General features: G+C 42.8%; 3 protein-coding genes across 5 annotated transcripts in view; 2 read left to right on the top strand and 1 right to left on the bottom strand.

The window, feature by feature from the left end:
• ELK3 (ETS transcription factor ELK3) overlaps positions 1 to 65,413 on the top strand; it is a 75,420-nt gene extending 10,007 nt beyond the window's left edge. The window contains exons 2-5 of the mRNA XM_082256607.1: positions 50,480 to 50,688; positions 54,664 to 55,485; positions 59,342 to 59,464; positions 64,639 to 65,413. Of these exons, the coding sequence (XP_082112733.1) occupies positions 50,482 to 50,688; positions 54,664 to 55,485; positions 59,342 to 59,464; positions 64,639 to 64,737 (1,251 nt within the window). The 5' untranslated portion in view covers positions 50,480 to 50,481 and the 3' untranslated portion in view covers positions 64,738 to 65,413. The remainder of the gene's footprint in view (positions 1 to 50,479; positions 50,689 to 54,663; positions 55,486 to 59,341; positions 59,465 to 64,638) is intronic.
• Positions 65,414 to 97,949: 32,536 nt separating this feature from the next.
• CDK17 (cyclin dependent kinase 17) lies at positions 97,950 to 363,281 on the bottom strand. Of its 3 annotated transcripts, none has more exons than XM_082254997.1 (17): positions 362,955 to 363,281; positions 237,588 to 237,733; positions 202,849 to 202,944; positions 166,568 to 166,701; positions 149,045 to 149,170; positions 147,865 to 147,921; positions 138,080 to 138,194; positions 132,763 to 132,857; positions 128,208 to 128,270; positions 127,778 to 127,901; positions 122,167 to 122,287; positions 121,063 to 121,160; positions 112,073 to 112,178; positions 107,813 to 107,855; positions 104,239 to 104,329; positions 101,648 to 101,725; positions 97,950 to 98,786 (listed from the first exon to the last, which is right to left on the bottom strand). In XM_082254997.1, exons 2-17 carry the CDS (start codon positions 237,703 to 237,705, stop codon positions 98,749 to 98,751), a joined length of 1,503 nt encoding a protein of 500 aa, XP_082111123.1. In that variant the 5' UTR covers positions 237,706 to 237,733; positions 362,955 to 363,281; the 3' UTR covers positions 97,950 to 98,748. The 3 variants fall into 3 exon arrangements, with proteins under 3 accessions (XP_082111123.1, XP_082111122.1, XP_082111124.1); XM_082254996.1 differs by having other exon boundaries at positions 202,849 to 203,013; positions 362,955 to 363,280; XM_082254998.1 differs by lacking the exon at positions 202,849 to 202,944.
• Positions 363,282 to 450,496: 87,215 nt separating this feature from the next.
• The window catches only part of CFAP54 (cilia and flagella associated protein 54), a 616,124-nt gene continuing 489,904 nt past the window's right edge, over positions 450,497 to 576,716 (top strand). The window contains exons 1-10 of the mRNA XM_082253561.1: positions 450,497 to 450,652; positions 477,617 to 477,722; positions 481,124 to 481,267; positions 488,675 to 488,846; positions 506,140 to 506,198; positions 513,483 to 513,626; positions 546,938 to 547,051; positions 550,942 to 551,043; positions 561,820 to 562,018; positions 566,179 to 566,277. Coding sequence (XP_082109687.1) covers positions 450,498 to 450,652; positions 477,617 to 477,722; positions 481,124 to 481,267; positions 488,675 to 488,846; positions 506,140 to 506,198; positions 513,483 to 513,626; positions 546,938 to 547,051; positions 550,942 to 551,043; positions 561,820 to 562,018; positions 566,179 to 566,277 — 1,294 coding nt within the window. The 5' untranslated portion in view covers position 450,497. The remainder of the gene's footprint in view (positions 450,653 to 477,616; positions 477,723 to 481,123; positions 481,268 to 488,674; positions 488,847 to 506,139; positions 506,199 to 513,482; positions 513,627 to 546,937; positions 547,052 to 550,941; positions 551,044 to 561,819; positions 562,019 to 566,178; positions 566,278 to 576,716) is intronic.

Below are 576,716 nucleotides of genomic sequence, written 5' to 3'. Positions count from 1 at the left end.
TAGGACCATTCTCTGTAAGCCCTAGTGATGGTTGCGTGTGAATCCCAGTGAATCAACTGTTTTTTTAAATATTTAGACCAGTCTGTCTAGCACCAATAACCATGCCACTTTCAAAAGCTCAGTTTGAACTTCAGCAAGTAATCTTCACCACATCTAGATGCCTAAATGCATTGATTTGCTTCCATGTGATTAGCTGATTAGCAATGTGTGTTACCAAACAATTGAAAATTGAACAGGCATACCTATTAAAGTGGCCATTGGGAGTGGAAATTGTCCTTGCGTCAGGTGGAGTACACAGTTCATCTTTGGTATTCAGAGGAGGAATAGTGCCCCATCATTGGTGTCAGTGGGGGGAATAGTGCCCCATCATTGGTATCAGTGGGGGGAATAGTGCCCCATCATTGGTGTCAGTGGGGGGAATAGTGCCCCATCATTGGTGTCAGTGGCGGGGGGGGGATAGTGCCCCATCATAGGTGTCAGTGGGGGAAAAAGTGCCCCATCATTGTTGTCAGTGGTGGGGGGGGGGGGATAGTGCCCCATCATTGGTGTCAGTTGAAGGAATAGTGCCCCATCATTGGTGTCAGTGGGGGGGGGGGGGAATAGTGCCCCATCATTGTTGTCAGTGGCGGGGGGGGGGGGATAGTGCCCCATCATTGGTGTCAGTTGAAGGAATAGTGGCCCATCATTGGTGTCAGTGGGGGGGGGGAATAGTGCCCCATCATTGGTGTCAGTGGCGGGGGGGGGGTAGTGCCCCATCATTGGTGTCAGTTGAAGGAATAGTACCCCATCATTGGTGTCAGTGGGGGGGGGGAATAGTGCCCCATCATTGGTGTCAGTGGGGGGAATAATGCCCCATCATTGGTGTCAGTGGGGGGAATAATGCCCCATCATTGGTGTCAGTGGGGGAATAGTGCCCCATCAATGGTGTCAGTGGGGGAAATAGCGCCCCATTGTTGGTATGAGTTTGAGGAATAGTGCCCCATCGTTGGTGTGAGTTTAAGGAATAGTGCCCCATTTCTGATGGCAGTAGCATGAATTATGCACTAATGTTGGTGTCAGCGGGAGAAATAGTGTCTTATCAGTAGGAGGAAATGTGCCCCAAAGACCAGATAAAAGCAAGCAAATGGCCGCATCCAGCCCCCGGGCCACAGTTTGGAGACCATTGACCTAGTTGTTACCTTTTATAGCAATACCCAAATGTTCCATTCATCAAAGTGAAAATGTACTCTCCTACCCTTTACAGCTGAAGATGTCACATCTTACCCTCAATTTTTATCTGCAGTTGACATAATGCTACACGTGACCACCTATGACATCAGCAGTTTCAGGACTTGCTGACATAAGCACACTGGTCTGGCAGCTGTGAGAATTATCAACAGAGGCATGCAATGAATGTAGCTGTCTTGGGAAATGGTACATCCACATGGGGGATTAGCATGCACTGCAAATTCCAGAAGAAAGAAACTATGATTTACTGCTGCTGGAATGACAGGTGTGCATGAGGAGCTGCAGCCTCCCAGCCCAATCAATGCAATGAGAGGCTGATGGGGAATGCAGCTATCTGTGACTGTTTGTACAGCCAGCATTTGCCTGCGGTTAGGGAAAGATAATCGTGGTCAAAACCACCACAGGTAATCACTGGCTGTGCAAACAGTCACAGATAGCAGCTCTCCATGCATTTTTCATTTCAGCGTCTGGAATTTGCAGATTCCTGCTACTGGATAGTGCAGTGTGCTAATTAAAAGGGTGTGAAATAGAAACAGTCTGTGTTGCCAGTAACATACAGATTACACCAAAAAAGTGAAAAATAAAAATAATCCCACCTAGCAGCGCTCAACTCAGAAAAGTGCACACAATATATGTGAACAAAATAAACAAACAATTAAATGAATAAATAGATATATATACATGTGTTCAAATAATCACTGAAAATCCAACCCCAAAATTAATCAGTGGACAATAAATCAAGTGAAAAAAATCAGTGGAAAAATTCCACTGAAACACACATGGATAAATCGATGTATAACTAAAAGTCCAATAGTAGGAGAATAGTGATATGTGATGATCCAGTGAGATTCCAGTGTAAGCTGAACAGAAACACACCAACAAAGTGTCCGCCACCTTTGTGCTCCACTCCCCTCAGCTAGAACACTCACCCCCACTTTTTGCCCTCCACTCTCATGGATAGGGCTGATAACGCTTTGGAATATGCAACACTGCACAGGATATAGGGAATAATGGATCCTTGGTGATTCTCAAGATGCCACTCCACATAAACCAGAAAAGAAAGAGGAGAGCCAACTAGTGCAATAACGTATGAACTAGTTTATTCCATTTAAAATCCATTAATATGCACATACATGGGATATAAATATGCAAAGCACATCATAATCAAGAGTGGGGATCAGGGTGCTCACTTGCTCCGGACGCGTGATGTACCAGCGTTCGGGTCCAGGACTCTCCGGTGAGACACCGGATCACCAGGCACGTCGTATGGCCACATCCCTAAACATACAGATTATCTCTCACTCATATTTCTAATATAGTACTTAGGCTGGCCTTTCAGTCAGAGCTGGGCACAATTCTCGGGCTTTCACAAGGTTGAGTAGCTTTGGCCCAGAACCTCCTTTCCTCCACTACTCTTTCCCGACACCTCATCCTGCTTCTGACCTCTACCCCAGCATTACCTCACCCTCATTCAGGCTCAGCTCTCCAGTGGCATGCTCATCCTAATGTCTGAGAGCAAGAAGTTGGGATGTCATGTGGCCAGCAAAGAATGGTGTAGGAAGCCTGCAGGTTCATAGATAGGCTGGCATTGAGCCCCGACTGGTAGGAAGAGCCAACATAGGGGAAAGAAGGAGGTGGGGATTCGATGGAGGACAAGACTGAACAGTAGAGATGAGCTCAGGTGTGTTTGGACAAGGATCTGAACCCACATGTGCGTGCCTGCCAAGAAGCTGTCACCTGTATGGCCCAATCATCGGCCTCTAGGGAATTTCTGGCTCTGCAGCTGCAAGTATACATGCTCATTTTATATGTGTAGCACAAGGAACGCCCCAGCCACAGATGATTGGCCCATACAGGTGACAGCTTTCTGACGGGCTTGGACATGTGGGTTTAAAACCAGTTCTGAACATGACTGAGCTCATCTCTACTGAACAATTTAAACAGTGGGGAAAATAATTATTTGATGCCCTGCAGATTTTGCAAGTTTGCCCGCTTACATGGAAATTAAGGGTCTATAATTTTTATCATAGATGTATTTTAAATGATAGAGACAGAATGTCAACCAAAAATCTAGAAAAGAAACATAAAACAAATGTTATAAATTGAGCTGTAGTTCAGTGAGTAAAATAAGTATTTGATGCCCAAGCAAAACATGACTTAGTACTTGGTGGAGAAACACTTATCTTGTGCACAGAGGTAAGACATTTCTTGTAGTTGGTTACCAGGCTTCCACACTTTTCAGGAGAGATCTTGGTCCTCTCTTCTATACAGATCTTCTCTGAATCCTTATGGTTTCTTGGCTGTCAATTGGCAACTCGAAGTTTCAGCTCCCTCCATACATTTTCTATAGGATTAAAGTCTGGAGACTGGCTAGGCCACTCCATGACCCTAATGTGCTTCTTCTTGAGCCACTCCTTTGTTGCCTTGGTGGTATGTTTTGGGTCATTGTCACGTGGGAAGACCCATCCACAACCCATCTTCAGTGTTCTGGCTGAGGCAAGAAGGTTCTCATCCAAGATTTTACAATACATGGCCTCATCCATTGGCCCCTCAATGCGGCAAAGTCGGCCTGCACCTTTAGCAGAGAAACAGTCCCAAAGCATCATGTCTCCACCTCTGTGCTTGACTGCGAGACGAGTTATTGCCAAATAGCTCAAATTTGGTCTCATCTGACCACGGAACTTTCTCCCAATCCTTCTTTGAATCATTTAGATGTTCATGGGCAAACTTCAGATGGGCCTGTACATGTGCCTTCTTACAAAGGGGGAACTTTGGGGATGCTGCAGGATTTCAATCTATGGCGGCGTATTGTGTTACCAATGGTTTGTTTGGTGACTGGGGTCCTAACTGCCTTGAGATCATTCACAAACTCCTCTTGTGTAGTTCTGGTCTGATCCCTCACTTTTCTCATGATCATCCTTACCCCATGAGGCAAAGTCTTGCATGGAGCTCCAGAACAAGAACGATTAATGGTTATTTTGTATGTCTTCCATTTGCAAATAATCGCTCCAACAATTGTCTCCTTTGCACCAAGCTTCTTGCTGATGGTCTTGTAGCCCATTCCAACCTTATGCAGGTCTACAATCTTGTCCCTGATGTCCTTTGACAGCTCTTTGGTTTTGCCCACGATGGTGGTTTTGAATGAAAGAAAGATTGTGTGGGCAGGTGTCTTTTATACACATAACAAGTTTTCTCTGGGAACACCTTTTTAAAATTGACAGGACTAATCTGCGTACCACATGAGGACATACTATAGCCAGTCTGTGGGAGCCAGAATTATTGTTGGTTGGTAGGGGATCAAATACTTATTTTACTCACTGAACTGCAACCCTATTTTATAACATTTGTTTAATGTGCTTTTTCTGAATTTTTGGTTGATATTGTCTCTATCATTTAAAATACACTGTGATAAACATTATAGACCCTTCATTTCTTTGTAAGTGGGCAAACTTCAAAATCTGCAGAGAATCAAGCAATTATGTTCCCCACTGTAGTATGGAGCAGTGCTGGGGGATCAGCTTGAAGTAGCCCTACTCCCTGGAACTAAGATACTCCAAAGGTAAAAGACACCTGATGAGAGGAGGAGTCCCTTTACTGCCTTAAATTATCAAGCCCCTGGTCACTTGAATGTAATATTGCAATCCTGTACTGTCATCTTTAACATGGGCACCCTGTATTGTTATCTTGTACTGTGGTGCCACCTATTATCCGACTGTGCTTTGGGACTCATATCTGGTTCTCTTTTCTATGCGTTTCCTGCACAGGTAGTACTATGGGGCGCTGTGACTACTCTGTGCTCCCCCAGAATCCCTTTCCAGTATTTCTCACACTGACAGTGACCAGCCGGGAGTCATAAAATATATGACACTCAATTAGACACAAGAGAGCCTTTAGATGAGATGATGCAGTGGTGTGCCGCAACCATTGGCACTATTTCAGTGCATGCCACAACCATTAAAGTGGTTTTAAAGGCTGGACTTTTCTTTAACCATAATGCATTTCCTGCATTAAGTTAAACATTGTCCCAGTGACAGTATTACCCCCTCACCCCCTAAAAACGTACCCGAGACCTCACTCAATCCAGCATTGTGCCTGTATGTAGAGTCTCTCTCCTCATTCACAGGACAGAGAGGCAACAGCCACTGGCTCCCGCTGCTGTCAATAAAATCCTGTGAGCAGAGATTAGGGATGGGGCCGAGCTGTCTCTATGGATGCACACAACCTGTTTAGGGAGCAAGCAAGTGGCTTACTATGGTGGCAGACACAGAAGAGGAGGAGCAGGGAACGCCGGCAGGGAACCCCAGAAAAGGAGGTTCAGGGCCACTCTGGGTATTTTCATTGCAGAGAGCAGGTAAGTATAACATGTTTATTATTTTAGAAAAAAAAAGTAACCCTTACAACCACTTTAAATGTGTTATGCCGCTATTAGAACTCCATCCTCACTTTTCCTGCTATCCCACCCTCATTCCTAGGCTCATTGATTAAACAAAATCCTGGGTATGGTTATACATGTGACACATACCAGTAGTTCTAAAGGCCCATGAAGCACTATATATCCTATATATAAATTAGCATATAAATTCATTATTTTTTTTTTCCAAGAAAGCATAAATACATTTTTTAAGATGAAATGCTAATGTTCTAGAAAGAATAAAAAGCCCCAGCCAGAATACCAGTTTGCAAGTTTTAAAAAGTGATATATAGTAATGCAAAATATTGTTCATAGGACTTGAGCTGAACTATTTACACTCTGTTGAATTATATTATTTATTCTGCCTTTCAGAGCCGGTTCACACTGGGGCGACTTGTCAGGCGACCTGGTCGCCTGACAAGTCGCCGCGGGTCGCCTGCCATAGATTAGCACAGGACCCATTCTAATAGGAGCGACACAAGTTGCTCTGACTTAGAAAAAGGGTCCTGAGCTACTTTGGGGCGACCTGGAGCAACCTGCATTGACTTCAATGATATGAAGTCCGTGCATGGCGCTCCGAGGTCGCGGTGCGAGCTGCGCACCGCGACTTCACAGGTCGTCCCGGCAAGTCGTTGTGAACCGGCTCTTAGTGTATCAAGATTTTTATAGACAAATGTATTAGTAATGTATCTTTCAGTAACATCCCTAAAAAATTGATATATGTAAACAAATCAATCTGATAATCAGATATACTGACAAATAGCAGTTTATTTTTTTACTTTTCTTTATGCATGCAGACTTGGGTAGTCTGCAAGAAAACATACAATGCATGAATCGCAATCTTCAGGATTCACAATTGGCATTATTCTCTGCTTCAGAAAGATCTACAAGGAATTTTTAAGGGGAAAAAAACAGAGATATGGTTAAATATTTCCAAGCACCTGTAGTTGTTGCATATTGATCCCTTGAAACTTTTTGTTCGAATTGCATTCACGTTTTAATTAATAATTGCAGATTTTGGTACCTCTTGTACCATACTTCGTAGCTGTCTTATAAGTTTTTCAATCACTTTTGCAATCACTCTGATATAATTTTGACATCAAACAGAAGCTGCAGATCCTAAAATTTATGTAAACCTCAGAACAAAAATGTAGTTTAATGAAAAACATGAATTTAGTTTGCACACATTTGCAGACTTGTATAAAGTACTCGAAATTTCTACTTGAGTAAAAGTACAAGTGCTCGATCAAAAAATTACTTGAGTAGAAGTGGAAGTGCTCGCAGAAAAAGTTACTTAAGTAGAAGTACTAAAGTATTCAACATTTTTTTTACTTAAGTATTGCAAGTAGTTTTTTCAAAAAATTTGCTACTTAAGTACTAAAAGTAAAAAGTACCAGTAGTTTTGAAAAAAAAATTCTACTCAAGTACTGAAAGTAGAAGTACAAGTACTGTGTTATGTAGTTATTAAAGAAATAAGTCAAAAGTTTGAACATCATATTGTTTTTATTATTTCAAATGATTTATTCAAATGATTAACCTGTGTTTGTTAGTAGTTTCTTGATGCACTTGATGCACTTTAAGCGCTGTAGCACCATTTATTTGTTTGTTTCATATTTTTTTTTTATTGGAAAGATTTGGTATTGCAGCTTTTATTATACACAGCCTTTATTTTCGTATGCGCTGATTTACAAATGACATTATACACATTTTTTTGAGCTTTATGCAACCTGCCATCTACTGTTCTGGCAGTGGTAATTTTTTTAAAAGTAACAAGTAACTTGAGTAGAAGTATCGAAATCATCGAAAAAATGTAGTGAAGTAAAAGTAGAAGTAGGAGAAAAAAATTCTACTCTAGGAAAGTACAGATACCGCATTTCGGTACTTAAGTACAGTACTTAAGTAGTTCTACTTCGTTACTATACATCTCTACACATTTGCAAATACATGCGTAAGCTGCAGAGCCGCTTAACCACACCCCAGTATTATCTGAAGTCCTAACGCAATACATTTTTGAGAGCCTCCATAGCAGAAGCATATGCATTTCATGGAAAGATAGAGGGCAGGTAAGTCTGGAGGAAGCCCACTCCTCAAAGACACAGGGGCACACTGGACACCTAGCATATAGCACAACAGCATAAAAGGTGTCCAGTGTGTCCACTCCCCAATATTCCAACAGTAAAGGTTGCAGGCTGGTTGGTAAGTTGAGCTAGGAATTTTCGTTGGTTTTGTTTGACATGCTTCGTCCTTCCATGTGCTCCTTGCTGTGATGTACCGTTGGTATACTGGTGAGGGGATGCACTGGACAACTTTGCTACAATTGTCCTTTATGCTGGGTGTCCAGTGCACCCCTGTGCCTTTAAGGAGGGGTGGGCTACCTCCAGGCCTACCTTCCCTCTATCTATCCATTATTATGCATGTGCTTCTACTATTGAGGCTCTCCAAAATTTATAGAGTTAGGACTACAGATAATACTGGGGTGCCGTAAAGTGGTTCTGTAGCTTACGCTTGTATTTGAAAATGGGTGCAGACTAAACCCCTGTTTTTAACACAAACTGTTAGTCAGGATAATTTGGTTGGTTGCAGGCTGGTTGGTAAGTTGAGCTAGGAATTTTCTTTGGTTTTGTTTTACATGCATCACCCTTCCATGTGGTCCTTGATGTGAAGGCCAGTTATAGGTGGGGCAGTGGACATTTATTTGTACAAATTGGTTGTGCTTTATTGTGGCCCCTCACCAGGGCCGGACTGAGCATCGGGCACAGCGGGCATATGCCCGGTGGGCCGCCGAGGCCTCCGGGCGTATTATAATGGAAGACAAGAGACCTCTCCGCGGCCGATTCCGCGGAGTCTGAGGCCCTCGGCCGCCGCATTACCGCAATCTGGCGGCCCGCCACTGTCCCCGACCCCGCACGGCAATCTGGCCGCCCGCCGGCTGCTATATCCGACTCAAGTCCCCACTCCTTGCTAACTTTGCTCAGCTGGCCTGGCAGCCGGCTCCGCAGCGGCATCCAGGCTCCAGCGTAGCTCAGGAGGGGGTGGAGTCGGTGGGTGGACCATGTGACCGTCATGTGACTAAGGCCGGGGGTGGAGCTAGAGGCCGGCGGGGACCCCATGCTGCCTTGTCACAGGAAGAAGCAGGAAGTGAGCCGGCGCCGCACACTGCAGACAGACACACACTGACAATGTGTCTGAGTCTCAGTCTGAGAGTGAGAGACAGTGAGTCAGAGTGTGGACTGTCAACTTGCAAGTCTAGTGCCTGCCCTGGAGGAGCTGGAGCTGCATTAACACCACCAGCACTGCACCACCCACGACCAGGACAGGAGCCAAGGCCTCAACAACAGGTAAGGAAAGAATGGCAGCAGGCCAGCAGCACAATTTACAACACCACAGACCACACACCACTGTCACCGCTGGGATTTGTGGTTCTGGGTGGCCTCCGGCAGAGCAGGGTTCTGGTCTGGAACTTCTGGCTTAGCAGCAGGCAGGCCACAGGTGTAAAAAACAGATAACAGCTACACACTGTCACAGCACTGCTAGAAAACATGTGCCATGCCAGTTTGCTTGTTACATGTGATGTGACAGCCAGGTGCACATTTTCAAGTTGAAAATGTGCACCTGGCTGTCACATCACATGTAACAAACAAACTGGCATGGCACATGTTTTCTAGCAGTCACAGTGTTGTAGCTGACTGTTATCTGTTTTTTACACTTGCGGCCTGCCTGCCTGCTGCTAAGCCAGAAGTGAACCATCCTCTGCCGGATGCCAGAACCACAAATCCCAGCGGTGTTGTCGTGTTTGTTTTTGTGCCCTTTCCTTACATGGCACATGTTCTAGCAGTGACCGTGTGTAGCGGTTTTCAAAACCGCTACACACACACTGTCACTGGCTGCTAGAAAACATGTGCCATGCCAGTTTGCTTGTTACATGTGATGTGACAGCCAGGTGCACATTTTCAACTTGAAAATGTGTACCTGGCTGTCACATCACATGTAACAAGCAAACTGGCATGCCGCATGGCACATGTTTTCTAGCAGCAGCCAGTGACAGTGTGTGTTTAGCTGTTTTCAAAACAGCTACACACGGTCACTGCTAGAACATGTGCCATGTAAGTAGAGATGCACCAAAATTTTGGCAACCGATATTTTCGGCCGAAAATTAGCCTATCCCATTTCTGCCGATAAGTTAAAGATGCCGAAAATGTATGGCCGCTACTATGTGTAAAAACTGAGCCCTTCACTTCCCTGTCATCTCCGGGTATCTTTGCTGACCGATCTGATCTGATCCTCTGCCGGTGTAACGTTAAAAAACCATACCCCGTGAAGAAACCATACCCTCGTCACTTCCTGTGTGAAACAGCTGAGCAGCGCAGCAGTGCGCATGCTCAGAGCCCCGGATACGTAAATGAACATCAAAGAATTTGACAAGTGCGCATGCTTGGAGGGCATGAAATTATCACGGCACTGTGTCTAATGTTATACTTGCTGCGGGTACATTAAAACAGTTCGGCTGCAACATCATACATCTCCTCTCCTATCCCTGTCACCTCCCTGATCTCCCCTAATAAATATAAAAGCGGTGGCGGGTGTATGAGATGTAAATGACGGCGATCGCGGCTCCGTGATCCGCTTTTATATTTATTACCCGAGATCAGGGAAGTGACAGGGGAAGGAGCGGAGATGATGTATGTTGCAGAGGAGCTGTTTTAATCGAACCGCCGCAAATGTAACTACCGTGAGAAATCCATACCCTCCGTAGGTGCACCAGAAGTGACGAGGGGATGGTTTTCTCACGGGTATGTTTTTTTCACGGAACATCGGCGCTGGGCGCTTCATTGTGAGCTACACTGGTTGCTAGGATGGCCGGCCGAATGGCATCTAGCAACCAGTGACATCCCGGAGAGAAGACCCAGCATGCACAGCAGAGGAGGATCTCGTCCTCTGCGCCTTTTACTGAATCACTCCACCCACCTCCTTCCTTCATGTGCTGTACGCTGCGGAGGAAGGTAATGTGGCTGGTGGCTGTCTGCTGTGTCGTTTTTCTTCTCTCTCTCTCTGCCATACATGTACTTGTGCAGTCACAGCGCAGCCTATACAGGTGTATAGGAGGCAGCAAGGGTTAACCCTCAAAGGCTACAAATAACAGAGAAGCACTGGTATTAAATGTAAAGGCTGCAATAAATAAAGCACCCCTATCCCCAGTTTGAATAAATAAAAAAAAAAACTTTGTCCCCTTTTTTTTTTTCCTTCAAAAAAAAAAAAAAAAAGATTAAATTTCCAATCACAGCCAGTGATGCTTGGCATTGGAGCTCACCCCCTTTTAATTGCAGCAGCACAACCTGCTTGTAGATCCAAGTCAAAAGCATCTCTCTCTCTAGTCTACAACCTGCATCCTCTAATAAGGAAGTACATAGGGCTGCTCGAGAAGAACTACAAGTACCAGCAGGTCCCGTCACTACTCCAAAGTTATACAGATAGCAGAACATAAGTTCCTATAGGTAAAAGCCATCTCATTCAGTCTACTACCAGCATGATGGGGGATAAGCTGCTGCTACTCTAGCTGCGCAAGAACTACACATCCCAGCATGCCTTGACACTACCCATCAATTATATACATAACAAAAGGTTGTCCCACAAGTAAGCAGATTGCCATCATTAACTCTTTGTGGGGGGGCGAGGTTAATTACCAGTGGTATTTATATTATGCAGCATGAGGGGGTTAACGTATTGCTACTGATGCATTAGTGACGGACCGGTGGCAGTTAATTAACCCCTTTGTGCTGCATAAGTGCAACCAGTATCAGTGCAAACACTGACACTGGTGCCACTAATGCAGCACAAAGGGGTTAATTAACTGCCACTGGTCTGTCACTAATGCATCAGTGGCAATACATTAACCCCCTCATGCTTCATTAAACAAATACCATTGGTAATTAACCTTGCCTACTATTTTAAAATCATTTGGGGGAAAAAAGTCATTTTCGGTTTTCGGCAAAGGGCATCCTGCATTTTCGGTTTCTGTTTCGGCCCAAAATTTTCATTTCGGTGCATCCCTACATGTAAGGAAAGGGCACAAAAACAAACACGACAACACTGCTGGGAGGGGGCCGGGGCCCTATCAATTGGACATGGGGGCCCGGCAGCTTGAAATTTTACTACGTGTGCAGGCAGTAAATATATATTTCTCTGTGGCTCCTAGGTTATTGATTGCAGTCGCACCGCAGACACCACCCAAGGCCTGCCTGCAAGGTAAGTGACTATGCCAGCCTGACTGCAAAAGTAATCCTTATTTTGACACAATTTTTGATGTGTCTGTATGAGATTGGTAATTGTCTCTCTTTTACACAGTGAGTGATGGCATCAGACTGTGTGAGAGAGGGACAGTTCTTGGGCCCTAACCTAAAGGTGTGTGTGTGTGTGTGTGTGTATATATATATATATATATATATATAGGATTTTTTTAACACTGCACTTACCAAGCCAGTATTAAATGTACCACAATTACAAACACACACACACTAAATATATATATATATATATATATTTTTTTTTGTGTGTGTTTGTAATTGCGGTGTACTGGATGGGTAAGTGCGGTGTTAAAAAAAAAAAAAAAAACATATATACACTTTAAATGCAGGCATCTTTTTTGGGTGTATATGTATATGTATATGTATGTGTGTATATATATATATATATATATATATATATATATATATATATATATATATATATTCTGTCACTGAGACACAGCACTGTCAGCCGTGCAGCAGGCTGATGCTGAGCCCAGCTCTGCGGCGCGGCCAATCAATGCTGCACAGCCAGGCCTCAGGGGGTGGTACTGGTAACGAAGAGGGTGGAGCAGAGCAGAGGGACCCCCTTCTGCGTGATATCGTGACGTGACGCGTGAAGGAGCGGGGAACACTTACTTGACTGTGGACTTGACTTCCCTCACTGCGGCCGGCTCCGCGGCATTATCAGCCTTCTGCTCAGGGGGGGGTGTGAGTCACAAGTAGAATAATATAGATTGGTTTTTGTGTGAAGGTGCAGGAATTGGGGCTGATCTGAGGTGTGAAGGTGCAGGAATTGGGGCTGATCTGAGGTGTGAAGGTGCAGGAATTGGGGCTGATCTGAGGTGTGAAGGTGCAGGAATTGGGGTGATCTGATGTGTGAAGGTGCAGGAATTGGGGCTGATCTGAGGTGTGAAGGTGCAGGAATTGGGGCTGATCTGAGGTGTGAAGGTGCAGGAATTGGGGTGATCTGATGTGTGAAGGTGCAGGAATTGGGGCTGATCTGAGGTGTGAAGGTGCAGGAATTGGGGTGATCTGAGGTGTGAAGGTGCAGGAATTGGGGTGATCTGAGGTGTGAAGGTGCAGGAATTGGGGTGATCTGAGGTGTGAAGGTGCAGGAATTGGGGTGATCTGAGGTGTGAAGGTGCAGGAATTGGGGTGATCTAAAGGTGTGAAGGTGCAAGAATTGGGGTGATCTGAGGGGTGAAGGTGCAAAGCTCACTTGATTTCTTACTATTATTCAAGCGGTTTACAGCAGTTACTTTATATGAAGTTGAGTTGTTTTTTATGTATCTGGCACTCCCAATTTCTTTGAAAACATTTTTCGGCACACTGTGCCCAAAAAGGTGGTCTACCCCTTGATTAGAGAAACCCTCATCTTGTGCTGCTTCATAATATTTTTAGGACTCAACCATCAAAACAGGATTTAAAGTAAGACAAAAAAAAGCAGCATCATATGGCACCTCTGATCTAAATTGGACCCAGTCTGTCAGATTAAACTAAAAAAAGGTACCGTAATCGAATCCAAACATCCTGGAACATTAAATCCTGTCATCAACTATCCCGACGAACGTCACGCCCCAGCCACGCCCCCGTCACGCCCCCCTCCTGGGCTGCTCAGTCCAAAATGCCCGGGCCTATTTTTTGTCCCAGTCCGGGCCTGCCCCTCACAATGCAAGTCTATAAGCTGGCCAACTCACTGAAAACGATGTATACCCTGGATGACCAATATCCTATTTGAAGAGAGTTGTTACGATAGAGTAATGGCACAAGGCCAAAGAGGTTTAATTAAATCATGAAAAAAATCAAGGAATAAGCTTTTAAAATGTAAAAGAGCACACTATAAATGATGTGCTCACTACATATACTCTCTTTAACATCATCCCTTTAGTAGGGGGCTGTCCAAAGCTAAGGGAAGCTAGTGGCTGGGCACCTTTTTTAATGTTAGCCCTGAGAAAATATTGTAGTGGTAATGGGTGCCACGTGAGCTCTATTTTATAATACATATGATATAATTCATTTTCAGTGTGCTGTACAGTTTACACCCACATTTAGGGTGTAACATGTTCCAGCCCCCCCCCCACCCACGTGAGCCCCCCTTCTTCCCTTTTGACAGTGAATAGGGGTTCTTCTCCCCAACAGTCGCTGTCACAATTTAAAAAGATGTGGCTGGGTAGGGCTCCACCTGTACATCCGTGTCTTTCATTTACAGGGATCTGTGAATGAATAAGCTACAAGTCTGATCTGCCACCTCAGCAGATAGCTTGTAGTTCTCAAGGGACTGCAAATGCGCTTATTAGCGCACTTATAGTCCATTCACACTTGCTCCAGCTTTCTACCTGAAAGCCCATTCAGAGGTACAAGCAGAAAGCTGGAGGGAGAGTGTTTAGGAGCCTGATATTGCACACATGATCTGTCGATCGTGGGCGCAATGCTTTGCAGGCTCTCGTAGGAAAAAAAAGTAATAAATGCACTTTTTTCTACAAAAGTATGTGCATTTATTATTTTTTTCATAAAGGTGAACTTAGCCTTTAACTGACTACTCCCAAGCAGGCCACTCAAGGACATCAGCCCAATATTATTTATTAGTACTGGCCCATTGGGCATATGCTCCCCTGCACTCCAACCCAGTTCTACCCTACATTATACCATTGTGGGCATCACCATAGACTGCCATAAGCATACAACAAAACATCTCACTGAGCTGCAGAGCGCACCATAAACCTTTAAGTTTGGTCCTGCTGATTTGCCAACTACAATAATGGTGTAGGGAAGGTAAAGTGGAACTCCAACCACAACTTAAACGCATTTTGGCTAATATTGAGAAAGGTTATCATCTCTGTCTGGTATCTGTAGCTGTCTGTGTCACCTATGGGTATGATTCCTCTATCATAAGAAATGTGAGGTCATCTCCTCAAAGTGAAGAGAAAGCCCACATTTCACAGTTATCAGAATAGGTGCCCCCATTGCAAGAATTCTAGCTTACTTTTTTCTGATGCCAACTGTTAAAGTTTAGACTTCCACTCACTTTCTGTATTGAGAACAATGGTCACTAGCAAAGAAAGTGAGTGCAATTGTCCCAAAACAGGGACGCACACAGCAATACACATCTGACCGAGGTTCTAACACTTCCTACCTTTATGCACAAATTAAGTTTGGAAGTACAAATGTAAATAAAAATACACTAATTTATATTGGAAAATACATCAGGAGATTTTTAAATGTACAAACGTCTATAAAAAGCGCACCAATTGTGCCTTGCTAAGATGCATGCATTCATTGGGTTCATTTAGGACATACAGTAAATTGTGCGTGAAAAATTAGAAGTGGGTAATTTTCTATTTGAATGATGATGAACCATATATTTAGACAACATGAAATTATATTCACTAAAACCCTGTTCAACAATTCTAAAACATTTTTCTAACATGATTCAGTGCTAATGTTACCTTTTTCAGAAACATTATAATAATTGCAGTGGTCTGCACACAACTTTGTTGCATAATTGTATAAGCAATGGGTCTTCATAAGTGTGGACAACCATTTAGGTGTGTCCCAAATTTTCTAAAGAGATGCATACCCAGAAACAGGGATAGAGAAGTTCACAAGCTCATACACAGAGACCTTTATTTGGCCAAGGGTCACTTCATAGTTTAATAACCGCTGCAATTAAGCCTTAATTAATTAATTGCCTTAGGTTGGCTGACCATACACTAGTAGAATTTTGTTTGCAATGTATGTTTAGGCAAGCCATAGATGATGCGATTTTCTTTTCTGCAACCATCTCATGCAAAAACTCACACAAACTGCTTGTATTAAAGTCTATCGATGGATCAACATCAGTACAACCAGCCTGCCCATGGATGGATCTATGGCCGGCTCTAGTAGTGTCAAATCGACATTTGTTTTTGTGAAAATAAGAATCAAGATGTAAACATTTTTCGTGGAACTAATAAAATCATAATTGTGAATGTGGTTTATGTTGGGGAAAAAAAAATTGTTCATATTGTAATGAAACCTGTTTTACATGTCTGGGATTCTAATCAAATAGCTGGTCTAGACAAAATATTAGAATTAAGTTTAGCCATTAAATAAATAATCCTCTATAGCAGGGTCTCCAAACTGCAGCCCGTGGACCGGATGTGGCCCTTTGCTTGCCTTTATCTGGCCCTTGATGCACTATCCCTTCCACTGATACGGGGTGCTTTTCCTCCTACTGATACCAGAAATGGCAAGCTAATTCTCCCTTGACACCCATTATGGGGCACTCTTCCTCCCACTGACACCAATTATGGGGCACTCTCCCTCCCACTGACACCAATTATGGGGCACTCTTCCTCCCACTGACACCAATGACGTAAAATTTTTCACTCCCACTGACCACCAAGTCTATGGCATTGTTTACTCCCACCGATGCCAGGGCATTTTCTACTTCCACTGGCCACAGTCCGGCCCACTAAATTTTGAAGGGCAGTAAACTGGCCCTTTGTTTTGAAAGTTTGGAGACCCCTGCTCTATAGCCTTACTGAGCTAATCTACCTGCAATGAAGTATGTCCCCTGTCTTGTAGGCAGTGGTGTATTTAGGTTTTGTGCTGCCCTAGGCCTGACTAAACTTGTGCACCCCCTAATTTAAAATATGACCCACCCCTTCCTGTAAGGGCCACTCCCCTTCCTGTTTATGACCCGTTCTGTCATCTGTAAACTACAGACCACAACCACAGTGTATCAGTGCCCATCAGTGCAGCCTTATCAGTGCCGCCTTAATACTGCCCATCAGTGCAACCTCATCAGTGCTGCATATCAGTACAGCCCCATCAGTGGCCACCAGTACAGCCTATCATTGCCCATTAGTGCAGCCTAAGATATTTGGACTTGTGTTTGATGCCACTGATTGTAATTATATTTTTTTTTTGTGCAGGGTGCAACTTTTTTGCTGCCCCCCTGCAAAGTGCCGCCCTAGGCCTGGGCCTTGTTGGCCTAGGCCAAGATACAACACTGCTTGTAGGCAGCTGAATCCTGGAGAAATCTTCACTGCAGGGATGCCCTGTTCTCTTCCTGTCTCTGAAATAGGCTATCTCACTAAAGCTATAGGGAATGTCTTTTATGGCTAAACTTCAGCTTTAAGTTGACTCGATAGCAAGAAAGAATGTTCTAATGAATGATTTTGAAGACTTTCTCCTCGATTGAAAATCTAATTATTCAGGACCAGCTTTAGTGGGTCACAGATTTTAGGGAACGGTTTACTAATGATATGCAATATGAATATATTTATTACCAGGAATGGTTAAGGTTGCTTCTTCAAGAAGTTGACTGCTGATTCATTAAACAATTATAGTAATTTTAAATTGAGTGTATGGAGTCAAAACAAGCAAAAAAAAAAAAGTAATTGGGCAAGTTAAAAATGTTGACTCCACGTTGAGGTAGGGTAGTTTGGGATACTGATAGTTGAATGAAACTGGTACAAATAGGAGTAGCTTTTTCTCTGGTGCATCCACTTTGTGCTCCAGGGCTCCTACATATGCCTGAATTGCCTGTTCTCCTGTTGGGTACAAGTCCCTCAATGGAAATACAGTGCCTTGAACAAGTATTCATATCCCTTGCAATTTTCCACATTTTATCATGTTACAACCAAAAACGTAAATGTATTTTATTGGGATTTTATGTGATAGATCAACACAAAATGGCACATAATTATGAAGTAGAAGGAAAAAAATAAATGGTTTTCCATATTTTTTACAAATAAATATCTGAATAGTGTGGCGTGCATTTGTATTCAGCCCACTTTACTCTGATTCCCCTAACTTCCCCTAACTAAAATCTAGTAGAATCAATTGCCTTCAGCGCCGGTTCACATTACCGCGACGCTACTTGCAGGGGCGACCTCCGAGATCGCGGTGCGAGCAGCGCGCCGCGACCTCAGAGCGGCCGCCACGGACTTCATAACATTGAAGTCTATGGCGGTCGCCTCCTGGTCGCCCCAAAGAAGCTCCGGACCCTTTTTCTAGGTCGGAGCGACTTGTGTCGCTCCTATTAGAACGGGTCCGCAGCTTCCCTATGGGAGGCAACCTGCGGCGACCTGTGAGGCGACCAGGTCGCCTCACAGGTCGCCCCAGTGTGAACGGGCACTTAGAAGTCACCTAATTAGTAAATAGAGTCCACCTGTGTGTAATTTAATCTCAGTATAAATATAGCTGTTCTATGAAGCACTCAGGAGGTGTGTTAGAGAACCTTGGTGAACAAACAGCGTCATGAAAGCCAAGGAACACACCAAACAGGTCAGGGATGAAGTTGTTGAGAAGTTTAAAGCAGAGTTAGGTTATAAAAAAAAGATCCCAAGCTTTGAACATCTCATAGGGCACTGTTCAATCCATCATCCGAAAATGGAAAGAGTATGGCACAACTGCAAACCTACCAAAACATGGCCGTCCAACTAAACTGACAGGCCAGGCAAAGAGAGCATTAATCAGCAAAGCAGCCAAGAGGTCCATGGTAACTCTGGAGGAGCTGAAGAGATACACAGCTCAGGTGAGAGAATCTGTCCACAGGACAACTATCAGTCATGCACACCACAAATCTGGCCTTTATGGAAGAGTGGCAAGAAGAAAGTCATTGTTGAAAGAAAGCCATAGAAAGTCTCATTTGCAGTTTGCAAGAAGCCATGTGGTGGACACTGCAAACATGTGGAAGAAGATGCTCTGGTCAGATGAGACCAAAATTGAAACGAACACTGCACATCACCCTGAACACACCATCCCCACTGGTAAACATGGTGGTGACAGCATCATGTTGTGGAGATTATTATTATTATTATTATGGATTTCTATAGTGCCAGCAATTTACGCAGCACTTTACAATATTAGAGGGAGACAGTACTAAATACAATACAATAAAATACAAGAGGATTTAGAGGGCCCTGCTCAGAAGAGCTTACAATCTAATGGGAGATGCTTTTCTTCAGCAAGTAGAGGGGAGCTGGTCAGAGTTGATGGGAAAATGGATGGAGCCAAATACAGGGCAATCTTAGAAGAAAACCTGTTAAGAGTCTGCAAAAGACTTGAGAATGGGGTGAAGGTTCACCTTCCAGCAGGAGAATGACCCCCAAACATACAGCAAAAACTGCAATGTAATGGTTTAGATCAAAGCATATTTATGTGTTAGAATAGCCCAGTCAAAGTCCAGACCTAAATCCAATTGAGAATCTGTTGCATGACTTGAAAATTGCTGTTCACAGACACTCTCCATCCAATCTGACAGAGCTTGAGCTATTCTGCTAAGAAAAATGGGCAAAAATGTCACTCTCTAGATGGGCAAAGCTGGTAGAGACATACCCAAAAATAACTAATTGCAGTAAAAAGGTGGTTCTTCAAAGTACTGACCCAGGGGGACTGAATACAAATGCACACCACACTTTTCACATATTTATTTGTAAAAAAAAAATTGAAAACCATTTATCATTTGCCTTCCACTTCAGAGCCCATAAAATCCCAACATTTACATTTTTTTTTCCAAACATTTTATTGTAGGTATATGCAATACATAGCAATCAAAACAGGTGTATAGATCACAATATGCACAGGTTTGAAGCAAGTCAGACATCTCAGTGTATGGAATAAACAAAAAGGAACAATACAGCATAAAAGAAAAAAATAGGTAAGGGTAAGGCATCACAGTAAGTCTACAACAAGATTTATCGCCAACTTATGGTCATGGAGAGGGCAGTATCCGTGTAGCCGTAAGAGACTGGGGGGTATGACAGGCGATGTTTCCACATTTTGGCATGGTCCCCCGAACCCCAACACCCCCTGAGGGGAACATGCTGTGTTGGGGGACGGGGAACCCACACCTTATTCATGTAGGTCCCGGTCTTGGGTAATGTAAAGAAAGGACACATGTCAAGATAGATAGTGGGAGGCAATGACCAAGTTGTGACGAATAGGGAGATAGGACAAAGGATGGGTGGGGGGTGAGGAGGGGGAGGTGAGAGAGGGGGGGGAAAGGGGGTGAAGGGAAGGAGGGGGGAAAGAGAGTGCGGGAAGGGTGGGAAGGGGGCAAGGAGGGGGTGGAGAGGTGCAGGAAGTGCTAGGGAGTAAGGGACGGATCCTTAGGTGGTGCACAGAAGGGGCATACCTATTCATGGCAAAACATAGTCAGGTAAGGGTAATAGTGGTTAAACGTTCAATGTTTGAAATTCCGGCAGGGATTTGAAATGTATCCAAGATGCCCAAGTTACGTAGTGTTTATTGTAGGAGTCCTTGGCCTGGGCAATCAGTTCCTCCATCTCCAACATTTACATTTTTGGTTGTAACATGACAAAATGTGGAAAATATTTTAAGGGGTATGAATACTTTTTCAAGGCACTGTATATAATTAATTTGTTAAACTCGTTGGCTAAACTAGCTGCTCCATATCTGTGTGTCTGTGTAAAGGGAAATACGATTTTAGGCTTCTTTGGAAGAAGGAACGCACATAAATATACATTGTGTAATTGTAAAGGTAAAACCATGGTAGCCTTCTCCTGTTCATTACCTTTTGCCTTATCCCAGATATAAGCTTCGGCATAGGATGAAATCTATGCATTTTCCCAGTTCTTTGTCTGTTCCTACATTTTCCTGTGCAGCAGATTTCACAGGGTTATGCAGAGGGCAGGTCTGCCGAACATTAGCAGTAGCCAGGCTGTGTCATAGATGGGAGGGAGGGGAAGGAAGTACACTCAGTACATTACTGGAAGTATCCAACCTTCACTCGCTAAAATTCTCAAACTATATGACTGTTCTGCCCATTATTACACAGCTCATCAGCTTGGGTATATAGCTGCTTTTTTTTTTCCAACACTTACTATTCAATATAAAAGAAGAATTTTGCTAATTGCTAATTATAAACTGGTTAATGATATAACCTCAAAATTGTTTCATTGAAAAGAAAGGAAAAAAACCCACAAACTTTTCTGTGAGAAGAATGGAGTTCCTGTGGTTCAATGGCATGTAGAAAAATACAAAAACTTAGAAGATGGCTTTTTGCCCCTCTCTCTTCTGCCCGTTGCAGCTACCAGTGGTGGGCACAGTATTAAAGTACCATCGACCAATCAGTTTGAAGGTAGGGTGGGCACAGACATCAAATCATTTTGGGTTCTTTTGCTTATTGGCATCTAACAGGGACAACATAGGTTATATTTATAGAGCTAAACATCACTGTTATTAGTAATAGAAAAAAACTTTGCTTAGAATTAGTTCTAATTTTAAGTGAAATTATTTGCTAGTTTAGCATCTCGCTTTGACACATGCATGGTTGAGTGATTAGGCCACAACTTTTTTTTTTTTAATTCTGATTATTTAGCAGATTTTTTAATTTATTACAGGTACTTCTATAACACCATCAACTTACACAACACGTTACACACACATATATGTATATATATATATATATATATATATATTGTACATTCGCATCAGTCCCTGCCCTAAGAAGATTACAATCTAAGGACCCTAACTCACATTTCTGGGCCAATTTAAACAGGATCCAAATAACTTACCAGCATGTCTATGGGTTGCAGTGGAAAACCCACACAGGCACAAGGAGAACATGCAAACATTAGGCAGGTGATGTCATGGTTGGGTTTTGAACCAACAACCCTAGTGCTGCTAGTTGGAAGTGCTAACAACTTAGCCACTGTGCTGCCCTGACTTATGGCTGTTTGATGGCAGACAGTGAAGAACTTTTTGGGAAGTAGCACCTATCTGTGTTAATTGTCTAGAGGATAGAAGACTTCATTTTTTGCATGAAATCTAAATAAGTATTTCCGTAACTTTTTGCTATTTGGGAGTCATTTATCAATTATTTAACTATTGACACTTAACAATCAATAGCAGAATGCTATCGATACACTAAATCAGGGGTCTTCAAACTATGACCCTCCAGTTGTTCGGGAACTACAATTCCCATCATGCCTAGTCATGTCTATGAATGTCAGAGTTTTGCAATGCCTCATGGGATGTGTGGTTCCACAACAGCTGGAGGGCCGTAGTTTAAAGAACCCTGCACTAAATGGTATCTAACCAGACCATCTTTAAATGACCTTCTCCTTGCAATTGAAGTTCCACCTTTCACCTTCTACTTAAATTATACATTAAAATTTTGCTGACTCGGGCCTCTTCCCCTCCTTCATGTGCTATAAAGGGTGCGACTGACTGCCTCCCATTGACTGCTCGGCTGGTTGGCTGATTGCTTTATGGCCTGACCCCCCTAACACCTACTGGACCTTATGCTACTAGTTGGACTCATTTACTGCATTTTTTAGTGGCCAAATGATGTGTCTATCCTTATTGTCAACTGCAACTCACTTAAAACATAAATTAAAAAAATATATACTCTATAAAATTTTGTTTGACTATTCAATTATAATAACTATTGCAAAAACAATACAAGTACCAAGTATAGGCATAGCCACATTTTTTGTTTTGGATACAGTAGATGAGAGCTAAAGGGTTAAACCCCAATACCTTTTTATTACAGTCTGTATTTCTACTATAGAGATTCATCCTTTCTATTTGTCCTGCTGACCACTGTCTCAAAGACAGAAAGTGATGAGAAATCCAAAATTCTACAGTTGTCACCATAACAAGGACCGGCCCAGGACACAATACTGTTGGGATCTGCCCTGATGTCTGACAGGCAGCTGGCTCAGCCTCTCAATGCTGCATCCCCATAAGTGAGTATATACGTTTGTTTTGTTTGTATATTTCTCTTTTAAAGCTGCTGAGTCCCACAACTAGTGAGATGGGATCTATAATGATATTATGGACACCTAAGGGGAAATCAGAAAGCTGAGGTAAATATGTGGGCAGATACAATGTACTTTCTCCACTATAGGTGGTGCTCATCTGCAGCGGCATTATTGTCGGAGAGGAATTCAAGAGGATCATGATTCCTCTATGGTTTCCTGGGTCACTGGGTAAGCTATCCAATTGGATGCTCCTGGCCCACGTGACTCTAGCAGCCATCTTGGGTCATGCAGAGCCTATTTAAGGCCCTGGCTCCCAGGCTTTGTGCGCATTTTGTGAGTGGGTAGAGCAGGGACAGGTACCCACTCTGGTAGGGACAGAACTAGTGGAAGGGAAAGGTTACTGACAATCACAGGGTTCACAACTTCTCTGGATATCTTACCGCTTCATCGCACTTGGACTATGTGTGTGGTATTGCTGCTGCACCGCACTGCACCCCACCTACAAATTAGCTGGGGAACTAGAGAACTGTCCTTCTGAAAATGTTAGTTGTAGGATTCTGCTGTCTGTACTAATCTGCACTCTTGGTCTAAATTTCAAGCCATGTATTGCTACCTTGGTACCTAATAAACTGTATAGTCATATGGAGACACTCAGCACAATCACTTTAATAAAATGTAAAGGTAAGACCATGAACATGGAGATTGGTAATAAAAAAGGTCTCATTATTAAATGTCAACCTTATTTGTCCCTTTGACTCTAGAGACCACCACTACCATTTTCCAATGGATCGCATAGTGCCGTAGCACTGAGTGAACTTTCATTTTTTTGGATGAATAATCATTGCTGCAAAGCTGTGTCATACAGAGCACCAGCCAACATTGCTGATTATTCATTTTATAAGTATAGGATCACACAGCACTTCATCTCTGTGTGATCCATCAGCGGGCATATAGATCACAGAACCAAGCGGCATGATGTGAGCTTTCACTTTTATGAATGAATAATCACAGATGCTTTTCATTTATAATAGTAAAGATCACTAAGAACTGCAACTTTGTGAGATCTATCTGTGGACACAGCTCTGAGTGTTCTTTTAATATTCTGAATAAACAAGTTAAATTGGTCATCCACAAAGATTTAAATCAATAGATTCCTTCATCCACTTAAAGCGGAGTTCCACCCGAAATTTATACTTACCTCCATCTTCTCGCTCCGGGTCACCTGAAAAACAAATGGATAATCGCAATTTTTTTTTTTTTTTATACTTACCTTTTAGAGAAAATATACTCACCTTACTTCCTTCTTCCTCCCCTCGGCAGCCACGGCGATTCGTCACTTCCTGGCTTTTGCAATGATTCCTGGAAGCTGAACGTCATCGCTCCGAGGAATCATAGCAGCCAGCAGGTAGGACAACCCCCCCCCCCCCCCCCGCATGCTGTTAAAGCGGAGTTACACCCTAGTTATACATTTTTTTATAAAAATACCCCCGGGACAGTCAGGGCTAGCACATTCCACAATGGCTAGCCTCTGACCTGTCCCGGGTTGCACTTACCTTTCAGGAAAAATACTTACCTTGAAAATGTCTTGTCCAGCGCTGCCATCTCAGGTGTGGGCAGCTTGAAGCCAGCGCGATCCTCTTCCGTGTCCTCTTCGGTCCTCTTCCTTCTTCTTCGGTCCCACGATGCACTGCACCGGCCCCGACGTCAGTTCCAGGGCGCGCGCGTCATTCCCTTCTAAACAGCTTCTGGGCATGCCCAGAAGCTGTGGAGGGATGACGCGCGCGACCCGGAAGTGACGTCAGGGCCGGTGCAGTGCATCGTGGGACCGAAGAAGAAGGAAGAGGACCAAAGAGGACGCGGAAGAGGACCGAAGAGGACGCGGAAGAGGATCGCACTGGCTTCAAGCTGCCCACACCTGAGATGGCAGCGCTGGACAAGACATTTTCAAGGTAAGTATTTCTCCTGAAAGGTAAGTGCAACCCGGGACAGATCAGAGGCTAGCCATTGTGGAATGTGCTAGCCCTGACTGTCCCGGGGGTATTTTTATAAAAAAATGTATAACTAGGGTGGAACTCCGCTTTAACAGCATGCGGGGGGGGGGGGGTTGTCCTACCTGCTGGCTGCTATTGTATTCTCAAAGCCAGCACCTGCAGAATACCCAAATACTGTAGTGACTACAGCCAATCAGACAACATTTCTGGTTCCACTTCACAGGATGCAGCCAAAATTTTAGCTGTATATTGCCAGCTAAAGAGACCTCCTGTAAGGACTTTAGTCCACTACATAGCTTGGTGTCATCGGCAAACACAAACATTTTACTTGTAATCTCAAAACGCAATATCATTTAACAGTAGGTTAAAAAGTAAAGCTCCCAACACTGAACCTTGGGGTATACCATTAACAACGTTAGACCATTCAGAATATGAATCATTAATCACTACTATCTGAGTATGTTCTTGAAGCTAGCTTTCTATCCATAAACAGACTGAATTTTCTTATCTTAAAGACTTGCACTTTAGCCATCTGTGGGAAACTGCGTCAAACACTTTTGCAAAGTCTTAGAATAAATATATATATATATATATATATATATATATATATATACACACACAGTGCCTTGCAAAAGTATTCGGCCCCCTTGAACTTTGCAAAATTTTGCCACATTTCAGGCTTCAAACATAAAGATATAAAACTGTAATTTTTTTTTGTGAAGAATCAACAAGTGGGACACAATCATGAAGTGGAACGAAATTTATTGGATATTTCAAACTTTTTTAACAAATAAAAAACTGAAAAATTGGGAGTGCAAAATTATTCAGCCCCCTTAAGTTAATACTTTGTAGCGCCACCTTTTGCTGCGATTACAGCTGTAAGTCACTTGGGGTATGTCTCTATCAGTTTTGCACATCAAGAGACTGAAATTTTTGCCCATTCCTCCTTGCAAAACAGCTCGAGCTCAGTGAGGTTGGATGGAGAGCGTTTGTGAACAGCAGTTTTCAGTTCTTTCCACAGATTCTCGATTGGATTCAGGTCTGGACTTTGACTTGGCCATTCTAACACCTGGATATGTTTATTTGTGAACCATTCCATTGTAGATTTTGGCTCCATCCATCCATTGTATTTGGCTCCATCCATCTTCCCATCAATTTTAACCATCTTCCCTGTCCCTGCTGAAGAAAAGCAGGCCCAAACCATGATGCTGCCACCACCATGTTTGACAGTGGGGATGGTGTGTTCAGGGTGATGAGCTGTGTGGCTTTTATGCCAAACATAACTTTTTGCATTGTTGCCAAAAAGTTCGATTTTGGTTTCATCTGACCAGAGCACCTTCATCCACATGTTTGGTGTGTCTCCCAGGTGGCTTGTGGCAAACTTTAAATGACACTTTTTATGGATATCTTTAAGAAATGGCTTTCTTCTTGCCACTCTTCCATAAAGGCCAGATTTGTGCAGTATACGACAACTATATGATTGTTGTATTATGGACAGAGTCTCCCACCTCAGCTGTAGATCTCTGCAGTTCATCCAGAGTGATCATGGGCCTCTTGGCTGCATCCCCGATCGGTCTTCTCCTTGTATGAGCTGAAAGTTTAGAGGGACGGCCAGGTCTTCGTAGATTTGCAGTGGTCTGATACTCCTTCCATTTCAATATTATCGCTTGCACAGTGCTCCTTGGGATGTTTAAAGCTTGGGAAATCTTTTTGTATCCAAATCTGGCTTTAAACTTCTCCACAACAGTATCTCGGACCTGCCTGGTGTGTTCCTTGTTCTTCATGATGCTCTCTTCCCTTTAAACAGACCTCTGAGACTAACACAGTGCAGGTGCATTTATACAGAGACTTGATTACACACAGGTGGATTCTATTTATCATCATTAGTCATTTAGGTCAACATTGGATCATTCAGAGATCCTCACTTAACTTCTGGAGAGAGTTTGCTGCACTGAAAGTAAAGGGGCTGAATGATTTTGCACGCCCTATTTTTCAGTTTTTTATTTGTTAAAGTTTGAAATATCCAATAAATTTCGTTCCAATTCATGATTGTGTCCCACTTCTTGTTGATTCTTCACAAAAAATTACAGTTTTATATCTTTATGTTTGAAGCCTGAAATGTGGCAAAAGGTCGCAAAGTTCAAGGGGGCCGAACACTTTCGCAAGGCACTGTATATATATATATATATATATATATATATATATATAAACACACACACACACACACACAACCACTCCTTTTGTCTATGTTTTTGCCTACTTGCTCATAAAAAAAATTAGAATTGTGTGACAACTGTGGACTTCCATGAATTCATGCTCACTATTGCTTAATACTTTTGTCTAGCGAAAACTCCTCTATGTGATCCAGTATCAAACTCTAAATTATCATCTTGACTATGGAAGCTAAACTCACTGGTCTGTAGTTACCTGGCAAAGACTTTGATCCCTTTTTAAGTATAGGCACCACAATGGCTTGCGCTAGTTCAATGGGACCAAGCCAGACGCTTAAGTCTAAAAATGAAAAACAATGGCTTTGAGGAAACTTGGGTTTAAGATATCGACTCTAGGTACTTTATTCACCTTTATTTTGTCTAAGGCTGTGTTCACTCATGTCCGGCTGTGGTTTCCAGTCCGGAGTCTGGAGTCCGGTGCATTTTGTTCACCGGGTCAGGTGTGATTCAGGTGAAAATTTTTGCCTGAATTTGCACCTGAACTGGACCCAAAAATGCACAGGGTCCTTTTCAAAAATGCACAGCAGCTGCCCCGGACATGTGTGAACTGGCTCTATTGAGAGCCGGTCACATTCACATATTATAAAAGCATCCAATTTGCATACATGTGAACCCAGCCTAAGTTTTGAGTCATTGTGGTTCATTTGAGGCTGTGATAATACAATTGCACACAGGAATAGCTCCCTCCCTTGTCAACTTTTGTCTCTTGGTCTCAGGAAAACATGTCAGAAGTGACTCACGTTGATAGCAGAGGAACTAAAAAGCAGCAGAAAAGACACTTAGTGCTCCTATTTGAGCCAAGTAGACTTTATAGAGGGATGTGCTTTGTTCATATTTCATGTTTGGGGTGTACAACCAGTTTAAATAATTTTTTAGGGCTTGTCTTTTTGTTTAACAACCTGTCCTTTATTTTGAATTGTTGCAATCTCGACTTCCTTTTTTACATCTTATGTTATATTATTTGTAACAATCACTATTTTTTATATTTTTTAAATGTCCTACATTTTCATGTATTTTGTCATTGGTTCCAACATGGACCAGTACAGCTCGATTATGCCCAACTCCTCAAAGTAATTTGTCCACGCGCCCCACCACATGCTGAACTCTGGTACCAGGGAAACCGCAAACCATTGAGGGAATTGGATAACAAGTTACTCAATCAGTATTTCTGATCATAGTATCCCCTATTACTACCAACTGTCTAGGCCTTCCTACATGGCCTTCATTGCCCCTACTAGATGGTCTGCTCTTCCAGTTGAAAGGAGTAGAAGTGACATCTAGGGATGCCACCTCTAGGTTTGTCAACCACAACCACCAAGTTATTCGGGTGTTAGTCCCTCAACTGTGTAACACGTACACCAGGTGCCTTGAAGAGAACCTCTTACCACTTTCCATGCATGAAGCACATATCATCTGATAATCTTTATGACAATTCTCTACACAAGGCTAAACCAAATAATCCACAATTTAAAGCTTCTGAACTAGTGGGCTTCATCCCACATGAATCCACAAACACCATTAATAAATGCCCTATTCACCAACATGTACCCCACTCACTCCAACACAGGCACCAGGAAAGTAGCCTCTCTAGGTGTTGAGAAGGCCTTTGACACAGTGTAGTGGTAAAACCTATTGGACGCACTAAAGAAAATGGGTTCCCTGTGTAAATTCATTCAAAGGTTACAAATATTGTATAGCAATTCTGTAGCTGCTTTCCCCCTCCTTCCCTTTGCAACAGGGTACATGGCAGGGCTGCTTTCTCTCTCCACCCCTGTTCGCCATTGTGATGTAACCTATTGCAGGGACCCTTTGGGTCACACCACACAACAGGTTTAAAAGTGGGCTGGTTGGGGGAAGAGGGTAGCCCTGTATGTGGATTATGCCCTATATTGCCAAATGATGTGGCGCCCTCCATAGAGGGTGTACTACAGGTGCTATAAGACTTCTCCATGGTTGCCTTTGAACTAGAAAAAATTTCTTGACCCTGAAGCCAAAAATGCTACAAATAAATACCTTATAACTGCAATGGATAACAAACTTTTAGGCATTATATAACTTTAACTGTACCTGTTATATAATTGAATTCATATGCCTAATACAAACTTTTTGCTAAAGCAGTTTGACTATGTGGTGTGCTTACTCTATATATTCAAAACTATTATATAAAACTTTGAACCTGCTTCCAGAGCTCCAGCAGTTAAAGGACAACTGAAGGTATGGAGAAACCTACCCCTCTACCTAACTGTAAGCATCAAACTGATCAAGAAAAACATTTTGCCTAAATTGAGCTACCTCTTCTGAAATTCTACCACTTGGATTCCAAAAACATTAATAAGATACTCTCCCAATTATTGACCACTTTCTTTGTGGCACTCAAGCCCCTCGATGCAAACTGTTCACACACACTAGAGCTACATTACAGGGGGAAAGGAAGAGAAAGAGGGGGACCAGCCATACTAGGCTTCTAAAAAAAACTCCCGGCTACCCAGCTGGTATCTGTGAACTGGTTAACCCAGATACTATTGATTGTGTATCTATGCGGACATTTTAAATTCTCTTAAATCCCTTCAATTTCTTCTGTTCAGGGGACCAAAAGCACCATTTCTTCTTACCTCATCTATGCCACCTACTATTAGAATATTCACCTTCCATTCTCTTCAACAGAAATTCAACAAAAATGGCAATCAGACATTATGGAAATTAATGAGAAGAAATTAACAATTATGTGGGATCTGCTCTTCAGACAACCAGTGTCTGCTAGAGACAAACTTATACAAATTAAGTTTCAACAACTCTCCTTGGAGTTTGTATCTTTTTTCTTATTGTTACAAAGCAATAAGAAAATTTATAAAACTAAAGTTAGGGTGTTCAAACATAGGCCTGACCTTCCTTTTCTGTGGGCCCCTGCCACTACCTCCAACTGCAAAAACCCAGGTTCCTTGATTACCCTTCCACATAAATCCCATTCACTGCCTGATCACTAAGCAGAAGACTCCTTTCAGGGTTGTCAAGTCTCCTCAGTGTTGTACTTTGTGCCTCCATTTCTCTAATGTGAACTTCCAGGATAGCAACCTGCTCATATCCATCACAGTGGTATTCATACCGGAGAGGTTGATCCATTTGTGTATACATGTGGTAAGCTGTGCACTTTGCAGAACCTTCAACCTTGTAGTATTTATTATCCGAGTTATATATATTAATAACAAGAAGTTTAAGATGTTACTTACATGTTGAAGAATTCTTTTGTTTTAAACCCCTATGTTTTTAACTCCATTTATTCACTTAGTTCAAGATCCCACTGTAAAAAAAGTTCAAATGCGAGTCAGTTACTAATATAACACATGTGAACACTTAACCACTCTCTTTAATTAGCAAGCAGAAATAAAGGGAAAAAGTGCTATTTAAATACTGACAGAAAAGGGGAAAAAAAATGTTACTAAGCAGACAAGGTATCTTAAATAGAAGTACAACTGCAGTGTTTTGACTCCACTTATACCAATCCTTTCAACTCACAATCCTACTGTAAACAACAATGGGAATCTGAGACTATGAGCTTTACAGCCCATTCAGACTGGCGCGACACGACTTTGTGGGGCGACTTCGGCGCGACTTGCACGGACTTCATATCATTGAAGTCAATGCAAGTCGCCTCCAGGTCGACCAAAAGTAGTACAGGACCCTTTTTCTAAGTCGGAGCGACTTGTGTTGCTCCTATTAGAACGGGTCCTGTACTACTCAATGGCGAGCGACCGACCGCGACTTGTCAGGCAACCAAGTCGCCTGACAAGTCGCGCTAGTCTGAATGGACTCTTAAATTAAAACATATGTTGATGCCAACTACAACCCTGCACACATATACACCGAACAACCATAACATTTTGATGATCACCGAATACTCATTCCCATTTTGCTGCCATAACAGCCCTAACCCATCACGGCATGGACGCCATTAGACCTCTGAAGGTATGCTGTGGTATGAAGTATGTGATATGTGGTGTGAGATCTGCAGAACTTGGATGCCAAGTCAACACTTCAAACTCATACCGTTTCTCATACTGTTCTTGAACCATTTTTGCAGTGTGGCAGGGCGCATTATCCTGCTAAAAAAGGCTACTGCCAACAGGGAACACCGTTTCCATGAAGTGGTGTACTTGGTCAGCAACAATATTTAGGTCAATTGTAAGTGTCAAGGTAATATCCACATGGTAGGACCAAGATATCCTAGCAGAACTTTGCCCAAAGCGTCACAGTGCCTCTGCCAGTTTACCTTCCTACCATTTTGCATCCTAGTGCCATCTCTTCCCTAGGGAAGGAGTGCACCTACACCTGGCCATCCACATGATGTCAGGGCCGGATTAAGAGCATCATGGGCTTGGTGCTGAGGATTTTGAAGGGCCTTAAGGGCCGTGCCTTGGCATGCACCCAGAGGAGGAAGGGTGCAGCCATGCATGCCTAATTCCACATGGGATGCTGTCTCTGAAGCCCATAAACACATCCATGCATCGGCAACTGTCCCTCCTTGTCCGGCCTTCGTGCTGTGTGGGGAGGTTCTGAGGGAGCTGCCTGGGGAAGCGAGCACAGAAGCCAGACTTCTGTGTTTACAAGTGACAGAAGAGCGGTAACAGTGAATATGGCCAACCTGGGGCCTATATAAAGGTAAGGGCCTGGAGCTGCAGCTCCAATAGCCCCTACGTTAATCTGGCCCTGCATGATGTAAAAGACAATGTGATTCATCAGTTCAGACCACCTTCTTCCAGTGCTCTGTGGTACAGTTCTGATGGTCACGTGCCCATTGTAGGTGGACTTGGGTCAGCATGGGGGCTTTGACCAGTCTGCGGCTTCAAAGCCCTATACACAACAAACTGCAATGCCCATTTTTTCCCACTTTCAACACATCAAATTCATGGACAGCATGTTTACTTGCTGCCTAATATATCCAATTGACTTTCACATGCCATTTTATTGAGATAATGCTATTCAGTTAACCTGTCAGTGATCTTAATGTTATGGGTGATCAGTGTACACATCCACTCCGCCCCCACTGCTGCCTATGCTGAGTTGCTATTGAGAACTCTTCAATGAGCTAACAGGCTGCTAATGATAGAGTAGTAAAGCTGTGCTTATAGACCTGGAGCTAGTGCCTGTGACTTACATCATCCCTGGAGAAGAGCCTAGTCCAGTCTAACATAAAGCTGATCACCAGGAACACTAAGCCCTTTCATGTAGTGGGGCTGCACCTGCAATGCAAGGGTTAACTGCTCTTTTATGTTTAGGGGACCAGGTACAGTTTTATTTGCATTATCCTCTGCTCCCACAAGCTCCCCTGTGCTGCTGAACCAGTTCCTGCAGACTAATCTTCCTCTGGTGGTCTGGCCTCTGGTGGTCTAAGATCATCTGACATCATCAAGACCAATGTAGGATAGGGGGATGTCGGGGGACAGTCCACTGCTAGAGTGTAAAGGGGTGCCATCTGCCGGGGAGCAGGATCAGATCAGATAAGAAAAAGCACTTTTCCTGTCTTCTAGACAGAAACTAACAATTAACACATGCAGTGCGGGCACAGCACCACTGAAAGAGAGGACTTCTAGTTTTCCCAGAGTTGGGCTTTAACATTCTCCAATGATATTGCAAGATTGTTTTGTGTCTTATTGACTGGCTATTTAAATAAAGTTCTGTAAATGTAATCCTTGCCCCAGATCGAGTAAGTCTGTTTGAAAATAACTAAACTCTCAGTATTCTATATTCCTGATCATTTAGTTCTAGATTATTGTTATAATTCTGGGAAAAGCCTACTTTATATAGCAGTAAGCATATTATTTAGATACTTTTTGTTCCCCGATTTGGAATTATAAGGCTATCTGAATTCAACCTTATATTTCTTTTTTTGTGCAATGAAATAAAAGTTGCAAGATATTTATACTGCACTGTACTCTGATGCTGACATAAACGCCGGCTTGCTACTACAAAGCGCTAGTGACAAAGCCAAAGAAACTTTCTCTGGAGTTTAATTGGACTCTCGGGGCAAAAAGCACTAGTATGAAGTAACCTTGAATGATTTAATAGATGTGTTGGCATAATCAGAGAATGTGTTTGAATTTTTTATGTGCTCTCCAATACGGTGTTACAGTATATTGCACTTTGCTGTAGGGCAGTGGCCTCCAAACTGCGGCCCGGGACAGATGCGGCTTGCTTTCATCCACTGATACCAACAATGGGGCATAATTCCACCCACACCATTGACACCAGTGAATCGGCACAATTCCTCCAAATGACACCAACGATGGAGCACAATTTCTCCCAATGACACAAAGGATAAGACAAAATTCCTCCCAATGACACCCTATGATGGGACTCAATAGCTCCCACTGAACCAAAGGTGCTCACTGATGGCGAGACCTTTTCTACTCCCAATGGCCATATTCTGACCCCCTTAAGTTTGAAGGACAGTAAACTGGCCCTTTTGTTTCAAAAATTTGGAGACCCCTGCTGTAGGGCATTAAAGGAAAAAAAACCCAGAATGAAATTGCTAAATGCAATCTTATCCTATATTAGCTTGCTCTCTATAGGCTGCCTCTGGATGGCCCACCTCCTTTCCTAAACTAATACTTTGTTTTTTTTACAACAGACTTTCTTTCTCATAATTTTTTTATATTTCACAGTGGAGAATTGTGAAAGAATGGGGCTTAATACATGTCTGCCATTCTCTACAGAGTGATATAAATTTCACCTTTTCAACCATTTTAAAAAGATTAAATAATTTCACAATGCATTTACTGTAGCTATCTTTGTAAAAAAAAAAAAAAAAAAAAAAAAAATTAAGCAACAGCAGATGTGGATTTCAATGGGCTTTGCAGCAGCATATTCAAAGAGGGTATGAAGGTAGATAGTTTAGAAAAGTTGTTTTTAACCCACACTAAAACCAAATGGCTATTGAAGTAGAATGTCTGGCTCTTTAAAAAAAATAAGAAATTATAGCAAATATGTAGCCTCACTAGAAGGTATACAGATATCCCCATTGGTCCACACTGCATACCAGATGCTTTCTATAAATTGCACTTCATATTATTTGGCTTTTTTTCTATTTTACAAAAGATATCCACACATCTACACTGTGTATTTCTAAAATCCACTTAATCCAGCACTCTATAAAACCTGATGAAGTTGTTTTTCCAAAATACTGAGGTCACTACTTTGCAGGTGTAAGAATTTGTTTCCATTTAGAATTTTCTACCTCAACATCTAAATTAACGTGCAATAAAATAAAGTAAGAATTTTTATTAGAAACGTATTAATGATTCATTATCGGTTTCTGCCTGACCAAAGCAAATTTTGATGTGTTTGAATTTCAGTTTACATGTCATTCATGGGCAGTTTTTTGCTCAGACCAGAAAGACCATAGCCTGGAATGGCAGGCTTCCAAACTGCCTACCAATGACACCCAACTGGGCCTATGGTGTTGCTTCCTCTGCAAGTCTAGGTATTTCCTTTGGTAGAATAGTGTGCTATAATAATAGTGTGCTAAATACTGGGTAATTACAGTTTATCCACTCTGATAAACTCGGGACAATGACCCGAAGCATACTAACAAAGCAACAAAAGAGTTTTTTAAGGGTAATAAGTGGAATGTTATGCAATGGCCAAGTCAATCACCTGACCTGAATCCGATTGAGCATGCATTTCACTTGCTGAAGACAAAACTGAAGGGAAAATGCCCCAAGAACAAGCAGGAACTGAAGACAGTTACAGTAGAGGCCTGGCAGAGCATCACCAGGGATGAAACCCAGCGTCTGGTGATGTCTATGCGTTCCAGACTTCAGGCTGTAATTGACTGCAAAGGATTTGCAACCAAGTATTAAAAAGTGAAAGTTTGATTTATGATTGTTAATCTGTCCCATTACTTTTGGTCCCTTTAAAAAGTGGGAGGCACATATACAAACTGTTGTAATTCCTACACCGTTCACCTGATTTGGATGTATATACCCTCAAATTAAAGCTGAAAGTCTGCAGTTAAAGCACATCTTGTCTTTCATTTCAAATCCATTGTGGTGGTGTATAGTGCCAAAAAAAAGATGAGAATTGTGTCGATGTCCCAATATTTATGGACCTGACTGTATTTACTGGGCCGGTAACCTACATACCCTTAATAAGGTGTTCCAGGGGTCAATCCAATTAGATCCTAAACAACGTGTATTGGGTTTTCTAGATTGTCTACAATTGCAAATACTCATCCGAGACACAATTTAATAGGGCTCTGTTTCAAGTAGATAAGCTTATTCCAGTGCACTGGAAATCTGCAGGCCTCCCCACATATGCAGAATGGCTAACACATGGCAGATACTCTTAGAATAGAAAAATGTATTTACCAACATAGAGGATACTGGGGCAAATTTGAGACGCTTTGGGTTTCATGGCTTGATACGCCAAGTCTTAGCCCACTTGACTTATTGGCAGGATTCTTTAAAAGCTAAGGTCTGTCCTGGGAGTGATAGGTACTGCATTACTGTACTTGTGTTTTGTCCTCGCTTTAGTATAATAGCTGATATATTAGCGTACTGTACATATTTTTTAGTACACTGCTAGTTTGCTTTTCCAATATTGTCCATTGCTTGCGATGGAAATTATCAATTTTTTCAATAAAAAGTTCATCTTTTACAAAAAATTAATAAATGCACAATATTTTGCAGGTAAAAAAAAATGTGCATTATTTATAGGGCTCCGCTGTTTTTAAATTCTGACAGCGGCTGTGGGCTGCCACACGGGGGGGGGGGGGGAGGAGGCAGGAGTTGGAACATGTTACAGGTTCCCCTCTAAATACAGGTGGAACATGTACCATGTTCCACAGGGGAACTTATCCTTCTGATTATAATTATTATTTTTTTTTTTAGAAAAGCAACTGGTTTTGCGGATGACATAGCGCATCAAGGGAAAACAGCTCCCATATTTCATCTGCACATTTATCGGTTGGCTTCTAGTTCAGCTTCATGTTTAGCCTGTGAAGAAAAACCAGTGGGATCTGCAACTCCTGAATTTTCTAAAGGTACAGGAACCCCAGCTATATTGGTGACCCTGCCTTTTGACAGTGCACAGAGAAGGGGGCAGTACAGACACCGAACTCGCACAGCCCCCGTCTCCTTTGAACTCTATTAGGTGGAACATCTGCAGCCCTCCATCTCCTCTTCCCCTTTGTACTGGTAAAAGTTTGAGCCCACAATCGCCAGCTAGTTCGGAGAAGATTACTACAGTGGCAGCTGGTTGCTTGTTTTGTCATTTATGGCTAATGAGTAGGAGCACTATCATTCATAAAAACACAAGCCAACAACAGCACAAGCTGGATGCTACACTTGTCCGAGAGAGACTAATGCAGTAGCTGCTCTCATTTGCTGTTGGCTTGTGTTTTTGTGAGTGACAGTGCTCTGTTCCAGCTGCCACCTATCACTGTAATAATCTCCTCCTACCTAGCTAATGACTGCGTGACAATGTGGGCTCAGTCTCATCCGTTCAAAAAAAAAAAAAAAAGGAAGCCCCATATGAACACCCACCTGCTTCAGCCAGGGGTGGCAGAAAGAAGGACTACATTTTATTTTTTTCTAAACCACAACACAGATTTTTAACAGGAACAAAAATACTGTCATGAGTTCTCTGGGGGATTTAACAAGCCTTTTTAACTTAGAAGTCTTTTCATTAACTGCATGACAGTAGTTGCAACTTCCTTATTTCTGCCCTCACAAGTCAATTTTAAATTGAACTGAACCCTACAGGCTGAAGATACAAAGCATCAGACACTCAATATAGTGTAACTAAATCTTTTCTACTTTTCTATTCAAATAGCAAATTTTTTAAATATTTTCTTCGAAAAGTTTTCTTGTTCTTTGATGTCGACATGCTTCTTCTGGTGGCTTCCTGTTCATTCACCCCAGTCTTTAATGAGGATGTGGGGCCAGCTTCTTCTTCGTCTGTGTTCACAGGTTGAACATGCAGATATCGCCATATTAGCCCGAAGTACAAATCAGGACTGATCAGCCTGAAATTACACCACTGCGCCTCCATAGGTGTAGTGTAGCATGACTCCAACAAGCAGAGGCATGATGGGACTTGTAGTTCGCAACAGCTGGAGAGCCGCCAGTTTGACACCCGTCCTAAGACATTTGTTTCTAATGGATCACCAGGTGACAATGAAGGGACAATCACAGCTGATCACAATGTAAACAGGATTTGTTGGTTATCGGCAATCCTTCTCTCACGCTGACAGCGCGTGAATAGAGCTGAAAGCCGGCAAATCCACACAGGGGACATCTGCACTAACAATCAGGAGACTGATCATCAGTGTGATCCCTGATGACGTCATACGTTGATGACGAAACGCGTTGGGTCCCGTGCTACGCCCTACGTCATTTCCGGTTCCTTGGAACGCAGCCGGAACGCAAACCGGCTGCGGCGCTACTGCAAGCTGTTCCGTGTAAACCTGAATGTAAGTGGCTACATTTTTAATTAAAATATGGTATATACATACTACACCATGAGCTTCCTCTGTTTCCTTATGGCTTGATCGTATATTGCTTGAGTGAAGTACCTAGCGGAACCCACACCAGCCCTTCTCACACAGTGGAGAAATTCCCAAGTTTGCTAAGAGAGCGGAGAGACGAGAGTCTGGCCGAATACCGGGACCTCTTTTGAAAGCTACCACTTACCCATGCTAGACCCCAAGGGGTCATCTGGTAAGAGAGTGGGGCACCTGGCGACGGATTCCTTTTCCTCCCTCATTTGCAAGGATGCAATTTTTCTGAACACCAAAACTGCAATCACTTGGATTTGTTTGCTGCACATTTGCACTTGCACTTTCAAGTTTTAAGGACTATAATTTTTACTTGTATTTATTTATTTATAGCTGCACAGTCACTTTATGTTTAATCACTTGGGGTAACCCATAACCAATTATTACTGTGTGTGGTTTTATGTATTGAATTGCACAGATAATATTGAGCGCTGTCCCCTTTTGTTTCACATCTTGATGATGAGTGCAGCCCCAACAGTGCCCACCAGTGCTGCTAATCATTGCCTCTCAGTGATGCCTGTCAGTGCATCCTAACAGTAATGCCGATCAGTGCCGAAAACAAATGTTTAGAAAGCCACTGCATCTATGTACTAGTAAGCTGAAATATATTACATTTTTGTTTTTGAATTTAGATTACACACAGGTTTGGACTACTTGTACAGCAGACTTCTAACATTTTCCAGACCTGATAGATTGAAAATACATTCTTTGTTATACAAGGTAACAAATAGGATGTATGCTGTAGCATAGCGAAGGGCTGTTGGGTGCCTTTCAGTATTGTATCGCTAACCAATGTCTGCAAACTCTGCTGTGTTTTTCATATGGTCTGTTCCCATTGTCAGAAGGTATCCCCTTATTTCCTGTTCAGCTGATTGGAGCCACCAAGAACAGGAAATTAAGGAAAGGTCCCGAACAGGAACAGACAGCATGCACACCTTTTTAGAATTTAGATTACACTTCACTTCCCGTGTCAGTGACTGGTGCCACCTGGCAGTAAGGAGAAATCACCCCAATCCGGAAACAGTCAGCAAAAAAAAAAAAACCTAAGCAAGGTTCTGTCATTTTTGCTATACTGTTATGTGAAAAAAAAAAAAAGAAAAAAGTTTTGGCGTGACTTTTGCTTTAATGTGCACCAGCTGTAGAGTCTATGAAAGTCTGAACACATCTTACCTTGATCAGTAAATAAGGAAGGTTTCAATGTACATTCCTTGCTGATTTGTTACTACAATTACAACCTATGGAGACCTCATCCTTGCTCATCCTCCTGGTGAGTCACTAACCTGCAACAAATATTCCGTAAGTCACATGGAGACTCTGAACCTGCTCACTTGTTAGATGTCAGTTAGTAAAGGAAAGGTAATCATACCCTTGAGTGAAGCATGTCCTTTTCCCAATAAACAGCTCTTAATTTGGCCAAAAAAAACATAACCACCTTTAAAATTTGTATGTAAACCTTAACAACTTCTCGTATTTGTGTCTGGTCTGTTAAATATACCATTGAAATAATTTCTTTCCCAGTGGTTATCTTGTACTATAGAACAATCAGACCTTATGCTGTGGCGATGAGAAGTATGGGGGATTCAGTAGTTTAGCAGACAACTGGGCAGGGCTGACACCAGTTCTTGCAATTTTAGCCCACAGAAAAATAAATGATGTACGTGTAATAAAGTGCATTGCTTATGGGGTTTTTATTTTTTTCGGGAAGTCAGCAATAAACGAAACCCGTTAGCATTCTACATACTGTACTTACGTTATGTAGCCAATAAAGAGTGACAAGAGGAGCTCACCAAGTGGCTGGCTTTTTTCTGCTGTGTTTTTTTGTCCTGACGTGTTATTATCAGCATTTCAAGCAAACCTATAGTCTATACTTGTTCTTTTTTTTTTTTTTTTCGAGAGCACTTTGACAGTCAACCCAGAAGCCCCATAACCAGATGCAAGGTGCTTAGTCCCAACCCTTCCCGTGCCATAAGTTTTGGTCAGTGAGTGTGATGAATGGCCTCACTGGTCAATAAATGCAGAGGGGGCAAGGAAGGGTTTTGACCAAGTTCCCAAACTCAAAGTGTCTGTATTTAAAATGTAAGATATGACAACCTTTTTTTTTTTTTTTTTTTTTTTAGTTTTGGGTGGAATGTGGAAGGATTGAAGCTTTTAGGTTGTTGTCTGTTATCCAGTTTTTTCTGTGTTAGAGGATAATACAAAATTCAGATAATAATAGTACTATTTAATCCCAAAGATGGCTACAGCTAGGTCGCACATTGTCGGGAGGACGTCATACGACATCCTCCCGTGATCGTTCTTTTCACATCGACAGTGATCTGAGATCACCGTGTCCTTGGTACACAGCCGATCACAGATCCGGATAAAAAGCCAATCACAGTGGCTCTTTACCATGTGACCCGCTGTGTCCAATCAGGATTTGCCAGTTATCAGCATTTCTCTCCTCACGCTTACTGCATATAAGGAGAGGAGAGCCAATAACCGGCAAATCCACACACTGAAAACAGCTCCACAGCTGGCGATCACTTTTACAGAGCTGGCAGCGTGGTGCCTCCCCCTGTGGTTCCCGGGTCTTGGTATTACTGGTGCCCGGGAACACAGCCGCCAGCTAGTGAAGAGAGATTGCAGTGAGATCAAGGCAAATCCATGTCTCGATCTCACATGCAAACATTGAAACTGGAAGCGATGTCACTTCTGGTTTTAGATGCACCCTTTCCTAGTCAGTACAGACCGGGGACACATCTAACCATGCTGATCTGTGCTTGGTTAGATGGTGTAAAGACCAGGGGAGACATTGGGGTCTATTCGACCCCTAATATCTCCATAAACAGTATCTATCACCTGCCCAATGCTATCATATAAGAGTTTATTAACCCCTTGTGATCGCAATCAAATAAAAAAATAAAAGAAAAACATTTTTAAAAAATAAAATATATTAAAATCAGTAAAAAAAAATTGCCAAAAATCCTGTGGCCCTGCAACCTGCGCAAACGCGAGCCCAGGGTATACAAACCGTGGTAGCACCACAAACTTCAGAGTGAGAACAATAATTCTAGCACAAGAGCTCCTAGTTAACTTTAAATTGATGAGCTTTGATGACCTATGATGACTTTTGGGCACCGTCATTTTTGGCTATATCGCGGGCGCATGCAGTTTTAAAACATGGAATATGTGGTATCTATTTACTCGATGCAATTTATATTTTAACCAAAAATTATATGACGTATTTTTTGCGTGGTTTTGCACTAAAATTAATCTTATATTTTTTCCTGGAAAATTTGCGCTTTAATAAACAGTTGCGTAAATATAATCTGAAAATTTTTTTTTCCAACTATCACCTTTTTTTCTACAGGGCCTCTGCTTTCAGAAAATATATAATATTCTGAGGGTTTAAGTCATTAAGATTTTTTTTTACCTGTATGCGACAAATACAAAAAATTGCTCTGGAGCCGAACTGGTTAACTGCAAAAGTGGAAATACACTTTGGGCGCGGTCTTTGAACCTGCACTGGAAATAACAGGATGAGAATGAAAGTTTGATAGTTGGCAGTGTAATGCTGCATACTGTTCCTTCTGACACTTTGATAGATGAAGTCTATTTTCTTTGCATCCAGTACTGTGTATCTTTCTCTAAATTCGATTATCCTTCTTATTGGTTGATAGAAGAATATCTATTCTGTGATATTAGATGTCAGGGTTTGGCTGTACATTAGGGGCCTTTCTTATATTTTCCACTGGGTGGTGCTGCAGGAATTCCTACCTTGTTTTGCTTTCCCAGCAAGACGCCTCCGAAACATAATAGGAGGAAGTCCTGATTTAGAACATTTTTACAGCTCGAGTACAATAGCAAGCTCGGAGGATGCTCTGGGCGGAAACATTAAAATGCCTGGATATGGAAAGATCAGCGTCATTATTTTGTTGTTATTATGTATTCCAGTTCTTTAGACATGCAATTACTGCTGAAACGCAAAGTCATTTACAAATGACTGAGTAATCTGGATTTTTAAAAAAAAAACGTATTATAATAAATAATGTTGATAATACATTTCACTCTACAGAGAAAACTAATGACAACCTTTCTAAACATTAATATACATTAGAAACAGTTAAAGAAGAAAAAGAGAAATAAAAAAAATATATAGCATAAACAGACGGATGATATCTAAAACCTTTAATTAAATAACCAGGACATCCAGATTTGGTCTACATAGCAAATGTGTTTTTGATGTTAAAATTTGTATCAATGAAAATTGTTCATTTTACCTTTTGGTACATTCTTTGATTTTTTTTTGCTGCATTAATGCCCTTGGGGAAACATGTTGTTGTAATTTTAGAATATTTAGCAGCACCTCCACTACCCAGGCTTGTGGGCACTTTTTACATAGCAAATGATGTGATATGTGCTTACCAATAAAATGCTGTTTTATTAAATTGCAATGAAAAGATGTTTAACCACTTGCCGACTGCCCCATATACATGTACTGTGGGGTGGCGGCTGTATTGCACGAAATCACATACAGGTATATCAATTCGTGCAATGGGTCTGGGGCAAGCATGCGCGCCGTCGGCGACCAGCTCCAGCTGTAATTGGACACAGTGGGAGTTAATCAATCACAGTGGCGGCTGGTGCTCCATGGGCCGTGGGCGGCAGACGGACCACACCATACCCCCGGATCACACAAGCCCGCACACCATAAAGCCCCATCCACCCCACCCTTTTTTGAAGCCCATTAGAGCCTCTGGCTCTAATCACGTTAAAAAAAAAAAAAACCCATTGGAATCCATGCGTCCGGAGCCCTGCATGTAGATTAGGGGGCTGGACACATTGATAGGGGGGGCGGCGCCCCCAATGGACCGGCCGTCACTGGTCAATCAGTGGGTCCGGCAATCATTCTGCCTATGTAAACTAGGCAGATTGCCGTTCCGTCAGAGGGAAAGGTGGATATCTTGTGTTTCTGCTAGGCAGGAACACATATCTCTGTCTTACCACCGTTGAAGCAGCCCCCACACAGTCACTAGGGACACATTTATCCCTCCCCTGCCAGTGTCATTAGTACAGTAACAGTGCATTTTTTTCAGCACTGTTCACTGTATTGGTGTCACTGGCCCCCAAAAAGAGGGAAAGATGGAGATCTTGTGTTTCAGCTAAGCAGGATCACGGATCTCTGTCTGCCCACAGTTGAAGCACCCCCCACACAATTATAAAACACTCCCTAGGGACACATTTAACCCTTTGATAGCCCCTGATGTTAACCACTACCCTGCCAGTGTCATTAGTACAGTGACAGTGCATTTTTTTCAGCACCAATCACTATATTGGTGTCAATGGTCCCCAAAAAGCATTACTTAGTGTCAGATTTGTCAGCCGTAATGTTGCAGCACCGCTATAAGTTGCTGATCACCACCATTACTAGTAAAACAAATAAATAAAAAGTCCACAAATCTATCCCATAGTTTGTAAACACTATAACTTTTGTAAAAATCCATCAATATACACTTATTTGGATTTTTTTTTTTAACCAAAGACATGTATTAGAATACATATTGGCCTGAATTGATGAAAAAAACAGATTTTTAACATGTTTTTATTGAATATGTTTTATAGCAGAAAGTAAAAAATATTGTTTTGTTTCAAAATTGTCGGTATTTTTTTGTTTATAGTACAAAAAATAAACACTGCACAGATGATCAAATACCACCAAAAGAAAGCTCTATTTGTGGGGGGGAAAAAAAGGACATCAATTTTATATGGGTAGAGCGTTGCACTACTGTGCAATTGTCAGTAAAGGTAACGCAGTGCTGTATCATTCAAAATGGCCTGATCATGAAAGGGGGTAAAACCTTCCAGGGCTGAAGTGGTAAACTTTGCATACAATAGGGGAAATTTAGTGAAACTGAAGCAGACAGAATCTGGAACAGTTGTGCATAGTAACCAATCAGCTTCTAACTTCAGCTTGTTTAGTTAAGCTTTGAAAACAATGATAAAATGTGATTGGTTGCTATGCACAGCTGCTCCAGATCCAGTGTTAGTTATTCCCCTCAATGTACAGTATATAATTAAACAATGGGTTTTTCGCTCTCATTTCAATCAGATGTTCACAAGCCCCCACCCAACTTATCAAAGACAACTGCATTGCCTGGGACAGGAGGAAGTGCAGGGTTGTGATTCCAGACTGGAGCAAACGTAAAGATTTCCTGTGGTCTGTTTTCCGGTTTCCTGCCTGTAACGTACAGAAATACAGGAACTAAAACTAAACCTGTTATCACACAGTGGGTTCACAGCCAACAGTCAACCACTGATAACTACAAGTTAATAGTACATCATAAGCTAATGTATACACAAGGTCATTAATTATATGGTCATCATTCGTTTTATTTGAGTTATTTAATTTTTTTTAAAGAATAACTTCACCTTTACAAATTTTTTTTTTTTGTTAGGGGCCTGTAAAGTATTGCACCCACAATCAGCAAATCGTGGGTTTAATGCCACGGTCCTGCAGACTGTCTTTTGGATCTGTCTGCCTGTACCACTGATATGTGGAGGCAGTTACACTTTGACAGGAAGCTCACTGAATTACCTGGGAGTGCTCAACATAAAGAACTACAAGCCGGCAGTCGCAAAGGCTGTCAGTACTTGTAGTTTTCACATTCCAAGAACACTGTAAATGAGTTTCATGGCCGGCGGGCGAAGCCCTTTTTTTTAAGAATGTGACAGCAGGCAGGGGGAGAGGATCCCCAACTCACTGTCAAAAAAGGGTATTGACGGGGGGTTGTGGGGGCCACTGCATCTTTAATATGTTACAAAAGGTAAACTTATCCTTGTCTGCAGTTACTGCAGTTGTAGCTAGTTTGACTTTACTACAATTTTAAATGAAGGGTCAATCAAATCTTAAACTGTAGAATTTGTTTTCACAATTTGAGTTAGGATTAGACAAGAAAATAGTTTTCTTTCCGGTCCATTGAGGGACACACAAAATCCTGCACCTTCAGTTATATTCTCACCTACAGGAAGATTGGACATTGGCAAATAAAAAAATTGTAAGCAAGCCCAGGGTAATCCCTACTGCCAGCATGCCTTAGATTTGCTGGAGTAAGAACATATTTTCTTCAACGCTGCTATGTAAGAGCCTAATCTTTAACTAGCACTATTTTATTCATAGTTTTTTCTTCAATCAAGATTCTTCTCTACCATAGTGATAGAGCTGATCTCACCACTTGCAGCTATCTGGTGCTGCCTTCCTCAGCCTAGCCTTTAAAGTGCCATGTCCAGATCCTGCTGGACTGGACATTGGGGGGCTAGACTGGAAGTGACCTTCAGGCACTGGGTTCTGGGTAGGATGCTTTCCAGAATCTGGTAACAAGTAGGCCAAAAAGTGCTTTCCAGGTGCAGAGCTGCTGGCATTGCCTCAGCACTTGCACTCTCTCTAAGTACATTCTCCATGAGTAGGCCAGTCTAGCTGAGCACCAGGAGCTACCTTATATACAATTGTTCCCTTGTCTATTGTTCTTTTATATTTTTTTGTAATAAAATATAACTTTTTATACATATACATTGTGCAATCTTTCCTTTTTCTGGTACCAGTAAAGTCCCATCTGGTTAGGTTTTTTTCTTTTTGTACAATTGTCCCCTTTAAACACTTCAATACAGTGCACTTTCACCCACTTCCTGTGGGATGGTGAGGTGAGATGGCGCTGCCTAGTAATATACAAGTGGTGTGAAAGGAAGTTAGTCCAATGGTCACAACCTAAAGTGCTAATGTGCTAGTTTGAATAATGGCGTGCAGTCCACAGTATAGGGCATGAGTGTATATAAGAATATAGAGCAAATTTAAAGAACACTCTCCCCAAAAATGTGCTCAAAGTGATATATGCAATAAATATTTAAGTAAATTGATAAACGAAAACTGTATGCCAGTGAAAGGGTAGTGATGGTGTTTCACAAATTTAAAAATCCTTATGTAATCTGATTGAAAATGTGCTCATAAAACATAAATATAATAAATAAATAAATTAATGTTCAAAAAGACTGTGTGCCAATGCAAAAAGATTAAAATGATAATGGTGATCACACAATTACAGCAGTATAGTAATCCAATAAAAAAGTAAGTAGTCCATATAGTGCTAGAACACCAAGAAAAAAATGTGATGATCCACCAAAGGGTGACAAACAGTCTTTAAACGTGCTATAAAGTGAAGCAAAAATATCTCAATCAGTTGGTGGTCTTCCGGGTGGTCTACGTGCTGGGTGGTAGGTGAGAAAAACCAGTGCACCCCTCCAATTTCTCCCGCACTCACCAGAAATATGCACCCCTACAGGGGTAATGAGCCTTGGTATAAAATCCTCTTATCCACCAACTTTGATGTGTGGGACTCTTGGGGGGGGGGGGGGAAGGTATCTCATTCATTTGGGTAGTGGAGCCTCTCTTCCTCAAACGGTGATGGTATGCAAGAAGAAGTGCTAATATAGTGATGTACTGCTTTTAAAATACTTTATTTCAACAAGTTTAAAATCAGGTACTCACATAGATTATGCAGTAAACGGGTATACAGTTTTCGTTTATCAATTTACTTAAATATTTATTGCATATATCACTTTGAGCACAATTTTGGGGAGAGTGTTCTTTAAATTTGCTCTATATTCTTATATACACTCATGCCCTATACTGTGGACTGCAGGCCATTATGCAAACTAGCACATTAGCACTTTAGGTTGTGACCATTGGACTAACTTCCTTTCACACCACTTGTATATAACTAGGCAGCGCCATCTCACCTCACCCATCCCACATTTATTGATATAGTTCTTGGACTATATTTTGAGGTTGGCCGCAGCCCATTTCTTTGTCCATAAGCGCGTAATTTCTTCCACCCTCCATTCACCCACTTCCTGCCCAGGCCAATTTTCAGCTTTCAGCACTGTCACAATTTGAATGACAATTGCACGGTCATGCTACACTGTACCCCTATGAAATTTTTATCATTTCTTTTCACACAAATAGTGCTTTCTTTTGGTGGTATTTTTTAATCACAGCTGGGTTTTTTATTTCTGAAAAAAAAGACAGTAAATTTTGAAAAAAAAAGTTTTTCTTATTTTCTGTGAGTACATTTTGAAAATAAATAAATAATTTTTCTCCTTCACTGATGTGCGCTGATGAGGCGGCACTGATGAGGAGGAACTAATATGCCGCACTAATAGGTGGCACTGATGGGCACTGAGAGGCGGTACTGACGGCCGGCACTGATGGGCAGCACAGATGAGCAGGCACTGGTGGGCACTGACTGGCAGCACTATGGGCACTGATTGGCACTGTTTTTCCCTTTTCTGTAATCAGGGAACTGATGATCAGTGCCCTGATTACCTGTCCTAGACTCCCCTTTGAGGAGAAGCCGCCGATCAGCTCTCCTCGCCACACACTGACAGTGTTAGGCGAGGAGAGCCGATAAACGGCACTTCCTCATTTACATGTGACACAGCCGATCACATGGGTAAAGAGCCATGTCATTGGCTCTTTACCAAGATCGGGGTCACGATCGCTGCACCACTACGCCGTCATTTGATGATGGGCGGGCACTAAGTGGTTAAATTCCCGCATCACTGCCAGTTTCCACTATACAGGGGATTAATGTTGTTTGGAGTGGCAAGTGTTAGCTCCATGCTCTCTTCCTGCCATACAGTACTGAGTAAGCATTTTATCACTGCTGCTGTTGACTGCACTACATAAAGGTGTCTTGATGCAGCATGCTGCTTCCACATATAAGCACTTGCTTGCAACTTAGGCCTTTGGTGTTAGCTATAAATATATTTAATGAGTCTGCTTTTCTAGCTACCAAGGCCTTTTATAAACATCCTGGTGGATCTCAATCAAGTCCTTTGTCTGCAATTTGTCCTTCACTGTATGTGCCCAACCAGGACCAGCTGTCCACTTGATGACTGAAGTTCACTGCCAAATAGGGGCCAATCTGTCCCTATTCCCCTGACATTTCCATTGAGATCAATAGAATACCTATCAGCCCCTCCCATCAAGCCAGTGTGTTGGGTGTAATCGTGGACTGTAATCTCTCCATTTGACCCCACATCCAATCACTATGCAAATTTTGACAAAATTTGCCTCTTCTTAACCTATGACACCACCAAGCCACTACTTTACTCCTTTGTTATCTCTTGCAACTCTCTCTTCAGTGGCTTCCCTTTACACAGATTATTCCCATTTCAGTCCATCAGGAATGCTGCTGGCAAACGTATCCACCTTACCAACCACTTAAGTGTCCACCACCACTCTCTGCCAATCCCTTCACTGGCTCTTGCTCACAACTACTGCATTTCAAAATACTAACGTACAATGCCCCAATTCTACCCCAAGCTACATCACAAATCTCGTCCTCGTTCAAGACCTTCTCCCATGTTCACCTTCAGGATTTCTTCAGAGCCGCTCACATCCTCTGCAATTTCCTACTCAAATGTCTTTGGCTACCTTCTACTCTATTCTGCCATTAGGCGATCCTTGACAAATTCTTTAGGGAAGCCTATCCTGCTGACCTGCTTCTGCCTAAAAACTGAACTGTAACTTTAACTTATCCCTTACAGTTATTACACCTTTTGTATCACTTGGACCTCCTTTATAGACAGTAAGCCCCCTCCCCAACCATCTTGTCCTAAATTGTACTGTAACTTGTACAGTCTTAATTTTATAAAGCATTTTGCTAACTTTTGGTGCTATATAAATCATGTATTGTATAAATAATAATCACAGCCAGTTGTAGCCACTATTAAGTGTGATTTTGTAAAACTGTTACAGGCTTTCGGTGATTTGATCCCAACTATAACTGCAGCAAACTGCTTAAAAGTTAAAAAAAATTGTGGGTTCCTAGTTAAATACTAATTAAGCCCTAAATAACTGCTTTCCCCCTCTTATCATAGACATTTTTATAGTACTCTTACACTTCATTTACAATATAATTATGCTTGGACTAAACTTTTATAACCTAATAATAGTTTTATTTTGTATATGCGTTATGTAATGTGTAACAGCAGCATATCTGTGGCATCAGAACATATGCAACACATAGCTGAATAATATTTGTAGATAAATGGTAAAAAGGCGCTGGTAATCTTAGGTGTAAAATATAAATTATTTGAAAGTGCGTGATCTTATTTAAAACTTACTAAATATTCACATAACCAGGTACAAATGTCAGTGGTGCATACATATACAATATATATAAATAATTAATATATAAAGTGCAAGTGCTGTACAACAATTTGTGCAAAAATAAAGTGCTTAAATGTGCAGCCACGGATATGTTAAATATCATAAATTATTGTACCATAAATAAATAAAACAATAAAAAAATATTGTGACCACTATTTCAGTGCATTAAGTTATTTTTTTAAAGTGCTTATGGGTAATTCATAGTCCAAGTCAATTCATGCAGGGAAAAAAAACTTGAATATATTAATTGCTTGGATTTTGGGTGCTCCGGTGATGGGGTGTGACACTCTTTGCCAGATTGAAGCAGGTCGCAAAGACCCCCAACGCCTGCGATCCCTTTATATAGGTGGATCAGACCTTACCGACTCCTCTTTCTTTAAACAGAATATACTGCTCCTTTCTCCTATTTTTCCTTGTGTATTACTCATACGGGTGAGGGTAAAGCCCACATATAGAAAGACACATAAAACAGCCAAAATAGTGTAATACTGTTGATTTAATATAGGTGCATAGTAATTACAATGATTGGCTCCTTACATTTAGTTGTGCCCTCCTGGCACTGGGCAATTCGCATTGGTTGCTGCGGGTATCAGAAAAAAACCTCTACGAGGATCTGCAGTATCCTCTCTTGAGTCTCCTTCCCCCCCTACTAGCGTGCGGCGGTCGGCGTGCGTCCCAGCCTGCGCTCCAATGCTCCACTCGCTACTTCCGGGTTTAGCAGAGACCACAATGCATTTCGCTATGCTTGCGTCGCCAGAATAATATTTGTAACTATAGTCACTCTTGCCTTGTTGTGTTTTTAATTTCTTGGCATATCTGAGTAAAGTAATTTTTTTAAATGTTTCCTTTTTTTTGCCTTAAAAAACAAAACAAATAAAATAAAAGGCTATTTATAAAGCCAATAAAAAAAAAAAAACTTGTTTCACCCTTAAAAATACCTTTTATCAATTCTAAAGTTAAAAAAATAGGCATAGAATAGAAAAGCAGAAACTAGTCTGGCTCATAAATGGGAAACAGTTGCTATTCCTAATGTAGTTAAAAGCAGATATACCCCATTGCGTATTTTTATTTATTTTTTTAAATCAAGACATAGCTATAGAACATCTCATTTCTAGGAGAAAATTTGAAGACTACTGACAGCAATACAAATGGATCCTGGGTGTGTAACTCCTTCCAGCTTCAAATATTCAGTACATATATTACAACAAGGGCATTCTGGCAAGTCTTTGTAAACATCATGGTATGAACTGGAATTTCCCTTTAAAACGGAAGAGAAACTTCAAGAAGAGTTAGTCTGTGTTAGCATACTTAACAGACTCTTCCAGGAAATTTTATATTTTTCAAACTGTTAAATCTTCTTGCATTTTTCTATTTTTTTTTCATATTTTCTGGCAGCTCTAAATCAGTTCTACAAAAGTATAATGAGAAAATGGGAGGATAATAGGATGCGGCTGGATGTTTCTGCCACCTTGTGGCATTTAATAAAAAAGACTTTGTACTTATCTGTAATATCAGTAAAGAGGTCCCTCATTATTTCATATGGAATCTGTCCTCTCTGATCAGTGCTTGTGTGATGTAAGTGTTGTATCTTACCGATGGAAAATGATGACACTTTTACACTGTATTTAAACTATTCTGCAGCCTAAACCAGCTTATATTGCTGAAACCCAAAATTATGGCTACATATGAAGTACATGAACATTCTTGATTATACATGTTAAAAAATATTCTGTATTGGGACAGAAATATTTGTGTAGTGTATGCACAAAAAAAAAAAAAAAAGCATTAAAAATAAAGTGCCTTACGGTGACCATATGATGTAGATCATTATATATAATAGTGCCAATTCTGTTTTGTAGGTATGGAGAGTGCAATTACTCTGTGGCAGTTTCTGTTGCAATTGCTTCTCGATCAGAAACATGAGCATCTCATCTGCTGGACATCCAACGATGGAGAATTCAAGCTGCTCAAAGCGGAGGAAGTGGCCAAGCTATGGGGACTGCGGAAGAATAAAACCAATATGAACTATGACAAGCTGAGTCGAGCCCTTCGATATTATTATGATAAGGTAGGCATTCGATCTGCCAGCTTCATGTCAACTTACTACTCTCAACTTTTACTAGATAAAAGCAGTAAAATACATTTTAGGTACAAGCATGTTCATATTCTACCATGAAGGAAACTGGATTTGGATCAAATTGAATCTACTTTAATGCACACAACTAACCCAAAGATGGTGGTTACTAATACACAAAAACTGCTATTTGTGCCCTTTCGTAGTTCAGCTTGTGCCAGTAAATTTGTCCTTTTCTAGAACACCACTGAAGTGACTGTTCATCAGGTTAGACCAGAGAAAAGAGCACTGACGGAAATAGCCTAAGAACATCTGTCTAACATATGGTTTCCATGTAAAAGCCCAAGCACTGGGGACAAAGCATGGCAATAAATGTATTAAGCTGTGCAAGCAAATGTCAGCTGCAGGTCTAGGCATACACAGCGAGAAAGGAAAATACTAGTAATAAACCCTTATTTTCTTAGTTTAGAAAGGGAAATTAGAAACAAACGCGTCATAATGATAATAGGATAGCTCTTGCGCTAAATCACACAAAATAAAAATGTGATACCAGTGTGTAGATCAAATAAATATTCAATATTAAATGATGTATAAATACATAAGCTGCAGCTTAAACCACAAAATCAATATAAAAAAGTGTGAAAAATAAACTCCCACAAGCTGCACAAAAACACTTCAAGGAAATAAGTCTTTAAATAAATATGTGCAAAAAATACAACATTGCAACAAATAATCATAAAAAATAAACACATATAAGGTGGAATTGTGCACAAAATAAATCACATAAAGTCCATTAATCAAATGTGCTAAAGTAGTGACAGGTGTGAAGAAAGGAGCTCCGTGCTGAATGTTGGACACCACCTAAATCCACCACCTGCGTAATCCCTCTCCCATCAGCTGGTAACTCACCCCAACAAGATGCCCCTATTTGCATGGTCAGGTCTACAAGCGCAATGACAAAACACCGTTAAGTGTGGGGGTCCTCCTTAAATTATATCTCCTCTCGCATGTACATATAGGGAAAAACAAAGGGGAATCCACTAGTGCAATACAGTTTTAAAACTCCAATTTTTATTGTTAAAACATGGTACTTGCACTCACATAAACCAAAATCAACAGCACATGTAAAATATGGGGTTTGGGGTGTTCCCCACATCCTCACCAACTCCACGCTAGTGTGCCAGACATGGAGGAGCCACCGCTTCACCTGTTCACTTCTTCGGTCTGTCGTTGTAGCCACGCCCTAAGGTTTCGTCATTCCGACTTTGTCAAAGGGGGGATTGACAAAGAAAGTAACTTTTTTTTTTTTTTTTTTAATCCCATGCAGCACGATGATGCTCCTTTTTAAATATGATGAAGTTGTTGTATTAAGTGGTCAAATAGGCACTTCTGATTAACTTCTGACATATAGATTCTGAAAAATGTATTCACTGTTATGCGATTACTATTGAGTGCTAGTCAGAAATCTTCTTGACCATAAGGTTAAGACTTCAATCACGCGGGCATAAAAAAAAAAAAAAGCATATAAAAAAAAAAAAAAACTGTTTAATAATGGATATGAATGCAGCTGCATTTTTTTTTTTTTTTAATGGAACCATTCACACAGGTGCATAAAACATGAGCGGCTTTCAGATCCGTAACACAGAACCCAAAATCTGCATCTAAGAACATGCACTTTATGCGCTTATGTGTATAAACACATGTATACTAGTTTGTAAGCGCGTACATTAAATTTAAACAAAGGTGAAAGATTAATTGTAAAAAATTATGTACGCGTATGCACCATTAACCACTTAAGCCCCGGAAGATTTTACCCCCATTCCGACCAGGGGGTATTTTGCGATTCGGCACTGCGTGACTTTAACGGACAATTGCGCGGTCGTGCGATGCTGTACCTAAACGAATTTGGTGTCCTTTTTTTCCCACAAACAGAGCTTTCTTTTGGTGGTATTTGATCACCTGTGCGATTTTTTGATCACGCGCTATAAACAAAAAAAGAGCGTCAATTTTGCAAAAATAGCAATATTTTTCACATTTTTTTATATGAAATTCTCCAAAAAAAAAATTTAAAAATCAAAATTTTTTTACTTTTTCGGCCAATTTGTTTTATGCTACCTATGTTTGGTAAAAAAAATCGCAAAAAGCGTATTTTGATTGGTTTGCGCAAAAGTTATCGCGTTTACTAACAAAGGGAAAGATTTCTGTCATTTTTGTTGTTTTTTTTTTAACGTGTAATGGTGGCGATCTGCGATTTTTTTTGCGGTACTGCGACATTGGGGCGGACAGATCGGACCCTTGACTGACATTTTTGACACTTTTGGGGTTACCAGTGACATTTCTACAGTAATCAGTGCTATATATATGCACTGTTACTGTAAAAATACACTGGTAGTGAAGGGGTTAACTTTATTTGGGAGGGAGGGGCTGTGTGTATCCCTAGGGGCGTGCTTTCTACTGTGATTGGCTGGGGCTTGAGCTGTATGGACACTGATCAACGGATCTACATACTAGATCCGAGTGATCAGTATCCTAACAGCAAGGAGAATGACAGGTGGCTTGTTTACACAAGCTGCCTGACTTTCTCCCTCTCCCCCGCCGATCGCCGAGTGACCGGCGGACATCGGGTCCGCCGGTCACACGCGCGGGGGGGTCCGTGACCACGCGGGAGCGGGAGCGCGCCTCCGGGGGCGCGCGCTCGCTCCCTAGACCCTCACAAGCTAGTGACGTAGCCCTACGTCACTTTGCCTGTGAGGGGCTGACGTAGATCGGCGTTAGGCAGTCGGCAAGTGGTTAAACAAAGCTATAAGCAAGTATTTTGCTGATCATTACGCAGGACCTTTTCTCCTGGAAAACATGTGTAATAATAACATCAGTAACGTTTTTCACACTCATGCGAATGAGGCCTTATTGAGTAAAACACTTATGACTTGTGGACTTCAGTAGTAACCAATCAGATTTTGTTTTTGGTTGGTAGAAGATCAGAACAAAAAAACAATGTATTTCAATACAACTGCTCTTTGGTCACTGCTGTAAGCCTAAGTATAAAAAACATATTTGTGTAGTAGTTATGTTTACCAGATGTTTCCATGTGCCATCGTATCGGCCATCAAATTTGACTAATGCAATAAAATAGGGTATAACCAAAATGATAAACACTATAAAGAACAAAAATCTTCTAGTAACCACCTTAGAAAAAAAAAATACTAGTAACCGCCTAAATGTGCCTTGGGTATAACCAAAATGATAAACACTATAAAGAACATAAATCTAGTAATCAACTAAGAAAAAAACAAAAATACTAGTAACCAACTAAATGTGCCTTGGGTATAACCAAAATGATAAACACTATAAAGAACATAAACCTAGTAATCAACTAAGAAAAAAACAAAAAAAAAAGTAACCACCTAAATGTGTCTTCTGTATAATCAAAATGATAAAAACTATAAAGAACAAAACACTTCTAGTAACCACCTAAGAAAAAAACATTACTAGTAACCACCTAAATGTGCCTTGGGTTATATGCACGACTATGCCCAAGCCACTGGATATCCTGATGTTATGGGACTTGCAGCCAATATGAATGGGCCTTAAATGCTGGGAAGCCTCTATAAGTAAAAGTCCGTCATAGAAACATAGAATGCAGACTTTTAAATGCGGGTTGCTTTCGATGATAATCTGGAGACAATAAGGTCGAGGATTGCTTCAGTAAATTAATTCTTATAATTCCAACAGAATGGGGGTTATTTACTAAACTAGAGTGCAAAATCTGGTGCATCTCTGCATAGTAACCATCAGCTTCCAGGTTTTATTATCAAAGCTTAATTGAACAAACTGAAGTTAGCTTATTGGCTACCATGCACAGCTGCATTAGATTCTGAGCGCACCAGTTTTAGTAAATCTATCCCATTGCCTTATAAATTGTCCTGCAATCTCCTCAACCTATTTATTCATTTGTATTCTTTTTTTCAGAACATTATTAAAAAGGTAATTGGACAGAAGTTTGTCTACAAGTTTGTGTCCTTTCCAGAAATCCTGAAAATGGAGACTCATGCTGTGGAGGTGAGCCGGGACAGCCTATTGCTGCAGGACAGCGATTGCAAGATCCCGAATGAACTCCATGAGAGACACAATCACACCTTGTCCGCACTAAAGAGCGCTAGTCGCAACGAGTACATCCACTCAGGCTTGTATTCCTCCTTCACTATAAACTCACTGCAACATCAAACAGAGTACAAAGTTATCAAAACTGAATGCATGGAAGACGAGGATGAGCCACAAGAAGATGGAGAAGATGAAGAGGAGGAGGAAAAGGCGGAAGTCAAGAGTCCAGTAGAGGAAGTCAGGACTGTTATAAGATTTGTTACTAACAAAACGGACAAAGAAATCATCCGACCTGTCATTTCTCTGCCCTCTACATCAGAATCGGCAGCTGCCTCTGCTTTCTTAACATCCTCTTTGTCTGCTAAAGGATCTTCCCATATATCATCCAATACAACTAGTGTTTCTTCTTCTCCACGCTCCTCACGTTCCCCATCTTTGTCCCCCAATATATCCTTCTCTAATGAGCAAAGGAGTGTATTTTTAGATTATCCTGACGCCAACGAACCATTAAATCTCTCAGCAGGATCCAAAACAAAGCTGTCCTATCATCCTCCTAAAGCAAAGAAACCCAAAGGATTGGAAATTTGCTCTCCGCCTCTTCTGCTCTCCAGTAGTGATATAGGCTCAATAGCTCTAAACAGCCCAGCACTTCCCTCAGGATCTCTAACACCAGCTTTCTTTACTGCTCAGGTAAAAACATGGGTTAGTCAAGAAAAAAATAATACCTTGAGATGAACTAGCGTTCTCAAATGTTTTTGTTCAGGGCTCACATGTAGAGATTCATCTAGTATGCATTGGCTCCCAAAATAAGAGATTTTATACTGGGCCGTATTCAACTTGTAGAATTCAAACTGTTCTGTAGCTTATGTGATGGTCGACACAGTAAAGTACTAGGGCAGGCATGTCCAACCTGCGGCCCGGAACCGCAGGCAATGTGGCCCACTGCCCCCTGACAATTTTTATTTTTTTTTGCTGAGGAGGAAGGAAGTCGAGTCGGGTGCACGGCCACAGAGGCAGCCTCGGAGGGGATCATCCACTAGTTGTGTTAAATTAGTACTGGGGGGGGGGCGCGGCAGCACGGGAAGGGTGCAGCGGTGTTTTATTACTTATATACCTTAACAGTATATATTTTATATGCGGCCCGAGAAAATTTCTCTACACTCAATGCGGCCCAGAGAAGCCAAAAGTTTGGACACCCATGTACTAGGGAGAGCACAAAGGGACTGACCTCAGAAGCATATTCACCATAAAGGGAATAGTAGGAGTGATGTGGTATTTTAGAAGTAATTGTAGACTGACAATATTTTAGGACACGTTGAAAGCTTGGGGGAAGGGGCTACAGGCCATTAGTACAGTATGGAAGAGATATTAGTGTAAGTAAAAAGATAAACAGCAGGATCTCCAACTTCTCCATTCAGAGAAAGTCTAGCATTCATTGAAAAAAAGAAGTTCTACTTTAATATTTTTAAAAGGTGACAGATTGTCCACAGCCTTTTAATTTTAAAATACTATTTATTTTGCTGTTGAGGTACATTGGAAAACACCTACCCAAGAAAAAAAAAATATAGTGAAATAGATTCAGTGCAAACAACAAATACATATATCTAGAATATCGTTAGCCTACTTAAACAGGGCTCAGATTGCTGCTAACACCTTCTCAGAGTCCACCAAACTCACATTTAAATCAAAAAGTGCAAAATATAAGTGCAGCGCAATCATAAAGTGAATAAACATACGTATATCAAAAACTCAGTATGACTCAATAATTCATATAGTGAACAAATGTATCAAAAACCCAGTGTAGGTAAAAAGCTGATGTGGTATCAAAATCTGATAACAAAATAGTCCCAAAAATATAACTCCATCGTAGTGCTGAAACAGAGTGAAATATAAACGCATCCAGTGTGTTCGGTGCCCACCATCTTCAGATAAAGTGCCTGCTCACCTTTTATCTGACCCCACTACAGAGTCATATCAGCCTTCGGAAACTCCACTTAAGATGATACTGGAACACTCCTTCTAGTAGCACTCCTAAATCACGTTCTTCCACCTCTTATTCTCGATCAATCATATAGCATGTCATAGAATAGAAATTGAGACATCATAGTGCTCTCTGCTTCTAGTAATTTCTTTTAAAACTCATACAAAGGATTAAAAACAATCCCATAGTTACTGTATGTAAAAAACAAGCATGTAATCAGCTCACCACACTGATACGAATAGCAACTAGTGACGTCACGGACGCACGCATTCTGGTGGGAGGAGCCATTGTCCGTAACCTCACTAGTTGCCATTTGTATCAGCGTGGTGAGCTAATTATATGCTTGTTTTTCCCATATCTATGGGAATGTTTGTAATCCTTTGATATGTATGATTTTTAAAATACATTATTAGAAGCAGAGAGCACTATGGTTTCCCAATTTCTATTCCATGACGTGCTATATCAAAAATAAGAGGTGGAGTTTACCAAGGCTGATAGGACTCTGTAGTGGGGTCAGACACTGAAGGTGAGTAGGCACTTTATCTGAAGATGGCAGGCACTCAACACATTGGATGCGTTTATATTTCACTCCGTTTCAGCACTACATTGGAGGTATATTTTGGGACTTTGAATTGGAATTATTTTGTTATCAGATTTTGAGATCACATCAGATTTTCCGCTACATTGTGTTTTTGATATATTTGTTCACTATATGAATTATTGAGTTATACTGAGTTTTTGATATACAGTGGGTACGGAAAGTATTCAGACCCCCTTAAATTTTTCACTCTTTGTTATATTGCAGCCATTTGCTAAAATCATTTAAGTTCATTCTTCTTCCTCATGAATGTACACATAGCACCCCATACTGACAGAAAAACACAGAATTGTTGACATTGTTGCAGATTTATTAAAAAAGAAAAACTGAAATATCACATGGTCCTAAGTATTCAGACCCTTTGCTCAGTATTTAGTAGAAGCCCCCTTTTGATCTAATACAGCCAGGAGTCTTTTTGGGAAAGATGCAACAAGTCTTTCACACCTGTATTTGGGGATCCTCTGCCATTCCTCCTTGCAGATCCTCTCCAGTTCTGTCAGGTTGGATGGTAAACGTTGGTGGACAGCCATTTTTAGGTCTCTCCAGAGATGCTCAATTGGGTTTAAGTCAGGGCTCTGGCTGGGCCATTCAAGAACAGTCACGGAGTTGTTGTGAAGCCACTCCTTCGTTATTTTAGCTGTGTGCTTAGGGTCATTGTCTTGTTGGAAGGTAAACCTTCGGCCCAGTCTAAGGTCCAGAGCACTCTGGAGAAGGTTTTTGTCCAGGATATCCCTGTACTTGGCCGCATTCATCTTTCCCTCGATTGAAACCAGTCGTCCTGTCCCTGCAGCTGAAAAACACCCCCACAGCATGATGCTGCCACCACCATGCCTCACTGTTTGGACTGTATTGGACAGGTGATGAGCAGTGCCTGGTTTTCTTCACACATACCGCTTAGAATTAAGGCCAAAAAGTTCTATTTTGGTCTCATCAGACCAGAGAATCTTATTTCTCACCATCTTGGAGTCCTTCAGGTGTTTTTTAGCAAACTCCATGCGAGCTTTCATGTGTCTTACACTGAGGAGAGGCTTCCGTCGGGCCACTCTGCCATAAAGCCCCGACTGGTGGAGGGCTGCAGTGATGGTTGACTTTCTACAACTTTCTCCCATCTCCTGACTGCATCTCTGGAGCTCAGCCACAGTGATCTTTGGGTTCTTCTTTACCTCTCTCACCAAGGCTCTTCTCCCCCGATAGCTCAGTTTGGCCGGACGGCCAGCTCTAGGAAGGGTTCTGGTCGTCCCAAACGTCTTCCATTTGAGGATTATGGAGGCCACTGTGCTCTTAGGAACCTTAAGTGCAGCAGAAATCTTTTTGTAACCTTGGCCAGATCTGTGCCTTGCCACAATTCTGTCTCTGAGCTCGTCAGGCAGTTCCTTTGACCTCATGATTCTCATTTGCTCTGACATGCATTGTGATCTGGAAGGTCTTATATAGACAGGTGTGTGGCTTTCCTAATCAAGTCCAATCAGTATAATCAAACACAGCTGGACTCAAATGAAGGTGTAGAACCATCTCAAGGATGATCAGAAGAAATGGAAAGCACCTGAGTTAAATATATGAGTGTCACAGCAAAGGGTCTGAATACTTAGGACCATGTGATATTTCAGTTTTCCTTTTTTAATAAATCTGCAACAATGTCAACAATTCTGTGTTTTTCTGTCAGTATGGGGTGCTATGTGTACATTCATGAGGAAGAAGAATGAACTTAAATGATTTTAGCAAATGGCTGCAATATAACAAAGAGATTTAAAATTTAAGGGGGTCTGAATACTTTCCGTACCCACTGTATATATAAAATAATAATCACTATATGATTGCACTGCACTTATATTTTGCACATAGCCAAGAAAAAGTTTGTTTTTGTTTTTAGTACTTGATTACATTTTGCCTTTTGTTGATCAAGTTTGTTGTAGCAAGTTTAAATCATGTTTGTATATCTTTACACTCTTTTTTTTTTTTATTTGCAGACACCCAATGGATTACTGTTAACCCCAAGTCCTCTTCTATCAAGCATCCACTTCTGGAGCAGTCTTAGTCCTGTAGCTCCATTAAGTCCTGCCAGGCTGCAAGGACCTAACTCATTGTTCCAGGTGAATAGATGAAAAATGTAGAACCTAGTTACAACCACAATAACAATTTATTTTATTTTTACCTATTTGAAGTACTTATTTAGCGTTGAAAACGTATGTCGCGCTTTGGCATATTTATGTAAGTATTATACATTCATATCAGTCCCTACCATCTAGGAGCTTACACTCTAAGATCCCTAACTCAAATTTATATATATATATATATATATATATACTGTATATATTAGGGCCAATTTAGGCAGATGCCAACTAACCTACCAGCATGTTTTTGGTGTCCATGGAAGAAACTCACGCAGGCACAGAAAGTACATGCAAACTCCAGGCAGGTAGTGTTGTGGTTGGTTCAAACCACCTAGGGCTGCTAGGCAGAGGTGCTAACCACTTAGTCAATGTGCTGTAAGCACACAGTAGTGTGTGGGGTGCAATATTCAGAAACCAGTTGGAATTAAAAATAAACTATGATAGGTTTTTGGCCAAGTTTAACATTTAATTTTTTTTGTCTCTTTATACAAATGTTTGTTTCACAAAAAACAAATGAATACAGGACACCTCCTTACCAATGCATTTCCACTGTACTATGATTTTTTTAGACAGTACAGCAGAAGTTGTTTCCTTTCAGAAAGGCTGTCTCAGACTGAAGAGGGTCATTGCTCCGATTCATTTACTTGTGTATGTACATTTTGCCTAAACTATTGAGCTCTATAAAACAACTGATCTCCCCCCAGGATAAACAAAGATGTTAAGAGTTTAACTGCTCACAGCATATATATATGTAGCACCCTACAGTATGTGCTAGGTAAATGTATAGTGGGCTTTGTCTGCCTAACAGCAGGGCCATGATTTCTTTTTGGTAGGGTGTTAGAGTGTCATGGTTTCCAGGTGTGTCTGCTGAAAGGGGAGTTTCCCCACTGGCTCTGTGAGAGGCTTCTCATAGGGCAGTGGAGGAAACCCAATCAGGGGACACATTCAGGCTTGTAACTACCCCAGAAGGTAGATTCTGCCGCAAAGGATTCTGGGAGTGGGTATATGTTTGAGGGAGAGCATGACTCATGGTCTTTGGTGGAAAGCAGAGTCCCAGGAGGGAGAGTACGGCTGTCTCTCCTCCTGTCAGAGGAAGCGGATGTCTCGGGTGCTGCCTGAGAATCCAGAGAGTGCCGAATTGAGCTGAGGGGGATCCGGTGTGCCGAGAACCAGCTGAGAGCGAGAGGGGTTCAGTCCCAGGAAAGCCTACACAGGTCGTGAGTACTGAGGATTGCCCCTGGGGGTCTGCCTAGAGTCAGTGGGGACCACTCCGGAGAAGGTTATAGGATCCAAAGTGTCAGCTAGCTGTAAAGGGGGTACCTAGTCAGAGGACCCTGAAGTGATAGAGGGGGTACCTAGGTTGAGGACCGCGAAGTGGTAAGGGGGGCGCCTGCAGTTGGGCCCTGAATAGTTAATGCACTATGTGAGTGCATCAGTTGAGAGTTGCAGCCATACAGAAATACACAGCAAGCTACCTCAAGCCAGGGCAAGGCTGGAGAGAGTAGTCAGTGACTTTGCAGTGCAAGCAGTGTCATATGTTCTATAGTCCTGGATTTGCTAGACTTAAGTCAGGGTTCCAGCACAGCTTTTAGAGATACAGTATGTTCAAAGTGTCAGTAAGCGTTGGCTAGCATCGGCTGGCGTCAAGACAGCGCTAACGGGGATTTTTACTACAAAAGTCCCAGAATTGTACATAGTCGAGCCAAGGGAGTATCCCACTCATTCCCTTCTCCCATCCCCTAAAACCACAATAAAACAATCAAACAAAGATGCCGGAATTGTCAATGTGTCAGTTCTCACACCCAGGGTTGCAGCTCACATGGGCTGGAGAGGTAACCGGTAACAATGGCAGACCCACATCAGGCCACAGGCATATGAATATGCAATATTTCAAATTTACCTGAAAAAATATTTTAGTTTTTTCCCTAAACTAGTTTTTAGTCCTAATAAAATATATACAAAATCACGTACTATGCATTGCGTGGAATTTATCAAAACTGGAGCACAATAAATCTGAAAGATTACATCTGGTGCAGCTGTGCATGGCAACCAAGCAGCTTCTACCTTCCATTTGCTTTCTCATCTTTCCATTGTCTAACTTTAATGAACTTTGATATGTTCCTTGCATGCTACAAACTACGGCACTTTGCTACATCGCCATTGTTCTATATCTTTACATGACTAATTATGTTTTCAGTTTTCCAGTTTATTGCCTAATGTTAAAGTGTAAATTATAGCGAAAAGGAGAAGCTCTGCTTGTTCGCACCCTTCCCCCCCCCCTCCACTGCCACATTTGGGGGGTACCTGGTTTTGACAGGTATCCGCACCTACTTCTGGGTAAGATCGCGGCGGCAATCTACGATTATGTCCAAGCCCCCCTCCTCCTTCCCCCGCTGCCTTCTGGGACAACACAGATACCAGAAGATGGCGGAACCAATCAGAAAGCGCAGCGTGACTGGCTCATGTGCAGTAGGATACCGGTTGTGAAGCCTGAAGGCTTCATTGCTAGTTTCCCTTACTGCAGATGCTGACTCTGCACCCAAAGCTGATTAAAGAATTGGGTCGGGTGCCGACATTGCTGGATCCGTGGACAGGTAACTGTCCTTATATTAAAAGTCAGCAGCTACAGTATTTGTAGCTGCTGACTTTTACATTTTTGGGGGGAGACTGGAGCTGCTCTTTAAAAATGTTTTTAGATAGTAATAGCGATTCCTTTTTGGTGTCTTAGTGTATTTTGGACAGAGGGGATTGCGGCTACTGGTTCTAGATTTTGTTGCAGTCCTTCTTATAAAAGTTATATTGCATGATAAAGAATCTAAGAAACTTTAATGAGCATTGTTGCTTTATAACCTATAACACTGGCCATATGTTGAATAGTAAGTTTTATGTCTTCTTAAAACAACTGGAGAATATATTTTTAACAGAACCACTGCCTGACTACTAAGTTTTCAGGATGCCAGTCCTAGAACTGTATTGATTCAGTTCCAGCTATTTGCTTGAATTTTATTCTTAACCGCTGTGACTGGAGGGCTCTTACAGGCACCATAACGTACCTTTATGTCGCAGATTTCCTCCAGGTTCTGGGTGCACGCGTGTCCCCATCTGCTGGCTCTGCTGTGAGCAAATACAGCGGCACTTAGTATGTCACAACCAACGATTCATGGCCGGAATCTACTGATCAGCTGTGTACAGTCTCAGCCCAGAGCTCTTTGTTGATAATCAACACAGGGCTCTGTACAGAGGGAAGTAGGAATAAGAAACAGAGATATTGCGTAAAAAGCAGCACACCTTACACATTGTTAGGCACACATTTAACCCTTTCCCATCCAGTGTCATTAGTACAGTGACAGTGTAGATTATTAGCACTGATCACTGTATTAGTGTCACTGGTGCTGTCAATGTCAGTTTACTAGTTCCCACAAAGTGTCAGTGTCAGATTGTCTACCACATTACAGTCCCAATATAAGTCACTGATCACCACCATTACCAGTATAAAAAAAAAAAATGAAAAAAATCCATCATTTGTAGATGTTATCTTTTACACAAACCAATTATTTTACACTTATTGCGATTTTTTTTTTAATTCAAAGACATGTAGCAGAATACATTTTGGCCTAAATTTATGAAGAAATTAGATTACAGTCTTTTTGTTTATGTAGCAAGTTTTCCAGGCCTGTGGCCTGATGTGGGTCTGCCATTAGTACCGGTACTCTCTCCAGCCCATGTGAGCTGTGACCCTGGGTGCGATAACTGAAGCAGCGACAACTCCGGCATCTTTGTTTGTGGTTTTTTATTTGATTTAAAGAGGATGGGAGAAGGGAATAAGTGGGATACTCCTTGAGGCTTGAACTAATTACATGTGGGACTTTACTCCTGAAAAATGCCCGTTGGCGCTTTGACGCCAGCCAACGCTCACTAACGCTGTGAATATCCTGTAGAACAGGGATTCTCAAACTACGGCGCTCCAGCTGTTGCAGAACTACCCATCCCATGAGGCATTGTAAAACTCTGACATTCACAGACATGACTAGGCATGATGGGAATTGTAGTTCCTGAACAACTGGAGGGCCATAGCTTGAAGACCCCTGCTGTAGAACACAGAAGTGCTGAATCCTCCGACTATTAGTCCAGAAGATCCAGGACTGAGAACTGTAGAACTCCTGCCACTGTTGTGCTGTAGAAGTCACCGACTACTGTCCCCCCGCTTTGACCAGCCTGAGGTAGTATGAAGAACTCTGTATAGCTGTACTTGCACCTGACACACTCTGTACAGTTCAGGGCCCAACTGCAGGTGCCCCTTTACCTGGAACTCTTCAGGGTCCACTGACTATGTACCCCCTCTGTAGCTTCAGGGTCCTCAACCTAGGTACCCCCTTTACAACTAGCTGGCACTGGATCCCAGAACCTCTTCCGGAGTGGTCCCCTCTAACTTCAGGCAGACCCCCAGGGGCAATCCTCAGTACTCACGACCTGTGTAGGCTTTCCTGGGACTGTACCCCTCTGTCTCCCCGCAGGCTCTCAGCACACCGGATCCCCTCAGCTCACTCAGAACGTTCTGGACATTCAGGCGAAACCCTGAGACATCCACCGTCTCCTTCCTGGGACTCTGCTCCCGCCAAAGACATCGTGTCATGTGCCACCCCCAAACTTATACCCACTCCCAGAATCCTTTGCAGCACAATCTGCCTCCTGGGGTAGTTATAAGCCTGGATGTGTCCCCTGATTGGGTTTCCCCCACCGCCCTATGAGAAGCCTCTGACAGGAGCCAGTGGGGAGACTCCCCATTCAGCAGGCGCACCTGTAAACCTTGACACCCTATTAAATCACAGCCCTGTTAGGCAGACAAGGCCCACTATATCTTTACCTAGCACCTACCTGTAGGGTGCTACATTTATACAATAAAAAATAAAAACGAGGTGATGAAATACTACTAAAAGAAAGCTCTATTTGTGTGAAAAAAATGACATACATTTCATGCGTGTACAGTGTTGCAAAAACTGCACAATTGCCAATTAGAGTAGCACTGTGCCAAATAGCAAAAAAAATGCCCTGGTCATGAAGGGGGTAAAATCTTCTGGAGCTGGTTTTAAGCAATAAATATGTAGACCCATGGCACTATCTAAATAATGACAACTTTTTTTTTTTCTTTCAAGTTTCCAAACCTGCTGAACAGTCACCTGCCAATGCAGCTACCAGGGTTGGACAGAGCATCATCTCCAGTGCTGCTATCATCTAACTCACAAAAATCCTGATGAAGTCTAAGTTCCCTATGGACTAATTGGTTAATTTGTTAAATATAGCTTTTTAGAGGTGGACTGGCCTGGAGTTACCAAGACACTGATCACAACACAGAACGCTCCACATTGAAGCACTGGCAGACACCATTGTTTTTTTTTCTCTCTTAGATTCTTTGTCCCAGGGATATTTGTTTGACTATGTGTAGCTGGGAAAAGGTGTGCTTGTGATATGTTTAATGAAGGAAAACATACCACAAAAAGGTAGGGCTAAGTGGGAACAATTTGCAAATCAAATATGGGCTGTTAAGAAAGATGCCCATTTGAGGTCGAAGAATGTTCTGGATGTGGCCTTTTTTCGTTGGGTTTACCGGAGGTGGGTATATGTACATTGTGGGATACTTGGCAATGTACAAGTTTTATACGTACTTTTGCCCGGTGGAGGCCTAAAAATGAAAGACTGCTTGCTACACTGCTGCCCAAACTCCGTTATACTGTTCTGTGGAATCTTGGATGTTGAAGTATAAAATCATAGTTGCCGATTTACAAAGGTCCTTCAAAAAGGTCTGTTAGCTCTTACCTTCAGCTTCTCAGGAGAAAGATCAATCTGTAAGAAGGCTCTACACTCCTATTACTGCCATTAAAGCTGTGGTCTAGGTCAAGAAGAACACAGTAACAAAGCGGTTTGATATTGATTCCCATTGCAACACAAATTTTATTTAGAAGATTATGGACTGGGGAGCAATGCGTTTATTCTGAAGGTGTCCAAAGCACTAGGTTTAAGAAAATGTTAACTGTTAACATTAGTGTTGTTAACCATTTTTATCATTTTGCGCACACATACCAAAATGCAACACATTTTCAGAAAGCAGGAACACTATAGAATAAAAAGATGGTAGCTGCAATATTTTTATCATACAATATTTGCACTTGAATTTATTCAAATCTATCCTTTGAGTAAAAATACAAAAATTAAATCTAGTGAACAATTTTTGGTAAAATACACAGGATAAGGTTTACATTTCACAGGGGCAATTGGCAGACAGATGTTCATTGGTCCCCTTCCACTCTATAGCTTGACATGTGTCATGGACATCCTGGCCCCAGAAAAAGAATTAAAGGCGAAGTTCACCTTTTAAAAAAAAAAAAAAGAAAATTCACAAGATTTTGCAGGTTAAAAAAAAAGTGCATTTATTTTTACACTAGAGTATGCAAAAAAAAGCCTTGCACCCGCGGCTCCTGCAGACACAGCTGCCAGCTCTCTGGTCATACCACCAGAGAGACACAGTAACTCAGGTGCAGGAAGTGTGAATGAACTATAAGGGCTTTTGCCAGCGCCCCTGAGGTTCATTAAGAACTACAAGCTATCTGCCATAGTGGAAGAGGGGACTTGTAGTTCATTTATTCACACATTGTGAATGAATGATGCAGCTGTGCACAGTTCTTATGCTGTGACAGCAGATATGGGGAGAGGATCTCCCTCCTCTTGTCACAGGGTGTGGGGGTGCTGCACAGTAACACATTACACCCTAAATACAGGTGCAACATGTTACAAAAGTTCAACCTATCCTTTCAAGTCACAACCCACACAAAATGACCATGCATTCCTATCTAGGTGTTAGAACAGGAATAGAGGGACAGTATTTAAAAACTTGCCTTGAGTGGGGTTTTGCATCATTGTTTAAAGGGAAAGTACAGCCACAAACCAATTATTGGGTATAGCATAAGTCAATGAGTTTCTTATAACTTTTGAGGATTAGAGCAGCAAGATTTTTCTATATTACATAGTTTTAGACCATAGGTGCACAACCAGTGGCCCTACAGTTGTTAATGAAAATAAATGGCTGCACTCAGATGTGGTCAAAATCCAGGTTTATTGGACATCCAAATGTGGCAAAAAGGGGCAAGGTAGACGCGTTTCACACACTAATATGTGTGCTTAATCATTAGGTTGACAGTTGTTGCAGAACTACAAGTCCCATGAAGCATTGCAAGCTGCTAACAGTTACAAGCATGATTCCCAAAGGCAGAGGCATGACAGCATCTCTGTTTTAGACCAGGCTCATGCCTACCTTGGGGTTTTAATTGTGCCCACTCAATACAAGGAGTTACCTTGCTTATGTTGCATTCTCCTGACCTAAATATATTAAAAATCCAGAAGAATGACTCCCTCATAATGACAATGGCACATGTGTGAACTTGGACACTTGAAGTGTCATTAAAATTATTTAAACAAGCTCATCATCAGGAAATCGAACAATGAAGGTGAGAGCATTTTGTTTACATGGTAATAAATAATATAAATACCTCTTTTGGGTGCTTCAAACTGCTGTTAGGAGAATTGTGTATGGTGCTTGCACTGCACTGTGGGATCAGGGGGAAGAGCAAGCAGAAATAACAAAAAAATGCAGTAAGACCAGAGGGCAAGGATGAGGGATCAGATGTCACAGTAAGAAGCTTGCCACTCTCCTAAAGTCACTGCTCAGACAATTTCACCTCCTATTCCTTCCTCTCCCTACACCTGCCATTCATAGGGTGACTGTCGTGCTTGGCCAACAGTAGCAGGGGCATGACAGTCCTACCAGAGCTAGGCTTTTTGCTGGCAACTGACAGGCAGACAGGAGAAGGGAGAGCTACTGCAGCTGTAAGAAACGCTGGTATCATATGAGCGGCTGCTGCTGGAAGAGGAAGAGACAGGCTGGGGTGACAGTGGCAGAGCGGTGGACAAATGGCGCTTTTCCACTGCATGGAACCGAACGGTTCGGCTCGCTTTTGCGCTTTTCCACTGCATGGTACGGTGTTGGAATGGTTCGGTACGGTGGCGCTTTTCCACTGCATGGAACCGAACTGTACGGCACGCTTAAACAGTACCACCTCAGTTGTGGTTCCAAGAGGGCCGTACCGGTACCATATCCCACAATCCTTTGCATGCAGCCTTGACTGTTTGTCACTACTAGCCACTGATTGGTCAGAGAATCATTGTTATCCCACCCACTTTACTTTAGTGGAAAAGCAAACCGTACCGAACCGTTCCAACACCGTACCATGCGGTACCATGCAGTGGAAAACCAAACAGAGCCAAGCAGGGCCGAATGGAGCCGAGCCGGTACTTGCAGTGGAAAAGTGCCATAAGAAAGGACGAAGACAGGCAGCACCGGAACAAGCATATGCCAATTAACCTGATCGAGCCGTGCCTTAAGCCAACAGAGAGTCACAGGGGTGGATTCCAAAAGGAGGGAAGAAAGAAAATAGGGACGCTGGCAGAGCATGCACATCAAGAGTGGCAACATGGCAACCAGAGGATCAGCCGCTATATCGTTGCCACTGACAGAAGGAAAGGCAGGATCCACCAGGTATTTACTAAGAAAGAAAAACTTTATGCTGGTAAACATCTGCTCACAGGATTATTAAATACTTAAAAAAATAGAGAGAGACAAACACAATTATTGCTTTTTATTGACACTTTAAGCACAAATTTCTCACCCCTGTAAGTCCAAGACTTCATATTTCCCAGCATCCACCAAATGTGTTGGATGGAATAAACATTACGTTTATGCTACCCTAAAGAAGCTTAAGTATTCTGATGGAGTATAAAACATTTTGATAGGTTCTAGAATTTATACAGGATTTCCAAAGTGTTAAGAATTGTCCAATCGCCTTTCCCAACTCAGTCTATAAAATTGTGTAAATGAAGGATGTAAGGCTCAGCTCCTTCCCACAAATCTATGTTATGCACTTGAGCTTTTGTAAAGTATAACCGGCTGTGCCTTTTTTTTTTTTTTATTTGCATAATGTTTTGTAAAGGTTTTATATATTTTTGCATTATGGGGAACCTTTAGGAAGAGATACCTCTGTTAGAAATTTTATGCCCATTTCTCAATACAGTATGTACTCTAGCTTTGTTTATATTTAGTGCTTTTAAAGTGTATTTGAAATTGTCTTATACATGGTTTCCCTTTTGTAGGAAATAAATACGTTTCAAAAAGGTGTCATTTAGTTATATACAGAATGTTTATTGTGTGTATATAGATATACACACACACTCCACAATAAATTTGGGTATCTGGGCCAGTAAGAAACTGTGGGCATTTATGCGTTAAACATGTCAGGAAAGAAACGTGGAAACTGATTTTGCCAATTTGCTTTGGAAGGTCCAAATTTTGAAACTGGTACACTGATCCTGCCAGGCTGCCATGATAATTTAGTTTTATTACCAAGTAACTAGTGATGGTAGATCTTGATGCCAAGGGTGATGATGCCTTACCCTAAAGATCCCTTAAACTGCCCTCAAGCCTTATGAATAGAAAATTACGAATTATAATGGCAATACATTTATTTTAATTTGAAATGTCAAATACTTATTTTGTTGGAAAGCATGCCCAGTTTTATGTATTACTAAAACATTAAAGAATTTTGCACACATGCAGCTATGATCCTCTGTACTGTGTACTTTGTACACTGGTCACTTTCTCCTCATGCCTATTTCACATATAGCCGTATGTCAAAAATACATCAAACACATACACTTACCTCAACCCCTTTCATAGGGTAATAGTCTCCCTCTGGTGGAACAAGCATGAGCTGAAGTCCCAAAGGGTCTTAAGAGTAAGTGCTGCTACTTTTGCTGACTTCTGTGGGAAAAGAAAGTCGGCTGCTGGGCCATATTTGCACCTTTTAACATGTCCATCCAACATGGAATTTCAAGGGATGCAAGTATAATGTGCAGTACCCATAGCAACCAATCAGATCCATTCTGTACTAGAGTGACTCCGGTATAGTGAATTTTGATTGATTACTAAGCCTTACCCCTTGCACTGTTAATAGGATAATGGGATTTTTGTACTTACCGTAAAATCCCTTTCTTTGAGTTTGATGGAAACAGCGCTCCATAAATCATAACTACTTGGTTATATTGCCTTCGCCAGTAGGACTAGGCGGAACAAAAAAACACCTGGCTATGCCCACGGGCCATCCTCAACTTAGTATATAACCCCCCTCTCTGCTCTAGGTAATCCGTTTAGTAGCAAGCAGTATTAGAAGTATCAAAACTCCATAGAGGGGTGGGTGCTGGGTCCGTCGAACACAGAGAAATGGATTTTATGGTAAGTACAAAAATCCAATTTTCTCTTTCGTTCATTGGCGGACACAGCGCTCCATAAAAATGGATTTTTGTAAAATCTTACCGTAAAATCCTTTTCTCTTAGCTCATTGACAGACGTAGTCTTCGGTGATTCAACACCCTCGGGTTATGCTGCCCTCTACAGGAGTAGGACTAGACAGGAAAGAAAACGTTCTGGCCACACCCTAGGGGCAGTCCCAGAGGGTATATCCTCTCACTTCCTGCTCTAGCAAATCAGTTATGTCACAAAGCAGTGTTTAGAGAATTTAACCCAACCCAACTCAAAAACAGAGGGGCGGGTACTACGTCTGTCAATGAGCTAAGAGAAAAGGATTTTACGGTAAGATTTTACAAAAATCCATTTTTCTCTATCGCTCATTGACAGACGTAGTCTTCGGTGATTCAACACCCTCGGGACGTCCCAAAGCAGTACCACAAATGAGGGGTGGGAAAATGGAAATCAAATCCAATCTAGAAGGCCCAACCGGTGCCAACTAGAAGTTTACAATGCTCATCCTCAATGATGAGACTCAACAGAAATTTTTCAACAGAAAAAAAACCCCCGAGGTAGACCACCGGTCTCCTCAAATTGCGGCCTGCAAAACCTTGCGGCCAAATGAGGCATCCGCCGATGCCATCACATCAATCTTATAAAATTTTGTAAAGGTATGTACCGACGACCAGGTGGCCGCCTTACATACCTGGACCACTGACGCCTGATGGCGATAGGCCCAGGAAGTACTGAGCGCTCGAGTGAAGTGCGCCCTAACAGGGAACAGAGGATTCCGACCCTTAATAGAATAAGCCTGTACCACCGTCTGACTGATCCATGTAGATATGGTCGCGGCAGACACAGGCAACCCCCTTCAAGGGCTATCCGTGATCACAAAAAGTGAGTCCGTCTTACGAAAACAAGTTCGTAGTAGTCAAGTGTATCCTTCTGAACCCCATCCAAGGAGTGTAATGCAAACTCCCAAGGATGGCTAGTCTTAGGACACGGGGAAGGTAACACAATACTTTTATTCAGATGAAAAACTCTGAAAACCACTTTAGGAAGGAAGGATGGATTCGGAAGAAGAACCACCTTATCCCTATGAACCACCAGATATGGGGAACGACAAGATAATGCGGCCAGTTCTGACACCCTGCGTGCAGAAGTAATGGCCACCAAGAAGGCCACCTTCTGGGATAATGTAAGCAAGGGAATCTCCCTAATATCTTCAAAGAGAAGTTTCTGAAGAACCGACCACACTAAATTAAGATCCCAGGCGGTAAGGGTGCACGCACTGGCGGAGCCAGATGTCGCACCCCCTGGATGAAATTCCGCACCAAGGAATGATTAGCCAAAGGTTTCTTGAAAGAAGATTGCTAACGCCGAAAACCTGACCCTTGATCGTGCTCAAGGATAGTTTCTGCTCAACCCCTTGTTGCAGACAGACCAAAATTCGGGTCACCGAATAGGTATGTGGGGGAAATCCAATAGATTCACACCATGCAATATAAGACTTCCATGTGCTGGAAGTCGCTTTCCTTGCTTTAACTGGAGGTAGGAATAACTGAAGCTGACACTCCCTTGTCCTTCAGTACCTGGGTCTCAATGGCCAGGCCATTAAGCCAGCGATTGTAAAGCAAGATGGAAGATCGGTCCCTGAGACCGCAAATCCTCCCTGAGAGGAAGTCTCCATGGAGCGTCCGCGACTAGCCTCACCAAGTCGGCGTACCAGGCTCGACGAGGTCAGTCCGGAATTTCCAGAATAACTGGAATTCCCTCCACCTCTATCCTGCGAAGAAGTTCCCGCAGCAACTTGAGAGGATGGAAGGCATGCCGTAGCGGATACTGCCCCCACGGGGCGATCAGCGTTTCTGCTGCGTCCGCTAGAGGATCACGCTGCGAGCTACAAACTTCCGCACCTTCCTGTTAAGCCAAGGTGCCAACAGATCCACATCCGGGATGTCCCAATGAAGGGACAGCTAGTGAAAAACCTCTGGATGAAGAGGCCATATGCGATTGGATCCGAATCGGGCTGCTCTAGAGCTGCTCGATCCAGTAAATCAGACAAAATCTGATCGCTCTCAGTTCCGATACCCTTATTGGTAATCTGGATACTATCGGAAGAAATGACTTCCCCTGGTTGAGCATCGGAGACTTCCTGGTCCGCTCGCTCAACCGGATCCGATTGTCCAGGGAATCGGAATTCTGATTCTTTTAAAAAAGAATCTCCTTCAGGAGAATTCGGGTATGAGACTGGGTATACGGTACTGCCTCTAAGAAGGCCACCATCAGTCCCAGCCAATTGACGGACAGCAACATCCGAATCGTTGACTGAACCTTCTGGAGTTTCTCCGCAAGGAGAAACTCTCTTGCCCAGGATGTATCCAACCTTAGGCCCAGATAGTTCAGTCTCCTGGTGGGAACCAGGGATGATCTTTGGGAAAGCGAAAAAACGCTGATGTCCTGCGATGATGGGGATATAAAGATAGGCCTCCTAAATGTCTATGGACGCCAGGAAATCCCCCTGATGCAGGGAGGCCACCACTGTACGGATGGACTCTATTTCTTCCCAAGTCCAGATTTGGACGCACCTTGCCCTCTTTCCTGGGCATTGTGAATAGGTTCGAATAGAACCCCTGAAACCGTTCAATGTTAGAAGGGAAGAATCGCACCGGTGGAAGTGATCGAAACTCGATCCTGTGTCCTCCAGAAACCGGTGAAGACATCCCCCCCACCCCAGAGATGGGTAGGGGCGCATCAGGCTGTATCTTCAGGCTTGGCTGAGCCGGACTTTTTGTTTAGCCGACCAGCGCCCTTTGAAACCCCTCTAAAGGGGCTTTGGAGGGTTTCACCTTATCGCCCGCCCTCGCGGAACGAACAACTCTTTATGAGCAGAAAAGGAAGGTCCTCGTTGTTACAAGGTCCTTTTATCCTAACAGTCTGTGGCAAGACAGCAGGTGGTACCGTCTATCCTATAAAGAGGAATTCCTCAAACGGATAGCACCTAGCCATGCGTTTGGAAATAACAGGGGTTCATTTCAAAACGACCCCATTTGGGTAAAGGAAAATCCTTTGCCCTTTTGGTAGGCTAACAAGTACCAAAAAGGAATCTCAGTCTCAGCTACCTCTGCCGGTGTAACCTCAAGACTAAAGGTTTCCCGGACGGACACAACTAGTGCATCCACCACTCTTGTGCTATGGTGGAGGCAGAAACGTGCTCCTCACTGCTGAGGAGATATTACCTGAGACAACAGCCCCTGAAGTATCTGATAAACAATAGGGGTAGGCGGGGGTCGCTTCTTGACCCCCGTCCCTGACAGGCCACCTCCACCAGGGATACCAAAGACTCCAAAACTGCCGATAATGCATTAAAAACAAGTGGGGTACTGGAGGGTCCTGCGGCCACCTTGAGGGGATCAGGTGGGGATACCTATGCGGCAGGGTCAATGATTATACAAGACACTTGCCAGCGACAAAAAAATGACAAAGTAAAAAACTTTTTTTTTTTTTTTGTGTCCCCCAGTCGCAACAGCGCCCCTCAGTGTTACCTGCCTTTTTGGACCCGAGAGAGAGAGAGAGAGAGAGAGAGAGAGAGAGAGAGAGAGAGACCCCCAAGGCTCATCCCTGATGCACAGAAGTTTTCATCAGCTTGCTCAGTGCTTGTCTTGTTACAGACAGGAAGTCTTTGGCCCTATTTCCTGGGTAAAGGAGGCGGCTCCGCCCCTTAACACACCTGCCGGCGCCTCCCCCTGGCTCCATGAGGTGTTTGAGTCACCTCAAACATGGCCGCCCCCATGCTGGAGACACGAGGCTACACCAAAATGGCGGCCTCGTGCGATCTACCAGACAATGGCGGCGGCCTGCACAGAATAGCGGCATGTCTGCAGAAGGATCTCGACCTCACAACCCTTCACCCTCATGGTGGTCAGCATGGTCGGCGGTACCGGACCCTGGCGGGCCGTATGCGGTCCGTGGCCGTCGGGAGGCATCTGCTTAGCTGGAGGAATGATCTGGAATGCAGTATACATGTATAGACATCGCCCTGTGGCTTCTGACAGGTAGGATACCTTATACTATCACAGTAAAGTTCCAGTACTGCCACTGACTACAATAATTTTCACATTTTTACAATTAGATTGTCAGCTCCCAAACCAAGCCCCCTGGCTTCTTGTACACAAAAATCACACTCAATTAGGGGGATCTGTGACATGTTATAGGATAGAGGGGAACCCATCCTTACCATTACAGAGAGGGGCCCGCGTTCACCACAAGACCCGTCAGGGGGAAAGGGGGAACATACTACTCACCATACCGGAAACCAGGCGGGCGCCAACTCCTGACAGTACCCCTCTCCACCGAGGTAGGAGGGCTGTCGACCAATACGGACGCCGTGACTCATGGTCTTTGGCGTTTCAGCAAGACGTTTAACTCGCAGGGTCAGTCCCTGTCCAGTGGGACTATGTCGCGGCCGACCCAGCGCGGAGCTATGGCCTGCACGCGCTCGTAGGCTGAACTGGGGTGACCACTGGATCTCAACATCCAGCCCGTCGCCCAGTTCAGCTTTCTTGCTTGAAGATCTCACAGGAACACTGGAGAAAAAAAGCTGTCTAAAAAATATTTTCTAAGAAAAAAATCCTGCCAGGACCGAAGATCCCAGCAAGGTATCTAGGTCCTTACTCCTAACTAGACAGAAAAAAAAACTGATTTGCTAGAGCAGGAAGTGAGAGGATATACCCTCTGGGACTGCCCCTAGGGTGTGGCCAGAACGTTTTCTTTCCCGTCTAGTCCTACTCCTGTAGAGGGCAGCATAACCCGAGAGTGTTGAATCACCGAAGACTACGTCTGTCAATGAGCGATAGAGAAATGATAACTACTGGGACATCCAAATGCAGTGCCAAAAAGGAAAATGAGGGGTGGGGAAAATAACCAAAGGATAAACATAAGAGCCCTTAACCAGGAAAATGGAGCCTTAACCGAGTCAAAGGAGCCCCATCTGAAAAAAATTGGATTTTTGACTTACCATAAAATCCATTTCTCTGATGTTTATTGATGGACACAGCTCCTGATATTCATAACCATTGGGTTATATTGCCCCATACAGGAGTAGGACACTAGGCAGAAAAGAACTCTGGCTACACCCATGGGCAGTCCCATGGGGTATACTCCCTCCATAGGCGTGCGCAGCCTATTGCATTAGGGTGTGCACCCCAAAGCTCAAACACACATGCGTGTGTGTATATATATATATATATATATATACACACACACTTGTATACATACATACACACTTGTCAAAAGAATTGGCACGCCTGCCTTTACACGCACATGAACTTTAATGGCATCCCAGTCTTAGTCCATAGGGTTCAATATTGAGTTGGCCCACCCTTTGCAGCTATGCCAGCATCAACTCTTCTGGGAAGGCTGTCCACAAGGTTTAGGAGTGTGTCTATGGGAATGTTTGACCATTCTTCCAGAAGCTAATTAGTGAGGTCAGGCACTGATGTTGGACGAGAAGGCCTGTCTTGTAGTCTTTGTTCTAATTCATCCCAAAGGTGTTCTATCGGGTTGAGGTCAGGACTCTGTGCAGGCCAGTCAAGTTCCTCCACCTCAAACTCGTTCATCCATGTCTCTATGGACCTTGCTTTGTGCACTGGTCCAAATCATTTGGTGGAGGGGGGGATTATAGTGGTGGGTGTTTTTCAGGGGTTGGGTTTGGCCCCTTAGACTCTTAGGGCGTCAGCATACCAAGACATTTTGGACAATTTCATGCTCCCAACTTTGTGGGAGGAGTTTGGGGATGGCCCCTTCCTGATCCAACATGACTGCCCACCAGTGCACAAACCAAGGTCCATAAAGACATGGACTTAGCATGGACAGAGGAAAATTAACTTCAAGTGCAATCATTTACATTATAATAGTAACTAAAACATATAAAATTAAGTGTAACAATCTAAAAAATAAAAATTATAAAGTGCTCTACTGGTGTAAACCTTCCAACTAAAAAGTTTTTGCATTTAAGTTAAATTGTATGGCAAATATCTGTAGAAGGGTTCCACCATCCCTGATAAGTTTTGAAAAAGATGTATGCCTTATTTTCCTTTTGATGTGTATTACATGTGAAATTACATGTGAGGCACAGATAGGCAGCACTAATGGGCACTTGTTCTCAGCACTGATTGGCACTGATGAGGCTGCACTGATGGTCACTGATTGGCAGCACTGATTGACACTGATGAGGCTGCACTGATGGACACTGATTGGCAGCACTTCTGAGGTGGCACCTATTGGCAGCACTGATGGGTACCGATAGATGGCACTGATAGGCAGCACTGCTGGACACCGATTGGCAGCCGTCCTGGGCACTGATTGGCAGCACTGATGGCTACTGATAGGCGGCATTGGTGGGCACTGATAAGGCAGCACTGATAGGTGACACTGATGAGGTGGCACTGGTGGGCACTGATGAGGTGGCACCGGTGGACCCTGATAGGTGGCACTACTGGGCACTGATGAGGTGGCACTACTGGGCACTGATGAGGTGGCACTACTGGGAATCACTTATGGACACTAACAGTGAAGATGGGGAGGTTCACATTCAGCAGATAGTGAGGCTTGCCAGAGCCGCTCAGTGTGTGACGCTGTCATGTAATGTTATTGTTTGCAGGGAGAAAGACCAGCTGTAAAATCTCAGCAGTGATGTCGGGGGTAGGCGGGATCAAGCAGCTGTCAAACACCAGCCAATGATTGGGCTGCTTAAGAAAGGGGCGGAGCCACATAAATGAAGCGGCCGCCCAGACCCCATCCCATTGGCTGATGTTTGATAGCTGTTCGGTCCCGCCCACCCCCGACATCACCGCTGAGTTTTGACAGCTTGTCTTTCACCCTGCAAGCATTAACATTACCTGACAGTGTCACATACACTGAGCGGCTCTGGCAAGCCTCACTATCTGCTGGAGCCAACAGCACAGCCGCCTCTCCACTGAGTATCTCACTACCCTCAGTGCCAAAGATGGTGATCTCGGGAGACAGCTGGCCCTACACTAACAGACACATGGTGATTAGGGTGTGCCCAGGCACACCCAGCACACCCCGTGCGCACGCCTATGACTCCCTCTCTCTGCTATAGCCACTCAATTTTGTTACAAGCAGTGTCAGGAGAATTATAACTCCACAGAGGGGTGGTTGCTGTGTCCCTCAATGAACATCAGAGAAATGGATTTTACGGTAAGTCAAAAATCCCATTTTCTCTTTCGTTCATAGACGGACAAAGCTCCTGATCTTCAAAACCATTGGGACATCCCAAAGAATTGTTAAACATGAGGGGTGGGAACAACAAAAATTCCCAAGGCTAAACATAAGCAAACCAGGTAACAGGAGCTCAACCAAACAACTGGAGCCCACCTCAAAAACAAACCCTCAGAGGATCAAGTCCTCTTAAATAGCAGCCTGCAAAACCTTGCAGCCAAATAAAGCATCCGCAGATGCCAACACAGCCACTTTATAAAACTTTGTAAAAGTGTGCAATGACGACCAGTGCAAACCTAATGACCGAAAGCCCAGGAGACACTAAGCGCCCAAGTGCGCCTTGACAGGGAAAGGAAGACCTGACTCTTGATGGAATAGGCCTGAACCACTGTGTCTGATCCATCTGGAAATGGTCGCAGAGGAAGCGGACAACCCTTTTGGAGGTCCATCCATGAACACAAGGAGAGAGTCTGACTTCCTGAAAGACTCCGTAGCTGCTAGGTACACCCTAATTGCCTGGACCAAATCCAAGGCATGCAAGGCAATTTCCTTCAGATGATTAGGCCTGGGAAACAGGGAAGGCAACACGTCTTCATTCAAATTAAAATCAGAGACAACCTTTGGAAGGAACGATGGACAGGGGTGAAGAACCACCTTATCCATGTGAACCACCAGGTAAGGTGAACGACAGGATAACGCCGCCAGTTCCAACACACTGCATGTAGAGGTGATAGCCACTAAAAAGGCCACCTTCTGGGACAGCGTTAGCAGGGGAATCTCCCAAAATATTTTCAAAGGGAGGCTTCTGTAGAGCTGAAAGCACCAAATTAACATCCCAAGGAGGCAACAGAGCCCACACTGAAGGAACCAAATGTTGGACACCCTAAAGAAAGGTACGCACCAAGGAGTGTTGGAAGAAGACCGTAAAGCTGACACCTGGCCCTTGATGGTACTCAAGGCCAATTTCTGTTCAACCCCCTGTTGAAGGAAGGTCAAGATATGAGCCACGAGAAGGAGCGAGGAAGAACCAGAAGAGACACACACCACACAATGTACGTCTTCCATGTATGATGGTAGATCTTCCTAGAGGTAGATTTCCTAGCTTTCAACAGTGTAGGAATCACCGACTCAGATAAACACCTATCCTTTAGCAACTGGCGTTTAACACCTAAGCCATCAAAGCCAGCGACTGTAAAGCAGGATGGCAGATCGGTCCTTGGGACAGCAGATCCTTTATGAGAGGAAGCTGCGAGGGAACGTCGGCGACCAGCTGCACCAGACTGGCGTACCAAGCCCGGTGAGGCCAGTCCAGAGCCACTAAGATAACCACAATCCCTTCTGCCTCTATCCTGCGTAGAAGTCTGGGCAGAAGCTTGAGAAGAGAGAAGGCGTAAATCAGACGATACTGACCCCAGGAGGCCACCAGAGCATTGGTGGTGTCCGCAGGAGGATCCCTTAACCAAGCCACAAACCTCTGCACCTTTCTGTTGAGCCGAGAAGCCAACAAACCCACCTAGGGGTGCCCCACTGGAGAGACAGCTGATGAAAACACCTCCGGATGAAGGGACCACGTGGTCCAACACCTGCCAACTGAGGTAATCCACCTGCCAATTTTCCACCCCGGGAATGTGTACAACGGAGAGGGCTGGAGTGAACCATTCTGCCCACCTTAGAATGCAAGCTACCTCCAGAGCCACCAGGACACTTCTTGTACCCCCTTGGTGATTGACGTAAACCACGGCCCTGGCAATGTCCTATTAAATACGCACTGGAAAACCCTGAAGACGATCCGTCCAATGATCCAGACAGAGTCTGATGACTCGACGTTCCAAGATATTGATCGGGAGTCTTGACTCTTCCATCTTGCCCTTGCTCGACTCTATGGTCTTGGAGGATCGGAGCGACGGCAAACATTGTTGCCTAGCAACTGGTTTAAAGGGCCGATTTTTTTTTCAACTTTTTTTTTTCCTTTTTTAGTGTAGTTGTGAGGTCTGGGGTCTTTTTGACCCCAGATCTCACAATAAAGAGGACCGGTCATGCCTATTTCTATTACAAAAGGGATGTTTACATTCCTTGTAATAGGAATAAAAATCACTTTTTTTTTTAAGCGGTGTAAAAATAAAAAATAATAAATAAAATAAATAGGACAAAAAAAAATAAAAAATGAAAGCGCCCTGTCCGCGTTAGTTCGCGCACAGAAGCGAGTGCATATGGAAGTCCCACCCACATATGTAAACTGTGTTTAAACCACACATGTGAGGTATCGCCGCGATAAGTTAGAGCGAGAGCAATAATTTGAGCTCTAGACCTCCTCTAATTCTAAGCTGGTAACCTGTAGAACTTTTAAAAGTATCGCCTATGGGATTTTTAAGCACAAAAGTTTGTCGCTATTCCGCGAGTGTGCACAATTTTGAAGCATGACATGTTGGGTATCTATTTACTCGGCGTAACATCTTTCACATTATGGAAAAAAATTGGGCTAACTTTACTGTTTTCCAAAACTCGTTTTTCCAAACAAATTGCGTTTGGAAGACCACTGCGCAAATACGGTGTGATAAAAATAGTGATAAAAAATATTGCAACAATCTCCATTTTATTCTCTAGGATCTCTGCTAAAAAAAAAAAAAAATATAATGTTTGGGGGTTCTAAGTAGTTTTCTAGCAAAAAAAAACTGATCTTAGCTTGTAAACAACAAGTGTCAAAAATAGGCCTGGTCTTAAAATGGTTAAGGTAGGCATCCTTGGCATCAATAGCGGTGAGGAAATCCCCCTGATGCAGGGATGCCACCACAGTTCAAACTTCTGTACGCGCACAAAGCTATTTAGTGCCTTGAGGTCCAGGATTGGACACACTTTGCCTTCCTTCCTGGGAACTGTGAACAGGTTTGAGTAAAAACCTTGAAAATGTTCCAAGGTCGTAACCGGAACAATCACCCCTTGAAGGAACAGTCTTGTACCGCCCCAAACAGGCCCTGTAAGCGGTTTGGGGACAGGCGCAAGTTGGAAGGAAAAAACCTTGCTGGGGGACAAGAACGAAACTCGATCTTGTAGCCGGACCGAATGACTCGTGGACCCACTTGTCTAATACCCTCCACGGGTCTGGAAATCAGCGAAGATTTTCCCCCACCCCCGATACGGGTGAGGGCGCACTTTCATGCAAAAGGAGCCTTGTCCACGGGTCTGGAGAAGCCTGATCTTGGCTTGCCAGACCAGGTTTGTTTCTCCAGAAGAGGCTCTAAAAGGCTTCGAGCCCTTGTCAGTCGACTCTGAGGGACGAAAAATACCTATGAACTGAGAAGGAAGGCCCACGTCTACGAGTCATTCCTTGCCCTGAGTAGCCTGCGGAAGAAAAGTACTCTCCCCCCCTGTGAGACCTTTAATGATGTCATCCAGGGTAGCTCTAAACAGGCGATCTCCTTGAAAAGGAATATCAGTCAAGGCCTTTTTAGCAGTCTGATCCGCAGATCAGCACTTAAGCCAAAAGACAAGCTGAAGGACGACTGCCTAAACAGAGAGGGGAGCCGCATCCAAAGAGGCATCACAGATAAACTCCAGCCCATGGACCAGCTGGTCGGCCAGCTTGGCAAAGGCAGGAGGGAGCTGTTCCCCCTCTAGGTCACGGTGCAGGAGCTTGGCCCACTCGGTCAGGGTTTGCGACACTAGAGCAATGGTGAATACAGGCCTCATTGCCGAATCAGCCAGAGTGTACATAGTGCGGGCCACAGCCTCCGCATTTCGGTCAGCCGGATCCTTAAAGGCCAGGGACTCTTCAACTGGAATCATGGTTGCCTTGTTTAATCTGGAAACCAGAAGGTCCACCACCGGTGGCACAGTCCACTTCTTAAGAAGGGACTACTCATAGGGGTAACGCCTAATAAAGCGTAGCGACAATTCTGTCAAAATAGGCACCCAACCAGACTTACCACCCACAGAAACAGGCACCTGCAGCCACCACATGTGGTGAGCAAGAAGTAAAATGATCCAGGAATTAGCACCAGGGGATGAGGAGGGGCTCCCACTGCCGAAATCGCAGCCCACAGGGCTCCACTGTTATGGTCACCGCTTTTTCCAAAGTAAAACCACAATAAAATGTCCACCAGACTACACAAACATGGCCACTGTGTATAGAAACACAAGAAAAAGGGCAGGCCAAGGAGGGAGACCAGGCCTCAAGAACAGATTCAGGCAGGACGGGGTTCCGTCCAGGTACAACCCCCCCCGCACAGTCGTCCGGTCGCCGGCGGAACCCCCCCGGCCCCCATCGCCAGTTAGCACCCTGCCCCCATCCCAGGAATGTGGCCAGACCACCCAAACAGCCCCAGCATGGAGGGGGGGGCAGGATGAGGGACTTGGCAAGGGAGGGTGCCTGATGGGAACCCAGGGGTCCGACCGTCCGAAGGAGGGGCCCACGTCCACCCAAAAACCCTCCAGGGGAAGAGGGGGGGGGGCAGCTACTCCCCATACCAGTAACCAAGCGGGCACCGCTTCAGACAAAACCCCTCTCCATTGAAATGGGGGGGCTGTCGGCCAGGAGGAACACTGACTCGGGCCGAGACCTGGTCATATGCAGGCTTGCGAGGCATTTAACTCGCAGGCCAGCCCCCGTCCAGTGGGGCTATGCCGTGGCCAACCTAGCGCGAAGGTCTGCGCGCGCTCGCTGGCCAGACTGGGGTGACTACTGGATCTAGATTATCCAGCCCGTTGCCCAGTCCGGCAGTTGATTGTAGATCTCACAGGAAAAAACCAGTAGAAAAAAAATTTCTATCTAAAAAGAAAAAAATCCCAGGATCCCAGCAAGACAAGACAGAGTGGCTATAGTAGAGTGAGGGAGTATATCCCCTGGGACTGCCCATGGGAGTAGCCAGAATTATTATCTGTCTAGTGTTCTACTCCTGTATGGGGCAGTATAACCCAATGGGTATGAATATCAGGAGATGTGTGTCAATGAACGGAAGAGAAATAAAAGTTTAAAGAAAAAACCCCTCAAGAGGGAACAGCCCCTCTTAAACAGCAGCCTGCAAAATTAGAATCCGCAGATGCCAAAGTAACTACCTTATAGAATTTTGTGATGGTATGCCCTGACGACAAAGTGGCCGCCTAGCAAACTTGTGATATTGATGCCTGATGAGGGAAGGCCCAAAAAGCACACAGAGCCCGAGTAGAATGTGTCGTGACAGTGAAAGGTGGAATCTGACCATTAATGGAATAGGCCTGAGTCACCGTCTGTCCGATCCATCTGAAGATGGTAGCCAAAGAAGCAGCCAGCCCTTTTCTTGGTCTGTCCGTAACCACAAAAAGCGAGTTTGACCATTGAAAGGACACGAACCACATCCAAGGTATACAAAGCAAATTCCTTGGAATGAGCCGGCCTAGGACACAAGGAAGACAACACAATGCCCTCATTTAAATGAAAGTCAGAGACAACTTTGGGCAGGAATGATGGACAGGGATGAAGAACCACTTTATTCCTATGGACTATTAAATAGGGACTGCGACAGGATAATGCTGCCAATTCAGACACCCTGTGGGCCGAGGTAATAGCCACCAAGAATGTCACCTTCTGGGATAACATAGGCAAGGGAATCTTCCCAGAGGTCTCCGCTGCATCCTCTGCCCTGGGACCCCCACCAAACTCCAGGTCCAGACAGGGGGGAAAAGGGAGTGGGGGAAGCCCAGCTCACTGAGGGATTTTTAAGGATGGGAGGAGGTAACCTGCAGGCAGGTCCGACTGTCCCTGGAGGTTACCCACGTCTACGCCAAAAAAAAGACAAAAGGGGAGAGGTGGGCACTGTACTTACCCTTCCATGATGCGGGTATTGCTATAGATAGAATCCTCGCCACCAAAGGGAGCTGTCAGACAAGGGACCGCTGCGACTCAGACCCAAGCCTGGTCATATGCGACCCTGCGATATGTTTAACTGTAGAGCGTAGCTGCGGTCTGAACACGCTCGCTGGCTGTTTATTGTAGATCTCTCAAGAGAAAAAACAAAAAAGATGTAAGGAAGGAGAAAATAAAAAATGCTAGGACCAGAGATCCCAGCCTGGATCCTTACTCCTGACGGCATATTAAAACTGATTACCTAGAGCAGAAAGGGGGGTTATATACCAAGCTGAGGACAGCCCATGGGCGTAGGCAGGTGTTTTTTGTTCTGTCTAGTCCTACTCCTGGAGGAGACAATATAATCCAGTAGTTACGATTCATGAAGCGCTGTGTCCATCAATGAACAAAAGAGAAAAGTGTAATTTCATCACCAAGACTCATGATCATATACTTCCAATCTGTCAGAGCATTTCTGTAATGATCGGGTATGCGATCGGTTATCCAACACACCTGAGTGTTTAGGCTTTCTTTTTTTCTATTAGACCAGATCCAACAGCAATGCATTAACACAAATAGATCTGGATGAATGCTGAGGGATTACCAAACTTTGCATATTACCTGATCAAATAGGGCTGTCCACCTATAATTTGTATTCTTTAATGGAGCATTGTTACGTTTGTACAGTGGGTATAGAAAAGAATCATCCCCCTTCAAAATAATCACATTTTGTTGCTTCGTAGACTGAAATGAAGACACACAGTTTTTGTTTTATCCGGCTGTATTTACTAGTGTACCTATTAACATACAAGTGAAAGATATAACACCAACATGTACAAAAAAAAAAAAAATCAAAAACAATCACCGAGTTGGAAAAAAGATCACCCCCTTGTGTCAGTATTTTGTTGAACCACCTTTTGCTTTAATTACAGCCCTTAGTCTGTTGGACTATGTTTCTACTAACTTTGCACATCTAGAATTTGCAATATTTTCTCACTTTTCTTTGAAGAACTGCTCAAGTTCAGTTAAATTTGATGGTGACCGTTTGTGGACCCGCAGTTTACACAGATTTTCAATGGGGTTTAAGTCTGGGCCCGGACTAGGCCATGCAACTACATTCAACCTTTTCTCCTTCAACCACTGTGTGGTCATTTTTGCTGTGTGCTTTGGGTCATTGTGGTGTTGGAAGGTAGACCTTCTTCCCATTGACAACTTTCTGGCAGAGGACAGCAGATTTTTTTCAAGACTTTGATGGTATTTTTCCCCATACATTTTTCCTTCTATCCTGACAAGTGCTCCAGTCCCTGCTGTAGAGAAACACCCCCATAACAGGATATTACTACATCCATGCTTTACTGAAGGAATGGTGTTGTTTGAATGATGAGCTGTATTGAATTTCCACCAGACATCATTTGGTGTTGAGGCCAAATAATTAAATTTTAGTCTCATCTGACAAGAACACCTTTTTCCATGTGGCCTCTACAAGGTCCATTTTGGCAAAGCTCAATGGTGACTGCATGTGGCCTTTCTTCAGGAGTGACTTTTGTCTTGCAACCATACCATACAAGCCACATTTGTAGAGAATAAATGGATTTTTGTAAGAACTTACCGTAAAATCCTTTTCTCTTAGCTCATTGACAGACGCAGTCCTCTTTGATTAATATCAAATTTGGTTATGCTGCCCTCTACAGGAGTAGGACACTAGGCAGAAGAAAACGTTCTGGCCACACCTTAGGGGCAGTCCCAGAGGGTATATCCTCTCTCTCTCTGCTACAGGATGTCAGTTATGTCACAAAGCAGTGTCAGAGAATTTAACCCAACCCAACTCAAAAATAGAGGGGCTGGTACTGCGTCTGTCAATGAGCTAAGAGAAAAGGATTTTACGGTAAGTTCTTACAAAAATCAATTTTTCTCTGTCGCTCATTGACAGACGCAGTCCTCTTTGATTAATATCAAATTGGGACGTCCCAAAGCAGTGCCACAAATGAGGGGTGGGATTAACAGAAATCAAAATCCAATCCAGAAGGCCCAACCGGTGCCAACTAGAAGTCTTAAAGGCTCATCAGACAAAAGGATGAGACTCAACTGAAAACCCAACAGAAAAAAACCCTCGAGGTAGACCACCGGTCTCCTCAAATTGCGGCCTGCAAAACCTTGCGGCCAAAAGAGGCATCTGACGATGCCATCACATCAACTTTATAAAATTTTGCAAAGGTATGCACTGACGACCATGTAGCCGCCTTGCAAACCTGAAGCACTGACGCCTGATGGCGAAAGGCCCATGAAGCACTAAGCGCCCGAGTGGAATGCGCCTTAACAGGGAACGGAGGCTCCCGACCCTTAATAGAATAAGCCTGTACCACGTCTGTCTGATCCATTTGGAGATAGTCGCGGCAGATGCAGGCAACCCCTTCTTAGGGCCATCCGTGATCACAAACAGTGAATCCGTCTTACGAAACGAATCCGTAGTATTCAAGTATACCCTGATCGCCCGAACTACATCCAAGGAATGCAGCGCGAATTCTCGAGGATGACTGGGCTTAGGACACAGGGAAGGCAATGCAATGTCCTCATTCAAATGAAACTCTGAAACCACCTTAGGAAGGAAGGATGGAGTCGGACGCAAAACAACCTTATCCCTATGAACCACCAGATATGGGGAACGACAGGATAATGCAGCCAGTTCTGACACCCTGTGTGCAGAAGTGATAGCCACCAAGAAGGCCACCTTCTGGGATAAAGTAAGCAAGGGAATCTCCCCGATATTTTCAAAGGGAGGTTTCTGAAGAACCGACAGCACCAAATTAAGATCCCAGGGCGGTAAGGGTGCGCGCACCGGTGGAGCCAGGTGTCGCACTCCCTGGATGAAACTCCGCATCAAGGAATGAGTAGCCAGAGGCTTCTGAAAGAAGATTGCTAATGCTGAAACCTGACCCTTGATAGTGCTCAAGGACAGTTTCTGCTCAACCCCCTTTTGCAGAAAGGCCAATATACGGGCCACCGAGTAGGTACGTGGAGGAAACCCAAGGGATTCACACCACACGATATAAGACTTCCATGTGCGATGATAGACTTTTCTGGAAGTCGCTTTCCTTGCTTTAATTAGAGTAGGAATAACTGAAGCTGACAACCCCTTGTCCTTCAGCACCTGGGTCTCAATAGCCAGGCCATTAAAGCCAGCGATCGTAAAGCAGGATGGAAGATCGGTCCCTGCGACAGCAGATCCTCCCTGAGAGGAAGTCGCCAAGGAACGTCTGCGACCAGCCTGACCAGGTCGGCGTACCAGGCCCGACGAGGCCAGTCCGGAGCTACCAGGATAACTGGGATTCCCTCCACCTCTATCCTGCGAAGAAGTTTCGGCAGCAACTTGAGAGGAGGGAAGGCATACAGTAGCTGATACTGCCCCCACGGGGCGATCAGCGCGTCTGCTAGAGGATCACGGGAGCGAGCCACAAACCTCCGCACTTTCCTGTTGAACCGAGATGCCAACAGATCCACATTCGGGGTGCCCCAACAAAGGCACAGTTGGTGGAATACCTCTGGATGAAGAGACCATTCCCCTTGATCCAGAATCTGACGGCTGAGATAATCTGCCTGCCAATTCTCCACCCCCGGAATGAATACCGCGGAGAGAGCTGGAACAATCCGTTCCGCCCAACGAAAAATGCTGGCCACTTCTATGGCCGCCAGGACACTCTTGGTGCCCCCCTGGTGATTGACGTAAGCCACTGCTGTGGCGTTGTCCGACTGGATCCGCACCGGGCTGCCCCGGAGCTGCTCGGTCCAATGAATCAGACAAAGTCTGATTGCTCTTAGTTCCAATACATTTATCGGTAACCTGGACTCTTCCAGGGACCAAAGCCCCTGAGCAGATAATTTGCCGAGAATTCCTCCCCACCCGGATAGACTGGCATCCGTGGTGACAATCGTCCAGTATATTGGAAGAAATTACTTCCCCTGGCTGAGCATCGGAGACCGAAGCCACCAGACCAGAGACTCCCTGGTCCGCTCGCTCAGTCGGATCCGATTGTCCAGGGAATCTGGATTCCGATTCCATTTGAGAAGAATCTCTTTTTGAAGGATTCGGGTATGGGACTGGGCAAATGGTACTGCCTCGAAGGAAGCCACCATCAGACCCAGGACCCTCATGCAAGTCCGAAGGGAAGGCCGGTTGTCGGATAGTAACAACTGAATCGTTGATTGAATCTTCTGGAGTTTCTCCGCTGGGAGAAACACTTTTGCCCTGGATGTATCTAAAATTAGACCCAGATATTCCAGAGTCCTGGTGGGAACCAGAGATGACTTCTGCAGGATCACCAGCCACCTGAACTCTTGAGTTGAGTTCAAAGAGATCATGGTGATCTCCAAGTTTAGCAACAGAGTCTGCGGAGACTCCGCACGGAGCAGAAGATCGTCTAGGTAACCTAGAATCGATATGCCTCGCTGTCGCAACAGCGCCAAAACTGGGGCCAACACCTTTGTGAAGACCCGGGGAGCCGAGGCGAGACCAAAGGGTAACGCCGCAAACTGATAATGGTTCTCTTCTACGGAAAACCGCAGGAAACGCTGATGTCCTGCGTAAATGGGAATGTGAAGATAGGCATCCTTGATGTCTATGGACGCCAGAAAATCCCCCTGATGCAGGGAGGCCGCTACTGTGCGAATGGACTCCATCTTGAATTTTTGTACCCTGACAAAAAGATTGAGTGCTCTTAAGTCCAGAATTGGACGCACCTTGCCCTCTTTTCTGGGTATTGTGAATAGGTTCGAATAGAACCCCTGAAAACGCTCTGTCCAAGGAACGTGGACCACCACTCCTTGCTGCATTAAATCCGTTACTGCCCCCCGCAAAGCTACTAAGCGATCCGGGGATAGTCGGATATTGGAAGGGAAGAATCGCACCGGTGGGAGTGATCGAAACTCGATCTTGTATCCTGACCGTATGACTTCGCGAACCCACTTGTCCGGGATTCTGGAAAGCCATGGATCCGGAAACCGGTGAAGACGTCCCCCCACCCCAGCTATGGGTGGGGGCGCACCTTCAGGCTTTCGTAGTTTTATCTTCAGGTCTTGAAGCGCCGGACTTTTGTTTACCCGACCAGCGCCCCTTGAAACCTCCTGGAGGGGCTTTGGAGGGCTTTGCCTTATCGCCCGCCCCAGCGGAGCGAAAAAACTTTTTATGAGCGGAAAAGGAAGGCCCCCCGTCTCTGACGAGGTCCTTTACCCTTAGTATTCTGTGGCAAAAAAGTGCTCTTGCCCCCAGTGAGATCCTTGATAATCTCATCCAAGGTGGCCCCAAATAGGCGATTCCCCTGAAAGGGGAGATTAGCCAAAGCTTTTTTGGAACCTTGATCCGCCGACCAGCACTTTAACCACAGCACACGCCTGAGGACCACTGCTGAAATCGATGCCCACCCCAATAATGGAGTGGCGTCCAGAGCGGCGTCACAGACAAACTGTAGCCCTTGTATCATCTGCTCCAGCAGGTCTGATACTGCCGGGGGGATGCTTCTCCCTTCTAAGTCCCGGCGTAACAACTTGGTCCATTCTGTCAATGTTTGTGAAACCAAACCAATTGCAATCACTGGCCTAAAAGCTGACCCAATCAGGGAAAAGATGGAGCGAGACACGGCTTCCACCTTACGATCCACCGGATCCCTAAAGGACGGAGCGTCCTCCAATGGGATAACCGTAGCTTTATTTAATCTGGAAATCGGTGAATCCACCAATGGTGGTACTGTCCATTTTTTGAGGAGGGATTCCTCAAACGGATAACGCCTAATAATGCGTTTGGAAATACCAGGGGTTAGTTTTGGACGACCCCATTCCTCTTTAATTATATTACCAAAACATTTGGGCAAGGGAAACACCCTCGCCATTTTGGTAGGTCTATTAGTACCAAAAGGAATTTCAGTATCAGCTACTTCTGCCGGTGTAACCTCAAGTCTCAAGGTTTCCCGGACAGACACAATTAGTGCATCCACCAACGCTTCTTCTTGGGCTATGGCAGATGCCGAAACGTCCTCCTCACTGTCTGCGGAGACCGTACCCGAGACACAAGCCCCAGATGAGGGACCTGCAACTGCAGTGACAGGCTCAGAATCTGTATCTGAAGTGTCAGATTAAATAGGGGTAGGCGGGGGTCGCTTCCTTGTGCCCCGTTCCTGACAGGCCACCTCCACCCGGGATACAAAAGACTCCAAAACTGCTGAAAATGCATCAATTGTAAGTGGGGAACTGGAGGGTCCTGCGGTCACCTCGAGGGGATCAGGTGGGGATACATGTGTGGCAGGGTCCATGACTAATCCAGGAACACTTGCCAGCAAACAAAAAATTTGCAAAAGAAAAAATGTTTTTTTTTTATGTGTAATCCCCCAGCACAATAGCGCCCCTCAGCGTACCTGCTTTGGACCCCCACACAGAGAGAGAGAGAGAGAGACCCCAAGGGCTCACCACCTGATGCAGAGAAGCTTCTACCAAACTGCTCTCAGCGCTGTCCTAAGCAGACCAGGAAGTCCTGTGAATAGTTTTCCCGGGTAAAGGAGGTGGCTCCGCCCCTTTACACGCCTTCCGGCGCTCCCACTGCTACTCCTCGATGTAGCTGGGCACATCAAACATGGCCGCCCCCATGCAGGAGACACCAGGCTACGGCAAAATGGCGGCCTGCGCGACCTGCGGGCGGCCTGTGTAAACAATGGCGGTTAATCATGCGGCCTGCGGCAAGAGGGCGGCGGCCTGCAGATCTTGTGCGGACGGCCTGTGGAAGGATGGCGGCGGCCTGACTAGTGCGGCCTGCGGGAGGATGGCGGTAGTCCTTGTGCTGCATCACTTATGCATTGGATAGGTGCTTGTTTTATATCACCCCTTTTACCTGACTACTAGCCATGCCAGCCCGTCTCCATCCTTGACCCCAGTCATGGCCTCTTACAGTGCCAGTACTTTCAGTGACTATTTAGATAGTCAGCTCCCAAACCAAGCCTCCTGGAGTGTCAGCTCCCAAACCAAGCCTCCTGGAGTGTATCTCCTATTCACCAAATCACCCTATCGAGAGGGAGATCTGTGAAAACATGTCATAGGATAGAGGGGGAACCTTAAGATCAAAGGGTTCGACCATCCACAGAGGGGCCCGTATCCATCCCAAAAACCCGACAGGGAGGAAGGGGGAACATCTACTCACCATACCGGAACCGACGGGCACCCACTCTTAACAGAACCCCTCTCCACCGAGGTGGGGGGGCTGTCGACCAATACGGACGCCATGACTCTGTTTCCGACTGGTCGTCTGCGTCCTGGCGAGATGTTTAACTCGCAGGGCCAGTCCCCGTCCAGCGGGACTATGTCGCAGGCCGACCCAGCGCGGAGCTAGGGCCTGCACGCGCTTGTAGGCCGGCTGGGGTGACCACTGGACCTCAACATCCAGCCCGTCGCCCAGATCCGGCATAATTTGCTTGAAGATCTCACAGGAAACTGGAGGAAAAAAGCTAACTAAAAAAAAAGGATTTATTTAAAAAAATCTTGCCAGGACCAAAGATCCCAGCAAGGAACTTAGGTGCTTACTCCTGACTAGACAGAAAAAAAACTGACATCCTGTAGCAGAAAGAAAGAGGATATACCCTCTGGGACTGCCCCCAAGGTGTGGCCAGAACGTTTTCTTCTGCCTAGTGTCCTACTCCTGTAGAGGGCAGCATAACCCAATTTGATATCAAAGAGGACTGCGTCTGTCAATGAGCGACAGAGAAATGTGATTTTTTTGTCACATGCACACAATGACCACTCTTTGTCAAATTCCTGCAACTGCTTCAGGGTTGTGGTTGGCCTCTTGGTAGCCTCTCTGACCAGTTTCCTTCTGGCTCTTTCATCCAGTGTGGAGCAATGTCCTAATCCAGGAAGGGTCTGTGCTGTGCCAAAAACCTTCCACTTCTTAAAATAGACTTCACTGTACTTCTAGGCATAAATAAAGCCTTTGATATGTTTTTGTATCCATCTTCTGACTTGTGCCTGTCCACAACTTTATCCTGGAGATCTTTTGACAGTGCCTTGCCACCCATATTGTTGATTGTTTGCTTTAGCTGAATTTCCAGGGACTGAAATGCCCCAGGAAAGCTCTTTTCATGTTGAGCTAATCAAAATAACCACAGCTGATTACAGTTGAAAGTCAAATAGCTTTACATGCCATTGAGAAGGCGATTGGCTACACCTTACTGAGTTTACAAGTCATATTTAACAGGGGGTGATCCTTTTTCCAAGTGAATTGTTTTTCTTATTTTCAGGCTGCAAAGCAACAAAAAGTGATTTTTAAGGGGAGCGACTCTTTTCTATACCCATTGTACCACAGAATTGCAGTAAGAATTTGTTGGCTGTGTAAAAATTGGTATTTACATTTTATTTTTTTTAGAAAGCTTCCATATGAGAAAATAACATTTTGGTTATTTCTGCTTCTGTGCCACTCTTAGAGTGACCCACATTGTATTTTGATGATGGGAGAAGTCTATGTTTCCAAAGAATTTATACTCGTCAAGGAAAATATATCACCCTTGTTACAGATTTTCTCAGATTTTTTTAAAAACACATACTGAGTCATTAAGTAGTGTGTGCATGTGTGTGTACACATTTCAGCTTAAGCTATTTAGATCTGTAACCACAAGACGAAGAAAAACAAACTGTGCAAATTGTTAATTGCAAGACCCAATACTTTTGCCTTTAGCCTTTATTTGTATGTGAAATGTAGATGTGTTTGGAATGTAGTGTGTTCAAATATACAACAGATATTTGATTTCTGTGGCAAACCTTGTAACTAAATGAAAGCCTAATTCCAGATTTGATTTGCATTTAAATAGTTTGGTTGGACCAAGCTGGTAATACATGTACCTGCTGGGAGCACTGTGTAAACCGTATGTAGCATTGACTACATACAATATACAGAGTTATGTACCGTCAACAGAACGGGGAAGGTACATGGTAAGAGGTATGTGCCTTTTTATTTTTTATAATTGAACCCCATGCAAATATAAACACCATATGGTCTTAAAGTACTCATTAAAAAATAAACGTCTGAAAAAATATATAATAAATGTATTTAAAAGAAATTATCACTTTGCCCATTTAGGGCAAAGTGACAGTGTATTACTGCCCTATCCCCAGATCTACTTATACAAATCTTTTGCTGGACACCCCCAGCACTTGATTGCTCCGTTGGAGCCATTGTGAACACCCAATGTTTTCAGAATGCAGGAGAATATGACCAATTTTCAGGATACAATGTTCTGGCTTGAACAGTCAGTCATTGGTTTCAAACACTGTCATCTGATGAGGTCATCATCAACCTTGTGTAAGCTGTTACACCATGCAACCAGGAGTTTAGAGACAGTTTGACAACCACAGGAACTGATTGGCAGGGGACCACTAGGTGGGTAAATAATGGGCCAGGGAGTCGGCTATTGAGAGACGTTAATACACACAAATATGTGCATATGCCACACTTCCTTCATTAAAATAAACCTAGAAGAGTTTTCATTCTTGTGTGTGCAAATGCGCACTAGTGATATAAAGCCCATCCTTGTGTTTTTTTCCTGCCAGAAATGTCTGATGCTCATACATCAGTACAGTGTGCAAGAGGCCTTAAAATGAGGGAGCAGAGGAATGACCTTAGTGTGCTGCTGCTTCTTTAATCTCCAGTTAGCAGGCTGGGGGTGGATCTGAATTGAACTGAAGGTGACAAACCTGTGCTGTCTGGCAGGGGTGCATGGACCACAAGAATACTTGAACAGAATTACATTATTTGTTGCAAGTAAAAATTCAATAAAATATGCATTTCATAAGAGAAGGAGACCTTGTCACCTGACCATTCCTTTCAAGAAAAGTCTTCCCAAAAGATCATATGTTTGTTAAACATACTTTATACATGTTATTTACTTGTAAAGGCCCCCTTGTGTAGACATCCAAAAGCACTGATGGGTGTCCTCAACTTGGACCTAATGTCAGTGGCCCCAGCAGACTCAGAGTCATCACTCAAGCGACTCTATAGTATTCCACTTCGCTCCTCGCCAGCAGCTCCATAAAATGTAATGTAGGGAGGTTCAGAGGACTTGGGCCAGCACAGACATTAGACATTCCCAGAAGAGGAGAGGGCTATACCATACAAAGAAGGGGGCTGTACTAGGGAATTAAAAAAAAAAAAAATGTATAATATATATATATATATATATATATATATATATATATATATATATATATATATATATATATAGGAAGAAAAAAGCACTGCAAAAAAAGTAATTAAAATGCGGTTTGATTTTTCTGTGCTTCTACCTGCATTTTTTTTCCATTTGGTGACAGAGTCTCTAACACACGCTTGTAGCTCCGCTTTAAATTTACACAAAATTCATAGTTCACATCTGAAACTGTGGACAGTACTTTTTTTTTATTTTTAAGAACCAGTTTATTATTTTAAACCTGGACAATTTTATAAAACACCGTAGAAATCAGCACCACGGGGTGAGGAGGATAAAATCAAAAATAAAAAGGAAAAAAAAAAAAAAAAAAAAAACATAAAAACAAAAAAAAATTCACAAGTTCCTCTGTTGTACAAGAAGTTCTTATGGAAAGTGCCTTACAACAAAGAAATCATATTTTCTCCATGAGATTCAAAACAAGACTATTGTATTTCACAGAATATTTATACTTCAGAAAGTACAATATTAATACAGGCTTGTCAGTTTCAAATAAACAGCAGTTAGCGCTACAGATTTCTCTTTCTGTCTTAATTTAAAACGATTTACAATTTATGAAAAGTAGTAGTGGTCCAACATTCACTGCTATTTTAACATGAGTTTGTTTGTGTCCTAACAAAATCAAAGTAAAGAAAACCATTTTTAATATACTGGTTATATAATTGAAACAAAACCACGTGTTCCACAACCACTATTCACAAATAAAATGTAAAAAAAAAAAAAAAAAGGTCCACGTAATACTGTTAAATAAACGACACGTTTCTCTTCTGAACAGAAGTGGCAAGACCCTGAATGCAAGTGGATTAAAGAAAAGCAAATCACAATTCATTCAGGATACACCAGGCGGAGATCAACATGACCATTTTTTAAGGGGGGGGTACAGTGTTTTTTTTTTTTTTGTACTTACAGGCAAGCACAAACCTTCAGAGATACTACAGCCAGCAGAAAATATACCTTTCATTACTGGCCCCTTCTCTAATACAGTTTTGCAAAATTGTGAAGATAAAAAAAACAAAAATTTAAATATTAAAGAGAAACAGAAGCTTTTTTTTGGTCATACCTTTCACTTAGCAATAAACCAAATATTTACAAGCTGAGCAACAATGCAGCAGTAGAATAGCTGGACTGACTGCTGTACCTGCTTTGGCTGTAAAATAAAAATAATTAAAAACAAATAAATTGCAGCATTGTTAAATAAGGGACACCGTTCACCGGTCCTGAATTATGTCTACCACAAGTGTACTCGGTTACCCATGCTGGCTCTCTCAATATCTTTAAAATGCTGCACTGATCTGACATATTTAATAAGGTAGCGAGTAAGAGACAAACATGAAGAGGGGTTATGAACTACATTGCTTGAAGTTATTTTTTTTTTTTTTAGTTTTCAATGAGCAATTCCTATAGCGATAGAAAATAGTTAATGGATTACTTTGAAAACAGGATTGTTTTTTTCTGTATTCTAAAATCATGCAGGCTTCAACCATTGAGTGGCAGTCCTCCCAAAAACTGGAATTTTACGTGTAAGTGGATGCTGGTGGATTCAGATCACTCTAGTTTCTTATGTTGGGAACCCCCAGTAAAGGATAAGGTCCCCTTTTGTAACATGTTACACCCATATTCAGGGTGTAACATGTAACATATGCACCGGCTCCCCCTCAATCCCCCATTATAACAGCGAGTTGGGGTTCTTCTCCCCTGGCTAGCGGTCACAATCTTTGCCTGTTTGGCCAAGTCATCCATTAACAGTGTTCTGTGAATGGGAAAACTACAAGGTCCGATAGCCTTTTACGGCTGCTGCCTTGTATGAAGCGTCATGCTGCTGAGCGCTGTGGTAGTTCATTGAGCTCCCTGTCTTAAGTGTAACTGCTTGCCCATATCGGAGAAATGTGCAAACAGATACACAGTCTACAGGACAGTGTCATTACACCCACGACCTGCTGATCATAGGTGTAATGCTTTACAGGTCCCTAACAAAAAAAAACTAATAAAAAAGCATATTTTTTTACCTGTAAAAAAACGTGCATACATTATTTTTTTGTAAAGGTAAATTTATTTTTTAAGCTAGCTACACACACAGATTTTCTTTTCTTTCATCTGCAGGCAGAATGCAGAAAAAAATAAACAGATGCCTCCATCCACCCTAAACACTGCAGGCTGTCACAATACCCAAACAGTGCCTGCCTATTTGGATGTAGATGCTGTGTGGCAGAAAACTTTCTGCCTGGCTTATTCAATTTTTCAGTTAAAGGATGTCAGGCGGAGGATGCTGACATGGCCACCCAGGGAGAAAATTTTAGCCGGTTAATCAGGAACCAGATGAAATTGACCCTGTTTGGTTAGCTTAACTTATTCATAAATTAGCCTGTTGTATGCTCAACTTACCCACTCTAGGCATCACAAGGGTGACTTACAATAACAACAGAATTTTTAATGCAACCCGTCTAATGTTCTAATTTGGAAACATCAGTTTTTGATGGGATTGCCTTTAAAAAAGTTCTATATTTACATATGTGACGGTTTCCCATTAGTAATACCACTTTATCAGAGACTCATATTTTGTTTAAATTCATTAACATTTGTAATTACAAAAGAGAAAAATTTGAGAAAGGAAACTCTAAAAGGTATGTGCACCCATTCATTTTTTTGCCTACTCTCCAAATTCTGTTCATACAATACACAGAAGCTCTGGTAAAATAAATGATTAAAAGGGAATGCACAATTTCTATGAACATTTCCTTTGGCAAGAACAAAACAAATCCTATTCTCCAATATTGTAGAAAAGAGTCTGCAGACACTGGACAGACAATGATTATGTTCCCATACCTTCATTTTGGTTATTCTTTTACAAATTTGTACAAGAGGGTTTTCATTATTAGAGCGTTTCACAACTACATGGTTTAAATAAGACTATTCCAATTTTTAACCATTAAAGTTGTTTAAAATTGGTATACACTAAATTTGAAATAATAAATATCAAATTACAGAGTTTTACAATACTGGTCTCAATTGGATTAAAGTAATTACTGTATAAATACTGCCAGTTCTAAAGCAATCTTTCAGCTGTGAATTTACAGATAAAATCCATCCTAAATTTTGGGTTGATAAAAAATTGCAAACCGTGAAATGTAGTAACTGACCAAATCCAATCAGAAATTGCTTCTAATAAAGATTAAATCTGATTACTAAAATTTGTAATTCTGTTTGCAATGTGCCATTCTTACTTGCACAGCTGCCCATATTTTTACCATCCTCACAGGATTTACACTCAGATACAACAGTCTTTAAAGCTGGCCATACACCTTGCAATACAATAGTCTCATCTCATCCGGGATAGTACCATGTGATAGGCTCATTTTATCTACCAACAATCACAATCTGCCTGATTGTAAAACAGAACTGATTGTTCAGACTGGGATTCTAATACATAGCTTGTAAATCTAAAGGAGACTGAATAGAGATTGCTTAATGTTGCTGTAATGTAAGTGGTGAGGTTAGACTTACTAGCAACTATGTAGGTAGGGCCTACCAGACTGAATATACATTGATCAGATGGTTTAGACCAGCCTTTCTCAACCTTCCCAACACTGAGGAACCCTTAAAATAACGGTCAGGTTTCAGGGAACCCCTGATAAAAATCACTATATCTACAACTCATGATACCTTAGTGGGATGGTCAGTGGGAAGAATGCTCCTTACACTAGTGGTCATTGTGAAGAATTACCTCCTTCCAGATAGCTAAAAAGATCAATGGTGTCAGTGGGAACTTATCTGAGAGGAAGAAATTACTCATTGCTCAAGAAACCCCGAGCAACCTCAGGAGGAACCCTAGGGTTCCATTGAACAATGGTTGAGAAACCCTGGTTTAGACCCTTACATTACATAGTGGTTTGTAATTCTAAAGTTAAACACACATATAATCTGATTGTACAATCTCCTGTATAGTTATCAGAACTATGTAGCACATGGGCCTACCTAAATGATCCATTCAAACTAGATTCAGTCAGGTAAGCCTTCACTGTATATACTTGCTGGTAAGTTTAAAAAAAAAAGTTGTACAATCAGATAGTAACGTGTGTAGCCATTTTAGCAGGGACTGTTAAGGTCTTCAACCATTTGGCATTTTCTTATTAGACTCTGCTAAAAATGTTACAAAGTAAAATTTGATTGGTATGGGCAACAATAATCTTTTCCAAAGACATTTAAATGGAGGCTATAACTTTTTTAGAAGTTCACAATACTACTTTTTTACTACCAAAAATATTTGCAGCAATCCCCCCCCCCCCCAAAAAAAAAAAAAAAAACCCTAAAAACTAGTTTGAACCCTTTCTTTTACCATTTTTTTTATTCAGTATCTTAATGAACTGGGGCAGAAATGTTAGCCATGGGATACCATTAAAAATTTGCTGTTACCAATGATGATCGATAAGGATTACCTTATGTTAATTTCATATTTTTTTTGCCTATTACCTGCTTAAACTGGCCGCTTAGGTACAACATTGGGCTTGATACACCCTAAACTTTTCTTAGCCTTTCAATGGAGTAAAAGGATTGACTACCCACTGTGTATGGGTATGGGGAGATTTTCATTCATCACCTATGATGGCCAGGTTCAACTGTACATCTTCACATTTTCACACAACGCATCTACTCAGGGATGTGGAATCTCTGCTCACAGTCCAGCTTTGTCTAGATAGCACAAAATAGGAGGGAAATGTTGCTCACAAACTTTGCAAAGGAGCAAACCTTGCCTTTCTTCACGCAGAAATAGAACACATTTTTGAATGGAGCACATTGCTAATGCAGGATATGTGGTCTATTTCACTTACGTTTTGTTTTTTGTGACATTATTATACACATTCTCTAATAGAATATCAAGTCTTAAAAGAATAATGGTATTTTTTTTTTCTTTGTCAGAAATATCCAGCTTCTTGAACACATATACATACTTTAATCCTCATTCTCGATCACCCTAGTATTCTCTTGCCAAAAAAAAAGAAAAAAAAAAAAAAAAACAAGGTCTTCAAGATCTTGGTCACGTGGTTACCAAATAAACTTACTGAATCTTTCAGGAATTTTTATACCAACTGAAATGATCAAACATGGTCCATTTAACTGAAAGCAGAGCAATGGAAAAAAAAACGAATGAAAACAACAGAATTTAATATAAAATAAAACTAAAAAGGAAAACATAAAACAAAACAAGTGTTTGGAATAAAATTAAAAAAAAAATGCATTCACAGATTATCAAGCCACTGCAACTTCTTCAGGCATTCAACTGTTTGTTATGGTAAATATTCCGACAGTAGTCATTTAGCAGCAATGATTCGGCAATAAATAACGCGTTGTGTCTCAGTCCTGCACAAGAATTGCAGCCACACTGACAGTTGTAACCTACTGGCTCTAACAGCAGAAGAGACCTTAAAACCGACTGTACAAGCTTTGTCACACTGTGACAACAAATATTAAAAAGAAAAAAAAAAATATATAGAAATCTGCAGGCCTGAAATAAAATGACCCCACTGTAGGCAGGTCAGTGTCGACAAACAGATAGTCCTTAGTCCACCAGAAGTAAAAGTTGCCATTGAAGCTTCCAATGTACATATGAAACGGTGATAGGAAAAACATCTTAAAAGAGCATGCTCTGTCGTCTGTTCTTGCCATGCCCTAAAAGAGATAAAGGAACAATAGAAAAGATGATGAACAGTGTTAGAAACTATAAAAGTATTACCTGATTCAAAGTCAGTAATTAGTTATGACTGAATAACTAAATAATAACAACATATAAAAATTAAAATTTATAACACTACTAATGTACAGGTAGACATATATCCTTAAAAAGTATTATTAAGTTATATGACTTTTTATAGCAGCCTCTATTTACCTTAGAAGACCCATACTCCAGAAATGACCAAAAATGTACCTACCATTGAGTCCCACTGATATGAAAAGGAATATACAATGAACACAAATGGGAGGGGCTATTACCTCCTTATTTATTGTGGTGTCCATGTTGAAATTTCACTGGTTGTACTTTTCCAGTGAACACAGAAGAAGGCAATGGAATCTCCCAAAGGGGATACAGACCACAAAAAAACGAACATACGGGTATGTAATCCTTCCTGCCTCGACCAACAGCTGTGTATTCTCACTGGGGAAATTATTCTTAGGTCTTGTTCCCTTGATAACACAGAAAGTAATGGGAAAGTGTACCCCATCCCCGGATTAATAAAAAAAAAAAAAAAAAACCACAGGAGAGATTTTAATCCCCCTCTTCCTTTACGAGTTTAGGTGGCAAGCAGAGACCAGAACCGCTAGACTGTGAAATTGGCCAAGCACAACTTTGAAATGAGGGAGCCATCAAGGAACGTCTGGACTCTACACACCTCTAACCTGGGTGGTTATAAAGATTACACAATTAAAAAAAAGAAGATTTTTGGGGAGAAAAAAAAGCAAGATAACCAATGTGACATTTTAAATAAACTCTGTTTTAGTCTTTAGCAATTAGGCCTGTTGCACACTGCAGCTTTTTTTCTTTTTTACTGAGCTAAAATACAGCCCATTAATTGTAATGTGCCTATGCACACAGGCACCTAAACCAGTGTTGTGCATTTCTCAGTAAAAATATAATAGAAAGATCTGCATTTTTGGTCAGTAATTTACTTCTCATGCACAAAGGCACATTTACATATTGTGCTGGACAAGAACGCTAGAAAATGACTACCCTCAGACAGAGGATTCCCAAGCAAAAGAGGAATGTAGGACAATTCTTAGATAGACTGGAGAGCTTGAATCTGAGATTGGAGTGTGTAAAATTTCTAAAGCGAATGGATGATCCTGGTCTGAGCTATGTCCAGGATTAGATCCAGATACTCCAAATGAGGAGTCTGCTCCAGTGACAGATTTTGAAGGTTCGGGATCCATCTGAGCCACTGTAGTATCTAGATAGTGAAGACCACATTTTACAATAGAGCCTGCTCCAATTTTTCCCTCAGCAGGAGGTTGTCCAAGTATCCCACAATGGGTATGCCATGGGAGCCCAGCAGGGCTTGGTGAATATTGGAGGTGCAGATGAGAGGTCCAAGGGCAAGATCATGGACTGTTAGCTCAGTTTTCCACAGCAAAACATAGAAAACAATGCAATGAAAATATGGGGAAATACAAGTATAAATCCTTGATGCCCACAAAAGCCAGATAGTCCCCCTGGTAAAGGGAAACAATGACAGACATGGTGGATTTTATGTGGAATTTCTGAACTTAAAGCTTTGAGCTTTGAGATCTAGAATTGGGAAAATTCCCCCTTTGGGCTTGGAAACTGAGAACAACATTGGCGTAAAACCCCTGGAACTATCCTATCACTAGAACTGGGGCAATAACACCTTGATCTAGAAGACCACAGCGGGCTCGATGGAGATCTGCTAGTCTATTCAGTGACACAGGAAGGTTGGAGGTGAGATACCCAGGAGGGGTCAGGGATTGAAATTCCAGCTTGTAACCCTTGGTAACCAACCTCCAGCACCCAAATGTCTGTGATGCAAGCTTTTCATGTATCGGCAATGGTTACCAAATGTCTACTCCACTATGGAAATTAGAGTCACACCTTAATAATGAAGAAGGTTTATTTTTGGATTTAGCAGACATAGAGCCCAAGACTTTGTGGATGGAGTGGGTGCCAAGCTTGAGGGTGCTGGACATGGATGGTGCGGGAGCTGAGAAATGAAAGATGCTTTCCATAAGAGAAAAAAAAGGGAACAGACAGGGGAGCAAACTTTTTATCAGGGCAGTGCCAATCTCTGAAAAAAAGAACAGGGGTGCACTGGGAAAGTCTTTGCAGCCTTAGGGACTCTAAAGGTCCCAAGACTGGGGATAGCAAGAGTAGAAGCAACAAGCTAATCTACTAGTTTCAGAGTGGTGCACACTGCATTATTAGGAAATAGTCTTAAAACAGTCTCTCTTAGATCAAGTCTCAGCAGTTAAGGGTTCAGAGGTCATAGGTGATTCAGATACATAATCAGTAAAGGAAGGCACAGGACACACTCATGACCTTTGTGGTCAGAGTCAGAAAATAACTGCAGTGATTTGGTCCAAGAAGTCTTGCGTGATTGTAGTAGGGCAGAGGAACCAGCAATGTTTGATGGAGCTCAGGAAGACTCCAAGGACAGAATAGACTCTGGTCACAAAGGGCGACATGTATCCTGGCTGCATATATCGGCTGTATCAGTAGGCGTGCCGCAAGCAGCACCAGAGCTGTTTGTAGAGTGTGAGCACCTCCATCAAATGATTTTATAACTTGTTGAAAAAACATCCTCTGCAAATTGTCCTTTCCAGAAATGTTATCAGTACAATCATTTTAAACACAGCAATTTCATGTCCACAGATACCGGCTACTGTTATTGTACAAATGACAAAGGGCAGCATATTATCCAGATATTAGAGAATCATATCATGAAAATCACTCTCCAAATCATATATACTCAAAAATAAAAACAAAACAAAATTCCCTGATTTTCCCTAATCTAACAACGTACCTGTCTCTGGATAGGAAGAATTTCGAAAGCCAGGATCTTTCTGCAGCTGGATATCCTTAAGACTGAATATTGATATATCTAAAATGTCAAACATGAAATCAGTTTATTATAGAGACCGTACATAAATGAACACAACATTTTAGAGTTGTCACCAAAGCAAGAAGTTACTTTTGTGGAGTATGTTGTGACTTGTTTTCAATTGTTATCATCCACTTAACTAGCAAAACAATGATCCGGTCTGCAACCACCTATCCTATATGAGAAATGTGCTCAGCATGTACGGAAACAGAGGCCAGAACATCTGTGAGGAAAAACTACAACTTAGGTTAAACTGAAGAAACAGAAGGTGGAAGAGAACGTAACCAGAGCTCTATGCTTGGTATAACAGATCTCTTCCCTAGTCCCAGCTCTCCCAATAGAAAGCAATTGAGCGAGCATATCAAGTTTCAAATTAGTCAATTATGATTGTGTAATTATCTAGTAAAAAAAAAAAACAATGATTTTTATATGTACACAAGAAGTGTCAGAATAGGCTTGGGAGGCAGGTGGTTATGGCAAATCATAGATGATGCAATTTTCTTTCGGAAAATCACTTGATTCCCTCATCAACACATTCATGGTTGATGGGGGAAATCCCTTCTGCAAAACAATTGGAGCCCTCCCTGCCAGCAGAACATAATGATTACTGCTGGGGGCTAAGGCAGCCGGCAGTAATTGCATACTAAAAACCAGACAGACAGACTGGTTGTACTAAAGTCGATCATTAAACAACCCATAGATGGATTGAATCTTGGCCTGTCCCTGATGAGCCGGCCAAGATTCGATCCATCTATGGATGCTATAAACAACTCAAAGGATTAATTCACCCAATAAAGCCAGTCTCTGGTTCCTTTATCTGTAGGGGAAATAATTGGTGACAGTTTGCCTTTATTCCTGCCCTGTTAGAAGTTATGTGTGTTACTGCTGCTTTATTCTCTATACTATACAGTAAATTAAAAGAAGAGTAGAATAACATTTTCAACGATAGCAGCAAATGGGCAATACTATATAGTTTTGCCTCTTCTGCATCTAACCCACTAGACTTCAAACATACATATATTTAATTCATGACTTAAAATATGGTATATTGCCCCAATCCTTCTATCACCATCCTAACACCTATACTTTTTGGATATCTCAACACAGGAGTTCTCAAGAAAACGGTTTATAGGAATCCACTGGGTGGTTTACTGCTAAAGCAGTAAGCAAACACAGAAAGATTTGGCTGTATTGAGTCTCTGCTCAGCTTAAAATCAGGAAACCTCCCTTAATGGCTAACTATGGCAAATTCCACTATGGCATTAAATGACATAGCAAGTACAACACACCTCAACGTATTTGAAAAAAACTTTGACCATGTGCTCACAATTTAATATATTAATTATTTATAAGAGAGCTAAATCTGTGCTGCCTTTTATTTTTTTATTGTGAAATAATAGATTTTTTACATTTTGATGAATTACTATGGGAAAATGTCTCTCACACAGGTATTCTGAAAATGCCCATCCAACCTAATGCCTACCCATAGGGAGTTACCCTTTAAGGTAAAATTGCCATTATCATAGAGATACTTAACAGGCTGTGGAACTACAACGAATGCACCTACTGGTGCCTACACATACCATTAAATAGCCCCTCATGCAAATTCTAGGCCAATGTACCATGATCCTTTCCCAGAGTTGGCCTACCCAATCATGCCTCCTACATGTTACTATTGCCAAATTCCTGTGTTGTGTGGCATTACTGTCCAAAAAAACTACTCAGGAGTCAGGAAGATTGAGCTCTGTTCATGATGAGATTATTATTATGCAGGTTTTTTTATAGAGCCAACAGTTTGCGGAGCACTTGAGATGTATCAAAACTCATATGTTACAGTGTACCAGTACACTGGAAAGGTAACTTAACACTTAATCTGACACGAAGAAGCTCTCAAAGTTCAAACCCTAAATTCAACCCCAATATGTAATCTTAACTCCTTAAATAAAACTTCATTTGGTGTCCCATTTTCTTTATTCTGTAAATCATTAATTGATTTTTTGGGAAAAAATTTTGTTAAAAATAAGGTGAGACCCAAAGCCTACCTTCGTTTTGGAGTAATAAAAAAAATGTAGAAAGACTAGAAATAATCAATTTTCAAATATTCTGTATTCACAAAAAAAAATGAAAAGATGTTGTATGACCAGTAAATATGCACCACAAGGTATAGTAAACGCTTCTTATATAAGGACTACCTCCACACTTGAAACTATTTACACCATACTGCATAGATGTTTGTTATAAGCAATAAAAGTAATGGTTATGGCTGAATGCTAGTTTTTATAGAGCACTGGTTTTGGAAGGAAAGGCAATTCAGTACTTAACTATTTATTAAATTAAGGAATTAGGATAATCATCAAAGAGTGGATTTTTTTTTTTTTTTTTTAGCAGAAGTCCACCATAAAATGTTAAAACATTTTTCCCAGTAAATACTAAATTCTTTATTTTTTATTTTTTTGCAATTCTAAAGCGAGATGCTGTTGATATAAGGATACAAATTCATATATTAATCTTACTTTCTGGCAAGCTGTGCATTTTTGTTCCAAGACTTCTGAAGTAAGCATGCTTCATAGCATCTTCTGCTGAAATTCGCTTCTTAGATTCATACTGTAAAACATAAAATGGGGTCATAAAATACTGCAGAATCTGAAGGTCAAAGCTGGTACTAGAAGCATAAATTCAAAGCATCTTATAGGAATGTACTGTATAGATCCCTCCATTTGTGTGGTGACAGAAAAGCACTGTTTACTGCACACAAATATTCTTGGGCAAGCAGTCTGCTAAGGATGCCAAGACACATTAGATGACTGTGGGACTGCAAAAAAAAAAAAAAAAAATACCACCATCAAAAGATATACACCACAAGACAAATCTGGTCATTATAAAGCAAGCTATAAACTGCAATGCAGAGCGGTGGTAAAATCAGATAAGAACTAGTAATTCCAGCAATAAACTTTTTGCCATAATCCATATGCTGCACTGCTTATCAGCGGGCTTTAATGTAGATAACTAGCTGCTATGTAAATAGAAATTCTACAAACACCCTTTTGTTATGGGTTGCGAATATTCTTCAGACCCAGAGCCTAATGGGAGAGGTTACACAGTGAGGATGAGGTAATCCATCGTTATTACTATATATGTTAATATTACAAGACCTTGAATTGATTAGAGATTCCCTAAGCTCAATTTAGGGTTGTTCGCTGTATGGGAGGCCCAACAAATCTGCCTATTGTCAACCTGTTGCTTTGAGGTTTAACCCATATGAAGAGAGCAGTGCAGGCTCAGTTTTACACTTCCCAGTCACAATAATTCCCCAAATGTGTAAAAACTTCTGTAAAATAACAGTTGTAAGTGTTTAGTAAATCCCTACAGTGAAGGAGAAAAATTACTTATTTACAAAATTTTCTAAAAGAAACTAAAGAAAAACTTTTTGGTCTTCTTTCATTTTTATTTATCAAAAAATAAAAAAAAAACAGTGGTGATCAAAATATCACCAAAAGATCTGTCTCAAAGAAAAAATAATAAAAATCTAATTTGGGTACAGCGTTGCACGACTGCACAATTGTCATTCAAATTGAGACAGCGCTGAAAGCTGAAAAATGGCCTGAACAGGAAGGGGGTAAAGCCCGGTATTGAAGTTGTTAAAGCACACACATAGGTTCTTATCAAAGCAATAAGCACTTTTAAGCCACACAAGGAAGCATGGCAGCACTCCAAAAAAGTCTAATATAGTGAACTGAATGATTTATTATGGGTGAATGCTGACAGGCTGAATCACTCAGTGATATATCTCTCTGGGTCTCTGGTAGCCAGCTCCTTGCTGCCCTGGTGGCTGCAGGAAGAACCTTGCTCCTCTCTTTGCATAAAATAAAGATAGTTATATCACCTACTTCGTAAATAATGTAATTAAAAGTTGCCTTTCTGCAGAACAGCAATTACTTTCTATAACTGATACAAACATTTATTTTTTCTTCTTTGGAGCCATAGAAATAGTACTTCATTTTCAATAAAGCACTTTCAAGAATCTTTACCTCCTTATTTATTTGGTTGACTGCCATTGGCATAAATCTGCACAGAACTCAAGTTAAAATTTCAGGCAACCCGTTTCATTAAACAAAGTGTCCTTGGCTACATCCACAAAATAATGTGGATACCTAATAAGTGGCCTGTGAGTGTATACAATATCATGAATGAAAAAAATGTTACAAGCACTCCAATTAAATTCCAAAGTCCTACCTAATAGGTGTATGCTTAGTATAATCATATATATTAAAAACTTTTGCATGCCAATTGACTGTCAACCCCAAATATAATAAAATAAATGAAAGAAAGAACAGGAGGCAAGAGGAAGAAGAGGAGAGAGGGTCTGGTAAAAAAATACATGCATAGTTCTATAGTTTCCAATTAGAATGATACTTTCCAAGAGGAGCCAGATTAAGAAGCATCCAAAACCATAATAGCCAGGTAAGAGGGAGTAGATTTAAAAGCGAACCAGCATGCCCATATCTTGGTAAAGCTAGAGTTTGTATTGTGTATTTTGTGAGTAAGTTCCACCATTAACAAATCTGGTCTATAGCTTGGAACCATTGTTTTATGGATGGAGTAGTTGTCTGTTTCCAATATGCTGGAATAAGTGATTTGACCGCGTTTAGCAGGTGTGGGGTGATAGAATGCCTAGCAGGGGTAAAGTGCCAATGGGAAAGCAATTCATAGTTTACATCAGCCATCTTTTAGAAAATGGATGATCCATGTGAGAGATGTAGGATTGTGGATTTCTGGTCTTCTGCTAACTGGAGTTTTAATTACATTTCTCAGGCAGATAGATAAGCAGGATATGTAGGGGAGTCCCGGTCTAAAAGGGCTTGAAAGAATTGGGAAATAACCTTGGCCCATGAAGCAGCTGATAAAAAGACATGTTCAACCTATAGGTTTTGGTACAGACTGTACAATTTGGGACAGCTGTGTATGTCTCCAGATATCCATGAATGTGATTTCAGAGGAGGCTTTGAGTGTTTCTAGTGGTAAAATGGATGATGCCCTGTCACATGGTGAAGTAATAGGGGTTCCGTGGGGAGCCAAGAATCGACATAGATATTGAGTAAACCTGGCGGAAAAGAGGAGTGACCAGATAGCCGCATTAGTGAGTAATCATGTTACCTGCCGTGTTTCAAATGGATAGAATCCCATATTACCAAAGATGAAGCTGTTCAGAAGAGAAGTAGGAGGAGATAGGGCAAAGGGTAGAGAGAAAGGGCTCAGGACATATTGTGAATAAGAGGGGAGAATGGGCATCCCTGTCTAGTACCAAAATGTACTAAGTTATGCCCCTTGTGCGAATTCGTGTGTGTTTTTACTTTGGCTGCAATTAAAGTGTCACAAAAACCCACATCATAAAAAACGAACATACTCAGTCACTATGAGATTCGTTTTCTGTGGTGGCAACTAGTGCACATGCTCAGTTTTCAGTGTGTTTTTATGCTGATATTTCCTCCCTGTCACATCTGAGCAGCCCATGTGACTATATTGTTACACATGTGCATGTATACACAGTGGTAAATGACAACACACTCCCTCCCTCCTCCATGCCCACTAACCTGCTAAACACAATGCGGGCAGGATAATACATCTTGATTGATGGAGGCTTTACCTCCTTATTCTAAGACACAGGCTGGAGGGGCGTGACACAGTTTGTCACTGGCAGAAATTCGCCCACGCCATATTATTTCCACAAAATAATAAAGATTTAATTCCAAATATATATTTGTATGTCAACTTAAAACAGTTTATTGGTATTATTTATTTTTACTCTGTATATAAAGGCTGTTTTTTTTTTCAATTTTGAACATGTGACCAATAGCAGAGGACTAGAAGCTCCTCCTGCATATGTTTCCCTGCAGACAAGCTGGGAAAGATCTAGGTCATGTGAAAGCTGTATATCGATTAGGAAAAAGGTACTCACATTGCTATCATCCACATACAGAAATAGAAAGGACAATGTAAATTAAACAGTTGGTGTTTAGTATCACTTTAAGCTTTAATTAGTCTGCATGCAACTAATTAGAAAAAAAGGCTTGAACACAATGTTCTTACCTGAAGAAACCGTGTTAATAACTCAATTCCTTCTGAATCTAACCTAAAATAACATAACACAAGTTAAATGCTGGCATAATAAAGACATAAGATTGCAGACATCACACACAAAATCTAAACTAATAATTTAAATTTTTCAATAACCGTTGAGGAGGTAAAATAACATTTGCATGAGTTTGTATTGAAAATGAAGGGTCTCGCATGTTAGCGCAGTCCATTATGGCAACTGTGCAGCCATCAAAAGACTGGGACAGACCACTGTTAAGTTGGGTATACACATATCGAAAACTGTCCGGTTCAGCAGGAACTGGCCAAGTTTCAGTCTGTGCGTACCCCTCTCTATTCAACAGAAGCTGATCAGTATACTCCGAGGATGGTTAGGGCGTACCTGCAGTCAGAAAACAATAGTGCAGCCAGGGAGATCCCTGCATACACATCGCTTGTGTTGATGCAGGAATATGTGAGGTTTTTTTTAACTCCTGGGTTGAATTTTTAAAAAAAACTCAGCGTGTATACCCTAATTAAGGGCCATCGATTGATTTCCATTGATGTCTGAACTGCTTTTCCCCTCCGTAGAAGTCATCAGGAATGCAAAAGCAGCTTGAAGCAGTTTGATGCAGTTTTGAATGTGATCAACTGTAAATCAGAAGGATGTCATCCACAGGTCAAATTGCTCTCGACTTTGAACTCTGAATGATCGCAGAAGTGTTTCAAACGGATCTTAATGCAAGCAGAATGCACCAGAAAGCAAGCAGCACTTGCCCATTAAAACCAGCCCAAAGCCCGTCAACACAGGATTCAGCAGATGTATAAGATGGATTTATGTGGTGTTTGATACACAGCTGTGGCACATTGTCATTTGTTAGCACAGATAATCAGGGGAATTTATAGTGTGTCACAGACATTATTTATAATTCTGATGTGCCTCCACATGACAAATGTTGGTGCAGGCGACAGATTCATGTTATCAATTAAATCAACAGACTCTGCGCTTATGGTTGGCATCCCACTTGCTTTTATATAGCTGCTAAGCACCTCCTGTTGTCCACATGGACAATTGTACCAAGTAAGTGCTATGCTATAAAAGTGCTAACCCTATTTCCAATTAATCATGTGCAATCAAATACAAAATATATGCAATCATGTACATTAGAGTGCTAGGTGTGTGCAATACTGCAATAATACACCAGTACAGTGTGTATAGACTATATGGACTGTATGTCTTACTGATGCATAGACGTTTGAATGACTTTTACTTCAAATTAAGCAAATAGTTTTAGCACTTTATTACAGTGCATTATTGCAGTATTGCATATGTTCAGTGTTTTTATCGTATATTTAAAATTGCACATGATTGCATATGTTTTACAGTTGATTGCACAGGGTTGATTGAAGCACTTTATTAGTGTATTATTGCAGTATTGCACACAGCTATCAGCACCTAGCACTTTATCGTACATGATTGCATATGTTTTGAATTTGATTGCACACAATTAAATTGAAATGGGATTAGCACTTTCATAGCGCAGCACCAGGTTTAAACTATATTATGTTGGGACAGATTCATGTACCTGTTGTAGACCGGTAATTGAATCTGGGGCACGTGTACTGCATGTGGAGTCACACTTAGACTGGACACTGAGCTGCAGTGTTGTGTACTGGAAAAAATAGGATTTGCACTACTTTTTTAGCGCAGCGTGTTGCGATGCATTCGTTTTTTTTTAACCGTTTATTAAATGGGTTTCCTCCAGTGTAGAGCAATCGCTTTCCTTGCATAAAATAGAAGCAGGTGAACCAAAGTGCGCGGTAAAAAGTGTTCAACCAGACCCAATATTACATGTAGACATTGAAGGTTGCAAAGAATAGAAATAACTAAATTTGTTATAGACAATGCTTCTTGCCAGAATTTGTTAATTATCGGACAGGTCCAAAAAATATGTGAAAAATCCCCAGGAACCCCTCCACAACTCCAACACTCAGGGGGACAAGTGGAATTTATTTTATGCAACCTATAGGGAGTGAAAAATAGGCACGAGGAACCAGGATTAGACGATCCTTTAAAGAGACTAGGAATTTAAAGGGGAAACCCCATACATCATCCAAATCATTATTGTCAAGGTCTGGTACATCTTGCAACCATCTAGCCCTGAGGCCCTCACAACAGACAGGGATATAGTAGTGATATGGGAGGTGGGTCTCTCAGTACATACTCTAGAACAGATTGTATACCCTGAAGGGCAGACTGTGAGAACTGACTGTGGAAGGCATAAGAGATTTTGAAATTATTAGGACACTGGGATATTCTAAGTAGAGGAGAGTAGAGGCAGGGGGAGTCAAGAATTGGTTGTTAATTATTTGTGATATCATCTTAATATTATATTTAGACCAAGCATGTGGCTCCGGCAGCATGTAGAGCGGGATTTAGCCATAAGGGGGCATTCGGAAAGACTGCCAGCTTTCGGTGATGCTCGAACTTCAGGCTCTGAGGGTGGTGAGCGTAGAGGGGGTCAATGATTATGGGGCATGGAGACCTCTAAATAAGAGGAACTTAAGGCCTCATGTACACTGCACTTGCTAAACTGAAGTTTAGGAGCAGTTGGGCAATTTTTTTCAGCAGCCCCTGAGCTCTCCTCAATGTTATCTTATGTGTACATGTCCTTTATAGTAGTTTAGAGGCAATTGAGGTTACAGGCATTTTTTTGAAAGCAGAAAAATCACATTCAGGACTGTAGTTTACCAGCATTTCAAATGACAAATGCTTTTAATCGTGGTAAACCGTGTTTATGTGCGTTTGCATTTAAAAGCATTTTTAAAAGGGAAAAATTTTCAGGTAACATTTAAAAAAGTTGAAAAACACAAATGTCACCACATGCTGTTGCCTGCATCAATAGATGAGTCCAGCAGCGACGAACAGCAACCTCCGGAGCATTTCCTACCACATGCTCATGATGGGATCCATAGTGAAAACACAAAAAATAAGACAGCTATCTACAAGAACACTGCTCTCTCACAGAATGGCTGAATAGTTAATCATTTACATTTTTTTCATGCATCGTGGGCATTTGGGAGGGCCTCCTGAGGTTATATTTAAAAAAACGCTTCTAACATCAATTGCTCATAACTGCTGCTAAACTCATATAAAGACAGTACGTAAAAGCTGTATAACTGACGTTTCCAGCTGCCAGTCTCAGCATTCATAAACCGTTTTCAACTGCCCTATATACCTAGAGCCCCAAGGGCCTCCAAGGAGTTTACCACATTTTACTGTTTTTGCAGGGATTTTGAAATGTTTTTTTAATCTGTATTGTAATGCTTTGCTAAGAATAAAATAAATGAAACGTCACTTTGTGACATTATAATATGGTTGCAAAAAAACAACAGTAAACAGTGAAATGTGCCTGATTACTTCTAAGTAGTAGGATGTGGTCGCTAGTGTGAAAGAGCCCTTAAAAGTAAATACTTTCACAGAGGCAGTAAGTCGTTTCGAAAAGCCGAAAGAACCTACTATTTAGACAAACTGCACCAGGTGAATATTCTCTCATCATCAATTATGGAAGCTAAAAAATGTTTCCTGAACAGCTTTCTCTTTCCCTGAATACTGTGTAAAATAATGGAAACTGGTTTTATAATACATTTATTGGATTTGTTCCGATCTATGCCTGGAAATCTTTAGAGGGGCCTGAGAACACATTAAAATAAATATCTCGTTATAAGAAACCTCAATGTCCCTCTTTGCCCATTTCAAATGTTGGGGACTTGTGAGGTCTCTCACAGTTGCCATGGTAACTACTTGGGATTCAGAGAGCTGCATACAGGCTGCCTTTGCATGGTAACAGACAGCTATGTCTAATTTACACTCCAAACATTCCACCGGTGGATATTCACAATCACATACTGATCATCAACAAAAAGAAATTAGTTTCCATCCCAAAAACAGCTTAATGTTCAATTACACAAATGTAAGCACATCTACCAAAACCATAACAAATTTAACAGAGCTGACATCACACACAAAGGTGGGTGTCCTCAATATTTTTTATGGATATCCAATGAAAAATGTAATGGAGGATTTTATAGATCTGTTTTAACTTGCTGAGACGACACAATGTTTAACACGGGTCATAGTGTTTTTTGCCGAACGGTTAGAAAAGAAAATGGGAAGAGATTCAATAACCCTTTGGTTTCTTAAAAACAAAAAAAAAAAAAAAAAAGTAAAATGTTTTATCTGAATGATATGAAACATCCAAATGTGATCTATACCTTGGTGCATGATTGATAAGTGGTTGAGGTTTGTACTTGGGAAAGTTGTAATTTCGGAATTCATCATTTGAAGAAATTCCTGACCAGGTTTCTTCTGTCGGTGTGCCTTCGGAAAAATAAAATAAAAGATAATAAATGTAGCTTAACTGTACTAAAGTAAACCTGTCACAAACTTGGGCAATACAAACTGAGCACAAACCATGCAAAATCAACGGTCAACATTAATGAAAACAATGCATCAAAATGGTCAGTAACTCCAGAGATACAGATGACTTACAGCCCAACTCTGGGGAAAACTAAATCCCTCCCTTGCAGTGGGATTGCACTCGCCCTGCAAACATTAACTACTAGGGGATAGAAAAAGCACTATTACTTACCTGATCCTCCGCTCCCCACCAAGCAGATGGCAGTGGACTGTTACTCGGCACCCTTACATCTAATGCAGGGCAATAGGCACTGCATTGTTCTTGATGTCAGAGGACCTTAGACCACTAGAATGCAGGGGATAATAGGCTGCAGGGACCAGCGGTGCTAAGGAGCTGTACCAGGCCCCCCTAGACAAATTGTTAACCCTTGCAGTGCAAGCACAGCTCAACTACAAGGAAAAACTTTCATTTTCCTGGAGTTCATTATCAGGGCTTGTTCCCACCACAATTTCAGCCTTCCAGATGCATTTTTGCATAGGTTTTTGAAGCGTTTTTAATGCAGTCTAGTGCATTTTTCCTCTTACTTATATTTCAACACTTAAAAAACTTTATTTTCATTAGGACAAAATTCATTTTGTTGGGTTAACACACGTTTTGATGCATTCCAGATGAACAAAATGCACCAGGTTATACTTTTGTAGAAAGCACTAAAACTGACCTTACTGGTGTAAACTAGGGCCAATGAAATACATGGCAAACAATGTGCATACATTCTGGATGCAGTTTAAAAATACAGTGGAAGGGGCGTGACCGAATCAGGCATGTGAGCGGATCAGCTACACGGAGCTCCCACTGAAAATCCTGTCACGGATCCTTCCTCCGGCACCCAGTCCAGGTCTAACTGACAGCAGATTACTCTGTTTACCCCAAGGAATCCGTGGATACCTTTCCCGCATTGTCCCGAAAAGGCAGGTAAGATGGGGAGGCTTTGGAATCCCCTTATGGCGCGTCCACAGCACAGCAGAAAGGCACACCACGAGGCACTGAAAAAATGAAGGAGCAAGGCAGCAAAGTGGGTAAGAGTAACCCGCAAGGATGCCCCCAAAGACATGATACACTACACCCAAAAGCTGTCTGGTGCCCAGGGGTCAGGAGTTAATGAGGTGATGGAGGAAGAAAATGACGATGCAGGGACTGGGTCTAGGCACAGGAGTTGAGACTGTCTTTACATCACCTCCAGATACATGTAATGCAGACCCTGCAGACCTACAAGAGGGAGACAATCAACCCACACTAAGCCAAATCTTAAAGGCTGTCAATCAGTGTACTGCGTCTGTGAAAACTGTTAAGGAGCGGCTAGGGGGGCTTACAGAGGAGGTGTCACTGCTGCGACATGACCTCCAGAAAATGCGAGAGAGAACAGCGGTGGAAGGACGCATCAGTGATGTGGAAGATAAGCTACCCTCTTTAATGAGTGAATCATGCGCTATGACTACCCTGGCAAATGCTATGAGTGATAAAACGGACAACATTGAAAATCAGGCAAAACATACCAATTGTGGGTTTACCGGAGAAGGTTGAGGGTGGTGACCCCACAGAATTAATTGAAAAATGGCTCCTAGAAATATTCGGAAAGGATACATTCTCCCCCATTTTTGCAATAGAAAGAGCACATTGTACCCCTAACCAGGGTTCTCCCGGTTACTGAGCCCAGACCCATCCTAGCACATCTTTTGCACTATCGTGACAGGGAAAAAGTGCTCAGGCTGGCCAGTATAATGGGGTAAGGGTTTTCTTCTACCCCGCCTTTTCTGCCAAGGTACAGCAAAAGCGTGCTAAGTTTTAAGTTAAGTTAAACAGTGCCTCCAATGTCTGAACCTACCATATGCAATGTTATATCTGGCACGTCTGCGAGTTACTGCCAGAAGCCAAGGTAATTTCTTTTTTTTCAAGAAAATGTTGCCCTGAATAGGGCTTATTATACACACAAGAGACACTTACAGTTTTTATGTTACTAAAGGTAGACGCCGAGAGGAGGTTACTATCTTCACAAGAGCACTATACTTTCCAATTTCTGTTTACTGTTGTTGGCCCAAATGGTGGTTATTATTTTATAAAGGATAATGCCCTGCTGGCAACTTTCCAAGTTATACCTATTGCTGGCCATCCAGCTCAGCTATATGGTAACCAACCCTTCCTTGCTTGGTTTTTGTTTTTTGGATTTTTTGTTTTCAATCTGAACTTTGCCATTTTCAACTATTCCGAAGACGACCTACTCATGCAAAGGTTATGAGACACCTACGACTACCTTACTATACACCAGCTGGCACATCTGCCTTCTGGTTGTCATAGTAAATATGCTTTCCTGAACGCCAGGTTATGACTGAAATATCGCTAATCTCTTGAAATGTCAGGGGACTACAAGACCCTTTGAAAAGGGCGATGGTTAATGCTGTTCTGCGCAGATATCAGCCAGCTATTCTAGGCCTCTAGGAGATGCATCTCACCAAGGAGACCCCTTAGCTGTATGAACTATTCCTGGACACGGCAGATTTACCACTCCACGCACACCTCCTATTCCAGGGGGTGTGCGTCCCTTTCACAAAGTGCTGGACTATCAGAAACTGGCAAAAGCCTCTGATCCGGAGGGGCGATGTGTATTTTTGTATTGCAAACTGTATGCTTTGATGTATATACCACCTCCTTTTTCCACGCTGGTGCTGAGGGAATTGGTGGCATTCCTACTGGATAAGCCAGATGCCATGATATTTATCATTGGAGACTTTAATAGAGTGCTAAACCCAACCCTGGACAGGCACCCCCCTCCGCTATAGAGACCCATGTCTAGTGGTACCCCCTCTCATGTTTAATGGAGGAAATGTCTTGGATGGATGCCTGGAGACTGAAAGAACATATCAATATTCAATTCTCATGTTATTCCAAGACCCATGGATCTTTATCTTGCATAGACCTTTGCTTAGGCAATGCACAATCACTCAATTTGGTGACTAAGGAACAATATTGGTCCATGAGGGGTCTCAGATCACTCCCCTTTAATATGCTGGATAACAAGCTAAGCCGAGAATGGACTTGCCTAAAGCCCCTTGGCGTTTAAACGCTTATTGGCTAAAGCTATTGTCCGCCAATAAAGAAATAGACTGTAACATATCTAATTTCTTTATGCACAACGATAGGTATGCTGACATCCTACTTCAATGGGACACTTTTAAATGTTATTTACGGGGGGTCTTCATTGCACACAGTGAATGGCATTAAAACAATCTCTAAAAGTTATGAACAGCTCCTTACTTGACATGTTCGGGAGCATTAGGGGGTGTATGTACCACTGCCCACTGATGAATCCAGAGCAGCCTGGTTATCCGCCCAAGATGCCTTAACTAATCTTATTTCCTCCAAAGCAGAAAGGAAAAGATCTCCCTTTTAAAAAGGTCACATTTTATGAGGAGCAGCAGGCTGGCCCCCTCCTGGCAAAGATTGTGAATGTACGCCCAGCGGCACAGGTAATAGGGGGCCTTAAAACTCCCCAATGGGGGCTTGGCAAACTCTCAAGTAGCAGTCATGACTGGACTAGTAGGATTTTACTCTGAGCTGTATGCATCTACGGCCTCAGATTCTAATGTGGCCCTTGCAGAATATCTGCAGTCTATTGACCTGCCTAAACGTTCTGATGTACATAGAGCGAATTTGGATGCTCCGTTTACAGTGGAGGAACTTCAGGAGGCGGCCAGTTCTATGCCCGCAGTCAAGGCTCACGGGGATGATGGGTTACCTATGGAGGTTTTCAGAAATACTTTGAGGACACTTATGTCGAGATTACTGAGGGTTTTCAATGAGGCTCGCAGATGTGGTCGGTTACTGCCATCCATGTATAGGGCTAGCATTATTTTATTTCTGAAACCTGACAAGTGCCCCATAGAACCCAACTCGTTTAGACCTATATCTTCACTACAATCTGACATTAAAATACTAGCAAAGGTTCTGACCAAAAGACTAAATATAGTTATCAATATTGTTCATGAAGATCAGACAAGTTTTATGTCTAATAAATCCACCACTGTCATTCTTAGAAGATTATATATTAATATGCAAACAGTGGCAGACAATATGGGTTTGAGGGCACTTTTATCCCTAGACGCTAACAAGGCCTTTTATAGAGTAGAGTGGTGCTATCTATGGGCAGTCTAGGAAAAGTTTGGTTTTGGTAAAACCTTTATTGCATGGGTGCGCTTACTATATCAGAGCCCACCGGCGGTCATTCGGGAGGGGGGTAGGACTTCTCAGCCATTTGAACTTGGAAGAGGGACAAGGCAGGGATGCCCTCTTTCTCCTCTATTGTTCGCCCTCACGATAGAGCCTTTGGCAGCGCAGATTAGAGCTAGTGATTCTGTGGAGGGCTTCAGATATGGACCCCTCCATGAAAAAATATTACTATATGCAGATGACATGTTACTACTGATGGCGACACCGGTCCTTCACTGAGAGCCGCTATTCGTATAATTAATGAATTTGGCAGGTATTCTGGTCTTACTATAAATTGGAAAAAGTGAGCCTTATTGCAATTTGATCTGGCGCTAGACCCTCAACTATCTGTCTCCTGCCCGGTTCCAGTAGTAAAGCAGTTTTGATACCTAGGAGTCATGATATCTTGCTGAACATTGGTGCCTAAATATCCTTCCACTCCTAACAAGGTTCAGGGACAAGATTGGGATATGGTCTAAATTGTGGCTTTCGTTGGCGGGTAGAGCGAATCTGGTAAAAATGATCCTAATGCCCCAGCTACTCTATCTTTTGTACAACACCCCAGTAGTTATCCCTTTAAAAATATTCAGATTGGTCAATTCCCTCTTTCGCTCTTTGCTCTGGAAAACAGGACCTGCTAGAATCCAGCTGGAGCAGCTTCAAAGATTGAAGGATAATGGGGGTTTGGCTTTCCCAAATCCCTGGATATTCTACTTTGCAGCCCAACCGCAGCATATAGTGGTGGCCTTGAAAGATCAGGAGTCGGGGGGGGGGGGGGGGGGTTGGAGACTCAACGTTGAAGGTGGTTCTCTATGCGACAGGGGCTCGTAATCTACCGGAAGGATTGGAAGCTCACATTTTCTTGAAATCGAATAAGCTATTCCCACATCTAGATTGAGGCATAATATCTGGTCCAAGGTGAAACAGCTACAGCAGGTGACGGGCTTTACAGAATATAGTCCAATATGGAATAACTATGCCTACTCAGAACTAGTTAAGTTGCAATTCGACAGCATATGGCGTGCAAGGGGCTTTACACACCTCTGCCATATTTTTGAAAATGGTAGACTGCGTACAATTAATCAACTTAAAGTCAGATACGGCCTGTCACAAAATAAATTTTTCTGTGTGCAACTACAACATGCCATTAAAGCCCAACCCTCGGTGGCCTCAATGAAACAATCCCCAACTCCTATATTCTATATGATGCGACATTTTACATCAACTAATACATTTCTAGATGTTATGCGATGCTGCTGGGGGACTACTTAGAAAAATTCCCCAATTCAGCCATGGTACAATGGGAAATTGACATAGGAAATATCTCTGAAGAGCAATGGGTGGAGGCATTGGAATCTGTGCATAGCTGCTCCCTAAATGTGGCACAGAGATTGTCGCAGCTATACAAATTCCTTTGAGTACACCGTACTTACCTCAAATTGTATACTATGGGATTATGGCCCGACTCATTATGTATTAGGTGTAACAGGGTTACTGGTGATCTTATACACCTTCTATGGAGATGCCCTTAATTGCACAGATATTGGACTTCTGTTGTCCAGACTGTTAACCATGCATATCAAGTATCAGTACCTTTGGACCCGAGACCATGCGTTCTAGGCATATTAGAAGGTTATACACAGGACACTTTTGTCAGAACAGCAGTGTCCAAGGCATTCTTCCAGGACCGGAAACTCCTATTACAGCAGTGGGTCTCCCAGACTCCCCCCTACGATGGAGATGTGGGTAACTCAGATGGGTGCAATGTTAAGGTGTGAACGCCTAACCTACAAACATAGGGGAGCTCCATCTAGGTATGACAGAATAAGAAGTGGGTGGCTGGCAGTTCTGGGTTTGTCTCAAACCAATTTAGTCATGGATAGATTGTTTGCTTGAGTATATACATACAAAGATGTGCGTACATACATGCAGCTGGACAGTTTCTGAAGTTACAAGGTGGAGCAGTATCTCAGTTTATTTCAGCATAAGGGGTTTCCTCTTTTTGCTGAATATGCTTGACATGGGTGGTTGGTAGGGTTCAAAAAGTGTATATGACCTGAGCACTGTATAGGAATTAGGATCTTTGTGAATGTATTTGTACCAGAACGCTTTACTTGAGAAAAAAGTTTGTAAAAGCAAGATATTTCTCTTTCCCGAAAGTGATTTGAATATGTATTGTTTTGCGTTTTCTAATAAAACCTTCTTTCTGATTAAAAAAAAAAAAAAAAAAAAAAAAAAAGGCAGTGGAAAGCATCTGGTGTGAAAGAAAAAATTCCAGAAAAATTCCAAAAAGAAAAAATTACAGGTATGGAAATTTTACACATGGCTACATTGGTCCAGCTTGGACCAATGTAAGTATGCATATACTCTAACTAGTCAATGCCCCCTGAAATCCTCCACTTGCTTTTGGGTCCCGTGCTGTGCCACTGCAATGGGTGCCATTCAGAGTGTGCTTTGTATTTTCTGAATGAACGCAAAGCATCCTCTGGCTAGATGAGGAGAAGAGGTGGGACAGTGATATTGTGTGCTTCAACTTATCTAATTCAGAGAAAAAGGCATGATGCAAATAATTTTAATGTGATTTTTATACCATCCCTAATAATATAGCGCAATGCAGCAGGACAGCCATATGGCGCACAACCCAGAAGCTAGTGGAGATCAGTGGAAGTAGCGGTGTCTACTTCAGTGATTTCCAACTTCCAGGGGCATTAGCCAGGTATGGTATAAATATAGTTACCTTGGTAGAAGCTGGACCAATGTAACTATGTATAATATCCCTATTTAGGGTAAGCAAGAATTTTGATGATAAATTTGTCCAGGTAACGGAGCTCCACAGATTCTGTGGCCTCAGAAATCAGATGTTGGTTTTTGAGGGATTTGTTCCATTTTGTTTTTAGTTTATGTTCTTTTATGTTTGCTCATTAGGAGTATTTTTGATTACCATATACCAATCCATATCATTTCTGCCCACTGGCTGTTACTTCCCTGTGATACCCCTTTTATTTGCATATCTTTGCTTTGTGTCACTGCTATGTGACTGATAAGATAATGTACATTTAATGATATGCATTTATGAGTCTGTTCAATTAACATACAAACACGATGTACTGTATAATATAACCATAAGCAAAATGCATCTTTAAGTTATATGCACATCTCTCCTGACAATTAAAGTGATACACACACATGAAACAAATCCTACTTCATAAGTTATAGCTGTGTATCTGTAGCCATTTCTTCTGTAGGTCGTTTTGAAAAACACACAAAAGAAAGGATTTCTCTTTAGTTCTAGGAGCAGGAGGCAGGGATCTGAAGTCTTCACACAGCTGACAAAAGCTGCCAGATCTGAGTCATGCTGATAACAGAGGGACCAGGCAGCAGAGAGAAATTACACTCAGTGCTTTGGAGAGTACACAGTAAAGAAGGATGTGTTTTTTTTTTTTCGTATTTCAAAACTGAGGTTTCCAACCATTTTAAAGCAATAGTAAACCGCTGGGTGATTTCTTTTTCTGTCCTGAAAGGTAATTTCATAATGTGCTAGTATGCATCGCATATCGCGCACTAGCACAATATGTGAAGCTTACCTGAAAACGAAGGCCTCCAGCAATGTGCTGTCACGGCTTGAGGCCGCTTCTATCTTCACTCGGTCTTTATTCCAAGTCTGTAGACCCCAGCTGTGTGACTGGGCGGAGCAGCAATGACATCACTCTCGCGCAAGCGCGGGGGAGCCCCTCTTTACAGCCCAGGACTTCAGAGGGCATGCATTGGTGACGTCATCGGCTGCATATACAGTAAATATCCCCAAAACGCTGTACATTTAGGAGATATTTACAGTACCTATAGTTAATTCTTAATATAGGCTTACCTATAGGTACAAGTCAGAGATGGGAGTTTACTCCCACTTTAAGGTTTTGCAGTCCTGCTGTTTTAGTACATACTTATTCTGGTAGGACACATTTTTATCTTGAAAGCACCATAACAATCCCCAAAGTGGTTGATTTCATCTTCCTTAAGATATGCTGGGTATTAGGATTTTCTGTGCTAAGACAATTTAACAATGCAATTAATAAATAACATTTACAATATTTACAAAACTATCTCTACCCTAGGTGAACTTAAAAAAGAAATGTAGTATTACAAATGAAACCCTTTAAATAATAAGATTCTTCACAGCATCTACAGTATATGTGGCTCCTGACAATTTTGTTTAAATTGCACAAATTATGAAACAGTTCAGCAATACTGTAAAAGCTGAAATGTCCCAAAGTGACATCTAGCTATAATTTCGCCGTCACATTTGATATATTTTAACTGTGGTTAATGTATACTGCACAAGAGGAAAAATATGGGTCACTTTAGAAACTTCACACTGCAGAGCATTCACATCTTAAACACACGTTCAAGCAAAACAAAGAACTGAAGATAGCTATTGATTTTCTTAAAGACCCAGAACAGTACATGGCTTTCAAATGTACGGTTTAGAAATAGTCTCAAATCCTATTGGTAAAATGCAACAAAAACTTGCAATGAAATGTATAGATAACATGCATTAAAAAAATATATATAAATAAAAGCATCATTTACCTAGAAGCCTGAAAATTAAATGTAGTTCATCCTCTACAGTGGACCCAGGAAACAGAGGTCTTCCAGAAGCCATCTCAAAAAATATACATCCAACACCCCTAAAGAGAAACCAGAAAATGAAAACCTTTAGATTAGTACTTACTTCTTGTACAACACAACTTTGAGATATGAAACATTTGCAAACTTAATGTATCAAGCTGGCAGAGGGCCATTTGTGCCATCGAGGTTTAGTTGTCGTTTACATTTAAGGCAGGGAATCTGGCAAAAGTTCTAATGAGCTATGCAGCCTAGCTACATCACCAATACAGGGTTCGTACACATTTTTACCAATAAAATTCCATGACTTTTCCATGACTTCAAGTTAATATTCATGACCTAATGTTTCATGAAATGTCTATGTATACATGCTAAATAAGAAGAAAATCCATGTTACACCCATTTCCCTGGCATTGCTACACACTAACGTTAGCTGAAACTAACCCCCCTTGAACGAGCGGTTCACGCATGCCCCGAAACCGGTTGAAGCCCCCCCCCCCCCCGTGTCATCATGTTCGTGCGGCCCTCCAGTGAGGTATGCGCTTCACCGCTGCCTCGATCTGAGTCCCCGATTTGTTCTCCCCTAGTGTAATCTCCCAGCTGCTGGCCAGCCTCAGGGATGGAAACACCGCGGACCCGGAAGGACGCCGAGCTATGAAGATAGACGCTTACACCTCCATGTAATTTCTTAATATGTGTCAATAAAACTATTTACATCTGAGTGGCGCCTTTCTCTCACATTTCCATGACTTTTCCAAAGCTTTGTGGGTTAAATTATTTTCCAAAACTTATCCAGGCCTTGAAATTGCCATTTTAAAATTCCATAACTTTTCCAGGTTTTTCATGACCATACGAACCCTGCCAATAACTTTCACAATGCCTGGGATGTGTCACTGTTGTCTTTACAAACTCTACAGAAACATTGTTAACTTTGGGTAGACATCTTGCAATTCTATCATAGCTAGACAACTGCAGAAAAGAATGAGCTTGCCAAAATTGAAGAATGTAAACAGATTATATGAAAAAATATGACATAAAGAGGTAGAGATGCATTGATAGAGTGTTTACCACATGTCAATTTGCGTTGAATACTCAGAAGACCCGAGGAGGACATCTGGCGGCCTGTACCATAATGTGACAACCTCATTGGAATAGGTTTTTGTAGGAACAGATTTTGCTCTTGCCAAACCTTAGAAAAAGAAAAAACATCACCATTTTAACACATGTATTTTCATGGCAGGGATATGACTGATTGAAAGCAAAGGCTTGAAGTAACTGAAAAATATACAGCAATAACTCATGACACATCTGCCATCACACACTCTGTGCATGTTGCCTGTGTGAAGCTACATGACAGCCAGCTTAGTAAATATTATGGAAAGGGGTACCCCAGGCAACCAAGCAAGGTTAGCCCAAGGTTCCTGTAAGAGGATCATGTGACTGTACTATGGTTTACTCATTACCCCTGCAAACTCCCTGATGCAGGCAGAATAACTTCAGGGTGCAAGGATGCTCACTTGGTGGCCCATTAGCCTCTCTAATGAGGGTAATGGAAGTAAGGGGGCACTCTGATTGGGACATTGACGTAAGGGTCGAAAACTGCGTTAGAGCTTTTTTTATTTTTTATTTAAAGGGCGTTTTTGCAAACAAACACAGTTCTGCCACTAAGAATTCAAGAATCACAAAAAACAATCAGATTTCCAATCAATTTGTAAATCCTATTTCTAGGTATCTACCAAAATGGAGCTGCAAAGTAAACGCAAGATTTAAATGTTCATTTAATATGAAAAAAAATTCAAGAGGAATGAACAGCATAAACATAATAAATCTCTCCTCTCTCTGGCAGATGGACTTAATCCTTGTTGTACATCCCAACCTCTGTGATTTTCAACTCTTTTCTCATTTCATTTACTATTCTGGGTGTAAAGGACAACGGAGGATTGCCCACGCTTCATTTCAGCAAATCATCTTCAACAACTGTCATTAGTGTTACATAACTGTAGCTTTTTGTCAGCAATTTAAAATTATCTATGTCAGAGTCAATCAACTGTGATAATATCTACGATCACAGTCCATTTCATCCTCATTGTTTAGACAGTAACCACCCTCCAGCATCGGTGTACATTAAAATGAAACTTGCCCAAACACGAGATGCTGCGGAAGTGCTTATTGAATCATAGATTAGACTGCTGCACGCATGAAAAAGAGCATCTTAAGCATCACTGTGTCTACAGATGTTCAGATAATGGTTGGACTTAGAGCAGGAAAAGCAAAATCAAGGCTCTGCTTTAACCAAGGGTATAAGGAGTAAACGCAAAGCAACTGGCTATTTCATTGTCAACATTCCAAAAATACTCCTTTCTCACCACACATACATCATTAGATTTGGGTTACAAAACCTGTTGCTCTTGAAAATAGGCCAAAGAGTAACAACATTTTTTAAAAAATTCACACACACACACACACACACACACACACACACACACACACACACACACACTATATTACACATATATATATATATATATATATATATATATATATATATATATATATATATACATACACACACACACATACATACACACACAGGGCCCTTTCACACGGGCGATCCGATCAGATCCGCCTGTCAGTTTTTTAGGCGGATCTGATCGGATCCTCCATGCAGCTCTATGGGACAGCGGATGACAGCGGAGACACCTCCGCTGACACCCGCTGCCATCCGTATCTGATCCTGTCTGTGAAATCTGGACAGATGGAAACCCTATTTTTCCATCCGTTCAGTGATCGGATGAGAGCAGACAGGCGGTCCGCTCTCATCCGATCCCCCATAGAGGGCAGCGGGGGCTGAGACACCTCCCTCTCAGCCCCCGCCCAGACGGAGCTGTCATCTGCCGGCTCAGCGGGGATCGCGGATCGATCCCCACTGAGCAACACGGATCCGGACCGTGTGAAAGAGGCCACACACACACATACATATACATATATATATATATATATATATATATATATATATATATATATATATATATATATATACACACACACAGACACACACATAAAAAAAAAAAAAAATCTTCAGTACTGTGCTCAGTGAATTAAGCCCAGTTAAATACGCCCACGTAATATAATAATCACATTCACCCCTTTTAAAAAAGAAAATAAATCAAGTCCAAGATGACCACATACTCAAGTGGCTAATCAGAGAACTGCGGCTGTACTACTGCTATTATAAAGCAGTGAAGTTACTAGGGTAACAATGGGAATACCAAAACCCATCTTCCAACTTTCATTTTATTCTCACCCTGATAATATGCTAGAATTAAATTTAGTACATAACCAAAAAACTCGGTGACAAAGACATTAGGGCAACTGGCACTCTGGTTGTCTGAATACAATAGAAACTGAAGGGACAGGTGACTGAGACATAGCTTCATTTTATTTATCAAAAGCTCAGGACCTGATGTTTGGGAGGTCATTTGAATTCAATAAGGAGCTGGTATGCAATAATGTGGTGGAACATGAACTGGATACATCATCATTAGGTGTGGAGTGTGAATCACATCTTATTCACATAATTTTATATTGCACTATTTATATTGGTTGCACTTTATATGATTTGATGTACTGTTCTTTTCTGCACTACAAAAGTATATGTATATATGAATCCCTTGATATATTTATTCCTTTTTTGTAAATTGAAATGCTTTATTTAGATTTTTGTAGTCATACACAATTTCTGGCAACATTAAAGCGATTGTAAAGTCTCTTTTTTTCCAATAAAAATACCAAACATCTTATACTTACATGCTCTGTGGTAGTGGTTTAGAGTTGGAGTCCCAACCCACCCTGCCCCCTTTCTCTTGATTGGCTAGCTGACTTTGATTGACAGCACTGGCAGCCAAAAGGCACTGCTGCTGTGTCTCAGCCAATCAGGAGGGAGAATCCTGGACAGCTGAGACACTCGTGGACATTGCTGGACAGAGAAGGAACTCAGGTAAATGTTAGGGGGCCGAGGGGGGCTGCTGCACACAGAAGGCTTTTTTACCTTAAAGCAAAGAATGCATTAAGATAAAAAAAACTTCTGACTTTTCAACTCCTTTAGGGGGTGAGAGGATATGCTGAAGAACACAATTAACAAGGGTCCGCACATTAAGACTTTCACGGATAAACAAAAGTTCATTGATGTGAAGAAATTACCAATGAACGTTTGATTGCATTTACGGACTTTTTTTCCATTGTGTTATTATTAGTGATTTGTATTCTATGCACAATTTATTGCACCTATTTAGCACTACATTGCACTTTATTGGTGTTTGTTGCCAATACACTATCATACTTTATATTTTGAATGCACTTTTTTGCATATTTGCAGATATTTATTGTATGCACTTTAATATAGTTTACATTGTTGCATGCACTTTATTGCATACTTTGCACAAGATTTGATAGTTTCAATCTTATATTTAGGTCTTGTTCCCATCGAACGAAAAATGGCAGGGTAAGGTAATGGTATCAGGCGGATTAAATAGAAGGCGGCACAAACGGGACAGGCTACGTTGCCTTGGTTTAGTATCCAAGCACAAAGATTCAAACTTCGTAAGCAGGACATGGAGTATTACTTACCACAAAGTTGTTATTAATCCTTTGATATATTAAAATGATTGTAAAGGTTTTTTATACTTGCTCTGTGCAATAGTTTTGCCCAGAGCAGCCCAGATCCTCCTCTTCTGGGGCCGTCTGAGGTCTAGCTTAGTAACACCCAATGGCAGAAGAATTAAAAAAACCAAAACATTTCTGCTATACCCAAAATAAATTGGTTCCCGAATCCAAAAATCTCATGTTTATACTTGTCATTCACAAACATGACAAACTATGTTATACCCTCAGCCTTTTGTCATCATTTTTATCAAAAGGGTTAACAAAAAAAAAAATTATAATAGATTTGGGTAATGCGCCTCACTTCTAGACAGGACTTCAATACATGCCAACAATCTGTAAACCTGTCTCAGATATCAGTCATCAGCTGTTATATTTATCTTTAGTTTTCAGCTACTAGCATCTAAATTGGGCAGTGCAGACTATATCCCACTGTTTTACAGAAAGGTCTCCTCCCTTACATTTCAAGGACTTGACCTCTACTTATAGCAGTCATGTATTACACTCTACTTTCACTAAGACTGGCCATAGCAGCTTTTTTTTTTTTTTTATCAACAAGAGGGCTGATCGGGGAAAAAAAAATAAAAAATTAATGGATTTCCCATCCTACACGTGACAGTGGAAGAGTCTCAGCGGGGAGGATTACACTGATCAGGGGCTGGAACCACCTAATGAAGAAACATTTTCCAACATTCCCATTCAACAGAAGTTGATCCTTAAGCCTCGTACACACGCAATGAATTTCCGCCAACTTGTCGTCCGTCTTTTGTCCAGAGTGGTGTCTGTTGCTTGGAATGTGCTCTAGACTGCACACAAATTTTCCTGAACGACAGAATTCTACTTCAGAAGTGATGTCATGTGTTGGATTGCTTTCTATGTGTTCTTTCATCTCTGAGCATGCCTAGTCTTGCTCATAAGATTTTTCCCCATCTAAATCTGTACTAATGAGACGAAAATCGGACGTGTTTTGACGGTCGACAAAAATTATATAGCCTGCACACCAGGATTTTTTACAGTACAGTACCATACTAACAAGCCGGTCGTCGGACGAAATTTCCCGGCCTAATTTCTACTCGTGTGTACGGGGCTTAAGACTGATTTTTGTTGAATGGGAGTGTTCATAGGTGGATCAAAATTAGCCTGGTCCCTGCTGAACAGCCAAAATTCCGATCCATCCATGGGCAGCCAAAATGGTGTATAGTATCATATGTGCTTTAAAGTTTGAGCTTCATGTTACAGATAATCATATACAGGCAGCAGATAAATGCAGAATCATTGGGACTTCTTTTTTCCAGATAAGGCGAAGACTGCTATGAGCACCATGTGATACCCCCCAACAATAATTTATTGGGTGAAATATTTTCAGACAGTCTTCAGACTTCTTTTTACTACCTGTACGACCAGCTTTTAAAAAACTTTGACAAAACTATAGAAAACTTTATCAGACTTAAAGTGATACTAAAGTCTCTTTTTTTCTTCTTTCAAAATAACAAACATGTTACACTTACTTGCCCTGTGCAGTGGCTTTGCACAGATCAGCCAGGATCCTTCTCTTCTCCGGTCCCTTTTCAGTGCTCCTGAACCCTCCCTCCTTTCGAGTGCCCCCAAAGCAAGCAGCTTGCTATGAGGGCACCCGAGCCGAGATGCAGCTCCCCGTGCCTGAAAGGCAGTTCGGGCCCGCCCCACTCTCTCCTGATTGGCTAACTAACTTTGATTGCCTGCAGCGGGAGCCAATAGTGCCGCTGCTGTGTCTCAGCCAATCAGGAGGGAAAGTCCCAGATGACTGTGGCGCTCGTGCACATTGCTGGATAGAGATGGGGCTATTAGTGGGGCTTCTGCACACTGAAGTTTTTTTCTATTTTTAAAGGATAGAAAGATAAAGAAGAAAAAAAAAAACCTTCTGCCTTTACAACCCCTATAAAGATAGATCAGTCAGACATCAGATAAAAAGATTACCATCTCACTCCATACCATCAGCAAATATAAAATTAGCACTAAAGGCTTTAAAGAGTCAACATACCAAAATCAGCTAACTTCAGTTCCCCTTTCTCATTGATAAGTAGGTTCTGTGGCTTTAAGTCTCGATGGAGAACTTTTCTTTTGTGACAGTAAGCTAAACCCCTTAAAATTTGATACAAAAATATCTAAAAGAGAAAAAGAATAAAATACATACATGTTATTTTAAGAAGTATGGTAGATGCATGTGCTAAATGTGCTACGCCTGAAAAGGAAAAGCTGTCACATTACCAACATAGATCTATTGGTGCAACAAAGCAAACGCACATATAAAATCATTCACTTGAACATAGGAATGCCCAGAACATGACATTTTGGTGGTTCCTAGAAGTAAATAAAGCATAGAAGCCTTCCTAATTGCTTTTTTTCCCCCTTTCAATGACACCATGATTTTCCCACTCCCGCTAATTTATTATTTGTCAAGAGTATTTTACCTTTACATTGTGTATACTCATTATATTTCCACAGTCGTCCATATATTGCTTCAAATCTTTGTCCTAAAAGACAAAAAAAAAAAAAAAAAAGTTGAATGATTAAACTGCGGTTTACCGTTTAGAAATGTGTTGGAATATACTTTGTTTACGAAGAAGAGAACAGCCTATGCTAGCTCAACTACTGTATACTGTACCTTAAGGGCTCATGCACAGGGGTAGAAAAAACGCTGCATTTGAATGCACACAGGTTATTGTTTTGTACGCATATAAATGCGTAATCAATAGTATATAGTAATCCAGTATCGCTATAGGGTCCTTTCACACGAACGATCCGATATGATCCGCCTGTCAGTTTTTAAGGTGGACCGGATCAGATGCTCCATGCATCCCTATGGTGAAGCGGATGTCAGCGGATGTGGATCGGGTGAAAGGACCCATATAGTAATTAATGAGCCCATACACGCAGCTGTGTTTACATACACAAACATTTACATATATAGTCATTCATAGGATTGAAAGAAGAATTGTACACATCTAAATGGGAGTACTTTAGGTGTGTATTTTACGCAGGAGCTTCTGCTACCTCTGCCAGCAATTCCATGAAGAAAATAACCATATGCCTGTGTTAATGCTCCCCTAAGCCAGGGTTTATCAACCAGGGTTACATGGGACCCTAGGGTCCCCCCAAAGGTTGCTAGGGGTTCCTTGAGCAATTTCCTGCTTCTCAGATAAGCTTCCACTGACACCATTGATCTTTTTAGTTATCTGTAAGGGGGTAATTCTTCTCAATGACCACAAGTGTAAAGAGCATTCTTCCCACTGACCATCACACTAATGTATTATGAGCTGTAGATATTGTAATTTTTAGTAGGCGTTCTCTGAGACCTAAAAGTTATCTTACAGATTCCTCTGTACTGAAAAGGTTGGGAAAGGCTGCCTTAAGATGAACTTCTGAAAAAGACCAGTCACTGCTGTTCTTTCAAATTGTTTTGGTCTTGTATCTGCCCCCTCCTGTAGTTTTATGCAGGCAGCAAGGCCCCTCCTCCAGCTCTGTGCAGTGCCGTGATGCCACTCAACTTTTACAAGGTAATAACTGTATTTGCAATGGCATTTGGAAAGCACAAAATTGATTTATTTCCTTTGTGGCATCTGAGGAAAATATTAAAATGGAAAGTTTTCATGGCTCGAGTTCCAAAGCTTCATGTTTTAATTTCCCTTTTGACTGCCTGGATCAGTTTATAAGTGCTTATATTTTAACTTTAAAATAAGGAATGGAGGAGGTGGGAATTGAACCTCCCCTGTAAAAATACACTATATTACCAAAAGTATTGGGACATCTGCCTTTACACATATGGGAACTCTAATGGCATCCCAGTCCTTGTCTGTAGAGTTCAATATTGAGTTGGCCCACCCTTTGCAGCTATAACAGCTTCAACTCTTCTGGGAAGGCTGTCCACAAGGTTAAGGAGTGTGTCTATGGGAATGTTTGACCATTCTTCCAGAAGCACATTGTGAGGTCAGGCACTGATGTGGACAAGAAGACCTGGACTGTAGTCTCCACTCTAATTCATCCCAAATGCCGGGTTGAGGTCAGGACTTTGTGCAGGTCAGTCAAGTTTCTGCATCCCAAACTCGCTCCTCCATGTCTTTATGGACCTTGCTTTGTGCACTGGTGTGCAGTCATGTTGGAACAGGTAGAGGGCCATCCCCAAACTCTTCCCACAAAGTTGGGAGCATGAAATTGTGTTAGTATGCTGATGCCTAAAGAGTTCCCTTCACTGGAACTAAGGACCCAAGCTCAACCCCTTATTTGGAGCAGTGCACAAAGCAGGGTCCATAAGGACATGGATGAGCAAGTTTGGGGTGGAGGAATTTGACTGGCCTGCACAGAGTCCTGACCTCAACCCGATAGAACACCTTTGGGATGAATTAGAGCACAGACTGCGGAACAGGCCTTCTCATCCAACATTAGTGCCTAACCTCACAAATGCACTCCTAAACCTTGTGGACAGTCTTCCCAGAAAAGTTGAAGCTGTTTTAGCTGCAAAGGGTGGGTCAACTCAATAATGAACCCTATGGACTAAGACTGAGATGCCATTAAAGTTCATGTGTGTGTGTAAAGGCAGGCGTCCCAATACTTTTGGTAATATAGTGTATGTAGCCAGGCTTCCTCCTGACTTGAGACTTGCAAGGACAAGTAGTAGCAGAGATGCTCACACTGTGGAATTCAGGTTTACACTATGTGTAGTAACTAAAGGAGCATGTTGAATGCAAACCAGGCATTCAAGTAGAGACTGCTACATACTTAAGGATGAAGTGCCTTTAAATAAAAAAATAAATAACCCCCATTGTAAAGGAGATTCAAATTCATTTTATGCTACAGTAGAAACCTGTCTTTTACAAGGCTCTGGCTGTAAAATGTATCTTTCTTTGTTGTCTAAGTGGTCACTAACAAGGACTTTAGCACATGGAAATATATACTGTATGCAACATATGGAAGTCACCATAAGAACAAAATTAATATGGTCACTGATTTTTTTGCTTGCCTCCACCCAGCGTGCTTTCCTTTGATGAAAATTTTCATAAACTCTATAATACCAGGGATTCCACTAACAGAAACAATATGGTCTAGAAAGATCAGGGGAAGGAAGTCGGAACTAATTAATCTCCCAAGACGCATCTGGAAGATCTGGGTAACTTATGACCAGGGGATTCTTTTTATTTTTATATTTTTCACAATAAAAGATTTTTTTTTTTTTTACTGTGAATTTAGACTTTGGGTTTGTTTAAAAATTGTATTGGGAAAATGGAAGCTGCCACACTGTAGATCTTTACTTTTGGAGTGCTTGCTTCAGGTTAAGATTGCAACACACTATTCCCAAAGCACATGTTCCTGAAAGGTGGCTGAAAGGAGTCTAAATGGGCGTTGATGCCACCACCGGCTGGAACCCGAAGATAATTAAAACGAAACAATGTCACCAGCACACCACAAATGTCAAGAACAGGTCCAAAACTTTTCTCAGAGATCACATCATTATAACAGAAACAATGTTTTTGGAGCCTCGAAAGACCCCTGCCTGAATACGGGGTCCTGCCAGGCTTTGAAACTTTGCTTCTGTTTTAATGATGTGAATGCAGACTAAAGCTATGGACTTGTTCTGGAGATTTGTGGTGTGCTGGTGACATTCTCTTGCTTTGTTTCAGGTCAAGGACACCAAGAATTGAAGACAGCCAACTAGTCAAGAAAGAGCCCTGTATTTTTCTTACCACGGATTTTTTTCAGGATAAGTGTAAATTCACAGCAATGTAAGTTGTCAAAGACCATTTTATCCTCAACAGAACAAAATTCATTACACTCACACTAGAGAAACAGATCTAATATATATATATATATATATATATATATATATATATATATATATATATATAACTATTTATGGATTGTCTCAAGATGTGCATCCATTTACATCCAATTACCTCCAAGTCCTTTTATGCACCCCCAAAAAAAGGACTGTCTTTTGCATTTTTTTAGGCATAAACATAATAAATTTGAAGCAGTCAGACGTAAACTGATGCACATCTGGTTTGCATCCACCTGCCCATAAACCTAACATGTGCCGTATAAGTTCCAAGAGGGTAAAACTGAACAGGCACAGATCTCACTAAAGTGACATCCCTACTTTCTGGCTCTGATTCAGTAGGGGAACTGTTCACATATCTCCTGCTGATCGGAACAGGCACAGCTGGTGTGAAAGGGATCTTATGGTTCCCATTGAACAATTAACCTGTCTAGTAACAGACCCTTCACACCTTTTTCTTTTATTACTAACAAAAGTGTGGCCATTCCAGAAAAGGGGAGGTTGAGGATATTAAAAATAATGTTTAAGAACTATTTTAATGGTTCCAATGGGCAGATAAGGATTTCAGAGGGTGGGACGAGGCAGCCAACGAAGCAAGGACAGCATTGGCTTTAGGGCATCTCACGGTGGGGATGACTTCCCCTGTTCGCCCCCCCACCACACCAGAAGAAGACAATTGCTGATTCACCTGTCAGCACTGTCTGGGAGGGAGCATTCAGGCATAAGGGTTGATGGGAGAATCATGCAAATCTCTTTCCTGCAACCCGTGCTCTGAGCTGAAAACGCTGTTGTGGTCTTCAGCAAAATGGTGGTCCTTATCTTGCTGAGGACCACTGCAGCTCATAAGTTCCTTCCAACCTATAGAGGTGTCACTATGCAATATGGCACTTTTATGTACTGCAGCCATTTATTCTGAAACCAAAAATGCCTGCTTTAATGTCTTTTGGATGCCCGTGGGTAGTGGCTGCTATTGTGCAGCCAAGAGCCATAAGACCTGTTGACACTTTACTGACTGCCCAGCAAGACAGCGGGTCAGTGATAGCTCTCTGCTTCACTTCAAGGGTTCTTTTATTATCCAACTATAAGATGTCAGAAACTCCAGATTAGCAGATGACGGCAAATACAAATCATATTTTAGTGAAGCATTGGCATAGCTTTTTAATTCAATACTTTATAAATGTAAATAGAGTACATACCAGATATTCAAAAACAAGAGTCAATGATTTGTCCGTGTGAACAATGTCATGTAATGTGACAATATTTGCATGCTTCAGGTCCTTTAATAACGAAACTGCAGGAGGAGAGAAAAAAATGTTTATGACATTTCAGTGGAACTGAACACATTTCATGTTCACACCTCTGGTGAACCATAAATAGTCTCTGGTACAGTTTTGGTAGAGCAGAGAGTTTTCGGAGAAATAAGCAAAAAATAAAAAATAAAGATCCTTTTTAGATCGATTTGTCAATTTCAAATACGTGATAATAAGGGGTGTAGAAACATAATTTCAAAAGAATATTTTAACTGAAATAAAAAGGACATTTTTAGATAAAGCTGGGTAAGAAAAGGGACTACATATTAAAAGAGAGAAACAAACACATGTGCAATGTATGTTATGTGGACAGCATCCTTGGGGGCAAAACAGATTTCATTTTTTTATGGGAATTTCTGGGAGGGAGGGAGCATTCAGGCATAGGGGTTTCCCCAACATGCCGATATTCTCTCTTTGATTGTAAGCTTTAACGAGCAGGGCCCTTATATTCCTACTGTATTAAACTGTATTGTAACTGTACTGTCTGCCCTTATGTTGTAAAGTGCTGCGTAAACTGTTGGCGCTATAAAAATCCTGTAAAGTGATAATAATAACTATAGACGGTGGGGAAACAGGTGCTGAAATGCTGGGGCAACAGGTAAAGCCAACACTGCATGAGAACATAGCAGATAAGGTCACTGTATTAACAGCAGTTTTGCAAAAGGCCGCCTAAGTTTGCCTTTTTTCACACGACGGCAGCTCCTAATGTCCCAGTTTTTTGGGGGTTTTTTTTTTAGTTGCTAGTCCCGGGAATTGCCCTGTCCTGTTATAATTGCATGACTTTCTCAGAATGGTATACTTGCATTTCTTCTCTGTATCTGTAGAACAGGGTCAATCAAAAACTTTTCAGTGCTAGGGCCACATCGTATATTATACATATATTTGCAGGTTGAAAAGAAAAAAATTATACATATAACTTGCACACTGAAGCTCAGTACAGCTTTTTTTTTTTCTGAGCTAAAATACAGCCCATTCATTGTAATGTGCCTATGCACACAGGCGCGTAAATGAGCACCGTGCATTCTTCAGTAAGAACAAAATAGAAAAATCTGCATTTTTGGAAAGTAATTTACGCCTAATGCGTGCAAATATGCGCAATTGTGAACAAAACGAACATACTGTTGATCTGAAAAAATGCAAATTTGCATATTTTACAAAAATGCGAAAATACATTTGCGCGAAAAGACGTGAATTTGCGCGAACGGATATGGGCGAAAATGCACGTGAATGCGCGCATTTCAATAAGACCAATGCGCCTGAAATTTATGGCTGAAAAAGGAGATGCTCAAACAGGAATATTGTGTGTAAGAGGCCGTACAAATCAAATTTAAATAAATGAATAAGTTTTACTTGGAGTTTATGTAATCCGCAATATGTGATTTAAAACAGAACACATTTCAGAAAAACAAAGCATAAATTCCAAATAAACTTGAGCGAAAGAGGGCCCCCATCAAAAACCCCCTTACAACAGAGTTGCCCTTACATGAGAGGCTCCCTAACAGAGTCAACCCTTACATGGGGCTCCTCATCAGAGTCCCCTGTTACATCAGACAGCTGTGCGTTGTTTTGCAAGGGTCCAGATTTGGCCTGTGGGCCACAGTTGAGAGACCCCTGCTCTAGAACTAATTCCCAGCACACTAAAGGATCACTAAAGGATGTCCAGCTGGAACACTGTACTTTTATTTATCCTTTCTTTTACAAGATGATATTGGGTTTACGTTTAAGATGGAGTCTTATACAGTAAAAAGTTGCAACAAAAAACAAACATTAGAACTGCCGGAGTGTACAACATGCACAAGATCAGACATTGACATCAAGCAGTTTTCATTTGGTAAAAATTAAGTCATTTTGGGCTCAGCATCTCACAAAAGTGAGTACACCCCTCACATTTTTGTAAATATTTTATTATATCTTTTCATGTGACAACACTGAAGAAATTACACTTTGCTACAATGTAAAAGTAGTGCTTGTACAGCTTGTATAGCAGTGTAAATTTGCTGTCCCCTCAAAATTACTCAACACACTGCCAATGTCTAAACCACTGGCAACAAAAGTGAGTACACCTCTAAGTGAACATGTCCAAATTGGCCCCGATTAGCCATTTTTCCTCCCTGGTATCATGTGACTCGTTCGTGCTAGAAGATCTCAGGTGTGAATGGGGAGCAGGTGTGTTAAATTTGGTGTTATCCCTCTCACTCTCTCATACTGATCACTGGAAGTTCAAAATGGCCCCTCGTGGCAAAGAACTCTGAGGATCTAAAAAAAGAATTGTTGCTCTACATAAAGATGTCCTAGGCTATAATAACATTGCACAGATCCTGAAACTGAGCTGCAGCACAGTGGCCAAGACCATACAGCGGTTTAACAGGACAGGTTCCACTCACAACAGGCCTCACCATGGTCGACCGAAGAAGTTGAGTGCACGTGCTTAGCGTCATATCCAAAGGTTGTCTTTGGGAAATAGACATATGAGTGCTCCCAGCATTGCTAAAGAGGTTGAAGTGGTGAGGGGTCAGCCTGCCAGTGCTCAGACCATACGCTGCACACTGCATCACATTGGTCTGCATGACTGTCGTCCCAATTGGAAGCTTCTTCTAAAGATGATGCACAAGAAAGCACGCAAACAGTTTGCTGAAAACAAGCAGACTAAGGACATGGAATGCTGGAACCATGTCCTGTGGTCTGATGAGACCAAGATCAACGTATTTGGTTCAAATGGTGTCAAGCATGTGTGGCGGCAACCAGGTAAGGAGTACAAAGACAAGAGTGTTTTGCCTACAGTCAAGCATGGTGGTGGGAGTGTCATGGTCTGGGGCTGCATGAGTGCTGCCTGCACTGGGGAGCTACAGTTCATTGAGGGAACTATGAATGCCAACATATACTGTGACATACTGAAGAAGAGCATGATCCCCTCCGCAGGGCAGTATTCCAACATGATAATGACCCCAAACACACCACCAAGATGACCACTGCTTTGCTAAAGAAGTTGAGGGTAAAGGTGATGGACTGGCCAAGCATGTCTCCAGACCTAAACCCTATAGAGCAGGGATTCCCAAACTACGGCCCTGCAGCTGTTGCAGAACTACACATCCCATGAGGCATTGTAAAACTCTGACATTCACAAACAGGACTAGGCATGATGGGAATTGTAGTTCCTGAACTGGAGGGCCGTAGTTTGGGAATCCCTGCTATAGAGCATCTGTGGGGCATCCTCAAATAGAAGGTGGAGGAGCGCAAGGTCTCTAACAAACACAAGCTCCGTGATGTCGTCATGGAGGAGTGGAAGAGGACTACAGTGGCAACCTGTGAAGCTCTGGTGAACTCCATGCCCAAAAGGGGTTAAGGCAGTGCTGGAAAATAATGGTGGGTACACAAAATATTGACACTTTGGGCCCAATTTGGCCATTTCCACTTGGGGGTGTACTCACTTTTGTTGCCAGCAGTTTAGAGATTAATGGCTGTGTGTTGAGTTATTTTGAGGGGACAGTAAATTTACCCTGTTATACAAGCTGTACACTCACTACTTTACATTGTAGCAAAGTGTAACTTCTTCAGTGTTGTCACATGAAAAGATATAATAAAAGATTTACAAAAATGTAAGGGGTGTACTCCCTTTTGTGAGATACTGTATTTACGAGACGTATAATGTTCAGAATAGTACAAATGACTAGTAAGAACCTAGACCAGGGGAGAAGGGCCTTAGTCAGAAAGGTGACCAAGAACCCGATGGCCACTCTGACAGAGCTCCAGCATTTCTCTGTGGAGAGAGGAGAACCTTCTAGAAGAACAACTATCTCTGCAGCACTCCACTAATCAGGCCTGTATGGTAGAGTAGCCAGACGGAAGCCGCTCCTCAGTAAAAGACACATGACAGCCCATCCAGAGTTTGCCAAAAGGCACCTGAAGGCCTCTCAGACCATGAGAAACAAAATTCTCTGGTCTGATGAAACAAAGATGGCCCGAATGGCAAGGGTCATGTCTGGAGGAAACCAGGCACTGCTCATCACCTGGCCAATAATATCCCCACAGTGAAGCATGGTGGTGGCAGCATCATGTTGTGGGGATGCTTTTCAGTGGCAAGAACTGGGAGACTAGTCAGGATCGAGGGAAAGATGAATGCAGCAATGTACAGAGAAATTGTTCATGAAAACCTGTTTAAGAGCACTCTGGACCACAGACTGGGGCGAAGGTTCATCTTCCAACAGGACAAGGACCCTAAACATGCAGCCAAGATAAAGTAGTGGCTATGGGACAACTCTGTGAATGTCCTTGAGTGGCCCAGCTAGAGCCCAAATTTGAACCCGATTGAATATCTCTAAAGGGATTTAAAAATGGCCGTGCACCGATGCTGCCCATCCAACCTGATGGAGCTTGACAGGTCCTGCAAAGAAGAATGGGAGACACTCCCCAAAAATACATGTGCTACATATACGTGTGCCACACTTGTAGCATTGTACTCAAAAAAAATTTGAGGCTGTAACTGGTGCCAAAAGTGCTTCAACAAAGTATTGAGAAAAGACTGTGAATACTTATGTACATGTGACTTTTTTTTTTGTTTTTTATTTTTAATAAATTTGCAAGGATTTAAAAAAACTTCTTTCATGTTGTCATTATGGAGTATTGTTTGTAGAATTTTAAAGAAAATAATGAATTTAATCCATTTTGAAATAAGGCTGTAACATAACAAAATGTGGAAAAAGTGAAGCGCTGTGAATACTTTCTGGATGCACTGTAGTGTAAAGGGCCGTACACATAGGCCAAATGTCAGCTGGTTTCTATTGAACTGCCCAACTTTCGGCCCGCGAAGGGGCATGACCAAGAAAGTTCTGCTGATCACCCGATCAGCTCTCTCAGCCAGTGTTTGAGAGTGCTAACTGATGTGTTCTGGCAGACGGGCCGTCCTCCTGCCACAACACAATAGCTCAGTGGGGGGAGATCGCTGTACTAACATACAATGGCTCCTCCCAAACTCTTCAGTTTTTTTTTTTTAAGTTTTTTTTCGTGGAGCCTGCTGCGTTGAAGGTAAAAAAAAATTCTAGTGTGTACAAGGCTTAAGGGTCAACCTGATTCACACTACACATTTGTTAGTACATCTGATGCAAGACGACTAAACTGCAGCTTCAAGAATGGCTAAATCATGCAGTCATTGTGAATATTCATTAGCTATGATCAAAGAAAGCCTATACCAGGGTAAGAGCATTACCTTCTCTAATGGCTGTACAAGGGGCACCTTCTTCATGTTCCAAACGAATTTCTTTCAATGCTACAAGGTTCTCAGTCAGTTTACTCCTTCCTTTAAATACTGTGGCATAAGTTCCCTTAAAAAAAAAAAAAATCACATATAAGCAAACTAATGAACACACATATTTATGTAGGACTGAAATATTACTCTCCTGTATACAATTTATTACTGCAATCATCCACACTCTGGAATGTTTCTGAGAACCACTTTTAGTGTAGGACAAGTTTTAAATAGGGTGGGGAAGGAGTAAACTCCTGTCCGGTATATACTGCAACCTGAGGCTATGTTAGAGATATTTTCCCCTCACTTCCTGGCCTGCTGACAATGGTTTACTTGACAGAGTGAACATCTGCAAGAGGGACATACATTTTTAACGGGGTTCCAGTTTTTCCAAAATCTTTTCAAGAAAAAAAATTATTTCGGTTTTGCTTTTGGAAATATCAGGAAAAGAAGGTAAATCCACCTAATAGAACCTCAGATAGCAATAACAACATTACAGAGGTTCCAACCTTCTTCGGTCTATCAAAAAACCCCCCCCCCAAAAAAAAAAAAAAGTTTTTGTTGGACACATTACAGCAGTATTAAACCCAATAAAAAAATTAAATAGAAGCTTAGCAATTCTTAGGCTGGGTTCTCACACATGCCAATTGGATGCGGGTTTCCCAGGATGACAGGGGAGTGTGATAATAGCCTATCAAGAATTAGGTCCAATAGAGCCAAGCCAGGGGTAGCTAGCCAGATCTTATTGAACCGGGTTGGGCTGCCTCTATGCGGATATATTAAGCGCTCATATCTCAAAAAGGTACTCCCATGTTGGCTAACCACATCTCTAAAGTTGAAAATGTTTGAGATATCCAATGTTGCAAGATCAGCTTTCGAGCTTGGAACAGTGCTCTGGACACCGCCTCTCTGACATATATGTCTGTTAACCTCATCCAATATACCCAATAAGCAACGTTTAGGGTCAAGAGAGACGGTTACTTGAAAACTGTTAAGGTTGTCTACTATGCCAGTCCAAAAGCGGTGCAACTTTGGGCACTGCCAAAGGAGATTTATCAGGTTCCTCTTCGCTCCCTTGCATCTGGTACACAATGGGTCTGGGCGGAGTCCAAGAGTAAACAATTTAAGTGGAGTATCATGAACCTGCAATAATATATGCAGTTGGGACAGTCTTTGGGTTACATTTAAAGAACAGCCGTGGACAAATTCCAGGGCCTCTTACCACTGATCGCCATCTATATCACCCACATCCTCCACCAATTTTTCCATAGCCATGTTGGGAAAATTCCCCAGGTACTCTGGCAGCAGCACCACATAACACCGGGAGATGAACCCTTAAGTGGATGTGGATTGCTGCATCATATTGAAAAGAGGAATGGGAGATAACTCCGCCTGCTCTAAGGATGTTTGCGAAGTAATGGCGTACTGCAATTGAAGGTAGGGGGGGGAAGTACATTTTGTTTGACAATCCATATCTGGCTTCCATCTGTTCAAATGGGAGCAACCTGCCATTGCTTAAAATGTGACGAAGGTGAGTAACACCATATGTTAGCCACCAGGCTGCACACTGCAGCTTTGCCAGTTCCGGTGTAAGTATTGTTTTTCCAGATGGGGCTGTAACTAGTAAATCCTGACACTCTTTGTAGTGGTTTTGCTTTGAACCAAATCTTATGTAGTAGCCTATATAGCGGCGGTACCCTTTTGTTGGACTTTAAGAAGAGCTGGGCCTTAAGGGCTTCCGGGAGAGTCTGAGCTTCTACACAGTGTAATGCCACAGCTAATGTGCAGGGTTCGTACACATTTTTTACCAATAAAATTCCATGACTTTAAGTAAATATTCATGACCTAATGTTTCATGAAATGTCTATGTAACTATTGAAATTTAACCAATATTATCAACTATATTCGAATATACTGAAGAATGAAAAAGATTTGATGGGCACTCCTGCTTGGGGATAAAGCTTAAGTTCAGGCAGTCATGATGGATAAGGTGCAGCCGGACTGGTATGGATGGCACAGATGCACAAATGTGCCACTTACATAGAGGGCAGCTCTTTGTTAGGCTGAAGCAACAGTCCCACGAACAGGCATAAAAGAGAGAAAGGTGCCACTCAGTGTAGCAGATGTAAATAATTTTATTGACACATATTAAAAACTTACATGGAGGCAAGCGTCTATCTTCACAGCTCGGCGTACTTTCGGGTCCGCTGTGTTTCCGTCCCTGAGGCTGGCCAGCAGCCGGGAGATGACACTAGGGGAGAACCAATCAGGGGACTCAGTCAGATCGAGGCAGCGGTGAAGCGCATATCTCACTGGAGGGCCGCACGAACAGGTCTGAAGAAGGAGCGGTTCACGTATACTCCGAAACCGGTTACCGCCCCCCCGCGTCATCACGTTCGTGCGGCCCTTCAGTGAGGTATGCGCTTCACCGCTGCCTCGATCTGACTGAGTCCCCTGATTGGTTCTCCCCTATTGTCATCTCCCTGCTACTGGGTGGTAAGGGATGTGTCCCACCAAGCCTAAAACCAACACATCCCTCACCTTTTCCCTCCAAATCAAGGGAATGTAAAAATGCTGCAAAGCCCAGTGCTTGACATGTAAACATGTTAAACAGGGCCTAAAAGAGTTTTCCAACAAAGGGAAAGTCCACACCCTCACAGACTTCTACACCTGTTCCTCTGAGTTTGTCATCTACTGTCTTGCGTGCCCCTGCGATCTACTATACGTAGGCCGCACAATACGGACTTTACGTAAACGCTTTGGGGAGCATTGAAACCTGGTTGAAAAGGGTTCTGATAAACACAGTGTACCCCGACACTTTAATGAACATCATTCCCAGAGCCCTGATGGACTTAAGGTGTGGGTACTGGAAGCCATCCCTGCGCACCCCCCCCCCCCCCCCACCGCCGAACATTTCAAGTGACTATGCGTCTGAGAGAACTACTGGATTTACACCTTGGACACTTTAGCGCCAGGAGGCTTGAATGAGGGGTTAGAAATTAACATTACACTTTAACAGACGTGTGTGCGCATGTACACATGGATGTACATTCACCCATACGCGTGCACGTCAGTACACTTCTACACTACTGAGATGTCCCCTTTCATAACATACGCAAAACGCAGGTTCAGCCCACCTCCGTACGCTTATTATTTTTTTTATTATTATCTTTATGCTACAGATAATATACACAACTCTGATGTGTACTGCAATATCGCCACCTTTCCCATGGGCCAAGTAATTGTATGCACCTATTGCCCTGCCCCATTGGGATCCCAGGTGATGCCACCTATCCCCGTGCAAACTCCTGAAATCATATACTCGTATGAAGAATAGTTCCTGACTCACATTCTACTACTACCCACATATTTCTATACACTTCCTCTGCATTTCTGTCATACATATGCCTACCCTGCCACACTTATACCCCCATTGCTATATTCCCTCTATCTTGCTCATCAATTAATTATACATTTTCATTTTTATCCATTTATTCTTATTGTTCAGATGCACCTCGGCATCTTTACTCCCATCCTTTTATCTCATTTTATTCTCTTTTTTATTTTTACCTCCATTTCTTTCTTTCCACTGTTGTATTTATTCATTTTTTATTTTTTAAATGTATTATTTTCCAAGTCTTATTTCCATATAGGTCTACTTGAGGACTCGCCATGGCCCACTGCCATGTCTCTAGAGACTCTTCCTGTTTACCTGATGCAAAAAAAGATTATGCCTGAAGCCGTGTCATACAAGCATCCTGGCCTATATGTGTTTTGGGCCCCGCCCCCTCCTGACTGACGTTCTAGTAATTACCACAGCAACAGGGTTTAAAATCCCTGTCCTTGGAGAGCCACTCCCACGCCTGACGGAGGAGCACGGATGCTCTGAACGCGTGCAACCCCTGTCTTCTCTCCTCCCCACCGGAAGTGACGTCGGGTAGACCGTAAGCAGGAAGTCGGCGCCTCGCCGAGAGTCCTCCTCCACCGCTCAACCCACAGACAGGCTGCTATACAACAGCCTCCACGCGGATAGACCGGCACCCCGCCACCCTCCTTCACCACACTGTACTTAGGAGAAGAAGATGGATGACCCTGTATACCCATTGTACCTGTCCACACTTACCTCAGAGTAAGTTACTTCTTTTTTTATGTGCAATACATTTTATGCCACACTAAGCTGGCGCCGCTCTCTTCTGCTTTATACTCCTCAGAGCCCCTCCTTGCTCCAGCTGGCAGCCACTGAACGTGGGACCCCCCACCACCCTTTGGAACATTTTCTTCACCATTCCATAACCCCCCCTCCCCCCCACCTTGTGCCACCCACCAATATCAGAGAGCGCCATGATATCACTGACATTCATGTCCGTCATGTGACTAATAAGATCTTATGCAATGTGGCGAATGAGATGCATCTGCATCTCATACTATTAAAGTACCTGCTTAGGCCTAGTAAGTATTGTAAATGAACAAGATAGCTCCGGAAGTGCAGAAAACAAAAAGTCTCATGAAAAATACCAAAGATTAAGTCAGGAAAAACCCGGCCGAGAGGGTTGAGACCCCATTCTTACCGGCTATGGGTATCAATTAAACAAAACCATAACTTGTAGCGGTGCCTTTCAGGCAAAGCTTTCCAACAGATAACACCTATCAGATGCGTTCGCATTTGGTGGTGAGGCATCTCACAGAGAGCTTTTCATAATTCCCTTACAAGGGGCTGCGTCCATTTGAGCTTATCGGTAAAGAGAGCAACAATTTAGTGACTCCGGTAAAAAAAAGTGCAGCGCCCTTCAGAACCAATAAATCAAAAGTTATGCGCCTGTTTGTAGAGGAAGAACAAGGAAACGGTCCTAGGTTTCAGCGTTGTCTCGTTGTCCGGCATGAAGAGAGGGCTTATTGACATCCAGCCAGTCTGCAGCTTCCCCGGCTGAGTTGAAAAAGTGTGCCTGACCTCTGGCTGTAACCTGCAGCCGTGCAGGGTAGAGCATTGCATATGGCAAATTAAGGCGTTGGAGACGTTGCTTGACATCCTTGAATTTGGCAGGCTTCTTCTGCACCTCAGCTGAGAAATCGGGATAAAATGAGACTCTGGTGACATTGTAGCGTATGGTGGATTTCTCCCTTGCTAGCCTTAAGATTTTCTCTCTGTCATGGTAGTGTAGTATCTGCACCAGGACTGGGCTAGGTGCACTGCCTGGGAGAGCCCTAGCAGGAACACGATGTGCCCTTTCAACAGCGAGGTAAGGGTTCTTTCCTGAATAGATCCAGTAGCTATTTCTCGACGAATTCTGTGGGGTCAAAACCCCTCCACCTTTTCTTGCAGCCCCACTAGGCGAACATTGTTTCGTCTAAGATAATTTTCAATATCATCCATTTTGTAATTTGCGGCAGTGGCTATGCGGGCCGCTGTGCCGGTTTCAGCAATCAGTGGAGGCATTTTGTCCTCAAGATCACTGATGCGGCCTTCAGCAGCAGTTGTTCTTTCTCTTATCTTCTGGAGGTCTTGCCCCCCTAAGCGTTCCTTGACTGAGTTAACTGAAGCAGTACAATGCTGTACAGCTTGTAAGATTTGACTGAGGGTAGGTTGTACTTCTTCCTCTATCATATCTGCAGTGCCTGTCTGCTAATCACTGTCAGAGATAGACATGGTGTCAAGCTCAGTCCCATGTTCTGTGTCTATATACTGGGATGCGTCAGCTTCTTCATCCTGGGCTGCAGAGGAGCCGCCCCTGCATCTCTGATTTTTTGTCTATAGTAGAGCATGTCTCTTGGGGCATCTTTTTTATGACCCTTACCCGCTTTGCTGCCTGTGTCTTTGTGCTTCTCAGAGCCTCGTGGTGTTCCTTTGGGCAGTGCGTATTGAATCTCCAGGGCTGTCCCTTACCTCCTTGGGTAATTCTAGCTCGGATCTGGTCGGGAGTGGTGTGGATGGAGTTCAATGGCTACACTGAAATCGCCCCGATCAACGGATGAAGTCATGATCTGTAGCATGATTTTGGTCACTTGGTTTTATTCTCCACTTCAACAGAATAAGCTGTCCAATTAGGGTCTATTCACACCATGTGCAGCTACCTTGGTTTCTCCTCATGGATTATGCAGGTAATTGCAATGAACACACAGAACACACAGAGTCATGTGTGTCATGTTCACACCAGAACGTGGGGTTTCGCTCTGTTCCAGAACTGTGCAATATTATGCAATCTGTTTGCATAATATATCACACCTATCTAGATGGCCCTGCATTGATGTGCAGTGACATGAATTAGGCGTTACTTAGTGTACTTCTTATACAGTTGAAAAAAGGGGAGCTGTGTGATGCAATAAAATATGCATCACACCACCCCCTGCTGAATGGCTCTGCAGTTAAAATGGCTGCTGCCTGCACACTAAACCACTGCAGATTAGTGTGTAAGCTAGGGTGAACTGGCCTTTAGGAGAGTTGAGACAAACCATGTTACACTGACAGGTGTGCTTACAACAGTCACCTCTTATTTGTTTATGGAAAACATTTATACCAAAAGGAAAAAAAAAAAAACAAACAAAAAAAACTGTTGCTGTAACTGCCTATAAAGTTGCTGGCGTTCAGCTATAACTTGTTAGTCAAGTACATTTAAATATGCTAGTTTAAAGCCAGGTACACACAGATTGAAATTGGCCAGTTCAGCAGAAACCGGACAAATTTCGATCTGTGTGTGGTCCTGCCTCTTCGACAGAAGGTGATTAGATAAGCTTCTGCAGAATGGGCCTTCTGAAAAACCTTCTTTTTGGTCTGCAGCCAACAGCTGAAGCTACTTCACCCGTGTATTCTGACAGTGGAGGAGTCCTGCTGTCAGATTACAATAGCATAGTGCATCAAGGTGGCTTCCTCCATGCAACTTGCTTGTGTCGATGAAGGAATCTGTCAGTTTTTATCTTTCATTTAGCTCGATAGGTGAAAAAACACCCAAAAAAAACAAATAGTGCGTACCCAGCTTAACACGACCCACTCCCCAGACTGAAAATGCTGATATCCAAAGGCGTCAACTTAACTACTTAATCCAGAACGCAGACACCCTAAGGCTAGGTACACACTATTGTGGTTTTCCTGCTGCTATATTCGATTGGGTTACTGTATCTACGGATTAAGCAGGGAAAAGGTCCCTGCACATCTTCCAACTATGCTGTTGGGAAACTGCATAGTCTCATGCGGCTCCCAGCACAGGAAAATGCGCTGTGGTTTCCATTGAGAGTTAATGGCACCCCTGTGTGTTTGCTAACAGCAGCATGTTTTTGTTGCGGGTGCAGGAAAGCATGTGATTTACACATACAGTGCCTTAAAAAGTATTAATACCCCTTAAAATTTTCCACATTTGATCATGTTACAATCAAAAACGTAAATATATTTTATTGGGATTTTTTGTGGTAAACCAACACAAAGTGGCACAGAATTGTGAAGTTGAAGGAAAATAATAAATGGTTTTCAAAATGTTTTTCATATATTTATTCAATTTGTATTCAGCCCCCTTACTCTGTTACTCCTAACTAAAATCTAGTAGAACCAATTGCCTTCAGAAGTCACCTAATTAGTAAAAAGAGTCCACCTGTGTGTAATTTAATCTCAGTTTAAATACAGCTGTTTTGTGAAGCCCTCAGAGGTTTGTTAGAGAACCTTAGTGAACAAACAGCATCATGAAAGCCAAGGAACACACCAGACAGGTCAGGGATAAAGTTGTAGAGAAGTTTAAAGCAGGGTTAGGTTATAAAACAAATCCCAAGCTTTGAACATCTCACAGAGCACTGCTCAATCCATCATCCGAAAATGGAAAGATTATTGCACAACTGCAAATCTATCAAGACATGACCGTCCACCTAAACGACAGGCCGGGCAAGGAGAGTATTAATCAGAGAAGCCACCAAGAGGCCCATGATAACTCTGGTGGAGCTGTGGAGATCAACAGCTCAAGCAGGAGAATCTATCCACAGGACAACTATTGGTTGTGCGCTCCACAAACCTGGCCTTTATGGAATAGTTATTGAAAGAAAGCCATAAGAAGCCCTGTTTGCAGTTTGTAAGAAGCCATGTGGGGGAGACAGCAAGCAAACATGTGGAACGCTATGTGTGGTGGAAAAAATTACACATCACCCTGAACACACCATTCCCACAGTGAAACATGGTGGTGGCAGCATCATGTTGCGGGGATGCTTTTCTTCAGTAGGGACAGGAAAGCTGGTCAGAGTTGATGCAAAAATGGATAGAGACAAAGACAGGGCAATCTTAGAAGAAAACCTGTTAAAGTCTTCAAAAGACTTGAGAGTGGGGCGGAGGTTAACCTCCCAGCAACGACCCTAAACATACAGCCAGGGCTACAATGGAATGGTTTAGAGAAAAGCACATTAATGTGTTAGAATGGCCTGGTCAAAGGCCAGACCTAAATCCCATTGAGAATCTGTGGCAAGACTTGAAAATTGTTGTTCACAGACACTCTCCATCCAATCTGACAGAGCTTTGAGCTATTTTGGAGGGAAGAATGGGCAAAAATGTCACTCTCTAGATGTGCAAAGCTGGTAGAGACATCCCCAAAAAGACTTACAGCTGCATTTGCAATGAAAAGGTGGTTCTACAAAGTAATGATTTAGGGGGGCTGAATACAAATGCACGCCACACTTTTCAAATATTTGATTGTACAAAATTTTGAAAACCATTTATTATTTTCCTTTCACTTCACAATTCAGTGCCACTTTATGTTGGTCTATCACATAAAATCCCAATAAAAATACATTCCCGTTTTTTGGTTGTAACATGACAAAATGTGGAAAATTTCAAGGGGTGTGAATACTTTTTCAAGGCACTGTACATCAGGATTTCTCAACTCCGGTCCTCAGGGCATAATAACAGGCCAGATTTTAAGTATTACCTTGGGGAGATTCAGACTAGAATACTGCAATCACTGAGCAGCAAATGATATCACCTGTGATGGATTTCATTTTTCTTGCAAACTTGGCCTGTTAGTGTGCCCTGAGGACTAGAGTTGAGAAACAATGCTGTAGATTGACTTCTCATGAATGGGAACCACTATAGATGGATGGAAATTGTTTGGTCCCTGCTGAACCAGGCCAGCTTCAACTGCTGGACAACTGAAGAGATCAGATACAAATAACAAGTGTAGTGATTTGATTTCAGTGAGTCAGCCAACACATAGATGAGCTGATGGAAGACCGAACTAGCCCACCATAAACGGAGTGAAATTCTTTTCTGCAACCTCGATTCCCCCATCAACACAGACAGTGTTAACCAGGGAATCCCTCCTGTAGAGCCATTGTGTTCTCCCATTGGGGGGGGGTTGTATTAAAGAAAAAGTTAATTTTTGCTAGCAGCTGTAACAGCCGCTAGCAATATTTACATGTAATATCCGGCAGGCTGGTTCTACCAAAGTTGATCGATTGGTTCCTGCTAAGCCGGCTGGCTGGCTTAAGGAAACAAAAAGGAGAGCCCCAGCAATATGTCACTGGACTTGCAATCTGTGCCTATTGTGCCAGGAAACATTAAAATACAACTATGGTTGCCAACATACAGTAAATGATTAGCCTAAACTTACAAGCTCAGACCTGCATTATTTACCAATTGATTTTCACATTCAGTAATGACTCACCAACTTAGGCCATTTCTTATTGAACATGGGAGAAAAAAAAAACACTTTGGCTCGATAATAATCATAATAATAACTGAACATCAACCTCTTCTGAGGGTAAACAAAATAAAAGCTGCAAACCTCTCCAAGCTTCTCCAGTTTGACATAGGTTTCCATCTTCCCAAAACCAATTTCAGACTGTAGTAAGGAAACAAAATTAGAAAATACCTTAGCACAGCAAGAAATTTTTTTTTAATACATACATATATATATATATATATATATATATATATATATATATATATATATATATATATATATACATATATATACACACACACATACATACACATCACTACTTCTAAAATCATATTTGTAATTATTATTTGCACTTATTAAAGTGGATTTTTGAAAAAAAAAAAAAAAAATGTTAAACAGGCAGAAATTTTAATGCATTAGAGCCATACTCTAGGGCAGTGATGGCGAACCTTGGCACCCCAGATGTTTTGGAACTATATTTTCCATGATGCTCACGCACTCTGCAGTGTAGTTAAGCATCATGGGAAATTTAATTCCAAAACATCTGGGGTGCCAAGATTTGCCATCACTGCTCTAGGGCCTATCAACTATAACTGGAGAGTGCTAAATCTGGTACAACTCTGCATAGAAACCAATCAGCTTCCAGGTTTTATTGCCAAAGCTCAATTGAACAATCGGAAATTAGAAGCTGATTGGCTACCATGCACAGCTGCACCAGATTCTGAATTCTCCAGTTTTAATAAATCTCACCCTATGTCTCTTCTGAATTAAAGTTTAAAGCTGAATCTACTACATGGAGTCACCCGTGTGAAAGGGGCCTAAACGGAAAGTGTTTCTCTATGTAGGAGCCACGTCTTAAATTATTTTACTGCCTTACAATTGACTGGTAATGCTTGTAAGGCCCTGTTCACACTCAAGAGTTTTTCAGCTCGTAAAACACTCATCTCTGAAGTTCCAAAACACCCAACAAGCAAAATCCCATTTATTTCAATGGCCTCTGTTCACATATGAGCGTTTTGTCGCCTGAAGCAAAATGACTGGAGCTTAAAAAAGTACATGAGCTTCTTTTTTGGCTGATTGCAAGCGTTTTTGGTCAGATTTCGATGCCTGTCACCAAAGACCAGCAAAAAATGCCTGGAAAAACGCCGGAAAAACATCTGAAAATGATACACTCATGTGTGAATGGAGCCTAAATCAATATGCCTCAACTAAATGTAAGTGAGAACAAAAATAAAAACACAAAAAAAGCACAACATGTACTGCTAGGTTTCCTGGAGCTTACCAGTGATGCTCTCCGTGATCGCCTGCTCATAGGTTGATCAAAGGGCGGGCTATTTATCTGCAGCTTCTCCAAATACCCATCTGGTATCCTTATGTCAGCCGGAAGTGACAGACGTTTATTTAGGTCCTGAAAAAAGACGGCACATTTCACACAATCAGTTTAATCTTTTATGCAGTTCAACTATACCACAGTTTATTACATTATAAGTAGTAAAAGAATAAAGTTAAAGAAAATGATTTAGGCAAAATTAACTTGAACTACTTTGCATAAGAAGAAAAAAAAGAGGTTTACAATCTGCAATCCAAGGCACAAATGTATTTTTGGAAATAAGACCTCATTGTTGCAGTGTAAAAAAGAAAACTTTAGTGAAGTATACAGAACATGTGTACTCCCCAGTCCTTCTGCCTAGTTGCCAGCAATTTCTGACTGTCAATGATAGTTACGAGTTGCTGTGAGCCCTTATCTGGGATCCAAAATTTGGAGGCTTAGAAAGCTGGGTACACACTTTTCAAACTGTCAGCTGCGGTCAGAGCCGCTATACTAACCCCATGAGAGTTAGCTCAGTGATCTCCCTCACTAAGCTGTTGTCTTCCGATAGGAGGACGCCCCCCCAGCAGAACACTTCGATCAGAGGACTCTGGCTGAGAGCGCTGATCAGGAGTAGGTCAGATGCTGGTTTTCGGGCATGCACGTCTCACAGAAATGTGTCCGGCTTCTGTCGTCCGCCGTTTTATCTATTTTTTTAACCGGACATTGTCTCTTGACATTCAGCCCGTGTGTACCCAGCTTTATTGTGGGAAAGAAACTCTGACTCTGATTACAGGGATTTGGTCCTGAAAAGGTTAACCCACCTGCAAAGGAAGATTTTACGGCGATTGTAAATGCGCCTTTTTTATTTTTACATTTTTTTTTTTACCTGCTCTTTGCAATGGCTTTGCACAAAGCAGCCCAGTCCTCTTTTCCTGGCGTTCTCTGCTTGCATTCCTGGCTCCTCCTGCCTTTCCGAGCACCCTGATAGAAAGCTGCATGCCCCAATGTATGCACGTCTATAAACACACACAGTGTGGGTTTGATTGACAGCAGCATTGAGCCAATGGCACCGGCTGCTCTCACTGAGTCCAGTGAGGAGGGAGAGCGATAGAAGTGCCGCTGTTCTTGGACACAACACTGGATTGAGATCAGGTTTATGGAAGTATTAAGGGGGACTCAGGGGGGTTTGCACATAAACGTTTTTTCCCCTGAGCCAGAGAATACATGAAAGTAAAAACCATTAGCATTTACAGACACTTAAAAAGAGGAAAGAGACAGAATGTATCTGTGAGGTGGTGTGTGAGGTGGGACACATTGAGGAGACAAAGTGCTGGACTGCTGTAACCAAGACCCTGCTAAACAATTGGTAACATGGCTTTTTGAATTCTTGGGACAGGCGAGGAAGTAACCCTGTTAAGGGACAAGTTTTACAGGCAGTGAGCCGAAAGTTTTTTGATTTGGACTTTTGTGTTTTGTCTCCCATTTGGCTGAAGCTTTATGTTTATTTTGTTTTGGAAACAAAAAAACAATTTTACCTCTACAAATGGCTGTTTGGTGATCCCGGGCCCTTCATATTATATATATATATATATATATATATATATATATATATATATATATATATATATATATATATATATATATACACACATACATACACACAGTATATATACACTCACACATATTACTTTGTTATCTTAAAATTATACTTTGATACTTTTTTCTTTTTTTTTTTATTTAAAAATAACAAATATGTTATACTTACCTGTGCTGTGCAATGGTTTTTCACAGAGCAGCCCAGATCCTCCTCTTCTCGGGTCCCTCGCCAGGGGTCCTGGCCCCTCCCTCCTGCCGAGTGCCTTGAGTCCAGCCGATGTTGTGTGTGTGTGTCCATTGACACAGAGCCACGGCTCAGCCCCGCCCCCTCTCTCTCCTCATTGGCTTACTGACTGATTGACAGCAATGGAAGCTAATGGCGCACCGCTGCGGTCTCAGCCAATATAGAGGTAGAGTCCCGGGCAGCTAAGCCTATCGTGCAACAGAACAGAAACAGAAGGGGCTCAGGTAAGTATTAGGGGGGGGGGGCTACTGCACACAGGTGTTTTTTTTATCTTAATGCATAGAATGAATTAAGATATAAAAAAACCTTCTGACTTTAGAACCACTTTAAAAAATGACACAGTTATTGCCGAATAAAAGGCCCATAGCAGAAATGTAAAAACTGCTCTGGTCCATAGGGGGTGTATAGCTTTGAGGGCTGAATTAGTAAAGAGAAAACATAATAAATCTTGTGTTTCTAATTTCTTTGTTTTGCTTTAAAGTTTTACTGTAAGAAGTACTTTTCTGAATTAAAATAACATATAATGCCATTATGAAGCACATCATATGACTAGATCTAAAATCAACTAAATTACATTATTGGAAGGATAAAAGCTGGAAGAAATCCACTTTGAGGGCCTAATTACTCTTGTGCACTGCAATAAAATGCATGCGTTACCGAGTGTTTCCTTCAAACACCTGCTCTATTTTTGGTGGCATTCATTATGAATGGCACCCCAACACACTGTATTGTAGAGTATGATGCACTGCAGTGCACCACAATGCACATGCCATGTGTTATTGATCCGTTGTCTTTGTTATTCAACATTTGTTTCAGGTCTCCGATGAGCACAATGCTAAACTACAGCATTAGCAAGGGCATTTAGTCTTACATGAAAGCGCTTTGATTTACATATTTCTGAAGACCATATAAATACATGCTGATAGGATAAACTTTCAAATGTCAGATTACATCAAGGGGTATTCAAAGTAAGAAGCCCTATTGCCCTTGTAGGGCTGAAGCTGTCGGGTTCAGTAATACATGTAATTCCCCAGCAGGCTGAATAAAACTGATTTACACTCTAGTGCAAATCGGTATACCATCATATTGAATCAGCTGCCTCCTGAGCATATATGTGCTTCGGGCAGGGAGTGCTGTCAGCTGTAAGGATGAGTGACTCACTAACAACGCTGTTCTATCACCCTTGATCATGGCGATTAAAGGAGAGAAAGCATGAATAATGTGGTGAAATTCAATTATCTTTTAACATAGCATTAAAGATTTTCTCTCCAGATTGCAAAGTATATTTAATGAGATAAAGAGTCTTTATAATGCAATTAAAAAGGATTTTTGCCATTTGGTATTTAGATAAACATAGAAATGCTAAAGACATAACTTTCATGAGCTTTCATCAACTTATGAACCGTGGTGAAGAATCATCCAAATAAACATTGATTTTATCAGTAATGGAACTCTGATTATCACCTGTTAGACAATACATCTTGTCACGGGCAACTAACTGGAAGAAATGTTATTTTGGTTACAATAATTTTACTACTCTAATAAATTGTAAGCTCCGAGGAGCAGGGCCCTCTTAACCCTCTTATATTGAATTGTATTGCCGCTCTTTAAATTGTAAAGTGCTGCACAAACTGTTGGCGCTATATAAATCCTGTATAATACTTCTCATAACTGCTGATAAGGGATGAAACTTGCCTGTGTAACTTTTGCAGATAGATATTATCGTCATTTGCACCGATCTTGATTAGGTTCGGTGTGTTAAAAAAAAAATAATAATTTTCTAATTACGTAAAACCCATTTCTCTGATGTTCATCGATGGACACAGCTCCTGATCTTCTTAACCATTGGACGTCCCAAAGCAGTGTTAAACACGAGAGGTGAAAACAGCAAAGAAGAAATTCCCAGGGCTAACTATAGCCAACCAGGTAAACAGGAGCTTAACCGAAACAACTGGAGCTCACCTGAAAAAAAAAAAAAAATACACCCTCCAAGAAGACCATGCCCTCTTACAGCAGCCTGCAAAACCTTGTGGCCAAAGGAAGCATTCGCAGATGCCAAAGCATCCACTTTATAGAACTTTGTGAAAGTGTGCACCGATGACCAAATGGCCACCTTGCAAACCTGCGTCACTGACGCCTGAAGACGGAAGGCCCAGGAGGCACTGAGCGCCTGAGTAGAGTGCGGCTTGACAGGTAAAGGAGCAACCTGACCCCTGATGGAATAGGCCTGGATCCCCGTCAGTCTGATCCATCTGGAAATGGTCACAGAGGAAGCAGACAGCCCTTTACAAGGCCCATCCGTGAGCACAAATAGTGAGTCTGACTTCCTAAAAGACTCCGTAGCTGCCAGGTAAACCATAATTGTCCAGACCACATCCAAGGCATGCAAAGCAATTTCCTTAGGATGCTTTGACCTGTGAAGCACCAAGTAAGGTGAATGACAGGATAACAGCGCCAATTTCAACACTCTGTGCGCAGAGGTGATAGCCACCAAGTAGGCCACCTTCTGGGACAGCATAAGCAGGGGAATCTCCCGAAGATTCTCAAAAGGAGGCTTCTGGAGAACTGAGAGCACCAAATTGAGGTCCCAAGGTGGCAACAGAGACCGCACTGGGGAGGGGCCAAGTGCCTACCTCCCTGAAGAAAAGAACGCGCCAGGGAGTATGTGGCCAAGGGCCATTAAAAGAAGATAGCTAAGGCCGACTCCTGACCCTTGATAGCACTCAAGGCCAGTTTCTGCTCAACAGCCCATTGAAGGAAGGACGAAGATCGGAGACACCGAAAAAGAGCGAGGACGAACCCCAAGAGATTCACACAATGCAATGTATGACTTGTAGTTCTTCATAGAAGTAGATTTCCTAGCTTTTAACCGTGTTGGAATCACAGACGGAGACAAACCTCTATCCATCAGCACCTGGCATTCAACGTCCAACTAGTCAAAGCCAGTCCCTGTAAAGCAGGATGGAAGATTGGTCCTGTGGACAGCAGATCCTCCCTGAGAGGAAGTTTCCAAGGAATGTCGGCGACTAGCTGCACCAGATCAGCATACCAAGCCCAGTGAGGCCAGTCTGGAGCAACTAAGATGACCAGAATCCCTTCCACCTCGATCCTGTGTAGAAGTCTTGGCAGAAGCTTGAGAAGAGGGAAGGCGTAAATCAGACAATACTGACCCCACGGGGCCACCAGCACGTAGGTAGCGTCCGCCAGAGGATCCCGTGACCGAGCCACAAACCTCTGCACCTTTCTGTGGACCCGAGACACCAATAGATCCACCTCAGGGATGCCCCACTGGAGAGACACAACTGATGAAAAATCTCCAGATGAAGGGACCACTCCCCTTGGTTCAACACCTGCCAACTGAGGTAATCCGCCTTTGGAGAGGGCTGGAATGAACCATTCTGCCAGCTACCTCCAGAGTTGCCAGGACACTTCTTGTGCCCCCCCGGTGATTGACATAAGCCACGGCCGAGGCATTGTCGGATTGAATGCGCACTGGACATCCCTGAAGACGATCCGTCCAATTGTCCAGGCACAGTCTGATTGCTCATAGTTCCAAGACATTGATTGGTAGTCTGGACTCTTCCAGTGTCCAGAGCCCCAGAGCAGTGGCTGGAATCTGTGGTGACCACTGTCCAATAAAGAGGAGGAAGGATTTGCCCAGCCGAAGCGCTGGAGAATGAAGCCACCATATCAGGGACTCCTTCGTTCCCCGGCTTATCCGGATCTGGTTGTCCAGAGACTGCAAAGTCTTGTCCCATCTGGCCAGAATCTCCCTTTGCAGGGACCTCGTATGAAACTGTGCAAACGGAACCACCTCAAAAGGTAGACACCATCAGGCCCAGCATGGGATGACCATCTGCTGGACAGCATGAGACTAATTGCCGCCAGCAATATCTGGAGTTTGTCCAGAGGAAGGAGCACTCCGGCTAAGGCTGATTCCAGCGTCAGACACAGATAGTCCAGCTTTGTGGGCAGAACCAGAGCAGACTTCTGAAAATTCAGAATCCTGCCGAACTCCCTCAGAGTTCGTATAGTGATTTCCAGGTATTCAACCAGGTATTCCACCAGTGCAGTAGAAGACTCCCCTCGCAGGAAGAGGTTGTCCAAGTAGCCCAGTATCGCGATCTACTGTTGGCGTAATAATACCAGCACCGGGGCTAACACTTTTGTGAAGACCCGAGGAGCAGAGGCGAGACCAAAGGGTAACGCCACAAACTGATAATGCTCCTCTCCCACGGTAAAGCGGAGGAAGCGCTGGTGACCATATGGGAATGTGAAGGTAAGCATCCTTGGTGTCGATTGAGGCAAGAAAAAAGGGATGCCACCACCGCATGAATGGACTCCATCCTGAACTTCTGCACCCGCACAAAGCAATTCAGCGCTTTGAGGTCCAGGATTGGTCGCATCTTGCCTTCTTTCCTGGGAACTGTAAACCGGTTTGAGTAAAAACCCTGAAAACATTCCCAAGTCGGAACCGGGACAATCACCCCCTGAAGAAACAGGTCCTGTACCGCCCAAAGCAGACCCTGTAAGAGGTTCAGAAACAGACACAAGTTGGAAGGAAAAAAACTTTGCAGGGGGAAAAGAGCGAAACTCGATCTTGTACCTGGACCGAATGACTTTGTGGACCCACTTGTTTTGTACCAGGGAAGTCCACAGGTCCGGAAGCCAGCAAAGACGCCCCCCAACCCCCAATATGGGTGTGGGTGCACCTTGATGCTGAAGGAGCCTTGTCCGTGGGTCTGGAGAAGCCGGCACTCTGCTTGCCAGACCAGGTTCCTTTGGATCCTCCAGAGGCGGCACTGAAAGGCTTTGAGCCCTTGTCATTCGACCCTGAGGGACAAAGAAACACTTCTAAGCCAAGGAGAGCGGCCCACGTCTACGACAAGGGTCCTTGCCCCTAGTAGCCTGCGGAAGAAAGGTACTCTTTTCCCCTTTGAGACCTTTAATGATGTCATCCAGGGTAGCTCAAAACAGATGACTTCCTTGAAAAGGAAGATCAGTCAAGGCCTTTTAAAAAGTCTGGTCTGCAGACCAGCATTTGAGCAAAAAGACATGCCGAAGGACCACTGCTGAAACATAGAGCTGAGCCACCAGGAGAGCCGCATCCAAAGAGACATCACAGATAAACTGCAGCCAGTGGACCAGCTGGTCCACCAGCTCAGCAAAGACAGGGGGGAGCTGTTCTCCCTCCAGGCCATTGCGTAAAAGCTTAGCCCACTCAGTCAGAGTTTTCGAAACCAGGGCAATGGTGAATACCGGCCTCAGTGCCGAACCACCGAATCAGCCAGAGTGTACATATTGCGGGCCACAGCCTCCGCCTCCCTTTCAGCTGGATCGATGAAGGTTGGGGACTCTTCAACTGGAATCATGGCTGCCTTGTTGGCGTTTTTTGCTAGGCCGTTTGCCTGAAAGCCACCTTCACCCGGGGCACAAAAGACTCCAGGACCACCGTCAGTACATTAATGGATGGTTGGGACCCAGAGAACTCGCAGCCTCAGAGAGGGGATCAGGTGGGGAGATGTGCTCCAAAGACTCCATAAATAACCAGGGAGACCCCACAAAAAGTGTAAAACACTGCAAAAGGACAACCACCACTGCGCTGGCTGCACCACCTGGTCACCAGGAAAGAGGCACCTGAAGCCACCAGGAAAATCTGCACTCCACGTTCAGAAAGTGAAAAGATCCAGGGAGTCAGCACCAGGGGATAGGGAGGGGCTCCCACCGCCAAAATCACCGCCCACAGGGCTCCACTATCATGGCTGCTGCTATTTTCAATGGCAAACCTCAGCAAAATGGCCACCGGACTACACCTTACGTCGAGCACACAGGCTACAGCAAAATGGCGGAACCACAAGGCTCCCAGGGACTCAGGAGGGATCCCTAGGCCTAAAGGACAGGCCCAGGCAAGACGGGGGACCTGGGCAGGAGCCCCACCAGGTACAACCCCCCCCCACACACACAACCGATTGTCCGGTCGCGCACCCCCCATCCCCATCGCCAGCATAGCGCCCTGCCCCCACCCCAGGAGGTGGACCAGACCACCCACACATTCCCAACATAAGTGGAGGGGGGGACAGATGGAGGGTGCCTGAGGGAAAGGAGGGAAAGGAGGGGAACCCAGGGGTCCGACCTTTCCAAGGAGGGGACCACGTCCACCCCAAAACCCACAGGGGGAGACAGCTACTCACCATACCAGGAATCAGGAGGGCACTGGTCCAGACAGAACCCCCCTTACCATCAAAATGGGGGGCTGTCGGCGAGGAAGAACGCTGCGACTTGGGCCGAAAACCCACTCGTATGTGACCTTGCGAGGCATTTAACTCACAGGTCAGCCCCTGCCCGGTGGGGCTATGTCGCGGCTGACCTAGCGTGGAGTTGAGGTCTGCGCGCACTCGGTGGCCAGACAGGGGTAGCCACTGGATCTAGATTATCCAGCCTGTCGCCCAGTCCGGCAGTTGGTTGTAGATCTCACAGGAAAAAAACAGGAGAAAAAATTCTATCTAAAAAGAAAAAATTGCCAGGACCAGAGATCCCAGCAAGGAACTAGGTCCTTACCCCTGACTAGGCAGAAAAAACTGAGTACCTATAGCACCCCCCGGGACTGCCCAAAGGCGTAGCCAGACTTTTTTTTGGCCTAGTGTCCTACTCCTCTAGGGGGCAGTATAACCCAATGGTTAAGAAGATCAGGAGCTGTGTCTGTCAATGAACGAAAGAATAAAAAAAAAACATTTCTAGTAGTGCACACACATTTAATATATACATTTATAAAATGCACTGCATAGCAACCCAGTTGCATTAAAAAAAAAGTAAAAAAACAGAAAAAAAATCAGTAGTGTGAATGTAGTCTAAAAACAATTCTTTCCCCACTGCTAAAAAAAGTACCAAGGATAACGTTTCCATAAGAAAATAACCCATTAAAAAAAAAAAAACTTAAGGTTCTTCCTTGAAGTATTAAAAAGAATCCAGTAGGGTGCAGTATTTTTCCAAGCATCGTATTCATAAGACAGCATTCCCCGAGAAATGTGTGTGGTGTTTGATTATGCCATTTGGAAAGAAATCTTAAAGGTAGCGACCACTTTAATCTCTACAACTCCCACGTAATACCATAAATACAATATAAAATAACATCTTTACACAATATTCCAGCGAAATTGATGTGTGGAACCAACTGGTCTGGAACCCAAATGGTTTAAAAAAATACTCCCCCCAACAAATGTGGCCTACAGCTTTAATGGGTACTATTGAGAACCACATTTATGAAACTTCAAAACAAAGAAAAAAAATTAATTCTGAATGTAAAGGTTTGAGCACCAAAAATCTACACGCATGTGCATATAGTAGCAAATGTTTCAATGACCAGATGAATTCACTGGAAGACAAACACATTCCTGCTGTCAGTGGTGTGCCCTAAGCACAAGCACATGACACAACAGTACATGAAAGATCCCTGTACAATTCGTAAATGTTTGCGTTTTCTCAGTGCTTGGATTAGACAGCACTTCCCGGCTTGTTAACTTCAACATTAATGGGAACAAGTGTCAGAAACGTTTGATAAATGACTATAATTACCGTGTTCTCCTTGTTGTGAATATTTTGGTGCCCTAATTTAGGTAGTTAGACTGGCATGCTTAACTTTCATGGCATCTAGGTTCTAATTTTAAAGCTTCGCTGAAGTGTTTTAAAAGGTAAATAAAACCCAGAAAAACGATTCTATTAGTCATTACGGCACTAACTAAATCCTGCCTTCTTACATGGCGGTAATGACATATATCTGAGTCATTGGACAGGGACGATCTGCCTGGTTATGTTATAATGCAATTTAGACCTCACCAATACAACAGAGTCTAGTACGGATTCTAACTGCTAAACGTTGCATTTCATGGAATGTCTACCTCATCACCAATGAATTAAATACATTAAAAATCCCCACTTCTCTCCAAAACACTGACCCAATCCATTTATGAAGAAAATGTTTATAGTGCAATAACTTCCAACAGCCAACCAGATAAACCTCATCCATGAGTTGGTTGATATGGTTTCAGTTCTGGTATTGTTTTATTAAAGAAGTCAATATAAAAAATAATAAATACAGTAAAACCTTGGATTGCGAGTAACTTGGTCTGCAAGTGTTTTACAAGACAAGCAAAATATTTTTATAAATTTTAACTTGATTAACGAAGGTCTTGCAGTACGAGTAGTGTCACGTCACAACTGAGTATGAAAGAGAGAAATCCCATGTTAGTCAATGAGAGCTGTCTCAACCACTTCTGGACTGGAAGGATTTTCCTCCTTAATAACCAGGCCATTTTTTGCGATTCGGCACTGCGTTACTTTAACGGACGATTGCGCGGTCATGCGACACTGTACCTTAATAAAATTGATGCCCTTTTTTCTCACAAATAGAGCTTTCTTTTGGAGGTATTTAATCACCTGTGTGAATTTTATTTATTACGCTATAAACAAATAAAGAGCGGAAATTCTGGAAAAAAAATTGATTTTTGTAAAATCTTACCGTAAAATCCTTTTCTCTTAAGCTCATTGACAGACGCAGTCCTCTTGATTTATATCAAATTGGGACGTCCCAAAGCAGTGCCACAAATAAGGGGTGGGACAACAGAAATCAAAATTTAAATCCAGAAGGCCCAACCGGTGCCGACTAGAAGTCTTAAAGGCTCATCAAACCAAAGGATGAGACTCAACTGAAAACCCAACAGAAAAAACCCTCGAGGTAGACCAACGGTCTCCTCAAATTGCGGCCTGCAAAACCTTGCGGCCAAAAAGAGGCATCCGACGATGCCATCACATCAACTTTATAAAATTTTGTAAAGGTATGAACCGACGACCAGGTAGCCGCCTTGCAAACCTGGACCACTGACGCCTGATGGCGGAAGGCCCAGGAAGCACTAAGCGCCCGAGTGGAGTGCGCCTTAACAGGGAACGGAGCCTAAAAAAATTTTTTCAAAAAAAAAAAATCTTGCCAGGACCAAGATCCCAGCAAGGAACTTAGGTCCTTACTCCTGACTAGACAGAAAAAAACCGACATCCTGTAGCAGAGAGAGAGAGAGGATATACCCTCTGGGACTGCCCCTAAGGTGTGGCCAGAACGTTTTCCTTCTGCCTAGTGTCCTACTCCTGTAGAGGGCAGTATAACCCGATTTGATATTAATCAAGAGTACTGCGTCTATTAATGAGCGACAGAGAAATATATATTTTTTTTCACTTTCTGCTATATAACATTTCCCCCTCCCACCAAAAAAAAAATTTAAAAATCTATTTTTTCATTCTTTTAGGTCAATTTGTATTCTGCTACATATTTTTGGTAAAAGAAATTCCAATAAGCGTATTTTGATTGATTTGCGCAAAAGTTATTGCGTCTACAATCTAGGAGAAATATTTATGTCATTTTTATTTATTTTTCTTACTAGTAATGGCGGCGATCAGCGATTTTTTGGGGGACTGCGACATTGCGGCGCACAGATCAGTCCCCTAACTGACATTTTTGACACCTTTCGGGGGACCAGTGAAATTACTACAGTAATCAGTTCTAAAAATATGCACTGTAACTATAATATTGACATTGGCAGGGAAGGTGTTAACCCAGGGGCGATCAAAGGGTTAGGTGTGAGCCTAGGGGAGTGTTTTCTAACTGTAGGGGGAAGGGGACTTGTGAAATGAATGAACACAGAGACCTGTGAGCCTAAATAGGAGGATCACATGCGCTCTGTGTTTATTTCAGAGAGAACGACGGTCTGCTGTGTTAACAGCAGACCGTCATGGGCCAGGAGGATGCATCTTATAATATAGCTAAACTAATACTATAAATAAAAACCAACACAAATTAATTTTTTGGCATAAGTAAATGGCCGCGGCACTTTATTGGTTATAAATTAATTAAATAATTATTTATTCAAAATTCCATTAAATAAATTTCAAATCCAACAAAATTATAAAACATACATCTGTATCGCTCAGTCCCAGAACTCGAGCGAAAATAAAACATTTAAAACCACCAAAGTCCCCCCTTGATTCAAGGGTGACTCTACCGCATAAAGTGCCAGCGACGGGTGGGGGGGGGGGAGGGGAGCTCGCCAGGCAGTCACTTCCCAACTGAGGGGCTTACCTCAGGGACCCCCTATATAAAGCCTTGGGTCAGAAGGTTCTAGAGGGGTGCGCGCTGCTGTGAAGCCCGCCAAAACTGTGAGGGGCTACCTTATTACATTTAAAGGGCCAGTGACCTATAAATTAAATACAATTCTGACACAAAATGTATTTTTTATTTTTTCTATTAAACATCCCCTGTCCCATGTGCGAGGGCACCTATTACTTGTGCCCTCTTACCATTCTCTTTCAGTGGGGAGCGATCAAGTGTGCCCAGCGGCAATCGCGGCTGCTGGCCCCGTGGATTGGCATCCCCGCTGCCTAGTGGGGTCGGGCGTGCGGCCGAGCATGCCTGCCGCAGTATATATGCAGCGAGCGGTCGGCAAGTGGTTAATTGGCACTAATGAAGTCGCTCCGACTTTAGAAAAGTTTTCTGTACTACTTTAGGCGACTTCTATGAGACTTGTGCCCATAGACTTTGAAGTTTTGTAAAAAAAAAAAAAAAAAAAAAAAAAAACGCTTATGCTCAAAAAAGCTCACTAAAAATGTGTACAAGAGAACAAAGAAGAACAAGGATCTTCAAGCTGAAATGAAAGCTCAAATACCTGTGAAAGCAGCTTTTTTTTGAGCTGCAATGTGCATGAGCCCTAAGTCGGATCCTCGTTTTAATTGATGCGATTTAGATCCGACATTACAGGAAGTCTACCCAGGCATTCCCTGAAGTTACCTTGAAGTCACATTGCTATAATGTTTTTATATGGACTATAGACTCAAGGACTTATGACTAAATGGTTGTGGAAAAAAATCATCTGTTTCCATTAGTTCTTATGGGAAAATAAGCTTTGATAAACGAGTGCGTTGGATAACAAGCACATCTCCGGAACAAATTTTGCTCGCAATCCAAGGTTTTACTATATATATATATATATATATATATATATATATATACATACATACATACATATATACACACATGCATACATACATACACACACTGTATTATATAAAAACATTATATAAGCTACCTTTTAAACAGTTTACCTGGTAGGTTCTGCAACTTGTACCTTGGCAAATAATTAGGTTTTGAATTGAACCAGTATTATTCCCTACTTATTCTAAAGCATTCATTTGCTTTTTTTACAAAAAAAAAAAAAAAAAAAAAAACGTACAGGTGAACTAACACCATAATATATCCTTCTCACCATCCCCGCGATACTTCTCCCTCGTTTCTGTGCAGCGCTTCCAAGAAAATTCAGGATGATGCTCTGTGATGTTGCTGACCAATCAGCATGGTTCTGATCTGTCCCAGAATCACTATACAGAGGAGAATAGTAAGGATTTCTGACGGTCCTGCTGCATGGGCATCCCCAGAGGTAAGTACAGCAGGGGCCAGGGGGTGGTGGAAAGGGTGTATTGTGTTAGTCTGCCTTTACATTTTTCCTGTAAACACTTTAAGGTCCTAGTCACACAGGAACGCAGAGCTGCCAAAGCACTTTAATGCTCCAACAGCGGTAGGGGGCAGTGCAGTGCATGATTCAGTGCATCACACGGCTCCCTTTATTTTTTGTACAAACTTTATGTGAAGTGCACATAACATACACTTCATTCATGGCAATGTACAGCAGAGCGATGTGCTGCGGTGCTGTACATTGCCATGCGATTTGGCACGGTGAGCTGTGATAAAATGCAGCATGTTTGCTTTTTTAAACAGTAAGCTGCAGCACAATCCTAGGCTGCGTTGCAGTGTGAATGGGGACACATAGCAAGCAACTGTTTCCTGTTAGTTCTTACAGCATGTGTGAATTCACCCTAAAACCTTGTCAAATACATGCGTTTTGTTATGATGTTAACCTGCTTTAACTTTAAACTGATGCTCTCGCTTCAAATTCCATGTTTCACCCAGACAACTGAGGTAACATGGGCAAAGTCTAGGGAGATGGCCACTGTATGTTATTATTTCCCCCCTCCCATGTTTTCTGACTTTGTAAAAGCAAGCAGCTGTATGGAATTCTGTCACTACATAGGTCACAAGGATGTGGTTCACTATGTGGTTAGGATGGCCTAACATAGGCACATAACAAAACGCCAAACCTTACCACACTATAATAATCCTTACTTTTGTTTGTTTTCCGTCTTCTGACATTTCTATTTCCAGGATACGGATTTCCTCATCTACGTCTTACTTCTCATTTACCTAACCACTTCAAGTCTTTGTAACACTATCGAAAAGCTATTATTAAACATCTGCTAAAAAGTACTGAATGTATTTCTATTATTCTTTGCCAACTGTTCGAAAGACCGTAGACAAGAGTTCACATTCAGTTTACATTTATTGCAGTCATATTTCCTAATATTCATGATGCAGCAGCTGCTCTTCTTTTGCTTTTCATATCAATGTACATTCATTGCACTCAAAAACAAGGCAGAGAATCTTCATTATTAAGTTCAATGTCAAATTTCAGCTGAACAGAATGTTAAGCCAATACCAAGAATAGCACAAACACCGTTTATTGATAGAAGACTGGAACGAGAAAATTTGAGCTTTCTGAATTTATATGGCCCCTTTTACACGGGCGATCTGATCCGACTGTCAGTTTTTTAGGCGGATCTGATCGGATCCTCCATGGATCCCTATGGGGCAGCGGATGTCAGCGGTGACATGTCCGCTGACACCTGCTGCTCTCCAATCCGATTCTGTCAGTGAAAATAGGGTTTCCATCCATCTGGAGGATCGGAACGGATGGGATCGGATGAGAATGGAGGCGGTCCGTTCTCATCCGGTCTTCCCATCGAGGACAGCGGGGATCTGACAGCTCCGTCTTCGCACACAGAGCAGAGACTGAGCTGTCATCCGCCTGCTCAGCGGAAAGCGGCGGATCGATTCCCCGCTGAGCAGAACGGACTCTGTCGGGCGGTGCACCCGTGTGAAAGAGGCCTATCTGTGCTATTTGATTAGTGATGGTCTAAAGAGTGCATTCAAATCACCTACATCATGCAACAATGTTGTCCCCTTTAAGGCCAGACTAAGCAGGTTATGGTTGGTGTTTTGCATGACTAATTCCAAAATCAAAGAGACTCTTTAAAGCTTTACAAAGAAAAGGCAAGCCAGCAGTCCTTTGGAATCAGAATAAAGGGGATCATATTCATATTGTTGCAGTAAGGCAGGTATCCTGAGCAGCACCGAAACATCAGATATTTCTTTTAAAAAGTTTAATACATTCTCAAAGGAGTGCTGGCTTTTTCCTTGTACTTGTGGATTATGTGGTACCACAACTTTCATGCAACCAACCTTACAAAGTGAAAAATCAAGGGGTTACCTTTGGGGTCAATTCCTTTCAATCTACCCACAAAAAAAAAAAAAAAAAAAAAAAATCACGTGTTTTCCAAAAAAGAGAGAACACATTAAAATTAGTAGGATAATACTAATTTGTGTTTTCCAAAAAAGATAAAAAAATTAAAAATTAGTAGGAGAAAAAAATATGGGACTGAAATATGAAATGTATGTTTGTTTGGGGATTAACTAAAATAGGCCAAGCTATTATCAAAAAAACCCGGAAGCTCTGTATACCAGTAGTGGACACTTTTTGAGACAATGTACCACAGATTTCAGCAGCAGTTGAGGCGCAAGCACAATCTGTATACTGGTTTACTAGCCATCCAAAGAGCCAAAATAATCCCCCGATTTGAAAAAAATGAAAAGTCAACAGCTACAAAAAACATAGCTGCTGACTTCTAATAAAAGGACACTTATCTGTCTAGAGGTCCAGTGCCATGCTCATTCAAACCAGTTTTCGATGGTCTTTGGGGCCCCGGCATGTTTACAGCGGGTAGCCGGCTGTCATTCCCTGTGGCTTTACAGTCAGCTGCCCACTGTGCATGCGCAAGCTGTGCTTTTTGCTGAATGGTTATGCAGCCTTCTAGAACCTGTGACGTTTCCCAGAAGGTTGGGGGGGGGGCCTAAGCAGAACTTACAGTGGAAGTGGGGAGCAGGTACCTTTTGAAATCAGGTTCCTCCCAAAAGTGCCAAAAATAGCTAGGGGGAGGAGGTGGGGGGAGAAGAGGGCATAAGGAACTTCCTTGGGTAAAGTTCCACTTTAAATACACAGATTTCCTTAGTGGCCCCAAAACACTGGGAAAACTGAGGAAATGCATATCTTGCTGCGATTAACCTTAAAGTAATTGTAAAGTCTCGTTTTGTTACAAACCAGTTATACTTACCTCCTCTGTGCAGTGGTTTTGCACAGAGCAGCCCGGATCCTCCTCTTCTCGGGTCCCTCCTTTGCTGCTCCTGGCCCCTCCCTCCTGTTGAGTGCCCCCACAGCAAGCAGCTTACTATGGGGGCAACTGAGCCGAGCTGCAGTTCCATGTGTACATTCAGACACAGCGCTGTCATCTGGCCACGCCCCCTCTTTCCTGATTGGCAGACTTTGATTGACAGCAGTGGGAGCCAATTGGACAGCCGAGGAACTTGTGGACATCGCTCGATAGAGATGGGGCTCAGGTATTAGGGGGTGCTGGGGCGGTTGCTACACAGAGAAGGCTTATTATCTTAATGCATAGTATGCATTAAGATAAAAAAAAAACTTCTGCCTTTACAACTCCTTTGACATTACAGTATTCTTAAACCTTTTTTTTTTTTTTAAATTAAAATAACAAAACATGTCTATACTTACCTGCTTTGTTTAAAATGCTTTTGCACAGAGCAGCCCTGATCCTCTTCTTCTGTGGTCCCCCACTCCTCTTCGGCGGGTGCACCCACAGAAAGCCACTTTCCATGGAGTCACCTATGAGTGCTTGCTCCCAAGCAGCCCTGTCTGCATCTATTGACACAGAGCAGGCAGCTCAGCCCCGCCAGCCGCTCCTGTGTCACAGCTTTTGATTGATAGCAGCAGGAGTCAATGGCTCCCACTAATATCAATCTGCCCAATGAGGAGGGAGACAGCGCTGCTCTGGTGCACATCGCTTGATCGGATTGAGCTCAGGTAAAAAAAAAAAAAAAAAAAAAAAGAAGCGCAGTTGGTTTTTAACCTTAATGAATAGAATATAGAACCTCAAGGCTTTAGGATCACTTTAACGTTTCCTCATTTGAAACCCCAGTTGTCTTTTTTGATCTAAAACATACAGCTCTACGCAAAATGTGCTATTTAACTACTAAAAGTAGTCTACTACAGTAAACCTTACATTCGGCCTCAAAATGATAGATTTCGGTTTTAAAAGCCAATATCAAGTCAATTGGTATAAAAAAAAAAAAACAGCCAATGTGGGTTTTAACCAACCATTTTTTGAGTGGCAGAGTTGCGATTTTTGCCTACATAACCATATTTTCAACAAAAAGGTGTCACCCTTTTCTCATCTTATAAAGTAGCAGCAGGATAACTTATTTTTCTCCAAGTTTGACAAAGCTAAAACTTTAATGTCCCTTTTTTTTTGTTAATTACAGACCCATCATTATGATGCTTCCCTACATAAAAAGTATGTATTCTGTTTAACTGGCATAGAAATACAATAATGCCTTTGATGTGCTTCATAGACAGAGATTATGTTATTACTACCTCCATTGAAATTCTCCGGTGTATTCTATTCCTAAGGCAAACACCTGTCGGTGACTGGACTTCATCAGATGAGGTTCCAGAGGCCTGGTCACTTTCTCCGTCCGATCCCATTTTCAGGTTTTCATGCACAATGTCTAGAAAAGAAAACCACAGGAATTTATGACATGGCCATTACAGGAATCCCCATTACCCAGCAAATAAAGACATGTTTGCAAATACTTGCTTAGTCAAATGACCAATCCTACTCAAGTTGAGAATAAAATGAAAAAAGTGCACGTTACCTAAAACAAGGCAAAAGACACCATATATTTGTAGATTAGGAATTCTATGATCACAGCATACACTTTTATTTTATAACAGAATTGCAATAAAAATTTGAACAATTTATATTTTTGACAATCTAAACTTACTTGAAAAAACTTCTTTCATAGTATCCCAATTTATCATTCTAATATTCCTGGTGCAGATCTAAATGAAACCATATATCCTATACTATCTTAAAATATGTTCTATAAAACAGTAGTTAAAACCTATACAATGCTCTTCTGTAAGTGCTTGTTTGAGCCCATTTTGTGCCAATAAAAGCCTACAAAGTTTAAAAAAAGAAAAAAAAAAAAGAAAAAACATCTTTCATGGTGTGAATTCTGCCTGTCTGCTGTCCATCTCATTACACAACTTCCTGGATTCCCTGCATTCTTTGCAACTTCTACTTTCAGTTTCTAAGGACTACATATCCCATGGTACCTTGCAAGCAGTGATTTCTGTACTGACTCCTGAAACGCCTCCTCTCAGCACCTCTGTAGTTGAGAAGACAGGCTCTGTGAATTCTGTGACACAGCAGTATTTCACAGGATATAGTAAATATGTGTCACAGAATTCAAGGAAGTTTACAGACTTCAAAATAATTGAAGCACAATGATGGATTGAATATATGATTTTACATTTAAATCATAGATATGCTTTAGGGAAATCAAAATAAATTCCAGAAATGATTTGTATTGCATACTTACACTGGCCCAGCTTGGCACAATGTAAGTATTTTCATAAATAAAGTCTGAGCCAAGTGAAATCATTCTCACTATTATTCTATCTACAGCTGTAAACACTAAAAAGTGTAAAGTGCCATAAACCCCGAAAAATTTGTGACCGCACTACACCTTTAAATGTATGTCCATCAATATAAAAAATAAAAAAATTGTCTGTAATGTGCAATGTTGATAGAAATCAAGATAACATTTCACCAACAAAACCATGAAAAAATGAATCCTGTGTACTGAATACAAATTACCAATTAACTTAATTTAATCATTTTTTTCACTACACGGAATTCATTTCTTTGATATGGTATTGATTATGAATTGTTGATGGTATCTTGGTTTTTATGATCACTGCCCATTAGACACAATGTAAGTATGCATATCTCAAACATGATGGACTGCTGGGAAACTGAAAACTATTGTAGTAGTAGTAGCGGTAGTAGTATCGCCACTGCTACAGCCTTGATCTTCCAGGTCCTGCTCAGTTTTTTTTGTGAGGGGCTAATCCTTATTCACCGTGACAACATGACGCTTATCGTGGTGTGCATGTCTTCCAGGGAACCTCCGACAAACCAGCAAGTAGCGGAGGGTGAGACGGACACAGCGCATCAGCGCGGTAGAGTCACATCTTGCATATTTATGGATTCTGAATGCTTTTATGCCTTAAATAAAGTGAGTGTAATGGGAGAAGGGTAAGGGTTGTCTGCAATAAAAGTGAGTGTTTTTTTGCAATATTTCCCTATGAGTCCTCCCTTTTGTCACTGCATTTTCATCTCCAACTCTGTTACGTTAGGTAACATCCGAGGAATATACAGGCAGAGAGTGAGTGGAGTCAGTCCAATCTATGGAAATTGGTGTTTAGTGATTCCAGTGAATATATTAAAGGCACAGTACAAGAATCTAGTTGGTGAGTGAGTACCACTCCTAGGGAGTGGTACACAAGGTGTGGCAAAGGTGTATGTCCTGGATACTGAACACTGTGGTGAAAGGACCGAATATTCTGGTTACACCAAGAGACTGTGCACCTGTTGAAATATTGATTTTAGGACTGTGAATCCCAGTTGGGATCAAAAAGACTTTGATAAGCGCTGCTAATGTGATTTGCTTTTCAGGAGGATTAGGTCCACTAATCTAAGTAGCTTAACACATATGTTGTATCGCCACTACTACAGTCTTGATCTTCCAGGTCCTGCTCAATTTTTTTGTGAGGGGCTACTCCTCTGTACACCAACCACAGGGGGTTGTTCACTTGCCAGTGCTGCCATTTATAGAATGCCTTGTATTTTTTCAGTGACTACAAGGCATACTGTGATTGGATTAGGTGGAGAGGAGGGGTGGTGATGCAACACATATGTTGTATTGCCACTACTACAGTCTTGATCTTCCAGGTCCTGCTCAATTTTTTTGTGAGGGGCTACTCCTCTGCACACCAACCACAAGGGGTTGTTCGCTTGCCAGTGCTGCCATTTATAGAATGCCTTATATTTTTTCAGTGAATACAATGCATACTCTGATTGGATTAGGTGGAGAGGAGGGGTGGTGAGGACATGATCCCCACCTTGTTCAATCAGAGAATTCCTTGTATTCCTCAAGGATAAAAAAAATACAAGATGTTCTATGAAGTGCGTATACTTAGGATGCCAATGGAAGTATTTTTAGGATACAGAAAAGCACATTGATGTGTACATATTGGATCCTTAAGCAACCCACTGATACGAGATGATATTGGTATGATCTGGTTGTGTACAGCCAACAGCTTCCTGGATGAAACCATTAACTATGCAAATTTGGCTGAGCCAAGCTTGCAAACGTATAAAGCGCTTTTCAATTTTTTATTTTTTTTCCCCAAATATTTTATTTATTGAGAAAGGCAGTACAGTGGAAAAAACAAACATAAATACAAACGTGATCGAAAAATACCCCAGTCAAATAGGGGAAGCATCTTTTATACATAATAAACATTCAAGAATGGTAGCACATTAGTGCAAGAGAAAACTGGAAAAACAAGTCTCCACATCCAAAAGAGGGGGCGAAACACCCCCCCCCCCCCTAGGGACTCGTCTGAACTACAGTAGGTCAAGATACCTGGAGATGGATACAAGATATCAGCATAGTATCAATGACTTTTCCCAAACTGTCACTACCCAACCTTTTATAGAATGTTGAAAATACAAGATAAGGAAGTGCAGAGCAGGAGTTCAAGGGAGGGGAAAGAGTGAAGGAATCAGAGGGACGAAAGCGAAGAAAAAGAGAAAAAAAAAAAGAGGGGTGGGGGATAGGTGGGGCGCCCGACATCGACTGCGTCACCTGCCAATCAAGCGCCAGCTCAATCCTCAGCTCTAAGCGCTCAGTAGGGACTTCCCCTTGCCACTGAAGATGAATAAGTCATAAAGCAGAGACATGATCTGACTATAATCTATATGTAAAAAATCTATAATTTATGTGTGTGACTAACCCCCTCACTCCATTCAGCTACGGAAAGTGAGGAGAGCTATCTCTACATAAGCTCTAAGACCGGCCATACACGGTTCGAATCTCGGCCAGTTTCACAGGAACCAGCAGAGATTTGAACCGTTAAAGGGCAAGCTGAATGTACCATGTTAATTGAGCAACAGCATCAATAGGAGACGCTAGCAATAATCACTGAAGCCGTCCCGATGGGAGAAAACAATTGCCGATTTCCCGGTCAACATTGACTGTGTTTGACAACCCGTGGTTGCAAGAAAGAAATTTGCACCGTGTATGGTTTGCCTAAATCAGGACTTGAAGGTTACACAGGAATGAGAATGCTTTTCACCCCCCCATGTGACAGTGCTAAGTGTATAAACAGTCATTCATCAATTCTTTCAATGTTGAAGGAAGGAAATTAGTCACATGCTGCCAGATACCTAAAGTATATATCCCTTTTCTCTCATTTTTGACAAACAGAATGTTTGGGGAGTAAAGAGAAGATAAGATAAGGATAAGCTCTGCTGGTGAGTCCACCACAAAAAAGTGAGCATGTTGGATTGCCCTGTATGAGCAAACCAAAGGCTCCTTTTAAGCAATTTCATTGTACTCACCACAATTGGTGCATTAAGCTTCAGTTTGGATTAAATAAAAACATATCTATGTCACTTACACATATATATATATATATATATATATATATATATATATATATATATATATATATATATATATATATATATATATATATATATATATCTCATCTCCTGATGGTGGGAATGAAGGATCCCTGTATACAAGGGAATCTGATCTTTAATTAAAAATATGAAAAAGACCCTTGACCATCCACTCTACAAACAAACCATAACAGGAAGGCTCTTTCTAACTTTTGCTAACACTAGGTAATACTTTATCAGCAACAAATAATTGGTAACCGTACATAATATTTGATATTGCTACATTTACTATTCGTTTTCGGAGATTACCAATTCATACCATCCGAACATGTCGAGCACTAATTAAAGTGGACCTTCACTCTCCCAATCAACACTGATTATTTTTATTCCTCATGTTGCTAGCGTTAGTAAATAGATAGGAAGGTAGACCATCAATTTACTTGTTTAAAACTTTTTTTTTTTTACATTGCTTTAGTTACTTTCTTTTACTTAAAGCGGAGTTCCGGCCTCAAAATCGACTTTGGGCCACCTGTAAAAGAGTGTCACCTGTAAAAGAAATGGATAGTCACGAAAATATACTCCCCTTTCTTCCTCTTCCTCCCTCTGCGGCCGCGGCCCGCGTCGTCACTTCCTGATTGCATTGATTCCGGGGAGCTGAACGTCATCGCTCCCATGAACCAATGCGCCTGCACCGGCTCCACTCGTAAGTTCCAGTGCAGGCACGTCATTCCCTGCTAAACAGCTTCTGGGCATGCCCAGAAGCTGTGCAGGGATGATGCGCCTGCCCCGGAAGTGACAAGCGGGGCCAGTGCAGTGCATTGTGGGACAGAAGAGGACACGGAAGAGGACGCAGAAGAGGACACGCTGGCTTCAGCTTCCCACACCTGAGATGGCAGCGCTGGAGAAGAAATTTTCAAGGTAAGTATTTCTTCTAAAAAGGTAAGTGCAACCTGGGACAGTTCAGAGGCTATCCATTGTGGAATGTACTAGCCCTGACTGTCCCGGGGGTATTTTTAGTAAAAAATCATTGCCGAGGCCGGAACTCTGCTTTAATAAGTTACTTAGTTTTCTTTCTTGCCTAGGCAAATGATGTCATACATCCCAGGAGTCTTCAGGAGGGGAGGAGAGAAGAGGTTTTCTCAGATAAGCGCACTCTCCTGCGTGCATGCCTGAGATAAGGGCAGATGGATTCCAAGGAGTAAATGCTACATTAATCATTTTCCCTTACTCAAGACAGCCACAGCCATAAATGCTACAGGGTGCTTTTTCAAAGTATTTTTTCAACAAAATAAAGCTTAGAGACAGGGATGGATGGGTGAGTTTGCTTTGAATATTAAAAATCAATTAAATGGTGTTTTTGGTTTGTGGTGCTCAGATGTAGTGAAGATCCGCTTTAACATCTAGACTAGCTCTTTAATGGAAATCATGACTTCTGGTTAGACTAACAGAGCTTAGTGGTAGATGTATCATTTGCAGTATTTATCATATACATTTAGTAGACCTTGAGCAAAATTTCATCTATCAGTGGGTAATAAACACACTAAGAACATTTGAGTGAGGTCAATTTATTTTGCACAACAAGCAACAGTGTTATTGCTCATCTTGAACTATAAATGATTCTTCTGTAAGTGATGGCATTACATTTTTTTTTGCAATTACAGCAATGATGCTTCCCATGGAACTGGAGTTTTATATAAATGATTGCTGTTGTGTGCAACACAGATTCTGCTTATGTTTGCAAAAGCCTTTTCATAAAGCTGCTAAATTAGTTTAAAGAAAAGAAGAAAAACGCAACACAGAACAAGTGGCTCTTGTTTTATGAGAATAATGAAGTAATGAAATGCCTTGTCTGTGCTGTAAAACAAGCCAATAGTCAAAGAATTCTTAATCACATACAGTATACTCAGGAGCAATCAGCATACAGTAGCGCTATTAAAGGGGTACTGCAGATTACTCCAAAATCTAACTGGTAACGGAGATTGGCTTGTATGCAACATTTGGAGCAAGTGTTTGCTCAATGTACTGCCTAAAGACCTAGCTGAGTGTTCATGAAAGAGGCTGGTGGGGCCATGATATCCAGAGTGATCTTGTCACAATAATACACAGGTAAGTCCCCGTTCACACTGGGGCGACCTGTGAGGCGACCTTGTCGCCTCACAGGTCGCCGTAGGTCGCCTTCCATAGGGAAGCTGCGGACCCGTTCTAATAGGAGCGACACAAGTCGCTCCGACTTAGAAAAAGGGTCCGGAGCTTCTTTGGGGTGACCCGGAGCGACCGTCATAGACTTCAATGTTATGAAGTCCGTGCCGGCCGCTCCGAGGTCGCGGGGCGAGGAGCGCGCCGCGACCTCGGAGGTCGCCCCGGGAAGTACCGTCGCTGCTATGTGAACGGGGCCTAAAGGAGAAGAGGAGAGTAAACAACCCATACATTAGTCTTTCTTTCTTTTTCGCTCAACTAAGGGGTTGAATAAAAAAATGGCTTATTTCCCCCATCCACACATTCAATGTGGACTACAGAATGCACCCACTGAGCTATTGTATTCTGACAGTGGGGAGCCTTCCCAGCCGTCAGAATACTCGAGTAGGCTTCCAGATATAGTCTGGGGCACGGATCAAATGGGGAAATCCAACAGGTTGGTTTTACATAAATTGACCCATAGACTGAATTCTGTACAACCAGCTTGCCCATACATGGATCAAAATATTTGGTCAGTCTCTACTGAACCAGCTGAATCTCAATCCATGTATGGCCATCCTAATGCACACAGAAGCCACCAATGTCACTTAATCTGGGGTTATGGGGGGTAGGAGGGATGCAATCAAAATTAGATTTCTGGCCTGTCCAATCTATCTTAGGTTGGGAACTTTTCCTGCTATTGACAGACATATTCTCCAAGCAGCATACCATTATGAATCAACTGAAATCCTTAATTGCTTCTATTACATCAAAACTGGAGTTAGATTAAATCACCTAGGAGTACATCATTTTACTAAATTGAAATTGTAAAAAGATTAGCACTGCAACGTGTTGATTTAAAGGAGCTGTGAAGTCAGAAGGTTTTTTATCGTAATGCATTTAGGATAAAAAATCCTTCTGTGTGCAGCAGCCCCCCTCACCCCCCTAACACTTACCTGAGGTCCCTCTCTGTCCAGCCATGTCTACAAGTGTCTCCACTGTCCAAGATTCTCCCTCCTGCAATGGTGCCACTGCTGTCAAAGTCAGTTAGCCAATCAGGAGAGAGAGAGGGTGGGCAGGGTCAGGGCTCCGTATCTGAATGGACACGGAGTTGTGACTCGGCTTAGGTGCCCCCAAGCTGTTTGCCATGGGGGCACTGAACAGGAGGGAGGGGCCAGGATCACAGAAGAGGACCCAAGAAGAGGAGGATCCGGGCCACTCTGCAAATCCACTGCAACAGAGCAGGTAAGTATAACATGTTTGTTATTTATGCAGGAAAAATAACTTTATAAATCACTAACTTTTTCAAATTCATGTTAAATCTAGACACGTTATGTTAATAATTCCTTGTGGTTATAGTGAATATGTATATAAAAAAAAATGAAAAGCACAAATCTGCTTTCAGTTTTTCCACTGACACAGATATCACATAGTGATGCAAAAATTGCAGACTGATGAATCATGAACATTATTATTCAGAGCCTAAATGTATTTTTTACTTCATCTAGGATTAACAAGGATTCTTAACCCTCTAAGGAAGATATCATTTTATATGCATGTTGCCTTTCTGCCATTAAATTCAACAACCAGTGGGCTGCATCACCCAAGGGTTTATTAGCTATCTCAGGAGCTTGGCTACAAGATTTCACTGCCGGAACTTCCACCTCTGCTTCTGATGCTACAAATGCTGCATTCTCTACATTTGCTTGATGGGAACAAGATTCCCATCCAAGAAAGGCTTGACAAGACTGCAGACCATTCAGATTTTGCCTCCAGAGCCAAAAAAAGAGAAGCCAGAAGATGACTTATGCTGCCAATATGTAACTTACTGATCTTTTGAAAACCTATCTGCTCATTTCTAATACTATAAAACTATAAAATAAAATCTATATCTATCTATACACACACATATATATATATATATATATATATATATATATATATATATATATATATATATATATATATATATATATATATATATATATATATATATATATATATATATATATATATATATATATATATATATATATATACACACACACACGCTATATTGTCAAAAGTATTGGGACACCTGCCTTTGCACATGAACTTTAATGGCATCCCAGTCTTAGTCCACAGGGTTCAATATTGGGTTGGCCCACCCTTTGCAGCTTTAGCAGCTTCAACTCTTCTGGGATGGGAATGTTTGAAGATTCTTCCAGACTCAGATTTGTGAGGTTAGGCACTGATTAAAACAAGAAGGCCTTATTAGGTGTTCTATTAGTTGAGGTCAGGACTCTGTGCAAGCCAGTCAAGTTCCTCCAACCCAAACCCAGCCATCCATGTCTTTAAGGACCTTGCTTTGTGCACTGTACCAAATAATTTGGTGGAGGGGGGGGATTATGGTGTGGGGTTCTTTTTCAGAGGTTAGGCTTTGCCCCTTTGTTCCAGTGAAGGGAACTCCTAAGGTGTCAGGATACCAAGACATTTTGGACAATTTCCTGCTCCCAACTTTGTGGGAACAGTTTGAGGATGGCCCCTTCCTGCTCCAACATGACTGCGCACCAGTGCACAAAGCAAGGTCCATAAAGACATGGATGAGCGAGATTGGGGTGGAGGAACTTGACTGGCCTGCAAGGAGTCCTGACCTCAACCCGATAGAACACCTTTGGGTTCTGTAAGTACTGTAAGTACAACAATTTTGAGGGGGTCAGCTCCCTCAACAAGAAAAGTTGAAAAAAAATGTAATATTGAGCATTGTGCTTCTGCTCGGTCTTTCTTTTCTAGTGGAAATCCGATAGCAAAATTATTTTTTTAACCCTGTTAAGAAAAAATAGCTTGTAAAATGAATACACTTTTGTTGTTCATTGTATCTTGCAGCTGTATGACTAATACCACAATTTAAACCATAAATCTGACAGAATTAATTCAACATCAAAACAGAGCAGAAACACTCCTGACATTCATGTGCCCTCGGTTATGTGCCAACTTCACTAACATTTAATTTCTGTTGTCAGGATTAATAATGTAGCTCTGAGAGGTCATCATTTCCAGTTCTTTAATGTAAAAACAGCTCAGATGTGCCTTTGTGCCTGATACTTCATAGGTAAACTAAAAGGTAGTTTACACCACACTATGCAATCAACATCTCAAAACAGTGTAGCTTTCATGAGCTTACAAAGATATATTCACTGATGTGTATCAGATGATGCCAACCAGCTTTGCGTCAGCCACCTTTCAAATAAACAATGTCAGTCCATGGGATGCTATTTCCAAAGTACAGATCTGGTAAATGTCAAAAGACTGGAAACATCGGAGGCCGATGTGGAGATGGCACTGTTCAGAAAAACACAGGAATGTGGACAATAAGATGGTTCATTTATTCTAGATAATATCAAAGCATCTCAGGACAAAGCCTGGATTTTATAGAAGGTGATTCTTACCAGGCTAAGGCAGGGAAAAAAAAAACAAAACAGAACTTCCCACAACATGAGACGAATGATAGCAATGCTGTATACTGCCCAATTGGCCACTCCTTTGACAAAATGCATACAAGCCATCGGTCATTCACAAAAAACTCTGAAAGAAGTCCCTGAAAGGCTTTCTGCTTTTAAGAAATCTGACCAAAACGCTTTTATTTTGGAAATCGGCAACTCAGCTTCAGAAGAACCTATATCTTGGAGACCAAGTTCCGTAAGAACGGGTGGGACTTTCTCCCAGGGGAATTCTGTGGCACAGCCCGGACAGTCCTGTCTACTGACTGTCTAGGGCAGGGGTATGCAAACTGTGGCCCTCCAGCTGTTGCAAAACTACAAGTCCCATCATGCCTCTGGGTGTCATGCTTGTGACTGTCAGAGTCTTGCTATGCTTCATGGGACTTGTAGTTCTGCAACATCTGGAGGGCCATAGTTTGCATATCCCTGGTGTAGGGGAATACTAGACCTTCTCTCCAAAGAGGAAGAGAATGGCACTCAAGTCCTGAAACCTCACACTGTAAAGTAAACATCATCCATTGAGGAGAACGGAAAGACATTTCTTGACTGTAAAGGGCCGTACACACTTGACGAAAATCTGCCGAAATATCCTCCGATTTTTCTCTGTCTTCTCAGCGTTCATTACCGATTTTAGTTGACAGTGCATAAATGTTCACGAAATTTCTCGTCCGATTTTTCTTTTTTTTTAGCACATTTGTTCCTAGACTTCCGGGTTGTCAGCAACTTCAGATCAGGCGCAGTCTTTCATATCCGATTTTTCACGGACGTACTGCATACACATTAAATGAAAATCGGTCATCTGGGGAATGACGAAAAAAATTTTGGTGTTTGTCCCTCAGTTTTTTTTCGCTGAAAATGTCGGCATCGGCTGCTGAAAGTTGTGTACACAATAGGTGAAAATCGGACGATTTTACCTCGGATGGGAATTTTCAGCAGATTTTCTACTAGTGTGTACTCCACTTAAGAGAGACAAGCCAGTCATGAGGGAGACACTCAATGTTCCACTCAGGGGAAAGGTCAACTGACATTGATTACATCACCCAGGTGATGTCCAGCAAGGCAGGTCAATACACTGCCTCACAAAAGAGTTCTACAATGAATCAGGAACTAGGGTTCAAAAGACCAAACTCAAAGACTAAATTGGAAGATACATCCATCAAAGGGGTTCTGCCAGGGAGGGGGATTAATCCTTCCAAAGACCGGAAAATAGTTTAGAGACTATATTAAAAGAGTACTTCCTCACAATTCCACAACCCCTGAAGCAGAAGATGGAAAAGTGGCTGCTACACATAGGGAAGATGACAGGGCTCCACAGGGAGTGGGCCTTACTTAAGCATGGTTTAAAAGTAGAACTTCATCAAAAAGGGGAAGTTATGCTTCTTAAGAATCCCCCCTTCCCCCAAACAATATTGGAGGTTTATTTATGGAAGTTGCCCCCCCCCCCCCTTTCCTGGGCGCAACCACTTGGGACAAATCACAGGTCCCAAGAGGTTGAAGGAGGACCATTTGCAAAGCGCAGCAAGACTAGCATATGAATAGTGGGGGAACCCAGCTGTGAAGTTGCAGAGAGTCATACCTGGCTTCTACACTAAACAAACTGATGCTGCGGACCTGAAAACCGGCAAAGAATCTGTTCGGGTGTGGACAGCGCTTGATCCCTGGACAGGCAAGCGTCCTTATATTTAAAGTCCGCGGCTACAGTATTTGTACATGAGGACCAGTGAACAGGGTCTGCAACTGCGGAAGAACACTGAGGTTTAAGGTCCTTATCCAGAAAAGTAGCAGTAGGAACTGATTGCTGTGGACCTTGTAGGTCAATAGCACCCTCAAGAGAAGGATAGGGCTGAAGAGTATCAAACATCCCATAGGGGTGCAACCACATCTGAGAGAAAAAGTATCAAACACTACAAGGGGTGCAACCTCCTGAGTGGACTTATGCAAAGGTACAAAATATATATATATATATATATATATATATATATATATATAAGCATGGCATACATTTTCAAAGCTATAATATGAATACCTAAAATTAAAAAGGCTGAACATTGAGTTTTTAATCATGTCAGCAAAGGAAAAAGACACCACAAGCATTTTGTAGGTGACCAACAGTTATCAAAAAGATGCTGGCAGCAGGAATCAAAAGTTGCAGGATCATACATTAGAGACTGTATCAGAGGCGTAACTAGAACCTTCAGGGCCCCGGGGCAATAAACCATGAAGGGCCCCCCGGACCCCTGGCCGGGTCCCTTCCCTTCAAGCCTGGGGCTCTTCCCACTGATCCTGGGGCCCTTTACTCTTGTATTGGGGCCCTTTCCTGCCATCTTAGGGCCTCCCCACGGTTGTGGAATGCCAGGGCTCGGTTGCAAGAGTGACCTTTGCGATCCTGGAACTTCACCCACTGGTGTCAGTAGTTTTTATGTTTTGGTATTTTAATTGTATTATTTTTTATAATTTTATTTCTTTTTTTTTTTACAATGTCACTGACTATGACTCTGTCCATACAGAAAAGGAAGGAGCTGGTAAATTACAGATTTACCGACCCCTTCCTGGTTCTCTTTTGTGACACATCCCCTGCAGCAGCCGGCAGGAGAGGGGAGGGACCAGGGAAGCACACAGGGGCCCAGAGACAGCAGAACAGAACTGAAGTGAATAGGAGGAGTGGCGGGGCAGCATACAGAGGAATCAATCTCCTCCATTTTCCTCCTGCGGCTACAGAAGGAAAAAGGAGGACAGTGATTTCTCTACATGCTGCCCCCGCCGCCCCTCCTATCCAGGTGTACAGGGGAGCTGCATGGGGCCCGGTTGCAATTGCAACCCCAGCAACCCCTGTAGTTACGCCCCTGGACTGTATAGCTGGTAGAACAGTAATTAAGTAGCAGCACTTACATCACCTGTTTTCTTTTTTTAATAGAATAGCTGAGAGGATTTTTTTGTTTTTTGGAAAAGTTGGAATGTGATTAAAAATGATGCACTACTGGCGGATGGGAGAAGAGACAGTAAAAGTGGAGTGGGATAAGAGAAAAGGTAGTGGGAATTATTAATGAAGAAGGGAGATAGGATAGGATGAAATAGGCAGCAGTGATGGTGAAGCAACATAGAAAAAGCAAAGAGTGAGGATGAGTGGTGGGGGGAGCAGAATGGCAGAGGAAGCAGCAGGGAAAGGTGACAATAGAGCACAATATAAACAGGCATGAGTGAGGGTGGAGTGGAGTTAAAAAAGGGATGAGTGACATTGGAAATAAAGAATGGAATGTCTGTGCAGAGCACACAAGACAAAATGCACATTGCATCCTCTGAAGGGAAAAAAATGACATACAAGAGCTACATAACTTAATAGTACAAATACCACAATACACAGATAGCAGAATTGATAGTTTATTTTTTTTCTTTTGCCTTCATCTGTATCAACAGTTCTATGGCAGTAACCAGAAGTGGTGAACTGATTGTAAGCTCCAACGAGCAAGGCCCTCTGATTCCTCCTGTATTGAATTGTATTGTAACTGTATGGTTTGCCCAAACATTGTAAAGGGATGTGCAAACTCTTGGCGCTATTTAAATCCTGTATTATAAGAATAACTCTGATTGGACTTATTTCAGAAACAATTCCCTTTCAGCAAATTTTTTCACTTCCTGCGGTACAATACGATACAATACAAGGGGGAAAAAAAATGACCGTTCATTTTAAAAGGTACTAACAGAATTTGAAGGAGCCCAATTAGCTGAAATGATAATTAATGCTTTGTGATAACCCACTAAAACCAGTTTGTGAATTCGCTTATTTCTGAACACAAAAAAAGCCTCAAGGCTCGGTTCACACTCGATGCGGTGTGAATTCCGCACCGCATCAGAATCGCAAGTTATTGACACCCCAAAATCGGTTTGCAGAATGCAGTGCAAACTGTAAAATCGGACAGAAATCGGATCGCATAGATGTGAACAGCCATGGGATCAGATTCTGGTGCAAACAAAAAACAAGGGTCCTGCACGAGTTTGGTCTGAATGCGATGCGAATCCAGCCAGTTTGTATGGCTGAATTTGCATCGCAAAGCCAACGCAAGTGATCTGCACAGCAATGCGGTGCAAATCACATGCGATGTCTGGCATCGCATTAGTGTGAACCAGCCCTTAGTCCTGCTTCACATTGATGCAAATGCTATACGGATTCGATCAGATCCAAAAGGGATAGATTCGCATGTCATCTGAAGAAGCATTGTTTGCTATGAAAGCCATTCACATCGGCGTGATTCTGATCGGGTTAAAAAAGGGTCCTGTGTGAATTTTATCTCCAGCTATGCCAAACCCTCTCCGAAATCGCATTAATTCACATTAGAATCACACTGTGAAATCAAAATAAAGATTTTCACTGCATCAGTGTGAACCTAGCCTATAGGCTTTTACAAACTATAAGAAAATTGGGCAAATGTTTTAGCCCGAGGAACTTCCGTACAATTTTCGTATAGTGTGTACACAACTTTCTACAGCCGATTCCGACCTTCTGAATGAAAATTTCCGAAGGAACAAGTTGTAAAATGTTTATCGTTTGGGAACAGAATGAACGATTTTCATTTAACATGTACCGCTTTCGTACGATTTTCGTAAGAAAGATTGCGCATAATCCAGAACTATAAGCAAAAAAAAAGCCTTCGTCGTACGAGAATTTTTGCACAAATTTTCATTCTTTGGTTCCGATTTGCTGTGATACAATAAGGAAAATCGATAGTTTGCCCGATTTTCTTATAGCGGGTACCCCACTTAAAGCCAAACTCCAAGAAGAAGATTTTTTTTTTTTAAACTTTAGATTGGTCCAGCTTAGTTATCACAAATACTACATGCAGAGGGCTACCGAGGATGCTAAAAATCCTAAACAGACCATACACATTTTTTTCTAAAAGATTCCTCTATCTATGAACCATCTATACCATCTCTTTTGTCAAGAGTTGAGATGGGCATATCAGGGCACCCTGGATTTTGTGTATACCCTTGCAGCTGTGAAGCTAATGTAAGATATGTCAAGGGTGTATGCACTTTGATCAGTTGGAAAAATCTAGGCTCTCTAAAGTTTTTACTGTTGTCTGTACTGCTGTTGGGGAGATTTCTTCTCACTTTCTGTCCTAGAGATAGGAGTCACCAAGAAAGGAAGTGAGGAAAAATCTCCCCAATAGGGACACGTTCAGCAATAAAGATCCAACACTTGCAACTATCCAAACAATGCAAAAGAAAAAAAAAAAAGCAATGGACTGAAATTATATTTTAATTGGGATAAAAAATACCAAATTGGAGCTACTGATACCTACAGTAGGGAAAAAGTATTTTATCCCCTACAACCAACAATAATTCTGGCTATAAGATGTGCTCATGTAATACACAGATTAGTCCTGTCAATTTAAAAAGGTGCTCCTAATGACAACACGTAATGTTAATAAAAAAAAAGAAAAGACACCCGTCCACAGAATCTCTTTTTTCCATTTAAACCTTACGGTCATGGGAAAGACCAAAGAACATCAGGGACAAGATTGTAGACCTGCACAAGGCTGGATGGGGCTATAATGCCTCGTTTCCACTGAGCGGAACGGTTCGGGTCGGTACAGTTTGGAAGGGTTAGAATGGTCTGGTCTATTCAGATGAGCATTTCCACTGCAAGTCGGGCCACCAGGGACCATGCGGGGTTTACACCAAATGAGGTGTTTGTTTTGCTCTTTCATTTGACGTGAGCATTGAAGTTTTCCTGTCCGCCAATCAGTGGAATCTATTGTGTGACACCAGTAGCTCAGCCCTAACCGTACCATTTCCTATGGCCCTACATCTGAAGCAGGACCAGGAATGGTGCGGTTTGGTTCGGTTGTATGGGCCACTTTAACAATGGAAACACTTATATTAGTGTACCGTACCGAACTGACCCGAACCGATCCGCTCAGTGGCAACGAGGCACAAGACAACCAGCAAGAAGCTTGGTGAGGAGGAGACAACTGTTGGAGCGATTTTTTTGCAAATGGAAGAAATACTAAATAACAATCAATCGCCCTCGGTCTGGAGCCCAATGTAAGATTTGCCCTTGTGGGGTAAGGATGGCATTGGGAAAAAGTGAGGGATCAGCACTTTTTTCCACACGGGAGGAGCTTGTAAAGGATCTTAAGGCAGTTGGGACTACAGTCACCAAACAAACCATTGGTAACACAATACGCTGCCATGGATTGAAATTCTGCAGTGCCTGCGAGGTCCCCCTCCTCAAGAAGATACATATACAGGCCCATCTGAAGTTTGCCAATGAACATCTAAAAGATTCAGAGAAGGATTGGTAGAAAGTGCTCTGGTCAGATGAGACCAAAATTGAGCTCTTTGGCATTAACTCGACTCGCAGTGTTTTGAAGAAGAAAAATGCTGACTAAGACCCTAAGAACACCATCCCTACAGTCAAGCACAGAGGTGGAAACATTATGCTCTGGGGCTGTTTCTCTGCTAAAAGGTACAGGCCGACTTTGCCGCATTGAGGGGCCAATGGAAAGAGCCATGTATTGTAAAATCTTGGATGAGAACCTTCTTCCCTAGCCTAGCCAGTCTCCAGACCTTAATCCTATAAAAAATATTTATGGAGAGATTTGAAACTTCGAGTTGCCAAGCGACAGCCAAGAAACCTTAAGAATTTAGAGAAGATCTGCAAAGAAGAGTGGACCAAAATCCCTCCTGAGATGTGTGCAAGCCTGGTAACCAACTACAAGAAACGTTTTAACCTCTGTGCTTGCCATCTCCACCAAGTACTAAGTTATGTTTTTCTTGGTGAAAAATATTTATCAATTTATAACATTTGTATCATGTGTTTTTATGGATTTGTGGTTGATTTTCTGTCTCTATCATTTAAAATACACTTATAATATAAATGATAAACCCTTCATTTCTTTGTAAGTGAGTAAACCTTACAAAAATCTGCAGGGGATCAAATCGTTATTTTCCCCACTGTATATGAAGCTGCTGAAGAACTATCAGTTGTCCAGTATTTTCATGAAACTATGCAACTCCTACATCAAAGACCCGCAAATTCCGGAGACTCAGATTTAGCTTGGTGAAGTAATGCAGCCCTCTGCTTGAATATGACAGAATTCTGCAAAGCAAGCACTGCATGCTTTCTATGAAGCTTGGATTCATTCAGACATACACTTACGTGAAACAATTAACAAAGGGATGAGGACTAATGCAACACAAGGCCAAACCGCCCCTACATAATGGCAAATTACAGGAGAATAGAAAAATCTGACGCTAAGAAAAGATGAGTTTATGTCCACTAGGTATTTCTTTAACCACTTGACCTCCAGAAAATGTACCCCCTTTCTTGGCCGGGCCATTTTTTGCTATACAGCACTGCATTACTTTAACTGACAATTGCGCAGTCATGCAACACTGTACATAAATGAAATTCATGTAATTTTGTTCCCACAGATAGAGCTTTTTTTTTTGGTGGTATTTAAGCACCACTGTTTTTTTTTTTTGCACTATAAACAAAAAAAGACAGACAAAAAAAAAAAAAAATTATATACACACACACATATCATATATATATATATATATATATATATATATATATCTATATCTATATCTATCTATCTATATCTATATCTATCTATCTATATCTATCTCTATCTATCTATATCTATCTCTATCTATCTCTATCTATCTCTATCTATCTCTATCTATCTCTATCTCTCTATCTATCTATCTCTCTATCTCTCTATCTATCTCTATATCTATCTCTCTATCTCTCTATCTATCTATCTATCTATCTATCTATCTATCTATCTATCTATCTATCTATCTATCTATCTATCTATCTATCTATCTATCTATCTATCTATCTATCTATCTATCTATCTATCTATCTATCTATCTATCTATCTATCTATCTATCTATCTATCTATCTATCTATATATATATATATATATATATATATATATATATATATATATATATATATACACACACACACACACACACACACACACACACACACACAGTGCCTTGCGAAAGTATTCGGCCCCCTTGAACTTTGCGATCTTTTGCCACATTTCAGGCTTCAAAACATAAAGGTATAAAACTGTATTTTTTTGTGCAGAATAAACAACAAGTGGGACACAATCATGAAGTGGAACGAAATTTATTGGATATTTCAAACTTTTTTAACAAATAAAAAACTGAAAAACTGGGCGTGCAAAATTATTCAGCCCCCTTAAGTTAATACTTTTAGCGCCACCTTTTGCTGCAATTACAGCTGTAAGTCGCTTGGGGTATGTCTCTATCAGTTTTGCGCATCGAGAGACTGAAATTTTTGCCCATTCCTCCTTGCAAAACAGCTCGAGCTCAGTGAGGTTGGATGGAGAGCGTTTGTGTGTGAACAGCAGTTTTCAGTTCTTTCCACAGATTCTCGATTGCATTCAGGTCTGGTCTTTGACTTGCCCATTCTAACACCTGGATATGTTCATTTGTGAACCATTCCGTTGTAGATTTTGCTTTATGTTTTGGATCATTGTCTTGTTGGAAGACAAATCTCCGTCCCAGTCTCAGGTCTTTTGCAGACTCCATCAGGTTTTCTTCCAGAATGGTCCTGTATTTTGCTCCATCCATCTTCCCATCAATTTTAACCTTCTTCCCTGTCCCTGCTAAAGAAAAGCAGGCCCAAACCATGATGCTGCCACCACCATGTTTGACAGTGGGGATGGTGTGTTCAGGGTGGTCAGCAGCAGCAGGTGAGCCAATGAGGAGAGAGCGGGGGGGGGGGCCAAAGCATGGCTCTATGTGTCATATGGAAGCATAGAGCAGGGCTCCAGAGCGAGCACCCACCAGTGCCCCCATAGCAAGCAGCTATGGTAGCCTCTCTGAACAGTTTCCTCCTGGCTCTTTCATCCAGTTTGGAACCATGTCCTGATCCAGGGAGGGTCTGCGTTGTACCAAATACCTTCCAAGTCTTAATATACATCACTGTACTTATAGGCATTGATAAATCCTTTGATTTTTTTTTTTATCCATCTCTTGACTTGTGCCTGTTCACAACTTTATCTTGAAGATATTTTGACAGTGCCTTGCCATCCATAGTTGATCGTTTGCTTCAGTTGCACTACCAGGGACTGGAATGCTCCAGGAAAGCTCTTTTCATACAGAGCTGATCAAAATAACCACAGCTGATCAGAGCTGAAGGTCAAATGGCTTTATGTGCCATTGAGAAATCGATTAGCTACACCTGATCAAGTTTACTAGTCATTTTTTAGGAGGGGGTGATCCTTTTTCCAACTCCGTGATTCTGTAACTGATTTAAAAAACTGTTCTGACATGTTGATGTTGGTGTTACACTTTTTCTTTCACTTGATTATAAGTTGCAGTAAATACAGATGGATAAAACAAAAAAATGTGTGTCTATATTTAAGGCTGCAAAGCATCAAAATGTGATTATTTCCCATTTTTATAACATTTTTCACATTTTATAAGGGGGTGATTCTTTTCTTTATCCATTGTATACTTTTACAGAGGACCTAAACCTAATACTATTTATATGGCTCATTTCTTACCACATTTGGGGATTTTTCCCAAGATTTGCCCAGAATCTGATCGTGAACACTTACCTTATGTATCAAGCCAAATCAAGCCAAATTGGCTTACAATTCAGCCAGTAAAAATTACAATCTCCTACAATATCTGTTCTTCATGGTTAAAAACATTCATCCTAGTTATCGATAGGGTGAATTGATCTGTTCTCTCCCTTCCACCTGAATGCTTTATGGATACCATGTGACATCTTCGGAACTCACTGGACCCTGAACCGTAAATATTTGTTTAGAGCCCTTTCACACTGAGGAGCTTGAAAACTGCCCATAAAACTGACTGCTTTTGCAGCGCTTTTCAGGTGTTAGCGGTGCGCTTTTTAAGGGCACGTGACACAAAAACTGCTTCAAAAACCATTTTGAGGAGCTGTTGAAGCACTTTTCAGATGCTTTCTATTCATTTTAAAGTACAGTATTAGCGCTCTAAACATGTGGCAAAGATGCTGCTTGCAGGATTTTTTTCCTCGCTCTGCCAGTGCACCACTCCAGTGTGAAAGCATTTATTGATTTTAATGGGAATAGGTTTTCAGGTGCTTTTCTTTTTCTTTTTTTTTTTAGCACCAAAGCGCTTACAAAAATGCATCAGTGTGAAAGGGCTCTAAAAGTTTACATAGTAAAAAAATCTTTGTTTCTGTGAGCGTTGTTTTTATTTGCGTTTTTTGCTCACCGGCATGCACAGTAAACTGGAAGGGACCCCTAAAACCAGTTCATTAAAGATGGGGGTTGACACCAATGGTTTGGGACACCGCTGACAGTTTGCTGCAAAATAAAGCAACGTTTATTTCAAATCAACAGCAAAAGAAAGAGGGAAAGGGAGACAATGCAGTGGAGTACTATCTGCGATACTTTTCTTTATTTGCAATTAACAGTTAAAATAGTCAGATAGTTTATGATCATTCTCCCCTCCCCTCCTCCTCATTCTATAGCCCACATTTCTACTCCTTATTTGACTTTCTCACTTTTACTCTATGTGGGTGGTTTTTTTTCTAAACATTTTGCTAAACCTTTTTATTTCAGTACTTCTTGGGTGAGAAAAAGGGAGGTGGTACAACCCTGAAAGCTTGTCCTGAAATTTTAATGGTTAGCATAAATGCAAAAAAGTATCGATAGCAGTAGCAGAGCAAATGTATTCAATAAAAACTTTGAATATTTGCACAGTCCCGGGTGATCCAATTTATGTGCAGGTAATGTCTCTGATGTACAGTAACTGTTCCAGGAATGTGACACTTAGCTGATAACTGTAGTAAAACGTGCTACTTGATAAGGACTTGATGCAAAAGCAACTGTTCCAACATAGAATATGTTGCCAAAACATCATAATTTATCAGGTAAAAGCCCAATATATTGTAGCAGTCACAGAGGACTCCTTTGGGGCTCGTTTACACTTGCTTCAAAATAGGACATTAGAAACACTTTTTTAGAGCGTTCTGAATGCCAATCAAAGCACCGGTCACTAAAAAAAGGCTAAGCTTGCAGTGTTGCTCATAAATTATGTTTGAGTCGCTTAAAAAATGATGCCCCATTTCACTTTCTTTCCCCATGTCACCAACAAGTGAACTGGAAAGACATTATTATCAGTCACTTCCGGTTTATGTGTATATATTTTGGAATTGCCTAGTGCAGACGTCACATCTGGTGTGCAGCCTGGAGTAGCAGAAAGGTGAGCAGGCTTTGGACCTTAGTAGAGCAACTAGAAGACAGAATACATGGTGTGCAACGTGGGAATGCTATAGCAGTAGGAGAGAGTAGAATAGAAAGAGAGGACTGAGCTGCGGAGGATCAGCAGAGCTGGGGAACTGGAGCAGGAAAAACTAGCATATGTTGCATGCGGTGAGCAGTGTGGGAGCAATATAGCGGGAGGTGAGTGGGGGCCAGAGAGAGAGGAGGATCAGCAAAGCTGGGGGTACTACTGAGTGAGGCATCAGCAGAGCTGGGGGTAGTATTGAACAGGGGATCTGCTGAATGAGGGTACTAATAAGCTGGGGATCTACTTAATGAGGGTACTAATAAGCTGGTGATCTGATTTAGGAGGGTACTAATAAGCTGGTGTTCTGATTTAGGAGGGTGCTAACAAGCTATGGATCTGCTGAATGAGGGTACTAATAAGCTGGTAATCTTCTGAATGAGGGTGCCAATAAGCTGGGGATCTGATGCATGAGGATACTAATATACTGGGGATCTGTGGAATGAGGGTACTAGTAAGCTGGGGATCTGCTGAAAGAGGGTACTAATAAGCTGGGGATCTGCTGAAAGAGGGTACTTATAAGCTGGGGATCTGCTGAACAGGGTGAGTCTGCTGAGTGGGAGTCCTACTTAGCAGGGGTTCCACTGGGCCCCTTTAACCACTTGCGGCGGTCAGCCCCGGCCAGGCAAAGTGACGTATATATACGTCACTAGCCTGTGGCCGGTTTGTGAGCCAATAGCGGGCGAGCGCGCGCCCGCTGAGGCGCGCGCCCGCCGCGGCTCGTTCACGGAGGAGTCTGCACGTGTGACCGGCGGACCCGATGTCACACTACGATCGTCGGTAGAGCGGGAGAAAGGCGGGCGGCTTATGTAAAAAAGCCGCCTGTCATTCTCCCCTGTGTAAAAATGGAGATCAGACGGTTCTACTATGTAGAACCGTTGATCTCTGTTTTTACAATAGGAAACATGTCCCATCACAGTTAGAAACACGCCCCTAGGACACACTTAACCCCCTCCCTCTCCAATACAGTTAACCCCTTCCCTGCCAGGGTAATTTTTACAGCAACAGTGCATATTTTTAGCACTGATTACTGCAGTAATGTCACTGGTAACCCCAAAAGTGTCAAAAATGTCAGTCAAGGGTCCGATCTGTCCGCGGCAATGTCGCAGTCCTGCAAAAAAAAAAAAAAAAAAAAAAAAAAAAAAAAAAAAAATCGCAGATCGCCGCCATTACTCGTTAAAAAAAAAAAAAAACACCAAAAATGTCAAAAATCTTTCCCTTTGTTAGTAAACGCGATAACTTTTGCGCAAACCAATCAAAATACGCTTTTTGCAATTTTTTTTAACCAAACATACGTAGCAAAACAAATTGGCCGAAAATGTTAAAAAATTTTGATTTTTACATTTTTTTTGGGGGGGGGAATTTCATATAAAAAAAATTTGAAAAATATTGTTATTTTTGCAAAATTTACGCTCTTTTTTTGTTTATAGCGCATGATCAAAAATCGCACAGGTGATCAAATACCACCAAAAGAAAGCTCTGTTTGTGGGGAAAAAAGGAAATTCGTTTAGGTACAGCGTCGCACGACCGCGCAATTGTCCGTTAAAGTCACGCAGTAAAAAAGTCGCAAAAAAACCCCCTGGTCGGAATGGGGGTAAAAACTTCCGGGGCTTAAGTGGTTAAAACAAATCAAAAAGCAACACACACAGAGCATCACCAAAGCATCAAAACACACCGAAGCATGCTGAAGCGGTAGGCGCTTTAATGTGTGTTAATGTCGAAGCAAATGTAAACGAGCCCTTAGGGTCCATGCACACTGGGCTTAAAAAAAACCAAAATACTCCTACAGCAGTTTTGCTTGTAGACGTAGCTCAATGTTATCCTAGGTGTCCACGCATATTAGGAAATTTAGAGGCATATTTTAGAGGCAGGAAAAAAAAAAAAAAACCCTTTACGTTTTGGAAAGAAAATACTAAATGCATTTTTTTCTGCCAAAAGAACTGGCATTTTTTTAAGCCCAGTGTGCAAACTGTGGACAACCAGAACACAGAAAGCTAGGGAGTATAGGTCACAAAGTATTTCAAAACTTGGAAGAAAGAAATTATGCTTTTTGAATCAACAACTTAAATTCTGGGGATTAGGCAGAAATTGGTGGTGCCTATGATGTGCTAATAATTAGCTACACTAGGATATTGTTTTCTTGGAATGTTTTTGAATGGCCATAAAGTAATTTAATGGCTCTTTCTTTTTATGGGGTGGGCTTATGTTATCATGTTTGCCACTTCTGTTGGAGTGTCTGTTTACCTTGTTATATGGACAAAATCCACAAAAGGTATTGTAAATACAAAGGAATATGGAGAAAATGGGGTTTTTATAACCCTACATTTTCTCTATGGGATGGGAGCAGGTGTACTAATTTTAAAGATAAATTTTATTAGCCAGGTTCAGTCAGGGTAGTCCTTTTCATTCTATTGTAAAGGCAAGGTTGAACTTTTGACCCGAGACAGGTCAGTTTCAAGCTTCCCGCCCAGAGTCAGTAGGTATCTGGGCAGATTTTATGTTTTTCAGGTTTTTCTCGCTCTGGGGAGCAGTGTCTCTGGGCAGATCAGCGCGTGGACCCCTGTTCCCGCCTGAATCTTCCCGCTTCTGGGGGCTAACCAGCCCCAGCCAGTTCGATTCAGGGCTATATAACAAGTGACTGCGGGGCTCCGAGTCACTTCATCACCTCAGGAGATTCTGGAGCGTTTCTCTCCCCCAGGCTGTCTACCTATCTCCGGCTTTAAAATCATCTGCCTGAATTGGGAGCTACCCCTGCTTTTCAAATGAGTCTGCTGCGGAAGGTAATTGAGCGTGCCGGTGAAGCTGGGGGCGATGCCTGGCTGAGGCACTGTCTGGACTTACCCACATCTGAAGTCCCGGTGGCGGCAGTGGTCGAGCCCGCGGAGCGGCGGGAACGGAATCCCTCGGAGGAGCTGTGCGGGTCGGCATCAGAGTCGGATAGACGCCATGAGGATTCGTCACGTCCGGAGGTTCGGGCGGAAGTCGGGGGTACGGCTTCGGACATGCGCAGTACCGGGCTATCGGTATCGGCGACTACGGAGGCCGGTCCGGCCAAAAGAAGACGGACGCCCAGGAGGAGCTTCCCTTCGCCTTCTCCCCCCAGTACTTCCGGGGCATCACACCACAAGTCGTCCGGCAGGAAAAGGAAGGAGGGGACCGTTGCCAGCACACCAAGGAGCGCGAATGGAAGACCGAGCGGGAGGTCGGAGGTCAGCACGCCGGGAGCATCCTCAAGAATCCAACATCCCCCTGGGCTCAGGGCTTTGAGGAGGGATACGGAGTCTGCTATCAGCGCTGAAGCCGCCGCTGCTACCCACAGGGCATCATCATCGGGAGTCGCCGACCAACAACCTGCCTCTGCATTGCCTGTCTGGGGTGAGTCATCAACTCCAGCAATGTCAGGAATGTTAGCTGTTATGTTAAGAATGTGTGAGGAATTCAAATCGGTCTCAGACCATTTGAAAAGCTTCTCTGTTCCTTCTGCTTCAAATGTCTGGACAGCGCCATCTTGTGGCGCTTTACCAGATTGTCATCCTATTGAAAATACCCCTTCTTTGACAGCTCAATCAGAAGGTCATCCTATTGAAAATACCCCTTTTTTGACAGCTCAATCACAGAACCTCCCAGAAACTAGCCTTAGGGAAGCCATAGTTTGTGAAATTTCACCTTTAGGTTATCATTTATCCGAGGCTGTGAAGGAGAAGATTTGGTCTGGGGTTTATATAGACATGCTATCTCTTTTACCTTCATCAAGGGATTTTGTATCTAAACCTGAAAAAAAGAACGATGAGGAAGAAAGGAGACGTCCTATCACCAAATCGTTCAATAATTGGCTTCAAGCATTTTTAATTTTTTCAAGCGTTTTATGTGAAAAACATCCAAACAAGAGTGTGGGTCTATTTCAACACATTGAGGTGATTTTGGAGGCTTTCAAAAATTTCGGTGGGGTAGCGTGGTTTAGCTACGATGTCGCTTTTCGGCAAAAGCTAGCTGTGCAGCCTTCACTGAAATGGGGGGTGAAAGATGTAGGATTATGGTTGGATTTATTTCTCCCCCAGCGATCCTTTCCCCCCAAGCAGCCTGCTACGGCCCAGCAATCAGGAAATCAATCTTTTAGGAAAGGCTTGTGCTTTAATTTCAATGAGTCCCAGTGCAAGTGGCCTGGCTCGTGTAAGTTTAAGCACGAATGCGCTTTCTGCTCAGGCACACACCCAGTTTACAAGTGCTTCAAAAAGATGGGAAGCTCGCAACAATCAGGGATTTTTCAAAAGGGCCCGCACACCAGTGAGGTTTCCAGAAATGCTCCCCTGGCTGCTCCAGTACCCAGACAGGGAGAAAGCACTAATACTAATTGAGGGTTTTCGTGACGGTTTCCTTTTACCACCATTTCGTGGTCTTGGTTGTACCATACATAGGAATTTGAAGTCTGTTTTTGCTTTGCAGGATATAGTTGAAGAGAAAATTTCTAGTGAGCTGAGGGAAGGCAGGTTTGAGGGCCCATTTTTAGAACCTCCTTTTAAAAATTTTAGAGTATCCCCTTTGGGAATTGTCCAAAAAAAAGAACCGAATACCTACAGACTGATTCACCACCTGTCCTACCCAAAGGATGGGTCTCTTAATGACGACATAGATGAACATTTAGCGTCTGTTCAATACGCTACTTTTGAAGACGCTCTAGAGAGACTTCGTTGGGCAGGACAGGGGGCGCTTCTGGCGAAGGCAGACGTAAAGTCTGCTTTTCGCTTATTACCTATTCACCCTTGCTCCTTCAATTCATTGGGTTTTTATTTTAATGAACGTTTTTATTTTGACAAATGCCTCCCAATGGGCTGTTCGTTATCGTGTTTTTATTTCGAGACTTTTTCCACTTTTTTGGAATGGGTGGTATCCCAAATCTCGGGATCTCATCTGGTGGTTCACTACCTAGATGATTTCCTTTTTATGGGTCCCGCCTCTTCTAACACTTGCGCTTTGTTATTGAAGGTTTTCACGCAGGTTTGTGATCATTTTGGGGTCCCCTTAGCCCGGGAAAAGACAGTTTTTCCGTCCAAAAGCATAGTATTTTTAGGTATCACCATAGATGCTGAGCGGATGGAATTCCGTTTACCCGAAGAAAAGATTGAAAAACTTCGCAGAGTTTTGTTGTGGATAATTCGTCGCAGAAAGGTTTGTTTAAAAGAACTGCAATCGTTACTAGGCCTATTGGCATTCGCATCTAGAGTGATTCCTATGGGAAAAATCTTCTCTAGGCGAATATATGCAGCGATTGCAGGGCTTAAATCCCCTTCATCGCATGTTAAAATTTCTGAAGAAATGAAGGAGGATTTTTTAGTATGGCTGCAATTTCTTCTCTATTTTAACGGGTCAACGGTTTGGCAGGAAAAGTTTATTTTGGATAAAGATTTCCTGTTTTATACCGATGCGGCAGGTTCCAAAGGTTTTGCTGCAATATGGCAGAACCGCTGGTGCGCTTCTGGGTGGTGCGATAGGTGGAAGGCGTTAGGTTTGACCCGCAACATCGTTTTGTTAGAGTTATTTCCTATAGTGGTGGCCCTTGAACTGTGGGGCCATCACTTTAGGAATAGGCGTATAATGGTGAGGACGGACAATAAGGGCGTGCTCTTCGCCATAAATTGCCTTTCCTCTAAGTCACCTCCGGTCACCATTATGCTACGGTATCTGGTAGCAAAATGTTTCTTTTTTAACATTTGGCTAAAAGCTTCCTTCGTGCCTGGAAAAGACAACACTCTAGCTGACTGTCTGTCTCGTTTCCAGATGGAAAAATTTTTTCTTTTGCTACCAGAGGCAGAACCAGACGGACACCTATGCCCCGATCATCTCTGGAAGTTGATTTGACAGCTATTTTTGACAACATTGATAAATCGCTTGCTCCATCGACATTGGCCGGATACCGATCGGCCTGGTTGTTGTGGCTACAACATCTGAATTCTTTAGGCCTGCCTGAGGACTCCTTCTCTGAAATATTGGTACTGTCTTTTTTAAATTCCCTTTTTATACAAAAATTGTCATGGTCTCATGTGAACAAATTGTTGGCTGGGGTGTCTTTTTTCAGCAAACTGCAGAATCAGCCTGGCTGTTTTTCCTTCTTTTCCGTGCATCAGGCTTTGAAAGGTTACAAAAAAGAGCATTTCAGGCTTGATGGCAGGAAACCAATTTCGCTAGAACTATTGATCTCCCTGTGCGCAGCCCTGGACGGGGTTTGTTTCTCGAAATACGAGGCTCATTTGTTTAGAGCCGCCTTTGCGGTGATGTTTTTCGGCGCCCTCAGAATTTCGGAGCTAATTCCTGATAGGCGGTTGGGTTTTCATGGTCTGAGGATTCAGGACATTAAAATTTTTGCTTCCAGCGTCAACATTTTTGTAGCTCACTCAAAAACCGATCAATTAGGGATTGGCTCAAGTATAACTTTGCATGAGTTTAGGAATGCGTCAGTATGTCCGGTTTTGCTGCTTTCCAAGTTTGTCGAGGTTAGACCCGCCCTGAGCGAGGTTTTATTCATTCACGTTTCTGGTAAACCCCTCTCTCGTTATCAGTTCACCTGTGTTTTGAAAATGTGTTTGAAGTTTTTGGGTTTAAGTCCCGATAACATATCTACCCATTCTTTCCGTATAGGGGCGGCCACGGAGGCGACCAAGTTGGGTCTGGGGGGGGACGCAGTCAAAAGGATTGGGAGATGGTCATCAGACAGTTTTAAGTCATATGTCCGCCTTAACATTTCTATTTGATTCTAGGCAACAAGATCTCTGTATGGATCCTCGGACACTCTTATATACACTGGGCTTACCAACGAGCTATGAAGAGGGTCTACACGGAGAATCTAGGACTGGACAGGAACAAGTACCAGGTTTTATGGTTCAGTAAGCGGGGTATGGGTTGGTCGGAATTGGTTCCGGCAGTTGACATTCTAATCTCACAGTTGCCCGCCCCTGAGATTTTAGTCATTCATCTTGGGGGTAACGATTTGGGAAAACAAACAACGTTAGATTTACTTTTTAGAATTAGGGACGACTTGGGCCTTATTCAATCTAAGTTACCTAATACTATTCTTATTTTTTCAGAGGTGATACCGCGGCTGGTATTTTTTAAATACCGGGGTCTCAGGCCTTTGGAAAAAATGAGGAAACGTTTAAATAGGGGGTTAGCCAAACTTCTGAAGGAATTAGGAGTCATTTCTTTTAGACATATGGAGCTCGAGGGCGGTTTAGAGGGGCTATATTGGAAAGATGGGGTTCACCTCTCAGAAATCGGTTTGGACATTCTTAACAACAACTTGAGTTCTTGTGTTGAACAGGCCGCGCTTTGGATTGGTGGGGACAGGCGCAAAGGTGCTGCCTGTCTGGTGGAAAATGTTAATTTTAAAAAAAATTAAAAAAAAAAAGGATATTTGGTAATAAAATTATATGGTAATGTTATTTATTGTCAGCCCGAGCCGTGATGGCTGGGCTGGTTCTGGACGTTTTAAACTGATTTTTAAACAAAGTCTAAAGTATGTTTTTATTGAATTCGTGTTAAAAGTCAATAATAAAAAACAGCCGCGGCCTTTGTCCAAACCTCTTTCTTGTCTGGTGTTATTTATTTATTTATAAATATTTTAATGGTTGTTGTAGGTTTATTTAATCTAAGAAAAGGGACATCCTGCTTCCCATTCCCATATGGAGAAAATGGGGTTTTTATAACCCTACATTTTCTCTATGGGATGGGAGCAGGTGTACTAATTTTAAAGATAAATTTTATTAGCCAGGTTCAGTCAGGGTAGTCCTTTTCATTCTATTGTAAAGGCAAGGTTGAACTTTTGACCCGAGACAGGTCAGTTTCAAGCTTCCCGCCCAGAGTCAGTAGGTATCTGGGCAGATTTTATGTTTTTCAGGTTTTTCTCGCTCTGGGGAGCAGTGTCTCTGGGCAGATCAGCGCGTGGACCCCTGTTCCCGCCTGAATCTTCCCGCTTCTGGGGGCTAACCAGCCCCAGCCAGTTCGATTCAGGGCTATATAACAAGTGACTGCGGGGCTCCGAGTCACTTCATCACCTCAGGAGATTCTGGAGCGTTTCTCCCCCCCCCCCCCCCAAAAAAAAAAAAAAAAAAAAATTAATTATTAAATATAGTTTGTCGCGGCCAGTTTTAAATTATTTGACTTATGGCTATCGCCTTAGCTAAAGTGCTTTGGTGGATGTATTTGCTTATGTTTGACTAAGAAGTGAATTGTTTGGAAAATGTTAATTTTAAAAAAAATTAAAAAAAAAAAGGATATTTGGTAATAAAATTATATGGTAATGTTATTTATTGTCAGCCCGAGCCGTGGTGGCTGGGCTGGTTCTGGACGTTTTAAACTGATTTTTAAACAAAGTCTAAAGTATGTTTTTATTGAATTCGTGTTAAAAGTCAATAATAAAAAACAGCCGCGGCCTTTGTCCAAACCTCTTTCTTGTCTGGTGTTATTTATTTATTTATAAATATTTTAATGGTTGTTGTAGGTTTATTTAATCTAAGAAAAGGGACATCCTGCTTCCCATTCCCATTAGTGATCCCACTCATCTTGAACTTGCATCAGTAAACAGATTTACTGACCATGGCTAGTAACAGTGACATTCAACACCAGTTAAATGCTGCAATTGACATTAGTTTAAATTTCAACTCCAGACAAACCGCTAAATCCACAGACGAATCATTTAAAAACTGGTTTACCTGCTAATCCAGTCCTGAGATTTACCCAGCTCTGCCATTCAGCACAGTTCTGACTGGCAGGGGAGAGGACCTGATCTTCTACTTACAGGTCTTCTCCCTATCCCCACCCTGGAAATTGAAAAATGGAGCGCACTGATGAGCTAATTTCTGTGTCACCTTATTCTATCCCATCAGCATGCTCCTTTCACTGCAACACATCTGATTGGCTCCTAAAGTTGCTATTAGCTTCCCCTCTCTGAAGAAATGCTATTAATACTAAGTCAATATAAGCTAGGAAAACGAACTGCCTTTAATTTAATTATGCATTAATAACTATAGAGGTGTATTTTTTTTTTTTTTTTTACATTGAGCCCTGCTGCAGGTGCTTCCACACACCCTGGTAAAGTCCCCACTATATATCCTGGGCTCCCCTTGCCCACCTGGCCAGGCCCGGGATTGACATAGCGAGTGCTGCCGGGTAGAAAGGGAGGAGAGTGGACATGAATCCATCCTCTCCATTTTGTACCTGACCCGGAAGTGACATGTATGACGTCACTTCAGGGTCCCCGTTGACAGTTTCCACGGACATCAAGGCCAGGAAAAAAATGCAATGCAATACCCTGGATGCCCCATTACAGAGAACCTGTAAAAAAATAATGTGATAAAAAAAAATAAAAAATAAAAAAAAAGTAAAAAAATAAATTGTTTTTAATTGTAAAAAATCAAGTTACACCAAAGCATATAAAATCTCCTCCAAAAATGTTGACACCCCCCCTTCCCCACACACACGCATCGGGACGCCTACGCATCAAAATGTCGACTGCAATACATATGTTACATAGGAGAGCAATAATTCTAGCACCAGCCCTCCTCCATAACAGTTAACTGATGACCTATAAGGGGCTTTTAAATTGTCGCCTATAGAAAACATAGGGTACTTAGGTTTGTCGCCATTTCATAGGCCCACGCAAATTTTAGGTTTGACATGTTGGGTATATATTTACTCAGGTTCGACCTCGGCTTTCACTGCTTCACTGTTGTCAGCAGACACTCCATCATTGTACCATTCTTAAGTCCTTTGCGAACTGCTTCTCGCAACAACCAAATAATTCACATTTTGACTCATCAGTCCAGAGCACCTGCTGCAATTTTTCTGCAGGCTAGTTCCTATGTTTTTGTGCAAAGTTGAGCACTTAGCCTTGTTTCCACATCACGGGTATGGCTTTTGGGCTGCATTTCTTCCATGAAGACCACTTCTGGCCAGAATTCTCTGGACAGTAGATTGGTGCACCTGGGTCCCACTGGTTTACGCCAGTTCTGTGCTGAAGGCACTGCTGGACATCTTCTGATGTCAAAGGGAAGTAAGCATGATGTGTCTTTCATCTGCTGCATTTGGTTTCCTTGGCCAACCGATGTGTCCATGGTCTTCAACATTTCCCGTTTCTTTGTGCTTCTTCAAAAGAGCTTGAACAGCACATCTTAAAACCCCAGTCTGTTTCGAAATCTTTGCCTGGGAGAGACCTTGCTGATACAGTAAGACTACCTTGGGTCTTGCTGCTGTGCTCAATCTTGCCATGATGTATGACCTGTGACATGAAACAGTATACCACAACCTCACCTTAGCAGAGTTTGGCTGTTCATCTTCCAGTTTTAGGCCTGCCACATAGCTGTTTGTTTCAGGTAATGACTGTTTCAACCTACATATGAAATTCATGATCATTGGCACCTGCTTGGAATAGTCAGTTAATCATAAACCAGACTATAACCCTACTAAATCCCTGACTGTGTGCACGTTTTTCCAAAGCATTCTTACTATGCTAGATAGGCAAATGCGGCAGTATGCATGAAGCCTGAGGCTCGATTCATACTAATGCGATGCGGGAAACCCTGTGAATCCAGTGCGGGTTCCCACATCGCACCTGAATGGTCAGCGATTCACATTGACCTCTGAACCGCTACGGGTGTCAATACAAAGTTAATGACACCCCCAGATCAGTTCGCAAATCGCAGTGCGGACTGTGAATTCGATTCTGGTGTGGACAAGAAAAAAAAGGGTCCTGCATGAGTTTGGTCCGAATGCAATGCGAATTCAGTCCCATTGACATTGCATGTGATCTGCAAAGCAATCCTTTCAGTGTGAACATGAGGAGAAGGGAAGCGCCCCATAGTTCAAACATACTTCCTCGTCCTAGGATGACAACGCTACTCCCTCCGTCAGTACAGTAAGTAAGCGGTGTCACCCTAGGACAGGAAGTGAGATACTGGCAGGATCAGCAGACAAAAACAACATCTAAAAATCATAAAACTTATGCAGTCACCACATTTAACCGGTTGCCGACCGCCGCACGACTATATACTGCGGCGGTCAGCCCCGGCCAGGCAGAGTGACGTATCGGTACGTCACTTGCCTGTCACTTCCTTGTGAGCCAATAGCGGGCGCGCGCCCGCGGAGGTGCGCGCCCGCCGCGGCTCGTTCACAGGGAAGTTAGTGCGTGTGACCGGCGGACCCGATGTCCGCCGGTCACTCGCCGATCGTCGGTACAGAGGGAGAAAGTCAGGCGGCTGATGTAAAAAAGCCGCCTGTCATTCTCCCCTGTGTAGAAACAGTGTTCAGACGGTTCTACTATGTAAGACCGTTGACCACTGTTCCTACACTAGTAGCCACAGCCAATCACAGTAGAAAGCACGCCCCTAGGGACACACTTAACCCCTCCCTCCCCAATAAAGTTAACCCCTTCCCTGCCAGTGTCATTTTGCAGTAACAGTAATATGTATAGCACTGATTACTGCAGGAATTTCACTGGTAACCCCAAAAGTGTCAAAAATGTCAGTCAAGGGTCCGATCTGTCCGCTGCAATGTCGCAGTACCACAAAAAAAAAAAAAAAAAAAAAATTGCAGATCGCCGCCATTACGCGTAAAAAAAAAAAAAAAAACACCAAAAATGACAGAAATCTTTCCCTTAGTTAGTAAACGCAATAACTTTTGCGCAAACCAATCAAAATACGCTTTTTGCGATTTTTTTTTACCAAACATAGGTAGCAGAAAACAAATTGGCCAAAAATGTTAAAAAATTTTGATTTTTACATTTTTTTTGGGGGGGGGGGGGGGGATTTCATATAAAAAAAAATGTGAAAAATATTGTTATTTTTGCAAAATTTACGCTCTTTTTTGTTTATAGCGCAAAAAGTAAAAATCGCACAGGTGATCAAATACCACCAAAAGAAAGCTCTGTTTGTGGGAAAAAAAGGACGTCAAATTAGTTTAGGTACAGCGTCGCACGACCGCGCAATTGTCCGTTAAAGTCACACAGTAAAAAAAAAAAAAAAAAAAAAAAAAAAAAAAAAAAAAAAAAATCGCAAAAAACCCCTGGTCTTTAAGCAGCCAAATCCTCTGGGGCTTAAGTGGTTGTAAAAAAAATTCTATGCATTAGGATAAAAAGCTTTCTGTGTGCAGCAGCAGCCCCACTCATCCCCTCTAATATTTACCTGAGCTCCATCTAGATCCAGAGATGTTGTAGGAGTGTCTCGGCTGCCCGATACTTATTGTCTGAGACAGCAGCACGGTGTCATTGGCTCCCGCTGTTGTCAAACTCAGCCAGCCAATAAGGAGAGAGAGAGAGGGGGCGGTGCCAGGGCTACGTGTCTGAATGGACAGGGCGCTGTGACTCAGCTCGGGTGCCCCCATTGCAAGCTGTTAGCTGTGGGGGCACTCAACAGGAGGGAGGGGCCAGAAGCACCCAAGAGGGATCCAAGGAGAGGAGGATCTGGGCTGCTCTGTGCAAAACCACTGCACAGAACAGGTAATTATAACATCTTTGTTATTTTTAAAGAAAAAAAAAAAAAAAGAGACATTACTATTTTTTTAAGGACTGGCAAACTGCAATATGTTATTCTTGGGTTTAGATAAATATTAACATGGTAATACAAAAAGCAAACAGTTCACAGAAACTACAACTGCACTGACAGAAACATGTAAGCTGCTACTGTTGACCTTCTTTTTAAAATGCTAGTAATCTGGTCGTCTTTGGCTTCAATAATAATGACATGAAATAGACATGCAGTAGGTGAAGTAAAGAGCAAAGAAACATTAGAACTCTTGAATAATATTTACTTTAGAGGCAAGTTTAAGATTTCCTAACTCTAATAATAAAAATCTTCATAATAGTTGTCATAATAGGGTCATTATAGTTGTAAAATGCTTAGCACTGCACTTTTATTGTTGATGATGTTCTACAGTTTATAATTAAACGTGCCACTGCAAAATGACCACTATATCCCCCCATTACCAATGACATGTACATCTCCATTGCACACCAGACCAGGTTGGCCATAGATTATAAAATTGTTTTTCCTCCAAGGGCAGTGGGTGGGATTCTACCATGAACACTGACTGTTGAGGGAATCTCTCCCGCTGCACTATTGTGTTCTGACAGCGTTAGGTTTGCCCGCTGTTGAAATACAATGATCACTGCTGGCGGCTACCACAGCCAGCAAAGATCGTACAAAAAAAAAAAAAAAAAATACTTGACAGTCTGGTTGGAGAGAAGTGCATTTCCAACACATTTTTCATTTTAGGAATACGTCTGATAAATGAATGTATAACTGTAGAACATCTTCAATATTTTATAAAGCCTTCTCCCCCGGCACATAATAAACCTTGGGAAATTGATCAGACCCATAATGAAAAGATATGAGAAAGACAAGTGCTCCATCAGCACAGGTGACAGACATACTGCATTGTCCCTTTTCCATTCATCTACAGTGGGTACGGAAAGTATTCAGACCCCCTTAAATTTTTCACTCTTTGTTATATTGCAGCCATTTGCTAAAATCATTTAGGTTCATTCTTCTTCCTCATGAATGTACACATAGCACCCCATACTGACAGAAAAACACAGAATTGTTGACATTGTTGCAGATTTATTAAAAAAGAAAAACTGAAATATCACATGGTCCTAAGTATTCAGACCCTTTGCTGTGACACTCATATATTTAACTCAGGTGCTTTCCATTTCTTCTGATCATCCTTGAGATGGTTCTACACCTTCATTTGAGTCCAGCTGTGTTTGATTATACTGATTGGACTTGATTAGGAAAGCCACACACCTGTCTATATAAGACCTTCCAGATCACCATGCATGTCAGAGCAAATGAGAATCATGAGGTCAAAGGAACTGCCTGAAGAGCTCAGAGACAGAATTGTGGCAAGGCACAGATCTGGCCAAGGTTACAAAAAGATTTCTGCTGCACTTAAGGTTCCTAAGAGCACAGTGGCCTCCATAATCCTCAAATGGAAGACGTTTGGGACGACCAGAACCCTTCCTAGAGCTGGCCGTCCTGCCAAACTGAGCTATCGGGGGAGAAGAGCCTTGGTGAGAGAGGTAAAGAAGAACCCAAAGATCACTGTGGCTGAGCTCCAGAGATGCAGTCAGGAGATGGGAGAAAGTTGTAGAAAGTCAACCTCCACCAGTCGGGGCTTTATGGCAGAGTGGCCCGACGGAAGCCTCTCCTCAGTGTAAGACACATGAAAGCCCGCATGGAGTTTGCTAAAAAACACCTGAAGGACTCCAAGATGGTGAGAAATAAGATTCTCTGGTCTGATGAGACCAAAATAGAACTTTTTGGCCTTAATTCTAAGCGGTATGTGTGGAGAAAACCAGGCACTGCTCATCACCTGTCCAATACAGTCCCAACAGTGAAGCATGGTGGTGGCAGCATCATGCTGTGGGGGTGTTTTTCAGCTGCAGGGACAGGACGACTGGTTGCAATCGAGGGAAAGATGAATGCGGCCAAGTACAGGGATATCCTGGACAAAAACCTTCTCCAGAGTGCTCTGGACCTCAGACTGGGCCGAAGGTTTACCTTCCAACAAGACAATGACCCTAAGCACACAGCTAAAATAACGAAGGAGTGGCTTCACAACAACTCCGTGACTGTTCTTGAATGGCCCAGCCAGAGCCCTGACAAACCCAATTGAGCATCTCTGGAGAGACCTAAAAATGGCTGTCCACCAACGTTTGCCATCCAACCTGACAGAACTGGAGAGGATCTGCAAGGGGGAATGGCAGAGGATCCCCAAATTCAGGTGTGAAAGACTCGTTGCATCTTTCCCAAAAAGACTCCTGGCTGTATTAGATCAAAAGGGGGCTTCTACTAAATACTGAGCAAAGGGTCTGAATACTTAGGACTATGTGATATTTCAGTTTTTCTTTTTTAATAAATCTGCAACAATGTCAACAATTCTGTGTTTTTCTGTCAGTATGGGGTGCTATGTGTACATTCATGAGGAAGAAGAATGAACCTAAATGATTTTAGCAAATGGCTGCAATATAACAAAGAGTGAAAAATTTAAGGGGGTCTGAATACTTTCCGTACCCACTGTACATACAGACTTGGCAGGCAACATTTTTGGGTCATACATGCGTGTCAGTTTTCTAAAGTAGACAAAGCTTTACCTAGTCTGCTTCCATTCCTGGGCATTGCCATAAATGAGCCAAGGCTTCCACCTATAACACTGTGGGGTCTTCTCAGTGGTGGCTTCTTGAAGGATCCTGTGTATTGATGGAGGAAGGAGTGCATACTATGAGATGTTGGAGGCCTGCCATTCTTCACAATAGGTTCTAGAAATCCCAAAGGCCAACACAGATCCATGCCATCAGAAAAGGAAAGATTTTAAAATAGGAAAAGACCCAAGGAGAGGAAAAAAAGGAAGAAAAAGAGAATAGGATTACTATACACACCACCTTACAATGATTAAGACAGAAGCGGTCAAATCAGTCACCAGTTTTTCTAATTGTTGATCAATATTTTAATACATATATTCAGTGTATTATTGAAAGCAGAGGTTCTTAATCAAGTGATTATCAAAGAGGTTCCATTGCCCGTAAATCTTTTCTAAAATGATGAATGTATATCTTAAAGTGGTTGTAAACCTCAGAAATGAAATATGAACACAGCATATTCTGTAGTGTGCCCTTGTCTCAAACCAGAGCATTAAGTGTAATTTCTCTCTGCTGCTTCGTTCCCCTACTATCAGCATGAATCACTTCCTATGGGTTTTCCTGACACCAAGAGAAAAATGGTGACTGGGTAGGGCACAGTTTGTTACTGACAGCATCAGTTCTGTTCCTGTGTGCTATATGAAGGGGGTTGTGTCCCTCTGTCCTCCAATCAGCTCTCTTCACTGATGTAACTTCAGCTCTCCGCCCCCTGCTATTTACAGCTGAGAGATTCTGTATAAATTCTGCAATTTGAATGGATGTAGGGAAAATACGGCTGTAGGTAGCAGGTACAAATTATGTAGAAGGATTCGTTTTATCGGTGTATTGCCTGAGGCCAGTCGCTTCACTGGGTAAATGTAAGGGTTTACAACCACTTTAAATGACTTTGGGATGGCTTCATAAGCATGTCATTTGTGTTGACCCACATCTGTTTAAAAAACTGAAGTTTTAAAATTGTTTGCAGGTATGAGAATTTGGATTTTCATACATTGTGCTATAAAGATGTGACCTACAAATTAAAAACCTCTGCTTTAGGTGGTGTAAGAAATCCCTCCACAAATCACCAATGTGTTTTAACCAAAACATTCCAACTTGTTGATTGTAAGTTAGTTCATGCTCAAAAGAAATGCTTGGAAAAAGGATCTATAGTTATAGTATAAGTCTATACATGCCTCAAGGCAAAAAATAAAAAGATTGATAGTTAGAACAGGGTGGATAAAAAACAATGATTAAAATTTTTTTTTATTTAAATCAGATTGCTTTTATTTTTATCAAATGTATTTATTAAAATGCTTTTGGAGTAAAAAATCAATCTAAAAGATAGTTTTCTATTTAAGATATATAATAATTTAGTTTATTCAGCATGAAATGGAGCTTAGTTATGTAGCATGAGGCTGTATATTCTTCAAAATTTACATTTTTGGTAAACTCATTCAATGAATCCAAGCTCTGCAAGCTGAGATAACATGCACTGCATTGATGCAGTCACACAATTCTACAATAACTACCAGCAAGAATGAGTCCTTACATTTAAAGCACACCCGTCATTTCAGATCCATTATAGCAATGCCTGTTAACGGGCATCCACTCACCTGCTGCCGCCACGTCCCTCACCTTGTTGCATCACCACCGTCCCATTAAAGTGAATGGGACTGTCGGTGAGTGAACAGTGGGTCAGAGGAGGAGCCACTGAGGGACAGAGATGACAGTTGCTCTTTAAAAATTATGATTTAAATAGGAGTTGATTTAAATCAAATCTACCCTGATATAAAATATACAACTGTGTATACAAAAGGGAGGAATACATTTGCAGCCAATCATATTTTGCCTTATATTAGTTTACAATGATTAGAAAAAGATATGATTTATTTCAGATTTGGTGTTACTAGGCAACACACTTTGCATATTTCTCTATGGCTATTTAGGACCTGTGTCGATACCCTCAGTTTTACAAGATTTTGAGATCTTTCAGAATTAACTGACAGGTGTATTTGACTTTCTGATCTACATCTACTTCAAGCTGCTTTTACATTCCCCATAAACATGCATGGGAATGCAATACCCATCTGACTTAAATCGAAAGCCAGGCCCTTAGAGTGGTAACCCAGCCAAAAGATTTTTGTTCTTGTTTTTGGACCGAGTTAAAGTCACAACCTCTGTTAAGTTTTTGTTGCTCTCTGAAGTCTTGTTTAGCCACTTTAGAGTTAACAGAGATATCTTTTTACATAATACGCGGAGACACAGCATGGCAGAGCAAAGGGAGGATTGGCGAACATTCATTGACCAATCCTCTAACTTTTCCATGTTTACAGCTGTGAGATTCTGGCTGCCCATGGCCAGGTATTTAAACAAATCAAATACTCTTAGGACCTGTTCACATCAAAACATACTGCGGAAAAGCGCATTCCACGCACCTTTCCAGCACCGTGTTCAAAAGGCACTGCCTTTGTATTATGCTGCAGGTACCATACATTGTTAACGGCACCCCAAACTCAGACTGCAAACACAGGGTGTTCGCAGGCACTAGGTTGCATGGTACCGCAGTACCATGATATGATTGGTTCAATTTTGGTGTGGCGCGTTTTTCAAAAGTATTGCATGCACTACTTTTGTGTGATCCGGTACAAAATTGTACTGCACAGGAATGCATTCCTGTGCATTTCTGGTGTAAACTGGCCCTCAGATGTTGGTAAGCAGTGCAAGGAAGACATCAAACATCTGACAGATCTCTGACATAAAAAAAAAAAGGCGTATAAAATTAAATATCACATAGGGGCTTATCAGCGAACTGTAACAGTAATGAAGGAAAAAAAAGTGTATATATAATTTTTTTTAAAGGACCCCCTCATACACACCTAGGACATTCATAGGTTACCAACGTTTGTATAACACATACAGGGTATCAACATAGATGCCAGTGAGAGAGAGAGAATAACTCTAAGGCCATTATTTACAGTTTTCTCGAAAATGGATGAACTATAAAAGTTTTAAAGCGTCACTTACAGCATTGTAATTTTTGTTAACATTTTGCAAGGCCACAGACTGCAGTAAAGACTGACAGGAGTTCAAACAGATCCATTCTACCTGCAACTACACTCAAGAGACTCATACAAGGGCTTTAGCTACAGGCAGACTGATGTGTTCTTCTTTTACAATTACTAAAACCCAAACGTATTCATCATTGCTGGGATTTTACATCATTGATCCAAAGACAGGAAGAGAGGCCCAAATACAGTATCTTACAAAAGTGAGTACACCCCTCACATTTTTGTAAATATTTTATTATATCTTTTAATGTGACAACACTGAAGAAATGAGACTTTGCTACAATGTAAAGTAGTGAGTGTACAGCTTGTAGAACAGTGTAAATTTGCTATCCCCTCAAAATAACTCAACACACAGCCATTAATGTCTAAACCACTGGCAACAAAAGTGAGTACACCCCTAAGTGAAAATGTCCAAATTGGGCCAAAAGTGTCAATATTTTTTGTGGTCACCATTATTTTCCAGCACTACCTTAACCCTCTTGGGCATGGAGTTCACCAGAGTTTCACAGGATGCCACTGGAGTCCTCTTCCACGCCTCCATGACAACATCATGGAGCTGGTGGATGTTAGAGACCTTACGCTCCTCTACCTTCCATTTGAGGATGCCCAACAGATGCCCCATAGGGTTTAGGTGTGGAAACCTGCTTGGCCAGTTCATCACCTTTACCCTCAGTTTCTTTAGCAAGGCAGTTGTCATCAAGGAGGTGTGTTTGGGGTCGTTATGTTGAAATACTGCCCTGCGCCCCAGTCTCGGAAGGGAGGGGGATCATGCTCTGCTTCAGTATGTCACAGTACATGTTGGCATTCATGGTTCCCTCAATGAACTGTAGCTCCCCAGTGCCAACAGCACTCATGCAACCCCAGACCATGACACTCCCACCACCATGCTTGACTGTAGGTAAGACACACTTGTCTTTATACTCCTCACCTGGTTGCCGCCACACAGGCTTGACACCATCTGAATCAAAAAAGTTTATCTTAGTCTCATCAGACCACAGGACATGGTTCCAGTAATTCCTGTCCTTAGCCTGCTTGTCTTCAGCAGGCTTTCTTGTGCATCATCTTTAGAAGAGGCTTCCATCTGGGACAACAGCCATGCAGACCAATTTGATGCAGTGTGCGGTGTATGGTCTGAGCCCTGACAGGCTGACCCCCACCCCTTCAACCTTGGCAGCACTCATATCTATTTCCAAACAAAACCTCTGGATATGACGCTGAGCACTGAATTTCTTTGGTCGACCATGGCGAGGCCAGTTCCGAGTGGAACCTGTCCTGTCAAACCGCTGTATGATCCTGGCCACCATGCTGCAGCTCAGTTTCAGGGTCTTGGCAATCTTCCTATAGCCTAGGCCATCTGTATGCAGAGCAAAAATTCTATTTTTCAGATCCTTCGAGAGTTCTTTGCCATGAGGTGCCATGTTGAACTTCCAGTGAGCAGTATGAGAGAGTGAGAGCGATAACACCAAATTTAATACACCTGCTCCTTATTCATACCTGAGACCGTGTAACACTAATGAGTCACATGAATCCGGGGAGGGAAAATGGCTAATTTGGCCCACTTTGGACATTTTCACTTAGAGGTGTACTCACTTTTGTTGCCAGCGGTTTAGACATTAATGGCTGTGTGTTGAGTTATTTTGAGGGGACAGCAAATTTACACTGTTATACAAGCTGCACACTCACTAAAGTGTAATTTCTTCAGTGTTATCACATGAAAAGATATAATAAAATATTTACAAAAATGTGAGGGGTGTACTCACTTTTGTCAGATACTGTACATTTTGGAAAAAAAAAAAAACACAAGACTAATCTTGGTTTCCAAACATACTTTGTTACTTGCAGAGTTTGTTAAAAAGCCAACACATTTCAAACTCTGTAGTCCCCTTCACCAGGGCTGAATTCTGAATATCAAGACCTCCAAACCATCATTGTCCAGATTTTTCTGCAGGCCAGCATCGGAAAGCCCCAATGAAATGTAGCCCTCTAGAAGCACTGAAACACATTCGCTTTTTAACAGCCACTAAAACGTATCAAAATATATCTGGCCCACAAGAACACTGTGTAGGCAAAGCAAGTATCCAGCACAGCATAGTCATCTGAATCTTTGTGATATTTTAACAGCATTCAAAGCAATCTACTAATGTGATTCTGCCGCTAAGGGCCTTAATCATAGCTATAGTAGATATGAAGTAGATTGAAAAATCAACTTTTGTTGAGCCAAGGGTGCTGACGGGACCACCCTTTTTTTTGGCCAAAAGGTTACTGACCGTGGCCCCTGCATACTACAGAGCTGCTTATAAACCATGCATCAGAGGACACATCCTATAAGGATGTTCATTTGAAGCAGTGGCACAGCGCTACACCATTTTTTTTTCTTTCATCAAACTACATTGAGGCTTCTCCTAAAGGCTTTTGAGGTTTTTTGAGCTCTCATTTTTTCTGCTTAGAAACTCCCCTCCAGGTTATCCAATGTGTCCATACACACTATGGCTTTTTAGGAATTTACAGGCAGAAAAAACAAACAACCAAACTCGCGTTTTTGAGAGGAGCTTTCAAGTAGAAAAGACACGCAAGTGCCCAAAAACGCGTGAAAAGGGGCGAAAACGCACAAAAATTGAAAAAAATGAGCCGAGGGAAGGGTTTGTGAATAAAAAAAAACCGCCTATGCTCAAAAGAGCCTAAAGAAGCTCAATAAAAAGGTGCAAAAGAGCACAAAAAAAGCACACGCTTCTTTGAGCTTTTATGCAAAGAAATAAAAGCTCAAATGCCTGTAAAGCAGCTTTTTTTTGGTGAGCTACAGTGTGCATGAGCCCTAATTTGTTACAGAAATATCTAGCATACTGGAACCTCTCAAACCAACACGATTTGACTTAAATTCTCAGTTTTCATAAGAAGGACCTAAAACTGTCTAGTAAGGAAGAGGTCACGGTAAAACCTACCCAATACATGTACTTACTAAAAATACACTAAAGTTTCCCATTTATTTAAAAAGATCAAAGAACAGAAAAATATGAAAAATACATGAATCTAACACTACGGAAAAATATTCAGAGACACTTCTAAAGAAAATCCTAGGACTGTCCCCAGGAACACGGTACAGAAGGAAACTGTGAAGCTAAGGCTATTCTTAGTCTATTGAAGATGTTCCACAACTGTTACTTATGATAACCACTTAAACGCCTGCTGCAATCTCTGTGTGGAGAAGCTGGCCTATGAAGAGATCACATATACGTGCGAAAAAACAGCATCTAGACACTGTGGTGAACCTTCCCTTAGCTCAGTATGAGAAGCCTTCATTCTCAGAAGTATAGTGATTATTTCTGTAAACAGATCAAGAAATAGCCTGCATTTATGACAAAAATAATGGGGTTTTTGACTTACTGTAAAATCCATTTCTCTGATGTTCATTGATGGACACAGCTCCTGATCTTCTTACCCATTGGATTATACTGCCCCCCTACAGGAGTAGGACACTAGGCAGAAAAAAAGTCTGGCTACGCCTATGGGCAGTCCCAGGGGGTATACACCCTCTCTCTGCTATAGGTACTCAGTTTTGTAAGGCTTCTTTCACACGGCCGCTTAGTTTATTTCCTCCGTTCAGTCACTTTTTTCTTTTTACGTTAACGGATGACACTTGTGTCATCCGTTCCGTATGTCCGCATATCATCCCATCCGTTTGTGGATGATATACGGACATAATGTATGTCTATGGGGATTGCGGATGTCAGCGGATGACACCGCTGACATACGATTTTGCGTCCTTTCCGTTTTTTGAACGGAAGGAAAATAGGGATCTGTTCCGTTCCAAAAAAACAGAACAGAACTGAAAGGACGCAAATCGGATGTCAGCGGATGTCTCCAAACGCGGCATGCAAACGCGACAACGGGCGTTTTTACAGGTCGTTCTGTAGCTGTCAAGTTCCAGTGTTCAAAGGACTTTTTTAAACGTCCCGTGTACATGTAGCCTTAGTCAAAAATCCCATTTTCTCTTTCGTTCATTGACGGACACAGCTCTTGATCTTCTTAACCTTTGGGACGTCCCAAAGCAGTGTTAAACATGAGGGGCGGGAACAGCGAAAAAGAAATTCCCAAGGCTAACTATAGCCGACCAAGTAAACAGGAGCTCAACCAAAACAACTGGAGCTCACCTGAAAAAAACAATACACCCTCAAAGAGGACCAGGTCCTCTAAACAGCAAAGAAAATGGCCTCTGCCCCCGCCTATAACTGGCCTTCATAGCAAAGAACACATGGAAGGGCAACGCACATGAGACAAACAAAGATAAAAATTCCCATTTCAATTTGCTAACCAGTTTGCTTACAACAGCAGCCTGCAAAACTTTGCAGGCCAAAGAAAGCATCCGCAGATGCCAACACATCCACTTTATAGAACTTTGTGAAAGTGTGCACCGATGACCAGGTGGCCGCCTTGCAAACCTGCGTCACCGATGCCTGATGACGGAAAGGCCCAGGAGGCCCTGAGTGCCCGAGTAGAGAGCACCTTGACAGGCAAAGGAGAAACTTAACCCTTAATGGAATAGGCCTGAATCACCATCTGTCTGATCCATCTGGAAATGGTCGCAGAGGAAGCAGACAACCCTTTCAGAGGCCCATCCCTGAGCACAAATAGGGAATCTGACCAGGACATTTCTCGTACCCCCTGGTGATTGACATAAGCCACGGCCGTGGCATTATCTGATTGAACACGCACTGGACATCCCTGAAGACGATCCCTCCAATAGTCCAGGCACAATCTGATTGCGTGGAGTTCCAAGACATTGATCGGTAGTCTGGACTCTTCAAGAATCCAGAGCCCTTGAGCAGAATTTCTGCCGAGGACGCCTCCCCAGACAGGGTGGCATCTGTGGTGACCATTATCTAATGCAAGGGGAGGAAAGATTTGCCCACCTGAAGCGCTGGAGAACGAAGCCCCCATATCAGGGACTCCTTCGATTCCCGGCTCAGCTAGATCGGGTTGTCCAGAGACTGCGGGGTCTTGTCCCATTTGGCCAGAATCTACCTTTGCAGGGACCTCGTATGGAAATGTGCAAATGGAACTGCCTCAAAGGCACGCACTATCAGGCCCAGTACCCGCATGCAAGTCCAGAGGGATGACCATCTGCTTGACAGCAGGAAAGGAATTGCAGCCTGCAGTTTCTGGAGTTTGTCCAGAGGGAGGAGCACTCTGGCTAAGGCCAAGTCCAGAATCAGACCCAGATAGTCCAGCTTTGTGGATGGAACCAAAGCAGACTTCTAAAAATTCAGAATTCAGCCGAACGCCCTCAGAGTTCGTATGGTGATTTTTAGGTTTCCCATCAGAGCAGTAGGAGACTCTGCTCGAAGAAGGAGGTCGTCCAAGTAGCCCAGTACCGCGATCCCCCGTTGGCGTAACAAAGCTAGCACCGGGGCTAAAACTTTTGTGAAGACCTGAGGAGCAGAGGCGAGATCAAAGGGTAACACCACAAACTGATAATTCTCCTTTCCCGTGGCAATGCGGAGGAAGCGATGGAGACTGACCCATATTGGAATGTGAAGGGAAGCGTCCTTGATGTCGATGGAGGCAAGAAAATCTCCCTGATGCAGGGAAGCCACCACCATGCGAATGGACTCCATTCTGAACTTCTGCACCTGCACAAAGCAGTTCAGCGCCTTGAGGTCCAGAATTCAACAAACCTTGCCTTCATTCCTGGGGACTGTAAACAGGTTTGAGTAAAACCCCTGAAAATGTTCAGAAGTCGGAACCGGGACCATTAACCTTTAAAGTAAAAAGGTCTTGCATTGTTCCAAAAAGAGCCGGTAAGGGGACCGGTACAGTCGCACATTGGAAGTTAGAACCTTACCGGAGGGTAAGAATGAAACTCGATCTTGTAGCTGGACCAAATGACCTTGTGGACCCACTTGTTCTTGTACCAGGGGAGTCCACTGGTCCAAGAACCAGTGAAGACGTCCTCCCACCCCAGATACAGGTGGTGGCACATCATCTTGCTAAAGGGGCCTTGTCCGTGGGTCTGGAAAAGCCCGCACTTGACTTGCCAGACCAAGTTCACCTGGATCCTCCAAAGGAGGCCCTGAAGTGCTCCGATCCCTTGTCAGTCAACTCTGAGGGACGAAACAACATCTTGTGAGCCGAGGAGGAGGGCCCACATCTACGACGAGGGGAAACCAGGAACTAAAGAAATGTACAAAATGAATCTTAACAACTTTGCAGTCTTTTAATGTAACAGGCAATTTAGAATACTGATAATGAATTTCAATTGGAGAATAATTTGGGAAATTAACAAAATCCAAGTGTTGTTGAACAAGCAAACAGCAATTGTGATTTATGCGATTTACTCTATATGCATTTTTGGGAATGTAAGTTCATGTTTTTTTATGCATTTTATTGCCTCAGGCATTTTTTGGGGATTATCAAGCGTGACATCATAGGACGTCATTCTTGTATTTGTTTCCTATTTTTTTCTGTGTGGTGCTCTGGTGTGTTATCTTGTCATAGCTCTTAGCCATGTTCATTGTGCCCTCTGCTGATTGCCATGGTTTTTGTAATGACCATCACTGAGGTTGTAGAGTTCTTGTGGGCCCTCATCTGTCAGATGAGTCTCCACATCCAGCATGGACACTCCTGAATCTTCCATTTAGTTCACAGGCCTAAGGTTGCTGGGAGGAGGAAACCAGGTAAGTGCAAAAACATGTGAAGAACACGCTAAAATGTTGCATGTTTTCAGGCACTCCAGCTAAAGAACCACAAACATGCAAATCTACTTGAAAAAAAATAAAATAAATAAAAATGAATAAACCTTGTTACATTTTTTTGCATGACAAGTGGCAGCATAACGCTAAGAGGTGAATGGGCATCACTGAACATACAGTAATGGGAATCTTCATGTTGAGTGTCACACTTCAAGAAATGCAGAGCAAATCACTCAGGCGTGAATGGGGACTTAAAGTGTTACTAAACCCACAACAGTAAAATCAGTGTGTATACAGTAAGGCTGGGTTCACATTATTGCGAATTAGATGCGGGTTTTCCTGCATCCAATTCGCATGTCAGAAGATTGTGACCGGCTCTCTATGCAGTTGGTTCACATATCTCCGGAGCGGCTCAGAGGTCCAAATTCAGCCTGAAATTGGACCTATAACAGCTAACAGGGACGTAAAGGACCCCTAATGTAAGCGGCTCTGTGTGGCAGTGTGAACCCAGCCTAAAGCATGCTAGTTATACTCACTGTGGAACCTAAGGGGTTAATACTGCAAATTGTGTAAAAAAAGGCTGGTTTTGATCCTGTCTTTTCTGATCCTCTCCTTCTTCCACAGTCCCCAATCCATCTCCTGATAGAACAGAGCCTTGGGGGCACTCGGCACATGCTCAGTTTGGTGTGCATTGCTAGAGATTTTTTTTTTTTTTTTGGGAAGGTGCATGTGATGAGCACAGGGCCAATCAGCACTGTCCAGATAGAAGGTCAGGAGTCCTGCAGCCTCGTAGGCCAGTCAGAGGAGAATAAAATCTACTACAAGCTTTAACCAGACACTCATAGAAGTCACAAGACTGCTCTAACTGCTGATGAGAAAAGGTATTATCAGTTTACATTTACCAAAAATATTGCATTTCCATGTTCTGTGTATTGTGGGAGACCAGATATAGTGAATGCAGGCTCCTGGGTTTAGTAACACCTTAAAGGTGCTCATCACCCCAGACATGCTTTTACAGAGAGCCAGTTACAGTAGCTAAAATCAAAGAATGTTGCAATTATGCAGGAATCAAGATTATAGTTTGCAACATTCTCCGATTCAAGCTGCTGGTACTTACGGTCTTTCCAAAAAGGAAACCCTAGGGCAAGGGTTAGACTACAATGTGCGACACTCAAAAGTAATCATAGCTGGAAACGTTCAAAACAAAATTCAATATTTTCATGATTGTTACCCAGCTGTTTTGCTACGTGAAAGCAAGATAACTGTATCCTTATGAAGGCCTGTAGAAAAGGTCAGAGCTGTGTTTTGTTGCTGGGTACATGCCAAACAGATAAGAATTATTTAACACGACTTGATTATGAACCACCAGTGAACGAAGCAAACAAAGAGCTCTCCAATAGCACAGCATGGTCTAAGGTGGGTGGAGGAGAAAATGAAAATGAAGAATTTTAGCAGTCTCCTGTAACTACAAGGGAGATAACACTATTCACACAAAAGAAGTACACAATGCAGGTTTGTACAGATGCCACAAGTGCAGTTGGCACACAGCTGTCTGTAGGGGCACCTTAAAGTGTGCCAGTCCATAAGAGATACATGTAGGCTACCAATGCAGACCTCTTATTCCTAAAATTTGATTTGCCTGGTTACCACGCTAGAATATTACCTTCAAACCAAAGATCTGCAACATAGAAGCAGTTCTGACTTCTCCTGACCTGTATGCGTGTTTCTGGTCAGCTAACTATTGAAACCAGTGAGCTAGTTTAACCACTTAAGTAAGGACTGGGCCTATTTCTGACACTTGTTGTTTACAAGTTAAAATAAGTTTTTTTTTCTAGAAAACTACTTAAAACCCCCAAACAGTATGTATATCAGTGTTAATTTTGGCAGCAAATTTCAATTTAGTTTTAGTCTTAGTCTTAGGACTAAAATGGCATTTTAGTTTTAGTCCTATTTTAGTCTTCTGCAAATGTTTTTGTTTTAGTCGTATTTAGTCGACTAAAACTCCAGTATATTTTAGTCGACTAAAACGCCCTACATTTTAGTCGACTAAAACTCATTTTAGTCATCTATAATCAAATGGGTGTAGTTCAATTGTAATTTGTAATGCATTATTTAAGCATTTCTCTACAATTTCCAAACTCATTATATACTACTGCTGGTCCTGGAGTGAAAAATCTAATATGTTATTATTTATGCTTTGAACATGCACCAGTGTTAATTTTTGGCAGCAAATTTCGATTTAGTTCTAGTTATAGTCTTTTGACTAAAATGCCATTTTAGTTTTAGTCGTATTTTAGTCTTAAGACTAAAATGCCATTTTAGTTTTAGTCGTATTTTAGTCATCTGAATTGTGTTAGTCGACGAAAACGTTTTAGTCGGTTTTAGTCGACGAAATTAACACTGATGTATGTGTGTGTATATATATATTATATATATATATATATATATATATATATATATATATATATATTTTTTTTTTTTTTTTAGCAGAGACAATAGAGAATAAAATGGAGATCGTTGCAATATTTTTTAAACACACCCATCACACCGTATTTGCGCAGCAGTATTTCAAACAAAATATTTTTGGAAAAAATTAACTTTTTTAAATAAAAAAAATAAGAAAACAGTAAAGTTAGCCCAATTTGTTTCTATATATGTGAAAGATAACATTATGCCGAGTAAATAGATACCAAACATGTCATGCTTCAAAATTGCGCACGCTCGTGGAATGGTGACAAACATTGGTACTTTAAAAATTTCTACAGGTTACCAGCTTAGAGTTACAGAGGAGATCTAGGGCTCAAATCATTTCTCTTGCTCTAATGATCGGGGCAATACCTCACATGTGTGGTTTGAACACCGTTTACATATGAGGGCGGGACTTGCATATGCGTTCGCTTCTGTGCGCGAGCTAACGGGAACAGGGTGCTTTAATTTTTTTTTCCTATTGATTGTTATTTTTACACAGTTTAAAATAAAAAATTTGATCATTTTTATTCCTATTAGAAGGAATGTAAACATTCCTTGTAATAGAAATAAGCATGACAGGACCTCTTTATTGTGAGATCTGGGGTCAAAAAGACCTCCCAACTACACCAAAAAAGAAAAAAAAAATTGCTGAAAATAATTGGCTCTATAAACCGGTTGCTAGGAGATGACTTGACATCGCTCTGGTCCTCCAAGACCATAGAGTCAAGTGGGGGCCATCTTGCCCTCACTCGTCTCCTTATCTGTGAAGAGCGCATACTGGATCTATGGCAGCTATCTGCTGTCATAACCACGGTATTTAGCATCAAGGTACCAAAGTAAAATCGACAGCAGGCGGGCTGTAAGTGGTTAACCAAACAGTGAGCTGTGGACAGAGGGGGAGAGGTGAATGATGGATGTTGCTTTTCTAGGATGGAAAAACTTTTTCAAATGGGGGAGATTTTTACTTGGTGGGGAGGGACAGCACAGTGGCAGCATACAGAGTTCAGTATTTAAGAATATGTAGGTTTGGATTCTGTAGTGTGGAATTTGGTAGAATGGTAGAATTTGGAGGGAGGTCATTTCTGGTTGGAAACTGGCTTGTGAGATAGGCACTACCGAACCCTGCATTCTGTGTGCAATGTACTCCCGAACCCTGCATTCTGTGTGCAATGTACTCCCGAACCCTGCATTCTCTGCGCAATGTACTCCCGAACCCTGCATTCTCTGCGCAATGTATTCTCGAACCCTGCATTCTCTGCGCAATGTATTCTCGAACCCTGCATTCTCTGCGCAATGTACTCCCGAACCCTGCATTCTGTGCGCAATGTACTCCCGAACCCTGCATTCTGTGCGCAATGTACTCCCGAACCCTGCATTCTGTGCGCAATGTACTCCCGAACCCTGCATTCTGTGCGCAATGTACTCCCGAACCCTGCATTCTGTGCGCAATGTACTCCCGAACTCTGCATTCTGTGCGCAATGTACTCCCGAACTCTGCATTCTGTGCGCAATGTACTCCCGCACCCTGCATTCTGTGCGCAATGTACTCCCGAACCCTGCATTCTGTGCGCAATGTACTCCTGCACCCTGCCACTCTATGTGTTACAAACTCCTGGTTTTATTTAAAGAATAAGTTCACCTTCTGTAAACATGTTACACCCATTTTGAGGGTGTAACATTTAACATGTTACAAATGCCCCCCCCCCCCCCAAACACCTGTACTCCCGGCGCGGCTGTATGCAAACACCTGTACTCCCGGCGCGGCTGTATGCAAACACCTGTACTCCCGGCGCTGCTGTATGCAAACACCTGTACTCCCAGGTGCGGCTGTATGCAAACACCTGTACTCCCAGGTGCAGCTGTATGCAAACACCTGTACTCCCGGCGCGGCTGTATGCAAACACCTGTACTCCCGGCGCGGCTGCATGCAAACACCTGTACTCCCGGCGCGGCTGCATGCAAACACCTGTACTCCCGGCGCGGCTGCATGCAAACACCTGTACTCCCGGCGCGGCTGCATGCAAACACCTGTACTCCCGGCGCGGCTGCATGCAAACACCTGTACTCCCGGCGCGGCTGCATGCAAACACCTGTACTCCCGGCGCGGCTGCATGCAAACACCTGTACTCCCGGCGCGGCTGCATGCAAACACCTGTACTCCCGGCGCGGCTGTATGCAAACACCTGTACTCCCGGCGCGGCTGTATGCAAACACCTGTACTCCCGGCGCGGCTGTATGCAAACACATGTACTCCCGGCGCGGCTGCATGCAAACCACTGTACTCCTGGCGCGGCTGCATGCAAACACCTGTACTCCCGGTGTGGCTGTATGCAAACACCTGTACTGTGTGGCACAGAAATTAAAGTTTCTATTGATGGGGTATGGCCCTCTGCGCTTAGGGTCTACTTCCCCACAATCCTTTTCCTATGTTAGTTTTTCCTTGTATATATTTTTATTTTGGGTCAGTCTGCCAGTATACATTTTTTTCCCATTGTTTACTGAAGTACAGTGATTAACTCGGTGCTGCTAGTGATAGATCATTGAAGTCATTTCAGATTTTAAAAAGGGATCATCTGTAATAAAAATTCCATAATACAGAACTAAACCTAAGAGGATCTACAGTTATGGATTAAGCTGCTTATTTCCTATGGAGCAGGAGACAACATACCATTCCTCCTCTAAATCTCCAATAAAGTTAATCGGATGCATTAAAGATTTGAGAACGCAGGACGTTCATTTTACTGTACACATGACAGAGATTTCAGTCTGACTGCATTAGGATTTGGTACTTTTTTTTTTTCGGGGGCTGAAAAGGCACTTGAATGCCATATGAATGGCTGGGAGAAAATGTTAGAAACATCTGAGGAAGCATCAAGCTTATTCAATAGGACAGACAGCAATGTGCACAGAGCAGCTGGCCACAGAAACCAGCCAGCAATCATATTTTACAGATCTAACTCCCCTGAACTAACATCTGTGTTTTAAGTTTGACAAATATAAAGTAATCTTGCTAGCTGCTATGTGTGTATTAACCACCACAATAGTTGTGAATATTTCTTTAAAGTGTATCGCTCACACTTGCACACTCTAAAAAAATGTGTTAAAAATAATCAATTCGTTTTTTGTTTTTTTTTTATGCCGAGCTACACTGTGCGTAAAAACTATATCCCATGTGCATACAATAAAAATAGAAATAGCAGTAAAAACGTGAATCTTAGTGTCAACAAACCAAATATACACCAAAAAAACACACAAATAAAAAAAAAATTAAAAATACCAAATATTCGAAAAATCAAAAGTTTATTCTGCAATATGATCAACAGCCTGTAAGTAGCCTCAGTTTGCTTCATGTGCATATAATGGTGCACTGCGCAGAAACATCCTAATCTCCACTGTGATATATACACTCACCAAGCACTTATTAGGTACACCTGTTCAATTGCTTGGTAACACGAATTGCTAATCAGCCAATCGCATGGCAGCAACTCAATGCATTTAGGCATCTAAACGTTGCTGAAGTTCAAACCGAGCATTAGAATGGGGAAGAAAGGGGATTTAAGTGACTTTGAACCTGACATGGTTGTTAGTGCCAAGTGGGCTGGTCTGAGTATTTGATAAATTGCTGATCTATTTGTATTTTCACACAGAACCATCTCTAGGGTAAACAGAGAATGGTCAGAAAAAGAGAAAATATCAAGTGAGCGGTAGTTGTGTGGACGAAAATGCCTTGTTGATGTCAGAGGAGAATGGGCAGACTGGTTCAAAATGATAGTAAGGCAACAATAACTCAACTATCCACTGGTTATAACCAAGGTGTGCAGAATACCATCTCTAAACGCACAACACATCGAGCCTTGGAGCAGATAGGCTACAGCAGCAGAAGATCACACCGGTTGCCACTCCTGTCAGCTAAGAACAGGAAATAGAGGCTACAATTGGGCACATGCTCAACAAAAGTGGACAACAGAAGATTGAAAAAACGTTGCCTGGGACATTCATATGGTAGGGTAAGTATTTGGCATAAACAACATGAAAGCATGGATCCATCCTGCCTTGTATCAACAGTTCAGGCTGGTGGTGGTGTAATGGTGTGGAGGATATTTTCTTGGCACACTTTCGGCCCCTTAGTATCAGTTGAACATCGTTGAAAGCCACAGCCTACCTGAGTATTGTTGCTGACCATGTCCATCCCTTTATGACTGCAGTGTACCCATCTTCTGATGGCTCCTTCCAGCAGGATAATGAACCATGTCACAAAGCTCAAATCATCTCACCATTGGTTTCTTGAACATGACAATGAGGTCACTGTACTCCAATGGCCTCCACAGTCACCAGATCTCAATCCAATAGAGCACCTTTGGGATGTGGTGGAACAAGATATTCGTATCATGGATGTGCAGCCAACAAATCTGCATTAACTGCATGATGCTATCATGTCAATATGTACCAAAAATGTTTCCAACACCTTGTTGAATCTATGTCACGAAGAATTAAGGCAGTTCTGAAGGCAAAAGGGGGGTCAAACCCCGTACTAGGCAAGATGTACCTAATAAGGTGGCCGGTGAGTATATATTATCACTTCACCACTTCGTACTTGAATCTGCATGCAATCTGCATTGGTGCACAGGCTTCACCGGACTCTCACCTTAAAAGTATAACCCTTCACCTAAGTTGGTTCACAATTAACTTTTGTCCCTCCTCTGGGGACTGGACTGGCTTAGATCTTATTCCTGGGGATGTGATGTGACTTATGACTTTACTCCCAACTTTGGCTCTATTCATTCCATGTATATGCAAACTATAGAAACCACTGCACGTAGTGTTGTATCATTTAAAACCATACATTTATTAAAAGCTACATAAGAAATACACTCACATGTTCACCAAACTGTAACCAGTATGTATGCCGTATTATCTTCAACATTGATGTACGTGTCCCTCTTTCCGCGGTACCTTTATGTGCTGGCGTTGTGACGTCATACTGCCCCTCTCCAGAGGTCGGACAAAAGTGCATTGTGACCCGACTTAAGTGGGGGGTCATACTTTTAAGTCCATCCAGTAAAGAGTGTGCGCCAGTTGTATGCAGATTCAAGCACAAAGCAGTGAAGTGATATCTATATTTCCCAGTGGAGATTATATGTTTCTGCACAGCACAGCATTATATGCACATAAAGCGAACTGAGGATACTTACTCACAGACTGGTAATCATATTGCAGAACAAACTTTTTTTTTTTTTTTTTTTTTTTTTTTAATTATGTGTGTTTTTGGTTGCTTGGTCGTTATGTTGACACGTTGAAATCATTGTTCCACATACAAGTATGCGAATCAGAACGTTCAGGAGTGTCAGAGGTCATTATCTGCATACCTACTGTGGTTTAATGACTTAAAGTACTGGAGCCAGAGGGCTAACAAGGTTGCCAGGCAACAAGCATTTTCAGGAGAAAATGTTTCTCTTGTGATTGGTTTTGTTTAAATCCAGTTTACATCTGGGCAAATTGAAATGTGTTGGCTCAACAGCAAAATGCCCATTATTCTAGAGATTGACCGATTATCGGCAACACCGATATATCAGGGGCCGATATGCACCAAGGTTACAGATTTTGCCGATATTTCGGGAAAGTGCACGTACCGGGGTGATGCCTGCAGCTAGAGGCATCACCTTGGTACCGGTGTCCATAGCAGCTCGGCTGTCATAACAAGGAGCGGGAGGGGATGCTCCCCCCTCCCGCGGCTCGCCCAGGTCTCCCGTCCCACCAGAAGATCCGGGCATCCTACCTCCACCGCCACCAAAGAGAAGACCAGGGTCTCCATGTAAAAAACCATGACAACACTTTCGGGTACTCTGCGCCGAATTAAAAAAACTGACAGCATTCAAAACAGCCAAAACGTGTCGTTTTGAATGCTTTTCAGTGCTAAGGAGGGGTTTGGGGTCTTTCAGACCCCCAGATCCCTCCACAAGGAGTACCTAAAAAAAAAAATAATTATAAAAAAAAAAATTTTTAATGTCCGAAAATAACGGCCGATACCGATATCCGATGACCAAAATATTGGTATCAAAGAAACGATATCGGTCGATCACTATATTATACCCAATTATATTAAATGGTGCCCGCTCACACGTGCCTCTTAACCACCGGAGGATTTTCCTGCTTTACGTCCAGGCCACTTTTTGCAACTTGGCACTGAGTGACTTTAACTGACAATTGCGCGGTCATGCAACCCTGTACCCAAACGAAATTTACGGCCTTTTTTTTCCCACAAACAGAACTTTCTTTTGGTGGTATTTGATTACCTCTGCGCTTTTTCATTTTTTGCGATAATAAAAAAAAGAGCAAATATTTTGCGAAAAAATTTACATTTTCTACTTTGACAGTTAAAAAATATCCAATATATTCAATTTTTGTCATATATTTAGGCCAAAATGTATTTAGCTACATGTCTGACAAAAAAATCCTCAATGAGCGTATTTTTAACCGCTTTATGACCGGAAGATTTTACCCCATTCCTGACCAGGCTATATTTTGTTATTCGGCACTGCGTTACTTTAATGTACAATTGCACGGTCATGCGACGCTGTACCCAAATTAAATTTATGTCCTTTTTTTCCCCACAAATAGAGCTTTCTTTTGGTAGTATTTGATCACCTGTGCGATTTTTAATTTTAAAAAAAAGACAATTTTGAAAAAAAAAAAAAAAAAAAAAAAAAAAAAAAACAATATTTTTTACATTCTGATATATAACATTCCCAAAAAAAATTTAAAAATCTAATTTTTTTAACATTTTAGGCCAATTTGTTTTCTGCTACATATTTTTGGTAAAAAAAATCATAATAAGAGTATTTTGATTGGTTTGCGCAAAAGTTATCGCATTTACTAACTACGGCAAAGATTTGTCATTTTTATTGTTTATTTTTTTTTTACTAGTAATGGCGGCGATCTGCAATTTTTTTTGCGGGACTGCGACATTGCGGCAGACAGATCGAACCCCTGACTGACATTTTTGGCACTTTTGGGGGTACCAGTGACATTACTACAGTAATCAGTGCTAAAAATATGCACTGTTACTGTAATAATGACACTGGCAGGGAAGGGGTTAACACTGAGTGATCAAGGGGTTAAATGTATTCCTCATGCTTACCGACGTGTGTGTGGGGGGGCGGGAGGGGATTGAGTGACACAGACACAGATCGCAGGATCAGCTATGCTGAATCCTGTAATCTGTGACTGTGTGTCACAGAGGAGATCTGCCCGCTTTGTTTACACAAGTGGGCGGATTTTCTCACTCGATCCCCGACGATCGAGGAAGAGCGGCTGTGATCACCGCCTCTCCTCCCCTGGCCCGACTCCCGCTTTGTTTGAATACAGCGGGAGCGAGCCTCCGAGGCGCGCGCGGAGAGGGGGCATTGTCCAGCGACGTAGGTCTACGTCGCTGGACGATAACGAGACACTTTGCCACAGTACCAGCTTAGTGAGCGGTCGGCAAGTGGTTAAAGCGGTCTTGAAAAAATGCATGAGCCGTTTTGGAGCAGAGTCGCACTGTTTTGGTTCTCATAGACTTCATCTGGAATACCTGAGCACACATGAAACTCACATTTTTTTGTATTATCTCGCCTCTCCTTTTCCTAGTAACTAGCCTTCTATTGTATAAAACAAAGGCTCTTATACCTAAAAATACCAGAAAACCATGTGTACAAATGCATGGAAAAATTCTCCTAAAACAACTGAAGAAGCTTAAAGTGATTGCAAGCGATCACCTTGTAAGGGTCCATTCACACTAGGGCGACTTGTCAGGCGACTTGGTCGCCTGACAAGTCGCGGTCGGTCGCTCGCCATTTAACAGTACAGGACCCGTTCTAATAGGAGCGACAACTTGCTCCGACTTAGAAAAAGGGTCCTGTACTACTTTGGGGCGACCTGGAGGCAACTTGCATTGACTTCAATTATATGAAGTCCATGCAAGTCGCGCCGAGGTCGCGGTGCACGCTGTGCACGGCGACTTCACAGGTTGCCCCACCAAGTCGTGACGCCCCAGTCTGAATGGGGTCTTAAACAACCCATTCAGTTTTAAAAATAAATGAAAGGCAAAACATAAAAAAACAAAAAAAACAAACAAACATTATTAATACCTTATAAGTGATCATGCTCCCTCTGTTCTATGCTGCATGAGAGCTGGGGGGAGGAGAAGCAACAGCACACTGAGCTTCCCAGTGAATGGCTGTGCAGAGGAGGCATGTCATGTCAGGACAAATCTGATCATTGGAGGAGAGTAGGCTGAGTTCTCAGCATAGCTAGAGAACTGACCATGCTGTGCTCTCCTGCTTACTGTGGTCAGTTTTTTAAAGATGAAAGCAGAGGGACTGGCAGGAACACCAGGGTTTCACAAAAAGAAAGCAATACAAAGAGAACAGGATACTTTCTCATACAAGAACATGGTACAGCAGACACATGTCAGGAACATGGAGTGTTGGGGTAACAAACACTTTAAATGTGAACCTAGGCTTAAGGATATGTGCCTGGTGTTCAGCCTGCCATATATTTACTGTTAAAAGGAAGTGTGGGTGGAGGTGCCTGTGAGAGTGTAAAGAAATTTAGGCCTCCAATCCCTAGAAACACAGAACCTGGCTCCTTGACTAATAGAATTGGTCCTATTCCTGTCTCATGCATCTTATGAGCCAATAGAAAGACATATGTGGAGGGAAAGAGCTGAACAGAGCTAGTATACAGGAAATTGGTCAGAATTTGCACCTGAAATTCAGGAGTACCCGAATCTCTACAGGAGGCAATGTACAGCAACCGGGGACTACTGACCAGCACAAGTGATGCTTTACCATCTGCCCTCCTCAAGTACTCTTTACAGTACAACTCCACTAAGGACTACCTTAATCCAAGTGTACTTTTTTAAGCTTCAGGCGACAAAACGCTCATATGTGAACAGTCTTCAGAAATAAGCAGTTTACGAGCTGAAAAACGATCAGGTGGGAACAGGGCCTTACAGGTTACGCATCCAGCTGCATTACAGTAATAACCAATTCTGAGAAACATGTCCTGGGTTAATTAATAATAGATAACATTACAAATGAAGTAACTCATAGCAGATCCCCTGAAGAAGCCACGTGACTGGAAGTGGCGTAACGCGTAGGGCGGTATACCGGAAGTGACGTCAGACGCAGAAAGAGTCCGCAGTGAAGCTGTACTCATTTTTAAGGCTTTCAAACCTTCGTTTATATGCGAGTGTAATATATCTTTTTTTCAATAAATTATTTTATGGAAATACTGCACTACATAAGCACTTTTCTTTGAGATACCGTGGATTATCTTGTGAGGATTCACCCCGACTCTGATAAGAGGCCATTTTCATCCCCTGTCTGTGGAGTGGTTAAGAGGAGATGTGGAAAAGGAGAGCCATATAATTATAAGGCGCATTTCCTTATATATTGAGGTGAGCGGCTAGCACACCCCTAGGGGGTCTAAAGATTAAAGAGCACCCCTTCTATCACTTGGTGAAAGGTGGAGGTTAAACAGTGAAGAAATAAGAAGGAATTTCGCTTATGCGGGCTAATTGATTTGGACATTATTTGGACACTCTAAGCACTTTTATTCACTTATAAGCACTTTATGTATCTGCTTTGTATTTATGTGGATCGAATAAGCACTTGCCACTTTATTAACCTTTATTTGATGAATTGAAAGCCAGGTATTTTTTGTGGTAATAGCACTAGAGCACTTTACATAGACTGTAGGATATATTGGAAGTATATACACCTCTACTGTTTATTTATTTTAGGTCACCATTTTAAGTGTAGAACTTTATGATTTTGTATTGATTGCGTACACATCACAGAGATTATTTTGAGTTTAATACCACTATACAATTTCTTCACTATTTTAATGAGAATAATTTTCCCTGAAGCGCGATACCTCCCCCCTCCATAAACTCATAGCAACCATTTTACAATTCATGTTTCACCAATATGCCTGGTATCAGATTACTTCGTAGCTCAAGCCACTACGGTGTACACGTCCATTAAAACGGCTGTCATTTTTTTTACCAATCTCCAAGGATATTTATTAGAATTAAAATTGCCAGTGACTTGCATGATTTCCTTCACCTACTGCCTTTGATACAGAATCCATTTATAGCCTCGTATATATGTGGGTCATAACAGCCAGTTTATACTGTGGTGATTTGTAAACCTTAGCGGTCTAGAAACCAAGATTTTTGCCCAAAATCGACCATTTTCTCCTTCAACATATTAGCTGGCAAGCCACTATTGCAAGCATGATGAAAAGCCATGCACATCTTCAGAGAGCAGCTCTCACAGATATGACATTGCCATTGACTGTCATTCAACTGTGTTCATTAAAATAATAAAAGTTGGCTCAAGTACAACATTCCTTTGATATGCTCTCATTTGTGCACTGGAAAGTGAGCCAGCAGACTCATTCTGTCACTCTCAATCTCAGCAATGAACATGCTTCCTTTGAATTTGCAAAGCATTATCAGTATTCAGTAATTACAAAAAGTGCCTGCACAGGGATACTATTTTCTCTGTAGAATGCGAAATGAAACATTCTTCAGACAGAACCCACGTAAAGGGTGTCCTGTGTACAAGATGCGATATGGTTTCAGCTGCAATGGTTCTTTTGGAAAGCCCGAGAGAAAGTGTTTAACGGCTAAATCCATAATGCTATACTGTAGCCAGTCTGCAAATAAAGGAATATATCTAATCTTTACCTATTCTTTACTCAGCTGCCAAGTGTTGCAGCAAGGGTTAAAATACCCTGTGCTGCTGCATTCTGGAGTGTGAGACTATGGCTCATACAACCCCCTTGCCCCCTCCCTGCCTTCCGCCCAACAGTGCACTAATCAATAGAGTATCGGACCACAGGAGAGCCAGGCCACCGCTGCCTAGTGTGAGCACCGCAGGCCTGCTCTCCAGATTGCTGAAGTACAGGGCATTTTAACCCTGTATCTTAAAGGGGACATCTGGAAACGTTAACTGTGCCTGAGCTTACTTTTGTCTTAAATTCCTCCTGAAAAATAGCAGTGCATTCCCTGTGCTTAGGCACACCTCTGCTTTGAGCCTTAGATCATGTAGGCAACACTGACTGCTAGTCTCACAAAATTTGGTGTGAGATGTGATGATGTTACTAGTGTGCTGTACCTGGAAAGCATAGGCGTGCACACTCTATTACATTAGGGTGTGCACCCTAAAGCTCAAAAGCATGTGTGTCTGTCTACATTAGCCTCTCTCAACCAACCTTTTCAAACACAGAGGAACCCTTGAAATACATTTGTTGTCTCGGGGAACCCCTGTTAAAAATCTACAACTCATGACACATTAGTGTGACAGTCAGTGGGAAGAATGCTCCTTACTCTTGTCATCATTGGGAAGAATTACCCCCTTACAGATAGCTAAAAGGAACAATGGTGTCATTGGGCACTTATCTGAGAGGCAGAAATTGCCTTTTGCTCAAGGAACCCCTAGAAACCTCAGGAGGAACCCTAGGATTCCACAGAACCTTTGTTGAGAAACCCTGGTCTACATATATATATGGCCCTGGCACATTGATCTCCCTGCCGACAAAGTGAAAAGAAGTGCATAAGCACTTCGCTTATGGCAAAGCCGGTAAGAGGGGGATCTTTTGTATCTTCCCACTGGCACACAAAGCACTAATGCTAATGTGCATGGGTTGATTAGGGTGTGCCCAGGAACATTCGGCACACCCTGTGCACACGCCTATGCTGGAAAGGAAGCAGCACCTAAGAACTTGCAGGGCATGACCCCCCTGCTTCACTTATGGATTTCTGCTGCTTCCTAAACTGGGCGCCCTTGTGAATGCGTTACTAGGTGGCAAAGGTCTGAAACAAAGCATAGACAAAAGGAGTTTATTTACTAACAGTTGGGGTTATTTTCTTAACCAAGTGGTAAATATGGATATATAGATTTACGTACGTACATACATACACACACACACACACACACACACACTATATATACACACATACACACATATACACACACATTATACAATTACAAATACCCAGACATCTACAAGGGAACTTAAAAATGAGTTTTCTGCTTGCCAATGATTGGACTATTGAAGTAAAAAGAGCTTCACCGTATTAACCAAACTAAACATACATTTAACAAAATGAACATTCTCCATTCCCTTAGTAAATTAACCCCAATGTATGCTATCCGTTTTCAGGTAAGCATAGGAAGGATAAGACACACAGAAAACTATCACACAAGTGGCAAACACCCATCACTCTATCTAGAACAGTAATATATCTATATATTCAAATGTATCCATTAACCTCCTCATGAAGAAGTCGATGACGTAACACGTAGGGTGGAGTGCCAAGACCTGCCAGTTTGCTTACAGATGAGAGAGGGAGAGCAGCAGCAGCAGCCACCGCCATCAGTCTAATAACACTGAAGTGGTGAGAGCTGTCCCTGCTCTTGCACACAGCTTATATATAGTGTGGCTTGATTTTAACATTATGAGTGACGTTTAATTAAAGTTTCATAGATACTTTCACATAATGGAGAGAACTATAGATTTCTAATTTTCTTCTTTTTAAAGTGGAACTTCACTCTCTCAATCAATAGTGACTATTTTGATTCCTTATGCTGCTAGCATTAGTAAATAGATAGTAAAGTATATTATATTACTTGTTTTAAACTGTGTTTTACATTTCTTCAGTTACATCCTGGTTTCTATGCCTAGGAAAATGTTATGTATCCCAGGAGTCTTCAGGAGGGGAGGAGGGGTATTCTCAGCAAAACACACCCACCTGCCTGAATTCCTGAGCTAAGGCCGATGGATTCCAGGAAGAAAATCATGCATAGTCATGGCTGTGAATGTCAGAGTTTTGCAATGCCTCATGGGATGTGTAGTTCCGCAACAGCTGGAGGTCTGCAGTTTGAGGATCCCTGTTGTATACTGTGAGCACTTTGGTATGTATTGTATAAGCGTATTTTAGCGCTGTGCCCCTCTTTTACATATTTTTTATATATTTGAGCAAAAACATTTTTGCAGCTTTGCAGCTTTTACTTTTATTTATTGCACATTGTATTTTGGTGAGCGTGAGAATTTTTGTTGTATACAGAATGGTTACAATACAGCAAAGTAGGTCTATGTCTATTTATGAGAACTTATTGAAGCTAATGGTTACATTCATTAGTGTGGCAGCAAGTTTCCGTTCACATACTTGTTCGTTCATTTGAATTCAGAAAGCCCTATTCCTTTGTAAACTATCTACCTGTACAAAGCTTGCCTTTACGATGCTTGTTAAGACTGGTAACTCCAGCCTGCCCAGGTAATGTAATGTTAATGCTCTGGGTGACCGGTCTCCTCACTGCCTGCCCAGTTAATGTAATTACCAAAAAATTGAATACATAATGCCAACTTCACCCCTTTGCTCTGTCTCTCTGATCCTCAATTCACAGATCAGTGTCCTGCCTAGAAGCGGTGTGTGAGATTTGCTCTATGTCGTGCCTCTCTCTGCTTCCGTGAATCATAATCCACTGATCAGCCTCCTGTAGAGGAGCTCCAAATACTGACAAAGGTATATGATGTTACTTGATGTCTGTTCTTCTAGGTCTCAATTTATACCTTGTGTTCAGATCCTAGGAGCTTCGGACATGGACTGTAGAGAGTGAGACTACAGTGGAGCAAACTTGCGACCTGTTCTGCTGTGTCTCCCTCTGATCACCCAAGCTTCGATCCTTTATTAATAAGATGGTCAGTGTTGCCAGGAGCACCAAGAACATACAGCAGTTTAATTCTCAGTAGTAGGAGTGTAAGGCCCCTTTCACACAAGCGATCTTATCCGATCCGCTTGTCAGTTTTTCAGGCGGACCTGTTTGGATGCTCCATGCATCCCTATGGGGCAGTGGGTGTCAGCGGAGACATCTCCGCTGACACCCGCAGCTATCCGATTCCGATCCTGTCTGTGAAATCCGGACGGATGGAAACCCTATTTTCCATCCGGCTGGAGGATCGGATTGGATGAGAACGAACAGACGGTCCGTTCTCATCCGATCTCCCTATAAAGTACAGTGGGGATCTGACAGCTCAGTCTCCGCACACAGAGCGGAGACGGAGCGGTTATCTGCCTGCTCAGCGGGAATCGGCGGACCGATCCCCCACTGAGCAGAATGGACTCTGTAAGGCGCACCACCTGTGTGAAAGGGGCCTGAAGGATCGCACACACTAAGAAAATCGGTCAAGAATATTCATCCAAAAAAACTTTCGTACGATTTACGTATAGTGTGTACACAACTTTTTACAGCCAATTCCGACTTTCTGATCGAAAAGATCTGAAGGGACAAGTTCCAAAATGTTTCTCATACGGGAACAGAACGAACAATTTTCGCTTAATGTGTACTGTTTTCGTATGAAAGACTGAAAGAGGAGAAACCATGAACAAAAAAAAATAAAAAATCATTTGTCGAATGAGAACTGTCGTACTAATTTTCTTTCATCAGTTACAATTTGTTGTAAAACAATGAAGAAAGTCGGACGATTGTCTTCTAGTGTTTACCCCACTTAACTTCAGTAAGGTTTGTTTCCTCTTGGTTATGAAAATAAATAAATCATATAGAATTTACTATTAAGTGAGAGGGAGAAGAGTGTAATCAATCTGTCTCAGGCACAATTCCTTTATTAGCTGATTTACTTAGATACAGGAATGACAGGGGAATTCTCTGTTCCCCTGTCACCCACAGCATCACTATGCCTATGTTCCCCCTGGCTGCCACTGAGTCCTGTGATGAGGTCATAGGGAATACACAGAAGAATATATCTGAATAGGAAACAGCTAATTGAAAAACTCCTTACTCTACATGCTTTCCATAGGATGGCGGTGCTAGGGAGATCATTTTTTGCCTTACCCATTCAGCTTTAAGCACTTGCATCAGCTGGGCAGATTGCTTTGGCTTTGAAGTGGACTTTGAAGTCAGAGCCAGGCAAATGCTCACAAGCGCTGTCAAGAGGGAGTCAGAAGGAATCTGATTTATAATATTTGCCTGGTCATCTGCTGCTTGGCTAGCGTCTGTTTTTCATTTAAGCAAAAGTAACAAATTGAATATTTTTCATTAAAGGATAAGTTTACTTAAAAAAAAAAAATAAATGCACATTTTTCTTGCAGGTAAAAAAACAAAAATGTGCAATTATATGTATTTTTTGGGGCCTGTAAAGCATCTGCTGATCGGTCTCCTGCAGACCGTCAGTGTATCTGTGTGCCGTACATACCGTACGGCAGGGAGAATAAAAATTATTTATTTTAATAATCAAAAAAAAATCTATTTTTTTTTTAATCAGATTTCATTTATGTATTCATTTTTATCAAATTGATTTTAATAAAATGCTTTAGGAGTTAAAATCCATCTATCTAAAGATAGATTTCTACTCAAGATACATTAATAATATACTTTATTCAGCATGAAATTGAGCTTAGTTAGTTAACGCATTCATACAATTGCAAAATAACTACCAGCAAGAATAAATCCTTACATTTAAAGAGCACCCGTCATTTCAGATCCATCATGGCAGCGCCTGTTATCAGGCATCGACTCACCTGCAGCCGCAACATCCCTCACCTTGTTGTGTCACTGCCACATCACCAGCCTTCCCATTAAAGTGAATGGGACTGTCTGAGTCAACAGAAGGTCAGAGGAATAGCCGCTATAGAGATGACAGCGGTTCTTTAAAAATTAGGATTTAAATTGAGTTGATTTTAATCGTGATTTAAATCAAATTCTCCCTGCCATACAAGCAGATACACTGACAGGAAGAATCAATGAACTACCACAGCGCTGTGGTAGTTTATTGGGAACTACAAGCCAACAGCCGCAAAGGATGTCAGGGCTTGTAGTTCATAAGCACACAGAGCTGTGTGAATGATTGACGCAGACGTGTGGGTGGAGTGCTTATTTAAAAAAGTGACAGCTAGTACGTGAAACTTGTCCCCATATTGCTGTCACAGGAAGGGGGAGGGGGGAATCTGATAGCGGCTGCAGCATTGGGAACATGGTGAACTTTTCCTTTAACACATCTGTGCAGTACTGTTATAATCCTGAACATTTACTAGAAGTTGCAAGACTACGTTAGGGTTCTTTCACGCGGGCGTTCCACCCGGCGGACTCCGTTTTGCTCAGCGGGGATAGATCCGCCGATCCCTGCCGAGCAGGCAGATGACAGCTCTGTCTCCACGCACTGTGCAGAGAGAGACCTGTCAGATCCCAGCTCTCGTCTATGGGGAGATCGGATGAAAACGGACCGCCTGTCCGTTTTCATTCAATCTAATCTGCCAGATGGATGGAAAATAGGGTTACCATCCGTCTAGATTTCACGGGCAGGATCGGATATGAGCGGGTGTCAGCGGACATGTCACTGCTGACGTCCACTGCCCCATAAGGGTGAATCGAGCATCCGATCAGCTCCACATGAAAAACTGACAGGCGGACGTCATCGAAAAGCCAGTGTGAAAGGGGCCTTACTCTACCTGTCTTAGGCCTGTTTCAGATATTTTGTTTTTAACACGCATGTGGGAACTTGCTAAAATGCATCTGCAATAAACGCCAAAGGTATTGATAGAGTCTGTTCACATCTGTGTGCTGTGAGGCAGTGAGTTTTTGAAAATAGCTCAGGTCCAATCTTTGTTCCAGTTTCATGCATTTTTTAGGGCCATGGGAGTCAACGGACACAGATGAAAATGCATGTGTGATGCATTTTCCACCCCTAGATAGCTGCCATGTGCGCTCATACAGCAGAGCAACCTGGCTGCAGGAGATGGATTATTTGATGCAGAAATGTTTATCAGGAAGATTCAAAGCATTCCCCTGTTCTACAACCCACCCCACTGCAACTACAAAGATAGGAAGAGATGTGCAGAATCCAAAATCTTTAAGGGCTCTTTCACACGGGCGGTCCGATCAGATCCGCCTGTCAGTTTTTTAGGCGGATCTGATCGAATGCCCCATTCAGCCCTATGGAGCAGCGGATGTCAGCGGTGACATGTCCGCTGACACCCGCTGCCATCCGCATCCGATCCTGTCCGTGAAATCCGGACGGATGGAAACCCTATTTTCCAGCCGTCCTGGGGATCGGATCAGATGGGATCAGATGAGAGCGGACAGGCGGTCCGCTCTCATCCGATCCCCCATAGAGAGCAGCGGAGGCTGTGACACCTCTCTCTCCGCACTGCAAGCGGAGACGGAGCTGTCATCCGCCGGCTCAGCGGGGATTGCGGATCGATCCCCGCTGAGCAACACGGATCCGCCTACGGAGGCGGACCGTGTGAAAGAGCCCTAATTGAACTGAAATCTTTGACCATGTCTTCTCCACCTCCTCTTCTCCCAGCAAAATCGCAACAATTGATGCCGCTATCAGAATTTCAGCAAAATCAGAAATCTCTGCCCTTTGTGCACTAATACGCACCACAGGGAATCCTGGTAGTAGATCTCAAAGATCAACAAGTGATGATGTCACAGTGTAAATACGTTTTTATTGGCTACAGTAGAAAAAAAAAAAAGAAAAATGTGTAGCACATGAAAAGATGTGTAAAACACGCCTCAACGCGCATAAAACAACAAAATGTAACAAAATGCATAAACACAAAAAACGGACAAGTGCAAACCTAGCCGTAAGGAATTTCATGGTGCAAAGTTACTTTTATGTTCTACCTACAGACATTATACAGTCAATGAGCAAAAAAAACAAAACAAAACACACTGTCAAAAGATGTAGTTTTTGTCATATGAGCACATACAGGTTTGTAGCCCCAGACTACAAGCTTCCATCAGATACAAGCTTATTTCTGCAGAGATAAGAAGATAAATTGCCTATTTCCCATTCCACTTTAAGAGAAACCCAAGCACTTGGGTATTAAACTATACACCATGTTTAAGCAATGTTGTCATCCCATACATGCTATTCTGCAAGTCTACAGTCTCTTTTTTCTTCAAGTTCTTTTTAAGATATTTTATAAAACAAAAAAAAAAGAGTCCCAGATCATTAGATATCGCATTGATTTCTAATGCATTTTACAAATAACCCCCAAGTTCTGGTAAAACAAACAATGAACAAAGAAAAATTACAAGTGGAATCAAAACTGAAACAAAATATGAAGCAGCTGTACATAGCAACCAATCAGCTTCTAACTTTCATTTTCAAGACTTTCAGAATTCCATGTATGGATATTTTATGCAGTTACATTGGACCAGTCTAACTATGCATATGCCAGACCTGTCTTATAGGGTTGAAAAAAGACACAGGCCCATCCAGTCCAACCTGTGTTTTTAGCCTGCAAAATAAAAACCAATAAAGCTACCAAATCTAAGGACTGGTAAGCTGCAATATACTACATCTTTTGATTTGGGTTTTGAGAACTTTTCTTTTGTTATTTTTCTTGGCTCAAGGGATGACTTTCAATAGATCGCAGCGAGCTACGCACAATAGCCTGACCCAGAATCAGGTCGTCTACGAATGATTTAGCCCCGGGTTCCCAACGAACATGCCATGCGCTCCGGGAGAGAGGCGGCCCACTTCCGTCCACGCTCCGGCCCCAAAGTGAGCGGCTCTACGTGCCGGCCCAGGCCCCGGCGAAGGGGTGGTGGGGGCCGGCTATCGCAGGCCAGCCTGGGCTCCGCGGCACTGCGGTATCGTCACCTTTAGGGGGGACTCTGACTTAGCCCCCGTTCACACTAAGGCGACCTGTGAGGCGACCTGGTCGCCTCACAGGTCGCCTCCCATAGGGAAGCTGCGGACCCGTTCTAATAGGAGCGACACAAGTCGCTCTGACTTAGAAAAAGGGTCGGAGCTTCTTTGGGGCGACCAGGAGGCGACCGCCATAGACTTCAATGTTATGAAGTCCGTGGCGGCCGCTCCGAGGTCGCGGCGCGCTGCTCGCACCGCGACCTCGGAGGTCGCGGTGCGAAGTAGCGTCGCCCCTATGTGAACGGGGGCTTAGAGGCGTTCAGTCATAATCCCACAGATGGTAGCTTCGCCCCATTGGCTCCTCAGCCAAGCACATACACCAAATGTCTGAACCTGCGGTTCCTCTCGTACTGAGCAGGATTACTATTGCGACAACACATCAGTAGGGTTTGGATAACTTTTAACCACTTGACCTCCGAAAGATTTACCACCCCCCCCCCCCCCCCCTTCATAAGCAGGTTATTTTTTGCCATACGGCACTGTGTTATATTGCTGATAATTGTGCGGTCATGGGACGCTGTACCCAAATAAAATTGATGTCCATTTTTTCCCCCACAAATAGAGCTTTTTGGTGGTACTTGATTACCTCTGCATTTTTTATTTTTTGGGCTATAACCAAAAAAAAGACAGACACTTTTGAAAAAAAAATGTAACTTTCTGCTATAAAACCGATCCAATAAAAAATTGAAAAAAATCAACTCTCTTCTTCAATTTAGGCCAATATGTATTCTATTCTGCTACATATTTTGGTAAAAAAAAAAATCCCGATAAGCATATATTGATTGGTTTGCGCAAAAGTTATAGCGACTACAAACTATGGGATATTTTTATTTATTTATTTTTACTAGCAATGGTGGCAAATCAGCAACTTATAGCGGGAATGCGATATTGTGGCAGACATTTGGCCACTGACACTAATACAGTGCTAAAAAAATATGCACCGTTACTGTACTAATGACACTGGCTGGGAAGAGGGTAAACATCAGAGGCGATCCAAGAGATAACTGTGTGCCCAACCAGCATTTTACTACATAGTGGGAGATGCTTCTACTAGGGGAAGAAATGGGATTTGTTCCCTGCTTTGCAGGGACACAAATTCCATCCCTTCCCTCCTGTCAGAACAGCGATCTGCCTTGTTTACATAGGCAGACTGCCGTTCTGCCTCTCTGCCAGATGATCGGTGGGTGCCGGCAGACATTGAGGCCGCAGTATCCGCCCATAGGCTCCAGCTGTGTATAATCACAGAGGAGAGCGCCGCTGGCGGCGCGCGCATGCGTGCCCCTTACCTGGGAGAGTTGGATCACATCTGATGCAGATGGGCGGTCCTTCTCTTAACCACTTAAGGTCTGCTATAGGACGGGCCTAAGTGGTTAAGAGAAGTGTAGGGGCTGTATTTACAAACACATTCTATAGGGGGGAAAAAAAAAAAAAAAGAAAACCTCCCACCACCATGTGGCTTTGTTGGCTAGAATCAGCGCTAATGGAAATAAATAGGCTGAATGATACATAAATTCAGCTTAAAGAGTAACTCCACTTTTGCTCAGAAAAAAACATTCCCCTCTGGGTGATCTACCGTATTTTCCGGCGTATAAGACGACCCCCTAATTTTCATCTACCGGTAATACTTATACTTAGGTTACCTTGGAGATATTATACTCGGCGTATAAGACGACCCCCCATTTTTGGGGGATTTTTTTGAGGTTCAAAAGTAGTCTTATACGCCAGAAAATACAGTATGTACATTGCAGGGATTTTAGCAAACTTTGTTGCAGATTGCTACCATTTGTTATTTTGAAGAAATAGTGGATTGTTTCTCTGTGTCCATGGGCAACGTGAACGTGTATAGGGGTGATTTAATCATTTTGAATCAGCTGCTGCACTTGCAGGGCTAGAATGAGGAACGTAGCAGGGTCTGCATCACTTTAGATGTGATTTCCCTTTGGGACTAGCTCACCAAAAAATTTGATTTTTGACTTACCGTAAAATCTATCTCTCTGATGTTCATTGATGGACACAGCTTCAGATCTTCATAACCACTGGTTATATTGCCCCCTACAGGAGTAGGACATGAGGCAGAAAAAAAGTCTGGCTACACCCATGGGCAGTCCCATGGGGGTAGGATGGGGCACAGATGACAAGGGGCGGGTGCCTGACGGGAAGGGGGGAACCTGGGGGTCTGACCGTCCCAAGGAGTGGCCCACGTCCACCCCAAAACCCTCCAGGGGGCGAGGGGGGATAGCTACTCACTATACTATAAACCAGGCGGGCACCGCTCCAGACAGAACCCCTCTCCATCGAAATGGGGTTGCTGTCGCCCAGGAGGAACGCCGTGACTTATGAGGCATTTAACTCGCAAGCCAGCCCCTGTCCAGTGGGGCTATGTCATGGCCGACCTAGTGTGGAGAGAGAGAGAGGAGAGAGAGGAGAGAAGAGAGAGGAGAGAAGAGAGAGAGGAGAGAAGAGAGAGAAGAGAGAGAGGAGAGAGAGGAGAGAGAGGAGAGAGAGGAGAGAGAGGAGAGAGGAGAGAGAAGAGAGAAGAGGGAAGAGGAGAGAGAGAGGAGAGAGGAGAGGGGAGAGAGGAGAGGGGAGAGAGAGAGAGGGGGAGAGAGAGAGAGGGGAGAGAGAGAGAGGGGAGAGAGAGAGAGGGGAGAGAGAGAGGGGAGAGAGAGAGAGGAGAGGGAGAGGGGAGAGAGGAGAGGGAGAGAGGAGAGGGGAGAGAGAGAGAGGGGAGAGAGAGAGAGAGGGGAGAGAGAGAGAGGGGAGAGAGAGAGGGGAGAGAGAGAGAGAGGGGAGAGAGAGAGAGAGGGGAGAGAGAGAGAGGGGAGAGAGAGAGAGGGGAGAGAGAGAGAGGGGAGAGAGGGGAGAGAGGGGAGAGAGGGGAGAGGGGAGAGAGGGGAGAGAGGGGGAGAGAGGGGAGAGAGGGGAGAGAGGGGAGAGAGGGGAGAGAGGGGAGAGAGGGGAGAGAGGGGAGGAGAGAGGGGAGAGAGGGGAGAGAGGGGAGAGAGAGATGCGTGCTCCATGCAACTTCTGTGTACACAATGCCTCCATGTAGCCATATTGCATGATACATAAAATTACAGAGCTGCAGATTGAGAACGATAGGTCATTTTTAATACAATTCAATTACAATATGACTTGTCTAGCAATTATTTTTTGCCATTTTTTCCCCCAAAAAGTGGAGTTATCCCTGAAAGCAGAACTTCTGTTTTATCTCTTCCTTCCCCCCTCCTTTTCAATTTTTGGAAGTCCTGTTTTTTTTTTTTTTTTTTGGGGGGGGGGGGGGGGGGGGCGTGCGCGGCTACCTAGTTTTTGCAGGTACCCGCTCCCTATCAGATAGGCAATCTGAACGGAAGCTCATCCCCAGAACAGTATTTGTAGCTGATGCATTTCCAAAAAGACTGAAGATCCTCTTTACAACTATATGGATCTCTGAAAAGGACATGCAAAATAATAGAACAGATTACTGCCTTAACTATCTAAATTTATGTAAATCAAAATAAAACTGCAAAAGGTATGGTGCCATTGTCCATGCATAGCCCACACATTTATATAATTATCCATATATTTAGCTGCCCTGGCTGTAAAATATTCACCTACATTTCAGATGACACTCTCCCTTTTTTAAAGAAGTAAATGATGAATAGCACATTGTGGGGAAATGGTAGCAGGATGTGGGCAAGCAAGTTAGTCTGAAGGTGAGATATTAGACGAATAAGCCATCCGCAACATACAAGTTTATCTCCCATGCATGCATGCTGCTTACCATTGTCCTTACTACTGTTTTCTTCAATGGTCATTTGCTCTGCCAGTTCAGATAGAGACTCGTCTATGGTCTGACTGCCTCGCAGAGTGAGAGACAGCCTTCTCTTAAACTTTTTCATGTTTCACGTAAAGGTGCGCAAAGTAAACCTGAAAGAAAGAAAAAGACGTGGGGTAGTTAGCACAGGCGTCTGCAGCAGTTTATGCTTTAATGGTAACTTTTGAAAACGGCAGTCAAACATTGGGTTCTAAGGATTCCTAGAAAATGAGTGCATTTCCTCTGACTAACTAAAGAATAGAGACAATGGGGGAAATGTACAAAGCTTGGTGCAGGACAAAAACTGTGCACATTCCATTCTTTAATTCTTACACAAGACATGACAATAACTCTGGTTGGCAATGCAATTTTTTTTTATTTCACACCCTCTTCAACACTGTGTAAGGATTTCCCAGGTTCACATGGAATACATATTAGAAGGAAGAAAAATGCATTATATATATATATATATATATATATATATATATATATATATATATATATAATGGGGACAGACAGAAATAAAAACTGATAAGCTTTTTAATATCTCTCCACTCTATTCGAAACTTAAAAAAAAAAAAAAAGGTATTTAGTTATACTTTAAGCCAGGCATGTCCAACCTGCGGCCAGGAACCGCAGGCAATGCGGCCCACTGCCCCCTGAAAATTTTTTTTTTTTTAGCTGGGGGGAAAGGAAGTCGAGTCAGGGGCTTGGCCACAGAGGCAGCCTCGGAGGGGATCATCCACTAGTTGTGCTAAATTAGTGCTGGAGGGGGGAGGGGGGCACGGCAGCACGGGAAGGGTGCGGCAGTGTTTTATTACTTATATACCTTAACTAATAGTATATATTTTATATGCAGCCCGAGAAAATTTCTCTACACTCAATGTGGCCCAGAGAAGCCAAAAGGTTGGACACCCATGCTTTAAGCTTAACAATCACTTTTAGACCCCATTCACATTGAAGGCAGCTTTGGAATCATACGACTCCATCTGAACTCGCATGATTTTAAAGCTGCGTTTCAGTTCGACTTGGGGAGGGGGGGGCCATGTAAAAAACATATGTGTGGGTTCATGCACATGCCTATTGAAGTTGCCCCCAAAGTCGCCAAAAGTAGTGCAGGAACTACTTTAAAAATAAATCAGTGCCGCGCCGTAAAATCACACCAATCAGGACAGTGCCAATGCCAGCAATAGGCTGCGACTTGTCATGCAATTTGACCTGTCAAATCACGCCGATGTGAATGGGGGCTCTGTTAGATTTATAATGTACCAGATATTGATTTTAAAGCTTGCTCACACCAGGTGAGTGGAGCTGCATATATCAGCATAAGGGAACAATGGAAAACAATTGTTGTGCATGTGCCCATTTCATGCAATACATGTGAGTTTCATAAAAAAAGAAGCAGGTCTGCATTTTTACACAGTGCAATGCAAGTCACCGCATGCCAATGCACCGCAACATAAAGTAAAATTGTTTTTGTTAACTTTGTAACAAAGCATTGCACAGCCCCTATAGAAAGCACACCAGCAAGTGCTTGTTATAGAGCACAACATGCGTGGGCTGGTGGAAACAGGCCCTAAATCTTTTTAAGCGTGTAGTTTTCCATTGATGACATGCTAGTAAATATTTACACTGAAATCAATTTTATACTACTCATTAGGGATCGACTGATATTGATTTTCCGGCCGCCCTTCAGGCCAAGAGCCGATATTAGGTGCCAATATTCTGCACATTTAAAGTTTTCATTCTAACACTGACCTTTAAAAAAAAATTTTTCTTACCACTTTTATTACTGTCACAAGGAATGTAAACATCCTTTGTGACAGTAATAAGCAGTGACAGGTACTCTTTATGGAGGGATCAAACCCCTCCTCTGCACTTAAAAGCATTCAAAGCACCAAGTTTGGCTGTTTTAAATACTCTTTTTTTTTTTTTTTTTTAAATCTGGGGCATTTAAGGCTCCAGTAACCGGAAGCGATGTCATGACGTTGCTTCTGGGGTTACTACATCGGAAACCAGATCAGAGCAGATTCTGGCTTTGATAGGGGTATTCAGGCAGCGGGCAAACGTTCCAGGAGGTCACTCAGGCCTCCCGATGGGATGGGAGACCCAGGCAAAGTGGCGGGGGGCGTTGGGGGAATCCCCTCCTACTGCTTGTAATAACAGCCGAGCGGCTGATTAGGTGCATGGGTTGTCATTACAAGAAAGCCAACCGTCAGCTCTAAAAAATGTAGCTTGCAGGCATCACCCCGATACAACCACTTGAAGCAATATCGGCAAGTTTGTGACCGATACTTTAAAAAAAAAAAAAAAAAGCAAATACCAGCCCCACTACTCATACAATTTTTTTTTGTTATATTATGAAAGGTTTTGAACTGTAATGTTTTATCTAGTTATTTCTATTATGTTTCCTTTTAGCAAGCAGAAGTGCATGTTATTAGCTACCTATACACAAGTACCTCGGATTATTCAGTTCGGAACAATCAGACCTTTGAATGGTATAGTTTTTTATGTCATGCAAGCACACTGGATAAAGCACAATGGACAACCCCTTCATTCAGCAATAATCCCCTTAGTAAAAACAGTGTGCAAAACAGGAACTGCTAGGGCAAGATCTAGTTCGATCTAGCTAGTCAACGAAGATCTTGTTCACACATTGTCAGAAGGTTGTACAACTTACTATTCTGAGTATAAGGCTATTTATGTCTGTGCACAGGTACCCTTAGAGCCGGTTCACACTGAGGCGACACGACTTCGGGGGGCGACCTGTGAAGTCGCGTGCACCGTGACTTCGCTGCGACTTGCAGGGACTTCACATAATGTAAGTCTATGCAAGTCGCTCCAAGGTCGCCCCAAAGTAGTACAGGACCCTTTTTCTAAGTCGGAGCGACTTGTATCGCTCCTATTAGAACGGGTCCTGTACTACTCAATGGACCGCGACCGACCGCGACTTGTCAGGCTGACAAGTCGCCTGACAAGTCGCGGCAGGGAGCATGGGCTCTTACTGGCGCTGGGATCAAAATTTTGTTTTAATTACAAAAACATTTTTTTTTTATTTTAAAATAAACCTGAACAAAAAATGGACCGGGGTTGGTCAAAGGTCACTCCTTAACCAGGCAAAGTTTTCTAAGGCCCTTTTCACACGGGCTTTTCGATCCGGTCCGCCTGTCCGTTTTTCAGGCAGACCTGATCGGATGCTCCATGTACCTCTGTGGAGCAGCAGATGTCAGCAGTGACATCTCCACTGACATCCGATCCGATCCTGTCCGTGAAATCCAGATGGATGGAAACCCTATTTTCCGTTCGGATCGGATAGGATAAAAATGGACAGGCAGTTCGTTTTCATCCGATCTCCCATAGAGGAGAGCAGGGATCTGACAGCTCCATCTCTGCATACTTTGCAGAGACAGACCTGTTATCCACATGCTCAGCAGGGATCGATCCCCACTGAGAAAAACAGAGTCCGCCGAGCCCACCGCTCATGTGAAAGGGGCCAAACTAGCTCAAAAAAGCAGTTAGGTGTCCAAGAACAAATGGTGAAAACCACTAAATGTTCAATCCAAGGGTTCCAAACTTGTTCAAATTTACATAATTTGACCATAAGATCTTGGGCATCCTTCAACTGTGTTAAAAAGAGGGTGCAGGGCAACCAAGTGTTGGCTAGAACTTATTTTGCGGTCTTAAAAAGGAAAGGAGGCAAAACTGGCAATTTGTACAGTGCTTAGGCTTTACATTCAGGAGGGCTTCCTTGGGATCTTTCAGGATTCGCCTCTTAATATTTTATTTGAAGGATGTCATGTGAGAGGGGACCGGCAGAGTCAACTATGTAGCAAATTTTGGCCAGTTCATCAGGAGCCAGACAAAATTGTATATGCGCTTTCCTTTACATGCGTGTACATCAACTAACATGCTTTCCCTACATGTAAACATAACAAGTAAAACTCACTTGCTTCCATAGAGTCAGCCAGAGTAAGTCCCGGTTCACCCATATGCGATGCGGGAACCCTGCGAATCCCCGCATTGCATTCAACTCGCTGGCAGTTCACACTGCCATATGTGAATCGCTGGGGGGTGTCAATACAAGGTTAACAAATCCCCCAGATCAGAACTCATATCGCAGTGCGAGCTGTCAGTTCGGAAATGAATCAGATCGCATAGGTGTGAACACTTATGCGATCCGATTCTGGTGCGGACCCAAAAAAGGGTCCTGTGCAAGTTGTGTCCGAATGCAATTTGAATTCAGCCACACAATCTGTGCATTGCATCGCAGAGACATTGCATGTGATTTGTAGAGCAGTTTATGCTACACATCCAGCAGCCCCCCCCCCCCCCCCCCCCGGATTACTGAGGGACATAGTTTGTTTGGGCCAAGCTGGCCTAAATGAATTATGTAAAGCATATCAAAAGATGGAGTTCAGCTTTAAGACTGCAAACTAAGACTGCATGCACACTGAGCATTTAGTCCATGTGCGTCAAATCTCAACTTTCCAAGTCCCCAGGAGGCCACAGTACGACATCTAGCTACACTGCTTGCAGACTGTAAAAATCTAAGACAAGCTGAAATATGAGGCAGCTGGATGCTGTATTGAGTGGTACTTGCATAAGGGGGGCATGCATTTAGGGATGTATGCCTAGAACGCAGGAATTCTGAACGCAAGCACCACTCAATACAGCATCCAGCTGCTGCATTTTTTTTTAGGACTATCAGATTTTTGACAGTCTGCTGGCAGTGGAGCTGGACACTGTACCAGTGCCTCTTAAGCCCCTGAACACCCTGGAATTTGACACACACAGGCTAGACATAGCTTTAAAGAAGTTGTAAAGGTGTTGCACAGAGTCATCCCATGCCTCCTCTTCTGCTATTGGGGCACTCATGCAAGTGCACTCCTGAGCCAGGCTGTACGAGTCCATTGGCACAACACAGCACGGCTTGGCTCGCTCCTCACAGGATCTGATTAACAGCAACAGAAGTTAATGGTCTGGCTGCTGCCTCTGTGTTCTGGAGAAGGAGAGGAACGGTGCAGACAGGCACAGCACTGGATTGAGATCCCGAATCCTGCTTTCTTGCTTGTGTTCCCAGTTAGTTGTAATGGCACCCCAATAGCACGCGATCTTGCAGCGATTGCTGCTTGATGAATTACGGTAAAATTGCGTTAACAGAATCGCGGGACGCCTGTTACCCAAAAGAGGTTCTGGAACGTCTTTTGGGCAATAGACGCCACGCGATTCAGTTTGCGCGATTTTTACAGCGATTTGACGGGTGACTATCGCGTCGCAACTGGAGTACTATTTAAATTAACGAGGACTGCAAGCGATCCTCGTGTTTTGCGGGGATTCGGGATCACAGGCAGAATCGCTACAATTTTGTCCACAATCCGGAACAACATGGAGCCTTACTGCTACAGGGTGGCCAATCCCGTATATATATGTAAACATGAACTTCCGCCTAGGAGGTGTGCACGCACGCTGCCACGCTGATTAATCACAGCAGAAGCTAATCTGCGGGTGCCAGGCACTGGATGTCCGCTGGCACCCTCCGCTCATCGGTAAAATGCACAGAACAGAGATCTGGATGGATTTTGTGTCCTTGCAAAGCAGGGAATAAAATCCATCTCTTCCCTAGTAAAAGCAGCACATAGTACACACCAGAACACTGGCTAGGCACACATTTAACTCTTTGATCGTCCCTGAGGGTTAACCCCTGACTAGGCTTGTGACGGTATCAGATTTTCATGCTGCGATTAATTAAGGTTTTGCCACGGTATACGGTATTATCACGGTATTCTATTATTAAATTTAAATTATTAAATTTCTACCTCACTTCAATTTCATTGCTGAATTTAGGGGCTTTGGTTCACTTATGCACATTATTATATAGTCAGTCAGTACAGACTCTGTGAACCAGGCCTAAAATAGGTCATCAAGCAGTGTCTGGCCTAACTGGTGATAACTGGTCCTGGCGCTCGGCTCCGATCCGATGGCCTGGTCATTAAGAGGGCAAATCCTTGTGGTTAAGAAGTGGTTAAACCTGAAGGAGGTGTTGTTTATAAATTACTTTACTATTGCTTTAGGCCTGGTTCACATGTATGCGGGTTGGCGGTTCACATGTATGCGGGTTGGCGGCCCACATTTGCACAGGCATAGCAGCCCATTTATTTGAACGGGCTGCTATGCCCTCATTTTCCGCAGAAAAAAGGTGCATGCAGCATTTTTTTAAAATTCAGTGGCCTTGAAATCCATCCTGCTTTTGCACCATGCGACTGACCTGCAGTTCCTGCTCTGGCAAGCTTTCTGCATTTTTTGTATATGTGGGCACGGCATTTAAAAACAGTTTGAGTGTGCAGCAACGGCAGGTAAGTCGCATGGTGCAAAAGAAGGATGGATTTCATGGCCACTGCATTTTTTTAAATTCTGCATGCACCTTTTTTCAGCTGAAAACGCAGGCATAGCAGCTCAAGCCCATTCACATCAATGGGCTGCAATGCCTGTGCAAATGTGGGCCCCCAACCCGCATACATGTGAACCAGGCCTAAAGCAATAGTAAAGTCATTAATTGGTTAAACCTGCAGGAGGACCGGTGTTTTTATCTATTAATGACTTTACTATTGCTTTAGGCCTGGTTCACATGTATGCGGGTTGGGGGCCCACATTTGCACAGGCATAGCAGCCCATTGATGTGAATGGGCTTGAGCTGCTATGCCTGCGTTTTCAGCTGAAAAAAGGTGCATGCAGAATTTAAAAAAATGCAGTGGCCATGAAATCCATCCTCCTTTTGCACCATGCGACTTACCTGCCGTTGCTGCACACGCAAACTGTTTTTAAATGCCGTGCCCACGTATACAAAAAATGCAGAAAGCTTGCCAGAGCAGGAACTGCAGGTTAGTCGCATGGTGCAAAAGCAGGATGGATTTCAAGGCCACTGAATTTTAAAAAAATGCTGCATGCACCTTTTTTCTGCGGAAAATGAGGGCATAGCAGCCCGTTCAAATCAATGGGCTGCTATGCCTGTGCAAATGTGGGCCGCCAACCCGCATACATGTGAACCGCCAACCCGCATACATGTGAACCAGGCCTAAAGCAATAGTAAAGTCATTAATAGATAAAAACACCGGTCCTCCTGCAGGTTTAACCACTTCTGGACCGCAAGGATTTGCCCCTTTAAAGACCAGGCCATCGGATCAGAGCGCCAGGACCAGTCATCACCAGGTAGGCCAGACACTGCTTGATGGCTATATAATAATGTAATGTGGGCTGCTATGCGTGTGTGTGTGTGTATGTGTATATATATATATATATATATATATATATATATATATATATATATATATATATATATATATATATATATATATATATATATATATATATATATATATATATATTAGAGCTGCACGATTCTGGCCAAAATGAGAATCACGATTTTTTAGCTTGGAATAAAGATCACGATTCTCTGTGTAAAAAAAAAACTTGGGATAACTTTACTGTTAAGTTTTTTTTTTTTTATTCATTAAAGTCTATTAATTGCGTTTGAAAGACTGCTGCGCAAATACAGTGTGACATAAAATATTACAACAATCGCCATTTTTTTCTGTAGGGTCTCTGCTAAAAAAATATATAAAATGTTTGGGGGTTCTAAGTACTTTTCTAGCAAAAAAAAAAATGATTTTAACTTGCAAGCAACAAGTGTCAGAAAAAGGTCCAGTCTTTAAGAGGTTAAACTTCCTTTCTCCCTGGCAGAGGGGAGGAAAAGATACAATGTAATCATTTTTGTTTATAGTTACTGGGAGACTTAGGCTCGGGTTCCACTAGTGCGACTTGCTGTGCGACTTGACACATGTCAAGCCGCACAGCAAGTCAAAAGCCATTGTTTTCAATTCGCATGTTTCCACTGCCGCGACTTGAGTTGCGGCGACTTCAAAAGTAGTTCCTGCACTACTTTTGAGCCGTCTTCAGTGCGACTTCCCTCTATAATGAGGGACAAGTCTCACTGAAAGCCGCAAACAACTTTAGCTACGAAGTCGCGCTAGAAGTAGCACGACTTCGTAGCCGCACTAGTGGAAACCGAGCCTTAATGCTGAAAGGCGTTAGCTGTGTGAGTGAATGAGTCATCCAGCTCACTGAAATGTATCAATTCACAAGTCAGACCCAGGAGCAGAGAAACTCTGTATTTTAAAAATGCCACAACAACAATACCGTGGCTATGCAATACCGCGATATATCGAATTACCGAAAACCGGCATATGTCTACCCCTGACCAGCCAGTGCCATTAGTACAGTGTATATTTTTAGCACTGTATTAGTGTCATTGGTTCCCGCAAAGTGTCAAAAGTGTCAGTGTCTGATTGTCCACCACAATATCACGATCCAGCTATAAGTTGCTGATCGCCACCATTACTAATATAAAATAAACACCATTACTAGTATAAAATAAACATGAATTCCAGAAAACTATACCATAGTTTGTAGACGCTATAATGTTTGCGTAAACCAATCAATATGTACTTATTGGGATTTCTTTTTTACCAAAAACTTGTAGCAGAATACAAATTGGCCTAAATTTATGAAGAAATTTGTTTTTAATGGATATGTTTTAGGACCAGATCAAGCCATAGAAATGCATTCCGGATGCGTTTCAGTGCCTTTTTGATGCAGTCCAGTGCATTTTTTCCCCCTCTCCCTTTTCTTAAGCTTAAATAAGGACATGTGTGTTCCAGTGCATTTTTGGTGTGTTTACGTGCATTCCAGTTTATTTTTGATGCATTTTACAGTGTTCCAGTAAAGTTCAGTGCAGGAAAAATGCAGCATGTTCTATTTTTTTTTTTCGGAACTGGAACACGCTTGAACTGCAAAGCACTGGTGTGAACTATGCCATTAAAAACCATATAACCTACTTTTCATGTGTTTAAAAAAAAAATGTAGTGGTGGTAATACCACCAAGAGAAAGCTCTATTTGTGGGGAAGAAAATTATATATATAATATATATATATGTATGTATGTATGTATGTATGTATGTATGTATGTGTATATATATATATATATATATATATATATATATATATATATATATATTTATATATATATATATATATTAAAACATATACATACACACACACACATATATATATATATATATATATATATATATATATATATATATATATATTAAAACATATACACACACATATATATATATATATATATATATATATATATATATATATATATATATATATATATATATATGCAGTGTTACATGACCACACAATTGTCAGTTAAAGTAACAGTGCTGTATCACAAAAAAATTGCCTGGTCATGAAGGGGGGGGGGGGGTAAATCTTCCAGAAGGCAAGTGGATAAACCCTCTGCATACTGCTATACACCCTTTCTAGCAAACTTTGTAATAAAAAAACTGGGATTGTTACCTCATGTACACTGAAATTCTTCTTTTTTTTTTTTTTTTGCTGACTGACAGCAAAGAATTCAAGGCTCTCATCAGATAAAAAGCTTTTTTCTGGTTTAGACATGCTCAGATGGTAAGGAGGTGGAGTGGCAGGGACTATAAATCACCTTTGTGGAGGTCTGCATTAAAGTAGACCTGTCGCTTTGCATGCCACAGGTAAATAAGTGGTTCACTTTACAGTATGCATGCCATTGCTGATCTCTAAAAAGGGTTGCTGTGTTTGGCTTCAATACTTAAAAGCGGATCCTCACTGCATCTGAGCACCACAAAACCAAAAACACCATTTAAATCATTCAAAGTAAACTCCATCCATGTCTCCATGCTTTATTTTGCTGAGAAAAACGACCGCCTAGTATTTCTGGCAGTGGCCATCTTGAGTAAAGGCAAAAAGATTCATGTAGCATTTACTTCCTGGAATCTATCTGCCCTCAGCTCAAGCACGCATGGAGGGTGTGCTTAGCTGAGAAAACCCCTCCCCCCCTTCTGAAGATTCCTGGGATGTATGACATGTGCCTAGGCAAGAACCCAGGAAGTAACTAGAGATAAAAAAAAAAAAAAACAAGTAAATATGATTTACTCTCCTATCTTTTTACGAATGCTAGCAGCATTAAAATTAAAAAAAAAACAATGTTAATTGGGAGAGTTTAGTTCCACTTCAATCCCTCACAGCCAGAATAAGCATGATATAATCGAGTGCCCAAAAAGTGGCACCAGTCCTTATCTATACATCAACAAATCCAGTAGCACAAGCGCAAGGCAATAATATCAAAACAGCAATGGCATCCTACATAATCATCTTACTGTACAGAGGAAATTCATCCCTATTCTTTTGTCTTATTTCTTTTTTTTCCAGGCCGCTCTTCTCTTTTTTGCTAAGCTATTCTCATTAAACATGCTCACACGCCGAGTGAATCCAAAATTGTATCATAATCCGCCAAGCTGCTGCTAAAGACCCGCTCCTGCACGGCCATCTTCCTTTCTTTTCTCATCAGGAGCCAGCTGTGTTTTCCAGGTTCCTGCAGCCGGTGTTCTGTCAGAATAGTCGACCCATCAGACTAGGTAACAGAAGGGACGCCAGCTGACTACTTACCTCGTATGCAACATCAGGTTTGCTAATGCGACAGAACTCCTGCAGTCAGGAGGCGACAGCGGACATGTTACTACACCCAGGTACATCTTGAATTTCACAGTAATTTCAGCAATAAACTGAGGGGATATAAACAAATATAGTGTATTGACATCTATGATGCGGTTTTGAATGTTCCATTTTGAAAGAAGCTGGTCGCTAGCAGTAGAAAGGTGGCAGAAGCCATCTTGGTACACCCCGCACTGGTCAGCGCTAAATCTTTAGGCTTTGAAAATGTAACATGAAAACAGCCTCACAGATCTCAATATACTATACTGATTTATATACACTCACTTTATTTGTAAAATTACTGTGAAATTCAAGACATAGCTGGGTGTAGTAAGAAGTGCGCTGGTGCCTTATGACTGCAGGTGTCCTGTCAGATTAGCAAACCTGCGCATGCACAGCAAGTATTCAGCTGACGGGACGTCCCTTCCGTTACCTAATCTGAAGGTGGCCTATTCTAACAGAACTCCAGTCCCCTGATGACACACATGCACCATGGTAGCAGTGGTAATTTCGTTGAAAACTAATTTTTTGCAGACTAAATTAACACTATTTTATTCGACTAAAACAGTTCAGATGACTAAAATATAACAAACTCAAATGTCATTTTAGTCAAAAAGACTAGGATTAAAAGTAAACCAATTTGATGTCAAAATGAACACTGGTTATATATCTGTGGCTAAATAAGTGTCTGTAGTGCATGTTCAAACCCTAAGCCCTCATTCACATTGGAGCCCCCCCCCATGACACGTTAGAATGTGCAAGATCATCTGTGTCTGCATTGTACCTCTCTCTCCTGGTCACTCCCCCTCTCCCTGACACCCCCCCCCTCACCCCCCTCTCTCCCTGTCACCCCCCCCCCCTTCTGATAGAGCTCCTCTCCAAGGGCGCTGGAGACACTAGTTACGCCTCTGCCCCCCTCCCTCCTCGCGCTGCTGGCCCGGGCCCTGGCCCACGCACGCTGGCTGGCGGAAAACCGGATTTGGCTTTGGCTTTGGCTTTGATCGGGTCTCAGATGTAGTAACCTGGAAGCGACAAGGTGCCAGTTTTAAAAATGTTAAAGTAATATAGAAGGCCGATCTTGGCATTTTTAATGCTTTCAAATGCAAAGGAGGGGTATGAAGTACCTGTCACTGCCTACAAGAGTCGGTTCACACTAAGGCGACACGACTCCTTACTACTTCGGGGGCGACTTGTGCATTCCCATGCACCACGACTTCGGAGCGACTTGCAGGGACTTCACATAATTGAAGTCTATGCAAGTCGCTCCGAGGTCGCCCTGAAGTAGTACAGGACCCTTTTTCTAAGTCGGAGCGACTTGTGTCACTTCTATTAGAACGGGTCCTGTAGCGGTCAATGGACCGCGAGGGAGCGCGACTTGTCAGGCTGACAAGTCGCGCTAGTGTGGACCGGCTCTTAGGGTCCATTCACACTAGCACGACTTGTCAGGCAACTTGGTCGCCTGACAAGTCGTGGCCGGTCGCTCGCCATTGAATAGTACAGGACCCGTTCTAATAGGAGTGACACAAGAAAAAGGGTCCTGTACTACTTTGGGGCGACCTGGAGGCGACTTGCATTGATTTCAATTATATGAAGTCCCTGCAAGTCGTGCCGAGGTCGCGGTGCACACAGGTCGCCCCAGCAAGTCGTGTCGCGCCAGTCTGAATGGGCGCTTACTGTCACAAGGGATGTTTACATTTCTTGGGAGAGCAAAAAAATAAATAAATATATAGGAAAAGAATAAATAAAAGCCCATCCCTCCACGCTCACGCACAGAAGCGAACGCATTGCAAATGTAAACAGTGTTCAAACCACACAAGTGTGGTATTGCTGCGATCATTCGAGCGAGAGAGCAAGACTTCCAGCACTAGACCTCCTCTGTAACTAAGCAGGTAACCTGTAAAGAAAACATTAAAGCGTCGCCTATGGAGATTTTTAAGTATCATAGTCTGTTACCAATCCACGAGTGCGCGCAATTTTGAAGCATGACAGGTTAGGTATCTATTTATTCGGTGTAACATTATCTTTCCCATTATACAAAAAAAATTGTGCTAACTTTATTGTTATTTTTTTTTTTTTAATTAATGTGTATTTTTTTCCAAAACGATTGCGTTTGCAATACCGCTGCACAAATACATGTGACATAAAATATTGTAACAACCGCCATTTTATTCTCTAGGGCATCTGCTAAAAAATATAGATGTTTGGAGGTTCTAAGTCATTTTCTAGCAAAACATGTATGCATGGTTTTTAAGAGGTTAACACACAGGGTTACAACGCAATACAGGGTAAAGTGAAGAATAAGGATGAAAGTTCGCTTTAAGGCGCTTTCATTCCAATAATCACCTTTGTGGATACACTGCCGTGTTGGATTTTACTTGTTTGAGAGCCACAGGTACCAGTTTCTTTACTAGGTAAAGCACACACAACACATACAGTATATAATCCGGCATCCGCAGCCAACCTGGCCCCCAGCTTATTATTTCCACAAAGGGGAATGTTTGCTGTACTTCCCAAAAGCCGCTTGCTAATTTCTATATTTTTCTGTGTGACAGGTACATGGTGACATCAGCCAAAAAAATCCTTGGCAGTGACATTTCTGGGAAAGCAATATACAGAAACACGTCCTGCAGCCTTCAATTTTCTGCCATATGTTCTGCTAAGAACACCTGCGTGTTCGCTCAGAGAGGAATATGGCGAGGCTGAATTACTCATACATGCTCACTCCTGTGTCCCGGTGACATTCTATTACAAGAGCCATTTCATCTTCTCCGAATCTAGAATTAGGCGTCAACAGTCCTTTTCAGATCATGTAAATTTGCTAATTAATCCCAAGTGGCTCATTGACATATTAATTCACCAGTACACTTCATTCATTACCCTCACTATTCATGTTTAGCATTATTTTTCCACTTAAGCACTTGAAAACACTCATTAACTAGCAGAGAATAACAGATCTAACCAACATCCAGTTGTTACTATCACTATAGACAGCGGCAGGAGGATTCAGCATGCGCTGTGAAGCTGCAGCATTCCAATTTCCTGTGTGCTGGCCAGACACAAAGCCGTCAGAAAAAGGCCAGACCCAACAAATGCCAATTTGCAAAAAAAATAGGTCCTTTTTTTAATTCAATCTTTATTTTTACAATCACAGGGTAGGTTAGCAGAAGAATTAAAGGCCTGTACAACAATGTCATATACATGGGGCAGATGACATACATGAGAGGTCCTTAGCACACAGTCAGACATTAAAATACTTAGGAGGAACTGCACTCTGGGCACCACAAATCATAAACACTATTTCATTCATTTTTAGTATTTAAAACAAACTCCCCCCCCCCCCCCCAACCATCTATGTCTCCATGATTTATATCGCGGAGAAAGAATTAAAAAAAAAATGCCCCTTGGCATTTCTGGCCGTGGCCATCTTGAGTAAGGGCAGATGATTCATGTATCATTTACTTCCTGGAATCCATCTCAGGTATTGGCTGAGCTGAGAACCCTCCTTCCCCTCTTAAAGACTCCTGGGATGTATGACATTATTTGCCGAGGCATGGAAACCAGGAAGTAACTGAAGAACTGCAAAAACACACAGGCTTTCTGATCCGGTCCGCCTGTCAAGTTTTTCAGGCAGTCCGGATCGGATGCTCCATGCAGCCCTATGGAGCAGCGGATGTCAGTGGACATCTCCGCTGACACCCGCTGCTATCTGATCCGATCTGGTCTGTAAAATCCGGACGAATGGAAACCCTATTTTCCATCCGTCTGGAGGATCGGATCGGATAGGATCGAATGAAAATGGACAGGCGGTCCGTTCTCATCCGATCTCCCCATAGAGGAGAGCGGGGATCTGACAGCTCCCAGCTCCGTCTCAGCACAGTGAGCAGAGACGGAGCTATCATCCGCCTGCTCAGTGGGGATCGGCGGACCGAGAGAAAACAGAGTCCGCTGGGTGGAACGCCCGAGTGAAGGGGCCTAAAACAAGTAAATAGGTTAAACTTTTTTACCTATTTACTAATGCTAGCAGCATAAGGATTAGAAAATCCATGTTGATTGAGAGAGTGTAGTTCCACTTTATGCTGGCTATACAAGTACAGAATTTCATCCGCCTGCAGACTAAACAATTATTAGTCGGCCACTAACTGATAAAATAAACTAGTTTATATGACCGTTCCATGTTCATGATGATCGTTCGATAACAATTAAAAGATACATGAGTATAAAACAGAATATTCTTTTCGATTATAACATACACGTATACATTGTAGTTGTAGCGGTAAAAGTTTTCGCTTCGGATCCATCGACATTGGCCAGCCCGTGATCTAAATCATTGGGAAAGTTGGCTTTACTAACAGCATGAATGTTGAACGATCCTTCCAAAAACGACCACTTTGGGCCAAAATTCTGTACATGTATGGCCAGCATAAATGGGACACTAAACTCTGGTTAATAAAAAAGATTATATTCCTATTCTCAACTAAAAAAGTACTTTCTATTTCCCTCAGCCTTCTCCAAATGTATTTTTGCTGCAGTGATGTGACTTCCTGTTAAAGGGTGGCTACATTTATTCTTACTGTAAATACCAGCACAGCCACCCTCTTTTCTCACTCCCAAGATGGCCTATGTACTGGGATGGGATGTGTAGTGTGCATTAGTGCAAATGACCACAACTATCATTTAGGCTCCATTCACTTTAGAGTAGGCTTGTTCAACCAGGGTGCCCTGGCAAAATGCCTAAAAATTGCCAAAAAATTGAATACTAAGGCTTCATGCACACAGGGCATTTTTACAGCTGCTTTTCTAGACGTCAGACGTGTTTTTTTTTTTTTTTTTTGCAGCTTAAATACGCCCCCTCCATGTTATTCTATAGCAGTGATGGCAAACCTTGGCACCCCAGATGTTTTGGAACTACATTTCCCATGATGCTCATGCACTCTGAAGTGTAGTTAAGCATCATGGGAAATGTAGTTTCAAAACATCTGGGGTGCCAAGGTTCGCCATCACTGTTCTATAGCCTCATGCAGGAGCTGTAAGTAGCATAGGCATTTTCAAGCTGTAAAAAAAAAAAAAAAAAAAAAAAAAAAAAACCCCAGGGCCAGTGTGTCCTGAAGCAGCAGCATTCGGCTGTAAAAACCCTCTCACCGCCTTCCGCCGCTCTGCGAGGGTCTCCTGTCCCACTGAGAGACCAGCCGACATGTCTGCCAGCTGGTCAGAGTCCCAAACAAAGCCGTTTTCGGATTTGAGCGGGTCTCCAATGAAGTAACCCTGAAGCGATGTCAAAACGTCACTTCCGGTTTACTCAGCTGTCAATGGCGCCGATTAGAAAAAAAAAAAAAAGACAGTATTCAAAAATGCTGATTTTGGCATTTTGAATACTGTTATGTACAAAGGAGGGATTTGCACTCCATAAAGAACACCTGTAGTAATAAAACTGCTTTAATTTATTTATTTTAAAGAAACAGTGAAAAAATAAAAAAATAAATAGGAAAAAAAAAAAAAAATTTTGAAGCGCCCTTGTTCTCGTGAGCTTGCGCACCAAATAAAACGCATATGTAGTTTACGCTGGAAAATGTCAACAGTGTTCAAATCACACATAAGGTATCGCTGTGATTGTCAGAACGAGAGCTACAATTCTATCAAAAGACCTCCTCTAACTCTAAACTGGTGACCGTTAAATTTTTTTAAAGCGTCGCCAAGGGAGATTTTTAAGTATGGTAGTTTGTCACCGTTCCACAAGTGTGCGCAATTTTGTAACCGTGACATGTATCCATTTACTCGGCATGACATCATCTTTCACAATATACTAAAAAAATTGGGCTAACACTACTGTTTAGTTTTTTTTTTTTTTTTTGAAAAAAATTCAGCAAAGTGTATTTTTCCCAAAAAATTGCGTATGAAAGACCGCTGCGCAAATACCATGGGACATAAAATATTGCCACGATCACCAATTTTTTCTCCAGAGTCTTTGCTAAAAAAAAAATATATATATATATATATATATATATATATATATATATATATATATATATATATATATATATATATATATATATATATATATATTATACACATATATATTATACACACACAATTTTTGGGGGTTCTAAGTAATTTTGTAGCAAAAAAATTATGCATTTTAACTTTAAGTTGTAAACATGTGTCAGAAATAGGCTTGAGTGGTTAAAAAAATGCTAACTAACTGACATTGCACAAAAAGGGAGAGATTTACTTGGTGCAGCTGTGCATGGTAGCCACTCAGCTTCCTATGTAAATACCAACTGTTATACAGGGAAATAAAAGACAACAGGTCATCAAGCCTGTATCCTACTTGTCTGCCGTATGGACAAATGAGTATTCAAAAGACAAATCCATTTCAAACCTAAGGTCTCATTTATAGAGGCATAGCTATTCATGCACCAGTGCAAAGGGCCATCAGTATGGGTTACATAAGTGTTTCTTGCGTCTGCATGTAGGCAGTCCCAGACACAGCCACAGCCGCTGGTCCCAATCTGACAGCCCTGGAGGGGTGTGTCCCCAAATGCAGACAGCGTGCATTTCCAGACAGGCATCCGCACAGCTGACAAATGGGGACTAGCCACTGTGTCTGTACAGCCAGTCTCCTGACTGCTTACACATGCATGCACGGGACACCTGTGCATCACATCCGGGACACCTGTGCATCACATCCGGGCAAAGACAGCCCTTCACATGGGTGTGCGGATAGGTACACCAGTGTGAACGAGGCTTAAGTCTCCATAGTAGTAAAATGTATCTACTAGGGATCGACTGATTATCGGCAGGGCCGATATGCACTTTCCCCGATATATCAGAATCGGCCCCTGAGGTTACTGATATTGCGGGAAAGTGCTTGTGCCTGCAGCTAGAGGCATCACCCCGGTACCGGCGTCCATAGCCGACAGTCGCCTGTCATTGTCATTACAATGAGCGGGAGGGGACGTCCCCCCCCCTTCGCGTGGCTCGCCCAGGAGCAACCAGCCTGCACGACCGCCGAAAAGAAGACCTGATCAAAGCCGCGTTTGGCTCTGATCGGTTCGCCATGTAAAAACCCAGAAGTGATGTCATGACATCACTTCCGGGTACTCGGTGCCAAACTCAAAAAAGAGTTACATCATTCAAAACAGCCAAACTTGGCGTTCTGAATATTTTTAAGTGCAGAGGAGGGGTTTGGGGTCTTTTAGACCCCCAGATCCCTCCACAAGAGTACCCGTCAAAAAATAAAATGTTTTAATGTATGAAAATATCGGCCAATACCGATATGAGATGACCAAAAAAAAAAAAAAACGGTATCTGCAATAAAAAAAAAAAAAAAAAAACGATAACGGGCGATCACTAGTATCCACCCTTCCCAGATAGCATAGAAGGAATCACGTTGATCCCATATTTGTTGTGTATACATACACTGTTCATAACTATTATTTTTAAAGATTAATCTAGTCAATAAAGCTGTCCACGCTCTAGCGTGCTCAGACTTTCCATACTGTTGGTAATATGCAAATATTACCCTACTTTTTCATTGTTTTACAGTAAAACATGTAACTGCCTATACATACGTGTGAAAAGGCCTTGCGAGTTGAGTGGCCATATGTTTATGCAATTTGGTCATGAGTCCTGTGCCTAGATTTTTTCTATCCATCTGTTCAGCTCCAGAGGAGAGCTAGCCATACTATAAATTAAAAATGAACAGATGTGGTGGAACCACATTCACATGTGTGGCCATCATACAACTAAATTATTCATCATGGCTTCAGGATAACAGACTGAGAGGGGTTGTTGTTGCTCTACAGAGGCAGATTGTCATCAAAGTTATGGAGGTCACATATGGGCAGTTATACCCCTGAGAACTATGGGCAGTCAGATGTCTGCATTAGTGTTGCACTGAAATTTCGGCCACCGAAAATTATCGGCTGAAAATAGAGTTGTACCGAAAGCAAAAAATGGCTGCTGAAAACGCCTGCAATTTTGCTACGATTTTACTGTGCTTACGGTGTGTTTTTCATAGGTCATGTGACTCAAAAAATGCATAAAAAAAAACACAACACGGGTGCATTTTTGATGCGCTCTTGCTGCGTTTCTAGTGCATTTTAATGGGGAAGAGCTGAGCAAATATGCACCAAAATCGCAGCAAGCTTCAAAAAGAAGCAGATAATGACTGACAATAAATTTATATGAATTAAAATTCATGATATCAATTATCAATAAAAAAATATATATATTTGTTTTTAAAACCTGTCAATTTCGTTTTTTTGCCCATTGCATCCTGAATTTTTGGTTTTGGCACTGGATTTTTATTTAGGTGCACCATTAGTCTGCATATTCAGAACAGTAAGACCAGCCTTTAATGTATGATGACAGGAACTCCTTCACTATTAGACATAACCCCAGCCATGGTCTCTTAAAAGGCATTTGTTGTCCACCCACCCCCCCCAGGATGTAAGAAATTGCCTGACAATCACAGCTCAAATTGGGAGGATCACTAGATCTATTGGGTCCCTTAAAGGAGTTGTCAAGTCTCAAGGTTTTTCATATTCTATGCATTAAGGTGAAAAACCTTCTTGGTTGCAGCTGCCCCCCCAAGCCCCCCATATTCTTACCTGAATCTGAACATTCCAGCAAAAAGCACAAGCACAAGCCCAGCGGCTCCAGCTGCCTCAGGTCCTCATTGGATAGATTGATAGAAGTAGGAGCCGTTGGCTCCCACTGCTGTCAATCAAATCCAGTGACACGTGAGCGGGGGGGAGAGGCGAGTCATGCTGTCTGTGTCAATGTAAGTAGCAGCGGGACTCGTAAGCGCGCCAGCACGGGTGCCCCCATGAAAAGCGTCTCTCTGTGGGGGCACCCAATAAAGAGGAGGAGCCAGAAGTGATGCCGGGGTACCCCCGAAGAGGAGGATTGGGGCTGCTCTGTGCAAAACCTCTGCACAGAGCAGGTAAGTACAACATTTTTGTTATAAGAAAAACCTTTACAATCCCTTTAAATCCCGCACACATGGGCCCAATGTTGGGGGACATCTGCCAGTTCAATAAAAACCAGCCGGTGTGTAAAACAGCTTGTCCGACAGAAGCCGATTAGCCGGCTTCTGTCAGAGGAGCATGCTGGAATTCAAATCAAATCTGTGGGATGCCGACTTTGCGGTGCCAATGACTGGAAAAAGTAGTTACTGCACTGCTTTTGGCTATTTTGGTGCGACTTGCATAGACATCTGTGCATTAAGCTGCACAGATGTCTTAAAAGCTGCACCTGAAGTCGCACAGACATGTAGCTTTGAAATAGTGCGATTTCAAATTAAGTCGCACGATTTCAAAGCGCAGTCAGTGTGAACGGGGTCTTAGGGCCAGTATATCAGAAGTGGTTCCATTTGGCACCTTGATCACCCTTGTTCTTAGCCTAAAAGCCGATAAGTGGGTAAGCTACAATTCTGAAAGGACTCCATACATACGGATGTACTGCTCCTCTCCAATGCCAATAACACATTCTGTGTTGTCTTCCCAGGGCTGGCTGATAAAAGATCACTGGCAATGATTAGAATAACGTGACTTACAAGAGGAAGAAATTATTGCTTTATATGCCAAACATACAGCAGTTCTGCAACATATTGGCTTTGAGGATTAACAAAACGGAACTCTAATTAGTTGGTTTATGGATGTAGGGAAATTCTAGCGCAGGATGCAGATTCCGTTGTGACAGTGGATTTCATTCTTCCATAAGGACCAGCAACAAGGTACATGCTGTAAAAGCCTAAGGCTCGGTTCACACTGATGCGATGCGGGAAGGCTGCGAATTCGCAGCCTGTTCCCGCATCGCACACGCACCCCCGGCAGTTCACACTGCCATATGCGATCCGCTGGGGGTGTCAATGTAATCTTAACGACGCCCCCAGTTTGATCGCATATCGCAGTGCGATCGTGCAGTTTGCACAGGATCGGATCGCACAAGTGTGAACCGCTGTGCGATCCGATCCTGATGCGGCAGCAAAAATGCCTCCTGTGCGTGTTTGCTGCGGGTGCGATGCGAATTTAGCCATACAAACTGTATGGCTAAACTCGCACCGCACAGCTGATCGCATGTCATGTCGGAGCAGTGCGCTCCGACATGACATGCGAACCCCGCACACGCAGTAGTGTGAACCGGGGCTCAGCCTCGTGTTTAGCTTAATTTAAAGCAGAGTTCCACCCAAAAGTAGAACTTCCACTTTAAGCACTCCTCACCCCCTTACATGCCACATTTGGCATGTCATTTATATTTCTTGCGGGGGGGCAGGTAACTAGTTTTGACAGGTACCCGTTCCTACTTCCGCTCGGGCTGCGTAGGCAACTCGAGCCGAAGTTCTTCTCTCCCCCTCCCTGCAATCTTCTGGGACACATCACAGACCCCAGAAGATTGCCTTTCCACTAAGAGAACGCAGCGCAACTCGTACATGCGCAGTGCGCACCGGGCTGTGAAGCTGCAAGCTGTCACAGCCGGGTGCCCACATTGTGATGCCGGCGCCGCCAAGAGGAGATGGAGAGGAGTGAGGCTTCAGGTGGCCGCATCGCTGGATCGTGGGACAGGTGAGTGTGTTTATTAAAAGTCAGCTGCTGACTTTTAACAACTTGCCGACCAGCCGCCGTAGTTTTACTGCGACAGGTCGGCTCTATGAGGCTAAACGACGTACCTGTACTTCGTTTCCTGTAATAGACAGTGGGGGCACGCACACGTTGATTGGCCAATCAGCGGGTGCGACAGACACGATTTTCGCCGGACACCCGTGATCGTTCCCCATGGAGACATAAAGACAGTCAGCCTATGTAAAATTAGGTAGACCGCCGTTTTGTCACACATGAACACAGCGATCCGTGTTACTATTTAGGAACACAGTTCTCTGTGTGCATATATTGAGTACATCCCCCACACAGTTAGAAAGCACTCCCCAGAAGCACACTTAACCCTTTTATCACCCCTTGTGTTAACCCCTTCCCTGCCAGTGTCATTAGTACAGTAACAGTGCAAATGTTTTAGCACTGAGTACTGTCACTGGTCTAGAAGAAAGGGGGGAGGGGAAGCCGCTCAGGTGCAAGCCCAACCTGGTGCTGGCTAGATCCGCCATCCGGAAGCATGCATAGTAGGTTTTGAAGCCGCACACAGGTAGATGAAATGAAAGGTATCTTTATTCTTCAAAAATCATCAAGGACAAACAGACCTACTATGCATACTGTCACTGGTCCCTTCAAAAGTGTCAAAGGTGTCAGATCTGTCCTCCGCAATGTCGCAGTCTTGCTTAAAATCATGCTGGCAGAATACATATTGGCCTAAATTGACCAAAAATGTGATTTTTAAAAAAAATTTGGGGATATATTTTATAACAGAAAGTAAAAAAAATATGTTTGTGTTTTTTTTTTTTGCAGAATGGTCTGCCTTTTTTTAGTTTATAGCGCAAAAAATAAAAAGCGCAGAGATGATCAAATACGACCAAAAGAAAGCTCTATTAGTGGAAAAAAAAAAAAAAGCATCAATTTTATTTGGGTACAGTGTCGCACGACTGCGCAGTTGTCAGTTAAAGTAATGCAGTGCGGAATCACAAAAAATGGCCTGGTCAGGAAGGGGATAAAACCTTTCAGTCCTTAAGTGGTAATAAACCTAAAAAACGACTGGAACTCTGCTTTAAGGAGATATGAAGCAATAAAAAGGTAGAAGGCATGAAAAGGTGAGCAGTCTTCTGAATGACACAGCTCAGTATAGATGAGGAAGGGTGGAAGTTTTATTCCAGGTAATTGATCACAAAGCACAATGTGTCAGTAATGAGCATGACATCTGCTTCCTGCCTATTAGAGTCTACATCACAACTGGATGCAGGAAGAGCAGCAGAGAAACCATGAATCACAACACATACCTACTTCTGATCAATGCTGGAAAACCTTTAAACAATCTGCTTTTAATTCCACAGCTTATGGTAGAGTAAACCTTCCTATTCCGGTGTCAGCAGTACAAAAAAAGTGTAGCTGCTGATATTTAAAAAACAGCCACTCGCCTTTCCCACGGTCCAGCGGTGAGCTCACCCCAGCCGTCTGTCCTCCCTCAGTGGCGCCGTTATCTTCACAGCTTGCAGCTTCACAGCCGGGTTGCCCACTGCGCATGCGCAAGTTGCATGGCGCATCCTGGGATTGGTGGATGCAGTGTCAGTGTCCCAAAAGACTGCAGGGGGGAGGGAGGAGAGCTGGCCCTCAGAACGGAAGTGGGAGCAGATACCTGTCAAAAATCGGGTACCTGACTCCCCCCCCCCCCCCCCCCCTGCCCCACTCCTCAAAAGTGCCAATGTGCAAGAGTAGCAGGGGACGAGTCCTTAAAGTGGAACTTCCCCTTTTAGGTGGCGTTTCACTTTAACAAAGCGAGGTGCAAGCACAATGCTTGCACCACTCTTTTAAAAACGTAGAACATAGCGCAGATGCTGTGTCAAATTAATAAAAGGGAGCTAGCCCCTTTGTTAATTAGGAGTGATCAGCCCTCTGTTCTGTGGCTGAGACAGGCACAGCACACAGAGCGAAGAGCTGGCGTTAAGTGCGCTGATCGTACAGCCGCCCCTGACCCCACTCAGCTCAGAGTGGAGGGGGGAGGAGGGTGCACTAACAATCGGATTATCGGACGATAGCTTCGAAAACAATTTTCTCATCTTGTGTACTAGGCTTAAAGTAAAACTAAAAGGCAAAACTTTTTTTGTTTAGGATAAAGTGGAGAGAGATTAGAACAAGTTAGTCCGTTTTTATTGCCATCTGTGCCCCATTAGAGAGACTCCCCCTCTCTGTGCGGTTTACCATTATCATTGACAGTAAAAGTAAGGCTCCGTTCACATACTTGCGTATCGGATAGTGGGCAGATTTGTCGCAATTCTGCCCACGATCCGGAATCATTGAAAATCGTGGACGCCCGTGCGATTCCCATGACTTGCAATGGCATCCCAAACACGGGCAATTTTGCCGGGATTGTCGCCCAACGAATCTAAGTAAAATCGCGATTTTACTGCGATTCATCATCAGGCGACAATCGTGGCAAAATCCCACCGCGTTTGGGGTGCCATTGCAAGTCATGGGAATCGCACGGGCATCCCGCAATTTGCAATGATTCAGGATCCAATACATCAGTATATGAACAGAGCCTAAAATAAAATTCCAGATTTTGGGTTGTCCCCAGAAAACTAATATAGGGGAAATCTTCCAATGGGGACACTAGTTCCTGTTTGGCTGTAGGACAGGAAGTGAAGGGAAATCTCCGCGATGGGACAAAGATGGCGGGAAAAAAAAAAATTTGACAGGGGTTGGAAGTCTCCCTTACTCTATCCAAAATGAAAAAGCAAAGTTTTGCCTATAGTTCCGCTTTAAGGCTTACCTATAAACTCACCGGCCACTTTATTTGGCACATCTGTTCAATAGCTTGGTAACAAAAATTACTAATCAGCCAATCACATGGCAGCAACTCATCCCATCACAAGGGGAAGAAAGGGTATTTAAGTGACTTTGAACGTGGCATGGTTATTGGTGCCGGATGGCTGGTCTGAGTATTTGAAAAAACGCGGATCTACTAGGATTTTCATGCACAATCATGTCTAGGGTTTACAGAGAATGGTCAAAAAGAGAAAATATCCAGTGAGCGGCAGTTGTGTGGATGAAAATGCCTTGCTGATGTCAGAAGAGAATGGGCAGATTGATTTGAGATTGTAGAAAGGCAACAGTAAATCAAATAACCACTCATTATAACCAAGTAGAGCTGCATGATTGTTACAAAAATTGCGATCGCGATTTACTTAGAATCCCCAAACATTATTTATATTTGTTTGCAGCAGAGACCCTAATAAAAAAAATTGCGATCATTGCAATCTTTTATGTCAGAGTAAGTTGTAAGATGTAAGTTAGCCCAATTTTTTGGTATAATGTAAAATAGGTTATTATGCCAAAAATCGTGACAATTGTGAAAGAATTGTGATCTTTATTCTAAGCAAATAAAGCTTGATTCTCATTTTATCCAGAATCGTGCAGCTCTACAGCCAAGGTATGTAGGAGACCATCTCTGAACACACAACACATCGAACCTTGAAGCACATGGGCTAGCTAAAACAACAGAAGACCACACTGGGTGCCACTCCTGTCAGCTAAGAAGAGGAAACTGAGGCTGCAATTCACCCAGGCTCACCAAAATTGGACAATAGAACATTGGGAAAACATTGCCTGGTCTGAAAATTCTCAATTTAGGTTGCGACATTCAGATGATAGGGTCAGAATTTGATGTAATCATAAAAGCATGGATCCATCCGGCCTTGTATCAACAGTTCAGGCTGGTGGTGGTGTAAGGCAGCCCTTTTCAACCAGGGTGCCCAGGCACCCTGGGGGGGGTCCCTTCAGGTTTCTTTAGGGGTGCCTTGACAAAATGCATAAATATTGCCCAAAAAGTGTATAGAAGCCAGCAGGTGGATCAAGCCTATCTTTTAGCTACACAAAGCCACGGGTTTTAACTGTGCACCATTACAGCCTTCTAGTCCAGCCTTATTCAACCAGGGTGCCTTGGCAAAATGCCTAAAAATTGCCCCAAAATGGTATACAAGCCGGTGGGTGGATGAAATCTGCTTTTTAGTTACACAAAGCCATAGGTTTTCATTGTACACCATTACAACAGTCTAGCTGCCAACCTCCTGACAACCAATGACATCAATTGATAAGGAGGATGTCAGTTGCCTGCATATCATCCTTGTTAGACCCCCCTCTGCCCCTCTCTATGAGATTTGGGGTCTCATTAGCTAAGTGATAGAGAAAAAACCGAGGGAGAAGAGAAACATTGGAATACTAGTCAGTACCAGTTTGCCAAAGTGTATTATCTTTGGAAGAATAAATCCTATGTGTTTTGATGTTGCTACATTATGTAAAACTATCAGAATAGTTTTTACATTTGAGAATGGGGAACCTCAAGACTGTCCATAATTCTGAAGGGCACCTCAAGATTGTCCATTTTTTTTTGTCATTTCTTTATTTATTTGATTATTTGAGTTCAGAACATACAAAATGCGCAAACACAAAAAAAAAAAAAAAAAAAAAAAAAAAACATCATAGGTATCAACCAGGAACGTTCCAAACATTAAGAGGCGGGATCAAGTAGCTTCGTTTGTGGACATGAGGTAATATGATAGTAACAAGCCTCCTTCATTACAATAACCAAGAGAACTTTCAGACATTGTCCATCATTTTTAAGGGTGCCTTGACTTAAAAAATGCTGGGAAACACTGATATAAGGGATATTTTCTTGGCACACTTTGGTCTCCTTAGTACTAATTGAGCATCATTTAACCACTTAAGCCCCAGCCCTATTTCGGACACTTTTTGTTTACAAGTTAAAACCAGTATTTTTTCCTAGAATACTACTTAGAACCCCCAAACATTATATATATTTTTTTAGCAAAGACTCTGGAGAATAAAATGTCGGTCATTGCAAAATATTTTGTCACGTGGTATTTGCGCAGCGGTCTTTAAAACGCCATTTTTTTGGGAAAAAATTTGAAAAATCACATTTCACTGCATTTAAAAAATACTAAACAGTAAAGTTAGCCCATTTTTTTAAATATTGTGAAAGATGATGTCACACCGAGTAAATAGATACCCAACATGTTACGGTTTAAAATTGCCCCCCCCCCCCCCCCCCCGTTTTTTTGTGCGCGAGCCAACGGTGACGGGGGCGGCTACATTTTTTTTTTTTTTTATTCCTATTTATTTTTTCTTTTTTTTTAAACTTTATTACAGGTTTTTAAAAAAAAAAAAAAAAATCTGATCACTTTTATTGCTGTCACAAGCAATGTAAACATCCCTTGTGACAGCAATATGTGTGACAGGTACACTTTATGGAGGGACCCTAGACCCCTCCACTACACTTCCCTGTATGCAAAACGCCGAAAACGGCATTTTTGCATACAACCGTTTTTCAAATCTGCCGCCTTTTGCAGCACCATCGGTCATTACCGACGGAAGGCCGACCGTCGGCTTCAAACCACGGTACCGGGATGGTGTCTCTAGCTAGAGACATCATCCCAGTATACTACCGCAAAGACAGCCGACGTACCGGTACGTTGATATGCGGCAAGTGGTTAAACACCACGGCCTACCTAAGTATTGTTGCTGGCCATGTCCATCCCCTTATGACTACAGTGTACCCATCTTCTGATGGCTACTTCCAGCAGGATAATGCACCATGTCACAAAGCTAAAAATCATCTCACCACTGGTTTCTTGAACATGACAATGAGTTCATTGTACTCCAATGGCCTCCACAGTCACCAGATCTCAGTCCAATAGAGCAGCTTTGAGATGTGGTGGAACGGGAGATTCGCATCATGGATGTACAGTAGAGCTGCACGATTCTGGCCAAAATGAGAATCACGATTTTTTAGCTTGGAATAAAGATCACGATTCTCTCACGATTCTCTGTGTAACAAAAAAAAATTGGGATAACTTTACTGTTACGTTTTTTTTATTCATTAAAGTCTATTAATTGCGTTTGAAAGACTGCTGCGCAAATACAGTGTGACATAAAATATTACAACAATCGCCATTTTATTCTGTAGGGTCTCTGCTAAAAAAAAATATATAAAATGTTTGGGGGTTCTAAGTACTTTTCTAGCAAAAAAAAATGATTTTAACTTGCAAGCAACAAATGTCAGAAAAAGATCCAGTCTTTAAGAGGTTAAACTTCCTTTCTCCCTGGCAGAGGGAAGGAAAAGATGCAATGTAATCATTTTGTTTATAGTTACTGGGAGACTTTGCTGATAGCCTTTGCCGGGAGGATTTTTTTTTTTTTTTCCACAGCTGTTCTCTCTGCTATGCAAAGAATCGAGCATATGTCAGGGTTAGATCGTCAGGAGGGGTGAATCGAGATCGCGATTTTCATACGATTAATCGTGCAGTTCTAATGTGCAGCCGACAAATCTGCAGCAACTGCTTGATGCTATCATGTCAATATGGACCAAAATCTCTGAGGAATGTTTCCCAAAGCTTGTTGAATCTATGCCACAAAAATGTGGGCAGTTCTAAAGGCAAAAAGGGGGTCCAACCCAATACTAGCAAGGCGTACCTAATAAAGTGGCCGGTGAGTGTACATACAGTAAGTACTATGCCTGGAGTTCCCCTTGTAACTCCAATCTAGAATCCACACAGAAGGTCCAAACTCCACACTATCCGTGAACGTTTGCTTAGGAGGTTTAACTCAGCCGTCTCCTACAGCACATAATGGCAGTGACAGGCAGCATGGTACAGTCCCTCCATATGCCAGAAAGCATAATAAACACTGCACTCTACTTCTTCTTGTACACAGGAAATAAATGTCATGAACATTCTTTAAAACCGGTCGCTCTCGCTCTCTTGCTCTGCATTTACTGCCACTTCCGCTTCCTATGAAACACAACTAGAATAACCACTGAGCAGTGACAAAGTAATTGGAGCATTTTGTTTTGCTGAACTATTAAAGCACATCACCTTGATACAGTGAGTCACAAGCACAGCATCTGTTACCGGTTTATTGACGAGGGATCAGTGCAGGCTACAAAACCAGTGCTATGACACACACACAAAAAAAGTTTCAAGTTCTATATTAACAAGGTATAATTGGAAGCTAGTGACAGTTACCGTCACTATTTGTCCTGGTGACTATTGTCACAAAATCAGAAATGATGGCAAATACAACAGTAATATACAGTTATCACTGGAACAGAACAGGGGGGCGAGGGAGAAATTTGCAATGAACACACATGTTCTGGAGGTGACAACTGGTAAATATGGAGATTTCTGCACACTTCCTGTTGTGTTTCCTGGAAGGGATTTTTCAAAATAAGACTAACAGGAAATAAAAAGATCTAATTTTTTTTTTTTTATTAAATAAAATTTAAAAAGCCTAATAAATACTTTAAAGCGGTACTAAACTTAGCCGCCTTGTATCAAAATAAACATTAGGGCAATCGTTGAAGCCGACGCAAGATATATCGCTATGAAAGCAGCTTTTAAATATACTATATTACCAAAAGTATTGGGACGCCTGCCTTTACACGTGAACTTCAATGGCATCCCAGTCATAGTCTGTAGGGTTTAATATTGAGTTGGCCCACCCTTTGCAGCTATAACAGCTTTGACTCTTCTGGGAAGGCTCTCCACAAGGTTTAGGAGTGTGTCTATGGGAATATTTGACCATTATTCCAGAAGGGCATTTGTGAGGTCAGGCACTGATGTTGGAGAGAAGGCCTGGCTCGCAGTCTCCAATTCATCCCCATGGTGTTCTATTAGGTTGAGGTCAGGACTCCATCCCATCCAAATTCCTCCATCCCAAACTCGCTCATCAATGTCTTTATGGACCTTGCTTTGTGCACTGGTGCGCAGTCATGTTGGAACAAGAAGGGGCCATCCCCAAACTCTTCTCACAAAGTTTGGAGCATGAAATTGTCCAAAATGTCTTAGCATGCTGACACCTTCAGAGTTCCCTTCATTGGAACTAAGGGGCCAAGCCCAACCCCTCAAAAACAACCCCAAACCATAATCCCCTTTCTGCAAAATGATTTGGACCAGTGCACAAAGCAAGGTCCATAAAGACATAGATGAGGGAGTTTGAGGTGGAGGAACTTGTCTAGCCTACACAGGGTCCTGACCTCAACCCGATAGAACACCTTTGGGATGAAATAGACTGAGAGCCAGGCCTCCTCTCCAAAGTCCACCCTCTCTGTGGCTGCACTGAGAAGTGCACGAGCTGGTAGAGGAGTTCCGTCCTCCTCTCTGCTGCTGATGACTGCTGAGAGAAGGTGGGGGCAGGGATGAAGGGGGGGTGCTGCAGCTGCAGGAGGGATGGAGGGGCACATGAAATGACCTGGTGAGCCGGATTAAGCCTGCCGGCCTGGTGTTTGCCGAAGGTGAATTAGATATTATTACCAAAAAAAAAAAAAAAAAAAAAAAAAGAAGCGAGAGGGAAAAGAGCTCATGGAGGACATTAAAAGGAGACAGAATAATATCGTAAGAATTGTTAGTGCCAACGGGAGGAAATGTGCCCCATCGTTGGTGTCAACAGGAGGAACTGTGCCCCATCTTTGGTGTCAACGGGAGGAACTGTGCCCCATCGTTGGTGCCAAAGGGAGGAACTGTGCCCCATCGTTGGCGTCATTGAAGAATTGTGCCCCAATGTTGGTGTCAGTGGAGGAAATAGTGCCCCAAGGGCCGGATAAAAGCAAACAAAGGGCGGCAGTTTGGAGACCACTGCTCTAACAGCTTTTAAAGTAGTAGCTGGAGTTAGGCTTCAATTTGTTGGTGTATTTAAATCTGCTATTGCATCTAACACTCCCCTCCTCCAGGACTGACAATGCCGCTGTCCAAACATGTCCCTTGTGCTCCTTCAGGCAGAGTAGGGGCACTTAAACACAGGAGGTATGTTACTGGCCAGATCACTAGGGGAAACAGAGGGGGGGGGGGGGAGAAAACGAATGCAGCCACAACATTTAATGATTAGTAAGCTTTAAATATATTACCATTTTGGTTTTAGGTTTATTACTGCTTTAAAAAAGATACCAAAGCACATATATGACAAGTGGCTTTTTCAGAAATCCTATAAAATGTCCCTCTCCCTTTCCCCATTGGTCAATGCTCTGCAAATTACAAGCAGTTCTGGATTTTTCCTAACACGATACCCATCCCTACATCCCCTCAGGCACAAGTTACACAGACCATATGTTCCTCTATCTGCATGCTCTTATTTAGGCATTGTGGCTTTTACTGCTATATGGGCTCTGTGATTTTTGAGTCACATGCAATTATGACTAATGGCTGGTAACAGCGCAATTGTTAAGGTGTATTAGGATTAGGGCCGGTGAGTGGGGGGCTTTCTAATTTTCACCCTATGAGCTCTACTTCCTGAAAACATTCAAAGACAACAAAGCTTATAAAAATCATTTGGCAATGTGGTATACTGTAGATGGCTATGCCCTGTACTTTTGTATTAGAAACATTATTTTTCCTCCTGGTAAATCATAAACCAGATCTGTTTACATAAATGTTGCTGGGACACCATGGGACGACGAGACACGCATTCTTGCCATGTATACCTTTACAAGATGAAGGCCAGCAGAGAGAAACCTTGGTAATGCTCAGCTGATGTACATGTTTAATGATTAACAATATAAAACATTGCAAATTTATTTTTTTGAAAGCCCAACTCTAGAATAAAAACTGACTTCCCATCACTGACAGCATTTAATAAAAACTTCCTCAAAGCTCTTTTCATTTACCAAAAACTGCAGTTACGTAATCCTTCGGCGTTCAAGCTTTCTCAACTTTGTTTACTTCCTACTGGGGTCCTACTTCTGGGCTTCCATATCTCTGCTTACTTGACATGGACAATTCCCTTTTGGCTGTCTAGCAGAGGAATCCTCCTGTAACAAGAAAAGTGGCATCTTTCTGGCAATTGAACGGCGCTGGAACAGCAGTCCCCGCAGCGTTAAGTTAGGGGTGGAGTAGAGCTGCAGGATTCAGGATAAAATTCAAATCACAAATTTTTTTTGCTTAGAATAAAGATCAGGATTCTCTCACGATTTTCGGCATAACATCTTTTACATTGTACAAAAATATTAGGCTAACTTTACTGTCTACTTTAAATTCATTAAAATGTATTTTTACTGTACTTTTTGCTCAAAATACCGTGTGACATAAAAGAATGCAATGATCGCCATTTTATTCTCTAGGGTCTCTGCTAATTATATACAGTATATATATTAGGCTTAATTTTTTAAGAGGTTAAACTGACCTCACCTACAGAGGCAGAGGGCAGTTATTCCTTTGATCTAAAAGAAACAAAATGATACATTGTACAATATTGGGTTTATAGTTCTCTCCCAGCCTTAACAATTTTGATAAACATTTGCTGGAAGCCCTTTTTTTTTTTTTTTAAAGCAAAGTTTGAGTGAGCAGAGAACAGCTCTATAAGAATTGAGAACATGCCGTTTTAACCACTTAAGCCCCGGAAGATTTTACCCCCTTCCTGACCAGGGGGTATTTTGCGATTCGGCACGATTTTAACAGACAATTGCGCGGTCGTGCGATGCTGTACCCAAATTAAATTGACGTCCTTTTTTTCCCCACAAACAGAGCTTTCTTTTGGTGGTATTTGATCATGCGCTATAAACAAAAAAAGAGCGACAATTTTGCAAAAATAACAATATTTTTCAATTTTTTTTATATGAAATCCCCCCCCCCCCAAAAAAAATTTAAAAATCTAAATTTAACATTTTAGGCCAATTTGTTTTCTGCTACATATGTTTGGTAAAAAATAATGACAATAAGCATATTTTGCAAAAGTTATTGCGTTTACTAACTAAAGGGAAAGATTGTTGTCATTTTTCTTGTTTTTTTTTTTTTTTTTAACAAGTAATGGCGGTGATCTACGATTTTTTTTGCGGGACTGCGACATTGCGGCGGACAGATCGGACCCTTGACTGACATTTTTGACACTTTTGGGGGTACAAGTGACATTACTGCAGTAAGTAGTGCTATACATATGCACTGTTACTGCAAAAATGACACTGGTGGGAAAGGGGTTAACTTTATTTAAGAAGAAGGGGTTAAGTGTGTCCCTAGGGGCGTGCTTCTAACTGTTATGGGATGTGGCTGTTTGTGTAACTACAGAGATATACGATCCTGCATAGCAGGACCGTATGATCTCCGCACTTACACAGGGGAGAATGAAAGGCGGCTTTGTTTACATTAGCCGACTGCCTTTCTCCCTCTGTAACGGACGATCGCGAGTGACCGGCGGACATCGGGTCCACCGGTCACACGCGCGGGGATCACAGTGTGCGCGCTTCTGGTAGCGCGCGCTCGCCCCCTATTGGCTCGCAGGTGAGTGACCTACCCATACGTCACTTTGCCTGCACGGGGCTGACCGCTGCAGTATATGTACTTGTGGCGGTCGGCAAGCGGTTAAGATCGTGAGGGCTGTGAATGGAGATTGTGGATTTTTAACGATTAATCGTGCAGCTCTAGGGTGGAGGTATGGTATCATTTTCTTCACCAGATAAAAAAAAAATAAATTCAAATAAACACCTGGCCGGAGGGGTACAGGGGTGGGAAGCCGATAATAAAACTGTTGAGAGGTTAGAAAAAGTATTTAGCTTCCCATCTACATCTCCTAGCCACTTTAAGATCAGGCATTTTCTGGTACTTTTTGTATACATGTGAAAATCTTTTTTTTTTGCTAGAAAATTACGAAGAACCCACAAACATGAAAAAAAAAAAAATATTATATATATATATATATATATATATATATATATATATATATATATATATATATATATATATATTTTATTTTTTTTTTTAAACAGAGGCCCTAGAGAATAAATTGGTGGGTTTTGTAATTTTTTTATGTCACATGACATTGCGCAGTGGTTTTTCAAACGCAACTTTTTGGGAAACAAAACACGTTTTTTTTCAATTTTAATGCAAAAATACATAACCCACTCAGTGGCAACAAACAAAGTAAATTTTATTATCCATAGGCGACACTTTAAAAGCCTTTACAGGTTACCACTTTAGATCTACAGGGGAGGTCGAGTGCTAGAATTACTGCTCATGATCTGACGTTCTCGGTGATATCTTACATGTGAGGGACGATCACGGTTTGCGTCCGGGCAGAACCAAAGCATGTGTTGCCTTTGTGCACTAGCATGGGGGAACAGGGGCACTTTAAATTTTGTATGTATTTTTTTAATTCTTCATCTCTTTTATTTTTTTAATCACTTTTATTGCGATCACAAGGAATGTAAATATCATTGTGACAGGTACTCTTCAAAGGAGAAATCTGGGGTCAATAAGACCCCAAATCCCTCCTTTGCATTTAAAAGCATTCAAAACACCAAGATCGGCGTTTTTGAATACTTTCAAAAAAAATGCTGTAGATGACACCCAGGTAAGTAAGTGAAGTCAAGTTATCGCTTCCGGGTTACCATAGCGGAGACTCAATCAAAGTTGATTGCATAGTGGACTTCCAATCAAAGCTTGGGTCTACCGGTAAGACAGGAAAGCCCGAAAGGCGTCTAAGGTGGCAGGGAGTGAATGTCCCCTCCCGCTGCTTGTAATAGCAACCGAGTGGCTTGTTACCAGCTTACACCAGCAGAAATACATTTGATTTTTCCTAACTTCTGAAACTGTCCTCCTGTAAAATGGGTTTCCATTTTCCAAAGCCTACTTTTGATAGGGAAAACATCAGCCAGGAGCATGCAAGGAAATGTTCTCACTCTTGGATCGAACTACTACCAAGAAATAACACATGAACTGCTGTTAAACAAATGTCCAGTGACCTATATCTAAAACAAACAACCTTACCGGTATGTGTGCCATGCCAAAATTATCTCTTTGGTACAACTATAAAATATTTAAATAAACCTTCCAATGGCAATGAACAATATGTACCTAAATGTAACACGTAGACTGCTTTTAAGTGTCTGTACACTTTCATATCACTACCTAGTATTTATACAATCTCTCTAGTATCACTATACAATATTTACTTATTAATGTCAATTTCATATAAGGAATTTTACATCGCTGGGACTTGCTCAATTGTTGGCTTTTTTTCTTTTTTTGACTTGCTGCTAAAGGTTTTGAAACTGTGTAAGCTATTCTGTATGAATGAAATAATGATATATATCAAATATAGCAATGAAATGTATTTATCGGCGTATAGCACACACTTTTTCCTCCTGAAAATGCAAATAGTGTGTGCGTGTTATACGCTGATATTTAAAAAAAAAAAATTAAGTTGGGAAAGGGCGTCCGGCAGGGCTGATCCTGGGCAGGTGCACCGTGCCCAGTCCAGAGGCAGGGGGGGGGGGGGCCCAGGGGCAGGTGGAGGGGACGAGTGCTTTTCTTGTGATCTCTTGCTTACCCCGCGTTTGCTGTCATCTGAATTCCCATCTCCTATGATAGACACTTTAGACAGCACACTGGTCCAAACCCGGGACGTGATGTCTATCATAGAAGCTGGTCCAGGAGGTGGATGAAGTCCACCGCCAGGTATGCGGGAGATCCCGCTCTATGTAATCCGGCCGCTCTCCTCTCCCCACGCTGATGGACAAGGGTGAGGCTGCCCTCCATGGGCACTGGTGAGGCTGCCCTCCATGGGCACTGGTGAGGCTGCCCTCCATGGGCACTGGTGAGGCTGCCCTCCATGGGCACTGGTAAGGCTGCACTCATGGGCACTGGTAAGGCTGCCCTCATGGGCACTGGTGAGGCTGCATTAATGGGCACTGGTGAGGCTGCATTAATGGGCACTGGTGAGGCTGCCCTCATGGGCACTGGTGAGGCTGCCCTCATGGGCACTGGTGAGGCTGCCCTCATGGGCACTGGTGAGGCTGCCCTCATGGGCACTGGTGAGGCTGCCCTCATGGGCACTGGTGAGGCTGCCCTCATGGGCACTGGTGAGGCTGCACTCATGGGCACTGGTGAAGCTGCATTTGATTAATAAAAAAAGTTCTGAGCTACCCTTATTTCTCTTCAGATTTCTGTATTTAAAATTTAAGATTTTTTTTCCTGAAACTTCCCCCTTAAAATCAAAGTGTGTGTTATACGCTGATAAATACAGTATATCAATCATTCTTAGATGTAAGGGCTATATTAGTTTCCTTTTGCAGGTTTCTGCCTTCTATTTTCAGCTGGTGATCGAGCCAGTAAGTCTGTTTTTCAACAGAAAAGCTCTCATGCAGTTATAGGGATGAGAAAGACCTGTAACACTGGCAGGGGTGCTTGGAATAATCAGCTTTTATATATTTATGAACAACCTTTATCCCAAAAGGAAAAAAAAACTGTTTGCGGTTATGGATTAGAAAGTATTAGCTGGAGTTTAGCTTTAATTTGTTATTGTATTTAAATCTACTAATACTAATATTCTAATGCCTGGTATACACAATGAGATTATTGGCAAATGATCATGTTTTTTTTTCCTTCTGCATGCTAGTATCATTTGTAAAAGTTACGAAAAATTCTCATACGACAGAATAAAAAAAAAAAAAAAAAAAAAAAAAAAAAAAAATTCAGAAGTGATGTAATGTATTGTATTTTCGAACAACTGTACTGAATAAAAGTACTGTACGGATCCGGTCCAAATTGGTCGTAGTATGTGTATGTATGAGTATGTATGAATGTTAGTTAGATTGTAAGCTCCTTGAGGACAGGGACTGATGTGAATGTACATTATATATGTAGAACGCTGCGGAAATTAACAGCGCTTTAAAAGTACCTGTAATAAATAAATAATAAATCTGGCCGACAATTTTCCACCTGGCTCCTTTGGCTAAAAATAGAGGAGGGTGAGAGAACGAGGTGAAGACCTGACTTACCCCTCGCTCAATCAGAAAATGGTTCACATTTACTGAGAAAATTCAAAGCGATCTTTTATTGGCGCTGACACTGAGCAGGTGACCTCCTATGTTCACTCACAATGCAGAAATGCTCCTCCAAAAACATTGAAAACTTAAGACAAAGTCGGTTATGTGACAACATTCTCCAATTCTGTACATACTTTACACCTCTTGCACACAGGATGGTTAAAAAACGCCACCGCTGCGGTCAGGAAAACGCAGCATTAAAAAGAGCTTTTAGCCATGTTTTTGAATAGCGTTTATGCGAGTTTTTGAGCCTTAGCAATTTTATAGTAAAAACACTAACTAAAATGTAAAAAACGCCTAAAAGATCGTTACAGCGTTTTGCATTTTTACAGCCAAACAGCCTTTGCTCCTGGACACACTGCGCCTAAAGTCTTATGCCTCCAAACTCCTCTGAATGTTTTCAGTGGATGTAAAAAGTCTACACACCCCTGTTAAAAATGTCAGCTGTGATGTAAAAAAAAAAAAAAAAAAAAAAAAAATAGAGACAAAGATAAAATAATTTCAGAACCTTTTCAACCTTTAATGTGACCCATTAACTGTACAACTCAATTAAAAAACAAACCAAAATCTTTTAGGTGGAGAGAAGTAAAAATAAAAAAATAAAAAAAGATTATGGTTGTGCGAGTGTGATTTCATTACAGCACTCAGTCTTTTTTGGGTATAAATCTATCAGCATGGCACATCTTGCCTTGGTAATATTTGCCCACTCTTCTTTGCAAAAACACTTAAAATCTGTCAGACTGCAAAGGCTTCCACAGTGCACAGCCCTCCTCAAGTCATCCCACAGATTTTCAAATGGATTCAGGTCTGGGCTCTGGCAGGGTCATTCCAAAACTTTAATCTTCTTCTAGTGAAGCCATTCCTTTGTTGATTTAGATGTATACTTTGGGTTGTTTTCATGCTGAAAGATGAAGTTCCTCTTCATGTTCAGCTTTCTAGCAGAAGCCTGAAGGTTTGGTGCCAATATGGAGCTGTTCATAATTCCCTCTACCTTGACTAAGGCCCCTGTTCCAGCTGAAGAAAACAGCCCCAAAGCATGATGCTGCCGCCACCATCCTTCACTGTGGGTATGGTGTTCTTTTGGTGATGTGCAGTGTTGTTTTTGCGCCAAACATATCTTTTGAAATTATGGCCAAAAAGTTCAACCTTGGTTTCATCAGACCAGAACACATTTTCCCACATGCTTTTGGGAAACTTCAGATGTGTTTTTGCAAAATTTAGCCAGGCTTGGATGTTTTACTTTCTAAGAAAAGGCTGTCATGCCACTTTACCCCAAAACCCAGACATATGAAGAATATAGGAGATTGATGTCACATGTATCACCAATTTTCTTCTCATCTTTTCATAAATTTTGGAGGAACGTCCAGTTCTTGGTAATGTCACATTTTCTCCACTTGATGACTATCTTCACTGTGGTCCATGGTATATCTAATGCCTTGGAAATTCTTTAGTATCCTTCTCCTGACTTATACCTTTTAATAAGGAGATCCCTCTGATGCTTTGGAAGCTCTCTGCGGACCATGGCTTTTGCTGTAGGATGTGACTAACAAAATGTCAGGCAAGACCTACTAGAACAGCTGAACTTTATTTGAGGTTGATCAGAGGCACTTTAAATAATGGCAGGTGTGTACTGACTCCTATTTAACATGAGTTTGAATGGGATTGCTTTATTCTGAACACAGCTACATCCCCATTTATAAGAGGGTGTGCACACTTATGCAACCACATTATTTTCGTTTCCCCCCAAAAATATTTGTTTGTTTTTCAATTGAGTCATACAGTTTATAAAAGGTGGAAAAAGTTCTGAAATTTACCTTTGTCTCATATTTATATATCACAGAGACCTGACATTGTAACAGGGGTGTATAGACTTTCTATAGCCATTGAAGGCTAACCTGGGAGTAGAGTTCAGAGGCAGTAAAAAAAAAAAAAAAAAGAAAAGCCAAACACCCCTAAAAGCAGTTGCAAAAATGTTGTGTGTGCATGAGCCCTAAAATGCAACGCAACGCGTAGCGCTGTTACTGCTTCAGTCAAAGTGGCCATCATATGTAAATTTTCCTATTTGCCGAAGATCAGTAATTTAGTCTGATGCATACATGCTGAGCTAAAACGCATTCACAAAAGGCTGGATAAAATCATTTCGGCTTTCTTCAGTACATTGGCAACTAAGAGCTTTAACGATTTTAATTAGTAGCAGGGAAACCAAATGCGCCATCTGCTAGTGACACGCAGCTGCCCTTTTGGCGTCATAAGCAGAATAATTTGAGCTGCTTCAAAGGCCACATTTCAAGGGCAAGAAGCATGCCTGCGCTTTCAAACCAAAAATATGGAGACAAGAGGCCAGTGTACAATTCTCCTAACATGAACCTTTAATGAATCTTCACCAACATCCATCAAACAGAGCAATCTATTGTATAGGCCTATAAGAGGCATGGCTGATACAGATGCTCAGAATAAGAAATCTGGCAGCTTAATTACTAATACGCTGTAGAGAGGAGAGGTGTACAAAACCCCATACAGTATGACCTGAGATAGAACATTTCAAAGTGGCTGCTAAGAGTGGTTTCCATTTGTTAATGGTGTATCTCTGCAAAATAAGACCTGTGAAGACTGATCCAAGTACACCATTACAGACATGAGAATTATTTTTATTTAGAGAGGTCTTTTTAAATGTGTCTGAAAGATAAATGGACAATTACCAATAGCGACTACATGGAAACGCAGCTAACACCTAAGGATATTGAATGGGAGATGGGTTTCCTGTTTCAGAGTGGCTCCTTTCTAATGCAGCATCCTAGGGAGCCATCCTTACACAAGGAGAACAGAGTGGTGCCTCCCTACACTGTGTGCAGCTTGGAATAACATGGCATTTCCTTGCTGGTCCTTCCTCCTCTTTTCTGCAAATTAAAATGACTGAATAGAAACTGCACGGTTAACCCTTATCGCGTTCCTATAAAGAAAGGACGTTCAGGAAAGTAGGGATGAGACAGCAGGAGCCAGCAACATTGAAAGTTGTAAACTGCAAGTTCTGGGGTATGGTTGTTAAAGTGAATGTAAACCCCATCCATGAAATCTGACCTTGGCACATATATCTGTAATGTGTACCAATCTCTCTCCAAAGCCCTAAGTCCTGTGTCTTTCTGCTGCTCCGTTCCTCTGTTATCAGCATAACAAGCTCTCCGACACATGAGATAAAAGTAGCTGGAAATTTGTGTCGGGAAGGAACTTCGAGACAGATAAGCAGAGGGCTTGTCTATTCACAGCACAGCTCTTCAAGTTTCTTCATTCCTCTGCCTATGTGGAGTGAGGGTGTGTGCCTTTCCTCCAATCAGCTCATACACAGGGTATGCCCAGACTCCCCTCCCACTGCTGAAACAGGAAGAAAAATTTGTAACACAATTTGCACTTTCTAAGGAATATAGAAAGCTGAAGACGGCAGATACACAGGTAAAACTTATGTAGGGAGATTTGTCTCATCTCTGTGTATCATCTGATGCTGTTCACTTCACTGGGTATATGTGAGGGCTTACATCCACTTTAACAAAAATAGTTTACTGGGCTTAATGTGTTTAGTACTACTTTAAGGCAACCATGTTGAAGCATTAGGACACAAAATAACGGGGTGAACTTCCAAGCTTTTCTCTAGGACAAAACCAAAGGAATCTCCAGCAAGTGCCATTCAGGCAGGCAGCTCTATTTATGAAGAGAGTTCATAGTTATGACAGCCTTGGACTACGGTTCTCTGCATTTATGGGATTTATTTATCATTAAATATAGTGATACTCTCTGCCCTCCAACACACAAAGTGCCCCCCTTTTCCAATGCTCTTGTCTACTGGTTCCGATCCAAAACTATGGGGGGAAGTGGGAGGGATGGAAAAACTGCCAACACGGAACATGGATGGCTCAAAACAGGTCCAGAAACTCTAGCAGCTGTTAGACTTGCCTTAAAAAGGTTGTAAACTCGTACATACATCCAGTGAACTGACTGACCTCAGGTGATACACAAGGATAAAACAAATTCACCTACACAGGTTGTATCTGTTTATCTGCAGTCTTCTGTTCTCTACATCTTTTCAAAGTGCTGAATTTACAGCTTGTCTGAGAGCTCCAAAAAAGTGGGCAGTAAGCTGAGGATACACTCTGCAGAGCTCAGTGAGGTGAGCTCTGGGAGCTGATTGGAGGGAAGGGACACCCCCCCCCCCTCCACACAGCACACAGTAACTGAGCTGAGACTGTCAATCAGCTGCAGATCCCTCACTGCCACCATTTTTCTCTTGGTGTCAGGAAAACTTGTCAGAAGTTATTGATGCCGATAGAGGAACGAGGCAGCAGAAAGAAATGGCACTTAGTGCTCTTAATTATTGAGACAAGTACACACTATAGAGAGATATGCATTGTCCATATTTCATGTCTGAGATTTACTACCACTTTAAGTAGTCAGAAAATTTGCATCAGTTGTCCATGACCACTGCCAATCTGCACCTCAAAAGGGTCATTGCAGATGTTCAGATTAGTAGCACTCACAGACATCGGTTCTTCAAGGAACTCTACTTGATCCTCCCAGGCTTAACTTTTTCCTGCCTGTGTAATGCATATGAGTGGAAGCAAAGAGTGGGCTTCTATGCCCATGTGTCGCACATATGCGTTTATAAGCAGCAGGGCTTTCTGGGCTAGGAGTATGCTCACTGTGCGCTCCCAGCCCAGAGACTGAGCTCTGAAAGACAGCTCTCTCTCAGTGAATGAGGAACCGGTGTTCCGTGAAAAAACCATACCCGTGAGAAAACCATACCCTCGTCACTTCCGGAGGGTATGGATTTCTCACGGCAGTGTGTTTAACGTTATACTTGCCGCCGTTACATTAAAACAGCTCCTCTGCACTATGAGTGATCTCCGCTCCTCTCCCTGTCACTTCCCTGATCTGGGGTAATAAATATAAAAGCGGATCACGGAGCCAACATTTACATCTCATACACCCGCCGCCGCTTTCATATTTATTAGCCCACATCAGGAAAGTTACAAGGATAGGAGCGGAGATGTCTCATAGTGCAGCCGCGCTGTTTTATGTAACCGCCGCAAGTTTAACATTACTTTCACTACCGTAATTATTTCATACCTTCTGAGCATGCGCACTTGTCATCTTCTCTGCTCTTCCATGATGTTTCCGGCTCTCTGAGCATGCGCACTCCTTCGCTGCTCAGCTGTTTCTCACAGGAAGTGACGAGGGTATGGTTTCTTCACGGGGTATGGTTTTTTAATGTTACACCGGCTCCCAATCATGTGACCACTGTAACAGCTAACAGTGGTCACATGACTTCCTGCCACCTGGGTGCATGAGCCAAGTTAAAGGGATGCCAGGATGGGCAGAAAGGGGTTAAAAAGGACAGGACGTCAACAAGGAGGTTTTTAAAATTTACAGCGGAACCATAGGCAAACAGTTACACCCAGAGGTAAAATAGATATAACATACATTTATTGTTTGGCTTGTAATTCTGTTGAGACACACATGAAAACCACATACTGTTTGAATTTTAGCCAGCTCCTGAGAAATCCGCATAGTGGATCAGCCCCCTCCTGCCCCACATCCTTCAAGTAAAAGATCATAAAAGCCAGGCTGAAATTTTTGGCTGAACAGTGCCTTCTTCAACTCATGATGCAGCCACTGTTCAAGTATTCCAACATCCGCAGACAGCTACAAGAACACAATAGTAGCAGCGGGAGATTCATCTATCTGTGCTGTATAGTGTGGATAGAGGAATCAGATTGTTTTTGCTCACTGCACGAACAAATCAAATAATGTATGGCCAGCCTAATACTCATCAGTGCCATCTAGTGACAATAAGGAGGTATTTTCCCCTTTTGCACAGTTTCCAATGAATACCTTCAATATAAAGAAAATATAGTCTAAGAACACTCGATTTTTACCCCATTCGTACAGAAAGAATTTTGGTGGACAAACAGGTATGTGAATTTTCTTTTCATAAACACTCCCTTTAAGTTAAACCTGTCATCGTATACAATACGTGCTGTGTTATCAATTTTTATAGTGATACTCTATAAAGAGCTTTCATAGATACGCCATCTACAGCAGAAGCATTCTCTGTGCAAAGCCAAGGCAATAACCATCCTTGCTGAATGACTTGAAATTAAATCAGTTTAAAGATAAGCCATCTACAAAGTATTATTTACAATTACTGTGGGCAGACATAGACTTTGGCTGTGATAAAATGAAAGAAGCTATAATAACTCTACAGTAATACCAAGAAGGAAACACATCAGGGAAGCCTATGAAGCAAATCCTAGTACAAAGTGCAGAAAATAAACAAGATTCCACAGAAAGAAAAGTCTACACAATGTTGCCCGTGTTGATCGGGCCATTTTTTGCAATACGGCACTGCGGTATTTTAACTGACAATTGTGCAGTCATGCAACACTGTACCCAAATAAATTGTTTGTCCCTTCCCTCCCCACAAATAGAGCTTTCTTTTGGTGGCATTTGATCACCTCTGGGTTTTTATTTTTTGCGCTATAAACAAAAAAAGACAGACAAGTTTAAAAAAATTATATATATATATATATATATATATATATATATATATATATATATATATATATATATATATATATATATATATATATAAAGTGTAAAAAAAAAAATCGAATTTCTTTATCAATTTTGGCCAATTCGATTACATATTTTTGGCAAAAAAAATCCCAATGAGCGTATATTGATTGGTTTTCTGCGAAAGTTATAGCGTCTTCAAACTATGTGATATATATTTATAAATATATTTTTTTTTTCTCTAGTAATGGCGGCCATCAGCGACTTCTAGTGGGCCTGTGATATTGCAGCGGACAAATTGGACACCTGACACATTTTTGGGGACCAGTGACACTAAAACAGTGATCAGTGCTAAATATATGCAGTTATTGTACTAATGACACGGACTGGGGAGAGGTTAACATCAGGGGCGATCACAGGGTTAAAGCTGAAGAAAAAAAAAAAAAAAAAAAAAAAAACCCTGCAAGACAATCGCATAATGTACTAGTATGCATCACATACTAGCACAATATGAAATACTTACCTTAGGCTCCATTCACACCCGAGCGTATCGTTTTCATGCTTTTTTTCTGGCTTTTTTCAGGTGTTTGGAGGCAAGCATTGACATCTTACAAAAACGCTGGTAATCTTCCAAAAAAGAAGCTCATATACTTTTTTGAGCTTCAGACGTTTTGCTTCAGGTGACAAAACGCTTATATGTGAACAGGGGCCATTGAGGTTAATGGTATTTTGCTTGTTGGGCGATTTGAGACTTCAGAGATGAGCGTTTTACGAGCTGAAATATACTCAGGTGTGAACAGGTCCTTAGAACGAAGCTCCCGCAGCGGCCCCCGGTCAGTGCTGAAGGAGCTGACATATTCACTCAGTGTTTATTTCGGGTTTGCGGGCTCCGGCGCTTTGAGTGGCCAGAGCCGTGATGAGGTCCACTCCTGCGCATGCGCGTGAGAGCCCTCAGTTCCGGCACAATACGCCAGATCTTCAGAGCGCATGTGCCGCTGATGTCAGCGGCTGCATGCAGGCTGAATATCTCCAAAACTGTGCAGGTTTAGGAGATATTCATTTCACCTACAGGTAAGCCTTATTATAGGCTTACTTGTGGGTAAAAATCACCGCTTTATCTGTGTGCATAGCTGGTGTTTTACTGTAGTGGAGGTGCTTTTACTAGGGGAAGGCATAGAGCCGTGTCTCTGCTTTGCAGGAACACAAGATCCATGCCTTTCCCTACTGACAGAACGGCGATTTGCCTCGTTTACATAGGCAGATCACCATTCTGCCTGTGTACAGAACAATTCATAGGACCCGCTGATCAGCTCCCATTGCGTAGAATCACAGCAGGAGTGAGCCACCGGCAGCGCGCACCCTGGAAGTGTAGGATCACGTATATATTTGATCCTGCGCACCGCGGCGACCCTGCAGCAGTTAAACGGCTATAGGTCGGTTGGCAAATGAAATGTCTGTTGTGGTACTTAGGAGCCGTAGCATATTTTTGCCCAAAGAAATGCATTACAGAAAACGCACAGTTAAAGTGATTCTAAAGGTTGTAATAAAAAAAAAAAAAAAAAAAAAAAAAAAAAAATTATATAACATAATTATATATATATATATATATATATATATATATATATATATATATATATATATATATATATATATATAATCACATTCTATTTATTTGCTATACTATACCTGGGTAATGGTTTTGCACAGATCCTCTTATTCAGGGGTTCCCTGCTGGCAGTCCTGGCTCCTCCCCCCTGCCAAGTGCCCCCAAAAGGAAAGCTTCTTGCTACAGGGGCACTTGAGCAGGCTAGCTCCCAAGTCACGCTCCTGTGAATGGACATTGTCCATTCCACACACAGCATGCCTTGGACCCCCCCCCCCCCCACTCTCTAATTTGTTCACTGGCTGTGATTGACAGCAGCAGGAGCCAATGAGAAGAGAGAGACCTGGGAGAGCCACTGCTCTCACGCACATCGCTGGATAATGATGGGGCGCAGGTAAGTACTACAGGGGGCTTGGGGGGGGGAACTGCACCTAGGTTTTTAACTTTAATGCACTGAATACATTAAGGTACAAAACCTTCTTCCTTTAGAACCACTTTAACTGCTGAGTACTTTTGCAAGCACATGAGAGTATTTTTAAAAATGTAAGATTTTAGGTTTTGAAAATGACGCCCATACGCATGTGCAAGCACACACGGGTGCCAGTGGTTTTATGCTATGCAGTCCTATAAACACAAATATGCTGCAGCTGTGGCTACTAAGCACCACAACACACATACATTAAACTGTATGCCCACACAACGTACTTTATGGTCATGTGCAAATAGCTATATCTCCTAAATCAAGTAAGCAAAGACAAATATTTGCCAGGGCACCCTTATTATTTATACTTCAGACCTAAAGCTAGGATCAGGAAAAGGAAAAAAAGGCTGAATGGCTTTTCAGGAAACACACTGAAATTTGCATTGAAGTATACAAACCTTTGTTTCCTGAGCAAGTGGAAGCAAGAACTGAGTCACGACGCTTTGAAAAAGCAGCCACACCTTATTCTTGAGTAAGCTTTCCCTAACCTTCATACTGCTGAACACCAAACCATGTCTACCCAAAAGGCATCCTTGGGAAGAACCACATGTTAAAAAAGTAGGAATGGGGCAATAACCAAGTGAAAAAAAAAATGCTATATTATATATACACACACACAGATATATATATATATATATATATATACATACATACACACACACACACACGTGCGTACACACACACACACACACTTGAGGATGCATCTTTGCAAATATAGCTGGAGATTGTCAGGATCAATGGTGTCTTTAACACTGAGAAATACAGGCAGATACTTTTCCATCATGCCATACCATGAGGGAGGTGTGTAATTGGCCTAAAATCTATTCTGCAGCAGGACAATGACCCCAAACATACAGCCAATGTCATTAAGAACTATCTTCAGCATAAAGAATAACATTAAGTCCTGGAAGTTATGGTCTGGCCACCACAGAGCCCTGATCTCAACATCCTCCTATTTGGTGAATTCTCCAAGATGTTTTGAACAACCTAACTGCCCAGTTCCATCAAAAAACGTGTTTCTAGTACCTGAAGGCAAAGGGGGATATGAATTTCTCTTATGATCATTTACTAAAAATAAAAAATATTAAAGGGATACTAAACCCACAACAGTAAAACCAGTCTGTATAAGCAGTAAAGCATGCTTGTTATACTCACTGTGGAACCTAAGGGGTTAATCCTTTGCATTGTGTAAAAAAGGCTGTTTGATTCTGTATGCACAGATCCTCCCCTTCTTGCATTGTCCCCAAAACATGACTGGATAAGACAGAGTTAGTAGAGTCAGTGTGCACATGCTCAGTTTGGTGTGTATCGCTAGTAAGTTTTTTTTTGTTTTTTTTTTTCTTGGGAGAGTGCATGTGATCAGCACAGGACCAATCAGCCCTGTGCTGTCCAGAGAGAGAGTTGGGCCTGCATCCTGATAGGACACCCAGTGCAGTACGAAAACTCCTCCTACAATCTTTACCCAGGCACTGATAGAAGTCACAAGACTACTATATACTGCTGATGAGAAAAGGAATTTAGCAGTTTATATTTAGTAAAATAATTGCATTTCCATGTCTATGTACTGTGCGAGACCAGATATAGCGACTGCAGGGTCCTGGGTTTAGTAACACTTTAACTATTTCTGAGAGCATTCTAAATTTATTTATTGCTATATCTATAAATATATTTATAATTTTCAGACCTGCCTAAGACTTTTGCCCAGTACTATATATATATATATATATATATATATATATATATATATATATATATATATATATATATATATATATATATATATATATATATATACACACATACATACACACACACAATATATATATATACATACATACATATATATATATATACACACACATTATATATATATATATATATATATATATATATATATATATATATATATATATATATATATATATATATATATATATATATATATATATATCACACACACACACACACACACACACACACACACACACATACACACATACACACATACACACATACACACATTATACATATACATACACTATGTTGTCAAAAGTATTGTGACGCCTGCCTTTCTATGCACATGAACTTTAATGGCATCCCAGTCTTAGTCCGTAGGGTTTAATATTGAGTTGGCCCACCCTTTGCAGCTATAATAGCTTCATCTCTTCTGGGAAGGCTGTCCACAAGGTTTAGGAGTGTCTATGGGAATGTTTGACTTTTGCATAAAGATATATGTTTCGCTTAAAGCGAACAGTCCAGCTGGCATACAAAGCAATAGATGGGTTGAACTACTTCTCTTCCCAATTTCTCCAGAATTATTCCAGTGTAGGAAACAACAAAAAAAGTAAAAAGGCCTGCAACCTAATAGGAGGACCAGCGCAGTATGAAAACTCCTCCTACAAGCTTTAACAAGGTACTTGCAGAAGTCACAAGACTGCTATATACTGCTGCTGAGAAAAGGAATTAGAACTTTATATTTAGTAAAATATTTGCATTTCTATGTCCTGTGTACTGTGGGAGACCAGATATAGTGAATGCAGGCTCCTGCATTGTGTTTAGTAACACTTTAAAGTATGGCTCTTTGGCAATCCATCGGTGTACAGAGCGCCAGGACACAATAACCTTGGGACATCAGCACCTCGAGAACAAAAATGACACCATAGTCTGGAAATGTCCTGCCTATTCTCCACTGTGCTCTTGTTACAGTTAGGATATACGCTGGCACCATGGTTGTCAGCCTATGGAGTGTTTGGACAAAATGCACAGCACAGTAGAAAATCTGGTTACAAAAATGGGATCTGATAGCCTTCAAAAGCCTTAGGCAGACATTGTTATCTGAAGGTGAACAATCTAAAGTGAAACCCATTATAGCCCTGCTGACATGCTGAAAGACAAATTTAGAGATTACTCCTTCCTAGTCTTAGTTGCAGATGTGATCAGTTTTACAACTGCTCTGCTTCATTTAGAAGACATTCTTTGTACTCCTCCAATGTGATGAAATATTCAGGACAATTAAAAAGTTTACGCATATTCCCCACAGCCATAAAGAAACCTTCTCTGAAGGTTTACTTCAACAATTTAAGCTCATTGCAGCATTCTTTCACCTTCCCCTATCTATTTCAGCAACATATCCAATTCCCCTGCCATCCATGTATTATTCAAATGTTACAGATAGTAAACCTCCATCTGTACTCCCCAGGGACCCAATGCTGGATGCATTTTTCCTCAATTTTATCCATTCACTAACAAATGCATTTCATAGCACTTCACATCTCCTGTGAGCGGTCCTACACTGCATTTTTAGGGAAAACCAATATATTCATTTCACATTCCCCCAGGTTCTATGTCAAGCATCAGCAGTAGCTTTACAAGAGCGTAACGTCTCCTGGAAACAAAAAAGTTACAAAAGTTAAACAAAATTCTTCTACGCATGGCAAAATGATGTCACTTTCAGTATTGTAAAAATGATAACCATCCAAAAATAAACAGAAAAATGTTATGTAGCACCCTCCTAGGTAGGTGCTAGGTAAAGGCATCATATGGCACTTTTCCACTGCAAGTACTGGCTCGGCTCCACTCAGCCCTGCTTGGCTCGGTTTTCCACTGCATGGTACCGCATGGTACGGTGTTGGAACGGTTTTGTACGGTTTTCTTTTCCACTAAAGTAAAGTGGGTGGGATAACAAAGATTCTCTGACCAATCAGTGGCTAGTAGTGACAAGCAGTCAAGGCTGCATGCAAAGGATTGTGGGATATGGTACCGGTACGGCCCTCTTTGAACCACAACTGAGGTGGTACTGTTTAAGCGAGCTGTACCGTTCGGTTCCATGTAGTGGAAAAGCGCCGCCATACCGTACCGTACCGAACCGTTCCAACACCATACCATGCTGTACCATGCAATGGAAAAGCGCAAAAGCGAGCCGAACCGTTCGGTTCCATGCAGTGGAAAAGCGCCATAATGCTCCTGCTGCTCTTTAGGGGAGCCGGATCTTTAGTTAGGCCTGCTCTCTGTGCTCCGTGTGTATTCATCTGGTCTGAGGAAGTGTCCCCACTGTGTCCAATAGGGACAGTGGAGGAAACCTAACCAATGATACACAAGCTTTTGTAACTGTCCCAGTGGATTGGCACCTGGAGAGGTGCATCATGGGATTGGTTATAAAAGCGGAGAGCGCATGAGGCAGGGTGTCTTTTTGCGGGAGTAAAAAGTACAAAGTACCAGGAGGAGGTGGACGGCTGTCTCTCCTCTTGAAGGTGTGAGGAAAGTGGTTCAGGTGGTCGGCCTAGTGAACCGGGTGTGGGGCTGAGCTGCAGAGGACCCAGAGCGCGGACAAGTGGAGCTACTGGCAGAGACTTTTGGGAGAAACAGTATCGTGAGTACCAGGAGTTTTGGCTAAGGGTCTGCCTAAAAGAGGGGACCATTCCAGAGAAGTCAGGGTATCAAGGAGCTAGCTCACACAAGGAAGTTTAGCAGTACAGGGGAATGAAGAATAGGAACAAAGGGGGTGCCAGGAAGGGCCCTGAAGTTGTTCAGCAGTGCAGTACAGATTACCTCAGAAAGCTCATTCGCTTATACTTCATCACAGCTAAGGGCAAAGTGAAGCAGCGGCCTAGCTGTGACTAGCGTTACTCTGCATTTTCAAGTCGTCCCAGCCTATTGTGCATAGTGTATAAAGTTGGAGTATCCCACTCATCCCCTTCTCCTATCCAAGTTCTAAATAAAAATACAAAAACCCAAAGTTAGCGGACTGTTTCCTTATTGAGCTAGCCTAGAGCACTTGGAAAAATGTCAAACTGTCATGTTTTTGCTAATGGTAACCAAGGGGAACCCATAACCAGCAGCTCCCAAGGGAGTAGTGCTACAGTTACCTTTACCTACTACTACTATTCCAAATTCTAGATTTACTATTTCATTTGGACATTTCTATTTCAACCTGAAACAAAGCTATTTGCACCCTAGTTTGTGCGTGTTCAATCCTGGCATTATAGTGCTCAGGTGCAGCATCCAGCACCACTGCCTGCAAACTGTCAAAGTCTATGGCAGGCTGAAATACACCATGGCCCAGCGAGGCTAAGGGAGGTTTCAAATGGTACTCGTGTTTAAGGTCCTATGCGTTCAGAAGACCTGCATTTGAGGAATACGTCCCTGAAAGCATACAGTGCTCAATGCGAGTAGCCTCGTCCAGACGCACAGTATTTTAGCATGCCATAGCTTTTGACAAAATGTAGGCAGCAGGGCTTGATGTAGCCCCTGTGTCTTCAGGCACACAAAAACGCTGGGATTGGATGCATGACACTGGTTATATGCTTGGTATGCAAGGGGCCGTAGGGAGGAACTAAAATGACTTCCTGAATCCTGAACCCAACTCGTCACCTCGGAGTATAACATTTTGTAGGATAGACTGTCTTCAGCACCAGACACCAATTCTTGCAATCCTATCTATTTAAATGAAAGGCTTTACCCAGGGCTTGCGCCAATTTAGAAGTATGAGCACCAGTGCCCTCTATGGAGTAATGTGCACAAAGACCGAAGTACCGGGAGTAGTATGGTGCTGGAGACCACTGAAACTGTATGCCTTGTGAGCACGGTCCAGCCCTGGGCAAGCAAGATATTGTTAGATAAAGCCAAGATAAGGAAGAAGTATTTCCCAATAGCCCATACCAGGGGTGTCCAACCTGCGACCCCAGTGAGTTTAGAATGTGGCCCACACCAGTCTAGAGGAACGCTGGGGATGCCATGCAAGCACAGCAACCATGGCGTTGGACACAGATAAGCTCGGCCCATGTATGTCGGGGGGGGGGGGACGCGGGGGATCCCATGCAAGCACAGCAGGATGCACATCTGAAGCGCCCCAGGGTTGCTGTGCAAACATGGCAGCCTACATTGACAAATGTACGCCTGGAGGAATGTCGCGGCTGCCATGTTTGCGATAGCATGGAATAAAGAGACACCAGATAAGTAAATGCTGCATGGTCATATCTAGTGGGGTGCTAATATTCTGCAACTATGCACATGAATCACATCACATCACACAGTGCAGGCAGCTTCATTTATACACTAATTTTAATTTTCTATCGAGCTCTGTGCGTAGCTTTCGCCTATACCAAGTGTGGGTGGTTTTAAACCCCCACATTGTGTAGGCTAGATGGTAGAAATATTTTAATGAATACAGGCCTTGCTTGCCATCCTTTATTTATCTATGTGATGTGACAAAAATGAAGGATAATATGCAGTTCTGACATCAACCAGCATTTTAGACAGAAAACTGTGCATATGTTCTAAGAGGACCTCGTTTACTCAAAATTCGTACAAGGCTGGTGTGCAAAAAATATGTAGCGCTTCCATAGAACACTAATAGATTGAGCTTTATTGGTTGATAAAGTTTCTTAAAATAAACTGACAGATTTTCAGTTGTCTAAGCCAGTCTCTCAACCTTTTTACCCCAGAAAAACCCCTAAAATAAATTTTCAGGTCTAGGGAAGTCCTTCCTAAAAAACAAATTCATCGGGATTCAATGGGGAAAATGCCTCCTTTTTTGTTGGTCAGCAGAAGAATGCAACCCATAAGCCGGCCATAGACCGACCGTTCATTCGAACCATGTATGGGCAGGCGGATTGAACCCCAGTTGGTAATTCGATCCAACTTGGGTACAACCAGAAGGTCAGATAATTCATGCGATTATTGGCAGCGGCTATAGCTGCTAGCAATAAATACTGTGTGTGTTTCTGGTCAAGGCGGCTAACTGTGCCTCCGGCAAATGCTCCAATTATGGCTTGCTTTATAGTGGTGATCAGAATGTCACCCATATTTACAGACACCCAAAAAACATAATGCGTGTCATGATGGAACTATTTAGTAACCGCCAAATGGGAGATCAATCAGCCACGCTCAAGGAACTCTTAGCAACTTCTGGATAAACCCCAGGGTTCTACTGAACCCTGGTTGAGAATGTGGAGAATAGCTGGTGTAAACTGTAGAACAGCATTAAAGCAGGATTCCAGCCAAAACCTTATTGGTTGAGGCAGGTTTTATTGACTGCAAGGCCTTCAATACCATTTGTGACTCTAACAGGGAGACCTTCTCAAACTACTAGCAAGATGTGACAATGAATGCTCTGCATAAAGCTGTCCATCCTGTCTAGTTTTCAGAGTACGTGTGCCATAGTCCCCACAGAAATATATGGAGGCTGCATTCCAGAGGAAGAACACAACGTTCAACCATCAGAAGCCTGATTGGTTCATTTTAGGTGTGTTTTTGTTCCCATAGAAATGCATTGAAACACATGAGGCATGCAGTTTTCTACACATGTGTACAGTCACCTATCCACCAGGAATGACCAAATATTGCCAGGAAACCAACAAAAAACATTTTTTAGTCAGCAATGCCAGGTAGGGTGGAGGAGATTGTGTCTCTTTGATCCTGAAACCCCTTATACGCATGGTGAGGGAGCACTCTCCCTGTACAACCCTTTAGGACTCCCATTACAAGAAGTGGAACAGACTGGTGGGCAAGTTTCTTGCAATTAAGATGATTTTACTGGCATGATGATTATAAAAAGGTAAGCACAATGTTTTGCATCGGTTTAGCAATGACACTTTATGGTCTCCCTCACTGGTTGCAACCTATAAATTAGTTTGCTTAATCACGGAGCCGCGTACAGCCTACCTGATGGCCTCTACCTCCTACCTAAAGTGATGCGTTATACTTAAAAATATGCACAAATTATATATATATATATACACACACACACACACACACACACACACACACACACACACACATATATATATATATATATATATATATACACATACACATATATATACATATACATACATACACACACACACATGGTTGTTCAGAGATAGTATTCTGCATACCTTGGTTGTAACGAGTAGTTATTTGAGTTGCAGTTTACTTTCTATCATTTCAAACCAGTCTGCCCATTCTCCTCTGACATCAACAAGGCATTTTCATCCACACAACTGCCACTTACTGGATATTTTCTCTTTTTCGGACCATTTTCTGTAAACCCTAGAGATGGTTGTGCGTGAAAATACAAATAGATCAGCAGTTTTTAAAATACTCAGACCAGCCCATCTGGCACCAACAACCATGCCACGTTTAAAGTCACTTAAATCCCCTTTCTTCCTCATTCTGATGCTCGGTTTGAACTTCAGCAAGTCGTCCTCACCACGTCTAGATGCCTAAATGCATTGAGTTGCTGTCATGTGATTGGCTGATTAGCACTTTGTGTTATCAAGCAATTGAACAGGTGTGCAGAGGTGTAATAAAGTGGCAAGTGTACGTATATATTTATAAATATAGATATATATATTTTTTTAAATATGACAGTCCCCATCCTTCGCCTGAACCAGATCCTCATGTGCTGTGTAGCAGCTGCATGTACATGACTCAGAAGAGTCCCCTCTGTTCTCGAGAATGGACCCGATACGACCTCATTAGGAAACATGACGTTACTGCGGTTGCCACCATGAAACATGCCATTTTATCATTGTTTGGAGAGTAGAAAGCACCACAGAACACAGCAGGGGGTAAAAATAACCACAGCACTACCTGCCTGGAGTTTGCATGTTCTCCTTTTGCCTCTGGGTACTCCAATTTCCTCCCAAACTCCAAAGACATGCTGGTAGGTTAATTGGCTCCTGACTAAATTGGCCCTATAATGTCTATGTATGAATGTGAGTTTGGGACCTTAGATTGTAAGCTCCTTTAGGGCAGGGACTGATGTGAATGTACAACATATATATTATTATTATTATACAGGATATATATAGTGCCAACAGTTGGCGCAGTGCTTAGCGACATTTATATTTTTTTTATGTACAGTGGATAAAGAAAGTCTACACACAAACGTCAGGCTTCTGCGATTTAAAAAAATGAGACAAAGATAAAACATTTCAGAACTTTTTTCACCTTTAATGCGACCCCTTAAACTGTACAACTCAGTTGAACAACAAACTGAAATCTTTTAGGTGGCGAGAAGTAAAACTAAAATAATATGGTTGCATAAGTGTGCACACCCTTAAACAAAGACTTTGTTGAAGAACCTTTTGATTTCATTACAGCACTCAGTCTTTTTGGGGATGAGTCTATCAGCATTGCACATCTTGACTTGGCAATATTTGCCCACTCTTCTTTGCAAAAACACTCCAAATCTGTCAGATTACAAGGGCATCTCCTGTGCACAGCCCTCCTCATTTCACCCCACAGATTTTCAATTGGATTCAGGTCTGGGCTCTAAAATGGGCCATTACAAAACTTTAATCTTCTTCTGGTGAAGCCATTCCTTTTAAATTTGGATGTATGCTTTGGGTCGTTGTCATGCTGAAAGATGAAGTTCCTCCTAATTTTCAGCTTTCTAGCAGAAGCCTGAAGGTTGTGTGCCAATATTGACTGGTATTTGGAATTGTTCATAATTCCCTCTACCTTGAATAAGGCCCCTGTTCCACCTGAAGAAAACCAGCCCCAAAGCATGATGCTGCCACCACCATGCTTCACTGTTCGTATGTGCAGTGTTGTTTTTGCGCCAAACATATCTTAGTATTATGGCCAAAAAGTTCAACCTTGGTTTTATCAGACCAGAACACCATTTTCCCACATGCTTATGGGATCCTTCAGATGTGTTTTTGGAAAATTTAGCTGGGCTTCGATGTTTTTCTTCATAAGAAAAGGCTTCCGTCTTGCCATTCCTACCCCATAGCCCAGACATATGAAGAATACGGGAGACTGTTGTCACATGTATCACACAGCCAGTACTTGTCAGATATTCCTGCAGCTCCTATAATGTTGCTGTAGGCCTCCTGGCATCCTCCCTGACCAATTTTCTTCTTGTCTTTTCATCAATTTTGGAGGGACGCCCAGTTCTTGGTAATGTCACTGTTGTGCCATATTTTCTCCACTTGATAACACTGTGTTCCATGTTATATCTAATACCTTGGAAATTCTTTTGTACCCTTCTCCTGACTGATACCTTTTAAAAATGAGATCCCTCTAATGCTTTGGAAGCTCTCAGCGGACCATGGCTTTTGCTGAAGGGTGCGAAAAGGAAAATGTCAGGAAAGACCTACTAGAAAAGCTGAACTTTATTTCGGGTTCATCAGAGACACTTTAAATGATGGCAGGTGTGTACTGACTCCTATGTAACATGAGTTTGAACGTGTTTGCTTAATTCTGAACACAGCTACATCCCCAGTTATAAGAGGGTGCGCACACTTTTTTTTTTAACCCCCCTCCAAACTATTTCAGTTTGTTTTTCAATTGAGTTGTTTTGTACAGTTTATAGGTCACATTAAAAAAAGGTGGAAAAAGTTCTGAAATTATTTCTTTGTCTCATTTTTTTTCTTACATCACAGAAACCTGTCATTTTAACAGGGTTGTGTGTGTGTGTGTGTGTGTGTGTGTGTGTGTGTGTGTGTGTGTGTGTATATATATATATATATATATATATGTATGTATATGTATATGTATATATATATATATATATATATATATATATATATATATATATATATATATATATATATATATATATATATATTATTTTAGGGGGGTGGGAGTAAAAATAAAAAAATACATTCATACATACATACACATATATATATATATATATATATATATATCTATCTATATATATAAAAAATATATATTTTACACACATACACACACCTATCTGTTAAATATATATCATACAATATATATTTACATATACATACACACATCTATCTATATACACATACACATGTAAAGCTCTGCATACATTGACAGTGCTATACAAGTACCTGTAATAAATAACCCAGGAAGCAGAAAATACATAGCAACAAATGGGGTCACAAATGATATTTTTCACTATAGGCTAATACAAAAACACTAACAAAAACGTGCAAAAATAAACTGCTGTGAATGCAGCCTCATGGCAGAGGTTGCGGTGTTGGTATCAGACAGCACTAAAGACCCAGGAGCTGGCCTACTCCACTACCCGCCTCGAAGAAAAAAAACAAACACGTTAAGCTATGGCTATTCAACTCTAAAAGACAGGCAGTTAATGTGCTGAGTTATAAGTGCAAGTTATATACAGTATTTTCCATGTACAATGCTGTGTCTCCATAGAATTCCTAGAGTGGACCAACCAGCCCGTGACATAGAAGTCATTGTCTGATACTAGTCTTGACAGGATCAGATGACAATTGAACCATCAGCTTGTCACTTTTGAGAACTGTAGATAGCCAAAGAAAGCCTCAATCAGGGGGCAAATATTAAATATCTAGGCTAGAATTGTGACGAATAGCAGAATGAGCTTATGATACAAGATAGAAGCTATGCAATACATGCCCACTTTCCAAAAGGCAGTTGGGTTTGATTCAGGCCCAAAAAGGGCAACTATCTTCTCATGTCTGAGCAGCTTAACACACAGCCCTGCATCGGAAGAGCGTTCTTTAACCTTCATTATGCGGAGAATCTCTATAAGCTGCTTGTTCATTCAGGCTGTACAGCTCAGCCTAGCGTTACAGTTACATTATGATGTAACCACCCTCAACACTTCTTTCCATTCATACTGATCAGACAGAATGACATACCAAATAATACACGCTGTAGAAGTGCCAAGAAAATAAGTGTCAGGAGTGGGGTGACACCGTTTTCTCCTTACTCTGTACCAGCACCGCAACACAATGAAACACTTTAGAATGCAATTACTAAAAAAGCCAGCACAAAGGAAGCAAGTCACAGCCAAACCTCAACAGTATGCGTTTTCTTTACTAAGCTCCAATAGTGAACAATAATCAACTTTCTAAGCTTTTTTTTTTTTTACTGTCATTTGCCCAATCAGGTTTATGGGCTTTACCCAACTTGGTCCTCTTTGCTTTACACATGTCCTAACAATTAATGATGTAACAAAGATTTGGCAACCTATATGCATGAAGATCAATAAAAAAAGTAGTTGTCCACAGTTGCCACTTTTGGAATAATGAAAAATTACAAATTCAAATGATAGTTACAAGTAACCAATACTTGCACTTTTTCTAACTTTTGAAAATCAGTGATCTAAAATGTGCGCCTTATTGAAAGAGTGAGAATCAGATTCCTGCTATATTCACAGGGCTTAGTAAAAAGAAACTGATCCTTGGCCTTGGAGGCACTAAAGAGATTACGTAACGCAGTGTACTGCAATGTGCAAATCTGCACACTATATTATTGTGAGAGAGTTGCTGCTGCTGGAGCCTCGGGCCTTTCTACCTTGTCACACCCCTCGGCTAGTGAATGCCAATGTGCTCATTCACATAGCACCCAAAATTAAATACAGCTATGGTCACAGGACACTCTACACATTCTTTCAGGCAGGTTAAAAGGAAAATAATAAATGTTATTAATAGCTTTGTTTGCATCTAAAATCACTACACAACACATGGCAGCCATATTGTATTTCATCTTTATGGCAGGTTTACAGACCGGTAAGCCTGCGAAGCATTCTTGTCTCAACTATTAGGGCCCTTTCACACTCAGTTTTTTAAAGGGGGGACCTGTAAGACAAAAGGCATAATGGAGTTAGTATGCATTGCATACTAGCTTATATGAAATACTTGAAATACTTAGAATGAAGCGGTCTCAGTGGGGCCAGCACACTGCCGAGACGGATGACATCTTCCCAGGTGTTTCTTCCGGGTTCGCGGGCTCTGGCGCTGTGAGTGGCCAGAGCCGTGATGACGTCACTGCTTCGCATGCACGCGGGAGCCGCCTGTTTGCAGCACGGGCTCTAAAGGTCCAGCACAGTAGGCCGGACTTTCAGAGCGCATGCGCTGCATGCACTCTGAATATCTCCAAAACTGTGCAAGTTTAGGTGATATTCACAGTACCAACAGGTAAACCTTATTATAGGCTTTCCTGTAGGTAGAAGTAAAAAGAGTTTACTTCTGCTTTAAAACAGAGTTCCACCCTCAAAATCAACTTTTACCCGTCCGCTTGCTCTAAATTACCTGAAAAAGAATTGGATTATTACATTTTTTTTTGATTAATTGACCTTGTTTTTAAAGAAAATATACTTACCTTCCTTCCTCTTCCTCCCTCTGCGGCCGCGGCCCGTGCCATCACTTCCTCCTTGCATTGACTCTTGGGAGATGAACATCATCGATCCCAGGAGTCAATGCGCCTGCACCAGCCCTGCTTGTCATTTCCGGTGCAGGCACGTCATTCCTTGCTGAACAGCTTCTAGGCATGACGCGCCTGCACCGGAAGTGACGAGCAGGGCATTCTGGGACTCCGACGTCACCGAAGAGGACTCTCCGGCTTCAGCTGCCCACACCGAAGATGGCAGTGCTGAACAAGACATTTTCAAGGTAAGTATTTCTTCTAAAAAGGTAAGTGAAACGGGATAGTTCAGAGGCTATCGTTGCTTAAATGCACTAGCCCTGACTGTCCCGGGGGTATTTTTATCTAAAAAATTTATTCAGGGTGGAACTCCGCTTTAAGTGCTTTTGCGTTAAAAAAAAAAAAAGTTCCTGAAACACTCAAGAAAAATGCTTCCCATCAAAAACAAATGCTTTCACACTGTGGCAGTGCATCTTTGGAGTGAGTTTGGAGAGAGAGAAAAAAAAAAGCATTCCAGAAACACTACTCTCTATTGAAATGAATGGGAAGCACCTCAAGTGTGCCTCAAAAATGCCCTACAGCAGTTTTGGAGCAGTTTTAGAGTCACGTGTCCTTTAAAAAATGCACCACAATCACCTCACAAGCTGGCAGCTTTGAAGCCAACCAGTGTGAAAGAGGTCTTAGGCAATATATTCCAAGTTTAGGCCTTGTTTGCTCAGCTTCCCTGAACACTTTTTTCCTGGCAGGAGAAAAGCAGCTTAAAAAATTGCACACACATATGCACATTCAATTAGTCAAAATGTAAATTTTTCTGGCAATCAGAGTGCATTAACACACAAAAAACACACCCAACGTTTATGTGCATCCTGTGCTTTTTCTGCACAAACGCTCCTCTCCTGAATGCACTGGGGATTGTTTTTTCAGCCTGTAAAATGCCTCTCTTCTAATACATTTGTAAACACCTATGTGTGCATGGACACAGACTAACAAAGGTGTTTTTAGTCCCCGTTCACACTGGGGCGACCTGTGAGGCGACCTGGTCGACTCACAGGTCGCCTTCTATAGGGAAGCTGCGGACCCGTTCTAATAGGAGCGACACAAGTTGCTCCGACTTAGAAAAAGGGTCCGGTGTTCCGTGAAAAAACCATACCCGTGAGAAAACCATACCCTCGTCACTTCCGGTGCACCTACGGAGGGTATGGATTTCTCACGCTAGTTACACTTGCGGCAGTTATATTAAAACAGCTCCTCTGCAACATGGCTCATCTCTGCTCCTTCCCCTCTCACTTCCCTGATCTCGGGTAATAAATATAAAAGCGGATCACGGAGCCGCGATCGCCGTCATTTACATCTCATACACCCGCCACCGCTTTTATATTTATTAGGCGAGATCAGGCAAGTCACAGGGATAGGAGAGGAGATTATTGATGTTGCAGCCGAACTGTTTTAATGTTACCGCCGCAAGTATAACATTACACACAGTGACGTGATAATTTCCTACCCTCCGAGCATGCGCACTTGTCAAATTCTTTGCTGTTCAATTACGTATCCGGGGCTCTGAGCATGCGCACTGCTGCGCTGCTCAGCTGTTTGAGACAGGAAGTGACGAGGGTATGGAAATCTAACGAGGTATGGAATTCTAACGTTACACCGGAGCTTCTTTGGGGCGACCCGGAGCGACCGTCATAGACTTCAATGTTATGTAGTCCGTGCCGGCCGCTCCGAGGTCGCGGCGCGCTGCTCGCACAGCGACCTCGGAGGTCGCCCCGGGAAGTTGGATCGCCCCAGTGTGAACGGGGCCTTAAAGTGTAAAAACTGCATTTTTTATTTTTATTTTTAAAGCCTAGTGTACATGAGACCCTAAAATGTTTGTTTTTTGTGTCTTAGCTACTTGGTGTAAACCTGAAAAAGAACTTCAGTTCTCATGATGCAACTGAAGGTCACAGACAAGGTAATTGTGACAGCTGGTTATGGTCAGACCAGGAGACAATCTCACATTTTGCCACCGTTCCCATCAGCATGACCTGTCATATCGCATGTCAAATCGCAGCCTGTTGCTGGCAATGAGAGCATCCCAATCAGTGCGACGCCGACTTTGCAGTGCCGCACCGATTGCCAAAGTAGCTCCTGCACTGCTTTTGGCAACTTCAGGGGCGACTTCAAAAGACATCTCCGCATGGCTGAGCCTGTACAGATATCTATATATATTTTTTTTTTTTCTAGTTTTGTTTTTTTGTTTTTTTTTTCACTGTACTGTGGTCGGGTGCATTTTTGATTTTGTATGCTTTTTACTGCGTTCCAGTACAGTTCTGTGCAGGAAAAAAAAAAAAGGAGCATGTTGTACTTTTTTTCTTAAAATGAATGTACTGCACTGTTGTGAACTATGCCATGAAACCCATATAAGCTATGTGTTTTTGATCCAGAAAAAAAAAAAGCACTGCATGTGGTGTAAAGGGTTCCTTTCACGTGGCCATATCCACTCTATTTAGCAGGGGATCCTTGAACAGATGCCTTCCCAAACTAGAGCTAAACGGGATTGATGTCACATCAACGCATGGTCAATTTTTTTTTTGTGCCCATTTTGACAGTAGATGCAGGCAGACAAATGATAGCTCCATGGATAGCAGTATGTAACATCAGCCTATCTCTGAACTGTCACCTTTAGGTCACGAAGAACTGAAAAGAGTAGGTTTAGAGGTAGGCAGATTTAAAACAGAAAGACATTTATCTTCTGTCCAGTAGAAGAACTTCATTTCAGAAGCACAAAGGTTGAATCAGGTGTTAAAAAGCTGCAAATACTGCATACGTTTCAAAGTATAAACCGGCTGAAAGGGTTTGTTGGACTGGTTAAGATTAGCTCAGCTAGTATTGCTCTCCTGCTTGTAATACACCTAGCAAATGACTCATTCTTGCAGATGTAATACATGATATTTAATCAAGGGACAGCAAAAAAAAAAAAAAGCAGCAATGTCCCAATTTCTGAATGGTCTTTAAATACAATGCTATAGAGAGAATACAGTCTAAAAAAAGCAACAAAGGTCTTCTCCAGTGACATGTTTAACAGACGCTTAGGATTCGTATGCTCAAATAATGAATACGTTTATATTGTAAAATAGAACAAAAAAAGTGTAAAAGGGCAAGTGTAGGCAGATATGAGAGAAACTGTAAAAAAACATAAAAAATAAAGTAAACCGCTCCATTTTCACAACTCTCGCTGCCTTTATGGACAAATGCCTGGAACGGAGGTATTCTACATTTCAGACATACATCCTGAACACCGATCACTAAATACAATTAGTAGTCATTACAGCGTTTAGCTCAATCTAGGCACTTCATTTTTAAGCTTGCAATAGACTTTATTAGGCTGTAGGCAACAGGGCTGGCCACTGCGCCTGTGCCTTCAGGACATGCTAAAGCCTCGTACACACTACTACAGGTCGGAGTCACTGTACTAACAATATGATGTTAGTACAGCGATCGCTCCTGCTGTGCTATAGTGTTCAGACAGGGGGACGCCCCAGATCTTTGGCGTTAGGGGTTACTTATTGGAGAGGCAAATATTGCTCATTGCTTAAGGGCCCACACATAAATGGCTGTGTGTTCCTGTGCGATTCACATGCAGTGCGATCCGGTGTGGGCAAATGCACTGCATTTGCCATCTGCGTTAGGGCTGTCATTAACTTTCTATTGGCACCCGCTGCAGGTCGCAAATTGAGTGCGTTTTGCATGTGGTCTGAATCACACAGTGCAGCATTGGTGTGAACCGGCCCCAAGGAAATTCTAGCAACCTCCACAGGATAACTGGTTGTGAAAGGCTGGTGTATAATAACCAGCTCTAAGGCTCCGTTCACATTCGGACGCTCCGACTTAGGGGGCGACCTGTGAAGTCGCGTGCAGCGCGACTTGCACGGACTTCACATAATGGAAGTCAATGCAAGTCGCCTCCAGGTCGCCCCAAAGTAGTACAGGACCCTTTTTCTAAGTCGGAAGCTACTTGTGTCGCTCCTATTAGAACTGGTCCTGTACTACACTATGGGAGTGACGGTGCACGACTTGTCAGGCTGACCAAGTCGCCTGACAAGTCGTACCAGTGTGAATGGACACTTAATGTTCTTCCAGTGCAACTGTGAATGTATCCTTTTGATCAAACATTTTGTATACCATATAACAGTTTATAACAACTTTATAACAACTGTATCTATTTCATCACAAACCTATTGGAATACAGAATACAAAATATATCCCCCTCTTGGTTACAGTTGCCAAGAACATGCATGGCTTCCATCGGCATAATCCTAGCTGGTTTTTATATTCAGTTTAAATTTGCCAATCTCAATCACCTATGACATTTGATCACATATGGACCACGGTGTAACTGTTCAGATGTCTGCTGACCTTTAGTCCTTTAAGGCATTGCCCCCTCTGGTACAATCTACATAGTGGAGAGAGAGCAGGAGACCACTGTCTAAACATCTATATTTAATATTTAGCGATTTTCAACTTCCTCTAAGGGTCGGTAAAAACAGGTAGTTGAGCAAATTTTTTTGTCACCTGTTATACACGCAAAGGCGACCTTACTGGGGTATACACATTTATATTTCCTCTGTTTGGTGACCAGTAACGCCCGCCAAATGTGACCCTTTTTACTGAATCGGGCCATGCCATGACCAATGCAATGCGTTGTGGTTATGGCATGATAACGGTAGCCTTGTAGGGGTTAAAGCGGGCATTGAGGAAACACCCCTTTACCTACTGTCAAACGCCACCGCAGAGCACTGCTAGTATGAACGGTCCCTAAAAACATACATCTATGGTGCATTTGTCAGCAGATTCATTGTGACTTCAGGCAGCCAACTGTGCATGTTGACCCTACAAAAGACAACTATACTTTTCAGCAACCAGCAATTGTTCCGGCTTTAGGAAGTACCACGCGACAATTCATCAAGAGCTTCTGGGTCATCGCATCTCACAAATATCTAAGGAATTCAATGAATACAAGGTATTTTTCATTTCCTTTGCAAGCAAGAATTCCTGGAAGCCATATAAGCAGTCCTTGGCAGCATCCTTGATTTAATATCTTTCAAGTAAAAGTATGATTTGTGATACAGCCACATGTGAGGCACAGTAGTATCAAATATGCTGTACATCACAATGAAAAAAAAAAAAAAAAGGAGAAAGAGTACTGGAGTAAACACCATTAAATATGAATGACTTGATCTATGTATCTATGTATGTATATAAACCAGCAATTACCTGAATAGAAGTCAACCAGAAAACACCAAGATTTTCAGCTTAAAGGCCCGTACACACGATAAGAAAATCTGATGGGAAATTTCGTCCGACGACTGATCTGCCGATTTTCGGAATTGTTAGTATGGTGCTTTCGACAGCCGACTCCCACTTTTCGGCCGACAAAATCCTGATGTGCAGGCTATATAATTTTTGTCGTCCGTCAAAACAACGTCCGATTTTTGTCTCATTAGTAGATTTCCACGGAAAAAAATATTAAGAGCAAGACTAGGCATGCTCAGAGACGAAAAACACATACAAAACAATTCAACACATGACATCACTTCTGAAGTAGAATTCTGTTGTATGGGAAAATTCGTATGAAAATAACCTCTTCACTTTCCATATGAGACTAGCATGCCACAAAAAATGGACGACAGATCGTTCGATAATCTGATCGCGTGTACGGGGCTTCATACTGCAGGCATTGGATTCATCTGCTAAAAAATAAAGCCCAATTTCAAAATTTTGTTTGGGCGGAGAGGGAAAGGGTTAAAGCACCTGACAAGCTTTTATTGCCATTTGTACCCCTATTAGGAGCTTTTCTGACTAGAGGAAGTGAATGGCTATATCTTTAACGGAGAGTAGAGTGTTTTGAATGTAATTGAATGTCTGATTTTCTTCTGATGAATACTACATTCCCCTATCTGGGGCATCACATGACTAGGAAATAAACAAAGTTCCCCCAACAAAGTCACAGATCTTAAAGTGATTGTAAAGAAAAAAATTATATATATATATATATATATATATATATATATATATATATATATATATATATATATATATATATATATATATATATATACACACACACACACAAAAATGTTATACCTACCTCTCATTTTGCACAGAGCAGCCCAAATCCTCCTCTTCTTGGGTCCCCCACCGGTGCTCTGGGCCTCTCCCCTCTTGCTTAGTGCCCCCATAGCAAGCTGCTTGCTGTGTAAAGAGGAGGTCCCCCTAGTGACCACAAATCAATACCATCCCTTAGATAAATGTGAATGACAATCTAGGCCTGGAATCCGACAAGGCCATGCCCCAAACTTGTTTCACTCTGCCCCTTGGAGCTTAGTCATGGGGATCATGACTGAGGACATGACGGCTGCTTGCTGTGGGTGCATTCGTGGGTGCTCGCTCCGGAGCTGGTTCTCGGTGTCTATAAGACAGAGAGCGTGTCTCAGTCCCGCCCCCCGCTATCACCTCACTGGCTGTGACTGACAGCAGTGGGAGTCAATGGTTCTGCTGCTGCATCCAGGAGAGCCTTGGGTCTCGTGCAAATCGCTGGATTGAGATTGGGTTTAGGGAAGTGTTAAGGTGGGCTGAAGGGGGGAGCTGCACACTGAAGGTTTTTTAGCTTCATACATAGAATACATGGAGCTAAAAAACATTCAGCCTTTACAACCACTTTAACTTTAATACTTTTCCTCTCTAGAGTGGAAAAAAAAAAAAAAAGTATATACTGTATATGCTAGAACTTATGTACTACTTATGTGCTAGCACTTATGTTAGAAACATACCAAGCCTTGCATTAAAAAAAAAAAAAAAAAAAAAGCGTACACATAAAAAATTATTTAGTTATCCTGTGTAGCAGAATGTAGTGCATTATGCAATTCAAGGTGCAGTCTACCGGGAGGACATACAAAACTGTAGGCCAGCCCCAACTCCTAAGAAAAATTGATCTTCTTTGTTTGGCTGTCAATAGTCTTCAATACTTTCAGGTTCATTGATTTGAAACAGATCAGGATTCCTGGTTTTACTTTTCTAATCTCCATGCCTGTTCCAGGTCAGTGACTCGGAAAATACTCAACCCAGAAAGAGCCAGGTAACAGCCCAATGCAGAACGAGACCAGAATAAAATATGGCAGCCTTTGCATTTCTTACATGACAGGTTTTCTTTAAATAATGTACCTGACGTTTTAAAAAAACTTTTTTAAAAAATCATTAACCTACACGGGATTGAATATGAATCAAGAAATGTTTTTTTTATTTCGGGTTTAAGTAGGTACACACTACAACTAGTATTTTGTATTTCCATCCACGCCATGAACATTAAATGCAAAGTGCTCAGTGCATGAAATAGCTATGTAGGCACTTGTGATGTGCTCTGTATTCTCAAATGGTTCCCAATGTACACTTTATATTTGTGAAAAGCAGTATACTATACACTGCTAAAAAAATTAAAGGAACAATTTGGAAACACATCAGACCTCAATGGGGAAAAATAAAATGCTGGATATCTATACTATGGACTGGGTAATATGTTAGGAACAAAAAGGATGCCACATCTTTTAAATGGAAATGAAAATTATCAACCTAGAGAGGGCTGAATTCAAAGACACCCCAAAAATCAAAGTGAAAAAATGATGCAGCAGGCTAGTCCATTTTGCTGAAACTTAATGCAATGAACTCAAAAATGGTACTCAGTAGTGTGCATGGCCCCCACGTGCTTGTATTCATGCCTGACAACCTTGGGGCATGCTCCTAATGGGACGACGGATCGTGTCCTGTGGTATTTCCTCTGAGATCTGGACCAGGGCATCACTGAGCTCCTGAAAAGGCGGAGGTGTAACATGGGAGCCTCAGATGGACAGAAACAATGTCCCAGAGGTGTTCTATTGGATTTAGGTCAGGCGAGCATGGAGGCCATTCAGTTGTATCAATTCCTTCATCTTCCAGGGACTGGCAGCATACTCTCCCCACATAAGGCCAGGCATTGTCGTGCACCAGGAGCAACCTAGGACCAACTGCACCAGCGTAGGGTGTGACAATGGGTCCAAGGATTTCATCCCGCTACCTAATGGCAGTCAGGGTGCCATTGCCCAGCCTATAGAGGTCTGTGCGTTCCTGCATAGATTTGCCTCCCCAGACCATCACTGACCCACCACCAAACCGGTCATGCTCTGCTCAATGATGTTACAGGCCGCATAACATTCTCCACGGCTTCTCCAGACACTTTCATGTCTGTCACGAAGTCGGCTTCTGATGGTTTGGTTAGAGACATTCACACCAATGGCTTGCTGGAGGTCATTTTGTAGGGCTCTGGCAGTGCTCATTCGGTTCCTCCTTGCACAAAGGAGCAGCTACCGGTCCTGCTGATGGGTTAAGGACCTTTTACAGCCCTGTCAAGCTCTCCGAGAGTAACTGCCTGTCTCCTGAAATCTCCACCATGCTCGAGTGCTAGGAGACATAGCAAACCTTCTGGCAATGGCACGTATTTATGTGCCATGCTGGAGGAGTTGGACTGCCTGTGCAACCTCTAAGTTCCGGATATCGCCTCATGCTACCAGTAGTGACACTGACCCTAGCCAAATGCAAAACTAGTGAAAAACAGTCAGAAAAAATGAGTAGTGAAATAAAAAGGTAAGTGACCTTCACCTGTAAAACCATTTCTGTTTTGGAGGTTGTAGCATTTTTGCCCATCTAGTTCACCAATTAAATTTATTAACACCAAAGCAGCTGAAACTGATTAACAACCCCATCTGGTACTCAATAGACCAGATCAAGATCCCAGGAGTTTAAGTAACTTGATGCTATACTCCGATTAAAAAGTTTTCCTTTTTCCTTTAATTCTTTTGAGCAGTGTATAATATATATATATATATATATATATATATATATATATATATATATATATATATATATATATATATATATATACGCACACATATATACACACACACACACACACACACACACATCTCCTTCAACAGAGCACAGAATGACTCACCTGAGCTCTGCTTCATGCAGAGGTGTGGGTGGATTTCTTTGTACTCCACATCTCTACTTCTTTTTGTATTTTCTACATTCTTGAAATGAATGTACCATGGAAATTTACAGAAATATTACTAAGTTTGTTATTTTATGAAGGCTTACAGTAGATGCAGAAATAGCCATCTTGGAAATCATAAAATAAAATAGGGAAGGGAATTTATAGATATGGACACAAACAGTTTAAAGAAAACCTGTCACTTGAAAACACGAAGGTTCTTTTGATAAGGCAACTCCCAGCATGAATCCTTTTATATTCATCACACTCCTTCAGCTCTCTGTTTATCTAAATCCCAAGTCCTAAACCCTATGCAAGCTCTGAGTCAGGGTTGATATGTCCCCTTCCATCGTTTAGGCCTCTTTCACCTTCCCGAATCAGCCATGGTGAGGCAAGTATACTTAAGATATCTGAAGCTGGGAGCATAAGTATTTGCAGGCCAAGTCCGGGAAGCCTGTGCAAGTCAATGACAGGCCACTGTATGAGTCTATGACAGGCAAACAGGCGCCCGTATGAGACTATGACAGATTGACAGGAGCACGTACGAGTCTATGACAGATTGACAGGAGCACATACGAGTCCATGACAGATTGACAGGCGCCCGTACGAGTCCATGACAGATTGACAGGCGCCCGTACGAGTCTATGACAGACTGGCAGGCGCCCGTACGAGTCTATGACAGACTGGCAGGCGCCCGTACGAGTCTATGACAGACTGGCAGGCGCCCGTACGAGTCTATGACAGACTGGCAGGCGCCCGTACGAGTCTATGACAGACTGGCAGGCGCCCGTACGAGTCTATGACAGACTGGCAGGCGCCCGTACGAGTCTATGACAGACTGGCAGGCGCCCGTACGAGTCTATGACAGACTGACAGGCGCCCGTACGAGTCTATGACAGACTGACAGGCGCCCGTACGAGTCTATGACAGACTGACAGGCGCCCGTACGAGTCTATGACAGACTGATAGGCGCCCGTACGAGTCTATGACAGACTGACAGGCGCCCGTACGAGTCTATGACAGACTGACAGGCGCCCGTACGAGTCTATGACAGACTGGCAGGCGCCAGTAAGAGTCAATGACAGGTAGAATTAAAGAAATCTGTGTGCATGGCCTGCTTTAGACTGTCTCTCTCAGACTGAACATCTTTATGGCCCCATATAAACCAACAAGGGAGTATGGAAGTATGGAAAGGGCAGAAATAGTTTGCTGTGTGTATAAATTTAAGCTTGAGACATTCCACTCTTTAAAAAAGCCTTTTCAGTAAAGATGTTAACTTCAAGCAGAACTATATTCACTGGCTCCTCCACTGAGGTCCTTAGCCGCTCCATCTTCTGGCACTTCTATCTTCTCTAAAACTATTTTGGGTCCCCAGTCACTGATCTCCAACAATTAGATTCTGGGGATAAACTAATGTGTGTATGGTTTATACAAGCAAATACAATACAAAAAAAAATTGCAAAGTAGCATCAGCACTCAAAAAAGAGTTTTGCTGCATTTATCTACTATGTTACGGCAAGAAACACAGTATACCAAGGTTCTTTTATTCAATAAAGGCCCCTGGAGTCATCCAAAAAGTAGAACACTTTCAAAGCAATTAAGAAATATCCAAAGTTAATAAGATAATATACAGAACATGATAAGACATTAGCAATAGCTTCCTTGTTTAAATAGGTATTTTGGGTAAACTAAGTAATTACAGCTTAACTCTTGCAACCGCAAGCATTAATCACAGCAATTCATGTGCACAATCTGTCTATGAAGAGCGAAGGCTGACAGAATGTGAAGAGACATAAGCATGAAGAATGCAGGCAGCCAAGCCAAAGCTGTTACCCTGACAACTTGTGGCCATCACTCAGTAATGTGAGGAGTACTTGGCTATAATGCTTTCTGCCTCATGAGATTTATTAGCCTGCATCCAACCAGTGGTCTATAGTAAGAGGAAACTACCACCTAGTCAGTGGATCAATAAAGTCCTCCAGATCAGTGACAACATTGCTAGCAGTGAGATGTACGCACTAGGAGGAAAGGCCTTGACGTGTGCTTCAAGTTATTGTGGTTCCTGCAGTAGCAAGGACTGTTATGTTGCATTCCAAAGGAGTGACTAGATAGCAATACACTAAGTAGAATGGCCATTCACTAGGAAACAAACCAGTTAGCACAGACCATTTCACAGGCCTGATGAACACTTTCCAGCTCGTATGGGACAATGAGAACTCGGATGAGAAATCAGCACCGGGTGTATCTCTGCTTTTCCAAGAGAACAGAGTTGGCTGGAAGTTTCCGACTTGACCGACACAAGTAACTTTGGTGACCGAAGAATTTCTGCTTCCCAACTTTGTACAACATATTATTTTTATCTTGTGATCTCAATAATTCAAACTCACTTAATGACACTAAGGCAGGCCATAGATGATACAAATTTCCTTCCTGCAACCACAGGTCTTCTCCCAGCAGAGAGGGGGGAGTTGATTATCGCTAGCGATATTCGCAGGTGAATTGGGCAGGCTGGTTGTACCAACTTGGTACATTCAGTCTGCCCAATAATGGTTCGATTCTCAGCCTGTTCCTGCTAAACCGGTCGAGATTCGAAACCTGTATAGCCGGCCTTAGGCTGCTTTCACACTGCTCTGTTGCAAAAATTAGGTAAAGACGCATGTGCGTTTTTCAGCATTTCTGGAACATTTTGCACCTGTAAAAAAAAAACGAAACCAAATACGCAATTACGGGTGCATTTTTGCAGCATTTTCTATTGAGGTGCGTTTTTGTGTGTTTTCTTACCTGCAAAAATGCAGTCTGCAGGACTTTTAAAAACACAACTGACTGGTGTTAAGGGTTCCGATAGTATTTAATGGTCACGCACATTTAAAACACATAAAAAAAAAAAAAAAAAAAAACAACAACAACAACATCCCCGTGAAAGGACGCTTACTAAATAATAATATATTATATATAAAATGAAGCAACTGCACAGTTGTGTTCTGAACACCGTAAAGAAGGGTTAGTGCCTCTGTTGTGGTATCTCAGTGTTCCTATAGGGAAGATTTCTCATTTCCTGGATTGGAAAGCTCTCAAAAAAGGGGCCACATTTCTAAGGCTTTATACACATGGCCGCAAAGGGCCGTACACTGAATAGAAGAGTATATTTCTGCACCAGGGAGTAATTGCGTTTTTATTTGTACAGAGACCTACAAAAATCAATGCAGGCTTCAGATTTATGCTGATTACCGCACACCCAACTGTTTGCATGCATACGGGGATGAATGAATGAATGAGAGCCCCTAGACAAAAAGAGGGGAACTGACCAAGACTGGAGCACCCATTCACATATTCATTTGATACTGTAAATAATATTTTAATAAACTGTTTGATTTACACCATATCCTTCTGCCTTACTCTTGCCCATAAAGTCCCAATTACCTGGCATGAGGCACCAAAACCACAAACATAATCTACGGGACGGTGGCAAAAAATGACTATAGGGCTCCACTGAGATCCAAACTTCCCCCCTTCCCCCCCCTGCATCCAGGGTTACACATCTGCTCTACGCACACCTAAAAACTCCATCGTGTAGTTTAAGTGTTACTTAATCCAGATCCTGCATTCACTATATCTGGTCTCCTACAGTACATAAAACATGAAAATGCAATTATTTTAGTAAATATAAACTGAAAAATACCTTTTCTCATCAGATGTATATAGCAATAACAATCTTGTGACTTGTATCAGTGAGTGCTGATAGCTTGTAGGAGTAGTTTTAATTTCCCCCATGATTGTCTTATCAGGCTTCAAGACCCTTAATTCTTTGTCTGAACATGTCGACAGTTTGGATTTGCCCTGTGCTGATCACATGTACCCTCCCAAGAAAACAAAATATCATCCATCAAGATGTGACATCCCACCCACTGTATTCTTTTTTAGTTACTGTGGATGGAGGAGAAGGGAGGGACTTGGCTGTCATTTAGGATCTGTATACACGCCCACATGTGTGTGATGTTAATACCATGTGACCTGAATAGCTCAGCTAAAACCAAGAAGTGTTCTCTGAGCAATAGAGACCAAACTGAGCATGTGCAGCTGAACTACACCTACTGTGCTTATCTGGACTTGTCCGGAGTGAACGTGCAGGAGGGGGAGGATCTGTGCATACAGGATCACACAGCCTTTTTACACAATGCAGAGGAATAATCACTTAAAGCGGAGTTCCACCCTAAAATTAAACTTACCTCCATCTTCTCGCTCCGGGTCACCTGAAAAACAAATTGATAATCGCATTTTTTTTTTTTTTTTACTTACCTCGTTTAGAAGAAAATATACTTACCTTACTTCCTCTTCCTCCCCTCGGCGGCCACGGCGATTCGTCACTTCCTGGCTTTGCAATGATTCCTGGGAGCTGAACGTCATCACTCCCAGGAATCAATGCGCCTGCACCGGCCCCGACGTCAGTTCCTGGTGCAGGCGCTGTCATACCTTGCTAAACAGCTTCTGGGCATGCCCAGAAGCTGTGCAGGGATGACGCTGCCGCACCGGAAGTGACGGCGGGGCCGGTGCAGTGCATCGTGGGACCGAAGAAGACGGAAGAGGACACAGAAGAGGATCGCGCTGGCTTTAAGCTGCCCACACCTGAGATGGCAGCGCTGGACAATACATTTTCAAGGTAAGTATTTCTTATCGCAGGTAAGTGCAACCAGCCCTGACTGTCCCGGGGGTATTTTTATTTAAAAAAAATGTCCCAGGGTGGAACTCCGCTTTAAGTTACGCAGCGAGTATAACAAGCATGCTATTCTGCATCTACAGACGGATTTTACTGTTGTGGGTTTAGTAACACTTTAACAGACTGTCATTGATTTATACAGGCCGCTATACACAAACACCTGTACTAATGGGTGCAGAAATATAGACTTCTATTCACAGTGTACGGCCCCTCCCACCATGTGAATAAAGCCTAGTAGAGTAGAGAAAGGTCAGCTCTTCGGTCAATGTTTTAATTTCATGCTGCACCCAACGATAGCATATCCCCTCCCCTTTTTGTATGCAGTCAAAAGGGACAGGAAGTGATGGACATTTTTTCCAGAGGTCACAGTTCCAAACCTGAACTCCTCCCTAAAAAAACAAAATAAAAAAATAGTGGAGTTAGGCTTTAACCCAACAACCTGATTACATTAGGCCTAAATCTCACCTAAAAACGTATGCAAAAGCATTAAAAAAAAAAAAAAAAAAAAGGCAAACAGCGCATGATTGGAAATTTACAAAAATAAATAAATATGTTTTCAATTTAAACACAGATAGGATAAATCTAACATAGAATTGTTTCCTATGTGTACATGTTCAAGAGGAATAAACTGACCTGTTTCCTATTTTTACTAGAATTAAATTTAGATAAAATATTTGAGAAAGTAAAAAGTGAATGAAAAGGAGCCTGTGATATAAGTTGCCATGTTTGTCTGAATACACTTCTATCTTTAATTTACACTGACAGCGCACCTCAAACAAACTGTCAAATGTCAGTGACATTTAGATTGCCGTCATTGCAAATCATGGAAGAATTCCAAAAGATGTCTAAAACCATTCCAGCATGGCAGAATTCAAGATCTGAATTGATAGCCTCAGAACCTGACAAGATTTTTTGCTGTGCAGCTCTTTATTTCCACAGCAGCCTTTGCTGACCCAACTCCAAGAAAGCCACATATGGTTTACACTTCCAGTTGGTGAGGAAGCTGTAAGAACAGGTAGCCGAACTGCCCCCCCCCCCCCCCCGGCCCTGCATAACATATCCCTTTTGTTGCAAAGGCAGCGGCAAAACCTATACCCCATGTTGCATTTGGCAGGCATGATCGCCCATCAACAAAGACCAATTCAAGTGAATGGGGCCACTCCGCACATGTTACACATCTACAACTTCCCTGTATAAAAACCATAGAGGGCTAGAATCTTTTATTCCCACCTGTGCTCATTCACAGAACAACTGTAGGAAGGGGTGGTTATGGTGGAGCAGGTATCTGGTTTTGACAAGTACCTGCTCCCACTTCCATCCAGATCGCCCAAACCTTTTGGAAGTCTTGGGACTTAGTGGTAGAGGGATATCGGAGCACCTCCCAGCATGTATTGCTCAGAATCAGGATTGATATCTGGCGTGTTTAGACCTTACTCTGAACCCGTCTGAGCTAGACCACCAGTAAGTTGTCATTGCAGACCGCCAATCAAAAAAGAGGCCAAGGCATCCTCATCCCTGCATCTGGGTGTGGGGCGGGGAATGCCTCAGCCACTGATGATTGACAGTCCGCAGTTAGAGAGTTCCCTGGTAGGATAGCTCAGGCCAGGTCAAACTAGGGACTGAACATACCAGAGCTTAACCCTACTCGGGATGAGGATCAGGCCTAATCATTGTCTCATGGGGTAGCAGTCAAAGTCTCCAACCGTGTAAACATGGAGTTCTTGGATTTCTGCAGGTGAACAATTATTGAAATGAAAGGAAACCTACAAAAGGAAAAATAAAAACACACAAATCGTAATTAGAAAGGCTTTAAACCCACCAATGCAACAGTCTTCAAAAACGGTTACATTTAAGGCATGCCTTGAATGATAACTGTTGCAGTTACCAGAGGGCTTATGTTACCACTCATCCAAACTGATGTCATAGCTGGTCATGTGCAGCTCCACAGTAACTTCAGATCAAACAGAGACTAAGATGGCCACTTCATAGACTTTAAAGTAGAGGGGGGTTTAGTTCCATTTTAATGATCCTCTGTATCTTTAAACCAAGATGGAGTTTAGACTGCACAGGAGAACCACTCCAGAATAACATGAACTAAACTGGCAGTATACCAGTTAGCTACGCATAAATCCTGGCTTACAAGCTGACTCCACGTCAAGCAACTTACCCTTCTAAGTCGAAACAGTGCTTTAAGCGCTCTGCCTTACAATTGAAGAATTCATTTGTTTGGTTTTGCTAAAAATGTGTCTGCTTGTTAAATTTAAGGCTTCCAATGCTAGGAACGTCCGCACATAAAACACATTTAGGGCATTGCATTTCTGTAAGCTTGGTAAAGCCAAGAGAAATTAAATCTTTGTTATATTTTAGTAACAGACACTTCCAACTACTCTTTCTTTTCACCTCACAATGTTGTATGGATAATTACCTCCCCCCCCCCCAATTTATACGCACTCTAGTGCCCCCTACGTATCTATGGTGTCAATCACAGTGTTTTAGAACTTGTCAGCTATTTACGGATATGCACTAGGACAAAGTCAAGTGGCGACCCATGCCAAACATGTTCACATAGTAATCTGGATCCCGATTCATAGCTTAATAAACACTGCTTCAAATAACCTAATTTTTAGATCAGTTTTAAATGTAAAAACTTTTAGAAACTAAATGGAAAAACAGTGAATGCAATAAACAAATATAAAGCTAGATTTAGTAGCCCTATGTAGACAGCTGTATTTACACACTGCAAAAAGGTGCCAAAGACTTAACGCTCACTGTTGGGTGGGAACAAATAGTAGAACTTGTTTGAATCCACAAAAACCCTTTTTGTGTTTCTAAGCAAGCCAGCAAAAATGTGCATAATGCTAAAACATGAGCAGGCTAACAGTGTGATTTATAATGTAAAAATCATAAATAATTAACATAATGTTTTCAGCAACAGCAGTGATCCCCTGGCATCACTACAAAGACAATTCTGCTGAAGTTCGCCCATTGTTCCGACTGTCTGGTAGTCAAGGCTTCATATACTGAGCAGTCATTGCACATTCTGTATATTGAAATATTTTGTTTGATTAAAAAAGGTGAAACTTCAAAGTCTGAAGGTTGTGCGTGATGTCTGGGGATCATTTATTTTCCTCCCACATACGGGAATGATGCAGAATATATAAAAATAAAAACACTATTACATGGCCGACTTGGAGTTCCATTGCTTTGTGAGTAAATGGGCCAGAACAAGCACGCAGCATGTTGAGTCAATAAAGTCTGAGTAAATCCACAACTACTGATCTATATACTTAAGTCAGTTACTTAAAGAGGTTGTAAACTCGTTTTTTGTTTTCTTTCCACCCTGCAAGAGAAAGACATAATGAGCTAGTATGCATCGCATACTAGCTCATTATGCAATACTTACCTTAGAACGAGCCCCCGCCGTGCCGCTCACTCACCTCTATGACGGGCGACATGTCCAGTCGCCCGTCTTCCGGGATCGCGGCATCCGGCCAGCTGATTGGCCGGAGCCGCGGTGACGTCGCTCCCGCGCACGCGCGCGAGAGCCGACAGTCACGGCACCGGACTCTAAAGGAACGGCACGAGAGGCCGTTCCTTCAGAGCGCATGCGCCAGTGACGTCACTGGCTGCATGTAAGGTAAATATCTCCTAAACGGTACAAGTTTAGGAGATATTTACAGTACCTATAGGTAAGCCTTATCATAGGCTTACCTATAGGTACAAGTTGTAGAGGAGGGTTTACTTCCTCTTTAAAGCTGAAGTTTAGGTATGGCATTTTTACATAGTTAAACTGGACCAGCTTGGTCCACTATAAAGGTCATACCTGGTGGATCCTTGCTGATGCTCAAAGTCACTTTAGTAGGCATACTACAGTGATTGTTACTCGCTTCCAGGTCCTGTGTTGAGCGGCTGTCCTGTTGCTTACTGAACACAGGAGGTTACTTATTTTACACAGGTGCCATTAAGAGAATACTTTGCATTCTTTCAAATGCTAAGAAGTCACTTTAGTAGGCATACTACAGTGATTGTTACTCGCTTCCAGGTCCTGTGTTGAGCGGCTGTCCTGTTGCTTACTGAACACAGGAGGTTACTTATTTTACACAGGTGCCATTAAGAGAATACTTTGCATTCTTTCAAATGCTAAGGATTTTCTGACTGGATGAGGTGGAGATAGTAACGTTACTGCCCAAGCCATTCACACTGTCCACACACATCAGATCTACTGCATGCAAAGTAAAAAAAAAAAAAATGAAGTGTTCTCTGAATGGTGCCCATGCCAGGCGAACTAACTCCTGTGTTCACAATGCATCAGAGCACTATGGGACTCTTATGCATTGACTGCATGCACTGATCGGATGCCGATCGGCTGCTGGTTTTCCACTTCACTTCTCGTGAGCTTGTCTCTTCTTGTCAGAGGGTGACAACCCCACAAAACACTATGGGAACGTTGATTTCTCAGAGGTTTTCGACCTACACTAGGTTATGTGAAATCTTATTGTTTACATAGTATAGGCTAAATCGACACACAATTGCTCAGTGTGTTGAGCTATGAATCGAATTCTGTTCTCTTTTACTTTATCTTCCTGTCTTTTTTACTTCAGTGCACTCTTTCCCTTAGATCCACAGGTTCCCCCTTAGCATGCTGGACTCTTGACTGAAAGGCTGAAACATGACAACAGGCAAGTACAGTTTATCGAACCGTTATGCTAAGTACCCAGTCAGCCAAATTCACAATCTTAACTCATAATGTACAGGACTTAAGTTCCCCAACAAAACAGGTAATGGCTTTTCAACAATATCATAAATGGGGAGCGGATATAGTACGCCTACAGGAAACACGCTTTTCCCACACCTCAGCACCCAAATACTTGCATGCCCGCTTCCCCACCTGCTATTTATCTAATGGTCAAGAGAAAACTTCAGCTTTAATATAATGAATCCAAAAGCTCACCATGACAGCCAGACAACAAGATTTTCAAAAAGTGTATTCCGGAATGTCAGGCTTCATATTTCTATCAGTACAGGTTATCTTTGATTAGCAGAGAACATGCAAAAGGCCATTACCTAAAATTCAATCAGAATCATGCTAAAATGATTGCACATCCTTACTGCCCTGTTTACTGTGTCACCGAATTAGGCTGAGAATAGTATGGTGTTTGGGCTCTTCCACTCATGGGACTTAACAACCCTGTGCCTAAACTATGACAGTCATCAGGATTGTTTTCCAAGCGTCTGTGATTCTAATTCAGCTGGATAGGTCAGTATCTGAGGTGTCCTCACAGGATAATGTGCTGTATTCTGTGAAAGAATGCCCTTCTGAAAATCCCTGAAGCCTTCAATGATGTCATGCTACTCATTTGAGAAGGAAGGCCAATAAAACCATGAGGAGCTGGCAAGGGAAGCAAGAATTTATGCAAGAAAAGCAACGTTCCCTTCAGAAAGTAGCATTCCTTTCAACAACTTGAATAGTTGGTGATCTAATAACTGTGATATAAAAGGCTTAGAGATACAGGGTGATAAAGTATTTGTAGAGTACTCAGGGTTTCCAGGACATTTCTAAGTAATGATTTCATACTATCACAGCATGACAACAGTCCCCGCCAGTTTATAGGAAAACTGCAAGCAAAAAGCTTTTTAATATCACTTTTTTTAAACGGAAAAGCTTTTTACCCATGGATTCGCTTTTCATTTCTCATGACAGGGTTTGGAAGAAAAAAAAAAAAAAAAAAAAAACTGACTGATTTGAGGCCTGAAATAGTTAGTGAAACATTTTTTTTTTCCTCTAAGAGAGGTACCACCAACAACTTACAATGCAATTCCATTCAAAAACATCCCTTTATCTCAACAAGGCACAAACTTACTTGCTACGTACATCCTGTATAAAGCGGACATTTTTTACATGCTATTTATTAAATAACATTGTATCAGATTTGGTGAATATTATCCTAACTGTAGCTCTCTTTCATATATTAAAGTGGAGTGTAGCAGTTCAGCCTAAAACGAACTATCTAAGCCTAAGCTAGCCAAGACCCCTTTCATTTGGAGCGGATCCATCCAAGCGGAATCCACCTGCTCAGCAGGGGACCTTTCCGCTGATCCCCGCTGAGCTGGCTAATGATAGGTCCATGTTCACCCTCATTTAGGAGCCTGTCAGATGGAAATGAACGGCATGTCCGTTTCCATCCGATCCACTGTCTATATGTCTATTTTTAGCAGATTTTATCGGATTGGATGCCCAATGGATGTCAGCGATCCGCTGCCCCATTGGAAAACAATGGGTGGTCCAATCGGGTCCACCTGAAAAACTGACAGACGGACTCGATCGGTCCACTAGTGTGAAAGGAGCCTTACCCTGTAAAGCACAAATTGCTATACATACCTTTTCTGAAGCCAATCCGGTCCGGTCTCCAGCCCCGGATGCTGTGTAGAAGAGACAGCCGTCAACGGCTGTGAAATGCCTGGGAAGTGACCTTACCCTTTAAAAGTTACAAAGGGACTTCCGTTGTCGGCTGCCTCTTCTGCATCCACCTCCACAGCAAAGCCGTCACTAACCGCTCAGCGTGGAACTGGACCGGAGCAGCTTCAGAAACGTAATGTAGAGTAATTTCTTCCTTACAGGGCTAGATAGGTTAGTCTTAGAATGTTGCTGCGAGTAGATTTAGCGTAAGGTAGTTTTAAGCTGAACTTCTACTTTACCTGAATCTGAGCATCACAAACTAAAAACGCTATTTATTTTACCTTTATTATTCAAAGCTAACTCACCTATCCATGTCTCCATGCTTTATTTTATTGACAGATCACTTTGAAAAACACCCCTAAAATTTCTAGCTGTGGCCATCTGGAGTATGGACAGTGGATTGATTTAGCATTTATATCTGGGAATTCATCTGCCCTTAGCACTGGCATGCAGGCAGAAGGGGTGTGCTTACCTGAAAAAGCCCCTCTTCCCCACCTCCAAAAATAAAGAAATAAAGGAAGAAAAATGTCTATGAAGACTCTTTGTATGTATGACATAATTTTGGCTTGGGCCAAAACAGAAAATTAAACTGAAAAAAAAAAAACGAAAAAACAAGAAAATATAATATACCTTCCTATCTATTTACTAATACTATCAGCATGGGCATCAACAATAGTTAATGTTGACTGAGTTTAGTTCACCTTTAACACTATAGTAAATTCCAGTAAGAGAAAATAAAATTACCAACAGGAAAAAAAAAAAAAAAGAAAAAAAAAAAAACATATTTTAGGATCCCCACAATCTGGCGTAGCCTGCGCTGCAAAATAAAAGTAGTAAATGCAAGCGGGCATAAATCTACGCACACATGAATAATGCACAGGATGTAGACTGCAGCTCCCATGGGCTCATAACGATTGCAAGTGCAAAATGGCCTTGAGAGCAAGTATCACTAGATATGTTATGTGAATGCATAATGTCACTGTTCAATAACACAGCAAGGCAGACAATGAGACTAAAATATGACACCTACCTAGTGCTTAACATTTTGGAGCTTATTCTCAACTGTAGGACAAAACTTCTGCCTGTTTTTAGCTCAGCCACAGGAAAAATTGTTTTTACCTTGAACAGAATGAAGAGAGTAAAACATTTGGTAAGGTATCTATTGCCATCTGTGTCCCTTTTTCTTGCAGCAATAAAATCTTGACAAAGAATCTTACTCTTCCCTGCGCTCTAAAATACTTAGACCACTCTTTCTCCAATTTTTTACCCTGAAGGAACTCTTAAAATAATATAGCGGTCTCTGGGAATCCCTACTAAAAATGATCATATCTACATTTAACAATAAAATAGTATGATCAGTGTAGCAGAGTGTCCCAGAGAGAGCCAGGAAAAGTCCTGTTCAGGGTTTATACATCCCCCAGGCATCTCTCGTATACCTTTAGGGATCTCTGATCCATGATCCAGTTCAGATCTTGGTCCTCTTCCCCAGGCCAATTTAAACTTACCTGAGACAGACAGCATCTCTCTCTCAGCCTGGGAAAACAGACGTTTGTCTAGGAGAGCGGAAGGTCAGTAAAACTTGACCAGTTTGTGTCTTTGGAAGCTGACAAGCTGTAGGCTTGCTTAGTCTGTGTTAGTGAGGGACTGCATTGTGTGTAGTAAGCGCCGGGACACAGCTAGGCTTTTGTTTATTATTATTATTCCTGCTTGTTTTCCTTAAAGCACTGTACAGCACCTGTATATAGACTTGTATATAGCACCAATAAACACCACACTGTTTGTCACTACCACACTGGATTTGGTATCTGTGCCTGAAAGACTGCTCATCCCAGGGAGCTTTGTACCTGCTACCTGTTCCCCAGCTTACATCAGTTACTTTTACTTCCTGACAAAGCCACATGGGTGGGTGGTGTAACGCGTGGAAGCAGAGCCAAGAGACGTGAGTGTCTAGGCAGACATTGCCATCAGAAGCTGTCTGTTTGCTGATGCCATATTAGGCATTTTTATGCTCCTTTGTCACACAATTAATGGGAGTAGTGTACTGGAAAGGTTACTGGTCTATGCCAATCTTTTAAAACCTATCACACTATTGGTGGTTGTTCCCTCTGTTGGTGAGCCGTATGAAAATAACCTTCCTAAGGACCCTTTAATTAGTGAGGTGGATATGTGAGGAGGATCACCCCTGGAATATGACAGCTTGTGGAGGATGCCCCCTTACATGCGTTGTTGACCTTTACAAGATAAGGGTCCAGTAGCAAGGTGAGTGAGCATTTCACCAGGTGGTGGAGCACTGTATTGTGGTGAAGCCACAAGGAGATTAATTGCATGGTGAAGCCACAAGGAGATTAATTGCATGGGAGCTTATACCAGAAGATGCACTAAATAAGCACTTTATTGGACATTTGGAACTTTCTTTTTTCTTATATACCTTACCATATGTAGATTGATTTCTCTTTTGGCACATTTATGTTAATTTGTTAGTCATTTGTTATTTTAGAGGTTTCTTTTTTTCCTGTACGGATGTAGAGTATACATATTGATTGTTCATGTGGGTACGATTTACTGCAGCAGCTCAATCACACATTAAATTTGCTGATCAGTTAGCGGTTTTAAAGCCCAACTCTGGGAAAAGTAAAAGTTCTCCCTTGAGGTGGGGGTTGTACGTGCACTGCAAAGGCTAAAGCCGTGTTTACTCTGAAGGCAAAAAAAAGCACTTTTATTTACCCGATCATCTGAACCCCCGGCAAACAGTGCTCTGCTATTTTCTACCTGGTGGTCTGTCCCTATATCAGTCTTGATGATATCTGGGGAATCGAAGAGCTGGAGAGCAGTGGAGATGAGGCTGCAGGGGTGCAGCATGGAGGAACCTGTGGGAGCAGAGGTTCATGTAAGTATAACTGCTTTACCCACAGCCCTAGACAGAAGCAAGAGGTTAATCCTGCAATGCTGTAGACAGTGGAGAAAGGCCCCCTTACGTTTGTGGTCAGAGGAAAGAGTCCCCCTTACATTCGTGGTCAGAGGAAAGAGTCCCCCTTACATTCCTGGTCAGAGGAAAGAGGCCCCCTTACATTCGTGGTCAGAGGAGAGAGGCCCCCTTATGCTTGGGGTCAGCAGAGAAAGGCCCCCTTACATTTGTGATCAGTGGACATAGGGCCCCTTAAATTTTTAGTCAGTGGTGAAAGGCATTTGTGGTTAGTGGAAAAAGACCCCTTACATTTGTGGTAAGTTGCGAATGGCCCCATCACATTTATGGATAGTGCTGAAAGGCCAATTTACGTTTGTGGTCAGACGAGAAAGACACCCCCCCTTCATTGGTAGTCATTGTGGGTAGGAGATCGATATGTCATTGCTCACTTCTCAAGGAACCCCTAGAAACCTCCGGAGGAACCCTAGGATTCCACAGAACCTTTGTAGAGAAAGCCTGACTTACACTAACTGCACTTTAAAATCACCTTCTGTCTTTGAAATCCTAAACTTTATATCCCTGCCATGTCAAAAACCAACCAATCAGGTCAAAGGGACACAGAAAAATGAATAAAAGCATGCACAGTAAATCCCTAGGTCTTGAAACTATTATTGATCTTTGTCATGCATACTCCGACAAGAGTTGCAAACTGGACATATATTTTGTAAAGTGCTTTACAAACTGTTGAATAATAATAATAATAATAATAATAATAATAATAATAATAATAATAATAATTGCATTGCAGGTGGATTCAAACATCAGGCAAAAAAAAACAAAAAAAAAAAACCTGCTGCGTTGTATGGCAAGCTAGGGCTTTGCTATGATGTAAGCACTTGCTGGCAGTAATCTCATTTGTAGCACAGTCAAATCAAAGTCCTGCTAATGAGATGATGGTCAACAAGTAGAGAAAACTCACAGTAGCAAAGAGGTTTAATTGTCTGTGTAGCACTCAGCCTAAACCTGATCAAAATGGTCAACAGTGAAGACTAACCTGATGTTCAATGTCCATTGATAAAGTCAACATGACTCACTAAGAGAAAGGTCGGTTTTACAGGTTGGGAGCTTTTTTTCTAAATTGAAACCATGACATCACCAAAAAACAGAAAAAAAAAGGCGGAGTAATGGATGGTCACATGAAAGTCAATATAAAAGCAAGTATAACATTAAGTGACATAGTGAGGCATTGTTCCAACAATCTCGCCCATATTGACATAATGCGCACAAGTCAGATATTTGTCATGTACACATTACTTAGAAATGCTGTCACAATACTGACTGTGCAATGTGCAAAGAAATGCAGGAATAAATATATCAAAGAATTCTACATTGTACTCGCTCCTGAATGTAATACCAGCAACCTCCAGCTGCCTGCGGGCTTCATTTCAGAGCTCTCCCCAGCAGTCCACAATGCTGGACTGTTCTATTTTGTAAATATTGATTTAAAGGATAAAAGACCCTAAGAAATCAAGGGGCCCCATTGGATAACTAAAAATTCCCAATTAGCAAGCTCTACATCCGGTGTTCCGTGAAAAAACCATACCTGTAAAAAAAAAAAAAAAAAAAAAATACCCTCGTCCCTTCCGGTGCACCTATGTCAGCACCTACGTCATTGAACAGCTGAGGAGCTTACTAGTGCGCATGCTCGGAGGGTATGGATTTTTCACTGCACTGTGTGTAACCTTACCCGCCTCAGCTGTTGCAGCGGTTACATTAAAACAGCTCGGCTGCAATATGAGTCATCTCCGCTCCTATCCCTGTCACTTCCCTGATCTCGGCTACTAAATATAAAAGCGGCGGCAGGTGTATGAAATCTAAATCACAGAGCCGAGATCTCCGTCATTTGGATTTCATACACCCGCCGCCGCTTTTACATTTAGTAGCCGAGATCAGGGAAGTGACCGGGATAGGAGCGGAGATGACTCATATTGCAGCCGAGCTGTTTTAATGTAACCTTTAATGTAAACGCCACAACAGCTGATGCGGTGTAACGTTACACACACTGCCGTTAAAAATCCATACCCTCCGAGCATGCACACTTGTCAGCTCCTCAGCTGTTCAATGACGTATCCAGAGCTGTGAGCATGCGCACTGCTACGCTGCTCAGCTGTTCCTGACAGGAAGGGACGTGGGTATGGATTTCTCACGGGGTATGGTTTTCTAAACGTTACACCGGTCTTGTTGCAAGGATGTGAAAAACGTTAAAGACACTCCCCCTAAGCATTACAGGAGTTAAAAGCAAAGATTTTAGGTCTAGGGCAGAGAGATTGCCAAACTATGGTCCTCCAGCTGTTGCAGAACTACAAGTCCCATGAGGCATTGGAGAACTCTGACATTCACAGACATGACTAGGCATGATGGGAATTGTCGTTTTTGAACAACTGGAGGTCCTTTTACTTACCTGGATCTCGCAGGCTCCTGCCAGGCTGCAGGCCTAGGCTCTGCAACCTCTTCCTTGCTCCAGTGGTAACAAGTCCTCTGATGTCCTCAAATCCAATCCAAAGGCCTCCATTGACCATGAGGGCTTAGAGCAGTGTTTCTCAACCTTTTTTTCCAGTCGTGGCACCGTTTAAAATGATACATATGTCTCGAGGCACACCATTCTAAAACGCAAAAAACTATACTAATACTTTTACATAATGCAGCAACATTCACGCATAGGACAACCAACATTAGAGGTGATTTTTTTATACACCTTTGCACACAGATACTGCCAAGTATTCCAGGGTTTCTCTCTCTCACTCAGCTAACTTGACGCCAGTGCTGACAGTGGGGGGCAGGGGTGTGGCAAACAAGGATGCTGTACAGCTGCCCAACATCCTCCTTGTCAACTGAGGAGGTCGTTGGTTGTTAGGACACTGGTGGCTAGAAGGTTGTAGTGGTGCACAATATAAACCTGTAGCTTTAAGTAACTAAAAGACAGGCTTCATCCACCTGCCAGGTTGCATACAACTTTTGGGCAATTTTTAGGCATTTTGCCAAGGCACCCCTGAAGAAACCTGAAGGCACCCTGGTTGAAAAACACTGGCTCAGAGGGACAGTCCACTGCTGGAGTAAAGGAGAGAAGAGGAGAGCACCAGCTCCTAGGAATTCAGGTAAGTGGAACTTCTTGTTGCGGCCCCCTAGACCTATATCAGCATTAAACATTCCGATGTAGGGCCAGTCTCATTACAATGGACCATTTTTAACTTTTCATGAACATGGGCTTTAAAGCCATGAAGTAAAAGGTCTGCCTATCCCCACTTCTCACTTTCCGTTCATTACTACTGGCCCAAAACTTTGCTGTCTAATGACTTGAAGACTGATGGGGCAGGTCAAATCAATAATTTCTTAGGAGTCAGGGCTCCCATGATGCTTTAAACAGAGGCTGATCTGATCTATAGCTATGTAGAGGTGCCTGCTTTTTTTGGTCCAACTGCCAGTGTACGGTGACTTTTGTCACAGGTTTGAAACTTTCTAACCCTGATCTGCATAATACTGCCATAAGAATCCATGAGATTACGTATCCATTACATCAAGGGTGTCAAACTCAATTTCATTGTGTCATCAGCATTATGGTTGCACCATGTCCGGGATGATAAAAAGCTCTGGATGCGAGGGCCATATAAAACGGCTCGGCGGTCCGGGGGGGGGGGGGGGGGGGTTTCAGCCCGTGGGCCCTGTGTTGAACACATGTGCAATAAATGGCAAAAAAAAAGGTTGTCCCAGATGCTTTACCTTCTATTTACTTCTCTCCATTTTTACAATACAGTCCTTAGTGCACTATGTCTGAAAGAGCAGCTTTATTTGCTTTTCACATTAAAATTTCCTCTTAAATTAACAAAAATATAGCTTTTTCCCCCTGAAATGTATTAGCTTACCCATGAGGTCGAAACTCCCACATAACGCCAAATGAAAACACAAGTGAACATTATGATAACGAAGACATCCTTCAAGGAACCAGCACAGAGGACAGCCTTGTCTCCAGAAGAATTACACTGCTGTACTGAATTTCTTGTTAAAGAGTTGGCCGAAAATCTCAAGCAGCTAGTGTTCCTGGATTGCCAGCAAGTAGCCAGGACAAGACGTGTAAACATCTACGCTGAAGCCTGGCAGCAGGCTGACAGCTCCAGATAAAAAGATACCTTGTTAAAAAGTCTATCGGCAGGAGCTGGAAATCTGTTCACCACAAGGCCTCTGTAAAAAAACAGGCAGGGAGCAAGAGAAACCACAGAAAACACAGCAGACTCCTACAAAAAAAAAAATGACTCTCTGTGCTTGGAGGAAAAAACACGAATATAGATGTGCAATGGGACTGGTGGTCCACTTTATATAAAATTGGGGGGGGGGGGGTCCACTTTATATAAAATTGGGAGGGGGGGGGGGCACATGCTCAATTTGGTGTGTATTGCTAGAAATTTTTGTTCTTTTCTTGGGAGAGTGCATGTCAACAGCGCAGGGCCAATCAGCACTGTCCAGACAGAGGATCAGATGTTCTACAGCAGGGGTGTCAAACTCAATTTAATCGCAGGCCACATCAGCATTACAATTGCCCTGAAAAGGGCCAGTTGTATCTGTTAGACTAGATGTCCAGAGTATTCTCTACCCTTACATAAGACGTCAGGAGCCTCTCCACTATCAGAAGTTGAGTACCCCACCCTCCCTTACATCACAGTGCACCCCCATTGCCTTGTGCTGCTGCTGGGAAGAAGCTGGAGGCAATGCTGGAAAGCAGAAGGTGCAGGATCTAGAGGAGGACCAAAGGAGGGCTGGAGCTCTTCTGCAGCTGCAGGAGAGGTGTGAGGGCCACATTAAATGGCCTGGAGGGCCGCATTCGGCCAGCGGGCCTTGTGTTTGACACATGTGTTCTACAGCCTCATGGGACAATAAGGGGAGAATGAAAACTCCTCCTACAAGCTTTAATCGGACACTGATAGAAGTCACAAGTTTATATTTACAAAAGTAATTTCAAATCCGTGTTCTGTGTACTGTGGGAGACCAGATATAGGGAATGCAAGTCTTGGGTTTAATAACACTTTAACTTCAGCATCTCTGCTAAAAAGGGAGGCTAAACCAATCGGAACTTGACCAAATGGCTAAAGATTTGGTAATGCCTGTGGAAGTAGCTCAATGTTATCTGTTGTGTCTACGCACATTAGGGTGTTTAGAAGCCGATTTCAAAAGGAGAATTTAGAGTAAGGAAAAGAAAAAAACATCACAAGTGCATTTCTGATAGAAGTTTTTAGGCAGAAATGCAAAACGCTCATAAATGCACCTAAACGTGGCGTTTATTAGCATTAGGCATTTTCAAGTGTACCCTGATAATGTTTTATAAAAAAGCACTTCTAAAAGCAAATCTAAACTCATGTGCAATACGAGCAACGATGAGCATTTTTCTGCCACATATTCTGGCATTATTTTCTACTCCTAGTATGCTTGGACCCTAAATGGGGATGTCCACCCAAACCAATAAGTCAGTTTATGGCAGATACCAGAACTGAAAGTTGTCTCTCATGGTCTCCTGACAATAAGATCCATGTGCTTCACTAGTCTCTGCAACTGCCATACAATTATGGGAAGGGGGGTTAAGTTACTGAAAAATAGAGAATTTACCATGAGCAGCAGAAATACTGGAAAGAATGGTGGAAACTCTAAAAAGGTAAGCAGGAACAGATCCCACTACAGGGGAGATCTTACTAAAGTATTTAAGCCAGATGGTGACTCAGACCACCAGACTCCACTTGTAGATGAAATTTTACTTTTGGCAGGGCCATATTTTTAAGCATTACAAAGACAATTAGGCCTGGTTCATGCTAGTGTGACTTCAGATCCAACACAATCAATGCAACAGAATCCTATAACCATAGAAATCACATGATGCCCATCGCCCACGATTTAGGAAAAAGTTCCTGTACTACTTTGTTGCAATTTCAGAACACAGAATATGCAAACCGCATCCAAGTAGCACCACATAATCGCACTGAAAGTCAGATGAAAAGTGTGAACCCAACCTTAAGCTGCTTACCCAAGAAAAACGAGATTTCAATGTACATTATTCTTTGAACATAAGCTAAATTGAAAATAAAGCTGCAAATACCCTCCTCAATTCCAACAATGTGAACGTCCATGGCCTCCCTTGTTGGCGATTACCTTCTCTACTCCGGGGTCTTTGGCCAGCCAGGAAATGACACAACTCCTACATGTGGGTGGGAAGTTATTCTATTCTGGTGCCAAGGTGTGTCGGGAATGTATGCAAGGGTCAGTGTAAACAAATGCCTTGTTTCCACTGAGCGGATCGGTACGCTATTTTCGGTGTTTCCATTATGAAAGTGGCCCATACAACCAAACCAAACCGCACCATTCCTGGTCCTGCTTCAGATGTAGGGCCATAGGACATGGTACGGTAGGGACGGAGCTACTGGCATCATACGATAAATTCCACTGATTGGCAGACCAGAGAACCTCAGAGTGCTCACATCAAAAGGCATTTGGTGTAAACCCCACATGGCCCCTGGCGGTCCGACTTGCAGTGGAAACGCTCACCTAAATAGGCCGGACCATTCTAACCCTTCCAAACTGTACCGACCCGAACCATTCCGCTCAGTGGAAACGATGCAAAAGATGACTAGGAGCAGGCAGTTTAAGCAGAACTAAACCCTAAACTCCTTTACAGACAAGGAAGCTGCCATCTTAGCCTCTGTTTGATCTGCAGCTGCCATGGTGCTGCACATGTGATCCGTAAAGGCACCAGCCATCAAACTGCAACAGCATGCCTTGAATATAATAGTTTTAGGAGAAAGTTTAATCTATGGGTTTAGTTTCTCTTTAAAAGAAAAAGTATGGCCATATTTCTCTTCTAGATCACAGGAGTGCACTTACTTCTGCTCTCCTTTAACCCAGAGTCGGCTATTGCCCACGGTCAGCTGACATTGCAGAGCAACTCCAGGCTCTGAAAGGATCTCGTCCTTATTGTCGCAATCCACCCAGCTGCCCAACTGACAGTTGGCTTGTGAGGCTGAGAGCCAGGGCCAGCTGCTCCTACCCCCTCTCCAGGCGGGCATTCTAGTGAGCACTGTAGAAGCAGAGTGGGCAGCGGTGATGGACAGTAACTGCTATCTCATCCAAGCTGACCGAGAACTGAGGGATTATGTAATCACTCAGTTCTTGGTCTTAGGATTCACCGTGGGACAGCTGCAGCATCACACTAATGCTACATAGGAGGAGAGTATTTATGTTTTTTTTATATACCTCAAATGTCTCCTTTAGGTTTGTATTTTTGCAAAAAAGACATAGCATATATATTCTGCAATAATAAGCCTGCTTGTAGTTCTCCTTCTTTGCACTTTAGTTCTACTTTAAAATTAAAGAGTGAGAGATGCCAATGCCAACCAACCATCTTTCAAGCCTGCAGTTCCTCAGTCTCACGATGCAGGCGCTAACGCTACTGGAAAAATCTTTTCCACACTCCAATGCTACCATTCACAACCTACACTGACACTCATCATTGCCCACTTCTGGGAGAAATGGTGGCCAGCAAAAATAAACTTGAGCCTTTGCTGTCATGGATGCATCATAACATTAGCCTGGTCTTACAGTACTGCTGCACTAAGGCTCAGTTCACTATGCTGCGAATTGGGAACCAACTTGTGAGACCCCAAGTCGCGTGGGCATGCGAAATCCCATGTTAGTCAATGATGAAAGTTGTAATTAGCACTACTGAAGTTGCTTTAACATTAGAAAAGGTTCTTGTACTACTTCAAGGCGACTTCTATTCGACTTGTGCCCATAGACTTTAATGGAAGTGGAAACAGAGAAGATTTATATAATATATATATATCTCAATCACACTTTTTGTGATGTATTTTATTATGCACGCACACACACACACACACACACACACACACACACACACACACACACACACACACACACACACTCTGATACTGCACCAGCAAACACATTAGATCTCAGCTTATGCCATGATCTCAGATAAGGGCAACCTGACTCACAATGAAGCTGTGTTCCATCAGGATGCCAGGCAGACGTACAACATTCCACTCGTAGAGCTCCTCGTGCTATATGCTATAGCATTTTGCTCGGGTGAAACCAGTCAATCCCCAAGTAAATGGATTGAGCTAACATTGGCAGGATGTACTCTGCATGCACTTAATACCTGCTTGTCCAAACAAGCAACAATCTGGCGTTCTTGACATACCAGGTATGCATACTTAGATTGTGATTTGTAATTCTGAAATACGTTTTCTAAATGCGGAATCAAAACCAGACGAAGGAGTACTATTGCCAAACATAATCCTGCATTTTACCCACTAGGCTTTCATTTATTTATTTATTTTGCCCATTCATAATATCGCATTCCAAAAAGATTTCAATGCAATGACTGTAGATACACAACACACGCTAATACTATGTTTTTTGCATACTCAAAATGTATTGTAATACTAACTGCCATCATAAACAATAGAATAGATGTTTTCAAATTAAAGTGGAACTTTAAACTTTTACTTTAACTTTAAAGTAAGCTTTTATACTAATTGGTCCTGTCCCTGTCAGCATCTTCCACTCTGGGCAGGTTTTTGGCCATCTTCATTGGCTGCCAGGGGGTGACATCACTCTTCGCTATGCGCAGGAGGCTGTCATTCTGGCACACTGGCCATTAGGGTGGCTGCTGTAAGCTGAGCTGTGCATGCTCAGTTTACATACAAAAGGACGCTGCAAACAAGCAAATAGATGCATTTTTTTCAGAAACGATATTAGATGTCTCTTCAGCAGAGATTTTTTTCTCAGAGAACAGGTGCAGGAACTCCCCCCTGTTTCTGGCCCACCTCTTGTCTTTGCCCCCTACCTACCTCTGAGCACCATCCCCTGGTTCCACCTCCTATCCACCTCCCAGTACCTCTCTATTTAGAGAATACAGAACCACATATAGGTTTGTACTATTGAGTAATTTGTATGCAATGTGTTAATGCTGGTGCCGTGAACAAAACTTGCTGCCGAAACGCATCAGCCTTGTGCTTTTAACTTGGTCATGTTATAACAGAGCTTTCAGGTGGATTTCCAAAGTTGCCAGCTCTTCTGTTTGATGTTAAGGTGCTAATGATAACAAAAAAAAAAGACAGTCAACAGTGAGCAACAATAGACCCCTCCCCAGCAGCACTAGACCCCCCTCCAGCAGCAATAGATCCCTCACACAATTGGCTTCTTCAGGGACCGAAAATGTATGTGACCTTTTTACTGATTCTAGATGTTGAAACAGAACATACATTAGTTAATCACAGACAGACATTCAGGTGTCATGAAAGTCATAAAAATACAAACACAATTTTGCACAATGGTAATGACTCCCTATAAAGACACAAAAATGTTCATATAACACCATGCTTACCATTTGTTTTAGTAGAAAATCATATCCATTGACTGTGACAAAGCCCCACGGCAGAAAGCGAGGCATGGCGATGGTACGGCAAAGGTCAGGAACTGACACATAGCCGGGAACTTCCCAATGGGTAAGCACTGGACCAGACTATAACCAGCAGCAGAGATACAGTGTCCAGGAAAGGAAAAGAAAATATACATCCAATCTTCTAAAAATGTGTAAGGGACAAAGAAGGGAAGAGAACGCCAAGTACTCTGATTGGGCAGGAGCATGGGAGGTTGGGCCCAACGGCTACATGTGACCCTTCAGCTGCTGGAGCTGAGACCAGAAAGTCCAGCATCAAGTTGCTGGAAGTAAAGCTGGAGGCTATGCTCCTGGCATTCATAAAAATGTAAACTACAGAGAAGTCCATGATGCGCCATGCACCTCTTAGACTTAAACCATAGTAATCCAGAACATTTTCTAAAGTAGCTAAATTCCTGGAGTTCAGCTTTAAAAGCAGGCCTCCATGGCCGAGTGGCCTCATGGATGCATCCTGGGACGTTCCTGTAAGCTGTTTCAGGAGGCAGACCTAGAGTTGTATGCAGTAGTAAAGGTAGATGGATTCATTATTATTATTATTATTCAGGATTTATATAGGGCCAACAGTTTGCGCAGCACTTTACAACATGATAAATCTGCCCTTAGTGAAAATTACTATCGTGAGAACAAGGAGGAAAAGAAACACACGGTATTTAAATAATAAAAAAAACACCTACAATTATTTGTAGCAGATCTTCAATCTATCTGAGCACCGCAAACCAAAAAACACTATTTCATTCACTTTTAATATTCAAAAGCAAACTCTACCATCCACGCATATCTCCGTGCTTTATTTTGTTGAAAAACACCCTCCAAGTGTTTCTGGCCATGGCCATCTTCAGTAAGGGTAGATGATTCATATAGCATCTACTTCCTGGAATCCATCTGTCCTTAGCTCCAGCATGTATGCTGGCTGTGCTTAGCTATGAACCCCACCCCCCCTTACCCTCCTGAAGACAAAATTTGCTTAGGCAAGAAACCAGGAAGTAACTGAAGAAATGTAAAAAAATTAAAATAAATAATAATAATTACAACAACAGGTAAATATGATATACTTTGCTATCAATTTACTAATGCTAGCAGCTTGAGGATTAAAAATGGTCCATGTTGATTCAGAGAGAGTGAAGTTCCACTTTAGGTGTCTGTAGATTGCGTAGATTGCGGTTACTAAACTTTTCTAAAAAGGTGCCTTTTGGTGTAATTTTTTTTTTAAGGGAGAAGTCCTTCTCTTAGTAAAAAAAAAAAAAAAAAAAAAAAGAAAATGGTCATTAGATCCAGAGATCCAAATGATAAGTAATATGCAAATCTTCACTTTAAAAATCTTTCTTTACCCCCTTACGCCTTTCAAGCCTTAAGACCCCTGGTCATACTGTTGTGCAGCATTGGCGCATTCACTGGAATGGGCTGCCTAACGCACCAAAAAAAGGTGCACGCAGCAACGCGTATTGTACTGTGTTGCAATACAAGTGTGTTCAAAAGGTGCGCTTGGGTGTCATTGAAAATGAATAATACCACATTGCACTAATGCACACTACCATGCATTGCTGCAGTATGATGTGTGAACAGAGCCTTAATGGCCAGCAAGGCACACATTCAAGTCTGAAAAGGGAGGATGTGGAAAGTGTAGCCAAATTTTGCATTTAACGGTTGTAAACCCTCACATATACCCAGTGAATCGACTGTCCTCAGGTGATACACAGATGAAACAAACACATAAGTTGTACCTGTTTATCTACATCAGTTTTTTCCCTACAGTCATTTAGAGTTCTGAATTTACACAGGATCCCTCAGCTCTGTCCTGAAGTTACATCAGTGAGGAGAGCTATGAGAGCTGATTAGAGGGAAGAGACACACCCCCCCCCCTTTACACATTACACAGGAACAGAGCTGTCAATCTGCGGAAGCTCACTCCCATCACCATTTTTCTCTTGATGTCAGCAAAACTCATCAGAAGTGACTCATGCTGATATCAGAGGAACAAAGCAGCAGACAGAAATTACATGTAGAGCTCTCGATTGACAAGTACACACTATATACAGTGTACACAATTAGGTGAGTATTTTGACTAAATTATAATTTTTACACATATTGTCCAACTCCAAGATGTTTAAACGAATGCTTATTGGATTTAAGCATATCAGGTGATGTGGATTTGTGTAATGAGGAAGAGTGTGGCCTAAGGAGATCAACACCCTATATCAATGTGTGCATTATTATTAGGCAGCTTATTTTCCTTTCGGCAAAATGGGCCAAAAAAAGAGATTTAACAGACTCTGAAAAGTAAAAAAAGTCTTTCAGTGGGAGGCAGCACTCTTGAAATTGATAAAGGATATTGGCTCACGATCACAGAACCATAAATGTTTTGTTGCAAATAGTCAACAGGGTCGCAAAAAAATGTGTTGAGAAAAAAAAAAAGATGCAACTTAACTGCCAAAGGTTTGAGAAGAATCAAACGTGAAGCTACCAGGAACCCATTATCCTCCAGTGCTGTCATATTCCAGACCTGCAACCTACCTGGAGTCCCCAGAAGTACAAGGTGTTCAGTGCCCAGAGACATTGCCAATGTAGGGGAGACTGAAACCCGACCACCACTGAGCTGAAACCCGACCACCACTGAACAAGACACAAAGTTAAACGTCAAGACTGGGCCAAGAAATATCCAAATACAGATTTTATGGACGGAGATTAAAGTGACTCTTGATGGACGGGCCTGTGGCTGGATCAGTAGCGGGCACAGAGCTCCACTTCAACTCAGACGCCAGCAAGGTGGAGGTGGGATTACTGGTATGGGCCGGTATTATTAAAAGATGAGCCAGTTGGACCTTTTTGGGGTGAAGATGGACTCAAAAAACAACTCCCAAACCTACTGCCAGCTTTAAGAAGACACTTTCTTCAAGCAGCGGTAGAAGAAAAAGTCTGCATCTTTCAATAAGACCATGATGAGATTTATGCAGGCCAATGCTCCATCACATGCATCTAAGTACTCCACTACATGACTGGCCAGTAAAGGCCTTAAAGATGAACGAATAGTTACATGGCCCACTTCCTAACCTGACCCAAATTATATTGAGAACTTGTGGGCCCTTCTTAAAATGGGAGATTTAATGTGAACGAAAACTGTACACCTCTGGGGAGTGCTGGGGAGGCTGTGGTTGCTGCTGCACAAAAAGTTGATCATCAATAGATCAAGAAACTGACAAGATTCTATGAATGGACGGCTTATGACTGATTGAAAAGAATGGTGGTTATATTGGTTACTGATTTTATTTATTTATTTATTTATTTTTTTAAATGTCAGAAATGTTTATTTGTAAATTTTGAGTTGTTGGTTTCTTTTTCACACTTTAAGGCTCGGTTCACGCTGCCACGACTTGGGATTAGACTTGAGACTCCAAGTCACGTGAAATCCTATTTTAGACAAGAGATCTGTCTTAATTAGTACTACTAAAGTCACGACTTCTATCCGACTTGTGCCCATAGACTTTAATTGAAGCCTCCAAGTCAGATCCTCATTTTAATTGATGTGATTTGGATCCGACATTACAGAAGGAATACACAGGCATTCCCTGAAGTTGCTTCAAAAGTCGCACTTTTAGTCGTGTGATTTTCAGGTCGCGGCAGTGTGAACCGAGCCTAACAGATGAAAATAAACAAGTGAAAAGGGAAAATTTTCCTTTCATTCAGTTGCATAAAATTCTCTACACTAATAGTTGCCCAATAATTATGCACGCAGATATTCTCATAAGAAAGCCAAAACCTCACTTTTAGCTCCTTAAATATTCAGGTTTGAGGTTTAACAGTTTGGATTAACCGAGAGCACTGTAGTTTTTTTTTTTTTTTACTTGTCATCAATCCAATGCCCATCCTCATCTAGATTTTAAATGGCAACTAGTTTAATTTTTTTATTTGTAAATACTTAATTTTCCTTATTGTATGGAGCACTTCTGGCTCCGGCCACCTAGGCGATGATGTATCTAGGAGATTACCACTGATTCCTGGGATATCGGCGTCAATACCAAAATCTCGCACAATCCCAGGACTGGGATTTTCTTTGATTGACAGCAGAGCTGCACGCTTCTGGATAAAATGAGAATCACTATTTTTTTTTTCTTAGAATGAAGATCACAATTCTCTCATGATTCTCAGTGTAACATCATCTTTCACATCATACAGAAAACTGGGCAAACTTTACAGTTTAGTTTTTTTTATTCATTGAAGTGTATTTTTTCCCTAAAATTACGTTTGAAAGACCGTTACAGGGCGACATAAAATATTGCAACAATCGCATTTTATTCTCCAAGGTCTCCGCTATATTATATATGTTTCGGGGTTCTAAGTAATTTTCTAGCAAAAAATACTGATTTTAAACTTGTAAGCAACAACATGTGTCAGAAAAATGCTTAGTCTTTACAGTGATTGTAAAGTCTCATTTTTTTTTTAAACAAATATGCTATACTTCCCTTCTCTGTGCAGTTGGTTTTGCTCAGGGCAGACTATCTTTCTCTTAATAGATCTCTCTACTCTGCTCCTAGTCCCTCCCTCCTGATGAGTGCCCCCACAGCAAGCAGCTTGCTACGGGGGCACCCCAGCTGAGCTGCAGCTCCATGTGTCCATTCAGACACAGAGCTGCTGTTTGGCCCCACCCCCTCTCTCCTGATTGGCTAACTGACTTTGATTGACAGCAGCGGGAGCCAATGTCTCAGGAGGGAGAGTCCCAGATGGCAGAAGGACTCGTAGACAATCGCTGGATAAAGCCGGGCTCAGGTAGGGGGGGGGGGGGGCTTCTGCACATAGAAGGCTTTTTATCTTAATGCATAGAATGCATTAAGATAAATAACCTTCTGCCTTTGCAACTCCTTTAAGTGGTTAAACTGACTTTATTTAGAGATCAAGGGATGAACTTTGGTCTGTAAATGAACAGAAGGATACAATGTTTCTTTTTGTCTCTCTTTTAGCGCTTAGCAATGCTGCTGATAAACATTGCCAGCTTCTTTTTTTTGTGAAGGAGGTTGAATCGAGATTTTTTTAACGATTAATCGTGCAGCTGTAATTTAAAGCAGCAGGGTTGGAACTTCTGCTAATGCCGCCATTGCTATAGCAACTTGTCAGGACGAAAGAGCACTGCACTGCGTGCAGTGGCATTACTGTGAAGGTACGAGATCGGGAGGTGAATGCTGGGTAGCCAGCTGCACCGATTCCTGGATATGAATACAAGAGGGCTTTAGATGCCCACAGCAGAGATGGCCCGTACCTGCTACCGAAATCAGGTTAGGTTTAAACAGTTTAAGCATTAACTAAAAAAGACAACATTAAATGTCATTAGCTAAATGTTGAATTTGAATCGGAGCCAATTACGGCGGAATATCTAAAAAAAAATAAAATAAAAATGAGTTGGGGGACTGGAACTCCGCTTTCATGTCTGAGGTTTACAACCACTTTAACTTCAGCTGCATATATTTTTAGATCTAGGACAAAACAGTTATGCTCTGGTATTTTAAAAATTTTCTAAATTTACAGTAAAATGTTCACCCACAAAATAAACATATGGGGCTTTATTTAAAGTCCAACTCCAGGCAACTAAAACGCTTAACATTTTACTTTCAGCAGTACACTTAGTGGGCAGTGCTACGACATTAATATTTCACAGGAATGTCAGGATGCCAGTAAACCTGGGGATCTGTATAAACTGTTGCTATGCAACCTGTTCCACTGTGCCATTTTCCAAAGGGCTTCATGTTATGGTTTAGGCTTATGTAACGTAACAGATTATGTAATTATTACATGTATCCATTTAGAATATACAGTATAACTTTAGGATTTAGAGTAACTTTGTTTGAGAGCGTTTTGCAAGACAAGCAAATATTTTTTTTATACATGTTGACTTAACAAGTGATGTTTTCATATACTAGTAGCGTCACATCACAAATGAATATAAAAGAGAAGAGAGGTGCCTCTGGGTGTAGCAACATGGTTACATTTAATTAAAGCGGTTGTAAACCTGAAAAAAAAAAACCTGCAAGACAAAAGGCATAATGAGCTAGTATGCATCGCATACTAGCTCATTATGTATTACTTACCTTAAAACAAAGACCCAACACGGACCCCCGGACACCGCCGTGGGAGCTGACATGATTCCTCGGCGTCTCTTCCCGGGTTCGGCAGCTCCGGCACTGTGATTGGCCGGAGCCACGATGACGTCACTCCTGCGCATGCGCCGCTCGCGTGAGCAGCTGCATGCACTGCAAATATCTCCTAAACCGTGCCGGTTTAGGAGATATTAATTGTACCTACAGGTAAGCCTCATTATAGGCTTACCTGTAGTTAAGTGTCAAAAAGTGGTATACTACCGCTTTAAGGTTCAACATTTAGCAACTCACGTGGTTGATGATAAAAAACAGGCACATCTAAGCATGCGGGTATCCGGGGTAAAACGGTCCACATAGACCATCCTCCGCACTGCCATCAACGTCATCCCTTCCACACTGCACTCCACACTTCGCTTTCAGATGGTTCTACTCAAGGGTAGTCCTCCTGGTCATGACTGCAGACCGACGGCAGTGAGAGCCGGCGGGCAGGAGGTTTGTCCATGTGAACAGCTTTACCCCGGATGCCTCTATTCTTAGATGTGCCTTTTTTTTTTTTAATCATCAACCATGTGAGTTGCTAAATGTTGAACCTTTAAATCCCCATTCACACTAGCGCGACTTGTCAGGCGACTGGGTCGCCTGACAAGTCGCGGTCGGTCGCCTGCCATTGATTGCCACAAGACCCGTTCTAATAGGAGCGACACAACTCGCTCCGACTTAGAAAAAGGGTCCTGTACTACTTTGGGGCAACCTGGAGACGACTTGCATTGACTTCAATGATATGAAGTCCGTGCATGTCGCGCCAAGGTCGCAGTGCACGCTGTGCACTGCGACTTCACAGGTCGCCCCGGCAAGTCGTGTCGCCCCTATGTGATTGGGCTCTAATAAATGTAACCATATTGCTACACTTAGAGGCGCCTCTCTTCTCTTTTATACCCTGTAGCTCCTGCTAGATTTTGCTTCCAATTCCCTTGTGGAGGCGCCATTTGTGGATGGACATTTTATGGTAACACAATCTATCACATTGCTTAATGTTTTTATATGGACTAGAGAATGAAGTACTTATTGAATAAATGGTTGTGGAAGGAATCATCCAAGTTTCCATTACACCTTATGGGGAAATTCACTTTGATAAGAGTGCTTTGGATTACAAGCATGTTTCCGAAAGGAATTCTGCTCGCAATCCAAGGTTTTACTGTATTAATAACCTTTTAAATCCCTAAAGCCATGCTTTTCCTTTTGTTTCATCGTTTATGTGTGCGGATTATGAAAAGTACTCTAGCCTACGTAGGTCAGCAGTTTCCAAATTGAGCTCTTGTGCACACGGTTTAATATTGAAAAGGAAAAAGTTCACTTTTTAACTAAAACCCACTCTGCGAAGGAGTTGACCCCTTCTCAAGGTCATCTCCTATTTTTTTCCCTGTTCATTTCAGTCCCCTTCTATGTTGTGGGTCTGCTTTCTAAGCAACAATTGGTCTGTCTTTATGGACCAGGTAGTCCCAGATGCGAGTCAAGAGGTTGTCGGTTATGAACCAGTTTCCAAGGGACTGTCTTTGAAGGTAGCAACACGAGCGGGAAGACTCTGCATTGTCCAGCGCAGTGAGAAGACTACCCTCACTGTCACAGGAAGGAATCATTAGTCCATAAAGACAGACCGATTGCTGCTTAGAAAGCAGACCCCCAACATAGAGGGGGACTGAAATGGGCAGGGGAAAAAAAAACAGGAGGAGGTGACCTTGAGAAGGGGTCAACTCCCTCTCTGATGGCAAGGCACCTGAGAGGACACACAGGCTGTGGACCTTATTAGCAATGGCCAAAGGTGGAAAGCCTCTCATACCTTTGCAAGATTGTTTCCAACACTGGAACCTTGAGAAACCTGATCCAGCAAGATATTGCTGGTGTTTGGCCCTTTGGGAATTTGCTGGCAACCAAGATCCATGAAGCTGACTTTTACAGGAGGTCACGCTTCCCACAATAGGGATGCCAGGAAAAGGCACTTTGCTGAACACAGGAGCCAAGGCTCTAAAAAGTAGAAGGTCCACTGAATGACACCAAGGATCCAGCTAGGGAACAGTTAAAATTGCTCAGTCGACCCATTACATGAGGGGGTCCCTTTGGAAAGGAAGGCGGCTGATGGGGAAAATATGTACCATGAAGAACTTTTCATGACCCAAGGACAAGGGATTTTCCTCAGTAAAAGGAGTAAAGGTCCAGATGAGGCACAGCTCTAGATACAGAGTTAACACCTGGACTGGAGCATGTGGTCCAGGGTTGAGATGAACCCAAGGAGACTGGGAAAGTGCATTAATCCATTCAGTAGCAAAGGGTAGATAAAAAAGAGCAACTGAGGAGGGTACCAGAGGCAAGGAATTAGTCTCGGGCCTAAAGGTATACTTTCTGAACCTGAATGCCAGTGAGGCAAACTACCTCAGGGTCGGGATTCACAGTCAGCCACTTACTTGTAGAAGACTTTTCATAGAGCTTATCTGATCTCGGATTTGGGGCACTATGGGACGAATACTTCTCCCTAAACTTCCAAATGCTGGGTAGTACGCACTCCCCCAATAAGATTCAAAACAAGCCCTTGTAATTTTGAGGTGACAACAAGAGAATGCATTACCTCTCTTTAGAGACAGACTGTTTGGAACATGAACTGGAGTCCAAGATCACTACAGTCACAAATTACCCAGTCTGTTCTAAGGCCTCAAGGTCAGAAATGGACTTTGCTGGTTAGGACACTGAGGCCTGGTTGGAGCCTCTGCTGTCATTATCCACAAGGAATTGGGCAAATATACAATAGAGGACAAGATGACAGAAGGGGATTCTGCTTTACCCAAAGGAAGTTGGAGACTGATTTATATCCTAGAGAGGTCACTAGATTCCCGATAGCAGGCTTTGGTTACCTCAGAGGATAGAGACACTCCTGGAACAGTTAGAAGAGCATAGGCTGGGGTCACTCTAAGCATCGGGACTGCCCCTGCATGTTGTGTCTGCTTAGCAGTGATGCTACTAGGCCCATAATGTGATGTAAGGCCTCAGGTACTCACAAACCCAAGTAACTAGTGCGGATGTGTTTTAGAAGGCCACAGGTGATCAGGTCACTGTAGGCAGGCAGTGGGAACAGACTAAAGAGTGACGTTCCACTTGGTATTTTACAAAGCAGGAGCAGCAGCAGGATGGTGCTTCCTCTACACTAAATGGTAGAAAGGAAAGTGTGGAGCATGACACTTACCCCAGCAGATGGTGCCAGTGCTCAGTCCATCAACATTAATCCTTTCCATGGCCAAATTGGCAGTGCAGAAAATTTGAAAGGCTCCCAGGGGTGTAAATTGTGGGGTAGCACCTAATGCTTCAGCCCAAATAGACCTCCTCAACAGACTCAGTCTTCAGAGGCAAGGCTGAGCCCTGAGGGATGCCATTGTTTTACGCAATGTGTATTTGTGGCAATTAAAAATAACTTCTGCCTGCCCATCTACTGTATAGTTTATAGCAATAAACAAATATTTTTCCGACTGAATGAACAGAGCTTATTGACAAGGCTACAAAGGCCACGTAGTTTATTCAATACTAACATAAGAAAACATGTTGGCTAGCAACACAAAGTATCATGCTGACGACACATGGCACCTACTCTATGGACAAAGTTTAAATCAATCACCTTTTAATTTTCCTGGGAGGCTCTATAAAAAGTCCTTAAGATTAGGAGAAATAATAAAAGCTTCGCATTACACACCCACAGCTAAAAAATGGGGGAAAAAACTCACATTATTAACACCTACACACCAAGCAATGTTTTCCGCTTCTCACTGACATAACGAATACCGATACCATAGCAACCAAGGCTTATGTACCACATCCCGAAAGAAGTGAAGAAATTGGGGCGTTAATGAAAGGGTTTCTCAGACTAGAATATAAAAAAATAGGGAACAGAAATAACCAATTACGTGAGAGCAAAATGTGCGGGTTCACCTTGCTGTACCTGTACTTTTCTCTAATGAATTGAAAAAATTATTTCTTTTGATAAAAGAAACACAGCCATGCTGGGCCAACATAGGTGGTCCTTTCCAAGGCACATTTTGTGATGCATTTTATTATTTTTTTATTTAATGAAATGAATCATATGTATGTAATGCAGGAATGAGTGGGAAAAAAAAAGAGAATATAAATATATATACATACATATACACACACACACATACATTATATTATATTATATATATATATATATATATATATATATATATATATACACACACACACACACACACACATACATACACACACACACACACACGTAACTAGACAAACAAAAAACACTTTGAAAAAACACATCAGATCTCAATTGGGAAAAGATTCTTGCTGGATATCTATACAGATATGAACTGGGTAATGTTAGAAGCAAAAGGATGCCACATTGTTTGATGGAAATGAAAATCATCAACCTACAGAGGGCTGAATTCAAATCACCTCAAAAATTAAAGTGAAATAATGATGCAGCAGGCTAGTCCATTTTGCTGGAATTTCATTGCAGCAACTCAAAAATGGTAGTCTCTAGTTTTAATTGCCCCCACGTGCTTGTATGCATGCCTGATAACATCAGGGCATGCTCATATTGAGACGACCGATGGTCCCCTGGGGTATTTTCTCCCAGATCTGGACCAGGTCATCTTTGAGTGCCTGAACAGACTGAGGTGCAACCTGGCGGTGTCGAAAGGACTGAAATGTCCCAGAGGTGTTCTTTTGGATTTAGGACAGGTGAGCATGGGGGCCATTCAGTGGTATCAATTCCTTCATCCTCCAGGAACTGGCTGCATACTCTAGCCACATGAGGCCAGGCATTGTCATGCCCCAGGAGGAACCCAGGACCCACTGCACCAGCGTAGGGTCTGACAATGGGTTCAAGGATTGCATCCCGATACCTAATGGCTGTCAGGGTGACATTTAGTTAATTTCAAAAAGGACTAAGCAGTGACCTTGAAATTTAGGAAGTTGTAGGTTGTGCTCGAATTTTAAACTCCAGTGTATATTTAATAATAATAATAATAATAATAATAGCATGCATTAACTATACATTAAGCGGTTTTGAGTTCCACTGTCAATAAGACCCGGGTCACACTGACGCAACTTTGAAGCCGACATCCCAGTGACACTTCAGCACAACTTGCATACAACTTCTTTAAAAGAAGTCAATGCAAGCTGTGCTGAGGCCACACTAAAAGTAGTGCGGGAACCTTAATCTAAGTTGGAGTGACTCAAATCGCTCCTATTAGAAGGGTTCCATTGCACTTATTGGGGCGCGACTTGTCACGCAACTTGTGCTCTCAAAGTCATGTTGTACTAGTGTGAACCGGGTCTTAGTGTGTATATATAAAAAAAAAAAACAAACATGAAAACATACATAGGCTTCTTTCACACGGTCCGCCTCCGCAGGCGGATCCGTGTTGCTCAGCGGGGATCGATCCGTGATCCCCGCTGAGCCGGGCGGATGACAGCTCCGTCTCCGCTTGCAGAACGGAGAGGGAGGTGTCTCAGCACCCGCTGCCCTCTATGGGGGATCGGAGGAGAGCGGACCGCTTGTCCGCTCTCATCAGATCCGCTCCGCTCCGATTACTGAACGGATGGAAAAATAGGATTCCATCCGTCCAGATTTCAGCACAGGATCGGATACGGATGGCAGCGGGTGTCAGCGGAGGTGACCTCCGCTGACACCCGCTGCCCCATAGAGCTGCATGGAGGATCCGATCAGATCCGCCTAAAAAAACTGACAGGCGGATCTGATCGGACCGCCCGTGTGAAAGAGCCCTTAAACAGTTTTAGGGACAACACTTCAACCTGTAGACAGTGACTACTAGGTCCTAAAATGACATGGTACCAGAAAGTATTCTACTTTTTGTAAATGTCTCAAGGAAACCCCCCCCCCCCCCTCAAAAAAAAAAAAAAGTTAAATCAAATTTGTCCAAGTCAGCTTTTTGTTTTTGAATCCAGTGAACCCCCCCTTCTTTGGAACAGGTATTACATACAATGCATTATGTATTACCAAGCAGCAGCCCCTTCTCCCCCTCTTCCAACCGGCTATGAACTAAATTGCAGCCAGCACAATATTGCTGAAGCAGAATACAAAAAATAATAATAAAGTAGTACACAGTTCAAGTACTACAACTCTGGTGTCGATTTATCCTGACCTGCAGTTCTCTGAAACACAGAGCTTAGAATTGTACCCCTAGTTATGAGATTTGTCAAGAGCTAATCATTTGTGAGCTAAAGATGTGACTGCTTCCGGGATAAAACCTTGTGAATCTTGCACTATCCAAACAAAATTCTTAGAAGGAGAAGAAAAAGCAGCAGGAGGAGGAGGAGGAGGAGAAGAAGAAGCAGGAGAAGAAGAAGCAGCAGGAGGAGGAGGAGGAGAAGAAGAAGCAGGAGAAGAAGAAGAAGCAGCAGCAGCAGGATGAGGAGAAGAAGAAGCAGGAGAAGAAGAAGAAGCAGCAGCAGGAGGATGAGGAGAAGAAGAAGCAGGAGAAGAAGAAGAAGCAGCAGCAGGAGGAGGAGGAGGAGGAGGAGGAGGAGGAGAAGAAGCAGCAGGAGGAGCAGGAGGAGAAGAAGGAGGAGAAGCAGCAGCAGGAGGAGAAGAAGCAGCAGCAGGAGAAGCAGGAAGAGAAGCAGGAGGAGAAGCAGGAGGAGGAGGAGGAGGAGAAGCAGGAGGAGGAGGAGGAGGAGGAGGAGGAGAAGCAGAAGCAGGAGAAGGAGAAGCAGGAGAAGAAGACGACTCATACACACCCAGGCCTGCCAAGTGATGGAAAAAAAAAAATCAAATGCATAAAACCATAGAAAGCTTGCAGCTACTGGAAAGTCTGTTGACTAAACGCACAATCATTCCTTAACAAAGCAACCATCTAAACTCATCTCACCCTCTCACTGCAAAGGAATTTACTATTTGTAAAAGCCAGAGATGTTTATTGGAACATAAACAAGAGGTGTCAAAGTTTAAAGAAAAAAAAAAAAAAAAAAAAAAGAGCTTACAAATGTATGCATTCTGAATTCATTTTCAAGCGAATGCTCACAACTATTGTAAAACAAACCTCTAACTAGGCCTTATTTATGAGCATCTCAAATGGAAAAAACACTTCTAGTTCTACATTGAAATTAAATCAGAAAGTAACTTTCTCAGGAACTTTCCATTGCCTACAGACATAACAGACCATCCCAGCCTGATCCAACCAGTCGAGCCAAACCATGAATAAAAAAACTTGAATGGTCATAAATAAAATGTCATATTAATTATCATTTAAGACCAGAGCTCCCAATTCATGTTCTATAAGGCAAAATGCAAATGTACATAGGCAAAAGCCAAGCATGAATGCATGATCTGGGATAAGGTCTACGGTGCAACTAGAGGACCCCCACTCACAATCACACACTGACGTATAAATTAATTCTGATATGATTGATCAACAACGAGGACAGTAGATTACAGTCAATCACAGAGACATCAGATTGGAAAGCTACATCCTCCACTAATTATGCAAAGATATTCCAGCACTATATACACTCATCAGCCACTTTATTAGATCCATCTTCCTAGTACCGGATAGGAACTCAGTTTTGCCTTAATCCTTCATGGCATAGATTCAACAAAAGGTGTTGGAAACATTCCCTTAGAGATTTTGGTCCATAGTGACATGATAGGATCACACAGTTGCTGCAGATTTGTCGGCTGCACATCCATGACGCAAATCTCCATTCCACCACATCCCAAAGGTGCTCTATTGGATGGAGATCTGTGACTGTGGAGTCCATTGGAGTACAGTGACCTCATTGTCATGTTCAAGAAACCAGTAGTGAGATGATTTGAGCTTTGTGACATGGTGCATTATCCTGCTGGAAGGAGCCATCAGAAGATGGGTACACTGTAGTCATAAAGGGACGGACATGGTCATCACTCAGCAAAAATACTCAGGTAGGCTGTGGTATTTAGACAATGCTCAATTGGTACTAAGGGGCCCAAAGGGTGCCAAGAAAACGTCCCCCACACCATTACAATTGTTGATACAAGGCTGAATGAATCCATGCTTTCATGTTGTTTGCGCAAAATTCTGACCCTACCATCTGAATGTCGTAGCTGAAAAATCGAGACTCATCAGGCCAGGCAACATTTCCACTCTTCTATGGTCTAATTTTGGTGAGCCTGTGCGAATTGCAGCCTCAGTTTCCGATTCTTAGCTGACAAGAGTGGCACTGGGAGTCGTCTTCTGGTGCAGTAACCCATCAGCTTTAAGGTTCAATGTGTTGTGCATTCAGAGATGGTATTCTGTATACCTTGGTTGCTGTGAGAAGTATTTTTTTTTGAGTTACTGTTGCTTTCTATCATCTGAAACCAGTCCGTGTATTCTCCTCGGACATCAGCAAGTCATTTTCATCCCCACAACTGCCGCTCACTGGATATTTTCTCTTTTTAGGACCATGCTCTGTAAACCCTAGAGATGGCCATGCGTGAAAATCCTGGTAGATCAGCAGGTTTGGAAATACTCAGACCAGCCCGTCTGGCACCAACAACCATGCCACGTTCAAAGTCACTTAAAGTGTCACTAAACCCAGGAGCCAGCATTCACTAGATCTGGTCTCCACAGTACAGAGAACATGAAAATGCAATTAGTTTAGTAAATGTAAACTGCCAAATGCCTTTTCTCATCAAAAGTATAGAGCAGTTTTGGGACTTCTATCAGCGTCTGGTTAAAAGTTGTAAGAGGAGTTTTCAGTCTACTCTGACTGTCCTATGAGGTTGCAGGACCCCTGATCCTCTGTCTGGACAGTGCTGATTGGCCCTGTGCTGATCACATACACACTCCCAAGAAAAAAAAAAACACAACACTGATTGGGCAAAATGCACAGCTGCACCATATTTTGAGTGCTCCAGTACTAGTAAATATACACTCGCCGGCCACTTTATTAGGTACACCGGTTCAGTTGCTTGGTAACACAAATTGCTAATCAGCCAATCACATGGCAGTAACTTAATGCATTTAGGCATCTAGATGTGGCGAAGATGACTTGCTGTAGTTCAAACCAAGCATCAGAATGGGGATTTTAAGTGTTACTAAACCCACAGCAGTAAAATCAGTCTGTACATGCAGTAAAGCATGCTGGTTATATTCAATGTGGAACCTAGGAGGTTAATACTGTGCATTGTGTAAAAAGGCTGTTAGATCCTGTCTTCTCTGATCCTGCCCTTTTTCCACTGTTCCCAATCTATCTCCTGATAAGACAGAACTTTTGGAGTAACTGTACATGCTCAGTTTGGTGTGTATTGCTAAAGAGAATTTTTTGTTTTTCTTGGGAGAGTGTATGTGATGAGCACAGGGCCAATCAGCACTGTCCAGACAGAGGGTCAGGGGTCCTGCAACCTCATAGGACAGTCATAGGAGACCCTGAACTTTCTGCTTCCAGGCTCAATACAATGTAAAGGGGGTGTACTGTGATGTGAGGGAAGATGGGAGACTTTTGACCTCTGATTGCGGGGGGGCTCTTGACATGTGATGTAAGGGGTAGTAGGGTGCTCTGGACATCTAGTCTTCCAGGTACAACCAGCCCTTTGAGGGCAACCATAATGCTGATGCGGCCTGCGATTAAGTTGAGTCTAGTGTGAACTGACAAGAGTAAAAAGCTAACCAAACACAGATTTAGACGTACTATAAATATAACCTTAAGGCTCCTTTCACACGGCCGCTCCGTGTGAAAGGTCCGCTGCGGGACTTTTTTTTTTTTTCTTCCACGGAGCGGATGACATTTCTGTCATCCGCTCCGTGTGCCCGCATATCATCCCGTCCGTTTGCGGATGATATGCGGACATAATGTATGTCTATGGCACTGCGGATGTCAGCGGATAACACCGCTGACATCCGATTTTCCTTCCTTTCCGTGTTTTACACGGAAGAAAAAATGGGTTCTGTTCCATTTGTAAAAACGGAACAGAACTGACAGGAGGAAAATCGGATGTCAGCGGATGGTATTCCGCTGACACCCGCAGTGCCATTCACTTACATTATGTCCGCAAATCATCCGCAAACGGATTGGATGATTTGCGGACACACGGAGCGGCCGTGTGAAAGGACCCAAACAAGTAATCTTTTCACAGCATATATTTATGAACAGTAATACTATTTTATACAGCGGATTTCCTGTCGCTCCAATCTTTCCGAATGATATTAATGAAGCTACAATTGCAGCCATCCCAAGTAAACAATACTGCTCTGTTGATCTTGCCTTCACCCAAATGCTTTATTACTGCCATTAGTCAGAAAGGAAGGTAAAAAGGGAATGCTCGTTAGCTGCATGTACAATAAATCATACAAGCCGGCATGACAGAGGGTCATTCCTAAGTGAGGCAAACAATACCCCGGAGCTGGAGCTGCAATTTCTCTTTTACATTGGACAGCATGGAAGCATTTCAGGCAGCAGCAAGCTCATCACTTTAGGTCTGGGATGAGGATGTACTGAGCTAGGGGGATCCGGGCTTCCCAATTCAAATGCCTTACATTATCGAAAATTACAGCAAATACGTGTGCCATCATTAGGCTTTCTTGCCATACAATATTTTCTGGTATAAACATGACATGACCACACAACAACAAGAGGAGATGAAGATCATGGAAAAAGATCTCAAATTTGGCCATACACGGAGCGAATTTGAAAAAAAAATTTGGAACACCACCAAACCAATCTCCTACGTTTGAAAAGTGGGTCCCAGAGGGGCTAATCTGAAAAGTTTCTGTCCGTCCTAGCTGATTCGGATGAATGCCGACTTGCTGCCCCCACAAGACTGGGAAAGTCTGAATATAGGAAACGAGAGAGGGCACACAGGCCTAGTGCATTATCCTTAAGAGAAATATTTGAAAGGTGATCAGCACAGAGCCAATCAGCACTCTCCAGACAGATGGTCGGGGGTCCTGCAGCCTCATAGGACAATCCGAGTGGAATGAAAACTCCTCCTACCAGCTTTAAAGGGGTTGTAAAGTCAAAAGGTTTTTTTAACTTACTGAGTTCTATGCATTAAGATAAAAAGCCTTCCGTGTGCAGCAGTCCCCCTTCGCCTTCTAATACATACCTGAGCCCCCTCTCGACCCAGCGATGTCCACGGGTGCCTCAGCCATCAAGGACTCTCTCTCCTGATTGCCTGAGACACAGCAGCAGCGCCATTGGCTCCTGCTGCTGTCAAAGTCAGTTAGCTATTCAGGAGAAAGGGGGCGGGGACAAACAGCAGCTCCGTATCCAAATGGATACATGGAGCTGCAGCTCGGGTGCCCCCATAGCAAGCTGCTTGCTGTAGGGGCACTCAACAGGAGGGAGGGGCCAGATGCAGCTAAAAGGGACCCAAGAAGAGGAGGGTTTGGGCTGCCCTGTGCAAAACCAACTGCACGGGGGAGGTAAGTATAACATGTTTGTTATTTTAATAGAAAAAAAAAAAACACAAGACTTCACTTTAACCAGGCACTGATAGAAGTCACAAGACTGATATACTGCTGATGAGAAAAGGTATTTAGCAGTTTATATTTACTAAAATAATTGCATTTCTATGTTCTGTGCACTGTGGGAGACCAGAGATAGTGACTGCAGGGTCCTGGGTTTATTAACACTTTAATAAGATAGATCAATTATTCTCAACCATGGTTCACTTGGGCTGTGGCTGATTGACCTCTCATTAGATGGTGCCTGCATAGTTCCAGGGACATCAATGATCTTTTTAGCAGTCTGCCAAGGTGGCATGTGGTGCTGGGGGGGGGGGGGGGGGGGGGGGGGCTTATTTTTACAATGTAAAGGGAATGTTTCCCCCTAACCTCCCAAAGAACTCATTTTGCAGGAAATACTCAAAACCTCAACAGTTTTCTAGGGTAAGAAGGGTGGAAAAAGGCTGGGAAAGATAGTTTTTATTATTGGTTGAATGGCTCTTACATGGCTCTTAAATCTGCTATCCTACTCCACTCATGAGTGAGCACCATCATTTTATAAAAAAATTGCCAAAAATTGGGTCAAGCTATTATGTAACAAAACAGCCTTCTCCATGACAAAAGAGAACACGGTAACACACAGACACAATGCAAATCTGTACTAGTGACCTGAAAATATACTGTGCGTACCCAAGGTCCACTGCGATTGACAAGAAAAGTACCTATAGTATCAGACGGGTGACTATAAATAATAGCGTATGTCAGAAAGCCTGCCAGTTCCTGACACAAATACCTTGTAACACTGAGCTGACCTATCACTATTTCCACAATGCTCTCAACATCAACAACCAGGCTTCAAACCTCACCCATCCACATTGTGAACACCCTGCTAAGTCATTGGCTGCTTTCCCTATCAAAGTGAATTCCAGGCCTGTCCTCGCTGACGTTACTTCACTGGGTGGAAGGGGAATGCACCGCATATGAATCTCACACTTCTTGCCTCTTTCTTCCAGAGCTGATTACATCTCTTACCTGAGGGCAAATACACACAAACATTCAAAAACAAAGCCAGGCACAGGCACATTACTAGCTGTGAGCATTGTATTTAAATCCACCGTGGCAGACATTTGATGAAGTACCTAAATTACCACAGACCAACAATATTTGTATTCTAAACTCTGCTTAACATGCAGTATATGTGTATAACATATTTCATTAGACCGCTTATTTTAAAGTGAGCAAAACATTAGAGAGGGCATAGTTGACTGAGGCCTCCAGCTGTGGTGAAACAACAGTACAAATCCCATCATGCCTCTTCCTCTAGGAACCACACCGGTGGCTGCCAGGCCTCGTTCACATAGGTGGAGGATAAAAAAAAAACGCAGGCGCTTGTGTAGCAGTAGTGCCACCAATGTCTCTGGGTTAAACAATCAAATGGAGCAGTTCAGGACTACAGCTTTCAGGTCACTTTGCGGCGGCCCAGTTTCGGCTCAGCATGTTGTGTTCAGCAAGCGTTTTGGCTGCCTCATGCATCCATTAGGCCCTGTTCACACATGAGCGTTTCTCAGCGCGTAAAACGCTCTTCTTCGAAGTCTAAAAATGCCCAACAAGCAAAATCCCATTCACTTTAATGGCCCCTGTTCACATATGAGTGTACTGTCACCTGAAGCAAAACGCCTGAAGCTCAAAAAAGTACATGAACTTATTTTTTGGCAGATTACAAGCGTTTTTGTTCGATGTCAATGCCTGTCTCCAAACACCTGCAAAAAACACCCGAAAAAACGCCTGAAAAATGCCCAAAGGAACGTCTGAAAACGATACGCTCAGGTGTGATTGGGCCCTAAAGTCAATGAGGCTGCAATGATACCCTACCAAGGAGATTTATATATGGACATTTAGGTTGCCCCGCCGAATATGACAATCTGGTATAGATGGTCCTATTTGCCCGCTACCTGTAACTCTCACACCTGGTGGGAAGGGGATCTTTAGACTCCGTTCACACTGGGGCGACCTGTCAGGCGACCTGGTCGCCTGACAGGTCGCCTGCCATAGAGAAGCTGTGGACCCGTTCTAATAGGAGCGACACAAGTCGCTCCGACTTAGAAAAAGGGCCCGGAGCTTCTTTGGGGCGACCTGCATTGACTTCAATGTTATGAAGTCAATGCCGGCCGCTCCGAGGTCGCGGTGCGAGCTGAGCGCCGCGACCTGTGAGGTCACCCCGGCAAGTCGGATCGCCCCAGTGTGAACGGGGTCTTAGATTACTATATATCAGGGATCTCCAAACTACGGCCCTCCAGCTGTTGCGGAACTACATGTCCCATGAGGCATTGTAAAACACTGACATTCACAGACATGATTAGGCATGATGGGAATTGTAGTTCCTGAACAACTGGAGGTCCATACTTTGGAGACCCCTGCTATATATTATTCTTCCTTAAGCCCCGTACACACGTTCAGATAATCGGACGACTTATCGTTCGCATTTTGTTGCATGATACTAACATCTAATTCAACAATGCGTACAAACCATATGATTTTTGTCGTACGATTCGGGAAAAGCTTCCTGGTTGCTTAGCTGCGTATCAGATGGTGCAAAACAAAAACAATGGCAGCCAGACTTTTTCCGTGCCATTTTAGTGTTTCTGATCATGCGCGGTCTTTGTCGATCGATTTTTAGCGGACGCATAGTGTACTGATGAAACGATTGTCGTTCGCGGGGCTATCGTAAGACAGAAGTTTTCCTGTTTGTCCCTTTGGATTGTGTTGGACCAACTGTCGTGATCGGCTGTCGAAAGCTGTGTACCAACGATCAGATTATCGTGCGATCAGGTCGAAAGCGAGTTTTATTGTACGATTATCGGAACGTGTGTACGGGGCATTAGGTCACTTTAATGCTGCCTTTCCAATCAGGCTGGCCTGATAGTTTTTCAGGTGGAACTGCCTGGAAAATCAATACAGGTCTATGGGCAGGTAGATTGTGTTTTATCACACCTGCCTACTTTCAAATGTATCCAGGTGTGAAAAAAAAAAAAAAAAAAAAACACACGACAGGAAAGGACTGCGTGGTTTTCTTTTTTTCTAGACCTAAGCATGATGCACCAGAGGTAGCCTGATGTAAATAGACACAAAACTGTTCACTTCCGGCCACCCATAGAGCCATCACAGGTCAGCCAACATCTGCTGTCAAAATGTGGGTAAAAATTGGATGTCACAAAACTGACCTCTGCCCCATTCAGCTGGGGATTCTCTTAACTGCCTTAAAGAACCCCAACTCCACCACTTTTTTCTGTTTTTTTACATTGAAGGTCTTCTTGACCCTTTTTTGTTAGTTGTGGACCACATATAGGAAGCACTTGTTGTCAAAGGTTCAAACTGAAAATAGTTGAATATTTTTTTTCAATTTTCTATTTATCTCTTTTCCTGGTATGGGAGCAATAACCTTTTTTATCTTCCTGCTCAAACAATGACTGATATCATTCCATAACGTCTGGGTGCACTCTATACTCATTACATGTGAACTGCTTAAATGACTTGCCTGACCTGTGATTATACTGTGCCTTTTAGTCATAATAATCCTTATTATATAAGTTCTCCTCCCATACTATTCTGTATGTGCATTATATTTATTAAAGTTTCCTCTAGAAGTACTAAAAAACAAAAAAAAAACACATGTTAATGGGAGCATGCCAAAACTACATGCCAATCAGGGCTATGGTGGTTGTAGCATTGCATTTAAATGCAAAATCTCTCATAGGGTGGGAAAAAAAAAAAAAAACGCTTTTAGAAGGCCGGAAGAACTCGGAATAGCCTCCTGAATTCCTGTAAATTGGCTCTAAACTGCGGAAAATCAATCCATCATAGGTCGCTTTTTTGAGGCTGCCACCTGTTTTAAAGAAGCCTCAGGCTGGCCATACACAACTACAACTTCTGAGAATGTTCATTTGATTGATGAAGACCCGTTCACACTAAAATGCAGTATGGAGAACCCCTTGTTTACGTGCAGTTTCCCGCACCGCATTCCAATCGCGCGTTTTTTTGCGATCTGCAGCGAGTGTCAGTGCAAAGTTAACACCACCGTAAACACAGTGGGTTCTCCCACAACAGATTGCACGGTACGGGTGGGATACGGTTGCAGTGCGTTTCAAGAACGTAGTGCATTCTTTTGGGGTGGTGTGGTGCGATATTAGCCTATTCACAATTAATGGGCTGAAGTTGCACTGCACAGAACTTCAGTTTGGTTTCTGTGCGATTCCAATGCAGTTCCTGGTGCGAATGTGACCCAATTGTTAGCAGGATCAAACTGATGTTTGATTCTGACTACAGTGATGAGAAAATTGAAATGAAAAGTAGGGAATTTTTTTCTCAAACAGATTACTGACAGTGAACGTGGTTTTCATGTGCGAAAGTCCATTCATTCCAAAATAAAATGTTACAAAAGCAAACCAAATGTCAAAGTACTTTTGAAATTAAATTTTTCAAGTTATCAAATGTACTGAGAATTTTCAAACGAATATTCCTTAAAAAAATGTACTAGTTTATGGCCAGCTTTGAGCCCCATTCACACCTGAGCAATTTTCTGCTTGGAGCTCCAAATCCCATTCATTTCAATGGCCCCTGTTCACATCCGAGCGTTCCGTTGCCTGGAGAAAAACGCCTGTTGCTCAAATAGTACATGATCTTCTTTTTGTCAGATTAGGCCCCATAGACTTCAATGGGAATGCCTGAAAATGTGAGACATGAGCGGTTAGCAAGCATTTTTCCACGCATTTTTTGCTCAAACAGCATCTCTCCACCTCTACTCCCCCATAATGCTTTCTACTGGCTAAACTAAAATGCCTGAAGCTGTAAAACGCTTGTAGTACACATCTAAAAACGCTCAAATAAAAAAAACGCCTGAACGTCGCTATGCTCAGGTGTGAATGCAGACTGTACTTGGTTTAATCTCCAAACTAATTTTCTTTCAAAAAACCGGAAATTTTGTGCGTTTTGTGATCTGATGGGTGCCACAGTTGATTTAGAAATTCGACCAACCAAGCCTTCAATTTCACCCCATTGCTACAGAAAAGAAATTCCATGGCCGGGATTCTTCTTCTCTTTCCGGGAATTTTCTTTTCTTGCGCTTGTGCGCATTTCGTTGTCAAATATTTCTCGCACAATTCTCCTATCATTGATTAGAAATGGTTTTTCAAAACATTTCCAACATGCCCGATCACTCAAATTCGATGTTAGCACGGAAATCGGCCATTGCTGCAGCCCACTAATGGTGCAAAATTCAAATGAAAATTCTTAAAGAAGTTTTTTTCGGAACTAAACCCATGCGTGGCCGGCCTCATGAGACTTCCAAGTTCCACAGCAGTAGGGAGTGCCAATGGCTGCCTACCTTCACACTAGAGTTTCATCAACCTTCTTGCTTACACATTTGCAAAGCTTATATCTGTGCTCATGTGTGGCCTAAATCGGACAAGTCCAAAAGACCGTTCACACATGACCATGCCAAATCTCCAGAAACAGGCTGCCATTTGGTCCAGCAATGTTTATGCAAACATAAGTGTGGTGTCACGCCCCCGTTCGTAAGTAGGAGTCGTTCGTCACGCGGCCCCCGTTCGTAAGTAGGAGTCGTTCGCAACTCGGATGTTCGTAAGTCGGGGACTGCCTGTAAACAGGACGGCACATAAGTGCTGTTAATTTATTATGACGTCTCTTTTTTCATTGGTGTGCAATGAAAACAGTGGCCATATACGCACACCATGCTAGGACTGTCCCTCCTTAATTGAAAGAAGGTGACAAATCTGTAATCAGACTCGCTCCCCATGAGGACAGGTAGGTTCTCTTCCAATTCCTGTACAAGCCAATAGAGATTGATACTACAGATCAGTGTCAGATTTGGCTGCGTACGATTGGGATCACAAAGCCGATGTCACGTGACTAACAAATCTCATGCTGGACTCCAGGGATCCACGCAGCACATACAGTGGGTACGGAAAGTATTCAGACCCCCTTAAATTTTTCACTCTTTGTTATATTGCAGCCATTTGCTAAAATCATTTAAGTTCATTCTTCTTCCTCATGAATGTACACATAGCACCCCATACTGACAGAAAAACACAGAATTGTTGACATTGTTGCAGATTTATTAAAAAAGAAAAACTGAAATATCACATGGTCCTAAGTATTCGGACCCTTTGCTGTGACACTCATATATTTAACTCTGGTGCTTTCCATTTCTTCTGATCATCCTTGAGATGGTTCTACACCTTCATTTGAGTCCAGCTGTGTTTGATTATACTGATTGGACTTGATTAGGAAAGCCACATACCTGTCTATATAAGACCTTCCAGATCACAATGCATGTCAGAGCAAATGAGAATCATGAGGTCAAAGGAACTGCCTGAAGAGCTCAGAGACAGAACTGTGGCAAGGCACAGATCTGGCCAAGGTTACAAAAAGATTTCTGCTGCACTTAAGGTTCCTAAGAGCACAGTGGCCTCCATAATCCTCAAATGGAAGATGTTTGGGACGACCAGAACCCTTCCTAGAGCTGGCCGTCCGGCCAAACTGAGCTATCGGGGGAGAAGAGCCTTGGTGAGAGAGGTAAAGAAGAACCCAACGATCACTGTGGCTGAGCTCCAGAGATGCAGTCAGGAGATGGGAGAAAGTTGTAGAAAGTCAACCATCACTGCAGCCCTCCACCAGTCGGGGCTTTATGGCAGAGTGGCCCGACGGAAGCCTCTCCTCAGTGTAAGACACATGAAAGCCCGCATGGAGTTTGCTAAAAAACACCTGAAGGACTCCAAGATGGTTAGAAATAAGATTCTCTGGCCTGATGAGACCAAAATAGAACTTTTTGGCCTTAATTCTAAGCGGTATGTGTGGAGAAAACCAGGCACTGCTCATCACCTGTCCAATACAGTCCCAACAGTGAAGCATGGTGGTGGCAGCATCATGCTGTGGGGGTGTTTTTCAGCTGCAGGGACAGGAGGACTGGTTGCAATCGAGGGAAAGATGAATGCGGCCAAGTACAGGGATATCCTGGACAAAAACCTTCTCCAGAGTGCTCTGGACCTCAGACTGGGCCGAAGGTTTACCTTCCAACAAGACAATGACCCTAAGCACACAGCTAAAATAACGAAGGAGTGGCTTCACAACAACTCCGTGACTGTTCTTGAATGGCCCAGCCAGAGCCCTGACTTAAACCCAATTGAGCATCTCTGGAGAGACCTAAAAATGGCTGTCCACCAACGTTTACCATCCAACCTGACAGAACTGGAGAGGATCTGCAAGGAGGAATGGCAGAGGATCCCCAAATCCAGGTGTGAAAAACTTGTTGCATCTTTCCCAAAAAGACTCCTGGCTGTATTAGATCAAAAGGGGGCTTCTACTAAATACTGAGCAAAGGGTCTGAATACTTAGGACCATGTGATATTTCAGTTTTTCTTTTTTAATAAATCTGCAACAATGTCAACAATTCTGTGTTTTTCTGTCAGTATGGGGTGCTATGTGTACATTCATGAGGAAGAAGAATGAACTTAAATGATTTTAGCAAATGGCTGCAATATAACAAAGAGTGAAAAATTTAAGGGGGTCTGAATACTTTCCGTACCCACTGTATTTGGTGTGGTTTTAAGCAGTATTAGCTGCTACAGTGTAAAAACAGAACTCGATTCATCAACAAAAAAAGTCGTCAGGCGGTATTAACGTGTGAAAAAGCTTTCCCTGCATTAACACGTGAGCCATTCATTTTCTGATGTTAACACATACCGTGGACTTTGCGGTTTCACGCATTTTGTATCCTAGGTGTTAGGCTTGATTCACACCAATGCATTTTCTCATGCTTTTTGCAGAAATGCATTTTTTTTTTTTTTTTTTTAACATGGGTTCCTATGGAACACGTTCACATCAATGCATTTTGGGAAAGGGTCCGGGGACTTTTTTTCCTGCAAAATGCAGCATTTTGCATGTAATAGACTTCAACAGACCTGCATCCAAAATGCAAGTATTGCGTTTTTTTTACTGTGATTTTGCATTTTTAAGACTCAGTTCATACTGGGGCAGCACGACTCTATAGTACTTCAGGGGCGACTTGTGCATTCCCATGCACCACGACTTCGGAGTGACTTGCAGGGACTTCACATAATGGAAGTCTATGCAAGTCGCTCCGAAGTATACAGGACCCTTTTTCTAAGTCGGAGCGACTTGTGTCCCTCCTATTAGAACGGGTCCTGTAGCGGTCAATGGACCGCGAGGGAGCGCGACTTGTCAGGCTGACAAGTCGCGCTGGTGTGAACGGAGCCTAAATCTACCCAACAACAAATTTTCCAAAAAAAAACAAAAAAAACATAAAAATGCAAAACACAAATCACGGCAAAAAATACATGGAAAGCACAGCAAAAAGCACTACAGAAATGCTCAAAAGCAACATGCATAGGTGTGAATCGAGCCTCAATGCTGCTTTTGTTCCCACTAGCTACAACCAGGTGGAAGGTTAGTAGTTCTCAGGTGAGACCCTGCTCTTGTCATTTGACAATGCTGGTGAATGCATGAGAAAAGGATCCATCCAACTGTTCTAAAGCCCCCTTCATGCATGTAGCTTTAAGTTAGGCTTTAAACCTGGGGGCGGGACTGACTTCCCAATCACATGACCACGGTTATTGGCAGTCACCACAGTCATATGATCAGAAGCCCATCCTGCTGGCTTCCAATCATGATCAGAGAACGAGCACTGAGCAGGAAGTACACAGAGGGGGTACTCAGCAAGGAAACCTCAGCTGTCCATGGGTTATGTGGGTGGCAAGAGGTTAATCTGCAGTTTACTAAAAAGAAGTGCAATCTTAGCAAATGTCATTCAGAAGGTTAACAACTTCATGCTTTAATTTATTTACCTGAATCTTCAATTAAAGGCGTTCATATCAGTGAGCCACACTGAACACGCAGCCACTGGTGTGGGCTGTAGGCTTATTTAGGTCTAGGGCACATGTGTCAAACACCAGGCCCGTGTGCCAAATCCAGGCCATTTCATGTGGCCTTTGCACCTCTCCTGCAGCTGTGACACCCTCTCGTCTCTGCCCCTGCCTTGTCTCAGCAGTTGGCAGCAGAGGAGGAGGGCAGAACTCCTCTTACAGATCCTGGGCCTCTGTGCAGCCGCATTACACCCTCGTCTCCACCTTGCCTGAGCCCTCTTCCAGCCCCTGCACTTTCTGCTTCCCAACTCCTCCTCCAGCTTCTTCCCAGCAGCAGCACAAGGTAAGGAGGGTGCACTGTGATGTAAGGGAGGGTGGAGAACACTTGGACACTGATAATGGGGGGCTTTTGACATCTGATGTAGGGGGGGGGGGGTGAGATGCTTTTGACATCTTGTCTTACAGATACAACTGGCCCTTTGAGGACAACCATAATGCTGATTTGACTTGTGATGAAATAGAGTTTGACACCCGTGGTCTAGGGCAGTGGTCCTCAACCCTGGCCTACAGGGCCCACTAACAGCCCAGATTTGCAAGATAACTGAAATACATGCCAGGTGATATCATTTGCTGCTCAGTGATTGCAGTATTCTAGTCTGCATCTCCCCAAGGTAATACTTAAAATCGGGCCTGTTAGTGGGCCCTGAGGACCGGAGTTGAGGACCACTGGTCTAGGGGGGGGATCAGAAAAGGCAGTTTTACTTGCCCAATTCCCCACCAGCAGTCAAAGCTCTTCTCTCCTCCCCTACGCTCTGGCAGTGGACTGTTCCTCAGTGTCCTCCCACCCAATGCATGGCTTTAGGTTCTGCATTGTACTTAATGACATCAGAGAACCTGCAGCTCCCAGAGCATGGGGGGGGGGGGGCGGGGAAGAGGCTGCAGGGACTGGCTTAGCAACATGGAGGGAGCCTACGGGAGAACCCCTAGAACTAAACAAGAATTTAACCCTTAAAGTGTGAGGGCAGTCCCACTGCATGGCGGGATTTTTACTTTCTTGGGAATTTAGCTCTGAAATGGTCTAAGACCACCTTTCCGATCCTTTTTACCATGCAGGAACCATTGAGAAATGTTCTCAAGGAAACCTACTATAGCTACAGCTCAAGGAATCCTAGCATGATGGTCAGTGTGAAGAATGCTCCTATATTTGAGGTCAGAGGAAAGAATACAGATAGCTAAAAGTTTCATTAGGGTCAGTGGGGACTTATCGGAGAGGCAAAGATTTCTCAATGCTCAAGGAAACCCTCACAACATGTGGAGGAACCCAGGGTGAGAAAGGATCATCTAGGGCAGGGATGTCTAATCTTTTGACCTTCCTGGACCACATTGGGAAAAAAATCAATTGTCTTGGGTAACACATAAAATACACTAATATAGAGAAATGATGAGCAGTTCCTCCTGCAGCTCTTGGGTAGGTGCGGGCGCTGGGCCACTAAAATGACAGGTCACCGGCAGCCGTACCTATTCGCAGGTCCCTGCACAGCCAGCATTTACCTGTGGTGACACCAGCGCTAATTGCCGGTGTGAATGTAGCCTATGGATGTGCTGTGTGGGGAGGTGGTGGGGCGCAATTGAAATTTGAGCGGGGCACAGGTCACCCTACTACTCCCTTAGATCCAGCCATGCAGGATTTACTTACCTGGCGCCCGTGCATTCCCTGCTGCCAGTGGTACTGCAAACATGGCAGCCCTGACATCCCTCCAAACCTGCATTTGCCTGGCTTGTCAGTGTAGGTAGCTGCAGCTGCTGTTTGCACAGCATTCTTATATACGTGCATATGCCGGGATTGTCTGTGTTGGCCACCGGGGCTGCAATGCTTGTTGGGCATCCTCAGTGTCTCTCCAGATGGGCCTGGGCCACAATGCTAAACTCTCTGGGGCCGCATGCAGCCTGCAGGCTGGATACCCACCCTGATTTAGGGCATAATGCTAGCTGCATGGCTGTCATTCTGATTCAGCTTCTCCAATATCTCATAAAATGTTTGATCCGGAACAAATCTGCAGAATAGAAATGCTGAATTCACTTGATTTATGCAGCCAGATAACTAGCAATTTCAGAAGCAGTTCAGAAATGATAGCCTGTTTTTCTCGTTGCTATTTCCCTAAACCTACAGCTGGTTTTAACAGATTACAGCTGTTCAACTGTCCCTTCCACTCTTCCACTCAATCAGTTTCTAAGAAACAAGAAAAATTTGCCATCCTAATGGTACCATTTAAATGCCGAATTTTATGGAAGCCACAGATGGTCTTACAGACTGTGCATACAGTGCCAACATGACAACAGCACTCATAGGGCAGTCCGAGATTGTGCTAAAATAATCTCTACATGAATTATTCTACTCCGTGACAAGCACTTCTGCCTTGTAGCACTGGTGTCCTCGGTTTATATCCTAGCCAGGACACTATCTGCATGGAGTATGCATGTTCTCCATGTACTTGTATTCTGCCTTGTAGCACTGGTGTCCTCCGTTTATATCCTAGCCAGGACACTATCTGCATGGAGTATGCATGTTCTCCATGTACTTGTATTCTGCCTTGTAGCACTGGTGTCCTCCGTTTATATCCTAGCCAGGACACTATCTGCATGGAGTATGCATGTTCTCCATGTACTTGTATTCTGCCTTGTAGCACTGGTGTCCTCCGTTATATCCTAGCCAGGACACTATCTGCATGGAGTATGCATGTTCTCCATGTACTTGTATTCTGCCTTGTAGCACTGGTGTCCTCCGTTTATATCCTAGCCAGGACACTATCTGCATGGAGTATGCATGTTCTCCCTGTGCTTGTATGGGTTTCCCCAGGGCACTTTGGCTTTCTCCCACACTCCAAAAGCATGCTGGTATGTTAAATGGCTCCTGTCTAAAATTGGTCTTATTGTGTTTATGCATAGATGGTATGCAGTAAGGTGGGGGTGTTCTTAAATTGTAAGCTTCCAAGAATTGTAAGATTGTAACAAGCAGGGCTCTCCGATTCCTTCTATATTGAATTGTATTGTAACTGTACTGACAGTAAGAGCCGATTCAAACTACCATGACTCAAAGTCGCCGCGACTTTGGGCAACTTTGAAGTCGCCCGTGCAGCACAACTTCATCGCGGCTTTCAAATGACTTCTCATAATAGAAGTCAATGCAAGTCATCCAAAAGTAGTGCAGGAACCCTTTTCTAAGTCGGAGCGACTCAAGTCACTCTGATTAGAACGATTCCATTGCACAACATGGAGCACCACTTGTCAGGCGACCAAATCGTCTGACAAGTCGGAGTAGTGTGAACCGGCTCTAAGTGCTGTTCAATCTGTTGGCACTCTATAAAGCCTGTCTAATAATAATAAAAAGGGCAGGGACTGATGTAAATATACAGTATGGCTAGCCATATATGGTTAGTGGGGTTTTTCCCTTCTTTCAGCAATTAGACTGACCAAAAAAAAAAAAAACGAACATCTTCCTCCATCCAGGCAAATAAGGTAGAAGAAGGAATCCCCTTCACTGGGACATCATATTCTGACAGCGCCACCCCAGACTACAATGATCTGCAGCCACTGAACATCCAAAGTTTTTTCAACATGTGCCGTTCACAGAGACAAACGTCCGTTTGTAAAAAATACTTATTTTTTATATAGAATTGTATTACATTTGACTTTTTCATTAATATCTTGAATTTAAATAAAAATGAATTTATCGTCAGCCATTATTGGCACCGTTAGCGCAAGAAAAGCTAAAGAAAAACGTTTCCCTTTAAATTCTATGCATGTCTTCAATGCGCTTCCGTTGTGGTGTTAAAAATCCGGCTTGCTGCAGTTCGCAGCTCCCTGTTAAATTGCATTGAAAACGCATCATTAACGCACCAGTGTTACGTTTTTGAATGTCACATGACCTATGAAAAACAAACCATAAGTACAGTAAAATCATGGTAAAATGGCTGCAAAAAAAAAAAAAAAAAAATCACAGTGAGGTCCGGTTCACACTAGATGTGGTGCGATTTCATAGCAAATTAGCTGCAAATCTGCACCGTATTAAAATCGCAACCTGTTCATGCGAACGGATTGTGGGGTATCATTAACTCCACAATCCATTAACTCCACAATCAGTTTGCAAAACACAGCGCGATTTGCAATATTGGAACGCATGGGTGTTCCGACTGTGTGCAGACACAAAAGGATCCTGCACGAGTTTGGTCCGAATGCAACGCTAATTCAGCCATACTGTATGGCACAATTCAAATCGCACAGACATAGCATGTGATCTGCAAAGCAATGCGGCGTGAATCACAGGCGATGTCTGGCTTTGCACTAGTGTGAACCAGCCTTAAAATCGTGGCAAAAAAAAAATCGCCGCAAATTCACTGTAAATATCGCTTTAAATTCTTTAAATTCGTGTGTGTTTTTGGCGCCATTATTGGCACCTTTTTCCTTAGTGGCAAAATGCTGAGAACACCATTTTCAGCCGATATGTTTCGATTGGTGCATCTCTAACAAAATAAAAACACACACACACATATATATATATATATATATATATATATATATATATATATATATATATATATACATACATATACACACACACACAATAAATATATATATATATATATATATATATATATATATATATATATACACACATACACACACACATACATATATATTATATATACACATACAATATAAATATATATATATATATATATATATATATATATATATATATATATATATATATACACACACATACACACTATATATGCATGCATGTATATACATACATATATAAAAGAATAGAAAAAATATATAAAAAATATATAAACACATCTATTTATTAAACACACACAAAATATAGAGCTGCACTAGACAAAATATGTGGCCTGGGAAAAAGAAAAAAAAAATCCACCTTTATGTTGAGTTTTCTTCATTACACAGAGTAAGATGTCATTTGTACTAGATATGGGGGGGATTGCAATGATATAAGCATGCAGATCTCTTGATTTGTATTCCAGGAAGCATTGTGCTGAGAAGTGATTAGCATTCTTGCTTTGCAGCTCTGAGTGGTGGGTTTGAATTCCACCATCTGCATACATCCTATACAGTACGTCCTCCCTGGGATTGTGTGGGTTTTCTCCTTCCTATCCTACAACATAGCAGTATATTCAATTGTTTTATGCCCAGATGACTTCTAGTGTTTGTTCCAGTGTGCTAGAGACATTCGATTGGAAGCTCCTTTGAAAAACAAAAAGACGAATGCAAATGACCAAGCACAATTGAAAGCTCAGCACTGTGAAAATCATGCTAAGTATCATCATCCGTGCTAATCTGCACCCTTCCCCAAGATCCCTCCACCTCTCTCCCCATCCCCCTGAAAAGCAAGCTTCACCATTTGGAGCAGTTGCTGAGAAGAATGCCTGCTGTGCTGATGAGATTTCCCTGCCTTCTACAAAGAGTCACTGGTGTTTCCCTAGAACACCATGATAGGGCTAGAAGAAATCACTCTGCTCCGTCACACACCAGCCAGCATGGAAGCGCCAATCACACCACGGCTGGACGCACTTGCTGCTTTAAAATAGGTAAGAAAGCCAAATAAACACAAAGGCCATGACGATTGCACTCAGAGCCATCCATACTACATCTGGGTGACAGCAGGATTGCCTTTTAAAAACAAACAGCCAATCAGACTCTCCCCGAATACATCATCCTTACAGGGTAAACATTAACCATCCCTTATGTTTACACTCTAGTCGCTTTACATATCCCGATTGAATGATTTCTGCATTTTACTGGAAATAATAAATAAAACCAATAGGATCACACTTCATCGCTGGATGTTGGTGTTTTTGAGCATTTTTTTTTTTTTATGTGCGCATTTTCAGACATAAGCATTTTTATTTAGGCCTACGGAACCAAAACATTGCTCAGATGTAAATGGGGCCCCATAAAATGTAATGGAAATCCTACGCTTCTAGTAACGAGCAACAAAATCGGTGATCACGGGCTAAAGGAGCATTAATATTTGTACCAGGGCGACTAGCTATGGCACCATAACTTCGCTCATGGTGCTAGGACTTGTTTTCACCAGGTGCAGTCCCATGCATTTTTAAGCGCAGTACAAATGTAAATGGAACAAAATGTAATCATTTTCCGTAAGCCCAGTCTGCATTATAAAAAATAAAAAATGTACAGCATTCTGCATCTTTTCGCACACAATAATGCAACCCAGAAAATTGTGTTATATATATGAAAAATAAATAATAGTTATATTAAGGCTCCGTTCACATGTAGGCGTTTTGGGGCGTTTTTCTGCTCTAGGATCAGCTCCCAAAACGCCCAACAAGACAAATCCTATTCATTTCAATGGCCCCTGTTCACATCTGAGCGTTTTGACGCTGTGAGCAAAACGCCCAACGCTCAAAAAAGTACATGAGCTTCTTTTTGGGCAGATTACAGGCGTTTTCCATTGGTCTCTATTCAATCTAAAAACGCCTGCATAAAAATCGCGGTAAAAAACACGTGAAAACGCTACGCTCAGGTGTGAATGTAGCCTAAGATAGAGATATGTCAAAATTTGACAATAAATAAGCGGGGAAAAATATATATATATTATATAATATAACAATAAATAAGGGAAAAAAATAAATAAAAAAATGCACTGCAGACGCATGCTGAATGCAAGGGTATAAACTGAGGTATAAATGAGCACTTAAATAAGACATGCTGAACTTGGGCCAAAACAATCAGATACATGTATAATGGGGTTATGTCAAAGGCTGGCCATATGCTATACAACCCAAATTGTACAATTTCTTTTATGTATCTGATAAAACGACTCTACCCAAAATCAGATAATATGATCGGAATACGTGAAAAGACACATCAATCAATTTCATCAAAATTCTTCTGATTGGTCTGGGTGAAAAAAAAAAAAATCCAGATTGTAGGAAAGTAAATAACCCGATTATTATTGGTGGTTGAACACTCAATTTGCAATTCGAACAAAATCAATGAACCCGCAAACAACTTCCCCTCCGATTTAGTTTAGATTTGATCCAACTGAATGGATTGGCCAGAGCCAAAAATGATCCATCACTTTGCATCCACTGGCAGCACTTTGTGCATTAATATGATGGTACATTGATCAGATTAGAAGATGTTATGGTGGAAATGGAGATGCGACCAAGAATTTATGATAGTAAGATACAACTCAGTCTTCTCTATTGATCAATATCCACATCCCCGCATGTGAAATAGCAAACAAATGGGGTTTTCCACTATAGATCAGCTACGCGTTATCGGAAGAGATCAACTGAAAAAGGAATCATTTGTCAATGCATGTATGGCACATGAACAATCCTTCTGATTGGACAGTAAATCTATGGACAATCTGATCATACATAAAATTACTCTGTGTATGGCTGCTGTTAGATATCCCAAACTAAAGCCTAGTATAAGCAATGAGATTGATTAATGGACAAACTATAGTTCTTTTTTTTTTTTTTCATGCTAGTCTCCATATTGAATGTGAATAGGTTAGTAAAGTACAAAAGTTTTCTTATGACAGAGAAAAAAAAAAAAAATATATATATATATTATTATTTTTTTTTTCCATGCTAGTCTCCATATTGAATGTGAATAGGTTACTAAAGTACAAAAATTCTCTTATGAAAGAGAAAAAAAATTATTATTATAATAATTATATATATTTTTTTCTGTCATAGGAGAATTTCTGTGATTAGATCACTCCCAATATATATATATATAGTTAGATAGATCTAATGTATTTGTATAGTATTTTTGGACGAAAATGAAACAATCTGGTATCGTATGAGAAAATTGTGTTTGATACATAGTTACAGTTAGGTTGAAAAAAAAAAAAAAAAGCAAAAAACAGATTAAAAAAAACAAAAAACATATACACACATTTTTTTTTTTTTAATATATATATATATATATATATATATATATATATATATATATATCACACACGATTTTCCCTTCCCTGGAAAACTTTGGATGAAAGCTGTGTACTAACGATCTGATGATCGTACGATTGCATCGAACGAGGAATTTTTCGTCAGCTTTTCTCATCGTGTGTACAAGGCTTAAGGACAAACCTAAACAAACCATTTTGTTATCCAATGAGTAGCCAATCAGTATTCAGTCCTGCAGTCCCTACTACTATAGTCGATGGCAGATGTGATTGTACAGTGTATGGACAACCAAAGCCAATCCTTCCACCACCATGGCAATCAGAAAACATAGATGCATGTGTTATGTATGAGCTATGTGTCAGCAGCCCCCATATGACAGCAGATGTGTATTCGCACACTCCATGTGACATGTAGGACAGGGAAGATGTGTTCAGGAAGAGGTCAGGCTGATAGATGGGGGGTGGGGGTTTCCTCCATGTCTATGGGGGGTGCACAGGACACATGGGGGGTGATCAGGATACTCACAGGCGATGATAGGCTGTCCTCACACAGGCGATGTATGGGGTGATCGCTCAGTCTATACACACACAGCACGTCCTCCTCGGTATCCCAGAAGCTCACCGGCGATGCAGTGTCATGACCCCGACACATCACCGAATTGTACAGACATCATGGCTCCTGAGCCCCCCCCTTCCCCGGCCGGGCTACTCCACCGATCTCCTTCCCTCCGTGTACGATCAGTGACAGCCGCCTCTCCGGAACCCCGGGCCAAGGCTGACGTCTGCTCCGGATTCCTCTCTCCGGGTAGGATCCTGCTCGGGCTGTCTAGTTTTTTTTTTCTTCTATAACGCAGCAGAACCGCCCCCGGCCTGGCAGCTATTGGAGGCGGAGTGATACCGTGAGAATGGCAGCGCGGCGCCCCCTGCTGCTTCCTACCCGCTACTGCGTCATCTGGGGATTTCCTCCACTGAATGGAAATGATTTCCAAGGAAAGTCCTCACCAATCAGTCCTCCGAGTACAGGGTGCAAATAATACGGGGTCATGAGGAATGTAATCACTTCAGCTCCAGTGTTACACGCCCCCTTCATGACCAGGGCATTTTTTGTGACATGGCACTGCATTAAGGCTGGCCATACACTATACAATTTTCTTGTTCAACTTTCCTTTAGATTTACCAAAACCATGTAATATAGGGGCAAACCTAAACACTTTCAATTTGTATGCAGTCAGGCAGGCCCTTGCATTACATAGTTTAACCACTTGCCGACCGCCGCACGACTATCTACGTCGGCGGTCAGCCCCTCACAGGCAAACTAACGTAGGGCTACGTTGTTTGCTTGTGAGGGTCTAGGGAGCGAGCGCGCGCCCCCCGGGGCGCGCTCCCGCTCCCGCGTGGTCACGGACCCCCCCGCGCGTGTGACCAGCGGACCCGATGTCCGCCGGTCACTCGGCGATCGGCGGGGGAGAGGGAGAATGTCAGGCAGCTTGTGTAAACAAACTGCCTGTCATTCTCATCGCTGCAAAGACACTGATAAAACGGATCTGGTATGTAGATCCGTTGATCAGTGTCCTTACAGCTAGAGCCACAGCCAATCACAGTAGAAACCACGCCCCTAGGGACACACACAGCCCCTCCCTTCCAAATAAAGTTAACCCCTTCACTACCAGTGTATTTTTACAGTAACAGTGCATATGTATAGCACTGATTACTGTAGAAATGTCACTGGTAACCCCAAAAGTGTCAAAAATGTCAGTCAAGGGTCCGATCTGTCCGCCGCAATGTCGCAGTACCGCAAAAAAAATCGCAGATCGCCGCCATTACGCGTTAAAAAAAAAAACAACAAAAATGACAAAAATCTTTCCCTTTGTTAGTAAACGCGATAACTTTTGCGCAAAACAATCAAAATACGCTTTTTGCGATTTTTTTTACCAAACATAGGTAGCATAAAATAAATTGGCCGAAAATTTTTAAAAATTTTGATTTTTACATTTTTTTTGGGGGGAATTTCATATAAAAAAATGTGAAAAATATTGCTATTTTTGCAAAATTGACGCTCTTTTTTTGTTTATAGCGCGTGATCAAAAAAATCGCACAGGTGATCAAATACCACCAAAAGAAAGCTCTGTTTGTGGGAAAAAAAGGACGTCAAATTCGTTTAGGTACAGCGTCGCACGACCGCGCAATTGTGCGTTAAATTCACGCAGTGCCGAATCGCAAAATACCCCCTGGTCGGAATGGGGGTAAAATCTTCCGGGGCTTAAGTGGTTAAGGTAAATCTAAAGGAAATTGAATAAGAGAATTGTATAGTGTATGGCCAGCCTAAGCCTCGTACATACGATCAGATTATCGAACGATCTGTCGTCCGTTTTTTTGTTGCATGCTAGTCTCATATGGAAAGTGAAGAGATTATTTTCATACGAAAATTCCCATACAACAGAATTCAACTTCAGAAGTGATGTCATGTGTTGGATTGTTTTGTGTTCTTTCGTCTCTGAGCATGCCTAGTCTTGCTCTTACGATTTTTTTCTGACAAAAACTGTACTAATTAAACGAAAATTTTATAGCCTGCACATCCAGCTTTTGTCGTCCAAAAATTTGTAATCGGCTGTGGAAAGAACTATACTAACGAATCTGAAAATCGGCAGATCAGACAAAAATTTACTTCCGATTTTCGTATCGTCTTAATTTAAAGAGGAAGTAAACCCTCATAAAAAAAAATGAGAAAAAAAAAAAAACTGTAAAGGCAAAGGCATAATGCGCTCTGATGAAGGGGGAACACCCCGAAACGTGTAAGTGGTTTTTCGGAGGTCTACATCCTTCCACAGCCTGCGGCAGCTGAGGATGCCCAGTGGAGACCCCTGGTGGTCCCTCATTGCTTATTGCTCGTGTTTCATAATCGTTTTGTGAGTATAATGTGTATACATGTCTATTACAATAAATTGTTTTAAAGATAATGCGCTAGGCTGGTGCACCCACTGTCCATTTCTCTTTTCCAGTATCTGCTTTGGGTTACCACAACCCGTTGAGAGTGGCAGCACAGCCTGAATTTACTACAATTTCATCTGAATCACATTTTCAGGATACCAGCCGCAAGGCCACCCCTCAAGCGCAGGAGTCATTTGCTCTTGTACATAATGAGCTAGTATGCATGGCATACTAGCTCATTATGAAAGACTTACCTTAAAACGAAGCCCCCGCAGTGCCACCCACTCAGCGACAAGGCGACAGACATGTCCGGCCGCCCTGCTTCCTCGTTCGCTTCCTCCGGCCATCTGATTGGCCGGGGGCGCGATTACATCACTCTGCGCGGGAGCCGGCGTTCACAGCACAGGGCTCTGAAGGAACGGCACGGGTGGCCATTCCTTCAGAGCGCATGCGCCAATGACGTCATCGGCTGCATGCAATGTAAATATCTCCTAAACGGTGCAAGTTTAGGAGATATTTATAGCACCTATAGGTAAGCCTTAATATAGGCTTACCTATAGGTTAAAGTCTTTAAGGTAAGTTTACAACCACTTTAAAGTAGAACTATAGGCAAAACTTTTTTTCTTTTCATTTTGAATAGAGCAAGGGGGGGTTATAACCCCTGTCAGATTTTACTTTCAAAGAGTTTATTAAAGATTTTACACAATCAGAACGAAAAACAATACCAGTTCCGACAAGGAGGAACTGGACAATAAAACATATGCCAAAAGCAAAACCCCTGTCAGATTTTATTTTCGCTATCTGTGTCCCATTGCGGAGAATTCCCCTCACTTCCTGTTCCATATTCAAACAGGAAGTGCGAGGAAATCCTTACAAATTAAAGTGGAGTTCCGCCCAAAAGTGGAAATTTCACTCTAACCAGTTCTGGACTGGAAGGATTTGCCCCCTTAATGACCAGGCCATTTTTTGCGATACGGCACTGCGTTATTTTAACGGACAATTGCGCAGTCGTACATCGATATACCCAAATAAAATTGATGTCCTTTTTTCCCCACAAATAGAGATTTCTTTTGGTGGTATTTAATCATCTCTGCGATTTTTATTTTTTGCACTATAAACAAAAAACAGTGACAATTCTGAAAAAGAAAAAAACAATATTTTTCACATTCTGCTATATTACATTCCCCCCCCAAAAAAATTAAATATCATAATTGTTCATCCTTTTAGGCTCATTTGTATTCTGCTACATGTTTTTGGTCAAAAAAATGGCAATAAGCGTATTTTGATTGGTTTGCGCAATGTTACAATATTTTCCACATTCTATATAACAATCCCCAAAAACATATTTTTTTATGTAAATCCCAATAAGCGTATATATCGATTGATTTGTGCAAACGTTATCGCCTCTACAAACTAGAAAAGATTTATGTCATTTTTATGTATTTTTTACTAGTAATGGCGGTGATCAGCAATTTTTAGCGGGACTGCGACATTGTGGCGGACAGATGAGACCTCTAACTGATAATTTTGACACTTTTGGGGGGCCAGTGACATTACTACAGTAATCAGTGCTAAAAATATGCATTGTTACTGTAATAATGACACTGGCAGGGAAGGGGTTAACACCAGGGGCGATCAAACAGTTAAGTGTGTCCCTAGGGGGTGCTTTCTAATTGTAGGGGGGGTGGGCTTGCTAAATGAACACAGAGAGCTGTGTTCCTACATAGGAGGAACACAGGATCTCTGTATTCATTGCTGACAGAACAGCAGTCTGCCGTGTTTACAACAGCAGACTGACGTTCTGTCTCCATGGGGAGCGATCCCGGCTGCCCAGCGGCAATCACAGCCGCCAGACCCGCAGATCAGATTCCCCCGTGGGGAATAGGCGTGGATCAGTTTGGACGGATTTAGCAGGGATTGCTCTGTTGATCCCCATTGAGAAGGCGGATGACAGGTCTGTCTCCACTCACTGTGCAGAAACGGACCTGTCAGAGTCCCGCTCACTTCTATGGGGAAAACGGACAGCCTGTCCTTCTTTATCCAATCCCTTCTGATCCGACCCACTGGATGGATGGTGAACATGTCGTCATACGTCTGTTTTCAGCGGATCTTGTAAGATCAGATGCCAGGCTGGGGTCCGCTGACATCTGCCTCCCCATAGAGGTCAATGGATGACCCGATAGGGCCTTCCTGAAAAAGGGACGGCGGACCCGATCGGTCTGATTGTGTGAAAGGGGGCCGACATGTCACATTTGGCATGTCATTTTTTTTTTGGGGGGGGGGGGGTAGGTACCTAGTTTTGACAGGTACCCACTCCCACATCCGCTCAGGCCGCCTTGGCGACTCAAGCAGAAGTTCTCCTCGCCCCCTCCCTTCATGCAATCTTCTGGGACACGTCAAAGGTCCCAGAAGATTGCTTGGCCATTCACGACGCGCAGTGTGACTCATGCATGCGCAATGCGCACCCGGCTGTGAACCCACAAGTTGTCACACCCGGTGTCCACACTAGTGATGCCTGATTGCTGGATCCTGGAACAGACGAGTGTGTTTATTAAGGCCGGGTTCACACTGAATTCAGAGCGGCTCGCAGCAGGAGTCTAGTCCGTTTTAGGCCTGCATTAGGTCCGAATTTATGACTAAATTCAGACCTGAAATGGACCAGAAGACACACAGGACTTTTCTGCAAACAACTCCGCAGCCATCCCGAAGCTGCGTGAATCGGCTCCATTGACAGACAGACACAGTCTCCTGTCAGGCGAATTGGATGTGAGGAAACCCGCATCCAACCCGCATGAATGTGAACCCAGCTTAAGAGTCAGCAGCTACACTATTTGTAGCTGCTGACTTTTAATAAAACACAAAAATGACTGGAAGTCTGCTTTAAGGAAATTCATTGCAGACCCCCAGGTCCCCATTGGAAGATTTCCCCTCTATTACTTTTCTGGGGACAACCCAAATTTTTAGTTTTTTGTTTACTTTCACTTTCAATGATAATGGTAAAGAGGACAAACAGAGGGGGTGAAACTGCTAAATGGGGGCACAAACAGCAAGAAAAAACAAAACAAAACAACTGACAGATGTTCTAATCCCTCTCCACTCTATCCAAAACTAAAAAAAAAAGTATTGACTTTTGTTATATTTTAACTGACAATTGCGCGGTCGTGCGACGCTGTACCCAAATAAAATTGATGTCCTTTTTTCCCACAAATAGAGCTTTCTTTTGGTGGTATTTGATCATCTGTACCATTTTTTTGCGCTATAAAAAAAAAAAAGGCCAACAATTTTGAAAAAATATTTTTTACTTTCTGCTTTAAAACATATCCAATAAAAAATGTTACAAAAAATTGAATTTCTTCATCAATTTAGCCCAATAAGTATTCTGCTACATATTTTTGGTAAAAAAAAAAAGTCCTTCTAAAGTCTTATTTTTTTTTAAATTTGTAAGTAAAGACAAAATGTTTTTTTTCATTCTAGAGGGTTATAACCCCTGTCAGTTTTTTTTTTTTGCCATCTGTGTCCCATTGGGGAGATTTCCCTTAACTTCCTGTCCCATAGCCAAAACAGGAAGCAAGAGGAAATCCCTCCAAAGTGAGGGAATCCCGGGGTTGTCACTAGAGCTAGTGGAAGATTTCCCCTCTATTAAGCAAAGTTCACACTGGCATTAAAAGCAGGTATTTGAGAGATGTTAAAAAAAGCCCCTCAAATGCCTATGCACAAGACACAATAATCCGGAACACAGTGCTGTTCACACTATCAAAGCGTAGCACCCTCCTAGGTAGGTTCTAGAGAGAGAGTATAGTTTTTGGCTCTTTCTGCCTATCAGAGGAGCAGCGGGCAAATTCTATATTGCTTTCTGCTTAACAGAGAGCAGGATCTGTGAGTTAGGTCTGCTCATGGTGTTCAGTGTGTGACTCATCTGGTCTGGGGAGTTTTTCACACTGGTCCAATAGGGAGGCATATTGGACAGTGGAGGAAACCTGACCAATGGGCACACAGGCTTTGATACAGCCCCAGGGATTGGCACAGACTGTTGTCTTGGTACATTGTGGGGTGTGGTATAAAAGCCAGGAGCACATGTGCTGCAGGGTCTTTGGCTGGGGAGCAGAGTCCCGGAGGGAGGGTGGCGGCTGCCTCTTCTGCAGCAGTTTATGTATGGTCACAGGCAGTCGGCCTGGTGAGCCAGAAGGAAGGAGCTGAACCCAGGAGAGCTGACTAGAGGAGTTGAGACACTGGAGAACCTGGAAAAATAGCATTGTGAGTACAGGGGATTGTGTCTAGGGGCCTGACCAGGAAGGGGGCCACTCCAGAGTAGAGTAGTCAGAGGACGGGTGTCAGCTGGTGGAGTGAAAGAAGATGCTAGGCGAGGGCCCTGAAGATAAGTGCTAAGCAAGTGTCTATTCAGGAACTTTACCTCAGATTCATCTAGTGGCAAGGTGAAACTGCGGCCTAGCCGCATCCTCAGATAGAAGTCCTCAGCATTGTGAATAGTTCAAGTTTTGGAGTATCCCACTCTTCCCTTCTCCCATCCCCATATAAAATAAAATCAACAACCCCGAGACTGTTCATTGACTGCGCCCGAAAGTAAAGTGTTAAGTTTCTGCATGCAGTTGCTACCGGTGACCCAGAGGAAAAGGTGAGAAATTCAGCAGCCTTCAAGGGGGCAGTGCTACAAAAACAAGGACAAAGACACGTTAGCGTCGCGTTGCATCACTTCAAAGTTGAAGCCTTATGTCGAGTCAGGAGGTGTTTGAAGCCTTTGAGCGCCTCCCATTCAAGTCTATGGTAATGCTTCGTAAACGCTCTGGCAGGCAGTTGCGGTGTGGTTGCAGGGGTTAAGATTTGTTTATTTCCTGTAAAGGAATAGGCATTGGTGGAGCGGTTTTAACGTGCCTTAACGCTCATCAAACGCTTCAAAACTGCCCATAGGGCGTTTGGGGAGCATTTTTAACTCGTCATTAATGCTTGTAAAACTCCAGTCTAATGCCAATACTAAAGCTCATTAACCCGAGTCTAACGTCCATACTAAAGCTATAGGAGGGTTTGTTAAGCGTTAAACATTTAGTCAAGTGTGAATAAGCCCTTACTGTTCTGATATCAATTCAAAATGTGGGATTTTCTTTTACTTTTACTTTTACTTCCGATGATAACAGTAAACATGACTAATAGAGAGAGTGAATCCTCCTAACAGGAACACAGACAGCAATAAAAACTGTCAGATGTCCTAATCCCTCTGTCCAAAACTAAGACCCGGTTCACACTTCTGCGAGTGCCGGGTTCGCATGTAATATCGGAGCGCACTGCTCCGACATTACATGCGATCAGCTGTGCGGTGCGAGTTTAGCCATACAGTTTGTATGGCTAAATTCGCATCGCACCCGGTGCAAACACGCACAGGAGGCATTTTTGCAGCCGCATCAGGATCGGATCGCACAGCGGTTCACACTTGTGCGATCCCATCCTGTGCGAACTGCACGATCGCACTGCGATATGCGATCAAACTGGGGGTGTCGTTAAGATTACATTGACACCCCCAGCGTATCGCATATGGCAGTGTGAACTGCCGGGGGTGCGTGTGCGATGCGGGAAAAGGCTGCGAATTCGCAGCCTTCCCGCATCGCATATATGTGAGCCGAGCCTAAAACTAAAATAGGTTTTATATAAAACAAGTAAATAAAATAAACAAATAAATAAAGTAAACAAATAAGTGGAATTCCGGGATAAAACTATCTAATCTTAGAACTGCGCCCACCCTCTTCTAACTCTTAGAGTCGGTTCACACTGGGGCGACTTGTCAGGCGACTTGGGTCACCTGCCATAGATTAGCACAGGACCCGTTCTAATAGGAGTGACACAAGTCGATCCGACTTAGAAAAAGGGTCCTGTACCACTTTGGGGCGACCTGGAGCGACCTGCATTGACTTCAATGATATGAAGTCCATGCATGTCGCTCCGAGGTCGCGGTGCGCGCTGTGCACCGAGACTTCACAGGTCCAAGTCGGGTGAACCGGCTCTTATGCTGACTAACCTGTAGAAGAAAGATGTACAGTATCTCACAAAAGTGAGTACACCCCTCACATTTTTGTAAATATTTTATTATATCTTTTCATGTGACAACACTGAAGAAATTACATTTTGCTACAATGTAAAGTAGTGAATGTACAGCTTTTTTTAACAGTGTAAATTTACTGTCTCCCTGCTAAATCTAAACTGCTGGCAACAAAAGTGAGTACACCCCTAAGTGAACACGTCCAAATTGGGCCCAAATTGTCACTATTTTCTGTGGCCACCATTATTTTCATGCACTGCCTTAACCCTCTGGGGCATGGAGTTCACCAGAGCTTCACAGGTTGCCACTCCTCTTCCACACCTCCATGACGAGTCTGCAGAGCTGGTGGATGTTAGAGACCTTGCGCTCCTCCACTGTCCATTTGAGGATGCCCCACAGATGTGCAATAGGGTTTAGGTCTGGAGATATGCTTGGCCAGTCCATCACCTTTATCGTTATCATGTTGGAATACTGCCCTGCGGCCCAGTCTCTGAAGGGAGAGGATCATGCTCTGCTTCAGTATGTCACAGTACATGTTGGCATTCATGGTTCCCTCAATGAACTGTAGCTCCCCAGTGCTGGCAGCACTCATGCAGCCCCAAACCATGACACTCCCACCACCATTCTTGACTGTAGGCAAGACACACTTGTCTTTCTACTCCTCACCCGGTTGCCGCCACACACGCTTGACACCATCTGAGCCAAATAAGTTTATCTTGGTCTCATCAGACCACAGGACATGGTTCCAGTAATCCATGTCCTTAGTCTGCTTGTCTTCAGCAAACTGTTTGCGGGCTTTCTTGTGCATCATCTTTAGAAGAGGCTTCCTTCTGGGACGACAGCCATGCAGACCAATTTGATGCAGTGTACAGCGTATGGTCTAAGTACTGACAGGCTGACCCCCCCCCCCCCCCCCCACCCCTTCAACCTCTGCAGCAGTGCTGGCAGCACTCATACGTCTATTTCCCAAAGGCAACCTCTGGATATGACGCTGAGCATGTGCACTCAACTTCTTTGGTCGATCATGGTGAAGCTTGATCATGGTGGAACCTGTCCTGTTGGTCTTGGCCACCATGCTGCAGCTCAATTTCAGGATCTTGGCAATCTTCTTATAGCCTAGGCCATCTTTATGTGGAGCAACAATTCTTTTTTTCAGATCCCCAGAGAGTTATTTGCCATGAGGTGCCATGTTGAACTTCAAGTGGCCAGTATGAGTGAGTGATAAAACCAAATTTAACACACCTGCTCCACATTCACACCTGAGACCTTGTAACACTAACGAGTCACATGACACCGGGGAGGGAAAATGGCTAATTGGGCCTAATGTGGACATTTTCACTTAGAGGTGTACTCACTTTTGTTGCTAGAAGTTTAGACATTAATGGCTGTGTGTTGAGTTATTTTGAGGGGGCAGCAAATTTACACTGTTATACAAGCTGTACACTCTACTACTTTAAATTGTAGCAAAGTGTCATTTCTTCAGTGTTGTCACATGAAAAGATTTAATAATATATTTACAGAAATATGAGGTGTGTACTCACTTTTGTGAGATACTGTACATACTTACCTATTCTGAGGTTGTTCTGGTCTGATCACATGATCACCCCCATGTCAGCCAGTGCCGGGTAGAGGGGAGAGGGAAGAGCACTCCGAAAATGACTGGAATGACTGATCGGTGACTTCACCCATAGACCTACTATGGGCTATCCATTCTCGGCTGTCCCTCCTCTTCCCTGAAGCCACTGCTATCTGATAGAGGAGAGCAAATCACATGATTGGAGCAGAGTGGCCTGAGAACAGGTAAGTAAGCTTTCTCCTACAGCAAAGGTCTCAAACTATGGCCCTCCAGTTGTTCAGTAACTACAATTCCCATCATGCCTGATCATGTCTGTGAATGTCAGAGTTTTACAATGGCTCATGGGACGTGTAGTTCTGCAACACCTGGAGGGTCGTAGTTTGGAGATCCCTGTTCTACAGGCTAGTTAGTATAGGTGTTAGAAGGGGGGTGGGAGCAGTTTTAAGGCTTGGCTCACACATGTGCAGTTTGCTTTTGATCCGTTCCTTTAGTGCTTTTTGAAGTGCGTTTTTTGCTTTTTTGCACACGCTTTTTTCCTGCATTTTCTCATTTTGGCCAGTTTGTTGCAAATTTGTCACAAATTGCTGTAAAATTGCTGCAAAAATGCACTACATGCTTTGCTGCAGCTTCTGCCTTGAAGTCTATTAAACCAAAAACACACTGTTTCACATTTAAAAACTTCCCTGACTCTTTCCAAAAATGCAGTGGCTGGAAAAAAGCTTAGGTGTGAACAGGGGCGTACCGTGGGGTTGGCCAGAACGGCGCCCGCCAGGGGCGCAGGCCGAGGGGGGGCGGAAAAACACTGGCAGTGTAGTGCAGAAGCAGTGACTTACTGCTCCTCCCGGTCCTCCGTTCAGCCTGCACCCCCCGGTCCCGCGGCCAGCGCCCCCCCCGCTTCCCGGAAGCCGCCCTCCTATCATGCTCGCTGTGTGTCCACTGTTCAGACTCGGAGCGATGGGCGGGCTGGCGGCTTCCCTCGTCACAGGGCTCCGCCCACATGACTCGTCATCAGCAGGCCCCTAGGCAGCTCCAGGCTCAGCAGGCTGCCGGTGGGGGATGAAGAATGCTGCAATCTCTCTGCCAGTGACGGAAGCTTAGCTGGCTCCCAGGTACCATGAGTATACCATACTATATATATATATATATATAAAAATATATACAGTATGTGGTCTCTATACTGCACTATATATATATATATATGTATATATATATGTATATATATATATATATATATATATATATATATAGAGAGAGAGAGAGGAGGCCACATCCTGTGTGTGTATATATATATATATATAGAGAGAGAGAGAGAGAGTGCAGTATAGAGGATGCCATGCCCTGTGTGTATATATATATACACCCCCGCACACACGCAAAGCCCTCTAAAGGGGGATCTATGGGGACCCTGGTCTGCTCTAAAGGGGGATCTATGGGGACCCTACTCTAAAGTCCCCATAGATCCCATTTAGAGCAGGCCAGGGTCCCCATAAATCCCTCTTTAGAGTGGGATCCCCATAGATCCCCCTTTAGAGCAGGGTCCTCATAGATCCCCCTTCAGAGCAGGGTTCCCCCATAGATCCGCCTTTAGAGCAGGTCAGGGTCCCCACAGATCCCCCTTTAGAGAAGGATCTCTAAAGATCCCCCTTTAGAGCAGAGTCCCCATAGCTACCCCATTAGAGCAGGGTCCCCATAGATGCCCCTTTAGAGAAGGGTCCCCATAGAATCTATCGGGACCCTTCTCTAAAGGGGATCTATGGGGAACCTTGCTCTAAAGGGGATCTATAGGGACCCTGGCCTAGTCTGCTCTAAAGGAGGATCTATGGGGACCCTGCTCTAAAGGGGGATCTATGGGAAACCTGCTCTAAAGGGGATCTATGCCATAGATCCCCCTTTAAAGCAGGGTCCCCATAGATCCCCCTATAGAGCAGGCTAAAGTCCCCATAGATCCCCCTTTTAGAGAAGGGGCCCCATAGAACCCCCTTTAGAGAAGTGTCCGACCCTGCTCTAAAGGGGGTTCTATGAGGCCCCTTCTCTAAAGTGGATCTATGGGGACATTGGCCTGCTCTAAGGGGGGATCTTTGGCATAAATCCCCCTTTCGAGCAGGGTCCCCATAAACCCCCCCTTTAGAACAGGCCAGGCCAGGGTCCCACTCCCATTATAGATCCCCTGAGAAGGGCAGGCCCCTCCCCCATAGAATCCTCTTAATGAGTCACTTGACTTTAATACAGTTCTTATTACTTTTCCTACCTTAGGCTGCCACTGTCCCGAGTCCTCCAGCCTCTCCAGTCCATTCCTCAGTCCAAACTCCAGTTCCTCCCTGCTTTAAGAAAAATATATTCTGAACACCTAGTGTTCTCCCGCGCTGGGCGGCCGCACTGCACACAGTGCACAGAGAGACTCCCACAGACAGTCCCTCCCTCCCCCAGCCAGGGCTCAGATAGAGAGATCACTCCGCAGCTGCTCAGGCAGCAGGTGTCCCTCGCCACCACCAATCCACTTGTGGGCGGCGCCGGACAGAGATAGAGCCAAGCCGAGGGAGACCAGAGGCGGTGAGGCCCCGCCCCCGAGCCATCGCATCGTGTCGAAGATTGGACTTGTGACTCCTGACGTGAGTCTCCAAAAGTGGCGGTGCGGCGGACACAGCAAGGACCGCTCACGGACACCAGTGTCCGTGAGCGGACACCTTGCCGACCCCTGAAAGTAAGTGACTGACCAGTCGTTGTCTTGGGGCCCCAGGCCAGCTCGGGGCCCCAAGCAATTGCTTGGTTTGCCTGCCTTGTTCCGACGGGCCTGTGTGTATATATATATATATATATATATATATATATATATATAGTGCAGTATAGAGGAGGCCACATCACATCATACGTATATATATACACAGGATGTGGCCTCCTCTATACTACACTCATATTTCTATATATATATATATATATATATATATATATATATATATATATATCTATATATATCTATATATATATATATATATACATACACACACACAGGATGTGGCCTCCTCTAAAATGCACTCATAGTCATATATATATATATATAGGCTATGAGTGCAGTATAGAGGAGGCCACATCCTGTGTGTATATATATATATATATATGCAGGACGCAGCCTCCACTATACTGAACTCTAAATATATATATATATATATATATATATATATACACACACACACACACACAGGATGTGGCCTCCTCTATACTGCACTATATATATATATATATATATATATATATCGGTGCCACCTTATCAGGGCCCATCAGTGCCGCCTCATTAGCGCACATTATTGAAGGAGAACAATTACCTATTTGCAAAATGTTATAACAAACTAAAAAAACAGTGTTTTTTCTTTTTTTTATAACCTAAACATTATCTTTACAGCCCATTCACTCTGCTGCGACAGGATTTTGTGGGGAGACCTGTGAAGTCGCGACTTGCAGGGACTTCATATAATTGAAGTCAATGCAAGTCGCCTCCAGGTCGCCCCAAAGTAGTACAGGACCCTTTTTCTAAGTCAGAGCGACTTGTGTCGCTCCTATTAGAACGGGTCCTGTACTACTCAATGGCGAGCGACCTACCGCGACTTGTCAGGCGACCAAGTCGCCTGACAAGTCGCGCTGGTGTGAATGGACCCTTCATGGATACGCAGACGATTAAAAATGAATAGAAATTGATGTAAAAGGCAAACAACAGAATATCTAACTCTTTAATGATAAGGGGGGGGGGGGGGGGGGGGCGCCGATACAGCTTCTCGCCAAGGGCGCTGGAGACCCTAGGTACGCCTCTGGGTGTGAACATGGCTCATAGAAAACCATGTGAAATGGACTGTAGTGGGTTTCTGTAAAAAGCATTAAAAAACACATGGGTGTGAACCGAGTCTTAGAGTAGTTCGTTGTATCCCAGAATTTTAATGATTAAGCACACTTTTATTGTGTGAAACACATCTACTATGCAAATTGTTGGTGTCCTGCGGTGCCACTTTGAGAATTCTTAATAAAGGCATTTGGAATGAACTGTGATGTGCAGCCATTTCTTCTTTTGATACTGCTTACGGAGGCAAGGAGGCTAGCACTCATGCACGGGTTCCATTTGGCTCACTCACCTCACCTGGAGCAGTGAGTTCTCTTCACTGTGGGAGTGAGTTGCATTCTATGCATGAAGGTAAAAAATCTTCTGTGTGCAGGAGCCCCCCTAATATTTACCTGGGCCCCCTCTCGATCCAGCAATGTCCACAAGAGCCTTGCCTCTCCTGGGAATGATTGGCTTTTGGCAGCAATGGGAGCCATTGTCTCCTGTTGCTGTTAACATAGCCAGTGAGCCAATCAGGAGACAGAGGGGGCAGGGCCAAGTCGCTGCTCCATGTGTGAATGGACACAGAGCTGTAGGTCGGGAGTGCGCCTGCTTGGGTGCCCCCAGAGCAAGCTGCTTGCTGTGGGGGCATCTTGCAGGAGGGAGGGGCCAGGAGTACCAGCGTGGGACCCTCAGCCCTCGTTGACATTGAACGCGGCTTTGAAATTGTACAACTTCATCTGAACTCGCACAATTTCAAAGCCGCAATTCAGTCTGACTTTGGGGGCGACTTGAAAGAGATCTATGTGTGTTTATGCACAGATGTCTACTGAAGTTGCCCCCAAAGTCGCCGAAAGTAGTGCAGGAACTACTTTTGGAAACCGGTGCAGCGCCAAAAAGTCAGCATCGCACTGATTGGGACGCTCCAATTGCCGATTTGACATACGATTTGCATGTCAAATCGCGCTGAGATAAACAGTGGCTAAAAAAAAGGAGGATCTGGGCTGCTCTGTGCAAAACCATTGCACAGAGCAGGTAAGTATAACCTGTTTGTTATTTTAAAGAAAAAAAAAACCAAGACTTTAATATCTCTTTAAAGGGTTTCTAAAGGAACGATTAACCACTTAAGGACCGGAAGGTTTTACCCCCTAATGACCAGGCCATTTTTTGCGATACGGCACCGAGTTACTTTAACTAACAATTGCATGGTCATGCGATGCTGTACTCGGGGAAAAAAAAATGATGTCCATTTTTTCCCACAAATAGAGCTTTCTTTTGGTGGTATTTGATCACCACTATAAACAAAAAAAGAGACAATTCTTCAAAAAAAAAAAAAAACTATATTTTTTACTTTCTGCTATAAAACATCCAATAAAAAAAAATTAAAATCTAATTTTTTTTATCATTTTAGGCCAATATGAGTTCTGCTACATATTTTTGGTAAATCCCAATAAGTGTATGTTGATTGGTTTGTTAACACGTCTACAAATTAGGGGATAGATTTATGTCATTTTTATTTATTTATTACTAGTAATGGCGATCAGTGATTTTTAACGGGACTGCGACACTGCGGTGGACAGATCGGACCTAACTAACACTTTTGACACTTTTGAGGGGACCAGTGACATTACTACAGTAATCAGTGCTAAAAATATGCACTGTTTCTGTGCTAATGACACTGGCAGGGAAGGGGTTAACACCAGGAGCGATCAAAGGGTTAAGTGTTCTCCTAGGGGATGCTTTCTAACTGTGTGGGGGATGTACTCAATAGATGAACACAGAGACCTGTGTTCCTAAATAGTAGGAACACAGGTTCCTTGTATTGAAAAGGGTCCAGGGACATTTGGGACGGGGGTGAAACAAAACACTAACAGGCCCAACCAACAAATTGGGGAATGCCTGCAGCTCAAGAGTCACCTGACAGACTTTACACCCTATTAGAAGAGGTTCGGGCATCCACCTGGAGCCAAGATTGTGTAAAAAGAAGACAGCGTGGCAGTCTTGCAAATCTGGGAACAGTTGCCTGATATCAAAAAACCCAAGAAGCATTCACTGATCTAGTAGAAGGTGCCCTGACAGGAAAGGGTGGAACCCCATCCCTTAGGCTTGGATTATTATTTATCTGAGTCACTGACAAATGTTAGAAGAAGCTGGTTACCCTTGAAGAAGACCATCTAGGATGGGAAAAAGTTAAGCAGGATACACCCACTGGTTGATCAAAACAAAAATCACATATTTCTGCAGATCTAGATGTGGATGCAGAGATCTCATCTGCTGTTCTATTGTATTCTGACAGCGGGGACCCCACTGTCAATATACACAAATCAGCACTGTAACCACTGGCAATTGGCTGCAGGCACAGATTGAAAGCAGATTTTTCCAGTTGGACCGTTTGATTTCCAAAGCCTGGCTTTTGTTAAATAGGAAGGCTACATACAATCCAAAATTCAGTCAGTTCCCGCAGAACCAGAACCAGAAATTTTGATATGTGTGGACTTAGCTTTAGCCCTTTTAATGGAGCTGGTGGCTGCTAGGTAGACACACTTGAAATATTTTCGGCCAATGAAGGAAAATTTTCTGATGTACCCGGGCCAAGCAGAGGGGTGCAGCACAATGTCCCAGTTAAGGTGAAAGCCTTTGGGAACGAGGGAGGCTCTAAGCCTTAATACCAACTTGTCCTTGTGTAACATCAGAAAAGATTGTTTACAGGACAAAGCTACCAAATCAGGTACATGAATCTGATAGGTTCAAAAGGTTCGTGAGACCCTTGTACATACAAGCCAAAAGTGTCCGGTTCATTCCAAACCGACCGTTTTTGGCCCATGTCTACCCGGCATAAATCAAAGAATGAGTGGCTAATGGTCTTTGGAGATATGACCTTTAATAAGACTCAGGGACAATTGTTTATTCAGGCTTGGATGTAAAATAGGTCAGGATTCATCCCATTTAATATTTTCTGGAGCGTTATTTTTCTCTCACACAAAATTACTTATGACTTCAGTGTGTGGTTGTATATTTTGCAGGAATTGGACTTCCTGGCTTTTGACATCATAGAGGTCACTGATTTGGAGAAACCCCTGTACCTTCAACAGCCATTCCATAAAGGCCAGCAACCTTCAAGCAGGATGGCAAACTGGTCTTTGGGTCAGATGATTCAGTCGATCTGGAAGAGTTCAGGGAGTGTCTGCTTAGGTCTAGGAGTTTCAGGGAAGGAAAGGCATAGTTCAGGTTGAGTTGTTCCCACCAAGCCACAAGAGCATGCATCAGTTTGAGGGTCTCTGCACCTTGAGACAAACCTGTCTTGCTTGTTACTCTATCTGGAAGACAGGAGATCCACATTCAGTGTTCCCCACCTGTGACACAGGTTCTGGAACATTTCTGAGGGTAGGAACCATTCCCCCTGGTTCAGGCGCTGCTGGCTCAGATAGTCTGCAAATTGTCAATACCTAGGATGTGAATGGTGGATAAGATTGCAACATAAGTTCTGCCCAGGGCAGAATCCTATCTACTTCTTATACCGAGTAAGACCTTTGGTTCCTCCCTGATGGTTGATGTACACCAATACCAAGTGTCCAACTAAACCCTAATCAGACCCCTTAAAATTCTCCCAGCAACGAAGTCCCCTGCATCGACAGGTGTCTGGGACTCCTTCAGAAATAAGAATTTCCCTAACTCCAGAGCTGGATTCCCAAGCCACCAAGCCAAAGACAACCTGATCTTTGGTGTCAGGTGAATTTGTTCATCCTGAGACTTTACCAATTTGTCCCACAATGGTAGGATGTTGATTTGAAAGGGTCTGAAGCAAAACTGGGCAAACAAAACTGCCTTGAAAGAGCCTACCATCAGCCCCATGACTCTTATGCAAAAGAAAAAAGCCGCTTGACCCTTGTAATGAAGAGTCTAGAAGCAGAGAACTTTAAGTTTTTCTTGTGGAACATTTTTTTTGGCTTGAGCTGCGTCAAGGGTCAGATCCAAATAATCTTAGTATTACTCCTGGCTAAAATGCAAACTTCTGAAGCTTTGGGATCCAACTGAACCATTTCACATTGTTGGCTAGGATCTGCGCTGACTCCTCCTTGGACAGACAGTCCGAATGGCAAGGTCATGGACAGAAAGCGGTGAGAACCCACAACAAAGTGAAGAAATTGCTCTGTTATGGAAAAATAGGGACATGCAAGTACATATCATTTCTGTCTACAGAGGCCACAAAGTCTACCTGATAAAAGGATACTATGACAGACCCGGTGGATTTCATACAGAACTTTTGGGGCCAAAGGAAAACATTCACAGCCTTTAGATCCCAGTATGCCCCTTTTGGTTGTGGAACTGTGAAAATGTTGAAATAAAATCCTTGAAACCTTTCCGAAATAGGAACTGAGGCAATAACCCTTTGCTCTGGAAGACCCACAAGGGCTTTGGGAAGATCTGCTAATCTGCTAAAGTTGGAAGACAAGAGGCAAGAAGGGGCCTGGGAGAAGAAAATTACTTTTATCTTAGAGATGGGGGTGAAGTACTCTTCCCCTTAAAACCTCCTAGATGAAGGCATCTAACGTAGCTCTGAAGAGACGTTCATCCTCAAAGGTTATGTACAGCAAACACTTTTTGTATACCTGTGCCACAGCCCAAAATATTAGTTAAGGAAATGTTCACCTTTCGTAACATGTTACAGGTTACACCCATATTCATATTAAGAACATTCTCCTCCCCGACAGCTAGCAAGGTTCCCCCCACTAGCAGTCACAACTTTGCCCGACCGCATCACTTATTTACAGTGTCCTTTAATTAGAAAACTACAGTCTGCTATGGAGTAACGTGGTAGTTTATTCATGCTTCCTGTCAGATTGTATCTGCTTACCTGTACAGGATGTATGGGCAAGCAGATACACTGGCAGATCTGCATGGCACAAATGATCTGCTGATCACTGGTGCAATGCTTTATAGGCTCAAAAAAATAAAAATAAATAAATACACCTGCAAAATAAATGAGCATTTATTATTTTTTCTAAAAAAAGTGAACTTATCCTTTAAGTGTTTTCTACATGTTTATTGACAGGAAATTCATATGAGCAATAAGACGAAAGACATCTACTTCCTATTTACATTTACTACTAAATGTACCCTCCCATCTGACTTTATATGGCAAAACAAGAACATACTGTATACAATATATGTTATTATATGCAATATTAAAATAAAATACATTTACATAAAAATCACTCTTCGCAGTATAAAACATCTTTTTTAAAAGTGCAAATACCATATGTAACTGGCAGGAATTAATTCACAATATACCCCAGCCAGAAAATCCAACTAATTTAAATTTATCCATTTTCAAAATCTTCTTCAGGGAAGGGTTTGCCAGTCTACAAAGTAATATTCAACATATCATCTGTCCTTGGTTGCTTGAATCCATGGGAGTTTCATTTTAAACATACATCTTTTTATGACCAAAGTTTTGAGCATATTAGACCACGTGGGGTTTGACTACTTGATCTCTCCTGTTGCCCCAGTGCCCGCCCCGGGAGATTCTGTATGTATGCATGCTCACGTCTAGACAAGAAAGTGAGGTCTGTTTTTTCTTCTGTTATCCTTCAGTGTGTCCTCAGGAAACAAATCTGTGAAACGCATTGATGCACAGGGGCTCACTTTTCCATCGCTATGTAACAATAATTTGCATGAACTTGCCATGATGGTCCGATCTCTGTTCAGACATGATTATATGTTTTTAATTGTGTTTATTTATGTGTAAAAGTCTTTTTATGTATTCTATGTTCAATAAAATATAGATTTTTTAAAAATTGTTGTGGTCCAATTAACCTTTAAATTCCAATCTTAGGGATCTGATTTGTTTTCTCAACATATCAAGAATATTCTGATCCACAGCAGTGTTATTGATATATCCCTTTCATTGATTATCACATATGCAAGTTATGGATAAGCGGATATGTTACCCATCTACACAGAAATGCAGGGCTGTCAGCATGAATTGAAAATGCTCCACAAATAAAGAATTAATGTGGAGAAAAGCTGGATCTCTTGTCATGCTTTTAGTCCATTCCTCTAACGTTTAACAGACTAACATCACGACCATGGCAAGTTGCAATGCTTGGCCTGCCAGTGAATACGAGGTTTTGTTGAGTGTCTACTGCCAATTATCTATCAGATCCTTAAATACTGGGGCAACCTCTATAGCCCTAGTGCCCAACACACAGCCTGTTGACTATTGGCCATCATACAGAAATTAGAGTGGCAGCTCTCTGTATTCCAATACCTGGCACTGAATGTGAGAGACTGTACTGTGGGCAAAGTTATTTCACTGCCATTGACCAGCAGTGCAGTAGAGTGTTAACTCTCACTGCCTCTGACCACCAGAGTTGGGGGTGGGGGTGTGTTAAAGCTGGTTTTCTGGAAATATAGAAGCACTGGTGCGATGCTACAACTGGCTAATGGGGTATTGCAAGGGATAAAATGTAATAATTATGTGAAAAGTGAATTGCTGCTACCACCAAAATAAAGTACTCAAAACTTGACCAAAAGAATAAATAGTAATGTGAAGGTGGTGCGCTATTCTAAATAAAATACATAAAATTGGTAATCATATTACAATCAATATACAAAATCAAAACTAAAGCCAAAATATTATTATAATATGAGTATAAGCAAGTAGATTAGTGTCAAACGTGGAACGTGAAATAGATCCAAGAATAATGTAATTGATACACCTGTATGGTATTAATATCAAAAAGTGTGAAATGTTCTTCCAATAATAAAAAATAAATCTGTGAATCACTTTAACCACTTAAGCCCCGGAAGATTTTACCCCCTTCCTGACCAGGGCCTATTTTGCGATTCGGCGCTGCGTGACTTTAACGGACAATTGCGCGGTCGTGCGACGCTGTACCCAAACGAATTTGACAATTTTTTTTGCGGTACTGCGACATTGCGGCGGACAGATCGGACCCTTGACTGACATTTTTGACACTTTTGGGGTTACCAGTGACATTACTGCAGTAATCAGTGCTATACATATGCACTGTTACTGTAAAATGGCACTGGCAGGGGTTAACTTTTTTTGAGAGGGAGGGGTTATGTGTATCCCTAGGGGCGTGCTTCTAACTGGGATTGGCTGTGGCTTGAGGTGTATGAACAGTGATCAACGGTCCTACATAGTAGAACCGTATGATCATCATTCATACACAGGGGAGAATGACAGTGTAACGCTCCTGCGTTTTTATAGTAATCTGGATTTGCAGCTGCAGAATCTCCACTCAGTAGTCATGTAGAGATGTGTTGAATTACCAGATCCAACTCTCCAGACTCATCACTGTGGACCCGCCTGCTTCAGCATACAGATATACACACACTCAATAAGATGTTCCTGGAGTGATAGGATGTATATGACAGTATAGAGGTGATGTGCTGAAGGGACAGGGGTGAGCAGTGATAGCAATGATAAGCACTTGATAGTAATGTTCAGGAGAGTAGTAGACGGTAATAGGTAGGATGCAGATAGGTTAGTAATCATGTATGGTAATAGGTGGTAAGGACAGCAGATGATATACAGGAGAGACTAACCCAGTGCAAGGATAGATGGTAGTAGACTCAAGAGCTAGCAATCTATGTAACAGTGCAGATGATAGAATTAGTAATGCATAGATAGTAACAGTCCTTAATGTGCAGAAGTAGATAGTGTAAGTTTGTTATGGAGGAATCCCCTGTGGGGTACTTATCACTAGTAAGGTTAGTAAGTAGAGGGGTCCGGTAGTGAGGGAGTGATCCGGTAGCGAGATACGGGATCAGTATCGAGGTTCCGGTCTGTTCCAGGTAAAGAGAATAGTTGGAGGCTCCGGCAGCATAAGACAAGGCTTGTAAGCATGCGGTTAGATCAGGTAGCGAGATACTAGATCAGAAAGTGAAGCACAAGAACAGGTAGCGAGATACAAGTCCAGGTAGCGTCAGGCATAGCTGTATACTGGCGGCTTGAACGAACAACCTGAGAGAGAAAGCCGGCGATTGAAATAGCCGCTCAGAGCGGCGCTCAGTGATGATGTCATACGGCTTAAAGGTATATGCGTTCCACCTAACTAAAAAGGTGGGACGCAATATGAAAAGGAAAATGGGCAATAAGGGTACCAAAGGTACCAGAATCTTACAGTACCCCCCCCCTTAAGGCCGGCTCCGGAAGGCCTATAGCACTGGTTTCTCAGGGTATTTAGAGTGAAACCTTCGTATAAGCCTAGGTGCGTGAACATCAGAAGTATCCAACCAGGTGTCGTCTTGGGGTCCATAGTTCTTCCATCTTATGAGATATTGGAGTCTTCCTCTGTGGATACGAGAATCCAAAATCTCCCTAATCTCAAATTCTTCTCCGCCTTCAACTTGTATTGGAGGTGGAGGCAAGATGGTAGGCCTTATTCCTTGGTTAGGAACATGTGGTTTCAGTAGCGACACATGAAAGATGGGATGTATTCTGAGATCTGCCGGTAAAGTGAGTTGTACTGCAGCTTTTCCAATGAGTTTCTTAATTGGGAAGGGTCCCAGAAATAAAGGTCCAAGCTTTTTGCTAGGGATCTTTAACCTTAAATTTTTCGTCGATAGCCAAACGAGGTCCCCAATAGCATATTGAGGAGAAGGTCTTCTACGAAGGTCGTAGTACCTTTTTTGTTGACTGTGAGCGTGTGAGATGGTGGTATTAAGTAAACCCAGAGAGTCTTTTATTTGGGTAAGATAATCCGAGGCTACTGGGTTACTTGATGGTAGGATGCGTGGTGGAAGAAGTGTGGGATGAAACCCATAGTTTAAGTAGAACGGACTGTTAGTAGTACTGTGGGTTGCGTTGTTATAAGCAAATTCCGCCAGAGGGAGGAGGTCCACCCAATCATCCTGTAGGTATGAGGTGTAGCAACGTAGATATTGTTCAATCCACTGGTTGACTCTTTCAGTCTGTCCGTTGGTCTGAGGGTGGTAAGGAGAAGTGAGTTTTCGCTCAATCCGTAGTATGTGACATAGAGCTTGCCAAAACTTGGAGATGAACTGTGAACCATGGTCGGATAAAAGAGTCTTTGGAATTCCATGTAACTTGAACACATGTTTCATTAGTAATTCCGCTGTTTGCTTAGATGAAGGTAGTCTGCGAATAGAAATTAAATGTGCCATCTTTGTCAGATGGTCCACTGACACTAGAATGGTATTAAATCCTTTGGAAGGTGGTAGTTCTACTATAAAGTCTAAGGACACAACTTCCCATGGAACCTGGGGTATTGGTAGACTGCAGAGTAGACCAGATGGTTTTGTAGTGTCAATTTTGGACCTTGCACAGATGTCACATGAAGAAACAAATTTTTGTACAGACATCTTCATATCAGGCCACCAAAACTGCCTGGTAAGCAAATTAAGGGTCTTAGTCATACCCATATGTCCTGCCATAGGCACATCATGTGACAATTCCAAGATCTTGGTGCGCATAGTAGGGGGTATGTAGAGTTTGTCGTTGTAGTAGAGGAAGCCTTCTGCATCAGTAGTTAGTTGTGGTGGAGGTGAATCCAATCCTATACTGTGCAAAATCTCTTCCTTCAGGGAACGAACAACACCAACAATACGTTCATAGGGTATTATAGGAATAGAAGGAACTTCAGCGCAGTTATCTTTGGTTAATCGTGATAGCGCATCCGCTTTTTTGTTTTTGTCTGCAGGTGTGTAGGTCACTAGGAAGTTGAATCTTAGGAAGAATAATGACCATCGTACCTGCCCGTGGGAAAGAGTTTTGTTAGTCTGAAGGTATTGAAGATTTTTATGATCTGTACATATGAGTATTGGTAATCGGGTACCTTCAAGTAAATGTCGCCAATTCTCTAGTGCCAGTTTTATGGCAAGCAACTCTTTTTCACCCACTGGGTAATTCACCTCTGGGCTGCTTAGTGATTTAGAGAAAAAAGCAACTGGGTGGAGTGGTGAAGTATTTGTTGGTCGTTGGGAGAGAACTGCTCCTACTGCCATGTTTGACGCATCTACCTCCAGAATATATTGGAGGGATGGGTCTGGATGGCGTAGTATGGGAGCAGAAGTAAAGCTTGATTTTAACAAGCGGAAAGCTCCATTTGCTTCTTCTGACCATTTGAATGGTTTCTTTATACTTGTAAGTTGTGTGAGAGGTCTCACAATAGCAGAGAAGTTCTTGATGAACTTCCTATAGAAGTTTGAAAATCCGAGGAATCGCTGTAATGCCTTACGAGTTGTTGGTATAGGCCAATCCAGAATACACGATATCTTTCTCATATCCATCTTGATTCCGGTTTTAGATATGATGTATCCTAGGAATAGTATTTCTTCTTTATGAAATAGGCATTTTTTTAATTTCACGTATAGGTTGTGTGCGAGTAATCTGGATAACACAAGTCTTACATGTTTTATATGTTCAGACAAAGATCGAGAATAGATAAGTATATCGTTCAGATATACCACAACACAGACATCAAGTAAGTCTCTGAAGATGTCATTTATGAATCTTTGAAAAGCTGCGGGAGCATTACACAACCCGAAAGGCATCACAAGATATTCAAATAATCCGTATCTGGTTCTGAATGCTGTCTTCCACTCATCTCCGTCACGAATTCGGATTAGGTTGTATGCCCCTTTTAGGTCCAATTTAGAAAAGTAAGTAGCCCCACGCACTTGTTCAATGAGTTCAGGAATGAGCGGTAAAGGATAACGATCCTTTATCGTAATGGTATTTAGTTGCCTATAGTCAATAATAGACCTAAGACTTGAATCCTTATTGCGGACAAAGAAAAGTCCTGCAGCTGTGGAAGAAGTAGAGGGTCTGATGAACCCTTTCGCCAAATTTTCATCCAAGTATTCCTTAAAAAGGAGAAAGTTCATCCTGTGAAAGAGGATAAACATGGCCGAAAGGCAATTTGCTATTAGGGAGTAGATCGATAGAACAATCATAGTCCCTATGGGGAGGCAACACTTGAGCATTTTTCTCAAGGAAGACTTCGGACAGATCCTGATAACATAGTGGTGTAATCTCATCTGACACCACAGACAGGATCTTTCCATAAGATGGGAGGTTACACGTGATCTCGCAATAGGGAGAAGGGAAGGTTAGAGTCCGTGTTTTCCAATCTATGGTTGGTTGATGTATGTGTAACCAGGGAAGTCCCAAAATAATGGGAAAATGTGGTGAAGGTAGTACATCAAAAGTGGTGGTCTCCATATGAGACTCGTTAGCAGTGACAAGGAGTGCTTGTGTCTGATTGGTGATTGGACCAGAAGATAACGGAATACCGTTAATGAAACTAACAGAGACAGGTTTAGGTTTTGAAATAATAGGTATTTTATTTAAAGTAACAAAACGTGTATCAATATAGTTCCCACAAGATCCTGTGTCGATCATAGCCTTGGTGGTGATCCTAGTCTGGTCCCACTGCAATGTCAAATGAACAAAGAGGTAGGGATTAGAAAAGGAAGTCGTTAATCCCCCTAGTAAGACATGTGAACACTCACCCTCTTTTTTGCGGACAAGGGGACAGCCGCTTATCAAATGATCCGGGGATGCGCAGTACATGCAGAGATTTCTGGATCTTCTCCTGGCTTGTTCAGTGGTCGATAAAGGTGGGCGTATGGTTCCTACCTCCATAGGAGTAGGGTCAACGGCCGAAATCCGAGAAGGACTGGACAATGGCATTCCCATTTTCTCAGCCTTCCTTTCTCGCAGTCGCCTGTCAATGTTGATACTAAGTTGTATTAAGGCATCTAAAGTGCCAGGTAAATCCGCTCGGGCGAGCTCGTCTTTAACGGCTTCTGACAACCCGAGCCTGAACTGAGTTCGCAGAGATGTATCATTCCACCCTGAATCAAGGGTCCATCTTTTGAACTCTGCTACAAAGTCTTCAACAGGTCTCCTTCCTTGTTTTAAAGCCCTCAATTGGATATCAGCAGTACTCTGCCTATTGGGGTCTTCATATAAGCTAGCGAGTTCCGCTAGGAATAAGGGATAGGAGTTGAGAAGAGGATCATCTTTCTCAAAGAGAGAGTCTGCCCAGGCCCGTGGATCACCCGTTAAATATGAGATAGTGGTACAGACTTTAATTTGATCAGTAGGGTAAGTACGAGGTTTTAGCAAAAAAAGCAATTGACATGCGTTTTTGAATTCACAAAATTTTTTCCGATCACCTGTAAACACTAGAGGAGGGTTTATTTTAGGTTCAGGGGGCTGAGCATCAGTAAGCTGCGAAAGACGGGTTATCTGCTGTCTGATTTTCATCTTTTACTTCAGTAAGAGCAAGTATTAATGCATTTACTTTTTGTGTTAATTGTATCACTTGAGTGGGTAATTCTGCTGAATCCATTTTTTGGGTTCGTTCAATCTGTAACGCTCCTGCGTTTTTATAGTAAGCTGGATTTGCAGCTGCAGAATCTCCACTCAGTAGTCATGTAGAGATGTGTTGAATTACCAGATCCAACTCTCCAGACTCATCACTGTGGACCCGCCTGCTTCAGCATACAGATATACACACACTCAATAAGATGTTCCTGGAGTGATAGGATGTATATGACAGTATAGAGGTGATGTGCTGAAGGGACAGGGGTGAGCAGTGATAGCAATGATAAGCACTTGATAGTAATGTTCAGGAGAGTAGTAGACGGTAATAGGTAGGATGCAGATAGGTTAGTAATCATGTATGGTAATAGGTGGTAAGGACAGCAGATGATATACAGGAGAGACTAACCCAGTGCAAGGATAGATGGTAGTAGACTCAAGAGCTAGCAATCTATGTAACAGTGCAGATGATAGAATTAGTAATGCATAGATAGTAACAGTCCTTGTGCAGAAGTAGATAGTGTAAGTTTGTTATGGAGGAATCCCCTGTGGGGTACTTATCACTAGTAAGGTTAGTAAGTAGAGGGGTCCGGTAGTGAGGGAGTGATCCGGTAGTGAGATACGGGATCAGTATCGAGGTTCCGGTCTGTTCCAGGTAAAGAGAATAGCTGGATGCTCCGGCAGCATAAGACAAGGCTTGTAAGCAGTGGTGTATTTAGGTTTTGTGCTGCCCTAGGCCTGACTAACTTCATGCACCCCCTAATTTAACTATGACCCACCCCTTCCTGTCAAGGCCACACCCTTTCCTGTTTCAGACCCGCCCTGTCATCTGTAAACCACACCCCTTCTTCTTTATGCTCCACCTTTTCCTCTTAGAGCTCCACCTCTGGTGGATCGGAGGGTAGTTGGGCATAAACAGACAGTGGAGTCCATGTACGCCCGACTGCCCATAGAGCAGCGTTGGTTTGATCCGTGGCCACTCTGCATAAACTGAGTGGACACGGACCTGTCATCTGTCTGCTCTGCTCTGATCAATGGACAGATCCCCCACTGAGCTAAGGGGAGTCCCCCTTGTGTGATAGGGCCTAAGGAAGCATTTAACTGTCCTTTAATGATCATCATCAGACTGCGTCACTTGTCAATCTGAGGAGGACTAATTTGGCATCTACTGTATGTCAGTGGGATGAAGGAGGGGAACTCGCTCTGTTGGAATGCATGAAACTAAGGGGCTCTAGGGGGAACTCGGAGAGAGGAAGGGGAGCTAAAATGACTTTAAGGGCTAATTTGGATGGGTGGCTATTGTGGTGTTTGACAAGCAGTGAGGGGGCAAAATGTAATTTACTCACTGCCTTTTATTACTGTGAAAGTGCAGACCCACAATGCCCAAGGCCCCCAGCCATGTTCATTGCAGGCCCTTGCAGTGTCGTTTTGGTGCACCACAATCATGGTGACATACAATTTAATTTTTGCCATTGAACAGCACTGGGGGGGGGGGGGGGGGGGTTCGGGGGTAGTAAAACTTTAGCTCAACTGCCTGCTTGTACTGCCCCATCTAGCTGTGTGAATGAGATGAGCTCCTAAGGTCTTCTTTACAAGTGTGGTCTCAGATATGGACATTCCTCTCTAGGGGTCCACACACACACTGGTAAGTAATAGAATAAAATCGGCGAAACCTTTTTTTCACCTTTCTTTCACGCCAATTTGTGTTATTATACACATTCCACTATGCACTTTATCACTTTGCGATATTATTTCACTGCATTATTATTCCTTGTTTATTTATTGCAATTCTTTTTGCACGTTATTATTATCACATATATTTTCCACAATTGTGTATTGCTTTTTTGCAGTTGCTTTGCTTGGTTTTAGAATTTTTGCTATTTATTCCTGTGATTTTATTATATTGGGGGTGATTGAGCGCCGATTTTATTCTATTACTTACCCTGATATATGTATGTGGAGACACTGCTAAGAATTGGCTGCTAATCTATAAGCCCCTTTTATCCCATATATTCTTACTCTATTTATCATCTCTCATCTTTTACTACATCTGGTTGATGGTCAGCGCGTAGGCTTATTTTACATGTTTTCACACACACACTGACTGCCTGACACCCTTTTCATCCAAGATGACTTTTTATATCTTCCAACTGTTCAGCAGCTCAGTACATTATCTGCAGTCATTTAGTGCCGGTTCACACATATGCGATGCAGGAACCCTGCGGGTTCCCGCATCACACTTGACTCACAGGCAGTTCACATATCACAGTGCGAACTGTTAGTTTGGACATGGATTGGATCGCATAGGTGTGAACACACATGTGACCTGATTCTGGTGCGGACCAAAAAAGGGTCCTGTGTGACTTTGATCTGAATGCAAAGCAAATTCAGCCATACAGACTGTATGGCTGAATTTGCAATGCACAGACATCGCATGTGATTTGCAGAGCAGTGCGCTCCGAATCACATGCAATGTCTGTCATCGCATGTGTGTGACCCGGCTCTTAAGGTGGCTGTGGACCTTATTTAATTCCTACTACAGCCACCTTAAATGACTGCAGATAATGAACTGAGCTGCTGGAAGAGTTAACAAGTAGTCTGGGATGGAAAGGGTGTAAGGCAGACAGTCAGTGCTGGCAATGGTCAGATCTTAGACAGAAGGGTGCAGGATGAGAGCAGTGAAGATACATGTGAGGGGAGAGCAAACAAACAGGAGACGGTGAAGAGAGGGGGGGGGGGGGGGGTGGGTGTGATTGTCTCATCTTACCGGGAAGATGTAGACCTGCAGACAGTACACAGAGAGAGGGGAAGTAAAGTTGGAGGGCAAAGTTGCTGCTGTAGCAGGAGTCATACAAAGAGAGAGCCTCACCTGTAAGTCCTGATGCTATGTATGATGTGTGTGCCCGCTCACTCCTCCCCTTCCTCTCCCCCGAGCTCCTCTATTATCACTGCAACGGCTCATGTCCTAGGTGCTGGATGTAGGTGGCTGTGATGGTCAGGGATCGGCATGCTTTCTCTGGCTGTCAGCAGGGGGAAGGAGAGCCGATACTTCCATTGTCCCACTCACCGAGCCCGAGCTATCAGTGCAGGTTAGGGAGAGCTCATGGACACTGACCAGAGGAGGAAGATCTGCCACTATCGCACCTCAGCCGCTCATCATGATGGGGGCCCCCTACTGGTCTGAATGGTCAGTCCGCCCCTGCCTCGTACTGCTGCTGATATGCCGATAGCAAGCCGCTTCGGGAACTGTATGTGTGCAGGAGGTGGCCGCGGAAGGCAGACACAGCAGAGACGAAATTTAGAGGATGGGTCTGTTTTTTTTTTCTCATGCGGGCGCCGCCCCCCCACAAAGTGCCGCCCTAGGCCTAGGCCTTGTTGGCCTAGGCCAAAATACAGCACTGCTTGTAAGCATGCGGTTAGATCAGGTAGCGAGATACAAGATCAGAAAGTGAAGCACAAGAACAGGTAGCGAGATACAAGTCCAGGTAGCGTCAGGCATAGCTGTATACTGGCGGCTTGAACGAACAACCTGAGAGAGAAAGCCGGCGATTAAAATAGCCACTCAGAGCGGCGCTCAGTGATGATGTCATACGGCTTAAAGGTATATGCGTTCCACCTAACTAAAAAGGTGGGACGCAATATGAAAAGGAAAATGGGCAATAAGGGTACCAAAGGTACCAGAATCTTACAGACAGGCGGCTTGTTTACATTAGCCCCCTGCCTTTCTCCCTCTCCACCCGACGATCGCGAGTGACCGGCGGACATCGGGTCCGCCGGTCACACGCGCTGGGGGGTCCGTGACCGCTCGGAGCGGGAGCGCGCCTCCGGCGGCGCGCACTCGCTCCCTAGACCCTCACAGGCTAGCGACGTAGCCCTACGTTGCTCTGCCTGTGAGGGGCTGACTGCCGACGTAAATAGTCATGCAGCGGTCGGCAAGCGGTTAAACTTGCACATGGTTGTATATAGGCAAACAAAATTATTTCATAGTGTAGTATGTTTAAAAAGCATTTATTATTTAAAAAACTTCATCCAAAACACTCATGTTTCGACAGGTAACGTTTTGACAGGTAAAAAACAGCATGGAATCCAAATCTCTGTGTACTATGTGCAGCTTCAGCTCCCCGGCTGCCCAACATAGATCGTAGTGTAAACAGACAAGACTGACATCACTGGCTTCTCCTGGTCCAAACAAACTATTTCCTTCACTAAGTGCTGCAGTGTCTCTAAGCACTGTATGTACTGAATGTAGCTTTAACTACATACAGTTCACAGTGCTGGCTTTCGGCTGTGAGACAGTGCAGAGTAGGTCTGAGCGGCGCTCAGCCATTCATAGGCAGCTTTGTATTCTGTGAATAAATACAAAGCTTCCTCTGATTGGCTGAGGAAAAGAGGCCGGGTGGATGATGTCATGCTCAAATGTCCCTTGAGTTCTATGTCCCTTAATGAACATAAATGAAACATCATTTTGACACACCTGATTTCATAGAATTTCCTCTCAATTCCCATTCCATTTCTAGAACAGAAAGTAAGGGGAACCCCCCCCCCCCCCCCCGAAAAAATAAAATTTGATTTTCTTTAATGTTTGCACTTTATCCAAAACAAAAAAAAAAAAAAATGTTGTCTATACGTGCACTTTAACCGGTTGCCGACCGCCGCACGACTATATACTGCGGCGGTCAGCCCCGGCCAGGCAGAGTGACGTATCGGTACGTCACTCGCCTGTCACTGACTTGCGAGCCTATCGCGGGCTCGTTCACAGGCAAGTCAGTGCGTGTGACCGGCGGACTCGATGTCCGCCAGTCACACTGCGATCGCTCCTGTGAAGGGAGAAAGACAGAGCAGCTTGTGTAAACAAGCTGCCTGTCAGTTCTCCCTGTGTAAAAGTGAAGATCTGTCCGTTCTACTATGTAGAACGGTTGATCTTTGCTTTTACACCAATAGGAATGTCCCTACACAGTTAGAATCACGCCCCTAGGACACACTTAACCCCTCCCTGTCCAATAAAGTTAACCCCTTCCCTGCCAGTGTCATTTTTTCAGTAACAGTGCATATGTATAGCACTGATTACTGCAGTAATGTCACTGGTAACCCCAAAAGTGTCAAAAATGTCAGTCAAGGGTCCGATCTGTCCGCCGCAATGTCGCAGTACCAAAAAAAAAATCGCAGATCGCCGCCATTACGCGTTAAAAAAAAAAACACCAAAAATGACAAAAATCTTTCCCTTTGTTAGTAAACGCGATAACTTTTGCGCAAACCAATCAAAATACGCTTTTTGCGATTTTTTTTACCAAACATAGGTAGCATAAAACAAATTGGCCGAAAAATGTTAAAAAATTTTGATTTTTACTTTTTTTTTTGGGGAATTTCATATAAAAAAATGTGAAAAATATTGTTATTTTTGCAAAATTTACGCTCTTTTTTTGTTTATAGCGCGTGATCAAAAAATCGCACAGGTGATCAAATACCACCAAAAGAAAGCTCTGTTTGTGGGAAAAAAAGGACGTCAAATTCGTTTAGGTACAGCGTCGCACGACCACGCAATTGTCCGTTAAAGTCACGCAGTAAAAAATCGCAAAAAAACCCCTGGTCCTTTAGCAGCCAAATCCTCCGGGGCTTAAGTGGTTAACAACTTGGGGCTTTTTCTCCTTAAATTCTCTTGAGACCCTGAGTTTTTTTTTTTTTTGTTTTGTTTTAGTGATGTCTCATTGTGTACATTATACCAAAAGCCTTTATAGTTTACCCTAATGTATGACATATTCATTTTTTTCAGGACAGATAGAACTTTTTTTTTTTTTTGTAACAATCTGGTGAAAAAAAGAAAATATGAAAGTTTCATTTTCCTGTAATTTATTCTAATCTAATGTTTATGAATTTTTTTTTTTTTTAAATATAATCAACAAAGTCTGCTGCTTACTTTATTGCAACATTCCTATATCATAGCAGAATTGTAATGTACAAAGCAAACTAAATCTATGTGGTGCGAAGACACCAAACTCCCGACAGCCCAAAGTGTATTTTAGGTGGAAGACGGTCTCAGCCTCGGCTCCTCCCAAGCCACGTCCCCACTGACGCGTATTGCCCTGGCCCCACGGGATCATCGTAGAAGTAGGATCATGGAGCAAGGTATGGGTATACTATTTATGCATCATCAGCCGCTTTTATAAATGAAACATGGGAATGGGATATACAAAAATCAAACCTGTGTACAAACAGCTGGGTTAACAATAGTGGCGATATTGTAATTAATTCGTTTAACATTGCATTCAAGCAAAAAGAACCACATTTGGGATGTATAAACATGACAAACAAAAACTCATAAGAGCTGTTGAAAAGATTGTCACTACAAGGTGCTATTTATAATTCATGTGTTTGGTATGGGAAAACATGGACCTGAGCTGTCTGTATCATAAAAGGAAAAAAATATTATTTTAAAAAAGAAAAATATCATATTTCAAGGAAATAAAATCTGTTTCATGGGAAAAAAGTGTAAAAACTTGGAGGTAAGGAAAAGACCCTCCCAGCTCCAGAATAAGTTAAAAATGCAGTTAGGCAAAAATATTTATCTTTGCGACATCCTATTCAAGGAAGCATCACAGAGGATGACAGAAGAAAAAAAATATTTTGGATGTAGATGTACGTACTCTTGTGGATCAATAAACGGTGGATAAAGAGATAATACTCCAAAGCTTGTGTGTTCTTTTTTTTCTTAATCTGAATGTGATGTGAAGACTACATCAATGTGATATGATATCATAAAGTTTAATATAGGACTTTTTTCTTCATTTTGGGTAGAGTAAGTAATGGTGAAACCCCTGTCAGTAATTTGCCATCTCTGTCCCAGAGAAACCTCTCCATAGTTTGGTAAATCCTCTCTTAGAGAATTATCACCAGAACTATTACTGTTCTTGGGACAACGCAAAAAAAAAAGTTGGATTTGCCCTTACCATTTTTACATCGGCCACTAGAACAAACAAATACGTTTGTAGATATTTGATATTGTATCCCCATCAAGCTATATGCATCACAATCAATTCAACAAACTTAGGGGTAGGCATAGACAAACTAATAACTAAAAATGATGTTTGTGATTTTGAATATTGCTTGGGATATTTGGCGGTTTGTGAAATCTAAGGCAAGGTTCACACAGAAGTTGTCAAAAAAACCTGATTTATTTTTATGAGGAGGTAAGTAAAACCTTGGACAGAGGGGTGGCTGTGGATGTAGTTTACTTGGATTTTCCAAAAGCATTTGTCACAGTTCCCCACACACGGCTAATGTGTAAGGTAAAGTCTATAGGCTTGGAAAGATCAGTTTATAAATGGATAGAAAACTGGATAAAAGTTAGAATTCAGAGAGTAGTCGTTAACGATTCTTACTCTGAATGGTCTAAGGTTATCAGTGGTGTACCCCAAAGTTCAGTGTTGGGACCCTTACTTTTTAATATCTTTATAAATGATATAGGGTCTGGGATTAAAAGTACCATTTCAGTCTTTGCAGGTGACACCAAGCTATGCAGTGGAATAATGTCCTTACGGGATGTCTCCAACTTACAAACTGACCTCAATGCACTGTTTCATTGGGGCAAATAGGTGGCAAATGAGGATTAATGTTGATAAATGTAAAGTTATGCACTTGGGGGCTAAGAATATGCATGCATAATACATACTAGGAGAAGTACAACCGGGGGAATAAATGGTGGAGAAGGATTTGGGGGTTTTGGTAGATAATAACCTTAATAATAGCATACAATTTCAAGCTGCGGTTTCCAAAGCAAGCAAAGTCCTTTCTTGTATTAGAAGTATGGACTCCAGAGAGAAAGATATAATTTTGCTCCTGTACAAATAATTAGTAAGACCTCATCTGAAATATGCAGTTCAGATTTGGGCACCTGTTCTCAAAGAGGATATCGGGGAACTGGAGAAAGTGCAGTGAAGGGCAACCAAACTGATAAGAGGCATGGAGGGGCTCAGCTATGAGGAAAGATGAGAGGAAATTAATTTATTCTCTCTTGAGAAGAGGAGACTAAGGGGGGATACAATCAACATGTACAAATACATAAGTGGTCCATATAGTGAACTTGGTGTTGAGTTGTTCACTTTAAGGTCATCACAGAAGACAAGGGGGCACTCTTTACATCTAGAGGAAAAGAGATTTCATATCCTTAAAAGGAAAGGTTTCTTCACAGTAAGAGCTGTGAACATGTGGAATAGACTCCCTCAAGAGCTGGTTCTGGCCAGCTCAGTAGATTGCTTTAAAAAAGGCCTGGATTCTCTCCTAAATGAAAAATATTTAACTGGTACTAACATTTATAAAGTTGATCCAGGGAATATCTGATTGCCTCTCGGTGATCAGCTAGGAATTTTTTCCCCTGCTGAATCAAGTTGGATCATGCTTTGCTGGGGTTTTTCGCCTTCCTCTGGATCAACTGTGGGTATAGGATTGTGTATATGGGATTGTATGTTTTTTTTTTTTTTTTTATTGGTTTAAGTAAATGGACTATGCAACTATGTAACACTATTGCGGGCACTGGAATGGGTGTAATTCACACGCGTTCCCACACCAGCAACCAAACTGCACTGCTCTTTAGAAGATGCCTCAGGTTCCCCTAATGGCACTCACACGCATCAGAAAATGCTATCTGTTTTCAAGTACGTAAACCCGCATGGTGCCATAGCACCTAGTGGTTCTGTAAAGCTGCCTTGCTGGTGTGTTTTTAAAAAACGTTTAAGGACCCTTTCCTTGCCTTTTCTACACGTACAGCAGATTATTCAAAGGAATAGGTTGCTGAGCCCAAGCAAGCGCGACACATAGAAAACACAAAGATGTGAACCTAGCCTAAGATGGCAAAAACAAGCACCTCATGCAATTGGAAGCTCTTGTTACTGGTGATTTTCCACCTTGTTAAAATCTCCCTGTAAGTGAACCCTTAATTCTCATCTACTGTGGAAAGCAACATTTTGCCTGTGCCCCATTGTCCCTCCCAGATGAGGATTTTTGTCTTATGTGGCTCAAAGTGAAATATATTTCCCTGGCCATACTTTTCAAGAAGATATCTGCCAACCCAAAGCTGGCCATACGCATACAGATTTTTCTCAGAGATTAATTGATCCGACCTACACTGTGAATGGACAAATTCCCCGCTGCGTCCAGGGCTGCTGATAGGGGGGGACCACCAGTCCTCCTGTAGGGGGCCCAGGCACACAGGAGGCCCCAACAGCATTGGGAATCGGTGCAGTTGGGCGGAGGAGCAATTACAGAAGGAAGCCCTGTGTGGCTCTATACAGCCGCTGAAAGCCAGTTTCTCCCACTCCCGCCAGCTTTCAGCTACTGCAGAGAGAGACACAGACACATGGCGTAGTTCCTGTAATTTCTTCCCCGGACGCCGATCCCCTTACCTGTTCTGCCTGCTCCTGATCCCCCCTCTCCCTGTGTGCCCACCCTTCACTGTGCCGCCCCTCCCAACCCGCAGTGCTGCAGACTCCCCTGTCCTGTAGAAAAAAAAAAAAAAAGAATTAAACTTTGTAATAAATTAATTTAAAGAAATTGTAAAATAAAATAATTGTAAACATTTTTAAAATAAATCATATTTTTTTTTTAAATGTAAAAAACAATTAAAAAAGACAAATTCACACAAGTTCACTGTTATGTTTGTGTCCGCTAATGATGATTTTAGTGTATTTTTAGTGAAAATATTGTCTTGATATATTCGGGGGGGCCTGCCAGATAGGCTGTATGGAGCCCCGTGATTTCTAACAGCAGCCCTGACTGCGTCTATTGTGTTCTGACAGTTGGTCCCACCAGCTGTCAAAATACCTGAACAGGGCCAGCCTCTGATTAAATGCCGGCGCTGTTTGCCCAACAATTTTCAACCTGGCTCCTCCTATTTTTCAATTAAAGCCAAGAGGTGGCCAAAGAGGCCATTTATTGAGTGAATTCTAGCTAGTTCATTAGGAACTGGTGAAAATTTGCTCTGTGTATGGCCAGGATAACATCAATAAGCTGTAGTATTTACAGTCAGGGAAGTTTTATTAGATCTGCCAGATATGGGCAAACTGTGCAGCAAAGTGTCCCGACAAATTATTTTCCAGTTTTGGCAATCACAGGTTCATAGTCGGCTTTCTGTAATCTCCTTCTACTTATTTATTGCACAATTCATGTTCTGCCAAGCAATGATATGTGATGCTAAGACTGTAAAAATCAAATGTATATACTGTATGAGCAGTTTCTTATAAAACAACTGAACCGGACGGCGAATTCTTAGCTCCCTCTGTGTTTAATTAGCCATAAGAAGATTCATGTTTCTGCTTGACTGAGCCAAAATAACTGAACCAATAATTAAGTGGCCAGCACTAGAAGGAGGATATCACTAGGAAAATCACTGTGAAGGTAAACATACCGGTCTAACGAGCTTTTCCTCATAAAGAAAAGTGTAGACATTTTTTGAAGGATGTTTATGAAAACTGGATCAACGCCAACATGGAGCAAATGGAATTCACTAAAAACATTGATCATCCCCATGCATGTTGCACGGACTGGTAATATATGTCAATTTAAAAGCCCCGAGTTTCTACCTTGCTCAGGTAATTACTGTCTGAGGTCATTATTTTTTCAATAAAATTGCAGCTTAAATAAAAGCCGAACTCCTGGCGCTTTCTGCAAACGACACTACATTTAACTTTCATGAAAGAATGGTAGAATCTGCGGTTACTGACCTCTTCTGCTTAAAATGACAACTGCCTGGCTGTTATGTTAACCCTTTGGCTTTACCACTTTAAGAACTCAATTCACTAATGATTATTGCATGCGATATTTGTGTGTTTTGGAAATAATGCATGCAATAATAAAAAAGGTTAATTCATCAAAGTAAAATATTGAATTTTAGGTAAATACCACAAATTCTTTAAAAATGTGTGTTAAAATAAAAAGATAAATCATACTTGGCACCCGCCCACAGTCATTATACTGCGGGCGAGCGGAACAGCCTCTGCGTGCAATAACAAAAAAAGGTTAATTCATCAAAGTAAAATATTGAATTTTATGTAAATACAGCGAATTCTTTAAAAATGTGTGGTAAAAAAAAAAAAAAGATAAATCATACTTGCCACCCACCCCCACAGTCCTTATACTGCGGGTGAGTGGAACAGCCCCTGCATAGAATAACAAAAAAGGTAATTCATCAAAGTAAAAATTTTGAATCTGAGTTAAATACTGCAAATTCATTAAAAATGTGGGGTAAAAAAAAAGAAGGTAAATCATACTTGGCACCAGCCCCACCGGATCATTAATCTGTATGTTGGCTTGGCTCTTCTGGATTTGCAGGCACACATGCTGACAACGCTGTGGTTGGACACAGTGTGAGTTTGTCAGCAGGTCCAATAATCTGTGGCTGAGATGTGCTGATCGACTGTGTCCGATTCTGTGACAGCACAGAACTTTGTGTTTACAAACACACAGGGCTCTGTACAGTATACTGGTCAGCGATCTGGATATTTCTTTTCCCTGCAAAGCAGGGAGAGAAAACGGCTGGATAGAAAAATAAAAACCAGCAAACATTACACATTGTTAAGCATATATTTAACCTCTTATTGCGCCTAAAAGTTAACCCCTTCTTAGCCAGTGTCATTAGTACAGTGTCACTGTATAATATCATCACTGATCACTGTATTAGTATCACTAGTGATGTCAGTGTCACTTAGTGATACTCCCAGATAGTGTCTGTTAGTGCCAGATTGCCCACCACCCTATCACAGTCAGACTATAAGTCAAGGGACACCCTTTGAAATGCGTCAACCTGCAGGGACCCAGGGGAGGTCCCCCCTTATGTACTGGTAACTCTGGGAGTACCAAGCTACAGGTGAGTGGCTGGAAAAACGCTTTTAACTCATGTGTTTGTGAATAGTTTTTTTTTTTAAATCATTTTTTATTGTGGGATAATGCACTAGACCTGTGCCCTCTTTTGTTTTTTCTATCATAAGTCATTGATCACCTCTATTACAGTATAGCATCTATAGCTGTGTAAATTCCAGTATACATATATACCATAGTTTGTAGATGCTTTAACTTGGATTTTTTTTTTACCAAAGACATGTAGCCAACTACATTTTGGCCTAAAGCTCTTTTGTGTTAAAAAAAAAAAAATTATACAAATTTCCTTTGCATCCAGTGTTGCATGACCGCTCAATTGCCAGCTAACCCGTTGCAACCGTCCCATGTACATTTACTGCGGGGCGGCGGTTCCTCTGCGCAGAATCACGTACCTGTATATCATTCTGCACCTCCAGGTCTAGGGCGCACGTGTGCCCCTGGCAACCCACTCCTGCTGTGATTAGACACAGTGGGAGCCAATCAGCGTGTCCTGCAGACTCGATGTTCACCGGTAGTTGTTCGGGACACAGGCTAAACGGCGGTCTGCATAGCAAACATAGCAGATCGCCGTTCTGCGACAAGGGAAGCCTGTGATCATGTGTTCCTACAATGCATTAACACTGATGTCTGCCTTCCCACAGTAAAAACACCTCCCACACAGTTAGCAAGCACTCCCTAGGAACATATTTAGCCCTTTGATCGCCCCTGATGTTAACCCCTTCCCTGCCAGTGCATATTTTTAGCACCAATCTCTGTAATAATGTCACTGGACCCCAAAAATAGTCACTAAGTGTTCGATTTGTCCACCACAATGTGGTAGTCCCACTATAAGTCGCTTATTGCTGCCAATACTAGGAAAAAAGTTTAAAAAATAAGAATTCCATAAATCTATATCATAGTTTGTAGACGCTAAAACCTTTGTGCAAACCAATCAATATACGCTTATTGCGTATATTTACCAAAAATATGTAGCAGAATACATATTGGCCTAAACTGATGAAGAAATGTGTGTTTGTTTAATTTTTTATTGAATATGTTTTAGAGCAGAAAGTAAGAAATATTGACGGCCTTTTTTTGTTTATAGCGCAAAAGAAAATAAAAACCCCAGAGGCGATCAAATACCACCAAAAGAAAGTGCTATTTGTGGGTAAAAAAAATTAATTCGGATGCATTGTCTGCCGCAATGTTGCAGTCCTGCTAAAAATCTCTGATCGCCGCCATTACTAGTAAAAACAATAAAAAATAAAAAGTCCATAAATGTATCCTATAGTTTGTAGACGCTATAACTTTTGCACAAACCAATCAATATACAGTTATTGGGATTTTTTTTTTAATCAAAAATATGTATCAGAATACATATTTCCTAAATTGATGAAAATTTTAGATTTTTGAATTTTTTTTTTTTATTGGGAATGTTTTATAGCAGAAAGTAATATATATATATATATATATATATATTTATTTTCAAGATTGTGGTTCTTTTTTGTTTAAAACACAAAAAAAAAAAAAAAAAAACACGTAGAGGTGATCAAATACCACCATAAGAAAGCTCTATTTGTGGGGAAAAAAAGGACATTCATTTTATTTGGGTACAGCATGGCATGAACACGCAATTGTCAGATAAAGTAACGCAGTTCCATATTGCAAAAAATGGCTGGTTCAAGAAGGGGTAAACCCTCTAGAGCTGAAGTGGTTAAAATAGCACAGTGCTGAATAGTAAAAAATGGTCTGCCCATGAAGGGGGTAAAACCTTCTTGAGGTAAAGTGGTTAAAGTCAAGTAACTAAAAAACAAAAAAACACATACACACAATTGTTATTGCAGGCAGTTAATATTTTGGGAACATACAAAATACAACATACAAAATAACAATGAGGGGATTCTGCACTTGTCAGTAAGTTAAAAGTATACAATGTATCAGTGTGGAAATTTTCTGCCCTGAGCTCAAGAAAATAAATTGTAACATTTCACTAGAAGGAGATCATTCTGTGAAAGAAAGCAGGATGTTTTTATAGTTTTGAAATATTTCTGTGCGCCTTCATTCATAGAACAACCTTCCTTTGGTGCACTGTTAGCCACTAATGAGCTAAATACAGCATGGTATTTTTTAGACAAAATTTAATATGTATTTATCTCGTAAGCTGGATACACACTATACAACTTTTGTTGTTAAATTTATTTAGATTTACCTTCAACTATGTAGTGCAAGGGCCTGTCTGATTACATACAAATTGAAAGTGTTTAGGTCTGACCTCATATTATATGGTTTTGGTAAATCTAAAGGAAAAAATCTAAAGACAATTGTGTGTATGGCCCATTAGTGAATTGACCTCTAAATCCCTAATCTGAACCAAGTACACATAAAAGTTCCCCTGACTTTTCTCTGACTTTCTTGACCTGCATACTCAGTTAAAGACAAATTATTGAATCCAGGTGGTCAGCATACCAGCCAAGCAAATTCAGAGGTCAGCAATAGCAGCCCATAGGGTTCTTCCAGACCAGGTTTACTTTAAAGAAGCTATAAAGGCGAAGGTTTTTCTTTTTTTTTTACCTTAATGCATTCTCTGTTAGGAATTCTAAGGAAGGTAAATACAAGCAGCTGCGGAGGCCAGCATTACCGTGCATGGGCAAAGCTTAGGTTCCCTGTCACAGCAGAATCATTTGTAGAATAAAAACAGACTTACTTTCCAATATCTGGCACCTTCCTGCAGGTATTCCACACTTCTGGATGTGTCAAATACCTGCTCCCCCTGCCGTATGCTATGGTTCCTCCCATCTGTTTGTTCATCCTATGGAGATATAAGAGGTGGAAAGAAGAAATATAGAACGCAGCAGGAGAAACATGCATGGAGGCCCTACATTTACAGGTTCTTCGTAGTGGTGACAGAGTCACTTTGGGCATTTTTATCTGATCAAAGAACCACCTCAGTCTGCCAACAGGCTATGAAAGCAGGGTTAATCCCTTTGTTCTCCTCAGGGCTGCCAATAGAAATTATAGGCCCCATATAGCCTACCTGACAGGGCCCCCTGGTCACTTCCACCCCATAAAATAGTTATTGAGGCATCGCAGCTTAGATTCTGCATCACGTGTATAATTATTACTAATAAATATACTGTACTGTACACATGACAGGATGCCATATTTTAGAACTTTCCTGACAATAACTAATGTGCATGGTGCAGCTGACTTTAAGACCTAATATATTTTTCTTAAGTCTCAAAATAATATTAAACCCTCAGTGTTTTTTTTTTTTTTTTTGGTCCATAATGTTTTATTAAGATTTTCAATTTTACAACATTACAAATCAGAAAAGAAAGAGGGGTGATACAATGAAATCTAAACCAAAGCAAAAGAGCAAAAAGTGAATACAAACCAAATAAACCAAACCTGCCCCTTAGCCCATTACAATAAACAAAATAGAAAAAATAAGAGAACAACACCGCACCAGCTTGAACTGCACTTATGGGACTCGCTACGCCACCAAGTGTTACTGCAGTGCTGGTTTGTCTACAACCAGGATGTACCAGGCTGCTGGTGCTTGCCAGTTCACCAGAAGGTTGAGCGGCACTAGTACCAACACTCTGCTGCATACGAGAACCATGCAGCTCAGCAACAGAAGAACGGGGTCACGTTCACCTGACCTTAGCAGGGACCACTACTTCATCGCCAGAGCTGTCTGTCACAGTGCCACAGCTCAAACGTTATTAATCATGAGTCTTTGGACGTGCCCTTGTAACCAGTTTTCTATCCAATAGCAAACCCTATGGTCCATGCCTTCAGACCTCAGCTCATAGATTAAGCATTTGTGGGGCACTATATCAAATGCAAAATCCAGATACACCACATCCACAGGCCTACTTTTGTCCAGGTGGCAGCTCACTTCCTTGTAGAAGGTTGACAGGTTGGTTTCCCAAGAACGCTCTTTGGTAAACCCATGCTGATTACTACTAATGATACTGTTTTCATCAACAAATTCTTGGATATAGTCCTTTTAAAATCCCCTCAAATAGTTGACATATTATTGATGTTAGGCTGACAGGTCTGTAGTTACCAGAAATATATTTCTGCCCTTTTTTGAATATTGGTACCCCGTGGGTTTCTTGCCAATCAGCTGGCACCATTCCTGTCAGTGTGCTGTCCATTAAGATTAGGAATAGCGGTATGGCTTTAACCTGACTGAGCTCCTTGAGGACATTCAGGTGCAAGCCGTCAGGTCCTGGTGATTTGTTTGTGTTAGATTTTTATAGTCTTTTCTGGACACCGACTTCTGTAAGCCACAAGGTTACATCCTGTGATGTGTTACTAACAGTACAGTTGTGGTTGTTATACCCTAAAAACAGGAAAAGAGGGAGTATAACATGGTTCATGTGTGTCTAGTTCCTAAAGTTGATTCTGGAAAAATGTTCAACATTATTTTCTACTGCTGTTTAAAGGAAGGTTTTAAGAAAAACTTATATCTCCTGATTTCTCTGCTTCATAGCCACACATAAGCCTACACACATTCTCAAAAGGCGAAAACTAAAAAGGAAGATAAAAAATATGTAAAAAGTGGGTTTTCCTCGTTAATCAAGTTATATTCTTTATAGTATAGGAAACAATTCACTTTTTTTTCACAATTCTTTTTCTCTTGTTTTTTTTTTTTTTTTTCTTTTCTTTTATAGCTCTTTGTGATATGCATGGAGCGCAGACATAGCATGGATTCCACTTACTCCCAAAGTGGATCTGCGAATGACGAAAATAAATCTGGATTATAGCTCTTCCCACTTTAGAAACAGAGACATCACTTCTAAAAGGTTATATTTAGGGATCTAATTAGGTCTCCTGTTGAAACTATAGAAAGCTTTTTGTTTAGGTAACAATTATTATGTAACTCTATGCAATAAAGCAGAACAAGCCACACATTTTCATTCTGGTTCATTAAGCTTTGCTCCAATGGAAGTGCGCTGGGGTTGTCTGTTGTATTTTATATTAATAAAAAGGCATAGAGGGGTGCTATATCTATTGAAAATAAAAACTGTAAAATACCACATATAGCAATATAAATATACACAAGCAATTGTGCTTAAACAACTTAAAATGAAAGTGAATACTGTGACAAAAAATTGGTAGTGATGAGCCGAACACCCCCCCCACCCCAAAGCACCCTCCCCATGTTGAGGGCAAGTGGCCTGGTATGGTTCAGGAGAGGGGGGGAGCGCTCGATCGTCTCCTCCACTTATCCTGTCCAGCCAGGCTGCTTGCTCAGATAAGGGTCTGGTATAGATTCTTTTTTTTCAGTTTTGGCGTGGAGTTCCCTTTAAAATCCTATCTCCCCTAACACACTATACACAGTTGCCGTATAAGCAGCAGCTTTATATAGTGTGGGGCGTGGACTTAGCCCCTGAACCATGATTGACTAAAGGCACCCTGCCTTTGGCCAATCACAGACATTGTGCTGTGATTGGCCAAAGCATACAGGTCCTGCGCATGCTTTGTTCAATCATCAGACAATCAGTAATTTATGCACTGCACCAGCGTAGTGCATTATGGGGCGCTCATTGGCGGGCAAACTTACCACCGAGCGCCCCATTTGTTTGTGTGTTCAGCGAAAACACAAACGCCCGGTGTTCGAGTCGAACTTACGTTTGACTCGAACTCGAAGTTCATCCCTAAAAATTGGTGATAAAGGTGCTCTATCCCAACAAATGACAATCCACCTGTCAGGAAGGCTCTGTTAGAAGACAAAAACATGCTCGCAGACAAATCCCTGTTCCCCAAACCTCCCGAAGAAGAGATGTGTTATCTGCGCACGCGCAGGAGAACCAAAATGCGCTGGAATGCGAATGAATGTGCGTTTGTGTGCACAAATGTGCACGGCGCATCCCGTGACAGATGAGGGTGCCAAATTGACTATTTAAGCTGCATCAGCACCCAGGATCAGTGCTGTCTCGTCTACAGCGTTCTGTGATTTTCCTGTTCCCTACCTGCATCTGCTCTCTAAATACTGACCCAGCCTGCTCCTGACTATTCCTGCTCACCACATGCATCAACCCCGGCTTGTTCCCTGACCATTTTCTGGTCTCCACATCTGTACCTGATCTCAGCACTCTGTTTATGACCCGGCTTGTCTGACTCAGCCTATGTTCCAGTCCATTTGGAGCTACCAAGTTACAATTACTTGTCCATCTGCTACCGGGACATCCAATGCCATCTGGCATCCTACTCAACCAGCAGCCCAGCAGTTGCACTTCTACTGGCACTCGTGCTATTCTCCACTCCTGCGCCACCTATACACTCTACCAGGGGCTCCTAGTCAGAGGTGTAAGAGAGGCCTTCCTCTGCAAAAACCAGGCTCTATGCACCAGGTAGGTAACACCACCACTATGTGCAGTGGCCGCTCACCCTAAGGCAAGAAGTAAAATGTAGTACTCGCTTACATATAAGTAAACAAAGATGTGTATAAAAAAAAAAAACGAGACAGAGGGATCCCAGGATGATGCAGTATGAAAATGATCAAACTTCCGGTCTCGGCCATAGACTGGAAGTGACATCACCTGGCTCCTCCCGACGCGTTGTGTCACTATCATGTGACTTTATTATTCTTGATTTAATTAAAGCAGCCACTCACAAGCACTTGGGTAAACAAGGGTTACTTTGCCCAATAACCTGCGTTGCTTTTAAGCAGACCATGTATTATGAGCTCGCTGGCACCACAATATATTAAAAAATGCACAACTTTTTTTTTTTTTTTTACAACACAGCGCACCAAAATGTACAGTGTGTGCATAGAGGTGTGCTGTGTCCTGTATTGCACTCCACTGTACAGTTTGTTGGAGTACAATTCACAGTGCCTCAGCATACTATGGTGCAATGCAGTAACATGAGCTCTTTACAGTGCATTGCTGCAATGCAGAAGTGTGAATGAGCCTCAAAGATTAAAGTGGTTGTGAACCTCGGACATGAAATATGAACAAAGCATATCCCTCTCTAGTGTGTACTTATCTGAATACAGAGCACTAAGTATCATTTCTGTCTGCTGCTTCGTTCCTCTGCTATAAGCATGATTGATTTCTGATGAGTTTTCCTGACACCAAGAGAAAAATGGTGACAAGGGAGGGATCTCCAGCTGATTGACAGCCTCAGCTCTGTTACTGTGTGCTGTGTGAAGGGGCGGTGTCCCTTCTCTCCAATCAGCTCTCAGAGATCTCCTCACTGATGTAACTTCAACACCCTGCCCCCTGCTTTTCAGAGCTGAGAGATCACGTGTAAATTCTGGACTTTGAATGGATGAAGGGAAAAGATGGCTGTAGATAAACAACTTACAGTATGTAGGATGATTTGTTTCATCTCTGTGTATTACCTACCGCCAGTCACTTCACTGGGTAAATGTAAAGATGTACTGTACAACCATCTTAAGTACTTTGTACATCCTATTTTCACAAAGGCTGTATTTAATTAAGGCTGCTCAACTCTGGGTCTTCGGTAAAGGTGTAACAAGGTGTCTCCAAACTACAGTCTATGGACCAAATCTGGCCCACTGCAAGATTTTATCTGGCCCCTTGATGTAAGTGGGGACTTTGATGTAAGAAGGAACTCTGATGACGACTCTCATGTAAGGGGAAATTCTGATAGGGACTCACATGTAAGGGGGAGACCTTGATGGGGACTCTTAGGTAAGGGGGGACTACGATGTAAGGAGACTCCAATGTAAGGGGGCTTTGTGGGGCTCTGATGGGGACTCTGTTGTAAGGGGACTATGATGGGGACTCTCTTGTAAGGAGGCTTTAATGGTGGCTCACATATAAGGGGCTCTAATAGGGACTCTAATGAAAAGCTGGGACCCTGATGCAAGGAGGGAAATTGATAGGGACCCTTTATGTCAGGGGGGACTCTAATGGGCTTAGGTTTTTTTCAAATGTCTTTGTTTTACTGAAGTTTTTTTCTATGCTGTTCTAAATCATATCATGCTGATTACAAAAAAAAACCCCAAAAAACTCCAAGTAAAACGTATTTATCCATTTAAATTTGATTTGTTAATTTTTAAAACTGATTTTTGTTTGGCCTGCAATTTTGTGCAAAATATACATTGTGGACCTTGCAAGTTTGCAGGCCCCTGATGTAATTTGTTCGAACATTCCTGGTGATTAACATGCTCCACGTGTATGTATGTATTATTATTATCATTATTATTTTTTTTTTAGATCCATTAAGGCAGTGTTGCAGACGAGGGGATTAGTCACAAGAGCAAATTCAAATAAGTACTTATAGCTCAGCTTTACTTATTAGTCATATATTGTATAAAGCTATTACAGGTAAGGAACTGAAAAATAAAGTATTAGGGCTCTTTCACACGGGCGGTCCGATCAGATCCGCCTGTCAGTTTTTTAGGCGGATCTGATCGGATCCTCCATGCAGCTCTATGGGGCAGCGGGTGTCAGCGGAGGTCACCTCCGCTGACACCCGCTGCCATCCGCATCCGATCCTGTGCTGAAATCTGGACGGATGGAAACCCTATTTTTCCATCCGTTCAGTAATCGGAGCGGAGCGGATCTGATGAGAGCGGACAAGCGGTCCGCTCTCCTCCGATCCCCCATAGAGGGCAGCGGGTGCTGAGACACCTCCCTCTCCGTTCTGCAAGCGGAGACGGAGCTGTCATCCGCCCGGCTCAGCGGGGATCGCGGATCGATCCCCGCTGAGCAACACGGATCCGCCTGCGGAGGCGGACCGTGTGAAAGAAGCCTAAAACTTTATGGCTGCCCTTGGCTATATTTACCATCTGTGGTTATATAGGGCACCTGCAGGGGGCACCCTAATTTAGATTTTTAACTGGCAGTGTGAAAATGTACAGGGCGCCATTGTTGAACTCTCTGTTAAAAATGCTGCTTGCCTGGCTGTTATGCTTAACCCAAAGTTTTAATACTTTGAAAATTGCTGGCACAGATTAAGTATGCAGATCAGGAATTGTGGCTTTTTACTGACATTGCTAACTGCATTCTGGTTATAATTCTGTTACTCACTTGAAGGGTCACATTTAACAAGCAAATATGATGTGCCCTCTGCCAGCTTAGGGCCTAACCAGAGGAGTGTAGTAATAATTAACAGAGAAATAAATAAATTAAAGGAGAGAGCCTGGACCGGCTCTCCTCCAATTACAGGATTGAGCAGACAGAACTCTGTGGAGCTGCACCAACTACACATTGCTGCCTATTAGGAAAATGGGAAATCTTTGTTCTAAATGCTCTTTGTTGTGAATGAGCCCCAAAGAATTGAGGTCAAAGACAGAAGACAGATGGGAACTGCCATTCTCAGAAGGAGGCTATCATTGGTAGCCTCTGCATTTCTCTTAGTATATGTAGCCGTCCTTTAAACTTAATTGCAGGTTTAGATCTTTATAGCGTATGAAAGGGTTAGAACCTCTGTCCATTTAGTTTTTTGCTGTGTCCCCATTGGTAAAATTTACCCTGAATTGCTGTCTTGGTAACAGGGTGGCATCACAAGCACAAGACATGGTAGGATATCTCTGATGAAGATATAGACAGCAACCAAAAAGTACATTCATTTAGTACAGTGGTCTCCAAACTGTGGCCCGGGGTCCTGATGTGGCCATTTTCTTGCTTTTATCTGGCCTTTAGGCCAAGATTTTATCCTCTGACATCAACAATGGGACATAGTTCCCCCCACTGACACCAATGAAGGGACACAATTCCTCCCAGGGATACCAATAATAGGACACAGTTCCTCCCAATGAAACCAACGATGGCTCAGAGTTTCTCCTAGTGACACAGATGATGAGGCATGATTCTCCCCAATCAATAACACCAACAATGGGTCATAATTCCTCTCACCGATACCAAAGATGGGAAGAAGTGGCACTTTAACTCCCACTGATATTGGGACATTTTCTACTTCCAATGTCCATAGTCCGGGCCCTGTAAAGTCTAAAAAACAGTAAACTGGCCCTTTGTTTAGAAAGTTTGGGAACCCCTGATTTTGTAGAATGGGGAGATCACTTGTCAGGTTTTTATTTATGATTCTTCCTCTCCCAGGGACACCATATGCTCTTTGGCTTAGTTTATACATGAGTTTGGGGGGTGCTAACAACAGGCAGATGAGCCGTGTTTTTACCGACAGCTCCTTCTAAACTGCAACTAAAAGGTATTATTCTATTTGTAGCGGGGCAACACAACAAGTGGCCAGCAACCATGTGCAAGGCAGGCTTGTGCAGGCTTTGAGGGGTTAACAGGCAGTGAGGTGGCCTCCTCACACATGTCAATAGCCCTCTGAAAAGCAATCTACCACAGAGTGTTTTTCAAAGGACAAAATTAACCCCTTTTTCTTTGTCCTAGTGTTACTGAAAGTAAGGATGGGCTTTTAGTTGGAGTCTGTGGAGTCTGGGCAGAGCCTGTGTAAAGAGAGTAGTGCTGAAATGGAAAGACTTTAAAACAAGCATGGGAGGAACTGGGCATGCTGCACAGCAAAGATCTCCGAAGAACTATGCTACAGGTATGTGTATTCTGTTTATTGCATTACAGAAATTCTCAGCATTGCCAGTCTACTTACTTTTTAAGCTGTTAATGCATCCCTATCCTAAAGCCAAATCCACATGCTGTATGGCAACTCTAGAAGTGAAATACGTGATCTTCAAAGATCTGTTGACCTCACAATTCCCTCTTAGATTGTAGGCTTTAATGAGCAGGGTTCTATGATTCCTACTGTAGTAAATTGTAATGTAATTGTACTGTCTAATCTCACGTAAAGCGCTGCGTAAATTGTCAGGGCTATATAAATCCTGTATAATAATAATAATTCACACAGATAAACTGTTATCTGGAAAAGGATTGTTATAGGATGGGAACTGTTATGCAGCACTATTTTAAACATTTTTTTAGACAGTACATCCAAAAACAAAATGCCAACACAAGATTATCGCTGATGTTTCAATATTTATTTGAGATTTGCAGAGAGTGTGTTAACTTTTCTTTTTACTTTTACACTTCAGACAGGGGCATAATTATCTACAAGGCGTTTGCCTGAGGCAGGATTTTTCAGGGTGCGGCAACTGAACCAGGAGGATGCCTGCCGGTGCAGGCATCACCTCAGTATAGTTTCTTTTCTAGTTTCTCTCTTGTAATAGCAATCTGAGCGGCTTACTAGCCGCTTGATTGCTATTACAAGCAGCGGGATGGGACGTCCCCCCCTCCTCCCACTGCCTTTTGTGGCTCCCCCGGGCACTCCTGTCCCACCGGTAGACCTGAGTGACCAGCTGACCTTTCCACCGGCTGGCCAGACAGCCAAGCAAAGCCAGGATTGACTTTGCTCAGCTGTTCGTAACAGTTAATCTGGAAGCAATGACATGACATCACTTCTGGTTTACTCGGGAACCATCAGTGCAAGTTTTAAAAATAAAAAGCATTAAAAAACACAGATCTTGGTGTTTTGAATGCTTTTAAGTGCAGAGGAGGGATTTGGGGTCTGATAAGACCCCAGATCTCTCCATAAGGATCTTTATAGTGGAAGCTATAAAGCGTAACAGTAAACCGAAAGCGATGACATGACATCACTTCCAGTTTACTCGGGAACCATCAGTGCTAGTCTTAAAAATCCAAAGTATTAAAAAAACACAGATATTGGTGTTTTGAATGCTTTTAAGTGCAGAGGAGGGATTTGGGGTCTTATAGACCCCAGATCTCTCCATAAAGAGTACCTGTTGCATGCCTATTGCTGTCACAAGGTGTGAAGTGAACATCCCTTGTGACAGCAATAAAAGTGATAAAAACAAAATAAAAGCAACAGTGGAAAAATAAAATAAATAAATAATAATAAAAAAATAATTTAAAGTGCCCCCGTTCACCCATGCTTGCACGCAAAGGAGAATGCACATGTCGGTCCCACACGCACACAAATAGCGATCATCCCACACACGTGAGGTATCACCCCGAACGTCAGATCATGGGCAGTAATTCTCTGTAAATCTAAAGTGGTAACCTGTAAAGGCTTTTAAAATGTCACCCATAGATAGTAAAATTGACATTGTTTGTTGTGTACGGGCGTGTGCAATTTTAAAGCGGCTGGGGTGGGACAAATTTAGATGGAGGGAGGTGGGTGCCCAATTTTAGTCTTGCCTAGGGCAGCACAAAACCAAAATTCACCACTGATTGCAGATCCAAAACACTTATGTTTTAAAGCATAGTATTTCCTGTTTCTTCTTCATCTTTTCCCAACCTGACCATTCTCTCATGAGATGCAAGTATGTTCTTGTCTTTCCATAGAACCTTCCTCCTGGGTGCAGTCTTGTGAATATATTACATTTCAGCAACAGATCTGTAATATTCCTGCCCTGGTTTATACTAATTACATAAGCACTAATTTACGTAGGCATGGATCAGGTCAAGGTTGCTGTAATATCTAAAAAGTTATATGATAGTGATCTGCTTCACAGACATTTCACATTTGATGGTACACAAGCAGAGGTTGTTATAGCTGCCTAAGATGGTGTGACATGCATGTACAAATCCTGATAATCCTGCAAAGTCTATTGACATAGTTTCCCATTGGTAGACCAGCATCACACCCATATCAGTTTATATAAACATTTTTCTGCAAGGTATGGTGTTGAAGGTCAGATTACAGAGACAGCTTAGTTTTTAATACATAAAACACACATCTGAAAAATGTAATGTCTTAAAGTAGAGCTATAGGCAAAATCTTTTTTTTTTTCTTTTTTCATTTTGGATAGAGTAAGGTAGGGTTTTACCCCTGTCAGATTTTTTTTTTACCATCTGTGTCCCATTGCAGAGATTTTTCTTCACTTCCTGTCCCATAGCCAAACAGGAAGTAAGAGGAAATCCCTGCAAATTAAGGGAATTCCTTGGGGCTCGCCGGGTCACCAGAACTAGTGTCCCCATTGAGAGATTTCCCTTCTCTTACTTTTCTGGGGATAACTCAAAATGTGGGATTTCCTTTTGCTTTCAATGAAACAGGACAAATAGAGAGGGTGAATCTCCTCAACGGGGGGCACAGAGAGCAATAAAAACTGACAAGCATTCTAATCGCTCTGCACTCTATCCAAAACAAAAAAAAAGTTGTGTCTTTACTTTTACTTCAACCAAAGAAAAGATGGTTAATAAAATATTCAACAGTGACCTCTAAAGTGATTCTTAATTTATACTAGAAGATCAAAGCAGGCAGATTAATAATTTTGGAGCTGGGGAGGATATAGAAATAGAACACAAAGGGCATTGTGTGGAAGGGAGGTTAGGTGATACAGGCAGCAAAAACAAAAATTACTCGATTGCTCCAAAATACAGAAAATCTGAAAAGCTGGAAATCTCCACCAGGAGGATTTGCATAATATCCTCAATGAGTTGAATGACCAACTGGAACAGTCAGGGCAAATATTGAAAACACATAGTCAAATATGGGTTTTATGTAGCAATGTAAATACGATTTTGTCAAATATGAATAGGTGTTGTTCCGGCTGGAAGGCCTGCCTTGGTTCTTCACATGGCACCAAAGCACTTTCCCCACTCCCCTTCCCCACCTTTTTGTTTGTCTGTCTTTTTCTTTGGAGTCCGTCACCTGCACTGTCACCTTTGTTTTCTTTTTTGCACGACTAGAGTGTGTGGGTCCTCGGGCCCAGCCTTAAGTCTTGGGAGGGGGTGGATATGGCCTTTTGGCTTAGTTCGCCCTCTCTCATGGGGCCTCCCTTCGGGGGAGCCCCACTTAGTACTCGGTGGGGGCTGTTTCGGCAGTCCCCCTGAAGAACGGGGTCGGTCTGGTTTCGGCCAGACAGACCATGAGTACCTTATATCCCTGTCAGGAGTCTTGCGCCCCGGGGGATCGAGATTTCGGGTCCTACCTCTTCGGAGGGAAGACCATACGTTGTCGCACACCCTGTGCTTTTTTGTGTTCTCACTTTGTGTGTGTGCACTTTTTTATGCACCGGGTGGAGTCTTTTGAGTGTGTTGCACACGCTACGGGCTTTAAAAAAAAAAAAAAAAAAAAAATGAATAGGTGTTGATCCTACCCCACTTACCACTACTCTGTTTTTAGTGCAGTTAGATAGTCCTCTCAATGTACCTTAACCACTTTAGGACCGGAGGATTTTCCTGCTTTACGTCCAGGCCACTTTTTGCAACTTGGCACTGTGCGACTTAAACTGACAATTGCGCGGTCGTGCAACGCCGTACCCAAACTAAATTTACGTCCTTTTTTTCCCACAAACAGAGCTTTCTTTTGGTGGTATTCGATCACCTCTGCGCTTTTCATTTTTTGCGATTTAATAAAAAAAAAGCGACAATTTTGAAAAAAATAACAATATTTTTCTACATTGACAATTAAAAAATATCCAATTTTTGTCATATATTTAGGCAAAAATGTATTTAGCTACATGTCTTTGACAAAAAAAATCTAAATGAGCCTATTTTTAACCGCTGTAAGACCAGAAGATTTTACCCCATTCCTGACCAGGCCATATTTTGCGATTCGGCACTGCGTTAATTTAACGGACAATTGCGCAGTCGTGCGATGCTGTACCCAAATTAAATTTATGTTCTTTTTTTCCCCACAAATAGAGCTTTCTTTTGGTGGTATTTGATCACCTGTGCGATTTTTACTTTTTGCGCTATAAACAAAAAAGAGCGACAATTTTGAAAAAATAACAATATTTTTCAAATTTTTTTTATATGAAATCCCCCCCCCCCAAATCCCCCCCCCAAAAAATGTAAAAATCTAAATGATTTAACATTTTAGGCCAATTTGTTTTCTGCTACATGTTTGGTAAAAAAAAATCGGAATAAGCGTATTTTGATTGGTTTGCGCAAAAGTTATCACAGCTACTAACTACGGGAAAGATTTATGTCATTTATGTCATTTTTATTGTTTTATTGGCAGAGATCTGCGATTTTTTTGCGGGACTGCGACATTGCGGCGGACAGATCGGACCCTTGACTAACATTTTTGACACTTTTGGGGGGATCAGTGACATTACTACAGTAATCAGTACTATAAATATGCACTGTTACTGTAATAATGACAGTGGCAGGGAAGGGGTTAACTTTATTGGTGATCAAGGGGTTAAATGTATACCTCATGCTTAACTGACGTGTGTGTGGGGGGGGGGGGATTGTGTGACACAGACACAGATCGCAGGTTCAGCTATGCTGAATCCTGTGATCTGTCCCTGCCTGTCACATAGGAGATCCGCCCGCTTTGTTTACACAAGCGGGCGGATATCCTCACTCGATCCCCGACGATCGGGGAAGAGCGGCGGTGATCACTGCCTCTCTTCCCCTGGGCCAACTCCTGCTGTGTATGAATACAGCGGGAGCAAACCTCCGGCGGCGCGCGGCGCCCACAAGGGGAGGAGTCCAGCGACATAGGTCTACATCGATGGACGGAATTGAGCCACTTTGCCGCAGTACGCTCAATGTGAGCGGTCGGCAAGTGGTTAAAGCACTGCTTCCAAGAAACCCCAAGAGGTCATGTTTTAAGGATTTCCTTCACCTTGAACAGGCACTTTAAATTGATGCCAATGGCTTAGTATTTATGACAGCTATTTTATCTGGGGAAATTGCCAAAACATGGCCTGCTGAGGGAGCCTAAGGAATGAGAGTGCGAAGCACTGCCTTACTTCTGGTACACTGGGCGAATATCGGCTGGTTCAAAAGAAAACTTCAGCCTACGTTCGACCACTGGTAGACAGAAGCACAACAGCTAGAGCAGCCTTTTTATACCAGGGTGCCTTCAGGTATCTATAGGGGTGCCTTGGCAAAATGCCTAAAAATTGCCCAAAAATTGCACAGAAGCCAACTGGTGGATCAAGGCTGCCTTTTAGTTACACAAAGCCACAGGTTTTCATTGTGCTCTCTTACAATCTTCGAGCCACTGGTATCTTAGAAGCAATGACATCATCAGTTACTAAGGAGGGCGTCGGTACCCTTGTTTGCTCCTCCCCTGCCCCTCTCCCTCAGCACTGGGGTCACATTTGCAAGGTAAGGGAGAGAAACTGATTGAGTACCAGTGTGCAAAGGTGTGCTTGCTTTTGAAAAATAAATCACCTCTAATGATGGTCGTCCTACGTGTGTGGTTGTTGCTGTGCTATGTTAAACTATTTGTTTATTTTTTTTACATTTTAGATTGGGGTGCCTGAAGATTGTGCAGAATTTTAAAGGCTAGAGAATTAGCATATTAAATGGAGATTTCAGTAATAGCAGCTTACATATTCTCACAAAACAGGGGCCTTTCAAAAATATGCATCAGTGCTCAGGGAATTGATTAGGTTTTACAGATTATATTGCTATCTGCAGGGCTTAGCAGTCAGTTACACAGTTGGGTTCTATTATGTGATTTAGGAGTGTAGCCGGGCTCAGCAATCAGTTTGACAGTTGGGGTCCTCTTCTATGCATTAGGAGGCTAGCAGGGTTTAAAGATAAGTTTGGCAGCCAGTTCTGCTCTATGTATCAGGAGATGTCATCAATCTCCCAATATGCATTTTGAAGGCTTAAGGCACAGGTGTCAAACACAAGGCCCGCGGGCCGAATGCGGCCCCCCCAGGCCATTTCATGTGGCCCTCGCACCTCTCCTGCAGCTGCGGCACCCCCTTGTCTCTGCCCCCACCTTGTCTCTGTAGTCGACAGCAGAGAGGACAGAACTCCTTTGCCAGATCCTGCACTCCTCTTTGCATCTGTAGAAAGGCTTCTCTTTGCCCCCCCAAGACATGGGTTGCTCTGGACATCTAATCCTACAGATATAACCGGCCCTTTGAGGACAACCATAATGCTGATGTGGCCCACGATGAAATGGGAGTTTGACACCACTGACTTAAGGCTTTCTAGGGCTAGGCTGCGTGTAACCAGGAATGGCTGGGGTTTAAAATCTACCATATTTATCTTTATGATGTAATATTTTTCTGCCCTATCTGTTGTGTTTTCGGCTATGTTTAATTAGAACCACCCCTTCCCCATGGGGCTGTCATATTCCCCTTTAGAATTTGAGCCAGTTTTTATTAGCAAAAACCAACCAATGCTCATATGTGTAACTTTCAAAGCTTTTAAACCAGATAGTGCCTCATGCACCTTCAATGGCAAAAAACAGCAGTACAAGGCTCATCTTATTTCATCTTCTGGTGAGTGCATAGATTGATAGAGGGATATCACTGTGAAGAAGCGCCTGACAATACTTGTGCCACTTTTCCACTGCAATTACCGGCTTGGCTCCACTTGGCCCTGCTTGGCCCGGTTTGGTTTTCCACTGCATGGTACCACATGGTACGGTGTTGGAACAGTTCGGTACGGTTTGGTACGGTTTGCTTTTCCACTAAAGTAGTACTAAAGTAAGTGGGTGGGATAACAACGATTCTCTGACCAATCAGTGGCAAGTAGTGACAAACAGTCAAGGCTGCATGCAAAGGATTGTGTGATATGGTACCGGTATGGCCCTCTTGGAACCATAACTGAGGTGGTACTGTTTATGGTACTGTTTAGAGAGCCGTACCGTTCGGTTCCATGTAGTGGAAAAGCGCCGCCGTACCGTACCGTACCGAACCATTCCTACACCGTACCATGCGGTACCATGCAGTGGAAAAGCACAAAAGCGAGCCGAACCGTTCGGTTCCATTCAGTGGAAAAGCACCATTGGTGTGTATTACCTTTTTTTTAATGTTGTTTCTTGGCTATAGACTGGTGAGTGTTCTAACACTCTATGTTCATTATAAACAAGCAAAAAATTGGGGGAGCAAACCCTGAACATGTATACCTAAAGCCAGTGCAGCTATGGACCAAGCAACATGTATATTAAAAAAGAATAGCGCACACATGCAAAAGAAATGACTATCAAATATGGAGACAATCCATAAATAAAAAATTTTGTCCCACCATATGGCCATATCGTGCTCAAGCCCACCACTACGTCAAAGTACCCCATTATCAGTGGGTCCTACACTATCCATTAAAAAGGGGTGAATCCAGCCTCTCTAACCCTTGGAGACTACGCTCCTTGCTGGGAAGGTGTGCTAATGCACTACAGGGGACTCCTCCTATATCTACTTGATAGAGGACACCAATAGAGTACAGGTGTGTGGGGGGGATGGGATGCTCACCCCCAGAAGTCTGGTCAGACCGAATACATAATAAACAAGCAAAAAATTGGGGGAGCAAACCCTGAACATGTATATCTAAAGCCAGTGCAGCTATGGACCAAGCAACACGTATATTAAAAAAAGAGTAGCGCACACATGCATTGTTGGAGGAATTTTTCAAACACAGTGGATAACCCAGATGTTGACTGTTAATCTCTATTTGGGCTCACTATTTGGACTTTATGTTTATAATGAATTGTGTTCCATTTTGATCACTATCTGAGGGTTTATTTTCCTAGTTTGGACATTTATCTGTTAAAGCACTCAACGCATCAGTCACTAGCGTTGCACATATTTTATTTTATATTGTTTTTTGAGGGTTGTATATTCACCTTTTTTGTGTGCCAGCTGCCATTTACACTATTCTTTTCAGTGCTCACTTTTTTTCTACTTTTACAAAAAAATTAATACCTTAGATATGCTAACATCTCTACCGATATTCATTATATTCTTACGCAAAGCTGTAAACAATGTTGGTTACCATGTAGTAGCCAGCACTGGGCACTTGATTGTGAATGAATATCATGCTGTTCAATAACTTATTCTCTTCTCCATCCCATTGTGACCTTAGTCACAGCAGAGCAGTACTGGAATTGTCAAAGTATACTGAGCTGAAAGACATGGGACAATTGATGTGTCGCGGGTTTGTATTTCCTCTTTTATCATGGAAATCAAGCCAAGAAACACAGACACTACCCATACTGTCCTCTCTGACCCAGAACAGCTGGCTAAGCTTGTAGTTATAGATTTGTCATCTGGTTTTGTGCCAGAAAGGAGGTTTGCTATGTTGAAGAACCAGTTAAATTGCTAATGGAAAGAACTGCAAAGTTCAAACTTTGTGGCTTGGAAGAATTTCTCAAAAAGTTAGTAGTCATCAAAGCAGCCTGAAAATAGCTACCTTTAGGGGGGGAAAACATTTTGGTAATAGGGCACAAGATACATTGATATACCAAAAAGGAAACCTAACCTAAAGCCTCGTACACACGCAACGATTGTTGGCCGACCGATCGGCCGTCTTTTGTCCAGTGTTGTTGTGTTGGTTGAAATGTGCTCTAGACTACACACTAATTTTTTTGGCCAACAACAACCAACTTCAGAAGTGATGTCATGTGCTGGTTTACTTTCCGTGTGTTTTTTCTTCTCTGAGCATGCCCAGTCTTGTTCATCTGATTTTTGTCTGCCGAAATCTGTACTGACTGAGGAACAATCGGGCGTTCTGTTGACGGCCAACAAAAATTTTATAGCATGCACACCAGATTTTGTTCGGCCGAAAAGTTGCAGTTGTCGGTTGTCGGAAGTATCATACTAACAAGCCGACAATCGGCCGATCGGACGTTGGCCGAAAATTCACGGCCAACAATCGTTGCGTGTGTACTAGGCTTAAGTAAAGATTATTAATGTTATCAGAAAAGGACTCATGTTGCTAAAATAAGTGCAATGCTGCCAGACTCAGAATCAAATCCAAACAAAACCAAGGAAATTTCCAAGCTCAACTTACTGACCAGCCTGCAACCAACCGAATTATACTGTCTAACAGTATGCGTTAAAAACAGGGGTTTAATCTGCACACATTTGAAAATACATGCATAAGCTACAGAGCCCCATCAAGCCACCCCATTTTCTGTAGTCCTAACTGTAAATGTTGAGCGCCTCCACAGTGGAAGCACAAGCATTATAATTGATAGGTAGAGGGCAGGTGAGCATGGAGGGAGCCTATCCCTCCTCAAAGGCGGGTAGAGGCAGGCTCCCCTTATAGGTGGGGGCAGTGTCCTTTTGTTTGTACTGTCAGAATCAAATCCACATAACAAAGGCAAGAATCATTAAAATGTTTTTAAAAGAAAATGCCAATGTCCTCTTTCAAAGTATATCTGCCAGCTCCCCAATGCCCAAAGAGTCAAATGGGTCTAAATCATTAAAGTGGTTGTAAACCCTCTCATATACCCAGTAAAATGATTGGTCTCAGGTGAAAAAAGTTCTCCTACATAAGTTAAACCTGTCCATTTGCAGTCTTCTCTTTTCTACATTTGTTGAAAATTATGAATTTCTAAGGCCCCGTTCACATACGAGCGACGCTACTTCCAGGGGCGACCTCCGAGCGGCCGCCACGGACTTCATAACATTGAAGTCTATGGCGGTCGCCTCCTGGTCGCCCCAAAGAAGCTCCGGACCCTTTTTCTAAGTCGGAGCGACTTGTTTTTTTTTTTTTTTTTTATAAAGCCGGTAGCGTGTGAAACACACTCAAAAGACTTCACCCGGTGCATAAAAAAGTGCACACACACAAACGTGAGGAACACAAAAAGTGCACAGGGTGTGCGAACAAATGGTCTTCCCTCCGAAGAGGTAGGACCCGAACCTCGATCCCCCGGGGTGCAAGACTCCTGACAGGGATTTAAGGTACTCATGGTCTGTCCGGCCGAAACCAGACTGACCCCGTTCTCAAGGGGGACTGCCGAAACAGCCCACCCCGAGTACTAAGTGGGGCTCCCCCGAAGGGAGACCCCATGAGAGAGGGCGAACTAAGCCAAAAGGCCATATCCACCCCCTCCCAAGACTCAAGGCAGGGCCCGAGGACCCACACCCTACAAGTCGTGCAGTGAAAAAAGGTGATAGAAAGTGACAAACTACAAAGAAAAAACACACACAAACAAAAAGGTGGGGAAGGGGAAGTGGAGAGGTGAATTAGTGCCCTTGTGAAAATACAAGGGCAGGCCTTCCGGCCGGAATAGAAATTCCTCTGGTCGAAGCCAAAAGGCCTTGCCCAAGAGGCAGGTGCTTAAAAAAGTGTGTAGGTGCAGTGACCATGGTGCCGAAAAACTCAAGGCGAGCTGCCCCTCACCAGTGAGAATTAAGGCACCCCTGGGCTGCCACCCCAGGGGCACATACACTACGGGCTTTTTCTACCCCGGCCCAAAGGCCAGACCCAGTGTAGCCCTTACCTACCAAGAGGTATGGAACGTGTACAGCTTAGGGAGAGACTGCCTACAACTGGGGACAAGCCTTTTGCAAGAAGGCCAGATTCAACCCAGGAGGAAAGGCCCACCCACCGCCATCCACATTCCTCACCAATTACATCCAGGAGCAATACTAACCGTCATTTCCCAGCTTTCTTGCTCCCTTCAAACTGGTAGGGGCGGACCCATTCAAATCAGAAGGCAATGGACCCATCCGGCTTTCTCTGATGTGGCTTACTTCCCAGTCCCCCGGTAGTTCCGGAGCGCCCTGGTTCGTTTCGGCCCCCACCGATACTAACCATCAGGTTCCATACCAACTGATAAGAACAGATACTACACTTGATCTTAGCCAAAAGGCCGAGAAGCGAATTGCGGTAACATTGCGCAAAAAAAATGAATGACGCCCCTAAGAAGCTCTTGTACCTTTTTTGTGCGTCATGCGTCCGGCGATTTTTTTTTTGTTTTGCACGATGTTACCGTGATTCGGCAGGCGCAAATCGCTGCAACATCGCACAGCGTTTGGGGTGCTATTGCAAATCATGGGCAACGCACAGGCGTCCCGCGATTTGCAATGGCTTCCGGATCGCGGGCAGAATCGCTGTGATTCTGCCCGCGATTGATACGCTGACATGTGAATGAAGCCTAAGATTTGAAAAAGAACATTGATGAAAATTAGAGAACACTTTCAGATACCTCCCAGTTATTGGTCTTATTCTGGCACCTTGTGCTAATTTCTTAAATTTTCTGACAAACCCTAAGGCCCCGTTCACATTGCCGCGATCCGACTTCCCGGGGCGACCTCCGAGGTCGCGGTGCGAGCAGCGCGCCGCGACCTCGGAGCGGCCGGCACGGACTTCATAACATCGAAGTCTATGACGGTCGCTCCGGGTCGCCCCAAAGAAGCTACGGACCCTTTTTCTAAGTCGGAGCGACTTGTGTCGCTCCTATTAGAACGGGTCCGCAGCTTCCCTATATAAGGCGGCCTACGGCGACCTGTGAGGCGACCAGGTCGCCTCACAGGTCGCCTTAGTGTGAACGGGGACTAAAGCTTGTAGGTCTGTCAAAAAAAGGGGGCGGAGAGCTAAAGTTACACCCTGCAGAGCTCAGTGAGGAGAGCTCTAACAGCTGATTGGAGGGAAAGGACACACGTCCCTTCACACAGAAACAGAGCTGAGGCTGTCAATCTGCTGGAGACCCCTCCCCTATCACAATTTTTCTCTTGGTGTCAGGTAAATTTGTCAGAAGTGATTCATGCTGATAGCAGAGGAGCGAAGCAGCAGACAAAAATTACACTTAGTGCTCTTACTTGATACACTATAGAGGTATATGCTTTGTTTATATTTCATGTCTTTACAAACACTTTAAAGTCAGGGGGATCAGCTCAACACCCAGGCAACTAACATTTTTACAAACTACAACTAGCATTTTCAGGAGGTCAACAACTGCAACCTAGCCACTTTTCTCAGCACTTTTCCTTTATTGTAAATTAACAGCATGGAAACATAAAAGCTTTGACATTTGTTTCTATTTTATTATATTGGAGTACTTCACAGCAGATCTTAAAGTGTTTGCTATCCCAACATTTCATATTCCTGATATGCGTTTGCACTAAAAAGAGAACAGGATACTTGTGTTAACAAGTATCCTGTTCTTTTGTTATGGTTTCTTTTGTGTGAAATACCTGGTGATCCTGTCAGTCCCCTTGCTTTCCTATTTCAAACTGACCATTCTAGGCATAGAAGCATATCAAGCCCAGTGTGGCCAGTTTTCTGACTGTGATGGCAGACCATCCTGTTTGTCTTTCAATGGCCAAGACTTGTGCTGACATGACCCCCTTCAAAACTATTCACTCGGAAGATTAGTGTAATGCTCTTTCTCTGTCGCCTGCTGAAATGACCCCCCCTGCAATCTCCACCCCCATCTTTTAGTCTCTTATGCAACTGAGAACAGGGGTTTTGTGATGAAAAAAAAAAGTATTCATGGTTTTGAGTGTTTATTCTGATTTTGAACGGATAAAAACATTTTAATTAAACAGAAAGGATTACTAGCCCACTTATGCCATATATGATTTTCTACTACAGAATTCAGATTGATGGGCAATCTTGTCCATGGGCCACAGCCTATAGTTGAGTGGCTTTTCAATCTTTGCCACTGAGACAGTGACTCTAATGGAGAACGTGTCAACATGAAGGCTAGCTGCAGGCTTTATATTAGGGTCTATAAAGAAAAAGGCTGTACATGCAAAGTACTGAATTCGTTTATTTTTTCTCATCCTTGAAAAAAGTCTAACAGAGGCTTATAGTATTCAGCATTCTCAAGTAAAGATGACAAAGTATTTCGTTTTACATAAAGAAAGTATAGCCTGTGTCAATAATTATTTTATTCTGCATAAACAAAATCATTTTTTTTACACCACAATAAAAGCATGGTTAACCAGAACTCCAAGCTCTACAATTAATATTTTATGTCACACACGTTATTGTGAAGGACTGAACACACAAATGAACAAAATACAAGACAAACTAGTTACAGTAAAATAAATCTTTTATCCTTTTTTTTATGTTTAAGTGTTAATTTCACAGATGTAAATATGGATTAGGCCTAAAATTATTTTGTCATATCAAATGCACTTGTAATTGTCAAAAAAAACAAGAATTATTTTTTTTCACAATACATTTTATTAAGAAAGAATATTGTTGCAAATACAGAAAAATAAAAAAATGTCTGATATACGTTTTTGAGAATGAACATAAATGAAAATATTACAAACAAGAAATATAAGGATAGTGAAGCATGAACAAAAAAGTAGAGGTACAATGGTATTGGTGTGTATTAATAGCATTACTATAGTGAGGGATGGATATGGAAACTTCAGACTTAAAGTGTTACTAAACCCAGTAATCTAAAAAATGTTCATCAGCCCTCCGCACTTACATTAAAATACTGCAGCTATATACCTTGTTAGCTGATCTGTATACTGTGGTCACGTGATGCTCTGCAGGGTCCGCTCGAGTCCAGTGTTCATGTAGGAGGCGATTTAACTGCCTCTTGAAATCCTCTATAGCCTGTGTCCTTATGCTTTTATGGGAGGCGGATCATCCATCAATCAAGATGTAACATCCCACGCACTGTGTTCTTTTTAGTTACTGGGCATGAAGGAGGAGGGAGGGACTGAGCTGTCATTTAGGATACATGCCCACATGTGTGATGTGAATAGCTCAGCTCAAACCAGGAAGCTTTCTTTCCAGCAATAGAGACCAAACTGAGCATGTGCAGGTGAACACACGGACAAATGGGGCGTTCAGTAGGACGTTCGCCCACCGATGAGCGCCCCATAATGCACTGCACTGTTGCAGTGCATTGATTGCTGATGATTGACTAAAGCATGCACCTGACCTATATGCTTTGGCCAATCGCAGGACAATGTCCTGTTAGGGCCATGATTGGCCAAAGGCAGGGTGCCTTCGGCCAATCGTGGCTCAGGGGCTAAGTCCACAGCCTACACTATATAAGGCTGCTGCTTACACGGCCAGTGCCATGTCAAGTTGACTAATATTGCCCATAGACGCCAATGTAATAGACAGGGGGCAGTGCCATGTCAAGCTGACCAATATTTCCTATAAATGCGAATGAGCACTGAAAGCTGAAAATTGGTCGGGCAGGAAGGGGGTGAAAGTGCCCTGTATTTAAGTGGTTAAGGGGAACCCCATGACAGGCTCTTTGGGTCTGGTATAGATTTTAGGGGAACTCAATGCCAAAATTTAAAATAAAAACGGTGTGGGGTCCCCCCAAAGTCCATACCAGACCCTCATTCGAGCATGCAGCCTGGCAGGCCAGGAAAGAGCGGGCGAGCGCCCCCCCTCCTAACCATACCAGACGGCTTGCCCTCAACAAAACCCTGCGCCGTTTTTTTTCATTTTTTTTTATCTGTATTGCCAGGAGACGGAAATACAGCCATGAGCAAGTTAAGGTGTCTTTTCTTCCTTTCGAAATGTCAGTATTGCTGCAGCAGGCTACATACATCATACAGATGCACCACTTTACATGCACATTGAGGGGACCCCCAGGCATGATATTTAAAGGATTTTTTTCATTTTAAAGGAATTTTATTGTTTCACTTTGAGCATCATTAAAATCACTGCTCCTATAAAAGCGATCGTTCCAAACATTTTTCTTTCATTAATACATGTCCCCCAGGCCAGTACCCAGGTCCCCATACACTTTTTATGGCAAAAACTTGCATATAAGCCTTTAAAATGAGGACTTTTGATTTTTCATGTTCGCGTTCCATAGACTTTAATAGAGTTTGCATGTTCAGTAGATTTTATTCCCTGTTTTAGATGTTCTGGTGCGAAATGAACAGGGTGGTGTTTGTCCCATCACTAATCTGAACTTGTCCGGAGTGAACGTGCAAGGTGGGGGGGGGGGGGGGGGGGATGTGTGTACAGAATCACCCAACCATTTTACACAATGCAGAGGATTAATCACTTAAGTTATACAGTGAGTGTAACAAGCATGCTATTCTGCATCTATAGACAGATTTTACTGTTGTGAGTTTAGTAACACTTTAAAGTTAAAGAACCTGCATTCACTATATCTGGTCTCCCACAGTACACAGAACATGGAGATGCAATTATTTAAGTAAATATACAGTATTTCACAAAAGTGACTACACCCCTCACATTTTTGTAAATATTTTATTATATCTTTTCATGTGACAAAACAGAAGCAATGACACTTTGCTATAATGTAAAGTAGTGAATGTAGTAGTGAAAACGTCCAAATTGGGCCCAAAGTGTCAATATTTTGTGTTTCCACCAATATTTTCCAGCACTGCCTTAACCCTCTTGGGCATGGAGTTCACCAGAGCTTCACAGGTTGCCACTGGAGTCCTCTTTTACTCCTCCATGACGACATCACGGAGCTGGTGGATGTTAGAGACCTTGTGCTCCTCCACCTTCCATTTGAGGACGCCCCACAGTTGCTCAACAGGGTTTAGATCTGGAGACATGCTTGTTCAGTCCATCACCTTTACCCTCAGTTTCTTTAGCAAGGCATTGGTCGTCTTGGGGGTGTGTTTGGGGTCATTATCATGTTGGAATACTGCCCTGCGGCCCAGTCTCTGAAGGGAGGGGATCATGCTCTGCTTTAGTATGTCACAGTAAATGTTGGCATTCATGGTTCCCTCAATGAACTGTAGCTCCCCAGTGCTGGCAGCACTCATGCAGCCCCAGACCATGACACTCCCACCACCATGTTTGACTGTAGGCAAGACACACTTTTTTTTGTACTCCTCACCTGCTTGGTGCCACACAGGCTTGACCCCATCTGAACCAAATAAGTTTATCTTGGTCTCATCAGACCACAGGACATGGTTCCAGTAATCCATGTTCTTAGTCTGCTTGTCTTCAGCAAACTGTTTGCATTATCTTTAGAAAAGGCTTCCTTCTGGGGCGACAGCCATGCAGACCAATTTGATGCAGTGTGCGGCGTATGGTCTGAGCACTGACAGGCTGACCCCCACCCCTTAACCTCTGCAGCAATGCTGGCGGCAATGCTGAGCATGTGCACTCAACTTCTTTGGTCAACCATGGAGAGGCCTGTTCTGAGTGGAACCTGTCCTCTTAAACCACTGTATGGTCTTGGCCACTGTGCTGCAGCTCAGTTTCAGTGTCTTGGCAATCTTCTTATAGCCTAGGCCATCTTTATGTAGAGCAACTATTCTTTATTTCAGATCCTCAGAGAGTTCTTTGCCATTAGGTGCTATGTTGAACTTCCAGTGACCAGTATGAAAGAGTGAGAGTGATAACACCAAATTTAACACACCCGATCCCCATTCACACCTGAGACCTTGTATCACTAATGAGTCAAATGACACCGAGGAGGGAAATGGCTAATTGGGCCCAATTTGGACATTTGCACTTAGGGGTGTACTCACTTTTGTTGCCAGCGGTTTAGACATTAATGGCTGTGAGTTGAGTTATTTTGAGGGGACAGCAAATTTACACTGTTATACAAGCTATACGCTCACTACTTTACATTGTAGCAAAGTGTAATTTCTTCAGTGTTGTCACATGAAAAGATATATATGTGAGGGGTGTACTCACTTTTGTAAGATATTGTAAATTGCTAAATACCTTTTCTCATCATCAGTATATAGCAGTCTTGTGACTTCTATCAGTCCCTGGTTAAACTTGTAGGAGGAGTTTTCATATTGCACTGGCTGTCCTATCATGATGCAGGACCCCTGACCCTCTGTCTGGACAGTGTCGATTGGCCCTGTGCTGATCACACGCATTCTCCCACTAAGCCTGCCTCCAGTAACTCTGCCTTATCCAGACATATTATGGGGACAAAGTGAGAAGAGGAGAATCTGTGCATAAAGGATCAAACAGCCTTTTTACACAATGCAGAGGATTACCCCTTAGGTTCCACAGTGAGTATAACAAGCACGCTTTACTACATAGACACACTGATTTTACTGCTGTGGGCTTAGTATTTGTGAGATTTTTGTGGTGTTTTTGTGGGTTAATGTAATATGGAGTTGTATGCAAGGAGTAATTTTTTAGGTTTGTGTTAACACAGACAGAGGAGGTTTTAATATGAGAGAGCTAATACAGTGATATAAGTCATATATCTATAAAAGATCTGTATTCATTTAAATGTAAAAAGGGAACATACGTGCCATTTTTTCTGGAAACGTGTTGTGGTTTCCTTGGCCATTGCTAGAATTCCTACTGTAAAGGAATGGTTAGTGGTAATATACACTATTTACAACATGTTATTTTTTATCTCTCCTTAACAGCACCTCACTAAAATCACATTTATTGCTTTCTTGAATATTTTCAGAAGAGAAAAATTCAGTAGAGAATACCTATATGATAATTTTTCTGAATTGCAAATTACCTTAGAATTTAATAAAATGACATGCATGTGATGAATTTATGATAAATAAAAAAAAAAATGTTTTTCAAATATGGCATGTGTATGGCTGCTTTTGTGAAGAGAACTGGTAATTGTAGGACATTTGGGAAATGTAAAATGTGTTCAGTGTCTCTGCTACATAAAACAAAACATTGCAGAAGAAAGAAACAGTGCGTAGGTTGCAGGTAATCTATCAAAGGAAATGGAATAAGGGGAAAGATAGGTAATACATCAATGATAAATTATTAGAAAAGGAATAAACCTAATACCTATAGTCAGTTTTTTTTTTTTTTTTTTTTTGGGATAGAGTGGGTAAGGGTTAGAAAACTGGTCAAATTTTGAATAAGCTCTATGTCCCTGTTGGTGGAGATTCACTCTATTTGTTCCCCTAACCACTGTCACAAGTGATGAGAAATGCAACATTTTACATTTGTCACTAGAGGGTGAGTGCAAATCTTCCAATGTGGACACATTTCAAATGTCTACGGCTTCAAATGGATTTCAGTGTTAGAAACTTTTTTTAAAGTTCTCAGGACACCATTTTTTAGAGGAGGACAAGGACAAAAACTTACCATGGCAGTCCATAATCGGATATTTAGAACCCATTGCAGCATGCTTCCATTGACTTTAGCTGAGGTCATGTTAAGTTTTGTCAGTTGCAATGCTTGCCAAATAACGCAGGCAAGATCAAAATCAACGTAAAAGCCACAGAAACGCATTGTGTGTTCCAGACCAGTCAGTCCTATAAAGATCAGGCTTGTGCTTTGCAAAATGTTTGGAAAGCTTCATTATATGAGACTATAGTTACAGCAAACACTTTCCTTGTCTAATATTGACATTGTAATAACAAAACAAACAGCTTACTTGGAAAATCTTCTTTCTGCTGGACTGTGGATTCCCTGCATGCTTTGTAGCTTCTCCTCCGCTATTTATTTTCAGTTTGTAAGGACTACATTTCCCATGGTACCTTACTACCTTCAAGCAGTGATTTCGGTACTCCTCCTCCTCCTAAAACGCCTCCTCCGCACAGGATATAGTGAATTTGTGTATAAGGAAGTCAGTTTGTGGGAACAAATCTTCCGAACAGTCTTCCGGATCCTTCAGATTAATCGGTGTAGAGAGGGCTGTTGTTAGAAATCATGGGGCCCCATACAGCCTACCTGCCAGGCCCCCCCACCACCATCCTGGGTGGCTGTGTGGGTGCAGGTGTATGGCTTTGCACATGGCTTCAGACACATAAGCAAACTACTCATTCATGTGACCAGAGTAAATAAGCCCTTTTTTTTTTTTTTTTTTACATTTTTTTTACATTTTTTTTTTTAACAGCCCCCAAAGAGAGGAGGCATTGGTAAAGTATCAGCAGTCTAAACAGACTCCTGATGTCTCACATTTGAGACAGAGAATGATTGAGGACACAGATCCCCAATCCTCTCTCTGCAGCCTCAGCTGCAATGCAGAATGAATGAACAGGAAGGGGTCTCTAAAGAGGCTCCCTGTTCATTCACAAAATGAAGCATTGTAAACACAGTTTAAGATGCTTCAATTATGAATGAACACAGTAGTGATCACTACTGACCTGTGATTTGCAACTTTTGGAACTTTCTGCACCATAAAGCTGCCTGGGCCCCCCTGTTGAACTGATGGGGCCCAGGGCCCCATATAGGAGGTCTGGTGCTGACAACTTATTGGCAGCCCTGGGTGTAGGCTATAAATAACTAAAATACAGTGTAGAAAGGAATACATAATTGTGCATTTTGACCATAGATGAGCAGATGCCTGTCCTTTATACCTTTGTGAATGAGGCCTAAGAGGGCAATTCTTTTTACTTTTTAGAGCATTATTTTCACTTCCTGAGCATCTCCATGACAAGAAATAAAGGGGAAAGCTTCCCAACTAAATACGTACAGCAAAAAAATAAACTCCCAGGCTTTTCTTTTTTACCCATTCCACACTCCTAAACCAAAAAGAAAATTGGCTATACATACACTTTAATACAGCCTTACTCAACCTTTTTAACACTGGGTAAGGCTAGCCATAGACCATACAAATTTATTTTCTTTCCACCACGGTTAGAAGGAAAGAAATTAAATCATTTTCCCCATCAGCACAGTCAGTGTTAATGGGGGAATGCCTCCCTCTGCACTATTGTATTCTGCCAGCGGGGAGCGAGGGGAGCATTGTGGACGACATACAATGGTTACTGCTACCGGCTATAGCCAATGGCAGTAACCATATGTAGAGGAATCTGACATGCTGGTTGTATTCAAATTGATCGATCAATCAACTTGGGTACAATCAGCCTGCCCATATATGGATCGAAATTCAGCAGGTCCCTGCTGAACCAGCCAAATTTCCCTCCATGTACAGTATGGCAGGCTTAACACTTTAAATTACTTTCTGGTCTTAGGGAACTCCTGTTAATAATTACTATAACCACAGCTCACGGTACCTTAGCATTGGGGTCAGTAGGGAAGATTGCTCCTTATATTTGTGGTCATTAGGAAGAATCCCTTTTTACAAATTGCTAAAAGAATAATTTATGCCAGTAATTACATATCTGAGAGTCAAACATTTGAATAGATCAAAAAAACCCTAGCAACCTCTAGAGCACATATGTCAAACACAAGACTCATGGGCCAAATCCAGCCCACCAAGCCCTGTCAAGTGGCCCTCACACCCAATTTTGCAGAATGTGGCAGAACTCCATTTCGCCACCTTCGGCTCTCACTCTCCGCTCCCACTCCCCACTGTCACTTGTAACACAGAAGCCTTCTGTGTTTACAAGGGACAACTTTACTTTCAGTGGCTCTAAAAGATCCCTATATACATTTACGGTGGGCCATGGTGGCACAGATCTCCAGAATCTGAATGAGAACGTTCTCCCTGCAAGGCGAGGCAGAGCCGCCTACACAGGAAGGTACTAATGCCAGGTCAGGGTAGGAGAGAATAGAGATGTAAAGAAGCTTTGGAGGGTTAGGGTTAGGGTTTTACACCCCTAAACCCTGCGCACTGTATGTGGTACACCCCTGCACTCTACACATAGCATACTCCTGAACTCTGCACGACACGTAATCTTGAACTCTGCACTTTATACGTTGCTCACCCTCAAACCTAGCACTCTGTATATCGCGCACTCCTCAACCCTACACACTGTACACAGCACACCCTTGAAATCTGTACGTAGCGCACTCCTGAACTTTGCACGCTGCAAACTCCTGAACCTCTACATTCTGTATGTAGTGTACCTCTAAACTCTGCACTCTGTATATAGCGTACTCCTGAACTCTATACACCATGTGGTCCTGACCCTGCACTATGTACATTGCGCACCCCTAAACCTTGCACTCTGAATATAGCGCACTCCTCAACCCTGCACTCTGTACAGGGCACACTCTTGAGTACTCCTATGTATCTGAGTAGATACATAGTCCTACAGATACAAGTGGCCCTTTGAGGGCAACCATAATGTTGATGTGGCCCATGATAAAAATGAGTCTGACACCCCTGCTCTAGAGGAACCCTGGTTGGGAAAGGCTGCTATAATATATACGGCATACATTACAAAATAATACCCACATACTCCTACACGTTTACCTTTTTAGGGGAAACGGTATAAGTTTATCTTATACTTCATGCATATTGGGCATTTTGCCCCTGTGCACAAGGCTAATGCGGAATAAGTCAAGTCTTGTAAAACTCTTTAACAGGCTGAAAGCTGCAGCGACTAGACAGTACAAGGGCAGTATGCTCCGAGTGACACATGCACGGAAAGCAAACTTCTTGTCTTTGGGCTCATATTTCCTTGGGCTGGGTTCACACTTATGCGAATTGGATGGGGGTTTCCCCGCATCCAATTCACATGACAGGAGAGTGTGACCAACTCTCAATGAAGCCAGTTCACACACCTCCGGGGCAGCCGCGGTCCATACAGGAAACTAGTCCTGTGCATCTTCTGGTCTGTTTCAGGTCCGAATTCAGGAAAAAATCAGGACCTGATTTGCACCTGAAATGGAGAACAGGGACGTACTGGACCCCCTGTTGTGAGCTGCGACCCCAACTAGTATGAACCTGGCCTTAAACCTTAGTACCACTTGGTGCACTATCCAGCCCCAGTAGTCTTTCATAGAGTCTTACAGGTTGTCGGCATGGGACAGAAGGATGCATTCTTCACTCAGACACAATATATTTTGGCATAGAAATCCGCGGCACTTTATTGGTTTAAAATTAAATGAACCAAACTTTATAAATTCAAATAAACATCAAATGAGTAATATTAAATAAACCCGTACATTGCTTAGTCAAAGGACTCAAGCAAAACATATAATTCAAAATAATCATCACCAAAGTCCCCCCTTGAATCAAGGGTGACATACCACATAAAAGTGCCAGCGACGGGAGGGTGGAGGGGAGCTCGCCAACGGTTCCGGTCAGACTGAGGAGACCCCTGACTGAGACCCCCTTATATAGAGGAGGTGTAGAAGCTACCAGAAAGTCATGTGTAACTCAGACTTTCCCGCCACTATACACCTGAGCAGGTAGCGGAGCTCTTAAAGGGGCCCCAACTCATTAAAAATAACCATTAAAACTGCGTATAAATATCTATTTCTCACATTAAATTATTAATCTGACTTCAACTATTATAAACCAAACTGGAAACCCCTGTCCCATGTGCGTGGGCTCTAATATGTTCCCCCTTATCAATGGGGCTGGACAATACACCTGTGCCTGATGATATTTCCTCTGCAATAGTAGAGGACACTCATCAGAAAATGAAACTCTAGATGAGAAATGTGGGCTACATAAAGTTATTTCACAAGGAGGGGAAGAGAAGATCATCATATTTCATTCCCAAGATCTCTGTGCGACTGGTAGTTTTCTGTGCTGACGTTTCAGATCCATTATATGTATTTTTTGTGAAAGCATTTAAAGAAATGACTTCAGAAAGATGATAAGTGTAATAGTTATGTATTTATTAAAGGTAGTTGGAACACAGCATGCCTTTTCAAAAAATAGAACAAAAAAATGACCTATTGCTGTATCCATCCAGTCTACACTTTGTGTGTTTACAAAGGTTGTAAAAAATTCCTGTAGTTTTTAGACTTGTACTTGTTTTCTGTTTAAAGGGCATTAAAAAAATTGCTTTGAGGGGGAAAAATGATTAAATATATAGGAGAATGAAGAATAGTAAAAAATGACACCACTGTATAGCCTATTAAAAATATATGAATACTTTATTGTATGTATCACAAAAGCACAAAAAGGAATTATCTTTACACCCACCCAATTTAAAACTGACAACACTGTCAACTGACCTATGAGCACAGGAAACGCCTCCCAAACCTATTTGAGTTAGGCAGACAATAAATGTGTAAACATTTCAACAATCTACATCCATACATCCATCAGCATAATATTTTGAATGACACAAATGGGAATTGATTACAAAGAACCTTAAGTGCCGGTTCACACTGAAGCGGTACGACTTCGGGGGCGACCTGTGAAGTCGCGTTTTCATAAAATTAATGTCTATGCAAGTCGCTCCAGGTCGCCCCAGAAGTAGTACAGGAACCTTTTTCTAAGTCGGAGCGACTTGTGTCGCTCCTATTAGAACCGTTCCTGTACTACACAATGGACCGCGACGGTCCGCGACTTGCCAGGCTGACCAAGTCGCCTGACAAGTCGTACTAGTGTGAACCGGCACTAATAGTCCTAATGCCTCATGATTAATGCACCAATACAGGGTATATGCAATTCAAAAATAGAGGTTATATAAAATAGTGTCATAAATCCTCAAAGATTTCCATGAATAAATAATTATTTCCAAACAATTAAAGCGGTTGTATCCTCAAAAAAACAAAACAAAAAAAACCCTGCAGGACAAAGGCATAATGAGCTAGTAGTATGCATCGCATACTATTTTATTATGAAATACTTACCTTAGAAAGAAGCCCCGATACGATCGCCCGGACACTGCTGAGGCAGCTGACATCTTCCCTCGGCGTCTCTTTCGGGTTTGTTGGCTCCGGCGCTGTAAGTGGCTGGAGCCGCAATGACGTCACTCCCGCGCATGCGCGCAGGAGTTCACTTACTGGCAAGGAGCCGTCAAGGAGCTCTGAAGGTCTGCCGGACCTTCAGAGCGCATGCGCCGCTGGTGTCAGCAGCTGAATGCAGGGCGAATATCTCCTAAACCGTGCAGGTTTAGGAGATATTATTTTAACTACAGGTAAGCCTTATTATAGGCTTACCTGTAGGTAAAAGTTAAAAAGCGGAGCATACTACTGCTTTAATGAGAATGTTGTCCAACAATAAATGTTCAGTTACAGTGTCACCCCCTTGTTCCCATCAGTCAGTCAATCATGCATATAAAGTATATAAGCAGCAAAAATTGGTTTGGAAATGGGTTTCATCAATATTGAAGGACAAAAAGACCCCAGCACACTACATCACCTCCTTCATTGGAAATCTCTCTTGCAAAGGCTGATATAAAAACAGTGCACAGTTTTGTATACAGGAAAGGTAATTTTCCTTGTAGTGGCTTATCTTCATCCTTGCCAAAAGTCCTCTGGAGAGGGGACCTCCATACTGCTTACCTCTTGGAATAAAAGGAACAGTTTTACATGAGGTTGATGTTTTCCTGTTTTCAGGGGTTACGCTAGCTTCAAAAGCAGGCCAAAGACATAGTCCTCAGTAGAAGTACATCTCTCCAGAACAGTCACCAGCGTATCCACACTGTTGGAAATGTATTTATAAAAAAATGTGTACAGCTGTTTACCAGGGATGATCGAACGGTTCGGGTCAACCATCGGTTCGACCCAAACATTGACTGTTCGAGGTTCGGCCGAATTCCGAACTTATTGCTGAAAAAGTTCGGAATTCGGCAACCAGAACCTATCAAAATGCAACGGGACAGGAACTGGGCTTTAAAAGCCAGTGATTGGACCAGAACCATCAGTAAAAGCCAATTGAGGGGGCAGGAGAATGCTAGGAATGTGATTGGAGTGACTAGGGGGTCCAGAGGCCAATCATTAGTGAATACGCCCCCCAGTATATAAGATTGCCCCGCCAAATCTGGGGGTTTCCCCGCATCCAATTCACATGACAGGAGAGTGTGACCAACTCTCAATGAAGCCAGTTCACACACCTCCGGGGCAGCCGCGGTCCATACAGGAAACTAGTCCTGTGCATCTTCTGGTCTGTTTCAGGTCCGAATTCAGGAAAAAATCAGGACCTGATTTGCACCTGAAATGGAGAACAGGGACGTACTGGACCCCCTGTTGTGAGCTGCGACCCCAACTAGTATGAACCTGGCCTTAAACCTTAGTACCACTTGGTGCACTATCCAGCCCCAGTAGTCTTTCATAGAGTCTTACAGGTTGTCGGCATGGGACAGAAGGATGCATTCTTCACTCAGACACAATATATTTTGGCATAGAAATCCGCGGCACTTTATTGGTTTAAAATTAAATGAACCAAACTTTATAAATTCAAATAAACATCAAATGAGTAATATTAAATAAACCCGTACATTGCTTAGTCAAAGGACTCAAGCAAAACATATAATTCAAAATAATCATCACCAAAGTCCCCCCTTGAATCAAGGGTGACATACCACATAAAAGTGCCAGCGACGGGAGGGTGGAGGGGAGCTCGCCAACGGTTCCGGTCAGACTGAGGAGACCCCTGACTGAGACCCCCTTATATAGAGGAGGTGTAGAAGCTACCAGAAAGTCATGTGTAACTCAGACTTTCCCGCCACTATACACCTGAGCAGGTAGCGGAGCTCTTAAAGGGGCCCCAACTCATTAAAAATAACCATTAAAACTGCGTATAAATATCTATTTCTCACATTAAATTATTAATCTGACTTCAACTATTATAAACCAAACTGGAAACCCCTGTCCCATGTGCGTGGGCTCTAATATGTTCCCCCTTATCAATGGGGCTGGACAATACACCTGTGCCTGATGATATTTCCTCTGCAATAGTAGAGGACACTCATCAGAAAATGAAACTCTAGATGAGAAATGTGGGCTACATAAAGTTATTTCACAAGGAGGGGAAGAGAAGATCATCATATTTCATTCCCAAGATCTCTGTGCGACTGGTAGTTTTCTGTGCTGACGTTTCAGATCCATTATATGTATTTTTTGTGAAAGCATTTAAAGAAATGACTTCAGAAAGATGATAAGTGTAATAGTTATGTATTTATTAAAGGTAGTTGGAACACAGCATGCCTTTTCAAAAAATAGAACAAAAAAATGACCTATTGCTGTATCCATCCAGTCTACACTTTGTGTGTTTACAAAGGTTGTAAAAAATTCCTGTAGTTTTTAGACTTGTACTTGTTTTCTGTTTAAAGGGCATTAAAAAAATTGCTTTGAGGGGGAAAAATGATTAAATATATAGGAGAATGAAGAATAGTAAAAAATGACACCACTGTATAGCCTATTAAAAATATATGAATACTTTATTGTATGTATCACAAAAGCACAAAAAGGAATTATCTTTACACCCACCCAATTTAAAACTGACAACACTGTCAACTGACCTATGAGCACAGGAAACGCCTCCCAAACCTATTTGAGTTAGGCAGACAATAAATGTGTAAACATTTCAACAATCTACATCCATACATCCATCAGCATAATATTTTGAATGACACAAATGGGAATTGATTACAAAGAACCTTAAGTGCCGGTTCACACTGAAGCGGTACGACTTCGGGGGCGACCTGTGAAGTCGCGTTTTCATAAAATTAATGTCTATGCAAGTCGCTCCAGGTCGCCCCAGAAGTAGTACAGGAACCTTTTTCTAAGTCGGAGCGACTTGTGTCGCTCCTATTAGAACCGTTCCTGTACTACACAATGGACCGCGACGGTCCGCGACTTGCCAGGCTGACCAAGTCGCCTGACAAGTCGTACTAGTGTGAACCGGCACTAATAGTCCTAATGCCTCATGATTAATGCACCAATACAGGGTATATGCAATTCAAAAATAGAGGTTATATAAAATAGTGTCATAAATCCTCAAAGATTTCCATGAATAAATAATTATTTCCAAACAATTAAAGCGGTTGTATCCTCAAAAAAACAAAACAAAAAAAACCCTGCAGGACAAAGGCATAATGAGCTAGTAGTATGCATCGCATACTATTTTATTATGAAATACTTACCTTAGAAAGAAGCCCCGATACGATCGCCCGGACACTGCTGAGGCAGCTGACATCTTCCCTCGGCGTCTCTTTCGGGTTTGTTGGCTCCGGCGCTGTAAGTGGCTGGAGCCGCAATGACGTCACTCCCGCGCATGCGCGCAGGAGTTCACTTACTGGCAAGGAGCCGTCAAGGAGCTCTGAAGGTCTGCCGGACCTTCAGAGCGCATGCGCCGCTGGTGTCAGCAGCTGAATGCAGGGCGAATATCTCCTAAACCGTGCAGGTTTAGGAGATATTATTTTAACTACAGGTAAGCCTTATTATAGGCTTACCTGTAGGTAAAAGTTAAAAAGCGGAGCATACTACTGCTTTAATGAGAATGTTGTCCAACAATAAATGTTCAGTTACAGTGTCACCCCCTTGTTCCCATCAGTCAGTCAATCATGCATATAAAGTATATAAGCAGCAAAAATTGGTTTGGAAATGGGTTTCATCAATATTGAAGGACAAAAAGACCCCAGCACACTACATCACCTCCTTCATTGGAAATCTCTCTTGCAAAGGCTGATATAAAAACAGTGCACAGTTTTGTATACAGGAAAGGTAATTTTCCTTGTAGTGGCTTATCTTCATCCTTGCCAAAAGTCCTCTGGAGAGGGGACCTCCATACTGCTTACCTCTTGGAATAAAAGGAACAGTTTTACATGAGGTTGATGTTTTCCTGTTTTCAGGGGTTACGCTAGCTTCAAAAGCAGGCCAAAGACATAGTCCTCAGTAGAAGTACATCTCTCCAGAACAGTCACCAGCGTATCCACACTGTTGGAAATGTATTTATAAAAAAATGTGTACAGCTGTTTACCAGGGATGATCGAACGGTTCGGGTCAACCATCGGTTCGACCCAAACATTGACTGTTCGAGGTTCGGCCGAATTCCGAACTTATTGCTGAAAAAGTTCGGAATTCGGCAACCAGAACCTATCAAAATGCAACGGGACAGGAACTGGGCTTTAAAAGCCAGTGATTGGACCAGAACCATCAGTAAAAGCCAATTGAGGGGGCAGGAGAATGCTAGGAATGTGATTGGAGTGACTAGGGGGTCCAGAGGCCAATCATTAGTGAATACGCCCCCCAGTATATAAGATTGCCCCGCCAAATCTGGGGGTTTCCCCGCATCCAATTCACATGACAGGAGAGTGTGACCAACTCTCAATGAAGCCAGTTCACACACCTCCGGGGCAGCCGCGGTCCATACAGGAAACTAGTCCTGTGCATCTTCTGGTCTGTTTCAGGTCCGAATTCAGGAAAAAATCAGGACCTGATTTGCACCTGAAATGGAGAACAGGGACGTACTGGACCCCCTGTTGTGAGCTGCGACCCCAACTAGTATGAACCTGGCCTTAAACCTTAGTACCACTTGGTGCACTATCCAGCCCCAGTAGTCTTTCATAGAGTCTTACAGGTTGTCGGCATGGGACAGAAGGATGCATTCTTCACTCAGACACAATATATTTTGGCATAGAAATCCGCGGCACTTTATTGGTTTAAAATTAAATGAACCAAACTTTATAAATTCAAATAAACATCAAATGAGTAATATTAAATAAACCCGTACATTGCTTAGTCAAAGGACTCAAGCAAAACATATAATTCAAAATAATCATCACCAAAGTCCCCCCTTGAATCAAGGGTGACATACCACATAAAAGTGCCAGCGACGGGAGGGTGGAGGGGAGCTCGCCAACGGTTCCGGTCAGACTGAGGAGACCCCTGACTGAGACCCCCTTATATAGAGGAGGTGTAGAAGCTACCAGAAAGTCATGTGTAACTCAGACTTTCCCGCCACTATACACCTGAGCAGGTAGCGGAGCTCTTAAAGGGGCCCCAACTCATTAAAAATAACCATTAAAACTGCGTATAAATATCTATTTCTCACATTAAATTATTAATCTGACTTCAACTATTATAAACCAAACTGGAAACCCCTGTCCCATGTGCGTGGGCTCTAATATGTTCCCCCTTATCAATGGGGCTGGACAATACACCTGTGCCTGATGATATTTCCTCTGCAATAGTAGAGGACACTCATCAGAAAATGAAACTCTAGATGAGAAATGTGGGCTACATAAAGTTATTTCACAAGGAGGGGAAGAGAAGATCATCATATTTCATTCCCAAGATCTCTGTGCGACTGGTAGTTTTCTGTGCTGACGTTTCAGATCCATTATATGTATTTTTTGTGAAAGCATTTAAAGAAATGACTTCAGAAAGATGATAAGTGTAATAGTTATGTATTTATTAAAGGTAGTTGGAACACAGCATGCCTTTTCAAAAAATAGAACAAAAAAATGACCTATTGCTGTATCCATCCAGTCTACACTTTGTGTGTTTACAAAGGTTGTAAAAAATTCCTGTAGTTTTTAGACTTGTACTTGTTTTCTGTTTAAAGGGCATTAAAAAAATTGCTTTGAGGGGGAAAAATGATTAAATATATAGGAGAATGAAGAATAGTAAAAAATGACACCACTGTATAGCCTATTAAAAATATATGAATACTTTATTGTATGTATCACAAAAGCACCGAAAGGAATTATCTTTACACCCACCCAATTTAAAACTGACAACACTGTCAACTGACCTATGAGTACAGGAAACGCCTCCCAAACCTATTTGAGTTAGGCAGACAATAAATGTGTAAACATTTCAACAATCTACATCCATACATCCATCAGCATAATATTTTGAATGACACAAATGGGAATTGATTACAAAGAACCTTAAGTGCCGGTTCACACTGAAGCGGTACGACTTCGGGGGCGACCTGTGAAGTCGCGTGCACAGACTTCATAAAATTAATGTCTATGCAAGTCGCTCCAGGTCGCCCCAGAAGTAGTACAGGAAACTTTTTCTAAGTCGGAGCGACTTGTGTCGCTCCTATTAGAACCGTTCCTGTACTACACAATGGACCGCGACGGTCCGCGACTTGCCAGGCTGACCAAGTCGCTTGACAAGTCGTACTAGTGTGAACCAGCACTAATAGTCCTAATGCCTCATGATTAATGCACCAATGCAGGGTATATGCAATTCAAAAATAGAGGTTATTTAAAATAGTGTCATAAATCCTCAAAGATTTCCATGAATAAATAATTATTTCCAAACAATTAAAGCGGTTGTATCCTCAAAAAAACAAAACAAAAAAAACCCTGCAGGACAAAGGCATAATGAGCTAGTAGTATGCATCGCATACTATTTTATTATGAAATACTTACCTTAGAAAGAAGCCCCGATACGATCGCCCGGACACTGCTGAGGCAGCTGACATCTTCCCTCGGCGTCTCTTTCGGGTTCGTTGGCTCCGGCGCTGTGAGTGGCTGGAGCCGCAATGACGTCACTCCCGCGCATGCGCGCAGGAGTTCACTTACTGGCAAGGAGCCGTCAAGGAGCTCTGAAGGTCTGCCGGACCTTCAGAGCGCATGCGCCGCTGGTGTCAGCAGCTGAATGCAGGGCAAATATCTCCTAAACTGTGCAGGTTTAGGAGATATTATTTTAACTACAGGTAAGCCTTATTATAGGCTTACCTGTAGGTAAAAGTTAAAAAGCGGAGCATACTACTGCTTTAATGAGAATGTTGTCCAACAATAAATGTTCAGTTACAGTGTCACCCCCTTGTTCCCATCAGTCAGTCAATCATGCATATAAAGTATATAAGCAGCAAAAATTGGTTTGGAAATGGGTTTCATCAATATTGAAGGACAAAAAGACCCCAGCACACTACATCACCTCCTTCATTGGAAATCTCTCTTGCAAAGGCTGATATAAAAACAGTGCACAGTTTTGTATACAGGAAAGGTAATTTTCCTTGTAGTGGCTTATCTTCATCCTTGCCAAAAGTCCTCTGGAGAGGGGACCTCCATACTGCTTACCTCTTGGAATAAAAGGAACAGTTTTACATGAGGTTGATGTTTTCCTGTTTTCAGGGGTTACGCTAGCTTCAAAAGCAGGCCAAAGACATAGTCCTCAGTAGAAGTACATCTCTCCAGAACAGTCACCAGCGTATCCACACTGTTGGAAATGTATTTATAAAAAAATGTGTACAGCTGTCTTACCAGGGATGATCGAACGGTTCGGGTCAAACATTGACTGTTCGAGGTTCGGCCGAATTCCGAACTTATTGCTGAAAAAGTTTGGAATTCGGCAACCAGAACCTATCAAAATGCAACGGGACAGGAACTGGGCTTTAAAAGCCAGTGATTGGACCAGAACAAAGCCAATTGAGGGGGCAGGAGAATGCTAGGAATGTGATTGGAGTGACTAGGGGGTCCAGAGGCCAATCATTAGTGAATACGCCCCCCAGTATATAAGATAGCCCCGCCAAATCTCTAGCATTTTAATACAGGGCTGTGGAAGAGAGTGGAAGCAGTTCTGTTACTTCTGCTTCAAAGTGTCATTTAGCAATTATTAGTGCGAGGAAAGGGATATCTAGTGTAGTTAGGGTACTATTTTCCACTATAGTTAGATTTAATAATCTAGTTTCTGTAGGGAAAGTGTTAAGTGTAAGGGGACCGTAGTGTAGTGTAGGGTTAACTGACTCTGACTGCTATGGCAGGGTGACAAAATCCTTCCATGTCAGGGTGACCGCTATAGAGAAAAGTTTGTTTCTCTTAGAACACTTACGGAACAGGATGGTGGCTTGTCCCCTGTCACCCGGCTTTTTGTTGCAGGCATTTATAGGGCTTTTTGAGGGCATGTTTGGAGTCAGGCATGACATCTGAACTTCTGTGTAGGGGTATATATACACACACACACATGTATGTATATATACACATACACATATATAGGTGTGAAAGTAGCAGAAACCTATGCTTGCGCTAATGAAATAATTAACAGGCATATGTCTCCGCTGCTATAACACCTATATGTGTGTATGTGTATAAATACATATAAGTGTGTGTGTGTATATATATAGAGATGCACTATATATATAAGTAGCACTGGTAAGCTTGTACACCAGCTTCAAAAGCAGGCCAAAGACATAGTCCTCAGTAGAACTACGTCTCTCCACAAGGGTCACCAGCTTATCCTCACTGTTGGGAGTGTATTTATAAAAAATGTGCACAGCTGTTTGTCCTGCGAAACTGCATGAACATATTTTGTGAACATAGGGGCAAAAACGATTGCTACTTGGCTATTTTCTCTCCAGGTCAAATATTATTCAATTGTAAAGAATAGGGTAAATCCAAAAACTGAATAGTCAAGTCATCAAATGACTGGTGTCATAGTTGATCACATGTGCAGCACCATGGTGACTGCAGATTAATTAGATGCTAATACGGCAGCTTCCTTGTTCGCAAAGGACAAAGGAGGTGTTTACTTCTGCTTTAATTCACCCCATAAAGTTTTTCTTACTCATCAAGCATATTCGATGCCATTACCTGTCTTGTGGCAAACACCCTACTAAAAACAACAGGTATGCTTTTCTCTACCTTGAACTTGTTATGCTTTGCCTTGAGCGGTGAAGAAGGAATATGTATTGAAAATGAAAGCAGACATGCCAACTTGTACGGAATTTGCAGCTGCTAATTCCTACCATCATGAGTCCCCTATGAAGGAATATCTGTTATCTGAATCTAGCTCCTTCCAACAGCACCATGACCCATGACAAACACTCAGGTGCCATTGTTTCTGCAGCATCTTTTTATACCTCCTTCAGCTGCTTAAGCTTGTGGAGAAGATGTGCATCCTTCTCTTCCACCTAATGAATTAGCTCACCCATCCTTGACAACAAGATATTAGAGAATGGGCTACCCTGGCATGTACAACACTTGCAAATTAAGTGTTGTTATGTCTAATTTAGCTAATAAGCCTTGGGGAAAAAGCCATATAGCTACAAAGCTCTTCCAACAACAAATCACTTGTGGTTTTTCCCCTTTCTTTCTGTAAGTGGGCACTGTAATAAGTTCATATTCCTGATATGTGCCTGCTGTACCATGTACATATATGAAAAAGTATCCAGTTATTTTTTTATTGCTTCTTTTACTTGAAATCCCTGGTGGTCCTGCCAGTCCCTCTGCTTTCCTATTAAAAACAGACCGCACTAAGCAGGACAGCAAACCATGGTCAGTTCTCTAGCTGAATTTTTTATCATTTTTTCACACAAGTAGAGCTTTTTTTTGGTGGTATTTGATCACCACTTGGTTTTTTATTTTTTGCTAAATAAACAAATAAAGACATTTTTTCATCATTTGTTAAAAAAATTTGAAAACATTTAAATTTCCTCCTTCACTGATGTGCGCTGATGAGGCTACACTGATGGCATTGATGGGCTACACTGATGGGCACTGATGAGGTGGTACTGGTGGGCACTGATAAGCACTGATAGGTGGCACAGATGGGTGGCACTGATAGATAACACTAATGAGGATGCACTGATTGGCAGCACTGGTGGGCACTTTTAGGACTGTACTGATAATCAGTGCCCTGATTATCATTGTACATGTCCCTTTTGCAGTAGCTGGTTAACGGCTCTTTTCTCCTCTCCTCGTGCTATCAGTTTCTGTTTTTCGGCTTCTATTTCCACCCCTGTTCAGCTGTAATTAGACACAGCCGATCACATGGTAAAGAGCCGCTGATTGGCTCTTTAGCTCTATCTGTGATCAGCAGCGTCCTGAGGACACCGCAATCACAGAGTGCGCCCCGCAGCGAGCATGCAGTGAGCACGATCATGGGAGTCCGTCATATGACAGCTTCCCAGAACTAGCCGACCGTGATTTGGCTATAGCGCAGTCGGTAATTGGTTAAAAGGGAAGTTCCACTTTAACACCTTCTTATCCCCTCCTTTCCCACTTTTGGAGGATTTTTTGGGAAGCAGTTACCTAGTTTTAAGAGTAGAAGTTTTCCTCCCTCCTCTCCCTGCCTGCAACCTTCTGGGACATCTCACAGGTCCCAGAAGGCTGCGGGACCATTCACAATGCATGGGGTGGCTCGCACATGTGCGGTAAGCTGTGAAAGCGCAAGAAGTCACAGCTGGCTCCACTTTGTAAACATGTTGGAGCTGGGGTCAGGGGTGGCTGGTGCTCCATCACTCGGGGGGGGGGGGGGGGGGGGCGTCAGACAGACCTGGCCACAGACCCCCCCCATATCACTCCAGCCTGCACCACCAGTTTACTTACCTTGCTCCTCCAGACTGACAGGCGGCAGTGGTGGCGGCGGCAGCTTTCCCCTCAGGCTCCTTCATGTCCCTTCTCAGTGGCCATCTCCTCCCCCCGTCTTGGCCAATAGCATGCCTTCTCCTTTTGGCCAATCGGGAAACAGGTCTCAGGACCTGCTTCCTGATTGGCTGGCAGAAGAATCAGTGTGGCAATAGTGAATATTCATTCGCTATTTGTCACACAATTGGGCTGGCTCTAATCAGGTGCTTCAAAAAAAACCCCATTGGAATCTATGCATTTGGCACCCCCTGCATGTAGATTAGGGGACCGGATGCATGGATGGGGGGCGGCGCCCCTGCACCCCCAATGGACAGGCTGCCACTGGCCAGGGTCCAAAAGCCAGGTGGAGAACCTGGCCTGGTTGAGAATGGTGCTGGATCCCTGGACAGGTGTATGTCCTTTTTTTTTTAAAGCCAGCAGCTACAGTATTTTTTAAATTTTTCTGTTAAAGCACAGTATAGCTAGTATGTTAAAGTTAAAAACTCCAGGAAATTTTTTTTCCCAATGCAGTGCAGCACAGGTTAACTGTTTGCTGTTGTCTAGGCGACTGGAAAGCGGAGATATACTCACCCGATGCTTCAATCCTCCCAGATGAAGACCAGTCCCTGCTGCTCCTGGCCTCTGGTCTGGTGGTCTTGTGTGGTCGACTGTTCCTGTTGTCATCACACCCACAGACGTGCTATGGACGTGAAGACGTCAGGAACAATTGACTGCTGGATCATGGGGGAGAGCGGTTTCCCACTGGAGCAGAGAATCGGGTGAGTATACAGCTTTCTGGTCACCCCAGGACAAAATGAGCATTTAACCCATGCAGTTCCACTTCATGGGAAAAAAAAGCTTGCCTAGAGTTTAAAAGAGAAGTAAGGGAAGAATTTTTTGTTTTGGAATCCCACTTACCTAGGTGGATGCAGCATCGCTCTGATGCTGCATCTGTCCCCCATTTGCTCTAACACTAAGAACTGAGTGATCAAACACCACCGATTGCTCAGATCTCAGAGCTCCCTGAGCAGAGAGCTGATGACTGTTAATCTCTGGCTCTCTGGTCTGCCCCCCCCCCCCCCAGCACTCACTGGAGCTCTGGGCTGTGGAGGGGGCTCTCCATGGCTCACTAAGATGCTTAGCTGGATGCTGGTTCAGGCATGTGGGTGGATCTCGACCATATGGTTGCGATCTTTCTTGAGCCTGGACCAGCTTTGTGACATCAGCCAACAGCGGGTTTCAGCCTGATGTCTGCTGAAAATGGGTCACATGTGTGCAGAACGAACTGCACTCCTGTGATCCACAGGAGAAGTACAGCCAAACAAGCTTTGGCTGAATCTCTCCTTTATCTGCTCGTTTTTGTCTAGGGGTAAAGAGAGTGGAGATTTACTTATCTATTCCACCAATCTTCTGAGCGCAAGACTGGTCTCTGTTGCTCCTGCCCCCCCCCCCCCCCGCATGTTAGCTGTGTTGTATATGGACTATTCCTCACATCTTCACGCCCATAGACTGACTCTGGATGTGAGGACGGCAGGAATAGTCCACCGCTGGACACGGGGGAGCATTACTTTTCAGGAGAACCAAGGATCAGGTGAGTATAGCCTTTCTGTCTGCCCTTTGGACAAAACGAGCAGTTAACCCATGCAGTGTGGGCACAGCCCGCTGCAATGAATTTTTTTTTTCTCCTGGAGTTCTGCTTTAACCACTTCAAGTCCGCAATATGTATATATATATGTTGCAGCTTTAAAGTGGTTTACCGGGATTATGCTGAAGATAACAGCTATAACCCCAGTATTTTTTTTTACAGCCGGCGGCTGGCTTTCTCATGAAAGCCTTTCCACGGGTTCGCCTGAGAACAATCTAACGGTGTAGCTGGCTAGTCCCAGAGGCGATCAAAGAGTAGAGCCTATATGATCGCCTCTATGGCCTTCAGGGACCGGAGCGACGTCATCACAAGGTGACGTCATCGGATGGCCACGCCCCATGACTATATATGAAATGGCAGACAGCGGGAGACAACACAATGGAGGAAGATGGCATTAGAAGAAAATCTGCTTTTTTTGTTTTTAGCAGTAAAGCGGCGGCGAGGGAGAAGACAGCTCAAGGAGAAGACAGCTCAAGGAGAAGACAACACAAGGAGAAGACAGCACCAGGTGAAGAAGACTGCACCAGGGGGAAAAGACTGCATCGGAGGGAGAAGAACCTACCGGAGAAAGAAGACACTTTGGAGCTATGATGGGGGACATTTTTATTAAAGGGATTGTTAAAAACCGTCTCTTGTTTTATTTTTGAACACTTTACTGCTTTTTGGGGTGAATGGGTAGTGGTATAATGTACCCCATACTCATTCAGATAGGTGGGGCGGGATCCGGGGGCCACCTTTCTTAAAGGGGGCTTTTTGATTCGGATAAGCTCCCTGCCCACAGACCCCCACAACCACTGCCTAGGGTTGTCGGGAATAGGTCCTTATCCCCATCAACATGGAGGGGAAGGTGCTTTGGGGCGGGGGCAGAGCCCCTCTGCCCCTATGAACCCATCCCCCCATGTTCAGTGCATTTGGCCTGGTATGGTTCAGGAGGGGAGGGGCGCTCTCTCGTCCCCTCCTTTTTCCTGACCTGCTGGGCTGCATGCTTGAATAAGGGTCTGGTATGGATTTTGGCAGGGGACCCCACGCCATTGTTTTTAAAATATATACAGTATATACAATATATATATATATTTTCACTGCTAAACTGACACGCATACATTAGTTGCCCCTCCCATGTCCGCCATGGGGGAGGGGGAGCCCTTGTGGCACCCTCATCTCGACTGCCGCTGAGTGCTGGTTCTTCTTGGGTAAGCAGATGAGTGACTGTCAGGGTGCAGGAAACCAGACCACACGGAAATGCAGGTAAAATAAGGCAGTTTATTGAACCAAACAACAATAAATGCACAGCAAGAGAAAGGAGCGAGATCAGGAACAGCTGGAGTCAAGTCCAGAAGCAGGTGGTCATCCAAGCCAGGATCGAGTCCAGAAGCGGGTAGTCATCCAACCTGGGGTCGAGTCCCAAAGCGGGTAGTCATCCAAGCCGGGGTCGAGTCCAGAAGCGGGTAGTCTGCCGGTGCCGGGTCGAGAACCAGGAGAGTTGTCAGCCAAGCCTGGTCAGACACGGAGAACAGAAGATTGCTAGCAGTGATGCACCTTGGAGCACTAACGCAAGGGCAAGGTCTGCCACCCATCAGGTGATTGATATAGTCAGGTGTGCAGCATCATCACTGTGCAACACCCAAGCAGCAGACAAAAGATGATGCAATCAGAGTTTATAAGAGGCTGCACATGTCCAAGATAGCTGCCAACAGGAGGGCAAGGTAAGACCTTGACAACAGTGACCAGTGGCTGGTGCTCCATGGCCCGGTGGGGCAGACAGACCACACCATCCCCCCCCCCCCCGGACCACACCAGCTCACACACCATTCCACCATCCTCCCTCCCCCTCACCGGCTCACTCACCTGGACTGACGTGGAGGGCAGGCAGCGGCGCCTTCCCCCAGCAGCAGTGGCGGCGGCTTCCCCTGGGTCTCCTCCCTCCTCCTCCTTGGCCAATAGCATAGCCTCTCCTTTCGGCCAATTGGGAAATGGGTCTCAGGACCCGCTTCCTGATTGGCTGGGAGGAGAATCAGTGTGATAATAGCGAATATTTATTCGCTATTGTCACACAACTGGGTGGGCTCTGCGCCCTGAGCCCACCTTTTTTTGAAGCCTATTAGCCTCTGGTTCTAATCATGTGATTAAAACAAAAAAGAAAAGGGGGTGGACGCATGGGGGGAGGGGCAGCGCCCCTGCGCCCCCAATGCACCAGCCGCCACTGACAGAGACCACTTTCTCCTGATGATAAATTATTGGTATACTGCTATAATGTTATTTCTTATCTGTTTAAAGCGGAGTTCCGGGCACAGATGTGATTTTTCAATAAGCATACCCCCGGGACAGTCAGGGCTAGCACATTCCACAATGGCTAGCCTCTGATCTGTCCCGGTTCGCACTTACCTTTTAGAAGAAATACTTACTTATAAAATTTCTTCCACAGCGTTTCCATCTCTCTTGTGGGCAGCTGAAGCCGGCGCGGTCCTCTTCTGCGTCTTCTTCTCCCAGAATGCGCCGCACCGGCCCCTCTCGTCACTTCCGGTGCGGCGCCGCATTCCTAAACAGCTTCTGGGCATGCCCAGAAGCTGTTTAGCAGGGGAATGCGGCGTCGCCCGGAAATGACGTGTGGGGCCGGTGCCGTCGCATTGATTCCTGGGAGCTATGACGTTCAGCTCCTAGGAATCTTCGCGAGGCAGGAAGTGACGGGGAGAGCCGCGGCTGCGAGGGAGGAAGTACTCTGAGGTGAGTATTTACGATCTACAATTACAAGATGAGTTTTAAAAAAAAAATACCTAACTATCCAATTCCTTTTCAGGTTATCCAGAACTAGCGGACGGGCACAAAACAAAAACATCGATTTTGTGCCCGGAACTCCGCTTTAAGGTGGTACTTTACATAAATTCTTCCTGAAGAAATGGCTACACTGCGAAACACGTAGGATATACAGTACATCAGGAAATGGGTTCTATGTCCTTAGCGTATGTTGAGTATGATACCAGTCAGAATTGAATGTATAATGTGTTTTCTGATGATGCTACCATGAATTGTTGTATTTATCTAAAAATATGAATTTATTTCCTTTTATATAATTTGCATAAATAAAAGCTATTTTTTTATATGTTAATTGTCCAATAATTGGGTACCGTGATAGTCCATCGTTGCTTCCACTGAGGGTTTACAGGGGTTTTCTTTCAAATATCACTTTCAAGATGATGGTACCCCCCTAAATAATTAAACTTGGTGTACAGATTGAGGATTACATCTCACTTCATCACGCTAAAAGCAGTTTCATTCTCAGGAATCCCCCCCTGTAATAGCTGAATGTAAAAGAATTGTGAGACTGGAAGCGGTTAAACATATCGAACACCTTGTCGCATCCCACACATCGAACTCTGAGCATCCAAATGATGCGTACGGTAGAAGTTGGAGTACATCCGGTGACGTCACCCGCCGCGTGCGCACACTACACCTCCCAGTTCTGCGGCTGACAGTGTAGCGGTTGCTATGGAGACCGTTCCCTAGCAGCGCCTTTAGTGTACACCTCCGCTGTGCACGCTGCATACTGGGAGAGGCGATCAATATGGAGCCCTTACCGGCCACGTTTTATGGAAATGTAGACCAGAAGAATCCGGTGATCGCCACTTTTGAAAATGAAATCAAACAGCTGCTTGGTTTTATGAGAAAGCTGCAGAGATCGTCCCCGGGAGACACACAGCAGGAGGAGCACAGGAGGGGGTAACTCATACTGGACAACTAACAATGTTATACTGCTACTGCTAACTACCACTAGAAATGTTCTTATACTATATCTGAAGCCAAAGGCTGTTTTTGGGTAAATTAGTAAATGAATAAACCCCTGTGAATATTTATTTTTGTTTATGTGTACCCTATTGGGGAGATTTTTCTTCACATCCTGGGACAGGACAGGAAGTCTCTCCAAATTTAAACAGTTGTCACCTATACAGGAAATCCTATTCCTGTGCCATTGACGATGGTTAGGGCTCTTTCACACCAGGTATGTTGAGCTGAGATGATCTGCGTAGACACAGACTGAGGTCACCGTTTATGAAACCGAGATGAGCAGCGATCCTGATGATCGCACCTCATTGCGCACCATTTTTGATTTATAAACAGAGATGATCGGGGGAGAACAGCTTCTTCGCTGATCATCTCCACACAGAGAATCTGTCACTGACTGACACAGAAACAGCCAGTTTTTGAAGCTGCGATCTCCGCACTTTACTGGTGATCTGTGCCAGAATTCACGCTCCCGGATTCACCAGCCCAGAGTTGGAGAATCGGGGAGAGAAAATGGAACCCCCAGAGAACTGAGGCGAAAGAAGGAAGATTATTGACTTCCTTCTTGCTCAATCAGACCCCCCCCCCCCCCCCCCAAGACAGTAAACATGTCCTTCTTCCACTCACTACTTTACAATGTAGCAAAGTGTCATTTCTTCAGTGTTGTCACATGAAAAGATATAATAAAATATTTACAAAAATGTGAGGGGTGTACTCACTTTTGTGAGATACTGTATATATATATATATATATATATATATATATATATATATATATATATATATATATATATGTATTTATATATATATATACTGTATATCTTTTCATGTGACAACACTGAAGAAATGACACTTTGCTACAATGTAAAGTAGTGAGTGTGCAGCTTGTATAACAGTGTCAATTTGCTGTCCCCTCAAAATAACTCAATACACAGCCATTAATGTCTAAACCGCTGGCAACAAAAGTGAGTACACTGCTAAGTGGAAATGTCTAAATTGGGCCCAAAGTGTCAATATTTTGAGTGGCTACCATTATTTTCCAGCACTGCCTTAACCCTCTTTGGCATGAAGTTCACCAGAGCTTCACAGGTTGCCACTGGAGTCCTCTTCCACTCCTCCATGACGACATCACAGAGCTGGTGGATGTTAGAGACCTTGCGCTCCTCCACCTTCCGTTTGAGGATGCCCCACAGATGCTCAATAAGGTTTAGGTCTGGAGACATGCTTGGCTAGTCCCTCACCTTTACCCTCAGCTTCTTTAGCAAGGCAGTGGTTGTCTTGGAGGTGTGTTTGGGGTCGTTATCATGTTGGAATACTGCCCTGCCGCCCAGTCTCTGAAGGGAGGGGATCATGCTCTGCTTCAGTAAGTCACAGTAAATGTTGGCATTCATGGTTCCCTCAATGAACTGTAGCTCCCCAGTGCCGGCAGCACCTATGCAGCCCCTGACCAGGACACTCCCACAACCATGCTTGACTGTAGGCAAGACACACTTATCTTTGTACTCCTCACCTGGTTGCCACACACCCTTGACACCATCTGAACCAAATAAGTTTATCTTGGTCTCATCAGACCACAGGACATGGTTCCAGTAATCCATGTCCTTAGTCTGCTTGTCTTCAACAAACTGTTTGCGTGCTTTCTTGTGCATCATCTTTAGAGGAGGCTTCCTTCTGGCACGACAGCCATGCAGACCACATTGATGCAGTGTGCGGCGTATGGTCTGAGCACTGTCAGGCTGAACCCCCCCACCCTTCAACCTCAGCAGCAATGCTGGCAGCACTCATACATCAATTTCCCAAAGACAACCTCTGGATATGACGCTGAGCACGTGCACTCACCTTTTTTGGTCGACCATGGCGAGGCCTGTTCTGAATGGAACCTCTCCTGTTAAACCTCTGTATGGTCTTGGCCACTGTGCTGCAGCTCAGTTTCAGGGTCTTTGCAATCTTCTTATAACCTAGGCCATCTTTATGTAGAGCAACAATTCTTTTTTCAGATCCTCAGAGAGCTTTGCCATGAGGTGCCATGTTGAACCTCAAGTGACCAGTATGACAGAGTGAGAGCGATAACACCAAATTTAACACACCTGCTCCCCATTTACACCTGAGACCTTGTAACACTATTGTGTCACATGACACAGGGGAGGGAAAATGGCTAGTTGGGCTCACTTTGGACATTTTCACTTAGGGATATACTCACTTTTGTTGCCAGCGGTTTAGACATTAATGGCTGTGTGTTGAGTTTTTTTGAGGGGACAGCAAATTTACACTGTTATACAAGCTGTACACTCATTGTAGTAAAGTGTCATTTCTTCAGTGTTGTCACATGAAAAGATATAATAAAATATTTACAAAAATGTAAGTAGTGTACTCACTTTTGTGAGATACTGTATATATATATATATATATATATATATATATATATAAATATATATACACTGTATATATATATATATATATATATATAATGTGTGTGTGTGTGTGTGTGTATATATATATATATATTATATATATATTGTGTAGAGGGCTAATTATTTTGGGTCTCCTCTGAGAATGCCTGTGTATTTAGCAGTGATAATTTACCACTGATTAAAGTGATTGTAAAGTCCCCTTTTTTTAAAAATAACAAACATGTTATACTTACCTTCTCTGTGCAGTTGATCTTGCACAGGGCAGCCTGAATCCTCCTTTTCTCGGGTCCCTCTTCTGTGCTCTTGGACCCATCAAGCAGCTTGCTATAGGGGCACCCGAGCCGAGCTGCAACTCCGTGTGTCCATGCAGACACGAAGCTGCTATTCAGCTCCGCCCCTCTCTCTCCTAATGGGCTCACTGAGTTTGATTAACAGCCGCGGGAGCTAATGATGCCACGGCTGTGTCTCAGCTCCATGTGTCCATTCAGACACAGAGCTGACATTTGGCCCCGCCCTCTCTCTCTCTCGATTGGCTGACTGAATTTGATTGACAGCTGCGGGAGCCAATGGCGCCACTGCTGTGTCTCAGCCAATCGGGAGGGATGGCCGAGGGACTCGTGGGCTTCGCAGGACAGAGAGGGGGCTCAGGTAAGTATTAGGGGTGCTGGGGGGGGGGGGGCAGCTACACACAGAATACTTTTTATCTTAATGCAAGGAATGCATTAAAGTGATTGTAAAGTCTTGGTTTTATTTTTTTTTAACCACTTAGGCCCCGGAGGATTTGGCTGCTCAATGACCAGGCCCTATTTTGCGATTTGTCGTTGAGTGACTTTAACGGACAATTGCGCGGTCGTGCGACGCTGTACCCAAACAAAATGTACGTTCTTTTTTTCCCACAAACAGAGCTTTCTTTTGGTGGTATTTGATCACCTGTGCGAATTTTATTTTTTGTGCTATAAACAAAAAAAGAGCGACAATTTTAAAAAAATAACAATATTTTCCCATTTTTTTAAATATAAAACTCTCCAAAAAAAAAGCAAAAATCAAAATTTTTTAACATTTTAGGCCAATTTGTTTTCTGCTACATATTTTTTGTAAAATAAAATCGCAATAAGCGTATTTTGTTTGGTTTGCGCAAAAGTTATTGCGTTTACTAACTACAGGAAAGATTTATATCATTTTTATTGTTTTTTTTTAACTAGTAATTGCGGCGATCTGCAATTTTTTTGCGGGACTGCGACATTGCTGCAGACAGATTGGACCCCTAACTGACATTTTTGACACTTTTGGGGGTACCAGTGACATTACTACAGTAATCAGTGCTATAAATATGTACTGTTACTGTAAAAATGACACTGGCAGGGAAGGGGTTAACTTTACTGGTGATCAAGGGGTTCCTAGGGCCGTGATTCTAACTGTCAGGGGGCATGGCTTGTGAAGTAATCACAGAGACATGCGATCCTATATAGCAGGATCACATAGCCTCTGTGCTTACTTCAGGGAGAATGACAGACGGCTGTGTTTACATTAGCTGTCTGTCCTTCTCTCACTGCTGCGGGAGATCGCGAGCAGGCGGCGGCCATTGGAGCTGCCGGTCACACGCGCTGGCTCCCCAGCTGACGAGTGAGGGTGGGAGTGCGCCTCTGGCGGCGCGGGATCGTCCCCTAGCTCCTCCCAGGAGAGCGCCGTACATGTATGACGCTATGCCTGGGAGCGCCAGACTGCCGCCGTACAACTGCGGCGGGCGGTCGGCAAGCAGTTAAACAACAAACATGTTAGACTTACCTGCTCTGTTGCAGTGGATTTGCACAGAGCAGCCCAAATCCTCCTCTTCTTGGGTCCCTCGTCCCTACCCCTGACCCCTCCCTCCTATCGAGTTCCGCTTGCTATGGAGGTACCCGAGCTGAGCTGCAGCTCCATGTATCCATTCAGACACGGAGCTGACATTCGGCCTCGCCCCCCTCTCTCTCTCTCGATTGGCTGACTGAATTTGATTGACAGCCAGGGGAGCCAATGCCGCCACTGCTGTGTCTCAGCCAATGAGGAGGGAGAGTCCCAGAAGGCTGAGGGACTCGTGGACATCGCTGGACAGAGATGGGATTCAGGTCAGTATTAGGGGGTGCTGGGGAGGCTGCTACACCCAGAAGGGTTTTTTTTTTAATACATAGAGTGCATTAAGATAAAAAACCTTCTGCCTTTACACATCTTTTAATAAACAGGCACCAGATTCTTTCAGTGATTTTCTCATACTGTAATCTCGCTATGTCTCATGAGATTACAGACGGCCTATTCACTTTTACATGGATCTCGGCTGTTTTCAGAGGAAAAACTCCTCTGTTCTTCCTGTGAGAACCGAAGTTCTCCACTTCATGAACAAGGTGCCAGAGGAGATCATTTTCCTCTGAAAACTGCGGAGAAGTGAACAGAGAGAACAATTCTCAGTTTCATAAACGTACATGCACACTGGACGTTTTGGAGCTGCTGTTAGCAGCGTCAGACGTTTTTTTTTGCAGCTGCAGAACGCCCATCCATGTTATTCTATGGACTCATGCACACATAGAGCTTTTAGGAGCTCCAAGTGGCATAGGCGTTTTACAGCTCCAAAAAAAACCCAGGAACTGTGAGTTCTGGAGCTGTAAAAACGTCTGACGCTGCTAAAGGCTGAATAACGTGGCTTAACGTGCGTTAAGCCACATTATACGTTTTTTTCTTCCATTCAAAAACAATGCTTCCCTATGTGAGCCTATTGATTTGAATGGAAGTCGCATCGCAAGTCGGATCCGGGTGATCTGACTTGCGGTGCGACTTGCGCTGTAAGAATCTTGAGGGGGAACTCCACGCCAAAATGGGGAAAAAAACGGCGTAGGGTTCCCCCCCAGGTTCCAAACCAGGCCCTTATCCGAGCATGTAGCCCGGCAGGCTAGGAAAGGGGAGGGGACGAGCGAGCGGCCCCACCCCCCCTGGACCATAACAGGCCACATGCACTCAACATGGGGGGGTGTGAGTGTTTTGGGGTAGGGGTTGCTCTGCACCCCCCCACCTCAAAGCACCTTGCCCCCTTGTAGATGAGGACAAGGGCCTCATCCCCACAACCCTGGCCGGTGGTTGTGGGGGTCTGCGGGCAGGGGGCTCATCGGAATCTGGAAGCCCCCTTTAACAACGGTGGACCCCCTCCCTATGTGAATGGGTATGGGGTACATTGTACCCCTACCCATTCAACGCATTAAAGGTAGTGTATGTAAATAATGACAGGAGATGTTTTAAAAAGTTTATTAAAAATCTTGATCCGGTCTTCTCCGCTCCGGTCTTGTCCCCTCCGCTCTTCCGCACTCCCAGTAAACTGGCCCTTTGTAAAGTTTGGAGACCTCCTATCTATATAAACAGTTTCCATAAACCTGTGTGGTTGTTACAATATTGCAAACAGTGTAGCAGAGAAGTCAATATATAGGCTAACATGGGGGGAGTTAACAGGCACAGAAAAGTAAAAGCTCAAAACAGCTCAAACTTATGGCCCTTTTTACACAATCGGACCGATCAGGCCCACCTGTCCGTTTTTCAGGCGGACCTGATCGGGCCACCCATTCTACTCTATGGAAAGGCAGATATCAGTGAAGATGTGTCCGCTGACATCCGTCTGCCATCTGATCCAACAAGATCCGCTTAAAACAGATGGATGGCGATACGTTCGCCATCCCTCCAAGCGGGTCGGATGGGATCGGATGAAAAGGGGCATGCTGTCCATTTTCATCCCATCTCCCCATAGAAGAGAACAGCACTCTGTCAGGTCCGTCTCTGCACAGTGAGCGAGACGGACCTGACATCCGCCTGCTCAGCAGTGGAGTCCGCCGAGCGGATCCGCCCCGTGTGAAAGGGACCTATAGGGTAAGCTTCTTTGAGCTGCAGTGTGAATGAAGCCTTAGAGTGTGTTCCCTATTCATATGAAGCTGGCCTGCTGCTCTTTGTTTTTCATTTACAGGGATTAATTGGCTTTGCAGCATAGTAACATCATTCCAAGTTCTGGATTGCACAGGGGTCATACAGCCCTGCAATCCTCGTTGTGGAAATTATAGCATGGGGAGCTGTTGAATGTGAAGGGCAGGTTATTATTCAGGAATGAATTTGAACCATGCAAATTTGTAGAATGTTCCGAACAAGTAGAATACGTTTATGTGCTTTCACATGATCTCATTTCTATTTAAACATTATTGCATATTTGTGTGTAGATGTGGTTCTCTAAGTAAGTAGCACTTTCTTATATAGATATTGAACAAATGAATATATTTATTATGTACCACAGCCAGAATATGTGTATATTGTCATTATGAATGACCATTTGTAACCTCTATGCTTGTTTACATTGTTTATACTGCACACACTACACTAGACAATCTGATTGCGCAATCTCCTTTAGATTTACTATCACCTATGTAGTGCAAGGGCCTGCCTGATTTGCTACAAATATAAGGATTGTTTTGGCGTGTCCTCATAAAGTGTTACTAAACCCACAAAAGTCTATATATGCAGTAAAGCATGCTTGTTATCCTCACTGTGGAACCTAAGGGGTTAATCCCCTGCATTGTGTAAAATGGCTGTTTGATTCTGTCTACTCTGATTCTCCCCCTTCTTCCACTGTCCCCAAACCATCTCCTGATAGAACAGAGCCTTGGGGACAAGCTGCACATGCTCAGTTTGTGTGTATTGCTAGAGAGCCTTTTGTTTTCTTTGGAGGGTGCATGTGATCAGCACAGGGCCAATCGGCACAGTCCAGACAGAGGGTCAGAGGTCTTGCAGCCTCATAGGACAATCAAGGGAGAATGAAAACTCCTCCTACAAGCTTTAACCAGTGCTCTGCTGGACACTGATAGAAGTCACAAGACTGCTATATACTGCTGATGAGAAAGGGTATTTAGCAGTTTATATTAACTCCAACTATTGCATTTCCATGTTCTGTGTACTGTGGGAGACCAGATATAGTGAATGCAGGCTCCTGGGTTTAGTAACACTTTAACTTCAATAAATCTAAAGATCTATTGTGATCTCTAGATTGTGCAATGTTATTGTATAGTGTATGGTCAGCTTTAATGGCTAGCACTCCTGCCTTGCAGCACAAGACTTACAGACCTGCATTGAGCAATGTTAGTGCGGCAATCTCCCCTTTTGAGCTATTGTGTTCTGACAGGGGTACTGCCCCCCCCCCCCCCCCCCGCCAGAACACGCTGATCAGCGCTGGCAGTCATTGGCCTAATGTGAATGCGGACTAATGTAAATGTGCAGTAAGTAAAGTGCTGTGGAAATTCACAGCATTTTATGAATACCTGCAATAGATAATAAATATATATATATATATATATATATATATACTAGAGCTGCTCAATTAATCATTAAAAAAAAATCACGATCTCGATCTTAAAACGGCATGTCCTGGTTTCATACAGAACTGTTCTCTGCTACTCATAGCTGTCAAAGGAAGAAAAAAAAAAGAGCCTCCAGCAAATATTTATCAACATTGTTAAGGCTGCTAGATAACTATAAACACAATGCTTTACAATGTATCATGTCCTTCTTTTACATCAAAGGAATGAACTTCCGTCTGTACGTGAGGGCAGTTTAACCTCTTAAAGACTAAGCCTTTTTCTGACACTTGTTGCTTACAAGTTAGGCTCCGTTCACATGTAGGCGTTTTGGGGCGTTTTTGGGGCGTTTTTCTGCTCTAGGATCAGCTCTCAAAACGCCCAACAAGACAAATCCTATTCATTTCAATGGCCCCTGTTCACATCTGAGCGTTTTGAAGCTGTATACAAAACGCCCCAACGCTCAAAAAAGTACATGAGCTTCTTTTTGGGCAGATTACAGGCGTTTTCCATTGATCTCTATTCAATCTAAAAACGCCTGCACAAAAATCGCGGTAAAAATCGCGGTAAAATCGCGGTAAAAAACGCCGCAAAAATCGCGGTAAAATCGCGGTAAAAAACGCGCGAAAAACGCTACGCTCAGGTGTGAATGTATACTTAAAATCAGTATTTTTTGCTAGAAAATTACTTAGAACCCCCAAGCATTATACATTTTTTTAACAGAGACCCTAGAGAATAAAATGGTGATCGTTGCAATATTTTTTGTCACACTGTATTTGCGCTGAAGTCTTTCAAACACAGTTTTTTGGGAAAAAATACACTTTAATGAATTTAAGAAAAACTAAACAGTAAAGTTAGCCCAATTTTTTTTTTGTATAATGTAAAAGATAATGTTACGCTGAGAATCATGAGAGGATGGTGATCTTCATTCTAAGAAAAAAAACTGCGATTCTCCTTTTATCCAGAATCTTGAAACTCTAATATATACTCACCAACCAATTTATTAGGTACACCTGTTCAATTTTTTGGTAACACGAATTGCTAATCAGCCAATCACATGACAGCAACTCAATGCATTTAGGCATCTAAACATGGTGAAGACAAATTGATGAAGTTCAAACCGAGCATCAGAATGGAGAAGAAAGGGGATTTAAGTGACTTTGAATGTGGCATGGTTGTTGGTGCCAGACAGGTTGGTCTGTATTTCAAAAACGGCTGATCTACTGGGATTTTCACACACAACCATCTCTAGGGGTGTACAGAGAATGGTCCGAAAAAGAGAAAATATCCAGTGAGCGGCAGTTGTGTGGATGGAAACACCTTGTTGATGTGAGAGGTCAGAGGAGAATAGGCAGACTGGTTCTAGATAATAGAAAGGCAACAGTAACTCAAATAACCACTTGTTACAACCAAGGTATGCAGAATACCATCTCTGAATGCACAACACATTGAACCTTGAAGAAGATGGGCTACAGCAGCAGAAGACCACACCAGGGTGCCACTCCTGTCAGCTAATAACAGGAAACTGAGGCTAAAATTTCCACAGGCTCACCATTAACCACTTGCCGACCGGTCACGTTGACCGTACTGCGGCAAAGTGGCACGATTCCATCCAGCGACGTAGACCTACGTCGCTGGACTCCTCCCCCTGTAGGCGGCGCTCGCGCGCCGCCGGTGGCGCGCTCCCGCTTTTTCATTCACAGCGGGAGTCGGGCCAGGGGAGGAGCGGCGGCAATCGCCGCTGCTCTTCCCCGATCATCGGGGAATCTAGTTTGGAGATCCGCCTGCCTGTGTAAACAGAGCAGGCGGATCTCCTAAGTGACAGGAAGTGACAGATCGCAGTGTTCAGCATAGCTGGACATCCGATCTGTCCCTGACTCACTCACCTCCCCCCCCCCCCCACACGTCAGTAAGCACCAGGCATACATTAACCCCTCCCTCTCCAATAAAATTAACCCCTTCACTGCCAGGGTAATTTTTACAGTAACAGTGCATATTTATAGCACTGATTACTGTAGTAATGTCACTGGTACCCCCAAAAGTGTCAAAAATGTCAGTCAAGGGTCCGATCTGTGCGCCACAATGTCGCAGTCCAGCAAAAAAAATCGCAGATCGCCGCCATTACTCGTTAAAAAACAATTTTGATTTTTACATTTTTCTGTAAGCTAATGCAGAACAACTCCAGATTTTGCACTCTTTAGCGTTAGTAAATCAACTCCACAAGGACGTTCCATTAAAGCGGAGTTCCAGCCTATTCTGTGTTTATTAAAAGTCAGCAGCTACAAAAAGTGTAGCTGCTGACTTTTAATAAACACACACTCACCTGTCCCACAGTCCAGCAATGCGGCCGCCCGAAGCCTCGATCCTCTCCCTCTCCTCTCTGCGGCGTCGGCATCACTGGTGTGGGCACCTGGCTGTGACAGCTTGCGGCTTCACAGCCGGGTACACACTGCGCATGCGTGAGTTGCGCTGCGCGTCTTGATTGGCCGGCAATCTTCTGGGACCTCTAACATGTCCCAGAAGATTGCAGGGAGGGAGGGGGAGAGGAGAACTTCCGCTCAGGGCGCCGTGGCACTCCGAGTGGAAGTGGGAGCGGGTACTAGGTACCCGCTCCCCCCCCAAAAAAATGACATGCCAAATGTGGCATGTCAGGGGGTTAGGACTACCTAAAGCGGAAGTTCCACTTTTGGGTGGAACTCCGCTTTAGGTTCTTTTAGCCGGCATGTGGTGCGAGGCGGTGGATTGCCACGCAGTGCATTCCGCTAAATAAAGAATGCCCACTGCACCTGGTGTGAATACGCCCTAAAACTGTCAGACAGACTTTGCTCAGTGAGAGACAGCCTGATTAGTGCCTAATTTATATTATTATTTGGTTGATACATATTCCCCTTAATGTGCTGAAGTTGAGATCTGATTGGTTTGTTTTAGTGATTAAATTTTTTGTGTGTCATATGCGATCATTGTCCTTTGTACTGACATTCGTGTGTAGTGAACAGTGAGGCCAACGTGGTGATCATTCCTCTCCATAACATAAAGTTTTGGTGTTTGTGGTGTTGCTTAGTGAGTGTAATGATATCTCTATTCTGGGATGTTCTCATGTTCCCCCCAAAGCGGTTAAATTGTCACCCTTTCTTAATTTAGGAAAGGCCAACTTGCCTGAGATGGATATAGACAGGTGAAAATGGAAAGGAATTTATGGAAGTACACAGACTTGGATAGGAGAAAGGCACAAGTTTTTTTATTTATCAAGCCGTAGCTGTCAATATAATGAGAAGAGAAATAAAATACGTGGGCAGAAATATGGCATTGTAAAACTGTGTATGTTATTTAATGTGTTGATTAACCACTTCCCCTCTCACACGTGTACACTCCCTATGGACTGGTGCAGTATTTTACATTTCTGCTATGGTGACGTCAGCAAATGGAACAGTACACATTACAAGAAAACGGAGCAAGTAAGATGACATCTGCACACAGCGATTTGAACTGTTTGTAGTGATCTTTGATATGGGCATAACTTATGGGGGAGAGTTTACTTCCTCTTTAACCACTTCTGGACCAAAAGGTTTTACCCCCTTAATGACCAGGCCATTTGTTGCGATTCGGCACTGCGTTATTTCAACAGACAATTTTGCGGTCGTGCGACGCTGTACCTAAATAAAAGTGATGTCCTTTTTTTCCCACAAATAGAGCTTTCTTTTGGTGATATTTGATTACCTTTGCGATTTTTATTTTTGTGTTATAAACAAAAAAATAGCGACAATTCTGAAAAAAAAAAAATATATATTTTTCACAATCTGCTATATAACATTCCCCAAAAAAATTTTAAACCAACATTTTTTAACATTTTAGGCCAATTTGTTTTCTGCTACATATTTTTGGTAAAAAAAATCACAAAAGGCGTATTTTGATTGGTTTTCGCAAAAGTTATCGCGTCTAATAACCACGGGAAAGATTTATGTCATTTTTATTGTTTGTTTTTTTACTAGTAATGGCAGCAATCTGCGATTTTTAGCGGGACTGTGACATTGCAGCGGACAGATCGGACGCCTAACTGACATTTTTGACACTTTTGGGGGGACCAGTGACATTACTACAGTAATCAATGCTAAAAATATGCACTGTTACTGTGATAATGACACTGGCAGGGAAGGGGTTAACACAGTGGGTGATCAAGGGGTTAAATGTAAGCCTAGGGGAGTGTTTCTAACTGTATGGGGGTTGGGCTTTTGAAATGGTCACAGAGACCTGTGTTCTTGTATAGAAGGATCACATGGGCTCTATGACCATTCCAGAGAGAAGAACAGTCAGCTGTGTTTACAACAGCTGCCCGTCCTTCTCTCTCAGCGGGGAGCGATCGCGGGTGGCCGGCGGCAATCGGATTCGCTGGCCCCGTGCATCGGAGTGCCTCCTGCCGAGTGAGGGCTGGGAGCGCGTTGGCAGCGGCGCGTGCTCGCCCCCTAGCTGCAGGCGTGCGACCGATGTACAGCTACGTCGGGTTGCGCAGGAGGAGGCTGCCTGCCACAGTAAAACTGCAGTGGGCGGTTGCTAACAGTTTAACCTTCCTAGCGGTATTCCCGAGTGTGACTCGGGGTAAGATTTTAGTGCCAAAAGCGGTAACCCCGAGTCACACTCGGGGTAGCGCTAAGAAGATCGCTGGATGCTGGAAGAGGTTTTACTTACCTTTTCTCCGGGATCCAGCGAAGACTGCTGGCGGTATGCGGCGGCGGAGTTCTCTCCCGATCGTCTGTGAGCCCCGGCTTCCGTCTCCGGCGACGTGACGTCCGCCGGGGGGTGGAACCGGCGGCAAATTCAAATGTAAAATGCACCAAACACACTGATACCGTTCAAAATAAAATAAAATCATATCACATTGCCCCCCAGTGCCCTTTCCTGCAGTTTTACTGTACTTTTTATGTAAATATATGTGTATATATATATATATATATATATACGTATATATATATACACATACATATATATATATATATATACACACACATATATATATATATATATATATATATATATACGTATATACATATATACATATATATGTATATATATATAGACACACGTATATATATATATATACACGTAATTCTTGTGAATGAGCAGCCCAAACCAACTGTATTCATTATATATATGTATATATATATATATATATATATATGTATACATAATATATGTATACATACATATATATATATATATATATATATATATATATATATATATATATATAATAAATGTATACAGTTGGTTTGGGCTGCTCATTCACAAGAATTACATGCAAAATAATGGTACCGCTTTCAGCACCTAAAATCCAAAAGAATCATACCGCCAGGGAGGTTAAGGTAACAAAGTACAACAGCATATTAGTAGTGCACCAAAATGACAATTCTGAAACCAAAAATTCAGGATGCACACAAAAATAAAATGGACAGTTTTTACATTAAAAAAAAAAAAGCGAATTAAAGTGGTTGTAATGGCTGAAATTTTTTTTTACCTTCTAGCATTCTATGCATGAAGGTAAAAAACCTTAAGTGTGCAGCTCCCTCCTTAGCCCCCCCACTTACTTACCTAAGCTCGATCTAGCAATGTGCACATGACCCCGAGGCTTTCCCAGATCTCTCCCTCCTGATTGGCTGGGATGCAGCTTCTGCTGCTGTCAATCACAGCCAGTGAGGCGGAGCTGAGCCTCACTCTCTGTGTCTTAGGGCTCATGCACACTGCAGTTCAAGAATAAAAGCTGCTTTTACAGGCATCTGAGCTTTTATTTCTCTGCTTAAAAGCTTAAAGAAACTTGCACTTTTGTGCTCTATTGCAAGTTTTTATTGAGCTTCTTTGAGCTTTTTTGAGCATAAATGTTTTTTTTTTCTTTTTTCACAAACCCTCCCTCAGCTCATTTTATTTATTTATATTTTTTTTTTGTGCATTTACATTTTCTTTTGAGCTTTTTCATGCTTTTTTGCCCTTTTTTGGACACTTAGGCATCTTTTCTGTTTAAAAGTTCCTCTCAAAAATGTGAGTTTGGTGGGCGGTTTTCCTGCTTGTAAGATGATATGCCTGTAAACGCCTGAAAAAGCCATAGTGTGCATGGACACGTTGGTTAGCTAACATGGAGAGGAGTTTCCAGGCAGAAAAAAATGAGAGCTCAAAAGCCTGTTGGAGCAGCTTCTTTAAACTTTTTTGAGCTGCACTGTAGTGTACATGAGCTCTTATGGACGCAGAGAACTGGCTTGGTAGTGAGCAAGCACGAGTTCCCCCCACAGCAAGCGGCTTGCTATGTGGGCACTCAGCAAGGGGCCCAGAGTACCAGCGGGGTACCCGAGAAGAGAAGTATCGGGGCTGCTCTGTGCAAAACCACTGCACAGAGCAGGTAAGTATAACATGTTTTTTTTTTTTTTTATAAAATTTTTTCCTTTACAGCCACTTTAATGTGGCTGGCATTTTTATATTGAAGTCAATAGGATGCGATTTAGCATTGAAGTCAATGAGATGCAGCATGCCATTATCGGCACTTTTTTTTTCTATCTGCAAAGCGCCCATAATACAATTTTAGGCCGATAATTTTTGGCTGCTGATATATAAGTGCTTCCCTACAACATATATTGTATTTTAAAGGACAGCCAGGCATCCTTTTCTGAAAAAAAAAAAAAAAAAAAGTACTTTCTATTTGTTGACCAGTGTTTGAAAATAAATAGTGTTATTGTAGATAACACTACATTTTTCTGTAATTTGTCCAGTTTAAGAGCCGGTTCACACTGAGGCGATCCGACTTCGAGGGGTGACCTGTGTGCACCGCGACTTCGGCGCGACTTGCAGGGACTTCACAATGGAAGTCAATGCAAGTCGCTCCCAGGTCGCCCCAAAGTAGTACAGGACCCTTTTTCTAAGTCGGAGCAACTTGTGTCGCTCCTATTAGAACGGGTCCTGTGCTAATCAATGGCGAGCGACCGACCGCTACTTGTCATGCTGACAAGTCGCCTGACAAGTCGCGCTAGTCTGAATGGGGTCTTAAATACACTAAAATTATGATTCTGGTATAAACAATTGTTTCTTACAAAAGAAAATAAAGTGGTTTTATTTTAACTTTGTGTTTTTTTGAAATGTAATGTTTGAAAAAAATCTCAAACAAAATAAATAAACTAAAAAAAGTTTCAAAATATTTTTTAATAAAATAGAAAATAAATAAAAATCAGCTGGAAAATAATAGTTTAAGGGAGAAAAAGAAGGCATTAATTAGGGTTTAGTAGGGTAAACAAATAGTTGAAAAGGGGTTAAACAGAGGCAAATTTTATTTAAAAAAAAAAAAAAACATACTTTTTTTTACTTGTCAGATTGCTTTACATGACATCATATACAATCTGAAGCTGATCCCCATTGAAGAAGAATGAAACAGAGTAGATAGAAACAGTAACAATGTTATTTTGTATCTTTCTATTTCGCTTCTAAGGCCCCTTTCACACTTGTGTGAGGTGTCCTGTGACTTGGGACTGCAAAGGTCAGCAAACTTACTCAGCTTTTCCATATATTCCTGTTGAGAATCCATGATTTGTAATAAAAAAAATGATGAACTTTTTGATATATTATTTTTACTACAGAATTTCTCACACCTTTATTGTCTCTCTGATGTAATGTTTCCAGGGGAGCATTTGGTCCCCGGGCCAGTACAAATAATATATGTTGAGTTGAAGGCTTGGAGTGGAGATTCAAACTTTAATCAAAGCAGGGTGCATAGCCAGTAACAACTTCTAGGCATTATATAGCTGCCCGCTCTCTCTTCATACCTGTAGTCACAGCTCCTGGCAGAAGAAAGTCTTCCAGCTTCACCTTCCTTTACTTTGTCAATACGAAATGTTATGCAGTCTAAAAAAGAGAGGTACATTGGGAGCGAATTCTGGAAGATTGCAACACTGTGAAATGCATTGTGCTCATTAGTTTAACAAAGCTGAATAATAAGGATTATTTCTCATGATGTCATGGTATATCCTTTAGGTAAGTCGATATCATTTATAAAAGAAGCATTCTTCTTTTTCAGCTCACAAAGTACATTTTCAGTTACAACTGATTCCTTACAAACCCAAAAGTGAGTACACATTTTTGTAAATATTTTATTATATCTTTTTATGTGACAGCACTGAAGTAATGACACTTTGTTACAATGTAAAGTAGTGAGTGTACAGCTTGTATAACAGTGTAAATTAGCTGTCCCCTATAAATAACTCAACACACATCCATTAAAGTCTAAACTGCTGGCAACAAAAGTGAGTACACCCCTAAGTTGAAAATGTCCAAATTGGACCCAAAGTGTGAATATTTTGTGGGGCCCCATTATTTCCAGCACTGCCTTAATCCTCTTGGGCATGAAGTTTACCAGAGCTTCACAGGTTGCCACTGGAGTCCTCTTCCACTCCTCCATGATGACATCATGGAGCTGGTGGATGTTAGAGACCTTGCGCTCCTCCACCTTCCGTTTGAGGATGCCCCACAGATGCTCAATAGGGTTTAGGTCTGGAGACATGCTTGGCCAGTCCTTTACCCTCAGCTTTTTAGCAAGGCAGTGGTTGTCTTGGAGGTGTGTTTGGGGTCGTTATGTTGGAATACTGCCCTGTTGCCCCGTCTCCAAAGGGAGGGGATCATGCTTTGCTTCAGTATGTCACAGTAAATGTTGGCATTCATAGTTCCCTCAATGAAATGTAGCTTCCCAGTGCCAGCAGCACTGATGCAGCCCCAGACCATGACACTCCCACCACCATGCTTGACTGTAGGCAAGGCACACTTGTCTTTGTACTCCTCACCTGGTTGCCGCCACACACCCTTGACACCATCTGAACCAAATAAGTTTATCTTGGTCTCATCAGACCACAGGACATGGTTCCAGTAATCCATGTCCTTAGTCTGCTTGTCTTCAGCAAACCGTTTGCGGGCTTTCTTGTGCATCATCTTTAGAAGGGGCTTCCTTCTGGGTTGACAGCCATGCAGACTAATTTGATGCAGTGTGCGGCATATGGTCTGAGCACTGACAGGCTGAACCCCCCACCCCTTCAACCTCTGCAGCAATGCTGGCAGCACTCATACATCAATTTCCCAAAGACAGCCTCTGGATATGACGCTGAGCACATGCACTCAACTTTTTTGGTTGACCATGGTGAGGCCAGTTCTAAGTGGAACCTGTCCTGTTAAACCTCTGTATGGTCTTTGCCACCATGCTCAGTTTCAGGGTCTTGGCAATCTTCTTATAGCCTAGGTCATCTTTATGTAGAGCAAAATATATATTTTTTCAGATCCTTTAGAAAGTTCTTTGCCATGAGGTGCCATGTTCAATTTCCACTGACCAGTATGAGAGAGTGAGAGCGATAACACCAAATTTAACACACCTGCTCCCCATTCACACCTGAGACCTTGTAACACTAATGAGTCACATGACACCGAGGAGGGAAAATGGCTAATTGGGCCAAATTTGGACATTTTCACTTAGGGGTGTACTTACTTTTGTTGCCAGCTATTTAGACAATAATAGTTGTGTGCTGAGTTATTTTTGAGGGCACAGTAAATTTACACTGTTATATAAACTGTACACTCACTACATTACATTGTAGGAAAGTGTCATTTCTTAAGTGTTGTCACATGAAAAGATGTAATATAATAATAAAATATTAACAAAATTGTTACGTGTTGTACTCTCTTTTGTGAGATACTGTATACTGTATGTGTGGAAAGGTGTGGTTACAATAAATCAGATTCTTTAGGACATCCATTTCACCATGGCCACTAATCACTGTGAGATACTTTTTATGGTGCACTTATCTTAGCTCAAAGGAAATTGTCAATAACTTGGAAAAACCAGTTGGTTACGTTTACCTCCCAGGCCAAACATTCCCAGGCTTCCCCTGATTGTTGCTGTTGCTTAACAATCACGTATTTGTAATTTTATGCTTATGATAAAGTGAATCTGAGCTTTGCTCATGGAGAGCAAGTTTACTTCAATACAGACCTCCACAGCTGGATATACATACCTTGCTTCTGTTCCTCCGCAGGTCCATTCATCTGCTGGAAGCAGAAAGAAAGCCCTGGGTTGTGCTCCTCCTTACCTGGAATTAACAAGTATTGAATACAATTCCTGGTGCTGTTTCTAGGGTTAGGGAGATGAACCCAAACCTGTTTGTTTGCCCTGAATCGACAAAGCACAGGTTTATTCTAAAGTTATTGATTGGCCCAGCTGTAATATACTGTATGCTTGTCGATCTAAATTGTGGCGGTATTCCTTTCTTGGTAAATTCCAGTTTAAATGTGTTCTAAATGATAGAACCTGCCAATGGTGGACATAGTGCAGAATATAGGTGGCATCAGGGCCGGTGCTACCACTAGGCAAACTAGGCGGCCGCCTAGGGCGCACTGCCACCTAGGGGCGCAGCCATGGCCGGTGCCACATTCCTCTCCTGTCACCTCCTCATCCCCAAGGATGTCACCTCTAGAGAGGGGGGCACTTTGTATATAATGGGGTGGGCAGGGATAAAGGGCGGCAGTGTGTATGGAATGGGGGGTGTAGGGTTAAATGGGGGCAGTGTGTATAGGAAGGGATGTAGGGTTAAAGAGGGGCAGTGTGTGCAGGAAGGGGGTGTAGCATTAAATGAAGGCAGTGTGTACAGGAAGGGGGGGGCAGTGTGTACAAGAAGGGATGTGAAGGGTTAAAGGGGGGACGTTGCTTATGAAGGAGGAGTGTGTATATAAAGGGGGGTGTAGGGTCAAAGGGAGGCAGTGTGTATATGAAGGGGGGTGTAGGGTTAAAGAGAGGCAGTGTGTATGTGAAGGGGGTGTAGGGTTAAAGGGGGGCTGTGTGTACAGGAGGGGGAGAGTGGGGTTAAAAGGGGGGGCATTATGTACAGGAAGGGGGGCAATGTTTTTTTTTAATTATTTTTTGGGGGGGGGGGTGCAAGTAGCTAGTCTTGCCTAGGGTGCAAAATAGTCTAGCACCGTCCCTGGGTGGCATTTAGGTAGTACTGATAGGGCTAACAATGTGGTAAAGTTGATCTATCAGTTAATTTAATAGTCTTTTAAGTCCTACATTATCATTATATAGTTCAATGGTATATGTTTTTAAAATGCTGTACTTAATTTAAACATTAAGTAGTGCATGGCCTCTCTCAAATGACTTTGACTAGACAGAGGAAGAATCTGGGAGAATAATGTAATTGATCTGCTGCAGGCAGGAGGAAGCATTTCCTCAATTTAGTCCTCATCATCAATCAGACTGCAACTTTATAAGAAGTATTTTGTCAGTATAAAGATGCCACAGGCGTTCTTGGGACAAAGGCAGATGAACGCATGGTCAGGATGAGTACCGCAATCTCCAAGTGTTAACACATTACTTAGCAAAACAAAAAAAAAAGCGAGGTATGGATACATTTTTTGATCATAATTCTCGTTTGGGTCACAGGGGTACATGTAAATGTTCTCCTATGACCCAGTGTTTCCAAATAGCAGGCTATTGCCTGTGTCAGCTGACGGGGCAGAACCTAGTCCAATATTGTTGGGATCCACCAGTCTGCCTAATTGATAGCTGGCTCCACCTTTCAGTGCACAGCAGAGTGATAGAGCTAGTAGCACCTACCCCCTCCTCAGCCTGGACCTCCAGAGGGAGGTGGAGGAGCAGAGCATGGTGCAATGACTGACCGTCACAGTCATCGTTCTCTTGATGCCAGCAGCATGCTGAGAGCTGACCTATCAGTAGCTGTGTGATCTGTCAGCTCCTTTTCTTAGAGCCAGTGGGGGACATTTGCAATGTTGCACTGATGCTGCAGCATGGAGATTAGATTGAATTTTTTTCTTTTATACCCCATAACTCTCTCTTAACATAAAAAATATATATTTATTGCTATTTCCTCTTTAAATAATGAAGCACAGCATTCTCCCCTTCACAACCCCTGTTGTCTGTGCTGCTCCACAGTATGAAGTCACAATGTGTTCTGCTGATGCTCAGGTTCATTATGGTTCCTGTTTGCCAGTGTCAAGTCCACCTGTGAATCTACCACCCCCTTAACCAGTTCTGGACCAGAAGGCCCCCTTAATGATGGCCATTTTTTGCGATTCGGCACTGAAAAAAATCCTTCTTCTTGGGTTAAGCCAGCTCTATTTAAAAAAAAAAAAAAAATAGTTCTTTATTGAATTTTTCACATATAGAATCCAAGAGATAGTACAATAAATTGAGTGCAATATATAGCAGTCAAGATATGAAGTATAAGGAGTACAAGTATATGGTATAAGAATAATGTACAGGCGTGCGGTACAAAGAGAAAAAAAAAATAGCTGGAGGATCCGAAATATTACTTATCAAGTAGGGTGTTCATCAAAGACATTCAGTAAGATTATTCAGTAAGGATATTCAGCATGGTGATGGCGAGAGGCAGAGCAAGCTTGGGATGAATTATGTATTAAAGGATTCATATTCTTCAGGTTCGGGGTAGGCCAGGCCAGCGCCACAAATTAAACAAATTATAAAACCGTTTCTGGGGATACAAGAAACCGTTCAGACCAAATTGGTATGAAAACGGTGCTCCCTACTAATGTAAATACCAAACGGTCAATTTCCGGACCGGGGAGCCTTGGCAACCAAACAATAGTGTCCTAGCAGCCCCACACACCCCTATTGGGAACACTCAGTGTCTGATGGCCGCCCCCCCCGCTTATGTCCACTCCCCGCCGCTCCCCATCCCCCCCCCGTGCATCACCATGAAGTAAACAAGAAAGAGGTGGTTATGGATTTGAGCCCTTTCTATTTTGCCAAATGTGCCATGCCTTGTTACATTTATCGGTTGTCATGGTGGACATTGCTATTAAGCGCTCAATCGAGTGGTTATGATCGACCATCCTTTCCACCTCTGATGCGTTAAGGGCTAGAGGAGATTTCCAACGCTTTAGGATTAGTTGACGTGTGGTTAGGAGGATTTGTGAGATGATGGTCCTATGCCATGGGGGGAATGCCTCAATGCCTATGTTTAAAATAGCCAGTGCTGGATTGGGTCTAGTTATAATTTCCATGCAACATGAAATTAGTCAAAATATTTGGTTCCAAACACTGATTAGGTTAGGACATGACCAATGATACAGGTTTCCCACTTGGCCACAGCCTCTCCAGCACAAGGGGGATTGAGAGGGTGACATATTTGCTAGTCTATAGAGAGTGTAGTACCAGCAATTTTTATAGTTATTTCTCGGTGTCCTGAGCAGGGGGATGCTTGTGTTATTGCGCTTTTTGCATGTTTCCAATCAGTGTACGAGAATGTTTGATTAAGGTTTTTCTCCCACTTAAGCATGTTGTTTGATTTATGGTAGGAGGAATTGTGCTGTAGAAGGTTGTATAGATGGGAGATGCATCTTTTTTTGTTGAGAGTGGATGACAGCAGGATTTCCCTTAGTTTAGGGTGTATCCTGAATTGTGGTGGCTCGTTATTTCGCAGAAAGTGTAGTATTCTTATGCATGTGAATTGCGACATAGGAGGAAGAGTATATTTAACGCTCAATTCTTGCAGTGATAAAGACTTTTCACCGGCCAGAATGTCACTAGGTGTCTAATGCCTTGGTCTTTTATTATTCGGGTATTTAAGTTGCAGATTAGGGGTTGGAAGATCTCTATTTTTAGCGATGTCGTGGGGGGTATAAGATGTGGAGCCTCGAGATGGGTGAAGTGTCTCCAGGCTAATATGGAGGTTTTTGTAGTTGGGGGGATTTTTTTAAGATTTAATTGTTTCCACATATCAGCAAGTAGGAACAGAGTTAGGTCCTTACCCGGTACCATTGAGGCTTTGAGTCTAACCCACCTGGGTTTGTCTGTGCTGGAGAACCAGTGCTTCATTTGTTCAATCTGGACTGCCCAGTAGTAGTAAACCAGCACCTCCAGTGGAATTGTGTTATACAAGTGTAGAATGGGAGCATCTGGCTCTCTTCCCCTTCCAAATATATTTTTTAATAGTTTTTGACAAGGCTTTAATGTAATAGATTGGTATGGGAAGTGGTAGGGATCTACAGAGGTATAGAATTTGGGGGATTATAAACATTTTGATAGCTGCAATTCTACCAAACCAAGATATTTTGTGGCGTCCTAATTGATCCAACTCTTTTACTAATTTAGATTGAATGTTTTTGTAGTTCATTTGGATAATGGATTGGATGGAGGGGGTGAGGGTGATACCCAAATAGGGGACACCGTCGTCCCTCCAAGAGAATGGGAAGAGTTTCTGGAGGGAGCGTTTGGTAATCCTATTGGTACCCAGGTCTAGAATCAGCAATTTCGAGGCATTAACCTTGTAGTAGGAAAGGATCACAAAATTGTTTAGTGTTTGGTAGGCTGCTGGTAATGATGTGTGGGGGTTCGTCAGGAACAAAATTATGTCATCAGTGAATACATTTATTTTGTGATGAGTGTGGTGTATTTTAAAACCGGTAATGTCTGGATTCATTCTTATCACCTCGGCCAGGGATTCGATCATCAAGTTAAAAAGGGCTGGGGAAAGTGGGCATCCCTGGTGAGTGCCGTTGGATATTTTGAACTGTCTGGATAATATCCCAGAGGCGTTGACCCTAACTGGGGGATTGGAGTATAGGGCCAGAATAGCATTGAAGATTGGACCCTTCAAGCCATATTTGTGTAGGGCTAATTTCATGTAAAGCTAGTTCACTCTGTTGAACGCCTTCTCTGCGTCAATGGCTAACAGCAGAGAAGGCGTTCGTGTGCATTTTGCATAGTGTATCAGATTCAGCACCCTCCTGGTCGTGTCTGAGGTTTGCCTCCCCCATTAAGAAACCAGTCTGGTCCGTCTTGATCAATGATGGGAGGACTTTCATAAGACGCGTGGCCAAGATCTTGGCATAAATCTTAATGTCAGAGTTGAGAAAAGAAATTGGGCGAAAGTTTGCTGGAGTTACAGGATCTTTCCCTGATTTAGGTAAAGTGACCACCAGGGCCTTCAACATCTCAGACAGGAATGTCATTTCAAACATTGCTTTGTTGAAGACATCATTTAAGAATCTAGAAATAATGGTATCAAAGATCTTGTAATATTCGTTGGGCAGTCCGTCTGGGCCTGATTTGCTGTTGGGAAGGGTTTTAATCGTTCTACTGATTTCGGGACCTGATAATGGGGCATTAAGTTCATCCAGTTGTGTGCTGGATAGTGTGGGAAGATGTAAGAATGAAAAGAAGTTTTGTATAGCTGACTGAGAAGGTTGTGCGGTGTCGGGATCGTCCTTCAAGTTGTACAGGGCCTCGTAATAACTTGCAAATTCATCTGCTATTTCTTTGGGATTGGTGATGTGACTATTGCGGGTATTGTGTACGAGGTGAGAAATTCTGGACTTTGCCTGTACAGACTTACGTTTATGTGCTAAATATTTCCCTGTTTCTATTGGCTCCTACATAGTGGGCCACCTTGAGAGGTCTGATGTGTTTGTCGTACCTGTCGGTGAGGTGTAGTCTTAGCTCTTCTCTGAGTTTGGTGAGGGAGTGAGTTGTAGATGGAATGGACTTAATTTTGTTATGGGATTCTAGTCTATGGATTTTGGACAATAGAGTGTTAAGTTTGAGGTTATAGGCTTTGTTGAGCCTGGCACCTTGTTGGATACAAATGCCTCTGATATATGCCTTATGGGCATTCCAGAGTGGAAAGGCGTTATTCACTGAGTTTTGGTTGTTATCAAAGAATTCATTGAGCTGTTAACGTATAGCCTCTGATGGTCCCTTCTCCTGCAACACTTTTACATTACATCTCCAGATCATGGATCGGTCTACACTGTCCTTCTCCTCTATCGTTATGGTAATTGCTGCGTGGTCGGACCATGTAATGTCCTGTATAGAGGAGGAGGAAGTTAGTTGTAGCAGCCATTTATCTACCACAGATAGGTCAATGCGGGAGTATGTGCGATGCCTGGTGGAAAAAAAAGGTGTAATCTCTTTCCATCGCATGTTGACACCTCCAGACATTGTACACCTCTTCCACATGGAGCAAGTTTTTTAAGGAGTGGTGGCTCCTTAGAGCCACTGATTTAATGTCTAGGGTTTGATCTACAGTTAAATGAAAGTCCCCACATATTAATAGCCTCCCATACTAGACCTGGTTGATGAGTTTAAAGAGCCTCTTCAAGAAACAAAGCTGGTGTGAGTTCGGTGCGTATAGAGAGTCCAAGGGGCAGGGGGAGTTGTTCAGATCTCCTGTTATGATAACATAGCGTCCCACCTCATCTAGGTGGGATTCCTTCAATCAAAAGTTAATCGTATTCAGAATGGCAAGTAAAACTCCTCTTTTCTTTTCCTGCGCATTGTCTAAGAATATATAAGGATAGTCCCTGTGTGCGCAGTTAGGTGTTTCCCTCCTGAGGAAATGTGTTTCGTGGGCACAAACAATGTCATCTTTTGCCATAGTTGCTTCTCTCCACAATGAAAAACGGTTTGCGGGGTGGTTTTGTCCTTTTACGTAATTGAAAGGCACTTAATCGGCATCCTGGCAATGGGAGATGATGCGGGTTGAGGGATTGAGAGTGAGTTCATTTACACAGACTAGGTTTTCCACCTGTAGGTACGGATGTGACTCGGTGAGTGTGGTTATGATGATCCGGATAAGCCTTATAACGGAAGTGCCGTTTGGGAGACTGGATGTACTTGTACTGTGATAACTAACAAACATATATGAATTAGAACTGCAAGAACACGGGTTTGATGAGGAAAACGAAACAAATAAGAATGAGGTTTCCAAATCGAGGCGAGTACAGCTAACTACCAAAGCATCTATATGGGGGGAACCACAGGGTTAGAGGTCTTTCCCGGGCCCTGAGCTAAGCGGAGTGGTTGTAGTTTCTGTATCGAGCCTCCGGGAGGATGTGAGGATTTCTTTGAGGGCCTTTTTCGTGATACTATCTGCCATTCTTGACCCAGTTCACCAGGGTGTCAGGTAGCAGAGGAGGGTGGAGGTGCCTCTGAGATTATGCCTCATTGATACAGAAGTGACAGGCCTTCTTCCATCTTGAGTACATTGAATGAGGTTCCCTTGTATGTGATGGACAAGGTGGCAGGGTGTCTCCATTTGTGGGGTATGTTGTGGTTACAAAGAGCTTTTGTTACTTTGGCCAAGTTTCTTCTGCTTTGAAGAGTGTGACGGAAAGGTCTGGAAGTAATTGAAGGGCAGTATAGTGCTCTGGGAGTTGCGTGGCTTGTCGGAAGGCTGCCATTATTTTTTCTTTGGTCTGAAAAAGTGTACCCTTAACAAGACATCTCTGGGTGCTTCAGAGGAGATGAATGCGGGCTTAGGCAGTCTATGAATCCTATCAATGGATAGATCCAGGTCAGACAGATCTGGTGCTATAGCAGAGAACAGTTCATGTACATATTGGGAGAGTTGTCATGGTAAAATACTTTGTGGTATTCCTCGGATTTTAATATTGTTCCTTCTTGACCTGTCTTCCAAAGCTGCTGTCTTTGAGCCATGTTATTCCGTCCGTTTGGGTTGCATGAGCATCTACCATTGTGTTGAAGAATGATATATAATTGCTCAGGGAGTTCTCTATCCTCTCCACCCTGTCCCCTACTTGGTGTATTTCAGCCTTGCATTGGTGAACGCAAGCCAGGATATCATTTTGCAGAGATGTTCTTAAGGAGAGAAGTATCTCCTTCATTGTAGTGTCTGAGATTGGCTGCCTTTGTGGGGGGAAGTTCAAGAAGGGATCATGTTGTTGGGACCCATTTCCGGCCTGTGTGTGGTTTGGGGCACTCAACTCCATGTTGTAGGCCTGTACAGGCCGTGCAGGGGACACCATGCGAGGCCTGGATTTTGCGAGGCTTCTGGTGGTGGAGGAGGTATTCCCTGAGGAGTCCTTGCTGCTTGGCTAGGAGCCGGCTTGCTGAGGAAGGGGTCCTATGGGTCCTGTGAGGTGGTCCGGCACCATTAGGATGCCTGGTCGCGTCTCCCAAGCCATTTTGCTGAAGACCGCAGCCTAGTGGCTTGAAAAAGTTTTTAACTTTTACTGGGACGGGCTGCTTGATTTTGTGCCTGGGCATCTCCTGGTGGTTCCTGGCATAGATGGGCGTCTTGGTGGAGAATTCTGACCCTCGGATGGCTCGGATGGCGGCGGATTAGCTCGGGGCCTGGAGGAGCCTCTTCAGAATGTGGCCATCCTGCTGTGTTTACAACAGCTGACCGTCTTTCTCTCTCAGCGGGGAGCGATCGTGGGTGCCAGGCGGCAATCACAGCTGCTGGTCCTGTGGATTGGCGTCCCCGCCGCCTAGAGGGGGCAGGAGCGCGCTCGCCCCCCAGCATCACGCGTGCGACCAACGTAGGGCTATGTGGCGGGCGATCGGCAAATGGTTAATATAAGCAATTATAGAAGAAGGTAAGATGTGTATATATATGTACATTATTTTGTTGCGTGCCACATTAACTAAGCAGAGAGAACTGTTTCAGGTCTCTTTGTGCCACCCATGCCAGAGTCTGTTTTAGAGTAAAATAGACGTTGGCACAGGGTCTGATCATTATTAACAAAGGGATTGCAGTAATTTTCAGTATAGAAAACTGACATACATCCAAGCCAGATTAGATTTAGTGTAGAGGATGTGGACTGTCTGTAGACAACTCACATGACTCTCTGCCCGTGCAGTGATGCACAAGTCGAGCTTACATGGTTAACAACCCTCTGACTTCCCTCCCACACTTGAGTGGGGAGGGGATGGAGATCAGAGCGAGCAGCTCCAGTTGAACTGATCTGTGCTGTATCTGTTACAGACACATCATAGAACAGAGCTGATTGCTCCTAATTATCAAAGGGTCTTGCTCCCTTTTTTTAACTGGGAGAAGCATCTGCTCCATTTTCTCAGCTTAGATGAGTGGTGCAGACAAAAGCCTGTGCCACTCTTTAATTCCCTCAGTTATGTCTCATATGCTAAAACAAATGTGAATTTAGCCTAATGCCCCCTTCGTCTTTTATAATATGTCTGCATTTTGATCCATTACCAGTAATCACCTAGTTTGTAGCCATAAATAAAATAACTCAAGCTTGCAAAATGCAATAATAGCTTCTGTTTTGGAAACCGTAATGTGATGATTTTTCATAACATTAGATTTGCATTTTAACATACACTTCTTCTTTTTCCAGATCAAGTACATTGTTTCATATTTGGGTCAAGTATAAACCTCGACTGCCAGCCTGGTATTATCAAGAAAAGCTTCTTAAGGTTGGAGATAGCCTTGTTCATATCAGAGTAAGTCAAGGTTATTCACAGGCAAATATATCCATCAAGTCAAATACATTTCACTTTTCTTGTTTTTATCATGCATACTGTCTAATGAAGGTTATCATACAATTGTGCTGCATTTTTGGTGGAGATTAGTCATCATAAAACCAGCTATTCTAGGCACATTGATGAATCATACGGTATATCAGTGATGCACTTTCATTCAACCTAGTGGGAAAATGATGCTTTTAAGCCAGGAAGTAGGACTTTTATGGTCACAATAATGTTTGTTCCATCGAACGCCATACTTTTTGTTGTAGTCTTGGATAGAGTATGGAAGTGTTAAAAAAACCTTTGTCAGATTTTTACTGCTGTTGGAGAGAATTTCCATCTCTATTTTTTTTCTGATAACCATTATTACTGGGGCAGAAAGTTATCGGAAATCCAAAATGTTACAGTTGTTACAGGGAAAAGAATAGGCTGGAAATTTCACATGTTCTGCTGACAACTGTGTCCCCAATGACAGGAAGTGAAAAGAAATCTTACCAAGGGGTGCAGAAAAAAATTATTTCTAATTGTAATCGGGAAAGAAAATTTACAATTTATCTGTCTGATACACTATTTACTGCTGGTGCCCGCCAAATCTTTTTATTTTTTTTATTTATTTTCGAATGTGTTAATTCAGTATAGTGATCCTCAAGTATTAGAAATGACAAGTTCTCATTTTGGGCTGGCCATACATTATGTAATTTTCTGAAGGAAAGAAAACTGCTCAATTCCCCCATCAACATTCAGTTTTGATGGGGGAATCCCTCGCTATTGTGTTCTGCCCGTGGGGAGCATGGGGAGCCTTCTCCACCGGCAGAATACAATGATTGGGTGAAAAAACCCAACAGGCTGGTTGTACTAAAGCTAAATGATTGATCAACTTCAGTACAACCAGCCTGCCCATAGACAGATCGAAATTTAAGTGGTTGCTGATGAACTGTCCAAATTTCGGTCTGTCTGTGGCCAGCTCCACTCATGGTGAGACTTCAAATTCCTTCTGTGTTTTTTTTTTGTAAATTAGAAAAAGAAAGAAAGGTGTGATTCCTCACCGGTGGTTTAATCCCACTCTTAACAAACTGAATTCCTTACCTGACTCCCAAAGATGGTTCTCTAAGGGGGTTAAATACTTTTGTCACCTATACTCGCACAAGGTTTTAAGTCCTTCCACCAGTTGTGTCTGGATTTCAATTTACCCCCTAACTACATATTTTATTACTATCAACTTTGCCATGCTGTTTGTACACAGTTTGGATCTTTAGACAACCTCATACAAGTGTCACCTTTAGAGAAAATGTTAGAACGGCCAGACCCCACTAAACTTATTTCTGTTTATTACTCTGCCCTTATAACAGATTCCAACCATAAATTCAATGCTGCGCAGGTGGTGGGCCTCCTTGGATATATCATTTATGGAAGCAGATTGGACTGAATTTAGTGAAACTTATAAAAATTCTGTAATTTCATCTAGGGACAGGATTATACAGCTTAAAATGTTTCACCATTCCCATCTTACTCCTGCTAGAATTCACAAGATGGGTTTGAGCCCCTCAGCAGAATGCTTCAGAGGTTGTGGCCAGGTTGCTGATTTCCCCCACTGCTTCTGGTCCTGCTATGTAGTTCAGGGATTCTGGGCAGAAATAGGCTCCTTTATCTCCTCCGCTTTTGGTTTACCAAATATTTTGCACCCCAAGATCTGCCATTTAGTTATTTTTGAGGACCTGATGGTTTTCTTGCATGCTAAAAGACTGCTGCGCATATCATTTCCTTTTATGCTGAGAAATCACTCCTATTATCCTGGAAAGGGTTGATATCACCTGCATTGGCTCACTGGCTAAAACTGGTCAATGACTCCCTACCTCTGTATAAACTCATCTTTAAACTAAAAAACAAAAACAAAAGTCTTTTACAAAATCTGGGGTAGGTGGATCTCTAGCCCGCTTACTAATACAAAATCTTACCTTTCAGACACTTTTGATACTCGATCCAGTGAGCCAGTTCGATGGCCACTAAAATGTTACCAAACCCACAACAGAAAAATCAGTCTGTATATGCAGTAAAGCATGTTTGTTATACTCACTATGGAACCTAAGAGGTTAATCCTCTGCATTGTGTAAAAAGGCTGTTTGATCCTGTCTCCTCTGATCCTCCCCTTCCTTTAATCTACCTGCTAATAGAACAGAACCTCAAAGGGCTCTGCACATGCTCAGTTTGGTGTGTGTTGCTAGAAAGTTTTTTTTTTGGAGAGAGGGTTCATGTGATCAACACAGGGCCAATCGGCACTGTCCAGACAGAGGGTCAGGGGTCGTGCAGTCTCATAGGACATTCAGAGGAGAATAAAAACTCCTCCTACAAGTTTTAACCAGTTTTCAGCCAGATTTTGATAGAAGTAATAAGACTGCTTTATAATGCTGATGAGAAAAAAAGGTATTTAGCAGTACATATTTACTAAAATAATTGCATTTACAAGTTCTATGTACTGTGGGAGACCAGATATAGTGAATGCGGGTTCCTGGGTGTAGTAACATTTTAATAATGTGTGAATGTTATGTCTATAAAGTAAAATTAAAGAACACTAAAGGTTTCTATATGACAGACCCCCCCCCCCCCCATCTCCCTTCTCCCCCTTCATTTGTGTCTCACACACTCCACCTCCCAGACACTGCATCTCACAGTGTGATGGTTATAGCAACAGAGGCATTGCTATCAATCCAGGAAACAGTGGACAGGACTAGGTGTGGTCAGGTGCTGACTGACAAGCTACAGAATTGTGACAATGCTGATTGCAATGCCCTCTGCGTCATTTTTTAATTCTACTGTAGTGCAAGTAGTCATAGCCTACATGAGAGCAATAACTTTGCCCTGAGTTCAGGAATAGTGCAGCATTGTTACACCATAACAAGAAACTGCATTAGGTGGATATTATTGGCAGGATAAACAAGTATTTGTGGGACTTTGCAATTAAAAAGAAAGCTATAAATGCAGATGCAATTCTAACTAGATGCTGAAGCATATATTTTTTATATGAGAGGCTATAGTTCTGGCAAGGTAAATAAATATCTGAGAGATAGATATAGTCATAGATAATGATTTTACACATTCCAGCTAACTTCTAAATTTTTTGTTATTTTCGTGCACCAAATGATTTATTATTTGTTTGCAACATATTTCTTTTTTTTATATAACACATTACACTTAAATCCGTTCATGTCACTCCCTGTCACTTGAATGAGTTTATACTCCAGACTAATGCATACACTTGGAGCAGTTTTGGAGGAAACCAATGAAACTAGCATTGTGATATTATTCCAGAGTACCTGGAGGAAACCCACGCAAGCCTGGGGAATTCATTATCAGCATATTATCTCATTTATATTTTCCAGGAATATAAACTCGCACTCTTTCAGTGCTACAGCCGCTATCTGGAACAGTTTTGCTCAGCTGACATTGATGAAATTACAGATGTGGAAAAATTTAAGGCTACTTTTTTTCCATCTGGAACTGATGACAAAAATGCTGGTTTGACGGTATGTGCAATGTTTATTTACATATTTACCTTAAGTACAATTTATGAATCATAATTGAAGGAAATAATTACTAATTAAGGAGCTTTAAAATGTGTATAGGGTACTGCTGATAGTTTTTTTTTTTTCAAAGCTACATTTTTTCAGTAGTAATAATGTTTTTGGAGATATCCTATTTAAACAAATGTTTGACACCTGACCAAGCCAGGCTCAGTTTAAATTCTGGCTCAGTGTGCTGGGATGACTGCATTCCTGCACAAGCACAGGACACTATCTCATGCTGACCAATAAAGATGGCACAGCTTGGCACCCTGAAGAGAGCATGTAGAAGATGCTGGCGCCGTTGAAGAACGTTGGAATGTTGAGCGAAAGTTACGTTTTATAGAGTTTAGCTCCACTTCAATTCTAAAGCAGTGGTTTCTAAACGGTGGCTCAGGGGCTGAATGCAGCCCTTTACTTGCCTTTATCCGGCCATTGGGGCACTATTCCTCCTACTAATACAAGGCACTATTCCTCCCAATGACACCAACAATAGGGCAATAATTCCTGTACTGACATCAACAATGAGACTCTTTTCTTCCCACTGATACCAACAATGTGACACTATTCTTCTCACTGATACCAACGATGGGGCACTATTCCCCCCTATGATACCAATGATGGGGCACTATTCTTTCCACTGATACCAACAATGGGGGTCTATTCTTTTCACTGATACCAATGATGGGGCACTATTCTTCCCACTGATACCAACGATGGGACACTATTCCTCCCACTGATACCAACGATAGGGCACCTAACACTGACCAATGTCGGGAAAACCTTTCCTCCCACTCACACCAATGATGGGGGCCATCACTTTACTCATGATGTAAGATAGGCATTTTCTAAGGCTATTAGAAAAAAATATTTTCTAAGTTTTTTTTAAATAGAAAATCACAGCAGGTGTACCCCATTTTGAAATATTTCAGTTCAGCATAGGTTTACTGGTAACTGCTTAACGGGTAACTCCTCTTTTGCCTACACACAGAATGAAGAAAGCAATGCCTAATACAAAGCACAACTTTTAAACAGTTACATACGAGATTGTCTAAGACCCCGTTCACACTGGGGCGACGCTACTTGCCGGGGCGACCTCACAGGTCGCGGTGCGCAGCTCGCACCATGACCTCGGAGCGGCCGGCACGGACTTCATATCATTGAAGTCAATGCAGGTCGCTCCAGGTCGCCCCAAAGAAGCTCCAGACCCTTTTTCTAAGTCGGAGTGACTTGTGTCGCTCCTATTAGAATGGGTCCACAGCTTCTCTATGGCAGGCGACCTACGGCGACCTGTCAGGCAACCAGGTCGCCTGACAGGTCGCCCCAGTGTGAACGGGATCTTAATCTGAATGTTTTTGTTGTATTTTTGGTTTTGATAACCTTGTGTCAATGTATAGTGTATCAAAGCAAAGAAATAATACCAAGTTATTTAGAAAACCTGCTCTCTTGGTAACTGGGGAAAATAAGATACATTATCACCTAAGGCCCCTTCCACACAGGGCTTTCCAGCTACTGTGCATCCATCCTGGCACTTTACTGCACTTGGGAGAGACAGGTGGAGCATCCAGCCCTCCTGCAGCCAGCCTGTCAAACTCTATGCCAGGTTGCAGCTGATCAGGGCTGAATGTTGAACTGTGTGGTGCCAGGGTTTAGAGCCCTGAATATTCAGGGACAAGGTTCCGGAACCTCATCCCTGAATGCAGAGGACCCTAAACACTGGTCCTGATTGGTACACATTTCAGCTCCATCTAGCTGCAGCCTGCCATAGACTCGGGCGTTGGCCACTCCTTCAGAGCGCATGCAGCGGTGCCGTCCCTGGCTGCATGTACAGTAAATATCTCCTAAAAGGTGCACATTTTGGAAGATATTTACCGTACCTATAGGTAAGCATTCTTATAGGCTTGCCTATAGGTAAAGGTCAGAGATGGGAGTTTACTTCCACTTTAAAGTTTAAAGTAGAACTATAGGCAAAACTTTTTTTTTTTTTTTGAATAGAGTAAGGGAGGGTTATAACCCCTGTTGGGTTATTTTATACCTTATGTGTCCCATTTGGGAGATTCACCTTTACTTCCTGTCCCATAGTCAAAACAGGAGGTGAGAGGCTATTCCTGTATATTAAGGGAATCCCTTGGGGCCCCCAGGTTATCAGAACTAGTATCCCCATTGGAAGATTTCCCCTCTATTACTTTTCTGGGGACAACCCAAAATTTAGGATTTTCTTTTACTTTCTCTTTCAATGATAATAGTAAACAGGACAAATAGAGCGAGTGAATCTCACTAATAGGGGCACAGACATCAATAGAAACCTGACAGGTATTCTAAAAAGATTTGCCTTTAGTTATACTTTAATCAGCCAACAAGCTTCAGCACATGGTCCTACTCCCAGGGCCACCCCTCTTGAGGGAGACCTCATGGGCGTGTGCCTTTTCTTTTGGATTAGACTGAGCCAAGAAAGTGATTCACATTCATAAATTTAGAAAAAATAAAACTAGTACAATCCACAATTAAATAACAAGTGTTAAAAGCTGCGGCTCTGCTGTGAGATACTGTAGCCAACACAGAGCAGATTCAAATACATATCAAAAAGATCAGCGCTATAAAACAGTGACAATCAAAAAACATTGATCCAAACGAATCCAAGTTTTGATTATATAGTACAATGCTAAAATAAGGTATTCATACAGTCTTTTATGTAACACCTGTGCAAAATAAAGTCCAAGTGCAAATGTGAAAATAGAGTGCAAAAAAATGCAAAAACGTATAAAGAATAAATATGCAAAAAATATATATATATATATATATAATAAAAATGTACAAAAAAAAAAAATCAAGAAGTAAAAAAGTGGAAAAAAGAAAGAAGAAAAACAGAAAGGTGGTCCCCTTCAGGAATGATGAAATATGATTGTGTAACTACAATAGAGGGGGGCAAGTGGGACTTTAACGGTGCTAAATGATGGAGAAAAATCTGAATTCTCAAAAATTGTACATTTTATTACACATAGAAAGTGAGGACAAGACAATACATCAATATAAAATGATAAAATCAAGAAAATGCACTCGAAAATATCAACTCTACATGTTTCGCCATCTTCATAATAGCTTCTTCAGGAGTTTTCATAGACATTTCTCGAAAGTGAACATTTCTAGGTAACAAAGGGAAAAGACATAAAAAACATGACATGTGTATGTATATAGGGCTTATCTCAATGGTCCTAATGTTGAGTGCCCAATTAATTTACATAATTATAAAGACAATGATACCAATTAAGTACCTTAAGATGACCTGAGCCCTTTCTTATGCCGAAGGTGGAGGTAATAGAGGTGACGCCACCAAAGCAAGCACAGAGGGGGAGGGGAGCTGAGACCTTCAGACTCATAGAGTTGACCCATAGAGAGGGTGACAGCCAGGCTAGAAATGATAGGTAGACATAATAAAACCAGAGCATAGAAATACATTTCAACCCAAAATTGCTAGGTCTCCAATTGGTATGAGGCTAAATATCAGGTAGAAAAGTTACCAAGATAGTCACCTGATTATGAATAAATGTGCAGTTGATTCCCTAGGTACCTCAGTGTAACAAAGACAGGAAGGGAAAATGAAGTCCCCTTAATATCCCCCAAATGGGAGGTATCCCTTGAAACAAAAGGAAATGGAATTTGTTGAAGGTAGTAATAAATATAATGAGGGTCTGTCAAGTTTTGAGGGTATAAGTACTTACCCAAAATTGACAAGATTCAGCACCTAAATTGTCATGCAATATTCAAAAGTTCACCGCCATTTCAATTCAACAAGTTTTCCAATAGTACACAAAAATGAAGGAGACTGCACGGGAAGAGAAAGAAAAAGGCATGGAAAGACATCATCAGCGTTAGAATCTACCAAAGATATATGGAGAGAAGCAGGGTTTAAAAGATTTCATTTACCGCAAATGGTCTCAAAGATCATGTATCGTTCCCCGGTGGTCTAGTGTAATACTGACCATGTGGCGCCGGCATTTATACACCCCCTCCACTCCCTCGGCGTCTGACGTCACCGAGGGAGTGAGAGCGAGGTACGCCCAGTGGTCCAATGGAGGCCGAGAAGGAAGTGCGTCATTAAGACGCGACCGCATCACGTGATTCCGCCGGAACCGGAAGGTCGGGGATGACAACATCCGGTCCGGACATGAATGTAAGCAGAGGAGGTAACAGATTGCCGAGAGGCAATCTAAAAAGAGATCCAAAATGAAACTGACAGCATCGCCGAAAACCGGATTTCAAGGAAATATATCCGCAATGCCTATACAATGGGGAAAGAATCCAGAGACACAAAAGGGTCATAAAAAATAGAAAATTACCCCATCTAATAGATAAATCAGTATTGTGATACAGATGACAATTAAATAGAAAAGAGATGTTAGTGAAAACTCCATAAAAGGACAACTGGGCGTTTTGAAGCGGTGCTGCTACTAACCAGGTTGGACCATTTTTCCTGGAAAATAAATGTAGGGCACCGCGGGTGCCCATATGGGCAACCATGATAGAGGCTGAAAATAGGCTACGATCCAAAAGGTCCCCCAATGTGCCTGCCCCGGGGTGTGCCACCTACAATCACATCCACGTAACGGCGGGGGTCAGGAAAAAAAAAAAAAAAAAATATATATGATGGACAATTCACAGAATATTCTTGTTCTTTAAACGGTAATTAAACCACATCTACAAAAATAAACACATGTAGGCAATTTTGCCAAAATATATAAGATGTGCCAATAAAGGCACCTAAAAGAAGAGGACTTTGTAGCAAGAGTACAAGATCCAAAATGCTGACCAGCTATAGAGATCCTGTGCTGAATCAGCAATAAATGACATTATCTAGCCTAGAAAGGGTTTGAAACTAATGGATTCATTTATACCTGGATACTGAATAGCTGATAGGTTAAATATCCACTTGGTTTCACGTTGCAATAGGTTTCTATCTACACTTCCACCTCTTTCATTCAGTGGGATGTGTTCCAAGGCAAAAAAAGTCATCATCCTATCATCAAAGCCATGGTATAAACCCATGTGTCGGCTAATGGGACTTACGAACTTTTTGTTTTTGACAAGTTTGACATGGTCACGAATTCGATTAAAGAAAGGCCTTTTTGTTTTGCCTATATAAAAGGCTTTACAACTACAATACATTATATAGACAATTCCTACTGTTTGACAGTTCGCATAGAAATTCGGTCTATACAGTTTTCCATTAGGGAGAATGATTTCACTTACATTAGGTAGATATCTGCAGAAATTACATTTTCTGCAGGAATATGTGCCTGTGAGATTGTGTAGATCATGGGTGTCCAACCTTTTGGCTTCTCTGTGCCACATTGAGTGTAGAGAAATTTTCTCGGGCCACATATAAAATATATACTATAGTTAAGGTATATAAGTAATAAAATGCCTCCGCGCCCTTCCCACGCCACCGCACCCCTCGCACTAATTTAACACAACTAGAGGATGATCAAATGAAATGGAATCAGTATACAGATGTTTACTTCTTTTGAGAGATATTAAAAAAACACTCTAACCACCATGACCACTTCAGTGATTTGAAGTGGTCATGGTGGTAAGAGTCGGAAACACTGCACATGCTCCCCTCCCCCCCCCCTTCAAGGCAGCCTCTGCCTACCGTTAGTTGGAAGCCGCTGTGGCCAAGCCCCCGACCCGACTTCCTTCCTCCCCAGCAAAAAATAAATAAATTGGCAGGGGGCAGTGGGCCGCATTGCCTGGGGTTCCGGGCTGCATGTGGCCCCCGGGCCGCAGGTTGGACATGCCTGGTGTAGATAGTGAGCATCCTTAATCATTAGGGTTTCCCACATGACACCACCACCTCAATGAGGAATGCAGGCTTACCAAATTCAATGGATCCTCTATTATAAGATAGGTCAGATGGGCATGTGGCCAAACACCCTGGCTGAGGTATTCCCAAGGCTCTCCTACAGGATCCATTCAAGGACAGGAATGTGGACTGTATTGGTCATCTCAATGGCATCCTGATAGATATACGTAATAAGGACATGAAAGGAAAAACTCTGCATAGTGTAAAATGCTTTGAATTGCTTTATTAAAAGTAAATGTTGCACCTAAATCCAAAAATACCAATATGTCGCTTACCTAAACACATTAGTTGACTATTAAGCTGTCTGTTACTCTTTTATTCCTCTAGCTTAGAGTGTTGGATTCAAAAACCACTTGACTCATAAAACTGGAATAAAAAACCCATCCACAACACTGCAGAAAATTACACTATGAAACATGTACCGTAACTTGTAGCAAGACTAGTCTTTTTCCCTTCATATACATGTATTGGTACCAGCAGGGCTTTTTTTCTCAGAAAATAGGTGCAGGAACTCAACCACGACCCCCCAACCCCCCCCCCCCCCCAACACACCCACACCCTCCAAACTACATCAAATAGTGGCTGTGGTCAAATTTCACTAACAGTGGAAGGATCTAAAAGGGGTGCTAAATGCCAGGAGTGCATTAGATACCAAGTGAAGAGTTGGGGTGGGGGTTAGAGTGCAGAGTTTAGGGGTGTACTACATGCAGAATTTGGGGGTGCGTTATGTACATAGTGTAGAGTTCAGGAGTGCACTGCATGCAGACTGCAGAGTTCAGCCTTCTTCCACAGCTGAATCCCCTATCCACATCTCACTTCCACCCCTCTTCAACTGTGACCTCTGCATGCAACCCCACCTCCATTGCCCCATCTTCTCCACCCCTCCTCCTTAAAAGCTTCACCATCTTCCACATCCACATCTTACTTTTGTTTCTTTATTAAGCTGAAGCACTCAGCTAGCTCTATTACCTCCCCATACACTGTAGGGGGCTCCACCTCTCTCACTTGCAGGGAGATCATCCAGTGGTGTAGGCATCTACACTGCACCCCAGGCACCTGCATCTCCTTTGTCCCCATCCTGCACTCAGTAGGAGCTGTTCAGGAGATCAGATTTGTGGGAGCTGTTGGAAACAAGCTGTACTTCTGTATTTACAAGTGATAGCGGTGAGCGGGGAGCAAAGGGCCTGAGCCAGAGGAGTTCCACCAAGTTCCAGCTGAAAAAAAGCCCTGGGTACCAGCAAAAATATGGTGCTTCTGAAACGTGCAGATTTAGTGCTAGTTTTTACATGCCTATGTAACACAACCTGTATACAAGAGAACAGGAGCCTTCATATAGCAATTCACCTCGGTAAGTAATAGATTTTTAGAAAAAAGGAAAAATCACATTCAACTGATTTTAAAGGTCTCCATACTTTCTTGGTTGTCTTTTGTGATTTAGTACAACTGTTCCAAGTTAATGTTTTACTAAACAAAGCAATTTTTCCCTAACATAATTGTCATGCTTATTTCAGTTCCATGCCCTGCAAGGCAGATGTATTTGCATGTACCAGTTGGTGAAGACAAGCGATGCTAATCTTCAAAACCAGGAATCTGTGAAGAAATGCCTTAGAATATTGTCTTTTCTACAACTCATCATGCAGGTTGTCCTTCCACAGGAACATCTCTGTTGGTTGATTTTTAACGGTATGTATGTCATGACGATTAGTTACCGGATTTTTGCAGTTATGTGCGCAAATATCCATGTCATCCATGCAGTCATTAGTCAAATATGCAGAAGCAATACAATGATAGTGCTAGATGATCTGGAGCTATATATCATTTGTAATGGGAAAATGATAACAATACAGTAATTAATCTTTCATGTAGAAAAAAATATGAAACAAAATGAAGGAAAGGAAATATAGAGTATATCATAATATACATATTTAGGTAAGTTGTTCTATGTTTGGAAACCAGTAGGTTTTTGGGGCCTGAGATTGCTGACCTACTTATTAAATTAGGTGGCCAATAAATATTATTCAACTTAAAAAGAACCAATCATGAATGCCCATTTGTATGAATGGGAATCTTCACTTTTAAATTGTTATAATATTGCAACCTTTCCTTGGGGGGATAGATGTGTGTGCTGTTATTTCATTGTATTCTCTTCCTACGGGAGCTAAAATATCAGTCCAGTGTGGGGCTGTAAGGCTCTAATGAAGTGTGACCTGCCTCTAAAAAGGGCCAACAACTCTTTTCAGGCTGCTGGAGGAAGGTGAAATTGTCATTTATCACAGTCTTTAGTCTCTTTTTTATATATTATCCTGGTAGCACCATATGGCCTCATGCACACTGGACGTTTTGCTAACTCCCCTAGACTCCTTCTCTCCTGGCAGGGGGTTTTGGTAGAAAAAACACTTTACGCTTGCAAACTCATGTAGCATGCTTAGACGCCTCAGTTGTTTGGGCATTAATTAATTTAATTGGCCAGCATAATAATTTCTTTTGGCCATTGAAGTAAATTAACTCTCAAGTGCTAAGACGTGTTTAGAGGCATTTACATGTGTTTAGGCACATCAAGCGTTTTTTCTGCCAAAACTTTTTTACTGCTGGATGCACTGTGGGTTTTCTTTTCTGCTTCTAAATTCTTTTACGCGCCTTTGTAAGCGTGGACACAACTTGTTGCTGAAATGCCACTTTTGGGTGGAATGACCCCTGTGTCATGTAAAAATGCAGAGGCACTTAGAGGCAGGAAAAAAAAGAAAATGTAAAAAAAGTGACTGATCCCCTGCACTACTATGTGCAAAAAAAAAAAAGACTTATAATACTAGTGAAAGAGTAATGGTGGGGTCTGCTGTTACACACCTATTTGTGTTTTCACATGGTAAATGGTAAAGCGCTACCCCTATATTAAATTTTAAAACACAATAAATACCCCTAAATTAAATGATCTACATAATAAATAGGGCAATAGCTACAAATAGTATTGAGTTAATAATACTATGTGGTATATATATATATAATATATTCAAACAATTACAAAGTAATTGAACCATAAAAAATACCAAGTGAAAGTGTCATAAAAAATAATGCTAATGCATCAAATTTCACACCGCTTAGCGGTATCACTCCATGTGATAAAATTCACAATGTGTGATTATGTGTGCTCATGTGTGAATATAATACTTATGGGGCGGGGCTTAGTGACGTCATCACGCATGAGCAGGAAGCTTTCCCCTATCTTTCCAGAGCCGAGTTTTAACAACATCCAAGTGATTTTTAAGGGGCATACACACCCCAAAAGCAACAAGTGTATTGCCTAGGTGCATTAGAGGAAGTGTCCCGAAACATGTGAGTTTACACTTTTTAGGTTTTTACTAAAGATTGGTTTTAAGCAATTCAACACTGTGTCAACTTTCTGATTTTGCATGAGCACCTTTTACACAGATTATCATATATTGGTACGACCTGTATTAGTACCTTAGGGACTAACTGCTGGATTAGTACAATTCTTAAAGGGGAAGGCTTATAGTGACCTGCGGAAGGTCTTTATGTTAGGTGAGCACATAGTTTGGAATCTGCTCTCATCTGTGAAAAGCACAGGGCGTCAGTAGAGGACCCGCCAATTCTGCTGTTCAATGGCAAATGCCAATCGAGCTCCACTGTGCCAGGCAGTGAGCACAGGGCCCACTAGAGGACGTCGGGCCCTAAGGCCACCCACATGCAGTCTGTTTCTGATTGTTTGGTCAGAGACATTCACACCAGTGGCCTGCTGGAGGTCATTTTGTAGGGCTCTGGCAGTGCTCATCCTGTTCCTCCTTGCACAAAGCAGGAGATACCTGTCATGCTGTTTGGTTAAGTACCTTCTACGGCCCTGTTCAGCTCTCCTGAAGTAACTGCCTGTCTTCTGAAAACTCCTCCATGCTCTTGAGACTGTGCTGGGAGACTCAGCAAACCTTCTGGCAATGGCATGTATTTATGTGACATCCTGGAGGAGTTGGGACTGCCTGCACCTTTTTTCTGCCAAGGGCCATTTGGGTATTTATAAAATCATTCGGCGGCCGTACAAAATTATCAACTTAAAAATGTGTCTGTTATATTTGGTCAAACATTTAATTAACTCACCCCTAATGTGATGGCTCTGCTGGTACTGCTGGTTCTGCTGTGGGTACTGCTGGCTCTGGCTGGTACTGCTGTGGGTACTGCTGGCTCTGGCTGGTACTGCTGGTTCTGGCTGGTACTGCTGGCTCTGGCTGGTACTGCTGTGAGTACTGCTGTGAGTACTGCTGGCTCTGGCTGGTACTGCTGTGAGTACTGCTGGCTCTGTCTGGTACTGCTTTGAGTACTGCTGGCTCTGGCTGATACTGCTGTGAGTACCGCTGGCTCTGGCTGATATTGCTTTGAGTACCGTTGGCTCTGGCTGGTACTGCTGTGGGTACTCAAATAATAATGGTGATATAATCAGCGCAAACCATTTGCAAAAAGTATAATATAACTTAGTAAATACACACACTAGGCCGCCAACAATCAGTGTTAAACACAAAACACCAGTGAGTAAATAAGTAATAAATATTGCTGCGCTCACAGCAGTACAGACCAGAAAGAGCAGTACCCACAGCAGTAAATATTGCTGCGCCAAGTGAATTAATAAAAATGATAAATAAATATGCATATACAAATCATAATATGAAAGCAAACCAATGCTTATATAAATAAAAACATTCAGCAATCTGAGTGCTATAAAACAAGTGATAAATAAAGTCCCAATAGTGCAAAACTTATATAATAGGTGGGCAAAAACATTAAATAAAGAGGTATATCTTAATCTGTGATCTAACAGTGCAAAAAGTGTTCCATGCTTCACTCAGGTGCTCCCGCTGAATTGGTGCAGGATTAGCAGCTCACCTTAGGGATTGACTCAAAGGAGTCATACACGCTTAGAGATGTTATGGATACACAGCCTGGTCACCCCTCTCCTTCTGCTCCAGTTGACCTTCCAAGTACGCCAGGTATTGTGCCTGATCCAAGCCAGCGATGTGCACGAGTGCAATGGCTCCAGCCGCTGTCTCTCTCCTCATTGGACAGATTGATAGCAGTAGCCTTCTGGAGCAGAAGGAGAGGGGTGACCAGGCTGTGTATCCATAAAATCTCTAAGCGTGTATGACTCCTTTGAGTCTATCCCTAAGGTGAGCTGCTAATCCTGCACCAATCACCGGGAGCACCTGAGTGAAGCATGGAGCACTTTTTGCTCTGTTAGATTACAGATGAAGATATACCTCTTTATTTAATGTTTTTGCCCACCTATTATATAAGTTTTGCACTATTGGGACTTTATTTGTCACTTGTTTTATAGCACTCGGATTGCTGAATGTTTTTATTTATATAAGCATTGGTTTGCTTTCATATTATGATTTGTATATGCATATTTATTTATCATTTTTATTAATTCACTTGGCGCAGCAATATTTACTGCTGTGGGTACTGCTCTTTCTGGCCTGTACTGCTGTGAGTACTGCTGGTTCTGGCTGGTACTGCTAGTTCTGGCTGGTACTGCTGGCTCTGGCTGGTACTGCTGTGAGTACTGCTGGCTCCGGCTGGTACTGCTGTGAGTACTGCTGGCTCTGGTTGATACTGCTGTGAGTACTGCTGGCTCTGGCTGGTACTGCTGTGAGTACTGCTGGCTCTGGCTGATACTGTTGTGAGTACTGCTGGCTGGTACTGCTGTGAGTACTGCTGGCTATGTGTGGTACTGCTGTGAGACCTGCTGACTCTGGCTGGTACTGCTGTGTGTACTGCTGGTTCTGGCTGGTACTGCTGGTTCTGGCCTGTACTGCTGTGAGTACTGCTGGTTCTGGCTGGTACTGCTGGTTCTGGCTGGTACTGTTGTGAGTACTGCTGGTTCTGGCTGCTACTGCTGTGAGTACTGCTGGCTCTGGCTGGTACTGCTGGTTCTGGCTGCTACTGCTGTGAGTACTGCTGGTTCTGGCTGGTACTGCTGGTTCTGGCTGGTACTGTTGTGAGTACTGCTGGTTCTGGCCTGTACTGCTGTGAGTACTGCTGGTTCTAGCTGGTACTGCTGGTTCTGGCTGCTACTGCTGTGAGTACTGCTGGCTCTGGCTGCTACTGCTGTGAGTACTGCTGGCTCTGGCTGGTACTGCTGTGTGTGCTGCTGGCGGTAAATGCTGGCTAGGAGAAGTGTATCGGTACCGTGCTGGAGGAAGAGGCGATGTTTCCTGTATTGGTCACAGGCAGAGTGCATTTGATATCACTCCGCTTGTGACTCACTCAGACTGTCAGAACGAAGCCGAAATTATACAGGAAGCATCAGCTCAATTCTGACAGATCAGCTGAGAGACACAGGCTCAGCTGCATAGGGGGCCTGACCAGATGGCTTTGTGTAGGTTCCCCACCCCTGCTCTATGGGGTCCAGGTATCGCCTCATGCTACCAGTAGTGACACTGACAATAGCCAAATGCAAAACTAGTGAAAAACAGTCAGAGAAGATAAGTAGGAAAAAAAGTCAGTGGCCTTCACCTGTAAAACCATTCCTGTTTTGTAGGTGGTCTCATTGTTGCCCATCTAGTGCACATGTTAATTTAATTAACACCAAAGCAGCTGAAACCGATTAACAACCCCCTCTGCCACTTAACGGACCAGATCAATATCCCTGGAGTTTAGTTGACTTGATGCTGTACTCTGATTAAAAAGTGTTTCTTTTAAATTTTTTGAGCAGTGTTTATGCAATATGACAAAGAAATTGAAACATTTTTGTTCAAAAAATTATATACGAAAAAAATATTTTTGAAAAATATATATTATATATTTGAGAGAATAAATACATATATAGCAACAATAAATCAATAATTATAACCTACATAAACCTAGATATCACTGTTCAATGAGTTGGTGAGCCCTCACATGGACAGCTGTTGTAATAATAATGAGATGTGAAATATAAATCATACCTTTAGCAATGATTTATAACTGTTATATCCACCATAAAGATTGAAACAAAGCAGCAAGAAAAAGATCTCCAAACAAGGGTCACGCCTGCCGGCCCATGGGAATAGTTCATCACTATATAGAACAAACAGGAAGAAAGCGATGTGAAGCCATCTGTGTGTATCATAGTATCTATATTATGTATTGTGTAAAAGAAAAATATCCAAATTAAGAAATCTCACCATATAGGGATAAAATTATGAGGTATGCCCTTGGGCTGGCAGTGACCCTTGTTTGTAGATCTTTTTCTTGCTGCTTTGTTTCCTTTTTTGTGGTGCATATGATATAAATCGCTATGTTTTAATGCCTATTTGTATTTTTTATACAGTATCTAACAAAAGTGAGTACACCTCTCACATTTTTGTAAATATTTTATTATATCTTGCATAGAAAAGTGATCCTGTGAGCTACTACCGTGTTTCCCCGAAAATAAGCCCGGGTCTTATATTAATTTTGGCACCAAAAGAAACAGTAGGGCTTATTTTCGGGGTAGGTCTTATAATGTTCTGTCCCTCTCTGCCCTCCCTGCCTGCCAGAAATCCAGTGTAAACCTAGTTTAGTGTATATAAAATCCTAGGATGCACTTTATTAGTGTTTTATATACTGTCCAGTGAGTGTTTTTGTAATACAATTGTGTGAAATACCTTCATTATGGTACATCGCTGCTCTGTGCTCAGCTGATCTCCTGCTCCCTCCTGTCTTTCTCCTCTCATACGGTAGCTGTCAGAGGGGGATCTCAGCCCCTCCCCTCTGCAGTGTACACAGAAGAGCTGGTGTTCCGTGGTAGATTAGATTAGAATAGGTTTAGCTGATCTGCCGCTCTGCTGTCCTCTTTTCCCTGGCCGACAGTTGGGGGTTACAGAAGCGTCGATGTACCAAAGGTATTTCCCACAATTCTAATCAAACATCCGGCGCTTCTGTGTACACTGTAGAGGGGAGGGGCTGAGATCCCCCTCTGACAGCTACGGGATGAGAGGAGAAAGACAGCAGGGAATTAGCTGAGAGCATAGCGGCGATGTAAGAAAGGCATTTCACAGTATTATCTTACAAAAACACACTGGACAATTTTTAAAACGCTAATAAAGTGCATCCTAGGATTTTTCGTACACTAAACTAGGGCTTATTTTCCGGGTAGGGCTTATATTGCAGCCCGCCCCGATAATCGAGATAGGGCTTATTTTCGGGGTAGGGCTTACTTTCGGGGAAACACGGTATGTCTTTAAACTGCAGCCTGCACTAATCACTCCCCAATCAGTTAGTGTGAAAAACAAATGATAATCATTCAAAGTGCTGCGCAGTAAGTGCTATACTAATTAAAATATCCAGTGATTTATAAATTCATTCATAAGATATATAAAAACACACTTGATAAATCAACATAAAACAAAATAAAGAGGTGATACATCTGACAAGCTGGCATATTGTTTCAATTATTTCCACAAGCACTGGTGATTGGGATCATATATCACCTTCTCATCAACTTTTGTAATCATTCACTATTTATTTTTATTGATACTGTTATCACTTTTTATTTTTGTGTATGTTGATTTATCATGTGTGTTTTATATATCTTATGAATGAATTTATATATCACTGGATATTTTAATTAGTATAGCACTTACTGCGCAGCACTTTTAATGATTATCTTTTCATGTGACAACACTGAAGAAATTACACTTTGCTAAATTAGTGAGTGTACAGCTTGTATAACAGTGTAAATTTGCTCCCCCTTAAAATAAATCAACACACAGCCATTGATGTCTAAAATGCTGGCAACAAAAGTGAGTACACCCCTAAGGGAAAATGTTTAAATTGGGCCCAATCAGCCATTTTTTCTCCCGGTGTCATGTGAATCTTGAGTGTTACAAGGTCTCAGATGTGAATGGGGAGCAGGTGTGTTAAATTTGGTGTTATCGCTCTCACTCTCTCATACTGGTCACTGAGAGTTCAACATGGCACCTCATGCCAAAGAACTCTCTGAGGATCTGAAAAAAAGAATTGTTGCTCTACATAAAGATGACCTAGGCTATAAGAAGATTGCCAAGACCCTGAAACTGAGCTGCAGCATGGTGGCCAAGACCATACAGCAGTTTACCAGGACAGGTTCCACTCAGAACAGGCCTCACCATGGTCGACCAAAGAAGTTGAGTGCACATGCTCAGTGTCATATGCAGAGGTTGTCTTTGGGAAATAGACGTATGAGTGCTGTGAGCATTGCTGCAGAGGTTGAAGGGGTGGGGGTTAAGCCTGTCAGTGCTCAGACCATACGCCGCACACTGTATCAAATTGGTCTGCTTGGCTGTTGTCCCAGAAGGAAACCTCTTCTAAAGATGATGCACAAAAAAAACAGAAAACAGTTTGCTGTAGACAAGCAGACTAAGGACTTCGATTACTAGAACCATATCCTGTGGTCTGATGAGACCAAGGTAAACTTATTTGATTTAGATAGTGTCAAGCATGTATGGTGGCAATCAGGTGAGGAGTGCAAAGACAAGTGTGTCTTGCCTACAGTCAAGCATGGTGGTGGGAGTGTCATGGTCTGGGGCTGCATGAGTGCTGCTGGCACTGGGGAGCTACAGTTCATCTCCCCTTTGGAGACTGGGCCGCAGGGCAGTATTCCAACATGATACACACCTCCAAGATGACCACTGCCTTGCTTAAGAAGCTGAGGGTAAAGGTGATGGACTGGCCAAGCATGTCTCCAGACCTAAACCCTATTGAGCATCTGTGGGGCATCCTCAAACGGAAGGTGGAAGAGTGCAAGGTCTCTAACATCCACCAGCTCCGTGATGTTGTCATGGAGGAGTGGAAGAGGACTCCAGTGGCAACCTGTGAAGCTCTGGTGAACTTCATACCCAAGAGGGTTAAGGCAGTGCTGGAAAATAATGGTGGCCACACAAAATGTTGACACTTTGAGCCCAATTTGGAGGGGACAGCAAATTTACACTGTTATACAAGCTCTACACTCACTACTTTACATTTTAGCAAAGTGTAATTTCTTCAGTGTTGTCACATGAAAAGATATATTAAAATAAATACAAAAATGTGAGGGGTGTACCCACTTTTGTGAGATACTGTATATGTTGTGTGGTATGTTCTCAAAGGCATATTTAAAGTCCCGCACCTTTTTTGTTCTCTCTTTTTCTAAATAATCAAAAAATCAAGTATTCTGAGCAATAGGACTAGCCTAATTTATTGGTTTGTGATTGGATACTCATACCATCACAAATGCCCATTATTTACTGGTCCTCATTAATCATTAACCATTAACTTACAACTGATTTAGAAACAATTTTTAATATCAAGTGCATTTATAATACTGAAAAATTCAAGTGCTGTGATTTACTGGCATCATCAGTACCAGTCAAACATGCCCACATTTACGCATTCTAGTTTTGTTCTTCTTTTCTTCCTCACAAAATCACTGAATGAGTGAATGGGGGGAAACGTTTCCTTTAAGTACAGTGTAGCCACTAATGAAACAATGCATGAACCCTCAGACGTTAGTCCTCATGGCCGGTGTTTAAAAAAAATAACGTGCTTAGACAGTAGCATTTATAGTATAGAAAAACAGGAAATTTTACTTGTCTTTGTAAGACACAGATCAGGGATCCTCGGATATTTATTATATAGGACATAGCTATTTACCCAGTATTCCTAACTGAATAATTGCAGAAGGATACAATCTGCCAGCAAACATCCTTAAATTTGTTTTTGCGTGGAGCAAGCATTAAAGTTCAACTTTAAACCGATTAAAAAAAAAAAAAAAGTTAATTGATGCAGTTGTGTATTCACAAAAAAATATTTTTAAATGCAACTGCTGTTCAATATCTGTATCAGTTCAGTGTCTTAATTTGACTTGGTGTCAGACTGTTGTAATCATCTGTGCAGTAGAACTTAGTCTGGGAAAGGGAAGGCCAGCAAAATGAGCCAATCCAGTGTGTTGCATTTTTATGCACTAACAAGGAACATGCTGACAGGGGAGAGAGGACAGTGGTAGCTTCATCAGTCTGGTGCTGTTTTATTTTGCATTCTCAGGCCGTGAGCTGGGAAATGACCAAGCTGTGTTGCATAACTATAATAGTCACCAATCTGACTGTGTTGCCTGTCTGGAAAATCTGAGCACTGGATGGACACAAATACCAATGCTTCCCTGTTCCTAGTTGTGTGCAGTCTTTACAGCATTACCAGCTGTACAGGACACTGAGAATGTATTCTGGATGGCAGGTATATTTCCCCATTATTTGGGTTGTGGCCCCTTTAGGGGGATGACTTATGTGCAGTTTGAGTACTCAGGGGTTCTTATCCATGCAGGATAGTCCTGTTGGAGAACAGAGGACTGATGTACAGTTCTCTCAGTACTGCTAAGTCCTCATTTAGGATCCGGAATACAGAGGTTCACAGAGACTTTGGTTGGGAAAGAACCTCTCTGATTACAGAGACATTGGTCCTGAAGGGGTTACGCCATCTGCAAGGGAGCCTTGAAAAGTGATGGGAAGGAATCTGTACCTGGCTGTGAGGGAATGAACTCATTGGAGACTGAGACATGATATGCTTAAATCCTGGGACATTTTCGGTACCCCTGAAGCAGATTGGAATCCCAAATCCTAGTGTGGGACTGGTAAATTGGCGGTGAGCTGTGTTTTGTTTGTACCAGGATGGTGGACTGTTTATGTTACTTATGCTAAAAAAAGCTGTTTATTTTCCTGAATTTGAAAGTGCAATAAAGACTTTTCACTTTTTAAAGCGGCTGGCTCATGGTCTTGGGTTCCTGAGGTTACACAGCTAATGAAGTTTCGTCTGTTTGACCTGTAAGGTGTCTTCTATGTCTTCAGAAGACATGAGCTTGGGTGTCCTCTGACCTAATCTCTAGCCGAAAGTGCACAGATTTTTAATCCTATTGAGCTGCAGGATAGGTCATTTCTGCCCTGCAGCTCATGTAAACAAAGACACAGGCTGCGGGGCAGTGAATGACCCAGCTCATTGGAGTAAAAAAATGTGCACAATTTCAAAGTTCATAGGATGTCAAGCTCATCGCTAGTTTTCTAGTGTCTCCCTAAAGTTCCCCTGACATGCATGCTCCTGGTGCTTTGTGCATGGGACGCATACACAGTAGGGGCCACTGGTGCTATTTCTAACCAGCACATGTGCATTAGGAGCCAAAGCCTCTCAGCAACCTGGAACTGTGCCTAGCCAGCATGTGCATAGTAGGGCTTGCTGACACTCTCTGGCTGGTGCATGCACTGTTTTTCTGAAATATGGAACTGTGCTCGCCTACTGTAAGCCATAGAGGCCTGTACTGTGAATGCACTGGCAGAGAACAGATGTCAGAAAGACACCAGCCCCTAATTGCGTATGTGTCTGCCACATAGCACCAACTGCCCCTACCACTCACATTTCTGAGGGGAAAAAAGGCATAAAAGTATAAGGATTGGGGGCATAAAGAAGAGAAAAGAAAAATATTTTACACTGTTTGGGTGGTTAATATATTCTAAAGGGTAGTTTTATTAAGGTTTTTTCTCTTATGTCCTCCGACAGTCGCCGCCTCCTCTAAGTCATCACTATTGGGTATTGTCCACCTATTCGTAGGAATAGCTAGGCATATAGACTTAGTCAAAAGACAAAAGGCATTAGCATATACACACCCACGGGGGCTGTCCCATCTGGTCAATACCCCCCCTGCATCACCACTCCCAACTCAGTTTTAGTTTGCCTAGCTTAGGAATAGTCAGGCTACCTTGTGCTGGGGCTTCAGTCTCAGCCTTCCTAAATCTTTTATTTGATTTTCTTTTACATGTCTACATGTCAGTTTTTTTCTCTCACTTTACTAGCTGTTTATTTTACCAGCTCTAGTGTTAGTTTATTCTTCGGATGAAGCCGTGAGGTGGCTACCTCACAGGACTTGTCTGCGATACTGCAGCGCCATGTCCCTGGCTCACGGCACTCCCTGTCAGATGAGGACAGAGGTTTATCCATGCATAGAGGCTCCCCCACGCCATCGGGTACAGGTAAGTACTTTCTGTGTGGGGCCTCTGCCTGGGGTGGCAGTCTGTGTTGCTGTGTGTCCCCATGTCTGTGCCTGTGTGACTCCCTGTGCGATCCCTGCGGGGTTCGCTGTGTGCAGATCTGTATGTTTGCCGGGGGTCCCTGTCCCAGTGTCACCTTAGGTGCATGTTTGGGGGTACAGATTTGTGTGTTGTGCGGCGACCGCTGCGGCGGAAAAGTCGCGCGGTCCGCCATGTCTTTTACTATGCACACGCGTATAGCCCCTCTGGGGCGAGTATACAGCTCATTTTGGCGCCATCCGCCACCATTTTGTGGGCGGTGGAACGATCGGTTCGGCCGCATGTCGGCGGCCATCTTGGCGTAGCCTCCTATGCATCCTTATGGGGCAGCCATTTTCCCTGGGGTCTGGCTTATGACCAGCCCCCTCCAGCAGCATTTCCTCTTCCTCTCAGACGGCACAGGCACAGGTAGCAACGATCTGCGGGCTCTGCAGTTTATCTCTCTCAGTCTTCTTCTGCATACTGCTTCTGGCTCAGTTTCTTTCTCCTTTTGGGGGGTCTTCATAGCTGTGACAGTAGCGGTGGGCTGCGCACTCCGCAGCGCTATTTAAGGGGACAGTACGCTACTTTTTTGCACTGTAATTTTTTATTATCTTGAGCTGATCTGGCTGCTGTGGTTGCGACTTTAGTGGCAAATATGGAAATGCTGATGTCTGAACGGGCTGCGAGAAAACGGCCAAGGCTGTCTCTCTCTTCTGATTCAGATGGGGATATGGATGCTGCTGCTGCGAGCGTGCCCTTTTCAGGGTCCCGCTCATCCTTGGACCCCCCGGGGTCTGAGGGGGAGGCTGAGGTGGAGGGGGTTGATATATCCTCCCCAGGGTCACCCGAAGAACGGGCGACCATGGATGAGTTGATTGTTTCTGTTAAGGAAACCTTACATTTAGAGGATGAGCCCTGTCCTCCGGGCGTTGTGTCCTCATTTGGGATGCACAGGACCCGCAAGTCTGCGCAGGTTTTTTCCTGCCCAGCGGAATTCCATTACACTGTTAATGAAATGTGGCGCACGTTAAAACGTCCATTCCTGGTACCTAGTCGGTTCAAATTGCTTTGAAGTGATGGTGTGTGCCTCCACAGGTAGATCACACTGTGGCCGTGCTGAACAAGGCTACCTTGGTTCCTACTGAGGATACCCCGGTTTTCCAGGATCCCACGGACCGGCGGTTGGAGTCTCTAGCCCGCGATTCCTATACGGCGGCGGGTTCGTTATGGTGGCTCAGGCGGTGGCTGATTGGATTAAGGTGCTTAGAAGCAACCTGGTTTCCGATGACGTGCCGCCTGCACGACTGAAAATGGTGGATCAGATCCATCAAGGAGTCATGTACCTGTGTGATGCAGCCCTAAATGAGGCCCCCTTGGTGGCTCGCCTCTCGAGTGTCGCGGTACTTAACCGGCGACTGATATGGCTGAAGAGCTGGTCGGCCAACCAGTCCTCGCGGAAAACTGTTGCTGATTTTCCCTATGCTGGCTCTCGCCTTTTTGGCGAGGCGTTGGATACCCTGGTGAAGGGCGTCACGGGGGGTAAGAGCACTATGCTACCCCAGAACCCGAAGAACAAGTCTTTCCGTAGCAAGCGGGGTTCTGCGCCTAGATCTACTCAGGGGTCCTTTCGTGCCATTCGGAACCAATCCAAGGGCAAGCCCTTCAAGGCCCAGGGCAACCAGAAGAAACCCTGGGCGGGTAAGCAGAAGACCGGCGATGCCGGTTCGGCGGGACACTCCGCCTCTGCCTGAAGGGGCGCCCTCACCCATTTCTGGGGTGGGGGGACGTTTGCGCGGTTTCCTCCAACCTTGGCTGCTCCGGATCTCAGACAGGTGGGTCCAGGAAATCGTTCGATCAGGTTACAAGATCGAATTCCTTTCCAGGCCGGCGGACAGATTCTTTCCCTCCAATCTCCAGCTGCTACCGGGGCGTCTGCAGGACTTGCATCAAGCGGGGCAGGACCTGCTTGCTCAGGGGGTGATTGTCCCGGTGCCTCATCGGGACAGGTTTCGGGGGTTTTATTTGAATCTGTTCACTGTGCCCAGGAAGGAGGGCAAAGTGCGTCCTATTCTGGACCTAAAAGCGCTGAACCGCTTCGTGCGTGTTCGGAAGTTTTGAATGGAGTCTCTCCGTTCGGTTGTGGCCTCCTTGAGTCCAGGAGACTTCCTGGCTTCGATAGATCTGAAGGATGCGTACCTGCACATTCCCATTTTCGAGGGTCATCAGCGGTACCTTCGGTTCGCTATCGCGGAGGACCACTACCAGTTTGTGGCGTTACCGTTCGGTCTCGCTTCGGCACCTAGGGTATTTACCAAGGTGTTGGCACCGGTTCTGGGCCTGCTGCGGGCCCAGGGCATTGCGGTCCTGGGGCACCTGGACGATCTGCTTCTGAGATCGCGTGCCAGTCAGGACCTTGTGCGCGATCTGTCCATCACGGTACAGACGCTCCAGGAGTTCGGGTGGACCATCAACGTTCAAAAATCAGCGTTGACTCCGTCGCTTCACCTTCCCTATCTGGGAATGGTTCTGGACTCTGCTCAGGCAAAAGTATTCTTGCCGGAGGACAAGCTCCGGACTTTGCGGGACGAAATCAGATCCCTCAGGGACAATCCGTCCTCGTCACTCAGGGCCTGCATGCGGGGCCTGGGTTTGATGGTGTCGGCCTTCGAGGCAATTCCCTTTGCCCAGTTCCATACACGGGTTCTCCAGACGGAGATCCTGGCCAGGTGGGACAGACTTCCTCAGTCCTTGGATCTGGAGGTTTCCTTGAGTCGCCGGACCAGATTGGCTCTTCTGTGGTGGATCCAGTCCCCGTCGGTGGCGGAAGGCAAGTCCTTCCGCCCGTTGGTGTGAACAGTGGTTACCACGGATGCCAGCCTGTCGGGCTGGGGTGGAGCCCAGGGCACTTGGTCGGAGGAGGAATCCTCCCTCCCGATAAATGTGCTGGAACTACGAGCGATAAAACTCTGTCTCTTCCAGTGGTCGGACCGTCTCCAGGGCCTGCCTGTTCGCGTACAGACGGACAATGCCACCGCGGTGGCTTACATCAACCACCAGGGGGGCACCAGGAGTGCTCGAGCGGCCCGGGAGGTGACCGACATCCTGTCTTGGGCCAAGACTCATGTCCCGGCGATTTCGGCAGTTCACATTCCGGGTGTGGAGAATTGGCAGACAGACTATCTGAACCGCCAGACCCTGGACCAGGGGGAATGGTCCCTACACCCGGAGGTCTTTCAGATGCTGTGTGCGAAGTGGGGATCCCCGGACGGGGATCTGTTCGCATCCCGGCTAAACCGAAAGGTGGAAAGGTTCGTGGCAAGAACGCGCGACCCGTTGGCGGACGCCTCGGATGCGTTAGTGGCCCCTTGGCATCAGTATCATCTGATGTACGCCTTTCCTCCGATTCAGTTACTATCCCGGTTCCTTCGCAGATTGGTCTCGGAACCGCACATGGTGATTCTGGTGGCGCCGGACTGGCCTCGCCGGTCTTGGTAAGCCGACGTTATTCACCTGGCAGTGGCGCCTCCGTGGCGTCTGCCTCTGCGGGAAGATCTCCTGTCTCAGGGTCCGATCTTCCATCCTGCTTTACAGTCACTGGCTTTAACGGCCTGGCTGTTGAGACCCAGGTCTTGAAGGACAAGGGTCTATCTTCTGACGTTATCCCTACCCTGATCAAGGCTAGGAAATCTTCCTCTTGTAAGATCTATTACCGTACCTGGAAAGCCTACTTCACCTGGTGTGAGTCCAGGGGGTTTTCCCCTCGTTCTTACTCGGTGTCGAGAATCTTGGCTTTCCTCCAGTCTGGAGTGGATCAGCGCCTGGCGCTGGCCACTATAAAGGGCCAGGTGTCAGCACTGGCAGTCCTTTTCCTACGCCCTGTGGCGTCTCATTCCTTGGTGCGCACATTCATTCAAGGTGTGCGACATTTGGCTCCTCCTAGGAAGGAGCCTTTACCTCCATGGGACTTGAACTTGGTCCTGTCCGCATTGCAGCGTGCTCCCTTTGAAAATATCAGGGAGATATCGTTGCCTCTGTTGTCGAAAAAGGTTGCTTTTTTTGTGGCGATCACTTCGGCTCGCAGAGTGTTGGAGCTGGCGGCGTTGTCTTGCCGCTCCCCTTACTTGATAATTCACAAGGATAAGGTGGTGTTGAGAACACCCCTGTCCTTTCATCCCAAGGTGATCACTGAGTTCCACCTTAATGAGGAAATTGTCTTGCCTTCGCTTTGTACAAAGCCTAAGCATCCAAAGGAGATTGCTTTGCATTCCTTGGATGTTGTCAGGGCGATCAAGGTTTACTTGAAGACTACGGAATCCTTTCGGAAGGCGGACTCTCTCTTTGTCCTTCCTGAGGGACCTCGGAAGGGCATGGCTGCATCGGCAGCGACTATTGCCAAGTGGATCAGACAGACCATTGAGCAGGCCTATGCCTTGAAGGAACGGGTTCCGCCCTTCCCTGTTAAGGCGCACTCTACCAGGTCTTTGAGTACTTCCTGGGCCTGTTGGCATCGGGCCTCGGTGACCCAGGTGTGCAAGGCGGCGACTTGGTTGTCGGTGCACACTTTTTCCAAGTTCTACAAAGTAGACGTTCTGGCATCAGCTGATGCTTCTTTTGGCCGCAAAGTTCTCAGTGCGGCTGTGCCATGATGGACCCTTGCATTTTTTCTCTGGGTCCCTGGCTGTTGGCATTTGCTTTCCTGGGCTGTTGCTCCTGTTGAGCATTGTTTTTTTCTGTTGCCCAGTTGGTTCTTACGGTGCATGTAAGATTCCTTTCTCTGATGTGGGTACTGCGTTGCCTTTTCTACAGTTGCGTCTCCCACCCCTCGTGTCTATACTGCTTTGGGACATCCCAATAGTGATGACTTAGAGGAGGCGGCGACTGTCGGAGGACGTAAGAGAAAACTGAATTTTTGTAAAATCTTACCTGTAAAATTCCTTTCTCTGAGTCCTCCGACAGTCGCCGCCCCCGCCCCCGCCCCTCTTTTGGGGTTCATATTACCTACTGCTATGCTACCAAACTGAGTTGGGAGTGGTGATGCAGGGGGGGTATTGACCAGATGGGACAGCCCCCGTGGGTGTGTATATGCTAATGCCTTTTGTCTTTTGACTAAGTCTATATGCCTAGCTATTCCTAGGTGGACAATACCCAATAGTGATGACTTAGAGGAGGCGGCGACTGTCGGAGGACTCAGAGAAAGGAATTTTACAGGTAAGATTTTACAATAATTCAGTTTTTTTTTTTTTTTTTTAATTTAAGGTTTAATACTACTTTAAAAAGTCACATAAGCCAACAAAAACCTAAAAGGCCAAATGCACTGACTAGGAGAGGACATGGGGATGTAAAGGAAGTCTTGGAGTTTAGAAGAAAATGTGGTAGTAGATTTTTTCCAAGTCTTATTTTTAATCTCTATATTATGTTAATGAGGACTGTCTAAATACCTTTGTGTGTCACCTTAAATTCTATTTACAGAAGTTACTTTAGGTTGTTGTGTGAAGAACTTTCTGAATGAGGATGAAACTGTCAGAGCAGCTTTTGCGTAAATCACAACTTTTTTACTTCTACTTTAGCTTCTGAACATTGCTTATGGTGTATGAGGCTAGGTGTGTGAAAATCCTATTCTAGGAGTCTAGGGTGTTGGTCTCTATGAATGAGTAGTGCTGCTGCGCACAAAATTCAAGTGATGTATAGTCCAGTTAGCTTCTCATTGACCAATCATGGTAGTTAAACTATAACACAATTGTATAGTCCAGATTGATGTTTATTGACCAATCTTGGTGGTTCAACTAGAACACAAATGCCTGTACTCATATGTTTAAAGTATATTTCTGTAAGACAGCATTTCCTTTATTACCTTCTGTAAACTGTGCAGTATTGATTGTATATTGATTATTGACGTTATGATTTTTTTCAATTTGTGAATTAAGCAATTTCTCCCTTTCTGTGCTTAGGTACTCTTCATATATACACCATATGCAGACACTTAATGGTACTAGGACATTCATCACAGGTGGGAAACAAGTAAAATTGTCATTGAGATACTGTATATTGCGACTCCTAACATTTCATTGCAGATAATATAGAGCATTAGGTGGTACTTCATGCAAAATGTGAACATAATTCTGAATACCCTTTGTCAGAACATTTAATATACATGTTTTGTAAGTAATATCAATAGCTGTTTTTCCCAGCTATTGCTTTACGTTCTATAGATGACTAACTTCTGGAGGATATACAGTACCTTAGTATTTATCTCAGATAACTGTTGATTGTAGCACTACCCCTGCAGGGTTTGCAGATGACTGCTTTCCCTATCCCTCCACAGCCAGACAACAAGCATTTTTCACTTTCATCCAGAAACAATCTTTGAGCTTGGGTATTGTTGTTTATTAGGGGTAATAACTTGGATGGGGAATAGGATTTATGGGATGTCCAGCTTGATTGCAACAGTAACAGGGACAACTTTCTTCCTATGTACACGCTCCAGACCTGTCCTCCTCCTGAATAATGACAGTCAGCTTAAGCTCCAGCCTGAGGCAGAGCACCCCACCCCACTCTTAGGCTATCGACAGTCTCCTTTGTACTCCATCTTCCACCCGACTCCCCTGCTGGCCTAACTCATCTATATTTAATGGCTCGTTCAGCCACCCTGCCAGGCCCCCTGCCTGGGGACTGGCCAAGGTCCTCTAAGTATGCAGATCAACCCTCCTGTCTTCCACCCACTAACTTCTAGAAATTTCTCCAAACTTAAAGAATCAGGGGGGAGCACCAGAGACCTGCATGAATGAGTCATTCAGCCTGACCTGCAGTAAACCCTTGACCCAATTTAGACCCACAAGTTAAAGTGTTACTAAACCCAAAACCGTAAAATCAGTCTGTATATGCAGTAAAGCAAGCTTGGTATACTCAATGTGGAACCTAGGGGGTTAATCCTTTTCATTGTGAATAAAGGCGGTTTGATCATGTCTCTCTGATCCTCCTCTTCTTTCACTGTCTCCAAAAAATAACCTGATATTTAGAGCCAGCGGACAGGCTGCACATGCTTAGTTTGGTGTGTATTGCTAGAGAGTTTTTTTTTTCTTGTGAGAGTGCATGTGATCAACACATGGCCAATCAGCATTGTCCAGACATAGGATTAGGGAAAAATAAAAGCTCCTCCTACAAGCTTTCCTAGGAACTGATACAAGTCACAAGGCTGCTATATACTGCTGATGAGAAAAGGTATTTATCAGTTTATATTCACTAAAATAATTGCATTTCCATGTTCTGTGTACTGTGGGAGACCAGATATAGTGAATGCAGGTTCTGGGTTTAGTAACACTTCAACATAACAAACATTTTCTTACATTCACACTAGTAGCACACTAGAGGGTGCTAAATTTTGTTCATATAAAAGGCAGTTTTCAAACAACCAGCTTTGAATCACAAGAACGATCAAATGGATCAAGGAGATCTACTACCTATAGTCTTGAACTTGTGGGTTATGTGAAAGTGAAAGAAACTGTCATTTCCATTTTTTCCTGTCGGGAATTTTTGCGATTTAAAGATGGTTGAAGGCAGTTGAAATTGCCTTTGCATCTGTAGACAGGTGTATTCCTGAACTGGATGTGCATATGAAATGCACATTAAATGCAAGTTAGAAAATTCTAGTTCACTTTAATGATGCAGTGCTGGTGACAGTTTGGTGGCTGCTTTTGACCTGCTTTGTGTTGTATATCTTTAGAAACAGCAGCTCTTGTTGAAAAGCATTTTCATCGCAGGCAGGTCAAGCGCAAGCCTTTTGCTACAGTTTGCATTTTCACTTTCATCATTTTTTATTGAAGTAATTCAGAATACATGCTACTCATAACACGAAGAAACAGAGAAATATGGACAATGCACTATTAGCCATTAGGATTGTAGCCACCAATAACATAAGTCTGTTCATAAGCTTGACAACAACTCCATACTATTTTGGAGTAGTAAGCCTGTAATATAAAGGTGATCCATAGTTAACTAGAAGGGTTTTGGTGGCTTACATTTTGCATTTTAGCACTTGCACTTGAGCAGTGTTGCATTGAAGGGCATACGGCAGCATTTGGCAATGAGCATGAGCCATTAGAGCGCTGTCCTGTTGTTATCTGGTGTCACTCTTCTTCTTTGCACTAATGGTCAGACAACGCTTCATTCATTAGAGTGTCTTAGTTTTGTGTTACAATCATAATGCTTAGATTCCAGCCTCATCTCAGTGTTATCTAAAAAATCAGCAAGCACCATAAAGGCATCTTATACATGTCATTTATACTGTAATTTGTAGTATAATTCTTTTACAGGATATTCATTTTTAGACTTCATTGTTTTAGCTCATTTCCTCCCCTGTGTTTAGGGAAGCAGATCGGGTAGTTATCTGCTCAAATTAAAATCTATTCAAAAATGATTATTCATAACACACAAATAATCCGTAATAATGACTTTAAAAAACATCAAAATCATTTTGATCATGCTCAGATTATTCTAGAAGCCTAGTCATAGTTGGTTCTTGTGACAGACCCAACCGGGACAAAGGGGCTTTTGGAGGGGACTGCAGAGTAGCCTCTTGCTCTACTGACTTTGGGCCCTGGCTTTTGAGGGGGCTTTATTATTTAGGAGGTGTGTGCCTGTGAGACCCTTTTAGTGGTTTTGCTTTGAATTTGGGTCCATGTCTACCTGAAACACTGACTCTGGGAACCAAGAAAAGGAGATGGGGAACCTCAAAAGCCAGGGCCCATAGTCATTAGGCAAGAGTACCCTGCAGCAGTCTCCTCCAAAAGCCCCTGTCCCAGTTGGGTCTTCTTTAAGCTATGTTAATCATTTGAGTCCTGGATGCTATCTTAAAATGACACTGGAATTACATTTGTTTGCCCTAACGTCATTTTAAAACTGCACCCAGGGCAGTTATCATAGCTAAGAAGTTCCAAAAACATTTGGCTCTGGGATTTTTGGAGGTCAAGACACCAATTAAACTTATAGAGTATAAAAAGCCATATACTTTATTACAAATACCCATTAAAAAAAAGTTAAAAATAAAGTGTACCAAAGGAAGACAAAAACATTACATGTATTATTTCGAAATGCTGGTACATATCTCTTTGTGCTAAGGTACAGTTGCACCATAACTCCACAGGGTGAAAAACATCATAATCTCAATGTGTTTGCTGAAACAGAGTTCACTTCTTTAGGAGTTTGATGTTGCAGGTAGGGTGTCTGTAATTAAATCCAAAAATTTAGGAAAAAAATAAATAAAAAGAGGGGAAGAAGCAAAAGCTTACTGAACATCCAAAATAGTGGTCAACTCTGTAGATCCACACCTCAACAGAAAACCACACAAGAGTAGTCTATCTGGGGGGCTGTGGGAACCAGGGAACTCATTGTGTTCAAAGCAAAAGTTCTCTAATGCCATCTGTGTCACCATCTATACAACTTTGGGAGCTATCCTTTTAGACTCGGCAAATCCTGATGCATCTCTATCCTGCTTCTCTATGCAGCAACAAATCGCTCTAATAGTGACAACTGGTAAAAGCGAGCAATAGATCAAAATTATAAATGATCTCTTGCTGCAGAGGTAAATGAACAGGTTGAATCTAGTTTCCCTGAATGACCCAGCCTCCCAAAATGAAAAAAGGAATACATTAAAATAAATTAGTAAAATATGATAAATACTTCATTAAAAAATAACTAAGAATTTTTGTAATATCAGATCTATAAAAATGGAAACATTGTTCTTATTCTTGTTTGCAGATACTTAAAGTGGTTTACACCTTAACTATTTTTTATATGAAAGAAATGGACTAGATGGCGGTACTCCAAAAAAATTAGTCCTTTATTAAAGAAAACAAAAATACAAAAATACATATAGGATAATCATACCACAGCGGAGATGATGACACTGGCAGCTAACGTGTTTCGCACTCAAGCTGGTGCTTAGTCATAGCTCATAAGCTATGACTAAGTACCAGCTTGGGTGCGAAACGCATTAGCTGCCAGTGTCATCATCTCCGATGTGGTATGATTATCCTTCATGTATTTTTGTTTTCTTTAATAAAGGACACATTTTTTGGAGGGTCGCCATCCAATCCATTTCTTCCATATGCTTCTGTTTCAACCAGGGCGTGCGCCTGAATTTCCTCTCTGAGGCTGAACTTTGAATGGAGGTTTTTTTTCCTGGAGCAACAGAGTGTTTAACTATTTTTTACCTTAAAGTGGTTCCTAATGCATTCAGTGCATGAAGGGAAAAAACATTATAGCACTTATGTTGTCCACCTTCTATTACCCCCCTCAGCCCCAAACACTTACCTGAGTTCTCTGTCGATCCAAAGCTGTGCCCGGCTGCAGTTCTTCTCTCCTCTTCTCCCTGCTCTCACAGTCTACACTGAAAGCAGTGGGAGCCATTGGGTCTTTCTGCTGATAGTCAAAACTTGTGAGGAGGCAGCAGGGGCATTGCTGAGCCCTGCTGTGTATTTTTGTGGACGCACACATCCCGGCCTGGGAGCGCGTTCACACATGTGCCCCCATACTACATGGTTTGTTATTGGGGCACACGCAAGAGAGAAGGAGCAGAGAGCACCAGTGTGGGACTCTAGAAGAGGAGGTACACCACTGCTCTGTGCAATACCATTGCATAGAGCAGCTCAGTATAACATACTTATTATTTTAATTTAAAAAATAGCCTTTATCACAACCCTAACTTATGTTAGTGTTACACACCAAATTTATGGAAGATGTTTTTTTTTCCCTGAGTGGTAAACATTGCATGTAGCATTTCAGCGCAGCTCTCCTTGATTAAAAGGTGATCTTTTAGTTTTATTATTCTGCTACACTACATACAAACCACACTTATGTAATATCTTTTTAGCCAAAATACTTTATAAATTATACACATATCAGGGGCTGTGAAAATTATGTGCAAGTTGCATTGGAAAAAACTACCTGAAAAAGTTTTTTTTTTTTGTTTTTACTTTCTTCCTAAATAAAATCAAGAAACAAAAAGTTTGTGTCCAAATTTGCCACCATGTATACAGTAGCTTTATCTGACTGTACAAAATGTCAGAATAAAAAGTAATCGTTGTAAGGAATGGATATATTTTAAAAATGTAATAAAAAAAATGCTGTGGACCACATGCAAGGCAAAGTACCAGATTCATTTTAATCCGGGTCCATGCAGCTGCTTATAATTGTCTTCTTTTTGCTTCACCTCCAAGCCATTTGCCTGGTTGGGAGTTAAAAAGAAGAAACCCCATTTAAGCTCCAAGTTAGGATTTGGAATTTGGAATGCTTCTGAAGATGCGGGAAAGGAAAGGGAAAGTGAGTATAAGCAGCTGCAGCAGTGGGTGGCATTTAAGTGAACCTGTTGTACTGCACTGCTTTGGCAGGTACACTTTGGGAAGGGGAAGGGTGGAAAAAGCTCTAGGACTAGGGTAAGCAAATCTATGGAAGTGCCTACCCCTGCATTGAAACACAAAGAGGAAACCTTTCAAATAACATTTTTACTGGCTTTCAAAATATCGGTCAATCCTTGAATGCTGACCAACATTGCTTTACTTTTTCTGCTAGTCAGAGACTGTGTGCGCCTCCCTACCATATAACCGTCTGCTAGTGTTATCCTAGAAGGGCTTTTTTTTCAGCTGGAACGTGGTGGAACTCAGTTCCTCCACCTCTGGCTCAGGTCCTCTGCTCTCTGTCACTATGACTTGTAAAGACAGAGGTACGGCTTCTGTGTTTACAAGTGACAGCTTGTTTCCCAACGGCTCCCACAGATCTGATCTCCTCAGAATCTCCCACTGGGTTCAGGATGGGGACAAGGGAGATGCAGGTGCCCAGGGTGGATGCCGACACCCCCATTGTATGATCTCCCTGCAAGTGAAAGAGGCTGAACCACCTACAGTGTGTGGGGAGGTACTACTGTAGCGTTCTGGAAGCCTAATCTTAATACAGCCACAAAAGTAAGACACGTGGAAGATGGTGAAGCTTTCAAGGAGGGGGGAGAGATGGGGGCAGTAGAGGGGGAGGGGGGGTTGCATGCAGAGGACCGAGTTGAAGAGGGGTGAACGTGAGATGCGGATGGGGGATGCAGAAGTGGGCAGCTGTGGAAGAGAACGCTGAACTCTGCACTCTGTATGCAGCATACCCCTAAACTCTGCACTCTGTGTAACACACACCAACCCCTATAAACTCTGCACATTATGCACACCTAATATTTAATGCCCCTGTATGACCCTCTCACTGTTAAATGTGACCACATCCACTATTTGACGCAGTTTGGAGGGTGTATGTGTATTGGGGCAGGGGGGGGGGGGTCGTGGTTGAGTTCCTGCACCTATTTTCTGAGAGAAAAAGCCCTGTATCCTACCCAACCCTTCAAAATTCCTACTACTGGCTGCCTAGGCACAATCTTCACATAGTCCGTATGTTGTCATGATGTTAATGCTTTTTGTGCTAAAAACTGCAAGGAAAAAAACATTTAACGGAATTGGGTAGTCATACAGCTCTTAATTGTTTTAATTTGTCATGCCAGAAGGCACAAGGATTTGATATAGGTATAGGCTATTTTTTTTTTTTTTTAAATCACCTAATTTATTATTTTTTTATATGTTCAAAAATCGTTACATAATTACACAAAAGGAGGGTTAATTAAAGCAAGAAACATATGGCAACGGATTCTGTAAACCTTGATATGATGGTGATACATTGATACAAATTCGCGCATCTTATAGAAACATACAATAGAGTGTGGGGTCAAGCATACATATTTTTAACACATTTCACATAGATTGTGTTATATGAAATTCATAGGACATCAAGTCATACATCTAACTTTAGGTTTAGGAGGAATCAGAAGGTGATATTCCCCATGCACACAATGTGCTATAAATCAGTTCTTGAGCAGTCACGAATATGGATGAGGATCGTGAACTGTGTGGATATTTTTATGCCATAAAACAAATTCAGGTCATCAGTTTCTGTCTGCCAAGGCTTTCATGAGAGATGCAATCTTGTGCTTGAATTCTAAAAACTCATCTAATGGGGACCTCTAGTGGACAAGGTAGGGAATGTGCGACATGAAGAACCTCCGGTAGTGTTTGCTTTCCTGATCTTTGCAAACACTTTTATCAGACCCTATATAAAATAATAAATCTAACTGTTAGGCTGTAATGCATTTACTGCATCATTTACTACATAGTGATACTAAATTAATTTGTTATTGTCATTCTAGGCCAATAAATGGCAAATCTTTGTTAGCAGAGTAAACATTGTATCTTGTGTATCTCTTTATTTAAAGGCTTTAGAGTTCCTCTTATGGGCAAGTGTGTGCATGGAATCCTCAGTTCCCTTGCTGTCACTTCACTACCTGAAATGGAGGGCGACACTCTACACTGCTGTGTGTCAGTGCTACTTTGACTGCCGAGAAGAAGTTCATGGAGAGGTAAAGTTCAATTTCTGTATGCTAGTGTCCATGAAATGGCTTTCCTACTAGCGATGGCTAAGACTGGTATTTTAAAACAATTATTTAAGCTTTCTTGTTTCAGTTTCCTTTTAATTAAAAATAATAAAAACCTCTGTAAAATAAAAGGATTTAGCTTTTTTTTTTTTTAATTTGTAATCTATTGTTTTGTATACCATGCCTGGAGGGAAAGAAAGATCTTCCTTGCCCATAACAATCAGTGGTATTGCAGCCCCCAGTGCAGGTTAGCAAACTAAGGAACAATCTTTTTGGATGTCATTTGCAAAATTATTAGCCAGGTCTATGACCTTACATTCCCCTACTGTAGTTAAGCAATGCAGCCAAGTCACCCCACCTGCTCCCAGCATTTTCCCTGTATTTTTGAGGTTATGACTTTGCTCACTCTGGTCTCTCTTCCTGTTAGACAGCCTCCAGTGTTAGATTATTAATATTATACAGGATTTATATAGCGCCAACAGTTTACGCAGCGCTTTACATCTTGAGGGTAGACAGTACGAATAGAACACACTTTAATACAGTAGGAATCAGAGGGCCCTGCTTGTTAGAGCTTACAGTTTAAGAGGGAGGGTCAAGAAATACAAGAGGTAATAACTGTGGGGGATGTGCTGATGGAGAATATAAATGTACACTTGTTAGGTGAGAGCCACATAGGCTTCTCGGAAGAGATGAGTTTTCAGGGATCGTCTGAAAGTAAACATAGTTGAAGATAGTCGGACAGATTGGGGTAGAGCATTCCAGAGGATGGGAGAGGCTCGGAAGAAGTCTTGGAGGCGAGCATGGGATGAGGTGACAAGGGAGCTAGCGAGCAGGAGGTCTTGGGGAGGAGCAAAGAGGATGATTTGGTTGGTATTTTGAGACCAGGTTAGTGATGTAGCTGGGGCAGGGGCGTACCTAGAGCATTTGGCACCCGGGGCGAATCCTATATCTGGCACCCCCCCCCCCCGGCGTGCAGGCGACGAACCGCACATTGACCCGGCGATGAGGCCCCTCCTCCTCTGCAAAAACGGCGCCGATTGACCTGAGGCGCCAGACAGAAATACAGTGCATTGCGAAAGTATTCGCCCCCCTTGAACTTTTTGACCTTTTGCCACATTTCAGGCTTTAAACATAAAGATATAAAACTGTATTTTTTTGTGAAGAATCAACATCAAGTGGGACACAATCATGAAGTGGAAAGAAATTTATTGGATATTTCAAACTTTTTTAACAAATAAAAAACTGAAAAATTGGGCGTGCAAAATTATTCAGCCCCCTTAATACTTTGTAGCGCCAGCTTTTGCTGCGATTACAGCTGTAAGTCGCTTGGGGTATGTCTCTATCAGTTTTGCACATTGAGAGATTTTTGCCCATTCCTCCTTGCAGCTCGAGCTCAGTGAGGTTGGATGGAGAGCGTTTGTGAACAGCAGTTTTCAGTTCTTTCCACAGATTCTCGATTGGATTCAGGTCTGGACTTTGACTTGGCCATTCTAACACCTGGATATGTTTATTTGTGAACCATTCCATTGTAGATTTTGCTTTATGTTTTGGATCATTGTCTTGTTGGAAGACAAATCTCCATCCCAGTCTCTGGTCTTTTGCAGACTCCATCAGGTTTTCTTCCAGAATGGTCCTGTATTTGGCTCCATCCAATTTTAACCATCTTCCCTGTCCCTGCTGAAGAAAAGCAGGACCAAACCATGATGCTACCACCACCATGTTTGACAGTGGGGATGGTGTGTTCAGGGTGATGAGTTGTGTTGCTTTTACGCCAAACATAACGTTTTGCATTGTTGCCACAAAGTTCGATTTTGGTTTCATCTGACCAGAGCACCTTCTTCCACATGTTTGGTGTGTCTCCCAGGTGGCTTGTGACAAACTTTAAATGACACTTTTTATGGATATCTTTAAGAAATGGCTTTCTTCTTGCCACTCTTCCATAAAGGCCAGATTTGTGCAGTATACGACTGATTGTTGTCCTATGGACAGAGTCTCCCACCTCAGCTGTAGATCTCTGCAGTTCATCCAGAGTGATCATGGGCCTCTTGGCTGCATCTCTGATCAGTCTTCTCCTTGTATGAGCTGAAAGTTTAGAGGGACGGCCAGGTCTTCGTAGATTTGCAGTGGTCTGATACTCCTTCCATTTTAATATTATCGCTTGCACAGTGCTTCTTGGGATGTTTAAAGCTTGGGAAATCTTTTTGTATCCAAATCCGGCTTTAAACTTCTCCACAACAGTATCTCGGACCTGCCTGGTGTGTTACTTGTTCTTCATGATGCTCTCTGCACTTTAAATGGACCTCTGAGACTATCACAGTGCAGATGCATTTATACGGAGACTTGATTACACACAGGTGGATTCTATTTATCATCATTAGTCATTTAGGTCAACATTGGATCATTCAGAGATCCTCACTGAACTTCTGGAGAGAGTTTGCTGCACTGAAATTAAAGGGGCTGAATAATTTTGCACGCCCAATTTTTCAGTTTTTTATTTGTTAACAAAGTTTGAAATATCCAATAAATTTCGTTCCACTTCATGATTGTGTCCCACTTGTTGTTGATTCTTCAAAAAAAAAAATACAGTTTTATATCTTTAGGTTTGAAGCCTGAAATGTGGCAAAAGGTTGAAAAGTTTAAGGGGGCCGAATACTTTCGCAATGCACTGTACATGTAAAATACATGTAACTGGCAGTGGCATACTTACTGTGTGCTACTGTCAGTGGTGTCACTAGGATTGGTGTCACTCCCCCCCAAAAAAATATTTTCCTGTTTTCTGAAAGCGTGCCAAAGATGCAGCATGCAAGACTTTTGGTGCGCTTTCAAAAAATGCCCCCCCCCATTGGAACTCTTTACATTACACAGCCCACACCCCCTCATGGAAACCTTTATGTTACACAGCCCCCGCCCCCATAGAACCTTTTACATTATACAGCCCCCGCCCCCATAGAACCCTTCACATTACACAGCCCCCGTCCCCCAATAGAACCCCTTACATTACACAGCCCCCACCCCCCACCCCCCATGGAACCCTTCACATTACACAGCCCCTGCCCCCCAAACGAACCCCTTACATTACACAGCCCCCACCCCCCCATAGAACCCTTTACATTACACAGTTTCCACACCCCCCCAATAGAAGCCTTTACATGACATAGCCCTCGCCCCCCCCTCAATAGAACCCTTTACATTATACAGCCCCCCCCCAATAGAACCCCTTTACAATACAAAGCCACCGCCAATAGAACCCCTTTACAATACAAACCCCCCCCCCAATAGAACCCCTCTACAATGCAAACCCCTCTACAATACAAACCTCCCCAATAGAACCCCTCTACAATACAAACACCCCCAATAGGACCCTTTACAATACAAACCCCCCCCCCCATAGAACCCCTCTAAAATGCAGACCCCCCAATGGAACCACTTTACAATACAAGCCCCCCAATAGAACCCCTTTACAATGCAGACACCCCCCCCCCTCCAATAAAACCCCTTTACAATGCAGACACCCCCCTCCAATAAAACCCCTCTACAATGCAGACACCCTCCCCAATAGAACCCTTTACAATACAAACCCCCCCTCCCCCAATAGAACCCCTCTAAAATGCAGACCCCCCCCCAATAGAACCACTTTACAGTACAATCCCCCCAATAGAACCCCTTTACAATGCAGACAACCCCCCTCCAATAAAACCCCTCTACAATACAGACCCCCCCTCCAATAAAACCCCTTTACAATACAATTGCCCCTCCCCCTCCTACCTTATTAGGAGGAGAGCAGAGAATGGGAGAGAGTCTCACTGTCACACTCACGAGCCCTGAATACACAGCGGTCAGCGGGAAATGCCGAAGTTAACTGTGCTAGTTAATGAGCAGGTGATTGGAATAAATAAAGAAACAATACAAATCGTGCTAACAAAATAGTCCGAAATGTGACTGGTGAAACACCAATGTGCAATAAACGTCCATATTAAAAGTCCATAAATAAAGGTGCAAATGTGGTGACATAAACTTCAAACTCAGGAAGATGTGAACTGTGATTGGAAGGTGCAAGGTCCCACCTTGAATTTTAAGGGCATATACGGATGTGACCGCTCCAGGGGTCATGCAACCAGGTGGAGGGATTCCCAAAAAAAACTCAGAAGGCACTCTACCACACTCGTGCTCCCTAGACTCTTACCGGACAATTATAGCGAGTCACCTCCTATCTCAGTGGATGCCCAATCGGGAGAAACGTCGTCAGAGAGGAGGCGCCGCGTCATCACAACTAGACCTAGGCAGTGGTCCGCACTGCAGGCGGACCCCGCCATACAGCTCCACCTTGAGGGAACTCGCTATAATTGTCTTCATAACTGTAAGTGCAATCACTTGTATTCAATAAAATCTTACTGTTGATAATGCACTATGGCGGTCCCCTATGTTGTGTCCCCTATCATTGAGGTTAACCAGACACAGAAGTCATAGTAGCCTATCAGAGTCCAGGCACTTTTTGGCAGGATCGCTTACCATCAGGTTTCTGTTTGGGTCGGTTCCTCTTGGACACAAACTACAGCAACCATCCTAGAGCCCAGCAATTCCCGGCAGGATCACTCATCAATATTACTCCAAGCTTCTTGTCTGGCTTTTGTCCGGTAAGAGTCTAGGGAGCACGAGTGTGGTAGAGTGCCTTCTGAGTTTTTTTTGGGAATCCCTCCACCTGGTTGCATGACCCCTGGAGCGGTCACATCCGTATATGCCCTTAAAATTCAACTTTTGGTAAGAGGCTAAGCTGGTGGTGGGACCTTGCACCTTCCAATCACAGTTCACATCTTCCTGAGTTTGAAGTTTATGTCACCACATTTGCACCTTTATTTATGGACTTTTAATATGGACGTTTATTGCACATTGGTGTTTCACCAGTCACATTTCGGACTATTTTGTTAGCACGATTTGTATGGTTTCTTTATTTATTCCATAATAGTATATTTTTTACACTATTGTTGTATTTCCATATACACATTTGGGTAGCGCACCTGATTTTTTACACATTCCACATCATTCACTCTAAGGTAGCGGCACACCCTAATCCGAATCAGCGCACTTTCCTATCTAACACCAATGAGCAGGTGATTGGTTGATAGGCAGTCCTAGCAACCAATCGCCTTCTCATTATCTAGCACAGTTAACTCCGGCAGCGCCTGCTGTGTATGCAGGGCTCGTGAGTGACGGTGAGTCTCTCTCCCATGCTCTGCTTTATACAGTTTCTCCTCCTCTCCTGTGTCAGTGAGCGGCGGAGGCAGTCCGGTGGCCGGCCCCGGGTGTCACCCTGGTGCTCCCTGACACCCCCCTAATGTGTGGCACCCAGGGCGGACCGCCCCCCCCGCCCCCCCTGTTGGTATGCCACTGAGCTGGGGGCCAGTTTGTGGATGGCTTTATAAGTTACCTTTAGCATCTTGAATATAATTTGTTGGTATTTTGTAAGGCGGATGTGCCTGGCAGCAGCGTTCATGATGGACTGAAATGAGGATAGCCTATTTAGAAGTAGGCCAATGAGGAGGGAGTTGCAGTAGTCGAGGCAAGAGATAACCAGTGAGTAGGTTAGAAGCTTTTTGGTGACATTGGTTAGGAAAGGGCGTATCTTAGAGATGTTGCAGGGGTTAAGGCGGCAAGCTTTGGACGTGGGGCTGAAAGGATAGTTCAAAGTCCAGGATTACACCTAGGAGCTTGGCATGGGGAGACAGGTTGATAGTTTAGCCATTGATTTTGACAGTGAAATCCGGTGAAGTGACACATGGGGGAGGAAATATCATGAGCTCTGTTTTGGATAGGTTGAGTTTGAGGAAGTGATGTGACACTGAAAGAGCTGTGGGATAGGTATGATAACTAGCGAAGAGTACAGTCAAGGAGACCAAAGGAGTGGAGTTTTTTTGAGGAGAAGGGGGTGGTCCACTGTATCAAAGGCAGCAGAGAGGTCCAGGAGAAGTAGTACAAAATAGTGTCCATTGGTTTTCGCCGTCAGTAGGTTGTTTGTGAGTTTAAGGTGAGCAATTCCCATGGAGTGCTGAGGGCAAAATCTTGACTGAAGAGGATCAAGAAGTTTGTTCGTAGTCAATTGGCCGCTCAGTCAGTTGTAGACCAGCCTGTCAAGGAGTTTGGAGAAGGAAAGTAAGGAGATTTGGTGTATGTTGTTAAGATTGGTGGGGTCCAGTGAGGGCTTTTTTAAGGATAGGGGTGACTAGTGCATGTTTTAGAGAGTTGGGGAAGATGCCAGAAGAGCGGGAGAGATTGCAAATGTGAGTTAGAAAGTGTAGAATAGAGTCAGAGGATGAGCGTAGCATTTGCGAGGGAGCAGGATCCAGGGGGCAGGTGTTTAGATGGGTGTTAGAAAAATGTTTAGCAACCTTGTTAATACTAGCAGGGTTGAATAGGGGAAGCAATTGTACCTGTGGACATAGGGTGTTGAGTGGGGGAGGTTTCTTCACATTGGATATCTCCTCAAAAATTGTATCAATCTTATTTTTGAAGCAATTGGCGATCTTCTGGGCAGTGAGTGAGTTAGAGGGTGAAGGTCAGAGTAGAGTGTTAAAGGTAGACAAGAGTTGACGGTGACTGGATGATAATGTGTTATTGAGTGTGATAAAATAGGTCTGTTTGGCAGTGTGGAGGCAGGAATAGTATTTTAGGAGGGAAGATTTATATTGGTTAAAGTCTTCCTGGGACCTAGTCTTCCGCCACTGACGCTCAAGAGCGCGGCTGCGTTTTCTGAGACTTCTTGTGTCGTCTGTTTGCCAGCGGTTGGGGCCTGATTCTGCGTATAGGGAGGGGACGAGCTTATCTAGGGAGGGTGACAGTGAGCTGTTGTAGATGAAAGTGGCTAAGTTGGGCAAGGACAGGGATAAGATTTTGTCATAGAGGTGGTCAATAGCAGAGTAGAGAAGAGAAGAGTTTAGGTGGCGAAGGTTTCCATGGATAACTGTTGGAGGGATAGGAGGTGGAAGATCGGGGGAGAGCGAAACTAATAAACTGGTGATCAGAGAGTAGGAGAGGATTGTTGGAGAGATTGCACGGAGTGCACAGATAGGAGAAGATAAGGTCAAGGGTGTTCACGTTGGAGTGAGTAGGAGTCTGTATCCATTGGTTCAGGTCAAGAGCTGAGGTTAGACTGAATAGTTTATTTCAATAATTTGAGTCTGCCTCACATTAGGTGGGTGCATACAAGTACAGATCAGCAAGGAAATACTGTCATCATCAAGGGAATGCTGTCATCGCACCCAGGGCACCCCAAGGGGAACAAACTGTGCCCCAGGGAGGCGACAGTGGCATAACATTTGCATCCACAAACTAACAATAGAAAGGAGAAGCAGGTAGAATAGACTGAGAAGTTTAGAAGTAGTAGTAGTAGTTTTAACATTAACAGGGATGTTGAAGTCGTGATTTTGGTGATTTCAGAAGAGAGAAAGTAGGGTAGCCAGGCAGGGAAGTCATCCAGGAAGGTTAATACCACTCCAGGGGGCTGGTAGATGACAGCAATTCATAGAGAAACAGAAGAAAATAGATTAATACAATGTGCCTCAAAAGAGAAGAGTGCCAAAGTGAGGTGGGTGAAGTACCTGGTGCTGCATGGGGCTAGAAGGATTCCCACTCCAACTCCCTTCTGTCCACTTGGTCTGGGGGAGTGAGTCCAGAGAAGGCCACCATTGGAGAGGGAAGCAGGGGAAGTAGTGTCAGATTCATGAAGCCAGGTTTCAGTAATGGCAAGTAGGTTAAGGGAATTTGTGATAAAGAGGTTGTGGAGGGCAGTGAGTTTGTTACAGACAGAGTGGGCATTCCAGAGGGCACAGGAGAAGGTGAGGTTGGTTTTGGGAAGAAGATGTTCTGTGGGTTGCCGTTGCTGGCAGACAGTGTAGCGTGATGGGAGCATTGGACAAAGACAGATGATGGGGGCCCAGGTGTCATGGATATGCAATAATGTCTGGTAGCTTACCTGTTCCTCATGTCCGCATTAAGGGCCAGACTCTTCCTTCTGGCTCCTTTTTATCACCTCTACTTCCTGTTCCTGCCCCACCCCGGTTATCACAGGAAGTCTATATTAACCAGCGCAACACAGGTATGCTTTGCTGTTCAACAGTGTTAGTTCCTGTTTCCTGTTTGCCGTGTGCTTGAACTACTCTTCTGTGTACCGACTTTGGCTTGTCTCTGACTATTCCTGTTTGCCTGTTACCCTGACCTTTGGCCTGTCCCTTGACTACCCTTGTCTGCCTGTTACCCTGACCTCGGCTTACCCATCACCATTCTGTGTGTCCTGAGCGGCTGCTTCCCTTCTCTCCCTACGGAGCGTGACCTGGGGGACCCCAGGGGCCGCGACCTGGGCCCAGCTGCAGCGAAGTCCATCCTCACCACTAGAGGCTCTGGTGAACACATGCTGGGTCTTAGACTCCGCGCCCTGGGGAATCTTGGGCTCACGTTCCGGTCCATCCGCAGCAGTCTGCTATCGGGTTCTCTACCTTGCGCTGCGCCCCTGCCTCCAACAGGGTGCAGTTGTCACCTGGCCACAGGTGACCTGACATTTTGAACAGCCATGAACCCGGCCGACGTGCCGCACCCTCCAGACGATCCATTACAGGGCTTAGTTCGCAGACTCGAGACGCAAGAAGCTAATCAGACTCAGGTGATGCGATTCCTACAGGATCTGGCTTCCCGCTTTAAACAGCTTCAGACCTCGTTGGGAACCCCGAATCCGCAACCCCAAGAGCAACCAGTGGTTTGGCCTGTCGTGCCTAGCGCAGATTCGCATTCGCTGCAATTACCTCCTCCAATCCGTTTTTCTGGAGACTCCAAGGCCTGCAGGGGGTTTCTTAGCCAATGCACCATCCATTTTGAGCTTCAGCCCCAAAACTTCCGGTCAGATCGGGCAAAGGTAGCCTATATTATTTCCCTCCTTTCCGGTGAAGCTCTAGCCTGAGCTGCCCCCCTATGGGAGAAGAATGATCTAGTAGTTTCCAACCTGTCCGACTTCTTAAACCTCTTTCGTAACATCTTTGAGGAGCCGGCTCAGGTTTCTTCAGCGGCAAGTGCTCTTTTACGTCTCCACCAAGAATCCCGTTCGGTGGGACAATATGCTCTCCAGTTCCGTATCCTCTCAGCTGAATTGAGCTGGAACAATGAGGCCCTGGTCGCTACCTTTTTGCAGGGTCTCTCTGACCGAGTGAAGGACGAATTAGCTGGAAGAACCATTCCCGACGGTCTGGACAATGTCATCTCCTTGTCAGTGGTGTATTTAGGTTTTGTGCTGCCCTAGGCCTGACTAACTTCATGCACCCCCTAATTTAACTATGACCCACCCCTTCCTGTCAAGGCCACACCCTTTCCTGTTTCAGACCCGCCCTGTCATCTGTAAACCACACCCCTTCTTCTTTATGCTCCACCTTTTCCTCTTAGAGCTCCACCTCTGGTGGATCGGAGGGTAGTTGGGCATAAACAGACAGTGGAGTCCATGTACGCCCGACTGCCCATAGAGCAGCGTTGGTTTGATCCGTGGCCACTCTGCATAAACTGAGTGGACACGGACCTGTCATCTGTCTGCTCTGCTCTGATCAATGGACAGATCCCCCACTGAGCTAAGGGGAGTCCCCCTTGTGTGATAGGGTCTAAGGAAACATTTAACTGTCCTTTAATGATCATCATCAGACTGCGTCACTTGTCAATCTGAGGAGGACTAATTTGGCATCTACTGTATGTCAGTGGGATGAAGGAGGGGAACTCGCTCTGTTGGAATGCATGAAACTAAGGGGCTCTAGGGGGAACTCGGAGAGAGGAAGGGGAGCTAAAAGGACTTTAAGGGCTAATTTGGATGGGTGGCTATTGTGGTGTTTGACAAGCAGTGAGGGGGCAAAATGTCATTTACTCACTGCCTTTTATTACTGTGAAAGTGCAGACCCACAATGCCCCAGGCCCCCAGCCATGTTCATTGCAGGCCCTTGCAGTGTCGTTTTGGTACACCACAATCATGGTGACATACAATTTAATTTTTGCCATTGAACAGCACTGGGGGGGGGGGGGGGGTTCGGGGGTAGTAAAACTTTAGCTCAACTGCCTGCTTGTACTGCCCCATCTAGCTGTGTGAATGAGATGAGCTCCTAAGGTCTTCTTTACAAGTGTGGTCTCAGATATGGACATTCCTCTCTAGGGGTCCACACACACACTGGTAAGTAATAGAATAAAATCGGCGCTCAATCACCCCCAATATAATAAAATCACAGGAGTAAATAGTAAAAATTCTAAAACCAAGCAAAGCAACTGCAAAAAAGCAATACACAATTGTGGAAAATATATGTGATAATAATAACGTGCAAAAAGAATTGCAATAAATAACAAGGAATAATAATGCAGTGAAATAATATCACAAAGTGATAAAGTGCATAGTGGAATGTGTATAATAACACAAATTGGCGTGAAAGAAAGGTGAAAAAAAGGTTTCACTGAAAAAAACAGCGATGGAAATAAATCATTTTATACGTAAATAAAGTGCACCATGCTTCAAAGATTTAAAGATGGAAGATAATGCTTCAATCTCATCAATCTCACTGTTTACAATTATCTGCAGAAGGTACATGGACAACTTCTGTACCTTCTGCAGATAATTGTAAACAGTGAGATTGATGAGATTGAAGCGTTATCTTCCATCTATGGTGATGATTGGTGTGTAATCGATGAAGCTGCAAGAATATTTTGCATAAAAATCTCCAACTCCCTTGATCAGCCAGAATGGACGCTCTGTCTGCAGCTTCCAACCTTTCATAGGTTTTTACCCCTTGATGCTGTTGCTGGCTTTCCAATAAGGACCAGAGGAGCCTCTTGTTTTAAAGGAACCATCACTGGACCCCTATTTCTACAGTGGAGATCCTGTTACCTTTGGTACAAACGCTCATTTTGAGTGTTTTGGAGGTGAACGTCCATTTCACTCATTTTAGGATTTAGCTCACCACCACAGTGATTAAATCAGTTTCCCGCACTATACGGAGTTTCCCACACTTCTGGAGTTATTTTCTCACCAGCACTTTCTTTATGAACTTTGATGTTCTGTATGAACTGATGAACTTTTTTCTATACATTTTTATACCTTTATTCTTTTTTATCTCACCCATTATTTTTTTGGGGTATCATGATTGTTTTATTAATTTGACTATTTTTTTTGTCACTTCCTCACCACTGTGATTTTTTTATATTGTGCACATATCACTTTTATAGTAGGATTAGCCCATATGTTTTTTGTTCCATTATTGGATTTGACTGATCTTTGAAGCACGGTGCACTTTATTTACGTATAAAATGATTTATTTCCATCACTGTTTTTTTCAGTGAAACCTTTTTTTATGCCAATTTGTGTTATTATACACATTCCACTATGCACTTTATCACTTTGCGATATTATTTCACTGCATTATTATTCCTTGTTTATTTATTGCAATTCTTTTTGCACGTTATTATTATCACATATATTTTCCACAATTGTGTATTGCTTTTTTGCAGTTGCTTTGCTTGGTTTTAGAATTTTTACTATTTATTCCTGTGATTTTATTATATTGGGGGTGATTGGGCGCCGATTTTATTCTATTACTTACCCTGATATATGTATGTGGAGACACTGCTAAGAATTGGCTGCTAATCTATAAGCCCCTTTTATCCCATATATTCTTACTCTATTTATCATCTCTCATCTTTTACTACATCTGGTTGATGGTCAGCGCGTAGGCTTATTTTACATGTTTTCACACACACACTGACTGCCTGACACCCTTTTCATCCAAGATGACTTTTTATATCTTCCAACTGTTCAGCAGCTCAGTACATTATCTGCAGTCATTTAGTGCCGGTTCACACATATGCGATGCAGGAACCCTGCGGGTTCCCGCATCACACTTGACTCACAGGCAGTTCACATATCACAGTGCGAACTGTTAGTTTGGACATGGATTGGATCGCATAGGTGTGAACACACATGTGACCTGATTCTGGTGCGGACCAAAAAAGGGTCCTGTGTGACTTTGATCTGAATGCAAAGCAAATTCAGCCATACAGACTGTATGGCTGAATTTGCAATGCACAGACATCGCATGTGATTTGCAGAGCAGTGCGCTCCGAATCACATGCAATGTCTGTCATTGCATGTGTGTGACCCGGCTCTTAAGGTGGCTGTGGACCTTATTTCATTCCTACTACAGCCACCTTAAATGACTGCAGATAATGAACTGAGCTGCTGGAAGAGTTAACAAGTAATCTGGGATGGAAAGGGTGTAAGTCAGACAGTCAGTGCTGGCAATGGTCAGATCTTAGACAGAAGGGTGCAGGATGAGAGCAGTGAAGATACATGTGAGGGGAGAGCAAACAAACAGGAGACGGTGAAGAGAGGGGGGGTGGGGTGGGTGTGATTGTCTCATCTTACCGGGAAGATGTAGACCTGCAGACAGTACACAGAGAGAGGGAAAGTAAAGTTGGAGGGCAAAGTTGCTGCTGTAGCAGGAGTCATACAAAGAGAGAGCCTCACCTGTAAGTCCTGATGCTATGTATGATGTGTGTGCCCGCTCACTCCTCCCCTTCCTCTCCCCCGAACTCCTCTATTATCACTGCAACGGCTCATGTCCTAGGTGCTGGATGTAGGTGGCTGTGATGGTCAGGGATCGGCATGCTTTCTCTGGCTGTCAGCAGGGGGAAGGAGAGCCGATACTTCCATTGTCCCACTCACCGAGCCCGAGCTATCAGTGCAGGTTAGGGAGAGCTCATGGACACTGACCAGAGGAGGAAGATCTGCCACTATCGCACCTCAGCCGCTCATCATGATGGGGGCCCCCTACTGGCCTGAATGGTCAGTCCGCCCCTGCCTCGTACTGCTGCTGATATGCCGATAGCAAGCCGCTTCGGGAACTGTATGTGTGCAGGAGGTGGCCGCGGAAGGCAGACACAGCAGAGACGAAATTTAGAGGATGGGTCTGTTTTTTTTTTCTCATGCGGGCGCCGCCCCCCCACAAAGTGCCGCCCTAGGCCTAGGCCTTGTTGGCCTAGGCCAAAATACAGCACTGCTCCTTGTGCAACCAGATCGATATTCGTTTTCAGGAGAGGTCCATAGAAAAAAAAAAACGCCAACACTCCCTAGGTCCTAGCCACTCCGAGCTCCCCTCACTTCGTCCCGTGGAGTATCCTCGGCCTGTTGGGGAACCTATGCAACCCATAGAAAAAAGATGCCAGCACTCCCTAGGCCCTAACCAGTCTGAGCTCCCCTCAAATCGTTCCGCGGAGCATCCTCTGCCTTTTGAGGAACCTATGCAGTTGGGCCGGACCAGACTAACCCCCGAAGAACATGCTAGATGCAGAACTTTGGGCTTATGCCTCTATTGTGGAGGCAAGGGCCACTTTCGTGACTCCTGCTCGCTTCGCCCGGGAAACGCTCGGGTAATACATTTAGAAGGTGGAATATTGAATCCAGAAGCATCGCCTTCCCGTCTTCTTCTTCCGGTGTCCCTTCATGTAAGCACTTCTCCCCAATCAACCCTTGCATATCTGGATTCTGGGGCTGTTGGCAACTTTATGGACTGGAGAACTGCTTCTTCTATGAAGCTCGCCCTTTCACCCCTTTCTACGCCGTTAGTAGTTTCGGCAATTGATGGCACTGTTCTTCCAGGGGCCCTTTTCGCTTCCAGACACTACCTATTAGGATGTCAGTGGGGATTCTCCACCAGGAATGGATATCCTTTCTCATCCAGCCCAAAGCCTCTACTCCCATTGTATTGGACCTTCCTTGGCTAAAGCTCCACACTCCCCATGTGGACTGGGTCTCTGGGCAGATCCTGGCTTGGGACCCCCTTATGTCTCTCGTCATGCCTTTCCAAGATGACTCCAAAGGAGAGACTTCCGGTTGCTACCACATCGGTATCTTCTGACCTTCCCGCTGCATACAGCGATTACCGGGATGCGTTTTGTAACAAATCAGATGAGGACCCCACAGGTCCTTTGACACTTTGGACAAGAAGTAGACTCCTGAACCTGAGCCGATTGCCCCAACTTCATGCATTGTTGCCCATTCTACCACCCTGGACTCAAAAATTCCTCCTGGTAAGACCTTTGTCCCCACTGAGCTAAGAGCTAAGATTCTCCGTTGGGCACATGATTCCAAGGTGGCGGGCCACGCAGGTTTTCTCCGGTCCTTCTTGCTCATCAGCCGTCACTACTGGTGGCCTAATCTCCGCTCGGAGGTCAAAGACTATGTCAAGGCTTGTCATGTCTGTGCTCAGTCTAAATCCTCCACACAAGCTCCTGCTGGTCTCCTCATGCCTTTGCCCATTCCTAAGGAATACGAGGTCAGGGCCAGACTCTTCCTTCTGGCTCCTTTTTATCACCTCTACTTCCTGTTCCTGCCCCGCCCAGGTCATCACAGGAAGTCTATATTAACCAGCGCACTGCAGGTATGCTTTGCTGTTCAACAGTGTTAGTTCCTGTTTCCTGTTTGCCGTGTGCTTGAACTACTCTTCTGTGTACCGACTTTGGCTTGTCTCTGACTATTCCTGTTTGCCTGTTACCCTGACCTTTGGCCTGTCCCTTGACTACTCTTGTCTGCCTGTTACCCTGACCTCGGCTTACCCATCACCATTCTGTGTGTCCTGAGTGGCTGCTTCCCTTCTCTCCCTACGGAGCGTGACCTGGGGGACCCCAGGGGCCGCGACCTGGGCCCAGCTGCAGCGAAGTCCATCCTCACCACTAGAGGCTCTGGTGAACACATGCTGGGTCTTAGACTCCGCGCCCTGGGGAATCTTGGGCTCACGTTCCGGTCCATCCGCAGCAGTCTGCTATTGGGTTCACTACCTTGCGCTGCGCCCCTGCCTCCAACAGGGTGCAGTTGTCACCTGGCCACAGGTGACCTGACACCAGGGTTTGGGGATATGTCACCAGAGGTTAGGAGAAGCAGGAGGTCGAGGGAGGTAATGTGGGAGTGTGACTTATATGAAGGGACATGCCCCAGAGTCCTGGAGGTTTTCTCAGTATATGGATGTAGAATTAGCAAGAGTTGGTGGGAGCAGTAATAGGGAAAGGACAGAAGGCAGGGTGGTATATATAACCTGTGGGGTGGAGAAGAGGGATGAAGGTAAGAGAGTTTAAGGAGAGAGGTCACAACTGCCAGAAGGAGTGGTAGAGAGCGCATGTTACAGAGTGGAAGGAGAGCTGAATAGAGAGACAGGGTCACCTGCAGCTTTTTTGGTGCTTTTCAGTCTAATTTGCAATCTATGTTCGCTTTGTGCAATCGCTGAAGTGCAGAGCTTGAAGTGCATACCACTTGTATAAAGAATCATTTAGAGAAAGAAGCCTTAGAGAAGGAAGCCCCACAACGTGCTCCCCCAGCAACATGCTTCCCCAGCAACGTGCTAACGCCTTAAGGGTGTTCTAAATTTATACTGTTATAAGGGTGGGGGTGGAAGTTTGTTAATTATTCATGAGTGAATATAAGGATGCCTAACAGTCAAAGTCTTTCATTTCTAAAGTTAGACTAGCAAGAGGCCAGAGGTATAAAGATAATATCAGCATATAAAACTTAGGTAAGATAGTCCAGAGCAACAAAAAACAACATCATGGTAATGCTCACATGGCAACAGAAGGAGAAGGCAACATACCAAAAGCACATACAGTAAAACCTTGGTTTGAGAGTAACTTGGTTTAAGAGCGCTTTGCAAGACAAGCAAAATTTTCAAATAAATTTTGACTTGATATACAAGCGATGTCTTGATATACAAGTAGCCTCAAGTCACAGCTGAGTATAAAAGAGAAGAGAGGCGCCTCTTAGTGTAGCAATATGGTTAAATTTAATGAAGGTACAACATTTAGCAACTCACATGGTTGATGATTGGAACAGGCACATCTAAGGATGCCGGCATCCGGGGTAAAGCTGTCCACATAGGACCATCCTCCGCACCGCCATCTACATCATCCTTTCCATGCTGCCCCTCGCTTTCACATCGCTTTACTCCAGGGTGGTCTTCCCGGTCAGGATTACAGACTAGCAGCTGGCGGTGCAGAAGATAGTCTATGTGGACAGCTTTATCCCGGATGCCTGCATACTTAGATGTGACTGTTTTATTCATCAACCATGTGAGTTGCTAAATGTTGAACCTTCATTAAATGGAACCTTATTGCAACACTTAGAGGCGCCTCTCTTCTCTTTGATACCCTGTAGCTCCTGCTGGATTTTGCTTCCAATCCCCTTGTGGAAGTGGCTATTTGGGCTATTTGTGGATGGACATTTTATGGTTACACATCCTATCGCAATGCTATAATCTTTTTATATGGACTATAAATTGAAGGATTTATGAATAAATGGTTGTGGAACGAATCATCTGAGTCTCCATTATTCCTTATGGGGAAATTCGCTTTGATATAAGAGTGCTTTGGATTACAAGCATGCTTCCGGAACGAATTATGCTCGCAATCCAAGGTTTTACTGTACACAGAAATAGCAGATTCCAGTTTCAGTTAAAGGTGGAAGATGTGTTTCAGCTGACACATACCTAAAGCACATACACAAAAATAATGCCAGCTCTTTGGAATGTAGTAGAACCTAAATGATTCAGACTGTTGGTCCTTGGCTTCCACCAGTCCTAGGGCCAGTTCAAACCACATGCAGTCCAGTGCGTTTTATTTTATTTTTTTAATCAGAAAACACATAGATGGATTTCAATTGCAAAGTTCACACCATTGCAGTTTGTTCCAGTACAGTCAACAAAAGTAGAACATGCTGCATTTTTCTACAAGGAACTGAACTGGAATGCGGCACAACGCATCATAAATGCATCAAAAATGCACTGGAATGTATCTAAACGCATCCAAAAAGCATTGCAGCATGACAAAAAACAAAAAACCCCAGGAAACTTTGGGGGGACAAAAAAAGCAAGATTGCATTTAAAACACATAAAAACGGGTATGCATAAATGCATCTGAAACACATCCGGACTGCGTTTCTGTGGTGGGAACCGGCCTACTGTGCAAGTGATTACAGATAGCAAATATAAAGTTCAGGCACTTGTATTTAAAAATAAATGTAATTTTTTTCCTAAAGGATATTAACTGGTTTAAAAGGCAACCCTTTATATGCCTAGAGTTCAGACTTAAATTAAGGATAAAAAAGAGGGATAATGTTTTTATTAATCATTAAGTTCTTGGTATTAGTCAATTTATTAATTTTCAAATTTTTTATATTTCACCATTTTCTAATTAACCACTTTAATACAGGGCACTTCCCTCCCTTCCCGCCCAGGCCAATTTTCCCCTTTTAGCGCTGTTGCATTTTGAATGACAATTGCGCGGTCATGCAACACTGTACCTTCACCAAATTTATGTCATTTTCCCCCCACAAATAGAGCTTTCTTTCGGTGGTATTTGATCACCTGTGCGATTTTTACTTTTTGCTAAACAAATAAAAAAAGACCGAAAAGTTTAAAAAAAAAAAAAAAAATTTTTGTTTGTTATACAATTTTGTAAATAAATAATTTTTTTCCTGCACTGATTAGCACTGATGAGACTGCACTGACAGGCACTGATGAGGAGGCACTGATGGGGTGGCACTGATGGGGTGGCACTGATGGGGTGGCACTGATAGGCGGCACTGATAGGCGGCACTGATAGGCACTGATATGTGGCACTGATAGGTAGCACAGATATGCAGCATTGGCGGGCACTGATAGGCGGCACTGCTGGGCACTGATAGGCGGCATTGATGGACACTGATAGGTGGCACTGACGGGCATTGATAGGTGGCACTGACGGGCACTAATGGGCACTGATAGGCGGCACTGGTGGGCACTGATGGGCGGCACTGATCGGCACTGACGGGCGGCACTGATGGGCACTAATGGGCACTGATAGGCGGCATTGGTGGGCAATAATGGGCACTGGTGGGCGACACTAAAGGATGGCAGTGATGGGCACTTGTGGGCAGCACTGATAGGGAGGACACTGGTGGGCATCACTGATGGGGAGGGCAATGGGGGGCTCCCTGAGCCCTGATTGCCATCCCTGGTGGCCATAGTGGGCATCCCTGGGGTCATAGTGGGCATCCCTGGGGTCATAGTGGGCATCCCTGGTGGATCTAGTGGCATCCCCCCCCCGAGGGTCTGCACTGGTAATCAATGATCTGATTACCAGTGCCGACCCCCCCCCCTGTCAGGGGAGCCGCCGATCGGCGCTCCTTTACTCGTGCCTGTCAGGCACGAACTAAGGAAAGCCGATCAACGGCTGTTCCTATTTACTATGTGACCAGCCGTGATTGGACACGGCTGATCACATGGTAAAGAGCCTCCGTCAGAGGCTCTTTACCGAGATCGGAGATGCAGGGTGTCAGACTGACACCTCGCATCACCGATCGCCGCTCTGCGCGCCCCCGGGGGGCGCCCAGAGCGGAGTTATCCTGCCGCCGTCATATGACGTCCGGTCAGGATAACTCAACCACATTCCCGCCGTCAATCTGTAATAGGGCGGGCGGGAAGTGGTTAAATATTGTACATAAAATAAAATAAACTAACCTATACAAACTAAGCCTACAATCTAAGGCTCCATGTACACGGGACATTGTAAATGGCCGTTTAGGAGCAGTTGGGTGTTTTTTTTCAGAAGTCCCTGAACCCACCTACATGTTATCTTATCTGTTCATGTACACAGGGTCGTTTACAGTCATTTGCAGGCAGTTGAGTTCAGGGAACGCAATTATTTGCGTTTGAACGTGTGTTTCCTGGCGTTTCAAATGCAGAAACGCGGCCGAACGTGACCAAACGTGACCAAACGTGACCGAATGTGATGAACATACGTTCAGCCACGTTATAAGTTTTTTGTCTTCCATTCAAAATCAATGGTTCCCTATGGGAGCCTATTGATTTAAATAGAAGTCGCACCGCAAGTCTGGTATGGATTTTGGGGGGGGACCCCACGCCGTTTTTTCGGCGTGGGGCTACCCTCAAATTCCATACCAGACCCGAAGGGCTGTGCACCCCGAAGGGCTCTGCACCCCCCCACCCCAAAGCACCTTGCCCCCATGTTGATGAGGACAAGGGCCTCATCCCCACAACCCTGGCCGGTGGTTATGGGGGTCTGCGGGCAGGGGGTTCATCGGAATCTGGAAGCCCCCTTTAACAAGGGGGCCCCCCAGATCCCGGACCCCCTCCCTACGTGAATGGGTATGGGGTACACTGTACCCCTACCCATTCACCCCATAAAAGGCAGTGTATGTAAATAACGACAGGAGACATTTTGGAAAGTTTATTAAAAATCTTCATCTGTTCTTCTCTGGTCTTCTCCCTCTCCTGGTCTTCTGCTCTTTTGCTGTCCGCTCTTCTGCTCTTTTGCTGTCCGCTCTTCTGCTCTTTTGCCCTCAGCTCTTCTCTTCTTCTTCTTCCTCCGGTCCTCCTCCGACGATGTCTCCGGTGATTATGCCAGTCTCCGGTCTCTGCAGCTTGTTATATAGCCATTGTGGGCGTTGCCCCCTATGATGGTGCATACATGCTCGGATAAGGGTCTGGTATGGATCTTGGGGGGGACCCCACGCCGTGGGGCTACCCCCAAATTCCATACCAGACCCGAAGGGCCTGGTTTGGAACCTGGGGGGGGGGGGGCCCACGCAGTTTTTTTTCCCATTTTTGGCATGGAGTTCCCCCTCAAGATTCTCACAGTGCAAGTCGCGCTGCAAGTCGAATCATCCTGATCCGACTTGCGGTGCGACTTCCATTCAAATCAATAGGCTCCCATAGGGAACCATTTATTTTGAATGGAGGCAGAAAACACGCTGCTAAAAGCAACGTGGCCAAACGTGCAATAAAGCAAATGGAAAAAGCTACTGAAAGCACGTTTAACAGCTGCTTTTTCCCGGTGTCAGAACTAGCTTTGCAGCACGTTTTTTCTAACGTCCCTTGTACATGGAGCCTAAAGCCAACATGGAAAGACAGTAAACATGGTAATTTGCAGTTATTTTTTTCCAGTTTCCAACTACAGTACTGGGAATTACAAATGTGATTACATGTACTCACCAAAAACAAAGCCATCTACCACCCATGAGTATTAACAGCCAGAGTTCAATTGACTCTAGGGTTGAAATTGGGTAATAAGTTGACAAATTCAATACAGTTTATTGAAGAATCCCCAGAAAAAATGCAAATGTCTACAAATGATTGTATATTTTTTTCTCTTGGGTTCGATCAAGGCTTCTGTATATTGATCCTATCCCCTTGTGGTTATTTGGGACCATCATTTTTTTAAATTTTATTTAGATTGCTTTGCGATATTGCCAAAAATACAATCAAAGTTTGATTACTCCATCAAAATGATAAATTTGTGTCCAGATTAATGGGAAAGGAGAAACAATGCTGTAGGTAGATCAGAAGTGAGATTTCGGGAATACATCTGTGTATTTTCTAGCCTTATTACACCAAAATATGCCGATAGATAGAACATGACTGTCATCTAGTCTGACCAGGTAAGGACATACCAGGAAACTGGCATATGCCAATGCATACAAATCTATATGTACAGGCTTTTCCTAGCTGACCGACCTTGGCAGGAGGAAAAACCATCAGCCATACTGAATTTTTTTATTTGTTAGTTACAGTTTTCCAGGGATCTCCTCTTGCTGATCATCACACCCTGATCCACCAGATTTAGCTTTGTAAATGTGGTCTTTTTTGGTGCACCACAAAGAAACAGTGTATATATAAGCCAAACCACTTGCCGACCACCCCACATATAAATACTGCGGGGCGGCCCCTCTCCTGCGTGAAATCATGCACATGTTCGGGTCCTTTCACACGGTCAGCTCTGTTTTTTTTTTCCGTTCAGTGACTTTTTTAAATGGACACAGATGTCACTTTTGTAGGGTCCGTTCCGTATGCCCGTTTTTCATCCATCCGTTTGCGGATGAAAAATGGACATAATGTATGTCTATGGGCTAGTGGACATTAGCAGATGATATCCGCTGACATCTGTATTTGCGTCTGTTCCGTTTTTTAAACAGAAGAAAAATAGGGTTCTCTTCTGTCTCAAAAAACGGAACTGAACGGAATGGACGAAAAACGGATGTCAGTGGATGGTCATCCGCTAACGTCTGCTAGTCCATAGAGATACATTATGTCAGTTTTTTATCTGCAAACGGATGGGAGGAAAAACGGACATACGGAACACCTATGTGAAAGGACCCTAAGTGGTTTCTCCCGTCCGACCAGCTCCCGCTGTGATTGGACACAAATAAAATCAAAAATGTTGGCTGCGCCTATCCATGTGCAATGCAATTCATGTTTTTAAATCAAAACCTTACTTTCAAACCACAAAACTGCTTTCATTATTCAGTGACAAACTTTCTCGTGTACAATATAATAAAATAAAAGAAATGTGACAGTCCCAGGTGACTTTAGTTCAGTTAGTACTGCTTTTCTTCTTTTAAGTCCCGCTTCACACATATGCGATGCCGGAATTCACATTTCACATTGCCATATGCAAATCGCTGGGGATGTCATTACAAAGTTAACGCCACCCCCAGATCTGTTCGCATATCGCAGTGTGAACTGTCAGTTTGAACAAGAATCGGATCGCATAGGTGTGAACAGCCATGAGATCCAATTTTGGTGCAGACCTAAAAAAGGGTCCTGTGTGAATTGTGTTCGAATGCGATGCGAATTCAGCCATACAATCTGTATGGCTGAATTCGCATCGCACAGACATCGCATGTGATTCGCAGAGCAGTGCGCTGCGAATCACATGCAATGTCTGTCATCGCATAGTTACATAGCAGTTGAGGTTGAATAAAGACAATAGTCCATCCAGTTCAACCTGTGTAGGTGTGTGTGGACCTATTCATTTCTCATACCCCTGAATGTTTTGATCCTTGAGATGTACATCCAAGAGTCTCTTAAAAGTAGCCATACTCCCCACAGTTACCACCATTTGTGGTAGAGAGTTCCACAACCTTGTAGCCCTTACTGTGAAAAACCCCCTGCGTAGCCTGAGGTTAGATTGCTTCACCTCTAATCGCATTGTATGGCCTCGTGTCCTTTTACATTCATTGCGACTGAACAGTTTTTTTTCTATGCTGAGATCAACGGTGAGATATTTGTGAATCGCTCCCTACTAAGGAAGTGTTTTGCACATCTTTCACTTGGAGCATGCTTGGAATCGCACATTAGGCTTTTTGATAATCTGTGGAATTTATGTGAACCGGCTCTAAATATTTTCCCCTTTAAATGTGCTTCTCATGTCCCACAGTTTTTCCACCTTCACCCTTGTGGATTTTAGTTAATACAATTTTGCAGTTACTCCCACCACCTTTCACCACTGTGCTCACATACAGTTTTGACCGGTTTCCAGGTCTAAATATGCCTTTCCCTGATGGGGTTAATCCCAGGCTCCTCAGCTGTCCACTCTCCTCTCTCCTCACTGAACTTGCTTTGTCTGGACTTTTTTTCCGCCACGTCCCCTCAGTATAAAAGATACACAAGCGCAAAAAATAAAAACTTCAGAGATGATCAAATACCACCAAAAGAAAGCTCTATTTGTGGGGAAAAAAAAGACATAAGGGTACATGGGTACAGCATCGCACGGTCGCACGGTCGCGCAGTTGTCAGTTAAAGTAACGCAGTGCGGTATCACAAGAAATGGCCTGGTCATGAAGGGGGGTAAATCTTCTGGGACTGAAGTGGTTAAGTACTGACCGCTGTTGCGAGCAGCACCGCTCGACCTGGGGCCTGCTCACTTTCAGTAAAACGTAATGACATCACTCTCCCTGCCAGTGTTACATTCTGGTTTATAACACCCCTGCTTGTTTATTGGCTGCCATGGTGATATATCCTTACTCACAGACCACTATACATATTTTTAAAACTACTTAGAACTAAGTATATCCCACTACAAATCTTTAGAATAAAGCCAAACTACTGTATTTATTAAAAAAAAAACTTGCAATAACATAAAATCTTAGCTACTATTTTTTTGATATTTAACCCCTGTTAAAATGTACCTTAACACCATCTAGTGTTCAAAATTGAATATTACCTATACTTTTAAAGCCATTAATAAAGCAACTTAGATCTAGCTCAACATTTGGATTCGAATGTTTTTTGTTTTCAGAATATCCACCTGGATTCCTTCTGACTAATTGTTTTACTTTATTATTCCCCAAACAATGTAGTTTAAACTTTTCAACACACTGAAATTGTAAGAGTCCATTCACACTGCCGCGACTTGTCAGCCTGACAAGTCGCGGTCCGTCGCGGTCCATTGACTGCTACAGGACCCGTTCTAATAGGAGCGACACAAGTCGCTCTGACTTAGAAAAAGGGTCCTATACTACTTCGGGGCGACCTCAGAGCGACTTGCATAGACTTCCATTATATGAAGTCCGTGCAAGTCACGCCGAAGTCGCGGTGCACGGGACTTCATAAGTCGCCCCCGAAGTAGTACAGAGTTGTGCCGCTGCAGTATGAATGCAGGCTAAACCTGAAAGATTCTTATCTTTCATGAGGGAGCTCAAGTCCATGATGGGGATGGTATTGACACAGCCCCAAATGATCCATAATGGCTTAAAAGTAATATGGTCCAGAAATATTAAAACAGAATAAAGGTGAATAAAGCACTTGGACCAGATGGCATACACCCATAGGTCCTAAAAGAATTGAGCTCTGTAATTTCAAAGCCATTGTTTCTAATTTTTAGGGACTCGGTAGGGACTGGAATAGTACCGCTGGATTGGTGTAGGGCCAATGTGGTGCCTATATGTAAAAAGGGATCAAAGTCTTTACCAAGTAACTATAGACCTGTTAGTTTAACTTCTATAGTTGGAAAGATACTGGAGAGTTTAATAAAAGACCACATAGATGAGTTCTTGCTGGGAAAAGATCAGTTTGTAAATGGATAGAAAATTGGCTAAAAGATAGAATTCAGAGAGTATTGGTTAATGATCCTTACTCTGAATGGTCTAAGGTTATCAGTGGTGAACCCCAGGGTTCAGTGTTGGGACCCTTGCTTTTTAAAATATTTATAAATGTTAAAATGTACATCAACGCCATCTAGTGTTCAAATTTTAATATTACCTATACTTTTAAAAGTCATTAATAAAGCAATTTAGATCTAGCTCAACATTTAACCCTTTGGATTCTAATGTTTTTTTTTCAGAATATCCACCTGGATTCCTTCTGACTTAATTGTTTTACTTTATTATTCCCCAACCAATCTAGTTTAAACTTTTCAACACACTGAAATTGTAAACCTGAAAGATTTGTATCTTTCATTGGGGAGCTCAAGTCCATGATGGGGATGGTATTATTTATTTATTCATTTCAGGTTCTTGTATAGCGCTGTCAATTTACGCAGCGCTTTACATATACATTGCACATTCACATCAGTATTGACACAGCCCCAAATAATCCATAATGGCTTAAAAGTAATATGGTCAAGACATATTTAGACAGAATAAAGGTGAAAAACGCACCTGGACCAGATGGCATACACCCATAGATCCTAAAATAATTGAGCTCTGTCATTTCAAAGCCATTGTTTCTAATTTTTAGGAACTCAGTATGGACTGGAATAGTACCACTGGATGGGCATAATGTAGTGCCTATATTTAAAATAGTCTTTATAGTCTTTACCAAGTAACTATAGACCTGTTAGTTTAACTTCTATAGATGGAAAGATACTACAGAGTTTAATAAAAGCCTCATAGATGAGTTCTTGCTGGGAAAAAATATTTAATCAACAGACAGCATGGATTCATGAAAGACAGAAGTTGTCAAACAAACCTGATTTCTTTTTATGAGGAGGTAAGTAAAACCTTGGACAGAGGGGTGGCTGTGGATGTAGTATACTTGGATTCTTGGAAAAGCGTTTGACACAGTTCCCCACCCACAGCTAATGTGTAAGGTAAAGCCTACAGGCTTGGAAAGATCAGTTTGTAAATGGATAGAAAACTGGGTAAAAGATAGAATTCAGAGAGTAGTGGTTAATGATTCTTACTCTGAATGGTCTAAGCTTATTAGTGGTGAACCCCAAGGTTCAGTGTAGGGACCCTTAGTTTTTAACCACTTGCCGACCGCTGCACGACTATCTACGTCGGCGGTCAGCCCCTCACAGGCAAACTAACGTAGGGCTACGTTGCTTGCTTGTGAGGGTCTAGGGAGCGAGCGCGCGCCGCCGGAGGCGCGCTCCTGCGTGGTCACGGACCCCCCCGCGCGCGTGACCAGCGGACCCGATGTCCGCCGGCCACTCGGCGATCGGCGGGGGAGAGGGAGAATGTCAGGCAGCTTGTGTAAACAAGCGACCTGTCATTCTTCTCGCTGTAAAGACACTGATCACATGGATCTACTATGTAGATCCATTGATCAGTGTCCTTACAGCTCAAGCCACAGCCAATCACAGTAGAAAACACGCCCCTAGGGACACACACAGCCCCTCCCTCCCAAATAAAGTTAACCCCTTCACTACCAGTGTATTTTTACAGTAACAGTGCATATATATAGCACTGATTACTGTAGAAATGTCACTGGTAACCCCAAAAGTGTCAAAAATGTCAGTCAAGGGTCCGATCTGTCCGCCGCAATGTCGCAGTACCGCAAAAAAAATCGCAGATCGCCGCCATTACGCGTTAAAAAAAAAACAACAAAAATGACAAAAATCTTTCCCTTTGTTAGTAAACGCGATAACTTTTGCGCAAACCAATCAAAATACGCTTTTTGCGATTTTTTTTACCAAACATAGGTAGCATAAAACAAATTGGCTGAAAATATTAAAAAATTTTGATTTTTACATTTTTTGGGGGGGGGGAATTTCATATAAAAAAATGTGAAAAATATTGCTATTTTTGCAAAATTGACGCTCTTTTTTTGTTTATAGCGTGTGATCAAAAAATCGCACAGGTGATCAAATACCACCAAAAGAAAGCTCTGTTTGTGGGAAAAAAAGGACGCCAAATTCGTTTAGGTACAGCGTCGCACGACCGCGCAATTGTCCGTTAAAGTCACGCAGTGCCGAATCGCAAAATACCCCCTGGTCGGAATGGGGGTAAAATCTTCCGGGGCTTAAGTGGTTAATATCTTTATAAATGTTAAAATGTCCGTCAACACCATCTAGTCTTCAAATTGTAATATTACCTACACGTATAAAAGTCAAGCAATTTAGAGCTAGCTCAACATTGAACCCTTTGGATTCTAATGTATTTTTTTTTTTCCAGAATCTCCATCTGGATTCCTTCTGACTTAATTGTTTTACTTTATTATTCCCCAACCAATGTAATTTAAACTTTTCAACCCATGGAAATAATTAACCTGAAAGATTCTTATCAGGATATAATAAACGTGCTTTGATAAATAATGCTTTTTGTATCCTATAGTGATATTATAGATATGTTCCTTTATCCTCTTATGTAATGCTTTTTTTAGTGCACCCTGTATACTGTAAGCCACATGGGCTTTGTATACAATACACAACCTCCTCTGTGTCCTCCAAATGTCTATCTGCTTTTAGTATAGACCAAAGGTTTTTGCTCTGCTGGACCTGGTAATCTCAAACCATGCAGAGCTTATTACTAATATTCATATAAAAGAACATATGGGTAGCAGTGACCATAACATGATTTCATTTAATGTTAGGGATAAACAAAAAACGCATACGGGAAATATAAAACACTTATAGTACCTTACAAAAACTGAGTACACCCCTCACATTTTTGTAAATATTTTATTATATCTTTTCATGTGACAACACTGAAGTAATGACACTTTGCTACAATGTAAAGTAGTGAGTGTACAGCTTGCATAACAGTGTCAATTTTCTGTCTTCTCAAAATAACTCAACACACAGCCTATAATGTCTAAACTGCTGGCAACAAAAGTCAGTACACCCCTAAGTCAAAATGTCCAAATTGGGCCCAATTAGCCATTTTCCCTCCCCGGTGTCATGTGACTCATTAGTGTTACAAGATCACAGGTGTGAATGGGGAGCAGGTGTGTTAAATTTGGTGTTATCACTCTCACTCTCTCATACTGGTCACTGGAAGTTCAACACGGCACCTCATTGCAAAGAACTCTCTGAGGATCTGAAAAAAAGAATTGTTGCTCTACATAAAGATGGTCAAGGCTGTTAGAAGATTGTCAGGACCCTGAAACTGAGCTGCAGCAACATGGTCAAGACCATACAGCGGTTTAACAGGATAGGTTCCACTCAGGACAAGCCTCGCCATGGTCGACTAAGGAAGTTGAGTGCACGTGCTCAGCGTCTTATCCAGAGGTTGTCTTTGGGAAATAGACGTATGAGTGCTGCCAGCATTGCTACAGAGGATGAAGGTGTGGGGGGTCAATCTGTCAGTGCTCAGACCATACTCCGCACACTGCATCAAATTGGTCTGCATGGCTGTCATCCCAGAAGGAAGACTCGTCTAAAGATGATGTACAAGAAAGCCCGCAAACAGTTTGCTGAAGGCAAGCAGACTAAGGACATGGATTACTGGAACCATGTCCTGTGGTCTGATGAGACCAAGATGAACTTATTTGATTCAGATGGTGTCAAGCGTGTGTGGCAGCAACCAGGTGGGGAGTACAAAGACAAGTGTGTCTTGCCTACAGTCAAGCATGGTGGTGGGAGTGTCATGGTCTGGGGCTGCATGAGTGCTGCCAGCATTGGGGAGCTACAGTTCATGGAGGGAACCATGAATGCCAACATGCACTGAGACATACTGAAGCAGAGCATGATCCCCTCCCTTCGGAGACTGAGCTGCAGGGCAGTATTCCAACATGATAACGACCCCAAACACACCTCCTAAATGGCCACTGCCTTGCTATAGAAACTGAGGGTAAAGGTGATGGACTGGCCAAGCATGTCTCGAGACCTAAACCCTATTGAGCATCTGTGAGGCATCCTCAAACAGAAGTTGGAGGAGCGCAAGGTCTCTAACATCCTCCAGCTCCGTGATGTCATCATGGAGGAGTGGAAGAGGACTCCCAGTGGCAACCTGTGAAGCTCTGGTGAACTCCATGCCCAAGAGGGTTAAGACAGTGCTGGAAAATAATGGTGGCCACACAAAATATTTTGACTTAGGGGTGTACTCACTTTTGTTGCCAGCGGTTTAGACATTAATGGTTGTGTGCTGAGTTATTTTGAGGGGACAGCAAATTTACTGTGTTATACAAAGCTGTATACTCACTACTTTACATTGCAGCAAAGTGTAATTTCTTCAGTGTTGTCACATGAAAAGATATAATAAAATATTTACAAAAATGTGAGAGGTGTACTCACTTTTGTGAGATACTGTAACTTTAAGAGAGCAAATCATCCAAGGATGAGGGCTACTCTTCAAGACTTAGACTGTGAGGGAATATTGGCATTGATGAACACAGAACAGAAATGGGAATTCTTTAAAAAGACTGTATGCAAACTCACTGCAATGTATATTCCTATAGGTAATAAGTTTATAAGGCTAAAAATAAAACCTATGTGGCTCACGGCCAAAGTTAAACAAGCTATACATAATAGGAAAAGAGCTTTCAAAAGATATAAAAATGAAGGAACACTATCATTGTTTAAAAGTTACAAAGTATATAACAGAATATGTAAAAAGGAAATAAAGAATGCAAAAAGTCATAACGAACAACAGGTTGTAAAAAAAAAAAAAAAATGGATCAAACCCCAAATAATTCTTCAAATATATTAATAGTAAAAAGGTCAGGTTGAGCATGTAGGCCCTTATCAAAATAATCTGGAGTGTTGACTGGGGACAAAGAGAAAATAATCTGGAGTGTTGGCTGGGGACAAAGATAAGGCAAATGTATTAAATACTTTTTACAGCTCTGTGTATACAAAGGAGCTTGGGGGATCTTGTGTCCATGATGGGGATGGTATTGACACAGCCCCAAATGGCTTAAAAGTGATTGCTAGGTGAGAAAAAGAACAGGGGCTTCAGCCCGAAGGTAAATTTAATAACCCCTACCACATTTTAAAGTAAGTCCCGCCCAAGCTCAACCCAATGCACCCCCCCCACCCCTGCCCAATGCCCCACCATAAAATGTTCTATGAACCCATTATGACACCAATACACACGAGTCACCGACATAATCCATAGCACTATACACTGCATGAGAGGAGCTTGCACTCTAATGTCACCTCATAGTCACACATTATTATCATTAATACTTATTTGTATAGCTCTGACATATACCGCAGTCCTGTACAGAGAACACTGAGCCAATCACATCAGTCTCTGTACCAGAGGAGCTTACACTCTAATGTCCCCTCCCCCACAGTCACACACTATTATTATTATACATTTATATAGCTCTGACATATACCACAGTGCTGTACAGAGAGCACTGAGCCAGTCACATCAGTCTCTGTACCAGAGGAGCTTACACTCTAATGTCAACCCACAGTCACACACTATTATTATTATATATTTATATAGCTCTGACATATACTGCAGTGCTGTACAGAGACCACTGAGCCAGTAACATCAGTCTCTGTACCAGAGGAGCTTACAATCTAATGTCCCCCCATTGGCTAATAAGCAGAAAGAATATTTTCTATAACTAAGGCCATTCATCTCACAGTTATAAGAATGAATAACGCACATAGGATACTTGGGGAAAGAGATATCAGGGTGCACTGCTGGGCTTTGAAAATATGGAATATTAGGGGAAGATATCCTGCCCCACCCCCACCATCTTTCTAACTGGAGGGAAGATATGGCAGTGTATATAAGGACATAAGTTGGGAAAATCAGCACCCCAGGCTGTTCATATGTAGGGATAACGGGGGGAAGATATTACAGGTCACACCCCAGGTTGTCTACATATTAGGGTGCCTGGGGGGGTTATTACTAGTTGCGTCCAGGGTGACTGGAGGAACATATTTACATATTTCAGGTTGCAACCCCTGCCTGTTTTTTATACTTGGGTGACTGTTAAAGGTATTTCTTTTTGTTGCATCCCTGGGCTGTATTATATGTTCAGGTGAGTGGGGGGAGATATTTTAGATTGCTCCCCTAGATGTGTTACATGATGACAGGCTGGTTGGCTATCTGTCTTCATGTAAGGGACCCCTTCCCCTCCCCCTTCCCCTAACGAGCAGTTCACCCCACCTGAAAGAAGACGTCTTCCTGTGTCTCATCCCAGGAACGTGGTGACTGTTACAGCTGTCCTCTTATCAGCAAAGGGCAGCAGACTGAAGATTAAAAGTCATGACAGGGGACTAGACTCCGGACAGCAGTCAGTTCCGTTCTGCCGAGGTCTGCTCTACACGCACCAGTGTTTACACACAGCACACAGGTGGGAAGAACGAATGACTCCTAAAGCTTCAGTATTTTTAGCAGTATGACAACACTGCGTGCCCCCCTACTGGCCTCGGGCACTGCTCGAATGGTCAGTCCACCCCTGCACCTGGCTGTCTGTCACTATTCCCTCGGCTCTGAGCTTGAGCTGCAATGCCACCCGGAGAAGAGGGAGGTGAGTGGAAGCGGAGCCAGCTCTAGGCGTGGAGGCATTTGAAATCCTCCTCTGCTCTGAACGCTGCCTGGGAGCCTCTCCTGCTGTCACATGATGAGTGACATCACTGGTTGCTAGACGCCATTCGGCAGCTAATACTAGCAACCAGTGTGGCGGCGGCAGGCCAGGCAGTAGAGGCCCAACAGAGAGAGGAGGAGGATCATACTGGACAGTGATACACTCGGGGCTAACAATTATAATGATTCCACATGAGACCCGGGGCTTTTTGGGGGCCCACTCGGGGCTATAGCCCTGGTCAGCCCCCACCTCTCGACGCCACTGCCACACACGGCTAATGTGTAAGGTAAAGTCTACAGGCCTGAAAAGATCAGTTTTTAAATGGATAGAAAACTGTCTAAAAACAGAATTCAGAGAGTATTGGTTAATGATTCTTACTCTAAATGGTCTAAGATTATTATTGGGGAACCCCAGGGTTGGGTCCCTTACTTTTTAATATATTCATAAATGATATAGGGTCTGGGATTGAAAGTATAATTTCAGTCTTTGCAGATGACACAAAGCTATGCAGTGGAATAACATCCTTACAGGATGTCTCCAACTTAAAAGGTGGCATCAATGCACTGTTTCAAGTGGGCAACTATGTGGCAAATGAGGTTTAATGTTGATAAATATAAATTTATACCCTTAAAGGCCAAGACTATGCATGCATCATACATACTAGGGGGGTATAACTGGGGGACTCCATAGTGGAGAAGGATCTGGGGGTTTGGGGTTTGGGGTGAATCATAAGCTTAATAATAGCATGCAATGCCAAGCTGCTTTCTTGTGTTAAAAGAGGCATGGACTCCAGAGAGAGAGATATCACTTTGCCCCACTACAGATCATTAGTAAGACCTCATCTAGAAAATGCAGTTTAGTTTTGGGCACCAGTTCTCAAATAGGATATCGGGGAACTGGAGAAAGTGCAGAAAAGGGTAACCAAACTGATTAGAGGCATTGAGGAGCTCAACAATGAGGAAAGATGAGAGGAACTGAATATATTCTGTCTTGAGAAGAGGAAATTAAGGGGGGGGGGGGATATGATCAACATGTATAAACACATAAGTGGTCTATATAGTGAACTTGGCGTCGTTATTCACTTTAAGGTCATGAAAGAGGACAAAGGGGCACTCTTTACGTCTAGAGGAAAAGAGATTTCATTTCCAAATATGGAAAGGTTTCTTCACAGTGAAAATGTGGAATAGACTCCCTCCAAAACTGGTTCTGGCCAGCCCAGTAGATTGCTTTCAAAAAGGCCTGGATTCTTTCCTAAATGTACATATCATAACTGGGTACTAACATTTATAGGTAAAGTTGATCCAGGGAATATCCGATAGTCTCTTGGGGGATCAGGAAGGAGTTTTTTCCCCTGCTGTAGCAAATTGGATCATGCTTTGCTGGGGTTTTTAGCCTTCCTCTGGATCAACTGCGGATATAGGATTGTTTATATGGGATTGTATGATTTTTTTTTTTTTTTTGTTGGTTGAACCAAATGGACTTGTGTCTTTTTTTGACCTGACTAATTATTTAATTATGTTCTTTACTTTCTTATGTTGTAAATTATAATTCAAAATAATTGCCATATTGAATTTATCATTGTCCCCATCTTTTATTTTTTTCTTCAATAACTCACTCCATGGCATGTGTTGCACAGTTATATTTGCTCCTCTATGAATTTTTTTTGTTCATCCCTTAACTTTAAACATTTCTCCTATATACTGCGCTTGATGTTTAAAATCTCTACTCTCATTAATTGGCCCTTGGGTATATTTACTGTATAAGCCATGGGTCATAATAAAAGCTGTCATTTGGAATATAACTATTCCTATTTTTCAATTTAAAGTGCGTTTTAGTAATTAATTGCTTTTATTCCACATTTATATCCAAATCCAAGATATGTTCTTTTCATTCACTTTCCATGTAATGACCATTCAGGGATGAGTTAGGACCTCTGGTGTATTTTTTTTTTGCTGTCCCCATAGTGGAGATTCTGCCATATTAACTGCCTTGATGATAGCTGTCACAAGAACCAAAAGTTAAGGGGATCTCCCCAAAAGAGACAGAGACAGCTCAAAAGGGACAGAGACAGCTAAAAAAAAAAACAAGTTGTCAAGTTTTGATGCCTGTTTCTCTGTTGCACACACTTTCTTTCACCTTGTCCTGTTTACAGGTTTCACTGGAAAAGGAAGTGATGGGAAATCATTGCCGCTGAGACATAACAATTGAAAACCAAATGTGATTCTAACTCTTTCTCACTCTATTATAAATTTTAAAAACTTTTTTGTTTGGAGTTGCTCTTTTAGGACCCATAACGTTGCTGTATCTTGTTAGTAAGAATCAATGTTTTGGCTGCTAAACTTACTTTGCATTATTTATAACGTTCCCTCCAGCAAGTCCACAGACCATGAGACGTTTACATTTTCCAGCGCCACTTAAAGTTGTTAGATTTTTTTTAGCACCTACTAGATATTCCAAAGCTAAAATTATATATCTTTACCCAATGCAGCATTCCATTTACCGTATAATACTTGTAGTGAACATGTAAAACACAAACTTATTTTATCTTTTACAAATACAAATAAATAAATTCCCTTTCTATCCAATAATTTCCAATAAATTAAGTGAAAACAAATATCTTTTAAGTCACCAAGTGGCCTGTTGCCTTCCTTGTTTACAGAAGATTATGTGTTAATTAATATTTGTTTGATAGTGCATTGTTTCTTTTTATACTATTGAGGATTATTGCAAAATGTTGTATTTGATGTTTGTGTTTCTTTTTAGGTGTTTGCTCGTCGTGCTCTCAGTAAGATAAGTGAGCTTAGTCAGCTTGAAAACATGAGTGATTCTTCCTACAATGAAGGCGCAAAGAAAGCTTTTAAAGAGTCCACTCTTAAGGTAAACAAGCATTTTGTGCGGCCTAAGAAGTATTGCATTAACTGGTTCAAAGGCATGAGTTACAATCTCAATAAGATATTCACATACACGTGAGTCATGTAATGCATTTTGTAATACTTGCTGTGGGGCTTCTTATATATATTTCTATAATCTTGTACTGAAATTTGCTGTTCCTGTTTTTCTTGCATGGAAAGGAGTGTCTGCCATATTCACATCTCAGTTTTTAAGCACTACTTCAGGGCTAGGACCTGTATATAAATGTTTGTAGTATAAGGTTCAGTTATATAAATGACAAGCTTCCTAATGAAAAAAAAGCTTATAATTATATTTGTGAATAAATGTTTAAATCAATACTGAAAAGATGTTTCGAGTGGTTAATTTCCCACAAGAATCAAACTTCAACAAAGAAAAAAAATGGCAGATGTTGCTGGTAAACCTCTTTTAGCCTTAATTGGAGGATATTATTGAGCTGTAGGCTACAAAGCTGGAGTTTAAATCAATGAAATGTATCTGAGTTGCCTGTGTCCCAAATCACTATTCACCCCCTAGGTGATGATAGGACACTTAAAGGATTTTTCATTTATTATTTTGAGAAGAAAAAGGAAGCCCCCCCCCAATCTTCTTTCATAAGCAGCATTAAGACTCTGGTCTCTGAGCTTCCTGTTTTAATTGTATAAAATATGAACGGTCTGTGTTGCCATGTAGCAACTAATCATACTGAATTTCACCAAAAAAAAAAAGACAATTGGAGAATAAGAAGATAAGTTGATTAAGTATCATGAAGCTTAATGCGGTATTAAACCCAAAACATGTTTTTTTTCCTTATTTTCCCCTGTTGATTTTGCCAGTAAGTCTGTTTTTTTGTCAGCTTCCTATAACAGACCAAACTGTCTAGGTGAAGCGGCAGTTAGAGAGTTGAGAAAAAAAACATTTAACACTGACAGGGGTGTTACAATTGTCATATTTCAGATCCCCCCAGTTGTACTCCCCCCTAGTATGTATGATGTATGCATATTCTTAGCCCTCAAGTGCATAACTGAACAGTTATCAACATTAACCGCTTCCGGTCCGCGCTATAGCCGAAGTACGGCTACAGCGCGGACTTGAATTTCCGGGAGGCCGTCTTTAAACGGACTCCCAGTAACAGGCTCCCCGCGCGCTCCCGCGAGCGCGCATCGGGGAAAATCTGTGATGGCCGTGTCCCTTGGACACTGCCAATCACAGATCGTGGTAAATGGCCAATCACAGTGGCGATTTACCACGTGATCGGACCGTGCAATGAGAGATGATCTCATATGTAAACATATGAGATCTTCTCTCATCGCCAGCTCTCTTCCTCACACGGAGACTGCAGTGTGAGGAAGAGGAGATCCCGAACACCGGTAAGGGAACACACAGGAATGTAATCAGGGCACTGATCACCAGTGCCCTGATTACAGAAGAGGGGAATAAAATGCCACAACTGCCCACAGTGCCCGCTATCAGTGCCCACAGTCAGTGCCCATAGTGCTGCCAGTCAGTGCCCATCAGTGCCTGCTCATCTAGGCATGGATGGGCACTGACTAGTAGCACTATGGGCACTGAGTGTGGGCACTGATGGTGCTGGCCATCAGTGCTGATCAGTGCCTCCCGTCAGTATCCATCAGTGCCACCCATCAGTGTCACCCATCAGTGCCCATCAGTGCCACCTCTCAGTGCCCATAAGTGCCACCTCTCAGTGGCCATCAGTGCTGCCTCTCAGTGCCCATCAGTGCCGCCTCTCAGTTCCCAGCAGTGCCACCTCTCAGTGCCCAGCAGTGCCGCCTATCAGTGCCACCTATCAGTGCTCATCAGTGTGGCATATTAGTACCTCCTCATCAGTGCCCATCAGTGCCAACTCATCAGTGCCCATACGTGCCACCTCACCAGTGCCCATAAGTGCCACCTCATCAGTGCCCATCAGTGCAGCCTATCAGTGCCCATCAGTGCTGCCTCATCAGCGCACATCAGTGAAGGAGAAAAATGTATTTATTTTCAAAATTTACTCACAGAAAATAAGAAAAACTTTTTTTTTTTCAAAATTTTCTGCCTTTTTTCTTTTTTTTTGTAAGAAATAAAAAACCCAGGGGTGATTAAATACCACCAAAAGAAAGCTCTATTTGTGTGAAAAAAATGATAAAAATTTCATATGGGTACAGTGTAGCATGACCGCGCAATTGTCATTCAAATCGTGACAGCGCTGAAAGCTGAAAATTGGCCTGGGCAGGAAGGGGGCATAAGTGCCCAGTAGGGAAGTGGTTAAACCTCATTTGCCACATAGTTGCACAATGAAACAGTGCATTGAGGTCAGATTGTAAGTTGGAGATATCCTGTAAGGAAGTTATTCCACTGCATAGCTTGGTGTCATCTGCAAAGACTGAAATTGTACTTAATCCCAGACCCTATATCATTTATAAAGATATTAAAAAGTAAGAACCCCTACACTGAACATTGGGTTACACCACTGATAACCTTAGACCATCTTTTAGCCAGTTTTCTATCCATTTACGAACTGATCTTTGCAAGCCTGTAGACTTTACCTTACACATTAGCCGTGTGTGGGGAACTGTGTCAAACACTTTTGCAAAATCCAAGAATACCACGTCCAAGGCCACCCCTCTGTCCAAGATTTTACTTACCTCCTCATAAAAAGAAGTCCAGTTTGTTTGACAATTTTTGTCTTTCATGAATCTATGCTGTCTGTTACTTAAAATATATTTTTCTAGCAAGAACTCATCTATGTGGTCTTTTATTAAACTCTCCAGTATCTTCCCGACTATAGAAGGTAAACTAACAGGTCTATAGTTACTTGGTAAAGACTTTGATCCCTTTTAAATCATAGGCACCACATTGGCCCTGTCAGAATACAATAATTACTGCTGGCGGCTATAGTCAATAGACCGACTTCTGTACAACCAGCCTGCCCATAGATGAATCGAAAATTCATCCAGTTCCTGCTGAACCGTCTGAATTTTGATCCGTCTATGGCCAGCTTAACTTGTAAAAATGAATAGCAGCAGGAATCTGCACCCTTTGATGCTATATATTTTATAAATACATGTTGGCAAATATGTAACATTTCACAAAATAATAGAGAAGATTATATGCAAGAGGTTTGGGGAAATAACTGAGAGCAGCCTCGTAAATTATTTTGCTGTGTTAGTAATTGTTTGCTGGAATATCTAATTAATACTTTTCTTTCTTGATTAAAAAGGTATAAACAACAATTTTCCATCTTCTAAACCATTAGAACAAACAAAATATGTAATCTCTCTTATTGAAGTTGTATAATTAATCATGAAAAAACACAAATAAGAGTTTAAAAAAATCTATGTTTTGTATTTTGTGATAATCATTTCTCATATTAAATAGCTGCATGGTTTACCACTAAAACAAATTCCCAAATCTATTTCCTTAAAACACCCTTATTACGGATGCATGGTACCCAGCAGGGTGAAGGTTTAGACTCAGCTGCAATTGACTAAGTTGCAGTATCACTTGTGACATTTATTCAGGAATTGGGATATGTATTGCTTCCCTGGGGGTGATAATGAGCCCTTCCCGTGGTCAGAAGTAATCTTTATGCATTTAAAAATACCGATAATGGTTATCGGCCTAGAACGTCGTGGCAGTTCCCAGTATAAGAGCGATGCACTTGAGGACAGGCAGATGCTGTATGACCACTTGCTGTCGGTGACTCCTCTGCTTATTTGTGGGCAGCCTACTCTAAATACGTGACAGGCTTATCTTGAAATTTGAAAGTATATTATAAATATGATCTAACACATGGCATATATATATATATATATATATATATATATATACACACAAGTAAATTCATATATAATAACCAAATAAATGTTTTTTATCAGATGGCAGTGATGATCTTCAAAAGAGCTGTGTTTGAGTCCAGAAGAAAACCAAAAGAAATTCTTCGCCCAAAGTTGAAGAACAATCTAAAGGATGCAGAAAAGGTACATCTGGCATATATCTAGCATTACAGAACTGTACTTATTATCTTGCACTCATGAGCCAATAGCTAATTCAGCAGGGTAAAGGGGGCTAACACCAAAACCACATCCTGCTACTAGCCTATGTATGGTGCTTGCTCCATTCATTCTACGTTTGGCCTGTGACTGTGTTGGCACCCAATTATCCACAGGTGTATAGGCCCAGACACAGGAGTGAAAGGGGCCAATGGCAATCAGTAGGAGCTGGGCAGTCTTACTTTTTTTTTTTGGGGGGTGGGGGCTAGAAACTTTGTGAAATATTAGTTTAATTAACATTAACGTGTAATTAAACCTCTCTATTTGCTTACTATTTTAATGGAACATGGAAGAAAATCCCAACTGTTTGGTTGTCCCCAGAGCAGTGATAATCGGGAAATAACAACCAGGGATTCCCTAAATTTGGAGGGAATTCCTCTCACTTTCAGTTGTGGTTATGGGGCAGGACGTGAAGGAAAACCTCCCCAATGGGACAAAGATGGCAAAGGAATATAACAGGGGTTATAACCCACTTAAAGCCTGGTAGACACTGTGGATTTTTTTTGTTCAATCCATCGGGTTAAAAGAGAAAAAAGGTCTGGACGGAGCAGCTGTACTAACAATCCAACGTTAGTACAGCGATCTGCTGAGCCTTAAGGTTTTGTGTTCTGATAGGGGGATGCCCTCCCCCCCGCCAGAACACTCTGGTCAGCGCTATCTGCCATTAACAGGGACCGCTGATCGGGAGCCGGGTGGCTTCTGGTATTCCAGCATGCACATCTGACTGAAGCCGAAGGATAACATTGGTAGTAAGAGATTCCTGCTGGCCATGTATATATGAAGTTCTGAACTGTCAAAAGATTGTTAAAGCTGAGCTCCACCAAAAGGGGAATAATCACAAACCAGGCGCTCCTGGGATGCCTGTAGGATGGAGGGATAGACTTAAGCCTGTGAGGCTCCCCAGCAGTTGTTCTGCTGTTAGCAACTAATGGCTCAGTAAAGAGATTCGCACCCAGGGCAGCCATAGGAAAAAATCCAATCCAGAAGTCAAGGCAATAATCACAAATCTGGTGCTCCTGGGGTGCCTTTAGGGTGGAGGGATAGAAGTAAGCCTGTGAGGCTCCCCAGTGGTTTTTCTGCTGCTAGCCAACAAGCATAGGAAGGGTGCTGATATGGACAAAAGTACAAGAGGAAGGCAGTGCATGAACCACACCGGGATGCAATGGATAAGGAAGTCAGGTGAACATCCAGTATAGAAAGGGTTAACAGTTTATTGGTATTGATAACCGAAAAACAAAGTACATAAAATGCTTACATCCCCCTGGGCTGGAGTGGACAAGGGCACCTGGCAGCAAGCAACACGAGTGCGAGGTCAGTCTCCCAGGACTGCTGAGCAGTGTGTGCACAAAGCCGGAAACCAGCCTGCGCGAGGATGAAAGGACTCTGCTGTAGTTCCGTAGCGGTGACATCAGCCGGACAGGCGCCACTTGCGGGGAAATACCAGGAACCAGGGTGGAACACAAGCTATATGGTTGCCATGACTACATGTTTCGCGCTGTGATAAAGCGCACTGCTTGGGAGACTGACCTCCTCGCACTCGTGTTGCTTGCTGCCAGGTGCCCTTGTCCACTCCAGCCCAGGGGGATGTAAGCATTTTATGTACTTTGTTTTTCGGTTATCAATACCAATAAACTGTTAACCCTTTCTATACTGGATGTTCACCTGACTTCCTTATCCATTGCATCCCGGTGTGGTTCATGAGCTGCCTTCCTCATGTACTTTTGTCCACCAAAAAGGGGAAGCTCCGCCTATTTTTTGGGGGGGAGGGGGGAGCGGGTGCCTGGTTTTGACAGGTACCCGCTCCCAGTTCCTGCTAAGATCGCCGCACGGCAATCTGCATCATGTCTGGCCCCTACGCCTTCCCTTTGCTTCCTTCTGGGACCTGAGTGTGTCCCAAAAGATGATGGGACCATTCAGAAAGTGCAGTGCGACTTGCACATGCGCAGTAGGAAACCGGCTGTAAAGCCTGAAGGCTTCACTGCCAGTTTCCCTTATTTGCAATGCCGGCGCCTTCACTCGAAGCTGATAGATGAATTGGGTTGGGGTGCAGAACATCACGGGATCCTTGGACAGGTAACTGTCCTTATATTACAAGTTAAAAGCTACAGTATTTGTAGCTGCTGATTTTTATTTTTTTTGTGCAGGCTGGAACTCCACTTTAAGTGATCAAAATGTGCACACTTGGAACTCCACCATTTTGTGTCTATGGTCAACTTCATTGTAAAACCTTTTTTTTGCAATTGTTTGCTCAGTAATGAAAGAAGTATCTCCATATAATTTTAGGCAATCGCCTTTCCAAGCAACAGCGGAATAACAAATAATTCATGTGATCTGGATGTGTTTTGTCTGCGAGTGCTGTGTCTCTAATGTTGATTATTTCATAACAGTAAAGGTTGTTATCCATAATTATGTCTAATTGGCAGAATTGTTTCCAGAAGGCAAGTGTTGCTTGTTTTTTTTTAATTATTTTATTATACCCAAAACATTTCCAAATACAACTACTATGAAGATTTGCATGATTGTTTTTTTTATGTGTTTTAATATGAAATTTGCCCGGCGGCATGATATGTGTTAAATATCTAACATTTAAAGGACTTTGATGTATTTATGTACGATTCAATCTAACTCTTTTATGTTTTTTCAGCAAACATGATAACAGCAGGTACTGTTAGAATGAAGCATAAGGGAAATGGGTTATTTATCTTTCTACCCTTGCTGATTGGTTTTTAAATTCGGCTGATTCTAACTTATTTTGGCTGCTGTTTAGTGTGACTGTACCACAGACATATGACAGGCCACCCCTACTGTACTAAACAAATCCATGGAACCAGTCTACATTACCTCTAATTTTATTGCTTCTGTGTGCATATATATATATATATATATATATATATATATAGAGAGAGAAAAAAAAATAAAATCCCAACCTAACTACAATGCCCCCCTCCTGCTAGATGCTGTGCTAGAACAGAGTAAGGGTCCTTTCACACGGGCGCAACCGCCGACGGAGTCTGTTATGCTCAGCGGGGGATCGATCCGCCGGTTCCCACTGAGCAGGCTTATGACCGCTCCGTCTCCCCTCTGTGTGCGGAGATGGAGCTGTCAGATCCCTGCTGTTCTCTATGGGGAGATCGGATGAGAACAGACCGCCCATCCGATCCGAAAATAGGGTTTCCATCCGTCTGGATTTCACGGACAGGACCGGATCGGAGAGCAGCGGGTGTCAGCGGAGATGTCACCGCTGACATCCGCTGCCCCATAGGGATGCATGGAGCATCCAATCACGTCCGCCTGAAAAACTGACAGGCGGATCGGATCGGATCGCCCATGTGAAAGGACCCTAAGTGTGTTTTGGCAGTGAGTAGTAGGAGAGGCAGTAGACTGAGTGTGCTCGGTGCTCCCCCACCTGGGCAGGGTCAAGGCACAGGATAATATATAATATAATATAATATAATATAATTTAATGTATTACTATGAAAGTAGAGGCACTTGATGTTATGCTCAAGTGAATTTTCCATTCTATTTTTTGCTATCATAGCAGAAGAAATAGCACACAGTTTAATGCTAGTCTTCCCACTAATGACTTTTCCATCTATTCAAACACTACTCCGGTCAAATCCCTGGCAGAGTAAAGGGAAGTGTTTTTTGTCAACCAGATTAGGATTTTATGCCTAATTGACAAACTGGGAATTATTTACATTACCTCTTATACATACAGTAGCTTCAACAGTATAGGTAATGTTCCTTCTAAACATCAGTCTGATAAAAAAGTAAAGCCAGCTTGCCTGCATGTTGGTCATATAATATAACAGCTGTTTGGAGGCAGATAAAGGATGAGTGCATTAATGTATCACTTTGGGGGGACCATAAGGCAAGTTGTTTATGGCATGGCTAAATATCTTGAGCAGTAGAAAGACAGCGAAGAACTGCCCAGCTTGTTGCATCATGTAGCCTTGGTTACTGTGCTGTAGATCGGTTCTCCTTATCTATAGCATGTAGTTGGGATATTGGGGGGGGCGGGGGGCAAGATCTGTGACATATTGGCTGACAGTGAACAATGTCCACATGTTCTTCAAAATAAGACATGTAAAAAAAAAAAAAAACTTTGAAAGAGGATGAAGAAAACGGAATTTTTGTAAAATCTTACCTGTAAAATTCCTTTCTCTGAGTCCTCCGACAGTCGCCGCCTCTTCATATTCGTCACATATGGGGTATTAGACTTTGCTCCGAAGGAGTAGCTAGGCAACAGAATATGTTAACAATAAAGCTTTTAACATATCCCACCCTCAAGGGGTGGTCCCCTCAGTCAATACCCTCCTACTTCCTGCAACCATATCTCAGTTTCAGTGGAATAGCAGTAGAGTATACAACCAAACCCCAAAAGAGGGGCGGGGGCGGCGACTGTCGGAGGACTCAGAGAAAGGAATTTTACAGGTAAGATTTTACAAAAATTCCGTTTTCTCTTACGTCCTCCGACAGTCGCCGCCTCTTCATATTCGTCACATATGGGGACGTCCCAAAGCAGTGCAAACATGAGGGGTGGGAAACGCATCCGCGCCGAAAGGCAACGCAGTCTCCGCATCAAAGAAAGGAACCTTACCAAAGGAAGGAAACCAGCTGGGCTACAGGAAAAACAAGTGCTCAACAGGAGCAACAACCCAGGAAAACACAAATAACCAGGGGATAAAAAACTTATCCCAACAGCCAGAGGTCCCCAACAAGGGACCCTAGGGAATTGCCGCACTAAGAACCTTGCGGCCAAAGGAAGCATCCGCCGATGCCTGAACATCTACTTTGTAGAATTTTGTGAAAGTATGCACGGTCGACCAGGTCGCCGCCTTACACACCTGGGCTACAGAAGCCCCATGACGACAGGCCCAAGACGTACTCAAAGATCTAGTAGAGTGCGCCTTCACAGGCACAGGGGGAACCTTCCCCTGCAAAGCATAGGCCTGTTCAATGGTCTGCCTGATCCATTTGGCGATGGTAGAGGCCGACGCCGCCATGCCCTTCCGAGGACCCTCTGGAAGAACAAACAAGGAGTCCGTCTTTCGAAAAGACTCAGTCGATTTAAGGTAAACCCTTATCGCCCGAACAACATCCAAAGAATGTAATCTCACCTCCTTTGGATGTTTAGGCTTCGCGCACAGCGAAGGCAAGACAATATCCTCATTAAGATGGAATTCCGAAACTCGCTTCGGAAGAAAAGAAGGATTAGGTCGCAAGACCACCTTATCCAAATGAACAACCAGATACGGAGACTTGCAGGACAAAGCCGCCAGCTCCGACACTCTGCGAGCCGAAGTGATCGCAACCAAAAAGGCGACCTTTTTGGACAACATAGACAACGAGATCTCCCTGATCTGTTCAAAAGGAGCACGTTGTAACACAGATAGAACGAGACTCAAGTCCCAAGGGGGCAGAGGATCCCTCCTAGGAGGAACCAGATGCCGCACTCCCTGAACAAAAGTGCCAACCAAGGAGTTGGAAGCCACGGGACGTTGAAACAGAACGGCCAGCGCAGACACCTGACCCTTTATCGTAGCCAGCGCCAAACGCTGATCGACACCCGTTTGAAGGAAGGACAGCACTCGGGAAACCGAGTACGTGCGGGGTGAAAACCCCCTGGACTCACACCAAGCAAAATAGGCCTTCCAAGTACGGTAATAAACCTTCCCCGAGGAAGACTTCCTCGCGTTGATCAAGGTATGAACGACCTCTGGGGAGAGACCCTTCTCCTTCAGGACCTCGGTCTCAACAGCCAGGCCGTCAAAGCCAGCAACTGTAAAGCAGGATGGTATATCGGTCCTTGAGACAGGAGATCGTCTCGAAGAGGCAGACGCCAGGGGGCGTCGACCGCCAGATTCACGAGGTCTGCGTACCAGGACCGGCGAGGCCAGTCCGGTGCCACAAGAATCACCATGCTGCGTTCCGAGTGTAACCTGCGAAGGAACCTGGACAGCAACTGAATCGGTGGAAACGCGTACATCAGCCTGTACTGATGCCACGGGGCCACTAACGCGTCCGACGCGTCTGCCCGAGGGTCGCACGTCCTTGCCACGAACCTTCTCACCTTGTTGTTGAGACGAGACGCAAACAGGTCCACATCTGGAAGACCCCACTTCGCGCACAACATCTGGAAGACAGCCGGGTGGAGAGACCATTCCCCCTGATCCAGGGTCTGGCGACTCAGATAGTCCGCCTGCCAGTTCTCCACCCCCGGGATGTGCACCGCCGTTATCGCCGGGACATGAGTCTCGGCCCAAGACAGAATGTCGGCCACTTCTCGAGCCGCTCGGGCACTCCTGGTGCCCCCTTGGTGGTTGATGTAGGCCACCGCCGTGGCATTGTCCGTCTGCACCCGAACCGGGCAGCCCTGCAGCCGGTCTGTCCAGCGATGAAGACAGAGATTTATCGCACGCAATTCCAGAATGTTGATTGGAAGGGAGGACTCCCCCTCCGACCAAGTCCCCTGGGCTGACAGAACGCCCAGAACACCACCCCAGCCCGACAGGCTGGCATCCGTGGTGATTACCGTCCACGAGATAGGACGAAACGACTTGCCCCCGGACACCATCGGGGACTGGAGCCACCACAGAAGGTCTCTTCTGGTGCGATGACTCAACGAGATTTGAAGATCCAGAGATTGAGGTCGCCCGTCCCACATGGACAGGATCTCCGCTTGGAGACCCCGCGTGTGAAACTGGGTGAAGGGAATCGCCTCGAAGGCCGAGACCATCAATCCCAGACATCTCATGCACGTCCGCAGAGACGAGTGCGGAACGTCCCTGAGGGACCTGACTTCCTCCTGAAGAGTTCTGAGTTTGTCTTCCGGCAGGAAGACCTTCGCCTGCACCGAGTCCAGAATCATTCCCAGGTAGGGAAGACGAACCGACGGACTCAGTGTCGACTTTGGAAAATTTATCGTCCAACCAAACTCCTGCAGAGTTTGCATCGTGACAGACAGGTCCTTCTCCAGACCCTGGCTGGTCGCAGACCGAACCAGAATGTCGTCCAGATACCCCAGGACAGAAATGCCCTGGGCCCTCAATAATGCCAGAACCGGTGCAAGCACCTTGGTGAAGACCCGCGGAGCAGAGGCGAGACCAAAAGGCAATGCCACGAAACTGGTAGTGATCCTCCGCAATGGCAAATCGAAGGTACCTCTGGTGACCCTCGAAAATGGGGATGTGAAGATACGCATCCTTCAAATCGATGGAGGCCATGAATTCCCCCGGAACCAGGGCAGCCACCACCGACCGCAGGGATTCCATGCGGAACTTGCGAACCCGCACAGAGCGGTTCAGAGCCTTCAAGTCCAGAATTGGACGAACCTTGTCCTCCTTTCTGGGCACGGTGAACAGATTGGAATAAAACCCCCGAAATCTGTCCCGATGAGGCACCGGAACTACCACTCCCTGAGCCCTCAGGTCCCGCACCGCCAGGTGCAGGTTCCGTAAACGCTCTGGAGACAGTTGAAGATTTGAGGGAAAAAATCTGCTCTCCGGCCAAGAGAGAAACTCGATCTTGTAACCAGATCGAACGATCTCCTGAACCCATCTGTCCCGCACGCGGGCCAACCAGGGCCGAAGAAAACCGAGCAAGCGTATCCCCACCCCAAAACTGGGTGAGGGCGCCCCTTCAGGCCGCACTGTTATGAGCTGCGGATCCGGATTGACCGGACTTCTGTTTTCCAGACCAGGGCTTCTTCTGAGAGCCTTGACCTTTGAACGGTTTGCCCTTGTAGTGCGACCGAAAGGCACGAAAGGACCCCTGAGGAGGCCGAAAATTAGCATGCTTCTTCCCAGAAGCCCCCTTAGCCTTGGGGAAATGGGGCAAGAGAGTGCTATTACCTCCGGTGATCCCCTTAATCAACACATCCAAGGACTCCCCAAAAAGGCGAGACCCATCATAAGGCAGATTGGCTAAGGTCTAACGTGAAGACTGGTCCACCGACCAACATTTCAACCAAACCAGGCGGCGAGACAACACCGCCACGCTGTGCACACGTGCAGCCAACGGGACTAGGTCCAAGTCCGCATCACACAGATACATGACACCCTGGTGGATTTGATCCACCATATCCAGGGTCGCCGGCGAGGCCGAATCGGCCACTAGGACGCGCCTAAGCATCTGCGTCCAACTTGCGACCGCCTGGGCCGCCATGAGAGAGGCAAACAGAGCCTTAAGCATAGAACCCATCACAGAATAAGTATGACGGGCAAGAGACTCCAATCTCCTATCCGTGGCAACACGGAACACAGGGGAATCCTCTGCAGGAATCGCAGTGGATTTGTTTAAAACCGCAATTGCGTGATCCACTGGGGGTGGCACACACCACCTTTCATCAGTGGAAGGCGAGAAAGGATAACGCAGCTTGAACCTACTTGGTACAGCAAAAGGTTTGCGCAGATTGCGCCATTGTTCCTTAACAGCGCGCTGAAAATCATCATTGCAGGGAAAAACCTGCGGCGTCCTGCGTTTTCTCTGCGTCCCATAAGCCGCCAAGGCAGTGGGGGGGCACACTTCATCCTGCAAACGCAGCGTTTGTTTTATGGAAGCAATCAATTCATCCATGATTGCAAGCTCTTCAGGCGAGCCAGGGGGAGAATTATCAACCCCTTCAACTTCAGCCTCCACCTCGGACCCCACTAGATCCAGGGAGGAGCGGGACCCCGATAAGGAGGCCCCCGCCATAACAGCCCCATCACCTTCACCCTCAGAATCAGAGGAAAGAGAAACTCTGGGTCTTTTAGTAGATTGAGCAGCCACCAGCATCTGCACCTGAGCAGCAAGGCCAGCCACAATAGTGGCTAAATCCCCCCCTGGGGGGGAAACAGCGGTCCCCTGGCTTTCCACCAAGGCGGTAGGAAATTTGCCCTCCTGAGAATCCATTGCCCCTATTACAAATGCCGGATAATAAAGGGTTAACTGCCCCTTTAACAAGCGCGGCGAGCGCAGCCCACCGCACCACACACAAGCACAATGAGACCCCCACAGGGACAATAAAACTGACACAGGCAATGGATAAGAAGGATATAACCTGAGGAGACCCTCGCCGCTGCTGCTGCCTCGATCGGTGTTCCTGGAGAAGAGGAAGTGATGCTGCCAGGGCGCTCTATGAAAGCCTATGGGAGGCTACAAGAAAATGGCCGCCATGCATGTAGAACATGCGGCCGGAGCGAGTGTAGGCAAAATGGCGCCGTTTGGCGCCGAAACCGCCGCTCCACAGCACAGTAATGCACACATGTCATCCATGTATAAAAAAAAAACATGTCAGATCGCCGCAGCGATCGCTGTATAGTGCCCAAACATGCCCAAAACATGCCCCACAGCACACAGCTTCTCACACTGACAAGGCTGACACACACAGTGTCACACAGCTCCCCCCCCCCCTTGCAGCCCACAGCATGCAGCCGAGTGATAGGGAGACAAACAGTGTGAACAGAGGCAGGTTACACAGTCCCAGACTGACACCCCCCCAGACAGACAGGTCCCCACATAGATACAATTACCTCACAATGGCGTGGGGGACCCGCACAGGCGAACAAGCCGCTGCACATGAGGCAGGGAGAGTCGCATACAAGACGCACAGAATGAGGGTTAAGAAACCGCACAGCGTCCAGTGAGGTAGCCACCTCACCAATCATCCCTGCACCGAACAGGGATGGGTCGTTCACTGTGCCAGGAGCGTTACCTGGCTGAACGCTCGATGGCGGGCTGGGAAGCCACTGACCCACGACCTGCGACCAGGGGGATCAGCCCGAGACCCAGCCCGCATGATCCTCTTCATCCGAAGAACTAACTAACGCTGACAAAAAGAACAGCTAAGTAAAGGTAGAGAGAAAACTCAAACAAAAAATCAAAAAAGAAGAAAGAGTCTGGGGCACAAAGCCCCAGCACAGAGAGAGCCAGCCACTCCTGACAAGCTAGACATTGAAACTGAGATATGGTTGCAGGAAGTAGGAGGGTATTGACTGAGGGGACCACCCCTTGAGGGTGGGATATGTTAAAAGCTTTAATGTTAACATATTCTGTTGCCTAGCTACTCCTTCGGAGCAAAGTCTAATACCCCATATGTGACGAATATGAAGAGGCGGCGACTGTCGGAGGACGTAAGAGAAACAAATATTCATTCTCCATGGTACATTCAAGCATCACACTTGTTGCAAAACCCAACATATGGTATTTACCAAAAACTCATTAAGATCTCTTATAACATAGGCTGGAGAAAAAAAAAAGCATGGCACCAGTCAAAGTTAAGACATGTAAAAAAAAAAAAACCTTTGAAATAAGATGAAGAGACAAATACTCATTCTTCATGGTACATTTAAGCATCGTGTTTGTTGCAAAACCCAACATAAGGTATTTACCAAAAACTCATTAAGATCTCTTATAACATAGGCTGGAGAAAAAAAAAAGCATGGCACCAGTCAAAGTTAAGACATGTAAAAAAAAAACTTTGAAATAAGATGAAGAGACACATGCTCATTCTTCAGTATATTCAAGCATCACACTTGTTGCAAAACCCAACATAAGTTATTTACCAAAAACTCATGAAGATCTCTTCTGACATCAGCTTAAAAAATAAAAGAATGGCACCAGTCAAATGGCATACAGAAAATATATAGATTTTGTGATAACCATCTTTTAATCAGTTGATATCAAAACAGAATAACAATGTGCATATGTTTTTCATTCTAGTTACCATGGCCCCGTACTAACACAGAAAAGCTACTAGTAGAGATGTTTGGAAACAATGCCGCCCAATTCCTTGCTATTGTTGAAGCCCTGACAGATAGTAATAGACGCGTGCTCCAGGCTGGACCACCTTTGCCCGATGAACCAGAGATACATGATGTAATTGCAGAACTGTTTTTTGCAGGAATTGATATCCTTTCAGGTAATGTTTGCCATGACTATATTTACAAACCTGTTGTGGTAAGAAAACAGCTATAAATAAAGTCAATGTCCAAAAATGGATTGCCCAAAACACATAGCATGAATTACAAAATCACATTTCTAAAATGTCAAAACAAAGCTATTATGTATGAAAATTGGATATATGATTAAAAACAGTATTTATTAAAGTGGTTTTACAGTAAAGACATTTTTACCTTAATGCATTCTCTGCATTGAGGTAAAAAGCATCCTACTGCTCTCTTTTCCTGGTTTCATAGAAGAGGAACACTGGGAGCCATCGACTGCTGCTGAAGTCAGTCAAATCCTGTGAATTGGGGGGGACGTGTCTGACCCACGCTGTGTGTGTTTATGTACACACACAGCCTGGCTTGGGAGAGCACCCACCCAAGTGCCCCCACAGCATACAGCGCAGAGAAGTGGAGGAGTAGAGAGCGCTGGCTGGGTAGTCATGAAGAGGAGGTAAGGGACTGCTCCGCTGCAATACTATTGCCCAGAGTGGGTAAGTATGACATGTTTATTGTTTTAAGAAAAAAAAAAAGCCTTTAGAACCACTTTAATCACAAGCTTTAAAGCTGAATTCCAGGAATTATATTTTTTACAGTTTATCCCAATGTAAGTATGCACAAAAAAAAAACAAAAAAAAAAAAAAACATAATGTCTGGTGTTTCAGCCTCAATAATTCAAAACTATGATATGCCTTTTTTAATTGAGAATCATACTGTCAGAATATGTTGTACACAAAAGCAAAATAAACAAGGTTCAATCAAAAAATGGATCGTTAGTAGATTATATTGTTATTAAAGGTATATTTGTCTGTAAACTTAAAAAAAAAAACCTATACTAAGTAAAATCTACCATCTGCCATTGTAAGACACATGAAGTGAGAGGCAGAGCCATTGAAAACTCCTTGGGTTTTAGGGGGCTCTACAAGTGATTAGACCTGTGTTGCCTGGTATCCATGTTAAACTTTTACAAGGCTATTTAACTAGGTTTGCTTTAGTATGAACTCAAAATACACCCTTTTATATAAGCACACAAAAGGTTCAGTTGACGTGCTTGCAGATAATTATCTAAATATATATTATATATATGAAATTGTTTCTTCTGTTTCTTTCTGCCACCTTGCAATGTCCCCATTGAGCTCCTGAAACCCTTCTTTATCCCTTCATTTCTGTTTGTTTGGAATGAGCAGAGCATGTTAGCTGTGGTCATGTGAACTGCTATATGTACACTACACACCGACAGCCCATAGTCCTTCTTGGGAGTGAGCAAGAGAGGGCAGCTATGTTCCTACCAGTAGGACCATGGAAAACAAATGTAACCATCCTCCAACAGGAAGTCAAATTACAGCAACAAAAAAAAAAAAAAAAACAGGATTTTGAAGGTTTGGAAGAGGCTGAGCGCATTAGAATGTTTTTTTTTTTTTTTTTTTAAATTAGGAATACATCATTTATTTTTGAAACAGAGTTTAGTGTCTCTTTAATAAAGATATCCATCATATGATGTATGAACATAAGGTCTTAACATCTCCAGCACTTTAAAAGTTGGGTTCTGTTGAGGCAAGTTTAGTTTCACTCTGCCTTGCGCTATGCTAACCCCATAGATAGATTGAAGATAGACTGGGGAATTGTTAAGTTTCCATTGAGGATTTCACTTTATTTCTAATTCTTATTTTTATTCTTAATTCTGTCTGTCACCAGTCATCTGGACAGAAGTTTGGGGAAATTTTCCTCATAAGGGCACAAGCAGCAATAAAATCCTGAAAGAGGTTCCAAACCTTTCTTACTTTTTAAGGATTGGCAGACCTTTTTCAGCCCTTTCGGCCAGCTTTTGTTGGACTGACTCCAGTACTCATGGGCCAAATGTTGGGCAGTTTCTATTGAACCGGCTGATGCTGCCCGACATTTGGCCCATGTGTACTAGGCTTTAAGAGCTTGTTAACACTATCTGTATTGAGCTGTGTTTATCTGGAAAGATCAACACAAGGACACATAGAAAACACTTTTTTCAAACAACAATGCTGCATTCAGGTGGGTAGCGTTGCATAAAAATGCAGACATGCTGCATTTTTATACTGCACAATGCACCACACCATATTTCACTGTAGCGCATAGACTTAAAGCAGAACTAATCCCCCCTGTGCTTTACAGCCAGGGAAGCGGCCATCCTAGTCTCTGTTTGATCTGCAGTTGCCATGGTGCTGCACATATGATTAGTTATGACACCAGACACATAATGGCTTGCCAGTTCGGTTGAGAGCACAAGCAAATGTGACAGTTATCATTTATGGCATACCTTAAGGTGATTGCAAAACATTGATTTTTAAAATAAAAAACACATCTTACCTGCTCTATGGTTTTGCACAAAGTAGCCCTGATCCTCCTCTTCTGGGGTCCCCCGCTGAATCCTTCCCCACCATAGCAAACCGCTTGCTATGGGGGAACTTGTGTGTGCTCACTCCTGAGGCGGCTCTGTGTGTCCATAAACACACAGAGTGTGGCATGTCCACACCCCCTCCTCACTGGCTCTGATTGACCGACTCTGAGCCTATGTAGAGTGCGAGAGCTGCTGCTCTTGTGTACATCAATGGATCAAGATCAAGCTCAGCTAAGTATAAGGGGGGGGGGGGGGATCTGCACTCAGAAGGATTTTTTACCTTAATGCAAAAAATGCATTAAGGTAAAAAATCTTTAGCCTTTAGGACCACTTTAAATGTAACCATTTTGGGAAACCATTACATTGATGGGTTTAGTTCTGCTTTGTATAAAGTGTCATTTTCTGACACCTCAATATAGTAAAAAAAAATAAGAAATTGTTAATAATGAAAAGCACTGCCCCTACACAATGGACACCAACCCATGCATGTTCTAAATCTAAAGAACCCCTATATGCACCCATGCCCAGACTATGGACAGTAACATATTCCTATGAAGAAGTAAAGGAGTTTAAAAAAAGTCATCCATAACCTCTCTAGCTGTTTGTAGTGTGAAGTAATTCCTCAGAGATTACACCAAAGACCATTAAGTCTATTTAAGTTGGTTTTAGCAGTTTATAAACAGCCACAGTTTATTTATTGTAGAGGGTAGGCTGGCTGCAAGGATCACGTTCACTTTAAAAATAATTCCCCATGATACCTATCTACTAGCTCCTAGCTATAGAGGTGAGTATGACTTGTTTTTAAAGTGGAGCTACAGGCTCCTTCAGAAAAAATACTGTAGCTGCTGACTTAATATTAAGACACTGACTTTTCAATCGGCTCTCGGGTGCTGCTGCCGCTATCTCAGCTAAGGGAAACTGGCAGTGAAGCCTTGCAGCTTCACAGCCAGTTCCCTAGTGCGCATGCATGAAGGGCACTGTGTTTTGTGAATGGCTTGGCAGCAGAGGGAAGTAGGAGCTGGGCCAAACCTCCGGTTGAGTTCGCTGCGGACTAAGTCAACCGAAAGTGGGAGCGGGTACTTGTCAAAACCAGTTACCCGCTCCCCCCTGAAAGGTGCCAAATGTGGCAGCGGGGGTTGGGAGGGTGTGTGTGGGGGGGGGGGGGGGGGTGGAGGCAAACAAGTGGATCTTGCCCTTTTAGGTGGATCTCCACTTTAAGTGCTTTTACTGCTTGTTCAGAATGTGTAAATACTTTTGTGTGTATGTGCTGAGCACAGGTTCACTTTAATGCTTCAGTCATTTAGTTAAAACCTTGTTTGTTGAACTAGTGCCCTATCCTAAACTGCATTTTTCTGTAGTTTTAATAAGATTATGAATACGATTAAGCAATATCATTAAAGCGGACGTGGCAATTCGCATCACATTCAGGTTATATGGTAGCCCCCACCGCACGTTCTAAATTGCTAGGGATGAAAAATAAATAAATTACGCCCATAAAGAGAAAAAAAAATTTCCGTTGACCCCAGCTTCTATCTGCCTCATCTAGGTAAGTGAGATGTCCCTAAGGGTTTTTACTGGATTGACATAATCGAATAGCATAGGTAGTTTGCCTTGTAATTTAGCAAAAAGGGCAAATATGTAAACATAACAGCAAAGGCACTCTTGAATGTGCAATATATTGCACATGTAATAATAGTATTAACAATATAATTTGACAGTAACTGTGAATATATATTTTGCCTTTATTCCCTGTATTTGTTTCAGGTGGAGGAGTCAAACCTGAGCGTGGTACTCCGGGTAATATCCAGACTGAATTGGGAAGATTGCTGAATGACTGCTCACTTTTGGAGCTAGCTGTGGAAGGTGAGAATCAGCAATACATACAGTAAATACTCTAGACAATGCCTAATTCTTATTTTAAAAGAACCTTTCTATTCACTAAGCACATAAACATAGTGGTAACCTCATAATCAGATTTATCGCTTGTTTCAAACATGTTCCTTCATTCAACTAAACATGCATCCTAAGTAGAATAAATAGTGCTGTAACTGATATGAAAAGTCAAATTTATATCAAAAGTCAACAGTTAACCCCTCATCTCTATTTGTAATCGCTCTCCTTGGTGGCACAGAACATTGACATGTGACTGTCACTGAAAGGATAGAGGTGTCATTAATCTACCGCTATCTGCTGTGCTATGGGCCAGATTGTGGTGTTCACTAGGAGAATACCTGAGTCCTTGGTGACCGACATGAGCAAAAGGTTTTGCTTGATGGTTATGCATGGGTGAATTGTCTATAAGCTGAATAATTCATATTTGGCTGCAAATTTTATAAACATTGGCAAGGGAAAGGGCTACTTCAAGACTAAGGCCAAATTGGCCATTGTGAGGCAATTATGTTGCAAAAAACTATGCCCAGGAGCCCAGGTGTGTACTAATAGCCGATGTTGGGGGGAATTGCACAGGGAGTGATTACCTGTGGCTAGGAATTCATGGTCGCCTCTGCATGCAAGTAGCATGTAGCATCTGTACCTAACTGTAGGTAATTGCTGGCTTTGCAATTTCATCTGAACACTGGTGGACAGCTGTGGCGGCTTTGTATTAGCTCCCTGGCCATAGCTGTTTGCACAAACTTGGGCTCCCAAGTGTGTTTTTTTTTGCGATATACTTGCCGCACTGCAACCAATTAGGTCATGGCAATGAGGCCTAATAAAAGTTCCAGTAGAGTTTATATGGCAGTCTCATGATCCAGCTGTTCTTAACCAACTCGGGTGACAATCTAACATCTATAAGGTATTTACATACACTTCCGGCTAAGGTGTGTGTGGAATCGGTCATGGGAAAGGTTAAAACACCTTGTGGAATTACAGTTGTTTTCCCCTTAATAAGTCCGCGCCACTGATGTTTGAAAATTGCCTCCTCTGCCTATTATTGGCCTACAATAAATAGCAGCCTGGTGCTCCCTATCATGTTTAGCAATTTCCAGGCTGGATAAGATGCCTGGGGATGCCAGGTAATGCCTTCACATCTGACCACTCTTTTTTTGTCTATGTCTAGTTTTATCTAGATCAGTAACAAACTTCTATTACACATCATTGTTTTTTTCCCTGTTTACAAGTACAGCTGCGTGTAGACATTGGATATCCTGCTGACTACTACATAATATCAGTTCCTTATTACAAATCCTTTATACATACAGAACCATTCATTGGAAACAATGCTTTAGTATTGACCAAATCATCTGTTAAGGATATTATTGCATTCCTGATTCCTGACACATATTATGGAAACGCTTCTATTCTGATTTATGAGCAGTGGATAAGCTGTTCCCATTCATTGGTTCCTATAGGCTGCTCTAGGTAAAAACTCAATTTTTGCTGCAGGTCTCATAATATCTTCTATTTATTGGTTTGCCCTTTTTAGCTACCTACTGCAGACCTACTAAAATAGAGTGAAAAGAGAAAAAAACTGCGCTAAAAAAATATAAACCAACATTACCTAAAGTAGCAACTCAGTTGTGAGATATGCACAGTGAAAAAGTAAACAGTTGTGTAAGTGCCGGTTCACACTGTTCCGACTTGTCAGGCGACTTGGTCACCTGACAAGTAGCGGTCCATGCTTTGCAATGGAACAGTTCTAATAGGAGCGACTCAAGTCGCTCCGACTTAGAAAAAGGTTCCTGCTCCTTTTTTTTGCAAAGTCGGAGCGACTTGCATTGACTTTTATGTGAAGTCGTTGCAAGCCGGGCCGAAGTCGCGGTGCACGGGCGACGGCATTAGACGCCTGAAGTCGGGTCGGATCAGTGTGAACGGACACTAAAGAGCTGCACTGTAAACACACATATGAATAGTGTTATATTAAAAAAACCAGGAAATCGAAACATTCAAAAATTAATCAAAATAGTGTGATAGTCCCAAATAAAGGATAATCAGTCCTTGTAGATAAACACAAATGATTATCATAACACCCGTGAAACAAATGTTGAAAAAAATAAAAATGTGGAGAAATGTAGAAAAATATTTCCTCCAGTATTAGGATATCCAATCACCACAAATCGACTGCAACCTAATAAATTGCACGCTTACCGGGTGGTATGACCCTATCACAGAGGGTCAAACACACTTGCGACTAATACCCAGCCAGGGCATTTGATCGTGCTGTCAGGGTAGATGGCCTCATAACCTCCTCAAGATTCCCAATGAGTCAACACAGCAAGGATGGATGTCAGGATTATAACAGTAGATCTCATAGGGGTTCACAAAAAGAGATAATGCTCGCCATAGAGTAAAACCAAACTACTTTATTCAGATAAAAGGAAAGTTTCACTTACATCAAGAACATTTAAAACACACGTGAATAAGAAAAGCTGTCTGGCTCCAAAAAAGTGCCAGTCCCTCCGGGATCGTCTAAACAGCGCGGTGACGTCAGCACGTTGCTCCTCCCAAACTACCGTTTACTAAAATAACTACCTTCAGACTAAGAAAAAAAAACGGAATACTCCCATGTCAGTAGAGATAGAGTTATGATGTATAGTATTTTGAAGAAGATTTATCACGTTGGATGTTATGACAGCAGTTTTGGCCATTAACACTGTAAAACGATTGCATTGTATATTCACCTCAAAATTTATACACCTGAAATATCTTTCCACTTCCCAATCAGCACCTTTTAAAAAGAGCAGGTAAGTATAAAATGTTTGTTATTTTAATACAAATAAAAAACAAGATTTGAATATCACTTTAAGGAAGAGTCTTTGTTTTATGAGAGTAGATTATGAAGAAACTACATATACTGAACATAATTATAAACGCAACACTTTTGTTTTTGCCCCCATTTTTCATGAGCTGAATTTAAAGATCTAAGACTTTTCTATGGACACAAAAGGCCTATTTCTCTCAAATATTGTTCACAAATCTGGATAAATCTGTGTTAGTGAGCACTTCTCCTTTGCCGAGATAATCCATCCACTTCACAGGTGTGGCATATCATTAGACAGCATAATTATTGCACAGGTGGGCCTTAGGCTGGCCACAATAAAAGGCCACTCTAAAATGTGCAGTTTTAACACACAGCACAATGCCACAGATGTCGCAAATTTTGAGGGAGCGTGCGATTGGCATGCTGACTGCAGGAATATCCACCAGAGCTGTTGCCCGTGAATAGAATGTTAATTTCTCTACCATAAGCCATCTCCAAAGGAGTTTCAGAGAATTTGGCAGTACATCCAACCAGCCTCACAACCACAGACCACGTGTAACCACACCAGCCCAGGACCTCCACATCCAGCATCTTCACCTCCAAGATCGTCCGAGACCAACCACCCGGACAGCTGCTGCAACAAACGGTTTTCATAACCAAAGAATTTCTCCACAATCTGTCAAAAACCGTCTCAGGGAAGCTCATCTGCATGCTCTTTTCCTTATCGGGGTCTTGACCTGACTGCAGTTTGTTTTTGTAACCAACTTGAGTGGGCAAATGCTCACATTTGATGGCATCTGCCACTTAGGAGAGGTGTTCTCTTCATTGATGAATCCCGGTTTTCACTGTACAGGGCAGATGGCAGACAGCATATCTGGTATTGTGTGGGTGAGCGGTGTGCTGATGTTAATGTTGTGGATGGAGTGGCCCATGGTGGCTGTGGGGTTATGGTATGGGCAGGCGTATGTTATGGACAATGAACACAGGTGCATTTTTTTTATGGCATTTTGAATGCACAGAGATACCATGACAAGATCCTGAGGCCCATCGCTGTGCCATTCATCCACGACCATCACTTTATGTGGCCCCATGTTGCAAGGATCTGTACACAATTCCTGGAAGCTGAAAACATCCCAGTTGTTGCATGGCCAGCATACTGACCGCACATATGTCACCCATTGAGCATGCTTGGGATGCTCTGGATCGGCGTATACGACAACATGTTCCAGGTCCTGCCAATATAAAGCAACTTTGCACAGCCATTGAAGAGGAGTGGACCAACATTCCACAGGCCACAATTAACAACCTGATCAACTCTATGCTAAGGAGATGTGTTCACTGCGTGAGGCAAATGGTGGTCACACCAGATACTACTGACTCGTTTTCAGACCCCCCCCCCCCCCCGGACCTCCCCAATACAGTAAAACTGCACATTTTGGAGTGGCCTTTTATTGTGGCCAGCCTAAGGCACACCTGTGCAATAATCATGCTGTCTAATCAGCATCTTGATATGCCACACCTGTGATGTGGATGGATTATCTCGGCAAAGGAGAAGTGCTCACTAACACAGATTTAGACAGATTTGTGAACAATATTTGAGAGAAATAGGTCTTTTGTGTACATAGAAAAAGTCTTAGATCTTTGAGTTCAGCTCATGAAAAATGGGGGCAAAAACAAAAGTGTTGTGTTTTATCATTTTGTTCAGTGTATTTAATCCATGACCATTATGAACATTCATTTATTAGATCTATAGTTAAACATCTTCAAGTGAACTAATAAATAGGTAAGGAAGAAAAGATAAATAAAACACTAATGTGGTTTGTGGTAGTTTGTCTAGAAGGAATAATTATTGTTTCATGAACATAGCTTCATTAAGTGACTACATTAATTTGTTTTATCTGGAAACTAATCCTCTTATAAATCAACAAAAGAAGGCGCACCCTTGATCCCAAGTTTTAATCTGTCAGTCATACATATGCACACCCTTCTTGATTAATGGCGACACATTAGTCATGGGCTGTGGATACATTTTAGTAATTAAGGAAAGAAAATATCTTAGGCCAAATTAACACTGAACAAATGTTAAAATACAAGTTGTAATATAGGTTATTTCACCTAATTTTATTCATCTAGTTTTGTGATTCACACACATCTGTGCAGCCAGTCAATTGATACCACTATTGGCCTTTCAACTTGGCAAGTTAGGCCGGTCATACATTATACATTTTTCTTGTACAATTTCTGTACAATCTCCTTTAGATTTACCTTCAACTATGTAGTGTGAGGGCCTGCCTGATTGGATACAAATTGAAAGTGTTTTTTAGTTTTGACTTCATAATATATGGTTTTTGGTAAATCTAAAGGAAAATTGTATAAGAAAATGGTTTACTATATGGCCAGCTTTAAGCCATGCCGTGGTTGCAGAAAAGATAATTGCTTAATTCCCCTATCAACACAGTCAGTGTTAATGGGGGAATCCCTTCCGCTGAGTTATTGTGTTCTCCCGGCGGGGACGGGGAAAGCCGCCCCTGTCGGGAGAACACAGTGATTACTGCTAGCTGCAATGACAGCCACTGGCAATAATCGCTTGTAATATCAGACCCAAATTGATCAATTAATCATTTTGAACAAATTCTGCCTGCTCATACATAATTTAAATCTCAGCTGGTCCCTGTTAAATTTGAATTTGTCTATGGCTTGTCTTACTCCGTAGTGAAACAATGGCCCAATAGTGTTACGATGTAACACTAGTTGTAAGAATATATATATCTATATATATCGTGACAGGTGGAGACTCTGTCACGGTGAAAAGGGTCATTTAAAGGACACAGAGTGTGCACATTGGCTCTGTGCAGGACTACAGAGCGTAGTTGTGCAGTGGAGAAGACTGCTATTGCAGCTTTCTCCAGGTTTTGGTATACCTGAAAGGGGCTCTGTAGTTTGGAGATTTCAAAGTGTCTTGGGAGGGACGGAATCTCCAACTCTGTGTCCATGTTTTGTTTATGGCCAGCAGGGTGTGTGCTCAGAGTCAGGTGCACACAACCCTTATAATGAAGGTCTAGGAAGACATCAGGGCTCCCAGTTGGAGACTGCTTCAGCCAACAGACAGGAGGTCTGTTCGTGGGGAGTCAGGAGGACTCCGATACTCTCCGGGAGTCAGTGGCTGCAGGTGGCAGCCGGAGCACATGTGTGTGTGTTTGTCTGAAGAGACAGGAGACGGCCTGAGGATTAAGGCCAGAGTGAAGTGCCAGCTTCATGGAGTTCATGGTCTGGGGACCAGTGAAAAGAGCAGGGGTACTGCTATTGGAAATCTGCACAAGAGTGTGAGAGCCAGGTGGGCTGGTATTTTCAGTTTTTGTATCGACTGGAGAAGAACCCCTGCGTGGGAAAACCTTGTTACAGACTGTTTATGTTTGCCTTTTAATAAAAATGGGCTGCCATGCCCTTAAAATGTATACCTGACTGCAGTGAATCACTGGAGAAATGCATCAATCGCTGAGCTAATTGTCCCCCATATTACAATATATATATATATATATATATATATATATATATATATATATATTAATCATGTGCAATATTTTATGTTTAACTGACTAAAGAAGCAAAAATGTATTTTTTTTCACTGTATTTTCTATTCTTGGCCATAATAAAGACATAAAATAGGTATAAAACTCAATTTAATAAAAGGCAGGATGATTTATGGCAGCCGATAACATTGTGTCTCCTGAAAACAAAAGTATAAAAAAGGGTCTGGGATCTATGCATGCTTTTTGTGTTTTCACATATTTAGAACTATGTGGTATTTTCTTTCTTATGTTACAGAACAAAAAATATAAATTTAATTTTTTTTTTTCATTTTTAGTCTAGTTAGGATGAATAGTTGCATAGTTATATTTCATATTAATAATTTTAGCAAGCTGGTCAGTAATTAAAGCTCCTTTTTACACATTTAGCCTAACTGGTTTTCAGAAAATAACGGAAAATTGATATCAAATACTTACCGTAATTTTCCTTTCCTGATGGACTCCATGGCAGCATACGTTCGGGTAGGCTCCGCCTCCTCTCCTACCTCATAGGACCCCACTCCCATAAATCTTTGCTCCCTTTCAGCATCAGTGTTCTGTAACTAGCCTACTCAGGAATTGGGAGGGGACTCCTGCTGCCATGGAGTCCATCAGGAAAGGAAAATTACGGTAAGTATTTGATATCAATTTTCCGTTTTCCTGACAGACTCCATGGCAGCATACGTTCGGGAAATAACTCGCTATACACTCCCGGGTGGGAAGATGCTGAACAAAGAAAAAACTTTAATTGGCACTGTCAATTGACAAAACTTGAACGCCAAAGTTAACTGAAGATAAAGCAGCAGGTTCTACACAGTAATGTGTAAGAAAGGTATTCACAGACGACCAGGCGGCTGCTCTGCAGATTACGTCAGGCGCGACATGTTTAGAAACAGCCCAGGACGTAGCGATGCTTCTGGTAGAATGAGCTGTAATCGCCTCTGGAGGAGCCAAGCCTTTTGCTCTATATGCCCATTGTACAGCCTGAACAATCCATGCAGCCACTGCTCTTGAAGAAGCACGCCTTCCTCTCTTGTTTCCATGGAGAAGAACGAACAGGAAATCTGATTGACGGAAGGATGATGTGGCTTCTAAGTATCGACTCAGAGTGTCGCCCACGTCCAGAGGATGGACTAAGGACTGCTCATCTGTTCTGAAGGTGGGAAGAACTATCTCAGAATTCTCATGGAAGACAGATGTTACTTTAGGGTTTGACCCCAGCATAGGGATTAGGACCACTCTATCTTGAAAGAAGGTCAGAAAAGGCTCTTTGCAGCCCAGATTGTGTATCTCTGAAACCCTCTTAGCAGAGGTGATAGCCACCAGAAATACCGTCTTCAGTGTAAGCTCCTTGATGGACATGGAAGCGACATCTTTTGAAGTAAAGAAGTCCAAAACCAACGGAAGATCCCATTTCGGGAATCTTGGCTTTCTCTGCGGCCTTAGCCTGACTGCACCCTTAAAAAACTGTTGGATCAGTTGATGTCTTGCCCACTGAATCCCGGTGAAAGCAGAGATGGCAGAAACTTGTACCCGGAGAGAACTAACCGAGAGGGATAGATCCAACCCGGACTGTAGGAAACTTAAGATTTGCTGAATAGTAGGGGTGCCTGCTGAACCCAGGCTCCGAGCTTGATAACTCATAAACCTTGCCCAGATCCTCTCATAAACTCTGTTGGTACTGGCTCTTCTAGAACTCATAAGAGTGGGAATCACCTCCTCTGGACATCCGAGAGCCTCCAACCTCCCCCTCTCAAGAACCAGGCCTTGAGGTGTAGCCGCGCAGGGCATGGATGAAGAGTAGGACCCTGCGATAGAAGGTCTGGCCTGAGAGGAAGAGGGTTTGGATCCCTGAAGCTGAGAAGGGACAGCAGAGGAAACCAAGGCCTGTTGGGCCAGAAGGGAATTATTGCTATGACCTCCACCTCCTCCATCTTCAGTCTCCGCAGGAATTGGAGTACTATTGGCACCGGAGGAAAGGCATAGGCAGACTGGAAGTTCCATCTGTCCGTGAGGGCATCCACTCCGAAGGCTCGGGGATCCCTGAACCTCGTATAATACTTCTGGAGTTTCTTGTTGCGTGGACTCGCAAAGAGATCCACCTCCGGTGAGATTCCCAGAGACAGAACCCAGTTGAACACCTCCTGATGAAGGGACCATTCGTTGTTGTCCAACTGAAATCTGGACAGGAAGTCTGCTTCCGTATTCAACACTCCTGGTACAAAGACCGCCGAGAGATTGGCCAGATGTTGCTGGGCCCAGGACATAATTGGTTCTGTTTCGTGGAGTAGAGACATGCTGCGAGTTCCACCTTGCCTCTTGACGTATGCCACTGCCGTGGTGTTGTCCATCCTGAGTAACACTGAGGCTCCCTGAGTCAGATGGTGAAAAGCCTGAAGGGCTTTGAAGGCGGCTCGTAACTCTAGGATGTTGGATACCACTCCGTGACTGGAGAAATTCCACCTGCCCTGTGCCACTTCCGCCAGGCAATGGGCTCCCCAACCGGTACTGCTGGCATCGGAGGTTATCGTCACCCAGGAAATTGGAGCAATTGAGTGGCAGTTGGTTAGATTCGCACGGCGTAACCACCATGGAAGGCACCCCTTCATGAATGGTGTTAGGTAAATGACTTGAGATAAGTTCTCTGTCGTCCGTTGATGTAGAAACCCTTTCTGGAAAGGTCTCAACTTCCACAGAGCCCACTTCACCATGGGCGAGGTAGCTACTAGAGTCCCTACCACCTTTAGACACTGACGGGCAGTGAGATGGGAGGCAGCAAGAGCGAAAGCCACCCTGCTCTGGACTACTGGGATTTTCTCCTCTGGTAGAGATATGGTGCAATTCAACGTGTTGAACAGTGCCCCGAGAAATACCAGGGACTGCGTGGGTACCAGATGGCTCTTCTCCAAATTGAGAATCCAACCGAACTCTCGAAGAGTGAGGATCACCTGCTCCAGATGTATCAGTAGCTGGGACCTCTCCTGGGACAGAAGAAGAAGATCGTCCAGGTAGTGATGTAACCTGATACCTCTGGTTCTGATGAGGGCCACAATTGCCAATAGCGTCTTGGAGAAGGTGCGAGGCGAAGTCGAGAGCCCGAAGGGAAGACATGTAAATTGCATGTGGACATGATTGACAGCAAACCTGAGGAACTGATGGTATTCTCTTGCCACAGGAACGTGGAAATACGCATCCTTTAGGTCTATTGATGCCAACCAATCCCCTGGAAGGACCGAGTGTTGTATTGTGACCAGAGATTCCATTTTGAATCTCTCTCGATGGATAGATCTGTTGAGATATGTAAGATCTATTACCGGGCGCCATGTGCCATTCTTTTTCTGGACGAGGAAGAGAGGTGAATAGACTCCCTGACCTCTTTCCGCTTCGGGAACTGGTACGACAGCTCGCTGATCCAGTAGGGTATCCACATAACTGAGAAGAACCTTCTTCTTTTCTGCTGTAGGAGGGAGGGAAGTTGCAACGAACCTGGGTTTGGGGACGTTGTCGAACGTCCAAGAGTGCCCTTGGGACACAATATTTAAAACCCAGGGATCCTGGATCGAGGCCGCCCAGACGTCCCGAAATTGGAGCAACCTGGCCCCTACCGGAACAGACTGGACGGGCCCAACCTCAAAAGGATTTAGTGGCCTCCCGGTCACCGGACGAAGAGCCTTTGGAATTTTTCTGAAAGGAGGTTTGTCTAGACTTCCAGCTTCTACCATAAGATTTTCCTGGTCTGTAGCTGCGCGCTTCCCTCGAACGATTAGTATTCTGTCTTCTTGGAAAGGAACGCTTCTGAGCGCCTGGGCGTTTATCCTGAGGGAGGAACCCAGATTTTCCACCCATGGCCCGAGTTATGGCTGCATCCAACTTATTCCCAAAGAGGGAAGAACCCTCAAAGGGAATTCGGCACCAAGCCTGTTTGGAGGCAGCATCGGCTACCCAAGGACGAAGCCAAAGGGCACGTTTTGCCGTAACAGAGGACAGCATAACTCGGGCCAAGAGGCGAATGGTGTCCAGAGACGCCTCCCCCAAGA

This window comes from Pelophylax lessonae, assembly GCF_965119305.1.
Source record: "Pelophylax lessonae genome assembly, chromosome: 4".
Taxonomy (NCBI): domain Eukaryota; kingdom Metazoa; phylum Chordata; class Amphibia; order Anura; family Ranidae; genus Pelophylax; species Pelophylax lessonae.
The sequence above is the reverse complement of the archived record's forward strand: the minus strand, read 5'-3'. Positions and strand labels throughout refer to the sequence as shown.

Bases quoted from the DNA above. Each gene is read 5' to 3' on its own strand.
- CDK17 (XM_082254996.1), bottom strand. From the start codon at position 237,705: ATGAAAAAGTTTAAGAGAAGGCTGTCTCTCACTCTGCGAGGCAGTCAG. The intron at 203,014-237,587 runs GTAAGCAGCATG...TGGGATTTCTAG, and splicing joins AAACAGTAGTAAGGACAATG to AACCTATTGTGAAGAATGGC. The intron at 132,858-138,079 runs GTAATGCTCTTA...CTCCTCCTGCAG, and splicing joins TTGTACAGCCATTAGAGAAG to TTTCGTTATTAAAGGACCTG.